Below are 509,335 nucleotides of genomic sequence, written 5' to 3'. Positions count from 1 at the left end.
TGGTAATCCCACTAGTCTGTTAGCAACTGAAAAAAGGAACTAGATTTTATACATCTTTATATTCAAAAAGGCAAGCATAGTATCTGACATATAATAGAAACTTATCAAATGTTCATTAAATGAATGAATAAACAACGAAAAAATAGATGCATATGATGGCATTTGGCAGAATGGCATTATTAAATCAAGTGTCACTATAACTCAGATTTCTTATTCCAGGATTAGAAATCAGGTTGTCCTTGGTCATACCTGCATCTGATCTCCAGGTGGCAGTATTTTCTCATATTAAATTGTTTGGAGACACCAGATTCCATTTACCTTTTGAGAAAAGAGAATATAAGTATAAAGATAAAAATTCAGTTCTGTAGCTCATTTCTGTAATTGTACATAACCAAATAAGAGATAACAATAATTACGTGAGATTATAGATTTTTCCCTCAATTTCAACGCAACCGAGAAGTACTGGTAGTTCTTGAATTTAACCAGTTTTCACAATCTTGAGATAAATACAAATTGGTGTACTATGTTTATAAAACACATATATTCTTTTGAAATATGAAAATCTCTGTGTGTGTGTGTGACAAAGAGTGAATGTGTGCACAATAGTATGTCTAGAAATAATTCATTTCTAGTGACCAGGTTAAATAGAGTGGCCAGTTAAATCTGAATTTCAGACAAACAAGGAATATTTTATTTATATAAGTATGTCCTGTGCAACATTGGGAACATACTTATACCAAAAAGTATTCCTTGTTTATCTCAAATTCAGATTTAACTAAGAGATCTGTATTTTTCTTTTCTAATTCTGGTAACCTTACCAACAAATATTTTGTTGTTGTTATTGATTCCAAAATAAACAAAATTTCAAGTTTGCAAGGCAAAATCGTGCTTCCTTATCTAGAGAGAGAAAAAGGAAGTAGCTGGTAGGGTCGGCTTCCTTGTAAGTCTAACTTTGTTGTTCTTTGTACTCTACCCATGCAGATGAGAGTCCCTCAGCTGAGTAACTTAACTTTAGCAAACTGAGCCCTCTAGAAAGTGCTGATGGTAAAGCCTAAAGTAGTTATTTTATATAAACATAGTGTTTTATAGCATTTTTGTGTCTGGTTGCAAAAGCCAAACCCTGTGAACATTTGAAGAGATTCCATAGCCCTTCACCTCTGATTTAGATTTTTTTGGGGCTACCTGATTTATAATAGCTATGACAAAAGAAATAGATCAATTGCTCATGAAATAAATTCTATTTTTAAAAAATAAGTAATTTTCTGGAAAATTAAATGAGGTATCATAGATTTGTATACATTTGTATGAATTTTTAAAATATAATGATTCTCTATCTTCCAGGTAAACTATGCTTCAGAAGTTCGTTTGTAAATAAATTTCTGAATTCAAAATAAGTTTTCCATAGAAACAATATCATAACTGCTTGTCACATCTCTCTGTTACCTAGTAAAAGTGTATACTTAATTGATTATGTGGCTGAAACACTGTATTTCCAGTTAAAAAATAGTTTTTCTAAAAAGTTATAATAGTATTTTAAAAAGTAAGGAGAAAAAAGTTTTTAAAATATTGAATATTCATGTTTGAAAAAATATCAGTAACCCTTGTTTATTTTGCTCTTGCCTGATAGCAGAAGCCACTCTAACTGCTTTATGTGAATTAACCCTTTTAATTCTTATAATAACCATAGGAGGTAAATTCCACTTTGATTCCCTTTTACAGATGAGGAAACTGAGGCAAAAGTTAAATAGCTGCCCAAAGTCACACAGCTACTGAGTGGTAGAACTGGGATTTTTTTTTTTTTTTTTTTTTTAGACAGAGTCTCACTCTCTTGCCTGGGCTAGAGTGCCATGGTGTCAGCCTAGCTCACAGCAACCTCAAACTCCTGGGCTCAAGCGATTCTCCTGCCTCAGCCTCCCGGGTAGCTGGGACTATAGGCACTCACCACCATGCCTAGCTAATTTTTCTTTCTATATATATTTTTAGCTGTCCGTATAATTTCTTTTCTATTTTTAGTAGAGACGGGGTCTCGCTCTTGCTCAGGCTGGTCTCGAACTCTTGAGCTCAAACAATCCGCCTGCCTCGGCCTCCCAGAGTGCTAGGATTATAGGTGTGAGCCACCGCACCCGGCCTAGAACTGGGATTTGAACCAGCCCACAGCTAGTTAACCACTGCACACCACAGCTTCATCAGCTTAGAATAAAGCAGTAAGTGAACCACTGAGAAGATTCTGAAGGGGACATCTGATCACCATCTAAGGTGGTACATGGTATTGTTCTCTGAGTCTAGAACAGTTCAAAGTGAATGGCTGGCTAGTCTTTTCTTCAATTTAGGTGTGTTATAAACACTACTTCTGTGCTTGTCAACCAAAATGGAGTTTACAAATGGAACAAAGCCTGTCAGAAAGAGGGAGAAAGATTTACCTGAAGTAACTGGATCATAGTTAATAAAAGGCGGAAGGGGATTAAAGAGTACACGTTTGTGCAGTGTGAGAAACTGATTTCTGAGGTGGAAATAACTGAGACCTGAAAAGAAAAATAAAAGAGAGAAAAATTTGACTTTGCACAATTATCCACATGAAAAGGAAAGGGGAAGTGGGGGAACATTACCCTGTGCTATTGTCAACTCTGACTAGCTTAGGTGTGTGATAACTTGAAGTGGTTCATGCACCAGTCATGCCAATAGTGGATTGCCTAGAGGCCCCTACTCAAGATGATAGTCTTATGTGCTAAAGGAAGAGTCATACTTTGACCCCAAATTAGTTGTCTTTGGACATTCTTTCCACCCTCTTTCCTCTCCCAGAGAGTTAGGTATGAGGGAGCAAGGGTGGAGAGGCCTGGGCTGACTATTAGAGGAACAGAGTTCTGAGCCTGCTACCTCATTAGCTTTCTGAACTTTGGTGAGTTAAAGTCTCTGAGCCACTTTTTTACTAAGCTCTGAGAATAGGGGTGACTGTACCCACTTCATGAGTTTGTTGTAAGGATTAGGTGGGTGCCATATGCGAGAGCGTTGAATGCAAAGCCTGACGGGGGAGGCAGAAGTGATCCATTCTGTGATCTGTAGTCATCTATGGCCATGATGGGGGCCTCTCTAACTCAACAGCAGTCATTGTTGACCAAGGGAAGGACTTATTGATATTTATTTGCTATCTACTTTGTATACGATAATATGTTAGTGTTAGCCGGGAGCTTGGGTTCAGAGATGGACTGTCTGGCTTCAAATCCTAGTTCTGGCTGTGTAATTTTGGGCAAAGAACTTGACCTCTCAGTGACTCATTTCTTTCCTGTGAAATAAGAATCATTGTAGTACCTTCCTCAAAGGCTTGCTGCGAGGTAGGAGACATAGTCTACAGGAGCTCAAAGGAGAGACAGGTGTGTAAACAAGTGATTATAATGCGCCACTTGATGAGTGTAGTATTAGAGAGATGAATAAAATACTTTGGTAGCACAGGGAAAAGATGGGAAAAGGGAGACTAACCTGGCAAAAAAGTTCAGTTAGAAACATAGAAGACACACACACACACACACACACACACACACACACGGCCAAGGCCAAACAAAACAGTTTTTGCAGTTTCTGTCCTTGGGCCTAAAGATAAAGTCCGAACTGGCTGATCAGGTCCTTTATGCCTAAGCTCTGTGACATCCACATCCCTTTTCTCTGCCCCTACTTACCATTCTCTGTCCTTGGAGGCACTTCCATGACTCTATACTTTTGCACATTCTGTTCCCCGACCTAGAATGCTCTTCCATATCTAAACATCTCTGAAGAGTTCAACAGTGATAATAATATTACTGTGAGAATAGCCAAATAAACAATACAAATAATTTAAGTAGCTTAAATGTAATAAATACCAGAAATTTACATGCAGAGTCTCATCTAAGCCTTTTAACAACCTTAGGGTCAAGTAGTATTTTTAACCCTTTTTTTTTTTAAGAGATGAGGTCTCACTCTTTTGCGCAGGCTGGATTGCAGTGGTGAAATCATAGCTTACTGCGGCCATGACCTCCTGAGCTCAAGCTATCCTCCTGGCTCAGCCTCCTGAATAGCTAGGACCACAGGCACATGCCACCGTGCCCAGCTAAATTTTAAAATTTTTTTTGTAAAGACAGGGTCTCACTATGTTGCTCAGGCTCATCTCCAAACTCCTGGGCTCAAGCAATCCTCTTACTTTGGCTTCCCAAAGCGCTGGAATTACAGGCATGAGCCACCACACCTGGCCTTTAACCCTATTTTTTAGTGAGTATATTGAGGGCAAAAGATACTAAATAGCCTTCCCAAATCACACACTGGTCAGTAGGACAGCTAGGATTTTACCTAGCTCTGGCCAATCCTGGAGCCTACCTCTTAAATTCTGTTGTCTCTCAAAAGGTACTCCTTAGTGATGTAATTCTACAATTTAAATATCTTAAACAAAATTTTGCTTCATATGTTCCTTACTAGTTTTATCTCCTCACTTATTATAATATCCATCATAATTCATTTTCATTTTTATTTTTTTAAGTTGTGAAAGTAATGTTTATTATAGAAAATTAGAAAATACAGATAATCAAGATAATAAGAATAAGGAAATTATTACCTATAATTCCACAATCTAGAGAGAAAAACAATATTAATCAATAGGGTACATCCTGTATGGTCTCATTTATATGACATTTGGAAAAGGCAACAACTATAGGGAAGGAAACAGTGGTTGCCCAGGGCTGGCCTACAAAAGGCTAATGGAAATGTTCTATATATATTGATTGTGGTGGTATTTAATAGTTACATGACTGTATATATTTTTGAAAATTAATAGAACTGCACACTAAAAATCAGCACATTTTACCATTTATAAATTACATCTCAGTCAACCTAACTGAAAAAAATTACCACCTTGCTGTATATCCTTCCACACTTTTTCCTATGAATATATTATAAATATATATCTTCTAAAAATACTTTATACTTTTTATTAAATGCAGTTTATTTTTAGAGCATTTCTAGATTTACAGAAAAATTACAAAGACAGTACAGTGTTCCTGTAGTCATCCCCCTACATTATTAACATCTTACAGTAGCACGATACATTTGTTACAATTAATGTGCCAATATTGAAACATTGTTAACTGAAGTCCATAGATTATTTTGATTTCTTAGTTTTTACCTACCATTCTTTTTCTGTTCCAGAATCCCATCCAGGATACCACATTATTTTTAGTTAGCATATCTCCTTAGACTCCTCTTGGTTGTGATAGTTTCTCAGACTTTCCTTGTTTTGATGACCTTGACAGCTTTGAGGTCAGGTATATTGTAGGATGCCCCACAATTGAAATTTGTCTGATGTTTTTCCCATGTTTAGGCTGAGGTTATAGATTTTGGGGAGAAAGACCACAGAGGTAAAGTACCATTTTCATCACATCTACGTTATGTTTTATAACCTACTTTTTCACTCAAAAATGTGTCAAAAGCATATTTTCTACTTGATAAATATATAAATTTATAGCCTTCTTAATGATGACAATAGTATTCTGATGTATGGTTATAGCAAAATTAGTTTAACCCATCACCTATTATTGGACACTTATGGATTCACTGTAGTGTTTTCATTATTGCAACAAATGCTACAATGTATATATTTGTGCAAACATCTTTGCAAATTTGTCTGATTATTTCATTAGAATATTGTGAGCTGTAGGGTGGCTAAAGCAAACTACATTCACTTTGTTTTAAGGGCTTTTGGTACATATTACCCTCCAGGAAAAATTGTTACCAATTTGAGCTTCTAACAATAGTGTTTCAGCACTATGTTTCCTCACATTCTAGCTAATACTGGATATTATTTTTCTTTTCAACCTTTGTCAATTGTAATAGAACAATGTATCTGTATCATGTTGCATTGTATTTAATTGTTTCCCTATTAGCTGCTTCTCCTAGACGGTGATATCCTAAAGGAAAAGATTATATCCTATTTATTTTTCGGTACTCAGAGTCTGTAAGTTGCTACCTGGAAAAAATAGACTCAGCAGAAAGGAGAGGGTGAGAGGAGGGCCTTGAATCCAAAAATGATTGTGTGATCTGACAGTATAGTCTATGCTAAGGAGAGGAAGGGTTTTCACCATCATTGGTTGCAATTGTAGAATCTGGGCCAAGGCCCCATATGTATTATGTAATCTGAAGGTGTGGCTCTACTCGTGTGAGCTTCAGACCAGGTAGGAGAGAAATCTACACTAGACTGAAAGAGGATAAACAGGATCTTACTATGTTCCTCAAATAACAAGAACAATGATAAGGATTTATTTTACCAACTCTGAAGGGGAGGATCACCTTATAGTTCCTTTAAGCTGAAATGCCATTCATATATTCCCATATCACAGCTTTTTGAAACAATTATGCGTATGTGTGATTTTTAGATCTTTTAGTCAATGCCATCTTATTTGTGACTTTGCTAATCATTAACCATAGCTGCCAAAAATTTTGTTGTTCTTTTTTCCTGTACACTTCCCCAATATTTTATTTATATCCTTTTTTATAAAAGCTTTGCTTTCTCCCATTCCCCATACTTTGCTCTTCCTAAATCTTGATATCACATAAATGCAATATACAATCATAATGATAAATGTTACTGTTTCAATTTATTACTCACTGGAAGAGGACAGTACAGAAGGAAAAGGAGTATGTGTTTTCATGTTACATTTTTTCATTTTATTTTCTAGTTTTGCAAGATTGACTCATTTAGCAAGATCTGAGAAAAGAAAAATGTTTTTGGAGGCCTGATGGTAATTCAGTAGACCTCTCAATTTGTTAATTGTTTTAGTTTTCAGTGGGATATTTTCTTAAGGTGATGCTATTTACAGTATACCTCATCTAAGAATTTCCACGTATGCCTCACAGAGATCCGCATCTCTGCCAGTTATCACTTAACCTTTCCCAAGAGTGTGGAGTGCCTTTCCAATATAGGCTGACAGATCAGGCCCCAAGTTGTGAGATAGAATTTGTCTCCTTCTAAGTAAAACAAGCTTCTGCAAGTTAGTAATATAAGAGGGGGAGAAAGAGAGAGAGATCATATCGTAATATATATTAGGGCACGATGAAGAGAAACTCAAAGAGCCAGATAGGTTTCTGGAGTAAGAAATTCTTCAATATTAAAATTAATTTTATAATTTGGATCTTTTTGTGGTCTATAATGAATCTCTTAATAGCTAAATCTATCAGCAGAGGGAAATAATTGATGTTATTTTATTACATGAAAAGAAACTTTACAGGGTAGTGATAAAATATTAAAACAAGCATTTTGTAGTTAAACCATTACTCCTGATTGTTCATCAGCTAATTTTTTTCATAAAATTATTTTTCTGTTACACACGTGGAGTCATAGACATTTAATTTGAATGCTTTAAAATTATGTCTTTAGTTTTTTTCTTATATTTTTAGTAATTTTTCCTATTGTCTTAAGTTGATTACTTAGAAATTATTCAGTAATTTCTTTTATTAAAGCGTTATCAACAATAATTGTCACTTGAAAAGGTAATACTCTCTCTTGAAGATAAATTATCTGATGTTCTCATAGCACACTTTCTGTTGCTTTGAACAAGTTATATTATTCAGCTAACTGCCTGGACAACCTTACTATTACTATACTTCAGTATAATCTGGGATGTGGAATTGTTTTGAGATGAATAGAGGTCAAAAGAAATAGGTGAGAATCAATGAGGAAATTAAACATCATTTAAATTACCAACATGTCCACCTGAGACTGTAATTGAGAAGGAAAAAAGAGGATCAGAATTGAGTTTCAAGAAGCAGCCTCTTACTTTTCCTATCTTTAAAGGATCAAATTTGATAAGGAATCTACAGTGTTTCCTTGACAATCAGAGGAAAGGAACTTAGGACTCAGCCTCCTCCGTCACACTAGAGCTTAGGCATTTCATAGTTAATTGATAATCCTCAGGCATTTAGGTAAACCAAAGTGAATATATCTGACTGCATCCCATTACTTCATTCCAGAATATTAAATATTTTAGAATAACCAGGATATTATCACATTAAATCTTTCATGTGTGAAGTTAGTCATACAGAGCTCCCAATAATGTATTTCAGAAAACAGGTTTCCCAGGCTCTTGGTGGAGTAGCATGCAGACTGATTTCAGCTTAGTCAAATGTTTTGATAAAACAAGACCTTCAAATGGAATAAGTTCAGTCATTATGTAAACCAGTCAAGATATTTTAACCAACTCTGTAAACTCAAGATGGCGGAGGCAAAATTCCTCACATAAAACAGTAAGAGAACAATAAGAATTATTCTCTGTTCTGTACTTTGTTTCTATCATGTCTCTAATTTGCTCAAAAACCTCCTGTCCTTCCGTATTTCTTAGAGAAGCATTTCCCCAAATCTGTACATGGAAGACTAGTACTCTGTAAGGTATTAATAGATCTTGCTGAAAAATAGATGCCTATGTAGTTTTTCCAAAATGTATTTTAAAATCTATATATGTAAGAAATTTGTAAACACCTTTAAGAAATAATTAACATGGAATAATTTGCCTTTAAGAAATGAAATGCCAACTTCTATGCATCAAAAATCACTTTTAAAAAGTTATAAGACAAGGCTGAGCACGGTGGCTCGCGCCTGTAAACCTAGCACTTTGGGAGGCCAAGGTGGGAGGAACACTTGAGCTCAGGTTTTGAGACCAGGCTGAGCAACATAGTGAGACCCCATATGTACAAAAAATAAAAAGATAGCCAAGTGTGGTGGCATGCAACTGTAGTACCAGCTACTCGGGAGTTGAGGCGGGAGGATTGCTTGGGCGCAAGAGTTGGAGGCTGCAGTGAGCTATGATCACGCCACTGCACTCCAGCCTGGGTGGCAGAGTGAGACCCTGTATCAAAAAAAAAAGTTAGAAGACAGTAGATACTGCAGAAGATACATGCTATACATGTAATTGAAAAAAGTTTGGTTTCTAGAATATATTAAAAATGTAGGCAGGCTGGGCGCGGTGGCTCACGCCTGTAATCCTAGCACTCTGGGAGGCCGAGGTGGGCAGATCCTTTGAGCTCAGGAGTTCGAGACCAGCTTGAGCAAGAGCGAGACCCCATCTCTACTAAAAATAGAAAGAAATTATATAGACAGCTAAAAATATATATAGAAAAAATTAGCCGGGCATGGTGGTGCATGCCTGTAGTCCCAGCTACTCGGGAAGCTGAGACAGGAGGATCCCTTGAGCTCAGGCGTTTGAGGTTGCTGTGAGCTAGGCTGACGCCACGGCACTCACTCTAGCCTGGGCAACAGAGTGAGACTCTGTCTCAAAAAAATAAATAAATAAAATAAATAAATAAATAAATAAAAATGTAGGCAAAAGATATAAAATATAATTCACACAGGAGAAAATAAAAACAATCAATAAACACATGAGAAGATATTCATATTCACTAGTAATTAGTTGAATGCAAATTAAATGAAATACCATGTTGACTCAGATTGGCAAAAATTTTGAAAAATCTCACAATATTAAGTACTGTCAAGGTGAAACAGGAGTTTCATACCTCGTAGGTGGGGATTCAAATACATACCACTTTGGAGAGTTGGTTGGTAATACCTAGTAAATTTAAAGATGTGCTTAACTCATAATACAGTAGTTCTACTTCTAGATAAATTCACATGTGCACAAGGAAATATATACAAAAATGTTCCAACATACATTTCTAAAAGTGCCTAAATAAGAGAATGGACATATGGTGAAATAGTTATTCGTGATTCAGTGAATATTTATTGAACACCTGTAGTATGCCAGCACTGTTCTCAGCATTGGAGATATATCAGCAAACACAACAAAAATATCTACCCCCACAGAGCTTATGTATTATTGGTGTGGGGGTGGGGAGTGAGGAGTGGACAGATTTTTTGGAATCAGAAAAACATGATGTATAAGAGACGGTGACATGTGATGTGGAGAAAAATCAACCCAGAAAAGGAGGAGAGGGAGTGGGAGTTGGTTCTTGGGTGGTAAAGGAAGATCCCACTGTGAAGGTGACATCTGAATAGGACCTGGAGTGGCAAGGGAGCCAGTCATACAGATATGACAAGAGCATTGGAGGCCCAGGAAGCTATATGTGCAAAGACCTTGAGGCAGGAGGATTCCTAGCATGGTTGAGAAAAAGCAAGGAGGCAGGTGCCTAGAGCCAGGTAGGCCTGAGCCCACTTTGAAGACCACTGCTCTAATACATGAGGCAAACTTTTACTGAGCACTCACAATATGCCAGGCACCATTCTAAGTTTTTTACACATATTTTGTCATTTAATGCTTACAGTGTTCTTAGGGAAGCACTAGTATTTAGCCTCATTTTGTAGATGAGGAAACTGAGTCACAGAGAAGGTAACTTATTCAAGATCAGTAAATTGTGTTGTGCTGATTCAAACCCAAGAAGACTGGTAAAGCAGACCCTCTGAGTCACTAGATGAGCTTCCTTTTGCATTTGTTCTCTCAGGAATGTTTCCCCTGCTGCCGTATGTCTTTCCCATCATCCCAGGCTGTACCTTGGGTCACTTACTGTCCTTTTTCATTGTTGTCACCTGGAATTTGGGTACCCTTCTGTCTTAGTCTTTTTCATGTTGCTATAACAAAATACCACAGACTGGGTAAATTATAATGGACAGAAGTTTATTTCATTTGTGGTTCTGGAGGCTGAGAAATCCAAGAGCATGACACCAGCGTCTGGTGAAGGCCTTTGTGCTGCCTCACCCCATGGTGGAAGGTAGAAGGTCAAGAGAGTGCAAGAGCAGAGGGGGCAAAACTGGCTTTTTATTAAGAACCCACTCCTGCAATAAGGTCATCAATCCATTCACCTATCACCTCTTAATGGTTCCACCTCTTAATATCGTCACAATGGCAAATAAATTTCAACATGAGTTCTGTAGGGGACATTCAGACCATAGCACCTTCTCTTCTGGAATCTGGGAAGACATGAGATGGGACAGTACCTCTTTTCCCTGGCCTCTTTTTCCTTTCCATCTCTCTGACACTAACACAGTAGGCTTGTTCAGGTCTGTGCAAATTTCCTTGGTGAAGAGTTGGGACAAATTCACAAGGGAATTTTACAAGTTAAACTTTCTCTTTTTTTTTTTTTTTTTTTTTTTGAGACAGAGTCTCACTTTGTTGCCAGGCTAGAGTGAGTGCCGTGGCATCAGCTCACAGCAACCTCAAACTCCTGAGCTCAAGGGATCCTCCTGTCTCAGCCTCCCGAGTAGTTGGGACTACAGGCATGCACCACCATGCCCGGCTAATTTTTTCTATATATATTTTTAGCTGTCCATATAATTTCTTTCTATTTTTAGTAGAGATGGGGTCTCACTCTTGCTCAGGCTGGTCTCGAACTCCTGAGCTCAAAGGATCCGCCCACCTCGGCCTCCCAGAGTGCTAGGATTACAGGCGTGAGCCACCGCGCCCGGCCTAAACTTTCTCTTGAGTGTCAAAAGAGAAGGCAAGTTAAGACTTAGGTCTTTACAAGAAGATATATCCCTCCCCCCCACCCCGAACACTTTCCTTATTCCGAATAAGAGAATATTAAGATGGCTCTTCTGTCCTCCTCCTTTTAAGTACCTTCTTCTATGGAATCTTTATTATCTGGGCATGAGATTCAAACTTTATTAAATTCTTTTAATTCACTAGTTTTTTTCTGATTTGGTGTTAGTGGTAATATTTTCCTCTTTTATCTACCACACATACTTATAGTGTTATTCCATTTCTATTATAAATTAAACTTTTCTAATCATACTCATTCCTCATGAATTTGTGGCTAAAAGAAGCCAGGTTTGCCTGGGCGTGGTGGCTCACACCTATAATCCTAGCACTCTGGAAGGCTAAGGCCAGAGGACCACTTGAGGTCAGGAGTTTGAGACCAGCCTGAGCAAAAGCAAGACCCTGCTCTACAAAAAAAAAAAAAAAAAAAAAAAAGCAAGTTTTAAAAGAAAATCCATCATAGATCTCTTACATTGTGTCTGAATCCACAAACAGAGCTCTGAATACTTCAAAGTGGAATTGAACACTGGCACCAGCAGTTACTAAAAAGCTAGGAGGTGAGTGACAAAAACAAGGAGTGGTGTTTATGGTGCATCCTACCACTTGGGTGTAAAGATCTCTGCCAGGACACCTGAAACACTGAGAGGAGTGAGTGTCTCTGGGGAGAAGAACCAGGGTATTATGGCTCAAGGGTAGGAGAAAGGGAAACTTCCTTTTCACTTTGTACAGTTAGACTTTTGTTTTTCTTTATCATGATACATAATACATTTTCAAAAATGTGATAAAAAACAAATTAACATTCTGGAGGTGAGCTATTGAAAATGTTGCAGTGATTTTTAGAAAAGCCTATTTCAATAATATCCTACTTGGATATTACAAAATATTCAATACTCCTTTTGCTGCAATGCACCTTGTGAAATGCAGTTTTTATTAACATATCATACATCAGTGAAAGCAAAATGAAGGAATAGAATTGATGCAATGTCTGATATGAGACCCTGACTCACAACACAATCTTAACGTCAAGTGACCACATTATGGGGAAAAGGATCCCCTTCTCACGTTACAATATTTTTGCATGTCATTTTGTATAATAAAAATATAAAATGGGAGATATGTAACATTATATGTAATTTTTTCTTGATAAAATAAATGTTTTGATTCTTCTGTGGGTAGGTGTGTGAAAAGGGGGGGAGATCAAATTTTGATCATTTATCTGAAGGTACATTTTTGGCTATTTACTTTAATCCGGGCAGGCACTATATCTACCCATCTTCTGGTGGTGTTTCAACAAGGTGTTATTATATTAAAAATTTTTAATTTGAATGGTTCTCCATCAATACATCATAATGTTAAAAAGTGCATTCTGGTCAATTAACTTTGGAAAAGGACAGAGATCAAAGTCCTCAGTCCTTCTCATTCTGGTTCCCATTCACACTTCTTCCGTGAAACTTTCCTTCCACCAAAATATTCTAACCTTTGTCCCCCCGTCCCACTTCATGCCTTACATTTTCCAGGCCTTGACCTTATACCTACTCTCAGCTGGACACCCACTCCCATATTTAACTTTTAAAACTGAATCTATGCTTTAAGGGCCAGAGTAAATCTACGTTTTCCTTTAGGCTTTCCGTGACCATCCCCAGCTACAGTGACATTAAACTCCACTGAACCCTCTTATACCATTTCTTTATCTGTCTTTATCATTTATTAGGTGCAGTATGCAGAGCAATGGCCACCATCATAGTTCATTTGGTCTGCTATACCAAAAATACCATCTACTGGGTGGCTTCTAAACAACAGAAATTTATTTCTCACAGTCCTAGAGGCTCGGAAGTCCAACATCAAGGTACTGGGAGATTCAGTGTGTGGTGAGGGCTCACTTCTGGTTTCATAGCCATCTTCTTGCTGTGTCCTCATATGGCAGGAGAAACGAGGGGCTCTCTGGCTCCTTTCTATAAAGGCACTAATCTTACTCATGAGGGCTTTGCCCTTATTACCTAATCACCTCCCAAAGGCCCCACTTCCAAATACCATCATATTGGGGTATCAACATATGAATTTTGGGGGACACAAACATTCATCTGTAGTAGCCCCTAAAGATGTCCACATCCTTTTCCTCAGTACCTGTGAATATGTTAGGTTACATAGTAAAGCGGATTTGAGGTTGTAGATCAAGTTGCATTGCTTATCAGCTGATCTTAAGGTAGGGAGATTCTCCTGCATCAGCCTGGTGGGCCTAATGTAATCACAAGCTTTCTTAAATGTGGAAGAGGAAAGGCAAAGAGAGAACTAGAAAGATGCAGCATGAGAAGGACTCTGCCCAACATTTCTGTCTTTGAAGGAGGCCACAAGCCAAGGGATGTGGGTGGCCTATAGAAGCTAGACAAGGCAAGGAAACCGTTACCTTCCTGAGCCTCCAGAGCATATGCAGCCCTGCTGACACCTTGATTTTAACCCAGTGAGTTTCATTTCAGACGGCTGACCTCTCAAACTGTAAGATAATAAATTTGTTGTGTTTAAGCCACTAAATTTGTGGTAATTTGTTACAGCCACAATAAAAAACTAATATACTAGGATTACTTATTTATCTTTTTAGGTATTTTGACATCATTCTATTAAGTGGTTGTAAATTCTGAGAAGATGGGTATCAAGCCTTACACATGTTTATAGCCAACTTCAGAATAGTGTATTGAGTGTAGAATATGTTACAATCTGATTCTAAGAATTCAGAAAGAAGGGGGGAGAATTAAGCCACTAAGGTGCTTTATACTGATTTTTAGATGTCATATCTGCACGCATATGCCTGCAGAGCAGTCATTCTTAGCTATCTACCCAGGAGGGAAGTCTTGCTTAGCTATAAGCATTCTGATAGTGGCCCTAAGTATTTATAATAGTATTAACTCTCCTGAGCTACACTTGAAAGAGAGGAATGAGACATGTATACAGCTTCATTGTAAGTCACTAATTCAATACATATTGATGTGAAACACTTCAGATTGCTTTTTATTTCTATTTCTTTGAGACAGAGTCTCGCTTTGTTGCCCAGGCTAGAGTGAGTGCTATGGCATCATCCTAGCTCACAGCAACCTCATACTCCTGGGCTCAAGCCATCCTCCCACCTCAGCCTCCTGAGCAGCTGGACTACAGGCCTTTGCCACCATGACGGCTAATTATTTTTTCTATTTTTAATTGCCCGGCTAATTTTTTCTATTTTTAGTAGAGATGGGGTCTCGCTCTTGCTCAGGCTTGTCTTGAACTCCTGACCTCAAGCGATCTTCCTGCCTTGGCCTCCCAGAGTACTAGGATTACAAGCGTGAGCTACCATGCCCTGCCCAGATTGCTTTTTTATAAATGTGATTCCATTGCTGCACTGCTGTATGCAAAACCAATAGTATGCAAAGCACACATCACAGTGTGCTTATTAAGAGCCACTGCAATCCAAAAGGTAGGGCCTCTTACCATCCCCATTCTGAGGAACCTGAGGGGCAGATTAAGTTGCTCAATGACATGGAGCTTGTAAGTAGTGGAGCAATGATTCAACCCTGTTTAGCCTGTTTCCAGAACCCCAGCTTTGAATTTTAACTTACGCTATCTTAGTAATTTATCATGAATTCTTTCATGTCTCAAGCCTGAGGTGTTTAGGCAAAAGGTCAACAATTGTTAAATATAGGTAGCTCTTGTTCCATTCTCCTAACTTTTTCCGATCACATTTGTTTCCTGATCAGAATATGGAAAATATACTCAACTTGAATCTCTATACTTTTCTGGGTAATTTGCACTTTGCAAAAATTTCCTCCTTCATGAACATTTGGATTAGAAATTAAATTTGACATTTGGGTTCCCAAAGAACATGTTCTTATTCTATTTGTTAACATTGGATTCTCATCTATAGAAAATAGTTTCAAGTATAAATAATAAATATATCCAGTTGGTGAAATTTTGTGCGACTTTTGTGTTCTTTGACCTTTATTTTCTAAATTCTTTTTTTTTGTTTTTTGAGAGAGACAGGTCTCTCTTGTACTCAGACTGGTCTCAAAGTCCTGAGCTCAAGTGATCCTTCCACCTTGGCCTCCCAGAGTACTAGGATTATAGGCATGAGCCACTGCACCCGGCCATTCTATTTTCTAAATTCTTTTAATGAATCCTATTCTACATGAATATATTAGAATTTATTTTGTCAATATCTAATCACCTTTTTTTTCACATTTCAGTTGTGAGAAGCAATGCCACAGTAAGCATCCTCATAACTAAATATCTGTGTACTTTCATTATTTTCGTAAGATACATTATCAATTTTTTTGTATTTTCCAATATCTTCCTCTAGTTCTGTTGTCCCCCAGGCCTGGGCTCCTGCTCTAAAACATTATGCCATTAATACATGTCTTTGAATGTGTGTATATTCTTTAAATATATATGTATAAATAATATAGACATAGTATTTTATGTGTGCAATTTTTAAATATTCATAAATTCCACTGTGCTGTAGATCTTGCTATCTTTTTTTTTCACTCAGTGCTATGACTTTAAGATGAATTCATGTTTAGTATTATATTATTCCATAATAGGGAATAAACTTGAGCATTCAGCTTATCTATTCTAATGATGAACACATAGTTTACCACCAACTCCCCTCTGCGATAGACAATGTTAGCACGAACATCCCTACGTATGCCTGTAGACATGTTTGTGTGGGTTTTTAGGGCCAGAGTTCTCAGCCATTTTTGTGCTATGACTCCTTTAGCATCTGCAAAAACTAGATGGATTATGTTGGTTAATGGTGATATATTGAACTTAACCAATTAGTGCACCCCCTTTATTGTTGAGTATTGAACATGTTTGTAAGATCAAGCACTATATACCATGTGCTAGAGCTTGTACTGATCTTTCTGTTAAGCTTAACCACTGAGTAAACTCCTAATCAAAGTAGTGTTCTTAAATGTATGAGATAAAGTACATAGAATTTACAAAAGAAATCACTTACATTAATATACAGTAAATGTGGGCTTCTTTATTAATGAATTAAATAAGATGTAATAACTATGACAATTTCAAAGTAGTAACAGCCATAAATAATGTAAAATGAAAATATTCATGATTTCTATTCATTATAATGTTAAAATATTGTCAATATTACTGTGATTTGTTATCTACCTACCTAAAGAAAATGCTAAATTTCATTAGCACATATAGCCCTGCCTCTGGAAGGATTTTCCTTTACTGCCATCTTTTTGTACCATTCCTGAGTAGAATTGTGTGTTTCAGCAGTTTATTTTTGGCTCACACCAACATACTGAGTGAACCCATCTGACAGCCAAGCCTGAGTCTCATCTTCCCCCATCAGCTGGTCAAAGGTGTGAAGTGAGGCATTCCTGCGATAGAAATAGGTGACATGGGAGCTTGGGCCACCTGCTTATGTAATTTATTTGTGCCCCGTTGGCATGCTGGACCTTATTCTATATGCAACACTTGCATTTAATGATGGATTGCTGCTATATTCATCTGGATTTATGGGTTAATGGCTCTTATAATCCCCCTGATAGGTAGCTCTGGTCACACAGTCACTTGATGTCCCATGTCAGAAGCTCAGTCTCTATTAGGGCCTAGTAGCACACCAGGAGCTTTCAAATGACAAGTAGTTATCTGCCACAGAAGTCATCACATTCTGCCAGAATCCTATGGTCTGGGTTGCAACTCTTCTATTAAGGTTTGCCAGCAATCTACAATATCCTTAAGTCCTTAGATAACAAAGATACCTCTAACACCATTGATTCATGGTTAGCATAAGACCTGAGTGGCCTAAAATTGCTGATGTGCCTTCTCTTCCACTGGGACCCACTCAAAGCTGGCAGCCCTCTGAATCTCTTAGTAAATGGCCTGGAGCAATATTCCCAAATTCAGTATATGCTGAAATCTAAACGGGCTCACCAAGTTCTGTGCCTCTTTCTTAGTGGTAAGGATGCAAGTTGCAATAAGTTGTCCTGTTCCTTAGGACTATCCATGACATCCCAGAATACTGGACCTCCAAAAGATTCACTGAAGCAGCAGGCCTTTGAATCTTTGTAATGTTCATCTCCCACACTCTGGTGTGCATGGGTCTTACTAGGGCATCCAGAGTACTTGTGACTTTATATTTACCAAGTCTACTTAGCATGATGTCATAATGGACCAGCTTGATTTTCTACAGAATATCAAAATAATTAAGACCTTTGTGGACTATATTGTGAATAAAGCAGAAAAGTTCATTAACCCTGGGTCAACACAGTAAAATGTACTGCTGACTTTCTCATGTGAAGGTAAAAATTTTTTTTTTTTTGAGACAGAGTCTCACTCTGTTGCCTGGGCTGGAGTGTCATGGCATCAGTCTAGCTCACAGCAATCTCAAACTCCTGGGCTTAAGCAATCCTTCTGCCTCAGCCTCCCAAGTAGCTGGGACTACAGGCATATGCCACCATGCCCGGATAATTTTTTTTCTATATATATTTTTAGCTGTCCAGATAATTTCTTTCTATTTTTTAGTAGAGACAGGGTCCCGCTCTTGCTCACGCTGGCCTCAAACTCCTGACCTCAAGCGATCCTCCCACCTCGGCCTCCCAGAATGCTAGGATTACAGGAGTGAGCCACCTCGCCCAGCCCAAAGGTAAAATTTTTTGATCTTCTTTATTGTTGGATATTGAAAAGAACATGTTTGTAAGATCAAGAGCTATATACCATGTGCCAAAGCTTGTGTCAATCTCTTCTATTAAAGGTACTATATTCAGCCCATCAGCGGCAGTTGGAGCTACCAACTGGTTAGGTTTAATATATCACCATTGACCATCATGACCCATCTAGTTTATGCAGGGATCATACAGGTAAATTAAGCAGGACTATGATGGAAACCAACACCTCTGCCTCCTTTAAATATTTGAGAGCTGTGTTTATTTCTAAAATTCCTCTTGGGATGTGTCTAACTTTCTATCTTGGCACTGTAGTGGCAAGAGGGCATTTTCAGGGACGTTTTCTTAGCTCTTCTTACAATAATAACTTTTACACAATAGGTCAGGGACTATGAAAGTTTTGCCAACTGTTAAGTATGTCTGTTCAAATTTCACATTTGAAAACTGGGGTAATAACCACAAAATAGGTTATTTCCTATTCTTCAGGATTCTATTCTGCAGAATTTTTGGACTCACAGTAACATGGACTGGGGCCAGAACCGCATATTATCACCTGGCCTCCGTAAGTCCTTATTCTACCCAGGGGTGTATGTTGGCATTTTGGGTTTTTTTTTTTTTTTTTTTTTTTCAGTGTCAGTTCAGCCCCTCTTATGTAAAAGTCCTCAAAAGGTCTGGGAAGACCCCTTACCCCAGGATACAGTTTCTCTAGAAAATGGCTGCAAGAGCTTTTGAAGAATAATGGGGGGAATATTTATCGTGCATACTTAAGGAAGTATTTTATGGTCCTTCCTCAAGGAGACCTATACTCCCATTTAATCATGGGCTCTGGGCTATGCACTGGCTTAAAACTGGATGAGAAACCACAATCTTTTTCCATTTTGCAGATGATGTCCATTGTCTCTGCAGTTTTGTGTTTTTGTTTCACAAGGTAAATAAGTAACACCCTGTTGGATATCTAACTTTCTTGCTTCTAGGAACATTGTAATCTATTACCCATCACCACAGATTTCTGTAGATCAAGACGCACTGATTGCCATTCCAGCCTTTCTGCCTATTGTGGTAGTTATGTCCATATTGCCTGTCAGTTAGGTGCCACTCCCTGGCTTCTGCCCTTCCAGAATCCTGTCACCTCCATTGATAACTAGAAGCCTAGTTTCAAGGCTGCATCTCTTCAACATACAGAGGAAATGTGTCATTGAGTTTCTCAAAGATCCCAATGCAAACTTCCTTGTTGCGTTACTCACTCCCTTAGTAAAGCAAATATCTTTTAGGGCTTCCTGGGAATTATAGTCAGATAGTGGGTTTTCTGATCAGATGTAATAGGTGTAATACATCTACTTTAACAGTTTCACTACCCTGAGCCTTATGACCCCTTCTTCAGTATTGTGTCAAATTAGTTCTGGCATCTCCACCTCATTTACAGTAGGACATCAACACAGCCAAGCTTCAGGAGCCAATGTCAGCAGGTTTCCTTCCCAGGAGGCTAAACCCGAAGTCATAGGAGAGTGCTCCAATGTCAACAAACTCTCCACTATGCAGATTTATATTCTATCCTTTCACCACTATCCTGGTTCCATACCCCTGAGATCCACTCTCACAGGTGTTCTTCCATTCTTGCCAGTACTTCTTATTCTGGTCCTGTAATTGTTTTGATTGTGTAAGAGAAGGGTTTTCCCACTAGACCCTTGTTATTCCTCAGACAATGAGGGGTGTGGTAGCAGATCTTGGAGAGAAAAAAAAGCATTGTCTTACAAGACACCTGACTCAGGTGAAGTTTTGCAAAGCTTCCAGGTATTGTGACATTTTCCTCTCTAGCAAGAGGAAGAGGACGACTTTTGGCAGAAAATTCAAGGGATCTGAGCGTTTAAGATATTTAGGTTTATGCACCCAAATATCACCCTCCCAACTGTCAGGATATCAGTTTTCCTATCAAGGTGTTGGCTTTGGCATAGAAGACTTTTTGAGGTTGTGCATTCAGTCTGTTTTGCAGTTAGCTTTGCCACTCTTACAATTAAATCCTGGGCCTGATTTTTCAGCATATGTTGCCCTTCAGCTACAGGTAATGAGGATCCTTTTATTTTCATTTTCTCTCTTTTCTCTATTTACTTTTGTTTTTCAAAATATAGCTTACATGCAGCAAAGTGCACACAGCTAAATGTAGAGCTAGACATATATTTATATGTGTATGCACCCTTATGATTTCTACTCTGTCTAGATACAGACCATTTCCAGTATTCCAGGGGCTTCTTCATGTTTTCCCTCATTGTTTCCCTCAATGTTTCCAAAGAGTCATTATTTGAACTTTTTCGCCATAAATTCATTTTCCCTATTCTTTAACTTCATATAAATGGATTCATGGTTTGTACTCTTTTGTTCATCATTAGGTCTGTAAGACACATTTATATTATGTGAAGCAGTAGTTCTTCTACATTGCTGTTTAGCATCACATAGCATATCACAATTCATTTAAACATTCTTCTATTGATGGACGTTTGGTTATTTCCAGTTTGTACTGTTACGATAAAACTGCTATGAACATTCTTACACAGGACTTTTGGTGGACATAAACACTCATTTCTTTTGAGAGTAAGATTTTCCAGGAGAATTTGCTTAGTCATTGGCTATACGTGCCTATAACTTTAAATAAAAACTGCCAAGCAGTTTTTTGAGGCGGTTATACTGAAACTCCCCTACCAGCAACATAAAAGGTTCCAGTCACTCCACATCTTCATCATGTACTTACTTCATGCTGGCGGTCCTTTCCATTTGTCACTCTTATGAGACTGTAATAGTATCAAATTGTAGTTTTAGTGTGCATTTCCTTGATGAATAATGATGTTAATTGCATTTCATATGCATTTTGCCATTTGTTTATCCTCTTCGTGAAAAGAGTTTGGGGACAGTTTTTATAAATTGGGCTTTATGGGTTTTTTTCCTTACTGATTTGTAGAAATCTTTTTGTATTTTGTATCTAAATACTTTGTTGAATTATGCTATGAGTATTTGGGTTGCTTTTTATTTTTTTATTTTATTTTTATTTTTATTTTTTTGAGACAGAGTCTCACTCTGTTGCCCGGGCTAGAGTGAGTGCTGTGGCATCAGCCTAGCTCACAGCAACCTCAAACTCCTGGGCTCAAGCGATCCTACTGCCTCAGCCTCCAGAGTAGCTGGGACTACAGGCATGTGCCACCATGCCCGGCTAATTTTTTTTTTATATATATATATATATTTTAGTTGGCCAGATAATTTCTTTCTATTTTTAGTAGAGACAGGGTCTTGCTTTTGCTCAGGCTGGTCTCGAACTCCTGACCTCGAGCTATCCACCAATGGAAAAGCTCAGAAACAGCACTACACACATACACTGCCATGTGCATGCATGCATGTGTCTATATAATAAATTGGTATATGAAAAATATTGGCACTTTAAACCAGTGGGAAGAGGATGGATTATTAAATAATCGGTGATTAGATACCGGACTAATCAGTTTTTAAAAAGTTAGGTCCTTATTGCATAATTTGTACCTAAAATAAATTCCAAGTGAATTAAATATTTGAATTCAAAAAAAAAAGAAATCATAAAAATGTTGGAAGAAAATATAAAATGAGTGTTTTATAATGATGGGGTAGACAATGGCTTTCTCAGCATTACACCAAAGATAGAGGTTTTGATAGATTTGATCAACGTGGATACCCCAAAAGGTAGTCTTCTCCAAAATGGAGTTAGCTCTGGAGCCAGACACCCAGCTCTCCACCCTATTCACAGAACTGGATTCTCAGCAACTGTGTTAGAATCAGGTGACCCTGCTCCACTGGCCCTCGATACCTGACCCAGCCTGAACCAATCAGGCTTCCTTTACAGGGAATTTGTATTTGGAACAAAGACCTTCTGGTTCACGCTCGTTGCTATATTCAATAGGAAACATGTAAACACAAAAGAGATGGGATGGTCATTTTCCACCCACCTGGTACTTGTAAAGCAAAGAAAGTTGTACTGCCAGGAGACGAAAACGAAGCAGATGCACAGAGAAAGGCAGATATGGAGACAGTGCCTAATGGAATTTCAAGTACTTGATTTCAGACGCTTTTTGACACCCGGCTGCATTGTTGTTCTTGGGTTCTGTGAGCTTCTTTTTTGCACATCTTATTGTGATACAAATGATTCCACACAGGCTTTGACTCTTTTTCTCTCTCAGTATCTGACCTCAAGAGTGGGCCACACACTCTTGCTTCCTGCCTAGGGCTTCTGTGGCGCTGTGGTGTAGGACAATGCAGGAGCCCACTGGGACTGACTCGGGCACCCCAAAGAGTACACCAGCAGTAGGGGAAATGCTTCGTATTTTGTCTCTTAGACAAAGGTCTGCAGAAGGTCTCAGCAAGGACATGTCCCAATCTTCTGTAGTGGGGCTACCCAATAATGCAGTCTAGCATTGCCTTTCTCTTCTTCCCTATTTCCCTTTCCTTGGTCCCTCACTCCTGCTCCCTAGAATCACATACCAAAGGAAGACCTGCATGCAACCCTAGCCCAGGCTCTGCTTTGGGGGAAATCCAGAATAAACAAGTTGATAGCAGAAGTGTCTACAGAAAGAAAACCCTCAGACAGATTCTAAATCTGGATCACCCACTGGTCAGGCAGCTAAAAGAACCCCATTGCTGGTAGTATGTGAGATGGTCATAATCTCTGGTAACTTCACAAAAGGGCTTCACAAATTGCAGTCGTTTATGTTAGGTTGGAATGTGGTGGCAGAAGAAGGTGAAGTATGGGTTACGTGGTATTTTGGCACTAGAAGAGGTGGTAATTATAAGAATTGTAAAAAAAAAAAAAAGGTTAATAGAATGGTTTGGCTTTTGTTAACTACTTTTAAAGTCTTGATAAAAGAAAACAACATACTCATGTCATCCAGCTATCAACTCAAGTCCCACTATAAAAACAATAAGTCCTCCACAGCAGTGTTTAGAGAGACTCCCAAATAAAAAAGATGGGTCTTTTCCATAATTGGCACTGGATATCCATATGGAAAAACAAATTTTTCCCTTTACTCCACACTATCGCCCCAAATTAATTCTAGATGGATCATAGACCTAAATGTAAATGGCAAAACAATAATGCTTCCAGGAGGCGGGGCGCGGTGGCTCACGCCTATAATCCTAGCACTCTGGGAGGCCGAGGCGGGAGGATCGCTTGAGGTCAGGAGTTCGAGACCAGCTTGAGCAAGAGCGAGACCCCATCTCTACTAAAAATAGAAAGAAATTATCTGACCAACTAAAAATATATGTAGAAAAAATTAGCCAGGCATGGTGGTGCATGCCTGTAGTCCCACTACTCGGGAGGCTGAGGCAGTAGGATCGCTTAAGCCCAGGAGTTTGAGGTTGCTGTGAGCTAGGCTGACGCCACAGCACTCACTCTAGCCCAGGCAACAGAGCGAGACTCTGTGTCAAAAAATAATAATAATAATAATGCTTCCAGGAGAAGACACAGAAGGATGTATTCATGACCTTGGGGTTAAACAGAGCATTAAGAACACTACCTATAAGAGAAGACTGATAAACCATACTTCATTAAAATTAAGAACTTCTGTTCATCAAAACACACTATTAAGAGAATTAAAAAGCAAGCCAGGCTGGGCGCAGTGGCTCACGCCTGTAATCCTAGCACTCTGGGAGGCCGAGGCGGGTGGATAGCTTGGCCTCCCAGAGTGCTAGGATTACAGGCGTGAGCCACCATGCCCAGCCCTGAATTTCATATAATTGTCCTGTGTCAGAAAATATTATTTTTTAACTTTTTTCTCCCTAACTATTTAAAAATGCAAAAACCAATCTTTGCTAGTGGGTTGTATGAAAACAGGCAGCAGGACAGGTTTGGGCCATGGGTCATAGTTTGCCAACCCCTGCTATAAAAGAGACTTGCTGTTCCTTTTTCACCCCAAATCACTCTTATTATGCTAATAGGGTGCTATTAGCATATAGGTGCTAATAAGGTTCCCTAATTTCGTTCTGGGAATATTTCCCTCACCCCCAGTTCTCATTGAAAACTGCCAGTCTGTACATTTCCAGTGATGCTACAGGGATATCGGGGTGAATATTGCAGTTGTGTGGGGTCTACTTTTTCTCTTTCCACAGGAACTTGTAGTGATTAGGAAGATATGGGCCTGGAATTGCCAGAAGCCACCACGTGAATCTTAAGAATGAAGCTGACACTGCAGAAGGCAGAGCCCAGAAACTAAGAGAAACCAATTTCAATTACATTTTTGGAGCTCCTGGGTCAAGCTGTTCATGACACTAAACAACCCTGAGGCTTTTCTACTATATGAATAATTTTTCTTTCCTGTCAAAGTGAGTTTGAGTTGGGTTCTCTGTCATGCACAACTAGATATTAACTGAGTCAAACCTCCTTATCTCTTACATTTATTATATCTATGAAACAAAAACAAAATTTAAAATGAGATTCTAACACAAAGACCAAACTGGAAGAGTTCAAATCAACATTTATGGATAATGTTTTACCGAAACTAAACTTCTTCTCCCACTATGAATATGGCGTTAGCGGATACTTTGTGGGTTGTTTTGAATTCTACATGCCTTTGTGTCCTACACATAGGGTGTGCACTATGTACATCATTTTTCTCAGTTTGAACCATTGCAACACCTTCATTCACAGAGCATACTATGAATGTTGATTCCACCTTCTCTTGCTACAAATGTGTAATTTATATAATATGTGACTCTGTACTTCCTTAGTAGCTAAAACAAAGAAAAACATCACTCACTGCCTTCCAAATTATATCGATATCAAAGTCTCATTTTATTAAATTACTTAAGCCAAAGTCTTTGATTTAGGAATGTATGTTTCAGTTTTAAATGGAAAAGAGAAGCTTTGTGTTGTTAACAGGAAAAGAATTAAAGTGTGATGATTGTGTTAGTTTGCCATTGGGACGTGCCAGCTCTCAGTAACTTAATAGACAAGGCTATGATGTACTAGACCTGCTTTGTTCATTTGTGGCTCTGTTTCTGCACTTTCTACTGATTCCCACCTGTGTCACATAATTTCCTACATTGATGTGATTTATCACTTCTATTAGAGATTTTAAACTAATTGTTTAAAATTAGTTTAACTTGTTAGAGTCTCTTTGTCTAAAATCCATAAAGTCCTCATACTATTAGCATTCTGTAATCTGGACCTGCCAATGTGAACAAATTTGTGCTGTTTATTTTAACCAGCAATGGTGTATTAGTCACCTGTTGATCCCTAAATCCTGCATACATATCCCCCAAACATTCAGTAGCTTACAACATGAAGTATTTGTTTCTTTGCTTACAGGTCTGTGGGTCGGCTAGGGTAGGTCTGCTTCAGGCTTCAGGTCATCTTGGCTTGGCAGATTTTAGGTCATGTGCATGTCTCACTGCCTGTGTGTCTCACTCTGGGCCCAGATTGAAGGGACAGCAGCTGGCTGATGCATGCTCTCTCTTCATGGCAATCACAGGGGTGCAAGAGTCTGAGCCAAAGGACACAAGCACATTTAAGTCCTTTGTGCGTGTCACGATCACTGACGTTCCATTGACCAGAGCAAGTTGTATGGGCACATCACCAACAGAGTGGGGGATACACCCACCCACTCTAGCGTGCTATGGGTTTACAAGGTGAGGGATGGGGGAAAGAGTTGTAGTTGATAATACCACCTAGTACATTCTGTGAACTCTCTGCTCCTCCAACTCTCTGATCTCAGTTGCTATTGCTAATATGACCTGTGGAGAGAAAACACTTCCTATAACTAGTCTGAATTTTAAAGGAAGAGAGTATCTTCCAAATAGCTTAATGGCCACCAGTCTAGAAGCTGCTATAGCTGAGTTTCCATTTTGCCTCAATCTTCTGGCTTCTTTGTTGATTAATTTTTCTGATAAAATGAATTTTTTTAAATATTAAGCTTTAATTTTGCATTTTAATGCAGCAAAACATAAAGCATACATGGTTCTATTATTTGATGTATAAATATACAATATAGCTAGTAAGGGATAAGGGGTCCCATTTGAAGCCAGATTTATAGGACCTAGCATGGTACTAGGCTTATAATAGATGCTCAAGAAATATTTGTTGATCCAAGTGTATTATTATTTACTAATGATTATTATTGATTAACAGATAGTAATTTGGGCCTGAATAGACATTTTATTCTTTAATATAATGATATATATATAATCAATATCCTTTGACTTTGTTAGTGTCTGTTAACTACATCAAAAGGTGTTTATAATGTCATGCAGAGAAAAATGATAAATTTGTGTTTGCTCTTTTTAAGACTAAGAAAAAATTATTGCTTGCCATTTTTCTCAGTTTGGGTTTTTTTTCAAATAAATTTTATTGTGTCCGCTGGGTGTGGTGGCTCATGCACTCTGGGAGGCTGAGGTGGGAGTATCACTTGAGGTCAGGAGTTTGAGACCAACCTGAGCAAGAGCAAGACCCCATCTCTACTAAAAATGGAAAAAATCAGCTGGGTGTGGTGGTGCACGCCTGTATCCCAGCTACTTGGGAGGCTGAGGCAGGGGGATTGCTTGAGCCCAGGAGTTTAAGGTTGCAGTGAGCTATGATCAAGCCACTCCACTCCAGCCAGGGGAGACAGAGAGAGACTCTGTCTCAAAGAAAAAAAAATTTTTTATTGTGTCTATTTGAGTTTTATAATATGATGTTATGGCATACATATAGATGGTAACATGGTTACTATATCCTCAGTTTTGTTTTAAAAATTATTTTTTTATATATCCTTTTGATGTGATAAGCGTCCTTAGGAGAATGTCTAAACAGATAGTTAGAAATATGTACCAATATAGGCAAAATCTACTAATTTTCAAGATGATAAATATCAGCCATTGAAAATGTCATTTAAAATTACTTTTAAATAGTATTTAAAATTAAAATTATGTGTAATATAGATACAAAAGGATCATAATGCATGAGAAAGGTAATGAAAAGAATAGGTGCTGCTTAAAGATTATTTCCTTCTTAAAAGGAAGTAAATTACAAGAGTTGATTTTATGAAAACTGAACCTATCATAAAACAAAAAGAACTTCATTTAAAGACAGTTTGCTTTGTATCATAGGTCATCTGTTTAGGGGAAGAACAATACTAAAGTAATTATATGCTTTCTTGGGCTTTCTCCAATGATTCTGAAGTTTCAGGCAATTTCCTTTGCTTTCTTATAGGAAACATTTATTACAGCTTAAATATGCACTAATGTCTCAAGTTATAATCATCTCGCCAGATATACATATGACATAAACAAAGGAAGGAAACTAATATTAATGAAGTGTCTACTGTATCTCTGGTAAAGTGCTAAGAGCAAAGCCTTGTTAAGATGAGAACTACCTACATTTCAGAAAAGAGGAAACTAGGCTTAGGAAGTTTAAGTGATGGGTGTTTTTTGACTCCAAAACCATGTTCTATGGCATGAGCCAAAACCTGAGAAAACTGTCCGTTGGAAAGCTGGTATGAACTCTACTTGCAAGTTCAATAATTGCAGTGTAGTAAAACCAAGTTTTATTTAGAGATAAACAAACAACAACTATGAACAATGTTTTGCAATAGACAAATCACAGTGGTCCAAAGTCCTACAGTGGGTATTCCCCAATGCCACATAAGAGACCCCGAAGAACATTCAAATGCAGATGTACCCACTAAATGCTCCCTAGGCTTGGGCTTGAGTTGACACGTTGGCCCCCTCCTGGCTGGAATTTCTCCTTGTGGTTATTCCTGCAGTGTCTGCAGCATTGACCTTACTCCTGGCCTCAAAATCCACTTCCTCTTCTAGTGGATGTCTTGTTTTTCTCATGCTTCTTGCTTGACCCACTTTCCTAGTCTGGTGACCCCTCCAGACATTATTCTTTGACATTTCTTAATTTATAAGAGGACTTCCAAATGCCTTCTAAACCAAGCAGGAGTTATCACTTTTATCAAATACTTTTCCCAAACAAGAGGATCTTCCTCTTGATTATCAATGACAAACATTAGCAGGTGCTTGTTATCTTCACAATCTGCTTCTAAACTGTCCACCCCGTCCTCAAAGAGTTTATCATCAATTTAAGGAGAAAAGCTATTCCCATAAAAATGAGAGCTGTAGATAAGAATAGGCAAGTGTTAGAAGACTTCATAGCAGGGAAGGATGAACTTGAACTGAGGCATTTAGAATAGAGCGAGCCTTGAAAGCACGTGTTGACCACAGGTCCTCCCCCATCCCCCAATCTAACCAACATCATGCTGTGGTCAGCATTAAAGGACACATCAAAGATGTGAGGAATGCAATGGGGCCAGCCTTCTGAAGGAACAAAGGCATCAACACTCTTTCTGCTGTGGTGAGTCATCTTCCCTCTCTTCTGCAGAACTTTAAGAGGGTTTGTTTCTCCTTTTAAAGGAGGGACTGTGACTTTACTCTCAGAGCCCTGAGTTTATAAGAAAAGATGTCCTGGCTTTGCTCTGGGCCTAAGAGAAAGACATACTTGTGGTTTCTACCTTGTCCAGTGCAGCTTACAGAGTAAGAAATGAATATCATGCAGAAACTCTGGTCATAGGAATAGCAAATGTGCGTTTCTCTAGAAAGGGCTCTGTATCATATCTAACTAGGGACCCTAATGCTGTGCTGAGGCAGGTTAGTGATGGTAAATGGCTAGGGGCTCAGGGTTTGGAGTAAACTGACCTGTTAAGTGTCCCTGAGAGGGTTGCTGTAATTGTAGCAGTGAGAGAGCATCAACAGAGCTAACGGTAGAATTTGGAAAAATATCGCATTGTTGTTCCATTGCCCTAGGATAAGTTGGCAGCACTCGTGCTCAAAATACCTGGGATCAGAGGCTTTCTATGCTTCTAGGTGCTTCACACGTTACTGTAAACAATTACCTGGTGTGGTAGTAGCTCCGTTTTTACAAATTAGGCAAGTTAACTTGCACACATTTATGAAACTATTAAGTGACTGATTGACTAAACACTTGGTGGAATGTGAATATAAGTTCAATATAAGTTGCACTAGTTTTTATTTAATGCAATTGAAGAATTAACAACCTGAAAGTCAAATGAAGAGTTCCAGACTGCTCCACCGCTCTAATTTACTAACTCAAGTAAATTTTAATGTGTATGGGATATTTCCCCTCCCAAGATATATATTTGCATTTGTAACTGGTGCTAGGATATATCTTAATCCGGTTATTGCTTTTTATTTTTTAAAGGCAGTGTAAACTTACTGCAAATGAAATCTTACTCCAAAGCCCCTTAAGTGTAACTGCACCCCAGCTCCCACTCAACTGTGGAGGTGGTGATGGTACAAGGTCTTTCCTTCCTCCATTTCTGTCTTTTTCCCTGAGGTTGCCCCTGAGTGACCCTGCCCTATGCCCTAAATTGTACACGTGATGCTCACCCACTAACTTAATCCCGGGGGATGAGAACTTTGATCTGGCAGGTCTACAGAGGCCTTAAACTGTACACCCCACAGATGGATGCTAAGCCCTTTCATGGCAGGTAAAACCCTGCTTGTAGCTCAAAAGTCTCTTTTTGAGGAAATTGACCTAATCAGGATAGTAGGAATTTTTTCTCCAGCTTAAGATCCAATTAAGTAATTTTGATTACAAAAATTAGAAATAACCAAGAGCTGTCTCCAAAATGTATATCATCTCAGGGGTAAAGGGGTAGAGCAGCGAGCGGTAAAGCTTGGAAAATTCCTGCATTTGGTTCTAAGAGATGCGTGTATTTACTTCATCTACCCCACCACACCCCAGAATAAAAAACATTATGCAGTTGTTACGCTGTGATATTTCAACTTAGTAGCGAAGAATGGTTTTAAGTTCTTAAGGAAAATGAACTGAAAAGACTAACTCCATTATATATCCATGTGTTATAGTTTCACTGAAGTCACTTGAAATTGTAATTGTTTACAGTTGGCCCTCCCTGGCCATGAGTCCTACGTCCATGGATTCAATCAACTACAGATCAAAAATATATTTTTTTAAATAGCGTCTATACTGAACATGTACAGACTTTTTTCTTGTCATTATTCCCTAAAAAATACAGTAGAACAACTATTTATGTAGCACTTGTATTAGGTATTATAAGTAATCTAGAGATGATTTAAAGTATATGGGAGAATGTGCATAGGTTTTAGACAAATACTGTACCATTTTATATCAGGAACTTGAATATCTGTGGATCTAGGTATCCTTGGGGGTCCTGAAACTAATCCCCCATGGATATTGACAGACAACTGTATTTATTCTCCATGAAAACGAAAAATTTTAAAATGTGAACTTTGTTTTTCATTAGAATTGGTTCTGGTAATAAGCATAGAATAGAAAAATTCAAATTATACATCATGTAAATCAAATTTCTTAGGCATTCCTAGTGCAATCTGACAAAAACATCTTTTCTTAGGTGCTTTATAGTTTTTGGAAAAATAAATTAGTATTGTCAGAGAGCAATTTATTTTCCTTGGTGTATTGCTTTTATCAGTTGTAAATGTTTTTGCCTGCAAGCAAATAAAGACTCAAGAAAGGGAGGCTTAAACAAGTATCGGGTTTATTTGCCTCAAGCAACAAGATATCTAGGGGCAAGTTTCCAGAGCTGAGATGGTGGCTCAACCAGGTACTCATGTGGCTCTCATTTCATGGTTGAAAGATAGTTTCACTCTAGGCATCATGTCCGTGTTCCAACTGGGAAGAAAGGGGAAGAAGGAAGCACAAAGTGTAATGGAAGTTGCCAACCCAGCCTTTAAAATAGCTTTTCTAGAAGCCTCAAGCAGAGATTTCTGTTTATATTTTATTGGCCAGAACTGGATCACATGGCTATTCTACTTCCATCCAACAGGGTCTAGGGAAGCAAGTGTCTCACTTTCCAACCTGCATGCTAGTGGAGGAGGCTGGTTAGGAAGGTGGTGAAGTGTGTGGGGAGGGAGGCAGCTTTTAATGTCTGCCACCACTGATGTGGGATTCTTCTCTTACTGATTCCTTGTCATGTGGATTACTTTAAACAAACAAAAAGTTTGCAGTTCAGAAGTTCTGGTTTAGGAATGCAATGTCCTTACCACTTATTTCCTCTTTAAATGATAGATTTGGGCTGTCTTGTCTCGAAATAGCTACTTATTGTAGCTTGTGTTTTGAGAGCAGCCTATCTAAGATCAAATGACAAAATGAAGGGAAACATCTTGTGACCTTTTGGTTTCAGTCATTTGGGATGTATTTTTTGCCAGGACAGACAGTTCAGTATTTTGAAATATTCTGATGTTTATTTGTTCAAAACCAAGACAGAACCATCATGAATAATGAATAGACAAAAAAAAAAAAAAAAAGAGCCAAGCAATGAAATATACATTTTTGAAACTCAGTTGGATCTCTTGAACTAAGACAGTTCCAATTAAAGAACTGTATTATCTTCTTCTTTGGAGGTGAAAATTTTATTAATTTACATGGGTAAAAGTTCACATTGTAGTTTCAAACTCTACTAAAGACATATGAACATTGTTGACTGATTATAAAAATATCTAATTTGAATACAAGATCATACTATAATTCTAGTCATCAGATTATTGCAACTCAGAGCTTTAAGAATATTTCCTTTTACAATTAGAATGCCATGCTTTCATTAGAGAAACTTTGTAAATAATGAGAGATCCTTTCATACATCCACTATTGTGAATACTTAACATTTTGATGTATTTTTGTTTATGAATGGAAAATAATCATAGTTAACATTAATTGAATACATACTCTATGCCAATAATTTGCCAGTGTATTATTAATGTATAACTTAATCCTCTCAAAAACTCTAGGAGCTGGGTACAGTTTTATCCACATATTCATATATGAATATTGTTATGGTTAAATAATTTGCTCAAAGTCACATGCTAAGTAGCACAGCTGGATGTGAACTCAGAAAATCATCAAAACTTCAACATTCTCAGGACCTGACCAGGCAGTGTCAGGAATGTAGGAGGCCAAAGCAAACAGACTCAAGGGCTTGCCAGTACTTTTCTGTCCTTATATCAATTGACTCAAGATTCTGACTTTCGGAAAAGCCTGTTGACCCAGCTGTCCATTAGTAGACTATATCTGAGAGCTACATTGGTTCTTGTTCTTCTTGAGGGCTGAAATGTCACGTCTCCTTAGGGTCTGTGAGCTTCTCCATAGCATTCGACAAATTTTTTGCCTTAATTTCCAGAGTGTTTCTGATGCATCCTATCAATGAACCCTGATACAACAGCTTTTGTGACTTGGAAATCTAAACATTGTTTTTGTGGGAAAATGTTTTTGTGGGTTTCCAACAGGGAACCTCATAGATGAGCTTCTTAAAACAACCCATTGGTTAGATATTCTATTCATAAATATAAAACATTCTATGTGCCTTATATCCTATCCTAATTGACCTTTTAAGAAAAGTCTCCAGGCTGGGTGTGGTGGCTCATGCCTGTAATCCTAGCACTCTGGGAGGCCCAGGCGGGAGGCTCACTTGAGGTCAGGAGTTCAAGACCATCCTGAGCAAGAGCAAGACCGCGTGTCTACCAAAAATGGAACAAATGAACTGGATATGGTGGTTTGTGCCTGTGGTCCCAGCTACTTGGGATGCTGAGGCAGAAGGATCGCTTGAGCCCAGGAGTTTGAGGTTGCAGTGAGCTATGATATGTCACTGCACTATACCCACAGCGACAGAGCAAGACCTTGTCTCAAAAAAAAAAAAACCAGTCTCTTTTTTAGTCCCATTTGGTCACTTTGTCATTAGAAGTTATATGCATAGGTTCCTAATATATTGACTCTAAAATTGTGTACATTTAGCCATTTCCATTAGGCAGGGACCTTGTCTTTTTTACATAGTAGCTAGTACACTGTTTATGCTCAGTAAAAAATTTTCATACTCTTTCATTTATTTCAGTTAAACAAGTTCTAGTGAGTTTGTTCATGTGTAAAAAATTCAAACAAAACAGATGAAGTGAAAGGCTCCTTTTAACTGCACCCAATCCTCAACCCCAGAGCTAAATTCAGTTATCAGTTGGAGGAGGAAACTTCCTGTTCTTTTCTATACACTTACCTACATGTGCATCTCCTCATATAGAAATATAGAGGGTTTTTTGATGTGTTTTATTTTAAAAAACTTAAATATGCTAATAAATGTGATTTGTTTGTTTTATGTAACAGTATGTCTTGGAGCTCTTTCTCTGTCAGTACAAAGAGATCCATCTTATTCTTTTGTACTGCTGCCAGGTATGAAATGATATGGATCTACAATGGCTTATATAACTAGTCTTCTTTTGATGGACAATTCAGTTGTTTGCAATTGTTTATTATTATATTACAATGAAGCTGTGGCAAATACCTTACCCATTTCTCTTTGTGCACTTGTTTCTCTAGGGTAGATATCTAGCAGTCCATTTCTTGAGTTGAAATGTATATGCTTTAAAAATTGTAATACTCAGTGAAAAATGAACTCACAGCCAGGTACATGATCAAGTTTGCCACCAGTTCCTTGTGATCACACTAAATCTTTTGTTTCTCAACAGTTACTCTTACAGAAAATCATTTTGACATTCTATCTCTTGGTTCTTCTCTCTCATGCTTCCATTCCCCTAAATGATTCATATTAAAGATGTATTAGGTTGGTGCAAAAGTAATTGCAGTTTCAGACCATGAATTTTAAAGCATTATAACTATGCATATGGTATTAACTCTATAATATATTGCTATAATACATTCAATTGTCATTTAGAGAGATTTAAATAAAGGGAGGAAAAAATCCTTATACTTTACCCATGTAGTTACTATTTCCAGTGTTCTTTATCCCTTTTTGTGATCCATATTTCTGTCTGATACCATTTTTCTTCTGTCTAAAGCACCTCCTCTAATATTTCTTAATGCATGGGTCTGCCTGGTAATGAGTTCTTTCAGTTTTTGAGTGTCTCAATAAAATATAAAGTTTGTGGTAAAAATGATTTAGTCTTTGTTCTCAGGATTACTTAATTTATTATATGTTTGAATATTTATTCATATGTTTATATTTTTATATGTTAGCATAATAATAATATCTCGTTTTTAATAGGATTTTTTGTTTGTTTCAGTGCCTACAATGGATCAGGCTCTGTTCTGCATGAAAGGGCATCCCAGACCACAGGGAAGACAGGCTCCCTGCCCTCATAGAGTTTATACTCCATCCATGGGATTTTATTTATTTTATTTTATTTTTTGTTTGTTTTTTTGTTTTGTTTTGTTTTGTTTTGAGACAGAGTCTCACTCTTTTGCCCAGGCTAGAGTGCCGTGGTGTCAGTCTAGCTCACAGCAACTCAAACTCTGGGCTCAAGCGATCCTCCTGCCTCAGCCTCCCGAGTAGCTGGGACTACAGGCATATGCCACCATGCCTGGCTAATTTTTTCTATATATATATTTTTAGCTGTCCAAATAATTTCTTTCTATTTTTAGTAGAGATGGGGTCTCACTCTTGTTCAGGCTGGTCTCAAATTCCTGAGCTCAAACAATCTGCCCACCTCGGCCTCCCAGAGTGCTAGGATTACAGGCGTGAGCCACCTCGCCCAGCCCATGGGATTTTATATTCAATACATTCAGCTCCAACTACATTTTATTATAATTGTGCCTAGAGTGTTGCAAGGTAATATTTTCCTTTTAAATCCTGGAAAGACCTCTATTTGTGAAATTATTTTAAACTTTTTTCTATTCCCTTCTTAAAATTGGAATTTTTGAATTGTTCTTTCAGTATTCATTTAAACTCCTTCAGAATTCCTGGGCTAAAAGTTCTCATGTAAAGAACATCAGGAAAACAAAGAATAATGTCTACTTTTCACAACTTTCTGATTCATTGTAGTGATTACATAATCCTGTTTATTCTCATCTGAGCCCTCAGCAGACAGCCTCTATTTCTCCATGGAACTCTGTTTAGCAGAGCAGCTGATGGTGTGTTAAATTGAATTTTGTGTCAGAAATTCAGTCTTAAGAGTTTATGTAGCTCACTTAGTGACAATGATTACTTTGCCAATTGAATTACCCAGTATTAATTTAGTAAGAGAAATTAATTTGAAAATATATACCAAGCAACACTCCTATCCAGGTTTTTCATGGTTCCTATCAGAGTGTGTGTGTGTGTGTGTGTGTACGTGTATCTAAAATATTTGTTTTATATTTGCTCAGCTAGCAAATACATTTCTTATAACATTTTTGTAAAAGTATGAACATATCAAAACTAAGCATATTATAAAACTCTTTAAAAATATTCCATAAAAAATGGAGATTTGATCTTAAAAGTCCATGTCATGGTTGGATTATGGGTGCCTATGGATCAGGGGACAGGGTGAGAGCCTTGACCTTAGGTATGGAGGCCAAGCTGGAAATGAAGGATGGGATAGAATTAGGCCTGCGCAAGGGAAAGGTGGGGTTAAAGGTATAGACCTTTGTAACACAACAGTTCAAAATAGAAAAACAAAATGGGCTTTTCTGTGAACCAGTAAGTTTCACAAGATGTGTTCAGCAGAGGCTAGGCAATCTGGAATGTCATAGGATATGCTGTATTAAGGAAACATGACTTCTAAGATTCCTCTCCATTTTAGGATTTTTTTTACTGTAGTGGTGCTATGTATTATAGCAAAAGGTTAGAAATAGCACAAATGGCTGGGCACGGTGGCTCACACCTGTAATCCCAGTATTTGGGGAGGCCAAGGTGGGAGGATTGCATGAGCCCAGGAGCCTGCGCAAAGTTGAGACATCTGATCTCTACAAAAAATTTAAAAATTAGCTGTGTGTGGTGGCACGCACCTGTAGTTCCAGCTACTCAGGAGGCTGAACCAGGAGGATTGCTTGAGCCCAGGAGTTGGAGATTGCTGTGAACTATGATCATGCCACCGCACTCCAGCCTGGGTGAAACAGTGAGATCCTGTCTCAAAAAAAAGAGAGAGAGGGAGAGGGAGAGAGAGAGAGAAAGAAGGAAGAAAGAGAGAGAAAGAGAAAGAGAGGGAGAGAAAGAGAGGAAGGAAGGAAGGAAGAGAGGGAGGGAGGGAGGGGAGGAAAGAGAAAAGAAAGGAAGAAAGAAAGAAGAAAAGGAAGGAAGGAAGAAAGTAAAAGAAAAGAAAGGAAGAAAGAGAGAAAGAAAGGAAGGAAGGGAGGAAAGGGAGGAAAGAGAAAAGGAAGGAAGGAAGGAAGGAAGGAGGAAGGGAAAGAAAGAAAAGAAAAGAAAAGAGAAGAGAAGAGAAAAGAAATACTTGGCCGGGTGAGGTGGCTCACGCCTGTAATCCTAGCACTCTGGGAGGCTGAGGCGGGAGGATCTTTTGAGGTCAGGAGTTTGATACCAGCCTCAGCAAGAGCAAGATCTCCCCCCCCCCCCGCCCCCATCTCTACTGAAAATAGAAAGAAATTAGCTGGGCAACTGAAAATATAAAAACAAAAAATTAGCTGGACATGGTGGCACATGCCTGTAGTCCCAGCTACTCGGGAGGCTAAGGCAGGAGGATCGCTTGAGCCCAGAAGTTTGAGGTTGCTGTGAGCTAAGCTGACACCATGGCACTCTAGGCTGGGCAACAGAGTGAGACTCTATCTCACAAAAAAAAAAAAAAAAGAACACAAATACTTAAAATCAGGGAAAAGATTGCACAAACTATGATTTATGTACATTTTAAACTCATATCGAGTTACAAGTTTATAGGCTGAGTCATCGATGACAAACTCTACATAAAATAATTCTTAAGCAACCAAACTTATAAATTTATATTGATTATAGGAGTATAAAGTAGTTTATTAAGTAATATTTGAAAAGAACATGGGATAATAAAAATTAATGACAGGGTGGGTTCTCTAATTTTAAATAACATCTTGTAGAGTCTTAGAAATTTCATTTTAAAAGGAAATCTATGTTTTTTATTTAACAAACCCTCATAGAGTACTCAGGGATGAACTAAAGATTAACTCATTTAACCCTCACAAAACCCTATGAAGTATTATTGTTATTGTGTGTTTTAAGTAAAAAAAAAAAAAGTGAGATGCAGAACAATGTACAGAGTGCTGCTACTGTTAAAGGACATAGATACAGATGTAGCCTTGTATGTGCAGAGAAAATTTCTGGAAGAATAATTCTCTCTCTCACACACACACACACCCCTCCTGCTGGAGAAAGGAACTATGGTTCAAGGTGAGTTCAATGTCTTTTGTCCTATGTAATGATTTTAAATTCACATATATTATTTTAAAATATAACACTATTTTAAAAATAAATAATCTATGGTTATAGACTACTTTAAAAAATAAAAAGTCTTTGGTTCTAAATTTAAAGCCTGGAAAAAGGGTGAAGTAGAGTGACTAGAAGTCACTACCTAAGATGAGTTAAGCTACTTCCTTAAGGAGTGCTGTAAGATTTAAATAAGGATTGAAGAATCAGACAAGAATAAAGCCAGCAACTAGACAATGAAATAGAGATTAGGACAAGCCAAGAAGTTTAGGTAAAGTGAGAAGTTATAAGTCAGAAGGGAGAACAATTTCTAGGAAAATGCTATACCAAGGAGTTACAGTTACTGATGATCAGACCTAAAGATGGTTAAGAAGTTCAGCCAACAAAAAGGGCAGAGCATCAAAAGGACTGGAAGCCGATATCTGCCAAGCCGTTCATTAAGAAGCAGCAAACGTTGAGTCCTAAAACTGATTCCTCATGGTGACCCAGGCTACCTTTCTACTTTTCCTATTGAGGCAGGTGACCGTCCTCACATGGCACACACAAGGCTCGTCCCAAAGCTTGTTCACAGGGAATCATTTCTTTCCCTCTCACTTGCCCACCCCTCATCATCCATCCACTCCCCAGATGTGTACTGAGCACCTGCTATGCACCAAATAACATTTTAACAGGGATCATCTAATACTTCGAACTTTAGCAGGGAAAGTGCTATTCTCTCTCAATTGTCTAATAAGCAGTTCTGAGTCTTAGATTTCTAGGCAGATATTGCAACTAGGTACCAACTGGCTTACTCTGTTATTTGTGGCTTGGCAAAAAATCATAGACTAATGTGTTAGTTTCCTATTGCTGCTGTAACAAATAACCACAAACTTAGTGGCTTAATACAAGGCAGATTTATTCTCCTTCACTTCTGGGGGTCAGAAAGCCAAAATAAGTTTCAGTGGTGTTAAAACAGAGATCATGAGACTGACAGAATAGACTCTTTATGGCAATAAGATACGAAATTACAAACAAGGCCTGAGGCCATGCCAGGCAAAGGTTAAATTGTGCACTCCTACATGTAAAGAATAAACTAACTGCCACAGGGTTTTTTCTTTTTTTCCAGCAGCTAAACATTGGCCTCAAGTTGAGCAATATTGAAACAATTTCAACTCACCAACCACCAGATACTGACTTACTGACCCCCAGCCCCATTCCGCAAGCCGTAACTACAGCTTTAATTGGACAAGAGACTGATTTCACTAACTTTCTCCGGTTAAGAGACCACTGACCATGAACTGGTTCTGGCTGGTTTACAGAGGCTATGCACTTAAGTGCCTTGATATCCTCAGCTTCACATTTTGACATATAGAGCCTAATTGTAATGTGTTTAAATGATAGATCTCCACCCCAAAGTGGACATGGGGACGTATGTAACATACATATTTGCTTACTATGCATGCACGCAGCCCCCCTTGGTGAATATTCATAGCTTCTCCTGTTAAATATGTACAAACCTGTTCAGCATAAATTCCTGTCTCACTTTTCCTCCTTCAAAGTACCTGTTTTCAGTTTCTGCTGGAAGCTATTCTTCCCAGCCTGTCAGGATGGTCAGCCTACAGGCTATAACTCTTTGTAAGAAACAAAGCTGTCTTCTCCAAATTTAAAGATCTCATGATTTTTAAGTTGACACTGGGCTAAAACCAAAGTGTCAACAGGGCAGCATTCCTTCAGCATGCTCTAGGGGAGAATGTATTTCCTTCATCCTTGCCCGGCTTCTAGCGGCTGCCACATTCCTTGGCTTCTGACTGCATCACTCTGAGCTCTGCTCGTCATCACATTTCCTTCTCTGACTCTCTTGCTTCCCTCTTTTCCCTTATAGACATCCTCATGATTACATTGGGCCCACCAGATAATCTAGGATAATTTCCTTTACTTATAGTCAAGAGATTAGGGACTTTAACCTCATCTATAAAATACTTTCAGAGCAATTCCTGGATTAGTGTTTGATTGGATGGATAACTAGGGACTATAGCCTACTCATAAAGCTGATCATATTTGTATACTCTTTTTCTTTAAATATGCTCTCTATTTAAATATATTTACTGAAAAAGAAAAATGTGTTTCACTGCGTAATGAAAAAACCCATGTTACTTCCTACAATTAAATAAATGAAAAGAAATATCATGAAAAAACTTGTTAAATTCTAGCTACATACCATTGCCTGCTGAAGGCTGAGCCCTGGCTTGGTGTCATCGTTTACAAAGGGAGATAAGCAAGGTTTAGAGACGTGTTGGTGAGTTAGCACCATACTGAGTCTTTCTCCTTGATAGGGAAAGAAAAATAGAAAGACCTTAATGACTTTCTCAATATTTAATGAAGCATCTGTGCACCAAATAAAATCCTGTCACAGATTGCCAGAGATTCTTTTTCAAACTTTGAGAACCATTGGCATAATGTTTCTAAGCTCTTGAGTCCAGGCTCTTGAGCCAGCAGGCTAAGTTTAAATCCCGTGTCCCTTCCTCACGTACTAGCTGTTCACTGTTACACCACCTCTCTGAATCTGTTTCTTACCTGGAAAATGGCAGCAATAAGAAAACCTTTTTCACAGGACTATTTGTAGATATAAAATGAGATAAGGCATGAACATCCCTTGGCATGAAGCCCAGTACTTGGTAGGTGCCTCAAAAATTTCAGTCATTTTTAAAGCAGGAAGTCATTGTCATAACTCAGACATCAGGACACTTTCTCATATTGTCAGCTTTCTACTCATCCTTCCTACCCTCGACTCTAATACACTTGACCTTGACCTAATCTCTTCACTCTCAAGGCACAAAAGCACTTCACTGAATCTTTTATTTCAACCATGGAATCAGGACCACGATTCAAGTATAACATAAGCGACTTTGTGGAAGGAACACGGAAATTGATCCAGGTGGGATTGTGGGCAAGGTCAGCTAGGGAATATGTGGTCAGCATTGGCCTGCCATAATCATCATGGTATCATTGCCAACAGATTTTTAGGGGTGAGCACCTCCTATGGGTAAAACTCCATGACAGCTTCTGGGAGTACTATGCTAGATGGTCATCATGAGCTTTGGGCTGGGTGTCTGCAACACACTCTAAGGGGCCAACTGGAAGCTGCAGATCATGCAAACTAAAGCCACTTTACAGTGGAGAGGCACAAACTACAAGGCAGGAAATTATAGCTTGCTCAGAAGTGTACTCTACATTTCCCTGTGGCTGCCTGTTTGTTTCTCAGTATAATTTGAGGTGTTGACGATGGACCGCAAAAATCTGGGTGGTTTTGGGTACCAGGCTGTCTTGTGAATTACCTTTCTCTCTTTCTAACTTCCTGGTTGCTAAGATTAGCAAGTGTGGTTGGGATTATAATTGTTGGATTTAAACTACAGAAAGAGTACTCTTTGATGAAAAATTCTCATATTTCATAAATGTTCTCATTTGATAAAACTTTAATCTCCTTGCCAACAGGTCATAATGGACAAGTAATTTTTTATTGTCTTAATATATTGATGGTTTTTTAAAATATACTTTGTTCTGAAAGCAGAGATGCTGGGGGTAATATATCAACTCTTTAGAGACATAATGTAGATATATTGTGCCTTTAAAAATATGGGCCATGTCTATGACCAGATTGATTGCATATTAAATTATTGCCAATTCTCCTAGTTTATTAGGTAATGTTAATTATGGCTAAATTATTAACAGAAGTTAAAAGCTAATTATTGAAATTATGGTGGAACTTATTTGAATATTTAAAAAGCCATTTTCCCAGATTATATTTTCTTTTCTTTTCTTTTTTTTTTTTTAAGAGATGGGGTTTCACTGCGTTACCCAGGCTGATCTTGAGCTCCTGGCCTCAAGCAACCCTCCCACTTTGGCCTCCCAAAGTGCTGGGATTACAGATACTGCACTTGGCCCCATATTACTTTATTTTTTAAATTATTTTTTATTGGTACATAATATTTTACATTTTTATGGGGTACAGGTGATATTTGGTTACACGCATAGAATGTGTAATGATCAAGTCAGGTTTCTGAGATATCCATCACTTTGAGTATTTACCATTTCTATATGTTGAGAACAATTTAAGTTCTCTCTTCTAGCTACTTTGAAATGTGAAATACATTGCTTTTAACTACAGTCACTCTACTCTGCTGTTAAATGATAGAACTTATCTAACTATATGTTTGTACCCATTAACCTAAATCTCTTCATTCCCCACTCCCAGCCACCCCTCTTTCCTGGCCTCTAGTGTCTATCATTCTACTCTCTACCTTTATGAGATCAACTTTTTTAGCTCCCACATGAGTGAGAACATGTGATATTTGTCTTTCTGTGCCTGCCTTATTTCACTTAATGACCTTGAGTTCAATCCGTGTGGTTGCAAATGACATGATTTCATTCTTATTTTTATGTTCAAATAGTATTCCACTATGTATGTATACCACAATTTCTTTATCCATTCATCTGTTGATGGGCACTTAGGTTGATTCCATATCTTCACTATTGTGAATAGTGCTGCAATAAACATGCGAATGTAGGTATCTCTCTGATATACTGATTTCTTTTCCCTTGGATAGATACCCAGTAGTGGGATTTCTGGATTGTATGGTAGTTCTACTTTCAGTTTTTTGAGGACCCTCCATACTGCTTTTCATATTTGTTGTACTAATTTACATTCCTACAAATAGTATGTAAGAGTCCCCTTTTCTCCACATCCTTGCCAGCATCTGTTATTTTTTTTCTTTTGGGTAAAAGCCATTCTAACTTGGGTAAGATGATATCTCATTGCGGTTTTGATTTGCATTTCCCTGATGATTACTGATGTTGAGGATTTTTTCATATACCTGTTGGCCATTTGTATGTCTTGTTTTGAGAATTGTTTATTCATGTCCTTTTGACTACTTTTTAATGGGATTATTTGTTTTTTTAATTGTTGAGTTCCTTGTATATTCTGAATATTAGTCCATTTTAAGACAGATATATAGTCTGCAAATATTTTCTCTTTCTTTCTGTAGGTTGTCTCTTCCCCGTGTTGATTGTTTTCTTTGCTGTGCAGAAGCTTTTCAGTTCAATATAGTCTCATTTGTCTATTTTTTGTTTTATAATAGTTTTCCATGCTTTTGAAGTCTTAGCCATAAAATTTTTGCCTAGAACAATGTCCTGAAGTGTTTTGTGTATGTTTTCTTTAGTAATGTTATAGTTTTGGGTCTTACATTTAAGTCTTTCATCCACCTTGAGTTGATTTTTGTATATGGTGAGAGATAGGAGTCCAGTTTAATTCCTATTCATATGGATATCCAATTTCTCCACCACCATTTATTAAAGAGGGTGTCCTTTCCCTGATGTATGTTCTTGGTGCCTTTGTCAAAAATCAGTTGGCTGTAAATATGTGGATTTATTTCTGGGTTCTCTCTTCTATTCCACTGGTCCTTGCATTTATTTTTATACTAATACCGTGCTGTTTTGGTTACTATAGCCTTGCAATGTATTTTGAAGTCAGGTAGTGTGATGCCTCCAGCATTATTCTTTTTGCTCAGAATTGCCTTCTTGATTTCTTTTTCAGCTATTTCATTACTGGTGTATAGAAACACGATAATTTTTGTATGTTGATTTTGTATCCTGCAACTTCACTGAATTTGTTTATCAGCTCTTAAGAGTTTTTTGGTAAAGTCTTTAGGTTTTACTCTGTACAAGATCATGTCATCTGCAACAAAGGACAATTTGACTTCTTTTCCAATTTGGATGCCTTTTATTTCTTTCTCTTGCCAGATTGCTCTGGCTAGGACTTCCAGTACTATGTTAAGTAAGAGTGGTGAAAGGGGACATCTTGTCTTCTTCTAGTTCTTAGAAGAAAAGCTTTCAACTTTCCCCCATTCAGTATGATGTTAGCTGTGGCTTTGTCATATATAGCCTTATTATTTTAAGGTATGTTCCTTTTATTCCTAGTTTGTTGAGAGTTGGTATCATGAAAGAATGTTGAGTTTTATCAAGTGCTTTTTCTGCATCTATTGAGAAGATTATGTTTTTTTCCACTTCATTTTGTTGATGTGATATATCATGATTATTGATTTGTATATGTGGAACCATCCTTCAATCCCTGGTATAAATCCCACTGATCACTGTATATTATCTTCTTAATGTTCTGTTGAATTTTGTTTGCTAGTATTTTATTGCATCTATGCTCATCAGGGATATTAGCCTGTAGTTTTCTTTTTTTGTCACATCTTTGTCTGGTTTTGGTATCAGGGTAATGCTGGCCCCGTGGAATGAGTTAGGGAGAATTCTCTTGTATTTATTTTTTAGTAATAGTTTGAGGAGGATTGGTATTAGTTTTTCTTTATAACTTTGGTAGAATTCAGCAGTGAATCCATTTGGTCTTGAGATTTTCTTCACTGGAAGACTTTTTATTACTGATTCAATCTTGCTACTCATTATTGGTCTGTTCAGGTTTTCTATTTCCTCCTGATTAAATCTTGATAGGTTGTAGGTATCCAGGAATTTATCCATTTCCTCTAAGTTTTCCAGTGTACTAGTGTATAGTTGTTCCTAATAGTCTCTGGTGATCTTTTGTATTTCTGTGCTATCAGCTGTAATGTCTCCTTTTTCATTTCTGATCTTGTTTATTTGGGTCTTCTTGCTCCTTTTCTTGGTTAGTCTAGCTAGTGGTTTATTAATTTTGTTTATCTTTTTGAAGAACCAACTTTTCATTTAATTGATTCTTTGGTTTTTTTTTAGTCTCTATTTCATTTAGTTATGCTATGATCTTCATTATGTCTTTCCTTCTGCTAATTTGGGGTTTGCTTTTCTAGTTTCTTGAGGGGCATTATTAGATTGGTTATTTAAAATCTTTCTCTTTTTTATGTAGGTGTTTATTACTATAAACTTCCCTCTTAGTACTGTTTTTTTCTGTATCCCACAGATTTGGTATGCTGTATTTCCATTTTCATTTGCTTCAAGAAAGTTTTTGATTTCTATCTTAATTTCTTCATTGACCCAATGGTTGTTCAGGAGCATATTGTTTAATTTGCATGTATTTGTATAGTTTCCAAAGTTCATCTTGGTATTGATTTCTAGTTTTATTCCATTGTGGTCTGAGAAGATACTTGATGTGATTTTGATTTTTCTAAATTTGTTGAGACTTCTTTTGTGGCCTAACATATGGTCTTTTCTGGACAATGTTCCATGAGCTGATCAGAAGAATGTGTATTCTGTACTTACTAGATATAATTTCTGTAAATGTCTGTTAGATCCATTTGATCTGAAGTCCTTTTAAATCCAATGTTTCTTTGATGATTTTCTATCTAGATGATCAGTTTAATGCTGAAAATGGGGTGTTAAAGTTTCCCACAGTTAGTATTTTGGAGTCTAATACTCTCCTTTGATCTAGTAATAATTGCTTTATGAACCTGGGTGTTTCGGTGTTGGGTGCATATATATTTAGAATTATTTCCTCTTTCTAGATTGTTCTCTTCATCATTATATAACAATCTCTTTGATTTTTCTTTCTTTTTTTTTTTCTTTTTTAGCTTAAAGTCTGTTTTATTTGATATAATTGTATAATAGCTACCCCTGCCTGCTTTTGGTTTCCAATTATGTGGAATATCTTTTTCCATCCCTTTACTTTCAGTCTACACATGTCTTTACAGGTAAAGTATGTTTCTTTTAGGCAGCATACTTGGATCACTTTTGAAATCTACTCAGCCAAAAAGATACGTATGTCTTTTAAATGGAGAATTTAATCCATTTATATTCAAGGTTAATATTGATATTGAGATTTTGTTCCTATCATATTAATGATTTTCTGGTTGTTTTATATATTCTTTCTTCCATTCTTTTCTCTTATTGTTTGTCATTGTGGTTTGGCAGTTATCTGTTGTGGTACCATTTGAATCCTTTCTCTTTCTCATTTATGTGTTTGCTTTGTGTGTTTTGCACCTTCATGTGTTTTCATAATGGTAAATGTCATCCTTTCATTTCTAGGTTTAGGACTCCCTTGAGCATTTCTTAGGGAACTGGTCTGGTGGTGATGAATTCCCTCAGCTTTTACTTGCCTGGGAAAGATCTTATTTCTCCTTCATTTATGAAAAATGATTTTGCTGAATATAGTATCTTTGGTTGGCAGTATTTTCTTTTGGCACTTTGAATGTATCATCCTGTTCTCTCTTGGCTTGTAAGGTTTCTGCTGAAAAATCCACTGTTATTCTGATGAAACTTCCTTTATAGGTGACTAGATGCTTTTCTTTTGCATCTAGTCTCTCTGTCAGTGACTTTCATTTTGACTATAATGTGCCATGGAGAAACCCTTTTTGAACTGTATCTGTCTAGGGATGCCTGGGCTTCCTGTATCTGGATGTCTAAATTGCTTGCTAGACTTAGAAATTTTTCATCTGTTATTTTGTTAAGTAGGTTTTCAAACCCTTTTGTTTTCTCTTCATCTTCTGCAATACTGATAATTCTGTATTTGGTTGCTTTAAGGGGTCTCATATATCATGAAGGTTTTTTTCATTCTTTTTTATTCTTTTTAAAAATTTTTATCTGATTGGGTTATTTCAAAAAACCTGTCTTCACGTTCTGAGATTTTTTCTTCTGCTTGATCTAGTTTATTTATGAAGCTTTCAAATATATTTCGTAGTTTATTCAATGACTTCGTCTATTCCAGAATTTTTGTTTGGTTCTTTTTTATGGTATCTATCTCTTTGGAAAATTTCTCATTCGTATCCTGAATTGTTTTTCTGATTTCTTTGTATTTTTTGGAATTCTCTTATATCTCACTGAGCTTCTTTAGAATCTATAATTTGAATTCTTTGTCTGGGATTTCATGAATTTATTTTTGATTGGGATTGGTTGCTGTGTAATTATTGTGTTCCTTTGGAGGTGTCATATTTCCTTGCTTTTTCATGCTTTCTGTGTCCTTACATTGATATGTACACATCTTGTGTAATAGTTGCTTCTTCCAGTTTTTTGAATTTGCTGTTTTAGAGGAGGACTTTTTCCTGAGGATGAATCTGTGGTGTTGGTTGGGTGGGGCACTTTGGCTTTGATTCTGGATCCATGCAATAGTGTATCTCTGTATGATTTCTTTGGCTGCAAACAGTGTCAGTGGTATCTGAGATTTCCTTGGTGGCTTAGGGTGTAGTTAATTAATGGAAGCCATGGTGCAGTTCTTCTGGGGAGACCAGTTCTTTGTATCCCAGTGGTGGTATCTGTGGTCTGATCATGTCTGTCTTTGGGCCCCAGGGTGGTGTACACTGGCACTGGTGTTAAAAGATACAAGTAGGGTGATTCTTGGGACCCTAGGTGGCTTACTCAGATGCTGGTAGTTGCAGCCATGAGCCAGACAGGTTGGAAGGTTCTTAGTCCCCTGGGTAGCTGGTGTGATCAGAGTGATAGCAGTCACAGTGGCAGGATAACCCTCTGAGTCCCAAGCAGTGTGTGCTGGCATTGCTGCTGGCTGCAATGGGCTGGGTAGATCAGTCTCCAGGCCTGCAGGTGATGTATGCAGGTAGGTGACAGTTGTGGTGGCAGCAGGTGAGTTGGTAGACCTGACTGCAGTCTCCTGGGAGGAGTGTTTATGTGCCAACAGTGGTGGACTGGGCGGGCAATCCCTGGCCTCCAGACTGTCTGTTCTAGCATGGGGAGAGGGATGAAGCCAGGTGCTAGCTATTGGTAGGCAGGAGCAGGGGCAGGGCAGTACCTAGACCACCAGCAGAATGCTCTGGTGGGAAGCAGCAGTGGCCACCCTGCTGCCCTGACACTAGGGGTGAGGGCACATTCAGTGATAGTAGCCCATGCTGGCAGGTGGGGGGCTGCAGCGCACATGCCACTTGGACCTCAGCCCCAGCAGTACTTGGACCTCAGTCCTAGATGTTTTACCCTGTGGTCACTTGTACCTAAGCTCTTGGGTCAGCAGCTAGTTCTTCCCTTGGGCCTCAATTCCAGCACTGCTGGGCTCCAGGATGGTGTACAGTCTGCTGGGGACAGGGCTCTAAAATGACACCCTCAGCTCATCTAAAACAACTGGATAAATAAATAAATAACACTCTCTGCCCTGGGTGTGATAGCCTGAAGTTGCTTATACCTAAACCTGGGGACAGCAGATGTTGCTTCTCTTGTGCCTCAGCCCCTGCGCCACTGGGCTTCCGGACGGTGTGCAGCCTGTTGGGGGCAGAGTTCTAAAATGGCACCTTGCTGTGGCTTCTAAGGTCTCCGGGAATGTGAGGGGCCCAGCACAAGCCTCCTCCCTGGGGCAGTGCCATCATACGGTCTCCCAGCAGCTCCTTATGTTAGTTCCAGGGCTCTTGAGGGTCGAGAGGCTCTCCTGTGGCTAGGATTGCAGGAGTCCATGGTGAGAAGGTGAGAATGTGGATCCCTGAGGTTCTGTCACTTAACCTTTTCGAATATTTGAGGGTCTCTCTCCGCCCCAGCCAATCCCAGCTGAGGAGGCCACCTCACTTCCTTTCCCTTCCTTGCTTTAGGTACCGCCTATCACTTTTCTGTTGAATTCCAGTGTTCTCTCTTGAATGATCTATTCAAAGTGTGATTATCTACTTGCTATTTTAGTTGTTCTTAGTGGAGGAAGTGAGCACAAAATGCCCCTGGTAAGCCATCTCAAGATGGCTCCCACATTCTTCTCTATCTTCCATATTACCTTAATAATAGCATTATATAAATGACACAAATAGACACATATTTTTTCTTCAGCTTATACAACTAAAACAGTATTTCATATAAGAGAGCTGCATGCTGTAGTTATAGTCTTACTTTGGAAAAAAATAAACTACCGAATTGCTTTTCATTGAGATGAGGCATACATCCAGGTTTCATTCAGCCTGAAGCTTATACAATTTTGGAGTCCCTCTTCAAGAAAAAAGAATACCCAAATAGTCAACTTTTCCAAATTTATAAAAATATGTGACCCTTACCCTAGTAAGACCTGCTTGCAGGGCCCAAGAAGAAGCAAGTTAGGGTTTCTGAGTCTTCGTCTATATCATCTTCACAGTAAATCTACCTCTGACTAAGGTATAGGATTGTGGAAATTTCTGAAAATGCTCCAGTGTCTCAAATTAATGAAAAATCCCTCTGGGTTTGATCCTTAGACATGGGCAATATTACAAATAATCAATTACCTGCACAAGATGATGAATTTTCTGTTACTGACAGTGTTCCCTTACTAAGTTTTATTTGCTAAAGTATGGTAATTTAAAATCTAGTATTTTGCATTTTTCAAAACAAATAGCCATAAGTACAATTACCTACTTTCATGAGATATGAGAAATGGAAGGAAAGGATTATACATATTGAAAGCATTTTTTCTCTCAGTACAGATTTTTCTTCTGGAGATTTAATGAATAAGAACATGGTATCTTGCTCGTATTTACATACTTTCTTAAGGAATGTTACATACAAATATTAGGTTTAACTGGTGGTTGAAAATGAAAATCAAGAGTAAAGCAAGGAAACCAAACTTAGAATAACTTCTCTATAACTGGGAAAAACAATTTTTTATGCCTTGTTAGGTCTTCATTGTCAATAAGAAAATTACTATGAGAAAATTTACTATAGGTAGGAAATATCTCTACAGATAATTCTAGAAGAAACTTTTTTTCCAGACTTTGCAAAATAAGAAAGGAATTTCCTTAATTTTGTATTTTGACTACAGGGCATTGGTCTTGAATTTTTTTCCTGTCTCAGGCACATAATTTTAGTAGCCTAATGTTTGGCAATGTTTTCCCCACTGCTGCTTTCTTATGATAAATAATGAAATAATTAAATGACCAAAAGAGGGAGGAAGGAGAGGTTCAGAATGAGGAGTCTGGAAATGAGGAATGAGGGAAATTGGAGAAGGAAGATAATAGGAGTTTGTGGAATAATAAATTTGGCCCACCTCATCATCCTCTCAAACTGTATTTGGAGCATTGACGCTGGGAGGGAGGGGCCTCTTGTTTGGATAAAATGATTTCTCATACCCAGATGGCGCAGGCAGGATTCAGGGACTTGCTTGGTCAGTCCAGTCTGGGCAATAGTGTGGTCACTGCCTCTGTCAGGTGGGCTTAACGGGTTCGCTGCCTCCCCTGGATATGCATAAACAATGTTTGCAACCTCAGAACATTAAAAACAATAACAGGGGGTGTAGAATGATGGCACCCTAGTAAATAATTAATTCAGCAAAAAATTAAATTTAATTCACACTTCACCTTTTTCACCAAGGATTTGAGGCAGTTCACCAGATACACATATAAAAAATATATACAAAATTTTTAAAGATCATGGCCATGGAAAATAGAATAGAAGGTTAGGGTCAGGCACTGTGGTTCACGCTTATAATCCTAGCACTCTGGGAGGCCAAGGCGGGAGGATCACTTGAGGTCAGGAGTTTGAGGTTGCTGTGAGCTAGGGTGACGCCACGGCACTCTAGCCCAGGTGACAGAGCAAGACTCTGTCTCAAATTAAAAAAAAAAAGAATAGAAGGTTAGTGGTCAAGGTGGCGGTGGTATTGAGTGCAAATATAACACATACATCCCATTGGAGGGCTGTCCAGACACTATAATATAATGAATTTGTCTCAGAAACCAAATTTGTTACAGAAACCAAAGTAAAAAGAAAACTATGGTTAGTTTTAAATTTTAATAACCATGAGAGAAAAAAGTACTTGTTTCTTCTGGGAAGCAATGCTGTTCCTACTGTCAGTTTCAAAAGGAATCTCTGAAGTGAATATTCACAACAAACAATATAATGAATTTATACGCTAGCTGTTTCTTATATCGTCAATTGACAAAGGCCAGCTGAATTTTCAAAAAGCTACTGAGACTCTGAAAACAGCTCTGCAGGGAGTAATCCATACTATGGAATGAACCACATACAGTATACTAAACAGTTAACCAAAACATAAATATGAAAACAGCAAACTAAAAAGAATATATACTATTAATACAATTCTGGCACTTCTAATTCCTTCTCAATATGGTGTTGGAGGCCGGGCGCGGTGGCTCACGCCTGTAATCCTAGCACTCTGGGAGGCCGAGGCGGGTGGATTGCTCAAGGTCAGGAGTTCGAGACCAGCCTGAGCGAGACCCCGTCTCTACTAAAAATAGAAAGACATTATATGGACACCTAAAAATCTATATAGAAAAAATTAGCCGGGCATAGTGGCGCATGCCTGTAGTCCCAGCTACTCGGGAGGCTGAGGCAGTAGGATCGCTTAAGCCCAGGAGTTTGAGGTTGCTGTGAGCTAAGCTGACGCCACGGCACTCACTCTAGCCTGGGCAACAAAGTGAGACTCTGTCTCAACAAAAAAAAAAAAAAAAAAAAAAAAAATATGGTGTTGGTAAAATTCACCAAGAAAAATGTTATTGCCCTCATTCTGAATCAGGTTTCCTTTTCTCTTTGTACTTGTTCTTTGTGAACATTATGTATTATAACTGTAGAGAATTTGTTTCTAACTGCTCTGGTGTAGATTTTAAAGTATATTTATTTGCTGGATTTCATTTTCTATAGCTATTTTCTGTCTTTGGATCAGAGATCCTTAGTTCCTTTTTGAGGTGGTTGCTTGCAGAACAGAAAAATGGCAACCTGATTTCAGTAAGGTTAATAGACTCCTGTGATACCTTAATAGACAAGACAGAGGAACACGATTTGGGTGGCTGATTTGTAGGCAAGAATTTAGGCCATCATTCTGGAGCAAAGACTCTGTGGTGTGCTTTGAGGATTAGTTCAGGTACGGGAAATGCAAAAGGGTGGGTAGAGTAGATGAAGTCAGTTTTGGACACGTATATGGGAATTTTGGATTGGAATGTCCTTTATCAGTTGAATATATTGAATTGGGACAGGGAGAGAAGGAGAGAGGATGGGGAAGGGGAAAGAAAGGGGGAGGGGAAGAGGGAGAGGCAGAAGGAGATACCTAGCTATAAACAAATATTAATTAAATACTAACCAACTACGTACCGTGTGATGTGTAAGTATTACCATCCTCCGAGTGGAGGTTCTTTCAGGTTCTTGTGGTCCTCGGGAAGAGAATTTCAGGACATACCACGTAAGCCAAAGCAAGCAGCTTTTTACTGATAGAAAGCAAGAATGCGCTCTCAAGAGAGAGAGCGGGCAAGCTCAAAAAGAGCAGCTGCACCAGGAGGATCTGCTCTTTGGTCTTTTGAAGTCTTAATAATTGATGGGAGGAATATTCAAGACTAAGGGGTTGGCTTTCACTAAGAATTTGGGTAGTAATTCCTAAAATTGGGTTCCCTCCCATTTTCATACTTTATATGTTTGTTTTGGAACTGTCATGGCAATTTAAAGGCTGGAGAAATTTTAAAACCACAATGCAAATGCTACAATATTTAGAAAAAGTTCATGTAAGATAGCAGAGATAGCTGACAAGCCCATTGAAGCCAGTTCTTGCCTGCAGTTATCAGCCCCTCTAGAAAGCTTCTACTTGAAGGTTGTTTACTTTAGCACCTGCACCCACTCTGCAAGGCCCTGCATTCAGTCTCAGCCCGGTCTCCTAATCTCCTACTGTAACATAAGCACTTTACATGTTGTAACTCATGTGAGGATTATCTCATTATGGTTTCCATTTTACAGATGAGGAACTGAGATATGAGTGGTGAACTTCTTTACCCAAGGCTACACAGCTGGTGAGTAAGAACTGAGTTCTGAACCCTGTTTGAAGATATAGATTTGGGCATTATCAGTAATTAAGCAATAGATAATGTCATAGGTATGGCTGAGTTGCTCAGGTTGCCTATAAGAACTGAGGGACATCAATTCCTAGAGGATCTATGTGTTGACTTTAGATGTCCAGGAAAATAAAAGCCACATTTCTGGTCTATGTGCATTTTCTGGAGACCATGTTTATAGCTTTGAGCTCCCAAAGTTCCGAAAGTATCACATAGAGCGACTAAATAAGAGGAGCATGGCAGAAGCCTGGGGAGGAAGTTTCATGAAAAGTGGGAGCAGTCAGTAATGTGGGCCGCAGCATACATCCAAGGGCCAAAGCAAGCAGGAAGGCCCTGGAGCATCAGCAGGAACATTGCAAAGGAAGGATGGGTGAGAAAGCAGAGTGTAGTGGATGGTTGTGGACCCAGAAACCTATAATGCAGTCTATTCTATTATAGAAGCTTGACCATGAAGGAAAGGAGGAAGAAAGGGTTGTGGCTAGTTAAATAGGGAACCAGGATGAAGAGAAGAATTTTAGTCTTTCAGTGAGAAAAACTTGAGTGTATTTTAAATGTTGAGTAGCAAATAGAGAAGGAGAAATTGAAGATACAAAAAAGGGGGTAATATTTGGTACAAGGTCTTGGAGGATGCAGGAACAGATGGACTCCTAAGCACAGGTGACCAGAACATCTTGAATAGAACTGGAGTTCTGCTTTTAGATGGAGGAGTGAAGTGATGATGAATGTACAAATACCTAAGTATGTAGAGGAGAAAACTCTAGCTTTCCATCATGAGAAAATAGAGGCCCAGATAAGCTAAGTGATTGGTGTAGGGTCTCCCAGCCAATTTGTAGCAGTTCTGGAACTAGAACCCACTGTGTTTTCCATGACATCATGTCCTCTCCCAGTGAAAAACTCTCTCTTTCCTTGTCATTTAAGACACTAGGCTATTTTGGATCTTCTCAGACTTCTTTGAGCAATCCTTTTCTGTTCCTTTTTCTGCATCTTCCCTCGTCCCCATTTAATTATATTCTGGGCCCCCCTATAGTGTGGTATAGTGGAACAGTTAAGGATCTTCAAACCCTGACTCTAATACTTCCTACCTTTGTGATCACGGGCAAGGTCCTTAACTTTACTGAGCCTCTCAGTTACGTAATCTATAAAGTGGGTACAGTAAAACTGAACTTCAATTACATGAGGATTAAGTGAGATAACATGCACAAAATGCCTAGCACAGTCCCCTAGCACATAAGAGATGCTCAGAAATACAACTTCCCATCTATTCTCTCTCTCTTGGTGATCCCTGGAGACTCAGCCTTCTTGCCAATGTGCAATTTTAAGAAAGTCAATCTTTCTATTTCCTTATCTCAAAAAGGGAGACAATCCTGCTTGCCACACAACATTGTCCTGAAAATGAAGACAATCGTATGGAAGTACCCAGAAGAGTGGTCAAGAAATCTTTGTTGAATCTAAGTCTCATCTACTTCCTGAGCTTCACTTATGACCTCCATGAATATGTCTCTCAAGCACATTCTCCATCCTGTTCCTCATACTTGAGTATGAGGCTCTTATTTCCAGTGGTCTGTTGGATATCTCTACCAGATCTTCTGCCAGGTGGTATAATTATTTTATCTCATTATATTCACAACTCATCTATGCTCTCTTCCACATCTTAGATAGTTAGCAAGCCCCTTCACCTGACTCCCACTTTCCCTAGAGGCAGCCACTTCTCTTTCTTCTCATTGTGCTGGTTGTTTTCTACATACTGTCTCTCCCCTATCCCCCCAATATTTCAAGCTTGAGAAGGCTGATTCATGCAGCATTCCTCAGTTTCCCTTGTCAGCTGGCTTTTGATTGAAAGTCCTTGTTAACAAAGAAGGAAAGCACCTTCTGCTAGAGAACAGAGTCATGGTTCCATTGGAAGCTAAGACTGCCCTCTTGGTTATTTGGGGCGCCTTTAGCCACTGTATGTATTGGCAGATTACTTAGGGGAAATTTTGTTGTTGTAGGTAGTAGAGGAAAGGAGTTGTGATTATTGGTTTTGGCCCCATGACTAATTATAAAGGTGGGTATAAACTTACACTAACTGATTTTTTTTAAATCTTTCCACTCTCCTGCTAGCCTATGTGAAGTACTGAAGGTAGTTAACATCACAATTTAGGTCCTGCTCAGAACATGACTGAACTGACATTGCCCTGTGGCTGATAGTAACTAAGTGTGTTTCCCAGATGTTGGCTAAGTTTCTTCTTCTGAGGGAAAAGAAAGAATAGATGCTAAGGGGCAAAATGTGTGGACTGTTCTGGTTAATTCCATTTTTGTCTCTGCCCTCCTCTCCCGACCACATCTATTCTCTGCTCCGGTCTACCCGAGGAGGCTGATCCCAGGGGATTACATCATCCAGCCACCAATGGAAGGGCCAGACAGGAGATAGAAAGGTGGGAGGGGAGAGGCTGTGATATTTCCTCCCCATTCCCTTCATGTTCAAAGTGCTCCTTTTCCTGGACTTGGGTGACACTTTCTTCTCCTGGGCCCTTTCTCCAGGCGAGGTTCTGTGGGGAGCAGACTCTGATACTGGGCCTGTGGGAGGTTTGCTGGGGAGTGTTCTTAGGATGACCACTGGGGTGAGGGAGTGTTCAGGGAACCAGGACTGGGCAGAGTGGGCTGGGATGGCTGTGCAATAAGTTGTTCCAACTTGAGGCAAATGAGCTGGACTCATTTTTTTTAGAGAAGGGAGTCTTGCTATGTTGCAAGTCTTGCTATGTTGGAGTATAATGGCTATTCACAGGTGGGATCATGGTGCACTACAGTCTCAAACTCCTGGACTCAATTGATCATTCTGCTTCAGCCTCCCAAGTAGCTGGAACTACAGGCTTGCACCACCACCTCCCATGAGTTGGACCTCTATATGTCTACATAGACCATTGCATGAGGCCAGCCCCTGGGGAAGGGGACATGCTTTTGGGTGAGGAAATTCTAGTCGAGAACACCCTTAAAGGATTTGGCTGAGACGTGTTGGCTTTAGCACTCCCGGCTGCTAGTGGATGAGTGTTCCAGCCTGGAGGGGAATCTAGGGGTGCACCCTTATACCCCATCAACTCAAGGGGTGGCAAAGGTGTCCTGATATTGCCAGTTCCTGGGTACCTCAGAATTTTTGTTTTTTGTGTCTTCAGTAAATTCTCTTAATTGAGTCATCTGAATTGGTTTGTTTCCTTTCAGGGCCCTGACTCATATAGATAATTAAAAAATCATATAAATATAGAAATACAAATTCTCATATGTTCAAGAAGAGGTTCAGTATTCTATAATACGAAGGCTTGATCTAGTGTGGGAAGTGAGGGCATGTTTTGTCAAGGAAGTGACATTTGAACCAAAATCTGAAAAGCCAACTTAACAAAGAAGAGAGGGAGGAGGGAGAATGAAGAAAACACTGAGTTGGTTTGGCCCCGGCGCCCCCCCCTTCCCGGCACCACACGGCGGGGGGCGGGGGCTGCAGTAGAGGAGGGGTGGAGGCAGGAAACTGGGCTTGTGGGCCTCATTAAGGATAATCCTAAAGGTAATGCAAAAGCTTTGCAGGTTTTTGAGCTGGGAGGGACACAGTCATACTGGCATTTTAAGATCTCTGTGGCTAATCAAAGACCATTGTTATTTTTAATTTGGTGGAAAATTACTACTTGTCTATTCGTGTCTATTAAAAGTAGAAAAGTCTCTTTTTGGTTTATTGGTCTCCAGGCTGGCTGGCCAGAGGTTTCTACCACTTGGCTAATTCTGCATATAAACTGCAGTATTGCATGGCCAGAAGAATGTTACATGCTACACCCTACAGGGCCTGTTGCATCTTTTTTACATCATGATAATTTGTTGCTTTTTCCCCTGTAGTGGGTAAGATAATACTAAAAAAAAGTATCAACCATTAGACTTTTAATACAGGAACAATTTGTACTATATATTAAAAAGCTGCAAATATATACTGTCTGTACTTTACTTTCCACTTGTTTTTGGAGTGTTTATACACACACACACACACACACACACTTCAAAATTTCTCTGTGTATATATGTGTGTGTGTGTATATGTATATAAACTTCTACAACTTTGGTTTTGGAATTGATTTAACAGGATTTCCCTTTATTCTCTCTTCAGGTGTTAATGGAAACTGGGGATGGGGAGTGCTGTCAGGCTCTTACACTCATATGTGGCTCAGGCCCTCAGAGCGCCTTTCTTCTCTCTCAGGTCTTGATGACTATTGAGCAGAGACGAACAGAGTCATGGGACAGAGTCCAACCACTGACCTCAGTAAGTGGCATTAAATTCTTCTTGGAATAAGTTGGTGTGATGTTTTTTTCTTTTCTATCTTACATGATGCAATAGTAAATGGGAAGTTGTGACTGACGCACCAAGACATGATAGATAACAGATGCCAAAATCAATTATGATGACTGTGATGTGGAAATTTCAAAGTAAATGATTAGTTGAGGACTGGTTAGATGCTCACTCACAGAGGGTACAAAAGAGTCAAGTCACTGATGATTGAGGAGGGCTTTTTTTGAAAAAAATGTTGTTTATTTCAATAGATTTAGGGAGTACAAGTGTTTTATCACATGAATGAGGAGGGCTCTTCAAGGAGGATTTGTTTGGACAGAGCTGCACTGAGTCCCACCCTCTCCCCGCAATGGGTGGGGACACTGGCAGCTGACCCCAAGCTGAGTGGAGGGCTTGGGGGATGCACCTGGCCAACAGCAGACAGATGTCCCACTCCCACCTGAGGAAGGCACAACGTCCTATGGCAGCAGAGGGGAGGGCTGTGGCCGGGAGGTCATTGTCCTGCCTCTCAGCCACGAGCTTTTTAAAGGCCGTGAGTCTCAGAGACCCTATGTGGAATCCACAGTAGGGTGGTTGGCCCGAGGACATTTTAAAAGTGATTCTTCCTAAAAGGTCTCACTGAAGGGTTGATAGGACCCCAGTGGTGAGAGTGTGTATGGAGAGGATGGAAGGAAAATGAAGGTTGGGGTAAATAAGCAGTCAGAGAAAATTCATTGCCTGTGTGTCAGGAAGTATGGCCCAACACTTCCAGTGAAGGAACACGAAAGTGTTCACGGAAGAGTCAGCTTCAAATGCCCACCAAGCCCAGAGGGTGTGAGGCCATTTCACCAGAGTGCGAGTCCAGGACACACTTCCCTGTCCCCCTCCACTTCCTCCCTTTACTGTGGCCAGAAAGCTGGCTGGGGGAGACGGGTGGGGTAGGAATGAAGCTCCCTGACCATACATCTGCCCACAAAAGGCTCCTGCTGGAGAAGGGGGCAGTACTTTAATTACTGAATTGAGAGCAGTATGATTTCTATTACTGGAGAGAAGAAAAAGTTTATGGGACTGCTTGAGTGTCATTCAGTGGAAGAGGAAGAACTATCCTCACTAAACAGATTTTTAAAGGGACAGCAGGAGACTGGAAATTAAGTTGCTTTTATGGATACACCCATGAATCCTGTTTATTCCATGTTCTGGTTATGTATAGAGTTTAAATTCCACTTCTAGAGCAGTGAAATAATTTTTATCACAAAATTCTATTTGTATTTCGCCAGGATCACAAATTTACAAAAATACCCTGGCTCTCCTTAGTTCATATGGTTAAACCATATTTCTTTTCAAGCCAAGAAGACAGTCTAAAGGATGAGAAGAATGAATAAAGAATAATGCAAAACCACAACAGTTGTTAAAGCAACTAGTAAGGAAATGTAATACACTAGGCAGACGAGATTGGACAAGGAAGAGGAGACCAGACCGAACAAGGAAGAGGAGACAAGCCTGGAGGAGGAATAGGAGAGGAGACCAGACGAGGAAGAGGAGACCAGAATGGAGGAGGAAGAGAACATTTGCTGTTAAAAGAATACCACAGTGAGGCATTTTATATTTTTGCCAATATATCTTAGGGTTAGATTCCTATAAATGAGATCAATGGGCTAATTCACTGTGTAATTTTGCTGATGTTGGACAACTTGCAAATAAACTTCCATACCTTTAATACTTTTTTTCAGACTTACCATAAATGTGTACCTACCCTGTTCTCCATAGCTTCATTAACAAAATACTTTGTCAGGCTTTTAGAATTTTGCCAATCTGATGAGATAAAAAATACTCATTTGTCTTTCTCTAATTATAAGTGAGGGTGAACAATTTTTTGTATGTTTAATGTTGTTTGTTTTTTCTGTGAATGCCTATATTATATTTGCCCATTATACTACAAGTTGTTGATTCTTTACTGCTTAATATTTAAGAACCCTTTGGAGATAAGAATTTCAACTCTTGGCTGGGCAAGGTGGCTTATGCCTGTAATCCTAGCTTTCTGGGAGGCCAAGGCAGGGGGATTGTTTGAGCTCAGGAGTTTGAGACCAGCCTGAGCAAGAGCGAGACCCTGTCTCTACTAAAATAATAGAAAGAAATTAGCTGGACAACTAAAAAAAAAAAAAAAAAAAAATATATATATATATATATATATATATATATGAAATTAATTAGCTGGGCATGGTGGCGCATGCCTGTAGTCCCAGCTACTCTGGAGGCTGAGGCAGAAGGATAACTTGAGCCCAGGAGTCTGAGGTTGCTGTGAGCTAGGCTGACGCCATGGCATTCTGTCTCAAAACAAAACAAAACAAAAAAGATAAAAAAAAAGAATTTCAACTCTTTATCATATAAACTGGAAACATTATTTCCCAGTATGTTGTTTGTTTTTGACTTAATTTATGGTATTTTCCCCTCAATATTCACTCATTAAAAACTTCACTGTAATTTTCTTCTAGGTAATGTATACTTCCATTTTTTTTTTTTACATTTATCCTGAAGTGAGAAGGAGGAAGTATGAAATTTATCTTTTATTAAATAGCCAATTGTCACAATACCATTTAAGGTCTTTTCTTTAAATAAATATCTAAAGTATGTAGTTCTTTTTAATTTTTGGAAAGTATGTTTTCCAATTCTGATGTCCTTAAGGGTGAGAACTAATACAGTAGAAAAATAATATTTTGCAAAATTCTTTGAGATATTAGGTTTTTGTTTTGAGATTTCATAGTCTTTCAAAAACCTAGAGAACAATTTTTAATGGCTTACTTTTATCACATCTTTATAATAAGTTAGTATATTCTCTTATGTTTTATAATTTTAAATAATTTCTGTTAAAATTTGTTAATATAAAAGCAGAATAGGGTATTTTGGAAATAAAAAAAGAAATGTAATACACTAGGGACTTGTATCTAGAATAAAGAACTATTACACCTAAATAATAAAAAGACAATAATCCAATTACAAATGGGCAAAGAATCGGAACAGACATTTCTCCAATGTTATCTTTTTCCAAAGAATATAGACAAGTGGCCAATAAGCACATGAAAAGATGCTCATTATCACTAACTATGAGGGAAATGCAAACCAAACCCACAATGAGACAACACACCCACTAGAATGGCTATAATAAAAAAGATAACAACAAATGGTGTTGAGGTTGTGGAGAAACTGGAACCTTCATGCATTGCTGATGGGAACATAAAATGGAGCTGAAAAAACAGTCTGGCAATTCCTCAGAAGGTTAAACAGAATTCCACTCCTAGGCATATACCCAAGAGAAATAAAAACATATGTCCACCCAAAAATTTGTACATTAATGCTTATAGCAGCATTACTCATAATAGCCAAAAAGTGGAAAACCAAATGTCTATCAACTGATGAGTGGATAAACAAAATGTGGCATATCCATACATGGGATATTATTCAGCCATAAAAAGGAATCAAAGTACTGTGGTCCACGCTACAGAAAACATTTCACCAAGTGAAAGAAGCCAGTCACAAAAGATCACATATTGTATGATTTCACTGATACAAAATGTCTAGAATGAGCAAATCTATAAAGACACAGGAGTGGTTGCAAATGGCTAGTAAAGAGTTAAAGCGAGGAGTGTAAGTACTAAAGAGAACTGGTTTTTTGGGGGGCGGGGCGGGGCAGTGATTAAAATGTCCTAAAATTGATTATGGTGATGTTTGGATGACACCGAATCTATTAAAAAGCACTGAAGTGTATATTTTAATTAGGCAAATTATATCGTATATAATTTTAAAACGTTAGGCATGGTCTACTGGACTGGGAGACTCACGATGGCAGGGATAGAACCAGCTTTGCACATTACCTTGTCTCTAGCCACTGCTTAACACACAGGCACTCAACGAAGATTTCTTGAGGAAGCAGCACACTCTTATACTGTTCCTGATGTTACACACTGCTTCGTAAATTTCAAAGCATTTTTTTCCGCTAGAGAGCAGCAGTTCCTCTGTGCCTCATAACAACTTGAGGGTGGTCAGAGTAGGTGATGAGAGATTGTCACTGGCCCATATTGTAAAAAATGAGCTTGTGTATATCAGGGGGGAAAAATCATTTTCTGTCTACTAAATTTTTTCTGGAGGTGCTCTCTCTCTCAGGCCAGTTTGTCTTGCTTTGCTCCTGTCCCCTAGAGACAGGGAACACACTTCTGAGTACAATCAGCATTGCTCCGGGAGACTGATTCCCAAACTGTCATGTAATAGTACAGCCATGAGGGTCAGTCAGGGAGCAGAAACCAAAGAACCGAGATTTCTTTTCTGAGCAAACATAGCGATGAGGCCAGTGGGACTTTAGCTTCGGGATATTGGACTCAGTCTTTCTCAAAGACTTCTAACCAGAAGGTTTGAGTTAGCGGGGTGTCCAAAGACCATGATCTCAATAGCAGTTATCTTAAACGTCTTCCAGGCCCCGAATTCAGGGTTCTAAGTTCTGGTGCCCTACCCCTCAACGCTCAGATTTGGGGTCAGAAACTAATTAGGCACATTGTAGCTTGGACCTTACTCCAGTTGGTGCAGGTTTTCTTGCTGAGAAAAACTCACTGCAAGCCCCCTGAAAAGAGGTCCTCAGAGGTTTTTCCAATTCGGATGCGGACTCCTAGTCGGCTACAGAACCCCTGGCCACTGGACGACTTAATGATGTCCTCTTTCTGGTCCACCAAAGCGGCCAGAAGTCTTGGCTGCCTTCCAGACGGAAAGTGGAGAGACCGGGGGGACCCAGGGAGCCCGGGGCGTTCCCAGTGGGGCGCACAGGCGCGCAGGTGAGCAGTGCAAGCGGGGCCCGCAGCGGCTGTCCCGGCGCCTCCGCCCCCGCGGCGCCCGCGCTGCGCTCCGCCCCGGCCCGGGGGGCGGGCGAGGGCTCTGCCCCACCGCTCGTGGGCTGCGGAGGAGAATGGGGCGGCGACGCGGGAGCCGCCGGACTGTGCGGCCGTGCCCGCCCCGGCAGGGTGCGCTGAGGCGCCGGGCCGCGATCGCCTGCGGGCGCTGGGCGCGGCAGCCGCGGGAGCCGCAGGTGGTTCCCCGGGCCGGCCCTTTTCTCCTCCCCCTTTCCTTTCTTTCGCCTCCCCTCCCTCTCGCCCGGTGTCGGCGGCACTTCCCCCGCTTCCTCCTCCCTCTCCAATCGGGAGGGAGGGAAGGAGCCGCCGGCTCTTTCCTGCCTGCCTGCAAACTTCAGCGGGACTCGCGGCTCCACTCGCCACCGCGGCCACCGCCGCCCTCCCGGGAGCTGCCCCTGGAACTTCCTCCGGCCCCGCCGCCCGGGATCCCCGGCGGGTGGAGGGACGCCACCGGGCGCCAGGCAGCCGGGCTCGGACCCCCGATTCCTTCCCGCGGTTCCCCGGGTGCCTGCCCGCCCGCGCGTCCGTCTGTCTGTCCTTCCTGCCTGCCTGGCCTCTCCCCCGCGGGCAGGAGCCGCCAGGCTTCCTCTCGGCGCCCCGCCGCTGCCCGGGACTTTTCTTTGTGTTGGATGCAGACTCGCGCCCCGCGCCGATCGGGGGCGGTCTAGGGGCTGCGCTCGCCCGGGCGGCTCCCAGCGCCGCCGGCCCGAGCCGCCCGTCCGCCCCCGCCATGCCCTTCCACGAGAGGACCGTGGAGCCCGCGCGGCTGCGCCGGCCCGAGGCGGCGGCCGGGGCAGCGGACGCGCCGCTCTTCCGCTCGCTGGAGCAGGTCAGCTCGCACGCCCTGGTCTGCCTGCTGGCGCAGCTCGCCGACCTGTCGCGCTGCGCCGGGGACATCTTCGGCGAGCTCGAGGGCCAGGCGGCCGCGCTGGGCCACCGCACCGCTGAGCTGCACCGCCGCCTCGACGCCCTGCACGCCGCCGCCGCGCGCCTCGACCACCGCCGAGTGAAAATCCGTGAGTGGCCGGCGGGTCGGGGGAGGGGAACGGGGGAGGCACCCGGCGAGCTGCTCCCTTCCGCCCCCTGGCGGCCCGGGGCCGGCTCGGGGGCCGCAGCGCAGAACCCCGGCGCCCAGCGAGTGTCGGGGTCCGGGGGACCGATGGGAGGGGACCGCCTGAGCACAGAGGGAGGCTGCGCAGGTGGCGGGCGCAGGTGGCGCTCTCCAGCTCTCAGATTCCGGGAGGTCGTTGGCGCCATGAGGGAGTGGGTGCGGAGTGTGGAAATTGGGCTGCCCGGTCCCACTGTCCGGTCCTCTGTGTGGGAGGCTGAGAGGACACCCAGGGGTCCTGAAGAGGAGGAGGCAGGGTCGTGGGAAAAGAGCCAGAGACAGGTAGTCTGTTCGGGAAGCCAGGGGAGAGTAAAGATTTGGATATATGGTGGTTACAGGTCTTGAGACTTCAGGAAAATCCGTTTGTAAAAATCTCTGGGCATTTCAGCGAGCGAAGGGTTGCTTGTCACCTTTCTTCCTGCCACATACCTGTGTTCTTACCTATAAACAAAAGTATGCAGACTTTTAGTTCAGGGTTTCCCCTTTTGGCGCTGAATTTTGTTTCTTCCCCCAGACTGATCCACCACCTCTTTGTGATTCAGAGGACCTTGACCTTGAGCTCTGACTCTGAATCCCATTCATCTTTGTCTGGCCTCCTCCAACCCTGAAAATCAAGTCTATGTCCTGACATAGTGATCCCTCTGAGCACCCATTTCATTTCAGCAGCTTAACTGGCTCTGGTGAATGAAGCAACTGGAATTTCCTGCTGGCCCAAAGCAGAGAGACTTTCAGTGTGATGTCTGTGTGGTTTCTCCCTTTTAAGTATGTAGACTTTGTCATAATCCTAAATGTAAAGAATAAATTGGAGATGGCTGATGGATTGCAGGGTGGGAGAGGAGATGTTTGTTGGTGTAACACACACCTAGATTTCAGCAACTCTTGATGAAATACTGGCTGTCTTAGAATCACTTCACGTGCAATCATGAATTGCTCGTTTTCCAGCTTGCTAGAAAAACTTAGCTATATTTTAACTACCTTCCAACCGAAGAGTTCAAATTTTCAATAATTTAATTCCAGGGAGATTGCTTGCTATAATACATCTTTCTCCAAGTTGTATAGTTTTCTCATGATGGTTTTACATTTTTACAGTTCATCTCTTTGATCGTGCTGTCAACACATCCTTATGAATTGTGGACAGTTCCCAACCTGGGAGAGTCTCCCGTTTCAAGAAAAAAAAAGTTGGGGGATGGGGAATGAAAGTGATCTCATAAAGTCTTTGGGACATAATCAGAATATATCTACTTAATGTGAATAATGACCTCATGCATAAGGACATACTGTCCTAGTAGAATGTCAGGGTCAAGATGGCGATCACTAGTTGGCTTCTATACCTTTTCTATGTAGGGTGTATGTGTGTGGGTGGACAAGAATTTCACCCTTGACAAACAATGTGATGAGGCAGATCTGACTGCTAGGTGAACTGATCTATTGTGGTAATTAAAAAACAAGAAAAACTCCCTGAAGGTCAAGAACTCCTTCTTTTGCTAGTTTGTTTTGCACTTAAATGTATCACTTTTCTCTCTTCTTTTCCTGCATATGCCCCAATAGGCTACTGTCTGTAGTCAGAAATCCCCCAAATTCTCTAAATTAACTAAAGTTATCCTAATTACAGTGACTGAAATAACTCTTTTTCAAAACTTTTCACAAGTTTGTTTGAATCTTAAATGGCTTTGGTTTTATATCAGAAATCTTGGCTCACCATTTTTTTTTTAATGATCTGGAAAGAAGGCTTTATTGAATTATAATTATGTCTGAGTATAAGTGCACATGTAGAAAAGAAAGCTATAGACATTAATTTTTGTGTTTTTTTCACCTTCACTCACTTAACTTTTTTATATGCTAAAAAGCAATGAAATGCCTGTGCATTCATTCTATTCACCATCTGTTAGGATTCTTTTAAAACAATGCCTCAAACCTTGTTCCTGTGTAAAAGCTACATTTCTAAGTCATTTTGGTGCCTTTAATGGACTTGATTCCTATGGGCGCCTGGACTTTGAGACTTGAAATTGACAATAAAGGCCATCAATTTCATGAACACGGGAGGAAATGGAGTCCAAGAGCATTGAAGTAAGTCACCCCAGGTTAGGCTGTGGTTAATGGCACATACGGGCTGGGGAGCCTGAACCTTCTGATTGGCCTGCAGTCCCACTGGGTTTGTCGCTTCCCTTTAGGGGTGCTTGGAAATGGGGAGCACAGTTTAGATACATTCCATAAACAGTCCTAAGGATAACCATGACCGTTAATCTTATCCTTCTTGTCAAATCAGCCTTTTAATGAGTCTTCCCAGGAGCAAGTAACAGAATCCAGTAGCTTACCAAAGCCTGGGGCAGTAGGAGACAGCATATTTCATTGGCTGTTGGGTTTCCACTGTAATAAAGGATGTGAGTGGAACAGTTTTTAAAACATATAGACTCTCTCTGCACTACAGAAACAACGTTTTCATCCTGCGGGTCGGTCCTGCTGGCTTTAGTGATTCTGAGAAATACTAATATTTCATCAAGTTTGCCATTCCTCACAATCTCATGGGTAGGAAGTCATCCAAAATAGTTTTTTGTCCTAAATTGGGGAGAACACACATTAGAATTCTCCTATTCACTGAAGACTCCCCTAATGCCTTTCCTGACACCCCTAGGTTGGGGGAATGTTCCTCCGGCATCCAACATGGTCATCGGTACGTACTGTCCGTCACCTCATTTACCAGGGGGACTGAAATTGTGTATCTGCTTCTGCCTCCCTCTGCCAGACCTCAGGCTCCTTGAGGTCCAGGATGGCCCTGGCTTTGTTTTTCTAGAGCTTAGAACAGTGCCTGGAATGTGATAGCTCAATAGATATTTGACCTGAACTAATATTTAGTTTCTTGGTCCTTATTGTCACTAGGAATAACTATAAAAACTTTAGGGAGGAAGTACTACACTGCTACAAATCTAAGCAAGCAAGACAATTACTTTAAAATCAAATGAAAATGTAAACTTTCTACCTTTTTTAAGTTTTGTGCTTAACTGCCAAGCTCTACTCTTTTCTGTAAAAGTCAAACTTCATCAATTGTGCTGACAAAGTAAGTTCTTATCAAAAATAGTGACAACAGCCAATGTGAATAGTTACATCTCTGCTCTGTAAACAATCAAAACAGACTTTGCTAAGCAGAAATCAATAGACATTCAACCTAATAGTCTTGTTTTATTTTTAAGCCCTGTGTGGTTTTTTTTTTTAAAAAAACTTTTATTGAGTAAAATTCATATACCATACATTTCACCCCCTTGAAGCATATAGTTCAATGGTTTTTAGTGTACTCAGAGAGTTGTGCAACCATCACCACAATTTTAGAACATTTTCATCACTCCAATAGAAACCCTATGCCCATTAGCAGTCACTTCCCATTTCCTCTCGACCCTCCCACCCCTATGCAACCACTAATCTCCTTTGTGCCTTCATAGATTTGACTGTTCTGGACATTCCATGCAAATGGAATCATATAATATGCGGTCTTTTGCGACTGGCTTTTTTCACTTAGCACAGTGTTTTCAAAGTTCATTATTGGTTTCTTCTTTTTTTTTGAGACAGAGTCTCACTGTTGCCCTGAGTCGAGTGCCCTGGCATCAGCCTAGCTCACAGCAACCTCAGACTTCTGGGCTCAAGCAACCTGCCTCAGCCTCCCAAGTAGCTGAGACTACAGGCGCGTGTCACAACGCCTGGCTAATTTTTCTATTTTCAGTAGAGACGGACTCTCGCTCTTGCTCAGGCTGGTTTTGAACTCCTGATCTCAAGTGATTCTCCTGCCTTGGCCTCCCAGAGTGCCAGGATTACAGGCATAAGCCACTGCACCCGGCCTGGTTTCTTTTTATAATTAACAACAGCTGTCTACTTATGATTGAAAAAGTATCATTCATATTTATTATTTGATTAAAAACCTTGTGAGAGAGGAAGGCCAGGTTGCATTATACCCATTTATTTACTTATTTTTAATTGATACATAAGTGTACGTATTTACAGTTGTACATTTGCAAATGCAGTCTTTGCATAAACAGATGTGAGACTTTGGCAGATGCCGTAGGTTCATACTTCTGAGTGGTATTCTAGGTGTTGAGATGCATTGTACTGCCTCACAACAGACCGCCCCCTGACCTAACCAGAAGGTTGGCTGATCCTGGTATCAGAATATCATTACTTCTTCCTCAGAATGCACAGTCCTTGTCAGAGTTCTAAAGACAGTGGCGACTTTACTGCAATTCTAACAACAGGTTGTGAGGCTGTTTTTGTGCCTGCCTGCTCATGAATGTCTGTCTGGTGAAATTGGCATAAGATTTACTTCCATTGACACATACCTCCACCCAGCTCTAATCCCAGGAGAGTCCCTGCATTTATTAACAGAAGCTGACAGTAGCTGTGGTCAGATTGCACCATCAGGTTAAGGAGGCCATGTGATTCTGATACTTGCCTGACCTTAAGAATTGCCTGGAACTTTTGTTAAAATTACAGATTCACAGACCCTTCCAGAGCCCTATCGAGCCAGAGTCTCCAGCGTGTTTGACAAATACCACAGCATTCTTTGGGCAGGCAAATTGAGAAGCACTGCAATAACCTTGAAAGCTCACTACATTGGGAATTGGGAATTTGGCTTCACCTCTGCCTTTTTTTTTTTTTTTTTGAAACAGGGTCTTGCTCTGCCACCCAGACTAGAGTGCAGTGGTATCATCATAGCTTACTGCAACCTCAAACTCCTGGGCTCAAGCCATCCTCCTGCCTCAGCCTCCCAGGTAGCTGGGACTATAGGCATGTGCCACCGCACCCGGCCTTATGCCATTTTATTAACACAGATTTTGAGCAATTTATTCAATACCTGGAGACCTTAGTTTCCTTATCTGTAAGTAGAGACTTTGATTAAAATAATCTCTATGGGCCTTCCCAATTTTAGCATTTTGTGATTCAACTGAGAGATTTAAAAAGTTTATTTATTTATTTTGGCAAAATGGCAAATAAAAATTGCATATATTTATGGTGTACAACCATGATTTTTTTTTTTTTTTTGAGACAGAGTCTCACTCTGTTGCCCGGGCTAGAGTGCCTTGGCGTCAGCCTAGCTCACAGCAACCTCAAACTCCTGGGCTCAAGCAATCCTCCTGCCTCAGCCTCCCGAGTAGCTGGGACTACAGGCATGCACCACCACCATGCCCAGCTAATTTTTTCTATTTTTAGTAGAGATGGGGTCTTGCTCTTGCTCAGGCTGGTCTTGAACTCCTGAGCTCAAGCAATCCTCCTGCCTCAGCCTCCCAAGTAGCTGGGACTTAGGCATGTGCCACCATGCCCGGCTAATTTTTTCTATATATATTATTAGTTGTCCATATAATTTCTTTCTATTTTTAGTAGAGACGGGGGTCTCGCTCTTGCTGAGGCTGGTCTCGAACCCCTAAGCTCAAATGATCCGCCCACCTCTGCCTCCCAGAGTGCTAGGATTACAGGCGTGAGCCACTGCACCTGGCCTAACCATGATGTTTTGATACATGGTTATACATTGTGGCATGGGTAAATCAAGCTAATAACCTACACATTATGTCACATACTTATTTTTTTTTTGTAGTGAGAATATTTAAATTCTACTCTCTAAGCAGCTTTCAAGTATACAATACATTGTTTTAACTATAGTCACCACATTGACTATAGATATATTGAACTTATTCCTCCTTTCTTACAGAAATTTTCTATCTTTTGACGAACATCTCCCCAATACTCTCCTCCTGCAGCCCCTAGTAACCACCACTCTAGTTTCTGCTTCTTTGAGTTCGACTTTTGCTATTTGATAATAGTGGCTCAGGTAAACATAAATACAACTTTGATCAATAATCTCTCTCTGCTTCTTATGATGAGAGATTTAAAAAAAATCTTTGTCTTTGAAATAAACCCTTCATGACTGTATTGACTCTTTTAACTAATATTTTACATACACAGAGACCGTGGAATTTCACGTGTTGAGGGATTAGTCATTTTCCAAACAGATCAGGCAGGTACTTGTTTCAAATTTGTGTATATTCTGCCCACGGCACATGCATAGCTCCTTCCCATCTTCAAAAAGTGCTAATGTCATTATGGAAAGAGAATTGTGTTTAAATGCATTTGCCAAATGTTTATATTTCTTTAAAAAATAGTTTTAGTTTTTGAATTGTGAGAGTGTATCCTTTAAATCAAAACATCTATCTACTCATTGACTCTTGGGTATTGGGAAAATAATAATCTGGTTTAAAAAGCTACCCACATGTAGGCTGAAATTATTTATCTAGCAATAATCTAGTTTTTACTGTATTGGATAAAACCCTAATATTAAAATTTCAGCTGTATGTATTATTTTAGGATTGGGACTGGCAAATGAAAAAATTTAAGTAACAAAAGAGAAATTTGAGTTTCTTAATATTTGGGGAAGAAAATTCAGAGACAGAAAAAAATAATGTAATGTTTGCCTCTGGGTGTCATTTTAATATTATATCTTGGCCGGGCGCGGTGGCTCACGCCTGTAATCCTAGCACTCTGGGAGGCCGAGGTGGGTGGATCGCTCAAGTTCAGGAGTTCGAGACCAGCCTGAGCAAGAGCGAGACCCTGTCTCTACTAAAAATAGAAAGAAATTATCTGGCCAACTAAAATATATATAGAAAAAAATTAGCCGGGCATGGTGGCGCATGCCTGTAGTCCCAGCTACTCGGGAGGCTGAGACACGGGATCGCTTGAGCTCAGGAGTTTGAGGTTGCTGTGAGCTAGGCTGACGCCATGGCACTCACTCTAGCCTGGGCAACAGAGTGAGACTCTGTCTCAAAAAAAAAAAAAAAAAAAATTATATCTTTAAAAAATCAAGTTTTAAGTATAAAATAAAATGGCTTGCACCTAACTAGGCCCCCAGTAACTTATTTAGTTATTTAAGTCTGTTTCTCCTCAACTGGTTTATATCCTGGAATGAATTAATTCTGCAGGAATTGAAGTTTAAAATCAACAGGATGGTGCTGATGGCCCTCTGGCTTTCACGTATTGGTGACATTTGTGGTGTGCACTTGTCACAATACGCACCTTAACAGTACTTTGGACAAACGTAGACGAGCTGGAGCATCTGTCTTTGAATGAAGAACTCTCTGAGGAAAGGGCCAGGAGGCCCCAGCCTTCAGTCCCTTTCCTTGTGTCTGTGAGCGCCTTTGGTGGCACCAAACAAAAAATGTCATTACTGGCATCAGTAGCTAGGGCAGCAGCGTTTGCCGTAGGCCAAACACTTTCATACGTACAAGAGCTCTATGAGGTGGATACTGTTATTATTTCCGCCCGACAGATGATAGATGTAAGGCACAAATAATTTGTTTGTCTGCATTCACAGCTAGTGAGCAATGGAGCTGGGATTTGAACCCAGACAGGGCTGTTTCCAGGGTTAGCCTGCCCAAACATTGCACGGGACTGCCTCTGCATTATCTGATCTAACTTCAGCTTATGACATTCCCACACTCAGATGAGGGGAAACGATGCCAAGAAGATATGGCGAAAGCCTGTCAAATATCTGAGAAAAAAACAAGAGGCTTTTGGGCTTTTCCCTTTTCTTTCTCTCTTTGTTTTGAAACCTCTCAAACTACTAGCAGATGGCCAAGAAATTTGAGACATACTTCTATAGTACTTACTTATAAGCACAGTGCCTGGCACATAGCTAACATTTATTTAACATTTGCTGCTGTTTTGGTGACATTGAAGGCTGAGTTAGCATCTGTGTGTACATGTATGTCCCTGTATCACCACAGATGGCCCAGTCCATGGGAGGTGGTGACATTTGAAGCCTGGGAGATGAAAGCTGACCAAATCCAGAGGAGAGCTGGTGTCAGAGATAAACACAAAACCGGAGATTTCTGCACAGGGATCTGGAAGTATGTTGTAGCTCCGGACAGGAATGTGTGAAGGGCTGTTTGGGGGAGCCAGCCCTTCCCCTGGGGCCTTTATATGGATGTCCTCTTTCTTTCTCAGAGCCCGTTTGCCTCCGTTTCTTCTTACTGTGGGAACTGGAGAGCCACTTAGCTCCCACTTAGCTTCCTATCTGTGGAAGAACTTTCCTTTTTGCCTCACTTGGCTGTGGGTAGCTCTCTGAGTCTCTACCAAACCCGATTTCATGTTCCCACTCAGAACTTGATGGGCTCAACCTGGACCTCAGCTTTCCTTGGGCGTCTTGGAACTCACAGCGACTGTTAGCACTATTTCATTCATGTCTGGGTTACCCACACTTTCTGAATCATAAGATTCACTGGGGGCTTGGTTCAAAACATTCCCAAACTCCGCCCCTGGAGATTCTGAATCAGCATGGCTGGGGTGAGGCTGGGAACATGCCTCCCTAACAGGTACCCCCAGGTGATTGCCTTTGTTGTGTGAGGAATCTTGTTCATTTAGGGTGGCAGGACATTCATCCATTTATGAAGTATATTTGGGGTTATTCTGCTAGTATTAAACTGTGAGGGTTACAGAGGGTCAAGGTACTTGACAGTTTCATGTGGATGATTAGATATATAATTAACTAATAAGGAATAGAATTATAACATTATTTCTAGAAGAAAATTTGTTCTGAATTCCAAATTGCCGACTTATTAAGAAATTGGATTTTTAAAAGATATCTAATGTATAAGACCTGCCTGTAAGTTTGTGGGACGGTGGTACTCCCACACATGTAAAATAATGATTTTAAATGTGCACAGCATATTTTTTCTAAAAATTCTAAAAAAAACAAATATAAATGCTCCTGTAATGAGTTTTTTTTTTTTCCCCCCTGTGGAATGGTGAAAATTTTCTTCTCTTAGTACTGCTTTATTCTCACTTACTTTTCTGATTTGTTTCACAAGAAATTTCCACCCCTGTAGAAAAGCAGTATTTGACTTTGGAAAGACAGACAACTGTTTCAGATTACTCCTGCAGGGAAGTCCTTTATTATACTTTCCTCTACTTTTTTTCTTCTTTGTGATTAAAAATTGATAAAAGCATTATCAGTAATATGCAGAGGGCTGTGTAGTAAGTAGCTGATTTAAATTGCAATAACACATGATAAAATATGAGGGCTTCCTATGTGACAGTATTAGACATCTGATAAAATGTTCTGAGGCCTCAAAGACCACAATGTTTAAAAACAAAGGAAATTGAATTAAGCAGGGCTATATTATGCATAATCAAAGTGTGCCTGACTATGTTGGCACCTGAGAACTACTGTTGAGGTGCACCGCCATTTCCCGGTTTCCCAGCTGATGGTCTGGCTGCTGGGATGACCATCGTGGCAAGGGCACTGGGCTACTTCTCAGGATTTTGCAATTCTGCTCATTAGCTGCCCAGGATACTCTAGCTCCAGGCAGCCTGACTCCGAAGCCTGTGTTCTTACCTGTACATTACATGAGGGCAAAGGTCAGTGGAAAAATCAGAATGCAGCCCAAATAATCTTGCCATAAGTTTTCATTTAATTTATTGAGTAGGCAATACATTTACATTGTTCCATATTTGTAAGTAAATATTTATATATATATATATATATATAAGGCCATGCAGAGAAAAGTCTCAGTGCTACTTCTGTTCCTCATCTGCCACCACGGCCCCCATAAACACATTTATTAGTTTCTTCGTATTATTCCAAGGTTCTTTTATGCAAACATAAAAATATTTGATTTCCCTGCATTTTCCATGTACATAATTTCTGGATTATCCTGTTATTCTTCTTCATTCGTGTATATATAATCCAAAGTATTATTTTCATTGTTTTTCTTTATGTCTTTTAGCTTGTTTCTTTTTCATTTGTGAAATCCCAGTTACATTTTGTTGTTAGAGAAAGCAGGTGATTTGGGAAGAACAGGATTATTTAGCATTGGAATAGATTGTTGAGCTCTTTCTTCTTTCTTCTTCTTCTTTTTTTTTTTATTGCTAATGCTTTGATTTTTAGGAATAGTTTAAATATGAGCTTCCCCAAGAGATGATTAAGTTTTTCCTATATTAAGAAAGGAAAAGGGAGGAGAGACTTCTGTTAAATGTCTGTAACAATACAGTAAACTGAATTTATTTAAAAGCAGGCATTTTCTGCCCTTTATCTGGATATCTGCATGCTGAATGTGAATTACTTCCTGACTTGGGAGGAGGATATTAGTATCTAGGACTGTGCTTGAATTTTAGTGTGGAATGTTTTACTCTGAGATGGTAACTTTGTTTGCTAAATAAATGCACTTAATCATGAGATCTGCTTAGTATATTTAATTTTGCTGGGTTGGTTACAACAACCTGACTGCCGTGTCCCAGGTGGTGCTGTACGGTGCAGAGTGATACTGACAGACGTTGGAATGAAGCAACTGTGGTCAGTGGAGTTGTTTCTCCCTAGTTGCTAACCTGCTTAAGACCACAGATTGGTGCTGAATTAGTACAGAAATGACTAATCAAAGCATTGTTCATGAGTGTAGACTCAGGAACATAATCATTGCATTACATAGCCCACCCACAAAAGTACATTGTACTTTTATGCAAATAAAAGTACACAAAAAAGTGTTCAGTCTTACAAAGGTTGCTATAAAATGTTTTGATTATAAAATTAATGTATATTCATCCTAAATTCCAAATCGGTAAAGTGTAGAAAATATAAAGAAGAAAAAAAATCCTAACCTAGAGAGTAGCACTCTTTTTCCTCTCTTTTTTGCTAATATAGCTATATATTTGGATCTTTCTATATTTAGGTATAGCAATCTATGGTATTTTAAACAGAACTAGGGGCATTATCCTCTGTATATAGTTTTGCGTCCCAGTTTTTTAAAACTTAGCTTGTATAGTGAGAATTTCCACCATGTCGTAATTATCCAGAGGCTGTGTTTCTATTTTTCAGAACTCAAAGATACAGTTGTGAAGAGGCCATTTTCAAGAGGAGAGGCATTGGGATGAATCTCTCTGACAGTCTCTTTATTTCGCTGTGGCTCCCAAGTGAAGCCCTTTTGATGTTCTCAGGGGCCTGTGTGTTCACACGAGAATTACCAAGTGGACAGAAGTTTGTTATTCTTCAGGATCGTCCTACAGTTTCTTCTCCATGGGTTTAGTTATTTGTGAACTGTGAACCTTTAAACTGCACTCATGATGTAGTGTCTAAAAGATGTGTTGGAGTCCTATCAGTTAGTACAGTATATTGCTAAGTCTTGGGCGTCATCACCATCTTCTAGAAAAGTTAACCATATTTTATGTCTAAGATCATTTACCCACAAAGACAGTTCTCTGTATCTTTATGGCTGACAGATCATTGAGTCAGAGGACTGCTGTCTCCTTATTTCCTTATTGGTTCTTTAGTTGAGCAGCATGCCTGTTGTACTAATAAAGTATTATGTTGCCTTTTTTCCTTTGAAGTTGTGTTTCTCTTTTCCCCTTAAAAAACAAAGTTTTCCCTTTCCCCTTCCCCAAAATGGCAATCAGACATCTGTCTCAACTTTTCTCACCTTGGTGAGTGCCTGCTTTTGGCAACATATGGGGTCTGTTTAGATTTAGCTCAACAGGATTTTAAAACAAAGGTCTTTCAGTTATCTCTTACTCCAACTTTGGTTCTTGTTTTGTGGAAGGACGTGGAATAAGCTTAGATCTGTTCCTTTTATTCTAAATATTGATGGCTTAATTGAAAAATATATAGGCTGTCGAAAAATTGGGGGTCTCTGGGCTAATTCACTTGTGATAGAGGTGACAGGGGATGAAGGTTGAAATGGGATGGGAAAAATGTCTGAGTGCCTGAAACTAGTACTTTTTTTTTTTTTTTTACATCATCTAAACATTGTTTGCAAATTGCAAGTTCTGATCAATACAAATATTAACAATAATTTATATTAACACTTATAATATTTACAGCTAACATTTATAAGATACTTACTTGTGTCCATTTCATTTAATCCTCATAAAAACTATATATTGCCAACCCTCTATTTTACTGATGATGAAACAGTGGCACAGAGAGGTAAAGTAATTTGCCCAAGGTCACACAGCTGGTGATAGAGACAAACTATGGTATAGGTGAGTTCTTACTACGTTTGTAATGTGTTTAAACATTTCATTTGAATAATTGTACGTTTTAAGTTTTGTAAACTTTTCATTTAATATTGAAAAATTTCTGAGTTTGGCTAGGGGTTAATAGGTATTTTCTATTTTGTTCTGTTTTTTTTAAATCACTGTACCACTAACCCAATGACATGATCCACGGAGGTGAATTAATGGCCCATGTGACAATGCTGTTATGAATCTGTAGAGAATTAGTGAAGTTTCTCTGGTTCTTTCAGCTGCACCGATGAAAGGTCGTCTAGTCTCTAAATACAAAGTCTTTTTGTTAGAGCTTCCCTTCCCTTCGTCCTGGCCTCTTTTCCTTTGCCCAGACATTCGTGATCAGTGTCAGAAGACAGATGATACAGGAACAAATTCAATTTCTGGCTGATTTTTATTTTGTGATATGTTAATGTGGAAAAAAATTCTCTTTTCCCTTCTCTCCACAAACTTGCTGTGTTTAAATACTAATGACACTGTAAAATGCTATCTTCAGCCTCTACTTCCAGGAAATTGCTTAGTTTTTTATTTGCTAATGAGTGGAGGGTGAGAAGCCCCAGGTTAGACTAGCTAGCGGATTGTCACTCAGCTCTCCAGTTCTCTGCTCTGTCTTTACTGATGGAAAATACCTTTAACTTTGTGGTGTTTTGTAGTGCTACCAGCCAAGAGAATTGTGACCCATAACCATTAACTTAAATCAGTGGTTCTCAAAGTGTGGCCCCAGGACCAGCATCTTCAACGTCTCCAGGGCCCCAGCCCTGACCTACTAAATGGGAATCTCTGGGTGGGCTCAGCAGGCTTTGTGAAGAGCCCTCCGGTGATTCCAACACACACTGGAGTTTGGGAACTGCTGTCTGCAGTATCCGCTGCTGGCCCTGGGCCGGAGGAGGGCATCTGCTGAGAGGCCCTAGTGCCTGTGCTGTGCTTGAGGCAGTGACTGGGGCTGCCAAAGCTAAATCCTGCGGGGGTTCTTTAGAAAGCTTCTGCCTCTGGTGGAGGGCAGTCTGGGGCTTATGAACTAAAGCTTCATTACCATACAACAATGAGCGGGTAGCTTTAGGAGCCGATGCGTGCTTCAGAGACACACTTGGTACAGGCCTTCGCTATTGGGAGATTAGTAACCCGGCCCCTGGCTTGTTCATCGGCCTGGGGGCTAAGGCGGGTCTCTCTGCTCTCTCTCCCTTTTCCCAGGAACTTTAAACAGCATCCAGAGAGCAGTGAGGTGACTCAACACAATCACAGGGTAGGGACATAGTTTCTGAACAAAATCTGAGGAGAGAGGACTATTCTATATAAATGCTGATTATAAAAACCTCCCTTTTTGATATTTTGGAGAGAGTGCCTCTTAAAATATGTAAGAGGCACTTACATAACTAGGGAAGCTTGAGGCAGGTATGGGAAATTTTACTTGTGGATGGGACATAAACATTTGAATAAACATGAGAAAAATTTATAAGCATGAACTTATTTGAGTAATGTGTGTTCTTTTTTTAATATATGAAGCAGGTAGTGAGGAGGGGGTTCAATTTCCTTGGTGGTTTTTTTTTTTTTTTTTTTTTTAGATAGAGTCTCACTCTGTTGCCCAGACTAGAGTGCCGTGGCATCAGCCTAGCTCACAGCAACCTCAAACTCCTGGGCTCAAGCGATCCTCCTGCCTCAGCCTCCTGAATAGCTGGGACTATAGGCATGCACCACCACCATGCCCAGCTAACTTTTTCTATTTTTAGTGGAGATGGGGTCTTGCTCTTGCTCAGGTTGGTCTTGAACTCTTGAGCTCAAGCAATCCTCCTGCCTCACAGTATAATCCACTGTAATTTGGAGAGGTCAAAGATAAACTTTGATAAAAGGCAGCAGAGCATAGTGGTTAACAGACAAGATTTACTAGTTGTGTGACCCTGAATAAATTACTTACCCTCTCTGTGCTTAAGTTTTCTCCTCTGTAAAGTGGGCATTGTACTGATATCTCAAATGGTTGTGCAGAGAAAGGAGATATAGAACAGTGCCTGGCCTATAACAAGTAATAAATATTAGCTGATCTTTTGGACCGGACCTTACTATTTTTTTAAATGATTTTTACTTTTTCTGAGTATATTTTAAAATCTAAGTGTAGATGAAGATAAGATGTTGGAATAAAGGATTGGACTTAATTATTTGATTGGACTTCAATAGTGTAAAGTTTCCTAAAGAGTGTGCTTGTGTTCTAGTTAATTGAGTTTTCCAGATAGCTGATCGTTAGGTTTGATAAATTGGGTTATTTTGCAGTTTTTGGATCATTGTTTTGGATATCGTGATAATTCAATTCTGAAGGTATAGAATATTCGATTAAAATTATTCAGCATGTCCTCTAAATAGGTGTTTTGATTTTGTCTCTAATATGAGTTTATTTTGATGTCATTTTTCTCTTTCCCAATTGAGATCAGATTAAGTTGGGGTTTTGGTTTGTTGGGTTCCAATGAGTTGGTTTTATTACATGCAGGTAATTAGAGAATTTAGAAACTTGTCAAGTTACAAAAGTTAATTTGTAAGTTAGTTTGAACTTGTAATATATTTCCTTTCGTAAACCATGTTTCCAAAGCATGACCAGGCACAGGGCAGCCCCAAGAGCCTGTTCATCCTGAAACACAGATCCTCAGACCGACAGTGCCATGGGGCGTAATCCTCCTGTAAGAATTTTATGAGAAAATGGATTATAAATGACAATCAAGATACCAAGGTGACCTTTTTCTATTCCTCCCACTTCCCTTAGCTGTGTGACTTCGGCCACATCTATAGCATGAATGATTTGGGTCAGGCCTTCAGGTGCCATTTTGGGGGGCAGGTTGCGGGGGAGCTCTATGATATGGTGGTGAGACGTGTGGGTAAGAAGCATTGGAGGCAGGGGGTAGGGTAATTTCCAGGGTACTTGGGTGTATGGGACTGAGAACTTTAGGCCCAATGCCCGGCGGAGCCTTGGCTGTGGGCATTCATTACAGGTGAGAGCTCCAGGCCAGTTGAGGGAAGGTGAGCCACCGGCAGCCTGCAGGTTCACTGTGAGGCAATTGGCAACTATATGCAGAACATTTATAATGGAGTGTTTGCAAGCAGGGGGCTGTTTGTAGTGCCTCTTTTATTTTTTTCCTATGGGACTTTAAATGGATAAGGACAGAATTTTTATCAGTTTTAAAAGCCCACTTAAAGTTTGTGTTTTTGTTTTTCTTAGCTCTGTGGCTGGAAATGATTATTTTCATATGTATATAGTTTTATCCTTACCTCACCATACCTCATAGTCTATAACTTAGTATCTATAATTATACCCTTTTACCTACTGATAAGATGCAAGAAAATATTCATTCAGTTTTATATTGGCATCCGTTCACATTTCATTTCTGTCCAGAGATTGTGGTGCCTGTATGTGTTTTAATAAACAATATGCAAAGCATTAAAGATCCTTTCCACTTCTGTGCATTCTTTGTAAAAGGATCTGGATTGTTTATAGAATCCTACAAGCTTTTGGTAAAGTATTTGTTTTTAAATCATGTTGAACGTGTAAGGAAAAGACAGACTTGGGCTTGTTAAAAATTATTCCTGTCAAGTGCCATGTAGCTTCACATGTCAAACATGACTTGAAAATGTTTTCCCCAAGTGGCCATGTCTTAACAATTTATGTTCCGGAGGGAGTTCCCTGGAAGGAATTAAATAATGGGAGGTCACATTTTTCTTTCAAGTTTGATTTCCAAAGTGAAAATGAACTTCTGTTTTTTAACTTAAACTTGAAAAAAATTCAATGAAGAGCTTTTAGAATTGTGCAAGGATTGTGTTATATGGAACTGGGCTTCCCCATCTCTGTAGCCAGAAATGAAACTTGACAGTTTTTTTTGTAGCTATAAAAATGAAGAGGTAAAAAATGCTGAGTCTGGGAAACTGTTCTAGTCACATAAATCTTAGCTGCATACATGCCTGTTATATTAATGGAGAAGGAGAAAATAAGAAGAGTCTTTTTTTTCTGGTTAAATATCTTCCTCCCACCCCCAGGATATCACTTTGCAAATTCCTCAGACTTTCTTATTGAAAACATATGAATAACTAAAAATTAATATTAAACGTAATTAGGAAATATCCTACAATTTTTACAGTGAAATTCCAATCAAGTTATTGGATTCTAAGTTACTGGAATTCTAATTGGTTATTCATTCTTTCTTGATATTTGAGCTGATGGAGAAGAGAGTTAATAGGAATAATCTAGACACGTTTTTACTATTGTAAGTCCTTGAAAAGGAATATATCTCATGTTTTGAGAGGTGTAATGTACTACTTTAAATTGAGCCCTCGTGAATATCTGTTTCAGAAAGAATTGGAAAGTGTTCTGAATTACCTGTTATGTCTCTTTTGCTCAGATATTTTTCTTGTACATTTCATGTTAGACCTAGACCGTATCCCTCTCAGATGGCTTTTCAGATCTAGACCAAGCTGAAGTATCCCTTTAATATGCCATGATTTTTTATTTTCTTGGATTATAGATAATAATTACATAATTCCATTTTTAAGTCTTACTGTTGAGTAGTGGGTGGTCAGAGGAGTAAATGTGGAGAAATAAGATCATAACGAGGAAGTAGTGATTTTTTTTTTTTTTGGCTAATAGTAGTTATTGCGGCACCTTGAAAGATAATGCTTTCTCCTTAGCATTCAAAGATATAACTGCTATGAGACTGTTAAACTGTCTTTTTGACTTTTCCCCTAATGGCTGTAGAGGATTTATGGTGAATAAATTTTCATTTCCTGCTGTATACACTTTGGATGAATGAGCTGACTTGATGGCCGTGAATATGGGCAGCAGAGATCGGCTCCTGTGACAAACCTGTGGTCATGGGTAGTCATTTCAAATTTTTAGCTGATTTTTAAGAAATTTACTTTCATATCACTAAACATCATGCTTGTTTTGCTATTCCCTGGTTTTTCAGTTTTAAGTATTATCTATTGGCTTTTCAAGATGAGGACTTAGCTCTTTTTCCTTCCCTCGATCTACCCGCACCCTATACCTCCCATCCCCACATCCTCCCTAGACACGTACATTGCTTTGCTTGGTTCAGCGTTCAGCGTGTACGGCATGTGACAGCGCACGCCATTCGGAGCAGAGCCATGTCGTCAAACATGATTACTTTTCCTTTATTGTACAACTTTTGTCTTCCCTGGCATTACCAATGGCTCTTTATGGGGTGTGTGCGTTTCTATGTGTTTGTTATTTATTTCAACTTCCAGCTCTATCCATATCTTCTTTTTACCTTAAGAATTCAATCAGTTTGATCTCTTTTGGAGATGTTATTCCCAGAGCTTTCAGATATGATCTAAACTAATCTAGATTGAATTTTTTTTTTTTTTTTTCCCTATGGCTGGTTCTGGCTGTCTCTGTGATCTCCTTCACTATCGTCCTAGAGATTTCCTCCCTCTTCTGATGCCTGTCTCCCTTAAGGCCTTCTTGGTCTCCTTTATTTTGGTGAGCCCTGCGTCTGGTGGCTTCCTAAGAAAGATTAGTAGAGGTATATTTTTTGTATGCCTACCCTCTCATTTGATTGATAGTTTTCCAGAGTAAGGTATTCTAGGTTAAAACATTTTATACTCTTTCGATTTTGAAGACATTGCTCTTTTAGTTTCCAGTGTCGGTGTTGGGAAGCTCAAGACATTCTGATGCCTGATCCTTTGTATATAACTTTCTTTTCCTTGATAAAAGCTTTTGAGATCAGCTCTTTAGTGCCAGTGTTTTGAAATTTCGCAACAGTATCTTTTGGGGGTGTGTGTGTTTTAATTAATATTTTTTGGTTACTTGATAACTTCTTTGAATCTAGAAACTTTTTCTTTAGTTCTGAAAAAAGTTTTTCATTTAATTTTTAATATCTTTTTAATTCTTTCTCTTCTTGTATTTTCAGATGTTAGATCTTCTGGACTGATCCTCAAACTTTCTTATCTTTTCTGTATGCATTTCCATCTCATTGTCTTTTTGTTTCACTTCTGGGCCATTTCTTATTCTTTCTCTTCCAGTTCTTCTGTGAGCTTTTCGTTTCTACTATCAGGTTTTTCATTTGCAGGAGCTCTTTTTCTTTGTTCTGTGTATTCTTTTATATCAGGGGTCCCCCACCAATGGTGAGTTATATGATTATTTCATTATATATTGCAATGTTATAATAGAAATAAAGTGCACAATAAATGTAATGTGCTTAAATCATCCCAACCCCCCCCCCACGCTGCCCACCGGGTCCGTTGAAAAATTGTCTTCCGTGAAATCAGTCCCTGGTGCCCAAAAGGTTGGGGACCACTGTTTTATATAACATCCTTTTTTTAGTTTATTGATGTACTATCTCTTCCTATATCTGAGAATAGTGAATTTTTAAAGTTTTCTTCACCTTCAATAATATTTCTTCCACATTGTTTTTTTCTGTTTGGGTCTCTGCTTTTTATTTGAGTGACTTCCCTGAGGTGTCTAGCAGTCTTTGGTTGTCTGCTCATTTGAGAGCAGGGGAACTATTAATAAAAGGCTCCTTGAAAGGTCTGAGCATTTGGACAGGGCTTGTGGACTGGGCAGATTTTGTGGGAAAGAGCGCCTGTCAGTAACTTTAGGTCCTTTTGGGCTGCTCAGATTTTCCAGAGAAGACCCTTCTGATCTCTTAGCTGGCGAGTAAGCCCTGGCTGTCAGCTTTCCAGGAACTGTGTGGAAAGGAGGCTGGGACCTCAGCATTCAGAATGCATCTATTCACTAATCCCTCTGCTTTTGGTAGGTTCTCAGCTGTGCCTTTAGTCTCAGGCCAGAAACCCTTTGTTTTAATCTCTTCTGAGAATTAACATCCAATCTTCTGCCAGGATGGGAGGGGTGGTCATTGACGGCCTGGCGTGGGGTCAGGGGATGTAGGGTTCAAATTGCTTAAGCAGTTTTCAACCAATCCTTATTTTAGTTGTTCCTACCTCCCCAAGAAAAGAAATTCACCTCTACATTCAGAAGTACTGGTTATGTCCACTCCCTGTGCTGTGCTCTGCTTTGCTTTGAGAAGTCTGCAGTATAAATCCCGTAGGTTCTTCACTTCCCCCCAGGCTGGTTTAGTATTGGCTTTATGAAGTCTCCGGTTGGTTACTGCTCAACTTTTTTCCTCCACTTTCCAGAAAATTTCTTGTCACCTCTTCTCCCATTCTCTCCATCTTTTTAAAAGAATCCCTTGGCTGCAGTTTTAGTAGAGCTTTGAGAGGGATCTAGATTTGATATTTGTGTTCAGTTCACCCTCTTCGCTACAACTCTGGGACATTTTTGATGTGTAGTTTTCCTGTCTTCTCAAACAGAGCACCACCGTTCTGCTAGTCATCAGAGCAGAACTGAAGGGCCAGCTTTGACTTTGACTTTTCCATTTCCCTGCTTCCCCCATTACATAGCCAACCAGTGAACAGTATCTTTCTCTTTTTTTTTAATTCTTTTTTTTAAATTTTCTTTTTCTCAGTTTTGTTTTATTTTTAATTGACAAATAATAATTGTGTATATTTATGGGGTACAATGGGATGTTTTGATATATGTATATATTGTGGAATGATCAAGTCAGGCTAATTAGCACAATTACTTTCTTAGCAAGGTCTCTCATTCTCTCTTACAAGTCACTCAGCCCCTGCGTTCTGGAGGGGCTGTCCACACTGGCTTCTCATGTGGCATGTATGTCCACTAAAATGAGTTCTTCCTGAGTGGTCCTCAGTTTACCACACAGTCTATAACAAAGATATTCGAACATCTTTTTTTCTGATTTCAAAGGAAAAGTTAAATATTAACTATAAAATTATAGAACTATGCACCATAAGTAATGAACTTTCTTCATAGTTCTAATCCTCAGATGCAATCACTATAAGCAGTTGGTATGTAACAGAAGCATTTGAAAATCAAGAGTGTATTCTAGTTTCAATACCTCATTTGATATTTCCCTTTCTAAATTAATGTTAGTGAGAATATGGAAAGGACGTGAAAGGAGACAAGATATGTACAAAATAAAGATACATTCCTTGAAGAGGCAATTAAAGAGTCTGGAATTCTTTTTGTTAGCTGTTCTGCGTTTTGACTTACTTGGAATTTGGTGAGTGAATGAAATTCTAGAAGTCAACTGAAAACATTGCGGTTGAACAAACATTGACATTTTATCCTCCTTGTCTTTCCCTTTCTTTAGAATAATGTGTCAAGTATATGCTTTTCCATTCTGTCTTGTCTAAGAGAAATTATGCTGTGCTGAGTGATGGTTGTTCTGTCTTCCTTAATTTTTTACATACAGCTGAACAGAAGTTTCACTGACACAATTTTTGCATTGTCTCAGATTATGGCATAACCTATGAAAATCCAAAGTAGACTAGAGGGCAATTTTTACTGTCAAAGTTTTCTGTTACATCAGGCTTTTTTTTTTTTTTTTTTGAGACATAGTCTCACTGTGTTGCCCAGGCTAGAGTGCTGTGGCGTCAGCCTAGCTCACAGCAACCTCAAACTCCTGGGCTCAAGCCATCCTCCTGCCTCAGCCTCCCGAGTAGCTGGGACTACAGGCATGCGCCACCATGCCCGGCTAATTTTTTCTATATATATTTTAGTTGTCCAGCTAATTTCTTTCTATTTTTTTTTTTTAGTAAAGACGAGGTCTCTCTCTTGCTCAGGCTGGTCTCAAACTCCTGAGCTCAAACGATCCACCCGCCTCGGCCTCCCAGAGTGCTAGGATTACAGGTAGGGGCCACTGTGCCCGGCCCAGGCTGTCTTTTAACAATGCCAAAAGTTGCTCCATTAAAAAAAAAAAAATTCTTTCCTTCCTTTTACTTCCTATTGATCAGTTAAAGAAAGAAATATTCTTTAATTTCACTAAGAAAGACATTATTGTATGGCAGATTATACCTTCTACTGTCCCAGAATAAACCTTTAACTAAAGAATTGATGTAAACTGCTGTTGGACTTTGAACTCTGAAACAGCCTAGGGACAGGCATTTTAAAATCCTACTTTGGGTTTTCTTGCTATGTCTGTGCTGTTAATGAAATTGAGGAATGGGACACTGCTTGCTGCCTGTTTCTGCATTTAGAGCTCTGGCTGGGGTTGCAGTTCTAGTTCTTTGCTTTTGCTCAGGAATTGCCTTGTTAGAAGGATACCAACAGCAGTGGTATTGAGGGTCCTAAATGGTCCCATGGAACACAGCTCTGGAACACTAATGACTGCAGATGGAAAGATGCAATTTGACATTAAAAAACTGACAAAATATTATTCCATACATTTTGGTGAAAGCATTCTTTTTATAGTAGTCACATTGAGAGAGTACGTGTTTAATCCAGTGTTGCTGGTGTTGCTAAAAACATTGTTGGATTAAAAAAATTGAATCTGGAATCTGTTAGTATGTTTATATTTTCGTTCTGTGCTCATTAGTTGTATGATTATATTCCCATTGAAAAGATTCCCATGTTACAGAGTTTCATTTCCCATAATCCCTATTTTGGTGTCTATCCTCCATTCTCTATTTCATCCCCTCTGTGTCAACACACAGATACACAACACACAGATACACATTTGTCTCTTAAAATAAATGATTGGGATCATATTATATATAAATTTTGACTTGAGTTTTTTTCCTTCTCCTAACAATATGTCTTGCAGTTTTTCATGTCTGTTCGTATACATTTACCATGTGTTCTTTCATGATTACCTAGTTTCCCATTGTGTGAATGTCACAGTTTGTTTAGTCATCCTCCTATTGATGGACATTTAGTTTGCTTTTCAATTTTGACCATTTCAAACCACTCTGCAGTGAACATCCTTTTGCCTACCTCATTGTGTAGCATAGTCTTTACAATATCTAGCATTATTATAAAGCTGTCCTTTGAGGAGTATGGATTTGATTATTGGGAACAGCCTTAAGTTATAGAGCAACAAATCTGATGGTCAAGCTCTTCAGAAATTCTAATTTTGAGAGTTTCCAGATTTGTTGCTGGAATAAGTGTCTCAAGATTATTAATTTAAAGGCTGGTACTTATCTGGATGTATCATTCCCTGGATGTGTGTGTGGGGGGTTTGAGTGTACATGCATGCATGTGTGTTTATCTCCTTATTTTATAATCAGACAACTATACTAGATGTGAGTTAGCAATTGTGTTTAGTTATAATAGGTTATTTTCTGAACCTCTAGTTAAATAAACATATTTTGATTCCTCATTGACTTCCCCCCCCCCACATTATAATCGCCGGTGTTTTTGACTGGATTGCCTATTCTCCAATTTGTCAGTCTGGCTAAATCTACTTACCCTTTCAAGGAAGTGGCATTTGAACTAAATTGTGAACTATCCTTTCTCCCTTCCCAGTGTTCTGTGTGTTCTCACGGATCTTGTACCTAACTGTCTTGTAGGTTGTGTTGTGGCTCTTTCTTTACGGGGCGTGTCCTTGCAGATTGAGTGCCTTCGGAGCTGGCATTGTCTCCTGGATCATTTCATTCTCAGACACAGTGTATGTTAAATACATGACTGCATCCAGTAGTGAGGCTAACTACACAGGGAGCCTGGGCCTTAAATTGGGAAGGAACTTGATCACTAGGAAGAAATCCTGTGCTTAATTCAATGGGGAAATAAAGGTTTTAGCTCCAATTAGGAAGACTAAATGTTAGTAACAGAAAACTGAGATCATTGAAAAATCAGAATACGGTGAAAGTGGTCTGGCTTATATCTGTGTGGTGATAATGGAAAAAGAAAGGAGGTAATATTTTGGAATAGAATTTACCGCGGTTGGCAACTGATAGGGTTCAGCATTCATTAATTCATTTATATCCATTCATTCTTCCAGCCAACTCACTGAGTGGCACTGTGAGCCTGGCATGGCGTAAGCTGCAAAGGACAAGCATGAACCAAAGGTGTTGAACAGGTTTGGAGAGTAGATGACCTCTAGAATGATGACAGCCACAGAAATTGTAAGGTCAGGAAAAAGCAACTGTTTTTCTTGGACAGTTTTTTTTTTTTTAGCTTTTAGACTTGTAGATGTTAGGCTGCCAGGGCTATGCAGCAGGATGTTGGCAGTATGCGTTTTTTTGAAATACATTTAGCATTGAATCTGTGTGGAGGGCATAGTTGAAGCCACAGAAGTGGAAAACGGCAAAGAATTAGATTCTGAGTCATTGGAAAGTGAAGTTGCTCTGTGTTAATGGCACGGCACAGAAGCTTCCAGTGCAGTACTGGAAGTCCACACAAGGACTGAGAAATAAACTGAATTTGAGTGAGGGAAAAGGGAAGATGGAAAATAGACGAAACAGATGAAGATGAAGGGCCACATAATGCCTAATTTTTTTCTCATTAATTTCTATTATCTCCTACCATCAAACCATCTAATTTTATTACATCTGCCTCTTATTCCCTTCCCTTCCCTTCCCTTCCCTTCCCTTCCCTTCCCTTCCCTTCCCTTCCCTTCCCCTTTCCCCTTTCCTTTCACCTTCCTCTCTCCTTCTTTCCTTCCCCCTCCCTCCTTTCCCTTTTCTTTCTTTCCTTTTTCATGTCTTGCTCTGTCACCCAGGCTGGAGTGCATTGACACAATCATAGCTCATTGCAGTGTTGAACTCCTGGGCTCAAGTGATTCTCCCACCTCAGCCTCCTGAGTAGCTAGGACTACAGGCATGTGCCACCATGCCCGGCTAATTTTTAATTTTTGTAGTGACAGGGTCTCGCTTTGTTGTTCAGGCTGATCTTGAACTCCTGGCTTCACACCATCCTCCTGCCTCTGCCTCTCAAAGTGCTGGGATTACAGATGTGAGCAGCTGCATCTGGCCTTACTTCATATTTCTGACTTGGCTTCTGTGATGGTTAATTTTTTGTGTCTGCTTACTAGGCTATGGGGCCCAGATGTTTAGTCAAACATCAGTTTAGATGTTACTGCGAAGGAAATTTGTTTCTTTTTCAGAGTGAAGCTGGGTGGGCCTCATTCAATCAGCTGAATGTCTTAAAATAAAAAAGACTAAGCTTCCCCCCTACACCACAACCCCAGCAAGAGGAAATTCTGCCTCCAGACTGTCTTCTGACTTGAGTTGCAACATCAGCTCTTCACTGGGTCTCCAGCCTGCTGGCCAGCCCCGCAGATTTTGGACTTGCCAGCTCCCACAACTGCATGAGCCAATTAAAACAAAAACCAAAAAGCCTCTCTATTTCTAGATAGATCTATTGATAGATCAATCAACAGATAAAGATGTAGATCTATCTATCTATATCTGTATGTATATATAGACAGATATATACATCCTATTGGTTCTGTTTCTCTGGAGGACCCTGGCTAATACAGATTTCCACATAACTAGAGTCAAAGTTGTGTTTTCTATTTAATGAGCTTGTTCTTTACCATTTGGCTCCATCCCTGATTGTCTGAGTCCTTTGACGGACAATTCTCCTTTTTCCAGGCAGTTATTCGATTCTACTCTTGCTCAGTAAGTACCTTGTGTGTACCTCTCTTGTGCCATTATAGTATTGTAGTTATTGGCATGTGTGCCTGTTTCCCTAAACTAATCTCTGAGCTTCCTGCAAACTAGCACCTGGTCCTACTAACTTGTGTAACCAGGGTACCTAGCCTAGTTGGCATGTAAGAATTTGTTGCTATGTGTCTATTGAGTAAAAGAGTTTAACTCTGACCTGACTCTTAAGTATGACACTAGGAAAGAAATAAAAAGGAGAAGCACTAAAATGGAAAGTAAGGATGACCAAAAAGCTCCAGGAGAGGTTGGCAAACACACTGTCAAACATCTTCTGGATCATAGCCTTGATGGCAGGGGTGAAATGTGTTGTGATGATTGGAAACACCACAGCGACAATTATCTAATCAGCATTTGTTTGTTTTTCAAATATATATTTCAAAATTCAAAAATATTATTAAATATTTTTTAGCTGTAACTTCACCCAGTGATGGCCAGATAAACTCAGATTTTAAAATATATCATAGAGACGTTTTCAAGAAAAGACAAAAGCATTACGAAGGAAAAATAAATGCTTATTATATCATTACTCATGGTTAACTATGAACATTTTTTGTGTATCTCTTCTTATAATTTTTAATATGCCCAAACATTTATAATGATAACATGTCTTAACATGTTTTGTTACTTGCTTTTTTCAAGTAAACGTCGTAACATCTTTTGCTGTTTTTAACTATACATTATTTATAATACCTGCATATAGGGGGATAAAATGTTATTTAACCAATCCACTACAGGGAAATACATATATTGTTTAACTAATCAACTTTTATTGGACATTTAATCTGTTTCTGTCTTTTTTTTTCCTATTGTAAACATGGGCCCAGTGAACATATTTGCACGTGTATCTTTGTGTACTTGGCTATTATTTTCTGAAAATGAATTGTTAAAAAAGTAGAATTTCTGGGTAATAGGTAACTAATTGTTTTTAAAGGAGGTTTTTGCTATATGTTACGTAAATGTCCCCTAGAAATGTTTTAGCAATATATGTTAACTCCAGCAATGTATGAGAATTGAAATGCATTCTTAAAATAGGTATAGGCGCATGACTGATTTGTTTTTTTCTTCTAAGACAGGTTGCTTTTCCTTAAATCTTGAGTATTTTGCATAAGATCTTGTTCAACCTGTTAAGCCTATTAGTGATTCTACCAGGATAAATTAATAGTCATCATATATCCATGCTTGTTTGAACAAAATACTCAAGCATCCAAAATATGAGTAGCCAGTCTTTCAGCATTCATGAATGACTCACTTGTTTGTTTCAAATGAGAAAACATGGGAGGAGGCAAGTCAAATGACTATGAATCTTCTTTAAAGAAGCCATTATATGGCATGTAAGACCAAAGGACTGGCCCCAATCCCAGCCTTTGAGGGATATAGTGTAGCACATTCAATCATGTTATATTTATTGCCATAAAGTTCCAAACTAGTAAGAAATGATACAACTATCGGTTAAAAATAATGGTTTCCCAAGAACCAGGATCATAACCTTTCCATTTGTACCTTAATGTGTCTTTGAGAAGAAATGTTTAAAGAATGATATTGTTACCTCAAATTTGAATTTTTCTCATGGATTACACTTAAACTGCATTTGTAATGTTATTTAATGATAATCCAGGAATGTTTTAGAATAGAAAGGCATCCCTGAAAGCTATGGTGTTTATTCTTGTTTTCTTTTTGTTGTTGTTTATAAAGATAAATTTGTTTAACATAAAAGACTATAATTTATTCTAAGATCTTTTTATTTTGAAAAACAGGCTTATTCTAGTAATAAATTTATTTCTAACTGAAATTATTCAAGACTCTTTTTCCTACTTAGATTTACTTCATTCTCCATTTAGCACCAGGCATTCTAGAAACTTTACCAGTCTAGCTAGAAAATGAAGACATGTTTTAACAGAATCAGTCCTGGTGTTTCTTATCTCTGTTTACAGCTGTTAACAAATGAAATAAAAGGTAAATTCATAATACGAGAAATGAAATTTAAATCTTCTCATGTTCAATAATTTTTATTTTGATTAAACATCATTAAGTAACTATTGGAATTTTGAAAATGTATGGATAATTTAAAGTAGTTCCTGTGGTACGTATAAATTAAGGGGGCATGGGAAATGGACTAAATCTTGCTATCTGTGTCTTTGGTCAGAGTTCTATATTATTTTTTTCCCCCTGATTTCAAGGGAGGAGTACTTTTATTATGAAAATGTTTCTGTATAATCAAGTCTGTGAGTTTGATTCCTTAAATAGTCAAGTGGAAGTACCGAGACACATGTTAACTGAAATTTTCTGTGCTCAGACTTACGTTTTAGATTACTGGCACCTTAGATGTTCCAGTACAACTTCATCAAGAGGTAGAACATCAAAAATGAATAAATGATTTAAAAACAGTACCAATACTAGGTGTGCTATTGCAGAAAACAAATTATATAGGTATGGTTCCTACTGCTAGTTGGAGTAAAACTACTAGATTAGAACCACTGGGGCTCCTGGGTCTTCAGTTATGCAGACTTTTTATAGAGATACAGTGTTTTGAATCAACCTAGGAGTAAGAGAAACATGAAGTGTTACGCAAAGAAAGGACACCATACAAGTGTTTTAGAAAGGATGTGGTGGGGAAAATAACTCTCCCTCTCTTAATTAACTCATTATGTTAGTTGCCTGACTTATATTATATTCAATTAATTTAATAAGTAAAAATATTGTGAGGTATTTTTACCACTGGGTATTTTTATAATTTTTGTGTTCTTTAGTCCCCAAAGAGTCAATCGTTAGGTGTTAGAGCATTATTCTCTTAACTGGAGATGCATAACTTGGCAGGAGATGTCCAGCATTAACCTGGCTTTTCTTTGGTTGTAAAGAAATATTAATTCTCCTTCACAGCTACATGTCTTAAATTTGCTTATACTTTCACTAGTAGCCAAGAGAAGTATGAAGGTGATTTTATAAAAGTTAAGAATTACAGTTAATACCTCAGGCATGTTATGCATAGCTGCTTCCTTCTTCTCTTGCCCCTTGCCAGTGTGTGTGAATGTTGAGTGGATGTTCCAGCCTTGTCTTGGTGTGAGTACAGGTCAGTTTACCAGGCTGCAGACATAATAGGTATGGGAAGACAAAGGTACAACTGTAAATTTAAAAGAAACAATACTTTTTCAAAGTCCTCCTCCTTCTTCCTAGCTCCAAAAAATTCCTTTTTTCATTATGGTGGATTGTGTTAAATTAATTTAAATTCTTTTAATCCCAATTTAAAACGAGAAGGATTTGGACTGTCTCATTTATGGACCCTGCAATCCCACTACTGGATCCATATCGAAAGGAAATAAAATCACTATCTTAAAGAGATATCTGCACACCCACGTTGGTTACATCATTATTCACAGTAGCTAAGATATGGAAACAACATAAGTGTCTGTCAGTGGATAAATGGATAAAGAAAAGATGGTGTAGATATGCAATGGAATATTACTGTGCCTTAAAAAAGGAAATTGTGCTGTTTGCAACAACATGGATGAACCTGGAGGACATTATGCAAAGTGAAATCAGCCAGACACAGAAAGACAAATACTGCAAGATACCACTTACATGTGGATTTTTAAAAAGTCAAAATTCTACAGAGAGTAGATGGTGGTTACAGGAGGGCTGGCAGGTGGGGGAATGAGGAGCTGTTGGTTGAAGGGTATCCAGTGGCAGCTATGCAGGATGAGTAAGTTCTGGGGATCTAACATACAGCGTGGTGTCTATAGATAATAATGCCGCATGAAATTTGCTCAGAGGGTAGATCTTAGGTGTTTTCACCACACACATATACAAAAACACAAAAAGGGTAACTATGTGAGGTGCTGGATATGTTAATTAGCTTGATTGTGGTAATCATTTCACAATGTATACGGATATCAAATCATCACATTGTATACCTTAAATATATACATTTTTGTTAGTTTTTCCTCAGCTGGAGGGAGAAGGACTCATACAATCCCATTTATGAATCATAATAGAACTCAGTGATAGCCAGAGGCTTCACTATTAGGAGATGGCAGAAGATTTTTGCCAAGATAGTTTTATGATTTTCTCGTTAGATATTCTCTCTTAAACTAGGAATATATATTTGGGAATTTTTTCTTTTAATACTTTCAAATATTATATCTTAAAACTCCTTTAGCAGTTGTTTTCTTATTGACATTCTTTGAACTTTTTTCCTCACCTATATTTAGTTGATTTTCCAGATAGTTCAGAAATATTCTAGAAGCACCCAACTTCTAGACAAAAATGGAAGACATGCTTTCATAGAGACAAGGTGGATTGTCCCTAGAGTTACTCCCCTCTCTCTACTGCTATTAACATGCATAATAAAAGGTAAAAGTGTAGTACGAGAAATGAAATTTAAATTTTCTCATATTTGTTCATTTTTATTGTTTAAAAAAAGCAGCATTGATTTTTGTGCTGATAGTCTGCCAGGAAGTGTGTATCTTCTGAATGCTTGAGCATTGGCTCTTGTTGGGTGGAATAATTTCTTCTGGTATCGTTACAAATTTTCTGGACCCTGAGTTTCTAATGTCATCCAAGGCCTCTGATAACTTGCTTATAAAACTTTTTTGAAAATTCATATGAGTTTCTTTAAAAAATTATGGAAAAGATGATTGAAATGTTAATAAAAAACCAGTAACTCCCATTCTATAAAATCTGGTTTTCCAACAAAATTTGTGTTGATTTTTCAGGTGCCTTGCAGTTCCAATTGTAGAAGAACACCACGTGTGTGTTGAAAATGTGTGTGTGTGTGTGTGTGTGTGTGTGTATTTTATGGGGTGGAGGACGGTGAAGACAGATTAAAGCAATAGTACGTCAGGTTTAAATCCTCTATAAATGAGAATTGATTATTGGAGCTGATAAATGTGGGAATGGGTAGTTTGAGCATAGTATGTAAGGAAACATGACTTTTCTTTGTGGTTGCCTCTTAGGGTAATTTGTGGTGTTGAGAACCTGCCTCAGGTTTACTAATGTTTTCCTAGCTGACTAATTAGGATGTGCTACTGATGTGATCCAAAAATCATTCAGCTCCAAAAGAAGTTGCCAGAAGAAGGGAAGACTGACTATATACAAGTCTGGAGATGGAATGCTCATGTTACTTTGGGGTGAATGGTAGATGCTGATCACCTTCGTGCCTGTGTCTGTCATCACATTAGCAACTTTTGTTTTTCCTTTCCCATTCATATATGAGTTTATTACCTAGATCAGATCTTCCATTTCCTCATATTATTCTAGATGCTCTTAGAATCTCAGCAACAGGATCAATGTTGAATGTGGTGCTGATTTTCCCCCCATAGATAATGTGTACCATTAGGAATGCTTTCAGCTGCAGCAGAAAACCCCTGCACTGGGGTACACAGACAGACATTTCTTTTTCTCATGTAACAGAAGGTCCAACAGGGAGTCAGTCATTCCATCTGGGGTTAGTGTAGCTGCTGAACAGTGTGATTAAGGACAAGCTCCTCCTATTATTTAGGAGGGGGAGGGGGAGTTGTCTTTGTCATGTGGGTTCCTCCTCAGTCACAAGTTGGCTGCTGCATCTCCAGGACTTAACTCAGGGCAGAAAGAAGAAGGAAGAGGAGAGGGCTTTCTCCTAATGAGATTTTTTGTTTGTTTTTTTGTTTTTAAGGGGAGGTGAGCTCTTTCTGGTGACTTCTGCATACATCACATTGGCTAGAACTGTGTCTGTCAACCACTAGCTTCAAGGAGGTTTTGTGTTTTTATCTGGGCACACAGCTGCCCTGGGAGGTAATTGATGTTTTATTAGTAAGAAAGAGAGGGAATGGGTTGGTTGGTGATGCAGTATGTGCCACAGAATGCTGTTATTCCGCAGATTTTATCTGGATATGATCCTTTTGAAATAATTGCTTACATAAAAGAGCAGTACTTCATGTGGCTTTGCTTAAATTTTTTTAGTTTCAAAGTTATTTAAAATAAGAAAACTTAATAGAAGGGCCAATTGTAATTTTGTTTTCAGCTATCGCTGTTGAATATGATCCATTTTTCTCTGACTCATCTCAATGTTATATATAAACTAGTTAAAAGTCGTGTTTGTTTCACAGATTTTTAAAAAAAAATCTTTATTCTTCATTGAGCAGCTGCCTTCCTAGGTAGACCAGAGAGTGATCAGTGGATAAAAATGATAAGGATTCTCTGACCTCACAGAGCTTCTAGTCTGCTCTCCAGGCAGAGAGAGCAGTTGGTAACCATAAGGAAAGGAAGCGTGAAGTACACACTAGATCCGGAGGTTAGAGGGAATATTTTTGCAAGCCTTATGGGAAGAGGGCGACAGTGGGGACATAAAACACAAGTAGTGTTATTGTTTTATTTCCACATTTTAAGTTGTATTTTTACAAAGTTTCATTAGTATGTTAAAGAAAGGTCTTATCAGTTTAATAAGGAAGGAAAAAGAACTTCAGGAGTCAAGGATGTCATTAGAAATAGGTTAATTCCCTTTCTCTTTCCCTCCTTGCTTTGTAGCCCTCACATAGGCTCTGCTAAATCCCAGTGCTCAAAATAGCCACTTAAGGTGTAGGAATATAGTATGGATTTTAGTTTCCCCAAATAAAATATTGCTAACCTAATAAAATTAAACTATTACTATGGAAAGAAATTCTTTAAAAAAAAAATCCAACAGTATTGGCACTCGCAGAGCAGGCATTATAAATCTCTCTTCACACTTCACCACTCCCTGCATTTATTCACACACACACCCACGGCAGGGTTGGTTTCTTTTCACGTAATTAGAATCACACTATATGTATTGTTCTGCAGCTGGCTTCCCCTTACCCTCAACATCTTTGTTTGATTCTTTTCTCCTCAGTACACATGGAATAGTGTTTTTTTTTTTTTCAATTAAGGATGGTACCACCCTCCTCCAGGGATTTTAGAAAAATTCGTGGGGGCATTTTATGAAGAAATGTCTTGCCCAGAATAACCAGTAATATCCCATTGAGAAACAATGGTAGGGAAATGCCTGGTCTTCTTCACATTTCTTTACAGAATTAAAAAAAAAAAGTGGTTGTACTATAACTGTTTTCTCACCGACGGTCAGTGTCTTTAAACATCTGTCTCTGTGCGTGTGCAAGAGCATAGCACAAACTACCAGAAATGCCTTGTCAAAGGGTAGGCACATTTAAAATTTAACGATGTTCCCAAATCACTCTCCAAAAAGGCTGTACAAAATTACAGTACTAATAACAGTGTATGCATTTTCCCACATCCTTTTCAACACTTGATATTATCAGTTAAAATTTTTTTTTTGCCAACATGATAAGAAAAATTAAAGTCTTGTTTAAGTTTCCATTTTCCTGTCCAAAAAAGCCTGTGACAGAGTATGTTCAATGAGGTGATAAATGATTAATTCACGCTCAATGAGATGATAAATGACTAATTTGCTCTTAGAGATAATGCAGTTGGTGCTTGTCTGCTTTGGCTACTCTGATGCCTGTTTCATTCATGTTTCCAAATCAGTCACCTCTTTGGACTGTCTTTTTAGTCCCATCCGCAGATCCGTCTACTGATCCTGATTGGCAGGAGTGAATTTTACGAAGAACTGTGAACTGGAATTTGTGTATGGGGAGCTGTGTTTTCCAAACTGTGGTTGCCACCTAAACCAGTGGGCTGGTGAAATTGAATTAGGGATCATGAGCAACATAAAAAAAAAGAAGTAGAATAGGATTTATTGGGGAGTGTCAGAGAGTAAGGGTAAGACATGTTTTGTGACACTTATTTCATATGTTTTTGTGTGTGTTTTGAATTTGTTTCTATGTATGCATATATACCTATGTAATATGTCCGAGTACTGCATTGTGATGTAAAAAATACACCTCTGTGAGTTGAGGCATGCTGGTATGGAGAATCTTAGCTTTAAAAATTTATTCAAAGCACAGTTTATTTCTGCCTTCATTGAGGCAGCAGTTTCATACTTGATTATGGCATTTAAGAAAATAGGTTACCAATAGTATCAATACTTTGCAAAAGGTTAAAGACTAAAGCTTTTTAGAAGATCTTAAATGCTTAAGAATAAATGTCGCCTAATTGGACCTGGAGATACACTAGGTATGGAAAGCCAAACTGGCTTGGGTGCAGAATGAAGAAACGGAGAGTTACACGCTGCTAAACTTAATTTCACAGAGCAATTTAATTCTTCCATGCTGCAATGCAGTTACTGCACTTGACTCTGTGGTAGCTGTGTGGCTGTGCAGGCAAGAGGATGAGAGGAAATACTTGAATTTCCACAGCTTCTCCCGTGAGTGGGAACAAGTGCAAGTGATCATCCAAGAGTAGTTGCTGAAACTAATTTAGAATATTTAGCTCACCTTGATTCCAGTGTTCATCTTGTGTTGCTTAGAAAATTACCTGTTGGTGATTATAGTAAATGGTGGTAATTAAAATTTAAGAAAGTGATGGCGCATTCTGCATGTGGGTGTATTTAATTATCTGGCAGGTGTTCATGTTTCTAGAGTATGAAACTTATGGGTAAACAATGGCCTTTCTGTTAGAAATTCTGGCCACACTTTTGTGTTTTTCCTCTTTTATGGATAGATGTTTTCAATCACTCAGTAACAGTGATGATCTAACTAATTTGTGTTATGTGTTTCCCAAGTGGTTATTTTTTTGTTTGTTTTACCTCAATTCTAACTTTCTTACTTGAATTATTTTTATTCAATAATTGCATCTTCCTAAACATGATATGAATGGAAACATAATCTTATTTTCTAGATTTATAAGTAATGATGTTAGAAAATTAGGCTTTTAAAGTTCTGTGATATAGCCATACATTAATTTCTTTTAAATTTTATAAGGTGGCTGGGTGTGGTGGCTCAGGCCTATAATCCCACACTTTGGGAGGCTGAGGTGGGAGGATTGCTTGAGGTCAGGAGTTCAAGACCAGCCTGAGCAAGAGTGAGACCTTGTCTCTACAAAAAAAACAGAAAAATTAACTGGGTGTGGTGGCGTGTACCTATAGTCCCAGCTACTTGGGAGGCTGAGGCAGGAGGATTGCTTGAGCCCAGTAGTAGCTACTTGGGAGGCTGAGGCAGGAGGATTGTTTGAGCCCAGGAGTTAGAGGTTGCAGTGAGCTATGATGATGCCACTGTACTCTAGCCTGGGTAACAGAGTGAGACTCTATCTCAAAAGAAAAAAATTTTTATAATGTATTACTGATAAATTTTGGCAAAGGTAAACACAAGATATAAATATTCCTTGACCAAAGAAGATGAAAGTAAAATTTCTTTAAAGGCTATTAACCACCACATAAAATTATTGAATACAAATGTTCTGATATAGTTCTAATGGTCTATATTGTTAATATGAAATAGAGAGAGGCAGTGTTAACATAGAGTATACTTATTATTACTTGAAATTTGGGTATAACCATTTAACACAAAAGAGTTTAAAATAATTTTATACATATTCACTCTAATCATATATGTGAGATGGCATCTTCTGTTCATCTCAGTGTTTGGTCAGTGGTACCAGGGTATCTGATATCTATTGTGGTTTCTGCTTAGAATCTCCTGTCAACAAAAGTTTGCTCATGCAAGAGCTTTGAGCTCCTAGCTGGTGGTGAATATGAGGACTGACATTACTGTCAAGTGGCTTCTGGAATTTCGTGAAACAGGAGATCCTTCAGATGAGTAAATAGATGGTATATATCCTCTGGATCCATGTTATTACTCTTTCTTCCTTTGTCTTGAAAAACATTCCTTTCTATTCACCTTTCGTCTAAAGAAGCTACTGCTGCATCTGGAAAGAGAACACAAGGTTAGGTTTAGGTGATTCCTCAGTGAGTGCTGAAGTTTCATTGTTTCTAGTTCAACTGTTCTATTTTGTTAACTTGTGTCATAACTTAAAATGATATAAATGCTAATTAAGCCAGCTGGCTTGATGACAGAGGCTTGCATATTGCAAAAAGAGTCCCATTAATAGTTGTTTAGAAATAAAAAGGAAAGCTGTCATAACGCAATTTATGAGTTTCTTTGAATAGAATTCTTTGAGTTCCTTAAACTTTTTCTAAGATTTGCCCTCCCCAAATTTAAATAAGAAATTAAAGGTAAAGGGATTTGTCAACATTAGACAACTAAAGAAATTCCAGTAAAAATTAGTTGTAACATATGAGTTTTTTCCTTTGAAAAATATTAGATAGTGCATTAAGTTGGTTGGCATGTGTAGCTGCTGAGGCTTAACAGATGAGTTTTGTGGCATTTATCAAAATATGAGGTAATTTAAAACAACTGTCACAAATAGATATAACTCGATCTAATTAAAGAAGACCCACATGCAGCCTTTCAGAAATAGAATTCTCTGTTTTTCCCCCCCAATGGTTTTATAGGAGGAAATAAAGATTTAAAAGACCTGTTATATATAGGTCCAATTTAAGGAAGAGCCATACATTATCAAATTTCAGAATGGCTTCTTTGACTTTTAGGAGTAAAACTGCTGAATATAAAGGGTGTATGGCAGGAGGGTGTCCCCTGCCTTTCCCAGTGAAAGACTGACTACAAGAGGCTTATTGTAGTAGAACCCACAGCCTCCCAGGCTAGTGGTCTACGAGAAGTTATAGCTGTCGGGTGGAGAACATGTGGCCTTCTGGATCCTTGAGTGCAGCCTTTTAACTGAATCCAAATTTTACAAATCCTTGGGGATTTGTTCTGTGAAGTTAGGATTCAGTCGTGAGGCCTGAAATTTGAAAAAAAAATTCTTTCCTCTTCCATGGTACTAACCCAAAGAAATACAGTGTAAGTTCTGAGGATGGAATGTGAAATTGTCCTTATGGTCTGTTACACTGGGGGCTCCAAGAAACTATTCCTCTCGGTATTTGTACCACTGTGCAGGCCCCTTTTTCTGAATGTGTGTTGAGTCTAAGACATTAACTGATAGAATCAGCAGACTTGATACTGTGCAAGTTCCAGGCCTAACCTTTCAGCAGTTACATTTAAGAAGTCCAGTTACCTTAATGGAGAGGTTAGATGGATGGAGGGAGGCCCCAGGACTACACAGGGGGAGAGGGACACCTGGCCATCCAAGTATCATAGCTGGTCCCTGTCAGCTGATTACTGCCTCATGTGATGGCTGGAGAGATGAGCAGAAGAACTTCCCAGCTGAGCCTAGACCAGATTGTAGAATCTTGAGCAAATCAAATAATTATTTTTAAGCCATTAAGTTTCAGGGTAGCTTGTTATGAGCAGTAGATAAATGAAAACCCCACTACATTGATGTTTATTAATAGACACATTTTAATAGCTATGTAACTGGCTCCATGAACGCCATGTTTTTTTTATAACCCTTTCCCTTAACTAGCTACTTGATCCTTTGAATTGTTTCCCAGAAATGATGGGCTTGAACTCCTAGCCTCCCAAAGTACTGGGATGGCCTGAGCCACCACAGCTGGCCTGAAATGATGGATTTTCTACAAAACAAAGGAGTTGAGATTCTGAAGGCCCCAGGGCAGACCTCACCATCATCCACAACCTGCCCCCAATGCACATAGCTCCTTGTGAGATACACTGTGACCTGCCCCAGGGCAAATGGCCCCTCCTTTTAAAGCCCATGATGTCACTTAGTTGGGGAGACAGATTTGGGGCAGCTTCTCCTGTTCTCCCAGCAAGACGTGTCATATTAAAATTTCCTTTCTTCCTTGGCAATCCTTGTTGTCTCAATAATTGGATTTTTGTGCGACAAGCAACTGGACCTAGATGGTAACCTCCTCTCAGCAGCCACTTAGCAATAATTTGTGTGTACATGCTAGAAAAATAAAATGTAAATTATTGCTAATCAGCTATAACATAGGTTTATCAATGTATTACGTGCTATTTACTAATATAGTTACATTAAGAGGGAAGGAAACAAATGCAATTGAAGAGATTTGAATGCCATTCAATGCTGTTAAAATTAAATACAGGCTTCCCCATCATAACTCTATAAAGTAGTGATGACTTTGAAAATTTTGGCAACAATTATGGCCAGGTGGGTGGCTCACTCCTGTGATCCTAATACTCTGGGAGGCCGAGGTGGAAGGATTGCTTGAGCTCAGGAGTTAGAGAGCAGCCTGAGCAAGAGTGAGGCCCTATCGCTACAAAAAATGGAAGAATTAGCCAGGCATGGTGGTGTGTGCCTGTAGTCCCAGCTACTCAGGAGGCTGAGGAAAGAGGATCACTTGAACCCAAGAGTTTGAAGTTGCAGTGAGCTACGATGACGCCACTATACTCTACCCAGGGTGACAGAGCAAAACTCTGTCTCAAAAAGAAAAAAAAAAAAAAAGAAAATTTTGGCAGCAATTTAAACCACAAAATTGGAAGAGAAATGTATGTAAGAAAATTAAAAATATTATTTTTTGATGGGATAAGTTCTTTTTCCTCACAAAATCATTTTCAATTGACGTTTTTTAAGCAAAATGCCTCTGTAGGTTGACTGATTACAAATGTTTTCCCTCAAGCACACCAGCTTCTAAATCTGTCCGTAAGCTGCTTTCTTAAAAAAGTGAATAAGCTTAGGAAATAATTATTCCTCAAAGTATACAAAACTCCCAAGCAAGCTTTTGTTCTGTAGACAGATCTGATTCATCAAGAAACATCAAGATAATTGTCACGATTTGAAATTTTAAAAGAAACCCAGGAGCCTTTGGCTTAAAGTGTAAAACTTTCTGTTGCTTTCTTGGCATGATGCCTTGAGTTGAATATTTTTTGTTGTATGTTGCTCCATTTTTTTGTTTTGGTTTGTATTTTTGCCCCTGGGACAGGAAACTACAGAACAAAATATATTCATTTCGAGAACCAATGCTGGTCCTTTGGTGACTCACTATTTTTGAGTGATGAGTACAGAAAGGAGAGGCTGACGCTTGGATGCTGCGCTCTAGTGGATGCTAATGATGAGCCGCGGTTTTATTCTTCCATCACAGATATTTGTAAAACCGGGAATCACTGTTTGGACACAAGAAGAACAACATTCACATTAGAGCACTCCCCCGTCTCGTAATTCATTTCTTTCAGGCAGTAGTATGCTCTCTTTTAATTAAAATTCTTAATGGGCTCAAACAGTTTGAATTTGAATACACCTTTCTCTTGGGATTAGACTGTGTGAGTGTGTAAAAGTAATTTTATAGGGAAACACTTTCTTACTAGGTTGTAAGCTCCAGGAGAGCCGAGTTATGTTATTACTTGAATGTAGGACAGATCCTGGCATTTGTTAAGTCCAAGGTCTAATATATATTGTTTGAATTAATGAATTTAACTTTTTTTTTTTTTTTAAGAAACGGAGTCTTGCTCTGTCACCCAGGCTAGTGTGCAGTGGTGCAATTATAGCTTATTGCGGCCTTGAATTGCTGGGCTCAAGCGATCCTCCCACCTCAGCCATCCTAGTAGGTAGGACTATAGGTATGAGCCACTATGCCTGGCTAATTTTTTTAAAAACCCTTTTTTTTGTAGGGATAGGGTCTTGCTATGTTGCCCAGGCTTGTCTTGAACTCCTGGCCTCGAGTGATCCTCCTGCCTCAGCCTCCCAAAGTGCTGGATTATAGCTGTGAGCCACTGTGCCTGGCCGAATTTAGCTTTTTAATCAGTGTTTTTTTGCTTCCCCAGGAGTTGCTGGTTTAGGTAGAACATCAACAATTCCAGATTGACAGATTATGTTTAAAGAGTTATATATTTGTTCTTCCTCAGTGGATAGTCACTGATTTATTCTACCCCAATTCCATGAAGTATCAATAAGAATTTTAATTCAAGTATTTATATATGCTGGATCTTTTCAATATATTATTTCAAATGCTTTAACAAATCCTTTGGAGTTAGGGGTTAAAAATATTGGTGTATTTCAATTTTCTCATAATTCCTTACTGAAAACCTATAACAAAGGATTTATGTGGTATGTCACAAGGGATTTATGTGGTATGTTAAGAATGTTAAGATGTTTCTGGAATTACTGAGTTGGAAGAATCTTGAGTCGGAGAGATGCACTGGAAGGGCTGTTGTATTCCTATAATTTTATGACAAGAGAAAGTTTTTAGGTTCTTATGAACTTATGCTAAGTTCTTGTGAGCTTATATTTAAGATTTTTCCCTACCTGAAGGAGTATGAGAAAATTTTGGTTCTAGGTTTATCTTTTTGCTAGATTATATCATACTCTCATTCATTAAACAAATTTAACAAATACATATTAAGTCCTAATTTTATACCAGCTATCTATCTTTTAAATTCTTTAGGTTCCTCAGGGAACAAAAAGATCAAAATTCTTGCTCTGGGGAAATTTGTGTTCTAGCAGTGGAGACAGACCAACAAAAACCACCACAACGAAAAGTGGATAGTATAGTAGGTTATAAGGTGGTAAATGCTATGGAACAAATCAAGTAGAATAATGGAAATCTAGGAGAGAGAGAGGGTTATAATTTTAAATAGGCCAGACTGGTTTCGTAATGGTGACTTTCAGCAAAGATGGGAGGAGCGGGAAGATGTGGGGCGGGACCCCCTCCTGGCCGAAGGAAGGGCGGGAGCGCTGAGCCAGTGCCCGGGGTCCAGCCTGCCTGCTGCACCTGACGGATGCTTTGACAGTTCAGCCTGGTCCACACTGCTACCAGATATGCTGGCACTTGTGGGCCTTATTGGAAATAATTATTGCCTATTACTCTATCATCCTATCATCAGATCATAAAATAACACCAAAAAGAGAAATTATTAGAATAGAGCCACATAATATGTGACCTTGAAACTTTCCTTTTGCCTTTTATGGTTTTGAGGGTTTACACAAATCATATAGTACCTCAGTGACGGATAACTGTTGTTTTAGAATTCCTGGTCAGGCCCCAGAGGCCTTTTAGATGTTTAGGTTTCAAAATTATTGACTTTGTATTCCAGGTTAGAGACCATATAAATCATCTATAAAGGAGTTGGAGGATGTAAAATTCCTTATATCTGTGCCTGTACATAGTAAGTACTCTACAAATATTAGTTGAATTTAGAACAAGATGCATTTTATTTTTTATATACCCACATAGAAAATACATGTCAATTTTTAAGTTTTCATTTAAAAATAATTTATCTTTGTCTCTTCTCTATTTTGCTTATTATCCTATTTCCTTATCTCATAGTTCCTGCTCCTTTTAAATCAAAACCATATTTTGGGATAATAACATTATTAATAACATAGCAATGCCTGTGTCTCTTTTTTGAAAAGATTGTTTTGTATGTAACATGTTTTTAAGCTTTCCAATACAGGTGAGTTTTTCAATTACTTGATACTTTGGAAGAAATTGCTTCCTATTGAATATTATAATTTGAAAATAAGAGTATTTAAGAAATTTTTCCAGTCTTGTTCTGTGATTTTCTTTTTTAAAGGACTGATAATATAAATTTGAGAAATAAGTTTTGTTTATATTATAGTAAAGAGATAGAATTCTTTAACAGCCAAGATACCTTTCTAAATCCCAAGACAGTCTGTTTTGAAAGCACTTGAGCTACTTAACTTTCACTGAAAGTGCAAATCCTCTGATTCTGTTAAAATATAATTGTACCTAATTATAGCATGATTTTGATGACTGAGATATATTTATTTAAGGCCTGCTGTGTGCCATAGGTTGTCTAGGTGCTAATGTAGGTGTATTTCCATCTTATGCAATACATACAGTCTTTGAACATCTATAAATGAGCATAAGTTTGAATTTTGGCTCTGTGAGTTTTAAAGATGTACCCTGATTCAGGTTAATGACTGAAAGGGTGTGAAGTCTGTACTCGGGCTGAGAAAGATTTCTCACACAATGATTAGGGTACACAGAAGTAAAAGTTTATTTATTTTTGAAAGAATAAAAAGGAAGGGAGGGAGGGAGGAAGGAAAGAAGAAAAGAAAGAGAGAAAGAAAGAAGAAAGGGAGGTTAAGGCCATGGCACACAGAGGAAGGAAGGAAGTGCAGGACGCTGAGGGAAAGCTGGAGTTTTAAAGGGTGAAAATGGCCTTCTCCCCCCTCTGCTTCAGCAGACTGATAACAAAAGCGCAGTGAAGCTGTTGTAGATGCTCTTTCCGGCTTATCTGTGTCCTTGGAATCTGGTTTTTGGCAGGAACTGGGGCAGAGAGTTGGAGTGGGAAGTTTGCAGCCCTACTGTCCGCTATGGGCTCTTCAAAGCTGAGAAAGGACGTCTTAGAGATAACAAGTTAGACCACAGGTGTTTTAATTAAACAAAACAAAGGGGGTAGTTTTGGTGTGAGTTTTTTCCTTACTTTCTGTTAGAGAGTTTATTTTCCTCTGTTAGATAGGTTGTTAGTAAGGCCACCTTTCAATTACTTAATTCTGTGAGGCTAAGTTTCCCCATTTTAAAAAATGGTGGATACATGTCGTTGTATATTTGTCCAAACCTATAAAATGCGCAACACCAAGAATGAACCCTAATGTAAACTATGGACTCTTGGTGATAATGATGTGTTACTGTAGGTTTATCAATTATAACAGATGCACCAGTCACCAGTCTGTGGGGAATGTTGATAACAGAGGAGGCTGTACCTGTGTGGGGGTAGGGGGCATATACAGAATCTCTGTACCTTCCTTTCAGTTTTGCTGTGAACCTAAAACTGCTCTAAAAAAATAAAGTCATAAAAATATAAATAAAAATGGAACCAATGATATTGTGAAGAATAAAGATGATGTTGGGAGAAGGCATAGGACAGTGCTTGACACATAGATCCTCAGTAAATGGTAGCTCCTGTTAATAAAAAACTCATCTCACTTATTAGCTATTATTTTGACTTGATTTGTTTTCATCTTTAAGCTGTCTTCCACCTGATATTTTAAGCTTGCTTACCTGTCCCTATTCTGTTCTTTAGCCTTTTGAAAATAGCCATTTAAGTATTTGATAAGTATGTTTATGAAGCAGGTCCAATGTTTGAAGGAATCTTAGAGTAAAATACTTTAGGAATGATTATCCTTTAATTATAGTGTCTTTCTTTGAACTTTCGAGTTTCCTTTTTATAATCTTTTCCCCTCAGCACCCACAGCCCTTATCTCCTTGTGTCTAGATTAACTGTCTTAACCTCCTATTGGATCTCCCACTAATTATTACCTCCCTCATCTGCTGTCCCTTCTTCCCTCCCCCAACTCTCTACATTGTTGCCAGGCACAATTTTCTAAAACACCACTGTACCCTTTTATTTTCTTAAAATTTACATTGGCTTTTTTTTTTTTTTCCAACCAAGTCTGAACTCTTTTGCCTAAACTTCATGATTCACTACAATCTGGAACTGTATTATTTCTTCATTGAGTTTGATTTTCCATGATTGCTAAACCATTTAGTGGAGACTGTGCATCAACACTGTACATTTGATGTGCATTCTTTAATTGAAGGTTTTTTTTTTTTAGACAGAGTCTTGCACTGTTGGCGGAGCTGGAGTGCAGTGGTGGGATCATAACTCACTACAACCTCAAACTCCTGGGCTCAACTGATCCTCCCGCCTCAGCCTCCCAAAGTGCTAGGATTATAGGCATGAGCCACCACACCCAGCCACTTGAAGCTTTTTTGCCTGTGCCAGTCTTTCCATTAAGGTTTTTCTTCCTCATTTTCCCTAGCTTAAGTCAAGCCTATTTTGTAAGGGTGTATTCAAGTTTATGTTCTCTTCAAAGTCTTTTTCTGACTCACTCAGATTTTATTGGTTTTTTTTTTTTTCTGTTTTCCATATATAAAATTGTAAATTAATTAGAGAATGTATTTATAAAGTACTAAGTGCTCATTTTAGTCTTATGTTTGAGGCAAAATTTAAATTCTTATAAAATTAGGTTTTCTATAAAAGAGTCTAGCCAAGTACCAACTACTCAAACATTTAAGTGGTTTGGTTCCCTAATCTCCTATGTCTTAAAATTGATTTTTATATGAATTTGGGAGCATAACATAATAAGGGAAAATTTGATGAGTTGTCAGCTGGACAGACTATTTAAAATAATTCAACTGTAATAAATGTAAATATGATAATACTTTAAATTTTTATTTCTTTTTCTAGTCCGAAATGGTATGTTAGAGAACATGAAATTTGTTACCACTTCAGATTTTTGCAGGGTAATAGGAGAAAAGGAAATATTTTTCAAATAATTTGCAAATATGTTAGATTTCTCTGATAGAAAGGACGAAATAGAAAAGGGCAACAGGACTCAGTGAATGTGATTTCCTTAGCTTCACATTCACGCCTGTTTTGAGTAGGGAACTGTCCAGCATCTGGTGCTTGGTTTTTGCTTAGTTGATTTTTTGTTGTTGTTTTTTGCTTTTAAAAATCACTTTTATTGAGGTATCATTTACAAACAGTGAAATGTGCAGATCATAATGTACAATGTAATGAGTCTTCAGAAATGTGCATTCACCAAACAACCAAAATCTAAATTAAGACACAGGATAAACATTATCTCAAAAACTTCCCAGAGTTCCCCGTGCACTACTTTCCGGAGAACAACACCCCTTCCATGTGAGAGGAGCTACCATTCTGATTTCTGTAGCTGCATCTTGATTTTGACCTTCATGTACATGGTATCACATTGGACATACTCTTTTTCTTTGGCTGGGGGGGGGGGTCTGTCACTTAATGTAATGTCTTTGAGATTCATCCCTGTTGCTTCATATATCCACAGTTCATTCCTTTCTGTTGCTGAATAGTATTTCATTAAGTATGTTCATTAGGAACATAGCTAAATTTGTTTATCCATTCTCCTGTTAATGGATATTTGGAGTATCCTCAGTTTGGGGTTATTATGAATAAAGTTGCTGTGAGCCATTGTGTATAAGTCTTTGGGTGAAGATACTGTTTTCATTTCTCATGAGTAAATACATAGGAGTGGGATTAGTAGGTCAAAGGGTCTGTATATATTTAACTTTATAGGAAACTACCAAACTTTTTTCAAGGTGTTTGGAATATGTGAGAATTCCAGTTGCTATGCATCTTTGCTAACACCAATACTGTCATTCTTTTTAATTTAGCCTTTCAATTATGAGTGAGGTTATATGTAATTGTGCTGTGAATTTTCACTTCCCTGAAGTTGAATACCTTTCCTCTGCTTATTAGTTATTTGTATAGCTCCCTTAGGAATAGGCAAATATTCAGCCTTCTGTCCATTTTTATTAATGAGTGGTAGGAGTTCTTTATATAATCTGCATATAAGTCCTTTGTCAGCTATATGATTTAGCGATATTAGCTTGTACTGGCTTTTTGTTCTTGGGAACTCAGGCAATAATTCTAGAGAGCTGCTGCTGTTTCAGACATTATGTCTTTATAGGACTGTGTAAAGACAGGAATTTGGGGGCTAAGGTGGGGAGAGTGGAGGCCAGGTAGCAAGTGAGAACTTCTATCATATGTTCTCTACTTCTATCTTCTGAGAAATATTTTTCTTTCCCAGAAGCCCTTTGCCCTTGTCCCCCCAGAAGACTTCTCTCTGTGTGTCTTGTTGACAAGAATGCGGTTACTTTGACTATCCCACCTACAAGGGAGGCTGGGAAAGTATCTTTTTAAAAATTTAGATAAAGTCTCTATAGTGGTACGTGGAGAACGAGAAGGGATTAAGAATGTTTGTAGCCTACCCATAGCCAGTCAAGGGCAAAGTGTCTCAGGAGAATAAATATACCAAGCTCTGAGAGGTGCAAGAGCATAGCCTGTTCAGGGGACTGCTGTCATTTGATTGATTGATTGATTGATTGAAATGGAGTCTCACTCTGTCACCCAAGCTGGAGTGCAGTGGTGCGATCATAGCTCACCACGGATCTCCTGGGCTTAAGTGATCCTCCTGCCTCAGTCACCTAGTAGCTAGGACTAAAAGTGTGTGCCACCATACCCAGCTAATTTTTTTATTTTTCTTTTTTGTAGAGACAGAGTCTCACTGTGTTGCCCAGGGTGGTCTTAAACTCCTGGGCTCAAGTGATCCTCACTTTCCCAAAGTGCTGGAATTACAGTTGTGAGCCACTATGCCTGGCCTTAGTGCCATTTTGAGAGAAAATGAATTTATTGCTTGAAGAACCTTTGTGTGTCTCTATCTGAATGTGTTGGTAGCCAATTGTCAGAACATCTGAGCTGGGGATTTGATTTGGAAGCACTCGGTGAGTACATGGGACTAGAAACTATGGTGATGCTGAGATTGCCCAATGAGAGCTCATGTGATATGAGGAAAAGGAAGAATTTGGGCCCTAGGGAAAACTTACTTTCAGTGACACGCAGAGGATATTGATTTCCAAAATAGAGAACTACCACTTCCATGAAGAACAACCACCAGCAAAGTAGAGATAGTGTTAAAATAGCTATGGGAGGAGTTTCAGGAAGGAGGGAATGGTCAGTGGAATGGTATGAGGAGCTGTTGCTAAGGTGTCAAGAGACATCTGTTTGGAGTGAAGGAAGTAGAAGCCAAACTGCAGTCATCTGAGGGGAAATGGGAGCTAAGAAGGTGGTGGCATTGAGTCAGAGTGCTTAATTAAGAAGTTTACCTGGGCCGGCCGCGGTGGCTCACACCTGTAATACTAGCACTCTGGGAGGCCGAGGTGGGTGGATCGTTTGAGCTCAGAAGTTGGAGACCAGCCTGAGCAAGAGCGAGACCCTGTCTCTACTAAAAACAGAAAGAAATTATATGGACAGCTAAAAAAAAATATATAGAAAAATTAGCCAGGCATGGTGGCGCATGCCTGTAGTCCCAGCTACTTGGGAGGCTGAGGCAGGAGGATTGCTTGAGCCCAGGAATTTGAGGTTACTGTGAGCTAGGCTGACGCCACGGCACTCTAGCCCGGGCAACAGAGTGAGACTCTGTCTCAAAAAAAAAAAAAAAAAAAGAAGTTTACCTGTTAACTCCATTAAAAAAAAACTTTTATGTAGAAGAACTATTGAAATATGTAAAGGAATTAAAGATACAGGAGAGGGGAGGAGGTGGGGGTAGAGAATTGGAGGGGTTTGTCTTTTTGGATAGGAGTAGGAAGGGGCTCCACACCTTCACAGGTCAGAGAAATTGAGCAAAGAATAAGGGACACTTTGTTCTTTTAAGGCTGGAGGAAAAGATGGGTGTGGTATTTGGGGGAAGGCAGTGATGGTGGGTAGGGCATGCTGGCAGCAGAGAGTTCTCCTGACGCCACTGTTTTCTTATTTCTACTAAGAGGGGCAAGAATGGCCGTCAGCTGAGATTGGCTTTGGGATGGGAGAACTGTTTTAAATTCTGCTTTTGACCAGGTCTACAATATTTTGGAAACATTATTTATCAGTTAGAAAAACATTACGTGTTTATATCAGCAAAGCTGGCAGTTCATGTATATTTATAGAATTCAGTCTGATAATGGATCAGCCCATGAACTAAATGGACTCAAGACTGAAGGTGGCTTTGGTTTTACCAACCAGTAGATACAGTTGACCCTTGAACAACAGGGGCATTAGAAGTGCTGTCCCCCGCACAGTCAAAAATCTGCATATAACTTTTGACTCCCCCAAAACTTAATTACTAATAGCCTTCTGTTGGCTGGAAGCCTTAACCAATATCATAAAAAGTCAAATGAACACCTATTTTGAATGTTATGTGTATTATATACTGTATTCTTACAATAAAGTAAGCTAGAGAAAAGAAAATGTTATTAAGAAAATCATAAGGAAAATATATTTACTATTCATTAAGTGGAAATTGTCTTCATCCTCGTCATCTTGATGTTGAATAGGCTGAGGAGAAGGAGGCAAAGGAGGGGTTGGTCTTGCTGTCTCAGGTGGAAGAAAATTCGCATGTAAGGGGACCCATGCAGTTCAAACCTGTGCTGTTCAACGGTCAGCAGTATTTTTTAAATGCCTGTTACATGCTAGGCATTTTGATAAGTGCTATGAGAATTCTAAGAAATTCTAAGGAATTACAGAATAAGTTTGGTTGCCCTAGCCTAGAAGTCAGAATACTAGGTTCCTTTTACTTTCTAGCTATGATGCTTTGTAATGTAAGGGAACTTTTGACTTCAAGATTTCCATAACTGTATAATGGAGGGTGCAGACTGGATGAGCACCAAGATGCCATAAGATAGAGAAAAACTATTCATTACTTGGTGTAGACAATAAGACCTGTAGATCATTCAGAAGGGGGAAGGGTTACAGAAATGCACAATGCTTCACCAATTTGCACAGTAGGTAACACAGAAGGTTCAAAGATGGGGTTGTTTGCAGTTCTCTGTAAAATTACAGTGTGTGCAATACAATGAGGAGATGTTTGAAATGCTGATAGAACTTTAATGGGTATTTATGATGAAATATATCATTCTGGACAAAAAGCTGAATTTCTTCAAAAAATAGCTAAATTCAAAAAATAGTTTGTATATAGGGATGAAAAACTTACATATATCCATGTTTTAATCAGTAAAAGTTGTTATGCAGGAAATATTAATTTTGTGGTGAATGTAATATACTTTATGCCAAATTCTCAAGTTTTTAGAAAATATGTTTTATCTGTAAGATATTTGCAGGGAATATCCATAATTGCTCCCCGGAGTAGGTAGAGAAAAGAAGTAATTTGACAGCATTTCCAGATGACCATTATAAAAATAATAAATTTCCTTCAAGTTCTTGATTCCTAATGCTATGAGTTTTGTTGTATTTCCAGACAAATAAAGTAATTCTAATGTAAGTATGAATCTGCTGTAACCCAGATTTAACTTTATTAAAACAGATGGTACAAAAAAGGAAGAAAAGTTTTTTACCATCCCCTGTGGGCAAAGCTCAAACTTATTTATCCTCATCCAAAGGCAGTTTCTCTCTGTTTTGGCCTGACTTCTGGGAGCCCAGAACTCTTAAAAGATGTTTTCTTGAAAATAGTGAGCCCTTTTCTTGTTTGTCCTAGTGTTCTTGGCTGAGTTTCCTATATTCCGGCTGTTTTTGCTCATTAATATGCAGCGTGATCCATAGTGGCTGAGAAGGCAGGGAAGGGTTGGAAGTTAGTGCCATGAAAGATCCTATGAGGGCCTTTCTGAGGAAAGATGCAAATGTGCCCAGGAATAGTATATCCAAGTTTCATTTTCTCAGGTCAGTTGAATAATTAAAGCTTTCAACTGATTTAAATAGAAAGTTTCTTCTTTCTTTTCCTTTTGATGTAGATTCAATTGGGACTTAACTTTTCTGCCTCCTTGACAGTAAGTATGCTTTTCTTGTTGAAAATAAAATGATTAATCAAGTTAAGCGTTGCACATTTCTCAGCTCAAGCATATTTATACAGATTGACAAATATTAAGTTGTGTTAAGAATTGCTGTCAGCAATGTGGCTGAAATGAAATTGATTGTAAAAATGGAGACTGCTAAAACTTCAGAATGAGTTGTTTCCTTTTTAGCATATTGAAAAAACACATTTAGATATTCATCCGAGGGTATAATTATTTCTTTCAAAGATGGCTTTGAAAAGAGTAATCAACATATGTAGTTTACAAGGCTTTACAGTGTAGAATCTTTTAATAGAAACTTTGGTTTGTTTATTTTGGGAGAAAGTGATTGTATATTACTGAAGAAAATCTGAAAAATACATAATGAAAGAGTGCGTTCATTATTTCTGCAGACTATGCTACTTTATGAAGCCTAGTTTTATAGAAATCAATTTCTACTTACTATGTGTTTGCTTATTAAGGTTTGAGGCTTTGTATATGGGTAGAAGGAAATCCAATTACCACAATCGCTTTTATAATAATTGCTACTGCCACTAAATCTGTGCATTAAAAACTTCTGGCAATTGCTTTTCTTTAATTTTAAGTAATATTGATGTAAAAATTATTGAGCAACAAATAAATTTGGTCCTTTCAAGTCATAATGGGATTTGACCTTCGTTGCCATAATTAGGGATGAAGATTCCTTACTATTTCATTTACAGTTTAGTTGTCTGACAGAGTGGTCGTTTCTGGGCGGAGCTGATGGGAGGGAAGTAAAGCCGTTGTCGCCCTCTCTGTGGCTAACTATGTTCAGTCACATGATAAAGAGAACATTCCTATGTATACGAGTTGCAGAGCTTCGTAGGATTATTTGAGTTTGAACACCTTTTTTGAAGCTGGGACCATGGAAGACAACCGTGCTTTATCTTTGGAATCCTACCTGTGCCTCTAAGAGGCTGACATGGAATGATTGAAGGGAGTTGATCTCCATAATGACGTCTAATGTTTTCTTCTCACTGCGGCCAGTGTTCTGATAAAAACATAGATTTTATTCAGCATTCATTCATTCATCTCATAAATAGGTACTAAGTGCCCAGTTATGTGCCAAGGACAAAATTTCCTTGGAGTTATTAAATTTCCATAGAAATAGTTTCTGCTAACAAGTGTGGCTTCAGGTGACTTCTAGTCTTGGTCATTGGATGCTGTGGAAAAAAAAATGGAGGAACACTTTTTAATTAAATAAATTCCAAATAAGTATTTATGTTACATAATTGAATAATTCTTGTTGGGGGTACTCAGGGTAAATTAAGATATTGAACTAGAATTTGCTTAACCAGGGTAGGACATAGTATTACAAAATGTGAAGATAAAGCTATAGTTATCAGCTCCATATAGTAACTCAAATTTGCCTTGCTGTTTGTAATGCCAAACATTAACATGCTTTCCAACATATACACTTTAAAGATGAATTATAGGAAATTAATAAATATTTATCATAAGTGATTTTATAGATGTATGTTTTATGTATTAATATTTGTGTGTGTATATATATATATATGAAAGCATAAAATAACTTTGAGCTATTGCAGATAAAATATGTTGACAAGAATATTTTAAATAAGCTGCAGAACTCACATCAATGAATTTCTCATGTCTAGTATACTGCTGTTATATTTGAATACTATGAAAATTCAGAATTTTTCTTCTCTGATGATTGAAGAACTCTTTTAGTGTATATACATGTGTATGTGTGTATATATTTTTATATATAGATAGTGTGTGTGAGAGAGAGAGACAGAGAATGTTTTGTCCTAATATAAAATCAACTGTATTAACAGTTAACCCACTAACATGTTAGTAGTTTAAAATGTTAATACAGTGGGCTGTGTTGGTATAACTTATAGTTATTATCAGTTTTTTTAATATCTCTTCTATACGAAATCCAGAGGAAGCAAATGAAGCTGGGGGTGGGGGATAGGGGGAGAGATTTGCTATTCTAGACCTTGTGTTTATTTACAAAGGAGAATAGATTCAGGTCCATTCTATTTAGTAATATTGCTGACACATATAAAAAAAATCTTTTTGTATATTAATTATCATTCTTAAAATATAGGCCAAAAGAGATAATTTTCTTGATTACAGTAATGGAAATTGACTAGCTGCATAGTTTGAGAACTGAATTTACTAGGTGTAGAATTTTAGTCCTATTTTTCTTGGGAACAGATTTGACTTTAGCTTGGTATTCTTGCAGAGAGCAATGTTGCATAGAGAAGACAATTTCTCATCAACATCTCATTAATCTTAACATTGTCCTTAGAGGAGAAAGAAATGGTTAAGTGTTTTGAATTTCTTTATGGGGAAAGTAGAAAGTAAACATCACATTGTCTTAGGTATTTTATATGAAGCAGAATTTTAGACTTTCAGTAAGAAGGTGTATATGATATACAATAATGTTTTTGTTTAGTCTTGATTGATTAACACTGATAGTCACAATTTTTAAAAAAATTCATTGATTATGTAAATAATATTTGCTAATGGTGAAAATTTGGAAAATACAGCAACTTACCACATGGAGTTAAGTTCTCAACCCCAAAGGGCTTAAAAAGGTGTTTTTAAATTTTTTTTTGTATTTTAATAGACACAAAAGTGTTTTTGACACAGAGAAAAGTCAGATGTGTCTGACAATTTAGCAAAATTTATCGACTACATAATAAACCCGTCTACCAGTGTCAACTGTGAGAAAATAACTGTGGCTCTTGTAAGATTTTGCCTTATGAGGGAAGAGATTCCTGCGCTAACATTCTACCTAAAAGAGTTTGGTTCCAAAAGTTGAGTGAGTTTTTAGAATTAAGTGGACTGATCAGGCAGGACTGGATGGTTGTTTCCAGATGTTTCTTTCCCAGATCAACATTGATTTGTTGTCTAAGAAGTCAAATGGAATAAGTCAGACACCTTAGTGCCAGGGATCATTTGATCAATTAAAACCAGACTGTCTGGAGACAGCCTTCTGCCTTTTCTTGATTCTAACAATGGACTGTTACCGCCACCAGTGCCTCAGTGCTGGGACAAGAAGTTGGACTGATGCTACAGGCAGAAGAAAAACACTCCTCAACAGTAATTTTCCACCAAGAAAAGCTAAGATAAGGAAACAACATTCACTCAACCAATACTTTTGAGCTTTTACTGTATTCATGGCACTGTCCTGTTCTCCAAGAATATATAGAGAGAGAGAGTAAGAAAAGAAATCCTACTCTCAGGGAGTTTACTGTCTAGAAAGGAGACAGAGTAGTTACATAGTAAGGGGTAGTGGTAAGTTCCAGATTAGAAATATGTCAAAGACCTGAACTCTGGAAAAGAAATGTCCCCAGCCATAATCAGGAAACATAAAAAATTAACAGTTCACTCTTTTGGATGTTTATTCCAAGCTTGCTTCGCAGAACATTAGGAAAACCTGTAATTCAAAGCAGTAGAGACAGGTAGAGCTATTTAGAAATGTGGTTCTGATGAAGAATCCTTCCAAGGACCCACCAAAATTTTTACAAACACCTTCTCTGCTGCCATTTAGCACCCTCAGAAATATGAAATTCATCACTTTACTTGCATGAGGAAGAAATGTTAGATAGGTTCGATTTTATTTAATTCAGGTGTGTGTGTAGGCGGCCATTTCTGAGCAGGGCAAAGCCCTAATCATCTAAGTATCACTCAGCACGGGGTTTCTGAGAGATTTTAATTATCCATTCAGGAAAAATGGAAAACTCATTGTTCTGCCTTAACATTACACGGTTTCCCCAGGTAATCTAATTTTATCCTTCCATTTTTTTTGTGCTGTGTCTACGTGAGTTACTCTCAACTCTAGCTCCAGGCAGAGCACCAGACTCATACTTCCAACTTTAGTGACCCAGAGCCATTTTGTGTCATACAATGGACTCTTATACTTGCCCTCCTTCTGTTTTCATTTCTCTGATTCCTGGTGTTTCGGATGCTTGCTTCTCAGAGTGTGGTCCATGGTAACATCAGTGTCATTTGTGCTTGTTAGCAGTGCAGAGGCTCAGCCACCAGCCCAGACCTACTGAATTAGAATCTGCATTTTAACAAGCTCTCCCGGGAATTCTGTGCACTGTCTTAACCTCCATCTCCCACCTCCTCACATCCAATCAATCAATAACGTCAAAAGATTGTGCCTCTTCGACAACCTTCGTATTCAGGGTAGTGGGTTTGGCTTGTAAGCTATTAAAAAATGGAGGGAAGGATTGGGGAAATGTTGGTCAAAGGACGCAAAATTTCAGTTAGAGAGGAGAAATAAGTTCAGGAAATCTATTGGACAACATGATGACTGTAGTTAATAACAATATTCTTGAAAATTGCTAAGAGAGATTTTTAAATGTTCTCACCACAAAAGATAAATATGTGAAATAATGGATATGTTAATTCATTTGATTTAGTCACCCCACGATGTGTATATATATCAAAACACCATGTTGTACACCATAATTATGTACAATTTTTATTTGTCAATTAAAATAAATGAATAAACAAAAAAACAGGCATTGTCTAATGGATTAGCTCTCTGTTGCACTCCAGGCCCCACCATTCCCTATTGTCCCTTCTGCCTGCCTGCCTTGAATTTCTAAGCAGTGTGCCCTGTGTTCAGGCCTTAATTTTTCCTGGTCTGAATGACCGCAAGAGCCTCTTAACTGGCCTTTGCCCACATTCTCATCTCATTGCTCTCAGATCCACCTGATTAATGGAATGAAGTTTTGTAAATCAAATCGCACACCAAGTCACGCACCTGCTGAATAGCCTTGGTTTACTTCTTATCACTCACTGCTTATTTTTTCTAAGTCGCTCTCTGAACACACCTGGCTGTCGCGGGTCCCCGTATTGTGCACGTACTCCCCATTGGCCTGATCTCTGCTTTTCTCCTTTCCTTCTCTTCCCTTGCACTGCATGGTAGTGTTGCCTGCGGGGTCTCCTCAAGACCACCTCCCTGTGCTGTACTCCACTACTTCTGCAGCACCCAGGGGGCGCTCACAGTGGGGCGGTGTCTCTCCTACACTAGAATGCAAATCCCTTGGGTGCGGGGACTGTAGGTTTTATTTATCTGTGATATCTGGTGTAATAAGCACAGCATCTGATAATTATAGTGAGTAATCAATAGCTGTTTGTCAACTTGAATTGGTTTCACTGACTAGGAAATTTCATTTGCTTTCTTGGAATTATTAAAAGATAGCTACTTTCTCCGCCACCCCCCTTCTAGAACTCAGGCACACATAATTAGATTAATCATAGTCCTTGGCCATGACACATTCTCATCATTGGTTCATACTTGCTCCCCTTTTGTTTTATTTGTTTACTAGTAAATTAATATACCCTTATAAACCTCCTCCCACATGAAAACCAATAAATAATTATTAATCTTTTACCTATGTACTCCTTCATGTCATTCCCTGCTTACCTTCTACCTTTCCCATCCTCAGTGACTTATTCTTGAATTTCCTTGTTTGCTTTATAACATTTTGAAGCTCTTTGAGTTCATAATAGCTAGTACTTTTGAACACCCAGTACACACTAGGGTAGTCACTTTTACATACTTCATCTCATTTAATCTTCTCAGGATTCCTGCAGGTTATTGTAGATGGCATTATTCTTATTTTGCAGAGGTAGAAGCTGAGGCACTCAGAGGCTGGGCACATTTCCCCAAGTCACATGTCTAGTAGGAGAAGGATCCAGACCTAGTGCTGGCTCCAAAGTGTGGCCTTGCTGTAACAGTGATATTGTTTGTTTACTCTGGATTTGCACAGACTGATTACATCTGGGCCAACCCCTAACTTTTAGTCTGCATGCATTTTTTTTTTTTTTTGGTAGGTAAAATTCAAAGATACTTTTTAAAAATAGGCATTAGGAAGTTCATTCTATTGATTTTTTTTTTTTTTTTGAAATATTTGAAAACATAAATTACCAGAGGTAATGGAAACATTTGTGTTATTCTCCACTATCCTTTCAGTTTTTGCATTTTTCTTGCTTTTGCTCTTCTGGGATAGACTTGAAGCTTTGATGTTTCCATGGAACTAAATTGGAAGATAATCATATGTGCTTATTATAGGCAGTCTTGCATTTTTATATATTTGACTTGCATACCATTTGTAGTATACTTAACCCTTCTCGATAATCTCTTTATTGAAGATTTCATCAGCTTCAAGTTTCTCAGCTGTGATGTCACTATCGCAGCAGTGACTCTGAGGAAACCTGGAAGGAGGGCAGGAGGCACTCACGGTGGTGCCACTGGGGCCTGATCTGTCCGCTTTCTCCTCCTCCTCCTCCCTGCTGCTCCCTTCTCCCTCACACTAGCACCATTGGGCGCCCCTCGCTCAGCCCACCTGTCCTCCCCAGCTGTGGCTTGTGTGCAGCTCCAGGTGCAAGTGCACCCTCCTCTCCTGCTTTAGGTTCCAGCACGTGGGATGGTGTTTGGAGACTGGAGACTGGCTCACAGGATGGGGGCAGCTGGGAGATCAACCTACTTCAGCCTCCGGCCTCTGGCTGTTTCCCAGCCTGAGACGCTCTAGTAAACATTGCCATGTGCTGTGGGGGCTGAAGGAAGCTATACTTGCTAGAATAATCAGGAATATTATTGTATGTTTTTAAAAAGAAATTCTAGAATTCTCTTCCCATAGAATTCAAAAATGTATTTATTTGTTCTAATGTTAGATGTTTGTTTTTCAACATGCTTGCAGAAATAGTGTTATATACATAAAAAGGAAATGCCTGCATTTCCATTTTTCCCATTAACATTTGTAGTAAAATTATTTAATTCTTCACATTTTATTTTAGCAACTACCATCTTGACCTCTTTTCTAGAAATGATACAGAGTTTAGCTTTTTGAATTGGTCATATTCTATCATTGTAATGGAATCCTTTGTGAAATTCTGTTGTTGCCTTTGCTCTTCTCAAAATAATGGACTAATGTTATAAATAGTTGCAACATTTTGCTAACATTAAATTCTTTTGGGGAAGGGCATGAGTCTGATTCATAAACTCTTTTTACTCTATTGCTTATGTTGTGACCACCTCAGATGTGGTCTTGTGGACAGATTGTTTCAGATCATTTCAGTCATGAAATATTTTTCTTCTATCTTCAAAAAACAGAGTTTTGCCTCAGTCCTGGGCCGGTGGTGATCATTTCCTTTGTGCAGATTTTCTTTCAAGCTCTTCTTTCTCTTCACCTAAATCTGAAGGATTCTTTTCTTTGCATCTGAAATGTTATCGCATCTTCTTTCTTGGCAAGTTGTAAGGAGTATCTTGGCTTTTGTTCCCCTCCCCTTCATACAGTTAAAAAACTGACCATTAGGTTATGGTGGCTTTGTTTTTGCTTTTGTTTGTTTGAGTGGTTTTAACTTGGAGATTGTCTCTTAATTATGTCTCTTAATTTGTGGAAATAAAAAAATTATTTCTGAGATTTTTGGTTCATATTTCAAATCTCCTTGAATCCCGTGTCTTCTATGATTCTGTCCCCTATTTTTAAAAACTCCATGGAGAACATACTAAATATATAGCACTCAAACTTGCCTTTTCACTTAAACTTATATTGCCGATGCCTTTAGCAGGTCCTTTAATTAGATGGGAATGGTAGGTATGAAAAGTAACAGTCAATCATTCTCTCCCATAACTGCTGGAGTTAATAGTTTCTGTCCTTATTTAACTAGCTTTTAATAGTCACATTAAGTATTGTGTGCTGCCTCTATAGGCGTTGATCTTGGGGAAATCTTGATGGATCAATTGGTACTTATGTATTTTTTTGTTTTAAGTAACTTGCGTCCTCCTCTTTCTTACTCTTATAGAAGAGGAAAATACAGAGGAAGTGGTAGGAACTCCTGTGGTAGGTAGAGTGACAACCAGCCCAGGGCCTCCGACAAATGACTAGGAAATGAGAGGGTCATGACGTGTAGACATTAGCTTCTTTGGCGATGATTAATGTGTATTTTTAATGCCCGGCATGACAGATTTAGCAAACAATTATTGCTCAATTCTGTGCCAAGTGTCAGACAGGCCTCCTGTGTCATCTGGGTGTGACTGAAGTGGTACCTCCTTACTGGCAGATCCCTCTGTGCTGGTCATTACTTCTTTTATACAAAAGTGTTTCAGAAGAGCAGAAAATTCTATGTAGGAAGAAGAAAGAGGAAGGAAAAATATTCTTCCCTACCATTATGGTGTTTCTTCATTCCTTCTCTACCTTCCTCTTCTAAATATTATATTATATATATTAGTTTTTAAAAATTGATTTCATATCGTGTTGCCAAAATATCCTATGCCTGTCTGTTCATATTATGCAGGTGAGTGGCTTTTCTGCAGTGTTTTAACAGCTTCTCAGAAGATGATATTTTCAATCAACCCTTTGCTTTCAGTTTGGTGTATTAATTATTTGAAAAGTGTTTCGTTTTTTCAGTTGGGTGGGACTTGGAACACAGCTACTCATGAGTATCCTACAGATTGGCCAAAGTGTTCTCAGTCATTTGAGGCACAGTCAGGACCAGTTGGAGGAGCTTCAAAATACACACATCTGAGCATCACTCTTGTCCTACTGAGTCTGAGTCCCCAGGAGTTGAGGCCTGGGCCTGTAGCTCTTAGCAAAATCTCCTTGGATGGCTGATCTGATCTACAACCTTGATAGGAAGCACTGGTCTAACAGATGTTCTTCCTCTAGTGTTACTAAGAATGTTTGCATAGCTTTTCCCTGCAGGAAGGTCTCCATTATAAATTTCTATAAATTAATACTTACTAAATAGTGGCATATAAAATCATACCCATATGCAAATATCAATGTGGTCCTAATTTACTAATGGGTGTTTTCTATTTTTGACACTTCTCCTTAGCTCTGCCTCTGTATCTCCACAATGCTTCGTGAGAGATGTTTGGTGGTCAGATCCAAAACTTGTACAGCTGTGACAGCTGCAGATATGAGACTGAAGCTGCCATCACCTTGCAGTTCACTATGCCCTGCTGGGCACAAGTCAGTTCCAACAGCAGTGGACTGTGTCATGTTGAGATCTGGTGGGAGCAGGGCACACATCTCCCTGGGTGACTCAGCCTGTCCTGCAGGAGCAATGGGAAGGTGGTACTTGCAGTTGTGTAGAATTCCTGACATCCTCAGAAGCTCTGTCAATCTAGTAGCTCATAGCTGTCCAGCATCTTAATTTTCTGCGTGTTGTTTTTCATTGTCTATTTGTTTCACAAGGATGGGTTCCTCTTCTCATTTGTCCTCGATGTGGAGGACTCGTGTAGTTCTAAAAAATGGGTTTCCTCTATAAACAATTACTAGAGGGATGTAGGGAGGAATAGATGAATAAGTGAATGAAAGGTGGACTTGATGCCTCTGAATAAGGAGGGGTGGCTGGGGTGGAAGTGGGGGCAGAGAGAGAGAGAGTGAGAGTGTGAGTGGGAGGTAATGTGGATTGCATTAGGGTGTGGGAGAATGCGGTTTATCTTGTTCCCTGTGAGGTTCCTCTCCTAGCAAACAAGAGCACTGACTTGACGTTGTGTACACGTTACCTGTGCCCTTTCCCACTGCCCGAAAGATCTCCTTTCCCTCTCTGATTAGCCAGCATTTTGCATGATATATAAGTCTCAGTCATCATTGCATAAAAGTCGAATCATATATAAATCTCACCATCACCATGGGGTCACCCATCCCACTATTCTCTTGTCTTCCTCCTCTCCCCTGTTACCATAGTACTTGAGTTGCCTTACCCACCTTTGTATTTAATTATAGTCACTCATGATTTGCTTATTGTTTTCTGTGAGCAAGGTCATTTATCTTTTTCAATAGTCAGTAACTGTTTAAAGAATAGCACTACATTTTAGGTTACTTTTGCACTCCCTGCTGTACCTGTGAGAGCTGTGCTGGGGCTCCCAGGTCCTGGGAGAGCTCACAGGAGCACTTCCTTTCAGCTGGTGGCTTGATGGATGATTGACAGATCAACCTCTGCCCCCTGACTGCTCAGCCCTAACAACGGTAAACTAAGTTCATTGTGATTCTTTGACCTGGTTCTAGTGGATTAGGCGCTTTTCCTAGAGAGTTTGCTAATAGCCTTGGTGGGAGGAGGGGGGAATATAGACTGGTTTCAAAAATTCCAAAGATCTAGCAAGACCTGTTCTGGCCTCTCCCCTCCAGTTCAGGTGTGGTCAGGTGGGCTGTATGATCTGGTTTATCCAGACTTGCAGGAGCTCCCCTACACTAGCTAAGTGCTGACCCAAATACTTGGCATGGGAAGGTCCACTGAAGGAACTTTCTCCCTTTCTCTCTCTCTCTCTCTTTCTCCCCCCATCTTCTCCCCACCACTCTCTCCTTACTCTCTCATCCTTTCTCACTAGGGAATTTGTAATATCACAAACTAGCCTGTGCTGACCTTATTGTAAATTTTGCTAGTGAGTGCTCTCCTTGAATTAACTGTTGTACATTGACTATTATCATGGTGTTCAAGAAATACAAAGTTATAGACTAAGTATCTGATATTTATGAAGTCCCACTTGCAATTTTTTAAACCTATGTGGCTGTACAGTAATAATTCAGCTGTGCAACAATGTATATAGTCTGTGTGTGGCCTCTTCAGCATTTGTTTCATGAACAACATTGATAAAAAATATAATTTGTGTGTGAATATTTTAATATTCATTTTAATATTCATGTTACATTCATGTTCAAATACATTTTAATATTCATGTTAATGATTTGCTCTGTTTCAAAAGAATAGCAAATCAGACTTTAGATTTATTATTACTGGTACTTTGGCAAATTTGATTAGAGCAGATATTTTGAAATAGAGTCCTAAATCTTCCAAGTTAGTAGAGCTGTACCCAGGAGTCCAAGTACCAACATAAACTTGGGCACTGTACCCCCCATCAGTTGGTATCAATTTGGATTTGCACAGTGCTCCTCTTACTTCTCCTCCTCTTATTCTTTTTATCCTTATTGTTTTAAGAACCTGACTTGTGTGCTTATTTGGTTTATTTCTGTATCTAAGAGTGGTTTCCTGAACTGGTATCTCCATTCATATAAGTTAAATGTCTTTTGTAGCCAAAGAAGACTGGGAGTGTGTTTATGAACAGAATCTTAATTTTGGCCAGCAACCTAGCTACATTGACAAGAAGGGGCTGGAAAGCAACATTTTGAGCATATGATAAGAGGCCTGGAACCATGCAACAAGGACACCATTTTGGTCACATTGCTGCGTGGAGGGTGTGAGCTGGAAGGCTCTCCTGGCTGGAGAGAAAGTGTGGGTGACAGCGCGGAGCTGGCTGTCACCCTGCAGCACCCACGGGGCCGAGGTTTCCCTAAGGTGCAGGCCGAGAGCTGGGAAGGGCTGAACTCTGGAGTTCGACTGTCTGAGCTCAAATCCCAGCTATGCCATTCGCTAGCTTTGTGATCTAGTGTATGCTATTTAAATATGCTGTGTCTCAGTTTCCTCAATTGAAAACGGGGAAATGAAGAGTAGCTACTTTGTACAGGAACTGAGAGTATTCAGTGGGTAACTCACTTAGAACTGAACCTGCTATGTAGTGAGCAGTTGTTTCCTTTAGTCACTATTCAGCTGCAAGTGACAGTTCCCCAACACAGGTGACGAACACATGTGGATGTTAACTTTTGTCATGTAATGAGAAGTTCAGAAGTAGAAAGCCCAGGGCTGCTATGGTGGTTTCATGAGGCCATTACCAGACTCCATTATTTCCACTCTGCTATCCTTAATGAGTGTGTCTTTGTCACCGCACAATCACAAGGTGGCTGACTTACCTCCAGCATCATTTTTAGGTTCTAGGCAGGAAAAAGAGGAAGGTCAGTGAGCAAAGGGTGAGCACCAGCTGAATTGCCTCTCCTTAGAAAGAGATTTCCTGGACGCCCCACCCTTCAATTTCCACTTATATCCTGTTGGCCAAAATTATATCATACGACCTTATCTATAAGGGAGGAAAGGAAATGTGGTTTTTAAATTGGGTATATTGTCATTCCCCAAAACATCAGGATTGTTGCTGGGAGTAAGGAAGAACTAGAAAAGGGATATTAGGTAGGCAAATCCACAGCATCTGCCACAGCACTCGACATTGTTACCATAGAAATTTGTCCTTGAATGTGGCTGTCTCTAGAGATAGGGACCTTGGAGGAAGAAGGCTTCAGGATCCTGATTAGGAATTGGGGAAATATGCAGAAACACAGCAGCATTCGTTCCAGGTCATCCCTGAGTAGGTGTGAGCCCACCACTGACCCTTCTACAACCTTTCTCCTGCTTTCTAAGCCTCCTCCCCCCCCCCCCGCCCCCCATTACTGCATAGGGACTTAAAGGTCCTTATCAGATGCTTTCCTGCCATTCTGTTGCCCACCAATTCCAGGGTGCTTTCAGGGAGTCCCTGGAGGCAGTGGCAGTCTGGTGGCCCTACCGGACAGGATGCAGGGCAGCCCAGGTAGCCACAACAGGTGGGGAGTGGACAGGTAGCATGCCTTTGGGTGCTGGGTGTCCAGCTCTGCACTTGCTGCACTTTTTCCCCCTCTGATCAAATTCTCAGGCCTTGGTACTTTCTCAGTTTCAATGGCATTCCGTTCCCATGCTGGGTGCGGATGAGATGGAAAAAGAGCCTTTGCCTGCATTTGTCAGCAGGGGAGAACTTGGCTCACACTCTTGGACCCAGGCATGGCGTTTCCCATCTGCAGTGGCCGTCACTGTCACCGGAGTGACGTGCTCACGGCACACATCCGTCAGTGGTTCTGAAGTTGGGGGAGGGCAGGAGGCCAGATGGCATCATCCAAAACTCCACCTCAATCAGAAACAATGAAAATAATGGGAGCAATTACTTAAAATCTAGGCTCAGGATTTGTTAGAGGCTGCTTCATTAATAGCCTGTCTCACGACCTGCGTTGAAAGGCGCAGTGCCTGCCGGCTTGGGAGCAGCTTCCCTGACTGTTTGCAGCCCCCGCACTTCCCCCCCAGGGTCAGCAAACTTTCCGTCCAGTGTGGCGTTTTCTCAGGATTTGCTTCAAATCTATTTCTAATTTCATTAGCTCTCAATACACAGCTAGCACAAGTTCAGTTAAGGCTCGTTCCTGAAGGCAGAAATGCTTTGTGGTCTGGTTATGACAAAATGGTACCTCCACGACCTCTCCTTTCAGAAAGAGATTCTTTCTCTCCATCAGGTGGCTTGTAAATGCAGTGAATCAGCAAAGGAAAGTTAATTTTTTTGAAAAATTATATTTAATTTATTTAGTGCTGTGTAAATGCCACAAACCAGCTCACTTAGTACAGAGAGGATAGAGTTCTAGAACTCGTAAGTAACAGGTTAATGCTGGCTGGGCGCGGTGGCTCACACCTGTAATCCTGACACTCTGGGAGGCCGAGGCGGGAGGATAGTTTGAGCTCAGGAGTTTGAGACGAGCCTGAGCAAGAGTGAGACCCTGTCTCTACTAAAAATAGAAAAATTAGCCAGGTGGGGTGGCGTGCTTATGGTCCCACCTACTCAGGAGGCTGAGGCAGGAGGATCGATTGAGCCCAGGAATTTGAGGTTGCAATGAGCTATGATGATACCACTGCACTCTACCCAGGGCAACAGAGCGAGACCCTGTCTCAAAAAAAGAAAAGGTACTGAGTTTGACAAGTTAAAAGGGAAGATGGTTGAAAGACCAGTGTGTGGTTAATTTAGTAATTGTTTTTTTATATGGACGCCTTCTCACAGTAAAATGTTGAAATATTACAATTCTCCTTGACCAGCCCTTCTTCAGAGGTAACCAGTATTTTCCTTCTGTCGTGTATCTTCCAGACGTTTTTCTATGCATTTATATTTGCCCATGGAAATTATCCTTAAAGCAGCATAGAGTATAATACTGTGTGTTATATAACTTTTGGCTTTTAACAGAACAATGTATCTTGAAGATAATTATATACCAGTACATTTATACTTACTCTTTTCCATTTCTGCACAGTAGGCTATATTATGGACAGACCATCGTTTCAGTCTTTCCCCTGTTGTTGCGGGCTTACATTGTTGCCAATGTTTTTGTTTTGGGCTTTGGTTTTGGGGTATTACAATGATGCTGTTCTTGTGTTTTTCTTTCTGTACATATGTGTGAGTGTTTCTTCAGGATAAATACTGAGAGGTTAAATATTTGAGGGGGAAGGCATATACATTTCAAATTTTAATAGATACTTTCAATTTGGCTTCTAAAGTGGCTGTACCAAAGTACCCTCCCATCGGCAGCATATGAGAGTTTCAACATACTTTTTTATATGGCATTTTTCATGCTTTAAGGCAGCCTTTAAGGTTTAGCTTTTGTATACATTTTTATTATGGATGTTCTGGGGCTACGTGTAGTACATATGTATTTAGTAATGCTTTTAATTTGAAATAGTGGTAAATATTAAATCACTGTTATACCACTGAAGCAATGGCAGTACACTGAGAAATTGTGTCACCCTTATTTCTCTCTCCTTTAGTGAGGTATACATGGATGAAAGTGCTGTTAAATGCTATGTGTTGATTGCTATTTATAGTTGATGTTGATAGTTTCCTACCAAGCATCCGTCCTCCCCATCCTTTTGTATTAGCAGAATCCCCCCCTCTTTTTTCCTGCGGAAAAGTAACCCCAATTCAGGGGTAAATCATTGGAATACCATTCTCCTTGCCCCTTGAGTTTAGGTGTAAGCATATGATGTAGTTCTAACCTATGAAATATGGCATGGCACCCACTGAAGGACTTCTGAGATTTCCCCTTATAAAAAGAAACACATAGGAAGAGAGTGCTCTGATGTTGCATGCATTATTTCTCACGGTGGCGCCTACAGCAGTGGCTGCTATCTTTTGATAAGAACAAGATGCTGAGGGTGGTAGAATGGGAAGATGAGAAGAAGCTGGTTAGGATTGCTCTCAGCTGCAAGAAAGAGAAATTTAACGGAAGTGGCTTAAATAGAGAGTTTTTTTCCCTCATTTATCTTGGCGCAGCAAGGCTCAGGTTATTCCACCCTCTACATGCTGATTTTCCCCCCTATGCTTTACCTCTTGGTCACAAGGGGGCTGTCCCAGGTCGAAGAGAGGGAGCTTCCATTTAGCAGAAAGCAAAGGCCTCTCAGTGGACTGGCTCTTATATTTCATTGCCAGTACCAGGTCACATGGCCATTGTTACCCCAAGGGTAGCTGAAAAGTCTGATATTAGGCACAGGGGAAGACAATCTTCATGATTTGCTTATTAGACCAATTAAGATTTACCTACAGGTATAATCTTACCCAGAATTTTGCAGTTATATAGTAAATTATCTTGCTGCTTGAGTCTTTTTGGGTTGGATTTTTTGCTACTTGTAGCCAAAACAATTCTAACATACAATTAAACAAATGGGAACATAAGACCAACAATTCCTGTGGTTCTTCCTTAAGGCATGGATCTACTTACATGTTCCTTTGATGGGCATGTGTTATTTGTGCCTTTCTTGTATACATTCCCTACATTTTCTGTTCATAACACCTTTATTTTTTGGAGTGAGACTGCCTGTCTCATTCTTGGTTCTGTAGCTTTTGGGGCAGCTGAGTCAGTGTGGGCACATGCCCCAGCCCTGGCCAGAGATGCCATCTTGGGTTCACTGAGACAGCCAGAGCCAGCTACGCGTCGTAGGCTGGAACTATCAAGATAGGGTGGAACTAACACAGAGGAAAACGGAGCTGAGAGAAAGAGCTTTGTGATCCTATCTTTCGAGCTATCTATCTCCGGACTCTTTACTTTTAGCTTATGTCTTTTGTGTTTCTAGTATTTGCTACTGAATACCTAACGTACAGCCTCCAGACCTAACTTTTCTTTCTCTCCTCAAGTCTCGGTTCAAAAATTTGTTTTGGGCCCTCTGGGAGGAGGCATTGGTGGGAAACAAACAGCTAACCTCTCTCACGTCCAAGTTGAAGCAGGTAGGGGTGATGTGGGGAAGAAAAGCTGAGAGTTTCCTGGTAAACCCTCAGGTCAGATCTAAGGGAGGAGTGTGGCAGGGGGGCCCGAGATGCATCGTGCAGCTGAGCACATCTCCCCCTTCAAATGGACACCGTGGGGGGCGGGGTGGTGGTGTTGATGGCGGTGGTGGTACAGCCACATTGCTGCGTGCCAGGTGCTGTGCTAAGCATTTTGCTTTCAGGATCTTGTTTAATCTTCATAGCAGCGGTCTGAGATAGGTGACATGGACGGCACCATGTTATAGAGGCAAATGAAGTTAAGATACTCGGTCCAGTTCACACGGCCAGTGGCAATAGCAGGGCTTGAGTAGTCTGATTCCTGGACTGTGTGTATCCCCGGGTGCTGGAGTATTTCCCGCCTGCCCGAGCAGTCTCTGCTGTGTCCCGTGTTGTTCCTGACGTCCATGCTCCTCTGCAGTTCTGGTCACAGCACCCCCCCACTGTCCCCAGCACCATTTCTATTAGTTTTGGCCTGTGCGCTCTGCCTACGCTTTGGGGCCTATAGAACACCCACTTGCTCGTCTGCTTTTCTTGGTCACTTTCTTTGGAAGTAACACATTCCTTGGGAACTCTCTAGCTGTCTGTATCAGCAGTTTTTAATCTTTTTGGAATTATGGACCCTTTGGATAAGCTTTATTTTTCTTACCAAAAAAATGTATACAGTGAATGCATGTAAACTTACCTACAGTTTCGTGGGCTCATAGATATTCTCACGTGCCTCACATCTTCTAGCGGCAGCTAACAGGGTGGGTGTGCAAGACAGTGGGTTGAACGAAATGTCCCTGTCCTGTAAATATGTTTCCTGTGTTTAAGGCTCCTCTTCAGTCCCCTCGAAGGGATGGGTAGTCTCAATCTTATACTGAATGTTTGTGTATTATGATGTAACTAGTATAGTTATTTGTTCTAGAAATTGTAGTTTTGTTTATAGCGGCAGTTGAAGGAGGCCTCTGTGCCTTGTGTTTTGCCAAATCATCCTTGTTCCAAGTAGTTACAACAGATTGTAGACCATAGTAATGGATCAGGAATTTTCTTTATGAGTTTGTTAACTGGACAAAGTAGAAATAAAATTTTCAGTATGGATAACAAGTTTAATCAAATTTAGTAGGCCCAAGAAATGATGCCGTGCTACAGACCTACCACGTTATAACGACGCCTATTTTATAGAGAAAGCAAGCACGCTTGGATTCACATTGCATTGAAACTAGTTTAAAATTTCCAACTCCACTTTTTACCCATTTCGGTTGACTTATACATATGGAACCTGAAAATGAGCTTTTTTTTTTTTTTTTAAAGGCCAACTGTTAAAATTCTGCTACATATATGATTTACTGCTTTTGTGTTTGGATTATTGGCGCTAAGACTTAAAATCTTGAGACTGTCTTGTTGAAAACTGACTTCCTTTATCTCAGAAATTACTCGATATGAGAAACATGTCATTCAAAGTAGTTTTCATGATCTTCTAACAGACAGACACGTTAGCGCCTTTCAAACAAACGACAGCCCCCATTTAACAAGATTTTGCATCTCATGAACTAAAATATGTCCTTTGATAAAGCAGTTTCTTGGTCTAGAATTCTTTTGTTGGGGCTCACTGCTGCGGAAGAGCGTTCCCTGCTGGGCTGTTCCGCTTGGTCCCGAGGCCAGACAGTGAGTGGGGCTGACAGGGTTGAAGGTCAGCATCGTGGGACCTGGGGGGGCTCAGCCCTTCTACTGGGGAGCTTGAGGAATGCCACAGTGTCTCCTGGCATTGTGTCACTTATTGTTGGAGCCAGATCGTGGGACTTTCGACTCTGTTTCATAGGAGGTATGAATTTAAAGACATTACAAAACATCCATTTGGTCTCCCAAATATATTCCCTTTGACTAGTTGTTCTTCTGAAACAGACCTCAGCATTTAACTTCCAAGCCACAGGGGATGGAGGGAGGGCGATAAGAAACTCCACTCTGTGGTTATGACAGCCCCCACATTTACGAGGCACTCACCACAGCATTTGTTCTTTCTTTTGTTCCACGAGACACAACTTGCTTTTCTAGAGTTCCCCAAGCTTTTGTACGCTGAAGAAAAAAAATCAGAGCTTTGGAATTTTAATCCTGATTATATCCATCTCACTTCCAACTCAGCTTCAGAAAAACACACACAATTTTAAGGTGTAGTGTGCTAAATTGAAAACCATATCACTATAAGATTATTTGTTTGCTTGATGGTATATTTAGAAACAGTGTTTAAAACAATGATGTCAGAAGCTTATAAGAGGGAGACTATGGCTGATTTCGTCTTTCTCTTCACGGTGTTGATACTGTAGCTTATAGTCAGTGAATGAATGAAATTTTTACTTGAGCACTTATGAGTGTCAGGCTTGGTGCTAATTTCTGGAGATAAAAAGTTGAATGAGATGGAAGAGAAAGATAAAGAAGAGGAAATAATTCCGCAACAGTGTGGAGTGTTATATGCAGATGCATAGGTTTTAGTGGGAGCACCTGGGGGCACCTACTCTTTGAGGATGTCCTATCTTAGCTGATTAAAAAGGTAGCATCAGTAAGCCAGATGAAGGTGGGGTGGGGACACTGCCAATCACAAAAAGCACAGGCAAAAAATGGCGTGCTGTGTGCCGGGAATACAGGCACTGGGGACACAGTGCTGGGTGGCCAGTGTCAGGAGCCCCATGAAGTGGGCAGGGCCCTTATCATGGAGCTGCTTGTGTAGCATACGAGGGAGATTTGGTCCCAGCTTAGAGAATTGACCAGGAATGACATGGGCAGGATACTGAAGAAGTTGATGATTTCATAGGCTTGCTAAATGAATAGACATTTAAAAAATCTATCATAATGGATGCCATGTGACTTAGTATCATTTTGTTGTTTTGAAATATGATGATGGTGGTTGATGAAATTAATTAATCATAGTCTGTAACAGATGGAAAGGAGACAATTCTAACAGTTCCCTCTCTGTAGGGAATGAAGTATTTTGGTTGCAAGAGGAGGAGGAAGGCGCAGTCTATTTCCTTTGCAGCCTCTTCAGGCCAGAGGAACATGTGAGTTGTGATTTGTGGGTGGCTTATTGTTCTGTGGGTGGCAGGCACAGCAGAGGGCTTTGAGAATGCAATAACACTTGTGTGCACAAAGCTCTTTGCTGTTTTATGAAGCCCCTTCATCTGTGTAATTAATTCTAAACTCACAGAATCCCTATTTAAGAAGAAAAGTAGGTCTCTCCAGTTATTGTTATAAAGTTCAGAAAAGTTAAGTGAGATGTTTAAGAATGTGCATTTAGGAATTGAAAGATATGACACAACCTCCACATTTGCGGTTCCAGAGCTCACATACTTTCCATATTACCACACTTCTGCCTTGCTTGATAGCAGTTCAAGAGACCAGACCCTTCTCCTCCCAGCATTGCAAGTAGCTTCCTTCAGCACAGAGACTGTTGCATAGACAGATTGTTCACATATAGAAACTTATCTTAATCAAGTGAATATAGTGTTGGGTCTGTTCTCTAGAAGCACAATTATTTGGTTATATGATGCCTCTCTTTGATAAATTTTTGCCTTTGTTTGTGCCTAATATCTTAGAAATACTCTTCAAATCCAATAATAAAGTCATGGGTGGGAGGCACAGTGTGAGCTGATCTGGAACAGTTGTAAGAGAACTAACACCTTTGTCTTTTTCTGTGCAGTAGTTATTGGCCACATGCTTAGAGCTAATGAAAATCAGTTCTATTTTTGACGGCTGCAGTATTTTAATTCTGGTAAACCCCCTTTTGTGAGGTGAGAATGTGAACATTTATATTTTTATTTGTTTACGTAAGAAGATAATAAGAGGAATACCTACAAAAAATGGTGAAAAGTAATTAGAAGGGATATGTCAGTAAAGTTAATATTAAGGAAATCAGTTACTTTCCTAAGATTTGAAACAATTTGTCATGACTGAATCATAGGGCAAATAATAGCATTATTTTAGTTGCAGAACAAAGGAGCTGTGCCTTTCTGCAAAGGGTTAACCAGAAAAAGCCTTCCTCCCTTTGCTTCTCAGCTGTCAGGCAGAAGTTCCTAACCCCAAGCTATGCATTGCAGGGGTAACATTTGTGTATATATGTGCTTTCTGCAGAAAACATACTTAGTGTTCCTCAGATTTTCAAAGTTTAAGGACTACTGCCTTGCATAATTACTTCTCTTGCATGGATTTTGAAAAGGAATTTCAGAATACAGGAAAGCCTCTGGCATCCTGAATGCATTAGCCTCCTGATTAATTGTCTTTGGGAAACCAACTATGCAAGGTTCCTGTCAAACTTCTTTATATTTCTCTTTAGTTGACCGATGGGAAAGGCATTGGATGCTTAGAAAAGGTTTGACTTTCTAAACAAAAATATTTAGTGCTGTTGGATTGATCAACATTGGCTGTGATTTTTGGGGTGGACAACTCATTTAGCAGAGCTTATGCTGATAAGATTCTAAAGTGTTTCTGAAGGAGCTTTTGTGTGAAATGTAATACTGAACACTATATTGGCACTGAACATATTTTTCTTGCCCCCTCCATTCCAAAGGGCCAATGTGCCTGACACATCTCTATTATTCAGAGTCTGTGTAGTCTTTTAAATGAGTTCCAGGTAAAGCTTAAAATTCATGATATATTTTGCATGTTCTCTCTTCTATATGTGGTTGGTACAGGTGTGTGATTTTTCACTTAAAGAAAAATTAAAGCCAATCTGGAACTTCTATCCCATTACATTGTCCTGCAACTGTAGATATGCTCCTTGGTAGTATTTAATGCGTTTGGCATGCTTCCATTTTAGAGGGGTGAGATACTCTTAAAATAAGAGATTTTAAAGTTAGAGAAGGGGATTTTGGACTAAAATCTGGCCATATCCATAATAACTTATAACGGTAACTTTCAAGTTTGTCTCTTGTCATTAGACAGTGGGCTCCACGGGAGCAGGCCTGAGCTCATTCATGTTTGTTCTTCAGCTCCCAGTGTGGGGTCTGGCAGCTTGCAGGTGTTAAGGAATTGTTAAGAGACCTTCTTATTTAAGCACTATTTTTACTGTACAGGTACCACTGAACCTTGTGGTGCTCACTCAGGAATGTCTGGGAAATCTTCACACTAATCAAAGAACCTTGGCAGCTAGAGCACTGAATCTTGTTTTGTTTTTAAAATATTCAGAATCCTCACTTGGTTTCCCCTAGATGTGCGTAAAATATTATTCCTCTCTCAGCACACTGTTTCATTTTAAAAGCTTGAAACTAATGGTTACATTTCGATCATTGCTTAACTAGTTAATTTGGGTAGTGGAATGCATCTTTCTTCTTTCCATAAAAGGAAACTAAAGTCAGAAAACAGTGTGAGCTGAATTAATTTTTGTTTATGTTGTAATTTCTCTTAGTTTGTTTGGAGGGCTTTCTCTGTAGGTGCTTCATAGGAACAACAATGATGTCCATTTTAGATTTATGAACTATCTGGGAAGAATTCTGTTTTAATTTCTCACAGTACAGCAGTCTTTTTATTTATTTATTTATTTATTTATTTATTAAAAAGTAGAGACGGTATCTCGCTCTTGCTTAGGCTGGTCTCAAACTCCTGAGCTCAAACGATCCACCAGCCTCGGCCTCCCAGAGTGCTAGGATTACAGGCATGAGCCACCGTGCCTGGCCTACAGCAGTCTTTTGAATGCAAATATTCTTAATGCATCTGATGATGATTCTAAACATTTAAGCATGCTTATGATGAGAAGAACAAAAGCCATGTCGTATTCAGTTCCAAGTAGATTTTCTTTGCTGCATTATCCATGGGAAATAACAAATGCCCAAAATTGTTGGAAAATATTTAAAATTACTTGGAACAAACATTTATAAAAATCTATCAACATTTGCATTTCTATGGAAACTGAAATTAAAAAATGCAATGCTGTTATTTGCTTCAAAGAAAATGAACTACTTAAGTATAAATCTAAGAAAACATGTACAGGATCTATATGCTGAAGATTATAATGTGCTTATGAAAGAAAGCAAATAAGACTTAAATACCTAGAGAGAGACATACCATGTTCATGGATTGGAAGGTTCACCATAACTTTAGTTCTCCTCCAAATTGTTCTGTAAATTTAATGCAACTTCTATCAAAATCTCAGTAATTTTTTTTTTGTGGAAATAGCAAGCTTATTCTAAAATTTATATGGAAAAGGAAAGGCCATAGAATAGGTGAAACAACTTGGAAAAAGAAAATAGGAGGAATTAGTCTTCCCCAGTGTTAAGGCCCACTAGATGGGTACAGTAATCATGACATTGTGATACTGGGGATGGATAGAAATAGATCAGTGGAACAGAATAGAGAATTCCAAAATAGATCTATCCAAATATGTTCAATTTTTGACAAAGGAGCAAAAGCAATTCAAGGAAGGAGGGATAGCCTTTTCAATCAATGATATTGGAGCAACTGAATATCCATAGGTAAAAAATGAGCTTTACCTTAAACTTTATACCTTATTCAAAAATCAACTCAAAATGGATCATGGATTGAAATGTAAGACATAAAATTACAGGAGAAAAACATAGGAGAAAATCTTCAGGACCTAGGACTAGGCAAAGAGTTCTTAGATTTGACATCAGAAGCACATTCTAATTAGAAAATGGGCAAACGATACATACAGACATTTCACTGAGGATACACAGATGGCAACTAAACATGTGAAGATGTTTAACATCATCAGCCATTAGAGAAATGCAAATTAAAGCCATAATGAGATACCACTGCATACTTCTCAGAATGGCTAAAATAAAAAAAAATAATAATAACACCAAATGCTGTTAAGGATATGGAGAAACTGGATTTTTCCTCCATGGTTTGTACAGCCACTCTAGAAAATAGTTTGGCATTTCCATTTAAAACTAAAAATGGACTTTCCATGTGACTCACCACTTGTACACTTAGATATATATCCTAGAGAGAGAAAAACTTTCACACAGTATACACAGCAGCATTATTTGTAATAATGAAAAATTGGAAAAGTGGCTAGGCAAGGTGGCTCATCCTGTAAACCTAGAACTTTGGGAATCTGAGGTAGGAGGATCATCTGAGGCCAGGAGTTTCAAACCAGCCTGTGCAACGTAAAGAGACCTCATCTTTACAAAAAATAGAAAAATTAGCCAGTTGTGGTGGCCCATGCCTGTAGTCCTAGCTACTCGGGAAGCTTAGGCAGGAGGATCACTTGAGCCCAGGAGTTTGAGGTTGCAGTGAGCTATGATATGCCACTGCACTCCAGTCCGGGCAACAGAGTGAGATCTTGTCTCCAAAACAACAACAACCCCACCAAAACTGGAAATTACACAAATGTTCTTCAATAGTTGAACAAACTGTGATATACCTGTATGATGGAATAATACTTAGTAATAAAAAGGAATGAACTATTAAAACAGCAACTCAAAGTATTGTAAGAAAGAACAAAAAATGTTTTAAAAAAGGAATGAACTACTGATACACAAAACAACTTGGATGAACCTTGGAAATTATGCTGAATGAAAAAACAAGTCAATCTCAAAAGGAAGCATACTGCATGAGTCCTTTTATATAACGTTCATGGAAATAACGTAATTATAGAGATGGAGAACAGATTAGTGGTTTTCAGGGTTTAGGGATGGTGTGGGTGTGGCTGCAAAGGGGTGGCATGAGAGTCCTGTGGTGAGGTTATATTGATTGTGGTAGTAGCTCTACAAAGCAACACAAGATGAAATTACAAAGAGCAACACACACAAGTTCATACATAATATAACTGGTGAAATCTGAACAAGATGTATGGATCGTGCCATTATCAGTTTCCTGGTTTTGATATTGTACTGTAGTTATATAAGATGTTAGCACTGGGAGAGGCTGAGTGAAGGGTGCATGGGACTTCCCTGTATATTTCTTTGTGCTTTTTTGTAAATTGATAGCAATTTCCAAATAATAAGTTTAAAAACATAAGCCTGATGCTTCATTTTCACATCTTAAAAATTCCAGCTTAATTCTTAATTATCATTTTTCTGCATGGTGCCCTCTCATTGTAGTCCTATGAAATAATGATACACTTAGGGGTTTGTAATCTGATAGATCTTTTCATGAAAAGGTTAAAGTATATACATTTCCTTCTTCTTTAACCTTAGTTTGTTGTTGTTGCTGTTGTTGTTAAAATAAGCGAATTCTTGAGTGGTAGTATTGTGGTAGTATTGCTTGACTGAAGAAAAACTCTTATGGTCAGTATTAGTGATCATTTTAGATTCACTTTAGAGCAGTTTTTTTTAAAAACAGCATTCCTCTCACATGAATTTTCTACATGGCATGTACCATTGAACAATAGCAACGCAAGTGTCCAGGGATGGAGCTGCATGTGTAACAAAAGGTTAAAGGGTTTTCTAACAGATTGCCAACAATGTTCTGCCTTTCCTGCATGATCTAGGTGTTGGTTTAGCTTGGGATTGCATGTACATAAAACTGTAGAACATAACTGAACAGATTTAAAAAATAACAATGGATATGGTTGTTATGTTAGAAGAGTTAAATAAAGTCAGGCCAAGGAGTGTAATGAAAAGATACTCAACAATCCTGGTGAGTTTTATGTTAGAAAAAAGTTTTAGGATAAGTGATTTAGATTTATAGTGAAACCAGATTTTGTATTCATTCCTCTCAAGTTAACCCAGACTCTATCTTGTACATTTAGTCCCCTAATAGGTAAATGAAGGCGCATAACATTAGAATAGAATCCTTTGTCTTCTATTGAATTTAATACTTTTGTAATCATTATGAGAAAATACTTTCAGATGATTTTACAAATATCTTAGAAATTGAGGCAGCCCTTTCCAAGTGGATATTGTATTCTGACACACAGTGATACATGTAGACATATCATGTTACAATGAAGTGGCCAGTTTTGTGGGATGAATTTTCTAAAGAGCATTTTGAAATATTGGAGGTTAGGGTTATTTTAAAACATACTTTTCTCCTCTCACAGATTAAAGTTTTTCATCCCTATAATTGCCAAACATATAAGTTCTAATAAGGATATTAAAATCTCAATGTCTGCATTCTCTGTTTCAAAAAACAAGTAAGGTAAGAAAATTTTAAGTAAAATTCTGATTTTTTTTTTTTTTTTTTTTTTTAAGAGACAGAGTCTTACTCTGTTGCCTAGGCTGGAGTACAGTGGTGCAATCATAGCTCACTATAACTGTGAATTCCCAGGCTCAGGCTCAGGTGATCTTTCTACCTCAGCCTCCTAAGCAGTTTGGACTACAGGTGTGCATCACCATGCCTGGCTAATTAAAAAACAATTTTTTCCTCCCCCCCCACCCCCCAGAGACGGGGTCTTGCTATTTTTTTAAAAAATTTTTTTCTGTTTTCCTTCCCACCCCCCCCCCCGAATACATTCTGCACAGAGGGGTCTTGCTATGTTGCCCAGGCTGGTCTCAAACTCCTGGCCTCAAGTGACCCTCCTGATCCACCTCCCAAAGCCCTGGGATTATAGGCATAGGCTATCACGCCCACTTCTGAACTTTTTAAAGTACCAAAAATTATTTTTTCCATTAAATTTATAGTAATTTAATAAAAGACAAATGGTTTAAGCCTAAAGAAGCAAGGATTGCAATTGATTTTGCTTAGCAATATTCACTTTTGATTAAAAAGTAAAAGGTAAAGTAAAAGTTTAAAAGTACTTGGAAAGAAAGTTCTTTGGTTTTTGTCACTTAGCAACTTACAGTCAAATGACCCTTTGCAGTGCTGATAAACACAGACATTTTTGCAGTAGGCATTGCTAACTTGGAGTGAAAGAAGGCAAGTAGTGAGTGAACCTCAAAATACCTCTGAATTGCTTCATTTTAAGTTTACTTCATTCTTCTGGGTATCCTGAATTCTCTCAGCACCAATGAATAGGAAAGACATGTAGGTGACATTGGAAAGTTACTTTCTTGTCTCTTCTACAGGTACTAACCTGACCCCACCTGAGACCTTACCTCGAGATCAGATTGGACCCAACTGAACATCTGTCATTTGATAATCTCACGGTATCTCAAGCACTCAATGAGAAACTGGAGGTTTCTTGGGTATCTAGGTTACACACTTGGTAGATAAGCCAATTCTAATTTTGTGAGCACCATTATTTCTGCATATGTTATATGAAAAAAAAAAAAAACGACTTTAAAGAGTTCTAAATCTTTTTTATATAGAACAGGTTACCCTAAAACACTGTGTTATGTAGAATTTGTTTTGAAAAAATAGGTAACAGAATTCAAAACAATTAGGTAGCTCAGAATGTTTTATTAGGTTATACTGTGTCCCTGTCTCTTAAGGTTACAGACAAATTGGATCTGAATTTTACAGCTAGATAAGCCTGGCCACACAGAGAGCAGGTGATTTGCTAATGATCAAACAGGGAATCTGATGGAAATCCAGGCCCTGACCTCTGGCCTTTGACTCTTGCACTTTTTGCAATCTAATGATTAAAAACACAGGGGTGACCTAAATTAAAAAGCAATGTGTAGAGGGCCGTTTACTGTAATTTCATCTTCACTACAGCACTTAGAGTGTGCGGATGCTGCTGTCTTGGAAGGAACGAAGGCAAGATTCATTCAGCATTGGTGGAATCATAGCTTCTCCCGCCCTACTAACAAGAGATGAGGAAAAGCTGCATGTCATTTTAGCCTAGTCAGCAAATCCAAATCTGTGAGCATTGTGGAGACAGGGTCAATGTTCAAGTATTTTTTTTAGTAGTACTTAGAAGAAAGGCAAATGCTGATTTTTAGGAAGGTGGCAGAGAATTTCACCTGTACCTGCTCTGGGAATGAATATCAAGGTTTGGAAGAGCTGGGGCAGACAGGCAGCGCTTGTCAATCATAGCAAATAATTTGTAATATCCTGTTTCTGTCCTGTAGCAAACCGTATTTACTAGAAGATGTAATGAAACCGTTTGATGCCTACGTGTACGTGGAGTTGCCACCATGAGAAAGCTAGGAACAGTCTGAGTGGGGGAATGGTCGGCAGTGTGATTTTCAGAAATGGTGAATAATTCTTGGTAAAATTCCAAACTAAGCAAATGAAAGTGATCTCTCTATTTCAGTGTCAGCTGTGTTCCTAGGGATTTTGATATGTTTTAAAGTCAAGCACAAGCATTGTATTTTTAGATAATATGAGAAAGGTTTTTAAACCAACATAAACATCTAGAACTTCCGAAATCAATCAGGATGTATTAATAGGACAGTATACTGTTGCACACATAGCAAGATGGCCAGTATCCCTGCTGCCTGCCCACCAAATCCCAGTGGCATTACCCAATTACAGTGACAACCCAGAATGCCCCACGTGTCCAAGATGCTGGCTAGGGAGAGGTTCTGCCCTATTGAGAGCTCCTATTCATTTCCTGCTGCCTTTGGAAGATTTGCTTGTTTTTCTGAAGTAGGCATTCTGTCGTACCTCCCAATTTCTCCTACTCTCATAGGGTGTAGTTGTTTGTAGGGTAAAGTGAAAGGAGGAGAGAAAAGATTATAGTTTATAGTGGTGGGGAAGAGTCTATGGAGAGTACTTTGAAGATGTTTTTGCATTAATTCATGTGGGAAGATGGAAACCTTAATAGTGCTTTGGCCCTTCAAATCACTCTTCAATGCAGAGCAAAATTTGCTTGCATTATTTCAAGCAAATGGAAAAAAGTTATTTGCTTGACCTCATTTGCTCCATAGCTAATCTGAAGATTATGTTAAATACTGTTATGAGAAGATTAATTGGAATTTTTCTTAGGAACACCTACCTATTTAATATTATTGAAGGTAAAATTTCAAAGTCTGGCACCCGCCTAGTTTTGGTTATCACAGCAAAATCAGTCATGACAGCTGGGTGTGACTCTGAGTGCTGCTGTGTTTGACTCGTGTGCACCAGCCGTCAAACTGGTGGAGTAGAAACAGTATTGGCTGTAACATACTGACAGTGACTTGCTACAATATTGTCCCCAAATCATCTCAGTTGTGTTGCATTTCAGATTTGCACCTCATGAGCATGCACTTCTCTGCGCACCTCATCCCTACCCCGATCCCCTGAGCCAGGTTTGCTCAGGGAGCCTGATCCCAGCTGCAGTGGACTGGAGGGGACTGAGCACTGGTCCCGAGCTGCCAGGGCCTCCTCCTAGGAGCTGGTATTGAAAGCGGGGAAGGAGAGAGAGAGAGAGAGAGGAGAATGAGAGGTTCTGTCCCTCTGGGTGGTAAATTTGGGTGCTAGGGCTGAAATCAAGGCGTTGGCCCAGTTGATTCCTTTTGAGGGCTGCGAGGGAAGGATGTGTTTCTGGGCTCTCTCCTTGGCTGGTACATGGTCATCTTCTCCCCATGTCTCTTCCCATTCTGTTCCTTCTCTGTGTCTGTCTGTGTGTCCAAATTTCCCCTTTTTATAAGGGTGCCACTCATACGGGATCAGAGTGACCACAGTGGACCAGAGTGACCTAGTGATCTTATTTTAACTTGATTAACTCTGTAAAGACCCTATCTCCAAGTAACGTTACATTTTGAGTACTGGGGTTTAGGACTTCAATGTATCTTTTTTTTTTTTTTTGCTGGGGGGGTGGTGGGTGCACATTGCAACCCATAAGAGGTACTCCAAGCCACAGTCCTACTATATGAACTGGAGAGTACAGGAAAGTGATTTGCAGAGAGAAAGAATAAGGCACAAACCAGGCATGGAGAGAAATGACAGCTCAGATTCTTGACTTGTCATTTCATTTCCAATTTTTCCTGAAACTCAGTTGTATTTCCAATCTTGAATTCTAGGAGCTGCCACTGTGGGCTTCCAATATGTTCCCCTTGCTTAAATGTGTTTAGGCTGGTTGCTGTTATTCTTAGCCACAGAATGCTAACTAACAAAGAACCAACTTGGGATAGGCATTGTAGTATGCAACTCTAAGGATCTGGGTATCACCTTCTAGGTTTTGTGAAGCCATCGCTGGTTAGATGGACTGGAAAAGAGAAGCAGGAAGCACCATTAGAAGCCCACCGTCATAGAGTCATGAGGTGATGGAGGGAAAGGAAGAACGGAGCCAAGAGATTTTGGTCCTTTTCAGGGTACCTGTTAGTAACAAGCCCTTTTGTTTAATTAGGGCCTGAATTAGGGACATGGATTAAAGAGATTCAAAGAAAGAGGGAGAGTGAGGAACCCATGTTGACCGTGAACTTTCTGTCTTAGCCAGTGGGGTTGATGGGTTTGGTGTTAACCAGACAGAGGACTGTCGTATTTGAGGGAAGACTGAGTCATTTGGAAGTGCTGAGTTGAGTTTCTCGAGGGTGGTGACAGCCGGGAAAGTTGGGCATGGTGACTGGGGTGCAGGTGGCGGAAGCATGTTTGGAGAGTCACTGTGACATGTGGTGGTGGTGGAAGCCGTGGTGACTGGAAGCTAGCAGCAGGGAGAAGACAGAATCCCGGAAAGGGCCGTTTATGAACATCACCTTGGGCGGGGCAGCCAGAAGAAAAAGGTCAGCAAGGAAGGTGAAGGCAGAGAAGCAGCCACCTGAGGGAGCAATGAGCTTTAAGCACACTCCACATCTGTCAGCACAGTGGGGAGGAACATGAAGTTGTGTTGCTGGGGGATGAGGCAAGAACCATGCATCGAAATAACTGAGGCAACAGCATAGATTGTTCCTTCAAGACTGTGAGAAAGGAAGAGAAAGACTGTTTGAGAGGAAGGAAGTCTGGAAGGAATATTCCCATAGGAAGGGGAAATCCACATTCCTCCAAAGATCTGCTACTTAAAATAGCCGTTATTCACTGAGGCATGCATAGTGTCTAGCACTGGCTAAATGCTCTAGATACATTATCTAATGCAGCGCTTCCTCAGACCTGTGAGACTTTAAAAAATGTTGGGCTACTTCCCATGTCTTTCTGTGGACCTCAGAGTCATACAACTTGTACAAGGTTCAACCGGTAAATAGGCCCAGGTCTGTCTAAATCCAAAGCCACCTCATTCCTCACATCCATTCTCCTGAAAAATCTCTTGTCTATCAAAATGAATTTAAAATATAAACTAAGTATAAGAAAATACAGGAATGGAACTCAGGCCATCTCCTGGAATTTTAAAAATGGAATTTGCCAGGTATTCTGCATTATTGAATTAAGCAAATGATAATAGGTAAAAGAATAAATTTGTAAATGTCAATAAGAGGCACTCAGGTCCTGTTTGGTTTGGAAAGAAATTGGTCTGGGCTTAGATGTGTAAATGAAATAGTAGGAATTGAAATTCATTCTCCGGGTGGCAATTAGGGGTAAAAAAATTGGGTAATAGAAAGGCAAGCTCTTTCAATTAAGGTCACCGGCACTTATTCAGCAGCAGAAGAACAATTAAGCAACCTAGATATGAGCATCAGGAAGCAAAAAAGGCATGAATTTAAAACTAGACTAAAAGATGAGAAAGAAATATTAATGCAGGAAAGTTAAATATAATACAAAGCATAGGGTAGGGGAGACCCTCCAACCCCCTAAAAATGATGAATGTCAATAGAAATGAAAGAATTCCCTTTATTCATTAATGAATTCCCTTAATTAGTTCTTCATTGAGTAATGTTAATGTATGTTACATCTTTTATTGTGTATATAAAAGGGTATGTGTAAAATAAACCCAGGCAGGTCACAGGTTGCAAAGTTGTGTACCATTTGTTGTAACAATGCCTGCCAGGTCACACTCCCCTGTCTTCCTGTTTCCCTGCCTGCTAACCCCACTAGATCAGACCATGTGTTATCTTACTTCATCCCTGGGTCCTTAGCAGTTCCCACTCTACCTGGGTTGGTAGTGGCCCTCTATCAGTACATGTTCTGTGTGTTTCTTCATTTCCATTTAATACAGGAAAATAAAGAGATTACAGTTTTCAATAGAGGATCTTAGGTACTTGAGCAATGATTCACCAGCTCAATAAAATATATACCATTTTGTTTTATCTGGAGGTGGAACTAAGACACAGGGAATCTTAAGTTTACATTAGGTTTTTACGTTATTAGAAATGTTATCTTGGCTTTTGATTACAAATCTACATTTCTCTTCAATGTTTGATTTTTATCCCAAGAGGACCTATTGGTAAACCTAGTAGATACTTTTATGTTAAAGTGTAACATTGTCAAGTTGATGCAAGGCTATATGTTACATAAAAGAATAATGTTTTTTTTTTTAATTTATTTTTTGGAACTTTTCATTGAAAGATAACATGCATACCAAGAGGTGCACAAACTTAGTTGCTTTTTACCTTGCAGATGCCTACTTTCACCGTACAGTTGATTGGTTTATCTTGCTTCCCACACATACTTTAACAGGCCATCATGTTCACTTCTGGGTCTCCCCAATTCGCCGCTGCTAAAGGAAATGACAAGGACAATGTCCACACTAAGATAACACAAACAAGGAATGCCATTTACGTAGGAGCTCTTTAAAAGTAAAGCATCTGATGATGTTTGTTCGATTTTTGGATTAAAGTTCTGTAACCATGAATAGCACAGACAACTGAATGAGAATTTGTCAAATCAATAGTTTATGTCGCTTTTACTATTGAAAGGAAATAACAGCATCTGAGTAGGAATGAAAATTTCAGGCTTCCTAAAATCATTTCCTGTCAATTCTTTGCTCTTTATGCTGCGTGATACCAGATAAAAAATTCAGAAACCAACCAGCCACTTTCACGCATTGATGCCTTGTATGCCAGCACTTCATTAGGCTTGTGTGTTCTACTCACTATTTGGAGGTCTTAGCTTTTTGATTGTGGGGTGGGAATCCTGAGCTCTTGAAACTTTCCTTGAGAGAGTGTTTCTGTGAGCTTAATTCGTGCGAGGTAGGAATAATTTGCTACCGCTGCTGCCTCTGGAGACTGTTTTAAAGGATTATCTCATTGAAGCTTTGAGAGCTTCCCCCTGCCCTCCTGAATGTGGGTGAGAAATGGATGCGAACTTAAAAACTTACAAAGCTTGGTTAACCTCTTAGGAACAGCTCTGCTAAATTAACCGCAGCGAGCTCCTTGAGATGGTCTTTTTGTGGTGCTCCTGACTCTTTCAGGAACCTTGGGTGTCTTGCCAAATGTACCGCCCCATCTTAAGCATTTTAGCAAGTGAAATACCGTTCAGTATCTTCACTTGGTTTTAAATATGTCATGATATTTTAGCCACCCACTTCATCCATCAAAATCACATTTTGACTTGTCCATATAATCCTTTTAGTCTATTTTTAGATGTATTAATCGCTTTGTGTGTAGTTGATGAAAAAGCTTTCATTTCAAAAAATTATTTCCACGTGACCCTGCAGGCCTCCCGTTGTAGTTTAACAATAGTTGACGTGTCGCATTGTTCATACAAAACTGCCAAGTGGAGTTAGCGCTGGTGGATCTGGGTCTGTAGCAGGGAACCTAGACGGAATACTGGGAGAGACTTAGGGCTGGTAACTTAATCTCTTCAACTGGACAGTCATGATGCCCAGAGATTTTCAGCAGTTTATCCCAAGTTACTCCCCTGTCAGGCAGTGCTGGGTCCTGCCTCCTAGGCCCTCTTCTTTTGCCTTCATTGGATTGACCCTTGAATACCGGAAGACATTCAGATCATTATGACAGAAATGTCTTTCTAGTTGGTTTGCATGAGAACTGTGAGGGAAATATACTTCTTGTCCTGGATATTTTTGGTTTTGGCTTCCAAAGAGAGCTTTATGACCTTTTTTTTTCTCCTTGGGGTTGGGAAGAAGGGCAGTGTTAAAGGGAAAGAGACCCGGAGACACCAGCATGCTATTAATAAGGAGGAGGAAGTCAGGCCATGTTGGAGCCACCTCTGCCTGGCGGCTGTACAAGCCCTGTGGCACACGCATGTGCGGACACAGTGTGGCAGCCGGCAGCCTCGGCAGCCTGTGGACCCTGACTTTCTACTTTCTCTCAACCTTTATCTCCATCAGAACTCATGGCTTTGTTGCTTAACAATCTCTCAACTTTTCCTTTATTCTGTGCTATTCTTATCTATTCAATGTGCATAAATATCTTTTCTGCTGATTAAAAACATTCAGAAAGGAAAGAGGGAGAGATTCTTTTTATATTAATAATCTATTCCAGGGTCTGTTACTATATCGAAGTTGGTTCTATTAAAAAGACTTAATATATCTTTAGTTTTAACTCTCCCTCCTTGTGCCTGTTCCTTTTTCTGACATACACTGCCTAGAGACTGTATGCCGAAAACAGTTCAGGTATTATTTAGAAAGGGTTTAGAACAGTTTTCAAACATCACTTTCTGTCTCCCATAGGTGACTGACTGACGACAAGACCCACAGAGGCTTACACCCTGTGCTGTATTTCATACAGCAAACTCGGCTTTGGCACAGTGAACATTCCCGGTTTTGACTTTCTGAGGCGACTTCCAAAGGTCCAAGACATGTAGTGAAATGTTGAGTCACAAATTAGGGTCGTGTGCTGGGTGGGGTTTGTGTTGGGGCTCAGGGACTTGGCTCACGTGTGAACCAGCAGCCCCCTAGCCTCAGCTGTCTGCACTTGAATGAGTTTTGCGGCGCACTCCTGGTTTTAAGCGCGGTGCTCCTTTTAAAGTCTTAATCATACATTTTTCTTTCTTTGTGAAAATGGCCTAGAAAAGAAAAAGCCCACTTGTGAGTGATATAGATTTGTCTGTAAACTTGGGGACTCATTGTAATCTTGCTATGTACCCCTTTCCGTGTTAGTGTCAATGTGCTCAATTTAAGGTAGGTGCGCTATCAACTATTTGTCTTACTGTCTTGATCTTCCTAGGAAGCAGAAGCGTGGTTTTCAGCTCTGGCTGTTGCTCACTGGGAATCATGTTGGAGTCTGTAGGTTTGGCAGTGGGCCCATACATCTGTAGAGTTAAAAGCTCCCTAGGTGATTCTGATGTACAGCCATGGTTAAAAAACACTGAAATAGACTAGCGCATGCAGATCAAAGAGTTCAGGGAAAATACACAATGACTCTACTTTATTCCCTAGGAACAAGTCTAGGGGCTGTTTTTGCTTAGAGCCAGGGAGCAGTTGCAGAAGCCCAGTGAAATTGGCAGTCCTGTTGGCAATGAGAAGTTAAGCTTTCAAGGATTTAGTTTTATTTGGGTTCATTGTGCCAATTGACTTAACAGAGACTCCCACCTTGTCTTGAAATAGTTGTGAATGGGAGTCTAACTATTTTCTGCTACTGAAGATCAAAAATACTGGTACTTTAAAAAAATCCTTTCTCCACTTTGTTGCTCAGAAGCTACTGAATAAGTGTAGTACATTTCTCCTATTTTATTTCCATCCACCCTTCTAGATAATTAATGCAATCAAATAAACCGGCCCCACCCCCATCCTTGGAAATTTACAGCAAAATTAGCATATCAAGGGCTGGGAAATCCTGTGCTTAACAAGACAAAAAGCCTTTCAAAAACTTTGTTTGCATTAAACAAACTTATTTCATCGGAGGAGACTTTTTAAGCTCCTATACCTACAAGTGAACGGTTTTTCCTTAACACCAGTTTGGGAAAAACTGCCCAAGTCACTTTTTGATTCAGTAATTTTCTTAGGGTTAATTTCTGACAGCTGAACTTCTCTATAAACTCCCCTTTGATGTTGGACTGAATTAACAAATGGAAGGCTTGGCAACAAAGTTTACTAATTCATAACTATATCCCTCTGCTTTCTTTGTGTTGCTAAGTACTATAATCTTTGACCTGAAAGGAAGAATACTGTTAACAAGTAAATATTTAAAAGGTCCCATGAAGTATAATGTGCATGAGTTTGTGCCTGGGGAGACCGTCTGCTGGATGAAAGAAATGACTCACTTTTCATCTCCTAATGAAAGTGAGGTGGTTGTTTTACAGTAGGTTGAAAGGAAGTATTTTAAGTGCTAAGGGTTAGGTTCCTTTTTCTTTTTAGATTGAGTTGGCCATTGGGCTTCACTGATTTGAGGGTTGCCTGGCAAGTCATGGTTCCTAAGTGTACTAGTACTCTGTGAGAGTGAATTAGCATTATTGTGAATGAATGAACTCTGTGCTACCAAAGGCTATTTGGAACAGGGAGAGGAAACGGAACCATGACTCACTGATGTACTTGGAGAGTTTCAAGGGGGAATCACTAATTTCAGAGCCAGACTTAAACAGAACCTGAACTGGGGTAAGGAGACGGGGATTCTAGTCCTGACAGTGCTACTGACCGCCTTGGTGACAGTGGTCTACCTTCTGTGCATAATAGGATGTGTGAATCATTTGTCACAAGTAGGGACCTTCCAGCTTCGAGATTCAATAAGTCTTTGAATTCTGCTGATTTTCTGGTTTGCACAGAAGTGGGTGTGTATGTTTTAATGGCCTTCACATGGGATTCATCAAGCCTCCATTAAATGAAACTTTATTTTTAAAATTTGAAGTGAACTTTGATCACAACATTTGGCTACAAAAGTCTGTAACAGAAAATGGGGAAGCATGTAAATTTTGATTTATAAGGCTGTGGGCAACTGATTTCCTGTGGCTGTGGCATTTGGCATATGAAGTGGTGCATATGTGATGCTTTTTGGAGAAAAGTTAGTTATTGTCTACAGGCAAAAGTTTTGCTTCATTAGCATTTCTTCTAAAAAGCTAAAATAGCTCCTAGTTGCCCTATTTGATATGCTTTAGAAAATATTTAGACTAACCTACTAGGATATATCCACAGACATTTTGCCTTAAGAGAATGCACACCAACCACCGTCCACTTTTGAGCTCTGGCTATATAGTTTTACAGAGTCACTATAGTATAAGAAGCATCTTGTGTTCTATTTTCATTCCGTTACATTCTTTCATGCAGGCTAAACTGACAGATACCTCGAAATGTCCTTTAAAAGTGATAATTTGGTTTGTTTAGTTTTATGTTTTGGGGAGTAGGTTTCTTGAGGGTGATGATTAAATTTGCTATAGTTTTATTACGGCTATGAGAATACATTGTCATAGAATAATTAAGAAAAAAAGGCCCCCAAAATATTTTAAAATGGTAACTTTCAAGTTACAGTATTCTCCCCTTATCTTCCGGGAATACATTCCAGGACCCCCAGAGGATGCTTGAAACCGCAGATAGTACCGAATTCTTCATACACTATGGTTTTCGGGTCTGATAACCGAGCAGGCTATTAGTAACCCGGGAGCGGGTAGTGCACACAGCGTGGATCCGCTCGCTGGACCCAGGGATGATCCACCTCCAGGGCAGGAGGGCTCCCAACGGCAGGGGGTTTCATCACCATACTCAGAACAGCGTGCAATTTAAGTCTTCCGGATTATTTCTGGAATTTTCCATTTAATATTTTCAGACTACAGTTGACCTTGAGTAATTGAAACTGTGGAAAGTGAAACCATGAATAAGGGTGGAGGGTCACTTTGAATAATACTTGAAAGTTTCTATAATTTTACCCCTTTTCTCTGCAGCGTAAGCCACAGTATAATATCTGCTGCCAATGTTTCCCCCCTTAAATAAGTGGTGTCGATAATCCCTTACCTATTCCTTTTGCTGATTATACCCTGCAGATTCTCAAGTTCAAAATGATATGCCTGACAATACAATGATGATTCTTTGTTCTAAGCGCCTTCTAAAGTGCTCCGTGCTTGACTCATAACCCCACTAGGTGGCGGTATTGCTGTTCTTTTCCTGCTGGGGAAGGTGCTTCAGAGAGGCTTACCCAAGATCCGATGTCAATAAGTAGAAGTGCTGAAGTCAAGATCAGAATATTCAGATATTTTTCTGATTCAGATATTTTTGCTTCTGCCTCTCTGTGTTGTTCTGTATGTTGCTGAAAGGGGAGAGGAATGTACTAAAGCCTTGCTTCTTATATTATCTATTCATTAATTTTTTTTTTAAATAGATAAGGTCTTATTCTTTTGCCCAGGCTGGAGTACCGTGGCATGATCATAGCTCACTGCCGCCTCAAACTCCTGGGCTCAAGTGATCCTCTTGCCTCGGCCTCCTGAGTAGCTGGGACTACAGGTGTGTGCCACCATGCCCAGCTAATTTTTAAATTTTTTGTGGAGATGAGGTCTTCCTCTGTTGCCCAGGCTGGTCTCAAACTCCTAGGCTACCATAGTCCTCCTGGACTGCTTACTCCGATGGACCGACCAAAGGCTGTGCGTGCTGAGCGGTGAGGGCTTAGTGAGTCCCTGCCAAGCCACTTTCTTACTACGTACTCTGAGCAAGTCTTGGATGCAGTTCCTCACCTGTGGGCAGGTTATTATAATGCAGAGCTTCCAACCACACATAGGGTGTGGAGGATGTGGGAGGACGTGCCCTCCAGGTAGCACACAAGCCAGCAGATCCCACACTTGTCTAATAAGCCCCCAGGGGATTCTCTGGCCCTTTCCCCAAAGATTCTGTGCATCTAGGGTGGGCCCAGTGGTCTGTACTTTAATAAGCACCCCAACCTAATTTTGGGATCAGGCCAATTTGGGAAACACTGATTAATATAAGCCCCTCGGATGCTGGAAAGCCTGGAACACACTGCCCTCTGTACTGTTTCTTCCTTTTCGCTCCTCACCCATGCTGTCCAGAGAAAGTACAAAAGACACTTCTGAATTTTAACCTCCAGGTTGATGGAGTGAATGGATATTTGACTGTTTTTATTTTATGAGCTACCCTCAGGTTTCATTGGATGCAGGATCCTTTGCTGGTTCCTAATCCAGATGTCAGCCGGTGTTAGAATACAAATACACCTTCCCTGTGAATCCACCCAATTCTCTTCTGTCGGAGGCTTTATTAAGGAGGGATTGTTCTACTCTGCCACCTGCTGGTCAACTGCAGGCAAACCATACTGTGTTTTGAGGATGGCTCCGTATGTGAGACCCGATTTCAAACATGATTTTCAATGGAGCGAGGAGGAGGTGAGCAGTCTTATTTCTAATAGAGCCATCTGCTCTAAGTTAAACTTTTTACACTTAATGTTGCAATCTGACAAAGTTAATTTCCTCTACTGGAGCTTTCTTCCAGCCCAGCTGTTAAAATTTAATAACAACATTTTAAGAAATCAGTTTGCTGTGTTAATCTCAGAAGGGATTTTTTTTTATATGCGACGTGTCTATTCCATGGATAGATGATCCTGGCGATTCAAGGCAGTGGGAAGCCAGAGGGAGTTGAAGCTCCGTACTGTTGGAGAGGTGCGATCTTGCAAAGTGGCTTTACTTCTCTTAGGCTCAATTTGGTTTCAATGTAGTTGCAGTGAGTAGTTATTATTATTATGATTTTAAACTGTGCCTGACTCTGGGTCCCAACTTTGCCAATAAGCTAGCCCTGACAATTAGTTTCTAAAAAGTTTGTGGAGCACCTGCTAGGTGCTGGGCCACACAGTGGTAAACTGCTTCGATGAAATCCCCGCTGCCGTGGAGCTGGCATCACAATGTCTGTTTCCTCGTCTGTATGGTGAAAGTGAATGACGGGATTATCTCAAAGATCTTTGGTCCCAAGCTTCTGTCGCTTAAATAAACAAATAGTATGAAGTGGATGACTTAGTTTTCCTGGTAACCGGGGAGGCAGCATGTTGTGTCTTTCCTGATGGTGCCGGGCGTTCAGACTCAGAGACCCATTGGCCCCTGCGTGCTGTGCAGGAAGCTTTTGAGGTTTTGCATTGGATGCACATTTGAACATTTTTAAGTATTAGAATTGGAAAAATGGCAGACTTCTTCTTTTTCTTTGTTTCTTAAATATTAACATCGGAAACACAGAACGGTTGCTTGGCAGGTCTATCTATAAACAAAATGTAAACTTTCTCAAAGATCAGTGGCTCTTAAATGAGGGGTAGGAGATGTAGCTTACATAGACCACGAGCTTTTTAAAACACAAGTGCCAAGCAAAACCCTCCCAAATCTGCCCTTGACCTTTTGAATAAGAATCTTTTACAAAAGATGGTTCTGATGTTCAGCCACAGTTGAGAATCAGAGCAATAATACAGTTTCAGTTGGGCCTGGCCCATCCTGTGTCTCTTGTCTTTGAGTGATGTGAGGCCATTAACATATGGGACTCAGTGTCCCGGGTGTTGTGCTTGGCTGTGGATCAGGGACACCCACAAATATTTACCGATCATCCCTCTGTTCACCACCCCCCCCTCCCCGCCCCTGCTGCCACCTTCATTAGGCTGATGGCAAAACATTTGATTAGACTATTGATTTTTTTAGTTATATTTTACTATGAGGCAATATCGTAGTTAAGTAAATTAGAATTTGATCTTTCTTCGGACTTCCCTGTAATCTCAGCTTGTAGAGGATGCCTCTTCTGAAGATGGCATATTATTACTTGTATGCTTATTAAGTGACTTAGTTAATTCTTAAGTGATGTCACTTTCTGTATCTCAAATACAGGCTATGCCCTGCCATAATTTCCTATATGCTGAGTAACTGGTGTTGGACTCTATTGTTGATGTCATTACCTTTTTCCCCTTCTTTTGAAATGTAACTTACTCTTAGCTAAGCATTTTCTTATCAACTAAAATGATAATGTATGTTTTATGGAACTGTATGGTGCCTGGTACTTTTCTTCTGTGTTCATTTTTTTTCCCCAGAAAAATTATCAGTAAAGCAAACTTCAGAAATGCCTGGAACATTTTGAGTGAGTGAGTGAATGTATGTATAATTTGGAGTTTTCTATTGTTTTAATTTTTCAGCTATTTTTAGTAACTGACATTCCTTATGAGGTAAGGTAGCTATACCTACACTATTTTTGTAGTAATTTTTTTTAACTTGTCAAGACTTCACACTTCTCTCTTTTTTTTCTTCACTGTTTTTTTTTTTATTTCATCTTATTGTTATGGGGGATACAGAATTGCAGGTTACATACGTTGCCCATGTACCGCCTTTCCCCCCAAGTCAGAGCTCCAGGCGTGTCCGTTCCCCAGGTAGTGCGCATTGCACCCATCAGGTAGGTATATGTCCCTCCCCCCCTTCCCGAGTCAGCACCTTCAAGTGTTACCATTCCCCAAACGGTGCGCATTGTGTAGGCATACCCCCATCCCCTCTCCCACCCCCCACCTCAGTCTGATATCCGTTTGGTGTCGTTCCTAGATGTGTATTTAGGTGATGTTAAGGGAAACCAATTTTCTGGTGAGTACATGAAGACTTCACACTTTTCTTTTTTTTTTTTTTTTTTTTTGTTGAGACAGAGTCTCACTTTGTTGCCCAGGCTAGAATGAGTGCCATGGCGTCAGCTTAGCTCACAGCAACCTCAGACTCCTTGGCTTAAGCGATCCTACTGTCTCAGCCTCCCAAGTAGCTGGGACTACAGGCATGCGCCACTATGCCCGGCTAATTTTTTTCTATATAGATTTTTAGTTGTCCATATAATGTCTTTCTATTTTTAGTAGAGATGGGGTCTCGCTCTTGCTCAGGCTGGTCTCGAACTCCTGACCTCGAGCTATCCACCCGCCTCGGCCTCCCAGAGTGCTAGGATTACAGGCGTGAGCCACCGCGCCCGGCCCACACTTTTCTTTGAACCATTCATTGCCTCACCTCATTTTGGGGAGAAAAATGTGTCCAACAGCTAGGCAAAATGACACAAGTGAGGTTATTTTTAAAATTGCGTTTTTATAGGTGAGACTCGGGTGCTCACTTCTTTCCCTCCCAGTTCTGGCAGGAGTGAAATATTTCCCTGAGGGAAAACGTTTTCCTGATGGGAATCTGACTCTCCGTCCTTCCCTGCACGTGACGGATGTCATTGTAATCACTGCTCCTGGCCTCAGCCGGTCACCTCTGCCTGTCCACCAGCCGCATCTCCATCAAGGACTCCTAGGTCACCTGCTACCTCTTTGCTGCTGCTGTTGCTGCTGCAAATAACCTGCTAATTATTGAGTGCTAATAATGTCAGTATTTTCTCATTTAGTTTTCGTGACAACTCTAAGAAATAAAGTCCTTGGTGTCTTAGGCATGCAGGGGTTTGAGCATAGCAATGAGAACCGAGGACCTGCGGTCCTTCCTCACGGAGCTACTTTTGAAGCAGCTCTGTCACAGTTCTCCTGTGTTTCCGGGAGATGGCGTTGTGCTGGCTGGGGAAGACGGCAGGTAGAAAGGACACTCTCTAGAACGAATGCTTCCTTTGTGCCGGCCGGTCTCCATCAGCCCACTCCAGCCTGCCATCGGTGGGAAGGGCCTGGTGTTTATTTTGCAGAAGCACTTCATCCTTCTTTGAAGTTCTTTTTGACGGCGTATCTTAGAGTAGCGTGTTATAATAACAGAAGTTCTCTTGATTTAACATATCCAGTTTTGACGCTGGGGAATAAGTGTTTCGACTCTAAATTTCTGAGTGTCTTAAGTGTTCCTTAGACCTTTTGTTTTCTAAGTTTCTCCTTATCCTTTAAGACTCTGACAAATGCGATTGCACAGGGACAACGGAAGTAGTCCTTATCAAATTGGATTCCCCTTCTCTAAATCGCCTTTTTACTTGGAGATTTTTGAGGGCTGTTGAGAGTGTTGGCAGTGCCTATGGCTGTAAAAATTGTTGGGAAAGAGAAAAACACATAAAGATAAAGCTGTCTTTATATTCGCTTGTATGTTTCCATGTGTCCCAGAAAGCTTAAATTTGTTAAGTGTTTAAAGAAAACATTCTTATACAATGAGTGAAATTTTGATAGATTTAAATTTAATAAATTTGTGGGAGAAACACAAAAGGCCACAGCCTTAAGCAGATTTGCATATCGCATATAGAAACTTAGAGATCAATTTTTAGATACATTCAGCTGTGAAGTGTTCCTTTAATTACTCAAATAGGAGTGTAGGAAAAGGACCAGCTGACTCGGTTTATGAGCAGTACCGAGTCCATGGTTCCCTTAGTGGCAGAGGGAGTGGAAAGTTTTAATATTATTTTATAAAAATAGCTTTTAAAATGATTTGGGCAGTTATAATATTATTTGTGAAGCTTAAACACAAAATACTGCTGTATCTTGTTGATGAACACATAGGTATATAGAAAAAGGGTGAGAAAACCTGTTTGGGAAAAATACCAAATTTAGAATAATGTTACCACTGGGAGATGGGGGAAGAGAGAGATGTTTGTTTATCTGTAATATTTTATTTTAAAGAAACTGAAGTCAATATGGCAAACCATTAATGATTAAATCAGTGCCAATTTCTCTCCTTTTCTCTAGTTTAAAAGAATTCTGACATAATGAGACCCCGTCTCTACAAAGAAATACAAAAATTAGCTGGGGGTGGTGGTGCGCACCTGTAGTCCCAGCTACTCAGGAGGCTGAAGGAGGAGGGTCACTTGCGCCCAGGATTTGGAGGCTGCAGTGAGCTATGATGACACCACTGCACTCCAGCCCAGCCAAAAGAGTGAGACCGTGTCTCAAAAACGAAATAATTCTAAATGAGAATTAGAAATTAGATGATTAAAAAGTTTACAGTGTATGTGTAGCATGCAATTGATGGAAAAATTAAAATAAAAAATAATTAAAACAACCCATTATGCTATGTCCTGCTTATAATATCCACTGGTAATATTTTCAGGATATCATCCTCATCTATCTCTTACTGATTTTGTACTATATGTATACTTATGGTATAATGTTTGTGCATTTTCGGTGAAATTATGAGTAGAAACTTCAACTCTGCATATTTACCTGTAATTGTCATGTAACAGTTTGAAATCCACGATTTTCCCAAACTTTATTAACGTGTATAAAAGATGCATGTTAGAGGCTTGTTTGAATGTAGATTCCTAGGTTTCTCCCCAGAGGCGTTTACTATATAGGACCCAACTCCCCCGCCACAATTCAAGGTGATTCTGGTGGAGGTGTCCTAAGGAACACATGTGGAGAAGTATTGGTTTGAAGTTTCCCTGCCTGTGCAGTCCACACAACTCTGAGTGCCATTGATACTTTTTCTAATCCAGAGTCTATAGTCTATAGATCAAATAAAGCCCACCACCTGTTTTTGTAAATAAAGTTTTATTGAAACCCAGCTCCCCTCCTTTGTTTACATATTGTCTGGCTGCTTTTTTGCTACAGTGACAGATTGAGTAGTTGCAACAGAAACTGTAGAGTTGGCAAAGCCTGAAAATATTTACTGTCTGGCTCTTGTATCTCCTCCAGCATTTTATGTGAGAGAATACCAAAGTCCAGTAAAAAAACTAGAGTACATTTGCCAGGAGAGAGTTGAGCATGATGGTAAAGAGCATATAATCGACCAGTTCTGTGTAACCAGCATTGATTTAGTGCTTGCTGTGTGCCAGGGACTGTGCACACAGTGACAAAAGCCTCCTTCTCCCTCTTGAGTGGCAACTGCATAATTGCAAATGTGATAGGTTAAGAGCAGCAACTCTCTGCGTGGGGTGTGATTGGGAACTCGTAGGAGGGACGCCTAACGTGATCTAATCCCTACAGTCAGGAATGGTTTTTTTGGCATCTTTAACCCTTGTAACTTGCCCAGCAGATGCTTGTGGTAGATGAGATTCAGAAATATGCACCCACCCTACCCCTCCACCCTCACTTGCTCGAGTGGAGCATATTTCCCTGCCCTGATGCTGCTGGGCTTGGGCAGGTGACCGGCTTTGGCCAGTGGGATGTCGGCAGTCCCCCTGCCGAAGAGGCTTGTGCAGCGCTTGTGCTCTCTGGTGCCCTGGGCATGGGAAAGATAAGCTAGGACCCGCCTGCTGGTCCTAGGAGGGGGAGGAGAGATACCTTCAGGTCACCACTAAGTGGACCAACCATCCTGGTGTACCTGTGACTGTTCCCCATTTTAAAACTGAAGTTCCATGTCCCAGGAAATTCCTCCGTCTTAGGCACACGGGGACAGCCACCTCGGAGCAGAGCCACCCTGACCTCCAGACCACGCACTGACTTGTGAGAAATCATAAATGATGATTGTTGTAAACAACTGAGTTTGGGGGGTAGTTTGTTATGAAGCCATGGGCAAGTGATATGGGGCCCAATAAACATTTGCTTATTTTAATCGAGGCAGATCTTGGCAGAAGTTTTGAAGGGTGAGTGAAAGTTAAGCAGGTGGAAAAGATGAGAAATGTTCCAGACGTGGAGGCAGAGAGCATGGTGTGACTGGCAGTGTGGAGGACAGAGTTTGGGGGGCAGAGCTGAAAGCGGGGTGGCCCTATTCCCGGGCATTGCAGCAGCCCAGGTGAGACATCTGCAGGCAGTGGCCCTCAGCACGGTGGAGGGAAGGCCGCTGACTGCGTGTTGGGCAGATTCTCAGCTCCACTACCTAGTTACTTGGGGACCATCGGCAAGTTACTTTATCACCCTTCTCCTCAGTGTCTCATCTATAAAATACGTCTGCACTTTTAAGATGGTAGCAGTGCTCTGTCTGGAACAGTGTGGCTGAAAGCAAGTGGGTCATTGTGACTATTTGCTCACTGGTTTCAGAATTTTTTTCACAGTTTTCTTTGTCCTGCCTTTTTAAAAAAATTTCTTAATCTCATTTATTTTTACCCAGTTATTCCGGGATAACTTGGGCTTGAGGAAATGGAATACTGTGAAGTAATTGAAGATTACTCATTATACTTCATCTACATATTTTCAGTAATTTAAAAATTGCTCTTCAAATTAAAGCCACTTTGGCTAAAAAAAGTCACACTTTTCATCACGTCATGACCTACCTCACACATGCAAAACCAACAATAGGTGTTCAAACAGCTACACAACCAACCACAGCAGGCATTATTGGCTTAAAATTGGATTTTTAAAAAATAGAACCTGAAAACTTCCAGTCTTTAAGTTTTTTTAATTTTCAAGGCACTCTGATATGACAGAGACCAAGATTCAGAAAGTAAGAGCCTAAGATCACACTGCAGATCCCCAACCCAGTGTCAGCTGCTCACAACCCTTGGTATAAATACTTCTGGACCTTTATTAGATTTTTTTTCCTGTCCAAAATTTCTATAAAGTATAAGATTTTGGCAATTTAGCTTGCTTCAACTAATCTCCTATTAGGCCAAGTTTTCCCAACTTTTGCTTTTATAAACAGCACAAAATAAATGGCTGAAAAGCAATTGAAAATTTTGAAAAGCGTAAGAGTACAAAAAAAAAATCTCAGAATTCTTACAAAATGAACAGAAATGGTTAAAGATACAACAGGTCAAAAAGTTGCCCTTGGGACCCCACTACATCAGTTTCTTATGGCTGCTGTAAAATAGCACCACAAACTTGGTGGCTGAAAACGATGACAGTTTATTCGCTCATAGTTCTGGAGGCCAGAAGTCTGGCGTCACACGGTTGCGGGACAGCTCGCCCTCCGGAGGTTCTAGGGGAGACCCTGTTCCTTGCTGCTTCCGCTCCAGTATCAGGCTCTGTGGCCTTTTCCTCCTCTGGCCGAAATCTCCTGCTTCTCTGCATTTAGGGCCCAGCCAGTTAATCCAGGGTCGTCTCCCCATCTCGAGACTCTCAACTGAATCACAACAACATACCTTTTCCCATATAAGGTAACATTTATAGTTTTTGCTCTCTCACCCTTCTAATGCTAAAAAATTAGTCGTTTGGGGGCTGTTCATTTTATGCCAAGTTGTTGATTTTATCGAATTATTATGTTTGCCAAATTCAGTAGTATACTGGAGCCACCAGATGTACTGGCTGTGAGAGGCAGTTCTTACATTTTCAAGATTTTAGCAAGCACGTTGTTAAATTGTTGGTACTTGAAAAATTGGCGATGGTGAGAGTCTTTATACTAGGGAGATTGGCAAATAGGCGCTACAAATCATGGTTTGCCACGTCCCCTGCCCTAACCCCGGAGCGTGGGTTTACTAAGATACTACTGGTTGGCCAAATCCCCTTGAATACTAGAAAACTCCACTCAGAGAGCATTTCTCATCCCAAAGAACCCACTCAGACCCTCAGAGACTAGACTCAGACCCCCTGCATGTTTCTTGTATTTCCTTTTTTGCATTATGTTGAAAGTAACTGTGCATATCTGTCTCCTACAATACCTTTTACACTCCTCTAGGGCAGGGCCCTATCTTTTGTGCTTTAGAACCAGCTTGGCTGGCTGATCTCCCAGCAAGAGATCAATCAATTTGTGAACTGATCCTTTTAACTGGGCTCTTGCCCATCTCTGGAGATGACCCATATACTGATGCCTGGGGCGTTGCAGTAATACTGAATATGTGTATTTGCATTTCCGTCTGTTTCCTTGTGTACTGAGTGCCACTGATTAAAGAATTTTAGGTACTTTGTACCCAATTCTGGTAACTTATATTGTTAGAAGTAAGATTTATCTGGTTCACTGGAAATCACTGCTAGTATCAGCAATATATAACATGCATTTAGCGTGTAGTAGTGGCATAATAAAAGTAGGCGGAATTGATAAAATGTCTTAAAAATCACGTATATTCAGGGTAGTACTAGAGACTCATAGTGAATATCATTTTAAATATAGAGTTAATTAGAATAAACTCTTTGGAAGGTCACTAAAGTTGACTGAAAAATTATCTTAAATATCTACCAGGAAAAGCTGATGTAAAAAAAATTTTCCACTGTCACAGGGCCATTAAATTCACTTGGTGGAACCCAGGAGGTCCCAGCCTGTCTGTGTGGATTATCGGGTAGAACGTGGCTGCTTTTTGAATCTTGGCTCACTGCTGATTGCACCGGGGGGTTCTGGGCAGGATGGTTGGAGTTTTGGGGGATGGAAGCATACAGATTAAGAAAAGCATACAGCCTCTCCGTTAGTAACCTTCTTTCTTCCCAGAGTGAAACAGTATAACTATATGAATAATGGAATTTTATTATTAACCCTTTAATTTGGATTATATACTTTTTGCCAGTTTATAAATTTTGCTTTTGCTTTTTGTGATTTAGTCATAAAGGAATGATCGCTGTAAAGGTCTAATTATCTTCTTACCTTGAAATATGTTAAGATCCAAAGAAAGAGGTAACATGGAAATGATGGATGGTTCCATCGCTCACCCTGTGACCACCATAGTTAAATGCTGGCTGTGTGTAAGGTGCTGTAAGGGACAGGAGGATGAAAGAGGAGCCCCCTGCCCTCTAGTGCTGTGCTAATTTAAAGGTGGTCCATGGACTGGCCTCATGGGGTGCTTGTAGGAGTTCAGAATTTCAGCCCCTTCCTTAGGCCTAAATCCTATTCCACATTTCAGTAAGATCTCCTGTGATTTATGTTCTTAAAAAGTTTGCAAAAACAAAAACAAAACCAGATTGACTAGGCAGAACAAATAACTATAGTGATCACTGGTGAGGCCACAGGAAAGGTATCAAGAACAAAGGAAGTCATGATTTAAAAAAATTTTTTTGGTTTGGAATTTTATTTCTATTTCAGAATAGATTTGCTCTTGGTCTTCTTATATCAGAAGAATTTCAAAGTTAATGCTAAGTTTTAGGGTTCCGCCCCATCTGAACACCTTGGATTGGGACATTTTCTGGGTTCAGGTTGATACAGATTTTGCATTATCGACTGCTCACCAAGCCTCTGACAGCCCACGTTCTCTGTCCGTGGCGGCTCCTGTACGAGGGACAATCTTTAGCTCTTTGCGGTGCGTTCCACCTCAGGGGATCGAGGGCCGTAATCTGCCATATTGCTCCTGTATCAAGTGATCCCATGGGGACAGTGTGGCTAAGGCTTAGGATGTCAGATCTGTCCTTTTCAGACACGAAGACATTGAAAAGTGGCAGTTGGGCTTGTGATGATTTGTATGCATAAATGTTTGCCATTTGAGGGCAGCAACACCATTAATTCCATTGAAAGGCATCTATGACTTTTAAACTAGGGTTTAATGAAAGGGTAGTGCTTTTCTTTCTCTTAAATGCTGGAGCAGTGGTAGGTGAGGCAACCTGAAAATAGCACCGGCTCTGAACAGGTAATAGCTGTGTTTTGTCTTCCATGACTTCTTCCTTGAGTCCAGTTGTTTAATGCCTTGGGGGGTGGGGGGTGGATAAGGGAGGGAGGATTTCGTGTACCATGGGGAGCTTGTTTGCTGTGGTGCTGGGAGTAATACGGTTTGGGGATTGTTTTGTTTTGTTTTGTTTTTTGGCTATAAATATCTGGCTCAAACTGTTTACTTTTGATGTCAAGATAAGCTTTCATTATTAGTGTGTACAAATTACCTCATAGAAAGATTTCCATTTAAATCTACTCTTAAATTATTCACAGGAGATGACAGTTGGAAAACCTACTGTGCCCTGTCCTAGAAGCTAAAGGTCCCTGTGGGTTGTCTGGGTGATTCATGTGGTAATCTGATGAGGGGCACACTTCACTGCTCCCTGCTTCAGAGCAGGACGCAGTGTAGAGCCGTTCTGCTCACCGCTGTGCGAGGTTTTTTCCACTGTCCCTGTCCGGACGCCTTCCGTGTGTGCCCCGCTCCCTGCCACACCTGCCAACCCCAGTGGGTCCAGCCAGCCGGCACTGTCTCATGGATTTCTAACTTCAAGGTCCTGCCTCTCTTGATCTCCCTTTTAGGTTGGACAGGGCAGACGAGCTACACACGGAAATTAGAAGTCGCAGTGCTCATTTGTGGCCTTTGAGGCCAAAAAGCTGATGGCACTTGAAATTAGTTCCTACTTTGGCTGGCATTTGCCACAGATGGCTAGTAGAACGATCTCAGGCCCGATCGGGTTCAGGGGTTTGTCTAATCCTATCTCCTGTCCTGTTTAATAATTTGTATTAAATCAAAAACTTTCATCAGAGCTAAGCTCCTTTTTAAGGATGCCGGTATATATTGAAACATGAAATACTGTGTCTTTTGTCAAGGACCTTCTAAACTTATTCAGTCTATCCCTTTGACTCTTGGTAGAAATATAAATAAATCTTTGCAAATTAATGGGTATTTGATTTAGGAATTCCCAAGGAAGAAGACTCTAGAACTTCCCCTAGTAATATGTTCTGGTGCTCCTAGTTTTTATAGTTAACTTTTCCTTAATGTATTACTTAAATCATTTCTGAGATAATATAATTTCTTGTCTTTTTGTCAGTAATGATGGGTTAGTGAGCCTCAAGTGCTGAGAAATTGATATAAAAGAGGCAATCAATCATAAACCTGGTATAGATCCACCCGAGGGTCATTATACAGGGGCTGCTCCTCCAGCCACTTCAACCCTTGGGCTTCCATCCCGGTGGTAAAGGACAAGGATGCTGGCCCAGGAGGCAGCTGCGACAAAGCCATTCTACGAAGGCTATGCATTTATTCTGCGAGCCCTCATTGACTCCCACTAAACATGTAATTTAAGCAATCTTGTTTATCTGATTCCCAATGCCTGAAGCTCAGCCATGGCAAAGTGGTAGGCAGGGAGCAGTTATTGGCACATGTGGTGACAGCAGGGGTTTCAGTTTGACAGCCTGACAGTGAGAGGGGCGTGGGGAAGCGCAGCACAGTGTGAGCGTGGATCAAATCTGTTCAGCATGTCTGTACGCAGGGTCTACAGAGAATGTGTTCCGTTGTAGATTTTCATGGGGGAAAAATGGTTAAATTAAGATGTTTTTATTACTTTGGAGATTATAGCTGAAGTTATTTGAAAGAAACAATTATACTCTAAAAGTAGAGATTTTCCATGGCAGGGTTATTATGAGGATTAGCAATAATATACATGCACCTCGTGGCACAAAGTAGCCATGGCCCTGCTGCTGGGAGGATTTGTATGGCTCTTGGGTTGACGGTCCTGGTAATTAAAATGTGTGCTTCATCGTAGTTGCTAAATAAATATGGTTTGAATATATGCAATAGCTTCATAAGAAGCTGATTTAAGACTTCCTAAGCTAATTGTAGTATATATCTAGCATGAATAGTTAAAATTTAAATATTTCCCCCAAAGCTGATTTAAACCATTACATTCTCTCTTGGCCAACAGGAACTCTGATCCACTTATAAAAGAAGTTAATTTATTTGACATTCTTTTACATAAATGAAGATTTAATAATCAAGGCCCAATATAACAGAAACATGGACTAGATAGTAGACAGAGAATCGGTTATAATGCAAGTGTATCCCTAGGTCTTGAGGTTTGTGGCAACACAGTTTCTGGAAATCCAGCGTAGGTGGACACATTCTGAGGGAGAGTCATGAATGTAGTCTGTGAGTGGACCACTTATCATTTTTGGTTGCTTGGCAGTAAGTATTCCTTTAGCCCCTTCCATTAGCTCTTTGCTGTGTGCAGGGATGGGGTACCAGAGGAAAGCTCACTGGTTACATCCATGCTCTTGTAATGTATGCACACTCTAAGGAGGGGGAGTTGAGAAAAAGCACTGAACAGCACTTCTGGTATATAAAGAACAGCATAAGGTTTATTACAGAGCTTAGATATTTCCAAATTAAAAATACAGCTGCAGCATGTAGACAACTAGGAGGAGAGAATTGCATTCATTGTTTGGACTCCATGGATCCTTTGAGTGTGCATAGATGTGTGTTGGGAGTCCTACAAATCTCTGAAATGGTAAATAGCATTTGTGGGGTATTTATGGATTTTCTGGTGAGGTATTCTTTTTTGTTTTTTTACGTTTCATTTTATATTTTGAGATCTTCAAAAAGTGTCTTTGATTCAGAAAGGATATACCAGAAGCTTGAACTTTGATGTTAGCCACTGGTGTTATGCATAATTATATTATTTTTGCACTTATAATAGTGGTCAAGGTAGAATTATCATTCCAATTAATAATTGAAACAGGCCCAGAGCAGTTGGCAGTGTAGCAAGCATCCCTGGTAAGTGTGAAGCTCTGGTCCCAGTGATGTCTGACACAGTCTGGTCCTGATTACTGACTGCTCTGTGTGACATTGGGTGTGACATACTTCCTCTAGGTCCAAGTTTCTCTAGCTGTAAATTGAAGGGTTTAAACTACACGATCTCTTAAGGGCCCATTTAGCTTTTAAACTGAGTCTATATCTGTGCCACCTGGGCTGTTTTGTAGCCTCACCCTTAGTAGTACCTGTCCTCTGTTGTCGTTTCCATGGTGTAGCATGAACTGCCCATCCTTGGAGCACTTCCAGATGTTCTGATTTTCTTCTACAAATGGTCTAGTCCCAGTAAGCTTGGAGAGCCTTTTTCTTTCTTTCTTTTTTTTTTTTTTTAAATCTCAGTGAATTGTAGTAGATGTATGGTGCAAATTCTACTTTTATAATTTTTAATAGGAGTTTATTTGTGATTGCAATTTGTTATTTTAATATTTTTGATCAATGCTGAGTAAAGCAAAGCATGATGGACCTAGTTCTCTAGTTACCTGCCTTATTCCACATAACACTTTGGGGAAGGGAATGTTGACTGAAGTCTACATAATGGAAAATTGTAGGGACTTTAAACATTCCTAGGGCCTTGGAATTACAGTATGTTGGCCTTGGGTGAAATGCTACACCCAAATGCATTGCAAGATGTGTCTCTAGATAGTTTGCAGCTGAGGCTTAGGGCAAGAGCCTGCAGCTAATTGCCACTATCATAGCTCTGAGATGATTCTCTGTGATAGGATGATCACTCAAGGCTGGAGAAGAATGACCCCCAGGAGCTGCCGGTGAGGGAGCAGAGGAGAGTCCTTAGCCCCACACTCTGGCTGCTGGTGACAGGCAGGAGAGGCGATTACAGGTGCATAATGGCTGCATTTCACCTTTGCTGAAAGCTGAGAGTGAAGTGATAGCTGGGTGGGTGTTATTCTCTTTGGAAGTATAGTTCCTCAGATGATGGCATTCCTACATCCAGTTGGAAATGCTGGATATGTATATAACTATATCCTGTATTAAAGCCCTTCTCAAAATCGCACTTGCAGAAGGATGGTCTGATAATTAATAAGCAAGTTCTTTCTTTTTACCCCCGGGAGTCTGTATTCCGCACAGACTTGCATATGCACAGCTTTGCAGGAGTTCGGAAGTTTGAACTGCCACTGAAGTATTGACTGTGGAGAGGCGGAGTCTTCTGTCTCCAATGAGGTGCCTTTGGTGTCGCGAAGGCCTATCCTCTTTCGCGGGAGTGCTCGCTCTGGGATCCAAGCACTAGCCACGCCGCCTGGTTTATTGTTTGCGGAGTCCTGCGGCTCCCGGCGAGCGGGCGAGCGCCGCGCAGACTGGAAGGCGGCGAGTGGGCGGTTTGTGATTTTGCGCTGTGCTGGGCAAGTGAGCCGCGCTCTGATTTCTGCCGAGCAACCTGTGCGGGTGAACTTTAGACTGGGTGCCGGGCTTCGCGATCAGTCCTTCTCTCCAGGGCGAGCACTTCCTTCCCTCTGCAACAGCCGGTTAGCGCTCTGCCCTTGCGGGGAAGGATGCCCGGGAGCGCAGTAGGACGTCAGTTTGGGATGCTGGGGACACACCAGAGAGTCGGAGTGCCTTGGCTCTGTTCTTCGCAAAGTCTTGACAAGTGCTCTTGAACACCCCGCTTCATTTTTGAGATTGTACTTTTATTTATTTTGATGTTGTGGCTGTGGATATCGCTGATCTAGAAACCGAGTGCCACAGTGTGCCTAGGGTAAAACATTGTTTTTTTCTTCTTTCTTAACCCCTTATTTTCCTTTTCGTTCTAACTGGGTGACACAGAAGCAATCTTTTTGCATGATGCTGTGCCTGACGCTCAGCGCTGTCTGAGTAAGTGGGAAGCGACAGGCCCCTGGGAAGGACCCGGCCCAATTTCAAACCCGGAGCTTTTTGTTTGTGGGGCCGTCCTTTGTCTCTAGGCGATTTTGATGTGAAAGAAGATGAAAAAGGAACGCTCCTCGGGTTCCTTCAGACTCAAGCCACATGCAGGCTCTCTCTCACGTGCTGTGAGTTGGATAAATTTCTCCTCCTTGTCCAGGCAGACAAAGAGGCTGTTTCGCAGCGATGGAGAGCTCTCCGTCTGTGGGCAGCAGGTGGAAGCCGACGATGAGAACTGGATATACAGAACCCAGCCCAGAAAAGGTGACTTGATTTTTTTTTTTTTAATTCAAACATTTTCAAAAGTTTGTTATGTAGAAGTCTTTGTTTCTATCACTGATTTCCCTTCGTGATTTTTGCCCCCATTAGGAGTTTCTTTTTTGTTTTTGCATTGGAGTTCAGCGCCATTCATTTGTTTACGTGTCTAAAATAAAAATGCTCTTCCAGCTAGACGCAGCTTGAGATCATATCCTTCTAAGAAGGATAAAATAGCTGTTATTTGTCCTCGAGCACAGTCGCTTCCTTCATCAGATCCACATGCTCATGTGACTTGTGAAAAGTTCAATGGTAACCCACCATCAGAGAGAGAATTTTCTGCTCTTGCAAGGATGGGGTTAGAACGTGAACACTGACTCTGAGAGCACTTTGGGAATCACGGATAATCTTCTTGCATCTTTCTTCTAAGAAGATTGATGAATTACACGAACACCTGAATTAAACAGGTGTTGGGCTGTGGCATTGGGGGAAACGAACACACCCAGGTGCTTACCCTTGATATCTCTGCCAGAAGGAGTTACTGGATTTCTGTCAAGTTTCTTTTCAGACCAGTGTTGGTCTCTGTTCTCAGGATTAGCATGTTTTGCCTCGCTCAAGGTGAAGAAAAATACCAGTCCTGCTGGGAGAGAGGGAAATGTTTCAATATTTCTTAACACACCCCTATTTTGTATTTAGAATTGCTGAGTTCTTCCTGTTAGAATGTGTAGAGACTGAATTGTTAAGCTTTAAAATGGTTTCTCCATTCGGTGCCGTGGCAAAGCCCAGTAGGGGAGCGCTATTTAAGTATTACAAAGGGACCTAGTCCAGACATTCCGCGTGATTGTGTTTTCCCTGTTTATCACATTCTTCCTTGTGCCAAGAGAAACCTCGCTGGACTCTTTCAGAGACCTGTTCTTCCCCCTCTTTGGGGAAGCAAAACTGCTGAAATGTGAGACAATCAACTAAGTTAAGTACGTGCTTATGAGTACAGTAATTATATCGCACAGTCTGAGAATTAAATGCAACCCTTCTTCAGGGATAACGTGTGTTAAACCATTTGTTCTTGTCTATTAAACTGTGGCACTAGAGGGACTAGTTAATACTTTTTGAAGATGTGAGTTGTTTATTATGTCATGAAGGTGGTCAACGGTGATCTACTCATTCCAAGCGGTAAAATGTGGGTTTTTAGTTCAGGTGCTGTATAATTGCCAGGCTTAGAAAAGGCATTTGTGCTTTCTTGGCTCCAGTTGTGTAGTTTAGTAAGTCTGTGAACTTTACTTTTCTAAATCAGGACTAAGCTGTGGTTTTGGGAAATGGTTGGGTTGTAATGTTTGAAGCAAAAATGTTTGAAGGGTGGATACAGTAGTACTGTGGTTGCTGGAGGGTGTAGTTTTGATTCCTTTGGTCTTTGTTGAAGGTTGCTTTTTAGGACTTGTTTTACTTTAAGTCAACTGCTGTCAAGTTTCTGTTAAAGACTGTGTACATGTGGGTGGCTTCAGGATTTCTATTGTAGATGCTTCATCTAAATTAACACTAAAAGAAAGTGACTGAATTTGCATGTGTTAGTTTTAGTTGGGAAATAAGGCAAATACTGTACACTTGACTTATGGAAGATAAAGAAGTCATTGTAAAGGACAGGGTGACTTGTGAAGTGAAGGAAGAACTTGCTAAGATAACAATACCAAATATTGTACCCTTTATCCCTTATTTTAATAGGGCATACAGTAGCCTCATGAAGATAAACAGGGGCATAATACAATGTGTAAGTTTCTATAGGTTTTAGAAATAATTGGGCATGAATAATATTATCATTCTTGACATATGGAGTTAGAATCCTTAAAAAGCTGCCTATAGGTAAAAAATTCAATGTTATGTTTTATGTTCACATTTGACTTACAAAAGAAAATTGGCTTCCAACTTAAACATATTGTCTCAGGGGCATGTTATAACAGTTGATCTTTATTCCATATAATTCTTTCCTTTGGAGAAATGCAGAAGTGACATTTGTTTACACTAGCAGATCAAAAGAGGAAAAGTCTGGAAGAAAAATTATACAGATTGAAGTTCTTTCTTAAGTGCATCAGATAAGCTGAAACCCTAGCAAAGATTGTATCAGTCAGTACTAAGAATGGCCACAGTAGGATTTGCTTGTGAATAAATATGCATTGGAAGACACATTGGTGTGGTGGGAATGTATGGCATCTTTTATATCTGTCTGCCCAGATCACCTTCCTTTCAGTTTACTCCACCTTCCTTTCAGTTTACTCCCCGACCCTCCTCCCTTACATTAACATTTTTTGATTTATACAGATTTCTAAAACCCTACTCTCCCTCGTCCCCTCCCTGCCCCCCACACTACCGTCAAGCGGTGATAGTCAGAGGTAGGGCAGTTTTAGCTTAAGAAGCCATCCTCACACCAACCGTCCCCCCATGGGATCTCTGGTTGGCGGGAGTCTGGTTCCGCAGCCTCCTGGCCTTCTCCCTCTCCAGCAGCTGCTGCAAGGCCACGTTGCTTGCCTGTTCCCTGCCCACTGTCTCCAGGTATCACTGCTTTGCACCATTAGCCCGCTGACTTCCCACTATCAGTGTGGATAGTATGTTGTAAAAGACACACATTCATTTTCTAAGACAGAAGGTCTTTTAACAGGGAACTTCTATGCTGGATTGCTTATCAGGAACATCAAAATAAAGTTTTAAAGTGATTACCCCTGTGGATTTCTATCAGTACAACAAGTCCATAGCTTTATGATTCAATGTTGTTCCTTAGAGTCAAGAAACTAAAAATAAAATTACAATGCTTGAGATTTCTTTGGAAGTATCTTTTTATAAGATTAGAAGCTACTAATATGTATCTTTCTACTTAGACTACTATTCTTGAGCTTAAAAAGCAATTAGAAGATACATATTGTGGCCGGGCGTAGTGGCTCATGACTGTAATCCCAGTGCTTTGGGAGGCTAAGATGGGAGGATTGCTTGAGGCCAGGAGTTAGAGACCAGCCTGGGCAATATAGCGAGAGACTCTATCTCTAAAAATAAAATCAAAAATTATCTGGGCGGGGTGATGCGTGTCTGTAGGCCTACCTACTCAAGAGGTTGAGGCTGGAGGATCAATTGAGTCCAGGAGTTTGAGGCTTCAGTAAGCTTTGATCGTGCCAGTGTACTCTAGCCTGGGTAACAGAGTAAGACCCTGTCTCAAAATATATATATAAAAAAAGAAGATACACATTCCTATGTAAGAAGCAATCACTCATAAGCACCTGTATGTTTTCTTTTGTTACACCACGTGACAAGTTTCAAAACTCTCTGTATTGACATTTGTACTCAGAGAGATAAGAACGAATTGGGTAACAGCAATTATTAGTTCTTATATTCCTAGTGTGATATGACCTACTACAATAGTAGATGATGCTTTGATTTAATTAGCCATAAAATCAAGGGTTTGAGTCAGTATCTTCTGCACAGTTAAAAAGTGGAATGCAGTTGTAGATGAGACAATAAGTAGCTTTCCATGTGGAGTTGTGAGAGCTTTTACTGGGAGAATTATTACCGAGTACTGTGTGCAGGATGCAAAGAAAGATAGCACACAGGCCCTGAAGTCAGGGAGTTCATACTTAAATGGAGAAGCAGATAAGAAGTCTAAAGGGGAATTAAAGAGAAAATGTAAGATAATTGTGAAGAAGTGTAACAGGAATGACCTGGATGAGAAGGTCCAGCTAAAGGTACTTTATTTGGAACATTTTCGTGTTTTGCATGGTTTTATGGCTGTTACCATTTAATTAAACACAATTTAACAAGTACCTGCTTCTTTTGCAGCGCTCACTGTGGAAGGTTCTCAAGGAAAACTAATGACTGGTAGTGTTTATTCTGTGCTTCCCTTTTTCTTCCTCACTCAAATCAAACCCAAGAGGTGGAATAACAATGGGGTGTCCTCTCACTGAGCGGAGCATGTTTTGTTGTGGTCTCAGCTCTCCATTTAACGGGACAGAGTCATGATTGATGATCCTGGTATTGGCTGATCGGCGGATAGAGAGGCTCATTGACATGCAAAGCCTTGTTTAAAACAATGTTTCGTCATTTCCTTCTGGACTTTATCATTATGGACTATAACATTACCCGATTTGAATCATTTGAATGTCAGGGCCCTTCCTTCCCAGCCACTACAAACATGGCCAGAGAATAGCCTTACTAGGTGTCAAGGGTAATGAATAATCCATACACTAGATAATCAATCTTGAGTGTGGGAGTTGGCTGTATGTAAAGTAATTTCATCCCAATTTCCCCCCTAATAAAATAGTTGCAGAGAATAGGATCCTTGTGTATAATTAGGTTAGCAGTATTTCAGATATTACAATGGAGAAAAGTGGTATGGAAATCTAAAAGCAGCAAGGTCAAGAGTCAAGATCCTGTTTCCATGTAAATAGCTATGATTTATTTTTGATAATAAAATCTTTAAAATTGTGGGACTTAAGGATCACTTCTTTATGGCATCAAGGCAGCCTAAAAATTATTGGCAAATATTGTCAAAGTGGCATCCCAAATTTATGAGTAAAACCAGATAAGTAAGTTTTCTTTATTCTGAGCGTTACTCCATACATCAGAAAAATGGCTAAGTGGTGTTTATCCTGTTGTCTTAACAAAGAGACCAGTGAATGTAATGTTTTCCCAATTACTTCCTACTGAAGTTGACATTCTGTGAAAGAGACAGACAGCGAGTGCCGCTTAATATTTTATTTGGTCCATTGAGACTGCCCTTTACTGACCTTCGATTACTTTTTTCTTCCGAACTTGGGAACCTTTATTATCTCACTGCCTTGTTTTATTGCAAAAATGTGTTTATTTGGTAATTGAATTGTTGACGTTCTATTGAAATGATTTTATCTAATATCCTTCTTTTATTACTTTAAAAAATTTGTGGGTTTGCTTTGAGATTTAGACACTTATTTAGATTACTAGTAATAGAGTGATAAAAGTAACTTATTGTCAGGGTTTGGGTTTGGAAGTGAGTAAACTGTATTCTTTTCCATTGAAATATAATTGCTGAGTTGCAGAAACTTTTTTTTTTTTTTTGAAATTGATCTTTACAAACCATTATTTTAAAAATAATTTTAAATGACCCTGCATATTAATTAGGGTTAATTTTTATAAGTCTCTTGCAATTGTTAAAGAATGTGTTTTATTTCCATGTAATTTCAGGGTTTTTTGGTTTAATTATAATATTTTCTATCAAATTAGAGTTTTTAAAAAGCTACAAAATACCCTATCAAATACTTTAGTTAATGCTATTCTCCATTCTGAATGGTCTTCTACCTCTCTTGCTGTCTCCAATCCCCTCCTCTGCCTGGTGACTTCCTACTTAACCTTAAGAAAACTCTGTGAAGGAGGCCAGGCGCGGTGGCTCACGCCTGTAATCCTAGCACTCTGGGAGGCCGAGGTGGGCGGATCGTTTGAGCTCAGGAGTTCGAGACCAGCCTGAGCAAGAGCGAGACCCCATCTCTACTAAAAATAGAAAGAAATTATATGGACAGCTAAAAATATATATAGAAAAAATTAGCCGGGCATGGTGGTGCATGCCTGTAGTCCCAGCTACTCAGGAGGCTGAGACAGGAGGATCGCTTGAGCTCAGGAGTTTGAGGTTGCGGTGAGCTAGGCTGATGCCACGGCACTCACTCTAGCCTGGGCAACAGAGTGAGACTCTGTCTCAAAAAAAAAGAAAACTCTGTGAAGTCTTCCCTGATCCCCTCAGGGCAGAACTAATTACTCCCTTCTCTGTTACTTCTCTACCTTCATCATCCCTGTGTAATTGCATTTATCATACACTGGATTATACTTATTTGTTTACTTGTCTGTGTCTTGAACTAGACTGTGAAGTCTCTTAGGATAGAGACTAGTCATATATCTTTTTTTATCCCCAAGGCTAAGTGCTCAGTATTGCTGAAAGGGTGAACACAACTTCTCTGGGACTCAGTTAAACAGTGCTATTTGCATAAGCTAATGTGCCAAACAAATGTTTTCTGAATTTGGCTTAAAGAATGATGGGTTCTAGGTAGCACTGCGTGCTTACTACCAGTGCTCCAAACTCTGAACTTTTTTGAGTGTAGCAAAAGAGAGGGTTCGGTTTATGGGAACCCTTTTGGTGGTTGCTATTTACAGCCTGCTATTTACTGTTGCGCCACTCAAGCTATGCACGTATCAAACATTTTGTAAAAACATTTGATCGTGACTGTTTTGGCCAAGTAGTAAAGTTGCCATTAGTGAACAGAGAGGAGGTATGGAATTGATGATGCCAGACCTGATGAGGAGAGGCTTCAGGGTGCTATTGCAGTCTTTTCTTAACTAGTTTCCCTGCTTCCACCTTTGTGTGCCCCCCACACCCCCCCATTCAGGCTCACTGTAACACAGCAGCCTTGATGACCCTTTTAAACACCAAACGTAAGTAATGCCATGTAACTTAGCTGCTTGAAATTCTTCCATGGCTTTCCTTCTCAGACAGCTTAATGACCAAGCCTTGACAGTGTTCCCTAAGGTCCTGTGTGGTCTGCCTCCCTCAGCCCATTGCCTCTCCACGCCTTCCTGTCACTCTCCTCTACAGCACACTGGGCTTCTTACACTTGACCTTCCCCTCTACCCAGAGCCCCAGCTGTGCGCCTGGTTCCTCCCTCACCTCTTGCAGGTCTTTGCTCACAAGTCATCTTAGTGACCATATCTAAAATGGTCACATCTATCCTCATCCTGATCTGCTATCTCACACCTCTATTTTTCTCCAAAGCACTTGCCACCATCTAATAAAATATGTACTCTATGTATTTATTTATGGCGTTATCTATCTCCTCCAACTAGAATTTAACCTCCAGGATGGGAGAGATTTTTGTCTGGCACATAATAGGTGATCAACAAATAGTAGTTGAAGGAATGAGTGAGTTGTGTGAAGAGCACTAGGTCAGGACATCTGAATGTTTTGCTCTGTCACTTGCTAATTGTATGACCTGGACTAAGTCACATGATCTCTTTATGCTCTAGTTTTCATTTCTGTAAAATGGGGTAATGCCTATTCATCATGCATATCAGTAGCAAGTACAGTTTCTTTGTCGAATAAATGAGTGCTTGTTTTATAGATACACTGTCAGCCTATAAATTGGATCTGGTTGTATTTAATGATATCGGCCATTGAGTTGGCAATCTCTTCACTATCTATAGTTATAATAATTGTTCAAAAAAGTCTTTATCTTAATATAGAATATACTAACTGGTATGTTGATTTTTAGTGTAGAAATAAATGTCTTTGGAGTACTTGTATAACCTAGGCAACTCCAATGGAAGCTGTCGCTTCTTTACATAATCCTTGGAGGAATTTGTACCTCAGTGTTTATGTCAAATCCTGAAATGATTAAAATACTAAGTTGAAAGTTATATCTGACTCAGTCAACCCACCCATAAGTATTAACAATAGCTAATATTTAGTGAGTGCTTACCATGGCTAGACACTATTATTAACACTTTATGTGAATTAATTCACCTAATAAATGTAGTCTGGCTATCATATGTGTCCAATAAAAATAATAGTTTGTTAGATAAGCAAAGAAGGATCAGATCATTGGAACTGAAAACTGGGCAGAGAAACTCAGATGTGGCGAGATAGGGAACCGAGTACAATTCTTCAGAAGGAGAAATGGCGTTGAAAATACCTAGGGTGTTTTGGAATCACAGACTTAATCACTTTGGTTTAAGGGCAAATACTCTGCTTTGAGAGAATTTGGGTATGTGCTCCATACCTCTCCTGGGTTTGAAGCTTTTTGAAGTTTATTTAGCCTGTGTCTTATCCAGTGCGTTGCACTTTGCAGATAGTAAGCAACTATCCGTTGCATGAATACACAGTCAAAGCAATGTTGAAGGAGAACTTCTCTGGTTATGGCGTGCAGAATGGATTGGAACATTAGGGATGAGAACCAGGTCATCTAGGAGCTGTAGGAGTTGAGAACAAAGTGCTGATTGAAGTGATTATACAGGCACACGAGGAAAAGCTGTTCTGAAACTACCGATTTTTATGTTAGGCCATCCTTATTAAGGAAGCCACAGGTTTTAAATACTTGTTCCTGTAGCAACAGCATCTGTGATTTTCAAAGGTATAGTTGCACTTTTTCTAGCTTTATGAAATATAGGCAGTCCTCACCTTATATTTCTAATCTTCCTAATTAAAGATGATGTTTATGATGACCACTGTCTTAATAAATGTGATTGGAAAACTTACGTATAATCAACGTACATGCTGTTCATCTACACAGTGTGCATGGTACAAAGCTGGGGGAGCTTGAAGCTGGTTGCAGTGATGCCTACGGCCCAGCCCTCTGCAGCCCGTACCACACCTCTCCTCTATACCATTAAATTTCAGCATCTCTGAGTGTTTGCTATCATTTCATGGCTGATGTTTGATAACTAACTAGTTGTCATAGCTATTAAACTAACGCTTAGTTCTTGCTAAAACCCATCATTGCACTGACTGCATCACACTTCAGATATTTAAACATATATGATAAATGGTGAGTGTTTGCCCAGCCAAGTGGTTGTCTGAGGCCATCCCCCCAGTAGGGGGTTTTGGGAGGAGGATTTGTTAGCAGGTTTCCCAGCTGGTGCTTCCTCTGCCAATACCACCCTTTGCTAAACTCAGTCCAAGTGTCCGGGTGCATGTTTGGGTGTGTGCGTCCTGTGGGTGGCACATCGTGGGTTCTCGTGTTTTGAGAGCTCCTATTGCCTCGTAGACTTGATATAAAGCAACTTTTTGAGAAAGCCACACTGAGGAGCTAGTCTCTCCTCCATTCAGTGTGAAAATGGCTTGAATTGTGAGGTTGTCTGGAGCGACCAGGCCTATGGGGCCTTTCCTAGAGCAGGCACTCATTAGGGTGGAATGAAGAGGGACTCTATCCTTCCATTTTCACGCCCTCTTGAATAGAGGATCATGGAAGAAGATGGCAATAGACTGGCAGGAGGAGGAGGGGATAAGCTATAAGGAAAGAGGAGATAGTGAGTGTCCATCCTTCTCTGTCCTGCTCGCCTTTGCTAAGAGCATTTTGATCTCATTCCTAAGTCAGTAAAATGATGGTCTGTGGACACTCAGTCAGGTTTCTGAATATGCTGCTAGCATGACTGACTGTGTGCTTGCAGTATTGTAGGTCTGTTTGTTTTTAAGACGTAGCTTAATACAGTTTCTGTACATCATTGGAAAAAGGTGTGGAACAAGGGGAAAGGCTAACCTATTCACTGGTTAAAATCATTTTAGTGGTACAAGTAAATTATTGTCAGGTTTAGGTTCAATATATGTTTACCTTCCTTGAAGGAAAACTCATTTGTAAGTAAAATCCACAAGCAGTTGAGACTTCAATAAACTGTATCACTTGCTTTTTGTTTTTTCTATAAACATGAAAAAAGAAAATGAAGATCAATTATATTTGGTCGTTGTACAGTTCCCTTGCCTGTAAGGTTCTCTTTCGCTCTGTAACTAGAAATGCCTCAGCTAAAGTAGAATCTGGTATCTGGTGTTTCTGGATTACATTTTGAGATAAACCAGAATTCTTACCTGAACACAGGTGTGTACTGCTTTAGTCTTGATTGGTCGGGGATTCTTTTACAAAGCATACAAAAGGCAGCTTGTGAATTTATCTTTGTGGGTGGTTGTGGCTGGTGCTTGGTTTGGTTGCTGTGATCATCTTGCCTGGCAGTTATTTATTTACATAATTTTTTTTTTCACCAACAGAAAGTACACAGAGTGCTTTGACTTCCTGGAAAAAGAACTTTGATTTTTACCTTAAAGCATTAACAGTTTTATTGCTGAGTTAATCAGCATACTCCATTCCTACTGTAAAAAGATGTTTTTAATAATTTTTTCCTCGCTAGCTTCCCAAGTCCAGTTGTTTGTCTTTAAGTATGCATGCCTGAATGTTGTTCTGTCCTAGGGATCTTAGTTCTGTTTCATTTATAAGCACATTTGAGCCACCTTGTCTCATTTGTGTGCTATTGATGCTTTGTGAGCTGAGGAGGTTGAATTTCTCTCCTTCCACATTCCTTGGGATCATCAGACTTTGGTTACCTCCCATACTCTGGCGTATGTGTTGGTTTATTCAGTTGATCTATGTTCTTATGTCACTGTAGCCAGGGAAAGGTTATACCACTGACTTGAAAAATCCTGAAGGTTTTGTTCCAAGTTCAGCTAATAAAGGTCTCAACAAAAATCCAATTAGTGTACTTTTCTCTAGTTTCTGAGGAAATGCAGCTAGTTTTCTCCACAATAAATGTTTGTTTCAAATGGGGAAAAGAATCTTCTACAAGGAACTATGGTGTGAATGTTTTAGGTTTTTCAGTGCTCACAACATTTAATTCCAGTTTGTTTTATAAGTCAGAGACTTAAAAGTTTTGCTTGTGTCCAGAGTAATAAATACACTTTGCTTTGGTTCTCAATCCATCCTTGGTGCGTACATACACACACACACACACACACACACACACGCACACACACTAGCTCTGTGAAATTACTTACCTTTGCTGCATGTCTACATGTGATACTCTATTTTCTCTTCTGTTTTATTTTATTCTATTAAGCAGAAAATGTCATTCCTCACTTACAAACCTGATTTTATGACTCTCCATTAGGTCACAGCCTTTAATTAGCAAGGTGGTGCTTTTAGTAGACTTCACTTCTTTCAGTCGGGTTTTATTATGCTTGTGTGCCAGATAGCTTTTCCCTAATATTTAGATATTACAAGCTATGATGGAGTCTCTGTGGATAGTCCACTGTTGCCTTGGTGGTGTAGAAAGGCCTGGCACACTGCAGGAGTGCCTTGAGTACCTTGAAATACACTGCAGATTAGTGGTGCATCTCAGAAAACCATTGGTCCAAAAACCGACTTATGACTCTGAGCACCTAAGCATTCCTCCACCATAGTAAGTCCTTTTGTGGGTGAATCTGTGAGCCCCTAGTCCGGGGCAGGCGGTGTGTAAGGGGCAATGCCTGAAAACTGGCAGCAGGACTGGGCGATTTCCAATGAGAGCCTGTTGCCTGCCGCGGCCCAGCGTGGGGGGCCTGCTGCTCACGCAGGCTGCCTCCTTGCACCTGCTGGCTGGCCCAGGGAAAGCTCGTGAACAGCAGCGTCTGACCAATGTCTGCCTGATTTCTCTAGGTTTGTCTGTCATTGTGCTTCCTGGCCCACTGTCCATTCCCCACAGGGGAAAATGAGTTGTGAAGTTTAGTCTGTTTAACATTACTTTTGGATTGTTGGACTCTAGCCTGTTTGTATCGGAGGTCCTATGTCTGAACTGGAAAAAAAAGCAGTGTTTTCCTTGAAACATAAAGTTATTGTTGTAAAAAACTAGTGATTGGTTAGAGATAATTTTCTTTTTTTTTTTTTTTTGAGACAGAGTCTCACTCTGTTGCCCGGGCTAGAGTGAGTGCCGTGGCTTCAGCCTAGCTCACAGCAACCTCAAACTCCTGGGCTTAAGCGATCCTACTGCCTCAGCCTCCCGAGTAGCTGGGACTACAGGCATGCGCCACCATGCCCGGCTAATTTTTTGTAGATATATATTTTAGTTGTCCATATAATTTCTTTCTATTTTTAGTAGAGACGGGGTCTCACTCTTGCTCAGGCTGGTCTCGAACTCCTGACCTCGAGCGATCCACCCGCCTCGGCCTCCCAGAGTGCTAGGATTACAGGCGTGAGCCACCGCGCCCTGCCTAGAGATAATTTTCTAAATTGCGATCACATAGACTAGATATTAGCTTGTATATAATGTTAGAGGAATATGCCTTTTACTTATTTGTATTTCCATGTAACAGAAGCTTGACTAATCATTCATCTTTCAAAATTCTAAAACAATTCAAAATATCTTTTATGAGTATTTTTCTAAAATATATCTATATTACAGAGCCTGTTTATAGGTCATGGTTTGCGCAGCACTCACATATAGTCTTATTTCACCATGATTACAGTCCTGTGAGGTGGGCAGGACAGGTGACATTGCCCCTTTTGGTGGTGAGAAAGCAGTGCTTGAAAGATTAAGTGACTTGCCTGAAGCCATATAGATAATTGGTATAGACTGGATTTGCATCCATTACTTGTGACTTAGTCCCACACTCTTTCCACGACACTGTGCAACAACTCTGCTCAATTGCAGAGTACAGTTTAATTTTATTTTGATGCCTTGGTGTCATTTAGAATAGTCACTGAACCTTGTGCTAATCTGGTGATGCCCTGGTGGCTGTTGAGGTTTGCAAGGATCTCTGCGATGGCACAAAGTGGGTCTCCACTACCGTGTCCTTTAACTTCTAGTGACTGTGTTGTATTCTACTTTTACTGTAAGGCTTTCTCTTCTCACTAGTGTTCTTGTGCCTGCTCCTGTCTTCCTCACCACTCTGTGGTTTGGTGTTCTAATTTGTGACCTTGTGCGGAGGGTCTGGGCCACCCCATTTACGGCATGAGTATCGACTGGAAGACGAAGGAGATCCTGAGCCGCAATCCTGTGAGTGATGCTGTCTGGTCAGAGGCCATTTTGACTAATGGCTTCTTTGCTGTGTTTTGAGTGGTTACGTTTGTCAGAAAAGGGATCTCTCGGTAAGTGGATGTTACTGTGATATGTAAATGTGCTTTTTCTTTTTTTTTTTTTTCATGCTTATCTTCGGTTGGCTTTTCTTTTTGGTACAGTTGAATCAAGTACATGTTTGTGTTCCTGTTACGGACTTGTGACTGTATTTGGGCATCCCAGTTCTTTTTGTAAACATTAAATTTTAAACACTCTGTAAAAATCACTCTGAGTTTTCAAATAGGATAACCATCTACTGCGTTATTTCACTTAGTAAGCAAGCATGGCTTAATTAAGCTTTGGTTTTACCATTAACCACTTTCTCTAATAACATGTTGATTCTCACTCCCTTTCTTCTCTCCCTCTGATATTTGTACACCAAATATATTTACTCATTTTTCATATAGTTGACATTGCCTCACCAGAATTTCTATTTTGTATCTTTTTTCACACTCTCCGCTTTTAAAAAGTCAAGAAGTGGTGAAGATAAGACATTTCTATCATTTGAAACCGATTCTACTCCACTAAACATTTTTGGCCAAATACTTTATTTTATTTTATTTTATTTATTTATTTATTTTGAGACAGAGTCTCACTCTGTTGCCTGGGCTAGAGTGAGTGCCGTGGCGTCAGCCTAGCTCACAGCAACCTCAAACTCCTGGGCTTAAGCGATCCTACTGCCTTAGCCTCCCGAGTAGCTGGGACTACAGGCGTGTGCCACCATGCCCGGCTAATTTTTTCTATATATATTTTTTTAGCTGTCCATATAATTTCTTTCTATTTTTAGTAGAGACGGGGGTCTCGCTCTTGCTCAGGCTGGTCTTGAACTCCTGAGCTCAAACAATCTGCCCGCCTCGGCCTCCCAGAGTGCTAGGATTACAGGCGTGAGCCACCGCACCCGACCCCAAATACTTCAAATGCCATTTGATTGTCATTAATACAAATGGAAATTATATACAATGATACTGAAAAAGCTGACCTGAGACTGTTTTTCTGTAAATTTCTTAATAAACCACTAATGTCCTAGTATGCAGACCTCACGTGGCCTTTTAGTAGTCTGTGTTGAAATGTTATAATCCCCCTTTGCATTCTAGGCCCACAGTGGTGCTCAATGATTTACACAGAGGAGGCACACAAAAATGTTTGAATGCAATTCAAATTAGTTGAAAATAGACATTAAAAAAAAAAATGTTTCTGTGATTCAAGAAATGAAGCTCAGAGAAAAGTGACTATTTTAAAAAGCGTTGTCCTTTCTCCTGTTCTCCAAACATTGAGCTATGGCAAAAGATGCTCACTCCTAATAAGAAAAGCTTTTGGTACCCAACATGGTACCATGGTGTTTTGGTTGTAAAAATCTCAGAGATAGTGACAATTTTAAAGATGTCTTTCTTTTCTGATGAAATGAAAATTCAAAGAATCCTGACTGTTTCGTGTTTACCTAATTGGAGAAACCAACTTTAATAATTATTTAGAGAGAGATCTTATTGGAGCATTGACCGCCTATTTTCCTGTCAGTGCCAATTGAGAGCGTTTTAGTAAATATTTATATATAGTTTCTAAATTGAAGGTATGAGGGGATCCAAGTAGAGTTACTTTAACAACAAGGCTAACGTGTTAGGGCTGGAAGGAACCTCAGAGATAACCCTGTCTGATCTGTTGTTTGACAAATAAAAAGGAAGGGTCCGAAGAGGTGAGTTAGCCTGCTCAGGACTGTATTACCCTCAGGCTTGCCCGGTGCGGCCACATCCTTACATTCCTTTCTCCCTCTTAAATGGTATTGAGCATGTGTTCCTTTCTATTAGTTTCTTTAATTTTGACATTCCTGACTGCCCTGTGAAGGTCAAGTGACAGATTCCTTTGCTGACCTTACAGAGCAGGTTTGGAAGCTTTTTATTCACTCTGTGTCATGCAGAAAGTTTTCTAAGCAGATGTGCAGAAGACAAGCAACTTACTAGCAATAGCAAAGGCAAAAGGGCAGGAATAGCCCTGAAGACAGGGTGTCTGGTACCACTTTTATTCCACTTGAGAACAAAATTCATTCAGTTTTCAAAGAATGAAAGAAGAAAACAAAAACAGAAACAAAAACATACCAACAACCCAAAGGGCCCCAGGCTTCCGCCCGTCTTTTGTGTGGACTGAAGTCCCTAGAGACAGGTGAATAACTTCATAGAGCTGTCAGAAGTGCACCTGCCTCAGAAGCAATAAATGCCTTTTAAAACTTAGTATTCCATTGTTGACATGTACCTTTTTTCCTCTTGAGTGACCATAGATTTATTATAGTTAATAGCTGAATTTACAGAGATGCATTAAATAAAAATGTAACACAAAGTAAAGCTTAGCTATTACAACAGAATTGTAAGTTACTTCTATTAGAACTTTATTGACATGAAGCGAGAGAGAGAGAGAGAGAGGAGAGAGAGAGAGAAAGAACAAAAATAGAAAAGGAAAGGAAAAGGCTCAGATTATGTTTGGCATGATCGTAGAGGAGGGTCAGAAGAGAGCTGTTTTTGTGGGATGCACTGTGCTCTGTGGATCTTGTAACTCTGTGATTTTCATGCACTGTGGCAAGACTCCACCCCTGAAATTGGTCTGCCAATTTGAAGAATCGTTTTCTTGCTTATTTTTAAACTCCTAAGGACAGGGAAAAAGACTGAAAGAGCCTAAATGCTGTGGTTTCCTCAAGCCATTATCTTTATAAATCCTATGGGTCCTGAAATAACTCACTATTTCTGAAGTTTCAAACTGCCTTACGACTCAGAAGACTTGGCAGTTGAAAAGGAAATGATTAGCTCCTTCCCTGAAGTGTTGTCACTGAGATTAAAGTGGGTCAAAAGTTGGCGAAGGTGGTGATTTTAAGCTACCTTTCTTGTAGAAATTCTGTAGTTCTTTACAGAGCTTTGAGGTTTATTCAAATAATCTATTTGGCTTCAAAACAAAGCCAACTAAATTTATGTGTCTTAAATAATATAAATATTAGAGTAATGTATTCAGTTATCTATGAGAAATCATCAGGAGGCTGGACATTAAACTTGGGATATCTTCCTTTTAATATCTTAGTATATCTAATGGGATTTTATCGTTTTGCTTGATGATTAAAAGCAATTATGGTCCAGTTACTCTCCCTGATTATGGGCTTATGTTTTATTAAGACATAAATTGTGGCAGAATTTGTGGTCCTTCTGGTTGGCAGGTACATGAACTTGAATAATTCTGATTTGTAGACTGTCTTCTCTTAAGAATGATTTAGGGCCGGGCGCGGTGGCTCACGCCTGTAATCCTAGCACTCCGAGAGGCTTAGGTGGTAGGATCACTTGAGCTCAGGAGTTAGAGACCAGCCTGAGCAAGAGCTAGAGCCCGTCTCTACTAAAAATAGGAAAAATTAGCTGGGTGTGGTGGTGTGCACCTGTAGTCCCAGCTACTCAGGAGGCTGAGGCAGGAGGATCACTTGAGCCCAGGAGTTTGAGGTTGCTGTGAGCTATGATGACATCATGGTACTCTAGCCTGGGCAACAGAGCAAGACTCAGTCTCAAAAAAAAAAAAAAAAAAAAAAAAGAATGATTTAGGGATGGTGATTTTGTGGGTAGAAGTGTTGTACCTGTTTCTATAGTTGAAGGTTGGTTATATTTTTTCACTTCCTCAGATTACTCAGATGCTTAAGAGAAAATGACAGAAATGGCTTCTTTATCATAGATTACTTTTTTGCGGGGGGTGGGGGGGGGAGGTTCCCTTTGGTCTGTGTGTTGTGGGAGTCTGTCTGTCCAGGAGCACACTGACGAAATATATAGCATGAAAGGACATGATACTGTATCTTTCCTGTGAGATTATTTTTATATACTTTAACCTTGACCCTCCAAAATATAATGTCCATATATTAGGCATAATGGCAATGACCGAGCTTTAAGTGAATGAAATTTACACTCTAGTGGTTTTGTTTTTCTCTCCTATAATACATTTCATTGTGAGTTCACTGATAAAGGGGATTTGGAGTCATTACTATGACATCTCTTGGTACCCTCCCTCCAGCTGGACATATTACGTCAATATTCTTGTAATAGATACTTCCAGAAAAATTCTCTCTCTTTTTTTTTTTTTTTTTTGTTTTCCACTTTCATCATCCTTCAAATATTTATTTCAGGCAGAATGAGAATAGGAAAAACTGCTTTCCGAGTTTGCTCTGGTAAACCTGCCTTGGGAGAGAATGGTATCTGTGTGTGGAAATCAGACTCTTTAGACTATTAACCTTTAAAGAAATGATGATTTATAAGTACCCCACCAGAAAGTTTAACTATTAATGATTAGACACTTTCATTTAATAATGAGCTTTAATACAGTTGTGTATAGGGAAAATAGTGTCCATTTATTTAATTTTAGGGAACATATTAGATATGTTATGACTTTTCATAGGAATCAGTATGTTGTTGATGTGTCTCCTCTAGGCTTTATATACTTTCCACTGACCATTTGCTTTTGGATGAAATGGCGAAGTAATAATAATTCTGGCTTTGTATGTTTATGGTACAAACATTGATTGCCTATCGTGTTTCATGTACCCTGCACAGCACTGGAAGTTAAGTGTAAATGAGCAAGTCCCTGCTTGAGGAAACTCTCATTTTAGGTGGGCAGAATTGTAACCCCATGACAGCTGCATGACTAAAAAGCCATGGTGACACTGTGCAAGGCTGAGATTGATTCTGCTGCGGGAAGGAGCTGGGTTAAAGGAGGCTTCAGAGAAGTGAAAAGCAGGATGTGGCGGTGCAAGACCCCAAGGAACTCGGCACAGAGCCACTTAAGGGGACATCTCTAGAATAGTTTGGAAAAAGAATTGAGTCCAAGTCCAGAAGGGCCTTTATTGCTAGATGGGGAGTTTGGCATTTGTCCTTCCTTATCTTGTGTGTTTTACGTAAGTGGAAACATGACTTTATTTTTCCTCCAAGGGAGAGAATGGAATAATTGGAGTTCTTTTGGAAAGATGTATGAAGGTGGATTTTAAGAGGTCAGATTTAGAAATAAAAAAACAATGGACTACAAAGGTACCAAGAGTGTTCTAGCTCACAGAAACAACTCAGCCATAGGCACTACTCTTTGAAGCCACATCAGGGCTGGGTTATGGTACAATGTTTCATAGTAAAGACTTTTCTGCTGCTCTTGCTTAATAGGTGTCACTGTGCTCCCAAGGAAACGGGTGGAGTTATAGACTAGAGTCCAGGGGACAGTACAGGGGCCCAGGCAGCTCTCCACATCTACGCGTAGTCAGGAGAGGCCGGAGGTTGGTTATCTAAGCTTAGAGCCCAGGTCAACTTAGAAACTCATTATTACCTTTCCTGGAAAGATGGAACCAGAAGAAGCCAAAAGTTCTGGTGTTTTTTTTTTTTTTTTTTATCAAGCCCTTTGGGTGTGAGGAGAGCTAGCTAGGGTGCCACGAGTAGGGGTAGATACAAATTCATGAGAAGAGCCAAATGCAGGCTAGTTTCTTGGTTGTGATGTCAAGAAGTCTAGACTTGGCTGTGCAGAAAAAATAAAAATTGAAATAACCCTAAGAATTGGCTCAGGAGAATATATTTTAAAATGGCCGATTAGAACAGAACTCCCGTGATTCAGGGAGGAAATATAGTGACGTAAATATAGCGTCTACTTGCAGCCAGACGCTTATTAGACTTGCCTGGTTGCCGTATAGTTCCACAGTTGGTTTGTGTCCGGCATGAAATAACCCAGGATTCAGATATTTCGTAAGAGAAAAGTGGCTGCAGAGAGGATGACGGTTGCCCTTGGGACCAAGCAGGTCAGGCCTTGTTCCAGGGTGCACAAAAATCAAACAGGATACAGGCTCAGATGGTGTTAGGAGGAGGAAGTGTGCAGAACAAAGCCCTGTGTTCCAGATTTCCCTGCCTGTAGAGGTGGCTGGACTGGGGCACAAGAATGGGGGAGTACTTTTAAACTAACCAGGAAAAAAGTGAGATTAGCCAATTTACAGTTATAATGCTATAATTTTTTCCTTCTTTCTATTGTGCCCGTGGTAGTAATAAATAGAAAAACCTAGATTGAATCTCTCTCTTGCTTGAGACATTCAGAATCCAGAAGTATTCCTGAATACTGGGAGCTGGGAATGACTAAAACTTGGGTAGGATGATGTCAGCGGTGAAGGTCACAGGTGCCACCAGAGTGGATTCTTCTCCAGGGAACTGCCTTACCCTGGTCATTCTCATCTTGAAACCATCAGAGGGTTTCAGCATCTTCGGTGCCTTGCGATGCAGGGGAAAATGGAAAGCACTAGTGATTGCAAGTATGTCTTCAGTCTCCTGACTTCAGAAGCTCCTCGTGCTTCAAAAGCACGTCTAGAGTTACAGGTAGGAAAACAGGTGTTGCCTGTGTGTATACAGTAGTTCCCCCTTACCCTCGGGGGATATGTTCTAAGACTCCCCAGTGGTTGCCTAAATCCACAATGGTAATGAACCTTGTATATACTATGCTTTTCCTCTACATACATACCTATGATAAAGATTAATTTATAAATTAGGCACAGTAATGGATTAACAATAACCAACAATAAAATGAAACAATTATAACAATATACTGTAATAAAACTTATGTGAATGTGGTGTCTCTCTCTCTCTCTCTCTCTCTGTGTGTCTTTTTTTTTTTTGAGACAGAGTCTCACTCTGTTGCCCGGGCTAGAGTGAGTGCCGTGGCGTCAGTCTAGCTCACAGCAACCTCAAACTTCTGGGCTTAAGCGATCCTACTGCCTCAGCCTCCCGAGTAGCTGGGACTACAGGCATGTGCCACCATGCCCGGCTAATTTTTTGTGTATATATATTTTAGTTGTCCATATAATTTCTTTCTATTTTTAGTAGAGACGGGGTCTCACTCTTGCTCAGGCTGGTCTTGAACTCCTGACCTCGAGCGATCCACCCGCCTCGGCCTCCCAGAGTGCTAGGATTACAGGCGTGAGCCACCGCGCCCGGCCTCTCTGTGTGTCTTAACATCATTCTCTATTTTGATATTTTTGGACTGGGCATAACAGACCATGGAAGGCGAAACCTCCAACAAGGAGGATCTACTGTACTTTCTAATAGACGAGAAACCCACCAGGAGTGAGTATGGAGAAAGGATTTTCCTTCTTTGTCTGGCTTTTTTGGTAAGATTAAGAGTCAGGATGCATAGGGAGAAGATATGGTTTGTCTATTTTTCGTGTATGCTTTTGTGTTGTGTTTTTCCAGGATGAAGTAGAATTTTGAGCTGCCCTAGGCTCACTAATTCTACATGTTCAGCAAATTAATTCCTAATGTATTCTCATCCCCACTATGTTATCGAAAGCAGAATAAAATTTTAGCACACAAGTGAAATCTCACTGGAGGGGTTTGGAAGACATAATTATCTGAAAATTTTTGGCTGTATGTGTGGCTACCACTCCCTCTTTTAGAGATGATAATGTTAAACTTTAACATGATGCTAGATGTTGTAATCCTACAAGGGAGAAAAGTGGTTGCCGCCCTGAGGTCATCCCTGGCAAAAGCAAGACCTTTGTCCTGTCCAGAGGGCTGTAAATGCTGTGAATGTACCTCATTCTGGGCCTACTCCCTTTCATCCAGGCTTCCTAGGCATTTATTTTTCAATCTCAGTAGCAACGATGAGGGGTAGCAGACAATAATTTTAATGGACAGTTCTTAGTTTTTCTCCTTGTTTGAGCAATATGCCTTTTCATGTTTTATTTCTCAAACATTCACAGTGGTTCTATGGTCAAAAACAAGGGATTTTTAAAAATGATAATCTTAATATTGGACATTAATAAAAGCCCATTCCATTTTCTTTTTTTTTTTTTTGAGACAGGGTCTTGTTCTGTTGCCGGGCTAGAGTGCAGTGGTGTCATCATAGCTCACTGCAACCTCAAACTCCTCGGCTCAAGTGATCATCCTGCCTCAGCCTCTGGAGTAGCTGACACTGTAGGTGTGTGCCACCATGCCTGGCAAATTTTTCTATTTTTCATAGTGACAGCTCTTGCTCAGGCTGGTCTCGATCTCCTGGTCTCAAGCAATCCTCCCGCCTCAGCCTCCCAAAGTGCTAGGATTATAGGCGTGAGCCACCACACCTGGCCCATTCCATTTTCATTGCTTGTGATTAATGCTGTGACGTTTTCAGGTGGCCATACCTGTAATTCCACTTATCTAATAGAAGATGGTATTTGTGCTGCTTGAGAGTGCTTTATTATAGGAAGATTTTTTTTTTTTCAAATGAAACTTAGTCACGGTAAGTACAGGAGTATGGAAAAAATTGATTTTAAGCTCCTGTAAACATAGATTGAAGGTTATTTAAAAAGAAAAAAAAAATCACGCTCCCCTTCACCCTAATACTTACCTTAAATGTGTTAATTAAGAAGGTCTATTGTAACAAATTACCACAAATGCCATACCTTAAAATAACAGACGTTTATTCTCTCACAGTCCAGGAGCCAGGATATGAAAGCAGGGTGTCGGCAGGGCCATGCTCTCCCCAGAGGCTCTAAGCAGAAATCTTTCCTTGCCTCTTGCAGCTTCAGCTGGCTCTGGGTGTTCCCTTCCTGTGGCAGCATCGCACCAGTCTGTGCCCCTTCTTTTTGTGACCTTTTCTGTGTCTCTGTCTCTTCTCTCTTATTGGGGCACTCCCACTGGATTTAGGGTCCACCCCAATGCACTGTCATCTCGTCTTTACCTTAGTTATTTATATCTGGAAAGACCTTATTTCCAAATAAGGTCTCATTCTGAGGGTAGACTTGAATTTTGGGTGAACACTATGCAGCCCAACACATTAAATTATAGATGTTTTAACCTGGTTTGTAAGGGTAGCTTAATTAGATGGTAATAGGCATGATACTGTGATTGCTCATTATTAATTTTGTGTATGTTTCTATCATATAACATCACGTTGAGTTAGTTATTCCACTCATCTCTTGCAGTAAAGCTCAAGAAGGCAAAGACTTTCTCTTTTCCTGAGACCTAATGCACCTAACAGTGTGTGTGTGTGTGTGTGTGTGTGTGTATATATGTATGTTCATACAAAATTAAGGGAACAGGATGGCATCTTAGAGTTAATTTAGTCCTCACATTCCATTCAGTCCCCACATTTACAGGTAATGAGTTGCCAGAGACCAGCTAGGTAGTGACATAGATGAGACTAGAATCAGGTCTCTTTACTTTCCAATCCAGTGTTCTTTCCAGCATACAAAGTTACCTCTATTAAAAAAGATTTAAACTGTGAGTATTCAGAGTGCTGTTAAATACACTAAACCACCCATAGCCTGTGTACTAGCCTATGTTCAAAAATCTTAACTCTCCAAGGTAGGAATTTCTTTCCGTGCAATTTGAAAAGTTGGATCTCACCCACAAAAATATTTTCAGGAATACCATTGCAATTCATAAATTATGTAGAAAGACCACTTAAAATAGGAGAGGACAGGGAATGACACTAACTAGCCATGGAGAGTGCTGCATGGTAATATGGAAAATGCTGAGTCAGCTGGTCTGATTGTGATCTTGATGTACTGCTAGTTAGGTGAGTGAGATGAGCTCATGGTTTACCAAATGAGATGAGCTATGAGGTTCCTTCCAGTGCAGTTCTAAGAGTTAATACCAATGTTTATCATTCCAAATGCAGGTTTTTTCCATCCTAACTAGCTTCTAGCCAGGGACCTCATCTTATATATCCTTGTACAATGCCGTCCTCATGGTAGACAACTAATTAACCAGGTGCTGTTGGCAATACAGGATGACAAGGAGCAGAAACCCAACTAGGATATGCTGAACCATGGATTGAAGGCCAGAAGAACATAGAACGTGCATACTGTGTAGCAGGGCTGCAGCGAGCACGCCAGGACACAGACGGATAGAGAGACTGGTTCTGTGAGTCAGTTTCCTGCATCCTGTGGAGTCAAAAGGAAGACCTGCAAACAGCCATGAGTGCTGTGAACAATGGCCACTTCCTGTGCCAGGAGACTGTCCAGCCTACGTGGGGAAGGACCACGGGGCCATTCGGGGTTCAGACGGCACTTCTCAAGCAGGGTGCTCCTGAGGCAGTATTTGTAGACTCTTTCTCTTCAGATCCATCACAAGATTCCTTCTTTCACTTTTAACCTGTGTTTAAGAGTTCACAGTCAAGTAGCCCTGAGCTTGCCAGAGTAAATTTAGCTTTCCAGAAGAGGGGAAGAAATTTAATTGAACTGATTATGGCTACAGTGGAGTTATTATGGAAATTTGCATACTCCAATGCTGGCTCTGTTTCCTCGTCTGAAAAAATGACAATGCTATAGGAGCATAACGTGCTTCACATCTGTATCCTAACACTTAAGTTTATTAATAGCAGTATATAGTAATAGCAATAATGATGGTCAACAACTAAGTGCTTACTGTTCGTCCGGCACTACTGTGAGCATTTCACATACATTCGCTCATTTATATAGACTTAGACAACTTTGTGCAGAGTTACATATCATAATGTCTAGCGTTAATTATGCTACGGATTGTTGCATATCACAATAAAAAAAGGAAGCGTGTGAACAGAAAAGGAGTAATGAAGTCAATGAATAATAAGTCGTCATTAATAGCGAACAGTTAAACTGAATCGAGTGATTTCTTTTTTGTGTTGTTTTGACTGCGTGAGGAGCCACATCTGCTGCGATGGAAAATGCTGAGAGATAAGCACAAACAAATGGGCTCGCCCTTGTGCTGCTCTGCACCGGACCGTGTGAACGGTGACCGCTAACCCCCCCGGCTCCCCTCCCCTCTCAGGATGATCCTGGGCTGATTCCATGGTGTGAAATAACCTAGAGAGATAGGGAGGTGTCCGCAGCGCAGCCCAGAAAGCTGGGGATTGGGCAGTGGCTTGCTGTAGTAACAGGCGCTGGCCGGCTGCCCCGCTCGCTGGCAGTGAACGCCGAGGAGGTGGGCTGGGAGACAGCTGTGCCTAGCACTGCAGCCTACAGCGGACTGCAGAGCTCGGCCCCTCCATGGAACTGCTGCAGAATGTTCTGCCTGAAAGGTGAGGGGGCTTCGGGCCCATTTGGGTGGAAAGTGATAGTTAGGGAAGGTTGTCATTTAGCATCAGAGTCCAAATCACAGGGTTGGTTCCAGTAAAATCAAAGTTTGAGGGGAGTTTTGTAAGTATGAAAGTGAAAAAGTCATTGTTCTTTTTTTGTTGCAAACAGGAAGAAAGACCTCCTGCTGGGGAGATGGAATTCTCTCTTAGAAAGGATATTTCTCCATTTGAATGTGTTTTGTATGTGTTTTGTCATAGACAAAAGTAGTTAAAAGTTTAGAATAAAAGAAGGTTTTTTTAATGAGCGCAGTAAATGTGGGAATCGTTTGCAGTTGTATGAGTCCTATTAGAGAAGTTTTCATATAATGTGTTGTGTAAAGGGTTAGAATAGGTAGAAAGGGGAAAGAGATTCCATTGCTTTAAGCTTTAATGTGTGAATTCAGGAATGAAATTAATTTTACTGTGGAACATACTTCTTGTTCTAGCTACATGTGGATTGTAGTTCTTCTAACTACTATAAGATGGTGAATATATGAATATATGTAGTGATTCCCTGATTAGTTGAAGAGTATTTTCTCTTTTTAGGCAATTATTTTTTCCTTCAACTCTATTTTTCTTTCAGCTCTTGTCATAATGTAATTAATTTAGGCATGTGAGAGTGTGTTTGTCTATGAGATTGTTGAAATGGGGGGGTGGTTTAAGATGAATTTCCTTGGAACTGAAGTAGACTATTTTGTTCATATCTTTCAGTGTATGTCATTCTGTTGATGGGAAATTCTTGACAACTTTTCAGTTTTTGGAAAGAAAGTGGTCTTGGCTGCTTGTTTTGCAGATTGCTCCTTTGTCCTCAAAGTCTGTTAATGAGGTATAGACATAGATTTTGTATTCTTAGCTTTTGCAGTTTTAACACTAATTTGACACCTTAAAACCCAGTCTTTACTATGAAACTTTGAGTCTGGGATATTTGTTTATGTAAAAGTTTCAAATTTAGGGGTAGGGACAAAAAGGAACATCACATTTTCTCTCCCTACGCACTCAATTAATTCCACTATCTAGTTGCAGTGGACTTCTAAGGAGGCATAGACTGAAATGAATTTGAATATTTCTGGAAAATAATTTCAGATCAAAGGAGTTTATGAGCTCTCATGAGACTGTTTCTTAAAAAGTATCCCCGCCCCGCCCCCCCCCGCAAAAAAAAAGTTGAGCTATGAAGAATGAACAGTATTACTGGATGAAGGTACATGCTAATCTAGTGTAATTTCCCCAGTGCAGCTGAAATCATTATGATCCAATGATAGTTTAAGGTTTAGGATTTTTAATTGAATGCAGGTGTGGAATTGTTACTGGGTATGACTTCTGCAGCTTCTACATATTTTTCTCCACCCATTCCCATAGCAGCCATTTCATTTTATTAGAGAATCTATCAATTTCATGGACTCTTAGTTTCTGTGGTAACTTAGGAAATTCTGAGAACTCAAGTGTGTGGCATGTGATGACAACAGAGTGCTTTTATGCTGAAGTGTGTGTTATAATCAGGGATCCACAATAGCACCCCTTAAAGCTTGCTTTCTGACCTCCCAGCAGCCAGGACAGGCAGTTGACATGTTGCTCTCTTCCTGTGGTTTATAGCCTCTTGACGTACAATAATGATTTTTAGGTTGTCCTTTGTGCTCCATGTTGAGGCAAAGCCATGATGAAATGATGGTGAGTGAGATTAAACACAATATTGCCTAAGAATGAAGTGAAATTTAAAAAGAAAAAAAAACACACAGAAATATTAAAAGCTATTTGCTGATGCTTTGTGTTTCACTTTGGAAAAAAGGCTTTCATTAATTGACGTGTTTCTATGGCTGGCTGGGGTCCTAGGGGCTATGGGATACGTGGTTGTGATGAGCATTGACTTTAAAGGAAACACAATTGCTCTTCTTTTGGTTTAAATCCCGTTCCTGTTCCTGTGTGTTTCTTGTAATTGCTGGAAGAGAACATTCGAATTAGATAGCCTCCCACATTGGTGCAAGGTTTCTTTTTCTCCATGTAGACTATTTTTTTCTGAAGTTAGGTGTACTTAGCTTTTTGTCAGTTTGGCCTTCCTGGAAGAAGGATGTCATCTTTGTCATTATTGTCACTATAGTAACTCATATAGTCACACTCACTCTTTGCTATTGCCATTGAATAATCTCAGATACAGCAGCCCCACCCAATTGTGATTTTTATGAGCAACACTTGAGTGCCCTGTCTCTGGGAAGATGTTCTCTAGAGTTCTGCCAAAGTCCCTGTGGTTAACAACGGCATGGTGTATTACTCCTTCACTATGTAATCAATGATCCATCATGATCTGGGAAGTGAGTTCCTGGCTCATGAAATAATGTGATTAACAGCAAGCAAACTACCATGTGTATGTAGTATACCATTCAGAGATTACTTTATTTAAAAAATTAGAATAAAATATTTTTACCACTAGAGCTACATGGAGCATAATTAAGTTTCTCTGAGATGTTTCAGAATGAGATTTCTTGATTATAGTATATCAGCTGCATCTTTATAAATATTAATTATCTTTGCAGAACTTCTCCAACTGTGGGGAAGCCTTTTTTTTTTTTAATTTCCAATCCATTATAGACTGCTATTTTGTAAAACATAAAATCCTGTGTTTGTGTGATATCACCACAATGTGAGACAGCTATAAAAGTCCTTAAATATTTAATCTCATTTCCTGTACTAAGCTTGTTGTGAACTGGTAACAAAGCATTGTCCTACTGGCATTGGTTAGTAGACAAATCTGTATTAGTTCCCTAGAGCTGCCATAACAAATTACCACTGAGTGAGTGGCTCACAGCAGAAATTGATTCTCTCACAGTTCTAGAGGCTAGACGTCTGAAATCAAGGGGCTGGCAGGGCCATGCTCCCTCTGAAGGTTCTAGGGAAGAATCTTTCCTTGCCTCCTCCAGTTTCTGGTGGCTACAGGTGTTCCTTGAGTTGTGGCAGCGACACTCCAATCTCTGCCTCTGTCTTCCCATGGCCGCCTTTCCAGTGTGCCTCTCTGTGTCTCTGTGTCTTCTGTTAGATGGCTTTCTTATAAGGACACCAGTCATTGGATTTAGGACCCACCCCAATTCAGTGTATAACCTCACCTTAACTACTTATGTCTGCAACTTCCAAATAAGGTCACATTCTGAGGTTGTGCGTGGGCATGGATTTTGAGGGGACACTATTTAACCCAGGCCAGTTGGCCATGCATAAAATCATATAGATTGAGGGCAGCTTAATAGGAAGTGTGTTTAATGGAAAGCTGTAAGAATTGCCAACATAGCTGTTTTAATGATGTGTCTGAAACTATGGCAATGCAATGTTTAAGACAAGTTTGTATGTCTAGGTAGAAGAGTTGAAAATGTAGGTACCCATTATGATTAGTCAGGCAAAAGAAAATGTTGCCTCTTTATTTCCTTGAAGCGATTCAGTTTCTTTCATGAACTCTTATCCTGCTGAGAAGGGGGAAAACAAAAAACAAAATTGAACTTAGTTCACTGCATTCAACTCAGTGTGAGCCAAAATTTTAAACGGTTGCATTAGATAGCACAGTCTGTTGGATGACTCAGTCTTTTAAAATTCTCCTGCTTATTCTCTTTCTCTCCAGAGTGGAGTCTGTTGCTAAGTCCCCCTTGTTAATATAACAGAAATGATGCATGCCAAATTATGTACTTCTGAAGTCATGTTAAGTAGTCTATCTCTGCTGTTGAGTAATAAAAATAAGGTGATATTTTTTAAAAACGATGTTGCTTTTAGTATGGACAGGATTAATATATATATCCTTTTATGTTCTAAGAATTTCAGTATGTTTTATGAACATCATGGACCTTAAGTTTCTGAATTTAATATTAGATTTTATCTTACTTGATTCTGTATTCTCTCTAGGGATTTTAAACTTGGGTTTGGTGTTGGACTAGGTTCCTTTCTCAGCTTCTGTGTGTCTTTCGAGATCTAGAAATCTAGTTTCATGGAGCAGAAAAACGGTGAATTCTGTGGAGTTGGGTGTCTCCCAGCTGCCTGCATGCTTCGCATGTAGGGTCTTGTCCGTACCCTTTTCTGCTCCACAAGTTACAGATTTAGGAAAGCCTTTAGGTTGTCTAATAATAGCAAAGAGTTATGTTGGAGATTACCGCCACGAACAATCCCAGGCATGTGCTTCTGCTCCCACAAGGGCAGTTCATGTTAGAAATTCAACTCTCTTCTTCCTCATCATGCACTCTGGGACAGATCACAGGCCTCTTTCCAGTTGTCTTGTGTATGTTGTGCATGTAAAAGAATTCCTTAGATTCTTTTCTTGGCAGCATTTTGGAAATGATGTCTGGAATCAGAAACAGATTTGTTATTTCTGTGCTGGAACAAGTGCATTTTTCAAGTGAGCTCTCGAGCAACCATTTGCTCTGGAAGGTCCCTCACCCCTTCTTAAATCCGGTAATAAGCTGTCAGATAATCAGTGAGCAAAGTTTATGCTATTTTTGCTATTTGGTTCTGCACATCATTTTGAAAGACTTTGAAAACTCGAAACACAAAGCGACCCTGGGAATGTTGCATCTGTACGACTCCAGACATTTTACTATCATACATCCAGATTTGGAGTTTTATATAAATTAGCAGTGGCTTCTAGAACCATCTTACAAGTCTTCCCAATTCTTCCCCTTCCTTTCATTTAAAAATTGCATGTAATTATTAGCCAATAATCTACAGCTAGCGAGAGGAATTCACATTTGCTCAATCTGCAATTTAAAGTAGCACTTTTAATAAACACACTGGTGATAACATGCATTTTTCAAACTGGTGGGGAAAACCCTTGAAATTTAATAAGCCAAACAAAGCTAGCCCTTTATTTCTTTTGTCTTTCTCTTGAAAACTTTATCATGCTTTTTAGTTCTCCTTTCATTTCACTAATAGTTAAAATCTTGGTATTTAAATATGTTGCAATAGAAGCCAGATCACCAAGCTGAATAGGCTGTGTAATATTATAAACTAGGAGATGATCCTTAAGGACTGAAAGAGCAGTTAACAAGAGTTTAGCTGCCTGAAGCAAGGTGAACTTGGTCTGCTTGTTTCTGGAGCATGCTCTGTACAAGGATAATGCTCTTAGTAATTTGGTGCAACTGCATCAAATGACTTGAATTACTGAAAGCACTGGCAAAGATTTCACTTCAATTCTCCCTTTCAATATCTCCTGCTCCATTTTTTACCTATTCTTGTTTCCTTTATTTGCTGCTTGTCACATCTCTGTCTTGTAGTTCCCCCCAGCCCCCAAGCTATCCTCTTCTGTGATTGCCCATTGGGGGAGCTGTATCATACCTAAGCCATATCGAACTCCCTCCAGTTACGAAGATGTCATCAGTAGTCTGCACACGCGTTAGTAAAGGTGATAGTTAACAGACGAAGGCAGATGGATCAGTGTGATAAAGGCAATTTACCACTCAGGACATCATGTCACCACCATTAGCCAGGCACAAAGGTATGCAGGGGTATGTATTTTTCTATTTTAAACATCAGGAGAAAATACTGCTGAAAACAACCTAAGGGTCTTTAAGCAATTAATGGCTTTTGCATGATTTAAGCAGCTTGGCAAGATGTGATCTTGGGGATGCAGGGTGGAAGATGGATATTCTTAAATTGAGAATGTAAATTATTTTTATAAAATAATACACAGCAATTGAATTTAAAATTAAGAGATCTTAATTTGATAGGCAATATAATGACAAACTATATGGTATAATGGCAGCAGCGTTTATCTTCCATCTGGTAATTATGTGACATTGACCAGTTTTTGTTAAATTAGGTTTAGAATTTGTTCTTGTTACTGTCAAAATGTGGTTAATCCTGAGAGCCACTGAAACAAAAGGCCATGCTGACCCCACCATGCGTTTAATTGAGGGAGAGGTGTATGATAAGAGAAATGTAAGCTCCCATCACCACTTTGTCTTTGGAATGTCTTCTTGTAACAAAAACATATAAATAGCATAAAGTGAGTTTTAGGAACCTCGAGTTGCAATATAATTTAAGTGAATTTATACTTACACGAGGAGTGGTTTTCAAAGGGTCAGATTATATGTCATACGTTTGTACTTGGAAAATTTGCCAGATAGCATTTGAAAACAAAAGAGAAAATCTCTGCTTTGATGACCACAGGGGCCACCTATGTTCTTCAGTGTTTTTGTTTCACTGAGTGAACTGTGCAAGCTTCATTGTTGCTGAAACTTTCAGAATAAAAGTTGGGAGAGATGCCTCTGCTGTCCCAACTGCTGTTGGGAGCAGGAGCCAGAGGAGGATGAACAGGGGTCTTGACAAGGGGTCTTTGTAGGAAAGGGAAGGCAGGTGGGGCCAGAGGGGCCTGGCTGCTGGGCCAGGCAGGTGCCCAGGAGAGTCCTGAATTGGTAGAAGATTGGGTTGCACCAGAAATTGAGAGTGGTGAATTTTTTGTTTTTAAACAGAAAAGGTTCCTGAGCAAATGAAAAAAGGGGCCTCAGGAGATGCTTGGGGTTGTTGGAAGCACCTAGCACTCCTTGGTACTGCACCCGTCCTCCTTATCATCTCCTACACATTTGCATTTTTCTCTTTGTTCACACCCTTTCCTAATTTTAAGGAGACAAAGGAAGCTCTAGTCCCTTTTGTTTTCCTGCAAAAGTATTGCTGTAACAGAATACCCAGTATTTTAAGCAACAAAGGCCAATATTATCCGAAGGTAACTAATTTACATATCTAAATTTATCCACCATTTGTTGATATTTTGAAATACCTCTGAAGTTCATCATATCTGACCAAAACGTTTCAATAGAATTGGGACCATAAGGGTCAATTCACTGCATAGTGACAGGCACTTACCGTGTGCCGGGCACCATCCCTACCCCTCCCATCTGTGATGCTTGGGACTTCTCTCCCAGGCCTGGGTCTCTGCAGCCCCCAAGACTTCTGGCTGCTTTCCTGTCTACTCTAAAGGAACAACTGCTTGGCCCACTTTTGGGGGTTCCTCTTTTCCCAAGATTGACTTTGGGAACAGAGCAAAGCCAGAGACTTTTTAAAGGGTTTCCTTGCTAATCATGATCCAAATAATAAAAATAATTAACATAGGTTAGCGGAAAAGAGTCAAGAAATCCCAGCTCTATGCATTAATTATATCAGCTTACCCCTTGAGTAAAGATCTCCTTAGCTCTGAGAATGGAATCTACCAAATAAAACATTGAGGATTAAATAATAACTTGCCTACGATGCTGGGCATTTTCTCACAAATATATAGTAATGTTATTTAAATTTGATCTCTGTAAGTGCTTACAAAAAGTTACTGATTAGACTTAACTTGGGCTTCTGAAAGTAAAGACTAATTTGTACCACAATTTGCAAACATGGTGTTACTATATAGTGAGAAAGGCAGATGTATTTCTCATTTTTCATCACAGCATATTTACGCCAACTTTTAAAAAGTCCCCTGGACTTACACAGTTGTTTAAATACATCCAGATGAATAAAAAGTATTACAAGTCACACGTACTGGCAAAGGAGCGTTGTAGCAACACAAATATTTTGAAAGCGCTGTGAGCCAGGGAGAGTATCCTGATACCGTTCTAACAGCTCCAGCGGAAGTGTTTGCTGCCACGACAGTTGAGACAAAACCTTTGCTTTTTGGAACTGTTTCCTGGCAGAACAAATACTTGAAGAAAAAAAAAAACTTAAAACAAGATTTGGACTGCTCAGAGGGTGGCTTTTATAAAATTGTTTTATTTTTACAAAAGCCCTCCACATCTAGATGAGAGAAATCTAAGATGGATAGTTTTTTTCCTTACATAGGTGGAAATGTCCTTATTTTAGTTGACTGCTGGGCTGAGGAATTGGTACTGAGCTCCTCTTAATCATTGGGTTACTTCTCTTCTCCCCGAATTTATTCTTCTGTCAGTAATTGGCAGCCTGGTTTTGACTTCAGCGAGAACAGAGTGTTAAGAGCTGTCCGACTGAATTGTCGGTAAATTACAATGGAAGTTTCAAAACAAGGACCATACTGGAAAGATGACAGTATATGTCCATCCCTCCAAAAACGCAGAGTTCATAAATGCTGAAAGGATTGAATACAGACGAGTAAATCTGTGACGCTCTTAGGCATGACTTAAATATAAAACATTATTAGTTTGATGTTTGCCATTGCTTTTAGGTTTGAGTTTCTAAGACTGTTCCTATAGAGACGGCTTCTTTTGAATCACCCAGTGAAAACATCTAATGCTGAACCTCCAGTGCCTTTTCTCCTTGCCACAGAAAGTTAGTGTTGGTTGGTATTATAAATCTTCATTTGTATGCTTTTTGATTCATGATAACTCATTTGGTTGAAAATGGATTTGTCTTAGTTGCTCTCAACCCTCACTCACCTTTGTGAAATCATAGACTGGATCCATTGTTAGCACGTTATCTGCAAAAGACAAAGTGTCTGTGAGCTGGGGGAAAACTGCAGCCCCTAAAATAGATGAGATTCCTTCGGCACATGACATACCACAGGGTTCTCCCAGACTGCTATTTTGGACTGTGTTTGACCAGATTTTCCTTTACTCTAATGTTCCCTTTCCCTCTTTACAACTTTGGAAAATGCACAGACGAGCTCTGTGCATTATTAGCTACCTTCCTTTGTCTCTTGCTTGCCATTGGCCTCCAGCAACTAACTCAGTGTGAGATTAGACTGTATGGGTGCCTTGGAGGGAAGTGAGAGCACAGGCTCTCTCTGCCAGAGTGGAGCTTTCCTCACTGTGCAATGAGAATTCTCATTTTAACACTAAGATAATTCTCTAGTCAATGTCAAGAGTCCTTTGCTGCTTTCCAGGAAAGCAATCTCATATTTGATATACGCTGCTAACTCCCACATTTCTATCTTTAGCCTAGACCTCTCCCCTAATCTTCAGATATGAACATCCAGCTGCCTACTCCACATTTCCACCTGGATGTCTAACTGGCTTTATGAACATAGCAGAACTCCTCCCCACCCCCATCCATTCCACCACAGACCTCCTCATTTCAGTGGCAAACTCATCCTTCCAGTTGCTTAGGCCAAAAACCTTGAAGTCATTTATGACTCCTTTTCCTCTCATACCCCACATTCAATTTGTCAGAAAATCTTATTGACTTTATTTCTAAAATGTGTTCCATAATCTGACTACCTCTCACCACCGACACTGCTACCTGCCTGGCATGAGTCTCACCTGGACTGTGATACTAGCTTCCCTTTACAGCCTATTTTCAACCCAGTAGCCAGAGTAAATCTTTAAAGACATAAGCACAATCATGCCATTCCTTTGCATAAAACCTCATTTCATTCAGAGTAAAAGCTTGTCTTGGCAATTTCTCTTTGAGAGTTTCAATCACAGGCCAAAACTAAACCATTGGAGGGGAAAGGTGGTTTTTTAAGCTACAGAACCTGCAGCTGCATCAAATCTTTCTTCTGGCAGAAAAGAAAAAGGTTTCCCTGCTGGAACTACAGTCTCAGGTGAGTCGTGTTCTTGTTTGATGCCGGGAGAAGGAATGGTCTTTAATAAGACTCCTTCATCTTTCCGTAATGCGAGTGAGGATCGTTCCACCCTGTCTCATTTTATCTTTAAAAGTAGCAGTCTGTGTACTCAATGCAGCTACAGAGATTTACCTTTGGGCTTTATTAAGTAAGTTTGATAGAGTTTCTGTTGGAATTTTGAAAATTGATTCCCATGGCTTTATTGATAGGGTTTAAGTTAGAACAGAACAGTAGGGAGGCTATCCAAATTAGAAAGCTAACTTAAATGTTTAAGCAGTTCAGGTTTTTTCTTATGCATATTATCTGTTGTGCTAAAGTTGGTGTGTAATAATGTATATCAGAAACTCCTCTGACAATAAGAACAGGATATTATACTCTTTCAAAGTATTCTTTTTCTTTCATACCATTTTAAAATGGAGGTTCCAACCCAACTCATTGAATGGGCTTTGCATGTTCTTGGGGACAAGAACCCCTTTCCATTGTGTGGCAGAGATGTGCTGAAGTGCTTTGGCTCCTTTACCAGATTGTAAGCTCCTTGAGGGTTTAGCCCATTAACTTGTTCAAGGATTCCAATAGATAATTGTTGACTAAAGGAATGAAATATGTAATCTAGTTCGTGTGAAAAGGACTTTAACCATCACTGTGAAATTAAATGGACTCTTTTGCAGATAGCGTAAAATATAAAAGATTTTACTGCTTTCAATAGAACTGCAAATACACAGGCAATAAGCAGCTCCAGAAAGATTTTTAATTCTGAGTTTTATTTTGGAGAAAAATCTAATGAAATGATTTCAATCATTAATGCCTTATAAGAGGGGTAAGCTGGTTGCAGAGGAGTAGAAAAGTTAATGTGTTTCTAGAAATTCAAACATTCAGAACAAATGAGTCTGGGCTCTGTGGTGACAGGGAGGGGGGAGGTATGTGTTCCTTTTCCCTTCTTGGTCTTAGAAGTGGCAGGTCACCCTCTGGGAAATGGCCGGTTCCCTGCTGGCTCCTCTCAAGCACCACTCTGAAGTGGTTACCCGTCTTTTGACTAAACGATTGAGGATTTACTCACCAAGGAGAAACATACCCTTAATCTAAACACTTGCCTCCCTCTTGGGTTTTCAGTTTTTTTTTTAAAGCACTCCAATGCATAGTCCCATGAATGGGCAATTGATCACAGACCAAAAAAAATTATTTTTAGAAATATGGGATTATTTTCTCTTAGCAAATCATCGCTTATGTGATTTTTTTCATATAATCTCTATTTTTAATATACACTGAAATTTTATTTCATTGAATCTTTCTACCCCTTATTCTAAATTTTTAGGTCCACTGGATTATTTTCTAGGGTTCCCCGGTGTGCATTTCATTCTATTGCCATTACAACATTTGTTTCTCATTTGTTGTCTCTAAATATGTTTGCAATCTGATTACTGTGTATTTCTGTCTGTATTAGGTACTATTTGAGCAAGCAGATTATTACTCTAGACCTTATGTCAGAGCGTAATCTAGAGGTGCTTTATTAGTGTCTCTTGAGTGATTGAATGCTTAGCTGCATTAGTAGGGACTTTATTCCCTCACTTTTATCTCCGTGAATTGTTACGGTTATTAAAACTTATGGGAACTTTGACTTCTGACAGATTATCTTTTCAGCTTCTGTCTTGTAAGTAGATCCATCATTTTAATGCCCAGTTAAGACCTTACTAGATCACACATTCATGATGAGCCTGAAATCTTCCATGATGCTATTAACCATGAGTAAAATTTCTGCGTGTGAAGCAAAAAGACCCTTTCCCTAGGAATTGGAGAGAGTTTCTGATCCTGGATCTAGCATTTATTGTCTCTGAGTAAGCCACTTAACTACTCTGAGCCATTTTCCCATCAAATAAATAGAAGTGATTGCCCTGCTTACTTGATGAGTGATTTTGGGGGAGGATGAAATGAGATAAAGTGCCAAGAATGAAGCCAGAAACTGGAAGTCCTCTTTGCTTCCTCCTCTCCCATTCTCTTATAGTTCTTGTCAATTCTGCCTCTTCAATATGTCCTGGAACCCATCTCTCCTCTCCATCCCCTGGATCACCACTGCCTTAGTGAGGTGACTATTAGCATCTCATGCCTTTGTTGTGTTACCAGGTTCCTAGCTCTTGGATGTTAGGCTAATTACCTAGCTCCCCTTCTCCAAACTCTATCCGGAATGGGAATAACAGACCACAACTATTTTCTTCTCTGCTTAAAAATGCTTCAAATCTTATCACCACCATCCGATTGCCTTCAGAATGAAGCGTAAATTCCTTACCGTGACATAGAGGAGCCCTTCATGAAAGGAAACCTCCCCATTTTCCTCCGCAGCCTCAATTCTCATTGGCCTTTTCCCCCACGCATGTGCCGCACTTCTGTTCACCTCTCTTCACAGGTGCCCCGACCCTCTACCTACGAGGAATATCTGTTTCTGCCCCATTGCTTGGGCCCGATGTATGGATTGGACTTACAGGACTCAGTTCAATTGTTAACTTCTCTTGGAAGCTCTCCGTAATAATCAAAGCCAGTTATTAACCGCCTCCCTGGTGCCGATCACATTGTTATACATCTGTCTGTTTTCTTGTGCTAGGCACTAAGAACCTAGAAGGCAGGGAATGTGTATTATTCATTATCCTTGATGCCAAGAATCACATGAATGTTGGCTGAATCAATTCATTAATAATTGAAAAGTTCTAAAAATACGAAGGACCATTCTGGTGTGTCATCTGGCTTAGTATTAGACAGCAATGCCTTGCCCCCTTTTGTGAAGTTATAAATTGTTCATATGTGGACTACCATGGCTTGCTCCAGCTATTCTGTCTAAATAATTTCTGTGGAATTGAAATGCACAAAGAATTTCAAGTAAGATTAGTTAGCTGAAAAGGAGAAGTAACTATGCCCAGAAATCCTCAAATTACTAGGATTTTACCTGGAAAATTGTGTTTGAGATACAATACCACAATATTCTATTAATATAAAAGTAAGCGAACTTAGGTGTTGTCAACCGAAGCCAGGTATTCAGAACTAGGGGTGGTAGTATTTATTCCTTGGGATGACAGTGAAAACTAACAATATGAACCTATTCAAGAAAAGTACAGATAAACAATGTAAAGATTGATTCATGTAGTTCAGGCTGCTATAATAAAGTATTGTAGACTGGGTGACTTGTAAACAATAGAATTTATTTCTCACAGTTCTGTAGGCTGGAAGTCTGAGATCAGGGTCCCAGCAGAGGCTCTGGTGAGGTTCCTCTTTCAGGTTACTGACTACCATCTTCTTACTATGTCTTCACATGGCAAAAGACAGTGAGAGAGCACTCTGGGCCTCTTTTATAAGGCACTAATTCCATTCATGAGGGCCCCACCCGAATGACCTAATCTCTTCCCAAAGGCCCTCCCTCCTAATCCCATCACATTGGGACTGAGGATTTCAACATAAGAATTTTGGGAGTGACACAAACATTCAGTCCATTGCAATCCATAATTGATTATAATATTAAGGTAAAGGGGTCTATTTGAGTCTCCTGGAATTGAGGAATCCGAATAATAGAAAACTCCTTCTCTTCTGTACTGACTGTGATAGGCAAAAATGTCATCCCTGTGACCTTTATCCCCTGATGTCATGCCTGTCAATAGGCTACACCACATGGCAATAGGGGCTTTGCAGATGCAATTAAGGTTACTAATTAGTGACCTTACCAAAGGGAGATTAGCCTGGATCATCCAAGTGGGCCTAGTGTAATCACAGGAGCATTTAGAAGCAGAGCTCTCTCCTGGCTGATGCAGGGAGGAAGTTGAGAGATTCTAAGTGTGAGAAGGAGTCCCTGCGCTGTTGCTGGCTTGAAGATGGAAGGGGCAGCAGGACACTATAAGGACCTGAATTCTGCCAACAGTGAGCTTGGAAGCAGATTCTTCTTCACACCCCAGGCCAGCTGACGCCTAGATTTTGGCCCCATGAGACCCTAAGCAAGGGTCCCAGCCAAGCCTGCTGGACTGCTAATCTACAGAACTGTGAGATAATAAATGGGTACTATTTTAAGGTGCTAAATTCATGGTAATTTGTTATAACAGCATGGAGCAGGGCTCTCATACAGGCAACATTCATTGAGAATGAGCGTTTTAGAAAGGCTATAGAAAACTACTACACCAACAAAACACAACAAAAATGGAGTGAAGGGACAATGTCTTGTCTGTTAGGAAGATTTGATTTCCAGTAGACCTTAATATTGAGTTGACTGTGTCTGACAGACACTAAAATCGAATGCCCTTTCTGACACCTGTAAGAGATCTTTGTTTCTGGCTGATGCAAGATCTTTCCCTGGCCTCGGGAACATCATAGTTGACTCAAGGCGTGCTCCTGAGTGTGTCTCAGACTTCTAAGGGCCTCAGTGGAAAAATCAACCAAGGGGATCTTACACTATTAAGAAGCTGACTTTGTACCGGAAAGGTTAATAATAATAAATCAAATGAATGCAGATTGTTTTTGGTAGTAGAATATCAAAGGCTCATTCTCAATTTTTCCAAGTGTTTTGTGAAAGGAGAACATTTGAGATGTTTACTTCTTCTCAGCACTGTTTTTCTAATGTTGCCTTTATGAGAGCCACGCTCTTTGGTAAAGGCCCCCTCAAATACTTGAAACATTCTCATCTTGCCCATCAAAAGAGAGGATTTGATTTTGACTTCATTTAAGAAATATTGTACTCTCTTATTGCAATTTTAAAAGCCACTCATTTTAGTTGTCGTGTACAGGACAAAGACTTAAGTCTGGTTTTTTTTTTTTCTTTTTTTTTTTTTTTTTTGCTAATGTGGTAAATTTGTCCATATTAAATATTAAATCAGTTGACTTGGTATCAAAATAGTGAATGATTATGTCTGCATAGTAAAATAGCAGAGCTAGGAATTAACAGAGTTGATGATCCTACTTCACCTTTGTGGAAATTAAGTGGCTACTGCCTGCATTTGTCTAGAGAACAAATCATGAATTATACATTTATTCCTCTCAAAACACCAAATAACAAGATTATAGATAACCCCTTGAACAACTAGTCAAAGAATGAACATGTAAAAAACAGGCTATGTCGGCAGGTAAATTGTCACTCTCCGTTTCCTTTCTTCCTTGACCCTGAGACTTGGCACAATTGTCAACCCAGATCTGCTTTGACTTTTCTTCTAAGGATGATCTCATCCCTTCCTTCTGAATGGAAACCTTTCGCTCTTTCTCTCTCTGTCTATTCTGCCACCCTCCTTTACTTCTCTATTACTCCAACTATTCTTTGAGTATTAGGAATATTTTTTTAAAAGTAATAATAATACAAGAAATAATGTCTTGGTATTTTAGGCTTATCATGTAATTGTCTGGAATTAACTTTACTTATATAGCCTCGTAATTATTATATGAACTAACTTGCTTTCTCGCCATAATCATCCCATCTGAGTCTTATATGTATCATTTACCAGTTTCCAGTGGATTACAAATATGAATTGGAACATGGCCCACCTCAGAGGAGAAACAAACAAGGAGCAAGATCTGGCATCCAGTTCTCAGGCTCTCGTTTGAGGCTTTCAAATCACTAATGACTTTGGCTCAGCCTGTGGAAGTATGTGGCAGTGGGGCAAGTCACTTAACTTCCCCGGGTCCCAGCTCTTTCTTGTCTAAAATACAGCTGGTAATTCCCTAGCTCATAAGAACTTCATGAACTTTAAATGGGGTAATGCATGCAAAGCTTGCCTGGAGCCTGGCTGGACCTAATAACTGTTAACTACTATTTTTCTTTCTGTCATACATGTGTGTTGAATGCTACATAGCGTCTGAAAATCTAACTGGTATTTGTCACGCTACAGTGTCAAAGAGGATCGTTTCACTCTGGGTTTTCAGCTTCCTAAGTGGATTGGTAAGGGGCATAGTATGTACCCACTTCTTTCCACTGTTCATATGTAAATGCTTCCAACAAATGCCTGGACACTGTAATCTGCTGCACTCTGACTTGCCATTTATCTTGGGCTATAAATTCAGCCGCTATTCATGGATGTAAATGAAGGGATTTGTTTTCATGGTGCCGCAAGCCTCATAAGCCTTATTACTCTTTTGTCACTTCAGATTAAAAAAAAAGAAATTTTTTTTTTTTTTTTTTTGCACTTGTGGCGTCCCTGTTTCAGATTCCCAGACTGCCATTTGTGAGCAAACTCCGAATGATTATCTAAATGTCTGCATGATTTGGGGGGGTTTCATAGTGTTTTTTTCCCTTCTGTATTTAATCTCAGTTTCCAAAATATGTAACTACGAAAGGAATCCTTGTCTGCACAAAGTCCAGTGCAGCCTCACAGCGCTGGTCTCGACCTCGTGTGTCGATAGGGTAAAGAGGAGGAGGTTGCAGAGTGATGGCTCGGATTTGTGTGCTGCTTATACAGCTGGCGCAATTTGCTTTCTCGTTTAAACACTGCAAAGCAAAGACAAAGACGCTAATGTCAGACACATGACAGGGTGGAGTACCTTTTTAAAACATATCTTTAAATATAAAGAAGCAGGCTTAGATGCTGGCGGAATTTCAAAAACAACGAAGAATGACAAACTTTTTGTTGATACTGTCAAGAAATAAAGTTTGTTCAACTTAAAGATCACGTGTCCGTTTATTTTAAAAGTCATTGTATAGCAGTTAAAAATACAAGGAAAAGAGGATATTTAAATATAAAAGCAGAGTCTTTAGAGAGTAATGATATAGAGAAAGTTAAATTTCAAAACTAATGGGATGTGGCCAAAATTCTTTGCAGAGGAAAATTAGTGAACTTAAATGTTTTTATTTTTAAACAGAAAAGAATGAATACAAATTAAGCTCTCAACTCAAGGAAAAGCATAAAGGAACATAGTTATGGAAAAAACTTAAAATGAAAATAGGAGAAACATGGCAAGCCCACTGGAATTTGTTTTGTATATTTACAGGTGTTCTGGGTAAAAGTAAAGAGGACATGGCATATATATATAAGAAGGAAGAAAAGTAGGGGTTGTGTATGGCAAAATAGGATGTTTTAGTATTATGACTTGGGAACTCAGGAGCACATTTAAAATTTTATTTTTATTCTCATGATCATTTTGGCCAAATATTTTCAAATTATTCTTTTTCCTAAAAGACTTCTGTATCAAGTCCCACAGTATTTCTCCAACACTTAGGTTGTCCTTTAAACTCTCCTATCCACAGTTAGCAGCCTAGCCAACCTTCATTTTTATTTTGTTTGTTTTTATTTGGCAACAAAGCAAATCCCTGATTTTTTAAATCCTAGTTTTGGTTGTGTTATTTATATAGTAAGCGTATCAGACTGAATCCTTGCTACTTATGACCAACCAGAAACATTCTCTCTTTTCTCTGTATCACACAATATTGTGCCCAAAATAGAACTTAGAGCTCAATTAGTGTGACCCTATCATTACAGAGGTGAAAAAAACCAAGGCCCAGAGACATCATGAAGGTTCCAGGTCTCACATAGCAAGGTGAGAACTAGAAATTTTGCTGCTTGGCCAAAGACTGCTCTTGTCTCCATTAGTCTGTGGCCAGCCCAGTCGCTACTTACACAAACCCTTTCAGGACTCTTTCATCCAAATTTGTCTTTAGCCTTTATAACATGAAGATTTTGTAAGCAGACCTTTCACCATTCAGATGATTTTGAAGTATTTTTTCATTAATATCTGATATTTAAGAATGGCCTTCTGATGATTTTTATGATATCCTTCAATGTTTTAAAATTTTACTTTTACTTGTGTGCCCATTTGCTATGGAAGAAAACCTTTAAATCACTCTACTAGTGTTTCCTCTTTGGAAAACTTTTTGGCAATATCTCCTAAAGCTCAGTATATGCACACCCTCTGACCCAGCAAATTCCCCTTCTAAGGGATATACCCACCCTAAAGGTGTATCTGTGTTCGCCAAATGATATGTATGAGAATGTTCATAGCGCACTATTTTTAAATGCCCCAACTGGAAAAAAAAACCAAATATCCATTAGTAATACAATGGCTAAATAATTCTCCTACCATACGACAAGAATCAACATACTGCTCTACATGCAAACGCATAGAGGAATCCCACAAACACAGAAGAGTGTGGTTCCAATCATATAAAGTTCAAAAACAGGTGACTGTCTCAGGGTAGTGGTTATGTTTGGGGATGGGACTAGTGACTGCCAGGGCATGAACAGGATGTTCTGGGAGCTGGTAATGAGCTGGGTGCTGGTTACACTGGTAGGTGTTCATCTTGTGGCAATTCACTGAGCAACATGCATAATTTGTGCACTTTTCTGTACCCAATAAAAAGTTTACTTAAAATCCAGGCTTAATTTTAGCTTTCAATGCTCCTGCTTTTTGTGAGCCTGTGTGCGGCTCTGCTCTGTTTGCTTAGGTAAGCACTCATTCCTGCCATAGGTATTCCCCAGACGTAAATAGTTGGCAGGGAAACCTCCAGGGTCCCAGACCTGGTTTGAATTCTTGCCCCACCACTTGGCAAGCTTAGGGCCTTTGAAAATTACTTAGCTTCTTTCTTAGTCTCTATTTCCTCAACTCCAAAAATGGGGACAGTAACAGCTCGCACATCTCAGGACTGTAATGTGAGTTCAGTGGGATAATGCACATAAAATGCTCAACTCGGAGTAAGCTGTTTAACTTTTAGCTATTATTTTTATTTTGTTTCCCTAAAGACTAGTCTGTGCTTTTAAAATACAAGTATTCTTGCCGTTTGGCCCCAGGCTAGACCTACAGGTTAGACCCGTGGCATAGGGTTTGGGCTTTCTCAGTCTTAAATCCTCAAAGGAGATTTCACATCTAAGTGACTCATCTGCCCAGCACTTCGCATTCCTGATGATTCCTGCCAGTAAAACCAATCAAGAATGCTCCTGTCCCAGTCCTTGTCTTCTGCTCCTGGAGCTTTCTGCTGCAGCTTTTTATCTTTAAAACTTCTCTTTAATTCACTACCCCTCCTCCCCCGCTTAATTTTTTCTTCATAAATACAGACAGTGCTGGGTGAGCTGCAAAAACGGTGTGGGCCTGACTTCCACTAATGGCCTTAATGGGTACCTTCTGCCCAAATGAGCGAATCTTCTCAGGAATGTTCTGGAACCTGCACCCAGCCAGTTACTTACTTGGTCAGAGACTGCAAATGATGTACAGAAAGATCACGAAAGGGTGGAGGTGGTGGGAGATGGAAACCTCCCCCTTTTTTTTTGGCAGGGGGGAAATTAATGAAACTCATTAATTCAGAAAATAACTCCCAGCCTTTCTTCCTGAAGATTATTATCATTCATTAACCCAGATTTTTGAATCTTGTTTTGTTATGTGAATCTAAAAAGGCTTTTCATTTTCAGTGCACCGTGGACTCAGAGACAAATTAAGAGAGCATGAAGGAAAACCAAACGTTTTTTGAACAAGGAAATTATAATGATGTATTTCAATTTTTGAAATCCCTCTTGACCTCACATATCCTTCAGTGCCCATCCGTTTTTCTGTTTATCTTCAGAGCAAAATTTAATAATAAAAAAGTAGCCCACACAGGGTCTCCCTGCTTTCCCGCATCCCTTCCCTGCTCAGGGCCTCTGACCCTGGATTTCTGGTTCTTCACAGCAGATTCTCCTCCAGGACACTCAGCTGGCCAGATGCAGTCAGTGCTCACTCTTCTGGCTTCGCCTTACTTTTCAGCATGATCTGGGGAGTTGACTTCTATGTTTGAAAGTTTCCTCTCTTGGATTTCCTGAAGTCGCTGGCCACACTTCCCCAGTGGCTCAGTCCTCTATTCTCTTCTCTTCCTGCCCTCTTCCCCTTGGTCTCTCTTGTAGTGGTTTTGAGTACCTTCTATATGCTAATTTCAAAGTTCTTTATCTCCTGCTCTGGCCTCTCTTATGACTCAGACACTTGTGCCCAAGTGAGAGTTTCACTGGCGTGTCTAAATGTACTGATTTCTTTCCCCTCCAGCCACTCTTTCTCAATAAATAGCACCACCAGCCTCCACCAGGCACCTTCAGCAAAAGACTCAACTCATCCTTGATTCCTCCCTTTCTTTCTGTCTCACATCTCATCCTTTCTGGTGCCACCCTAAAATGAGCGGCAGAGAAACCAACTCCCCAAAGCAAAGAGTTTGTTCAGGAATAGCCAGGGATGGCAGTCTGGAATACTCCTGCTATGGCAAACCAGAGGCATATCCCAGGGAGTTGGAGCAAGGAGAAGCTTTGAAAGACAAAAACGGAAAGTCCACGTAAGCTGTGTTGAAACAAAGACCATTGGTTACAGGGACGACTTGTCAGAGTTGGTGTTGGCTCGTTGGTGGAGACAGCTGTTTTTAGGCATGTCCTTGTACAAGGGGCTTATCTGGAAAATGGTGGTTTTGAGGAATTCCTTGCATCGTTCTTGTCATAGGCATATGTATGTGAGGGCCCCTCCTTCATGGCCTCCCAGCTCCATTTTGTTAGGGTTTGACATTAGTGATTTTGTTTTGATACTGATAATTTTCACACTAGTCTACCTCCAAAATATATCTTGAATCTACCCATTTGTCTCATTTTCAACAGTAGTTCAAGCCACCATCATTTCTTGTCTAGTTTGTGACAATAGCTTCCTACTTCTACGTGCCCATACACAATCTATTCTCCACACAGTGGCCAATGAGATCTGATTGAAGCCCATGTATTTGTTGCAAAAAGTAGAACTCAAGGTGGAAATGGCCAACTGTCCATTTAGGCTCTGTCATTGGCAGTATCTGTGGCAAAATATTTGGAAAAGATTTTTGAGAATTATCATCCCCATTTTTACTGGCACAGAGAGATTAAGTAACTTGGTCAAGGTTACCTCCAAGGGTAGAGCTAGAATTAAACCAGACAGCCTGGCCCAGCACACAGTGTTGGGCAAATTGTGCCTAATTTTGAGATTTTATTGGTTAGTTCTCAAGATTTATGTTTATTTATTTTGGTATGATTTTGTATGCCAATATTCTGTATGCTTATATTTTATTTTCTTCTTTTAAAACAAGCTAATTTTGCCCTATGTTATTATTGTCATTATTTGTTGTCACTAACCTTAAAGAGCATACAACATAATTGAATTTGGGACAATAATGAATTATATACTGAATGTCAAAGTTTATGGGGAAAAAATCCAACTTTGGGTATTCACCTTGTTCCAGAAAGGGTTTAAGGCAGCTGGAAAAATATGAAATGTAAAAAAAGTTAAGAGGGAGTAGGGAAATTTTTGATCAACTAGTCATCTTCTTTATCAACTTTTTAGAGGATGGTTCTGAAATATATATTTTTTAAAGATAGAGTATTTCAGCCATATAAAAGTGAGGCAAAGAGTTGCCGATCAACTCCGAGTACTAAAATGGAGGGAATAAGAAATACTGTCAATATAAGTGTTCTTGATCTCTCTCCTTGCTAGAAACTCCTAGCTGTGTGTGAATAAATGTCCTTTTTGAAGTACAAGAAAAAACTAGCACCAGACAACAATCTGCAGACACTGTGCTTCTTTGTAAAGATTGTTCACAGGGTTTGCCCTGTTCCTCTGCTGATCTTCTGACAGGGTATATATATCACAGACAATTGTAAAAACATCTTGTGCAAATGTCATGCTAGTCTGGCAAATTAAATTATTCATGTATTGTGATGGCAGTAAATTACTTTCTTCATCCAAGAAGATAATTTCTCTGGTTTTAAAAACTGGATAAGAATATTAATATTTGATGCTTTTATTATTGTAATATTTGGGTATTTATGAAGAAATAAATATTTTTGAGTTATGAGATACATAAACAAATCCATTGCTTTTTGATAAAACTTTTTTAAGGTCATCACTTTATCCAAAGGAAAATTAGGTGTCAGAGTAGAATTTTTTTTTTTTTTCAAGATTCACTTTCCTTTAAATTACGCTTTGAAAAAATGCTATTGAAGATGTTACTATAGACTTGGTAAAGCATTTTTTTCTGCCTCATTCATTTATGCAGTGATGCTCAGAAAAGTTCATTTATATTTTCTCACTAAATGCTTAACTATCAAGTGTTTTATTCTTCAGTAGCATTTTAGAATGTGAAAATATTGAAGTTACTATGTCATTACTTGGATTGTTTACTGTATTCACTGTGAGAAGATATTATGTAGTAAAGAATTAAGGCAAAGCATAAACTTTTCTAGTTTTGTTTTTATTTTTTTCCAACTTTAATTACATGGGATAACTGGAAGAATGAGTTTATTGAACTTGCTCTTATAATTTGTGAAGTGAGATTGCAAGAACCCATGAAATGCTCTGGTTTTTCTAAAAAATCATTCCTGCAAATTTTCTACCCTTCTATTATTTGTCTTATGTGAATTTGAGCATGTCTTTTTTAAAAAATCTGCTGTAGTATTTTCTTTTAAGGTCTCAAGAAAGAGGGTCCTTGGAAAGAAACAAATCCTGGGCTGTGTTGAGTTTATATACTTCGCAGGTGACACTGTTAAATACTACCAGGTGAATTCTTATGGGCTACTCCTGCAATTTGAGTAAAAGATTTTTCTAACTTTATGAGCTTCTGATTCAGAAAGTTCCGTTGTAAATAACCATATTTCTAGATTTGAATCAAAACTACAATGAGAGACTATAAATCCCAATTGATTTGGGAACATATTAGTAATTGTTCTTACTAAAGAACTTGGCCAGAAATCCTGCAGCAGGTTCTCACTCAACTCCTACCCCCGGCCCCCGTCTGAAAGTTAATGCTTTCACTACTCAGACTCCCTTGCAGCTAGGGTGCAGGTAACCTAGACTCTGCCAGCCTGACTCACTGATTGAATTTGGATGCCAAACTGAGAAATGTTAGGCAGTAGCTGAGTACTTTGTTTGGATCTACTGGCAACCCAGGCAGCACTGGCCTCTTGCTCTTCTGGGAGTGGCTTCAGTGGACACTTGGCATCCACACTTGTGCATGATTAGTGCTGACCAGTAGGTGGCAGCAGCAGCAGTGTTTCACTGTCATAGTACTGGCTGTGTGGCAGGTAAATTTACCCTCTGGCCCTCCCAGAGATTCTGAGAACTTCTTAATATCCCTTAATAAATAAATTTTGCTTAATATGACAGTAATTCTGTTGTTTGCCTCTAAGTGCTCTGGTATTCCTTCATATCTGCTTTAACATGGCACTGGCTGTCTTGTTTCAATTATGTGATGTTCTTTCCCTAAATGCTGATAGTGGTTAGATCTTCTTATGTGTTCGTTGGCAGAACTTATGCATATACATATGACTTTAGGGTCATATGTAACAGATTGGGGACAACTCAGCATTTTAAAAATGAATACAGAGAAAGTGTTTTATGTTATTCTTTTTCATTCATGGGCTTTGATCATAACTATACAGTTTCTGCACACCCCACTCTTTGAAAAAAATCAGTCTGACAAAGCAGGTAATAATCAGGAACTAAAATATTCCTCCCACATTTTCCAACAACGTGAAATCGAAAGAGAGACTGGTGAGTCCAGAGGTTAACCAGAGTCAGTAGGTGACAGCATCCTACTCCTAGCACTGTTGGTGTCCTATCTAGAATCGATAAAACATTTAAGAGTGGCAGAAAGTGTTATGATACAAAGATTAGCATGAAGGAAATCACCAATATGTGGAGGACAGACTGTTTAACTCCATTTCTGTTCTTTTCCCCCTCCAATTAATTAATTAATTAGAGATGGTGTTTTGCTATGTTGCATTTGCTAGTCTCAAACTCCTAGGCTTAAGTGATGCTCTTGCCTCAGCCTCCCATATAACTAGCCCTACACCTTGGATTTAAACAATTGGTCATTTTCTCAATTCAATTTTCCATGTTTCTAAAATTTTTTAAAAACACAGATCACTATCTTGCATGGAAACTTTGTTCAACCATTGCTAACTGAATGAAGAGTAACATTGTCAGCTTGACAGGAAAGATTCCTCACCACTCATCCTGCCTTAACTTTTCCAGCCATATCTCCCATAGCTGTCACCATGAACCCCAATTTGTCATCCCATCAGGCCAGCAGATTGGCTCAGGCAGGTTCAGTTGCAGACAGCAATGTAAGCAGAAGGGGATTTAAAATAGGGCATATACTGACACGATCACTGGAAAAGCCTGGGAAGCAGGCCCAAGCTGAACACCCAGGAGTGGCTGGTCAAGGGAGCTGTTCATTATCTCTGCTGCAATCAAAGCTGGCGTCCACTTTCTGAATCCCAGACCACACTGCCTCTACTGTGTATCTTTGTAGCAAAATGAGTGCCACATGCCCTGCCTTCCACCTCCACGAAAGTAGGGACTGGACACTGAGCTCGCAGTTACCTTAGCAGTCAAAGTTACCAACAGAAATAGCTGAAGCAGCTGGAGCATGGAAGTGAGGACTCACGTGGTCAGCTAAGTTCACCACATGCACCTGCTTTGCAAATGCTAGGCCAGCTGCTGAGGCCCAGGTATGAGAGTTTGGGAAATGTGGTCTCCAGCTTCTAGCCACTCACATGCAGTGTGCTCGACAAGATGGCTCAACTGGGAGCTATGAGAGGCACTACACACCATCGTTACACACATGACTTGGTATTCCGGTACACGGATCACACACTTTCTTCTTTGTGCCTTTGCTCTTTTGTCGATTTGGAATGTGTTTCATATCCTTCTCCTCTGAGCAGGCCTTTATTCACTCATCAGGGTCTAGCTCACATGTCACGTTCTATATCAAGTTTTCCTTGATATTATTTTCTTCTAGCCGTTAGAGGAAAGCACCCTCTAATTTAAAATGTGCCTTATTACCATTTTATTGTATCTCTCTTCTTCCATCCAATGGAATGCGTTATGGACAAGAAATAGACTGTTTATTCTTTCATTGTATCATTTGTTACATCTCCAAAGCCAGTAGGGCCCGGTTTCTGTTCTCCAGGAGTACAGGTCCTAGCAGGGGAGACAGATGAGACGATTAGAGATTGGATAAGCCACATAGAAGTGGACAGTCCACTCTTCTGGGGAGAGGGCATAAGAGATGCAAAGGTCAAGGATGTCTTTATAAGAGAAGATTGTTTTCATCCTGGTATCTCCAATGCCTGGAGTAGTGTTTGGTGTGTTGAGTCTTTAATGAATGAGGCAAGGCTGGAGATGAATGAAATGATTTCTTTGAAATATACTTTTGTCTCTAGTTAAAAGCTCTCTACCTGTCTGAGAAGCTGTGGATTCATGAACATTACAGTAATCTTGCCTTATCTGCAGTTTCGCTTCTCATGGTTTCAGTTACCCGCAGCCAACTGTGATCCAAAAATAATAAATGGAAAATTCCAGAAATAGACAATTCACAGGTTTTTGAATTGTGCACTGTTCTGAGTATTGTGAGGAAATCTCTTGCCCTCCTGCTCCATTCCACCTGGGACATGAATCATCCATTTGTCCAGAAGGTCCATGCTGTAGATGAGGCCCGTTGGTCAGTACCGGAGGAGCCCTCGCTGTGATTAGGTCGACTGTTGCAGTGTCTCATCACGTAGAAATTTTATCATCTCACATCACCACAAAAAGAAGGATGAATACAATACAATAAGATATTTAAAGAGAGAGAGAGAGAGAGAGGAAGAGAGCACACAGTCACATAACTTTTATTATAGTATTTGTTACAATTGTTCTGTTTTATTAATCTCTTACTGTGTCTAATTTATAAATTAAACTTTATCATTTTAATAAATGTATACATAAGAAGAAACAGAATATGTAGGGTTTGGTACTATCTGCGGTTTCAGGCATCCATTGAGGGTCTTGGAACATGTCCCACATGGATAAGGGGAGATGACTGTATTTTATTAATACCATAAGAATAAATTTTATGGAGTTGATTATTATCTTCTTTAAACTGTTTCTTTTCTTGCTGTAATTCATTCATTTAATAAAATAATATTAATCACATGTCTACAAACCTGGCATTGGGCCCCTCCATGGTGTGGATTCAGCTAGACATGGCCTCTGTGTTACGGTCCAGATCGAGTGCCTAGTGGGAGATGTAGTCAGTAAGTCACTACACAAATCAAGTAGTACCGTGAAAGAAAAGTACAGGTTTTAATGAGAGTGAACAATAGGAGGTCTAAACAGAATCAGAGGGTCAGGAGAGGTTTGCTCTCCTGAAGAAATGGCAGATTCATCTGAGACCCAAAGGATGATAGGAAGAGAGTAAGAGGCCAATCCACGGGTTTCTCTGTCTCCATCTTTACATAGCAGCCCAGAGAAGAGTTTTTTCTTCTCACTCTTACCTTCTCTCTTAGCCCACCAGCCCCTGTAATCATTTGATTGCCAGCATACCTGGTATTCAAGAAAATAAATCCAATTTCAACACACAGGGAAGCTTTTAAAGAAGTTACTTATATTCACAAATACACTTTTGGTGAAGATAGCCAATATCTGTGTGGACATTTTTGTTTAGTATTTGCAAGGCATTTCTTAAGGAAAAATGTTGTAGAAGTTAGAAAATTATGGCACTATAAGACAAATGCTTTTAAATTCTCCAGGCCCTCCCTTCCCCACCCATTTCTGTGAATGCTAGGTGTTGTGCCATGCCATCGATTTCCAGAGCACCTGATTTTGGGTGACACCAAGGTTGGCCTTGTGCAAAGTGAAGGGCATGGATTTGGCTCCAGTCCTCCAGGAGCTCACAGAAATATCCAAGGGGCGGAGTGTCTGCCATATATAGAATATACAGCACGTTAAATAAAATTTTTAAAAAGTGTTTTAATTTTGGACTGGATAAATGAGGCCAGCACATGAATAGATTGAGAGTAAGCACATTTTAAGAGGAAAGCAGAAGGAAAAACACATTTGTTGTAGAGAAGAGAGGCAACATTAGGGAAACCCCTGTGTAGACACAGGGCAGGCTGAGGGGAATTTGCTAGTCCTCCTTTGATCGCTGTGGGAATCTTCTGAAACCTTTCTCTCGCCATTTGCATAGACCTGAGAAGAATTTCCAGGCGACTGCTGAAAGCAGTCATCTGCCCCAAGACTTCTTAATGATCTCCTTTGCCACTGTGATGTTTTTAGGACATTCTACACATTTTGGTTCTCTCTGAATGAAGCATTCACGTTGCCATTCAACACGTCTAGTTTGGTGTGCATTCTAAGTCAAATGACACAAGAAGCTATTTGTGGCATTCAGCAGCTGCAGACAGAAGAGGCCGTTTTTTTTTTTTTTTGGGAGGGGGTGTTAAGCACAATTCAAGTGAAGCTAGAAAGTTTAGAATATAGAGGTATCCTGCTGATGAGCAGTTATCATTGCCCTGAGGAAGAGGAAAAGGGAGGTAACTGAACGCAGACGTGGATTTTATCCTATTTCAACATGGGACACCCTGCCGGACCAAGTTCTCCATAGATGCTCTGGGATTTATTTTGATAATGAATGTAATATATTGTCTGGAGTCTGCGGCTGATTCCTCTATCCCATGGGGTGCAGTTGGTGAGTATTTCTCTTCAGAAAGCAGTTGTAATAAGATAATTAAATTCCAGTCAGATTAAAAATGAATGTGTGTAAACATCAAGACAAGTATGGGAGAGTGCAGGCATTTTAAAACCGCCTCCAATAGCCTAAACGTATACTTAATTAAATATGGTTTGCTAATGAAAATTGATTGTGGCAGCTTCATTTAAACTTTTTTTTATCATGTAATGATTTATATGGATTGCAGCACACAAAGAGATGGGTATTTCAGATAAGTGATAAAAGTGGATCGATCCGAGTCTTCTGAGCGCTGCTATAGAGGTCCAGAAAAACTGTTTGGCATTGTAAAATCATATCTCTTTTACTTTCTCTCTAAATATCTTACTTTTTTTTTTTTTCTTATTCTGGTTCAGGAAGACATTGATTGCTTCCATCTTCATTGTCGGTCAAATTTCCTAGAGTGATTTTTACCTACCTCGCCTTTTTTCTTTAGTAAAAAACAAACAATGGACCGAATTATGAAAATCTCTACGCCTGTCTTTACAATTCCAAGTTTTGAAATTTTGGCTGCAGGTTAAAAATATTGTTAGGTACATGAGGAAGACTGTTGATCTTAATCCTCTTGATGTTATTTTATTTGCTGAGATGTGAAGAATTCTTCTGTTGTGTTTTCTCCTTCCTGTTTTGAGCCTCTGCCTTGCTGTTGGGGAAGCGTTAAGCTTGTCATTTTTACAAAGTCAGTGGCCATTATGCACTATTAGCATTATTGTTTTGATTACCATTTGATTTTTCTCAAATTCTATGTGGGTCTAATTATGTAGGCTCTGCAATCAACACGCCTCCCTTCCCCTCCAGCTGTGTCCTAATTGTATTGCCCTCTAGTAACAGGGAATGCCGGCGAGCCCGGAGGTGCTTCTGTGGTGTCAGTCCAGAAAGCTACACTGGGAAATCTTGGCTTTAGAAATATTAGGGTATTACTAGAATTTAGAGATACTGAACAATCTATCTTCATACAGTAATTGATGGTTTTTCTTCTTGTTGTTTGCTCTCATTTGTCTTTTATTAAAAATAGTCTTATCTTTCTGAATTGAAAAGAAAAATCAGTGAAGGAATATGAAAAATTGAGTTTAGAGGAAAGGTTTTATTTACATAAAAAGTCTTTGACTGACTGACTTTAATGAAAGTTCTGTACTTTCTAGATGAATTGCAGATAGCATTTTATGCCAAGCTTTCTTTGCTTTTATGCTTCTCCTCCAACCTAATTACAAAACCTTGGTAGCGTTCATGCTTGATAAGGAACTATGGTTTTGCTGTTTGAAGAATTCTGCTGCTGTGTATTCAGTAGTTAAGGACAATGTAAAAAATTTTTTTTTAAAAAAACCAACACGAATCAAATAAAATATTATACTCACCTAGACTAACCCTTTCCCATACTAGAAAACCAAATATGGTTGGAGACTTTGAACTATAGGTATTGCTGTCAGTTCATCAGCAAACCACAGTGGTCCATCTTAATTTGTCTCATTTTCATTTTGCCTGTGAACCAGCTGTCCTCCCCACAAAAGCAGTGGAGCGTACCAGCCTATTAACTGTAGCATTCATCCTAACCATATGTGAAACAACACAAGAAATCACAGGAAACAAGATGAGCCTAGTTGTCCTTTTTCTCTAAATATTTATACTTATTGATCATTAATTGGGAAGAAATTAGGCAAAGAATAGGCAAAGATAAACGTGATTTGCCTTTGGTCATGTTAAATTAATTATGTTTTGTGTTCTTGGATAGTGTGATTTCAGGGTCATCTTCTCTCCAAATGAAAACACTCTTTTTTGGATTCCTTTGTTGTAAAGTTTTACATTTTAGTTATAAATTGATGTGGATTTTCTCTTAGCCCCAGTTATTCAGTTTAATGTTGCTGCCCCATTATTGTTTCAGAAATGTAACTCTTTAATCTGAGCTTGGTTACAGATACTAGGTAGTTTATGAATATTCATAATCTTTCTGGAGGTATGATATCAACTTTGTCCAAAGTGAAGTTCAAAGGGGCACATAGGTTATAAAATATGGTCTTTCTAAGGTGGAAGAAAACAAGGATATTCTTTTGAGACGTGACCACAAATGAGAGCCTGCCAAACCAGAGGGCTTTCTTTCTCACGTCTTCTGAAAGTGACAGCCCGGAATCATTTTCACATACCAATATTTCATTGAGTGTCATGGTGTCTCCTGTAGGTGGCGACCTTCTACTTTGTTTTGTCAGTTTCCTCTGGTATTTATTAGAAAGTCTTCCTTTGCCCTCAATTTTTTTCTGAGTAGAAAATTCCTCTTAAGTATAGATTCCTTGTAGGTTTTATAACCATTAATCAAGCAGGTCCTTGATAATATCCAGTTTTAAAAATATAAGAGAGCTCAGAGTATAAAGCACTTTAGCTAATCACAAGAGTCTAGGATCATATTATACTTGGGCTTTTCATTCCAAAATGAGATTTTCTTTTTCTTCCCTGAAGATTTTAGAAGAAAGTTTGTGTCAAGTTTTTTTCTTTTCAAAGATTCATTTTCTTTTAGGTTATTTTTATTGGAAGAGTATATAATTATGTTAAATTTAAATAGCACAGAAAATATATTTTAATTTCCAAGTGATTTAAAATTATTCTCTTCTCTAAGATGTGCTAGACCCTTTATATTCATTCAGAAAATGTGTTTTGAATGACTGAATCGGGAAAGGTAAACTGAGTTAACTTTACGTTTGAGCCCATCAATATGTGGCTCTGCTCATGTGTATTTTTCTCTCCTGAAATGAGCCTTTATTTACCTAATATAGCCTTTGAGAATGAATTAGATGAATCAGTACTACTTGGGCAGATGGATTAGGGCTATACAACATGCCACCAAGAATAATTGGTTCAAGTATAAAAGGATACGGTTAATGAAATTATGCTCTTTCTGCAAGACAGACATAGTTCACTTTGGAGGAAGTTATCCTTGAAATAAAATGACATATTTTTGAAATATAGAGTTACTAAAGCCCTGTCAAAGAATGCTTCTTTATAAAGGTTAACGTTTGAATTATAACTTGAAACATGGATAGAGACATGTCGACTGGTTCAGTTTGGGACCAAACCTCCCTGGTGGATTAACAGTGTGTGCAGAGACACAGAGGCAGAAATGAGTTTTGGATGGTTGGATCCCCCGTCTCACGGGCCCGTGCCCAGTGAAGGCAGCAGGTAGCGTGGTGTGTTGAAAGCTGCACTGCAAGATGGAGAATTAGCTCAGATGCTGGGTAGCTCTGTGATCTACTGCAGGTCACTTACTTGTCAAATAAAGGGAGTGGATTCAATGTTCCTTATGACTTTCTTCAGCTCTAACTTTCTGGGGGCCTATGAAATCTCCCCTCTTTGACTTCCCCATATTATATCAGTACTCACCATTAATTCCAACTTCAGGCCCGATCCCCTTCATAAAGCTCTCCCCTGTCTGTCCCACCTCATTTCCGTCATCTCAGGACAGTCTCTGGACGATCCCAGCCCTGCGCTAGGGGGACTGTGTACCTTTCATCCCCGCAGGCATGGCTGCACCTCGAATGCTGTGTCAGCGGGACTCCCTTTGTGTTTTGTTTGGACTTTTGATTTGGGTTTCTTTTTTTCATAGCATGTTTTCTGTCTGCCTCGCCTTTCATTTGTTCAACATTTGTCACATGAATATCGTGGCTTGACTAAACTAGTCACAGTGATAGCAGACGTTTTGAAATTGACCGAGCAGATGGTAGCAATGGTAGTGGATTAAATTATTAACTAGGATCCACAGCAGAAGCCTTTAGCTTCAACACATGCAGAGTGAAGAGTGTTTCCTAGCATCAAAATGAACTGGCAAAGTGGATGCCAGATCAAGTTCCTTCTGAAGAATTGATACATTGTCATCTATTAAGGTTTCCCTTTGGGCACCCAACCATTCCTCCCACCCCATATTGATGGAGAGAGAGATTTCCATCTGTCTTTTTTCCAATATGTCATATGATTCATCATTAAAGATTAATTCAGAAGCAGAAGAAAGGAAAGATCATTGTACCAATGAAGTTCTAGAATATTGGTGATTTTTAATGTACTTCTGTAAAATAGCATGATTCATGGGACAGTTAAAGTAATTCTTCTTGAGTATCTGTTATCACATACATATTTTCATTCTGTGGACAGTATTTCCACAGCATTACCTTTTAAACATGTGTATGTTTACCTCATCATGCAACTGTAAAAATTGAACACATAAGCGTGAGATCATACCCATGTATATTCAGATTTTCCCACTTGTCTAAAAAAGGCTTTATTGCTGGGTTATCCAAAACTTGTATCCTATCCAGGATCGTGTATCTGGTTGTAATGTTCCTTAAATCTCTTCTAATCTGGCACATTCCCCTTATCATTATTATTACTAATTATTTAATCTTGACTTATTGGAGAGTCCAGAACAGCATCATGTCTCACTTTAAGTTAGACTGATTGCTTTCCATTTTTTTCCTAGCTCTTTTCTTTCCTGTAAACTGGAAAAGTTTAACTTGTCAAAAATGGTCAACTTAAATTTACCATAGGTGATGCTTATACTTGTTATTTCATCACATCGGTGAGCCCAGTTGCCCACCATTAGTGTCTGCTTGGTGAGGGCGATGCCAGGCTGGTCCTTCCACTGTGTGGTTGCTCTAATATTCCTCTTACATGCAGCTCTTCAGTAATGACTTAAACCTGGCAAGTAAATCAAAGAAAGGTAGAAGGTTTAAATACCTGAGATCTTAGAATACTAGGAGATGAATAGTAGTAATTTATAAGAAAAATGGCTGATGCAAAAATTAAGAGATTGGTTCTTAAGTCACAAGTGACCAATTCATCTTTTGGTTTGTTTCTAATCAACTAAATGCCAAACAGCAGGAACCTACAGTCCCTTTGGTTTGTCTTGAATAATATGGTTTTTTCATCTGTTGTGTCAAATTCTTAAAGTTATTTTTTTAATATCATAAATTACAATTGTATTAATAGATGATTTTACTGTAGATTTTTAAAAATTCCTTTAAGCATGTCAACTTTTTAAAAATCTTTATTTTGACCAATGATTTTTCTTCGAACTACTCCATTCAAACTCTTACAGTCCTATGACCTTAAATAAGTTTTAAAAATTGTACATAAAAATAGAGTTGCCAGATTCAGCAAATACAAGATGCCCAGTTAAATTTAAATGTCAGATAAACAATGAATTATAAGTGTATACCATTCAATATTTGGGATATTATCTATAAAAAATTATTTTTTGTCTTTCTGAAATTCAACTTTATATAGGCATCTTGTATTTTAGCTGCAGCCCTATTTTTAAAATTTACTCCTTTATTTACATATTTATTGATTGTATTAATTTGTCTGCCTGTGTTACTAATTTTTTTTGGAGCTTCAATAATTGTTATTTTGGGCCGGGCGCGATGGCTCGCGCCTGTAATCCTAGCACTCTGGGAGGCCGAGGCGGGTGGATCCTTTGAGCTCAGGAGTTCAAGACCAGCCTGAGCAAGAGCAAGACCCTGTCTCTACTAAAAATAGAAAGAAATTAGCTGGACAACTAAAAATATATATAGAAAAAATTAGCTTTGCATTGTGGTTCATGCCTGTAGTCTCAGCTACTCTGGAGCCTGAGGCAAGATTACTTGAGCCCAGGAGTTTGAGGTTGCTATGAGCTAGGCTGATGCCACGGCACTCTAGCCCGGGCAACAGAGTGAGACTCTGTCTTAAAAAAAAAAAAAAAAAATTGTTATTTTGATAGATAAGAACTATAGACTATACATAATTACTCTCGGTGTGAAAGTGTTCATAAAAACATGAAACGTGATTCTTAACTCCAAAAGTTAAAGTAATGGGAAGATTTTGTGCCTTGATAAACAGAATAGGACTAAGCTATCTCTAAGACATTTTTATGAATATTTATTAAGTAGATGATGTTAATTTTTAGAATTTCTAAAATCCCTTACTACTAAGGTGTCGTACGTTTTATTTTATTGGCCCAGAAGGCTCGTGTTGTACTCTCTGCGGTGATGTTTTTCAGTACTCCTATGAGTCTGAAAAGCATAAGAAGGAATGAGTGTCTCTGTGGATTTCAAAATGATATTTCAAGTATCTTAAACTTGTCTAAAGTTGAGTACATCTAAATTAACTTAGTCATGTATAGTCTTCCACTTTAGATGTTAAACTGTATTTTAGAAAATGACCTAGAACTAATTAACAAGCAGTAAAAGCACCATTTATAGATAAGTTTGGGCTGAGAAATTTTCTATTGGAAGAGCTAAAACTCCTTTGAGAAGTGTTTCTGGTGATCATTTAGTACATGGCCCTGACCAGAACTCTGTTCTGTTTGATTTTTCTTTCCCTTCCCTCCTCTTCAACTTGAAAGAACAGTGATCTTTATTGACTGTATGTTTCATTTTCAATTGCCCAAGGACTCAAATTTTGTGTAGCTCAAAATGGGCATATATATGATATAAACATGCCTTATTTCTGCATATAACTCCTGTGTACAACATTTGAAACTATTCTCTTTTAACTAATATTGCTCAACGATGTTTGTGAAAGTTTTTGGATTCAAAATCAAGACTTTTAGTGCCCTAACTGCATTTAGTGCCCCGAGGAGGGCCGTGGTTTCGTGTCAGTGGGGACTGGGGAGGGGGGAGGTTGTGAGAAGGGGGATGGGCTTGGCGAGATCCATGAATTCTAGAGCCTTACACAGCTCTGCTCCTAAGAAGCTTTTAGGTTTAAAGATATAATCTTTGTCCCTCATAAAAGTAGTGAGGGTGTATGTTAAGGTTGTACTAAAGATGAAAGCATGGGCGATAACAGAGTCATTTATTAAATGGCTAGGATTTAAATTTTTAAACTTTGTACCTCAGGTATATTGGGTTCCTGAAACGCACCACAGACTGCCACACATTGGCTAATAAAACCAAGGAGTTGTAGAAAGAGAAACCTAGCTGAGAATGAATTCTGACCTTACCAACTTTTATGTGGGTTGTGGCACTGTTTTCCCAACCTGTCCCTGCCTCCCTGCCCATTGGCTTTCCATTTAGCACTAGGGATCTATTAATATGGGACACTAGCCCTACGGCTTTCCTTTTTAAACCCCTGCAGGCATTCCCTTCCCCCCCACCTACAGCCCACCCCATGTGGCAGCAAGGCCCTGGGGTCTGCTCCACCTCTCTCTCTGCCTCTCCGCATGGCACTCTCCCCTTGACCTTCACCAGAGTGTTAGGAGACCTCCCTGCGCACTGTCCTGTGCTTTACCTAAGAGTCCTCTCTTCTGCTATGTCCTCTAATAGCTGGTCCTCTTCTAAATGAGGAAGGTGCACTGTATCATTTCCCTGGGAACTTCATGGTCATATCCCTCTCCCTAGACTTAGTCATTATGTTATTACTTTTATCTGTTTGGGTGTGTCTCCCTGCCCCCTCCCCCCCCCAATTTCCTAAGGTCAGCGAACAGCTGAGTTTGATTCACTTTTACCCTGGATGCCTAACACAAGGCAGCCAATAAATATTCCATATAAAATTGTTTAACAATCAAACATAAATGCATAGTTACGGTTAAAATTTTTACTTTGCATAACATTCCTCTATCTCTTTACTAGTGTGTTGTATACTTTTGTATACTTACTTCTCAGAAGTAATCAGATAACTATAGAAGTGATCAGATGGTGCCTCAAAAAATTTAAAGTGTTGATTAGAATTAAGATTTCATTTCAGTGAAAGATTAAGCAGAAGAGCTGAAACCTTATGAATAAGGATATAAATATTACGTAATAGTGGTAGTAATAGAATCCCAAAATCCTGGACCAGGATAAGCCACCAGGGTTATTCAAGTGATATTTGACAATATTGTTGGACAACAATGATTCACTCTTAAATATTTTTATTATTTATGTGTCTTAATAAGGATTCTTGTGTGAGCTATATTAACTTGAAATGTACCAACTAAAGAAGTCTTTTCAAAAGTTGTTAATGAGAGAGCAATCAGGAAACCTAGATTCTTGTTATAGGTCTCATTTGCATTAGCTTCTCAATCTCAGTTTTCTCATTTTTAACTGAGGATTAAATTTACCTGTCTGGTCCATTGAAAAACATAACTATAGTCATAACAGAAGTAAGAAAGTTCCTGAGAAGCAATTTGGGTGGGGGAGCAGATTGCCCTAAATTAGATATGTTGAACTTGAGATAATGTGAAATTTGAGTAGAGATTCACAAATGGAACTAAAGGACAGGTGAATGATAATAGAAATGAAGATTGAACAGGTTGTTTAAAGGCAGTAGCTTAAGCCATGAGCCAGCAGTCTTTTTCTCTAAAGGTCTAGATTGTAAACATTTTCAGCTTTGAGGGCCATATGGTCTTAGTTGTAGCTACTCAACTCTGCTGTTATAGCCCAAGAGCAGCCTTGGACAATATTTAAAGAGATGAGTGTGGTGGTGACCCATTACAACTTTATTATTGGACACTGAAATTTGAACTTTGTATAATTTTCACATGTTATGAAATACCCTTCTTCTTTTAATTTTTTTTCAGCCATTTAAAATGGGCTGGCTAGGTTTGGCCTAAGGGCCATAGTTTGCTGACTTCTGCTTTATGCCAACAAAATCATTCAAGTTTCGAGGGGGAATAAGTAAACAGCATAGGACAGAGGTTTAAGGACTAGATTTTTGAAACTTGTTTGGAGGTGTCAGAACCCAGAGGAGCAATCCAGGTGTACGAAAGGAACTAACATGCTATGGTGTCAATGAAGAAAAGTTCCAGGGGTGGGTGGTTAGCAGTATATGATTACAAAGATAATTAGAAAAATTAGGAGAAAGAAAAATACCATTGGTAACTAGTTAGAAGTCCACTGATGAGCACTGAGAATTTTTTTAAAAACTCTTAGAGATAGAATGTTAGGAGATAGAAAAGATAAAGCATATTAGGAGATAGAAAAGATAAATATGTGGATAAAAACTAGAAGCAGGGGGTTTAGAGCGGTCATTCAGAGGCTGGCAGATTAACTCTGAGACAAGAAGGAAGACAGCTATGAAGTCTGCATGGTTGATAACTTTTTAATTTTTATTTTTTTTTTTTATTTTTTTTTTTTTGAGACAGAGTCTCACTCTGTTGCCCAGGCTAGAGTGAGTGCCGTGGCGTCAGCCTAGCTCACAGCAACCTCAAACTCCTGAGCTCAAGCGATCCTCCTGTCTCAGCCTCCCGAGTAGCTGGGACTACAGGCATGCGCCACCATGCCCGGCTAATTTTTTTTTTCTATATATATTTTTAGCTGTCCATATGATTTCTTTCTATTTTTAGTAGAGATGGGGTCTCACTCTTGCTCAGGCTGGTTTTTTTTTTTTTAAAGATGGGTTCTCACTATGTTGCTCAGGCTGGTCTTGAACTTCTGGCCTCAGGTGATCATCCCACCTCAGCCTCCCAAAGTGCTGGGATTACAGGTGTAAGCCACTTTGCCCGGCCTAGATTGAACAGTTTTAAAATACTAGCCACTTCCATAAAGACATGGCTCTTCAAAAAAATCACGACATTAAGGCATGCAAATTATATGATGGAGACACTTCCCTGTTCTCGTGCTTATACGAAGGTTATAAAGAGATGACAGTGTTATTGGGGAAAACTTTATAATGAATAAGCTCTTATAAAATACAACTTAATATGTAACACAACAAATGTGATAATTTATTTTGGTTTATTACCTGAAGATCTGGATTTATGGAGTTATAAGTCAGCATGGAATAGTGCCCAGAGCATGAGGCGCCCTAGGAGGCTGGGACGGAAGCTGCTTCCTGCCCCTGGGTGTGCAGTCAGTACAGCCAGCCCTCTGTGTCCGAGGGTTCTGCATCCATAGATTCAACCAACCACAGATTGAAAATATTTGAAAAGAAACGAATAACCATACATCAATAAAAAATAAAACAAATTTTAAAACCAACACAACATAACATGACGTTTACATTGTATTAGGTATTAGAAGTACTCCAAAGATGACTTAAGGTATATGGGAGGATGTGGGTAGGTTATATGCAAATACTACACCATTTTATATTAGGGACTTGAGCTTCCATGGATTTTGGTATCCAAGGTGGGGGTCCTAGAATGGATTCCAAGGGCCGACTGTAGTGGCATTGTCTTTCCACAACTGTGACCACTTACTGTCAGACATAATATTGAGTGAGAAAGGAAATAACCCCACGTGTGACTCTTATTACAGTTCATTTTCTAAGAGGGGGAAGAGCACTTCTCTAGTCCTGGTGGGTTGGAAATGTGTCTCACAACCTGAAGAATACCTCTCCCGCTTTAAAACAAGAGATAGTAGGATTCATTGTGAGAGTTTTGTTTTCTTGCCATCACCTCCTTCAAGGTTTTACTCGAATCTCACCTTTTCAGTGAGGACCACCCTGACTCCTATAATGCTACAACATGGCCTCAACCCTCAACCCTCAAACCCTCTTTTATCTTGTTCGATTTTTTTCTTTTGTCTGTTGCACTTATCACTTTCTGATATACCGTGCAATTGTACTTATTGTCAAATAATGAGGGCTGGATCTCACCTGTTTTGTCCAATGGTGTATCCCACCTGAATGAAAGAATGGCACTTATTAATAGTATAGGTGCTCAATATTTATCTTTTAATGAATGAGTCTATGTTCAGATGCCATTGTTGAGTACATGAAAAGCTACATGCTGTGGAGGATTGAGTGTAGTTAGGGTTTGTTTCCTTGAAAGAACAGTTTCTATTTTCAACTGGAAGTGTTCATGGTGACACTTAACCTGAAACACTTGTGGATTATGAATAGGAGTGTTTCTGCCCAGAACTCCACCTGTCTCTGATGCAGTGAGCAGAGCGAGATTACTCTTGCAGATAAATTTGTTTTCCAAAGGGGAACTTTGTCCACCAATTAAAGGCAGTTCTAGAATCTGACAAACACTCTCAGTTGTTTCTCATTTGCCATCTGGCAAATTAATTGCTTTAAAGCTATACATAGGATGAAAGAAGACAAATTGGAAATCTGTGATAATATGCATGGTAATATGGTAATATTTCTATTTTCTTTATTTTTTGCTGTGCTTTTGTTGTTGTTCAAAAAATAACATTAAGGGGATAAAAAGCTTTGAGAAGGAATCATTCCAAAGCTTTCCCTAGAGAGAGCCCCTTATATAAATTTTATTCTTTGACTAAGAGCCTTTGTTACAAACTAAATGTTTTGAATTAGTGGATTATTACATTTTTCCATTCGGTTGTAAGTCTGGCCCAAAGCTATGAAATAAGAGGTTGTCTAAATCGTTTCAAAACTGTCTGGCCATGAAGTGGAACTGGGGTAAGATGTGAGAAGCATTTTTTCCTTTGTCCCTCTTCGTGGGATTTCCTGATCTGTGTTCTTCTTTTTGTTCCTATCCTTTTGCTACTGGAGTATATATCTCTAAAGCATGTTTATAACCCCTTTTCTGATTTCGCTGTCTCTGTCTGTGTTTTCCCAGTACTCTGTGATTAATTGCAAATGGTCAAAAGTACTAAAACTTGGTAACTCCACACAGTATATTCAAGTTAAAGAGTAACTCAAGTAATGTTTGTTTGAGACTACTACGAGGGGAGGATGATTGTGGAATTCTAAAAACTGGGCGCTAAGGTGAGAATTACATTTAAAATAAAGATTAAAATGAATAGGATACTTTATCTAATTTCTCATTTGGAATGGGGAGTTATATTTTTGGGTTTTTTTTTTTTTTTTTTTTTTTTTTTGAGAGTTGTGTCAGCTAGATGTAAATACGCTCACACTTTGGAACATGCAATGATGATTCTCAATCACGGACAATGAAGGGTGGGAAGGCAGGCATCCTAATTTGCACAAAAATGCAACCAAGTCATCATTTGCAGCTCCTGGGAGATTCTATTCTAAAGTTTTACTGCTTGTACATGTTCCTTTGGTACGGGAGGCAGAGCCTAGGGGCGTGGTTGGGAAACAATAGTTTTGCTTTTTCCCCCCCTAAATCAGTTCAAATCCCATGCACCCTGAATTAACTGGAATTGCTCTCAGGCTTGTCGGCTCTTATAAAAAGATCTGGAAGTTCATAGTGTCCTAGTGAAATAGGGAACACGTTTGTTTCATCTTGACTTCTGTCGAGGAAAATCTGCACTATTTTTGTAGACTCCAGAGAGGAGAAACTTCTGATCTTTTGGAGAGAAACCGAATGAATGGGCACCAAGGCACAAAGCCTGATGTGGCTGTCATGCAAATAAGAACCGTGATTGGCTTTCCCTTTCTTTCTGTGGCACGATGTCACTGGCTGCTCTCAGCCTTAAAGATTAGGTTTCAGTGGGAGTTTTTCAGGTTCAAGGACTGCTAATGGTTTGTAACTGCCTGACAATAAGCTCAACCTCAAAGTTACATCAGCCTGGGCAGATGTCTGAGGATATGAGACCTGGGGAAGAAAAGTTACAATCTGGACCAGAAGGACAGCAGCTTGCCACCTGCCTACTGGACTGAGCTTTTAATGTGATTTAAATTTCTAAGCCCTATTTAGGCGTCCTGGAAATGGTGGTCTTCATTAACACAAAGATTAAGTCTTTCATTAAACTTTTTAAGAAGAAAAGTAAGTAGCTCCTTTTCTCCACACTACCTGGTGTGTGTGTGTGTGTGTGTGTGTGTGTGTTTTACGTCCTACTTCATCCTTTTGTGTGTTGAAATTAGAGTGTGAAACAGCATAATTGTCAAGAGTTAAACTCCGTTCTATACCAGGCTGTTTAAATACCTCAGACTTCTGTAACTCTAGGACAGTATTATGTGATCTTAGTATGTCTGATTTATTTATGGTTGGGATTTTAAGTGAATTCACTTCTTTTGTGCTTCTCAAAAGAAGTCCTTTGAAGAAGGAGGAAAACTCTCATATTTAACTTATGTTTCCCTTGGTACACAGTGTGTGGTTTTTTGATTCTTTGGCCAAATGTGCAGCTGAGGCAAGGGAGCCTCTGTGTAATGCATCACATATTTTTGGTGGGGATAATCCCCTAAAACTCCCTGGCACTCTCTGTTATGCATTTAAGAGCTCGCGGACAAACTGTCTAGACTGATCAGTGATTGTTGTAAAGTACAAAGCTTTTGTGGTGTGGCTTCATTGTGTACTTAGTGTTGGTTTAAATTTCTTTAATGCAGGTGTTTCTTCATTCTCTGAAAATATAATTTTTGTAACTATATGGCTTTATTTTTACGTAGTTGGTGGTTTATTTTATTTTAGTTTAGTTTAATTTTTTGACCAATGACTTAAACTGGATACGTGTGCATTTTGAGTAGGGACATTGGTAAGAGAAGCTTTGGAGAAAGCAACAAAGAACAGCACTCTCGGCTCGTTTTCTGCAGCTCCCTTGCTTGAAGGCTGTTTTTGGACGGACAGATTAAAGTCTGCCCTGGCGACAGTGAGGGACACCACTGCTCTTTCACAGAAGCCAGTTGGTAGCTGTGCAATGGGGCTAATGGTGTGATTATTACACAGTCACGGATGCCATTACTTAGATTTGATTGTTAATTGGCAAATAGGAAAAATTTCAATTTTCAATATTTTTAAAGTGTGAAGTATGGTAACTCAATCTTTAAAATAAATGGACGCCAGCATAAAACACCGTAATGAACTCAGGATACATTTTAGGGGACATACCGCAAGTGTGGCCCCTGTGCTAGAGTCTCTGAAACACAAATGAGAGTTAAGTCAGGTCTTTGTGGATTTTATGTGTTAAGATTGATAGTTACATGTGCCATGCAAAGCATTTGTTCAACAAGAGATTGTGTGAAATGCTGAGTGCCTAATCTGCATGCTTCTTTTGTCAAACATCATGTGCAAAAAGCACACAGGACATTTATGGTTTTAACTTGATATCTAGTTCTCATGTTTATTTTCTTATTTAGCAATTTATGGAACAGGTGGGATCCTTTAAAAAATGAATTATTCTTTTCAGATTCATAGCATTATAAAATGTAGTAGCTGTAGAAAAGATGGTATGTGGCAGGGGACCCAACCTATGGTGAGTTGTATACTCATTTCATTATATATATTACAATGTAATAATAATAGAAATAAAGTGCACAATAAATCTAATGCACTTGAATCATCCTAAAACCATTCTCCCCTTCCCCGGTTCATGGAAAAATTGTCTTTCATGAAGATGGTCCCTGGTGCCAAAAAGGTTGGGACCACTTGTATGTGGTGTGAGAGCTAATCTGTGTCCCAGATTTACAGGGGCTGGAAAAGGCTCCTCCTCAGTGATGGTTCTGAAGTTTGGGCTCCTTTACAGTACTTTTCACTCTTCCTGCCACCACCATGCTTTCCATGAGTTATTTCTTGAGCTGAGAGCTTTATGCATGTTAGTTCATCTTCATAACAGCCCTAATAACTGTGCTGTGGGGTATGTTTAGTTAATTTAAAATATGTTCAAATAGATTCAATAGTTCCTGCACGCTTTTCCACTTTACTTTGAGAATCTGGTTTGTGTCCTAGTTTCCTGATACATGTTATGTTGTAGAAATGGGTATGCCCAGTGTGGACTCTATAGCATAGGTCAGAGTCAGGGCAGATTTGCCCCTTACAGTTCGAGTGTCTGCTGGTTTTACAGGAGTTAGACTTGTCCCTTGAAGTAAATGCCTCAGCACAGCGACTTTCTCCTATACTTCTCCAGTCTCTCCCATGCCTGGATTACATGTATGGCAAATATATAGAAAGTGTTAAAAAATTGTTTTGGTGTTGTTGGCTTCATTTTGGGCTCCACCGATGCCCCAACTTAGGTTGTGTGGTCAGGACAATGAAATAAAGTGGTCCAGACCCTAAGGGGATTAAAGGAAAATTATTATAGAGATTTATCTTAGTGTCAGGATTGCCTATCATTTTCTCCTCTAATGTTTTGGTATCTTTTGTGTTGGGAAAATTCAGTTGAATTGGATTGTGTTGGGAAAAGTCAATCACATTGTAATTTTTTTTAAAAAACATTTTAATATAAAAGTATTCCTTGAAAGCAAGAAATGCAGAGAAAATTTTATGGCTCAAATAGATCTCTGTATCTATTAGATATGCCATTTAAATGTATTCAATTGAATGTTTATACTTAATTTTTTAAAAAATGCAATTAATTGAGTGTATACCAGTGATGCTTTTTAAATAATACATTAGTGGGGAAAAATTTGGCATCAACCTCCTGGTAGGAAATTTGTTTCTGTGAGGACGATCTAACATTTACTGACGCAATGGCATTATTACATAACTGAATAACTGATATTTGCTGTGGTGGGATTCAGTAGGAATTGGACGTCTCTATCAATTTCGTCAGTCCTTTTCTGCCACTGGAGTAGAGGGAGGACCTAAAATTCTGGCAAGAAATTAACTGAGCAAATAATGCTATGAAAACATGGTATGGAAGATGGACAGTTTCAGCTTTTCCTTTACAGACTTTTAAAACACTGTGGGCAAAACCCCTGGAGTCTAAGATTAAATCTCTCTTTCTTTAAGGCAAGCATGAAAATGAGGTTTATTGAGGAGAAAAAGATAGGATTATAGGGCAAGAGTGAGATAGAGGTTTATAGGGCGAGACACATACGCCACAGATGACGGCAGGACCCAATGTCACAGCAAAGGGAGAGCAAAAAGGACTAAATCTCATGTAGAATTTGCTCCATTTTCCCCTGGCTGGCCCTTACCCATCGAAGTGTTGGGCACCAAAACGCCATCTTGATGTAAATATTTGGAGCCCCTGAAGCTTAATTTAACACTTGCGTTTATTCTTTCTTTCTCTAGCGGTTTCCAACCTCGATGAGGAGAGCCGCTGGACAGTCCACTACACTGCCCCATGGCACCAGCAAGAGAATGTCTTCCTTCCCACCACAAGACCCCCCTGCGTTGAGGACCTGCACCGCCAAGCCAAGCTCAACCTCAAATCAGTATTGAGGGGTAAGATAGCATCCTCTGTGAGCTTGTTTTCTGGGATTACTGACTGTTAGAATTGAAAGTATAAATCTGATCTCCATCTGTAAAAGATGTATTTATATTGAATGTATAGTATGCCATGCCTTTATAAGATATCATAAATACAACCTCATATATGCCTAAATGTTCTGGTCTCTGCAGAAACCTGCCTGTTTACAGATATGCAAATCTATTTTTAAAGAGTTCACTCCTGCTTAGAAACACTTTAGCATGTTTAAACCACCAGTACTAATTTGATCCAAATAAACCCCTGCTGACATATGGGATATTTTGCCACTGTCTTTTAAAAACCCTTGTAAATATTCAAAGCAAATTTGTTTTTCTGAACAAATTTGTTTGTTCTATTTAGTTCAAGCTGGGTGGAAGGAGGACTTATGTAGAGACCTTGAAGAATTGCTAAGTGGTTTGACTTGTGGGAACATGTGTGCTACCCACCTGGCCTCCTCTGAGCATAGGTTCTGTCTGCAGATGGGCAAGGTACCCTATGGTCGGTAGAAAATATAGAAAGAGTATATTCCTATGCCTAGTTTAAAATTCTCATTTTTACTTCAATTTATTGTGTGCCAAAAAGGACTTCCCAAAGGTGATAAGGGAGGGATTTCTTTTAAGAGCAAGGAATGACTTGTGAAATTCTGAGACTTTTTCTTAGAACGACAAAATAAAGTTCTTATTCTAACAGATGCCGCTCCTATCAGATTTCTCTAACCATGTAATATTTTGGACATAAGTATACAAAAGAAGTATTTGTTATTGATCTGAAATTTAATTTGACAAGGCATCCTATGTTTTATCTAATTGTGGAAGACTTAAATCTGGGAGAAATTCTGTCACTGACTCAAGGAAAACCTAGCATGAGGACACCTCTAGTTTTTATGGTAATTTTTACTTGTACATCAGTCATTTATTAAGTGATTGATTCTATAATGTACTACTACGATGATCTCTGTGATTACTAGCTAACATTTATTAAACACTTAATGTCAGGTACTGTTCTGAGCCCACTAAATGTATTACCTCACTTAATACAATAATCCTACTGCTTACTATTTCTATGTCCAGATGACAAAACAGAGGAACAAAGATTAGAAACTTGCCCAAGATCTCCACAGTAGTTAGCAATAGACCAAGATTTAAACTTGGACAATCTGAGGCTGTGGAGCTCATGTTCTTAACTGCTACACTTGACTGCCTTTAAGAACTATTTGTTGGAAATCTTTTATTCTGGCAGAAGTGCAGAGTACAAAGCAGGTCTTACCTCTCAAGGAATTTATACTTGTATCTAAAGTGCAAATCACAATATGAAAAATAGGAGATATGCTAAAAAATTGCTATATGGGAATTTAAAGGAACAGGCAATTTCTGTTTGGAGAGAAGGAATAGCTATCAATAGATTCACCATAGATTTGGTATTCTGAACAAAACTATACAAACATTTCAGATCATGGCCCTATTTTTCTTCCTTTAATCTTTTGTGGTCGTTATGGTTATGGTTATATTATTAAAATATCTCCTGTATCTTACATGATCTTCTTGTATCTTATAGTCTGAGCATTGGACTGTCCATAAATGAGAGCATTATTAGGTTCCCATTTTCAGTTAGCCTAGGTAACCTACATGCTTAGTGATTATTATCTTAAATGAGAAGAATGACATTAGTTGGGCTCATTTGTGTGGCCTTAGAGTTGTGCTTTGAGCTTTGTTGCCTTCATATGAGTCCCTCAATGTACCTAAACCCAACCAAAATATCTTCTAGATCCCTTTAGTTACTGGTGATTTATCTTTCATAAATTTCAACAAGGATCTTCTCTGTTCTCTACTTTTAGCTCACCTTCCTCCACCAAATAGTAAGAATGTTAAATGGCACTGTTCCCAGGACAAATCCCTGAGGCAGTGCCTTGGTAGCATTTCTCTGGCCAGCTCCTGAGCAACAGAGCACTGCATGGTCTGGCTTGTAGAAAATGCTTTTGTGAAGGTGTTTATGAGTTTGAATATTCAGGCTCAAGTGCTTTTTGATCACTCTCCAGGAAATTGTGCTTCACTACCTATTTCATGTATTTTCAGGTTACAAATCAGGACTTTTCTTCCCTTTAAAAATTGAACATATATAGAGAGACTTTTCTGCTTTTATTTTCTTTTTGACTACATAGTACGTCCCTGTGAAATATCATCCCCATTGGTTTTGCCCAAACTTGAATTTTATTTGGATAAGATAAATGCTTTCGTAATTGCTTTAATGCCCTAAGATGGTTCATCAAAGGGATTTATTATTAATAAAATTAATAACTTTGGAAAATTCTTGGAGCTCAACTTTTGAAGTCTGGATTTTCAAACTCCTTAGGAGATTTTTAGATAAGCAATGAATTTATGAACAGTGGTTGGGAAAGATGAAATGAGTAAAAGCATCTGAGTTCTTTTAATTACATGAACAGAACTTCACATACCACTTCCCCTGTATCATCTTAGCAACCTGAGTTAAACACACCATGACTACAGAGGATTTCTTGCCTCATTATCAGTGAAGATTTTTTTAAAAATCCAGTCCCTAACTATGTGGCACTATTAAGGTTTGATGTTATATAGCTTATCTAAGTTAATTAAATCCCAATATTCTCTACTTAGAAATATGAAAAGTAGCTAATTATTCACAGTAAGTAATCTATTTTGTACCTTCTTCTATTTGTACTATGACCTTGTCCATAATTGTAAGGAAGAAATGCCATTCTTTAATGTTAAGCATATTGTTCCTTTTTCATTGTCATTAAATGCTCATTGTGTGAATTATTTTGTCAGTTTTTATGGGGAGCTGGGCTCTACTCTTGAGAACCATAAAATGTGGAGGGAAATGATACAGTGAGTACTAATTAATAACTAAATGTTGTAAGTATATACTTTTTAAAGTAATGTGGAAATGCTTAGCAGTCAGCGGAGTGACTGAGGAAGGCATGGGTTTACTGGAAAATGTTTTATGGAAAAGCTAAGTTTGAGTTAGTAAAGAAAGGCATATAATAGACACAATTTAACCAGTATTTGAGCATCAATTCTGTACTCTGCAAGGAGTTTTAAAATGAATTGATAAAAGTTCATGGGTGCCGAACTTTAAAGAGCCAAGCTTGCTGTCCTGCGTCAAGACAGAAGTAAACAGGCAGTAGTGTATGGGAGATATGCATGACGTTCAGGGGACACACAGGGAGAGAGGCTTAGTCAGTGGGAAAGAAGATTATTGGGAGATGTGTGTGTCCCCCCCCTCCACTGTCCTGTTCACCCACCCCTACATGGGACAGGAGATGGTCTTGCAAGATGTGCAAAATGGCACATGGAGCAAGCTGTCTACCATGTGCAATTTGACTCTACTCTGGTCCAAACACAGTAGAAATCTTTTGTATTAATATTTATTGTTGTAGTCTCTAGAGAATTTGATAAAATTTGGTAGTCAGATGTCTTGGTTTTGTTAATTTGTTATGTAATATAACATTAACAGTAATGATTTACTGCTAATGAAGATACAAACATGTACAGGTTAAACAACCATAATCTGAGAACCCAAAATCCAAAATGCTCTATATAATGTGAAACTTTTTGAACACCAACATGACGCGCGAAGGAAATTTCAGATTTTTGGATTAAGGATGCTCAACCAGTAAGTATAATGTAAATATTCCAAAATCTGAAAAAATTGCAAACACTTCTGGTCCCAAGCATTTTGGATAAGAGATTCTCAACCTGTGCCTAGATTTAAAAATAGTCTTTTGGTATTTAGTTCAATAAAACATCTGAGTAGCAATGAATAGTGAATTGTTTAAGATGGATCTCACTATCTATGAAGAATTCACTCAGCTTGTTACTGAATTTGCAGGAGAATTTTATTCTTTTTATGTCCATAATTGTTTGAACCCTTCATGAACTTCATTGGAGATAACCGTGAGATAAGTAACTCATATCTAACTAAATTTTTATCTGCATAGTTTTTGGCTTCGCTGAAAGGGCCACAGTTAAGTGGAAGGGGGGAATCAGAGGGCAGGGTAGGTGCAATGAGAGGCTCAGGTTTTGTTTATAACCTGTAGACCCCATTTGACAATTATGAGCATGTTAAAGGCTGAAATAAAGATACATCATTTTTAAGACTTCATCTCCAAAAAGCCCAACTTGAGAGAGAGAACAACATAATTTCTCACAGTGTGTTTAACAGGCAGTTTAGTTACTGTCTCTGTGTACACTCCTGCATGAATTAGTTCACAGAGCATCTGTTGTTGGTATCAGAAATGTTCTCTAGTCACAGCTCTTTTTTCAAGAAATACATTTTAGCAGGTCAGCTTGCTCTGGGCTCTAGAATTAGGAGTTGGGTGCAGGGAGGAGTGCTGAATCTGGCCTGTGTTCGTTCCCAGCCAAAGGGTGGCATTTATTATATCTGGAAGGAGAGGAGTTGAGGATTTGCAGCGTGAAGAAATGACAGCGTTTACCAAGTGACTAAAAAGAATTGTGTGTGTGTGCACATACCAACCTGTTAGCATTAAAGGATGGTATAACTTTCCTAAAATTATGGACTAGGTTTCCAAGTAGTTTCAGCCAGGTTTCTCTGACAGTTCCTGACACCCAACTTTATATGAGGGTGACTCAAGTACCTTTCATTGTCATGAAGCTTCATGGTTCCCTTGTGGCCTAGACAAATAGATTTGTCTTAGGAGAGGTTGTGGGTTTCTCCCTGGACATGGTGAGGAACCTTGGTTGTCTTATCTGCCTGGGACACATGTGTCCCTAGGATATCACAGATGCCCTCTGTCTTTGGTTATAGATTATCCTGTTGGGGGTCCTGTGGCACTTTTCACAGGACTGTCTGGGAGATGACTTTATAGGCAGGGCCTTGTGGACATGGATTGAGAGCTCTCTTCCCTGAAATGATGCATTTGCCCACCTTGTGCTAACCACATTGAATTCTTCATCTTTTTTTCTTTTTCTGTCACTTAAAAAAAATGACATATAACACAAACAAGTACATAGGTAAAAAAATTGAACATGACCTAAACCCCAGAGGCTTCCTGAATCATGCTTTCAGGATGGAGACTAGACAATTTATGATGTCTGTGTTCCCATCTAAGCTCTAAAATTCTTATTGGCCTCTCAGTACTTAACTGTTTAGAGGGTGATATGTGTGAAATTTATTGACACAAGGATATAACTGACTGCTGAGCAATAAGTTCTAACAAGCAGGGTTGTGTAAAATCAAGTTTGTATTGACATAAAAATTTTCTAAGCGCATACCGCAAGTGAGGCGCTGGGCTGGATATTGCAGTCAAAGCTGATGACGTTGGTGTTTTCCTCGATGCTTAGAGCTAGCCGCAGAGATAAGGTGTATGTGTGACTAACTCATGTCCAAGGTTGATGGTGGTGGTATCGTGGAACCTCACCCTGCCCTGCCCCTGGGTGTTGTCTTTTAAACATAAACTTGTTTAACTCATGTTGTCCTGAAATCGTAATTCATTTTAATGTCGTGCCTCTCCCTGGTTAGAAATTCTTCACCAGCTCCCCATCACAGACAGGATGACACCTAAGTTCTTTAGTGTGCAAGAGCCTTCATGACCTGACCCGTTTTTCTCTTCTCATCTGCAAAATCACCCCTTCTCTCCAGGCATCCCTACCCTCCAGCCGCGTTCTCTGCCTTGTGCCTGCACATGGAAGGATAAAGTCCTTCAACTGGAATGCTAGCTTGCCTTGCCTTCTTTTCTCTCCACCGCATGTCCCAGGCCATACCTTTTCCCTTCTGAACCACCTCTCACACCTGGCTAGCTCCTATTTCTCCTTTGAGAGTCATTCTGTGGGGCCGGAGCCCCCACAAAGCTTTCCTAGCCTCCCCTGGGCAGCGCCAGGCTGCCCTTAACTTTTCCACACGTCCCCACGGAACCTAGCGCTCCTCCATTAAACTGCTTATGATACGCTGTGTAATTGTGTTTGCACATTTATGTCCCCTCCTGGCAGCAAGACCCTTAGGAGCAGGACCTTGTCTTTTCACTTGTGTGTCCCCAGCACACAGTCCAGTATGTGGTACCGTAAATTCTGTTGCATTTGTGGAGGTCCGTCCTAAAGGTCTAGAACTCAGGAGAGAGATCAGAATCAAAGCCAGGATTGGAGATAATGTGGGGGTGACGAGATTGGGGATGGAGAAAGCAAGGGGCAAGGAAGGCTTTATTTTAGGGGGCTGGGAAGCAGCAGTTGATAAAAGGTACCTGGGAAAGAAGAAAGTCAATCAGGATGAAGCAGTGGTCAGGGTGCTTGGGGACAGGAGCGAGTCATCAGAAGCAGGGGCCATTGAATTGGCCATTGGTGACCTTAGAGTAATTTCAAGGAAGCCTTTAAATTAAGAAGCCAGATTTCATGAGATAAGGGTTATTTTTATAAGCATAAAATCAATGAAAGTATTTTTTTGAGAAATAAAGATGAATAGGGAAAGCGTGGTGGCTCACTCCCGTAATCCTAACACTCTGGGAGGCCAAGGTGCGAGGATCACTTGAGGTCAGGAGTTCAAGATCATTCTGAGCAAAACTGAGACCCCGACTCTACAAAAAATAAAAAATACTAGCTGAGTGTGGTAGCTCACGCCTGTAGTCCCAGCTACTTGGAAGGCTGAGGCAGGAGGATGGCTTGAGCCCAGGAGTTTGAAGTTGCAGTGAACTATGATGATGCCACGGCACTCTAGCCCGGGCAACAGAGTGAGACTCTGTCTCAAAAAAAAAAAAAAATGGAAAGAAAAGAAATAAAGCTGAATGAAGAATGCCAACAAAAGCAGAGAGGGAAGAGACAGTATTTTGAGATGGTGGCTGGGTAGAGCTAATATTATTACTTGTTTTAAAAACTAGAGCCTACTAAAACATGGTTATAGACAAAAGGAACCAACTGGAGGAGAAAAGATTGCAGATAAGAAAAGAGAATGAGAGCATGTTCCCCGAGGAGGCAGGAGGCGGAGAACTCAGGCAAGGTGCAGGGCCGGAGGTTGCAGCTTCTGTCTCCCAGAGGGGGAAGGGGGAGAGCGAGTTTGAGACAGGCCGGAGAATGTTGAGGCTGTTCCTTTTAGGTGGTGTGGGAGCCCTGACAGAGACGTGGCCCCACCATGTTGTTAGTTCTTTGGCGAAAAAGATGATTTTAGTTGATGCTCTGTCACTCAGTTCTTGTGAATTTAAGTAAGTTGACTTTTCAAAGACACATAATTTTAAAAGTCTTTTTAAAGATATATTTTTGGTATTTCATTAGACGCTTGGAATTTTTGTCCTGGGGGAAAGTTGCCCAACCTGGTGAAACAGTGGATTAAATTCCCTACTGAGAAAAGAGAAGAGCAAAGAGCAAAAAATATGGGATTAACAGAATGGAAATTCTATACAAAAGGGGCTGTTTAATTTCTCATGCCAGACTTGATGGCTCACAAAATTTTCTATACTACTAGCTACTGCTCTGAGTATGCTAACCCTGAAAGAAGTGCTTTCCTCAGCATGGTTAACCTGGGAGAGGGAAATCAAATGCAAGAGCAAAGGAAAAATGAACAATCACTACTTTTTCAGATAGTTAAAGAGACAGGTTGCCCTTTTTTTAAAATGGTAAGCAGCACACAAAAGATAGAATGGCAAAGATAGTCATTTAAATGATCCAGGTCTTAACAAAGCACTATGGATTGTTTCAACAAAAGGCTTTTTGTTTTGTTTTTGTGTCCTGTAGCCAGTCTGCTGTTTCAGCAATTCTATTTTAACTCTTGATAAAGTAAGTAACTTGAGTGGCCTCTGTATTTCATTTAGTGCAGCATGAAAATGCTACATTGAAGGCACTGTGGAGAAGGTTTGTTATCTATTGTTGATGGTACAACTGAAGGCTCTGGTGTTGGCTTAGACTCTTTTTTTTTTTTTTTACGTTGGCTTAGAATCTTTGCAGGCGATTTGATATTGAGTAACCTTGGTGATGCTCCTTGCCTGCCAGAGATAGGGCTTTTTAATTCTAAAGTGAAATGAGATCACCTCCAATTTGGCTGCACGCTGGTGGTGCTCAGCTAGAACTTGCAGACTCTTAGCACACTTGCATTAATCATGGGTATCAGAAAGCTTTCACCTTAATTTAAATCAGATTTAGTTCTTCAAGGCTTCTTAAATTAATTTGGACATGTGAAGAGAAGAAATGTTAAAAGCTGGTTTTCTGCAATGGCAAATGCATTTTAATAGTAATTCTTGCCATGGTGTGTGGTGAAAAACAAGGCTAGCAGTTTTTCCAACGGCTTAAGTTTTAATATTTAATTCCTAAGTTTTGGGGAGAGGTTTTTGTTTCCCTCTGATAGAAATTAACCATAGAGGGAGAATATTAATCAAAATAGCCTTTTTTTTTTTTTAACCCTTCTATATAGAATGAGATTGCCTAGGGTGTTCAATGTCAATGAGATGTTGGTCTCCTCACTGACATTAAATGGGAAAGGGGGGGCCCTTTTTCCAGTATGTGTTAATACTAGTCAGCAAACTGATTTCTAGTTTGACTGTTGAGCTGATGACCACAATCAGTAGAGTATTCCCTCTGTGTTTCTCCATCTTCCCCATCCTGGTCCTTTTATTTTGCCAAGTACACTATGTAGATTGAAACGAGAAGTTACTTGGAATTGTGCTAAAATAATTTTTAGGCAGTCTGCCTGTCATTCATTTTTTTCTTCTCCCCCTGCTAAGAAATCCATCCATTCATTTCAAAGGTGGCATTCCATCACCATCTCTCTTCCCTCTTGCTCCTCCCCTAAGCTTGTCTGGGAGCTTTCTCTGAAAGTGCACCTTTCCGGTGGCGTCTGTTCTGCCTGGCCAGAAAGCTTCTGGTAGTTACTCATGAAGCAGTTAGTTTTTTAGTTCTGTATTTGGTCAGTTTCCCTGAAATTCTTCTAAGACTAACTTTCCTTGGGTAGGTAATAACCCCGATCAAGCACTGAACATCATCTTCCCTGTCTCATCCTGTCCCACCCAGTCTTCCCCCATCCTCTTATTTCTTAAATATATAAGTGTGGATGGGAGAAGGAGCCTATTTAATGGGAAAGCATTAAATTCTGTATTAATGCTGGTCCTAGCCCATGTCTCCCAAATCATGCTTAATAAACCCTGAAGACAGGGACTACCAGATAAATAGGCAAGACATATGGCTTGGGTTAATTAAGGAGGAAAGTGTGGCTAAGGATAAAATCCACCGGGGTGAGGGATGGGGCCAGCACCTCTATCGTATAATCACAGTACCCTTTCAAGTACACTGCTGCACAAATACAGATCATTCATTCATTTAATGAACTCACTGGGCACCTGCCAGCCACCCACACCAAGCCAGGTCACATAGGGCTTAGAAACATTAGGGAGACTTTGGCTTTCACTTTCAGGGGATGGGAAGTCATTGGAGAGATTTGAGCTAAGGAGTGACATAATCTGACCATTTTAAAGTCGATCAACCTGGATCCATGTTAAAAGTTCACAGTAAGAAGGACGGGGTGTGGGAGTAGGACACCAGGTGGAGGTCACCACGCTAAGCAGGTGACATGGTGGTGGCCTGATCAGGAAGCTTCCCCTGCAACTGGAGTTGAAGTGGGTTGTTAAAATAAGTGCAAGAACCCTCCAAGCATTTTAAAGAAATCTTGTCACATGTAAGGTGCTTCTACAGTAGCAAAATTAAAGCTTTTCCTGAAACAAAACAGTATTCTTTAAGGGCTAAAAGTAGATGCCGGATATAACATCTCCCCCAATCCCCAATTGGTCTGTACCTTATCACCTAAATTCTTCATCCTGGGTCTCCCGTTAGGTTATTCTCTTGGGAAGTATAGATCATTTGTAACAAAATGAAAGAAAGAAACCAACCCTCTTTCCTCTTTGGGCCTTTTGTCATTTCTCATGAGGAATAGATAGGAAGTCTCCAAATACCAAAATTCTATTGCCCTTTTCAGGAGCCCCTGCCCGCACCTCCTCTGAGCAGAGCAGACTTCTCTTCTGCCTTCACCTCCACCCAGATGGGTAGCATGTCGACCCCCTTGAATTTTGTTTCTGCCTCTCCCTGGGTATTTACCTTACTCTGATACAGTTGTCATAGTATGGCTTGAAGGCCAGCAGCATCATCATTGACTTAGGAACTTGTTAGAAATCCAAGTTCTTGGGCCCCGCCCCATGACCTAGTGACTCAGACATGGGCGTGTACCCGGCAAGGTTTTTAACAAGCCCTCCAAGGAATTCCCATTCACCTTGATTTGGAAAACCACCACTCTGTAAATTGGCATGTGAACGTGTTTAATCAGGCAGCTAAATTGTAAGCACTTTAAAGGTTGGAACTAACCCTTCAACCCCACCATTCATGACAAGCTAGGATTCCAACACACAACCACTCAGTTTCAGAGTTTGAGCTCTTAACTGCTGTCGCTCCTCTTCTCTGGTGGGTAGCAGCAGGTGACTCGAGGAACTCGGATTTGATGCCCCTGCCTATTCATTCTGTGTTGTCTCCAAGTTAGCACTATTTGAAGAGTATTCAGAGGTTTAGAAAGAAATGCTTGGCCAAAGCTCGTCAGGAGAATCATAGAACCTGTAGGTTGGAAAGAAAACAAAATTGTCACCAGTGTGACTTCCCTTTTTCCAACTTTCTGCCGGAATAAAAGTCTGGATAACTTTTTCCCCCTTCTTAAGGCAAGGTAAGACTCATTCCCTTCAGGACACTTCCCTTTTCCTTGACACCAGGATGACAGTCGGCATGTTTACTGACTGGCCCTCTTTTTCTTGAGTCACCTGCAGTTAAGCAAATTGTACTCTGGAACATTTCGTCTTTATATGTGCCATTAAGAAATATTTACTCTTAGAACCTTTAGAGTGGCTTGGGCTTAATCGTTAAAGCCATGTAATTTCTCTTTATCCATGTTTTATATTGTTTTGAATGCTACGTGTCATTGAAGTGATGATTGGTCAAGAGGTGATGCATTGATTAAGAGATAAATTTGAGTTTAATACTTGATATGTAATAGTATGCTTTTATGCCATTGTAAGTATTCTTGTGTAGCTATATAACTCTTACGAAAGGAGGGGAAGGGGGAAAAGGATGAAAAATTAGCCTAATAATAAACCAAAGGGCATAATTAAAAAAAATTTTTTTTTATTTCAGCGTATTATGAGGGTACAAATGTTTACGTTACGTATGTTGCCTTTGCCCCACCCGAGTCAGAGCTTCAAGCGTGTCCATCCCAAAGGGCATAATTTTTTGAAACCTATCATTTAAAATTGTTATCAAATTATCTAGGAAATTATCTAGGAAAAGATCTGTGCTAAATCCACAGTGTCTTTAAGATTTAACACAGCTTTTCAACTCCCTTGATATGCTACAAATAACTAAGTAACTTAAATGTTTGAACATGTATAGTCTCTTAATTATTAATAATGTTCTAGTTCGTTTATCTTGAAGACAATTTAAATAAATTGAAGTTCAACTGCTTTGAAGAATTTATGGAAAATCCAAATGTATTTTTGGAAAACGTATCGTACATGAGTGACAAGGCAGAATCTTAGCTACGGTGTCAGTATGATTTTGTTCTCTTTTCCAGTATTACCAAACTCAATAAATTAATGAAGTGGTAGTAAATTCCTTTTATTTTAAAATGCATTTTGGTTTGATTTTCATTAAGGAAATAAGTTCTCTAATGTTTACAAAGTGTAGTATTTAAGTGCAATCAGTTTTTTCCATATGCTTGCTTAAAAGCTCAAACTAGATTCTTTAGCTGTATGCTACCTGAGACAGCTTTGGACTGGAATTGATTTTCTTCTCAACGTAAATGTTTGAAGTCTTATGTATTCTCAGTCCTCCTGAACTGAGATGAAGATATATGATAGAACTGGTCTTTTACCCTGTTGTTAATGGATTATTAACCAGGATAGAAGTGTAGAAACCTGGACCTACCAGAAACTTGCCACGTGGGTTTCATAGTCCATAAGACAGATACCATATCTGCTTTCCTTCAATTCTATCAGAATTGTTTTAAACACAAATCAAATAATGATGGCGAAGGGCTTTCAGTTTAGGAAAGTGTCAGTAGTACTAGCTTTAAAAATCAGTGATCTGAAAAAAAGGACTTTTTAGGCTCTGGCTCATCATAGGACGTTCTCACTGAAGCAGCACGTCATGACCATTATTCTTATAATTAACTTTGGAACTGGAGTCCTCCCAGTGTTTAATGACCTTGAATTATAGGAAGAAGATTATAAAAGATTTAATACTGTTAAAAATAAACCACATTCATCTTTTAAAATATGGTATGTCTAGAATACTGTGCTGTTGTGAAATACCAAAATTGTGCTTTTAACTTGAATGTTTCAAAACTGTCCTAGGAGTTCATACTCATGCACACCAGCGCTGCCCATACAACCTGAAAAATGACAAACTAACCTACTGAACCGGTCCTACCGGCTTTTCATGCAGCAGTACTTGTTTCAAATACAGTTGACCCTTGAACAATGTGGGTTTGAACTTAACGGGCCCACTATACACGGATTTTTTCTCAATTAGTAGCCCTCTCTATCAGGGGTTCCGCATCCGGAACCAAATGCGGATGGAAAATACAGTATTGGTGGGATTCGGAACCTGAGTATATGGAAGGGCAGCGTTTCCTGTGCCCGGGTTCTGAGGGCTGACGGCCGGACTTGAATATGCTCAGATCTCAGTATACGAGGGGGTCCTAGAACCAATACCCCTCAAATACCAAAGAATGACTGTATTTTTTTCATCATTCCTTTCTCTTCTTTCTCACACAATCTAAAACATCAGCAAACTTCTCACTTTTTTTCTTTCAGCATCCACTCATCTTCCCATATCATTTCCTTGGGGAATGGAAAAGCAAATCTCATTTTATTCCCACTTTGCAGTCAATTTGTCTCTTCTCCTCTTTCTTCTCCCTCTCCCTCTCATTTAAGCAGGTCGTACTTAGTTCTTAACTTAAATAGATGGTTACTATTTCCCTTCAGAGTGTGTTTCAGAATCTGTATAATAAACTCAGGAAATTTCACTGCATAGTATGCTTTCTTTCACAGAATTATACATATGAACAAAATCAGTCATGACAAATTACACAAATCCATGGTAAAAATACCCATGTGCTTTTATTAGCATCACTAAGTGACTTACTTTTTCCTCATACAGATAACATGTATAAAGTAGTCTAAAGTAATCCCCCCCTTATCCTAGGTTTTACTTTCCACAGTTTCAGTTCCCGTGGTTAACTATGGTCCAAAAATATTTAATGGAAAATTCAAGAAATAAGCAATTTATATGTTTTATTTTTTTTTTTAGAGAGAGAGTCTTGCTGTGTCACCCAGGCTAGAGTGCAGTGACACAATCATAGATTATTGTAGCCTCAAACTCCTAGGCTCAAGTGATCCTCCTGCCTCAGCCTCACAAGTAGCTGGGACTGCAGGTGCATGCCACCACGCCTGGCTAATTTAAGAAAAATTTTTTTGTTTCGATGGGGTCTCACTGTGTTTCCCGCTGGTCTCAAACTCCTGGCTTCAATTGATCCTCCCTCCTCAGCCTCCCAAAGTGCTAGGAGTAAGGCATGAGCCACTATGCCCAGCCGCAATTCATAAGTTTTAAATTGTGTGCCATTCTCAGTCGTGTGATGAAATCTTGCATTGTCCTGGTCCGTCCTGCCTGGAATGTGAATCATCACTTTGTTCAGTGTGTTCATGGCCACCCACTAGTGAGTCTTCTCAGTGATCGGACAGTGACCAGATTGATGGTAACGGTATTGCAGTTCTTATGTTCAAGTCACCCTTAGTTTACTTAATAAGGGCCCCCAAAGACAAGAGCAGTGATGCTGGCCATTTGGATATGCCAAAGAGAAGTAGTCAAGTGCTTCTTTGAAGTGAAAAGGTGAAAGTTCTCGACTTAATATGGACAGAAAAAAAAACCAAAAAATATATGCTGAGGTTGCACATATCTATGGTAAGAATAAATCTATTGATGAAATGATGACAGAAAAAGAAACTCGTGCTAGTTTTGCTGTCTCACCTGAAACTTTATCATAGGTATGGATGTATAGGAAAAAACATAGTGTATATAGTGTTCAGTACGGTCTGTGGTTTCAGAGCAGCCACTCTGAGTCTTGGAATGTAGCCCCCAAGGATAAGGGGAAAGACTGTATTAAAAAATTGAACATCTGAAGAACAGCTTAATGCCTAAAGGTTTGGAGGCCAAAGCAGTACTAAATTCATGTGATGGTCAAATGACCATCTAGCTGTATGACATTATTTTTTTTTTCTTGTATGTTTAAAACTTTGATCTACCAAGAAATGTTTGCCCATTGTCCTTGTGCTAAAGAAAATGGTTTGACATGAAAGGAAGGAGGAGGAAATTTGTGATTGGGAAAGCAGAGGACGCCACGAACAGTAATACCTTTATCCAGGCAGTACCCTGAGAACAATAACACAGTTTTACTCTGAATTTCTTTGCAAAAAGAGTATGTGTTAAAGATAGCTCTTCTATTACATTTAGTATCTTGTTGCTAGCCTGTAGTTGCTGGCATAACCTGGCTTTAAATTATGCTCTGTCTTGTAGTTTCTCTCTGAGTTTAGTGTTTGAAAAGTCTTTGTTTATTCACGATGGCTCGCTCTTACTTAGGTCTCGCTCCGTAGACAATAAACTCGGTTTTTAATGAACAAAGCCCTGGTTCTAGAAACTGAGATCTGTTGCAACTTGACAAGAGGAAATTTTCCTAGATCTCCTTTAGAGTTGGAATAAGTGACAATGGAATTTGATAAGTCTACTAGATTTCAGAAATTTAATGAGTGAAAAAAAATTGGTCATCTACCATAGGTTTATACTGCCTGGTTTAATCGTAGACCCAGTATCATGTTTCATTTGCTATACTACTATTTGTTATATTACTGTTCAAACATTTCTGTGACATAAACTTCATGGTGGAAAAGAGGTGCATTGTCTTTTTAACTGGGCTCAAAGTTATTACTGAAAGTAATAACAATCGCCAGCCTTTCTTGCTTTTAACACATGGATACCGATTTTGTGATATTTGGTCTTTTAAAATTTCATAGATGTCAAGTCATGTTGGCTATTTTTAATATTATTGCCAAGAATATCAAACTAATAATCACCCTTAGAAACAATCTCACCTAGCAGACTTGTCTTATTTCCTAGGAGAAAAGATCTCTTTTCCAAATACAATCTTAAATGGTATCTAATACATAAAACGGATTTTTAAAAGTAATGTTCGAATAGTGTTGTTTTATAACTTAAACTTCTTATAGGGTTAATTAATGAAGCAAAAAAGACCATTTGAATAACAAAAGGATTTAGTTTGAAAGGGCCTTGGCCTCCACCTTATCTGTATTTTGTTTTATCTGTAAAGTATTTCAAAACCCTGAATTACATAGATAAGTAGCTGCAAGTGGTAACAGTTTATATCGGTATATTTTACAAGGTTCACCCTAAACCTTAGGAGACGTCAGTTCTACAGAGATAGCAAGAATAGCTTTACCATAGGAAAGTTAAATTTAGCTACACAAGTTAATGAATTAATTCCCTGCATTGTGTTAAAATCTGGTGTGCAAAACTATGGATCTTGAGCATTATTTTTTTATAATAGCTAGTTGTTCAAAGAAAATCAGATCTAATATTTACAGAATCCCAGAACTCTACAGAAAACACTGTTTAAAAACTGCTAATCATACTTTTTGTAACATTGTCTCTATAGCAGGAGAGTAGAGATTCTGAGCGTACTATTTGTTTATTTTAGAAAAATTGTCAAATGTTAGAGAAAATGTGAAAATATTTCACATTATAAAGGGTTAGATTAGTATGAGTAAATTCTCATTTTAAAATGTGTTATGTTCTGGAAGTTTCAGAAATTAAAAAAGAAAAAAAATCTGTTTTAATCAACATTACAAGTAGTTGCCAGCCCAGACCACAAGTTTTTTAACCTGTAAGTAACTGAAATGGTATCATTTAACTATTGTATGATTACCTATGCATTTTTTAGTTAGCTTGGCATTCTACTAGATCCTAATTTTTATCTGATTTACAGTTCTGAATTGGAAACTTTCTGTATCCACTCCCACTGTGAGGTAGCAAAGGAGAATGAGGATTTTTTATTCCCTGGTTTATTTAAAATTAGTCTAATATTTTTATCCCTCCACTGAAGTGAGCTGTCTCCTCTTTGAGGAAGAATCATAGATCCTAATGTTAGAAAGGAACTCTGAAGATGCCCTAGTTTAGTTCTGTGCCTGTAGGTGAATGGTTTTGTAAAGCTGTGCAAAGAGAAAAACTTTTCCAAAACCAAACACAAAAAGCTGGATATTTAAAGGAACTCTGTGGCAAATCCTTTGGCGAGGCAAATGCCCCTTTGTGTGTCTGGCTTTAAAAAGCCATTAGAACTTTTCTTAGAGCACTGTTTCTCCCTGATGAGGGTCCTCAGTGCTGTGGTCCCCCTTGAAGAGAATCCTAGTCTCCACACAGCCCGTGGCGCTGGTCCCCTGAGATCTAGGGTACCATGGCCCCTGGGTACCTTTCACTTGGTTGTGCCAGGCATTCTTCTGTGGACTGGCAGACATCTCGGGTTGGCACCTGGCTTCATATTAAATTCCACACAGCGTTTACAGGCTGTTTGGCATCAAAATTAAGTTGAGAACTAAAAATAAAATGAGAGCATTATAATCCATGGTCCCTTATGTCACCTCCAGCTGATGAGTCTAGGAAAAAAGCACGGCATGAAAATTGCTTGGGTCTCGCTCTGTTGCCCAGGCTAGAGTGCAGTGATGATACGATCATAGCTCAATGTAACCTCGAACTTCTGGGCTCAAGCAGTCCTCCTGCCTTGGCCTCCCAAAGCACTGATATTACAGCCATGAGCCACCATACCTGGCCTGTATTTATTTATTTTTTTTTAAGTATGGAATAACATAGTCAATTGTTTTGTGTCAAAAATTATAGTATAGTAATTAAGGCCCTGGGTTAATATTCTGAGCCCACTGCTTACTTGCGTAACATTATAGAACGAATACTATGTTTACTCTTAGCTTCAATTTCCTGTGAGTAAAGTGGAGTTAATGATGGTTATCTACCTCATTAGGTTGTTGTGAACGCTAAAGATAATCCATTAAAGTGTATTAAGGTATAAAGCAGGTGCTTTAATAATTCTTAGTTGTTTTTATCATCATTTTCATTATTAATATTATTTTTAATCCTATTATGTCTAGGAAAGTATTACTAAAAAAATTAAGTAAAGAAAAATAAAAATTCTGGTTTTTAATGCCCCTTCTCCCCTCCCCGCCTGTACCTCCGCAGAATGTGATAAGTTGCGGCGGGATGGCTACCGAAGTTCTCAGTACTATTCTCAGGGACCCACCTTTGCAGCCAACTCCAGCCCACTCTGCGATGATTATCAAGATGAGGATGAAGAAACAGATCAAAAGGTGAGGCTTCTAAGTTCAACATGGGGTCCTGGATAGATGCCAGAGTACAGAAAGGTCATACATGGAAAAACTGGTGAAATTAGAATAAAGTCTATATTTTAGATAATAGTATTGTCCCAAGTTAATTTCTTGGTTTTGGCAAATGTACCACGATTATATAAGATATTAACATAAAGAGGACCTGGGTAAAGGTCACACAAGGAACTCTCAATACTATCTTTGCAACTCTTCTGTAAATATAAAATTATTCTAATTGAAAGAAAGTAAGGTTCGAATCCAAGGAATTCATTAAAGAGACATAAAATCAGTATATTTGTCCATTTTGAATATTCTCTTTTGGTTAGAAAAAACAAAGATCTTATTTCTGTTGTTTTGTTTTTCATATGACCAAGAACGCAGTTATATCACAAGGAAGAACTCTTAGTAGCAAAAGCCACTGTTTCACAAGTGGTCAGTGTTTTTAATATAGATTGGATATGAGCAATTCTTTTGCTTAATATCATTGTACTGGCCAATTTGTTTAGCGATGCTATTTTACATTTGGGTTCCTTTTTCTCTACCATGCACAAACTACTTAAGAGAAGTGTATTTTCTCAGAACTAAATGCATATGAGAGACGAAAAATGTATGGAGATTTTGATTTATGTAGTTATATTTTCGTTTTATTAAGCAATGTGGACTGACACTGGAATTACTTAAACAAGATAAGATTTGATGAACAGCATTTGGTTTAGAAACCATTTTTAATTCATCTAAAAACTTTTAGTAGAATGAGGTCAGTACATAAATGACTTATTGAAAAACATTCAGAATTTATTATCCTTTTCATCAAATAGGTAACTTCAGAGAACAAAGTAAGATAATAATTGATCCAAAAATGGGAAATAATGACCTTAAAATTTTGATCTTCAAATGAATATTCACTTAAATTTTTTTATTCCTCTTTTTAATTAGTATTTTAATTGACTAATCATAATTATATACATTTATGGGATACAATGTGATGTTTTTGATATATGTATACAATGTAGAATAATTAAATCAAGCTAATTAACATATCTATCACTTCACTTACCTATTATTTTTTATGGCAAGACATTTGAAATTTACTCTTAGGGTGGTTTTTGGGTTTTTTTGGTTTTTTATTTATTTATTTATTTATATATTTTTTTTTGAGACAGAGTCTCACTCTGTTGCCCAGGTTAGAGTGCCATGGCGTCAGCCTAGCTCACAGCAACCTCAAACTCCTGGGCTCAAGTGATCCTCCTGCCTTAGCCTCCCAAGTAGCTGGGACTACAGGCATGCGCCACCATGCCCAACTAATTTTTTCTGTATATATTTCTAGTTGTCCATATAATTTCCTTCTATTTTTAGTAGAGACGGAGGTCTCACTCTTGCTCAGGCTGGTCTCGAACTCCTGAGCTCAAATGATCCACCCGCCTCAGCTTCCCAGAGTGCTAGGATTACAGGTGTGAGCCACCGCGCCCAGCTACTCTTAGTTATTTTGAAACATACGATACATTATTATTGACATAGTTATCCTGCTGTGTAGTCGATCTCAAAACTTATTCCTCCTGTCTATCTTAAACTTTGCACCCTTTGATCAACAACTCCACATTCCTTCCCTCTCCACCCACATTTTTATTACAGAATGTGTTTCTTATTTCTTTAAAGGTATTTTTACATATTAGATTTATCCTTTAGACTTGAAAATATACACAGACAATATCTTACTATAATGGGAAAAGCAGCTGTTTCAAAATTGGTCTGATCGTTAATTTTGAAAACTTTTATTTTTCTCTTGTTGGCATGGGTAAGGAAAATGAAAACCAGAAGGTGAATTGTACAGTGAGACTTTTGTTTATCCAGATAGACCTCAGCCTTACACTGATGCTCAAAGAAGGAAGAAAAGTTTATAGTCGGGCCCAGTAAGACAAAGATGATTTCTGTGTGCAGCATGATTGTACAAGTTGTGAGTATCCAAGAGTATAGAGTCCCTGGTAAATTGGCATTATCATGACGGCATCCTAAGATCTTCTGGAAGATGGAAAAACAGTTTCCAAATTCTCACATAACTCTTTACTTACCATGACATTGTACTCTGTGGGCTCATCCATTCAACAGTTTATTGAATAATTACTGCTAAGCAAATATTGGCCCTGAATCAGAGTCTTTATTAATGTTTGTGACCCTTACTGTCCTTCTCTAGATCACGGTGATGCACTGATGCACCCAAGCTGCACAGCCCCCAGTGGCTGTCGTTTGGGACCCAGAAACATCCCTTAACCCTCTTCAGTGTGTTACAAAAAAGAGCTCCTTTAAGCACAGAACTGTAATTCGTTTGTAAAATAAGTACTTATTGAGCACCTCCTGTGTGCCAGGGACTATTCTAGGAGTTAGAGATGTAACAATGACCCAAATAAAAGAAATCCCTGCCCTCAACGGAGCTTTGATTTCATGGGGAGGCACCAAAAACAAAGGCAGTCATGCACTGCTTAACGCCAGGGGTGCGCTCTGAGAAGTGCACCGTTAGGCGATTTCATCATTGTGCGAATATCATGGAGTGTGCTTGCACGGATCTAGATGGCGCAGCCTGCTCCATGCCTGGGCTAGGTGGTGCAGCCTAGTGCTCCTGGGCTACAAACCTCTGTCGTGCGTTACTGTACTGTCAGCAATTGAAACACAATGGTAAGTATTTGTGTATCTAAACATAGAAAAGGTATAGTAAAAATATGGTATAAAAGATAAAAAAAAAAATGGCACACCTGTATGGGGCACTTACCGTGAATGAAGCTTTCAGGGCTGGAAGTTGCTCTGAGCGAGTCAGCAAGTGAGTGGTGAGTGAATGTGAAGCCAGCAACGTTACCGAGTGCTACTGTAGACTTCATAAACACTGTACGCTTAGGGTGTGCTAAATTTAGGAATAGGTTTTCTTTCTTCATTAATGAATTAACCTTAGCTTACTGTAACTTTTTTCCTTTATAAACTTTTTAAATTGTTTAACTTTTTGACCCTTATGATAACAGTTTAAAAATACCCATTGTGGAGCTGTATAAAAACATGTGCTTTCTTTATATCCTTTTTCTATAAGCTCTTCCCTATTTTTCAAAATTAAATTTTTTTTTTACTTTTTAATCTTTTTTGTTTAAAAACTAAGACATTTTGGTTTTAGTTTTTAAACAAAAAAGATTAAAAAGTAAAAAAAAAAAAATTTTTTTTTTTATTTTAAAAAATAGAGAAGAGCTTATAGAAAAAGGGTATAAATAAGATGGGTCATAAATCCAGTGTTAAGTGTCCTTATAAGAGACACAGAGGAGAAGAAAAGACCAAGCTAGAGTCAGAGGTTGGAGTTAGGCAGCCACAAGCTAAGGAAAGCCTGGAACCTCCAGAAGCTGAAAGGGGCAAGGAAGAATTGCCCTTAGAGCATTCAAGCGGGAATACTGCTCTACAGGCACCTCAGTTTTGAACTCCCTGCCTCCAAAACCGTGAGAAAATAAAGTCTGCTGTTACAAGCTGCTCACTTAGTGGTAATTTATTATGGCAGCTCTAGGAAACTAATACAGTATTCAGCTGTATAAATTAAAGAGCATACACCCTTAGGTTGTAATTGTAGATTATTAGATAGGCACAGGTGGGAGCCTTACTTGTTTTGGTCACCACCAAGTGCAGAAAGCCAGCCACATAGTAGGTGCTTAATAAATGTGTTGCTAAATGTCAAAAAAAAAAAAACTAAGACACAAACGCACACATTAGCCTAAGCCTACAAAGGATCAGAACCACCACTATCACTGTCTTCCACCCCCACATCTTGTCCTACTGGAAAGTCTTCAGGGACAGTAACACACACGAAGTTGTCATCTCTTGTGAGAACAGTGCCTTTTTCTGGAATACCTCCTGAAGGGTATGCCTGAGGCTGTTTTACAAGTAGGAGGAATGAACTCTAAAATAATGATAAAGTATAGTATAATAAATACATAAACAGTACCATAATCATTTGTTATCTTTATCAAGTATTATATGCTATATGTAATTGTATGTGCTAGACTTTTATATGACTGGCAACAGTAGGTTTGTTTACATTAGCATCACCACAAACATGGGAGTAATGTGTTGTCCTATGGTGTTATGACAGCTACAACATCACTAGGCAATAGAAATTTTTCAGCTCCATTATAATCTTATGGGACCACCATTGTATTTGTGGTCTGTTGTTGACTGAAACATCATTATGCAGTGTGTGACTGCATAATCTTGCTATATTAGAAAGTGGCATGTGCTGTGAAGTAAAATAAATCAGAGGGAAGGGCAGTTGCAATTTTAAATTAAAAGGATAGGCTTTACTGAGCAAGGAGGTGAATGGAATTGAAAGAGTGAGCCATGCAAAAACGATGCATTTCTGGAAGAATATTCCAGAAGACAATGCAACCACTGCAATAAATGTTTTTAGGGATATATGTTATATACCAGATACTACAAAATGCAAGATTAATAAGATATCTATACTTGCCTTAAGGAATTTACAGCTCTCAGCGGTAGGGAGAACTAAGTAGAATAAAAAGTTTTATGTATGACCTGCTGCAGTAAGTGTTTAGTATATAGTAATATAGGAAAAAGAAACTCTTCTGACTTGGGCAGTCGGGAAATGGGGCAGGAGTTAGGAGAATGAAGTACGTAAGGAGACTCAGTATAGGACTTACAACAGGCAAAAGGTAACTAAGGACCTAGAGCAAAAGAGTAGCTGTGTGAATACTGAAGAAGGGGGCAGTTAAGGGGGTTGGCATCTAGGAGTTAGAGGACCTATTTCAAGCTTGTTGTGTTTCTTTGGATGTATCACAGGCCCTTCAGGGCATTAATTTCCTTATGTAGAAAGTGGGAGTGGAATAAAATTCCTGTCTGCCATCTTTTGCACAAGCCCTTCATTCATTCGTTTGCTCAGTAAATATTTATTCAGCACCTCCAATATGCCAAGCATTGTTCTAGGTCCTGAGAAGCTGTCGAGTGAACAAGACAAAGTCCCTGCCATCAAAGGGATGGTGAACAAACAAGCATAATATTACACCAGGTAGTGCTAAGTGTTATGAGGATGAATCAGACAACAGTGGGGAGAGTTCTAGAGTGACAGGAGTGCCATTTTAGATTGAGTGTCCAAGAAGGACTCTCTGAGGGTCACCATTAGAGCAGACTTCAAGGTGAAGTGTAAGAACGCCACATGTGCAAGGCCTGAAGACTGCAGTGTGGTTATCCTGTGCAAGGAATAGCCAGAAAGCAGAGCGGGTGGGCACCGAGCAGAGGGGAGAGAGGTAACACTGCCTTTGGGGGAGATAACCAAGGGCCAGGTCACAGAGGGCCTAATCAGCCATGGTAAGGATTTTGGATTTGTTGCTTCCTGGGTGGGATGGGGAGTTGCTGGAGGAGTAGAGCAGGGAAGTAACATGATCTGATTTACTATTTCATGTGATTGTCTGGCCATCGTATGAAGATTAGACCCCCAGAGTGGAAGATAGACAAGGAGAATAGGCTATGGCAGTCATCCAGGCAAGAGACAGGCCATGGTGACTGGACCAGGGTGGCAGTGGGAGATTGTAGATTTATTATGAAAGTGAGTCCTATGAAATTTGCTAAAATTATGTGACAAAGAAAAGAGTTGAGGATGACTCCATCTGCTATTTTCCCAGCATGGTCCCTCTAGCATCCCATTACAGAAATTATTTAACCCTACCCTCTTCCTGTCCATGCTCATCCTTCCCCAGCTGATATTCCACGGGCCACCATTGCATTCACTTCTTTGCACACACATTCAACTCTGCTAGCTCCACGCCTTCTGCCACTTTCCTGGCAAAGTCCCAACTCCAGTTTAATCCAGCTCTCCCCCTGCTTTGCGCTAAAGCCTGATTAGCTAAATGAGGCTAGAGAAAAACACCAGGTTATGTTTGCTAGTCTCGCTGTAAGCGTATGACCTCAAGTCTAATGTGCTGCCCAGGAATCCTGCTATATTAACTCATCATCAGTTCATTCTTTCCTCTCCTGAGTTATATTTCACGCCTTCTCCAATCTCCAAACGCAGTTTTCTCTGCTTTACTTATAGATCCTGTCTGCCATGGTTTGGATGTCGTTTGTTTGTCCCCATCCAAACTCATGCTGAAATTTGATCCCCAGTGTGGTGGTGTGGGGAGGTGGATCCCAGCGGGAGGTGTTTGCATTATGGGGACAGATCCCTCATGAATCACCTGGATGTGCCACAGGGAGTGAGTTCTCACTCTCCAGAGATGAGATTGGTTCTTGCAGGTATTAGTTCCTGTGATGAGAGTGAGCTGATAGAAAGCCAGAGCCCCTCAGATTTTCTTCTCTTTGCGTGTATCTGCTTCCCTTTTGATTTTTTCCCCTGCGTTGTGTCACGGCACGAAAGCCCTCACCAGAAACCGGGGCCATGCCCTTGAACTTCTCAGCCTGCAGAACTGTGAGCTAAATAAACCTCTTTTCTTTATAAATTACCCAGTCTCAGTTATTCCTTATAGCAACACAAAATGGACTCAGAGACACTATCCTTGACGTTTACTGTACTGGGAAAAAGAAAGCAATCAGAAGTCTTATTTTTTTAAACTGCTTTGTATTCTCACCCTTTCCTGCCATTGCAATGGGTGAACAGTCCTTTTCTGCTCTGTCACATCCCAGATCAGGGCCTGGCATGCAATAGGCACTCAGTATTTTTCAACTGGCATGAATAAGGCCAACCATTCAAGGGCTTCATACTCATAATTTATCCCTCTCTCTTTGGCCTAATCAATTCTCTCTCAATTGCATCACAACCCATCATTACACAAACATGCTGTGTTTTCTTGCATCTTGAGGAAAACCTCCTTTGACCTTTCTGGCCCTCCAATTTGTACCACATTTATCAGTTCCCCTTTATAATAAGACTTCTCCAAAGAACTGTCTAGACTTGCTGTCTCCATTGCCTTTCCTCACAATCTCTTTTGAAGCCCCTCCAAACTTTGATCCCCAGCGCACGACTGAAACTGTTCTTGTTAAGTCTACCAGTCACCTCCACGTCGCCAGATCTAATAGTTAATTCTCAGGCCTCATCTTATTCAACCTCTCAGCAGCATTTGACATTGTTTATGATTCTTTTCTTCTAAGAATACTTCCATTACTTGGCCTTCATGATACTCTACACTCCTGGTTTCCTCCTTCCCTCACTAGCCATTGCCTCTCAGTCATTTGTTGTATGCTCCTTTTCTTCCAAATATCTAAAAGTTGGTTCAACCCTGGGGCTCAACCTCTGCTCCTCTGTAACAGACTCACTCCTTGGGTGATTTCGTCTAGTCCCATGATTTTAAAACCCATGCACTGAAGTTTCCTGAATTTATCTCTCTAGTCCAGACTTATGCATTTATCTGGTTACTATCCATCTCCACTTAAATGTCTTACAGTTATCTCAAATGTGTCCACATCCAAATATGTGATTCTAACAGCCTCTTCCAAAAAATACCTGTTCCTTTGCAGTCCCCATAACTCCATTCTACCAGTTACTTACGTCAAAAACATTGGGCACATTCTTGTTTCTTTTCTTTTTCTCACACCTTCAGCAATTCCTGAAGGAGCACCAATTTGTGAACCACCCCCCAAACCTCAATTCAGCATCCTGCCATGGTTAGGTCAGGGTGTACGTCCATGAGGGTAGCTGGCCGAGGCAGGTTGGAAGGGAGGCTGGGAAGGAACCTGAGCAGGTGTTAGATGGACCAGCCCTGTGGATATTGAGTCCAGCAGGAGTGATGCCAGGAGCGGTGGTGAAGGGAGGCTGACATAGAATCACAGAGGGGTGATGCTAAGGAAGGAAGTTTGCTTTATTGCATAGCTAATAGGAAATCACTAATACATTTTTTAAGCAGAGCATTTTATGATTAGGAATGAAAATTGTATGCCATCATCCCTTGGTATCCATGGGAAATTGATTCTAGGACTCCTCACAGATACTAAAATCCATGGATGCTCAAGTCCCTGGTATAAAATGGTATATAGTATTTGTATATAATCTATGCACATCCTTTACTTTAAAATATACCCTTATACTTTGTTGCCTCTAGGTTACTTATAATACCTAATACAATGTAAATGCCATATCAATAGTTGTTATGCTGTATTGCTTAGGGAATAATGAGAAGAAAACAGTCTGCACTTGTTCAGTAACAGACACAACCATTCTTCTATTTTTTTTCAAATATTTTCAATCCACAGTTGGTTGAATCCGTGGATACGGAACCCATAGATACAGAGGGGCGATTCTGTATCATCTTTTGATAGATGGAAGATATATAAATAATTTTGAAACTGATTTTCTAATTTTCGTAGTGTATCAAACTTAACCCTATAAGAGAGGAAGTATTTTACCAGAGTAATTACCATGAAAAAAAGAAAATTTTATTAAAAATTCACACCAAATTGAAAAAAACACCAAGCCCAGATGGTTTCATGGTGGGGGGTGGGAGGGGGAGTTCCTACCGAAGATTTTAAAGGGTAGATAAATCCAGTGCTTGAAACTGTTCCAGAGTAAAGGGGTAAAAAGGAAAAGGTGCAATTCTTTTTAATGAATTAGCTTAACATTGATACCAAAACCTGACAAAGACTACACAAAGCAGAAAATTAACTGGACAGACTCACTCATGAATATTGGCATTAGAAATCAGAAATCATAAATAAAACATTAGGAAACATAATCTGCCAGCTCACTAAAAGACAAATACTCCAAAATCAACTGGAGTTTATTCCAACAGTAATGCAAGAATGTTCGATATTAGGTAATCTAATTATATATTGATCATATTTGATCTGGTGAGAAAAATCATATAGTCAAAACTATAGATATTGACAAGGTGTTTGGTATAATTTAAGAACCATTCTTGATAAAAAACACTCAATAATATCAGAACAGGTGGGTACTCCCATAACTTAACAAAGTTTATCTGCCTTGTTGCTAAATCCAACATAATTTTTAATGGGCTATTCTCACTAGAATGAGGTATACAACAGGGTCATTGACTATAATTATTACATTGATGGCGTTGTATGGGAAGAACAAGCCAGCACAATTAGAAAAGCTGTAGAATAAGAAATGCAAAAATGGGAAAGAGTGAGGTTATTTTATCACTGTACATAGTTTGTATACTTGGTAAATCCAAGAAAATGAAATTGTTACAAGTTCTGTAAATAATAGAGTTCAGTGATACAGTAAGATATAAAATTAATACATAGAAATCAGTAACTTATCAAAGTTACTACAAAGTCAAGTTAGAAGATAGAAAAAATCTATTTAAAATAGTTATAGCAGGCAAAGCAACAGGGATAAATTTAGTAAGAAAAGTACAAAATCCTTATAAAAAAACTTTAAGATAATGTAGAAGACAAGATTTAAATAAATAAAAAGACATAGGTTCTTAGATTAGAGGACTCAATATCAAAAAGCTATCAATTCTGCTTATGTTAATTTATTTAGCACAATATCAATAAAAAGGCAAGTATTATAGATCTGCTGTCTTTTGTCTTGGTTTCCAGTTACTTTAGGGGGTGAAGGGAAGAGGGAGCAGACTGGGGAATCTGAACCTAAAGTTCGTAGCGAGGAGGAAGGCTCTAAAACAGAAGAGCAATAAGGAAGAACTGCCTTTACCCGGTATGAAAATATAAGAGTCAGGAATTCCTCCAGTGTGGCACCTGAATGTACGGACCAGTAGAACAGAACATCAAAAAGAGAATATAAAGTCTCTTGACTTTATATGGACCTAAATCTTCATGAGATTTAGTATATCATGGAGTTGGCATTTGAAATCAGGTGGAAATCCCAGTGACTGTTAAATGGGGCTGCAAGCCAGCAGTTTGTGGTCCTCTGTGTTAAGACCAAGACCCCTAACTGCAATTCATGTTCTTAAAGTTACCATAACAGTTGGGATCATTTTAAATTTAGAGTATGTAGAAGTCAGTTTGGAGGGAAAATTCTCTTGGGAAAACTCTTTTCTTTTATATTTCCTAAGTAGATATTGAGCAGGAGGGGTGTAGATTGGAGAGCAGTGACTATGTAGAAGAGAGGACACATGAGTTAATAAATGCTTAGGCTACGAATGATCTGACATCAAAAGAAGTGTTTACAGTGAAAAGCATCTAATTTGCATTCAACAAATATTAAACATCCACTATGTGCTTAGGATAGAAACACTTTCCTAAAATGAGAATTGCTAATAAGGTAAAGGTTAAGGACACATAAATTAGAAAAGAGAACCTAGGGCACATCTATTCTCACTAATTGTTCTAGGATAATTATTCTAATTAATGCAGAACACTTACCAAGTAGGACTCTACAGTGTGTTTATGATATGAAGAAAGGTCTTTTGCTAATGATATCCACACGCATCTTTGATGTTCGAAGTGGTGATATAGTATAGCAAGAAAAAAATTGTTTAAAGTATTTCCGGTTGTATATATGTTGTATATAGCATCTAACTAGTAAACATGATACATGGAAAAATGCTGTTAGCCAAGGAATTTAGGAATTCTAGAAAATAACCTTTCTATTCAACTGTGACATCAAAGAGTAAGGTATTGCTTTTTGTTCTAGTCTTGACTTTTTTTTCCTTCAATTTTCAGTGTATACCAGACACTACCAAAGAGGTTCTTGCAGATGAAGGGAAGTCAGTTATAGGTGCCAAATACTTCCTGTGAGTTGACAGGGAATTTCTTTAACTGCCATCGTCGGGGGTCACATTTGATGGCATTGCTCACTGAGTCTGGGAGATGTTCACAGAGGCCCCATTGTCTTAGCAGAAAGGTTGTCAGTCATGAGTTATTCAATCTCTTGTATAAAATTCACCTCCGAAATTTTCCTTTCTATTTCCTGTTATTCTTTGAACTGGCACCTTGTGTTCTGTTTTAGGCCTTGTTGATAGGAAATATTTAAATTGAAGAAGGACTTTGAAGAAAAGAAAACGGCCATGGGCTTGCTCCGGTAACTGTAAACACAGGAGGCTTATTTAACATGACACTGGAGAGCGTGCAGGTTTGGGGCAGCTTTTCACCTGTCCGAAGCTGGGTGGCCTTGGCTAAGTTGCTTTCCTCAACTGTAAAGGGATATCAGCCACATGTCTGGTTTGCTCAGTTCAGCCCTGGTTGACAGCTGCTATTCTGTGTAATTATTAATCGCACCCCCATTCACTCCCAAGGGTGTCTGGTTTTGATAAATAAATTACCCAGTTATCCTACCTCCCTTGGAGAGTTGTTGTGAGGTTGAAGTAAATTAGTGTTTGTGAAACCCCTAGCACAGTGCTTGACACGTAGTATATGCTCAAATGATGACGATGAGTATTGTTAAACTGCCTTGGTTTTTTAAACCAGACTTCAAAGAAAATGACTCAATAGACAATGTCTGTTTTTATGAAAATTTGGCCACTCTCCCATTCATCCTGTCTTTTATTCCACCCACGTAGAATTTCCTGCCTAAAGCAATGAATTTGAGAGGTTTCAGCAGCTACTAAAAAATTCTGATCATCATGGCTTTACAGGTTATCTGTATGTCAAGCTACCAGTGGTCATGCTATTGCTAAAGTAATCATGGAATACTTTAGAACATAGAACTTTTTCACAAATTATGTTGTTTTCCACAAGAACCCCCATGAAATTGGTATTGTAATAGCTATTACTGTCATTTTAATCATCCAGAAACAGAGGCTCAGAAATAGGAAATTACTTTCTCAAGATCACATAGCTAGAAAGCATCAGGGAGGATACGAATGCAGGGCTTCTTGGAGTTCTTTTCTTTGTGCCATGTTGGTTAAATAAACAAAAGGGCAAGATTACTCAATGACCCAATTCCTTCTCGTTATGCCTCTTATGCCTCCTCCATCTTTGGTTTGTCTGACATTTATTCACTCATTTTAGTTTTCCAAAGAACATTTAAGTGCTGCTTGGTCTCAGTATATGGATACAGTCCCTGGCCTAAGGTAGCTTATAGTCTAGAAATGATGACTCTGCATGCATTCATATATCACTGGGTCTCTGTGTGTGAGTAATCTCAGGTCACAAAAGAAACACAAAGGAGCCAGTGCAGGCTCTGTGTGCTCACTGCTCTGCAGTTATGGCTCCATGTTACTCTGTTCCGTTGCAGGCAGGTTGAGAAAATCGGGGTCTGTCATTCCCGGGCCTTATGCATGCAAAGCAGTAGGGTGTGTCCGGTGATGTGTTCCAGTGTCTCTTGGTGTACACATCCCACTACACTATAATCAGGTTCTATTCATGTCTGCCTTCTCTTCTAGATTAGAAGACAGCATCACTATCTTATTGATCTCTGTGTTCCCAGCTTGGAGCCAAGCAACCTGGCACATGGAAAGGCTCAGGCGCCAGAGACTGTGTTCTGTGCTCTGTGTGAATATATTCAATATTCATTGCAACCATGCCAGGTAGCTTTGATGATACCCATATCATGGATGAAGAAACTGTATCTTGGAGAGATTAGATCACTTGCTTAAGATCACACAGCTTTTAAATACTGAAAAAGATATCTCTCTCTCTCTCTTAAAACAGCTTTATTAAGGTATAATTTACATAAAATAACCTATACATATTTAAAGTATGCAACTTAATAAGTTGTGACATATGTATACACATGAGATCACCACAATCAAGGTAGTGAATCTATCCATCACCCTCCAAAGCCCATGTTTTTCTTCCAGTAATAAGTATATGGGGAATAGAGCCTTTGCTACAGCCCTTTCCTCCTGATCACTCTCTTACGGGGAGTTTTGAATTGTTGAGATAATACAAAGAACATCTTTGACAACCTACTTGTCCATCAATAAAAGAATCGATAAATAAACGTGGTACTGGGGTGGAATGTATACCCCAGTAAAATGAATGAATTATAGGCTCTCACAACTATGTGGATGTGTCTTAGGAAGGTAATGGTAAGTCAAAAACACTACAAAGATAATGATACTATTTTTGTAAAAGTCAAAGCAAATCGAAACATATAATTTAGACATATTTGTATGTACACACATACACATAACAAGAAGTAAAGTGACGATGAACATTAACTTCAGGCTACTGGTTACCTGGAGGGAAGTGGGGAGATAGGATTGAGAGGGCATGGAAGTAGATGCAGCTTATTAGTAATATATGAGGTCATGGGGTGGGCAGTGAGTTCCTGAATATTCGTTATGTTATATATTTTGTATATATAATTAGTTATTCTAAAAAAGATTAAAAATAAGAAATTACTTCATCCGTTTAAATTTTTATGTTCTAATGAACTATTTTCATTAATTTGAGGAATCACTTAATATGGGATAGTTAAAATCTAAAATGTTTTAATTTTAATTCCATATGTGACAAAGTTTAGAGCTCTTTGTAAAGGGGCTAGGTTTGTTGTAGAGGGACTGAACAGGAAAGAATGAACAATTAAAGTTACTTAAAAATGTGGGTGAGGAAATCATCTCTTCACCAGCGCAGAGTTGCCGATGGGCCGTGAACTGTGCTTCTATATGGATTCATTTCCACTATCCACAATTTTCCTGTTGCCATTGGCTCCAGGGGGGTAAGAAAAAGGAACACACAGAGAACAGAAATAAGTCAGAATCTCTTGTGTCTAAGTATACTGAAGGCAGAGGAAGTGTATAGCCAAAAGAGACTGCAAAGCTTTGGCATCTTGTAAAACTATTAAAGATTTTTATTTTTTTTTACCTCTGGAATTCTAAAATCTTTCCTGAACTATTAAGGATCTTGAAATCCAAGAGTCAACACAAGGGAGATTTACTTAATTCTAGGAGGAAAAACGCCAAAGACTGGGTGTCCCCCCAAAAGGAGTGAAATGTATGTTGGTGTCTTCTTAAATAGTGCTCTATGTAGTTTTATCTGTTCCCCCTCTATTTTCTTGTAATAATTGCAAAATAAATGCTAAGTTTAGCTCTGGTTATAATTCAGTTTTCTATTTTTTTTCTTTTTTTAAGAAAAACAAAGCAAATTAAAACAAACGAGACTGGGCTGATGTGTTGTTTCGTAGTTCAGCCCACTTTCCTATCACTTGGCTGTTCTGAGAAAGAGACCATATTTCATATGAGCCCATATGAGAAAGAGATCACATTTCAAGCCCTATTGCCCATCTGGTGGGAGCTTGTCTATTTTCCAGGCAAGACCTAGTAGTCTCTAAAATGTACATCTGACAGCGTCCAAAAGCCACAAAGCAACTGCGGGTGTTGCAGGTGCTGTCCCTTTCTAAATGAAGCAATTTGACACAAGGAATTACGGTTTCCTATGTTTCATTTGTGTCTCTCCATCCCTTCCAGGACCAGGGTAATGCGATATTGATGAAGATTATTGACCAATGGACAGATCGAAACATTGCACTTAAATTCTGAAAGCAAGGCAATTTTAAACTCATATAAACTTTATATATATATATATATATATGTATCTATATATATAAAAGTAAGTCACTCTATAATGAGGGATTCCATTAACATGAAGCATTTCAGTGCTACATGGGTCATTCTTTTCTCTACACCGGGAGATCAAGTTGATCAAAATGTACAGCTAGTAAATGACAGGGCCAGGATGCCACTCTGCTTTTTCTCCATCTCTTATACCACACTGCTGGCTTTTGTAGATTTTTCAAAAGATGTTGTTCTTATTTATTAAAAGAGATGCTATTTTTAGAGCAGAGATTTTATTTTAGACTAATAATTTATCATAAATATCGCCAAGTTGTTATTCTACAGTTTCACACCAAAGACTTTGGGGGCAGATCTGGCTGCTAATCCCAGCTGTCCACTTGTGAACTTTCCAAAAGTAAAGTTACTTTACTCTCTGAGTCTCCATTTCCTTATTTATTTAACACGGCTAACACTGTGAAGATTAAATGAGATAACAATTGCCAGGGCAAGGCATATAGCAATCAGTTACTAAACAGTGACCCTCTTTAAGCTACAATTCTGAAATAGTTTTGCATGTGATTCTGATTTAAAGCCTCAAGGAACTTACATTCTTGTGGGAGAGACAAGCAAGATACATAAAAAATATATATGTACACTAGTTATGTGTACTAAAGAGGAAAAAGAAAGCAGGGAAGGGGGATATAAAATATTGGAGAGAAGCTAAAATTGAATAGTGCAAACAGGTAAGACCCAAACAAAAAGGGGACTCTTGAGTGAACACTTAAAGAAAAAGAAGGTGCTGCCTGTGTGGATGTCTAAAAGAAGAGCATTTCAGGTGGTGGGAATGGCAAGTGCAAAGGCCCTGAGGTAGGAGCATGCATGGAATGTACAAAGTACAACACGGAGCATGGTGTGGCTGGAGTAGAGTCAATGAGGGCTAGAATAGTAGGAATGCCATGAGACAACAGTGGGCCACTTGGTAGATCTTGTAGGTTCTTGTAGATCCTAGTGCAGACTTGGAAGGGTTTGAGCAGAGAAGCAACATGGTCTGACTTATATTTTAAAAGGATGTCTTTGACTGCTGTGTTGAGAATAGACTGTTAAAAGGGGAGTCAGGGAGTGTGGTCCGTAAGGCAGAAGCATGGAGATGGGTTCAGAGGCTAATGTAATAATGCAGAGTGTTACCATATCCATCCTGATGGAGTAATTATGATGTATTCTGCTATCAAGATGCAGGAGGTTTTCCCTGTGCTCCTGCTGTGTTTATAAACACTGGGGGGAACTGCAGTCATATCATTCTGAGAGTCCCTCCCGGTGTTTTATTTTTCTTTAGTATTAATAGATTGTGGTACTATAGAATGGTCCCATTTGCATACAACTTCATCGGTGCCCTGCTTGTCCGGGAAATTTTCTTGCAAGGGAAGGGAGCACTTTATGAAATGGACTCTCTGTCAGTTGTCATACTGGAGTGGTCCCTGGTGATCATCCTATGGCAACCCAGCCTCTAGGGAATGCTGTTTCATTGGGAGAGTGATCGATTCTGACACTGTCAGTCAACTAAAAGAGAAGTAGGTTATTGGGGCTGATGAGCACCATTGAGATGCTCACATGTGGTAGATCAGAACTGGACTTTGCTCCTTTGGCGGACGTCACATGGAAAGGGGAGCCCTTGCTACAGGAGGTAGACAGCTGTTCTCCATCAGCCTGAAAGCTTTACTTGCCTTTCTTTTAAACTTTTTTGGTTAGGATTTGTTTCTTATCGTCTTCAAAATTTATACTGTAATTCAAGGTTGCCTGAAAAGTTATATCTGTGTGTATACATCAGGAAATTGGAGTCATCTTCTAACTTACTAAATTGAGATTCAAGCCGGGTGTGGATCACACCTATAATCTCAGCACTTTGGGAGGCCAAGGTGAGAGGATTGCCTGAGGCCAGGAGTTTGAGACCAGCCTGGACAACATAGTGAGACCCTTTCTCTACAAAAAAATTTAAAAGTAAGAAATTAGCTGGATGCGGTGGCACATGCCTATAGTGCTAGCTACTCAGGAGGCTGAGGCTGAAAGATTGCTTGAGCCCAGGAGTTCGAGATTACAGTGAGCTATGATGGGGCCACTTCACTCTAGCCTGTGACCTCATTTCTAAAAAATAAAATAATAAAAATTTTAAAAATGTGTCAACATGCTAATTAAATTTTTTTTAAAAGATTTAAACTCAGCTATGTGAACTTTATACAAACTGCCATGAAATTCTTAAATAAAACTAATTTTAATTTATTTGTGTGTATGTGTAGGTGTACCTTAAGGGTAGAAAATATGTGTTATAAATCAAACTTAACAAGTGTGAACTGCAAAAAGGCTGGAAATAAATGATTTACATTAGTATGGCTTAGCTGCTGCTGTTGACTCAAAATTTTCTTTGACTGTCTTTCAAGGATCTGTGTGAGTTGTAACCATTTTAACCAGGATTAGATCAAATATGAATGGATATAGTACATTTAATATCATAAGATGTCATAACATATGCTCAGTTTATAAATGGATTATTTTGTAAATTTAATTACAAACATACTGATTTTGCTTAGGTGGAAAAGAAACCAAATGATCATTTTATATATCTTATGTATTAAGAACATAAAGTATGGGCCAGGTGCTGTGGCTCATGCCTGTAATCCTAGCACTCTGGGAGGCCGAGGTGGGAGGATTGCTTGAGCTCAGGAGCTCCAGACCAGCCTGAGCAAGAGTGAGAACCCATCTCTAAAAAAATAAATAAATAAACAAACAAATATATAAATAAAAATATTGAGATATCTAGTTATAATTTTATATTTTTATTTCTATAATGTCTCTATAATTGTTACTGTCCTTGCAATGGAAGAAAAAAGTGGGTACTTGTTAATTTATGATTTTTCTTTTTTAAAGTCATCTGAGTACCACCTTCATATCCATGATATTTAACAGTCATAGACACTTCCGTATTTAGCAGCTCATTAGGTCCTAAGAATAACTCTGTGGATGCAGAAGGTAGGCAATAAAGCCCCATGTTACAGCAAAGAAAACATCAAGGTTTAGAAACAAACTCAGGTTTGGATTCTTAGTCTAGGGCTCTATGCCCAACACCAAACTATTTTCGTTGGCTCTTATGTAATCTTTTTCAGATTCGGGGAGCTCTAGTAGTTGTAGAATAATTACAGATATTTTGCAGCAAGATGAATTCAGTGGCAATAAGCAATGGTGGCAGTGTTCTTGTGTTTGAGATTTCCAAACAGTGCATTTCTGTATATTTGTTACCTGTGTCCTCTTGGGAACTTGTATTAAATCTGGAAAGGCATCAAACCATGATTTGTAAAGATAGGTAAATCCTCACAGATGTAATGTTAAAGAAACACGTCACAAAAGAAAACATTGTAATTCCCTTTATATGAATAGAAAGTTCAAATACAGGTAAAACACAGCAGTGGTGTTGGAAGCCCAGATAGCAGTTACCCTGATTCGGGGTGTTTGGTGCAGGGGATGGGATGTTGTATTGATCTGGGTGCTAGTTGCACAGGTCTTCCTTTTGGGAAGATTCACTGACTTTTTATTCTTCAGTAAAATTCTTTCTAAAAGCCTTATTTTCATAAGTGGTAATTTAAAAGCTTTAGACTTGAAGAGCAGTTCTTATACCTTTATTGTATATTATAAACTACCATTTCCCCACAAAAGTCAATTATCCTTTTTTGTTGTTGCTCCCAAGCCCATTGCGTTTATTTTGAGTTCTTGGAGCTTCCTTGTCACAGAACCAACTGCCACGGAGCCGTGGTGAAGTCCATCATAAAATGCTTGCCAACACAACCTTCTTGCTTACACTTTTTTTAACACATTAACTGCCGTGTGGGTTGCATTTAACTCACACTAATTTTGAGCCTAGGGCCTCATGAAGCACATGTGACTCACACACCTTGGGAGCCTTGAGAACTGTTTTTCAAGTTGCATATAACTCACGCACAGAAAACAATAAAAAATAACAAATTTTTCATTAAATTAGAAAGGATCACTTTGTTTTCGAAGTTTTTATTCTATTTTCATAATAAAACATTGTGGCCCCAAGGGGAAAAAAATTTTTTTTCTAGTGTGGCAGTATGTTAAGGTGTTATGGGAAGAAAGATATTGAAGAAGAGCTCTTCCATCAGGATGTTAATCTGTATCGAAACAGACACTGGTAGAAATGTTTTCATGAAATTCTGCTAAGGCTGAAGAGCAGAGCTTTAGTCAGCTTCTTATAATTTAACAATTTCACACTGATTTTTTTCCCCATATAAATGGTTTCAGAAGAGCACAGATAGCTGAACAACAATAGCTCTATCATTTTTGAAATGTCCCTTGAATCAGATCCTAAAAGAAATATTAATGAGATTGAAGCTAGAAATTACTTTGAGCAGAACTAAGTTTTAATAAAAATGGAAACTGATAGCCACAGCCATGGTGTTTCTCTAGGCTTCTAATGTTAAACTAAATCCATAAGCTTTCTGACCACAGTACATAGAGAAAAACAGGAAGAACTTCAAAGATCTTGTGGGTCAGCAAAACCTTTAGCTGTCCTCACATTTTCAGACTCATGTCCTAGAGGAGGAGCAAACCATCGCTTCTCTTCCTAAATGACTCCAATTTTTTTTTCAGCTTCCATTAAATCAATCTAATATTTTTTAAATAAGAAATATTTATTTGAATGTTTCTGCCAGCTATTTGTATGTTGTGGCTGCTACCTCTTTTTTCTCTGCAGTGTTCTCTCTCCTCGTCAGAAGAAGAAAGATTTATTTCCATCAGGAGACCTAAAACACCGACCTCAAGTGACTTCTCTGACCTTAATACTCAGACGAACTGGACCAAGTCACTTCCATTGCCAACACCAGAAGAGAAGATGCGACAGCAGGCCCAGACAGTCCAGGCTGATGTGGTTCCTATTAACATAACCGGTACGCTCTGCTAGGCAGACAGGTTCAGCCCGTGCTTGGGAGAATGGCAAGCTTTTTGTTTGTTATATGTCCTTAGAATTTCATTTGTACATCAAAGGTGAATAGCTGAAGTCTGGCTTCCCACTCTTTGTTTAAGGAAGGGAATACTAGAACTACATATGTGTGTACATATAAAATATCTATTACTCATTAGATTAGAAGACTATGTCACCAAATGTTGGTGTCAAAGAACTCAATGGTCCAACTATTCATCTAAAGAGTGTTTTTTTAATTAAATTGCTGTTTAACAAGCTTTTGATTATATAGAAACATCTTCTAGATGTTGTTCTGGTTAAGAAAAAAATTATATATTTTCCTTCTAAAGGGTTACTTTAAGTAATATATATATATATATATATATAGAAATAAAATAATCATTTAGTGATATTTCTGAATGATAGATTTTCTTCTTATTTTCTGAAGTGGAAAAAGGGAAAAATTACCCCAAAAATGCCAAGTGAATTAATAATGACTAAAAATATTTTTTAGAAACTTAATAGGGTAATGAAATTATATTTTGATTTTCATAATTTGAATTCCATAATCTTCAAACAAAAATTCATTTCTTCTGAATATAACATGTTTAGAATATGTTATACTCTCTGGAATAGGGATATTAATTAACAAGGTGCGTAAAGCTCAAAGATAATCTTTCATGAAATTAGAAGAGCTGTTAAAAAGATATCAGAATTTTCCTGCTTTATCACCTCTGTAGCCCACGACAAACATGGGGAAGGTACGAAGTGCAAAAAGACAGGTTCAGAGTTAATAGCTTCAATCATTCGACTGTGTACTCAATGTAAAGAGATGACTAATAGTCATCACTGATAATCAGTCCATACAAAGCAGGGGCTATAGGGCCAGAACCTAAAAAAATCAGGTGACCAAAAAGGATGAGTTTTCATAAACAACTAGGATGAAAACCCACAGTATTCTTGCTGTGCTTCTGAGGCTACTGCTTTTTGCCACGGCATTGGTGAGTTTGTGAGGCGCTAATAACGTTTTGATAGTTACTGAAGATTTTTTTTTAAACCTTATAGGATGTTTAGAAATTACATTTAGCACTCATTTTGAATTCCATAGAAATTTAATAAGCAAGTACATGAATGATTTTTAATTCTGCATACATTTTTCCACATTTATTTTACTTGAACCTTAAAAGAATAGCAGAGCATTTTAATTCTTTTTTTATCCAAAAAATATTGTTGATCTTTCTGAACGTATTTCTTACTTACCTAGATCACATTTAAATTTTTTTTCAATTTGAAAAGATTAATGGAGTACAAATGTCTTTGTTACCTTGTATGAGGCTTAAATGGGGGCTTTTTGTGTGCCCATCCCCAAAATAGTGTTCATCATACCTGATAGGTAAAGTTTTTACTCCTTTATTACATTTTTTAAAGATTATTTTTAAAAGTAGCTATGTTTCAAGAAAAAGCGTGGTGTTTATTGCTTGATGTACATATTTTCTATGAGAAAATGAACTATTTGATTGATTAAATTCAGGAGAAATGTAATTACATTACATATGATTAAATGCCAATGAAATAATATTACAAGATAAGAAGATTGTGCTATGAAATATGATAATCCTTAATAGAATTAGGGTGAAATACTTATCTTGTTATTAGGAGATTTTAAAATACAGTCAGTAGAGTTTCAGGAATAAAGAATTATTTGCAATGAATTAAATTGTCACAACAGAAGACAGTGTCACATCTTTGAGCTTTAATTCTCTCCTGTTTGATGACTAAGTAGATAAGAATTAAATAGAGCTGAAAAGGCGGCCTTTAAAATGTCACACAAGAGAGGTGAATGTTAATAAAGAAAGAGCAATATGAGTTATGTCAAAATACAATTTACTTTTAATTGAGTGATTAACATTTTGTTGAAATCTCAAAATTAAATATACCTACTTACATATTTATTGATCCATTTGCTAGATCTGGGTGTTCATGTACACACATATATTTCTTAAATGATTAGTTTTTCTAATCTGGTATAAAGAAGCAATAAATTTAAAGTTTTCGCTTTTGGTGTTGAATTGACACAAGTTATACAGCTTCCTGCTCTGTGAATTATATATTTCTAAAGTCCTAGAAGATTTTTAAGATAAAAATGTATCTATCTTCCTGTAGGGAATTGTCATGTGCTCATTAATTAGGGTGAACATTGAACCTCTAGTTTGATTTTTTAGAAGGCTTAGCAGGAAAAAAAAAATGCTAACAAATATAATATTTCAAATCCGGAGTGCAGCCCACCAGGCATAGAAGTAGAACATTAGCACAGTGAAAATTGATTTAATCTCTTTAGTTATAATCCTGTGGGCTCTTGGCATGTTATAAGAGGTGAGGAGGAAAACAATGTTTAAGTTAAAATGTACATATAAGTGTATTCCATAATCTGCCATGTGGGATAACAGCTCTTCCACCTGGATGATAAATATAGTACATAAACAAACGATTTTTATAAACTGGCTTTACACTGATGTTTGAGTTACCTAAGTTTATTTCTAAATAATAACCAGGACTAATACCATTTTTTAATGAAAGGGAGGGATTAAAGTCAACAGATACTTAATTGAATCTTTGTGCCAGGCATTAGCTGAGTGCCATAGGGGAAGCTAAAGTACATGCTTCATAGTCCCTACCCTCAAAAAATGTATAATCCAGTAGAGGACACAGTCTTTTTAGGTCACAATGCAAGATGAAGAGTTTGGTGCCTTTAATATGGGGTATGACTTAGATGTTCATCCTCATCATATGCCTTGTTTCTTAATTTTCTTGGAGCTTGGGTGGTTTTATCTTTTGTTTTTGTCTAAGAAGTAAAACTGCAGAATAAATGTAACTTTCTATTAATGTTTTATCTATTCTTCTTCTTCTTTTTTTTTTTTTTTGAGACGGGGTCTTGCTATATTGTCCAGGCTGGTCTGGAACTCCTGGGCTCAAGCAATCCTATCACTTCAGCCTCCCAAGTAGCTGGGATTACAGGCACATGCTGTTTTTTCCATTAATGTCTTGCTACAAGGAAGTTTTTTTCCTCTACTGCAGGGAACCAGTGAACTACTGAAGTCATGACTTGCCCCTTACAAGCATTTATGCTGTTGCACATAGTGATCCATTTTTCACAGCAATGGTACCTTCTGATATTTCAGGGTCTTGTCTCAATCATTTCTATTTTTCCTCATTAGCAACAGAGTTGCAAGCATTTGTAATGTTTGCAAGCACTTATTTAAGTTGGTTTCTCAGTAGTTGAAATGTGTTTTGATCATTCACATTTTTGTCCTCTGTTTTGGTTAAAATTCACAATTTAGTATTATCAAAATAGAGGTTACATTGCCCACAACATACCCACTTTGAATCTGTGTCAATATTGCTAAAAAGAGTGAATGTTTTTATATTCTTCTTATGCATAAAATGATGGAAGTTTGTAATTTGTATGTGTATGTATTTTTAAAATCACTTTTTGAGGAGAATAACCATTCAAAAAGGTCAGTGCTGTAAAACTTTCTTTAATTAAACTGGCAAGTAATTTAAAGGAGACCCATCAATAACTGATACTGTTACACACTTTATTATTTTATCGTTTCTTATGGTATATTAATCACACAAGCTTACACTCTAGAAGGAAAACAAGTCCTGTGGATGTGGCATTCCAGGTTTGATTGCAACATCACCTGAAACGTCTGAATTAAGACCAACTTTAAAAAGTAATTACGAAACAGAGAGAAGCAGTTCAGCTTTAACAACAGCAGTGCTACTGGGTGTCATTGTGGCGAAAGTGCTTTATCATTATAAGGCGTTTCATTTTTCACTAGAGTTGTCAGACTCTTTGATTGAAGAAAAAGTTCTCCATTCAACTTGATTAAGTTACTTGTTTCATCACCCAAGACAAGACGTTATGTTTGTCTCTGGGGATGACCAGATAAATAAAATATATTCATTACCATCACCGCATACATGCTGATGTAGAGCGGTTTTGGTGACCAGAGGATATATAGGAAACACTTCCAAAATGCTCCATTTTTTAAATAACACAATCACTTTTCCAGTGCATTATTAACAAACTCGCATGTGCTGCTCCAGCTCATTTGACGATGAGAGCAAGGTGCTTGCTTTGGAAGGACACACGAATTGCAAAACAGCCTTATGATGATAATGTGCTTTTCTTCCTTTTTTGCCCTTCAGCATTCATCATCATATGACTAGCTAACATCATTATTAATCCCTTCTTATCATTTTACAACAAGCTTCTGGAAGAAAGTGCATGGTGTCAGCTTGCTTGAAAATAACATTGCTTCGCTTGTTCTACTACTCTGCATTAGGGGAGAATTTCGATCGCCAGGCCAGCCTTCGGCGGTCTCTAATTTACACAGACACTCTGGTAAGACGACCGAAGAAAGTCAAAAGGAGAAAGACTATTACAGGAGTCCCTGACAACATACAGAAGGAGCTAGGTATGGCTCAGCAGAACTGTGTTTTCTTGCCCCTGAGTGCTGCTCGGCGTTACTACGCTGACCTCATTTGTGATGCTTATACAATCGATACATTCTGATAGCCCTTGGTGCCCCAAAGGGCCAGATTCTTTCCCGAATGAGGCATTGGGTGCAAATCTTAACATCCCATGCAGACACGGTTTACTGGATTTGGGGGAGAAGGTACAGGGAGAAGAGCTTGTATGAAAACTAATTAACTAGGATGATAGAAATTGATTGTTACATCATCATCTCTATGTACCTTGAACATGGGTTATTTCTGCAATTAAATTTACTTTTCATTTAAATCTTAAGTTTTCGTGAAACTGAAAACTATTCTTGGACTTCAGATGATGAATATGGACTTCGCTGGTTATCCTGACAATACCGGTGGTGTTTTGTCATCAGAAACAGCAGTCTGGGATTATTAGTAAATGTCAATATGATAGAAAATAGTAATTTTTGTTGGATAATGCCTTCATTACTTTCAATGAAACAATTTCATAGCTTTTTTATTTAGTATTTTGAAGCTATGATAAAAGCAGGAAACACACAAGAACATTTTGGCTGATGGAAACGGTTGCTTAGTTCATTATTCATCTATCCACTTTGTTTCTGCTTATCTTGATATGTGTGGGGTAATCCTTTCATTTTCCTCTTTCTCTATTAATGTCCTCTCCCTGTTGTTTTATGGGAGCCCAGCATGAATGTCTGCAGAGCAGTGTAGCACACAGCTCCTGGGTCAGGAGTAGCACTGGTGCCAGGCTGCCTGGAGCTGCACCCTAACCCTGCCACTCACCCTGGGTGACCTTGGTTACTTCACCTCTCTGAGTCTACTTCCTCACTCAACAAATAGGTGTTGGTGATATTAATAGAACCTACTTCATAGGGTTGTTTGAGGACTAAATGAATTTATACATGTGAAGCACTTAGTACCTGGCAGTACTATAATTGTATTAATAATATTAATAGCTCCTGTGGTCATTATTATAGGGAACTTACTACCACCTATGTTGAAATTTGCGTCTTCCTCCTTGGCCATCCTATGGACTTATTTCCTAATAGTTACTTTCACCTGACATTTTTATTTAGTTTTATTTACTATCAAAGGTTATACTCTACAAACTCAGAGTCATTATTTCTGAAATTGCCCATTAGTCTTTTAGTAAAATGAATTTACCTTAGCAATAATAATATATCTGTTCCAGCACCTTGAGGTGATATTTCAGCTTCTGGCTGCTACAGACATTGTGCTTCTGTATTTTTTTCCCCAGCAGCCCTGCTTGAATGCCTTGTATTAGGGAAGGCAGACTCACTCTTATTTCCCTGGCATTTTCTCTTTTACTGCCGTCCAATCCTACAGTATATGTGCTCTGCCTTCTAGACTGTAGCGGCCATCGGAAAAGAGGAGCAGGGCTCTGCCTCTGCTCTGGGTAGCTCCAGTGACCCGGATGGCATGCAGGTGCTTGTCTTACTGAATAATGGAAGGGTTCATTAGAAGCAAAGGCAAGATTGCAACTGCCCCGTGGGATCTGCGAAGTCTGTCTGGTTCGTGGCCCACATACTGCTGCTTTTCGTGGGCCGGTTCTCCAGGTACTACCCAAGGCCTCCAGGCACCATCCCGCAACCTGCGCCTCACTGGCGCGTGGTGCTTTCTCCCTCTCTTGACTTGTCTGTGTCTTATTCTTTCAGACTCTTTCTTTTTAAATTCTTGAGGTGACAGCTAACTAATTTAAGAAATTATCTGTACTCACATGTTCTCTAGCTATTTCACGGGCTAATTTCCTAAAGCACTCCGGTAACATTTATACTCAGGTCTTTTTAGGAGACGTGCCACAAAGGAATGACTTTAAGGACAGGCAGTCAGGCCCCTTGTGAGATTAGAAAGTTGATGTCTTGAGGTAAGCTACGTTGTAAGTGGCTTCCCAACCAAAGTAGGATGACCTTGTGCAAAGAGCGTAAAGGTAGTTTGGCTCAGATAAAGATGCACATACACATAAATATTCAATATGAATTGTCTATATACATATGTAGTATGAAACCTAGAATGAGAAAGGTAAACATTTTTATCACCTTTATTACTGAAACAACCAGTAGGGAGCCAATAAGTCAGTTACTTCTTTGACCTTACTGGAATGATCTGGCCAGCGGGGTAAATCATATCTTCTGTAAATTTAGTATTTATAAAATCAGTGATTGAGTACATGGAACTACACGAATGCTGAAGGAAGGAAACTATCTTTCCCCACATCATCTGTGCTGTGGCTGTGGCCAGACGTGAGACTGTGTGACATTGCAGTCAGTGACATGACCCGGATCCCAGCTGGGGGTCAACTGAGACGACTATGTCTTAGAGCCAATTTAAACAAACAAACAAAAGATAATTAGATAAGGACTCCAGTTTTCTAGGTAGGCTAGTTGGAGGATTGGTGAATAAAATGAGGGGATAACATTTGAATACAGTTTTATTTAGCAGAAAAATTAGATCATATATTTATTTGCTCTGTCCTTTCAAGATTTTTGGTTGATCTTGCCTTTTCTCCCAATATTTTGCACTTATAAGGACTCTAGTTTGGAAGCCTTGTACTACCTAATTAATGATTATCAAAAATAGATACTTCTTATTTTCTTTAAAATTAGTTCTCCTCTAGATATAAAATATAAGGGGGAGTATGGCACAGTCAAACAAATTAGACAAAAAAGAAAATGATTATCTGAAGGAAAGGCATATACTAGGAAAGATGCACCCTCTCCACTAGAGATTGTCCTAGCTGCCAGGGGCTTTGGATTTTAAAAAAATCTAACCATAGAGAGATGCTTCCATGAATTAGAAAGTTATATTTAATTATATGCAGTTTTTACTTGAAAGTCTGTAAGTAGTGGACTCTTACTGTTGTATATAAATGTATGCCATATACTAGTATATTAACCCTGTAGATATATAACCCTTTAAAATCAAGGTATGATATTTACTGTTTACCTCCAAAGTATATCTGATGACTTATAATATGTTGTCTTCCATTTAAATGAATTAGACATTTCAGTTTTTTTCTTTAATCTTAAAACTACACAGAAACTTATCTGAACATCATGTTATAAAATTTCATCTTTCAGAAGCAGGTAGGATTATTTTATTGGCTTATAATTACATTTGACTGTTGAACTTATCCCCATGTAGATTCCCTAAGAAGAAAAACCTTCATTTAAAGGAATCCTTTTATAAGTAATTTTTGATAGTTTGTACTAGAAACATTACTGAAGACCTAACAAGACTTTTTAAAACTTCATGTACTAAACCTTAAATAAATTAACCTGTAGATTCTTATCCTTAATTATATTTACTTTTTAGAAATTGGAGATCTCTTATAGTATTATTAACAAGAAACAGACAAATTATACATAATTATTTCTTTAGATTATGTCTTTTTTTTTTTTTTTTTTTTTTTTTTTTTTGAGACAGTCTCACTCTGTTGCCCTGGCTAGAATGCCATGGTGTCAGCCTAGCTCACAGCAACCTCAAACTCCTGGGCTCAGGTGATCCTCCTGCCTCAGCCTCCCGAGTAGCTGGGACTACAGGCATGTGCCACCATGCCCGGCTAATGTTTTCTATATATATTTTTAGATGTCCATATAATTTATTTCTATTTTTAGTAGAGACGGGGTCTCGCTCTTGCTCAGGCTGGTCTCGAACTCCTGAGCTCAAACCATCCACCCACCTCGGCCTCCCAGAGTGCTAGGATTACAGGCATGAATTGCAGCAATTCAGTCACATCTGCCTCCACTTCTAATTCTAGTTCTCTTGCTCTTTGTACCACATCTGCAGTTTCTTCCTCCACTGAAGTCTTGAATTGCTCAAAGTCATCCATGAAGGTTGGAATCAACTTCTTCCAAACTCCTGTTAACGTTGATATTTTGACCTTCTCCCATGAATCACAAATGTTCTTAATGATGTCCAGAATGGTTAATCCTTTCCAGAAGGTTTTCAGTTTACTTTGCTCAGATTCATTGGAGGAACCACTATCTATGGCAGCTAAAGCCTTTCAAAATGTATTTCTTAAATCATAAGACTTGAAAATCAAAATTATTCCTTGATCCAAGGCTGCAGAATGGATGTCGTGTTAGCAGGCATGAAAACAACATTAATCTCTTTGTACATCTCCGTCAGACCTCTTGGGTGACAGAGCGCATTGTCAATGAAAGGAATCTTTTTTTCTGAGCAGTAAGTCTCAAGAGTGGGTTTAAGATATTCAGTACATCATGTTGTAAACATCTAGGCTTTGTTGTTCCCTTTATAGAGCACGGGCAGAGTAGAATTAGCATAATTCTTAAGAGCTCTAGGATTTTCAAAATAGTAAATGACTTCAACTTAAAGTCACTAGCTGCATTAGCCCCTAACAAAAGTGTCAGTCTGTCCTTTGAAGCTTTGAAGTATTGGCTTCTCCTCTCTAGCTATGAAAGTCCTAGATGCCATCTTCTTCTAATAGAAGGCTGTTTCATCTACACTGAAAAATCTGTTGTTCAGTGTAGCCACCTTCATCAATTATTGTAGCTAGATCTTCTTGATAACTTGCTGCTTCGCCTTGTACTTTTATGTTCTGAAGAAGGCTTCTTTCTTTAAACCTGATGAACCAACCTCTGTTAGCTTCCACCTTTCCTTCTGCTGCTTCCTCACCTCTCTCAGACTTGATAGAATTGAAGAGAGTTACAGCCTTGTTCTAGATTAGGCTTTAGGGAATGTGGCTGGTTATATCTTCTATCCAGATCACTACAACTTTCTCCATATCAGCAATAAGGCTGTTTGCTTTCTTATTATTCACATGTTCTCTAGTGTAGCACTTTTAATTTCCTTTAAGAACTTTTCCTTTGCATTCACAACTGGGCTAACTTTGGTGCAAGAAGCCTAGCTTTCAGCTGGCCTTGGCTTTTGACATGCCTTCTTCACTAAGCTTAATCATTTCTAGCTTTTGATTTAAAATGAGAGACATGTGACTCTCCCTTTAACTTGAACACTTAGAGGCCACTGTAAGGTTATTAACTGGCCTAATTTTATTGTTGTGTCTCAGGGAATAGGGAAGCTTGAGGAGAGGGAGATGGGGGAACAGCTGATAGGAGGAACAGTCATCCACACATTTATCCATTAAGTTTGCCGTCTTACGTGAATGTGGTTCGTGGCACACCAAAACAATTACAGTGGTAACCTCAAAGATCACTGGCCTGGCATGGTGGCTCACACCTGTAATCCTAGCACTCTGGGAGGCTGAGGCAGGAGGATTGCTTGAGCACAAGAGTGAGAACAGCCTGAGCAAGAGTGAGACCCCGTCTCTACAAAAAATAGAAAAGTTAGCCAGCCATGGTGGTATGTACCTGTCTTCCCAGCTCCTCGGGAGGCTGAGGCAGGAGGATTGCTTAAGCTCAGGAGTTTGAGGTTGCAGTGATCTGTGGTGATGCCACTGCACTCTAGCCAGAACAACAGAGCAAGACTCTGTCTCAATAAAAAAAGATCAGTGATCACAAATGACCATAACAGATAAAATGAAAAGTTTAAAATGTTGCACGAATTACTAAAATGTGACATAGAGACATGAAGTGAGCACACGCTATTGGAGAATTGGTGCCAATAGACTGTCCCACACAGAGTTGCCACAAACCACCAATTTGAAAAAAGAAAATTATCTGTGAAGTACAATAAAGTGAAGTGCAATAAAATGAGGTATGCCTACATAGCATTCATCTGTGTCCTATAATATTATGAAACTTTTTATACTGTGAAAATATTGGAAGGTCTGTTTTGGGAATAGAATTTTGATGGTCCTTGTGATAAATTATATATTAGTTTCTCATATATCTTTAAAGTCTTTAGGAAACATTGTTATTTTAATAAGAATGTTATACTCAGCTGTAGATGGTGAAGAATTGGCTACATTTCTATTTCAGAAGAGTAGAATGGTTTCACATTCAAAATCATTGCCCAAAAGTATCAGGATTTTGTTTATGACATTTAAAGATAGTTAAATATCTACCATTAACCCCATGCAAGAATTACTACAATTTTGAAAGTAAAAGATATTAAAACCCATTGTTGAATGGAATGAAGTAGTTTGAACGTTTGGAGTTAAACTCGTATAAACTGATACACCAATACAATTCAACCTCTCATCTTCTTAATTGCCAAATGGCAAAAACTTGCACCACTTGTTTTTCTTTCCTCAAGGTGGATTTTTCTTCTGTTTCTGCCCTTTTGCTTATTTCCCCTCTTTCTAAGAGACAGCCTCCTCTGTGTCTGTCTATCTGCGTTCAGTGAGTGCTTACTTGGCAGAGGATAAAGATGGGGAAATAGATCTCTTTGCTAAAGATACAAGTATAAAAACGTCTCTCCATCATCACAGTGAAGGAAAAGGCTTTCTGATGGGGAGCCCTCCTTGCAGGGTGACATCTCTGAGATTGAGACAAGTACATTGCTGCCATTTTAGTAATACTCTTTGCTATCCAGATGAGCAAAAGGCTTTGCATATCCAATCTGTGCGATGGTTAAGTTACGTGGGGGTGGAGGGAAGTCAGGAATCCCATCATACCAGTGTCACATCCAGGTGTTGGTGCTGGACTGGCATTGCTCAGCAAAGCCCAGCCTTCAGGTACTTTCAGGTCCTTGTTGGATGAAGACAACATAGCAAGAACTGTGGTTTTACTACTATTTTTAAAGCTTTGTGATTTTTTTTTTTTTTTCTTTTAAAGCTCCATCCTTTCGTGGGTAGGTTGAAATCTGTTTATCTACAAGTAAGGTTTTCCCTCATCCACTACCCTCTCTGCTCATCCTTGGGTTTCTTTCTTTAACATACTACTCTCTGTTTGGTTGTAAAGCTCCAACAAATGAATAACCCTAATTTGAGGAAATGTTAGCTGGATCAGTTCCTGCTGGTTTTCCCTCATCAGAGCACAACAGATTGCTGTTGAGTTTTGAATGTCACCAACAGACAGATGATAATGGCTTAAGATGGATAATGAAATGTTTGAAACGCAGATGGGCCTGCAAATCAATTTTCTTTTTCTTAGGATTTCCTTGTGACATAAAGAATTAATGTAATTAACACTGTTTTATACTAGTATCTCTCGTACATGGTCGCTCTGTGACCCTGTTGTTCAGTTACTACATTCATCTTTTGGAAAGATGCATCGTAGCCGGGTAGATGGTCTGTGCACTTACCTGGTAGAGGAAAGGCTACCTTGAAGATTTTACTGAAAGATGCTTATTGGAAAAGTAAATACTCCATAGAGCACTCAGCGGCCTTGATCTCTATGGGATTACCCGAGAATTCCATATGCAGCACTGAAGCTATAGGGGGATTTGAAGTACAAATTAAGAGAAGTACATGAAATTCATGATAAGGATTTTTATTTTAGAGCTATCAGTAACTATTTAAATGCACTTAGGTACCCATAGGAGAAAAGAAACTAAATCAAATAGAAAAGATTTCTTTTAAAAATCACAATAGTCAGGGGGGTGAGGGAACAAGTGATGAATTATGGATTTTTATTTGCAAGATAACAAGCCTCTTTCTGCTTTATCTGCAGCATCCGGCACTGGTCAAGATGATGGTGGTGGTCATTCCGTGTTCACCCCAGACCACTACTCTACACTAGGAAGGCTTGATAGCTATCGGTCTGCTGGGCAGCGCTCAGAAACCAGGGACTCCAGCTGTCAGACTGAGGACATGAAAATTGTGCCACCATCAATGAGAAGAATCAGGGCACAGAAGGGGCAAGGCATTGCTGCCCAAATGAGCCACTTCTCGGGCTCCTCTGGCAACATGTCCGTGCAGAGTGATTCTGCGGGTATCGTGTTCCCTTCTCGCCTCAACAGCGATGCTGGTTTCCATAGTCTGCCACGTTCTGGAGCGAGGGCGAACATTCAGTCCCTTGAGCCGAGGCTGGGTGCCCTGGGCCCTGCAGGAGACATGGATGGCAGTTTCCCCTACGAGGGGAGTAACCCACAAGCAGATGAACACTTAGGACATTTAGGAGGTGCCTCAAGGACTGGAACACTTTTGAGGCCCAAATCCCAGGAGCTGAGGCACTTTGAGAGTGAAAATGTAACGAGCCCAGCCTGTGTGGTTTCTCCTCATGCGACGTATTCCACCAGCATCATCCCGAATGCTACACTGTCTTCCTCTTCAGAGGTCATCGTTATTCACCCTGCTCAGAATTTAGGGCTGTTGGACAGTAAAATTACCAGCTCATCCTCCTACGCAAAGATAAAATCCAGAGACCACCTCATCCCCAGGCACACTGGGAAAGATGACCGTCAGCCTCCCGGCTGTTACTGGAATGAGGGTCACCCCGCCATTCTTTCTCAAGCCTTAGACACCCATTCCCCCAGTGCGACCACACTGTTGTCCCTGTGTGATTCTGCAGTCTGTCTAAATGCCCCAGCAAACAGGGAGAACGGGTCCCAAGCTGTGCCGTATCACTGTAGAAACAGCCTGCGCTTACCAGCCCACACACAGGATGTGGATGGCAAGAGCGAGTCTAGTTATTCAGGGGGCGGAGGGCAGGGCAGCTCGGAGCCCTGGGAATACCAAGCCTCAGGTAATGGGCGGGCGTCCCCACTGAAGCCACATGTGGCCACTCCTGGGTACTCCACTCCGGCGAGTAACATGAGCAGCTGCAGTTTGGACCAAACGTCCAACAGAGAGGATGCGGGGTCGCTGTATTCCGAGGACCACGATGGCTGCTGCACGTCCCTGCACACCGACTCTGGACGTGGATCTGGGAATCTGTGCAATAGCAGCGATGGCTTTGGGAACCCCAGGCACAGCGTGGTCAATGTGTTTAATGGAAGAGCTCAGAAAAACCAAGGGGACCGGTCAAATTGCCACGATAAATCCCTTTCGAGAAACATCTCTCTGAAGAAAGCAAAGAAGCCTCCCCTGCCACCCTCCCGGACAGACTCCCTCCGCAGGCTTCCCAAGAAGAGCGGCCAGTCTAACGGGCAGGTGCTCAACGAGAGCCTGATCGCCTCGCTCCAGCACTCGCTGCAGCTGAGCCTCCCGGGCAAGGGTGGCAGCTCGCCCTCCCAGAGCCCCTGCAGTGACCTGGAGGAGCCCTGGCTGCCCCGGTCGCGGAGCCAGAGCACGGTCAGCGCCGGCAGCAGCATGACCTCCGCCACCGCCCCCAACGTCTACTCCCTGTGCGGGGTCACGCCGTCGCAGAGCGACACCAGCAGCGTCAAGTCGGAGTACGCAGACCCGTGGGGCTACTACATCGACTACACGGGCCTGCAGGAAGACCCGGGCACCCCGGGAGCGGCGTGCTCGGCCAGCAGCGGGGCGCCCACTGGCAACGGGCCAGTCCGCCACGTCCAGGAAGGGCCCCGGGCCGCCTTGCCCCAAGTGCCCGGCGCTTCCGTCAAACCAAAGATCACGTCGCCGGAGAAGTCACACAGAGTCACTTCTCCATCCAGTGGGTATTCCAGCCAGTCGAATACACCCACAGCACTCACCCCCGTGCCTGTGTTTTTAAAATCAATGTCACCAGCAAATGGGAAGGGGAAGCCCAAGCCCAAGGTACCAGAAAGGAAGTCCTCTCTGATATCCTCAGTGTCCATTTCCTCATCGTCCACTTCTCTGTCCTCTAACACTTCGACGGAAGGAAGCGGCACTATGAAGAAGCTGGATGCAGCCTCGGCCTGTCCCCTGGGACACCCCCCTCCTCCGCCAGCTCCCTTCCTCCCGCCTCCCCCGCCTTTGGCTGACTGTCCCGAGGGCTCTGCGCTGCCTCCCTCTCCCGTGTTCCCCCCTCCGCCACCAGAAGCTCTCACTCCCTTCTGCTCCCCCCCTGACGGGTGCCTTCCTCCTGCCCCCACTTCACTGAGCCCCCCACTTCCAGATTCTTCTGCGCCCTTGCCATCACCTCCGCCTTTCCCACCCTCCTCGGAGCCCCCGCCTGCCCCGCCTCTCGACCCCAAATTCATGAGCGACCCCAGGCCTTCTCTCCCCAACTCCAGCCAGCCTGACTCCTCCCGGGAGGCCTTCAGGCCGCCTTCCGCCAAGGAGGAGAGCAGCAGACCCCCCATGCCCCTCATAACCACGGAGGCATTGCAGATGGTGCAGCTGAGGCCCGTGAGGAAGAACTCGGGCGCTGGGGCGGCACTGCCGTCTGAACCAACAGCTCAGGAAAAACGAACTCCAGTTGCTCCACAGTACCACTTAAAGCCATCTGCCTTCCTGAAATCCCGAAATAGCACACATGAAATGGAGAGTGAAAGCCAGCCTGTCTCCGTGACAAGCTCGCTCCTGACGCCTGCCAAGAGCTCGAGTCAGGGTGACCATGGCAGTGCAGCCGAGCACGGCGCCCAGCCGAACGCCGGCGAGGCAGAGGCTCGGCCCGGCCCCAGGACCGGCCTGCTCCCCGACTCTTCACCCAGCAGGAAGCCACCACCCCCTATTTCCAAGAAGCCCAAACTGTTCCTGGTGGTGCCGCCTCCACAGAGAGATTTTGCAGCGGAGCCCGCAGAGAACGTGAGCGAAGCCCTCCGAGCTGTGCCCAGCCCCACGAGGGGAGAGGAGGGCTCTGCACACAGCAAAGAGACGAGAGAGAGTTCTGCAGCCCGAGCTGGCTCTCATGCGACGCACCCCAGCAGCTTGGTTGTTGAGGGAGGAGCTGCAGGATCCGTGTCCCCCAGCAGAGTGGAAGCCAATGTCCTCATGGTACAGCCTGATACCTCGCTTGCCCCCCAGCAGGAAGAGCCAGCCGAGAACAGCGCGGATGGTGGGGGCGACGAGGAGAGCTGCCTGTCTGGACAGGACGGAGGGGGTGAGTCTGGCTTCTCTCTCCTGTGCCCTCTGACCATATGCAGCTGAGCCAAGTGGGGCTGTCCAGTGTTCCCATGTAGAACCCAGGTAGATCCGATTAGATTCACGTTAAGAGCAGCCTTGTGTGGGCTTCCTGTGCTACTGCACAGGGTAAGTTACCAACTTTGCATGTTATGAATTAAAAAAAAAAAAAAAATCTAGACCTAAAGGCATGGCAGAAAATAGGGGGATGGGGATGATCTGTGGCAGGCTGGGTGTTAAATAGCAGTGAGTAATCTCCCTCCTGAAGAGCTGCAAAGAAATGCTGTAACAAAACTGGAGAGAGATTCAGCGGGAGTTCTATACCTTAACAGAGAAGAGTGAGCTCTGGCTGTGGGGCTGGCGTCATTTCCCCCATCTTTGTAAACTATCAAACTACAGACCCCACCGCATCTCCCTGTGGTCCTCACATTGTCAGGAATGGCAGGGAAGCAGCGTGTTTGCAAGCTTGGCTGAGGACTGAAATTCTAGTCACTGTGCATCTTCTGTGCCTGCTGGCTTGCTTCTCTCTAGCCGGGGTGCCGCAGACCGACACGGCCGCGTCCTCCTCAGAGGCCTGTGACTTCCCCAGGGAAGACGGGAGTGATGAGGTGATGACCCCCAGTAGACCCAGGACCACAGAAGACCTTTTTGCAGCTATTCACAGGTATCCAAAACACCTTCCTCTTACTTTAATCTACTTTATAATTCCTTCTCTACAAATGGCTTCTCAATTTCTTTTTCTTTCTTAAGGGTTCTTCTGTCTCACAGTCATGACTCATTAACTTTATTGATTTTTTTTTAGTGGGTTTCTATAGTTTTATTTCCTCTGACTCCAATTTCTGTTTTACTTTGTCCCACTGATTTTTATGACACAAATGTGATGCCTAGGCGCTGCACTTGCTGGCAAGGAATACAATGTGTCAGTCGTAAGAGCATTAACAAGACTTGGGTTAAAGCAGTCGTGGTTCATTGCAGGCCGAGGAATGTTCTGTGGACTTAGGATGCACAGACTAGCTCTACAGGACTCCCTTCCTAAGGCTGTTTTAGTCTTTTTTTTTTTTCCCCCACAAAATCCAGGATTTTATAGTACAATTTCTTTGGCTGTTTAAATGTTTCTATAAAAGAGTACATCTTTCTTTTAAGCAGGAGCAAAAGGAATTAAATTTGCTTGTTACTGTATACCATTAGTGCCATCTACTGGCATGAGAAAAAGACTGCCCCCTTTAGCACTGACGGGTTTCTTTGATCTCATTAGAAATAAAAAGGTAGCTAATTATCCAATTATTTCTCAAAATAGGGAAATGAAAAATATACATCCTTTGAAAGCAACTTTAGTGGTATTTCTAGAAGTTTACACAGATGTTTCTGACTTTAACCGTACTGGATGCATAATAAGCACTCAATAAATATTTTCTGAATTAAATAAAACCATTTGGAATCTAACTGTCAGGAGATCCTTCCAAGACTCAAAGTATTTCATTTAATATGGAATGCATTGGGTTGCTAAATATACAGGCATATACATATTTATAATAGCAATCCTTAGAGATTTGTGTTGCCTGGTTGCTCTGTGTATTCCATACTTGGTTCCAATGAGAAAACCCAACTGTTGTGGGGCCAAATGACTGCGTCCCTTTCCTAAAAATATGCTAAAGGTCTACTCTATATTTTGTTTTGGCAGCCTTCTTAAGGCACTGAAAAGTTTGTGGTTTCTCCTACTGCAGATGTAGAAATTGGTCAGTTTGTATTATTCTGTGCATGCATGAGAGGAATAAGGCCAAGTAGGCCTCGGGAGTGGATTGCAAAGAGAAAGCGAGGACACATGCCAATTTCTGCTGTAGCGTTGAGAATATATTAGCAGACATAGTAAAGCTCCATCTAATGTCTGCGTTTTTTAAGGCTTTGTTTTTATATCCTTTAGCACTTAAGCTCATAATTTAAAGTAAAGAATATCTAAGTTGAAACACAGCTTTCAAATTTTATAATGCAAATTAATTCACTTCAGATTTAAAGCCAGATGGAAAATGTAGAACACCAGTTGAGGTGTGAAGTTTTTATATTTATTGAAGTAATTAGTTTTTAAGCCAGTATTAACTATTTAAGTACTTTTTATAGACATCTTCTTTAAAAATACATATATACATACATGTATATATGTATATGTATATATATGCAAAGAATTCATATGTTTAGATTTAGTTCTCATTTTAGGGGGCAGCTGCTCTTCAGAAACAACAATAAAATCCCATCTTCTTTCTTAATTCTAAACCTACAGTTAAAGGCCATTTAACTTTAACTTGATTAAAGTTTTAATCACGTTTAGTTGTGGCTTTTGTGGATCTCAGCACACCTCACTATTTAAAAACCAAACAAAAAATCACACCGCAAGCCAATACCTAAAAGAATGAGATGAGCAGAGCTGCTTTGGGAAGTGACCAGTATGAGGGGTGAGGCCGTGTGCTGTGTGTGGAAAGATATCCCATCAAGTTCTAATTGTCATACTAATAAGTTGTGTGACTTCACTCCTCAGTCCTCAGTTACTGTCTCTGAAACCCAAAGTGGTTGGACTAGACCATTTTCTAAAGTCTTTTCCAGCTGTACAATTTGGAGATGCTTTTATTCTGTGATTTCGTCAGTCGGTCATTACCTGTATTAGGGCACTGCTCTCATTGACCACCGAGCAGGACCATGGACCCAAAGTATCATAGGCCACATTCTGTAGTCCCAAAGGGACTGGTACCCCAGCAGCTCTGGCCACCCTTCAGACTTCTGTGTTGGGTCGTTACCACTTTCTGCCCTCTGCGTTGGTGGCTTGTTTTGGGCCAGAATCATGGAGATCACCCTGGGAGCACCAAGCCCAGGGCAGCCAACACAGACCCATCCTCCCCTCTGCCTCGCTGTCTGGGCTATGTAAAAACCAAAGCCTGCCCTGGTGGCAAGAAGGAAGAATTCTCTTCCCTATATCATATTCAGAGTTTTTTTAAGCACCTGCTATATGCCTGATACTTTATGGCTGTTACTACATTTATCTTTATTGACAAACTATGGCCTGTACACTGTTACCCTCCCTTTTCAGATAAGGATACACCATCAGAAATTTTAACTTGCACCAGGTGACACAACAAGGACACTCTAGCAGTGGGACGTATATAACCCCAGAGGTTCTTTAGCTCATTTAGTCTTCACATGCCTGTGAGGTGGGTATTATCACACCCCCATTTTATAAAAAGTGTGGAAACTGAGGTGCGGCATGAACGGGCAACTTGTCCCGGGCTACACAGCTAGAAGTGGGTAGCGCTTGGTTTCAGCTCTTCATCTGCACGTACAGATACCATACTCTCAACCTTTCCTTGCTGCATATTCTAGAATTATATAGCAGGAAAAGAGAGATACCCACATCTTTAATTCATTAACTGTGTCGAGCTTTCTTAAAGCAAGTCCCCCTGCGCTTAGCTGAGAGGCGCACACACACCGAGTTGTTGTCATGAAGAGGCTGGCAAGGGACCACTTGGCTCATCAGCTGTGCCATCTCCGTGTCACTAGCAGTAGAAAACACATTGAACAGTGATGTCCTTAGGGACTGAGGACAAGAAGTACCTGCAGGAAACATTTACTTCTCCTGATCGGCCTCTCCTCTTCCCCTCTCCACTCTCGTCCCTCATGTTTCTTGGTCAGCGCGAGGCTCTCTGAACTTGATCATGAAACGGATCCAGCAAGAATCTCTCTTTCACTCTTGTTTTCTGGAAAACTGAACTTCTAGAAGTTGGCATAGGGTCCTGTAAAAGCTGAGGAGGACTGGTTTTATGTCACACTCTAGAATGACTGAGAATATAAAGTTGTAGCGTTGTCTTGGGATCTGAGCTGGGGCATATCTTAGTATAGGGGATATTCTGGGCATTGCTTATCTATTAGGCCTATTCAAGGACTAGCAACCAAATACAAAAAGGAAGAGTAGAAAGAAGGATGGTCAGCAAGTGAAATTCACTCAGGATCGCCCATCTACGAGAGTTAAATGAAAACTAGCAATTATTTAAAACATTGGAAATGGTCCTATCTGAAGTAAGTTAATATGTTTAAGATTTGTTTCAAAATAATCCAGTGAGGGTGGATATAAAAGAAGAATGGCGTAGTTAATGATTATCCTTGATGAGTTATGGGTTCATGTGGTCAAAGAATGTACTGTCTTTTTAGCATGTGTGTTTTAAGTTTTCCATGGTTAAAATAAGTTTGTTGTTTTTTTTTTTTTACTTGTGCTTTTTATTGTATTGATCATAGAGAAAACACATGTAAAATAAGTCTTTTAAAGTAAATATTAAGTCAATGGTGACCTGAGGACGTGATAAGGGAAGCAGGATGGTTGTGGCCTACTGGGAATTAACCTTTATCTTAATGTTACTAAATCTCAGATCCAAAAGGAAAGTCCTCGGCCGTAAAGACTCAGATGATGATCACTCCCGAAACCATTCTCCCTCCCCGCCAGTGACACCCACCGGCGCTGCCCCGAGCCTGGCCTCGCCAAAGCAAGTGGGATCCATTCAGAGAAGTGTCCGAAAGAGCAGCACCAGCAGCGACAACTTCAAAGCTCTGCTGCTCAAAAAGGGGAGTCGTTCAGACACCAGCGCCCGCATGTCGGCGGCGGAGATGCTCAAGAACACAGACCCTCGATTCCAGAGATCGAGGTCGGAGCCTTCGCCGGACACCCCTGAGAGCCCGTCAAGCTGCTCCCCAAGCAAGAACAGAAGGGCCCAGGAAGAGTGGGCCAAGAACGAAGGGTTGATGCCTCGGAGTCTGTCCTTTTCCGGTCCCAGGTACGGCCGCAGTCGGACGCCGCCGTCTGCAGCCAGCAGCAGGTACAGCATGCGGAACCGGATCCAGAGCAGCCCCATGACGGTCATCTCGGAGGGCGAAGGGGAAGCCACGGAGCCTGGGGACGGCAGAGCGCGCGGGGCTCTGGGCGCTGCCAAGGGATGTTCCCTGGACGGACTGGCGGGGGATGAGATGGACGAGGGCAGTGCGTTCTGCACCGAGGAGCCTGCCGCCTCCCTGCGGCCACAGGCCCCTGGCCCCGCAGATGGGGCAGCCAGTGCAGAGGACAGGGATCCGTCAGCGCAGCGCGGAGGTTCTCCGGGGGAGGAGAGTTAGGGACAAGAACGCGACTCTCCCGGGTGATGGGGGAGAGATGAGCAATGAATGCATCGCTCTAGGAAGCCTGCTAGGTGCCCTTGCCTGGCTTGCCCGGGGATCCCACTCACCGTGTGTGCTGTGGCCCCAGCGTCGCCAGCCCTGCAGTGTGAGCGGAGGGTTATTTAGGACTCACTTGGCACTTGCCCTGTGGCTTAAAAGCAAGTAGAAGCTTAAACTTCTGAAAGTGCTTCCTGGGGAAGATTTTTTTTTTTTTTTTTTCCTAAATACTGGGGGTGTGTCAAGGGTGTATGGGGGTGTGTGTGCATTTTGAACACTTTTTATTTTTAAAAAATACGCACACACAAACAGTATGTACAGAAATAGGACAAAGCAAGCCAGAGTTAGGCTCGGTAGAGTAAGCTGGGAGTCTTCTGGACTAGGTGGTAACCGCTTTCAAAGCATTCTGTTTATGGAAACCTGTGAGTTCCATGAGAAGGGAGAAGACGTTGCTTCTACGAAAGAGGCGGTAGAATTGCTGGTTCTTAATGCACAGAACGCGTGGATGTATGCACATGTGTGCTGCGGGGTGAGGCTGTCCTGATGAGCGCAGAGAAGCGGGGAAAGGGCTAAGTGACTAACTGGTTCAGGTACTTTTTTTCTGGGGGAAATAGGCTTTGTTTCTTTTTTTGTAAACATGACAAACGTGAAAGTGGCAACGCTGTAACTTGGTGCCTGCTGCTGTGCAGCCGCATACACAACTTTTAGCCTGATTTTTAGAAGCGTGGGGAATTTTTAAATGCATTTCCTTCTCGAGTAGCAGCTGAGGCCTTTGAGAACTGAAGTGACCTGCGGACATAGAGACAGGGAGAAAGAGGAGACGGGGAGAGGGGTAGGTGATACACTGCTGGACTTGGTTTCCTGCCTAATAAATAAAACTATTTTGCAGAATTAAATTTGAAAACTTGCACTACCGAACTGTGGGTGGAGCTTTTCCTTTTACAACAGATTTTTTTAATCAGAGTTTAAACTTCCATTTGGCAATTTCCTATCACTTGAAATGTCAACATTTGCTAACTTTTGGATATCCTTTTGGTTACACCAAAGAAAAAGTTTCGGCTATTTTTCTTTCCTTGAACTGCCTGCAGTATCATGTCCTAATTTAGAAAGGTTTATCAAAATCTATTATATATATTATCTTACTTTGAAGAAAATGCCGAATAGCTCTTGTTAGTCAAATAAACTGATAAAAATTGGTAGGGCTTGGCTATTACCTGGCCCTGGGAAATGAGTTTTCAGATTAAAAAGGGGTTTTTTTTGCATCGATTGTTTTGTGCATTTTTAAATTTGTTTTTAAATAATTGAGTTGCTAATTACCTTCTAATCTTCTCCAATCAGAATTTCAAAACTTTTAGAAGCAGGAGAAAAGTATGTAAAGTCTTTATTTTAATGTAATATTCTTGTGACCCACACCCTCCCTCCTTTCCTCCCTCCTTCCCTCACTCCCTCCCAACTTCTGTGTGCTTTGGCTCCCTTATTTGTTAGTTAAATAAACCAGAGTCTTGTCTTCTTATTGGAAGGACCTAGGATGACAATGCTGAGATTCTTGGTTTAAATCCAGTGTAGTTACCAAATGGCCATTTTTTTCGGTATAAAAATATAATCTAACAGTTGGACTCCACAGGTCAAGTCATCATGAGGCTTATAAAATAAAACTTTAGGTACCTATTTTAGACATGTCTTTGAGGCAAAAACAAACCTAAAGAATGAAGACTCTTTACCTTCTCTGAAGAAAACAAAACACTTCTTTTCACATAACCGGAAATCAAGACCTGCATTTGGAGCGATTGTCTACTACATTGGCATAAGGATCGTTTCTTCTAAATTTTAGGAAAGTGGTGTTGGCTTTTGATTATGAAATCTCGTAGCTACCTAAAAAAAGATTAGAATGGACATGGCTATCAGAAGTCTTTAACTTAATATAAAAATCTTTTATTTGAAGGTAAGATAAGCAACATCAAAACTAATTATAAAACTATTTAAAAATTCCCATTCTTAAAGAAAAATATCTATTAGGTTTTAAATTTGCTTTGAATAAAACAATTTTAAAGTAAATATTTGAAACGTATTTCTTTTTGTTTGTACATGTGTTTTTTTGGCTAATGAGATAGGTCATCTTGTGCAGAATTGTTGAGTGCTTTGCTTGATGCTAACAGAACAACAGCAGTGAGACCAGAAGGTCCCTGTGGGAGGTGGGCACCCAACAGAGAGGAGAGAGAGAACATCACAGACACTGGTTGGTGCCATTTAAAAGGACCCATGGAAAAACAACTGCAAATAATGTCCTGTGGACTTTAGAATAAAATACAAATAATGTATTGACTGGCCATTCAGATGATGTGACGTGTGGAGAGATGTGAGGACTTTTGTCAGGCATGGATGACATACAGGGAGACAGGAAACTAGACTTTTCCCTGAAACATACTGCGTCTTCACCTTTGCTACTCGATTCCTCTGTGGGGCTCACTTCTGTTTGTGGGGCTCACTTCTGTTTGTGGGGCTCACTTCTGTTTGTGGGTTGTATCTTGTTCCAAAGCTCCATGAGGGTACACTTGATGGCTCTCCTTATACCCCAAGACTTTAAGTTGCAGATAATCATACAAGCCCCAGGACTAAATTATATCCACTTTATTTTTTCTAAGACTTGGGAGAGAAACAAGTGACTAGTTTGGCTGTCAGTTGGAAACAGCCTCAACTTTAGTCTGATTTCTGCCCTCCTACTATTTCTAAAGAATCTTGATTGAATTCTGCTGCTTCTTGTGTGAGGATGAGAGTATATTTATTTGGAGAATCACAATGACAAGTCAAGGCAAGGAGGCATTTCTGTGTCCCAATCTCTTCTCCACCTGCAGATGGCGCCCCCACTCTGTGGGCATCCTAGGAGGAGAGGACCGGGAACCACTGGATTGGCTTTCTTGGTTCTGCCTTAGTGTTTTCAGCCTCCACGTGAATAATTGTTTGTATAACTCAGATTGTATCATGAATGAGTATAATGGGATCATGTACTTTGGTGGCTATGAGGAGTCTGCTGGGGGGAGAGGAGGGTCTTTTGAGTAAAACATGGACCTGACTCTTAAGGTCCATTTTCCTTCATAAGCTACTTGGTGACTATCACAGTTTTTCTCAATGAGCTGCTTTACACTACCTTCCACAGGGGCCAGCTTTATTCACACAATAAGGGCTACAGCAGTCTGTAGTCATTGTTCAGCGATGGAAAAAAAAAAGTCCTTTAGTAAATACTTTCTGTGTATTTACTGGGTAAGGGTGAGGGGGTCCTATGACAAAAGAGTGTGGATGAGCTATCAGTGAAGGATTCAAACCTAGTGAAAGACACAATTATCCTGCAAAATGTATACCAACATCAGATTAGACCCAAAGGAAAAGCACTCTGGGCTCTGGCAAGCCCTGTTGGAACCTCACCCAGCATCTACTACCAAGGGGTGAAATTGTTCAGGCTGGCAACACAACCAGACAAAACACTGTACCCCTCAGCTTCCTTGTGGTTACCAGGGCCATGGACACAGTTTTGCCCAATGAGACATGGGCATAGTCTTGGAATTTCTGGGAAGCTTGCCATCCCCTCCTCTTGTGGCTTCCTTCCTCCTGTTTCTTCCTATGATGGGTGGGAGGCTGGAGGAGGAACAATAATCCCACAACCTATGAGGCACCAGTGAGGATGAAAGCCACGTGCCATGAGTGGCAGAGAAGAAAGGAGCTTGGTCCGTTGACAGCATCCAGAGTTACTGCACCAGCCATGAGCTGTCCACCACCAGACCCACTGGGTAAGTCATTTTTCACTTGCTTTGCAGTTAAGTGACATGTTCTTAGAGGAAGATGCCATTGCTTCTGAGTGGGTAGATGGGAGGGATTGGCTGTGGTGGACCTGAGCTAAGACGTTGTGGGTGAGGAGGATTTCACCCAGCAGGGACAGCTGGCAGAAGAAAGACATTCCAAATGGGGAGGGTAGCATGAGCAAAGATACAGGCAAGTGTTTAGAGGAAGCCATGTAGCTAAAATAGGAAGTCTAGAATAACACAGTGGGGCATGAGACAGGAAAGGTCATCTGGTGCAAGAATGTAGGGGGCCTGGGATGTCATCCCAAGGAATCTGGGTTTTGTTTCATGTGTGGGGAAACAATGAAGCTTTTTAAGAAGGGAAAGAATGTGATAGGGCTTGGTTCTTAGCCCTCTTCTCAAGCTATACTGTCCCTTGGTGAATTTATATTAATATAATCCCATAGTATTGGATAAATGAAATATTCTGGTAACTCCCAAATATCTCTTGTCTGGACTTCCTTCATGAATTCCTGATTAGTATACCAATTGCCTACTCAAAATCTGCACTTAAAGGTGTTTCAAACTTAATACAGTCATGCCTCTCTTAAAGATGTTCCTGAAAAATGCATCATTAGGTGATTTTGTCATTGTGTGCACACTACAGAGTGTACTTAGACCTACACGGTACAGCCTACTATACACCTAGACTAGCTGGTGTGGCCTATTGCTCCTAGGCTACAAAGCTGCACAGCATATTACTCTATTGAATATTTTAGACAATTGGAACACAATGGTAAGTATTTGTATATCTAAACATAGAAAAGGTACAGTGAAAATAAGGTGTTACAATGTTATGGAACCACTGTGGTATATGTGGTCTGTCACTGACTGGCAACATCATTGTGTAGCATGTGACTGTAGAGCCAAACCCTACTTTCTTGAAATCCCTTCCCTTATCACTTAGTGGCATTACCATTCACACAATGGCTCAGGCTCCAAACCTAGGGGCATCCTGTGGCCTCTTTCCTGTCCACCCCACATCTAAAACCATAAGCAAGTTAAATCAGCCATACTGCCAACCTGCATCACAAATCTAATCACTTCTCCCCAGTTCCACTGCTACCGCTCAGGTCCAAACCATCATCTCTTGACCAAACTATTGGGAAAGCCTCCCAGCTGGCCTCCCTGCCTTTACTATGCATCTTTGACCATTCTCAGCTCAGCACACAAAGTAATTCCTAGCACCCCCTGCTTGAAACCTCTCGAAGATTGCATGTTACAGTTACAATAGAATTCAAATTCCTTGCTGTGGCCTGCACCACCTTTGAGATCTAACGCTGTTTCCCTTACTCATGAAGATTTGGCCTCATTTGCCTTCTTTCTGTCCCTTGACAGAAGCCACTTCCTACCTTAGAGTCTTTATTTTAACTATTGAAAATAAAGTTCTTATATTCCTCTGCCAGTTTAGGTTTTTCAGGCAGTAGACACTGAGACAATTAATGGAGTGTGACACCACTAGGGGGAAAAGGGAAGAAGCAGGATTGGGCAGGGAGAGCATGAGACTGCCATCCCAGTGGGGATGTGGGGAAAAAGATCATCTTTGGAGGAGTCCTATGTTGGACTGAATGGCTAGGTCCCTGTACCACTGCCTTGCTTGGTCTCTAGCAACAGGCCACCCTGAGTAAAACATCCTCTTGATTTCCATAGTTTAGTTAAATCTTTGGCCACCAACCCCACCTGCCTTGAGAATAGTATGACCTCAGCTTGAAAGCCAAGGAGGACACTGGAGGATGTCAGCTGCCCCCGCTTCTCACAGCTGGTTGGCCAGTCTTTTCTTGTAGGGGGATCTAAGTGACACATCTCCATGCCTGCCCCAGTCCACCCCTTTCCCCAAGTAGATCCACCTCCCCATACACATGCAGAGAGCAGCTGCTCTGGGGCTCTGATGGACCTCTCTTCCTGGGGAGAAATTTTAAAAAACAGGAGTTTGGTGGGACCAATTATAGCACCTTCCTGCAATTGGTCCTGAGGCTACAATGGGTCCTCATCATTCCTCCCCCCATTTCAAATTCCCCTCACCCTCATCTGTCATCTCTGCTGGTCTTGGTGTCTTTCTTGATGATGTGAACCAAGCTCTCGTTCCTGTGGGTCCTGAGCTGGGAACCAAACCCTTCTCAGACCAGGGTTGCTACAGTTGTCCGTTCACAGTTCCCACTGGGCAAGGAGAACACAGGTGTCTCCAGGGGACCAGCTGAGTGCACATGCTTTCCTCCCTGTCCCCATCATCTAACAGCTGGCTTACTTCTTCTTGCAGTTCAGGGTCAATTACCCCTGACTACATGGCACTTCTTGCCTACTGCTCCCTGGACACAACGAGGCCAAAGTGCCCAGGTGGCAGCAGTAGACTGTAGTTCCATGGGACTCTTGTTATATTGCCCAGGGAGGTCATACACCCTTTGTGAACAAGGACTTCTGACCCTGTAGAACCAGAGTTGGAGGAATGGGAAGAACTAAGTACTTCAGTGGTTCATTGGGCGTGATGGTCAGTAGGATCATTCCTGCCAGATCACAATTCAAGCTACTAATCTTTTCATATCTGTCACTTCTGGGTCTACTTTTAATGATCTTTTATCCCTATGGACAATATTTTTGTTTCTCTGTGTTCCTAGTAATTTTTTACTAGAGGTTGGGAATTAGCATTATGTTGTTTGTTGATGGATTTTGTTGTATTCCTTTAAATAGTATTGGGTTTTATTATGGTGCACAGCCAAGTTTCTTGAAATTAATTTGATTTTTCCAAAGCTTGCTTTTTAAGCTTTGTTAGGGGAAGTCCAGAGAATGCTTTGGTCTATGGATACTTTAACCTCACTACTAAGGCAACACCCTTTTAAGGACTCTACCTGATGCCCCATGCATTATGAGTTATTTCTACTCTGGCCAGTGGAAACACAAACTTTTCCCAGCCCCATATGTGATCTGTAAATTATTTGTTCTACTATTTCCAGTTCTCATTTCTTGGCTAGAGTAGTTTCTTCTCACACCTTCACTAAACCAAGGACTCAAGGGGCCCACTGCAGATCTATGGAGCTCTTTGTGCTTTCCCCTCTCATTTACTCTGCCCAACAAATTCTATCCCCTTGGCCTCCTCTCCCCCTCTCATTTACTCTGCCCAACAAATTCTACCCCCTTGGCCTCCTGTAACACTGACCTCTGTCTCCTCAACTCAGCAAGACCACTGGTCTCTGGCTTCCTCCTCCCTGCTTTGCTGCCTGGAAACTGCCTCTAAGCCATTAGCTTGAACATTCATCGATTCACCTCATTTTTTCCCCCCTTCTCTCAGAGATCACAGTCCTATGCTATGAACTTTCATTATCTGAAGACCATTGTTTTATATATTTTGTTTGGGTTTTTAGTGGTTTAAGATGGAAAGATAAAATGATTCCTGTTTCACCATGATGGTCAGGAACAGAGGTTCACCTGAGGACCTTAACATTGTTAAAGGAAATACTGATTTAGATTTACTACCTGCTTGGGAAAGAGGGAGTTTCAAGGCTTACACTCTGGTCAAAGAACAAGTGTGGGGTTATTCTGCCTGCCAAGTATGTCGATCTCAATTATATATTCAGGGATGAGGCAAATAACCAACATTGGGTCTGCAGACCCAGGAGACCTACTCTAAGCCAAACTTTGATTAGAACATTTCTTTTCTAAACTCCGTATGCTCCCATTTTAATGGGGTAGGAGAAACTATATTGGGTATCAAATGTTAATTTGGGCCCTGATATATCCAGGTATTCCTCTTTCCCTAGTGTGAAGCCGCCTGCGTAAAGGCCATAGATTCCTTTGGAAAAAGGCTGGGGAATCATTACGGTGCACACTTGCAGGGACCTCTCCCCCAGGATCCAGTCACCTCTTCAGTTAATGAGCTTTGAGTCAGAAAACTGGCTCAGTCTAGAAACTGGTAAGGAAGCACGGGCTTCTTTTTATTGGCGTGCTCTCTCTCAGCCCCCTGGTCATCCATTTTTGCTCTCTTTGGTTATATATCAAGCATTACCCTTGCTGATCACCCATCTATTTTGTCCCCAGGGATGCCATGTTCTATCAACCATTTCCATGAGACTTTACAGGTCAGGGTCCCTTGGCTGTCATTTTTCGGTTAGTGGTTAATATGCTAACGATGGCATTCTGGCTTCTGTGGTTAGCACTGCCACCTGGGCTCTCTGAGGTCTCATCATCATCCACATTGCTCTCAGCAAGCCAAGTTCCATCACGGCCTTTCCTGCCAGCCCCAGACTGCCGAGGAGAGCCCCCACTGAGCTCCTTGGTGATCCCCTAGCCCCTCATCAGTGCAGCCCAAGGACCTCAGTGAATGATGGGTCCTCTGAGCCTTGCTGTGAAGCATAACCTCCCCCCCCCACCCCCATGGGCACTTTGCCTCATGTGTCCATTGCAGCACGCCCCCTTCCTTGAGCCTTTTCATTCCTTCCTCTGTCTCAGCAATTCAGGCATTTCAACATTCTGATCACTTTTTCTAGGTTTCTACCAGGCTGCCCTGGAGCAGTGACTTTGCACTATCTCTTGGCATTTTTCTCATGGTGTTAAATCCTGTATCCTGAGAAACACCCCCAAGTCAATAAACTCTCACTTATCTAGTTTTATGAATCTGGCACCTTTGACCAAGCACCCTCAGACTTGAGTCCCAAGAGTACTCTACTCCCCCGGCCCCTGCAGTACATGCTGGCGAGCTCATACAGTCCATTTCTTCCCTCCCTAGACCCAGCACAGCCCAACCGGATTATGTTGTGGCTGAACTCTGGTTATAGGCCTAGTAGTCAGGAGGAGGCGTGGGGACAGCTCCTGAGGGGCACCTGTTGCCATATGAGGGAAAGACCCTGACACTGCCTTTCCTTGTGTTAGGATGGAGAAAGAGAGGGAAGGTAATTCTAGCTCTTCAGGGGGAAGGGTGGGTCTCTTCTGCAGGCTCAAAATATTCAGAAAATCAAAATTGTTAGGAACATCCTCTAGATGTCTCCATCACATATTTTAGGTTCCCAGGATTGATTCCAACCTTGACACGACAGACCTGGCTTGGTTGAACGTTTGTGGGCGGTTAGCTACTTTTACCATCACATCCTGTGCTTGCCCTTCGGCTTTTTCTGCTTAGCTACTGCAGGGATGAGGACATGTTGGCAAGCCAGCCAAGTGACTCCAGCTCTCACGCTTAGTTTTAAATTGCTTATTAATTGACCTCAGCTTTTCATTATCCACCTGCAGGACATCAACCCAATTCAGCAATAACCACTCAAGTCCATTGTCCTCATATTTATTACCCACCCTTCCCCCATATTTTGAATGACTGAATGATCCGCCAGTCACTGCAGTCCCCTGCACCAGCATGCTGTTTCATCTCCAGTTTTAATAATCGCACAGCCTTCTTGTGCCGGGGGCTGGCTATCCAACAGGGATGGGGGCTTCAGAACCAGCCAGTGAGTGACTCAGTCTCAAATGCTGTCTTGCCATCTGTGTTCTTGGGCCACTGGTACCAATTGTGCCAGTCTGAGGCTGAGATAGAGTTAGGAGTGCAAAAGATGTGTGGTGAAATTACACTTCTGAAAGGAAAAGGGAAAAGCAGGGTTGAACAGAGGAGCTGTCAGATCTGATAAAATCTCTACCAGTCTACTAAGAAGCTCTGGAGCAAAGACTGTTTACTAGAGGTGTTCTGAGTTGAGCAGAAATGGCTGGGTCTTGTACTGCCTCCTTGCTCAGTCACTGGCTGGAAGTTGCCAGGAAAACTTGGCACCAGCTACCACTGCTTTGCTCCACCAAAGGCTAGGCTGCCCCGCCCCCGCCCCCGCCAATAGTGTGTCCCTATCTTGAATTCCGAAGTGCACTCTGGAGAAGGTAACAGCTGGAGACTGTTAGCTGACCGCACGCCTCACAGCTGGGCTGCTAGTACTTTCTTGAAGGTAAAGTTGCATGGCACACCTCCACGTGGTTGTCCGCCACAACCCCAAATCCCAGAACAGAAATGACCATTGGCCATTTGGCCGCAGTAATAAGTAAGTACCAGAAACAATGGATGACAAGTTCGCATGAGTAACCTCGCTTCTAACCCAGGCCTCTAAACCGTGCTAATCAGCAGCGGCCTCACTCTGGTAACCAAACCGCACCTCCACAACTAAAGGCTCAGCCAATCCCTAAATGCTTGTGAAAGTCTGTTAATCCTTGAACTCCACGCTTCCGAAAACCCCGTACAAGGTCAGCAGTTTTTAATCTGGAGAGACCGTGGTGCGCTATGAGCACAGCGCTCTCTTGCTCAGCAAGCAGCGTGTGCAGCTCTTTGCTCTGGGCACTGAATGCGGCCTTTTCCTCTGACGCTGTCACCACTGCCCACGATGCCCACAACCGCCACCCCTGCTTTCATCTGACAGGCTCCTTCTCATCAGTCAAGTCTCAACTGTCTCTTCCCCACCCCATGTGACGTCCACCACACCTGACAAACCACAGCCTACTCCAATGTCCCCTTTCAGTTCTTAACAGCACTTACCACAATTTCAAATAGCATTGAGGCTTGTCTGTCATGGTCACCTCTGTATTCTCAGCAGAAAGGTGGACTAAACAGAAGAGTAAGAGATGTCATTGGAGTTGGTGAACAGGACACCCCTGGTGAGGAGCTGGGACAGTGGTTTCGCTCACCTGCATTGCCCAGTCCCCAGCATAGCGCCTGGAACACAGTAGGGACTCTGTAATGACTTAAAGAATGAAGGAAAATAAATGACATTTCTGTGAAATGTTTACGGGACAAAGCAAGATTTTTGGAGAGATTCAACAATGACTAGAAAGGAATGCATTAAGTTTAAATGAATTATTTTCAGACTTTTTAAAAACATAATTTTATGAAAGATTGACCCATAAACACATGTGACAGCTCTGTGGGATGCACGGGGGGTGGGGGCTGCCCACCTTGACTCCCTGTCATGGTCCCTGAGATGCCTCCTCACGACCTAGGGCTCTGAGGAAGACTTTGGACAACTCTCCAGAGAAAATGGATAACCAAGGCAGAGGAGAGATGGGAATTAGCGTTCTGTAGTGGAGTCTGAGCCTGCTGGCGTGCGGAGAGGGAGAGAGCAAAGGCGGGGAGAGGAGCGAATTGGTGGAGCGACAACGAGACCAACAGCACGGGTGGAAGGTGGAGCCTTAACGAAGGGTCGAGACACTGCGTTCCTATAGATAAATGTTAAACATAAGGGACACTGCATAATCAGTGACAGCCACATAATTAGAATGATTCACTGCTGTGAGAAACACTTTCAGGACTGATCGATTTAGCGCTGAAAAATGTTTCAGTTATGATTTAAGGAAGAGGAAAACACGGGATACCCTCGACTCGAATGGTACAAAACCAATTTTTTTCTTGAATGTGTTTTAGACAACAGCTGAATCTTGGTCGTCAGAAATATACTTCTTTCACTTAAAATGGGATGTATTGCATTAGAGGTTCATGGTGCATGTAGGACTAGAGAGGAAATATCAGAAATAGACAGTGGAGGTCAGCGCGGTGGCCACGCATCAGTGGGAGGGCTGGAAGGGGCCCTCCAGACATCTATGGTAAATGTGCTATAAAAGAAATTCCATGTCTTTTTGGCAAGTGTTAAAAATGCAAGGGATCAATAAATTAAATAAGCAACTCAAGCAAATACCTTTGGAAAATAATTGCCTGGAATTTTAAAATTTATGTCCATAATGATTTCAAAACCCCAAATCTAGCCTGTTTTCTATCAAAATTATAGTCTCAAAGGTATCTCGGAAGTCACGATCATGCAGGAAGAACCCCACCATGCAGTGACGCCCACTGATGGAGCACCCGAGAGAGATGCACCCCTGAGAGCCACTGCCCGTGGGGCGTGGTGGTCAACAGCAGGGACCCTGGGGTCAGGCTGCCTGGGCTCGAATCAGCCTCGGTCCTCACAGTTCCATCTGGGGCATGTTACCTAACATCTCTGTGCCTCCATTTCCTCATCTGTAAAATGGAGGGTCGAGTGTGATAATTCAGGGGAAGCATTCAGAACAGTGCATCTAGAAGGCAGTCCATAAATGTTAGCCACGGACACTGTTAACTATAGGTATGCTGGTCTACTGTATCCAGGTTCCAGGTTGGGGAGGTTGATACTGAGAGAGATCATATAATGTCAGGGTTGGAGGGACCTCAGACATCCCCTGGCCCCATCCTCTCATTCATTGGATGCTCAAATCTCCTATATGAGTGATTGTCTCCTGATAAGTGAGTGGCTGGTCTCTAATTAAACAAGCGTGATGGGAACTAGAAGTCGTGCCACTCACAAGCAGCTGTAATTGTGAGAAGTTACTGAGCGCCAGGCTCCTGCTCCTAAAGCCATCAGCCTCCTGGAGCCGAGAGCAGAGCGGGCGCCCTTCCCGAAGGCTTCCAGGTGTCTGACTGTGACATTATCTTTTCCAGGACAAGCATTTTCCAACACAATTAAGCAAAGATTTCTAACCTCCTTGATTTTGCTGCAACCCACTCTTTCAATAATGCTTTGTTACCTGAAAGATCAAGGTTCGTTCACCTGGTGAGCAACAAACTCTCCAGGAGAATGTGGGTCTTGATCAGTAAGAGTTTTGCTACTTGCAGAAAGTAAGGAGAACACAGGGAGCATTCTCCAAAGCGGTGTCTCACTGAGGGGAAGTGGCTGGAGGTTTTATGGGGCAACAGAGAAAGAAAAAAGTGTGTCCTCACATGTAGGGGAGGGGTTCCATTTGTACAGGCGTGATGAGTCTGAGGTGCTAGCACACATGTCGCATGTCATGGTAATGAAGCCGTAGCTCCTCCCAGGGCGGAGACTTTAGCATGGTAATGAGGAAAGTTCACTTGAGTTCATCCATAAACTGCCAGGGTCTGGTAGGGGCTAGTTCAAGCCAGCTGGATTGCTCACAAACAAAAAAAGCTGTAAAATGGGCTGATTGTTCGAGTTGGTTGAAATCCTGTAGTCCCTGGAGACCCTTAATACTATATGAAATACTTTAAAAATTCAAGTGAATTTTAAAATTATATATTTGTGTACATTTCTTCCAAAAACATGCCTTTATTGAGCGTCAAATAGGATAGGGAGTCCCTAACTTCATAAGCTTATTATTCTCTGTCACAGGAAGTTAACCCACACTTCTGGGTGAGTTTCCTTGTGCAGTGGAGGCAGTGGGCAGATGGGGACGGAGGTTCAACAAGGAATGCAGCGTTGACAGCTACAAAAGACAATTTGATTTTTGTGTCCAACTGAATTTCACCTCTTCAGGCCTGACAGCCTGGTAGTTCCACACAAGATTAATCTGCAACATGTTTATTGGTAATATCTGGAAGACATAACATCCAACTGACACAAATCCAAGCAGAAAAAAGGCAACATGATTGTGATGCAGCAAAGAAAAAGGAAGTAAGTGACATTTCCCAGGATCCTCACAGAAATAGGTGACCAATTTGCATGTGTATAGACCGATTTGCATGTGTATGTCCCGTTTATCTGTGAATCTAGATAAAGTGTGAAGCATTAAAAAGGCACGTTGGAAATAAGCTCAATGCATAATGGTACTCTCAGGTAGAAGACACCAGACACACACTTATCGATAGTGCTGATGTCTACATTAAATAGAAGTTTTGCCCCTGGTGATGGAATTTTTTTTCATTTTCTCACTCATTCTCTTTGGAGGGTTCATTTTTCTGAATCAACCACACTTCATTATTTCTATTAAGCAATTTGAAAGGGCTGTTGTAGCCTGCTGTGTAGTAAACCTTTTCATCAAAAACTTTTCCGTCTTCCCTCAAGATGCTTGCTAAGGTCAGAAGTTGTTCTTGATTCTTTTGGGCACTAGAGAATCCATCGAAAGACCTACAAAGGAGACAGCAAATAATCGTGAATGATTTTAGTACCGATGCGAATGTGAGTCTGAAAAGAGAAGCAGGAGCTGCCACTGCGAGCGCTGGGTGAGGGGCAGCTTCAGAGCCACCCCCTCTGCCACCGCTGACCTGGCCACTCCCTCCCTTGGATTCCCGGCCTAAGTGTGACCGCAGGAGGCCCAGGAGGACATGTCCCCTCCTCCCATCTATTGACAGACAGAGTTGGAACCTACACAGTCTCATGCGCTCTAACCCTGTGCTTCTCAGACTTTAAAGTGCATACAAGTCACCAGCAGATCTTGTTAAAATGCAGACTCAGCACAACAGAGTGATTATAGTTAACAGTAAGTTATCCTTTAAAACAACCAAAAGAGTGGGATTAGAATGTTCCTAACACAAAGAAATGATAAAGGTTTGAGGTGATGGACACCCCAATTACCCTGATTTGATTATTACACATTGTATGCTTGTACCAAAACATTGCATGTACCTTATAAATATATACAACTATGTATCCATAACTAAAAACAAAAATTTTTTTTAAATGCAGATTCAGGAGTTCTGGGGAAGGCCCGAGAGTCTGCTTTCTAACAAGCTCCCAGACACATGCTGAAGCTGCTGGTCAGAGAACCACACTGAACCCCCAGCAGAACCCCCCTTCCAGACTCTGAATTTTCTCCCAAACATTGCTCCTTTCTTCCTCTCCTCAGGAAAAGAGTAGGCACTGGCTTCCAGATGAAAAGGATATAGTCTGACCTCTGTGAGTTTATAGTCTAATGGAACAGACTGACGTTTTGGCATGAGAACATGACGAAATCTGGGGTCAGGGGTGTCGTCTGAGTTCAGCCTGGAATGGAGGATGGTTTTGCTGAACAAAGAAAGGGGAGGGATAGAAAAGGAACAGAAGTCTAAAAATACAGAGTGTTTTCACAGTGAGGCATAAAATGAGGTCAGGGAGGTGAGGCAGGGCCAGAAGGAAGAAGCTGGTATAATATATTAGCCTAAGGCCTTTGGAGATTATTCTGAAGGATATTGAGCAGAAAAGTAACTTGATCGCATCTGGATAACATAGGCAGATAGATGGAAAATAGATTGACAAGGGGGAGCCCGTTAGGAGGCTGCTAGGGGGTGGGGAAGAAAAGGCAGTCAAAAGATGTAAACAAAATGTGGAGAAAGAATAAAAGTCTGAGTATAGATTTTAAAGTATATCAGAGAGTCCCCAGGAGGGCAAAATGAAAATATACTGAGATTAAATCATGACAGCACAGTGACCTAGCTGAGCTGCTGACATGCAAGCACAATGAATTTGAACTGGAAGGTTCAGAATAAGAGAAACACTGAAAGATAAAAATATTCCTAATATGCCTTCTTTGGTATAAGTCTTACTGTCAATGTGACAATGCAAAAAATCAACCCTACCATGCTTCAGATAAGATGTAAACTCTCAAGGGTACAAACCATGTCTGTTTTATTCAACAGTGTCTACTCAGCACCTAGAATCATTCTGGGCACACAGTTCCCTTTAAATCCTTAAGTGTGGGGATCTCTGCATGCACATGTATACGTAATGAAGCATTGAGGGTGAGTTGATACAACTCTTCTGTTCCATCATTTGAATCGTGTCCATTGAATATAAAATGCTGAACCATGTGTTAAGAAACATTTTGGCTCCTAAATTTATTATTTATTTCCTTAATGAAGAGCCAATAATGAGTATGGTTCTGTCCAAAGGGAATTTGTTTTCAGATCCCATTTTTGCCCTCAAATCAAATCTTGAACGCTCTAATTAAAAGTCACATCTTGTTCTCTGAATACACGTTGTTCTACAATGAACTATCCACTGCTTTATTCAGTGTGCAAACATATACCGTGCCGCCCACCCCCAAGCACCCGTCTCGCTAGAGGCTGGAATATATGGACACAGTAACATGCTGTTGTATTCTTGAGGCAGTTACAGTCTACAGGTAAATCACTATACCTTAGAAGAATAATCACAGAAGAAAGGGCACCAAGGACAGAGTAAGTGGCTGACTGGAGAAACTGAGGAAGGCACCATAGAAGAGGTGCCATTTGTCCTGTAGGATGAAAGTGGGCTCTTCAGGAAGAGAGCGCGAGCACTAGAGCTAGTAGTGTATGCTGTGCACGCTCTAAGTGTCTCATGTGAATTAACTCATTTGATCTTCATGGCAACCCTAAGCGATAGGTAAGCACTACGATTGCACGCATTTTACAGACAAGATTTTAGCAAGGAAAAGTGGAGTAACTTGCCTGAGCTCAAGGGTAAGGAGATGTGGAAGAACATGGCATGTTCCGTGAAGGGTGGGAAGGTCAGTGGAGCCCATGTCAGAGGAAAAGGAGCTACTGAGACAGGGTGGGGCCATGTCACAGGGGCACTGGGCACCCTGTGAACAGTCTGAGCTTCCCCCAGGAAGCAAGATGGAACTGACAGAGATTTTCAAATGGAGTAACAGTGTGGAAGAGGAGAGAGAAAGACTGGGGACAGTGAAAACTGTCTGCAGGCTACTGATGTGAAATCATAAAGAAAAAATTCAACGGAGATCAATACACATCCCTGTATCTACTGGGAGTGTCAGGCATGCAAAGATGACTTAGGTGTGGTCCTTCCAAGGTGGGGACCTGAGGAAGTAACAATGGTGATGGAGAACAAGGACCAGAACATGAATCATTCTGAGGTGAGTGGGCCGATCTGGGGACGAGCTGTCAGGGAAGGGTGTGGGTGATGACCACAAAGCTCCTTGCTGGGGAGACAGCCTGGCTGATGAGGCCCTTTACAGAGACAGGCATTGTACGATCAGAGGTTTGGGAACTGGGGAAGGCTCATTTTTAGAGCTGTTGAGTTTGGTTCCCCAATCCCCACTCCTAAATAGAGATGTCCAATGAGGGGGGAAAGCAGATCTGGAGATACTTCTAGACTTGAGGGTCATTAGACTCAGGAGTTGAAGCAATGTGGACGACCAGCCAGAGCAAGTCGGCTGTGACAGGAGAGTCAACAATAGGCATCAATGGTGATTCCTGGGCCAGGGCACCCAGGAGGAGCCCACGGAGATAAATAAATGACAAGAGAGTGACCTTCTGAAGCTAAAGGATGAACAAGTATTAAAGAAACAGACTGGTCAGAACAGAATGCTGCAGGGGTCACGTGGGAGAGGACTGCAGCCACGTGACAAATGCAAGGGCACGGCTGAGGATGGCAAGGGCAGTTCCAAGGAGACGGTGGAGTCGTACCAGATTGTGGCACTCTGAGGTAAAGGCCAGTCTGATGAATTCTCAGAGGGAAATGAGGAACATATTACTGGAAACTGGAGGAAAGGTGATTCTTGTCCTGACACGGCAAAGAACTCGGCTGAATTGTGTTCGTGTCCTAGTGTGGTGTGCACAGTAGAACTTGTGGGTGATGAAAAAGGATGTTTGGCTGAATGAATTTCTTGAATTTCTAAGCAAAGAGTTGAAAGTGTGGCTTGGCTTCTCTTGAATGCTTATAGTAAAATATTAGAAGAGAAAATTCAAAGATTAAATTTTTAAACAAAAGGGAAGAAGAATTTTAAAATTTGGAAAATTCTTAGCTTATCCAGATTGAAAGAAATGAGAAAGCTTGTTCGAGACAGAACAGGGGTGTGGCCAAGCAACCCTTTGATAAGGAGATTAGCATGGAACTGGCATCTAAACAGAAGCCAGGACCCATTCTCCAAGACAGTGCAAGAATGACTCCAAAGGCATTTCAGAGATTATGGGGCTGCCCCTCCCATCACAGGCCCCCGAGTGCCAGTTCCTAGCGGGGCAGAGGAATTTCAAAGGAAGGGTCTTGGGCACCTGTGGGGCCTTAAAGCTCACTGCCTCGCACTGCCTCCCAGCTCTGCACCCTGCGTGCCACTGCAGCACTCTTTGGCTACCCCATGTCCAGCTACATTAGACCAAGATGTGGCGTGGGCTGCAATGGCTACTCCTCTGGGGGGCACAGGCAGTAAACTTTGGCAGCATCCATGCAGCACTATCTCTGCCAGCTTGCAGAATACACAAGCCGTGGGGGCGTGGCTACCTCCACCTAGATTTTGAAGGATAGAGCTGCCCAGAGCCTTGGGTGTGTGACCCAGGCAAAGGGCCACAGCAAGGGCAGGGCCACTACATAGAGTCCCCAGTAAGGCAATGCCTACTGGAGTCTTAGAAGGGCACACCAGACTGGCAGGGCTACTGGTGTGTGATTCCAGCCTAGCAGAGCCACAGTGGGGGTGGGGCCACCCAAAGTCATGGGACAGGATCCAACCCCTGTCCAGCAAGACGGGACATCCACCCCCGTGGGCCTGGAGGGCAGAGCCCTGAGTCAAAGAAAATTAATCTTAAGTCTTAAGATTTGGGACTTATTTGGGACCTGTTGCCCATTTCTTTTTTCCTGTTTCTCCCTATTGGAATGGATGTCTACCCTGTGTCTGTCCCACCATTGCATTTTGGAAGCACACAATGTGTTTGATTTCACAGGTTCACAGGGGGAGGGAATTTGCCTCAAGATGAATTACACCTTGAGTCTCACCTAGATTTGATTTAGATGATCTTCAAATGAGACTTTGGACTTTAGAGATGATGCTGAAAGAGTTAAGAATTTGGGGGCTACTGAGATGGAATGAATGTATTTTGCATGTGAGAGGGACATGAATTTTGTGGGGCCAGGGGTGGAATGCTGTGCACTCAAATGTTTGTGAACCCCCACCCCCAAATTCATATGATGAAAACTTAATCACTAATATGATAGTATTAGGAGGTGGGGCCTTGGGAAGTGATTAGGTCATGAGAGTAGAGTCCTCATGAATGGGATTAGTGCCCTTATAGAAGGCCCCAGAGAGCTGCCTTGCCTCTTCCACCAGGTGAGGATGTAGTGGGAGGGTGCCATCTGTGAACCAGGAAGTGGGCCTCACCAGTCTGAAACTGCCAGCACCTTGAACTTGAACTTCCCTGCCTCCAGAACTGAGAAATTTCTGTTCTTTATAAGCTACCAAGTCTATGGTATTTTGTTATAGCTGCCTGAACAAACTAAAATAGGTATCATGTACTGTGTTTTAAGGTATTTTCATTCTGGTCTAATTAAATTACAGGTAAAGGTAGTCTTAAGGGGTTTTTTTTGGAGGGTGGGGGGAAATATAATTTGTATTTTACCTTACAGATGAAAGGTATGCAATAGAGTTCTCATTAAATGAATTGATTATATCTTCTGACAGACCTTAGTGACATAAAACTAAGCCAGTAGAAAAACACCACAAAATGTATTATACCTGATTTATGGAGGGTGAAAAGCCTGCTGAAATTGCATAGGAGCTAAACTGAGTGTACACAAGTAAAATCAGCAGTCAGCAGGGCTATAAATTATCTACCACTTACCGTACAAACACAGTCATTTCGGCTCTGTCTTCAATGAAGACATCTGACTCTGAAGGCCTGGGCGGATCAAATTGCTGCTCAGAGGGGATATACAGGGAAATGGTAATGGTAGACTCACTAAAAGGACCTGAACCGGGTTCCACATAGCTTGTCACTGGAGCTGTCATCTTTATTTTCATCTCTGTGCCATAAAAATGAAAGCAAATTTAGTGTATATATGACTGCGTTTAAAAATTCAACCTATTCCTTTTTGATCTGAGTCTCTAGATTTACTTTACACTATTGACATATACCTTTAATTTTCATCTAACAAAAACAAGGACAAAATTACTAATCATTCACTGCCCACATTAAACACCTTCTGTACTATCAATTGATTCTTTTGGTTCATAAATTGTACATTTTTAGAGACAGAAGGGGAAAGTACAGAGTACATGGTCCAGTCAATTCTTTTTTCTTTACAGCTCAGAAAATGAGGTCCCTGTAGGCTAAGAGACCTGCTAAAATATAAATAGTGGCAGAGCCAGAACCATAAGTTACTCGACTTGAGACCCCTAATCTTGGGACCTTCCTGCCTCCTGATGTCTCTGACCCTATCATCACTAAATTATCTTGAAGCCTTAGCCATAACTTATCCCCAGTTACCCCGAGCTCAGTTCATCCAGCAGAAACAGAGGGCACAGAGGTGGAGAAGTACTACCCCAGGGTGACCCTCCTCTAGCTGACACTAAGGGTCCTGAGGAGAGCCCTTGTCTGAAAAGTATTTGATGATCTGATTATTTTTCTATTATAAAGGATATTTCTTTAATAAGCTAGAACTCAGTAAGCCTGGAGATTCAATCACAATATAAGTATTCACAATGAAAGCTGCCTTTACCTTTCTCGTTTTTGCCTTGGATGTAGCTGTTCAGCTTTGTAAAGCCAGTCTGGATGGCTGAATCCCAGTCCATAGACTCAACGGAAGTGCTGACCCACTTGGCTGGTCCATAGTGTCGGATCTCGTAACTTCCGGGCTAAAAAGGAACAGAGAAAACTTCGAGAGGAAGCAACTCTAAGAGCGCAGGACGTGAGATCCAACAATACAGGTGCCTTGATCTCGGGTCTCCCTGGAGCCGGCCTATCTAGGGGCTGCTCCTCCCTGGGGTCTTTGGGATTAGGGACCACGGTGACTCTAGCCCCCCACAACTCGAGATTCAAGTCATGTTAAAAACAACCACCACCACCACCTATTTATTACACATCCTCAGCCCGGAGGGTCCTACTGCGGGTTCTGGGAGTTCCTTATCCGCCCCGCCCCCCAAGCCCCGACAAAGACAAGAAATCGAGGTGCGGCCCGCACTTGGGGGCAGGGCTAAACGACCACATTTGCCCAACTGTGCACGTTCGGGGATAGAGGCTGGGACCATTCTAAAAACTTTTTACTTTATGGGAACCTCCGATCTCACTCCAAATCAGCCCGAAGGCGGGCCGCGCCCCTGGCCTGCCGTGCCGATAGGGCCCCTCCGCGCCCTTGCTCGGCGCCTACCTGGGGACCCGCGTCCTCCGGGGCCTTCCAGCCCGGCGTCTCCACGGCCTGGGCCTCGGCCGTCCCTGGGTCTGGCTGGAGCACCTCGGCCATGGGCGGCGCCGACGCTCCGGGAGCCTGACCAGCTGTGCCGCGAACGGCCCGTACCTGGGGCCGCCGGGCCGGCGGAGGTCCCCGAGTCCCCGCCCCGCAGACGCGCGTCCCTCCTCCCCGCAGTGCGGGACACCAGAGCCCACTGGACACGCCTGGCTCTGGCCGCCAGGGGGCGCCGCGACCACGACAAGGCCCAGACCGGACCGCCCGCAGCTCGAGCCGGGCCCGCGTCCCCTGCCCGGTCCCCTCCGCAAGGGACAGGGAACCTAGCCTAGAGAGCAGACTGCAGCGCTCGCCTCCGCGGGCTTTCTTCGGGGGCCCCTGCGCCCCCGCCCTTGTTTTGAGGTGAACAGGCACACGGAGTGTGCACCGTGGGGAGCAGCCGGCTGGCGCGGTTTCTGTGCAACCGGTCCGGGCGCCTCTCCCGCGGCCCCGCCCGCGCTGGGAGCCGCGCCTGCCCACGCGGCGGCCCGGGCAGTGTCGCAGCGACCGCCCGCCCTCGGGGGCGGCTCCCGCCGCGCGCTCCGGGAGAGGCGGCAGGGCGCACCTGGCTCACCCCTGCGGGCCCAGCCGGGGCGAGCGGCCCTGCTCAACACCGAGCAGGTGGCCTGGGTCCCAGACAGCCTTCAGAGGGGCCTCAGAGAATCTTGAACTGTCCTGTCTTGACTTTTCCCCAAAATGACCCCAAACCCTGTGAGAGCCCCCTGCCCTAGCAGGATGACTGGGGGGCGGAGGGTAGGAAGTTTCCGAGGCCAGACCCTGGTAGTGCTTCTTAAAAATTGTAGTTAGATGTATTCTTTATTTTTTCCCAAGAGATTTCCACATACCATGCGATCGCCCATTTAAAGTGTACTATCCAATGGTTTTTCGTATATTTAAAGTTGATTTTAGACCATTTTCACTCCTCACCTTAAGGACACCCTGGCCTATACCCTTTAGCTACTGCTCCCCAATTTTCCACCCCCCCAGGCAGCTACTAATTTGCTCTCTGTCTCTATGGGTTTGCCTATTCTGGACAGTTCATAAAAATGGAATCATACATATAATATGTGATCTTTTGTGACTGGCTTCTTTCATTTAGTGCAATGTTTTCTAGGTTCATTCATGTGGTAGCATGTACTAGTACTTCATTCCTTTTTATCACTGAGAAATATCCCATTGTATGGGCCTGGTGCTTTTAAAGCAATTGGTGTCTTTTCTTTCCCTTTTCCCTGCCCTAATAACTATGCAGTGGCCTGAGGACACATGACACTTTCTAGTGGTTATATCACATCTATTATTATACAGAGCTAAGTGTGAATTTGTGAAGACTAAATAATGAATTTGACTTATTTTTTAAAATAGCCTGTTTATTTTAATTATGTAACAGATGTGATCCATTGCTTAGGTGACTTTGCAAAATTGAGAATATAACTTTATTGCAGGGTTTTTTTTTTTTTTAAAGGAAAAGGAAGTAATTTACATTGTTCCTTAAGAAATCTGTTCTTTTACTCTGCAGAGTATTGTTTACAGTTGTCAGTGCTTTTTCTGGGGGGAGCATTTTATTTGTAGAAAATCTGAAGCTCAATTTGGAGACATTCATTCTTTAGGGTTTGGAATATGCAATTACTGAAGATAACAGCAGGTCATTAGGCTGAATTATCTATATTTACAAGGTGGTAACTAGTCGTATATTAATAAAATAACAGAGGAAGGAAAGAAAAGGATATATTTTAAAATAATAGGATTTCAGTTAGAACAAGTTTAATAAAGTTTGAAAGGTTCAAGTTTTATAGCCATTATTTCAAAATAAGTTAGTTTTCTTATTGATTAATTATAGTAAATTTGTTCTTTTTACTAGCTCATATTTAATCAATGTTTATGTGACACTATGAAACAGATATTTTATTTAAGCTTTACAGCAAGTTTTGAGATAAGTCATATTTTCCACATTTAAAAATCAATGAAGCATCCTGGAGTGGTGGCTCACACCTGTAATCCTAGCACTCTGGGAGGCCAGGGCAGGAGGGTGGCTTGAGATCAAGAGTTCAAGACCAGCCTGAGCAAGAGACCCTGTGTCTACAAAAAAGTAAAAAAATTAGCCGGGTACAGTGCCTGTAGCCCCAGCTACTTGGGAGGCTGAGGCAGGAGGATCGCTTGAGCCCAGGAGTGTGAGGTTGCAGTGAGCTATGATGACGCCACTGCATTCTACCCTGGGTGACAGAGTGAGACTCTGTCTCAAAAAAAAAAAAAAAATTAAAAAATCAATGAAACTGGTAGAGGACGGGTTACCCAAATGTTACTTTTTTTTTTCTTTTGGACTTTCAAATAGTATTTATCTGCAATTAATTAATAAGCAATATTTTAGAAGCAAATATTTAGCATTGTGTTGGTCAGGAAAGACTAAGTTATGCTGTGGAAACAACCTCAGATAATACTGGCTGTAAGTTACAGATGGTTTCTTGCAAAGTGCTCACTGGGTCTGACTGTGGCCTCAGGACATGCCCTCTCTACAAGATGGTGCAGCGTGGCACCTTTATATCAACAGGTGCCTCCACAATCACCTCAGCACGAGAAGAAAGCATTCAGAGTCCCGCAGCAGTAATTTCAGCCAATTCTCCTTATTCATGGTAGTTACCTTTCTTAAAGTCACCACGATCACTGAATTAGCAAACACTGAACCACTGCTTCTGGGGGAAATACAGAATTGGTTCCTGTAAACTTCTGGTCACAGTATTTCACCTTGTTTTATGTGTGTTTCTGTATAAAGATTATCTTATTTAATATGTATTGTTGGTTCATTAACATTGAACTCATGACCAACAGCATTGTAACTCATGCCTAAATGAAGCTTGAGTAACACACATATCTCCTCCGTAAGGCACAGCACAGCCTTCTTGCACTTAGGAACACTAGACAGCACTTCACCCCTACACCTGGGAGCTATTTAATGGTAAGCAAAAAGCACAAAAATGTGAAAACATGACAGTAGACTGTGAAAAGAACATTGTTTACAGTGTGAGAACTAAAGAAGACAGAGTGTCACCTCAGCTGGGAATGGATGCACTGGGTAACTGTTCTGTGCGTGCACATGTCTGTGAGTGACCCGCAGTGCTGTGAGTATTGATTATGGGGTTACAAATATATTTTAGCATTAGGTGAATTTGCAAATACAGAATTTACAGAATTTGTGAATAAGAGGATCAATTGTAAATGTTCCCTGCAATAAGTTAAATAAGTTGCTTCCATCTACATTTCATTGAACCAAAGCATTTCACCCAGGCTTGATTAAAATCAAGGGTATGTGAAAGTGTAATCACTTTGTGTTCTCAAAAGAGAACTCAAAATATTTGAGAAAAGCGCTGTCTATAATACCGTTTAGTCACTCACTGATTGATTATTTATTCCATACTTGTGGCAGATTTTATTCCCCAAAGATGTTTGCAACATTATCTCCAACGTGCTGTTCTTATAACATGACTTTGACATAGCTCCCATTCAGAGACAGAGGTTTATGCTCCCTTTCCTTGAAACTCGGCAGATTTGTGACTACAATAGAAGTAATACTGTGTGACTTCCAAGGCCAGATCATTAAAGCCTTTCACCTAGTTTGGGACACTTGCTCTTAGAATCCAACAGCCATGATGAAGGGAAGCCCAAGCAGCTCCATGGAGAGCCATGAATAGGTTCCTGCCTGAGGTCCTGGCTGAAAGTTGGCATTAACCACTGCACATGTGAGTGAGAAAGTGTCCAGATGGTTCCAGCACCCTGCCATTGAGTCACCTCCAGACATTCTCGCTCCCAACCAAGGTCCCAATGGTCATGGAACAGACAGAAGCTTTCTCTGCAGTACCCACAGAAACTGTGAGAATAATAAAATAGTTATTTTTAAAGTGACACTAAATTTGGGGTGATTTGTTTTTCAGAAAGAATAACTTAAAGAGTATTTACTCTGTATAGTGCTGTAGTAGGTGTTGGTGCATTTTAGCAATGAACAGAATTTGGTCCTGGCCTTCACATGTCTTACTGTCACATCATCCTTTACTCCAGGGTCATTGTGGGTTGTGGGTTGTGCACTCACAACATAATTAACTGTGTGTTCTTTTTATAGTTACCACTGTCTCAAATGTGATAGCTATAACATAGGTAGCAACTTGGTATTCTAACAGGAAATGTACTCTTCTCTTTTGGCTGGCTTCTCCTTTAGTTTTGTTGAGAATTATATCACTCATCCATTATTTAGACACAAGGCAACCCATGAAGCCCCTTTTACACTGAGCACTTTGCTCAGTGCCTGATCCATAATTGCATGATAAATGTTGAATGAATGCCAGTCACAGAATTTATCAGACACATAGAAAGTGATTGAGTGTTTTTAGGAGCACCTGTGAACCACCTTTCTTATGCACCACAGAAAATGAAGAGACATTTGTTAAATTGTGGGGTGGAAGCTAAAAAAGCTAACGTCTAAAGCTGGAAATGCCTTTAAAAATTAAAACATCAAATTTTAACCAGACTGAGCCTTGATATAACTTGAGTCTGTAGTAGGTGTTTATGAAAAGAGAGAGGGATATCCACACTGATTTTAAAAGGTTCATCCTTTGAAGTAAAAGTAGATAACCAAATATATCACAACTAGATAGCTCACATTCTCAAAAGCACATAAAAGAAACTGTCCTTGATGCAGCTAAGATAAAATGTTTCTAATAGATCACTTGATTAAAGATTGTCTCCCCAAAACTTAGGGCAGTTAAGACATTCCCTTAAACTCTTACATATGGGGTTTTTACTATTGCATTAGAATTATTACGTTATTGATTAGGACAAATCAAGGAATTGGACTTGACATCCTAATGACTTTTAGAACAGGGATGTTACAGTGGTTCAATGTCCCACGTTCCAGAAGAGGAGCTTCTTTGCCCTCATCTTGAACAGACCTGGAACCAGTCAATTCTCAGCCTGTTTGTTAAGTCCTGCGTTACGGTCTCTCAGTTAGTTCTACACCTGAGTTTGTGTCTGCATGTACAGAGTCAGATCCAGCCATGGGAGAGGTAAGTGGCAGATTAAAAATTGACTCCAAGTTGGAGAAAAGGTTTAGCAGTAAAGCTTGGGACATCTCATCTTCTAGATCAGTGCCTCTCAAGCTATCTGCGATGAAAGATCCTTTATTTATTTTTAAAATTTCCAGTTCATCATAAATCAATATACGATTCTACTGCACAAGACTATATGCAGCTCCTGCTACAGGCTACTTAACCCAGAAGGTCTACGTAATTTAATTGCTTTATGCCAGTAGCAGAGAGAAGAGTTGACTGATCGCATGCATGGATTTGGTAAAAATGTTAAGTTGCTGTCAATGTCTCTACACACTTACTCTCAATTTCTCTAATTATCTTATCTTAGACTGGTAACAAATAGTTCATGAACCAGCACCAGTTCATGGACCATGCTTTGAAGAGCATTGAGTTAGATGGCTGTCCCAGTCTCCTGTTTAGCTGGAACCTGATTTTGGCTCTCTAACCATTCTGCCTTGCAGTACCTCTGGGGTTGCCTCTCTGGACACTCGGCTTGTATTTACACTTAAGGAAGATTATTTACATATTAACATGAATTATATGTTTGTATTCTATCCTCTTCAATTTCTATTGCTATAAATTCATATTTAAATACATTATATACAATTTTATTTTAGTTTGGTTTTATTATTTATTTAATGTTTAGGCATATGGGGCTTTTGCCCCAGGTTCATGTTTGTAATGTGTTTATGTTGCTTTCACAGCTAGAATTCCCTAAGTTTGGACATTCACTTGAAGCATTAGGATAATCAAAGCAAGGCCTCTGTCTGTGGCCAGTACAAGACTCATTCCACTTGTGAGAGTGTAAATGGTGGGATATTTTTCATTCCGTTGGACTGGAATTGGGCATCGGTTTCTGGACTGCCGTGATTTCGGTCTTGCCATAGTCTCAGATTTCACAGCCTGTGCCCTTCAATGTGGGCAGCCACTCCTCTGCCAGCTCAGAAGGCACCTCCTTCTTGGCTTAAACCCACGTTTAAGAATCTGGGTTTTTGTCAGAACTCTGCTGCTTTCTGGTGGTGTGATTCAGTCTCACTGAACCTGTTTCATTTGTACAAATGGATGGTATTCATTCCATATGATTTTGAGGATTTCAAGAGGTAATGCCCAGTTATCTCTTAGCCCAAAACTTTGTATGTTGTGTCCTGATAAAGGGTAGTTATTAGTATGGTCTTTTGTGAATAAAAACTCTGAGCCATTTCCTTAAGAACTGAAATCTGTTTGTTGAACTTGCTTGGTCCTCTGCCCCTTGGACACCAATGTACACTCTACATATAAAGAAAACTTATCGAGATCACTTGGTAACTTATTGTTATGATGACATTAACAAAATGGGAGGAAGGAAGGGAGTGAAAGTGTGGCCAGAACCATTGAACATGTGTAGGGGAGGAGGGAAATTAATTCCTATTTCCTCTGAAAAAATTCTGATTTCTCTTGTTTCCTTTCCTGAAGTTTGCTTGCACTGAATTGGAATAGCCTCCTTCCCAGAGCTACAATATGACTGTCGTGGGCCCAAGGCACTCATGCTAAAATTATAAAATATACTAATTATATTTTATGACGGTATTGATTCAAAGATGAATATAATCTTTAAATCCAAAAGTTTATTTTTTTTCTTTTGATTTTAAGAGAAATTAAAACATCTTCATGGACCCCCTAAAAATAATGTGAGCTTTGAGGATGGTGCCCAGTCCCACCACAAGCAATGTAGATGTTTTAGCTTCCTTATGCGAGAGTGATAACATGTGGTGCATTATATGGGATGATAAATGCAGACAAGAGCTAATACTTACTGTGGCCTTAGGGCAGACGTATGTTTTAACACTGGATTGTCCCAACAACCCTCTGAGGCAGATCCTATTAATGTGATAAAGGAATAAATAAATAATGAAGATTCAATGCTTGAAATCAGAATACTTAATTTTTCCTTACCTTGTTCAGAATCCAGTAGAAGAAGAATGCTAATATTGGGCCTTTAAAACATCCAACTATGTGCATTGTTTGAAAACATTGAGGAATTAGAGGACAAGAGGATATATTTTACCTGTATTGCAGAGTCCTGCCCAACAGGAAGAACACTGTGGGGCTCAAGAATTTTTGATGCTTATGATGCCTGATTCCCATATTGGAGGAGTGAAAAATAAATACTGTATGTGATTATCTAGAAGTAATTTGAGAAGAAATTCAGCTCTTGATACACACTTAATATTAAAAGATATACTTAATATTTTTTAAAAACAATCTCTGTGTGTATGTGTATATGGTAAATGTATACTGTGTGTGTATATATATATATAAAATGAATAATTACTTCTTGCTATAACAATGTTTAGAAAATAATTTCTTCTTACATAACCTATTCTTTTCTTTTCCTTTTCTAAAAAAAGACTTCATTTTTTAGAGCTGTTTTAGGTTCACAGCAAAATTGAGTGGAAGTACAGAGAATTTCTGTATACCACCTGCCCCCACAGGTGTACAACCTCCCCAACCATCAGCATCTCGAACCAGAATGGTCCATCTGTTACAATCAATGAACCTACATCAACACGTCATTATCACCCAAAGTCCGTAGTTTACATTAGGGTTCACTCTTGGCTTTGCCCAAACTATGAGTTTTGACAAGTGTATAATGACATGTACCCACCGTTAAAGTATCATGTGGAGTAGCTTCACTGCCCTAAACGTCCTCTGTTCTCTGCTTGTTCATCCCTCCCTCTTCCCAGCCCCTGGCAACTGCTGATCTTTTTATTGTCTCCATACATTTGCCTTTTCTAGAATGTCATATAGTTGGAATCATACAGTGTGTAGCCTTTTAACGTTGCTTGTTTTGCTTAGTACTTACTATGCTTTTATGGTGCCTCCATATCGTTTCATGGCTTGATAGCCCATTTGTGTTTGGTGCTCAGTAATATTCCATTGTCTGAATGTAGCACAGTTTATCCATTTACCTACTGAAGGACATCTTAGTTGCTTCCACATTGTGACAATTATAAATAAAGCTGCTATAAATATGTGTGTGTAGGTTTTTGTGTGGAACAAGTTTTTCAGTTATTTGGGCAAATACCAAGGAGTGCGATTGCTGGATTGAATGTTGAGTTTAGTAAGAAACTGCCAAACTGTCTTCCAAAATGGCTGTACCATTTTGTATTTCTTTTTTTTTTTTTTTTTTTGAGACAGAGTCTCACTCTGTTGCCCAGGCTAGAGTGAGTGCCGTGGCGTCAGCCTAGCTCACAGCAACCTCAAACTCCTGAGCTCAAGCGATCCTCCTGTCTCGGCCTCCCGAGTAGCTGGGACTACAGGCATGTGCCACCATGCCCGGCTAATTTTTTCTATATATATTTTTAGCTGTCCATATAATTTCTTTCTATTTTTAGTAGAGGTGGGGTCTTGCTCTTGCTCAGGCTGGTCTCGAACTCCTGAGCTCAAACGATCCACCCACCTCGGCCTCCCAGAGTGCTAGGATTACAGGCGTGAGCCACCGCGCCCGGCCCACCATTTTGTATTTCTATTAGCAATGAATGAAAGTTCCTGTTGCTGCACATCCTCAAGGCATTTTGTGTTCTGTTTTGGATTTTTGACATTCTAATAGGTGTGTAGTGATATCTCATTGTTGTTTCATAAGCATTTTCCTCATCACATGCGATTTGGAGCATCTGTTCATATTTGCCGTCTGTATATCTTCTTCAATAAGGTATCTATCTGTTCAGGTCTTTTGTGCATTTTTAAATTGGGTTGTTTTCTTACTGTAGAGTTTTAGGAATTTTTTAAAAATTTGAATAACAGTCCTTTATCAGATATGCCATTTGCAAATGTTTCCTTTTAGTCTGTGGCTTGTCTTTTTATTCTCTTGACAGTGTCTTTCTCAGAGCAGAAGTTTTTGATTTTAATAAAGTATAACTTGTCAATTGTTCCTTTTGTAGATTGTGTTTTTTGTGTTTTATCTAAAAAAGCATTGCTACAGCCAAGGTCATCTAGATTTTCTCCAAGAAGTTTCATAATTTTGCATTTTCCATTTATGTCTGTGATCCACTTTGAGTTAATTTTTTGTGAAGGGTGTAAAGTTGACTATATTTGTGTGGGTCCATTACTGGACAAGTTCTTTTCTTTTCTTTCTTTTCTTTTTTTTTTTTTTTGAGACAGAGTCTCACTTTCTTGCCCAGGCTAGAGTGAGTGCCGTGGCGTCAGCCTAGCTCACAGCAACCTCAAACTCCTGGCCTCAAGGGATCCTCCTGTCTCAGCCTCCCCAGTAGTTGGGACTACAGGCATGCACCACCATGCCCAGCTAATTTTTTTCTATATATATTTTTAGCTGTCCATATAATTTCTTTCTATTTTTAGTAGAGATGGGGTCTCGCTCTTGCTCAGGCTGGTCTCGAACTCCCGAGCTCAAACGATTCGCCCACCTCGGCCTCCCAGAGTGCTAGGATTACAGGCATGAGCCACCTCGCCCGGCCTCTTTTCTGTTCCATTGATATATTTATTAATTTGCCAGTCCACACTGTTGTGATTAATGTAGCTCTACAGTAAATCTTGAAAGTGGGTAATGTCAGTCCTCTTTGTTCTTTTCCATTAATATTGTGTTTTCCATTTTGTGTCTTTTGCCTTTTTTTTTTCTTTTGAGACCAGGTCTTGCTCTGTCTCCTGGGCTAGAGTGCAGTGGCATCATCATAGCTCACTGAAACCTCAATCTCCTGGGCTCAAGTGATCCTCCTGCCTCAGCTTCCTGAGTAGCTGGGACTACAGGTGTGCACCATCACACCTGTCTGATTTTTCTATTTTTTGTAGAGACAGAATCTCATTCTTGCTCAGGCTGGTTTTAAAGTCCTGGCCTCAAGCAACCCTCCCGCCTTGGCCTCCCAAAGTGCTAGGATTACAGGTGTGAGCAACCGTGCCGGGCCTCTTTTGCCTTTCCATATAAATTTTAGAATCAGTTTGTTGATATCCACAAATTAACTTACTTTGAGTTGGGGTGGGATTGTGTTGCATCTATACATCAGGTTGAGAAGAAGTGACATCTAGACAATATTGAGCTTTCTTGTTCATGAACCTGGATTATCTCTCTGTTTATTTAGAGCTCCTTTGATTTCTTTTATAAGAGTTATGTAGTTTCCCTCATATAGATCTTGTACATACCTAAGTGTTTCATTTTTCAGCATCCTAATATAAATGTTATTGTGTTTTAATTTCAAATTCCACTTGTTCATTGACAGTTTAGAGAAAACCAATTGACTTTTGTATATTAACCTTATACTCTGGAAACTTTCCTTGTCAATTCTTTCAAATTATCTATATAAATAATCACATCATCTATGAATAAAGACAGTTTTTTCTCCTTTCCAATCTGTATACCTTTTATTAGCTTTTCTTGTCTTACTGAATTATCGAGGACTTCCATTTTGATGTTGAAAGGACTGCTGAGAAGGGACATCCTTGCTTTGTTCTGTGACTTAGAAGGAAAGCTTCTTGTTTCTCACCATTAAGTATAATGTTAGTTGTAGGTTTTCTGTGGATGTTCATTTTCAAGTTGAGGAACTTCCCCTCTATTCCTAGTCTACTAAAAGTTTTTTTTTTATCATGAATGGGTGTGGGATTTTATTAAATACTTTTTTTGAATCTATTGATATGATCATATGATTTTTTTCTTTATCCCATTGATGTGATGGATTATATTAATTGATTTTTTAATATTGAACCAGTTTTGTATACCTGGGATAAATCACAGCTGGTCATGGTGTATAGTATATAATTCTTTTTTTTTTTTACATTGTTGGATTTAATTTGCTAATATTTTGTTGAGGATTTTGCATCTATGTCCATGAGAGATATTGATCTGTAGCTTTCTTTTCTTATAATGCCTTTGTCTGCTTTGGGTGTCAGGGTAACGCTGGCCTCATAGAATGAGTTAGGAAGTATTCTCTCTATCTTCTGGAAGCAATTGTAGAAAATTGATATCATTTCTTTCTTAAATGTTTGGTAGAATCCACTAGTGAACCCCTGTGGGCCTGATGCTTTCTATTTTAGAAGGTTATATTTCTCATCTGTTCTTGTATGTTGTCTACTTTTTCCATTAGAGCCCTTAGCGTATTAATCATAGTTGTGTTATATCTCAGTCTGATAATTTCAACATCCTTGCCATATCTGAGTCTGGTTCTGCTGCATGTGCTTTCTCTTCAAACTGTGCTTTTTGCCACTTAGCATGCGTTGTAATTTTTTGTTGAAAGGTGGACGTGATATACTAGGTACCAGGAACCCTGGTAATCAGTAATATGGTGGTAAGGTGTGGTGGGAGGGTGTGTTCTATAGGCCTATGATTGGGTCTCAGTCTTTTAAGGAGCCCGTGCTCCTGGGCTGTGAACTGCACAAGTGCTTCTCGGTATTTCCCCTCCCCTTTAGGTGGGGCAGGATGGCTAGAGGGGCTGGAGTGGAGTATTTTCTTTCTCCCCGAGGAAGAACAGAGAGGGATTGTCTTCATCTGTTTTCCATTGCTTATAATGGTATACCTGAAACTGGGTAATTTATAAAGAACAAAATTTATTTCTTACAGTTCTGGAGGCTGGGAAGTCCAAGGTCGAGAAACCACGTCTGGAGAGGGCCTTCTTGCTGGTGGGCACTCTCTGCAGAGTTTGGAGGCAGCACAGAACATCACGTGGCAAGGGGGCTAAGCATGCTAGCTTAGTCTCTCTCTTCCTTTCCTTATAAAGCTGCCAGTTCCACTTCCATGATAACTCATTCATCCATTTGTCTATGAATGATTAGTCTAGTCATGATGGCAGAGCCCTCATGACCCAGTCACCTCCTAAATGCCCCATCTCTCAATATTGCCAACTTGGGGATTACATGTCAACATGAGGTTTGGTGGAGACAAATATTCAAACCATAGCAGGGCTGAAGTTGGGTTTACACCTTCCCCAGGTGAGTCAGATTCTGCTAAAACCTCAGCAGGTTAGGCTCTGGTAAAATGGTTTCTCCTGAGCGCGGGCCTCGTTAAGAGGAATAGCAGGCTCTAGTGTATTTCAAAGTGGTTATTCCCTCTGCCTCTGCTGGAAGCACGGGGGAGGGGGGGGAGGGGGGGGTTCCTCGTATTGTTCCGTGAGAGAACCTGGTAGGGCGCCTGGAGGTAAAACTCACAAAAGTGTGCCTCCCCCCCCCATGAATGGTCCCTCCCAGGAGTTTTTTTAAACTCTCCGAGCTGTCCACAACCAGCTTCCAGCAATTCTTCAATTACAGTTCAGGTTTTCCTGCCCCAGCACTGGCTCCTGGAGGTTTCTGCTCAGGTAAGTTGTGATTTTTCTGTGTCTACCTGTCTGTCTCTCCAACTTTGGAGCCAGTGATTTGTCCTGTGACCTTAGTTCTCTATTGGGTCTAGGAGGATTTGTTGATGTTTTGCAGTTTGTTCAGCTTTTTATGATTGTTTGAACGGTTTCCAAGTTCCTTACAAGTCAGAGCAGAAAGCAGGCTTTATTTCTTCTTTTATAAAATGATGGCTTAAACATATTTTGTGGTCCAATGTAGAATTGAGTGAAATTCACTGATTCTGTTACATGCCCTCCTATTCTTAATCTTTTTTGGCTAGAATTGTTTCTTCTCAAAGTATTTCTTAGTTGTTAACAATTTAATTCTTCTATTTGTGGATTTTCTTCAACTCCACTTTTTCTTGGAGTGCTAACAACCTGACTGCCCGTGCTTGACAGTTGTGTCAACATTTAAACAAGGGTGTACTGTTTACACTGTTCCTGATGTTCTGCCTGCAAATCCTGCTTTGCGAATTGCATTGGCTGCAGCTACACGTTAGGCTGATGGCCTCAGGAAACAGCTTACAGAGAATGTTGGGTTGTAAGTGAAGGGCTCACGCTGTATTTACAGATCTAGTTTTCTCCGAACCTGTCGGCCTACATCTGTCCACTTTGAAGCTTACCTGTATTTTGTGGCCCACTCACATTACCTAGAGTAATGGCTTTCAACCTTGGCTTCGTGTTAGGATCACTGGTTCTATTTAATTGGTCTGGGTGGTCCTGGTATTAGTATTTCTAAAAGTTCCCCAAGTGATTCTACTATGTGATCAGGTACAGCAAGGGCCAGCAAACTTTTTCTGTGAAGGACCACACAGCAAATGTTTTAGGCTTTGAAGGTCATCTAGTCCCAACTCTAACCTTGTAGCACAAAAGTAGCTATAGGCAAGTGGGCATGGCTGTGTTATAAGAAAACCTATTTCAAGACACTGAAATTTGAATTTTTGTAATTTTCATGTGTCATGAAATATTATTCTTTAATATTTTTCAGCTGTTTAAAAGTGTGAAAACCATTCTTGTAAGACATACAAAAACAGTTTGCAAGTGGGATTTGGTCTTTGGGTTATAATTTGGCAACCCCTGGTTTATAGTTTATCTGTGTCACAGCTTCAGTTTGGTTCCATAAAATAAAATGTTTCTTTCCTAGATCACTGATGACATTTTAAATGAGTCCTAGCATTGGTTACTTATTTTAAACAAGTCTTAAAATATGGCATTTTAAAATACGGCAATGCCTTTTCTTAGTAGCCTTAGAAATTATAGCAGTTGGGATGCTTTTGTCTACAAGTAGCAAGCCTGGTTTAAATGGCTTTAAAACAGTAGGAAAGGTATTCTGTCATTAAAATATAGGCAGTTTCAGGGTTAATTCAGCTGTGATACAGTGTCATCAACCCAGGTGATTTCTGTTTTCCTACTCTATTTTTTAATTTTTTCCTTTTAAAAGAATTTATTAACTTGATTAATTACAGTCCCTTAAATATTTATGGGGATACAAATGTTTAGGTTACATATATTGCCTTTGCCCCACCTGAGTCAGAGCTTCAAGCGTGTCCATCCCCCAGACAGTGTGCACTGCACCAATTAGGTGTGAATATACCCATCCCCTCCTCCCTCCTCCCACCTGCCTGGCATGTGATGAATATTATTACTATATGTCCATTTAAGTGTTGATCAGTTAATACCAATTTATGGTGAACACATATGGTGCTTGTTTTTCCATTCTTGTGATACTTCATTTAGTAGAATGGGCTCCAGCTCTATCCAGGATGATGAAAGAGGTTCTAGATCACTATTGTTTTTTGTGGCTGAGTAGAACTCCATGGTATATGTATATACCACATTTTATTAATCCACTCATGTATTGATGGGCACTTGAGTTGTTTCCACATCTTTGCAATTGTGAATTGTGCTGCTACAAACATTCTAGTGCAGACGCCTTTTTTATAGAATGTTTTTTGTTCCTTTGAGTAGATGCCCAGTAATAGGCCTAATCTAGTATTCTCATTTCCAGTCATGATTGCTGTCTTGCCTCATGGTTGCAAGATGGCTGTGGCAGCCCCACGTATCACATGCAGACACGTAACATCCAGCAAAGAGGCCAGTATTTCCTTCATGTTTTGATTTTTAATAGTGAGGCAAACTTTTCTAGAGTAAGCCCTTCCTCCTTATAGATCTCCCCTTAGGTCCCAAAGACCAAATAAGTCCCTGGTGAAGACTTTTTTAAGACTTCCATAATTGTCACGATGTACCCCCTAGGTTTTGGAAGGCCCCAGCCTGCCTTAAGCAGGTGGTTTTAGGATCCCAGAACCAAATCAGGGTTCTGTTAGCAAGCAAGGAAGAAGAAGGAATGGCAGTTGGGAAAGAATTAATAGTATCACACAGAACTAAATTCTTGAGATTAAAAAAATTTGAAGAAAGCTGTGCTTGGGTTTCTCATTTCTATTTATTTCCCTTTGCAGGGGTCCCCAACCTATGGTAAGCTGTGTAATTATTTCATTATGTATTACAGTGTAATAATAATAAAAATAAAGTGTGCAATAAATGTAATGCACTTGAATCATTCTGACACTATCCCCCCATCAGCCCCCTCCAATCCACGGAAAAATTGTCTTCCATGAAAAGAGTCCCTGGTGCCATAAAGGTTGGGGACCGCTGCCTTAAAGAACATTAGAGAATTGGTCAGTACAATTTCCCTAAAAGTAATCTTATTGATTTTCACTTAAGTAGGCTATATTTTGCTTTAGTCCTCATAGACACAACTATTATTTCTATCACGTTATATTTAAAAAGAAAGGTATCCTATTTTTGCCTACTTTGTTGTTTTAAACCTCACCACATTGTATATCTAGCATAAAAATATTCATACCAAAATGATTTTTTAAAAGCCACCGGCTTGTGTTTATTTTGATCTATCACATATTGTCTACTTTTGCATTTTGTATTGTGAGGATGATAAAAATTGTTTTCAGAAGAATTATAGCATCAAATAAGAGTTTGAGAGCTATGCAAGACATGCCACACCCTGACCTCCCCTCCCTGCCACCCCCATGGGTGTTTTGATATACCTCCTAAGTGGTAAAACCCACCTCTGTCTCCCCATTTGAAAACCACTGAGGGAGATTTGTATCAATTCCTAACCCTACTGTGCTCAACCTGCTGAGCCCACATCGAGCATGGGCGGAAATTCCATCTTTGCAATTTCTTGCAAGAGCATCCGGCACAGTGGAAGGTGCTTCTGCCCAGGACAGAGAGGCCAGGCGCTGGTCCCAGCTCTGCCTTTTACAAACTAGGTGACATTGGACAAGTCACTTACCCCTTCTGAGTTCTAGTTTTGATGCTATAAAGCAAGAATTTGAGGTATGTGGTTTATAAGGTCCCTGTTGGAGCTAATCTGTGTCTCTTTACCGTATGGTCCAAAATTTTGACTTTCTTTGTCCAGTGTTAAACTGATTTGTATTCTGTCACTGCTGCTTGGTGAAGGTACTTCAGTCATGGTGCTATAGCATTGCATAGTCGTGCTCTATAATGAGATGACAGACAGTGACACATGCTAAGATAATGTGTTCTAGTGGCACTCTCACTTCTGCCACAGCACTGTAAGACGACCCCGGATGGTCTAGGGTGAGATATTCCCACATGACTAAACCAAATCCCTCCCCCATTCCAGAAAGCAAAGCAGAAGACAAGCAAGGGTGACACTACAAAAGAGTTAACTTTGGGAAGCTTTATTATCATTATTTTTAACTGAAATGTTTGCAAATGTCTGTACATTTTAATATTAAGTTTCATTGTTAATATTTTACCATTACTTACAACCATCGTCCCCTGCAGCTCTAGAGATGTCTTTTACATCCCTCTAAAACTGTGCATTTTGAAGCATTCACACAGAAAGGGAACAAAACATGAGATCCTAAAAACCTGGTATAGGAAGAAAATTTTTATTTGGTTGCAAAAGCAGTTTCCTTTGGCCGGTCCAGCATTTTTCTATTTTCTTGTTCATCAGAGCCAGTTCCTATGCTCACTAGTAATTCAAAACTTTTTTTTTTTTTTCCTCACCTCATGTAGAACATTCCTATTTTCTCAGGGGGATTATACATTTTAGGAGAGCCCAGTCATCTTTAGGAGAACGTGGGGAGCTTTTCCCTAAGGAAGCTGAAAACAGGTTCACTGGATTGGCATGTGTTAAGGTTTTCCTCCAGCCTGAGGTGTCCCGTCGCCAGGGGCCTTCTCCCCCTTCTCCTGGGGGCTCCTTAAAAAGGCCTCCAAGCGCATTTATGTTTGCTCATTTGGTCCAGGTGAGGCCCCCTCATTGTGAAGGACTGTATCCAGGGCCTCTTCCCCTACAGGGTTCCTGGTGGCCTCCTCATAGGAGGGCGGTAAGCACCCAGAGAGGGGCGGCAGGGGGGAGTAGGGGACGTCCTGCTCGCTGCCCCAGGGGAAGCTGGGCAGGAAGTCAGTCACCTCCCCTGCGGGCGGGCGCTCCGGGAGGTCCACGCTGAAAACCTGGTCCTGGGGCCGCGGGGACTTGCAGCGGCGGTACAAGAACAGCAGCAGAAAGGCCAGGAAGAGCAGGAGGGTGGCTGGAAGGAGCGTGCACAGGAAGGGCTCCACGTCCTCGCGGGAGGAACTTAGCCTCTGGGTGCCCTGGAGTTGGGGAACGACACTGAGTCAGGACAGGGGGAGAGGCCTCTGCATTTCCAAGGCATCTGCTATTCGTCTCACCCTTGTTGCTCACTCTCAAAATCTCTACCATCATTCACATATGCCAAGGAGCTCGAGCCTACGCGAAATGTTAACTCGTGATAAAGTGCGATTCAGAATGTCAAAAAAGTACACATTGCTGATATCCTAAAAAATTTCCACACAAGTAAAAATAATAGAATAAATTTTAATTGGTAGGTCCACCATTCATTCTTTGAATGGAAACTTTATGTACTTTATTTTATTTAGAATGAGACCGATTGTGATTTCTTGCCACAAAAAGATCATAGGGGATTTAGGTTCTTTAATTCTGGAACAAAATCTCACATGATGTGTTCATATCACATATAAATAATATTTGAAATCTGATTTGATAGCTAGTGCTTATGATGGATGAGATTTTTTAATTCTTCAAATGCGTTTTTGTAATATTTGTAGAAGAAATGTGGACATTTTTGAACTCTTTAAAGAAAAAGAATTACAGATACATTCTTGGGCAACCTAAAAGGTATTGATTTTGTAACATTAGCTCACATAAATAAATGATGGTTCCTGATGGTGTAAATAACATTATGGGCATGAAATGATGCTTCCACAGCAAAGTGGGAAAGCAATGTTAAGAAAATAAATACTGTTCCTGATTGCATAGACTCTGTTTTTAATAAAGCTGCTAAGAAATAAGGAAGTATTACAAAGTTTCTCTGTTTTATAAAGCATACAGTAACTAGTATAAATGCTAGTATCCACTGCTAGAGAGGACAAGAAAACATTTTGGAATTGTGTTTAAAATAAGCAAACAAAATATTAAGTTCTTCACTTATTTAAAAGAAAACCTAATAATTAAACTATGACAGCTGGAGTTCTCTCCTTGATTTTGGTGGAAAGGACAAATGTTTTACTGGTCATGACTTCATAAGAGAATGGCTTATCTAGAGTTGTTTGTGTAATTGTTTTTTTTTTTATTATTATTATTCCTTAAAGACTTTACAACTATGTGTGTTGTTTTGACTCAGAATTAGATGGTGTATTTAATATTTATACTGCCGGATATTTTGTCCTTGGTAAGATATGAGTTAAGTTATATTAGCTTAAAGGGTATGAAGTAAAGGTTTTCTTGAGAAGCAGAGCATAGTGTTTGGGAGTTGACAGCTTTGGCTGTGTATTCTAGTACAACCTTCTGATACCTGTGTGACCATGGGCCATTCACTTGCCTTCTCTGGGCTTGGTTTTTCTCCTCTTTGAAATGGAAAGAATAACATCTGTTATTGAGGGTTAGCATGAGAATTAAATGAATTAATATGTGTAAAGCACTTGGTGAATAGTAGATATTTATAATCTCAGGGACTCAAATTTATTAAACATAAAATACTAAAGATAATTACAATAGAAGAAATCTGGAAAATTATTGATAAGGCTAGAAAATACAGTGAACATAAAATATGGCATTACTAAATTTATATTTTAATATATTTTTCAGAAATTTTTAGCAATATTCATGTTTTATGTATGTAATTGTGAAGTTATGCTACTAAACTATGGATTCCTTCTGTTTGCTCACAGATAACCTACTTTCATATCAGAATTCTTAACTTAAAGTCTGTTGTGACATTATAAGGACTTTGATTACAAAACCTATAAGAATAGTTGTACCCCTAAATTTGCTACAGTTATTAAGAAATCAAGTTATAAAAAATTAACTATAATTTGTTTTCTCCCTCTAAATGAATCATAAAAATGTTAAAGATATTATCTCTTGCAGTACTTCAACCCCAATAAATATGGACCACTTTTTTATAACCTATGTTTTCTTCATTCTCTGTCAATAATACCGATAATAGTTTCTGATGAGTTGTGGTCATCAAATTTTAAATTGTCTTATATCCTGTAAGTTCAATATGCATGGAATATAAAGATATTTAATATTCCATTTAAAAGGTTTTATGTAATAGATCCTATTGTTTATACTTATGCTACTTAAGATATTATCAATTTTAATTATAAACATTTGGGAAAGGAAAAATACCATAGTCCCTGCTATGATCAGTACTTCCACTGGTTGATTTAAATTTGTCCACATACCAAGACTTTTATCTAACACAGCAGTCCAGGACAATTTCTTGAGATAACTTTTCCAGTTAAGAGGTGCACAGACCTATAAGACAAATTCAATATGGTATCCTTAAATTTGCTTATTATTCATGGTAGATTGGTTAAAATTGTTGAATTCTTTTTTAATGCAGAAAGGATATCTTTTTTAGTCAAATATTCTAATTTATTCACTAGCCTCAAAGTTGTTTCTTAACTTTGAATATTTTTCTGCTGTGTTTATTGACTCAAGGGCTTTGTTGTTCAGGGAATATTTTAAATAAATGTCCAGTTAAAGGTATAACTGCTGAAGGATATATCAATATCAATCTCTACATATCATTTTTTTTTTCTGTAGTTTTGGACAACTATATGCCACAGTCTCACCCATTGATTTCTGGAAAACAATAGGTTGATTTCCCTCTTTCTTGTGTAGTCAATGGTGTCACTCATTGCTCCTCTGATTATAAAATTCTGTTTTTAGGTTTCTGCAAATATTTTTCCTTAATGCTGCCTCGGATTGAGACTCCTTTGGTGATTTTCCAGACAAAGCAAAGCAGGTGCCGCATTTCTTAGAGAGAGACAAACCCTCTTTAACCCCCTGTTGTCCCTCCTGAAGCAAGATGCTTGGTTCCTGCTAACTCTTAGAAACAGTGGTCATTACATAGTCGAGAACCAAAGGGAGTCTCTTATTTTTGCATATTTGGCCATTGCCTAGTGAGCAAAGAACAGAGCCATAACACCAAGGCATACAGATTTGTTGACTCCTAGCTTCAGGTGCTCTTCCATATATTTGACATATCCAAGTGTTCTTAGGATATGTTTGTGCCAAGATTTACTTGAATGTATCATTATCAAAAAGAAAAGAAAAATACAACTTTCAAGTTATTACCTTTAGCCCATGCCATCAGTGAATTCATATTTTTGTCATACCTATAAGGCAAAATGTTGCCACTAAGTTTTAAGATCCTAAAATCTTAGGCATTGTTGGTTTCAAAACCGACAAAGAGAAGGCTTAAGTCATAGGTACAGACCTGCAGCTGGGTCTCCAAGAGAGGCAGGCTGGGTTCGCTTGTTAACCACTCGTGTGTCCCCCTGCCAGCATGGCCAAACTTCCTCCAGCTGCTGCCCAGCAGTCCCCGCATGCTTTCGTCCAGCTGAGGCCACGGCCACCCTTCCACTTTGCTGTCCAGATCCCAACAATGCTGCTTGCTTTTGGCCTGGATCCAGTTTGGATGTGCTTGGCCGATGGCTATTGGTAAACTCGTCTTCTGATTAGTGGCAACAGAGAAAAGAAGCCAAGCAGAGAGAGACCTCTCAGGACTGACTTTATTAGATTCAGTGCCTCTGCATTTGTTTTCGTGGACTTTGTCACTATAAGGGTTGGCATCAGATATCAGCCATGGAGGAGATTTCTGATGGGGAGTTTTCTGCATTTGTCCTGTTACCATGCAAAGAATGGTCTCGGCGAATAAAGAGCTGTTTATATTCAGGATGTAAATAAGACCCTCTCCCTTCCCTTACCATACCCGTCTCCAGAGACATCTCTGATCAAGAAAAACTACCCAAGCTGAATTCCCTTTAATTATTTCTGGATTCTGTGGTACAGACAGAAGAGGCATTTGGTAGAGAAGCAAGGACTCATTATTAATATTTTACTGAATTATTTAGAAGAAAGATGCCTGATGACAAAATTGTACAGAGGCCAGACACACAATAGCTTAGATTGTTTGGATGAAATGTTTGCTGATTTCAATTTTTTTAAAAATTCAAATTACCAGTACCTAAATAATCTTCCTTCTGATTATCTTGTGAACTTTATAAAATTATTGATCAAGCTTAAAATAAGAAGATTTCAGTTTGAACGTTTGCTGAGTTGACTTTGGGATGCTTGGGCCTATATATTTATTATTTAACATTTAAGACATGGTGGTTGAATTCTCTTTCTTTTAGTGGAGTAAACTTCAGCTTTGAAGATTTACTCAAAATGTTAGAACTTAATGTTGCAACTACCCACATCTTTTCGCATCATTTCTGTCCAAGTGATTGTCATGATGTTGAAATAATATTTCTTAACTGGGATACTTTTTTTTTCCCCTTGGTTAGTATTCTTGAATACTGGCCCATGGTGGTCTATGGGTAGGTTTCAAAGGATGGTAGACTCTCTGAACTTTGTAGACACGTGCAATTTTCTTGGGAGTATCCATAGTTTTCATTACCTTTTTAAAGACAGCCATCCTCACCAATAGAATTTGGTACTTTGTCAAATTTCTTATTTGTGGTAAAAGTTTTCATTAAGTGTTCCAATACCTCAATCAGTATTTTAGTTAGGAATTCCTTTTTCATTTCATCGTTTTATTTCTTGTTGTGGAGTAAGCTGCTTTTGTGTTTTCAGTTAAAATGTTGCTTTGTTCCATTGATGTGTTTCTATTTTAAGTGTTAGGGTATGAAGTCCATAGGCAGGTAAGAAAGAATTCTCAGACAGTGTTTAGGATAGAAAGAAGCACCAAGTTTATTTACTCTTTCTCCGAAGAGAAAGAGGGCCCAGCACCAAGAAATAAAGAGCCGTCTCTCCTTGAAGAGGTGGGGGAAGCTTGCATCTCAGCTGTCTGCCCAGCAACCCTTCAAGGCTGGTTAAACAAACTCAGAAAAAACGTTTTGTCTATAAATAGTGACTCTAAAATGACAGTGGATAAGATTGTTTACCTTTTCTTCTCTCCCCCCTCTCCTGAAGACTCCTTTCCCTTGTGAGATGTATAATGACCAGTTCTGGCAAACGTTAATGAGAATTTATTCTTTTTCCTTTGTTAGCTCAGCTCCTTTTAATTACTAGGTAAACATCTCTGTAGGAGGGAGATTCATGCTACTAACCTCAGAGACAGGGTCATGCTACTCTAAGTGCCTGCCAGTTAGAAATTTATTTTTCCTTGTGAGCCCATTAGTAAGACTGTTCTTTCATTAAGTAAATCCTGTATCCCCCGCCCTGACACATCAGAAATACCTGGTGACCGGTACGCTATTCTGTTTCTTGCATGTCAGTGACTTGGCCAGTACTATGGCCTCAACGTAGGCCATCCTTCTCCACTGTATCTAACTCATTTAAATACTGTACCTTCAATTCTTGAGAAGCAAATTGGAAATATGAATTAAAAGCATTAAATATGCATCTGTAACATTGACCTTCTTCTAGTAGTGAATAAATCAGACAAAAATTCCTGCTTTTACGGATACATTTTTGGGGTCCCATGAGAAACAAACAATTACACAAAATATATATCAGAAGGTGGTAAATGCTATGGAGAAAAAGCAGAGAAGGGACAGAGTAAACACTGAAGGAAGGGGGCACTTTAAGGGGGAAGTCAAATAAGACCTCATGGGGAATCCTGTTTGACTGGTATCTGAGCAAAAACTGGGAGGTGGCAAGGGAGTGAGCCATGAAGATAGCAAATGGAAGAGCATTACAGGGAACAGCCAGTGCAAAGGCCCTGAGGCAGACACATGCCCTGGTAACTTCAACCAATGGCTGGTAGGTCTGGGTGGCTGGAGCAGTGAGTTAGGGGAAAGGTAGAGGTTAAAGTCAGAGGGGATATGTGGGGGTTGGCAGTATAGCATAGAGTTCAGGATTTATATAGCATTGTAAGAGTTTTGGCTTTTACTGTAAGTGAAATGGGGGGAGCATACAGAGTGTTTAGCAGAGGAGCGACAAGATCCGACTTCGATTTTAAAAGGATTACTTGGGCCTCTGTGTTGTACATCGATATAGGATTAAGGGCAAAGGCAGGGAGACTAGTTAGGGGCTCTTTTAATAATTCAGAGGAGAAATACTGGATTGGAGTAGTAGCAGTGGAAGTGGTAAGAAATTAGATTCTAAATATATTTTAGGGGTGGGGCAACAACATTTCTTGAGGAACTGAAGGTGGTATAAGATAAAGAAAGATCTAGAGGGATTCTAAGGCTGTAGGCTTGAGTAACTGAAGGACGGTTGTTGTCATTTATAGAGCGTGGAAAGACTGTGGGTGGGGTGGAGTGGGGTTTTGTTTTTTAAAGCAGAAGGATCAGGAGTTGAGTTCTGGACATGGTAAATTTCTAGCATGTATGAGTTTGGATGTCTTGAGTTTTGAGGGGAGGACTAGCCTAGAGGTACTAGTTGTAATCATTGCTGAAGAGGTGGTATTTAAAGCTAAGACTTAATGAGATCACCAAGGGAATGAGGGTCTATTGGATGAGGAGAAAAAATAAGTGGCCAGGGAGGTAGAAGGGAAACCAAGAGTGTGTGGTGTCCTGGAATCCAAGTGAAGAAAATGTTCCTGGAAGAAGGGAATGATCATGTGTCTCAAAAGTTGCTGTATGATCAAGTAGTATGATGAAGGAGATTTAATGCTGGATTTAACAAAATGTGTGGAGGAGGGAGTGGGAGGGATGATCATTGGTTATTTGGACAAGACCAGTTTAGATGTAGTGGTTGGGGAAAAGCCTGATTGAGATGGTTTTAAAAGAGAAAGGAAAAAGAATTGGAGATAGTGAATATAAACAACTCTTGAGTTTCTCTGCTTAAAAGGGAGCTGAGAAATGGTACAATAGCTGGACAGGGAAGTAGAGTCAAGAGGGTTGTCAGAACAAGTTAATGGATTATAGAGAAAAGAGAACATAAATAACCTTGATGTCAGCCCTCAGCAATTCCACTTTGAGGAATTCCCCCTCAAGAAATAATCTGATGTCAAATAATCTGCTAAGTACTCAAAGACATATTAATATATTGTTTGAGAGGCATTTTAACACATCTTAAATGTCCATAATAACAAACAACTGGAAATAAAGTTCATAAAATGATAGTTGGTTAATAAATTAAGATATAAACAGATATTGTCACCTGAAAATAAATACCAAAAGATGTAAACATGTTCACAACATATTATAAGGAACTTGTTAGAAAACTGCATGTCTATTATAAAGTTGCATGTCTCTCCATATAGAAAGAAAGTCTGTGTTAACAATGCTATGTTTTCTAATTTCTGAGATTATGGGTTGTTTTTCATGGAATTATGTTCTTAGTTTTGCTGATCTATATTTTGTAACTTTTCTATGAATATGTTTTATGTAAACAAGACATGTATTATATAATCAAGACATAAAAGTTCCAAGATTGGCCCATCCTTGAAAGTCTACATAAAAGCCACCCTGTGGTAATATTCTGTAATTTCCTGCCCTCCACCCCAATTAGAATGAATCACTATTTCCTCTGAATTCCCACAGCATGTTGGTTGATCCCATATTGTAGCACTTACTTGAGTCAGCATTGTATTATTAAAAAATAAATCAGGGGATTGTTAGTTAACTTACAAAAGTACTCACTGTGGAGTTGAATGAAATAATGATCTCTGCTGTGACTTATAGCTTATTAAGGTCTGCTTAGCCTATAGAGCATTATCCTGGATTTTCTGTAACTACTTACAGAAATTCCATCATATTTCAACTCTAAAATCTGTGTGGATTTTAATGATCAAAGTCTGTTTTTTTAGATATATATAGTATATGTTCATTGTTTTATTTATTTTCACACTAAGAGGCAAAACACTTATTTCTGTGAGCTTTTTAATCAATCTCACATTGTCCTGTTTGGGACTTTTATGACTTTATATTAATCATACAAACACTGCTAACAATTAATCCAAAATCAGATTGGCTATCTCTAAAATTTCTCTAGGTATTTCAGAATTGAGAATAGAATAATATTTATATTTTCTACTTAGTTCTTTTCCTTCTCTCTTTTTTGAAAATCAGTTGAGGTCTTTTTTTTTTTTTTTTTTTGAGACAGAGTCTCGCTCAGTTGCCATGTTGTCAGCCTAGCTCACAGCAACCTCAAACTCCTGGGCTCAAGCAATCCTCCTGCCTCAGCCTCCCGAGTAGCTGGGACTACAGACGCAGGCCACCACGCCTGGCTGATTTTTCTATTTTTAGTAGAGATGAGGGTCTTGCTCTTGCTCATGCTGGTCTCGAACTGCTGAGTTCAAGTGTTCCTCCCACCTCAGGCTCCCAGAGTGCTAGGATTACAGGCGTGAGCCACCACGCCAGGCCAGTTGACGTCTTTATCCATTCGGTTGCTCTGGTTTTGTTTTTGGTTTTGTTTTCTTAATTCCCTTGAACTCAACACAGTTGACTTGCTATTTTCAAGAGCTACCAAGACTTCCGTGTTTTCTAGTTTTATTGGTTGTGGCTTAGTTGTACATAGGGAAGTTTGTTGTTGTGTTACACATTTCATTTTCTGGGCTAATAATGGAGAAAAAGTCCCAGAAATCTAATGGTCAGAGAAGATTCAAGTAAATTAGATCACTATAAAAAGATAGCTTTTATTTCCCACTATATTCAATTTTTAAACTAGTAAATATGTTTCAATTTTAGCAAACTGGTCAGTACATGGTCTCAAGATGCTGTTACGAGAATTAAATAAGATTAGGACAACAGAAAAACTAATCAGTAGACTACAAGTAGCACTGTGACTAATCACCCTGCCTTAATCAGACTTCCATGGAGACGCAGGGGTTCATCTGAGGGTCACAAATCTGGTCTTTGTTTTTGTTAAACTTTGTCCCTGATAATCGGGAAGGAAAGAGACAGTTTGAATAAATCCACTACCAATATGGACCCCAGAGTGATTTTTTTAAACCAACCAAGAATGATGGCTTTAATAAAAAAAAAAAAAAGGAAAACTTTTGATATGAAGTGTACTTTGAAAAATATAAGCATTTAAGGAATTGGAGGTTTGAACAGAAAATTAAAAAAAAATTGTGTTGGAATAATTAAGCTAAAATACAAGGCAGAGATCTTCTTTGTTCAGTCTGATGAATTTTGATAGTTTCAGTCACACTTTTAATCACCACCTAAAACAAGATGTAAAATATTTGTATGGCCTTGGAACCTTCCCTCAACCTTATCTGCATCATTTCACCTTCTCCCTCTTGGTTAACTATTCTCTGATTTCTGCCTACAATGGAGGAAGCTTTTTAAGATCTCAATTCTTTGGAAAAATCAGGGAGCTGGATATGAAATTTATAAGCAAATGGTATTCTCTGGTAATGAACTAGGGCATTTTCAAATACTTGGCCTTTAGTTTCCCCTATCTAGAATTAAGGAAAATATAGGTATATATAAAATATAATAATGATCACAAATTTTGGAAGATAAAATAATATTCCTGAATTTAAAAAATAGACATTTATATGAAAAATCCCCATGTAATTTGTCTAGCACATTGACTGCCAGACTAGAAAAAATTTTTTTCCATGGGGCCACAGTGTTTTATTATGAAAATAGAATAAAAACTTCAAAGACAAAATGATCCTTTCTAATTTAATGAAAAATTTATGATTTGTTTTCTGTGCATGAGTTATATGCAACTTGAAAAATAGTTGTCTCCCAAGGTGAAGAGATGTGTGAGTTACATATGCTTTACGAGGCCCCAGGCTCAAAACTAGCATGAGTTAAATACAACTCTCATGGAAGTTAATGTGTTAAAAATTAATAGACTATTTTTAAAAACAGTTTTAGGTTTATAGAAAAAAATGACTGAAAAGTGCAGTGTTCCCATATACCACTCCCCCCATTGCCCTATTTTTAATATCTCGTATGAGTGTGGTATGTTTGTTACAACTGATGAGCCAATATTGATAAATTATTTTTAACTGAAGTTCATAGTTTACATTAGAGCTCATTCTTTGTGTTGTATTTTCTATGAGTTTTGACAAATGTGTAATGACATGTATCGTACAGAATAATGGTTTCACTGCCCTAAAAATCCTCTAGGGATTATTTGCATTCAGTACTACCCCCGTTCACCCCTCTTCTCCCCAACCCCTGGCAACCACTGATCTTTGTCCTGGCTCCGTAGTTTTGCCTTTTCCAGAATGTCATATAGTTGGAATCATAGAGTATGCAGCATTTTCAGATTAGTTTCTTTTACTTAGCAGGAGTAAATTCATATTCTTTCCTAATATGAATATTTAGGGCTATAAATACTCTTCACATATTGTGTTAGCCGCATTTAAAGTTCCTCTGTGTCTTTATGTGATTTGATAGCTCATTTCAGTTCTTTTTTTTTTTAAGTCCACAAATAAGGCAGTTTTTGTTCAGATAATTCTTATTTAGATTTACCCATATATTTACCAATTTCTTGGCTTTCTGTTCTGCGTTTATCTCGGACTTTCCTTCCTTCCATTCATGAAGGAATAAAGTCTCTCTTTGAAAAAAATTACAATACTTTTATTTCACCCTCATTGTTGAAAGCTAGCTTTTCTGAGTAAACATTTCCAGCATGACAGATATTTTTTATCAGCATTTTGAAGATATTATATTGCTGTCTTCAGCTATTTTTGAGAAAAACTATAATTGCTATATCCTTGTAATTGGTCTCTCTCTTCTGTCTGGCTGCCTTTAAAGAGCTTCTTTGTTTTTGATCTTTAACATGACTATGAAATTAAAGGTGAAGATTTATTTTATTTAAATCTGCTTGTTATAAGTTGTGTTTCATACATCTATGTGATGGTTAATTTTATGTTTTAACTTGACTAGGCCATGGGGTGCCCAGATATTTGGTTAAACATCATCTTGGGGTGTGTCTGTGAGAGTGTTTCTGGGTGAGATTAGCCTGAGTAAAACAGATTTCTCTCACCAATTCAGGTGGGCATCATCCAATCTGTTGAGGGCCTGAATGGAACAAAAAAAGCAGAGGAATGGAGAATTCACTCTCTCTGTCTACTTGAGCTGGGATATTGGTCCCCTGCCCTCAGACTGGGACTTACACCAATGGTTCTTTTGGTTCTTGGGTTTTCAGACTCAGATTGGAACTATACCATTGGCTCTCCTGGGTCTCTGCCTTGCAGGTGGCAAATTGTGGGACTTCTCAGCTTCCATAATTATGAGAGAGATTGCCTTATATAATAATAAATCATTATCTCTACATATCTATGTCTGTATCTATGTGTTCTGTCTGTTTCTCCGGAGAACTCTGTCACATTGTCTTTCATCAGCTTTTGGAAAATTTGGAATTACCATCCTATGAAATACTGCCATTCTTTCATTCCCTTTATTTTGAATTTGTTATTAAATATATTTTAGACCTTCTCATTCTGTCCTCCATGTCTCTTAATTCCTCTTTCCATGTTTCATCTCTTTGACTCTGCTGCATTGTGCATTTACTGACTCATTAGTAATTCTCCCCTCTACTGAGCCTAATCAGCTGTAAAGCACATCTATCCCTGAGTTTAAGAATGATCTAGACTTTTTCCCCCACAAATTAGTCATTTTTATGGTATTTTATTCCTAGAACCTTTAATTTGTTTGGATTCTATTATTCATTAAATATTTCATATAGTTTCATTTTTATTCTTTGTCTGACAATTTAAATATCTGAGTCCTTTAAAGTCAAAGTCTGTTTATTTTTGTTTAATCTCTCTCTCAAAACAGTGAGAATAGCTTTTCCCCCTGTGTGTTGGGTAACTTTTTAAACTGAAATTTCATGTATTTTGAATCTGATCTATAAGAATCTAGAGAGACTAAATTGAAGATTCTTCCTCTAGGGATGATTTGCATTCAGTACTATTGGAGCAACCAACAACCTGGGATCATGTTAGCCACACTTGAAAATTCAGGATTAAAAGTGGGAGTTGCAGATTTAGCTTGTCCATCTTGTCAGAAGCCTCAAGCTCAGCCTTCCAATTCCATGGTGAAGAGGCAACTCTACCTTGCTGCTCTCTGCTTTGGTTTCAGGTTTGCCTCACTCTGCCTGGAGACAGTAGCCCTACCTTCTAGTTTGCTCCATAAATCATCACAAATGTCATTGTTATATATTGAGGATCTAGCAGAGTTCTAATAGAAGGGCCATTCAAAGTTTATAGTCCACCATGTTGCCACATGATTAATATTCTACACACAGTATCTTTCTAGTTTACTATATTGAATATTTTAACTTCAGATTTACTCACTTAGCATAGATAACATACAGCTGAAAATATTAGTGTTTATCTAGGTTATGGTTTCTCCAAAGGTGTCCCACCTGTTGTTAGTGCTTCATATTTCAATAAACATAAGAGGAGGACAAAAGTTAAGTGTTCAAATAACTATGGGAAATCCCAGGTCATGGCTAGAAATTTTTCTTCATGAGAGGACTCATCAGATTCTCAAGTACAGAAGATCCCTGACCTATGATGGTTTGACTTATGATTTTTTGACTTTAGAATTGTGTGAAAGTGATACACATATTATGATATGCAATGATTTATTCACTAAATTATATGAGATATTCAACACTTTATTGTAAATAGGCTTTCTGTTAGATGATTTTGCCCAACTGTAGGCTAATGTAAGTGTTCAGAGTATGTGTAAGGTAGGCTAGGCTAAGCTAATGTGACCCATACAGAGAGAGGAGCATCTATCTGTATCCTGTTGTGCATTGCTATTGCTATATTATAGAACATTTCTTCATCTTATTTTACCATGGAGTGCTTTTTTTTGAGGAATAATTCTCAGATCTATTTTTTCAGTGACTATTTCCTTGAGCAATAATGTTTTAGTCCAATCCCTTTGTTTTATAGGGAGAAAACTGAAGCTATGTGACTGATCCAATGTTTCATAATGAGTCGGTGTTATAGCCAGAGCAAAATCATTTACCTCATAACCCCAGTGTACTTTCTAGCACTGGAACATCCATTTCTTTCCCCATAAAAATGATGTGTCCCACCGTGAGACATGTTTTTAACAACTGACTATCTTGAGGCAGATTTATAGATTTTTATTAAAGTAAAATCTTCAGTTGGGGATAGTGAAATTGATATTATCAAGAATAAAAAGTACAGGTATTGTTCTTGGTTAGAGGTACAGTATATACTGTATAGTTTCCTAGTAGTTAGGTGAGGTGATTTAGAAATACATTTGTGTACTCTAGGGTATTGCTGTTGAAATACAGAGGGGCAAGGCCAATTTATCCAGATGAAAGCCTTTGAATTGAAATGTGTATTATTTAACAGTTCTATTCTTTGACATACAATCAGGATACTGGTGATTTAATTTGGGGGCATTGGATTTAAAATGCCAACTTTAATCTGCACTCCCATTGTAAGCGTCACTCCCTAAAAAGTAGTATTTATAACTCAAAACTTTGCTTATTTTATATTTCAATTTCTTGCCTTTGTATCTTTTGATTATTCTTTCCACATATTTTAAAGTCTCCTGCTGGTAGTTTTCCCTGCAAATAGATATTTGTCATTGCTGTAATGTCATGAACTATCAGTATTAAATTCAAATTTGAACACTTTTCATCCCTCACTCACTGAATGATAGAACGCTGGAGTGTGGAGGATTCTTAGATTGTGGAGGGTAAGTTTAGGGCCTCAAATTCTAAATTAGCTACCAAGCAAGTTGTACAAAGCCTCTACTACAAGGCAATATGTTTATGTCATTCATTAAGCAAACATTTTTATTGGGTCTCTGTTAAGTTCTAGGCATTATGATATGCACATATAAAACAGTCTCTGACCAAAGAAGTCTGTAATCATGTGGAGGAGGGATAAGTAAATCAACATGGAGAAGTCAACGTGTAACATTTGGGCAGTTGTGTGCTCAAAGAGCCACTGGAACCCTAAAGAGTCCTCACTTTTGTCAATGTTCCTTATCTCTTCTCATCCACCATGGTGGAAGCTGTGCTGGGGAAGAGCTGTCCTTTTTGTCCAAAGCAAGTTGTGCTCACCAAGGTCCCCCTCCAACCTATGACCCAACACTTCCTTTTGTGATCCTGTTCCCTTTTTCCAACATCCCCTGCCACAGCCCCACTCACCCCAAGGTCCCCACCCTGGCCCCTTCTCAAACACCATAGGATGCTACATCCAAACAGCCCCCATCCCTAGGGGATGGTAGCCTCTTTCTTTCGAATCATTTCCCCTCAGTCCATAAGCTTTAGGTTATCTCCCACCTTGAAATAAACAAAGCAGGAACTTTAACCCTTTCCCTTGACCCTCATCCTTCTGTGCTTTGCTTTGTTTCATCATCCTTGTCTTCCCTTCTCCCAATTGCTTGTCTCTCCACAGCCCTCAACCTTGACCTGAAATTGGTCTGATGAAAGTCATCAAGACCTTCAAATTGACTGTGGACTATTTTCAGTCCTCATTTTATTGTTGCTCCTGCAGCACTGATCCCTGCTGATAGCTCTCTTCTAGAAGTGCTCACATACCTGACTTTGGAAACACCCTGACTCTGTTCTCCTCCAGTCTAATTGGTATTTCTTTCTCAGTTTCCTCTGAGAGCAACTCTTCCGTAGACTTCTGTTTTTGCCCAATTGATTGGACTCCAAGGTAAACTCTCTCCAAAAACTCAATTTTAAATATAAAGATCTAAATAGGTTAAATGGAAAAGAATGAAAAAAGTATACCATGTAATTATTAATATTAACCAAATGACTAATATCATTAATATTAGTATCAGACAAATTGATATCAGCACAAGAAATATTAGCAAAGATTTAAAAAGACATTTCATAATATTAAAGGGTTCAATTTGTTAAGATGATGTAATAGTCCTAAATAGGTATATACATAATAACAGAGCCTCAATGTATGAAGCAGAAATGGAAGAAACTAAAAGAAGAAGTAAACTAACTCAAAATTATAGTTGGAAATTGTAAGATTCTCTCCTAGGATAATTGGCCTAGTTAATATTTATAGAACACTCCATCCAACAACAGAATATGCATTCTTTCCAGGTGTACATGGAAAATTCAATAAGGCAGATCATATTACGGGGCATAAAAAGGCTTAATAAATTAAAAAGGTTTGAAATCATGTTCTCTGGAATTTTTTTTTTAATTTTAGCTCATTATGGGGGTACAAAAGTTCAGGTTATATGTATTGCCCATGCTCCCCCCATCCCCCCGAGTCTGAGCTTCAAGCGTGTCCATTCCCTAGACAGTGCACATCGCAATCATCATGTAGGTGTGCACCCATCCCCTTCCCCCACCCCCATCCCCCCCAGTCAGAACTTCGAGCATGTCCATTCCTCAGGCAGTGCGCGTTCTCTGGAATTTAAATGGGAAATAAACAGAAATATATCTGGAAAATATCCACATATTTGGAAAACATTTCAGTAGCAAAAAGATTAAAGAAGAAATCACAGGAAAAATTAAAAAATATTTTGACCTGAGTGCCGCCTTAAGAAATTTGAGAAAAAGAGAATTAAGCACAAAGTAAGCAGTGTGAAAGAAATAATATAGTAGCAGAAATCAAAGTCATAAAATATGGACAAAAAATAGAAGAAAACAATGAAATTCAAATTATTTGGAAAGAATTAGTACAATTAATTCAACTAGACTGATCAAGAAGCAAAGAGGGCCGGGCGCGGTGGCTCACGCCTGTAATCCTAGCACTCTGGGAGGCCGAGGTGGGCGGATCGTTTGAGCTCAGGAGTTCGAGACCAGCCTGAGCAAGAGCGAGACCCCATCTCTACTAAAAATAGAAAGAAATTGTACGGACAGCTAAGAATATATATAGAAAAAATTAGCCGGGCATGGTGGTGCATGCCTGTAGTCCCAGCTACTTGGGAGGCTGAGACAGGAGGATCGCTTGAGCTCAGGAGTTTGAGGTTGCTGTGAGCTAGGCTGACGCCACGGCACTCACTCTAGCCTGGGCAACAGAGTGAGACTCTGTCTCAAAAAAAAAAAAAAAAAAGAAGCAAAGAGAAGGCAAAAATTGCCAACTTCAGAAATAACAGAGCATTACTACAGATATTTAAAGACTAATAGGAGATATCATGGATAACTTTAGGCTAATAAGTTTGACAACTTAAATGAAATAGATAAATAACCACCAAAGCTTAGTCAAGAAGAAATAGATATACAATATAACCCAGCAATTCTATTCCTGGTATGCAAAAGTAATGAAAATGTGTACAAACATTATATAAGCATTCATAATAAATATGAATATGGATTTTTAAAGTTTTGAAGTTGGAAAATTGCAGTTTTGGGGTTTGTAAGTGGTTTCTGCTTTTTAGGATAGTGTCTCCCTTGGTGCTAAAAGATTCATTCTGGTGAAAGTTCCAAACTGCAGGAATTAACCCAAGTGCAGAAATTTCAGACTGGAGATGTGTTCAATTTAGTAAAAATTTGATAATTGATGGCAATGTAGTTTGTCCCTTTAGAGTTCAAGATATTTTCTACATACAATAAATTTAAGTTCCTTATGCCTTTTGTGACTGGGGGCCCATATCTGAGCATAGACATGGGCATTTGTCCAAGCAGTTATTTTCAGGTGGGAAGAATGGTGAACAATGTCAGTCAGTGTGACTTATAATGAACCACAACCTTGGAGGAATGTTTTCTGGATTCTTGTCATTGTCTTGGACTTGGCCATGAGGATTAGTCCACAACCTAGTCACTGTTCACCTGGGACATAAAGTGGGATAAACATGAAGGGTGAGAATGATGATTACAACCTGGAGACTGAAGTGGAACAAAGGTTTCAAAGGAGAGGGTTGATAAAGAAAGAGTCAGAGCAATGTTCTGGAAACATGGTGGGAGCCTGGAGACTCCCTGTACTTCTTCTGGCCTGACTCCCAGAAAGTTTTAAGGAACGTGGGATCATCGAGGAAAAACTGGTTTTCAAGGTGAGGGAGTGGGGGGAGCTGTCTAAAACAAAATTGCCAAGGAAGAGACATTTGTAGGTAATAGAGCAGTTACAGATCACCTCCACAACTGAATCAAAACAATATAAGTACAGTTCTAGAGGATAACTCAAGGCCCTTTTATTAGATTTTGGATCTAAGCATAAAGTAGACTATTTAATAACAAACTTTAGTTTGCTGCTATTCTGAAAAGTATTTAGTGCTTGCTTCAGCAGCACATATACTAAAAAATTGAAAAGTATTTATACCATCTAGTGCCATTATGAGAATTAAATATTTGATCAATATTCCTACTGAATTTTACCTATTCCTGATTAACATAAATTTAAAAAATTTAAAAATAGATTCATTTAATATTTGGGTACAGTTTTTTAAATAAGCTTTTTAAAGGTTATTAAGGTTATTTCGTTCTGATGGGTTTCTAAACAGGTCCATGGGCCAGTAGTCAAAGGGTACAGGCTCTAGAGCCAGATTGTTTGGTTTGAATCCTACTTCTATTTAAACATGAATGACTTTGGGTGAATTAGGGGATTTCTTTAAACCCAAGGTTTTCCCACCGTAAAATAGGGATAATGCCTAGCTCAGAACTGTTCTGAGGATTATATAAAATAATTCATGTAAAATGCTTTGTAGTTAGTAAGTACTCGATGTTAGCTACTGTGATGATAGGAAGTGCTATGGTATGTCTGTTATTAAAGGAAAATTGGCACACTTAACTGAAAGTTAACTCTGAGAACTCTTGAGTCACAATCTTCTTCTTAGACAAGGATGTATTCTGAAGAGAGACTGGCAACCCCGTAATGTTTTCCTCTCCCTGTGGGTGCTGAGGGACCCATGTGGGATTGAGGGACACCTGCTTCAGACTCTCTGGCTTAAGCCACCGATTTTTGCCACGCTACAATATCTGGCTAGTTTGGACCTGAAATCCTGGGTATTTGGAATGGCCCTTGGATTGTTCAAAGTGTCTGTAGGTACATATATGCTGGTTATATCACAGAGTTAGCTAAATCACATGTTTCTTGAGGGAATATTTTAATTACATGTGATTTACAAATTACTTACCAAAAGGCTTTAAGGTTGTTCATAAATAAAAACAATACAAAACTAATAACCATATAGGTGCTACCAGAGAATTAGGATGAAACAATTTTTTCAACATATTTGGAAAAGTTGAATTTTGATTCGGACCTGTGCTTGAATTCTGACTGTTCTCTAGCTGGGCAGCCTTAGGAAAGTTATGTCAGCATACTATCCTTGCATGGGATAAAATGAATTGAAGCCACATCTCGAATTGGCAGGAGTAATCGTGAGTACGGTGAAATGCGGTGACTAGCACGGTGCCTGTGTCTTACTTTCCCCTTGCTCCTAAACACTCTACTTGAGACTGAATTTAGCTCTGAGTTTCCTGGTAGCTAAAGCAAAATACAAAAACAAACAGGTACCTCCCCTTTTAAAAAGTCAATATCTATTACAAGATCAAATGAATGTCATCAAAGGCCTTGGCTTTGAATTCTTGTAAAATCGGGCTCACACTTCCTTATATGAGAAAACAGGCCGGGCGCGGTGGCTCACGCCTGTAATCCTAGCACTCTGGGAGGCCGAGGCGGGTGGATCGCTCGAGGTCAGGAGTTCGAGACCAGCCTGAGCAAGAGTGAGACCCCGTCTCTACTAAAAATAGAAAGAAATCATATGGACAACTAAAAAATATATATACACAAAAAATTAGCCGGGCATGGTGGTGCATGCCTGTAGTCCCAGCTACTCGGGAGGCTGAGGCAGTAGGATCGCTTAAGCCCAGGAGTTTGAGGTTGCTGTGAGCTAGACTGACGCCACGGCACTCACTCTAGCCCGGGCAACAGAGTGAGACTCTGTCTCAAAAAAAAAAAAAAAAAAAAAAAGAAAACAAATGAGTAATGTAATCGGTGCCTATTGTTAATATAGACTTACAGAAGACAAATTTGGTGATTTCTTATATTGACTCTCTTTAAAAGCTGAGGCATAACATTAAATTGTAATTTAGTGAAGGCATTTCTAAAGGAAGCTGAGATAATTTGGTCTGAATACGTTGTTCCTCAACAGCATAATTTAATGCAGGGATAAAATTAGAAATTCTAAAAATTGTGAATATTTAAAATGACCTTTAAGTTTGTCTTTTGGCAAATGCTAAATTGTCAGGTTGAATACAGTCGTCCATTGAATTGTGTGCTGCTTATTCTTATAGCAGATGGATTTATTTTTTGTTTCCTGTGGTTATGAGACCAGACTCGGTCTCTCATTGTGGGGACTAGTATAAACACAATTGTTTTGCGAGTACTGATTTTTAAAAAGGTTTGATTTTAAGTTTGTGGGTGATTTTCAGCTGATTGAGGTTGGAGATAGTGCACTAGGCAAGACTTCAGCCAGGCTGTTAATTTCATTTAAATTTTTACCTTAAGGTGCCATGTCACAGTAGAACGTACATGGCTTTGTAGTCAGGCTGAACTGGGTTCAAATTCTGACTTGGCCAATTTTTAGCTATGGAGCCTTCAGCAAGTTATTTCTCTGTTCACTTCTCTGAGGACTTCCTTTCTCTATCTGTAAAATGTGGTCCGGAAAAGTTACCTTGCAAACTGTTGGTGAGAATGAAAGGACATATTTTAAATAAATTGACTTCTCTGAGTAATAAGTTGTAGGTCCTGCCGACATCACTGTGGTTTGTTGTCTACATTCAAAATGGAAGAACATTTTAACTTTCAGTTAGAAGTAAGTGAAAATAGGGCTTTATTTTTTTTCTCTTCATTGTTCATGGGCCCCTTACTTCTTTGTGAACCCCGTGTTACAAACTTCTGTCCTAAAGCGAAGCTACCTGGGGAATAGAATTCTTGGACAATTTCTACTTCTGCATTTTGAAGCCTTGTCAAAATGCAGATTCCTGAGCCCTGCACCATACTAACTGGATCGGAATTTCTGGGGCAAGACCTAGACATCAGGAAGTTCAACATTCAACAATTGTTAATTCTTAGGGACATTAGAATTTGAGACTGTCTAGGATGGTCGAGCTGGTTCAGGTGCCTAAGTGAGCTTGGTGGTCGGGGCGGGGGGCCGGGTTGTGGTAAGCAGAGGGGAGGGATAGTTTTGATAGGGGTTGAGTCACTCAATAAACTGGTTACGTGTTCCTTAGGAAGATTATAGAGAGAAGCGATTTGAATCTCTAAGGCCGAATTTGGCTGTATTCCCATGGAGTGGGAGGTGTCTTTTGCCGATTACCTAGACATGAAGTAGGACTGCTGTAGTCTAGGCAGAAATGGACATGGGGTGTCCAGGGTCACCCAGAAGCAACCAGCATGGAGGCTGTGGAATTGGGTAGGGGGACACATTTGGTTTATCTGCCCCACATGGAGTCCCTGCCCTGTGGGTGGAACCAAATTCTACTGTCAAAATGGCTCACACTTTTGAGGGGAGAGCATTTGGGGTCTCAATGGGAGATGACCTGATGAGGCAGCCTCATTCCCAAAGAGGGCAGACAGCTTTCTGAGGCCGAGGGCTGCTGACATTGGACTTAAGAGGTCTTGTTAATTGCCAACTCTGTTCATGCTTCCTTGGAAATAACTTTGCATTTGTAAGAACAGCTGTTTTTTTGTTTATTTTTTGTCATTCCAATTGCCTTGCAAAACCAGACATAAGGATTTATAGTGATTTTTAGATTATGCACTACAAAAGCAGGTAAAAATCTCAGCCCCCTACTTCATGTCTCAATTTTTAATTGTCTTTTTCTCTAACTCAACTAAAAAGTATTCCAAGCCTCTATTTGGCTAGAATGGCACAAACTTAATATATATGTGAAGGGCTTAGGGTTTTAAAATATAAGAGTTGGAGAAAGTCCAGGCAGCTCTTGGCATTCAGCCACACCATCTCCCTCCCCTGGGATAATGACCTCCTGAGCCAACTATTGAATTTATTTGAATAGAGAGAAAGGAATGGGGTGGGGAATATTGGGAGATGAAAAAACATAGATTAATATCTGAAATATACTTTTCAGCCAAATATATTTTTAATGCTTTGGAGGAAAAATTTGTATTGAAGAAAGGGAGCCTGGTAGCATCCATCTACAATCTTTGGATCAGGGATCTCGTCCTTCCAGTCCATACCTGTGATCATTCCTGAATTTTGGCCAGTCCACCATTTTATGAAAGATACAATCCAAATTGTTCTGATAATTACTGAATGCTGTGCATCCTTTCCAGAGCAGCCTTTGAAACAACTCTATGATTAGGTTAACTTATTTCCAGTTGACTCCTAGGGGGGAGTGAGAGCAGGTACAGAGACAATGTCCAGGTGTGCTCACCTGAGTGCACGGGATGGGAGGGCTATTGCCCGTAGCCAAGCAGAGCAGGGGGCTACGAGGGACACCTGGTGAGGACAAGAAGTTATTTTTATCCCCATGCCAGGCCATGCTCCAATCCTCGAAGGTTTAAAGGCCTTTTTCCCCATAGGAATAAGAGCTAGTTAAATTAAATCTACCAATTTAATAACCTGTTTTTAACCTACTTTATCTGTATTGATATATGACTGCCTGTGTCTTTAGTCAGCTGTGCTTAGAACAAACATCAACTATGCCTAGTTCATTTCCCAAGAAGCCCATTTCTAAATGGTTTTGATCTGAGAGGTCTATAATAATATATATTTCTTACACTTGAAAAAAAATATATTCTAGACTTTCAGTGAATATTATTTTTATAACCCATCGTTATATTAGAAAAAAAGCCAGCAAGAATTTACTGACTCGATGCCTATCACAGGAGATTAAAATGAACCGTGGAATATTGAACATTTAACTATAATATAGCCAACAATATCTTTCCTTTTTAATTGGTAAGTTAGCTTCAGGACTTATTTTTTCAAAGTGATACATGGTCATACATGGAACTTTCTGCATCACAACATTCCACATCCAATTCATTTTCTTGTGTTTCTAATTCATTCTCTGCCAGAGAAACCACTAGAGAATGTTGGTTTACTGCCTTACATTCTTTGTACTGGTTACAACAATAGCGCGATACAGCTTCCCTATTGCCGATACATCTGGGGCAAGGAAACCATCTCAAATGGAATTGAGATTCCAGTATTGCTCTGCTCTAAGCTGTTGTGCGTCTGATCCCTCATGTTCAAATAGAACCTAGCACTGTCTTTTTTAAAGAAATGATTTAGAATCTGCTTATAAACTTCTTTGGGATTTAACTAGGACTTTATGATCTCTGAGTTTGAATGAGATCATTAAATTGGATGGTTTGTTTCTCTGACAACAAAACATTTGGTGCAACCAGTTTAAGTTAGCAGGGCAGGCTCAGGGCACTAATGTCTTGATGTTGTAACTAGGAATCTATAAATAAACATAAACAAGGAGAAGATAGAAAACATGCTTAAAGTGCTCTTTCAAAGGCTTGAGATAATAGGAATGTTGGTCAATATGTGAAGACCACAATATTGCATTATGCTTTAATTCTGTTTTCACTTGCTTACTGAACCTACCTTTAAGCTGGATAGAAAAGTGAATTTTCTAATGAGTGATATGAAATATACATCAAAGCAATATACCGGTTTTGATCATAAACCAAGTAGTTGAAGTATATCAAGTCTCTGTTTTAAAAAAGTATGTATAGATTTATATACATAGTATATTCACTGCTGGATATTAATAATTGAAGAATTGGCCATAGACTTATAATTTAAAACTATTTGATTAATGAGATGTGCTCTTGAGCTGCTAGCCTCCTCATATTAGATTGGTTTAAAACACCCGTTTTCTATGTTGGGGTATGTTTATGGATATGAATGGCAAAAATGTGTACATATTAGATCTCAAGTATAAATCAACTTACAAAACAGTGGGGCTACTTATGAAAAAGTTATTCTCCTGCACATAGCACTTAGTGTGTGTTTGCAAAGCACCACAAGGTTGAGCTTTCGTATTATTTTAAAACAACTCTTTGAGGTAAGAATAGATTTTCATTTTACAAAGCAGGACACTTGAGCTCCGAGTAGTCACATGTCCAGGTTTCCCACTCCCAAAAAGGGACAAAGTGTGGGATGTGAACTCTGCTTTTCTGCCTGTGGCCCAAGGCCTTCTCCACTTGGCCACAGGTATCTCCGTCCATGAACACAATTGGTCCCTTATGTTTGTGACATCCTTATGCAAAGTATATTAATGTCTATTTTAGTTTTATTTCAACCTTATGATGGAAGTGATTGAGTCTTGGTGGTATAACTGTGAGATTATCAGAGTGTTTGTGTGAAAGAATGATAGAATCATGACTTCAGGTCACATGTGAAGATTTCATTTCTATAGCAATTTGTATGTCTTTTATCCATCTATTGTCCAAACAGCAATTTTCCGTGATTGGCTTGATGATTCATTCCTAGGTTTATGCTATTGTAGACTTGTGAAACAGCTAATCTGTTTTAAAAATTTGTTTTCTTTTTTTAAAAAGTTTTTTTGTTTTTAATTGACAATAATTGTACATATTTATGAAGTACGATGTGATGTTTTGATACTGGTACACTTAAAACTGCAATCTAATAAGACCATGAAGTTAAAGGTGGCTGTACTTCTCTTGCCAATATTACCTTTTAATAATTATGTTCTTATTAATTGAGGGATTTAGTTATCCAAGAACAAAAGATAGTACTCCAATTTTTTAAATGAATGTCAATATCTACTGATAATATAAATTTGGTATCCATTCTTATGAAGAAAAAAAATCAAAACAGTATTATAGAATAAGCCCTCATTTTTTAAAGCAAAAAAGGGAAACAATGGTGTATATATTTCTGTAAATTTGTTTTTTTAGGCATATACCAAATTGTCAGTGGCTGTCTCCACGTTACAGGATTGAAAAGGGCCTTAGAGTTCTGAAATGCCATCGAAAGGAACCTGGTTCTTTTGGCAGAATTCTCCAAGCACAAGCTATTTACATAAATTATTTTGACACATTTATTCAGTAAATAAAATTGTCCCACATACCAGATTTTTAATGCATTTGAATCTTTATTCTACAACACAAGCAACATAAATACAATATCTTTTAAAATATTTTCTCTTTAGAATTTTCATTTTCACCTCAGATAAAATGTACACAAAATACTTGCAAGCTTGCTTACAGAGACCTGTTAAACAATGAACAGACATTGTATCAAAGCAAACAGTTATACAAATAGGAGGGTGCTTTTCTGTTTGTCTTTTTAAGTACATGTGACCAAACTAAGTAAATAAGAAGGCAAAACAAAAATTGTACTTCCTTGACAAGGCCTTTGGAGTAAACGTAAAGCTTCAAGGCTCCTGGTAAATGGGTTGCAAGGATGGATCTTGTATTTTATAGGTAAAATAGTAAACTAACTTAAATCAGTATGGCTATACCAAGCGTAGTTTATTTATCATTTTTAGTGAAAATAAGTTGATTCTTTGGCATAATACAAGAAAGGATAAAAGGACCCAGACCACCCATGGGCTTTATCTAGGGTGGGAGATGGTCGTAGGGGGGACTGTTTATAATGTAATTTATTTAAGATTATTCTTAGAAATGCAGGAAAAGTATATTGAATAATAGTGCTTTGGCATGATTAGGGCAATAAACATCTTAGTCTTAGCTCTCCCCCACCCCCAACACAAACCAAGAAACAAAAATAACCTTTCCCTCTAGGCACCTGCTCTTGCCCCATCATGCTGCACCTGGATATTCTACCACATGGTTTCAACCCAAGTGAAACCAACAATATCAAAAGCATCCATCTTTGCCCAGTTCTGCCTACTGAGCGGGAAACCAATTTTTATTATAGAGACGCTCTCCCAAAAAGACCCAGATGAAAGACCCGCAGGGGAACTTGCACATGATCACGAGGTAGCCATGGACAATCACTGGTGGCTCACAGTGTCAGGGCTGGAGCGCCCCCTCACTTTAAAAGGAAACATAGTATTTTACATGTTATTTCAAAAAATTGGCTTTCAGATTCTCCCCTTCCCCTTTTTGGTACCAGTTGGTGAAACAATGTGAAAATAAATTATTCCTAAAGATTGATATTTTAAATTTAATTTTAAAATCAGTTATTAAAAGAACTAAATGCACACATAATTTTCAAAAAATGATTATGGGACACAAAGGTGAACTAAAAAACTCCTCAATTATTTCCATCCACTGAGGCAAGAACTTGAATCCTTGGTACCATTAACATTTTGATATTCTTTCTGATCTTAACTAATTCCAGTATTAAATAAACATAATTATTACCTTTGATTCATACAATAGACTACATTAATTTAAATGATGTCAGGGTGTTTAATAGGCAGAAATCTTTAGACAAACTTTATTGAATCCATAAGAATTATTTATAATTAATATAGTTTATAAATGGGTTATGATTTTAGGTACCTAATTTTTTTCCCCTCTTCAATAATTCCCTGTATGGTCCTTATTTTTTTTAATGGAAAAAGAATTTCCAAAGCTAATTAGTTGAATAAAGATTTAAGAGATAAACTAAGGCCCCCTCTATATTTGAGTTAACATGATTTTTCTGTATTTCCAAAGCACATTAATTCAGTTTTATATTTTCCCCATCATTTAGAAGATGACATAATGAATATGGTTTCCATCGTGCAGATATGTGTACAAACACAACATATTTACTGAAAAAACAGGCATACTTACTGCTCAAAAGGGATTTGGTTCATTTTGCAATTTTCCATCAAGCCATTTGGTAGACTCTTTACAGATATATACAAAATTAAAATATTAATTTACACCAGACAGTTAAGTGAAAGATGTAGGTACAGCAAGTAGTGTCGTATCATCTTGAAGTGCCAATATTGTGGCGTCCAATGAGAGATGTAAAGTAACTGACAAGTGAGCAACTACTCAAAAATTACTGTACGCCAGGAGCCAAGGTTGTAATGGAACTAACATGGAAACACTGCATTAAAACTACATGGACTGTAGAAATTTAGATCTACATACTTAAACTTAAAATCACCTTCAGTACAAGTCAAAGAGGGTCAACATGATACAAATGACCATCCATAGAATCAATGTTTCTAAATACAAAAACAAGAAGCTTAGACTTATCTCACTGTTCCATAGAACTTATACATTCATTGTCTTCTAGTTTGTAAAAACCAATTGTTGGTATAATAAAACTGGAAACTGGGAAGAGTGAGTAGGAATGCTGTTGAGAATCCAACCCTAAGTTGTCTGCCCAGGGGTAAATTCAGTTTTTCTCTAGTGCTTGATAAGTCAGGCTGATCTTTAAGGTAGCAGTTAGAAATTTTTCCAAGGCAGTTATTCTCAAAGTATGGTGCCCAGAATGGCAGCATTGGCCTCACCTGGGATCTTGTTAGAAATGCACATTTCTAGATCTACTGAATTAGAAACTCTAGGCATGAGCCCAGAAACCTGTGTTTTCACAAGCCCTCCTAGTGATTCTCATGTGCGCTGAAGTTTGAGAACCACTGTTCTAAAGACAAAAGCTACTAGACAACCACTGGTTAAACCTTCAGGATAGGAACCAATAGTACAGTTGTTAATGTTGGTTGAAAAGGATGGGATGGTCACAACTGTATGGATTCAACAGCAGTTGAGTGCAGTTTTGTCACTAAGATAGTCAGCCAGTCTCTTCTCCCTGGAACCCCTTTGCATTATTGCACAAAGATATAGGGAAAGAGTTTGATATGGAGCCAGTGGTATGGTAGTGGTTTTCTTAAATTATTAATAGTAATTGGTGCCACCATTTATAAGGAAATCCATCTCGGGGTATGGTTTATTTTTTTTTTATCTGTCTTCCCTGAAGGTAGTAATTGTGTTTTGGAAATATAAATGGAGTTCTGTTAAGAAATTTTAAATTATTTGTTACTTCTACATCAGACACAAACACTATAATACAGCCAGAAGAAGGGTATCTCCCAAACAAACAAACAAACAAACAAAGGTATGTTTTCTAGATTGCTCCATTAGTGAGGAAAACACTCGTTTTTTGGGACGAGGCATAGTTATAAATCAAATTCTTGACCAATTTTATAAATCTTTCCCAGTAACAAGCTCATATTTCCAACAGAAAGTGCTCTTTTACTTTTCTAAGGCCACACTAATTCTCAATGGGATCCACCTAAATGGTACCCAAGCATATATAAGTTTTGTCATCAGCTTACTGTGGGACTCTGGATTTTCCTTCTGCTTGTTTCCTTGTCTGGAAAACAAGTAGAAATATTTAGGTGTCATGGCACATGGTTATCATGGACATTGACCTGATGCCCCCAGCACCTGACTCTTTAAACAATCTTATCCAACCAGTTGCTTCCTCTTCAGTGAATGTACATTCTGAAAAAATGGTTATCATTTATTCTGCATATTCCTAAACTTTGATGATGACTTACAAATTTAGTACCATGTATTTCCCAGAGAAGCAAGTAAAGAGGCACCGTTGGCTACAGGGCACTTTATTCTCAGCTAATTACACAGTATTTGAAAAAGGTTTACAAATCATGCATGCCATTCCAGACGCAGACTGCCATGTTCCTCTGCATTCACAGCTGGCCATGAACAGTAGTATTCCATCATTTCCACCTAACTTGGTGAGTTTGCTAAAGGAACACTGAAAGTTTAGATTTTGGTTTCCTTTATTTTCAGACACTCAATGTTACATATGATCTTTCTATGTATAAACGCTATTTTTAAAAAAATTTTTAAACCTTATTTTCAAAAACTTCCATAACATCCCAGACAGATCTGGGATATTAACCAAATAGTCTCACTTTAATTGCCTAATTCCTTGAAACTGTCTCTCTCATACTAGAGTGCTCACTCCATGCACTGAGAGAGCATAGTATTGGGGAGAGAGAGTACGGCCTTTGAATTCAGGAGTGCTTCTTTTGCAACCAACTTTGCCTTTTACTTGTTATCTTGGGCAAGTTTCTTAACCTCTCTGGGAATGTTCTCATCTGAGAAAATGAGGAACATACTATCTGTCTCACAAGGTTATTGTGAGAAGGAAGTATGATAATCTAGGTAAAGGTCTGCATTCACAGCGACGTTCACCACCCCTCTTCCCTGCTGTTTGTAAATGTTTGCTGTTGTAATCAGTACTAAACAAAGGTCTTCATTCTGTTGAGTTTGATGGACTGACACAAATGGATTTCTCTTTCTGAGAAGGAAAACTTTCCTGTGTCAGCAATATTGTGAAGTATTTGGCAAGGATATCTATTATACAACTAACTGCATTACCTTCTTATAGTTAAGGCATTTGACTCTCTCAGCTGATTCTATGTAAGCCTTCTTAAAAAAAGAAGAACAAAAAGCCTCGTGATCACTGTAACAAGAAGTTTCCATTTCAAGGTACTTTTAAATTATATTAACATTTTTGTCATGTTTGATTTAAAATATTTTAATCTGAGCTGCTATGTGTGTTAGCATCTGCCTGGGTCCTTATTGGTCAGTCATTGCACAGCCTCCAAATAGTAAAGGTCTTCTGGTTTTAGGTCTATGGTGAAGGCTGAAAAATACTCACAAGAGGAGAGAGATATATAATAAAACGGTGTAAAGAGGCAGTCTTAAACATCTTTAAAAGCAGATCAGGAGGTGCAAGAGCTAGGCAAGATCCTATGAACAATGCACTAGCCTTCCAGCCTCAAAACCTATGTCCTCCTCAATGGCAGAGAGAACTCTGGCAAAGAGTGCATGCACTTGGCTGGGTTGTTCGATTAGGAGTTCCCTTACACCTGGAGTTTTCCAGAAGCTTGTTTCTTGAGGCATGCTTTACCAAAATATAAGAAGAAAAAAATCTCAACTTTAGTGTAATACACTTTTGGCAGTAAATACAGGCAACTAAAAGCAATGTGTAAAACTTGTTCTGCTTAGCTTAAATACATGCTAATAACTGCTCTTAACTTCAAAAGGCTGCCTTGCCCTTGGGTCTTACTGTTGCCACGATAGGGACTGTGAGTAGAAAAACACCTGACGTTTTCAGAGACTGAGGGAGAGTAAAGAAAGAGAGGGAGGCAAGAAACCAGGAACAGTGAGAGAGACTAGTCTGGGAAGGGGCCACTAACCCCCACAGTGTCCCTAATCACCTCTCTTCTTCTCCACACTGGAAAGAGTCAACCGAAGTCCTGCTCTTTAGAGACGACTTTGCATCAGGCAATATCCTTTTTGGAAACTGCAAATACCTCTGGGAAATACTGATGTGACTTAGCTACTTTTCTAGTTGAAATCTGACGTGGCTGTGGAAGCCAGGTAACCCCAGAGCAGAGTGTGTTAGAAACAGACGTGGGCGTAAAAGCGACATGGGCCTCGGACTAGGTTACAGAGGAGAGGATGGCAAGGTACCGAAAACCTCTTCCAAGATTGTAGGTAAAGAGCTGTGTACATTTTCTCATCCTTTTATTCTCGGGACCCATAATCAGGCTAGTACTAGAACAGGGTTTGGACACAGTATGGGATAAGCTTAATTTCATAAACCAACCTTGGACCCCATAATAAACAATCTGTGGGAAAATGTATTCTGATTTCTAAACAATTAACTAACATAATTCTGGGATGTGACATTCATAAATTGAGACAGCTTCCTTTGAATTTTTATACTTTATGGAAAGTTGCTATGTATACATACTCTAATTTTATACAAAGGCTTTTTCCCCCAGTAAATTACGGAGTACTCACAGGCTCACAAAGGAGAACTGAGCCTCAGATACGCTATAAAAAGAAACAAATAAAATAACCATGGTGTACTGCTTTTGTTGGAAAAAAGTTATCTATCTGACTTTTGATTCCATTTACAAAGCATAAAAATTCAGAAGTATAGAACAGAGCTCATTGCTATCTCAACAATTCATTGCCTGTTAAGATCAAATAGTTGATGATCTGTGTCTAAACTTGAATTATTGTGTAGTGAGTAAAAACTGAAGGAAAGAGAATGTTTTGTAAAACTGGAAAAATATCTTCCAGATTCTGTTGTGATCTCTAGATGACACACTGATGGACAGGGTCTTTTAGATCACCTAAGAAGTCAGAGAACACTGCCTTCCCCTTAAGCTTGTAGACAGACTGCTCCATGTTTCTCAAGGAGGGCAAAGTGTACAATTACCACCACTATTCAATGCCTTTTAAATCCTTACTTCAATACTGTACAATTGATGTTGTATTTTTAAAGGATGTATTCAATTATGAATACATTTTTAAGGACTGGGAAATTATATGCCTTAGCAACTAACTCTACTCTCTCTCTATATAAGTGGGCTTGAGTGAGGAGTTTCAATTATTATTGTAATATAAGAAATATAAAAATATTGTAAGTAATAACATAAAGCTTTCAAATTCATTTTCTAGTAATACTTAGGAAAAGAAATATACACTTAAAATATTGGTCTGATTAGAAAGACTTCAAACATAGGGTAAACTTACTTGTTAGGAGAAATATTTTAAGTAGAAAAAATTAATTTTCTGACTTTAGTGTCCACTTCTTTTATTTTTTGAGACTAGTATGTGAATAACTGACATATGACTGCTCTATCATAGTTTAAGATTTAAAATGATTTCATCATCATCCCTCCCTACCCCACACTCCTTGCTCCCTTCCCTGAGAAGTCTGCTCTCTGGACGCACAGAGGACTCTAAGATCCTTTCCTCCAAGGGTGTTGATATAAAATGAGTTGCATTTTAATGATTTGTTTTCTTAAAAACCAAATGTTGTACCTTATGTTCAGATAGTTGTGGGGCATAGAAATGTCTGTGCAACAAAGGATTAAGGCACCATTTTTTCTTTCCTTTCCTTGTCTGCCTTGGGGGCAGAAGCCAAGAACAACAGGAAGGCCAGAGTAGCCTGTCAGTCTTCAGCATATGTATCAGCTACTATTATGGCACTCTGTGTCAAAGGCTGCCAAGCCACAGACTTAACACCCTGGTCGGAAAGAATTTTCTTCCTTCAGAAATGGGGAAATAAAGGCACAATAGTACCTTACATGGGGAAGTTGGTAAATACCTGAAAATCTTAACAATTTAGGAATAATTTTGCAATGTTCTGGATTATTTTATAACAGAAGTCATTTCTTTCTTGATTATGACACCCAAGAATGTTTAGTGTTGTTTTTTTTCCTAGCCAAACCCATAATCATAATATAAATCTTTCTCCAGTTAATAATATCTAGTACTAGATGTCTGAGTGTTTACATATCAGCTTGACTTACCAGCAGATATTGCCTTAGGAATTGCATTTATTTGTAAAATGATGGATCAAATGGATCAATGTAGTGTTTTCAAAGGGGTGGTCCTTGAAAATGACCCATTTTGGGACAATGCTGTAAGCAAAAGCACTAGGAAATAAACTTCAAGATTTGGGGAGGTATCAAGGAATGTAGACTTTTCTGTAATGTGCAAAATCAAATTATCATTTGTGTCATTAAGATACAACATTAGTACCCAGAATGGCCCCAATGCTGATTATTTAGGGAATGGCTAGAAAGGCTTTTTGACTTTAGGAAACGTTGTTCTCTGAGACTCTAGTTTAAGTGGGGCTGGTGGTGGGGAAAATGCTGTCGGCTGGATTGGCAGGCCAACTCTAACCCTCGCTAACGTGTTTTCTTAGGCGTGGAATATGAGTTAGCTACACGATGATGTCATAGACGCGGCCCACTCTGCCGAGCCACTCTCTCACAGCCTGGCGAACTCTGATGTCCGTCACATGACAGGTCAGCTGGCTGATGCATGGGAACACTGCTGGCTGGAGGGCAGTGAAGGTCTGGTCTGGAAGGATCTGAATCTGATTGAGCACTGTTAGCACCATGTTGGTCCACGCCTAAGACAAAGGATTTAAGAGTTTCAGTGGCTTTCCCCCATAGTTTCATTTGAACACTTGAGTGTGGCCCTCCCAATCTGTAAATGAAGAAGTTAGTTTTCACTAATTTAATGTGCCTATAATAAGCTGTAGTGTTAACGTCACATATATAAGGGTGGGCAGAGACTCATATCACATTAGAGATGCCTTATTTTCAGCTGTCACAAACTACAAGAATCTTACATATTACTTAGATTTTAAAAAAAACCTCTCTTGCCTTCTCATAATGAGATTTCCATAGGCCATATGATACTTTTAATCAGCAGCCTTTATAATGCCCAGATAACTTGGACTAGGTCTGCCTTAATTTAGGATAACTTTTAAAATGATAAGCAAATCCCCAAGACATGAAAAGGCAATTAAGATATGATTTGCCAAGAAGGTTGTCTGTTAAAGAATAACCATACATCTCAGTGTGACTAGTCTAGTCTAAGGTGATTTTTGCAGATTCTGAATTTTAATTCTGTATTCAATATACTTCAGAAGAAAATAAGGCATCTTGCAAGATTCATGGTAATTCCAAAGTTATGTTCATTCTAAGAATACATGCCTGTGACAGGAATGTACAATTTAAGATAAACATTCAGATTATTTTTAAATGGCCTCTCTCTATATCCCTATTTTTCTCCTCCCTCTCCTCAAACTGGCCAAAACAGTACCAGCACTGTTTTCTTCTCAAACTTGGATATACCATAGACTTACAAATAATAAACATGTGAAGGAACAGACGTACTCAAAGCCCCTTGAAAAATGAGAATTTTTATGTGCTCAGGATGGGTTAGAAAAACTTGAGATGAAAAAAATTCATTGGCATAACCCCACTAATATTCACTTTGCCTTTTTCCTTTACGTAAAGCCTTCATAACTACAGAATTTTTTCAGGGCCATTTTTCAATGGCAAACTAGGTCCAGGCCGGGCGCGGTGGCTCACGCCTGTAATCCTAGCACTCTGGGAGGCCGAGGTGGGCGGATCGTTTGAGCTCAGGAGTTCGAGACCAGCCTGAGCAAGAGCGAGACCCCATCTCTACTAAAAATAGAAAGAAATTATATAGACAGCTAAATATATATAGAAAAAACTAGCCGGGCATGGTGGCGCATGCCTGTAGTCCCAGCTACTCGGGAGGCTGAGGCAGGAGGATTGCTTGAGCCCAGGAGTTTGAGGTTGCTGTGAGCTAGGCTGATGCCACGGCACTCACGCTAGCCTGGGCAACAGAGTGAGACTCTGTCTCAAAAAAAAAAAAAAAACAAAAAAAAACCAAAAAAACTAGGTCCATACATCTTATAAGCTTTAGCTCCACCTTATTTACACAGGTGGGTTCCTAATATATGTCCCAATGGAGAAAAACAGTTACTGAAATTAATCTGACAGTCAAATTTCAGTTTCACACTGGTCTACTGATAGACTGATCATACATCTTAGGCTCAGGCAGCCCTCTGACTCGGGAGGTAAACGGGGTCCGCATCCCTTGCTGGTTCCATCGCATCTTAGGCCATGTATGTGAGCTCTGCCCGGGGACACCTCATTAGGAATGCCAGCCTCCCTGGGCCCCCTCTGGCCAGGGGGTACCTACCTGGATCTGTGCTTCCGCATCCCTCACTGAGACACTCAGGGAGCTCCCGGTGGAGCCCGAGCGGGGCCTCTTGTCCTGTCGCAGCAGCTCGGGGCCCGCGCTGAAGGAATGTCGCATCTGTCCTTGGTCCACCAAGTGCTGTGGACGCTGAAGCAGCGGGGAGTCCTGGCCTCGGGGGCCCAGCGGCTCCCCCTTCTTTTCCACTTTGACATCTTTGGGGAACGTGGGCAGGTTGTGCTGCTGTTTCCTCTTTTTGTATTCAGTCATCAGCTTGGAGATGGTCTTGTCGGCCGCCATGGTGTAGATTTTGTTCCCCGCGTTCTCCCACCACTCCTTCTTGCGGCTGGGATCCTTCTTCTCCACTCTGGGGCTGGGCGGCAGCAGCAGCGTGTCCCCGCCGCCCGCCCGCAGGGGGTCGCCCGTGTGCTCGCGGGGCTGACTTCGGTCGTCCTCGGAAGGCGTGTCCTTCCCGGAGAAGCCGCCCGTGGACGGGGTGGATGACTCGGACTGGAAGGAGGGCAGGATGAAGAACGGGTCGCTCCTGAAGACCGGCGGCTCCTCCAGGCAGTTCTCCAGGTCCAGGTGCATCTGGATGTAGTTGTTGCACAGCTCCATGCACAGCTTGTGCAGCCTCTTCACCAGCCACACCCAGTCCGCGTTGCTCACGGGCTGGACGCTCAGGGAGGGCATCCGCGCCCGCCACTGCCGCTTCTCCTTGCCCCTCGGGGGGCTGACCTGGGCGGTCTCCTCAAAAATGTCTTCGTCTTCTGACGAGCACTGCTGCGAAGAATCCGTGCTCCTCTCGTCGTCCTCAAAAAGGACCTTCTTCACCTGCTCGGCAGTGATGGTTTCTTGGTTGGTGAGAACCGCACACACCAGCGCGTGGAAGTAAATGTTGAAACTCATCGCAGACTGGCGGTAGAGGTTGGCGGCGCCCCCGATGCCGGACACTTTCTTCAGCAGGCACTTCAGCCCCGGGCTGGTGTCGAACTCTCTGGCCGTCCTGTAGGAGTCCAGCAGCAGGTCGAATATGACCGCCAAGTTCTGCATGGATATGTAGCGGAGGAAGCCGGCCAGCTTGGCCTCCGGCGCCTGGGGCGTCTTCTCCTCTCCCGGAGAGGGGCCTTTGACAAACTCCTCCAACAAGATATCGTACAAGTTCTGGAGTAACACTTGATGGGACAGCAGGCTCACCACGATTTCCCTGAAAGAGACGCTTCAAATGAAAAGCAAGGGGTTGAGTAATGGTCTTCTGTCTTGTTATCAGTTATTTCAAGGCAATGCAGACATTAACCATTTCAGAATATGAAATTACAAACTAAACTTACTCACATGTCTTCCTTAAAAAAGAGCAAACTTTTGGGGGCAGTATGGGGTAACCATTTTAATCATAGCTAGTGGATGGGGGAATCTGGGCAAGTGTGGAAAAGATACATCGCAGCTGAAGGGGAGTGGGAGGGTCTCTTTTTCCTTGGGGGTGTTGAGTATGTTGTGCACTGTGACACATCACGTGAGGTCAGGTGATGTCCTCTTGCAGCATCATATCAGTGCTCAAAATGTTGCAAATGTTGGAGCATTTTGAATTTCAAATTTTTGGAGTGGAATTTTGCTCAACCTGTCCTACATTTACCAAACATTTTAATTCGCCAATGTGGTTTTGGGTTTATGGTTTAATTTTCTTTTCATTGGTCTTAGAATTTTGTAAAAATAGCTTATGCCATTATATTGCCAACTAATTTCCCAAACTGGGTAATTATAAAATTATGACAACTCTTATTCACAGTATTGATTTCAAAGGTACAACTATTATGTTAGTTTCTGCTTTATTATCATACTGTGACCTTGAATTTAAAAATTATTTTTGTAAGTTAGCAGGAAAAGTACTTTTTTAACTAGCAGAAACTAATAAAAATCATACAAAAATCTAAATGCTGACTTTACCCTTTGGTAGTTGTCACTGAGGTAAAACACATTCCTCTCAAGGAAGATGAAATGAGTAAGAAAGGACTGTCATTCAAAAACAGTAATTTTTTAAATAAATCACGTTAACTTTTTTGTGGTAAAATATACATAACATAAAGTTACTATTTTAACCATTTTCATGTGTACAATTCAGTGGTATTAAGTATATTTACAACCTTGTGTAATGAGTACCACCACTATTTCTAGAACTTTTCCATCATTCCTAACAGAATCTCTGTACCCACTAAACAATAACTTTCCATCCCTCTTCTCTCAGCTCCTACTTAAGTAACTTTTGATAAGTGACTGAAATTATTAGGAAACCTGAATATGAATTCTTCTGAAGAAGCGTCTCCTGTCCACACTATAGGACCCTAACTAAGAAGGGAAAGCCTTCACTGATCATACGAGTCTCTCCTCATGACGCCATAACATTCTCAAGGGAGGGGGCAGTATCTTATCTTCCTGTCCCCAGTAACTGGGAAAATTTCTGGTGACAGCAGCACTCGGTAAGTCTCCGAAACAAACCAAATAACAAAAGCCCTGTGTAGGGGCTGCTCAACAGACCACTGCCTGGAGGAACAGCTCTCCTTACAAATGGCCCTGACACTTCAAGGTCACTCCCCTAGGATCCAGACCCTGGAAGCACAACCAGAGGGATAAGGTGAATCAGCCTTCTGCAGATGTAAAAACCCTTGGCCCACAGGGATATTTTCTGTTACTTCCCTGAGAAACAGAAAGCCATTTTCTAGCAAACACCTAAAAAGAGGGCCAGCGCAAAGCCACCTTTGGATTGTGGGATATCTATCAACCAAGACCATCTTTTTGATGCTTTATGATATAAAATTGCTAACTATGCATGTATAAAAGCACAGTACATATCCTTTACTTTAGGTTTGAGCTAAATGATGCAGCAAGATGGAAACAGGGAAGGGGAAATTTTCAGAAAGATATAGAAACAGTAAATAACTTTATAGATATGTAATTCTTAATCTTCTATGCTGACAGACAAGAAAGATCTCAAACAAAGTCAACAAATAACTTTCCAATTCATTGGTACCCAAGTGTTTCCACCTTTTTCTCAGCACACTTTTAAGAAGGGGACTGCAATCTTCCTGAGTTTGAAAGCCAGCCTCCAGATTGGATAATTGAGAGTTAATTGCATAATAAGCATTGACTTAAAACATGCTAATGTATCAGAGATAAACAGATTCATAGTTTAAAATACAGCTTAAAGCTGTAATTAAGATGATGTGGATTGTGTAAAGCTTGGGGCTATGAATGTTAAAGCTATTAAAACCAACCAACCAACCCAGATTTCTCTTTATTTCAATGCTCTGATCTGTTTTAGTTTAGGTCTTTTTTTCCATGGTGATTTTAACATGGACCTTTAAGGATGCACCTGATCAGTATATAACAAACTTTCCTTACGTTTGTTAAGGATCTTCCACTGTATCCCATGCTAAGTTGAGAGTTGCCTCTGCTAACTTAAAGAATGTTAGGGAATGTCTTTTGGCTCAGTGTCTTTTGGCTAAAAAATTTAATATGCCTTTCCTATTATACTTAACTATAGTGAATAATTGCCTAGTAAAAGTGCTAAGTAAATTTTATGAGCCATGTTGATATATTTTTAAATCTTAACTTTTTAAACCAATAACATAAGAACATTAGGTTATTCTATCATTCCTATGTTCTATTGTAATTTGAATTCAGCCTATTATTATTCCTTTTTCCCTACCTTTACTTCAAAAATGCTCCAGTAAGAAGAATTTGCTGAATGGGATCCAGAAATATAAAAAAAGGAAAAGAGGTAGGAAAAGAAATGAAATTCTGAAGTAGGTCAATATTTAAAGATGTGAAAGGATTGCACAATCTTTGGCACATAAAAGACTAACACTTAAAACTAGTGACTGGCAGTTGAGGGAGGCAGGGGCTAGAACTGGGGAGGATACAGTTACATGGGACATTGGGAAAGTTCTATTTCTGAAGTTGGGTAGTAAGTTCATAATTATTTTAGTTTTTATTCATGATTTATAACTTTTGAACATTCCATATGCTCTTTTGTATGTACCAACACTTGAGTAAAAAAAATTATTACCTAGGAATTTCAGCCACATGGTTGTATTAATCAAATTGCTATGCTAACCAGCTAACTTTTGGACAAATCTCTCAGAGCTCATAAAATGATACCAATTGTCTTAAATTGGATTGCTATAATAAAATACCATGGAATGGGTGGCTTTTAAATGATAGAAAATGATTTCCCACAGCTATGGAGGCTGGAAGGCTGAGGTCAGGGTGTCATGCCAGCATGGTCCTGTCCTGGTGAGGGCGCTCTTCCCCATGGCAGACCACTATATTTTCATTGTATCCTCACATGGCAGAAAGAGGGCTGTCTCACACCTCTTGTTTCAAGGGCACTAATCCCATATGAGGGTTCGACCCTCATGACCAAATTTCCTCCCAAGGTCCCATCTCCTAATACCATCACATTGGGGGTGAGGATTAAAACATACATACGATGTTGACATATGGACAAACATTCAGTCCATTGCACCAACTTGCTGCCTAAAATGGAAATGGGAAAGGGCAGAGGCCTGACATTCAGGAGACCCAGTTCTGATTCGGGCTCTCCCACTTTACAGTTGTGTGTCCTTGACTAAGTGACCCAGCCTCTCTAAATGTGTTGTCATGGGTAAAATGGGCGTGGAAACATCTGCCCTCTGGTCTTCACCTACAGTGAGTGCTCAAATGCTTATCATCGTTACCATTAATGTGTCAGAAGTTTAAAAATGCAAATGTCAGTCATGCCTTCATCGTCAACTCTAGGAACAATATTTTTTTCTGCAGGATGATAGCATTTAAAAGGGCAAGTTTCTTGTGGCAGAGCACAGATCTTTTTGTCTCCTGACAACCATGTTATTCCTGGAGAAGTTTATGTATTTCTCACAGAAACAATCTGAACCATGCCTCAAGTTACAATAAAAAAAAAAAAAGGTTTATAATATGTATGATGTTATGGGCTGGGTGTATCCCTTATAAACTCATATATTGAAATCCTAAGTACTAGGGTACCTTAGAATGTGACTGTATTTTGGAGAAAGAGTTGTTACAGAGATAATTAAGTCAAAATGAGATCATTAAGGTGGGTCCTAATCCAATATGACCAGTGTCTTTATAAGAAGAGGAAATTTGGACACAGACACGTACAGAAGACCACCATGTGAAGACACAGGAAGAAGACAGCCAACTACATGCTAAGGTGAGAGACCTCAGAAGAAACCCTGCCAACACCTCGATCTCTTACTTCTATTTTTTCCTCTCCCTCATGCGCTTGATCTCTGACTTCTAGACTCCAGAATTGTGAGAAGTTAAATTTCTGTTGTTTAAGTTACCCAGTCTGTGGTACTTTGTCATGGCAGCCCAAGCAAACTGATACATATGAAATGTGGAAATTTGGTTAAAAGGCTAACAGTTTTTATGAAAACTTTTTCCAAATGACTCCACATGTTTTCAGTATTCTTGGCCAAAGTTTGGATTATAATGAGCAAGAGCTGGGAATAAGTGAACTTTCTTACTTTTAAGCACCCTACGTGTTGAAACTTAGGTGCTCACCTTTTCTTGGTGTGTCCGTTGGGTTTCTCATCAGGAGGCAGCTCAATAATGAGCTGACAGGACTGAGCGTGATCGAAGTTGTTTGGAGTCTTTGGGGAGCACTGGGTGTCCAACATAAACACCTGCACGGGGACACAAAGGCACACTTCAGAACCTCACCCTCCTCGACTGGCTCCACCAGGGATTAGCTGGATGGTCTTGGGCAAATTGTCTATTCTGTCTACTCATTTCCTAAGCTATAAAATAAGGCTGAGAATGGTTTCCTACCTGGTGTGTTTATTGAGAGAATTAAGTGAGTTGATTTATATGTATTACACAGGCAAAGCATTAGAACAGAAGAGTAAATACTCAATGAATGTGAGCTGCTGACACTAATAACACTACTAGTTCTACCATTTGACAATTCATTACACTTCAAATAGAAAGCACTGACATTTAATATTAATTAAGAGTAAATAAAGAAGGGCTATGTTTGTAAAAGGTCATCTCTGATTTTGAGTCTGCTTGGTATCCTATTATATCCAACACAGGAATAAGGAATTAATTAGGACTTCTGTCAGGACTACTGATGTGCCCACGTGACTCTACTGGGCAATGGCAGACGTGACTAAGAAAACAGTGAGCGCTTACTGGATCTCTGATCCTAATGATTTCACTTCACACAACGTGAAATACCTTCACTACTTTACTTTGGAAAGATTAGAATAATTTTAAAGAAACCTTTTCTTTCCAAATCTTATAAGAATTATGAGATTGAATGTGGGTTTTTCTCAAGAGTGAATATGGGAGAAAGGTTTTGGACTGAGAAAGACAGAAATATTAAGACGCTAAGATTCACTGAACATTTCTCGCTGTTCTTCTCCATTAACGATCTATTTCAGAAGAGGAATCCATTGACATTTTCACTTTCTCACTGTATGGTTGGATATGGTTGAAAAGACTACTGTATGCACATGTAAAAAGTCTTTATCTAGCTGGGTGTAACAGCTTCTTATTTGGAGAAGCTATTCCTTTGGAGGGCCACCCTTTTGGTTTCTCTGCAGCAGTCCCAACTGCCATGCTGTTGGCAGTGGCTCTTTATGGCAGCCTCACAGCTGTTCTTCTCTCCTGACTTCTGCAGACTGGCCATGGAGGCTTCTATGGGATGTGCCTTCCTCCCTTCAGAAGCAGCAGAATCACCAGGTCCTGGATGTTATGAATATGCTCAGCAGATGATGTGAGCAACTGGAGGTAAAAAGTTCTTGACCTACTACTACCTGAGAAAGACCTCCAGATGCCAGACCTGCCCAGGAAACTTCTCAACTGATAGAGTTGAGGCAACTACTGATAGTAGTTGAGGCAAGGTATGGATAAAGTACAGTGGCCAGGCTGCAGAAGGCCCTGGAAGATGCAACAAGCAAGAGAAGGTAGAGAAGAGATGACACTGTGATCAGGTCCAAGTCATTGCTGGTAAAGAATGGCAAACGAATGATTCCCAAAGGGCATATGTCCCTAAAGGAATGAAAGCCAGTTTGGTGATGCAAGACCTTCAGGAAGGACTGCCAACATGTATTTCAAGTTTCTAGAATCACTGAGATCAAAAGCCCCAGCCCTTACCTGCTGGGCCATAGCTCGGATGCGCCAGTACTCGGCCTCGGCGCTGGGGGAGGAGGACGGAGCTGCCACCCGCACCTGGCAGCCTTCCCCGCTGAAGCTTTCGGTGCCGCTGTGGAAGCAGCCCAGCAGGTCCTAGGGAGAAACAGCAGATGCTCACTGGGTGCATCCTGGTTCACAGTGCTAGGCATAGTCTTGGATCTGACATCGTCACTGTGCCTGGGACAAAAGTACTGACCCCACAACTTCTTTCTCACCCTCTGCTCTGAGGAGGCAGGCAGAACCCAGGTGCCCAGCTTGGTAAGGCATCAGGGAGCTAAGGAAGGTTCGAACCGCTCCGGCTCTCTCCTCCCAGCCATTTACCTTCACTGGCTTGAGTGTGGCGGAGAACGCGTCCTGCAGGGCGCAGCAGGCAAGCCTCCACATTTCTTCTGTGAACACGGGGCCCGCTGTCACCAGGACGTACCTGCCCAAGAAACAAGGAAAGAGGTCTGGAATCCAGACACTTTGTTGCCACAAAATTTAGGCCTTTGTGGACTCAGGTTTATTCTGTAGTTTCCCTGCAACTCTTCCTGTCTCTTATCACTCTTGCCTTCCACCCATCTGATATTCCATTGTCAACATGCTACTTTCTAAACCATTTGACTAAAAAATATCAATGGATTCCCACTATAAATAAGCCACTGATCAGACATGTATGTAAGACTGTATGTATTCTGTACTGACGATTCCATTCTAGCTGCATTTTCCACCACTCCTCTACAAATAATAAACTAAATCAAACCCTTTTGTTGTCACTTAAAATAATTATTTCCATGCATTTGTTCATTTTGTTCTCCTACTTGGAAAGTCCCCACCTATCAAGTGCCCACCGTAGAGGATGTGACCAAGTGTCACTGCTATGATGAAGCCCTTGTTGGCAGCTTCCTGTCCTTTCATGGCATTTACCACTTAACTCCTCACTATTACCATTTTTCACGTGACCCTTTCTCTGTTACATCATTTTAAATAGGCTCTAAGCTCCTTGAGGGTAGGAACTTTATAAAGTTTATATATATCACTTTCTCTGAACCAGAGTACTCTGTATCATGCCTTACACAATAAATATTTGCTGCCTGAACATGGGAATAGTCAGCACATAGTCATCTTTAATTACAAAAAGCAATCCAAAAAGTAGATTGCTACTACAAAGATAATTTAACTTCCTTGGATTGTGTAATGAAAATTCAACTTTGTAGAGATTCAGGAAACTTTTTTCTCACCTAATACAGGAGCATCCCACTCTGGAGATGGTTTCCGTGGGCTTGGCCACACACGCTACCAGTAGCTCAAAGAGGTCCCTCAGCATGGCGTTGATCATGCTCTCATACCTGATGTCTACAGGAGAAGGAAAGGGTCAAGGTATCACTCAGCTCTAGTGTAAAGGGACAGACTGAAATGGCCATCTACAGCAAAACAGGGAAGTCTGAGTCATAAAAAGATACATAATTATCTGAGAAAGAAAAACAGAACAACGAGAAAAATGGCCATACCAAAACAAAATCCAGTGAAACTTTTAAAAATTTTTATCCAATTTTAGCTTGTTTCATTCACTTGTAGATAAACAAGATGAAATATATGGTTCACTTTTATGTGTTGATAAACATGTTTCAAAATCAAATGTATAATTCATCTACTCAAACAGAATAGATAGAACATATAATTAATATAGCCTAAATATTATGCTGGCTGTTAAAACTTTAAAATTTTTTTTAAAAAAGGATAAAGTAAAACACATTTTCCTTACTGCTGATACCAAACTAAAATGAATTAAATGTTCTTGAAAAACAAAAAAAATCTCTAGTCCTACCACTTGTTGAACCTTGTCAGTCTGGCTTCAGTCTGCACACTAGCTCCAGACTAAAGAAAATAACACTTTTAAAAATCACATTTTATTTGCCCAATTCAAGGAATACATCTGCATTTTTTTCTGCAAGGTCCTCGTAATCACACAGAACCAATTTTCACAGAAGAATCCTCCAGGGTCCCACACTGTGCAAAGCAATGCCCTGGTCGAGAACACGGACCCCTAGGAATAGGGTCTCTGGTTACCACCTACATGTGGAAAAAACCACTTGTTTTCTTTCTCAATTAGTGTTCCTTTTGGCAGGGCAAATTGTCCTTGCTAAACTTAGTAGAGACGCAGTTTCTTATCTCTGCTTTGTGACTCTCCCTTGGGGGTCCACATTCTCCTTAGTTTCTCTACCCTCTCCAGCAAAGACAGCTCTCCTCTTTTGCTTCCACACCCTTTTGCCTTCTGTTTATAGGCTCTGTGGCTAGCAGTGATGTTTCTTCTGCTCCCAAACTTCCAGATCTTCACACATGTGGCTCCACTGGTATCACAGCTGACACATTCCCCCTGCCTCTAGGTCCCTTACCATCTGCTGACTTCAACATACAGTCCACTCTACACTTTCACATCTTTTTTTTAAAGTGCCACAGATATTTAGTAACTTCTCTTCATCTTGAGTCCGTTAAGCTACTTTTTGCCCATAATTGGATCAAAATCCCACCTCTTCCCTTTAGGCTCCTGAGCTGAAGCAGGACAGCAATCTATATCCCCTTTCCACCCCCAGGTATACCCCCTCTCCACCCCTAGGTTACAGTGATAGTTTTTTTTTTTTTTTTGCTTATTATATACTCAAATTTATTTTCCCTCTCCTAATGCACAGATATCCTAGACCTCTTATTAGGTATTTTATTTTCAACCATGCATGTATTTTGAGTATTCTGTTTGATAATTTTGTAGAGGATACATGGGTACCAGTTTTCTCTTTGATAATCTATTAGAAGGCTGGCACTGACCATTTATTTCTGTTTTAATAATTTCCAGGACAAAAATCATGTTACTGGTATTTGCACAGATATTTACTAAGCCCTTTTAGGCAATGATGCTGCCTACTAAAGAAACAGTCCAAATGAACTGCTCTGGCACTGTGGATACCTGAGTGTAGAAAGCTCTGAATGTGCTCTACCACCAGCTCGCAGGACAGACCGATGGCATGCTTAAAATTAGCAGAAGCCACGTCCCAGTAGGAATGGTCTTTATGGCTACGACGGAGCCAAAGGGACATCACAGGAAGGAGAAGGTGAACGACTGCATAGATACCGAACCCTGGTCCTGAAAAAGAAAACAGTCAGAGTCAAAATTGTGATACGAGCAACAGCCTGTCATTAGAGGGAAGTGCCCTGCCATGGCTTGGCATTGCTGATCTTTCTCCCCATTCTCTGAGAAAGTACAAGGAAAAAGAATTTACCAGTGATTGGGGAATATAGGATCTTCAGTAGCATTTTTAATAATTAATCATGTCATTAAATATTATTCACAAATATTAATTTTAATGCCTGCAAAATATGTAAATGCTTTTACCATGATTTACTTAACTGCTTTCCATTTAGTGTGCTCATAATTTTTTTATATTCAAGATGTTTCAGCAAATATATATACATTTTTGTCTTTATTACAGTTAATTTCCTTAGATGATAGACTCCTAGGAGTAGAAATATCGGGTTAAGTGCGTCTCACACACATTTAGTGACAATGTGAAAGCAGAAAATTGTGCTGACCAGTACAACAGATTTAGTGGCATAAAATTAATTCTATAAAATACTTGCTTATTATTTGATGGAAGGCTTTTAGCTTTTTAACATGTGGGAGTAGCTAAGGTATTTTGTTTTTAAAAAATTCCAATACAAACTTTGGCATAGATTTTGAAAACGTATCAATTATCAAATCTTTATTATAATGAATACAGACCTCCTCTTCTTACTGTGGAATTAATTAGTGGTTTCATTTAGCATACTGATTCTGTTAGTAAAAAACTTAAATTTCTATAAAAAGCTTCTTTGATGTTGGGAAAATTGGGATGAATGAATGTGTATACTAAACTTGATCAACTCAGAATAAGAAAATTCCTAAGGGTCATTCTTTTCTTATACCGTCAGGGGCCACACTAGGTGAGCACTAAATATCTTTTTCCAAACTAATCACCTATGGCCTTTACACAAACAAGGTGTTGCTGTCTTGATACTGTATATACTTACGAGCAGTCTGTTTATGTCCGGGGTAGATCAGGTGAGCCCAACCCACAGCCCTGGGGCCAAGAGAGTGTGACTGTGAGATCCTGCCACAAAGGAAGGCTGTGCTCATGGAACATGACACAGCTAACTGGCTTCTGGAGACACCAATACCACAGCTGTGGCGCAGTTAACGTGGGGCTCCCGCACACCCAACTAACTGGCCACGATATTTGTAAATGGACTTCTGGGAAGAAATGCAAACACCACGTGGGATGTATCTTAAACATCACTTTATCATAACCATTCAACAAATAATTATTCAGCATCTTCTTTGTGTGAAGCTTTGTGCTAAGTCTAGGAAACAATGAAAACAGGTAGACACCTGCACAAATACCTTCCTGAAAAAAGTTGTTTGTATAACAACTCCCCCCTAAAACAGATATAGAATATTTACCAGGTGTTTTGGTAACATCTCTCAACAGCTCAAAGAGTAAATCCAAGGTCGGTGGCTGGTGCTGCCGGGGACAATTGGACACAGCTGCTGTTAGCTGCTCCAGCAGGATGATCCAGACTTCTATCAGACCTGCAAACCACAAAGCAGACTTCTATGAATCCATTTAGATATAATGTAGAATCGTCACACATTGCATGGAAACTGTCAAGTGCTATAGAGAGGTGAGACATCATCCAGTGTGTTAGCCTTCAGTGCCCATAAACATGAACAAATTATGATTGACAGGTTCTGACAAAGTCAAGGGAAAAGAAATTGCTCACATTTCTTCTCCTCTTTTAATAAAAAGGTGATATGGCATGTAAATTCTACTGCATTGAAAAGATTCTCCAATTTCTTGGGAGCTGATGGTAGCAAAAAATAAAATATCCTATTTCCATTGCCTTGGTCTATCTTCTTTTTTTTTTTTTTTTTTACAAAATAACTTTAAACACATATAAAAATAACCATTTTAACATGTGTAATTCAGTAGTGTTAATTACATGCACCATGTTGTGCAACTATCACTATTACCAAAACTTTTTCATCATCTGAAACAGAAACTCTCTAACCATTAAGCAGTCATTCTCCCTCACTCTAGCCCCTGTAACTTCTAACCTATATAATATGGTTAATTTTCAGGTGTGATAATGGTATTGTGGTTACATTTGTTATCTTTAAAGAACACATACTGAAACATTTACAGATGAAATGCTATAATGTTTGGGATTTGCCTTAAAATACTATGGAGGGAGAGGGGGAGGAAAGAAGAGAGAGAAAAGATATACATGATCTCAGACTGGCCATAAATTGATAACAGTTGAAGCAGATGATGGATATATTATACTATTCTGTCTAGTTTTATATATTCTATATATGTATATATTTTGGATATGATATCCAGTTTTATATATACTGGCAATTTCTGCAGGGGGAAAAAGTAATTATTTGCCTTTAGAAACCAGAGGAATAATATCTGAGAATATGTTAATGCTGAGAATTGTTTAATTTTTCATACTAACTTAAAGGTATTACTTTTGTTCTTTTATCTACTATGTTTTGACACATAATTGTAACTTTAAAGTCCCGAGTGAATTGATTATAAGTGGGAAATTCAAATAGCTGCTTGACTGAACTTTATCCATTAGAAGATGGGCTTCCTAGAAAATTTTTTCTACAGATGGGAAGAGGAATGCTCACTGTTACACACCTGTTTAGAACTGTTTTAAAGAATGTATTATAGACAAACAACATTAGCTCCTGCTTATAATTATCTGGGTTCGAGGTTTAAAATGCTAATTTTTTTTCAGGTAATTTAATCATTAAACTGAAACTTCTATTAGGCAACATCTAGCCAATTTTCAATACTTCAATTGTTTTCTATGTTAGATATTTATTCTTTCCTATAGTTCTTCCTCACAACTAATCTGAACTCATGAAGTTTTATTGTTAATAATCTCCATTGAAAACTGTATATTTTCCAGCCACTCCATAAATGAATTTATAACACCAAAATAAAAAAAACAAGAACAAGAACAACAACAAAAAAAAACCTCCCCTAAAAAATTCTTTTTTTGCAAGAGTTTGAAAAAAAAAAACCTATGTCCAGAAACTAGACCTATATAAGGGTATGATTTCCATTTGTAGAAGCAGAACAGGACAGAGTCTTCTGAGACAGAAAACAGCAGGCATGAGCATGAGTTAATCCATCTGAAAATTATTCAGTTACTAGACTGAACTCTGATTCACAGGAGATCACATGGGACCTAATTTGAAAAAAATTCGTTAAAATTATTGTTTCCATGAGCCTTCAGCTTTACCAGTCACAAACAGATTCTTTCTTTAGTAATGGCTTAATTTCCCCAGTTTCTAACCAAATAGTCCTGCAGGAAGTAACTGTGTAATGATTGTGTTTCCTAAAATATATTAAAGACAATTACCAGCCAATTTAAGTGCCAAGGCATCAATGCAACTTCATTCCAATTTGCTAAAGTCAAGAGAATTCATAGTTAGAAACTACATTTAGTGGAATCTGCAAATCTGTATCCATCTAACAAGGATGGGTCTGGAGGCATCTATAGTAAAGTGATGCATTTTAGAAAGTCCATGGAAACTTTAAATAGACTTGCTCTGATAAAATTATTAAAAAAAAGACAAAATCAGATGACCATTCTTATGATATATACTATGGTTTGAATGCATCTCCCTAAGTTCATGTGTTAGAAACAATCCCCAGTGAAACAGTGTTGAGAACTGGGACCTTTAAGAGGTGATCAGGTTTTAAGGGCTCTGCCCTCATGAATGGATTAATATCATTATCTTGAGAGTGGGTTCCTGATTATCAAAGGAGTCCAGCTCCTTCCCCCCCTCCCTCTAATGCTCTCTTCCCCTTCTGCCATGAGATGATGCAGCAAGGAGGCCCTCACTAGATGCAGACCCCTCAACCTTGGACTTCCTAGCCTCCAGAACTGTAAGAAATAAATCTCTGTTCTTTATAAAGTACCTAATCTCAGATATTCTGTTCCGGCAGCACCAAAAGGACTAAGAAAATCCATAAGCTACTTAATTTATGGCTTAAGCTTCTGGGCATATGAACACAGAGAATAACACAGTTTAGTCCAATCAATTCACTTACCAGTGTCGTCATCAAAATCAGACAGAATGGATTCAATTCCGTCCTCACTGCTGGCTGACTGCTCCTGAAGTCTTCGAGGCAAGCTAGCAAGCCGCCCACTAAGGAATATTGGCTTCAAGGGCATTTTGTAGATTTTGGCCAATAACTAAATTAAAAAAATGCAATTATATATTGGAAAAAGCTGTACTCTGGGTGTTAAAGAACAATGAAATTATACACCGGTACTAAAGGGAGACAGGAAACTAGAGAAGCCACCAATGTATAAAAATTTCAAAGTTGGTTGTGATTTGGATTTACAAAGGTAGCTTACAGGAAGCATTCATCCCATGAAGCAGATGAAACAGAACTTAATGGCAACAAAAAAGTGAGAAAAAGGACCCTGTGGATAATTTTTCAGTGTTTTAATCACATATGAGTTTTATAGACTTTTAGAAACCTACCAAGGGAACTATGGAATATGGCAAGAATTTCTGCCTATGGGAAAAAATGTTCTATGGGGATCACTGAGAAGAGTCTGCAGGCGAATGGGGTACCAGATTGATTTCCCCTCCCCAACTCAACCTCTAAAGAAAGACAGGGGCAAGAATGACTGAGGAAAGGGAGGACTTTGGGGCCAGGTGGGAGAGATGAAGGTCTCAGAGCTGACAGAGTGGCCTGGGCTCTTTATTCCCCTCTCACTACAAGGGCCTGGGGCCCCCAGGGATCCCTGTTGCTGGGACAAATTCCCAAGGATCCTTCTGTCTTCATGAATTGGAATTGTGTCTGCCATGCCCACACTGTTCTAGAAACCAGGGAAATGGCTGTGAGCAAGATAGACAAAATTCCTGTTCTCGTGGGTCTTACAGACTAGAATTCTTTCACAAATAATAAATAAAATCTGACATAAATGCTATAGGAAAAACTGAACAGGTGGTACTATAAAGAGTGATGGGGTGTGAGGGGAACATTGGCAGGAGCTGGCAGATCTTTTAGCCCTGGTCTCTCTGAGGAGTTGATGTTTCAGATACAGAGTGTCACCCAGAATCTGGGGAGAGGGTGTCCAGGCAGAAGCAGCAGCAATGGCCCTGGTCAGGAATGAGCTGGTGTATTTGGGGGGCAGAAAATCAGTGAGTTGGAAGGAAGGATCTGAGGGTGGAAGGGGAGGCAGCTGGAGGGAGAAGTCAGGGCTGCATGTGTTCCTGAGGCCATGGCTTAACGCCACCACTGAGGGAAAAGGTAAAAACAAAGCCCAGAAGAGACCTGGGACACAACTTGGGAAGACAGCAGAGAAACTATTAATTGAGACTGTCACTGAAGCCTAGAGGAGAAAGGGCTTCAGCAGGTAGCATCTCGCTTGTTGGCCACTGAAGCAGAAAAGGCAAGGTGCGTGAAGGTCCCTGCTCCCTTTGATAAGACAACAAAGTGGCTCTCTTTACTGGGTCTTGATTGAACATGTCCCTCTTTCTTTTTTAAATGCCCCTTTTCACTGTTTGCACCCCCGCCCTCTACTTTTTGGGACTGTGAGGAAGATTTCCCATGACCTCTTCCCCTACAGCCGGATGCAAATATAGAGATTTTGCAAATATAGAGATTATAGAGCCTGAAGGAGAAGTTTCAAGGATCTCAGGACCCAACTGTGTGTTCTAGCATGTTTTCATTATTTTCTTTCCTTTGTGGAAAGGGTAGGTACAAAAATTTATACTCCAAATCTGAGCCCTAATCTCCTCAGAGACAGCAGAAAGCATTTCTACTGCACTTCAGCGATGACATCCACATGTATCTGGCCGACATCTTCCGAGGCAGTTTCTTTTTTTTTGAGACAGAATCTTGCTCTGTTACCCGGGCTAGAGTGCCATGGCATCAGCCTAGCTCACAGCAACCTCAAACTCCTGGGCTCTAGCAATCCTTCTGCTTCAGCCTCCTGAGTAGCTGGGACTACAGGCATGCGCTACCATGCCTGGCTAATTTTTTTATATATATATATATTTTTAGCTGTCCAGATCCTTTCTTTCTATTTTTAGTAGAGACGGGGTCTCGCTCTTGCTCAGGCTGGTCTCAAACTCCTGACCTCGAGCAATCCTCCTGCCTTGGCCTCCTAGAGTGCTAGGATTACAGGCGTGAGCCACCACGCTCGGGCTTCAGACACAGTTTCTGCCTGGGAGCTCGGCGCGGACACCTCCGCGTAATCTGCACGTACCTGAGAACAGCGCCTGAGGTAATCCAGGGCCGGCAGGCACAGGTCTGTGGACGCGGCTCCTGGTCCTGGGACACAGTCTCCAATCTCTTTGCAGTCCACCTCCCCTGGGGCAGCGCGGGGGACAGAGACCAACAAAGAGACTCACTTGCCTCCTTATAACGGGAGACCTATTTATTCACATTGCATTAATTCACCAAATATTTACTAAAATAGAAAAGAAAAATTACCCTCAATAGCACAACCCTGGGGAAAAATCCTGAGAAATATCCTTGCAGGCATTTTTTCCCCACTGCATGTGTCTATGTTAGATACAGCTCGGATCATACCGTACATGTTATTTGGTTGGAATTATATTGTTTTGCAACTCCCCCTTTCAGCAAACAACGAACATTTCTTCATGTTCTTTCACGGTACTTTCAGTGGCTGGATGGTGTTCTTTTGTACATGGGCACACTGGAATAGACATCTCCAGGCCCTGCTGTTGGACTTCTGAAGCTTTGATGACAAGGGACAGTCCCAGAGACAAGCCCTGGATTGGGCTGGAATGAAGCACTCCCTCTCTCTCTTTGGAAAAGGACCTCGATCGATACCAGTACACAGCACTAAATGGTGATGATAAATGAGGACTCTGGGAAGAGTCTAAACATCTGGGACTTGGGGACAGAGACTACTTAATTGAATTTAAATGATTTCTATTTTTTGTACACATCCAGAGATTTAACACATCTGTAGAGGGGCATCTAGATTTTCTATAGGAATAGTAACAAGAATTATTATTTTTCTTTTCATAATGAATCTCTCTCTATACTTTTAATAAAATCATTTCACAGCACTATAATTGTTTCTAATTATCTATAATTGTAGCAACTAGCACCACCCCTTATGGGTAAACAGACATAATTACTAGGCATTAGTTAAAATTCAGAAGCAAAGAGACATGTTTCTCCTTTAAAAAAAAAGAAAGATAAACATATCTTATGTTTTAGATCAGGGGTTGGCAAACTTTTACTGCAAAAATCCAGATAGTAAATGCTTTAGGCTTTGTAGGTCATACTGTCTTTATTGCAACTTCTCAGCTCTGTTATAGCATGAAGGCAGCCATTGACAAACGAGCATGGCTGTGTTCCAATAAAACTTTATGCATAAAAACGGTCAGTGGGTCAGATTTAGCATGTGGGCCACAGTGTGCCAACTCCTGGTTTAGATCAATATGCCTTATAATATGAACACAGACGAGGTCAAATTTATGTTGAAATAAACAGGTGGGAATAAAAAATAAATTCATTTCCTGCCCATGATTATAGCAGGTATTCCCAAGTTTTTACTTTGCTGCTGTGTTACACATCCCAGTCTATGCAGACGGCACTCCCTGGAGCCAGGCAGTACACAGGTACTATGGCCATACTGGGGGGGTCTGCCTTTTCCACTGACCCCCAAACCCCATACACATACCTCCACCTTCTGATTCACAGATGAAAAATAGAACCTGTTTTAAACATCTTCTATGTGATAATTAATTTTAGGTGTCAATTTGGATTAAGGGATACCCAGATGGCCGGTAACGTATTATTTCTGGGTATGTCTGTGAGGTTGTTTTGGAAGAGATTGGCATTTGAATCAGTGGACTGACTAGGAAGATCCATCCTAACCCTATCACCCAAGGTGACAGGCCACCATGCAATCAGCTGAGGCCCGGATAGAACAAAAGGCAGAGGAAAGGCAAATTCTCTTTCTCCAAAGCCGGGACACACTTCTTCTCCTGTCCTAGGCATCAGAACTTGAGGTTCTTCAGCCTTTGGCCTCAGAATGAGAGTTATATCATCAGCTTCCTTTTCTGAGGCCTTCAAACTTGGACTGAGTCTTGCTACCAGCTTCTCTGGTTTTCTGGCTTAAGATAGCCCTATCATGGGACTTCTTAGCCTCCATAATCACATGACTATTTTAAGAATTAAAATTTAAAAATTAGAATAAAATTAGAATTTTGTATCTCAGAATATTCAATATTATATTCAATAATTGTCCTTATGCAGACAACTAGTCTCCTCAATGTCACATGATTTGTAGCCTGCGTTAATTTCCCAGCTTCTTAGCAAAAGTTAAGAATGCCTCCTGCCCTAGGTTTTATTAATTGTAAATATAATTTGGAAGTGCAGAAAGCCCCCTCCACATTGAGGCCTCATGTTTCAAGAACTACCTAGCTAATTTTGTACTTAATTTAGGAACACTTTAATACAATAGATTCTTGCTATACAACATGAACTGCTATAGCAGATTTTTATATAGCACAGGTTTATCTGTGGTGAAATGAATGGGAAGGGTAGTTAGTTAAACCACAAGTTTAGAAGAAACTCAAAAGTTTTGAGAGTTTCACTATGGAGAGCTCTTAGACCAGGAGCCTGAGAACCTTTTTAAATAGGGCAATTATGAGGTTGATGTTATTCTTTGAAAATGAAGTTGTTATAAAATACAGATTGAAAATATGCTACAAGATATTCCATGACCACAATAAAAGGTATCAACCTTGGGCAAGATCCAATCTACCTTCACAGTAAGCTTTCTACTTCTGGGTACACGGCACCCCACCATCTGCTTACACCCCAGGAGGCCTGCCTGTTCCAGGCTGTCTGTGCCCTGTCTCCAGCCGCACAAAACCACCCTGGAAAGGTCTTCAGCCATGGAGGACTCCACTTACCCAGTCCTTTGACAAACTTCATAAGGCACATGATGTAACTAGTGGCTGCGTTAGCAAAGACCTGGATGTTGTCGGTATTGAGAAAAGCTTCAAATACATCAAACACTGGAGCTTGGCCTTTTCCTGAGGGAGGGAGATCGTAGAATTTTAAGAAAGTAAGTTTCTACCCTTCAGGTTTCCCATACTCCCAGCACCTTCCACAGAGCCCTGGGAAAGATCTACTGGAGAAAGGCCCGGGCTCTTTGGGCCACTAGGTTGGCTCTGACCCTGTCCTTTTCAGCTCTGCCTGTAGGAAGCCACAGGAAGGCTAGGAAGAGAGAGCTCGGGAGCGAAACGAGGGCAAAGCTCGCTGAATTCAGGGCTGAACCAATGTGTTGGTCTATAGGGCAGTGAACTATGTGGCCACTGTAATACTCCTGCACAGACAATTGTAGAATATCTACAGGAGGGGCAGGCCAGGTTTACATAAACCTCTGATGGCATATACAAATTCATTCATACCTGTGCAGAAAAGAGTTAACATAGGAGGCCTGAGACCACTATCCTTTTAGAAAGGCTTGCTTGGTTGACCTTTCGCTGGCATCCAGGAACTTGGCTCTCAGAACACTCCCAGGCCACAGTTAACTGATATGGGTAGCTTAGTGTGCCAAGACTGTGCAAACAATATGGTTTATGCTGAACACCTGCTTCCCTTTGGGGAGTCTGGAATTTTAGTATGTGCAAGATAGAGGGTGTCTACATGATCAGCCCACGGTTAGGTCTCTAATGGGCTTCCTTGGGCAGAAACATCACAAACATGTTGCCCTGTTTTCACTGCTGGGGAAGAGCGTGTTCTGTGTGATCCCTCATGGGAGGGCAAGACGATATGGAAGCCAGTGCCTAGATTTCTCCAGATTCTGTGTCTTTTTCCCTTATAATCTGTGTCTTTACTACATTAACAAAATAAATATTAGACTTGAGCTGTGTAATAAATTTTAGCATAAGTATATGCGAGGTTCCATGAGTCCTTCCAGTGGATTTCTGAATATAGGGGTGGTCTTGGGGACCTCCGAGACAACATCCCTGAGCCCTGGCATGCTTCATGGTGTCCACCCATTCCCAGCCAGACCTAATCTCTCTAATTCTGATTCCTCTGTGTTATGATACTTTTCAGCTTCTTACAAGCAAGTGGATAACATTTTTCTTTTTGGCTTAGGGAACGAACTCAACATAGCAACATGTAAGTGAAACAACAGGAGCTTCTCTGCCTTTTGTCCACTTGTCAGTGAGAGCAGGGCCTGACAATGCTCAGAGCTCTCGGCCTGCTGGCAGAACGCAGAACTTGTGTTCCTGCTGTGTCACATGACTTCTGGCTGATAAAACATGGCTGAATGTCTGTTTTCCCTGCTGTTCTATTTTTTTTTTTTTTTTGATAGCATGAAACTTGGCACAGAGAACTAATGCTCCATGGCAAGTCTAATCCAAACATTCTTACCCATGGAGTAGTCACCAACCAGGTACTCCTTCACCTCAGACTTGTTCCCGCTGTGCACTGTTTCCAGGGCACTGAACAAGGGCCTCCACCCGGACTGGATCTGCGTGGAACACACTTCCACCAGCTCGCCGATGGATGTCACAACCTGGCAGAGGCAAAGGAGGTAGCATTTGGAATCCTCTCCTTACAAGGGCAGAATTTCTGGGAAGGGTGATATATTTCTCTGCCCCTCTATTTGGGGGTTAATTTTAGCGAAAAAGAAAAACCAGAACCCGGACAAACTCAACAATCTTCTAAATAATCAGCCATATTGTACTAATTTGCATTTCACTAATGACTAATGTTGCTGAGCAACTTTTCACATGATTAGCCATCTGTAAATATTGTGCTGTTTTTGTAAATTGGGTTCGTGTTTTCTCATTGTTGTCTTTTTGTTACTGTTTTTAGAATTCCTTATGTATTCCTGAGATACGATTTGCAAATATTTTTTCACAGCCTTAGGTTTATCTTTTTATTTTTATTTAATGGTGTCTTTTCAAGAGCAAAAGTCTTTAATTTTGATGAAGTACAATTCATCAATTTTTCTTTTAATGGATATTATTTTTGGTGTCAATTCTAAGAAATCTTTGCTTAATCCAAGGTCTCAAAGATTGTCTTCTACACTTTCTTCTAAAAACATTTACTGTTTTCACTCTCACCTTTTAGTCATGACCCATTTTGAGTTATTTTTTGTATATGGTAAGAGGTAAGGGCATAAGTTAATTTTTATCACATATATTCGAGCACCATTTGCTGAAAATACAATCCTCTCCCACCGTTGAACTGTAAATGGCATCTTCATCTAAAGTTGATTGACGATCATAAACATGAGAATTTATTTCTGCACTCTTCAGTTCCATTGATCTATGGGTCTGTCCTTATACCAACACTACACTGTGTTGATTAATGAAGACTTGAAGTCGGATAGTGTAAATTCTCCAAATTTATTCTTTTTCAAATTTGTTTTCTCTATTCCAGATGCTTTGCACATTCATATAAATTTGAGAATCACCTTGACAATGTCTTCAAAAAAGTCTGCTGGGACAGGAATTGCACTGAATCTGTACATCAATTTAGGGAAATTTGCTGTTTTTAAAATATTGAGTCTTTAAATCCATGAATGTGGCATAGCTCACATTTATTTGAATCTTTGCTTTCCCTCAACGATGTTTTGTAGTTTTCACGTACAGGTCTTGAACTTCTTTTGCTAAATTTATTCCTAAACGTTTTATTATTTTTAATGCTCTTGTGAATGGAATTGTTCCAATTTTATTTCTGGATAATTTATCATTTATAGGAAGTCAATTGATTTTAGTATGTAGAGCTTGTATTCAGTGACCTTGCTAACTATTAATTTTAGAAATTTTTGGTAAATCCCATAGAATTTTCTATACTCGACCCCACGTTGTCTGTGAACTAAAACAGTTTTACTTTCTTTTCAACTCTGGATGCCTTTAATTTCTTTAGACAATGAATAAAAGTTAATGTTGAATAGAAATGGTGAAGGTGGAAATCCTGGCCTTATTCCTGATGACAGGGGAAAAGCATTCAGTCTTTCATCATTAAGTGTGATGTTAGGTATATTGTCAAAAATGGATGATAGATAGTTTTCAAATGTTTTTTCTATATCTATTAAGATGATCATGTGGTTTTAATTCTTTCTTCTACTAATATGATATATTACATTAATTGATTTTGAGCTGTTAAACCAACCTTATTATCCTGGGATAAATTCCATACGTCACAGTCTTTTATCTTCTTTGTATGTTGTGAATTTAGTTTGCTAATAATCTTTAAAGGAATTTTTTGTCTAATTTCATGAAGAATATTAGTCTGTAGTTTTCTTTCTTGTGGCTTTGGCATCAGAGTAATACAGGCCTCATAAAATGAAGTTTAGCAGTGTTTCTTCTTCCTTTATTATCTGATAGAGTTTTTGTAAGGTTGCTATTATTTCATCCTTAGTTTATAGATTCACCAGTGAAACCAACAGGGCTTGGGTTTTTGTGGGAAGATTTTTTAAAATTTATGGACCTTTGGTTTATTCAATTTCTTAAACAAGAGCTGATGAAATTATTGCCTCCAAAATAATAGTCATGGTTGAGAGTTTGGGGGCGCTTACACATGGTGACAGGAGAGCAACCGAATCCAGAGATCTGAGCAGATTCAACTTTGACAATAAGTATGGAAGAAATGCTTTAGAAATTGTCATGAAATCCATTGTAAACTTGGATTCTCCTATGGTATCACCACCTCCAGACTATCCTGGAGAATTCTTTAAAGATGTTCGACAAGGACTGATAGGAGTTGGCCTGATAAATGTAGAAGATCGCTCAGGAATTCTTACTCTTGATAAAGATTATAACAACATAGGCAAATTCTTAAATAGAATTTTAGGCATGGAGGTACATCAACAGAATGCATTATTTCAGTATTTTGCGGACACACTTACTGCAGTTGTTCAAAATGCAAAAAAAAATGGAAGATATGATATGGGAATCTTAGATCTTGGTTCTGGAGATGAAAAGGTGAGGAAAAGTGATGTTAAGAAGTTTCTGACTCCAGGGTATTCAACCTCTGGCCACGTAGAATTGTACACGATTAGTGTAGAGAGGGGAATGTCATGGGAGGAAGCTACCAAGATTTGGGCTGAGCTGACAGGACCAGACGATGGCTTTTACTTGTCATTGCAAATAAGGAACAACAAGAAAACTGCCATCTTAGTTAAAGAAGTGAACCCTAAAAAGAAACTCTTTCTAGTTTATCGACCAAATACTGGGAAACAGCTCAAATTAGAGATTTACGCTGATCTAAAAAAGAAATACAAGAAGGTTGTCTCAGATGATGCCTTGGTGCACTGGTTAGATCAGTATAATTCATCTGCAGATACTTGTACTCATGCTTATTGGCGTGGCAATTGCAAAAAAGCAAGCTTGGGATTAGTTTGTGAAATTGGTCTTCGGTGCCGCACATATTATGTATTGTGTGGTTCATTTCTGAGTGTCTGGACAAAAGTTGAGGGTGTTCTAGCATCTGTCAGTGACACAAATGTGAAAATGCAGATAGTTCGGCTAAGAACAGAAGATGGACAACGGATTGTAGGTTTGATCATTCCGGCAAATTGTGTGTCTCCTCTTGTAAATCTCCTTTCAACTTCAGACCAGTCTCAACAGCTTGCGGTCCAGCAGAAACAGCTATGGCAACAGCATCATCCACAGAGCATCACCAACTTGAGCAATGCATAAAGAACAGACAGGTTTTCAACATGGATGTATCTGAAATGCTGTTGAAGCATATCATTTGCATAAAAATCAGGGACAGTTTCCAAAGAATTATATATTTTTTTCAGTTGTGCTCTCTCTAGTTAATTTTTTTGGGAGTAAGGACAAACCTGGAATAGATAGCAAAACTGAAAATCAGCAGTGCCGACGGTGGTGCATATGTCTTTCCTTTTGCTTTTCCCTTGGTACTTCCCATGTGCTTTTACTTTGGGCGAGCAGAGGGGGATGTGTGTGTGCGTGTGTCTGTCTGTCTGTGAGTTTGTTAAAGGCTACAAACCACAGTTGGTTTAAAATGCTTGGAACTTCCCAAACTGGCTTTACTTTTATGTTATACAGTGCTCAGGGTTAACACAGTACATCCATGTCATTGCTGTGGGAGTTCTCCCTGGATGCATGTGTTTTGAGTCTATAAATATAGAAAATATATATTGGTTTCTTTTTCCAACTTAAACAATAGGTTTATTGAAGCATGAAATGAAAGGTTGCATATCATGCCTTCAGGTTCTTTTCTAGCTTTTGTTCTGACAGTGCATGTCTTTGAAAGCATGCGTAAACAGATTAACACAGAAGTCAAGTCATGGAGGGAAACGTTTGTAGATGTACAGCATTGATTATTGCATTTTTATAGTGTTTATACCTGGGTATTGCTTCCAGCCCTGTGAACCCCTCCCCGATTCTCCTCCCTGCCCCAGGTTTCTCATCAAGGTAATGAGTACATACATTTTTTGTGATTAAAATATCTTAAAAGTTAATTTTAATGTATTAATAATATTCCTAATGTGTGCTGCAAAAATGGCTATAAGCCTCTTAAAGTTACATTTTCACCTTAAAGATAGTTTTAGAAAGAAATACAAATTGGCTTTTGTCTCGCAAACAATCTTTTTTTACTTCATTTTCTTAATTTGCTTTGTCATTCATAAAAAGGAAACCGTACTTGAGTTGTAAACTAGACAATGAGGAAACACTTGAGGCTTCTGCTGTATGTTTTTTGTTAATGTTATTGTTGTTACCTAGTAACTTGAATATTGTTTAATGTGTTGTAAGACATTGTAGAGTTTATCTCAAGCTGTTTAAAATGGTAATGTACAAATGTGAATAGACACTTATCTATACTATGGGTAAGTTTTGTTTCGCCTATAATAGATGTTTATAAAAACAAGTGAGGGGATAGTTGGTCTTTTTGTTTCTTTTTTTCTTTTCTTTTTTTGCTTGCACAGGTTGCACTATTGAAAAATTGAGATTGTATAAACCTGGTCAAAAGCTGCAAGATACCAGCATCTTGTAGATGTCAAATAAAAAGTTACTATACTAACAAAAAAAAAAAAAAAAAAAAAAAAAAAAACAAAATAATAGTCATGGAAACATGTTACCTATCTTAAAGAATAATATCATTAGTTAGTTACAAAATTTAACTGTGAGGATCTTGGTCAAATCAATCCACATTGACAGCTTTGAAGTGTTCAGATGCTAGTTTTTAAATAAAGGTGACAAATACCATTCAGATTCTCATCATTGTTTCCCATAACTGTTCAGGATCTACCTAAACTTGATTCTGGAAACAGTTTAATGCACAAGGGTAAGAGAATGACAGTGTAGTCACCAAAAATTAAACCAAAGGTGTAATTTTCCAAATCACTAGTAAGACATTTAAAAAGTCTATAGCTACATAAAACTCAAAACAATCTAACTGTTTTTCTACCTGAGATCAAAGTAAGTTTCCTTTTTCCTACCTAAATATAATTCTTGGCATTAAGGTAAATCTGAATTCATGTGATATACTTTTTCAAACTTTTCCAAAAAGTTTTAAGCTCTACTTTAGAAAGTCTTATGTTACATGCATGTTTACGTATTTTTCTTCAAAGACTAATGATAAATTTATGAGAGTGATAGGCCTGTAACATGCAACCATCACTACAATCTAATTTTAAAACATTTTCATTAATCCTCTCAAAACACTCAGTACCCATCAGTAGTCATTCCCTACTCCACCACCCCACCCTCAGCCCTAGGTAACCAATAATGTACTTTTTGTCTCTATAGGTATGCTTATTCTGGACATTTCATATAAATGCAATTATATAACTTATGGTCTTTTGTGATTGGCTTTTTTCACTTACTGTAATGTTTTCAAGGTTCATCCATGTTGTAGCCCATATCAGTACTTCATTTGTTTGTTGCTGAATAATATTTCACTGTGTGGCGATAACACACTTAATATATCTATCCATTTATTGGTTATTAGAATTTGGGTTGTTTCAACTTTTTGGATGTTATGGATAATGTGACTATGAACATCTGTCTATAAGATTTGTATGGCTTTGTTTTCATTTCTTTTGGGTATATACCTTTTGAGGAACTGCCAGACTGTTCTGCAAAGCAACTACACATTTTACCTTTCCACCAGCAGTGCTTGAGAGTTTTGATTTCTTCATATCCTTACCAAACTTGCTATTTTCTCTTTTTTATTTAGTTATCCTAGTAGGTGTGAAGTGGCATCTCATGTGGTTTTGATTTGCATTTCCCTAAAGACTAATGATGCTGAATATTTTTTCATCCGTGCATATTTAATACTATTATTGACATGGTTCTATTTACATCTGTCATTGGATGGATGGATCTCTCTGCATCTGGCATGGATGCAGAGAGAAAGGAATGCTCATACACTATAGGTGGGGCTGCAAATTAGTACAATCCCTATGGAAAATAGCATGAAGATTTCTCAAAGAACTAAAAGTAGACCTACTATTTGATCCAGCAATCCCACTACTGGGATTCTACTCAAAGGAAAAGAAGTCATTTTATCAAAAAGACACCTGAACTTGAATGTTTATTACAGCATGATTCACAACAGCAAAGATGTGGAATCAACCCAAGTACCCATCAATTCATGAATGGATTAACAAAATGTGGTATACATATACCATAGAGTAGTATCAGCCATAAAAAGGATGAATTAATGCCTTTTGCAACAATTTGGAAGGAACTGGAGACCATTATCCTAAGCAAAGTATCTCAAGAATAGAAAAACAAACACCATATGTAGTCACTAATAAATCAGAACTAATCAATGGGGACACAAGTACACAGACGAAAGTAAAAATCATTGGAAATCAAGCAAGGGGTGGGGGGAGGAGGGAAGGGCAAAACCCCACCTAATGGGTACAGTGAACACTATTCAAGTAATGGATACACTTATAGCCCTGACTCAAGTCATGTATCAAAAAACATCTGTACCCCCTTAATATTTTGAAATTAAAAAAATAAAAGAATTAGGAGAAAAGAGAGGGAAATCTCCAGTAAGAGCCAATGTTAGAAACAGGCTGATAGCATGCTCAGAGGTGTGGTACTTGGGTTCATTTCTATTTCAACCTTGGCCTGAGTGCACACTAGCTTTACAAGGTTTGCATTGAGATCTGTCTTCTGTTCCTGTGCCCTTAAGAATGTGATAACCTGATCTTCTGCTTCACCTGATGACAAATTCCTTCACGGTAAAACCAACTGAAGGGCTCTGTTTACCTCTCTGGCTTCCCATTGTCACTTAGTTTTGGGTGTCTTAATATTCCTTACAATCTTGCCAGTATGTCAATGGATTTAAAAGGAATTTTTAAACTTTTATTCAACCTTGTTAGTGAATTTCAGAGAGAGAGAGAGAGCGAGCGTGCCTGTGTTCCCAGCCCACCAATGTTAGGTATGAAGTCTCCAGTGAGTTTCTTTACTGTGTGCCTCTCAGAAGAGAGTAGGACAGGGGTTAGGAATGTAGGCTGGGGATAAGAAGATAGACTGGTATAGCCAGATTGCCTAGGTTCAAATCCCAGTTCCACCAACCACTAAATATGTATTCTTAGAGAAACTATTTAACTTCTCTTTGTCACAGATTCCACATAGGATTATTGGAAAGAGGAAGGATGCAGAACTCATAGAACAGTGCCTGCCATGGTGGCGATGACGCTGATTACCATGTCACACTGACCTGGTCTTGGACGTCCTCATCACACAATTCCAGCTGCATGATACGCTCAAAAGGCCGGAAGAGCGCTTCATTAAAGTGGAAGTGAGGCGGCTCGTTCCAGTCCGTGAGAACCTCTGTCAGTATGTCATGGATGAAGGAAACAGCCTTCTGAGACACATGTCTTTCCTTATGGCAGGCAGCCTGCAAAATGCATGAGAGAGTGGAACACCGTCAGGACATCCGGCAAGTGAGAACATGGCTTCTAAAGGCTTTCCTCACCCACCTCATTACACAGAGGTGGAAGCGGCAACTCTGTTAAAGTCAAAAATTCTGAAGGATACGTGTAGATGAAGTGTGCACTAAATTGCACTTTAAAAAATTTAGCCAGCTTATCAGATACAACTCTAATTTCACTTTAATGTTTCTGGGAAAAATAAAAGTTTCTAGTAATTTCTTTCTTTTTCTGTAACATGACAGTTTTCTTGAATGGTTCAGAACATGCTCAATGTAAAGATACCAGAACTCCTCATGGTTTCATCCTTAGCCTGGCCTCAAACATCTGAAGGTCGCATGAGTCATCTGTCCCTCAGGGAGGTGGGTCAATTGTCGTAATAGCTCTAATTGGTTCTCACCTCCTGGTACCCATGCCCTTCTGTGGTTTCCTCCACACTGACCCTGGGCTTGGACGTGTGACTTGCTTTGGCCAGTGGAACAAAAGCAAACACTGTGTAAGTAGAGAATTAAAAAGTGGTTATGATTTGGGGTTTTCCCTCTGGCTGTTCTCTGGAATCCTAAGAATGCCATGTGAACAAGCTGGGCTGGTCTGCTGAAGGCTAGTCTACTTGCAAGACCATGCAGAGGAGAGCCCCATTTGTCTAGCCTTCCCACTTAAGGCCATCAGGAGCCAGCTGCCCATCACCAGCTGACCAGAAATATACAATTAAGGCCAGCTGAGATCAGCCAAGCCTGCCCCAGACCAGAAGAACTTACCCAGATGCGCCTACTTCAAATTTCTGATCCACGGAATCAGGAGCTAACAAATAGTTGTTGTTTTAAGCCACCAGGTTTGGGGTGGTTTATTATAGTGTTATATTCTTTCCCCATGACTAAGTTGCTATTTGCTACCTCCTTTCTTACCAGAATGTTCTCAGGTTAGTAATTTAAGTTCCAAGAAATATTTTATGACAAATCTCTACAGAAAAGTGCTAAAGGACTACTAAGAATAGTCATCACTACAAAACAGGGCAACAGTTTTCCCTGTACACTTAGAAGTAGATGCTTAGATGTAGAATTGTCATAAAATCGATCACATGAACTGCTTGCCTTTGGAGAATGAAAGGATCTTAGTATTAATTTTGTTGAGAAAACCAGGACATGTTGTTCCCCTGCAGAAAGGATGCCATCCTGAATATATTTAGCTATAAGAAAAGTGGGACTGGCCAGAAGCAAAGATGTTGTTACATTTCTGTATAAAAAATGAAGATAATAAGAACCATCTACTGTCTTTCAGCTCCAGACTACTCAGGTTGACACCAAATCACAAAGAAGGAAACATTGGCTGTGCAAGGCTCCTAGCTGAGTTATATAACTGTAAAGAAAGAGGGTTATAGTGAGACCAGGCAAGAACTGCCTTTCAGGGTGACTCTTAGATGTCATGAGGTATAATCACGAAACAGTGATGTTTGTGGCCTGATGATGGGCAAGTTCTCATTGCTCTATGCACACGGTGCTTTTTGTCCACACACTGACTGGAAACCCCTGTGCCAGCTCTGCTGTTCGCCGGGTTGTTGGTTCCAGCCACACCCACCTCCCGGGGGCTCACCTCCACCAGGTGCGGGGCCACCAGGCTCCAGCAGCGCATCACGTGGAGCAGGGGCCGCGCTTTGCTGCGCACGATCCTCAGCATGGCATCGCCCAGGCGGAACAGGTGGAGAGCGCTTTTCCGGTCTTGGGTGGATTTAACTTCTCCTGCAGGAAGGTAAGACCGTAAAAGCCAGAAAGCCCAAACTCAAACAGTCTGAAGCAGAGGTTGAAAATCTAGGCACTGTGCTCAGACTAGTGGGATTATTCGGTGTGGGCTAATGGAGGGGAGACAGAGCCTCGGATTTGAGAAGGACTAGGTGGTTCACTCAGCAAGGCCAGCGCCTCTCTCTCATTCACCACTGTTCCCCGGTACCTGGGACCTGAAGTGTGAGCAATTCGTGCTGCTAAGAGGGGACGGAGTAATGGTTAAGTGGGAGGGCTGGGAAGTCCAACTGCTTGGGCTCAAGTCCTGGCTCCACCATTTGGTAGCTGAGTTATGCTGAGCCAAAGAGTTTCCTCTCTAATTATCTCATCTGCAAAACTGGGAAAACCACCTATTTTTTCAAGTTGCTTTATGACTAAATGTGATAATACACATAAAGTGCTCAGCATCAGGCCTGGCACATGCTAACTGACCAACATTTTTAGCTGTTATTATTATTACTGTCATTGTCACCCTTCACAGTCAGCATCTGCTTTGCCAATCCTTAATGGCACCTCTGAAGCCACTGCCAAGCAGGCCAGGCCCCTCTGCTACTCAATAAGGTGTTGTTTGACCTCCTGTCTTGCCACAGTATGCTCCTTGCCTACCCTGATGTCAGGCCACCTCTGTGCCACTGTCACTGTTGTCTTCCCACTACCTTCTCACTTGCGTCCTATTGCTTCCCCTATGCTTCCTATGGAACACTGATCTTTACCTGACTCTTCCAACCACAACCCTCCTTTCTAATTAGTCTTGCTATATCAAGCTTCAAAATAAAAGTACAGGTTAAGTATCCCTTATCTGAAATGCTTCAGACCAAAAGGGTTTCATATTTCAAATTTTTTGAAATTTTGGAATATTTGCATATATATATATATATATATATATAGTGAGCTATCTTGGGAATGGGATCAAGGTCTCAACCCAAAATTCATTTATGTTTCCTATATACCTTTGCATGTGATTTTATTTTTCCCTTGAGGACCGTGAGTAAACCGTGTGTTGTGCGCCTGCATTTTGACTGTGACCAGTCAGGTGTGAAATTTTCCACTTGTGACGGCACGTCAGTGCTCAAAAAGTTTTGGATTTTTTAGTGTTTCAGATTTTCAGATTAGGAACGCTCAACCTGCAATAATAATCATGGACATTTACTCTGCATCAGACATTGTGTTGGTTCTTTACACCTTTAATCACTTAAGTTTCTAAAGCAACCTTAAGAAGTAAATACAATTATTGCCATTTCACACAGTAGAAAATCGAGCGTCTGAAAGGCGAAAAGACTTGCCTCAGACATTGCAGCTGGTAAGTGGTGAAGGCTGCGTTTTGACTCATAGCTGACCGAGTCCAAAGCCAGGCTCCCTCGTCCCACGTTTGATGCCTCTTCCCTACCCTGCTCTTTGTTTTTTGCAAGCTCAGAGTCTACACAAAAGACTCTGAAAGTTACCCCTGGGTTCAGAGATGCTCTGGAAGTCTGATGCATCTGGGATGTTGGCTTTACATAGATAAGCTTTTAAAGTCTACTAAAAACTAGAGGGGAAAGAATTGTGGTTCTCAAATCTGAATCTGCAAGAAGAATGAAAAGGCCGAATATATTGCACTTAGAACTTTGCATTCCTAAGGATAGAAGGGACCCCAGAGGTTGTGCATTCCAACCTGCCACCAAGGTGTGTCCCCAGCACACGGCTCCATGTCTCTGCCAGAACTCGTCCAAGACAAGGTGCTCGTTGTTTCAGCACAACCACCTGTGCTGCTGATGAACAGTTCCATTCGTGAGCAACCTGCCACTCATCTGGGACCCTTGGGCATCTCAGTACAACTCTACTCTCTCTTGTGCAAGGTTGGCCTTTAAGGGGGCCTTATCTCCACCTGGCCTCCTCAGTGAAAGCAGTGATACTGGCCCACCATGGATAGGATATGCCACTGAGATTAGTTTTTTAAGAGTGGTCTGAGGTTTCTGTTAAGCCTTCCATTTTTCTTTTTCACTGTTCCTTTTGAAATCAGTGGTTGCTTCTACAAGTTGGCTGGACAGAGGGGAGTGGTGTGGTTTGTGATATGGAGAAAGGGTGCCACCCTCATCTGCACTCTAAGAAGTAGCCACACAACTTGTACATCACAAGCACAAAACTTAGCAGAACAACCTAGCCCAGCTCCAGCAGTGGTACCCGCAGATGTGGCAGCAGCAACATTTCCCTTCACAAAGAGTTATACCGCCCCTCACACACCGTGCCTCAAGACTCGGAGACCAATCTACACTTCAGCTTAGCTCATGAGAGTATGTGCAAAGGGAATATGGACTCAAACCTTCAGGCACACTGCCGGTGTTAGAGACCTGGGCTTTCTCCTGCTGACTTCCCGGCACGGTTTCTTCAGGGAAAGAATTACCTGGCATGGCCAGAGAGTAATCGACTGTATCCGTAACAGAATGGAAAAGCTGGGACTGTGAAGCTTTCTTCAGCTGGTAAAGGAAACCTCCCAAAGCCATGAGGTTCAACTTATCTGTAGCATCTTCAAAGAGCCTGGATGCAAACAGAAAGAGATCGGTTATTTGCAAACATTTCAGCAAGGTCTTTATGGCAGAATGATTATGGTAATATTGTTGATGTGATTAATGGAAATGCTGTGTAAACACTGTAGACAAATGTGTGGTATTCTTGTATCTATTATTACTGTATACAGGTCTGCTCTAACCATGAGATTTTAATCCAAAGGGCACAAAGCATATTTTTAAAATATAATATCTTTGTATCCTTGTGGTCTGGCTCAGCCATAGTGGGCACCCCCACTATGATGGTTGGCAAGAAGCTGAAAGAAAGCAAAGCCTTGCTCCCAGAAACTGAGTAACTGGGAACAGAATCCTAAGAATTAGCTTCAATTTCACAAACTATGTTAAAAAAACAAGACCTAGTAGATTAATCAAGAGGTTTTTGTTTGCCTATAATTTATGAGAATAACGCTGGGCTTGACACTGGGGAAGATACAAAAGCAGTTAATACTGGATCTCGTAAGCCCCCCAAGGTTGGGGACTGGCCTTATACACCCAGAGCCCTGGATGTTATGTGAGCTGAGGTATCTACTGGAGGAAAGAATGTTCCCTAATATGATGGACCTTGCAGGTTATTTTCACTCATCTGGGCACAAACGATTCCAGCAGAAAAATTTAGGAAGGAGAAGGGAGCACCACAGCAGGACTTAGAAGAGAATCCGAGGGTCACTGGAATAAGGAATGCAAAGATCAAACATCAGTTCCATGTGACCACACTGGGAATGTACCAGGCCAGCCTTCTATTGCTCTGGCGTCATCCTGCTGCCTGTCCTCCAAGCCTGGGGCGACAGCAGAGGGCAAGCAATAGAGATCTGTGGGGAGCCACGTGCTGCTCCAGGGAGAGGGTCTCCAATAGCAATGGAATCATGAGTCCTTTTTGAAGGAGCAAAATGAGGCACACAAGTTTTAATATGGGAATCGGTGTATCGAACATTCACAAATTATAGAAACAAAGACACTTTTCTTGCTATTTTGTAATCCCAATTTTGGTACCATTTGGCTTCTGGGTCTCATTAACCATTGTTTCTCCCTCTTTCCCAGTAAGAAAATAGTGGTGAATGTTCCACCCTACCTGACACCTGTATATCACTTTCCAGATTCGCAAACGCTTTCCCAGCCAGCCTGTTGCATAAGCAGGAATACTGGGTACACGTGCATCCTGCACTGAGTTCGTAGATGGAGAGAGCGAGTCTCAGCGCAGCATGTGCACAGACATGACCACGCAGCGGGGACGTGTCAGAGCCGGGACAAGAGCCCAGGTCTGTCTGAGCCCAGTCCCATAGGTGGCCTTCCCCTTCCCCGGCTCCTCCCTGTCTGTCCTCCTTGGACAAACTTCACGGTGCCTGTGCCGGGGAGTCTGGGGCAGCATGGCCAGGTGCAGAAGAGGTGACTGAGGTGGTGGGATGTGTTGTCTGGTGACCAAAGGTACTTTCAATATCAAGAAATGTCACCAAACAGTGGAGGCAATTGTTACTTTTCCCTCTTGAGCGTCAAAGGGTTGCTGGGTGTCAATAAATTCCATATCACACTACTGGGTGTGGGATTTTGTAAACAGTCATAATCTTAAAAATAGCATATTGTTACCACTTTCCAAGCTCTGCTCTAGGTGCCTCAAGTGCTCTAAATGATGTAACCTCACAGCCACCCTGTGAGAGAATTACTTTTAAAAACCACCCTGTTTTACCACTGGAGAAACCAGGGCGTGGGGCGGTGCAGAGCTTTAGCCCCAGGGGCCTGCCCCAGACCCCAGTGTTTGGCCACAGGAACGTTTCATTCTAAGTGTGGGGCCTGCTCATAGAGAACTAGGTTTGAAGATGATCAAAGAGATCTGAGTGACCAGCTAACGAATCAAGCTGTCCCTGGAGTGACTCTGCGAGCAGACAGATAGATGTGGGTGTCGCCGACACAAGGACACGTGGGACAGCGCACCTGTCGGCCTGGGTGGACAGGGTGAGCACAGCCGCCGCCGCGCTGCTCCCGCTCACGAGGCCGCCGCCGCGGAAGTCGGAGGCCCGGCCCCGGCTGCCTTCCCGGACCAGGTCTTGGATGGACGGCGGCTGCACGACAGGGGCCGCGCTCAGGGGCCGCCCCTGCTCCGGGCTCTGCTCCCGGGGCTCGCACTCCGGGTCCCCAAGGAGGCCGGCACCCCCGGACGCCTTCCGGGGCTGGCTGAACGACAGAGGCGGCTGCGCGGCGCCGTCGCTGAAGTGGGTGTGCTCCAGCGTGCCCACGTACTCGCACACCCTGGGGACAGGCAGGACAAGAGCATCAGGACCGCAGCTCCCAACTCCGCAGCTCTGCAATCTTCCCCCACTTTCCTCCTTTCCTCTTACCCCAGCCAGCCCCTCCCTCCTGTTTTCTCACTACACTTAATGTTGTTATTACTTTGGGTGGGACCAGACAGCCTGAAAATGGGTAAAGGGTTCCTCAGGATCTCTCACCCCAGGACAGGAGAAAGACGGGCAATGACCCGTCCACCCGCTTCCGTCCTGTCCAGCTTACTGGCTCATCTGGAGTCTGAGCAAGTTCTCCCAAGGGAACTTCCTCCCCTCTATACGGTGCTCTGATTAAAAGCTGGGAAGCTTTTCCTGACGATGGGGTCCCAGAATGACCATGCATATGACGGACAGGCCCTCTGGCCACCATGGTGTCCTGCCCGGCCTTGTCCCACCTGGTCCTGACAGCTCCATAGAACTCATGTAACTCATGTCAGGGTGGGGCGCGAGGGGTAGGGGGTGACACCTAATCAGGGGAAACACAGAGAAGAGTCACAACATGTGGTACAACTGCCAACTTCTAAGTTGTTTGTTACCAACAGAACCTGGGACTAAGATGGTTCCTAAGAGGTCCCTCATCCCAGAGTAAGTCCAGTTAGTGGTAAAGAACTCCTAGATAATCCACTCGGATGTTCTATAATTGGGGAATTTTTCGATCCCATACATGTTGGTTGGGTACCATTTGAGCCTTTTTCTCTTTTCCTTTTTCTTGTTAGAGCAATGAAGAGTAGCAGGTGACCAGCCTCCATATTACATCCATCTTGCTCCTGGCTGATTCCTCCTGGGCCTTTCACATGTTCCTCTCAAGCTCAGTTTTTCAACCCTTGAATAATCTGCATGCTTCTCTCTTTGAAACTCGACAAACACTCATGGCTATATACTCACTTGGAAGATGTCAAATGGAGCCCAGACCTGGCCAGTGCTCCGGGACCTCATCCCGGCTCCTGCCCCTTGGCTGCTTGGCCTGACCTGGGCCTGGCCTGAGTGAGGCCTCGGGCCTGTGCTGCAGAGAAGGAACAGCCAGCCAGCTGCCCGGCCACGCCTGCTCCGTGAGCAGTGCTCCTTCCACTGTACTGGGTCTGCCCTGATGCAACGTCTGGGGAGACATGCTGTTTGCCTTAGTCATAGGAAGACTTGGACTCTGTAGCCACCACTTTGTTTTCACCTTACAGACACCGAGAACTATTAATACATAACTGATTGAGAGTTTCTTTTCACTTTGATGCTACGATGCTTAGAGCCAAATTTTTGGTCTGTCTTTGGCACAGATGAACTATTCTGTTTTTTTCCTTTGTCTAGTTAAATTATAATAAAAGTAGGCATCTTATACTTCATGTATCCATGGCCATCCAAAATCCTTCCTTGAATAAAGAAAACATTGATAAACATACAGCAATGTTATAGTGCTGACATGTGACCAGTTTTTAGATTTGTACGGTATTCACCCAACTTACATGGTCTTCTATCATTCACTATTTAAGAAATTGGTTTTGCTTCTTTGGTACAACATATCTGTCTCTCATAGAAAATGTCACTAGGTAAGTCACAATTCCCTAAATTCAGTTCTCTCACCTGTTCTTCAAAACATATATTCAGTTGGATTCTAATTCCCTTTTCCCTTTTTATCTCTTATTTGGAGTTTATTCAAATTCTATGAAACATCATAACCTATTTAAATCTATTGAGCCTGCCCCCCACCCCCAGGCTTCCCAAGGCAGGGTGGGTGCCACCGGGTGCGGGGTCCCGTCATGCACCTGAACACGTGTGGCCAGCAGTCCGGGTTGTGGCTCCCCATCTCCAGGCCTACGCTGAGGATGGCCTCCATGCACAAGATGTGGGCTGTGTGCAGCCACACCCCCTGCACCTTCCCAATCTGCTCCAGTTTCTGCTCCACTTTTAGTTTCACTGTGCCAGAAAGACATTTATTAAAATAACAGTCTGAGCAAGGGAGACAGAAAGGGAGAGAGAAAGAATGAAAATGAAAGAATGTGTTGTCATGCAAGGGCAAAGGGAAACGACAGACTTCACTGGCAGCAAGCTCCTCTGTGGCAGGTCCCCACGGTTCATCATGCAAACTATCCAGCCGGCACACGTTGGTGACCCCCAGTTCTGCAGCTCCAGAAGTTGAGTGCATCCTGAGCTGGTAGGTGCAATTCCTTGCAGCTAGGAACTACAACCATCTGTGCCTAGACCCTTCACTTTCCCCTCAAATTGGTAACATGGAGGACTTCTTTGAGATTGGATTAATGTGATGCTTTCATTATGATGATCATCTCTAAGACAACTTATGTATGTACACTCTGAGCACCAGGATGACTGCTTTATAACTGAAAATTACCATATCATTTGACTCCCTGAGTTTTTATTTATATTTGTGAGCTCCAAATAATACTTTTAAAAATTATAGACGACTAATGAGAAAGGACACAGAAGGTGACTTAAGATGTCAATAATGCAAAATGCCAAGGCAAGGCCAAAGGACACTGCGTTCTCCTTGAATAAAGGTTTCGAGTCATTGTATCTGATAGGATGACTAAGTGATGGTCCAGAAGCACAAAATACAGCAAGCTAACTGCTAAGGAATCTGAACCACATTCCTGTTGTAAAGAGCAAGGTGATTTTTAGCAAAACATCATTTGGCTCATGAATGTGATACTAATTTCATTTTTTTATTTGTATGTAATTTGAATATTTTGGTTTTGTGTGTGTGTGTGTTTTTTTTTTAAGAACTCTAAATGTAAGGATTTTTATGTGGCTCACGGTTGTACAATACTTAAGTAAAATTGTGAAACCCTTTTTTCAGTAAACACCAGGGAGCTGTGAGAACTGCTTTGCTTTCAAATGGGTCTCTAAATATTATTCAAGATTGAGAAACACTGACCTAAATGGTTTTTCTCAGCTAAAAATGTCCAACTATCTCTGTGACTGGCTGTCTTACACATTGGATAGACAGTGTTAGCACCATTTGGAGCAACCTTGCATTTCTCCTTTTGTTTGCTGCTGCCTTCTAGCTTCCATTGCTATTAGGAAGGTCATTCTCTTCTATCTAGATAATCATCAGCTTCACTGAAGCACTGATTTTAACAAGTTAAAAACCAGCCCTTCCCCGAGTTCACAAAGCTTGGATTTTTCTTTGACAAGAGCAAAGTGGGCCTCCTCTCCTGAATTTCCTCCATTTGTTTGAGTTGCCCCTTCAGAACACTGGCCAATCTGCCTTCCCCCACTATCACCTGCGGGGTCTGCAAGTGTACACTCCATGGAGCAGCGGCCCATGGGACTCCTGTTAGCAGTCAACTGCACTTTCCCTGTCGCAAGGGGCCAGTATGTCTCTCATCTCCAGAGGGGGCTAGAGTAAGCACTCTGTAAAACACATAAAACAGACCCACGCCTGTTGCCCAGTGGAGTCCTCTGATCAGTGGTGTACATTGCTATATACCATACACAGAATGGGGACGAGCGTCAGCTTGATGCAGGTATGTGCCCACCACATCCAAAGCACCAGGTGTTGGCCGTCAGCTATTACCTTGTGCTATGGCATCACTGGGTTCTTGTGCCTCCCTTTCTTCTTTTTCTTCCTGGACACAGGAGGCAGCTGCCATCTGGGCAAGGGCCGAGGCACAGTTAGCAGCAACCCCTTGAGAAGAGACAAACAGTTACCCCTTGACTGAGTGGATTCTCTAACCATTCACCTAGCAGAACCCCTTCTAAAGAACTCCTTTCCCACCACAGTCATTCCCAGTGAGTTCTGTAGGAACCACGCGCCAGGGAGCACCACTCCTGCCGGTACCTAGAGCGCAACTCAGCCGCGCGGCTTTCCGCAGCCCGTCGAGGCTCATGCAGATGGCATCCCGTTCCTTCTGGTTCTGCTCTTTGATGCCCTCGGCTCCCAGAATGAAGGCGAGACCTTTGGAGCTCCCTGCCATTCTGCCCGTCAGGGGGGTTGATAAGGTATCGATCAAGTTCTTCCAGCAGCCAACCAGAATGTAGCGAGCAAATGCCACGCCTGGAACATGAAGGGGCTGGGTCACTTTCCAGAGACAACAACAACCTGGCAATGAATAAAATGGGGCTCTCTGGCCGTCAAAATTAGCAATACTGAGTTGCATGCAATTCTATAACAGGAAAAATAATTTAATGGACTATACAGGATTATGTCTCATTTTGTGCTTGTAAATAGTGAATGTTGCATCATTAGGTGGATGACGTGACATAACTTCATAAATGACTTTTCCTACCAAGACAAAAATTTTGATTCATTTATGTCACCACATAATAATGTAATTGCTGGTAACGTATGCAATGGATGTATATTCATAAATTCAAGACCCAAGTCACTACCTGCCACTGTGGAGTCATCGATTCTCCTGCTCTGGGTGAAGGGGGACTCCGTAGCCGCTGAAGCCATCAGCTGGCCACCGATGGCAGTGCTTTCCAAGCCGTCGATATCTGCCAAGGAAAAAGGGTGAGGTTCCCCCTAAGTAACACACTCCAGTCAAAAACAGATGACTACCATAGTATTCACTGTTAACAAATACCCATTGTATCTACTGTATATGAAGTATGTAGCAACTTTTTATCAGAATATTATAAATTTTGTTTTATTCACTTGGTCCAATTTTCTTTCATTGTCAGAGTATTCTTCTGTTCTATTACTGTTTATTTTTAATTTGAAAAACAAAGATAAATGATTATTTCTCTGTTAGAAACTCCATTGATTTAGAATATCTCGATCTTTGAATATTCTTTTTATTCAAAACCATGGCATTCTTCTCAAATTTTATGTTACTCTAACGTGGATTTTTCTTTCAGAGCTTCCTCATATGAATTAAGATGAGGGTAAGCCTCTTTGGTCAGATAATAATATGCTCTGATTGCAAAGTACAACAATAATAACGTACAATTCTCAAAGTGTTTTCACATAACACTTTTCATTAATCTCCCAAACAACTCAACGTAGGTAGGCAGGATTGGTATTATTTTTCCTATTTCACAGTGGAGGAAACAAATATAGTCATGTGCCACAAAATGATGTTTTGGTCAATGATGGATGGCATTTAAGACAGTGGTCCCATAAAATTATGATACAGTATTTTTCCTGTATCTTTTCTATATTTAGATACACAGATACTTACCATTGTGTTACAATTGCCTACAGTATTCAGTACGGTAACTTGCTGCACAGGTTTGTAGCCTGGGAGCAACAGGCCATGCCATATAGCCTAGGTGTGTGTACATACACTCTGTGATGGTCACACAATGACAGAATCGCCTAACAACACATTTCTCAGAACGTGTCCCCATCCTCACTAAAGTGATGCAAGAGTGTACTTAAAACAGGTAAATCGCTCAAGGCCATGAGGCTGGTAAGAGAAGGAATAAGACTTAATATTCATGTCTTCTGACTCCCAGCCAGGCCTCTCTGCAGGAGACCATATTCCAGCTCAGTATGGGATCCTAAATTACCTTAAGTTTTTGTTAAACTCTCATCTACAGACTTAGCTCAACAAATCCCTCATCAGTTCATATCATGTTGATAATCAGATTGCTGCTATTGTTTCTCCCTGCACATAATGAAAGGATCAAGTTTCCAAACTCTAGGTTAACTTCTGCTGAAATCCACCTATCACTCAACACCTGGAGTTTGGCACAAAGAATCATAGAACATAGAATATATTGTCAAATTTTTATGCCTATGGATTTTTTAAAAATCATTAATCTAAAATTAAATAACTTTCTTATGGACATAGCGATTGAGCTTACTGTTCCATTATAAAAGAGATGGCTGATTAACAGTGATGACTGATGAATACAGCAACTGTGAATAGTCTGTTAGTCTGTTATTTGTTCCTTTTAAATCTACTGAATGACTCCTTTTATTAAGATCTAGGTTAGAAATTCATAGATTACTTTTAGCAGAAACTACGGTATTTGCAAATTAAAGCTGGAATGTTTAGGATCCTCATCCAAATTCCAAGGCACTTATTAGCTCTGGGCAGTACCTTCCAGCCCTACTGAAAGAAGTTTGTGAAAACAGATGGAAACCAAGCATTGCTCAAAGGTAAACTAAATAAATAGCTCACACATATTTGAATAACTATTTTTCAAATGGATGTAAATGCTATCATGATTAACAAAATACAAATTGGTCACCTGTCCAGTGATCACAATCCCCAAGGCTTTGGACACAGCCTTGCTTCCCTCAACAATTCCATCCTAATTCTGGAAGCAAGACTCCAAATGCCAGACAATGACTAGGACTCTGCCCTCCATGCACAGACCTCACTGTATGTCTCGGCTCCCTGCAAGATTCCCAAGTAGTGTCTCACTCCAGATTCCTCACTGTTGGGTTCCACCTCCCAGTAGTCCACTCTGCCACCTTTGGAAGAGCCTCCATAACCAACCACAGGCAACATAACATATCTATTAGCCAACAGATTCTACCTCCCAGCTGGACTGCCCTGCCCAGACCAGTCCTGCTCCTGTCTGGCATGGAGCCACGCAGAGCTGTGTGAGGATGTGGGATGCTATGGGGGTGGGGTGTGTCTGGTACAGGGCCACATTCTGCATCCCCTGTCAGCTGGCGCCAGGAGAGGATAACTGAGATCAGAAAGCAGTCTGGGAGCTCAGAGCAAATCCAGGAGAAGCCTGGAGATCTAACTTACTAAGGCTACTGATGAGCAAACTAAACTTCTGAGCACTTCCTCAACTTTGACATCATGGCTGAGCCATGGGAATCCATAAAATGTTGCTTTTGCCAAAAAAAAAAAAAAATTGATTCTCAACAATACTACATATTGCTCTCTATGCTGTCATGTGAAATTTCTAAAAGTTAAATAGGATTTTAAAAATTCTCTGGACACTGAAGATAAAGATGCCAGGCAGGCAAGTATCTGGCATCATGTTTAGTTCTGGCATAGCTAGGAAGGTGAGGGAGGACCTCCCAAAAGGACAGGAAATGGGAATGAAGCCAAGCTTAAAAACCAGTCACTTTACATTACTGGTAACATCCCAGGAGCACTGAGTGATAGGCGCATCTATTAGCATGTGAGAACTTCTAGGAATATTTCCAGGCTTTGTCCCCAGAAAGTACTGCTTATCCACAGAAGAGGCCTATAGTTTTACACCAACAAAGGTGCTAAATTAGTCTGTATCTAATGGACCACAGTGAATCCTACAGACTCTCACATGGAGAAAGGACAGAAAACTCCTATGAAGTGAATTCATGATACTTTCCTGGAACTGTCACCACCTGCCAGGGAAGCTCTGGGGATGCTGTTTCAAAGTCTGCTTGAAACACCATCGTTTCTCTAAAAGAGGCTTTGAAGCGTGAGCCATCCCACCCTGCCAGGTGCCCGGACCCCGTGAGGAACCACTGACCAGTGAGCATGGTGATGAGGGGAAGGCTGTTATCTTCAGGGCTGCCCCAGTAGCCAGCCTCTCCGAGCATGTTCCTGTCCAGCACCTGATGGTACAGTTCCTCAATCCAGGCCTGGGAAAAGACCATCAGCACCCCGCTGGTCTGCACCTGCTTCATGAACTCTTTCTGCAGAGACAGAGCACATGTGAAGGTGACCAAACACCAAATCCCCTGCAAACAAACAGGCTCCCAAGCCCTCTGCCACCTCTTCATGTCATACAGCCCTGAAGCGAGTCAAGACTTGTTTACTGGGGGAGGGGGTGGCAAGCGAGGAGAAGCTGAGACGGAGAGGTCCCTAACGTCCTCAAGTTCCTTTCACTTATGACACCTTGACAGATACCCTGTAGAAGAAGGAGAGAGGCTGCATTTTGTATTTTTACTCTCTGATGTGTGGGAGAGCTAGCAACTGCACAGATATCTGTAACACAGCTGCTCTTCTCACTGGCCCAACAGCACAGAGATGGAACGTGCTCCCTTAAGGAACAGGTGCACTTCAAGAGACACCTCACTTATATAACTTCTATATACACTTACCCTTGCGAATTTACAACTTACTAAGCAAACAATTATTCCCTTCATGCAGAGCCATGGATTTCAGCTCAGGAACTGACAATAGGTACATGACAGAGTGGCTTATTCAGTCAAGGGAGCCAACTGCAGGACAATCAACGTTATTTTCATTGCACACCTCATGGGAGGAATTTACTATCAACCCTCAGTAAGCTTGGTTCTGGGTCATCAGTAGGTCTGAGAATATTTTTGAATACAATGAAGAGTTTTTGTAACAGGAAGCTTTCTTTTTCAGCAAATTCCCTGCACATATTCTGATCTCACTTAACACGTTGATGATATGTTTCTGAACATGTTTTATGCACATGTATGTTTAATAATGTCACCAGATGAAACCACTGCCATCCACAGGCAGCCTTTCCTGGGCCTCGTGTCCACACGCTCCTCACTGTCTGGAGCGCGGGGGCAGCTCTGCAGCTCACAGTGCCGTGCAACAGCACATCTGTGCCCTCACATTGTCGTCTCCGTCCACCCTCCAAAGCCCCACAGACATCACCAGTCCAGAGCAGTGTGGGACAGAACGCACCTCACCATACCACCCAGGGCACCAATGCTCGGACGTACACCCAGGAGGCCACAGCCTGCCCTTGGGACGTCTCAGTCAGACCACACACTCACCATCAAGCTTGGGGACAGGGTTGGCCGCTTCCTGTAGTAGTCGCCGTGGGAGAGCTTCAGGTTGAGGAGCAGGGCACAGTGTGCGGCCGTGTACAGGCTGTCCGCGTTCATCAGCATCTGGAAGCTGAGGCTGTTGTTCCCATCAAAGCCAGGAGAGTGCATCATGCCTATGGGAGAGAGCAAGAGACCTTCAGGGCTACAAACACTGCGCTTGGCAAGACTGGCTTCTGGAGAGCCATGAGCCAATCAATCCCAGTGATAGAAACTGCATCTTGCAAGACATTTCTGTAGGGCAACGACAGCCAGCCAGGAATATGGCTGGGGCCAGATACACACCCTAGCGCAGTGGTATAGTGCACGCACTCTGGAGTGGACCTGCCTGGGCCTGAAGCTTCATCTCTTAGCAGCTATGACTTTGATAAAATCATTTAAACACTCACTTTCTTTCCCTACAGATAGGGAGAATCACTGGCCACATTCTATCCCTCGCTCGAACCTTCCAGTGGCTTTTCATTGCAGTGTGATAACACCCATCCTCTCTCCTCACACCCACGGCCACCTTGTCCTGCCTGCTGTGCCTTGACCACACCAAGCCTACACCTGCCTCAGGGTCTTTACATTTGTTTTTGCCACTCCCTGGAATGGTCCCCCCAAGATCTCTGAAAGACTTGCTGCCTCCTTCTTCCAGGTCTCTGCTCAAGCGTCAGACACACTTTCCCTTTCTAGTCCATCTAAATAGCATTCACCCCTTCACACTCCAATACTCTCTTTTCTTACCCTGCTGTTTCGGAATTGCCTCATGGCATTTATTCTACTCAGCATCATATTAATATATATTTATTTATTGTCTGATATGACTACCATAGGTCAATGAGAAGGTGGTATTTTGTTAGTTTTGTTCACTACAGAATCCCCAGTGCCTAGAACTGTGCCTGGTACATAGTAGACCCTTGAAAAATATTTGCTGAATGAGTAAGAATGAATGAACAAGCTTGCTGTGAGAACTAGGATGCAATAACGTATGTAAGATGCTTAGGACAGTTACTCATAAATACGAACTTTTCAAAAAGTAGTAATGTTCCTCCAAAAGCTTAATATAGAATTACCATAGGATCCAACAATTCTACTCCAAGTTATGTAACCCAAAGAATTGAAAGCACAGATTTGAACAGATGCTTATAAATCAACATTCAATACAGCATTACTCATAATATCCACAAAGTGGAAACAACTTAAGTGTTCATCAACAGATGAATGGATAAACAAAATGTGGTATACACGTAAAACAGAGTATGATTTAGCCATAAAAAGGAATGGAGTTCAGATACATGTGCCAACATAGATGTACCTTAAAAACATTATGCTAAGTAAAATAAGCCAGGCACAAAATGACAGATATGTATGATCCATTTATATGACAGAAAGTAGACTGGAGGTTACCAGGGATGGGAGGGAGGGTAGTTTCTATTTGGGATGATAAAGTTCTGGAAATAGTGGTGATGGTTGCCCAATATTGTGATTAAAACACATAATAATGCAATATATCAAAACCCATCAAATTGTGTACTTTAGGGTAAACTGTGTGGTATATGAATTATCTTTCAGCAAAACTGTTAAAAAATAAATGAGGAAATAACAAGATTCAAAAACCATAAATAATAGCTATTGATTTTCTCCCCACTATTTTTTCTAAAGAAATTATATGAAAGCTTTATGCTTAATAGGGTTTTCATTTTGAAAGGCCCTTTGAGCTTTATACCAATTAACTAAAAAAACAAATCAACAACTATACCTCATACTCCAAAAATGGGGTCATTCAGCCAGAGAGTTCGTGCCTTGTTCAAACTTTCACAGAGAGTTTCGGGGTGATGAAAATTACCCAAGTCAGCTTCTCTGCATCTGGTACTATGCTAGTAGTCCCGGGGCCACCTGCAGGCAGCCACTTCCAGGCCTTCTGCAGCTCACAGGGCTGTGTGACGGCACATCTTCGCCCTCACGCTGCCGTCTCCTTCCACCCTCTGAAGCCCCACAGGCACTGGCAGTCCCGAGCAGTGTGGAACAGAACTGCTCCTGCCAGAGCACGTTAAGAGATTTTAAATTGATGCTCCATTTGTTCCCGTAAACTCTCTGAGGCTGGATTTAGGGATGTGGGGGAAATAGTCCCTCCCTACACATGTACGTGCAAATTACACATGTCCATACACTCTTCAGACCATGTCTAAAATTATCCTTTAATCAAAAATATGCCCCTTAGATGAAATGTACAAGTTTTCCAGAATTAACAGTCAAATAAGCAAGAAATACAAATTTATAACTGGCATATTTATCCAGCGACGTTATCCATCTGCATTTCAATGAATACACAAGTCAGGATATGGACCAGTAAAAGCTTTCAAAGTTGAAAAAAATTCAAGACCTTTGAGAACAGTATAAACATTTTTGGTAGAAGTATATGTATTCTTTCAATAAGACAGCCTCCAACAATCAAAGGTCCAGCATTACCTCTGCTTTGCTGTAGAGAGTTCTGTAAGAACTTTGTGGCTGACTTAAGAGACTTTTTACTGAGAGAATTTTGTAAACACCAGCTAAGGTACATTTTAAAAGGAAGATCAGGTTGAGAGTGAGATTTGAAAATCACATCCTTGGTTAGGACATGAGCAATATATCTCAGCCCTAATGGTCCCTGGGAACTCCTAACACTCTTAAGGTGCTGGTGGCATTGCTTCCAGTTGTCTGGAGGGGACATAGGGTATAAGATCAGTCTCCTTCCACAGTAAAACAGAAAGCAGCATTCAAGGTTGGGTATTTAAACTATCCTGGATCACAGATAAAAGGTACATTTGAGTATATGAACAAGGCAAGACAAAGAATTTGAGAATCTGCAAGTGGCTTTGATATTAGACATTAGTAATAATTTCTTTAAAAATTTTGAAACCAACAAATACTTACCTTAGAATATTTTGGAAAACTGAGTACTTGCTCAGATGCTGAAAGTGAAAAAGGCGGCTAATGTGACTGCTGACATGGAGGCTGAAATCATCAACAGAGAGGTGACAAAGCCCCGCAGGCACTGGTGGCAGAGACACTGAATTCTGAAATAATTTGTTGGACTTTTTGGGGCAATCTGTTGGTACTGGCCTATATTGCACACAGATTAATTTCTTAAATTACAAAGAGCTGGAAAATTTGAGAATAAAACAAAATGAGGTCTATTCTAACAACTTAAGGAAAATAACCATTTTCTTGCTATGTCAAATATAGTTCACTGGTTATATTAATAATAATGAAAATAACATAATATTAATAACTATAATTTAATGAATGCTTTCTATTGCCCAAGACTAATCTCTTCTTATACATTATTTCATTTGATCTTGTCCCAATTTTATTTATCAGTAAGGAAAGTGCCTAAGAGATGTTATATAATTTGTCCAAAGTTATACAGGTAGAAATTGGCAAAGGTTTTTTGGGCCCAAACTCCAGGGTTTTTGCATGATGCCATGCTGTACTTGGTTCTAATGCTGTGAAAAGATTCCACTGCATCATGCTCCTCTCTGATAGATACTCTGTTTTCCATACATCCTTCTGCTCAGTCTCCTTGATGTATTATCCAATTTGGAGTGACAAACTGCAGGAACTATGACCTTTAACATATTCTGGCAATTTGCATTTCCCTGTTTGCAGTAACTAAAGTTCATTCTCTCCTCTATAATTAAGATGAGCTTTACTGTCAGAACAGGAGCACAGACATCACCTGCTTGACTGGTTACCAGTGAAACATTAAATACAAGATTAGCACAAATGACGTCTACAAGTCTCTCCCATGATATTTCCTTTTTTGATAAACATGAACTACTTAAAACATTTAACAGTACCGAAGAGTATAAAAAATAAGAACAATAGTCCATATTTCTCCTAAGTCCCAATGATACCCCACCCCCCATCAGCAAAACTCACTTCCTTATGTGTATGGAGATACAATCACAAATTGAGATCACACTACCTACATTTGGGAATGTACCTTGGTGTTTTCTAACAATATATGTTAGCCATCTCTTGATCCTGGCACTTACACATCTGCCACATTCCTTTCCAATGACTGTGCATATATAACACTGTGTGGTTACATTGTGATTTATTTAATTAATGCTCTATTAGGTGGACATTTATTTTGTTTCAATTATAAAAAAAGCTGAAATGATGAAATAAATGTTAGCACTTCTGCAAGTGTATTTGTGGGGTAAATTCCCTAAAAGCAGAATAAATACATATTTTAAGTGTGATAGGTACGGCCAAAATATTTTCCAGGTAGTTTTGTACCAAATTTTCCTTCTACTAGCTGTGCATAAGAATGCTCTTACACCTACTCTCAGCAACAGTGGGCATTAGTAACTTTCCAAACCTTCTTAATAAGATTATATAACTTTGCTTAGTAACAGATCTTTTAAAATTAGACCTATGATTCTAATTTTTACATAACATCACTGCTTTATTTTCTAATAGATGTTATAAGAAATTGTTTTTAGAGATTTGAAAAAGGTATAAAGAAAATAAAAATCTATAATAACATTATTATAAGTAGTATTAATATTTTGATGTGAATTTTGAATCCTTTTAAAAATTAATTATGACCATTTTTCGTATCATTAAATATTTGAAAACATCATTTTAAATGGCTACATGTCATAAATGTATGCACCATAACTCACTTAACCTTTCCTTTATTTTGAGGCAGTTATGTTAGTTCTAATATTTTTGCTGTTAAATAATGCTACTGTGTACATTTCTACACATAAATCTCTGCCCGAGTTTCTGTTCCCTTTAGTGCAGCCTCCCAGGAGCCAATGAGATGCTGAGTATCCACTGCTGTCTGTCAGGACTTGAAAAACCGTCACATAGTTGCTGGGTCACAGTTTTACAGCCACTGTGGCTGCTTTTATATCAGAGCAAATCAACTCCAGAGGTTTTTGTGTTCTTAAACAGCATCTCCTAAATAATTAAAAATCCTTCAAAAGGTGCATGTAGACTTAAGGATCCACCAAAAGGAGAAATTAAGTACATTGTGCTAAGTTAACAGGAATGGATATAAGGTATCATAAATCATATTTTCAAAGAATAAAGACACAAAGAACATGCTAACAAAATATTAAATAGAAAGTTACAAAATTACACATATAACATATTCATTCCCTGCCCCTATCCTAGTACAGTGTAATGTAATGACTCAGAGCATGTTCTCTGGAACCAGACTGCTTAGGTTCACCTCCTGGTATCACCTCTACCTACCTGTGTACCTTGGGTGACTTACTACTTAACCTCCCTCTGTCTCAGTTTTCTCATCTGTAAAATGAAAATAATACTACCTACCTTATGGAGTTGTTATGAGTAATTAAATCAATTAATATATGTAAAACCCTTAAACAATGCAGGGTACACAGGAAATGCTAATTAGTGTTAGCTGTTATTATTATTGCAGATACATGTAAATGCTGAAAAATGACCACGAGAAAAGATGCCAAGATATTTCCGAGACAACTTCTAGGTGGTGCGATTATTGTTCACTTTTATTTTTCTCTATACTATTATAGCCTCCAAATTTTATATTCCAAAAATGCCAGGGTGTTGGAGGAGGATTTTGGTAGACTATTTATTCTCCAACTCTGCTTTTAGAATATTTCTCTTCCTCCTTTTAGTAAAGCAAGCAAACAAATGAACCCTCGTTCTCTGAGGCTCCCGTCACCTGGCCACATCGTCCACCTGTCCTTGAAACTCTCCCCTGTGATATGCGAGGCACATCCACATTCACAGATGACTCTGGCACTGAGTCTGCAGCCTCCTCTTCACCCTGACGCCTCCTGCACCTCCTGCCACCATCCTGCATGACTTCAGCCTCTAGAAGGCCAACTCATCCAATGCCAGGTCCTCTTAGATCCTCAACAACCATGTCATCCATCATTCCCTCTATCCTGTCTCCCCCACCCACTGACTCCTACAGTGACACTCTGAATCAAGTCACCCCACTCTGATGTTCTACCTGATGTCATCAGTTCAGACAGCCCACTCTCTGACCCGAGTCTTCCTGTTGGCTTGCCCAGCCACTTCCGCTACACCAGATTTTGAATGAATCCTCACCTTTCCCCCACTGTACTACTGTGTTTAATCTTCAGGATAAATTATTTAAGTATTACCATCATCCTTACATTACAGGTAGGGAAATGACATAGAGAGAGGGCAAGTTACTTGCCTATGGTCACAGATCTCTTATGTGGTAGAGCTGGGATCTGAAGTTAGATCCCAGATATATATATGTCTATGTAAACTTTCTGAAAACTAGCTTTAATTCTATCTCTTTCTGTCTGAGACAACATTTGAGAATGGAAGTGACTAAGGACACTATAAGGACAAGTCTGAATCCACAATCAGTTTTTAAAACAAAATATGGTGCTAGTATTAGACAACTACTGATTGCTTCATAAAACCATTCTCTTTTTTCTTAGCAACAGAATCATAATTTTACTGGAGGTTGCAATGTGCCCTGTCTCTTGGGAGGGGCCAATGAAGTCAAAATAAATATAGTCAAAGCTCTGTTTTATAAATTCAGGGAGTTTCTTTCTCTTCTCCTGTTTTTACTTCCATAACTTTCTCTTGAGAGAACAAAGGAAATCTGCCATCGCCCTGTCTCTGTAGAGCACGAATGTTTCCCTTTTGTTAATTTCCAATCATGGATGTAGCACTTGAAAGGGGAGCAAGAACATGTGCCTTAGTCCAGAGGGGGACACAGGCCAGTGTCCAGTGGCTTTGAAGTACGGTCAGTGGCATCGGTTACCCCACAGCAGTCATGGAAGACAGCTTCTTAGCAACAGGACCAGTGGGTCTGTAATTTGGAAATAAAGTCCAAATCTCAAATGGCAAAAGCATTGTGATGTCACTAGAATTAAAAAGACAAACTAACTTAATTATAGTTGTAAATTATAATTTATAAAAATTATGTTTGGAAACAACCAAGAATGTATAAAGTTTCTTTTCAATGTATTGATTTCTACATCTAAAAGATAATTTCACACAATATATTGGGTCCACTGGGACACTTTATAGACCTCTAAAATTTGGGCAGCATGCAACATTCCTGGGACCATATTCTTGCCACATATAAAATTCACACAAGCCCTGTTTTACATGTATTATAAATATTGATTCAAAAGGTACAAAAACACAAACTTGAAGATTTGCTTTTGCCTCAAATTTTATGAGACCTTGCCAAGATTATATTTCTTAATTCCTCCTAAGAAGTGAGGGAGGGCCTTGGAAGTCTGTCTTTACCACTGTGACAACTCATTTATATAATTAGTGGGGGATGGTGTTTATAAATATGAAGTTATCTGAAAGCTAAATGTTATCTGTTAAATGCTAAAACTTCTGCAGTGGAGTTATTTTGTATGGATAATTTTAAATTTTAAACAGATGACCCTAACTATAATTTTACCATTTCTTGATGACTCAAGGCTGTCATTACTACCCCTAGTGGCAGTGCTACACTCTCACACACAATTATTTTGGGGACCACCACCGTTTGCTGGGCTCTCTGCCTTGGCACAAGGGACACCAAGCTGGCCAAAGCAGCTAAGGCTGCTGGGCGCCTCTCGTCGTAAATGTCTCCAGCTGGGAAGAGGCGGAGAACCAGAGGATTCACCAGCCTCTTCGGGAGAGCAGGCTGCCTTCCTCACCACTCAGAGGACTGACCTGTGACTCCTTCAGCCATACAAACTATTTTGCATCTTAAGAGACCAAGCAACTTCATTAATCTATAATCGATAAATATTTACCTAGAATAAGCCATACATATCTCAGGACCTTAGCATATAGCATAATGCAGCTTCTTTCTATATGTTGGTTGAAGAAGGATTGTGTGTGTCCAACAGCAAGAGAGAGCGAAAGACAGACAGGCGTAAACATACACAAAACATATCCCCCTGGAATGTTCAATAAGAGAATGTCAAACTTAAGGATGGTGGTATAAAAGATATTAGGGAAAAATACAATTTTTAAAGAAGGGTATACATTTTCCCAGTCTTACAGTGAAACATAGGAATTTTGTGTATGTGTGTGTGCTCCTTCCCACAAATAAAAAATCCAAAGTTTATGTCTAATTCCAAAAGGAAAAATATTAAGGAAAAAATTATGTTGGGTAGTCTTAAAAATTGGTATTTGCATATCTTAAAAAGAACTGGGAAATTAGAAATTAGGGAATCAGAATTAGGAAAGTTGAGAAATTACGTTTCTTTCCATCCTTTTGACAGGTCAGAGAGTTATTTGAAAAGTCCAGGATTAGAAGTTTGGTGTCTCCTCTGGTGTTTGCTACAACTTTGGATCATTCTCATATTTAAGAATATTCCTCCTTATATATATTTAGATCTTTTTCTTGTCCTCCTGACAAAGGATAAGTTGGTCAGCTTCTTAAAGATACTTAGAAAGCAACCTCTTAACAACACGTCAGTCAGCTTCTACCACGTTCCAGTAACCGGGCTAGACTTTTTCCATGTATGTGTGTGATGTTTTCTTTGTTGGAAAATAAGAAGTAACAAAGTCTCAGCCTTCACAGAGCTGAGAGAATAGGGAGGCAAGGTGGAGGCATTAACAAGTAACTACAATAAATGTAGTAACCATGACAAACACATGTTCAACATTCAGGGATAGAAGAACAAGTGTTGATCCTGGCTTTTACCAGTTCTCTGTCAGTCCTTGGGGTCAGCCCTTTATATCTGAGCACGAGCCTAGGGAGATCCATTCACCTCAGTGTTCTGTGGTCAAGAGACCTTTGTATTTGAGGGAAAGGCATAGTTGACCTGCCTGGTACCAGGCAATCATTTATTCCTGCCATGAACTTTATGGAACCATTAATTGCTTTTGTTCTGTATTATCTTTCAAGAAAATTACCTTCAAATAAATTATTTACTACATGCAACGCTACTTCCCTGTATTATCTTCTCCTTCCACTGAAACTGTAGGTGATGGTCTTTTGCCCTTTAATAACAGTAGCATAACTCTCTGATGTGCTTTGGCCAATATTCCCCCCAGCACCCCTGTTTAAATATGGTCTGGGTCACAATGCTGATGTTCGACAGACAGGAAGGGTCTGAGATTGAAGAACAGGATGTTATCGTCTACATGGGAATGTCATACATTGTCTGGATATTTGGTGAATTTAGACTATATTGGGAGGACTTCACCTGCATCTGATTCAAGACCTCATTCAAAACAGTTTAATGTACTAAAAGTGAATTGCTCTATGACTTTTAGACACCAAGATATAGAAGCACATTGAGAATTCAGGGTTTTAAGAACTGTAGATTGTCATTTTGTTTCAATCAGTAGCAGCTTCTAAAATGCAGTTATGAAACTATCTACATTAAAGTAATGTAAGACCATAAGGCAAGAACCATGGTAAAAGTCTGATTTCTACAGAAGTACAGACATAGCTAAAACTTGACCAGCCATTGTTTCCTAACTTGTCTATTGCTGTAACTACTTCCTGAAGAAGTGTCATGTTCTCTCTCTCAGGGGCAAGATTTTTGACTTCTTCATTCGCTTCTATAGATAACATCATTATTGTAAAACCTAAGACTGATCTCTGAGATACCTTCCAGACTCTGCATTCGGGAGGGACCAACTGATGTCAACCTGGCCAGTGGTCATGCGTGCCAGCTGATCCGATACGAGGAACTGTCTCAGCCAACAAGACAATTTCTGCTTCCCAGCCCTAAGAGTTCATCCCCAGCCCATCACCAGACCCAATTCCCTAGCCCTTTGTTCATCAAACCACCTTTAAAAATCTTAGCCCCACAATTCTCAAGGAGATGGATTTGAGAAGTTTCTCCCATCTCCTCGCCTGGCACTTTGCAATACTAAACTCTTTCTCTGCTGCAACTCTTGCTGTCTCAGTATATCGGCCTTTATCTGGGCAGTGGGCAATGGGCCGTTTGGGCGGTAACAGTTACTTCTCATTCTTTACGTTGCAGCCTATACATTCATCAACTTCATAGTCTATTCTAGCCATTGCCTGACGTAGAATTCAAATAAACCACCACCAATAAGGTCTTAGATTTCTTTGCTCTCTTTAAATGGGGGAAATGCAAAGATTCATTAATATGCTCTGAGCACTTCAAACTACAAGCATGATGGTAATTGCCTATTAAGGCAAAATGCTCTGAATATTCTTGTTGCCTATACAGCAAAAAACTGTTTACAAACCTGAGCAGAAAGTAGAGGCAAAGTTCTGGAGGGCAGAGTCTACCTCTTCCACGCTGGAGAGAGCCAGGAGCCGAGGAATGAGGCCTTCCAGGGACTGCACGAACAGCCGGGCGCTGTGCTGATCCGCCTCCTGGTTCTTCAGCAGTTTTAGAGACAGGGCAGCAGTTCGCAGGGACCGGTGGCCCAGGCAGTCCCGAGGGGTCTGTTCTTCGTCAGCCAGGGAACAGTTGTCCGACCCAATGTCTGACACGTCAGACCTTCCCGAGTCCTTTTCTGCTGCCATCGAGTACTGATCACAGGAATCAAATTCCGTCCTAGAAAGATCTTGGTCGTCTACGCTGAAGTTGCTCTCACTATACCTAGATCCATAGGACTTCGTCCTGCAGTCCACGGACAGGAAGTTGGTTATGTCAGGGTAGGCGACCGTGTGGCTTCTCTGCACAACATCTGGCTGGTCCACTGCTTCCGTTTCCAACACTTTGCTCAGCATCTCCTTGCCCTCCTGGACGGCTGGCGACTTGAGGCTGTTCTTGTGATGATCCGAGTGGTCCTCGGGGGTAGTCTGGCCCAACTCTCCCTCCAAAGTGGTCTGGCCCGTGTCTGTGGTGACACTAATGCTGATGTCGGGGCTCCTCTCGTTCCCTGTCTCCCACGGGGTGTGTTCCGAGGACAGTACTCGCCGCTGCCAGCGGAAGTCGGCCTCGTTGATCTCCATGGAGTCTCGGCTCCACTCCGCCCCATCCTTCAGCTCCTCCAGGCGCAGAAGCAGCAGCTGCACCTGCCCGTCGCTCAGGCCTTTGCCCTGGCTGAGCTCGTCTAGGGCACCAAGCAGGGTGCAGACACAGGACACGGCCGCATAGCAAGCTTCGATGCCACCCTTGATGCATGCTTCGGTCATGCCGTCCATGATGCTAAGCAGCGTTCAAAAGAGAAAACCGCACCAATGCATAAAACACAGAAAAATGCTCTGAAATGAACAAGAACTGTTAGCCTAGCAAACAATTTGGTATTCAAAACAGATAGCCTGATTTGCATAAAATTAAATGGTCTAGGCAATAAATAAAACAAACACGCTCAAGCCAGCAGAGGAAAACGTCCAGGTAAAGTGCTCCACCTTGAGTCACATCCACTCTTGGACAGCTGCTTTATCTGGGGACAACCAAAAACTCCCTATGGGAATTTATAATCTTTCCAAGGACAGGCACTGAACAATCTCATCTTTGTAATATGCTCGGTTTTTCAAATAGAAAATAGTTATAATGGCTACACAATAACGTGGACCTTCCTCTGTCAAATAAACACATTCCTAAACAGATACATGTGAATACAATTATTAGAAATCACACAATGTTCAGTTTTCTAGGGGTACTACATGTGAAGGACTCCTATAGCAACAATGTTGCAAACCAAAAAGTTATTCTCTAAAATAATCCCAATAAATAATTTTTGTACATTTCACTTTATATATGGAAAATTATATGACTGTAATAAATTGAGATAGGTCTTCTCACATGGTTTGTGGATAAATTATTAGTTACATTTCATAACATGTAGATTTATAAAAATTTCAGGGATTTACAAGCAAAGTTGAAAATATTCAGAGAAACATCTTCACCAAGCAATAAAGACCTAAAAGGGCAATATATCTTACAGTTTAAGAAGATCCAGATGAGATTTTCTTTTTGAAATTGATCTTTTTCTGGACTCTGGTTCGGTGGAGCTGGGTCCTGCCAAGTCGCAGAGACGCTGTGGGCTCCCGAGGATCTTTAAGAAAAAAGGGGAAAAAAATAACAGAAAAGTGAGTATCACAAAAAAGGACAAGTCTTAAATTGTGAGATCAAATAAACATGTACTTTCTCTACTGAATGACTATATAAGGTGAAACACAACCATTTGGAACTTCAAATCTTAATAAAACTGATTTAGTTATTCTTCTTAACATTATAGTGCACATTGGGCTCCCAGCTCCCCAGCTCAGGGCTGGCTTGGACAAAGAAAATTCTCTGAGGGATTGTTGCAAAATATTTTATGGTACAGAACTAGAAACATCTGGATCTCCGTTCTTCAGTGAGATTGGCCTATAATGTAACTTTCCTAACTCTGTTTTATTTGCTAGCAAGTTGGCTAGCTTCATCAACTGGGTAGAGAAATATTCCCTCTCTCTGAAAAAGTTCACGGAAGGTTGGAATTATCTGTTCCTTGAAAGCTTGGTATAAGTTGTTTCTAAAGCCATCTGGGGCTGCTATGGGAAGACTTTACTACAGATTCAACTTCTTTAAAGATTATAGAACTACTCAGGTCCTCAATTTTTTCTTGAGCCAATTTTTTAAAAGTTATATTATTTCTTAAGCACTTACCCATTTTACCTAAGTTTCCAAAGTTACTGGCCTATAGTTGCCTTAATATCCTCTTTTATTTCTTTAATGTTTGTAATATCTATAGTTGGGTACATTTTTTCTTTTTTTCTTTTTTTTTTTTTTTTTTTTTGAGACAGAGTCTCTTTCTGTTGCCCAGACTAGAGTGCAGTGGTGTCAGCCTAGCTCACAGCAACCTCAAACTCCTGGGCTCAAGCGATCCTCCTGCCTCAGCCTCCCAATTAGCTGGGACTACAGGCATGTACCACCACGCCTGGCTAACTTTTTCTATTTTTAGTAGAGACAGGGTCTCACTCTTGCTCAGGCTGGTCTCAAACTCATGACCTCAAAGGATCCTCCCACCTTAGCCTCCCAGAGTGCTAGGATTACAGGTGTGAGCCACCGCACCTGGCCCATTTTTTTCATTCTTAATTCTGTTTCCTTGAACCTGTTCTGCAATTTTTAAAATTGCTCTTGAGAGAAGTTTTTCAATTTTCTTAGTCTTTTCAAAGTCCTAACATTTTCTGCTTTTTGATCCTTTACAGTATATTTGCTTTTTATCACATTACTTTCTGCTTTTATCCTTATTTTTCCTCCTTTCTACTTTCTTTGAATTTATTCTGCTCTTTTTTTCCTAACTACTGAAGTTGGACAATTTTGTCATTAATTTTAGGTTTTTTCAACTTTTTAATATAAAGAGTTAAAGTTATAAATATTCTCCTGTACACGGCTTTAGCTACCTGCTCACAAGTTTTCATGTACAGAATTTTTATAATTATTCAGTTCTAACCAGTGTTTATTTCTATATGGTAGAGGAATTTGTAGAAAATTTCAATTCAAGGCTGAATTAATTCAAGGAAAGAATGATTAATGAAGTGTATGCAGAGCAGACATCCCGTCATTATATCATTCATTTTCAAAGTGATCTGTACTCTAAGCAAAGCAGGAAAAGGTATATTACATGGAAAAAGTTATATTTTCAGCAACTCTTCTCTTTCCCTCTTTTTATATTTCTTTCTTACTGCAGAAAGTGGAAACTTCTGCTGTCTTGGAGGAACAGAACTGAAGCTTCCACTTTTCTCTCCACATTTTATTTCTTTGGCATCAAAAGGGGACACTGGTGATGCCGGGGCCAAGTCAGGTGCTCTCTTCTCTCCCCCTGCCCCTCACCGCAGGCCTGCGGTCAAGTCCTACCCCCTCTAGCTGCTCCGTCTCTCGCCAGAAGGGTAAAGCGCAGTTCCCCAGGATGGAGCGGGAAACCTCACTCTCTCCTGGGATCCCACCACATCCTCTAATCCAACTTCACCAGTAATAGATTAGATAATATATTTTAATTTCCACATTAATCTTGTGTTTATTTCTCCACCGCTTCAGAATCTGGCTTCTGATTAGGCTTCTGAAGAACCCTGAACGAGCACTAAAAGAAAGGCAAGACACTTTCGATCTCAGCTTCTTCAGGTGGGAACGAGGGATGTGGGGTCAGCGGTTGGGGTGTCACAGATCTGATAAAGACGAGGAGACTCCCTCTAAAGATGAGCCACAGGAGAGAGAAACGGAAGCAAGGCGTACTTTGCATTACTGTTCATTTTGGGGGAAAGTGGAAACAGAAAAGAGCATGTTCTTTGAAAAACAAAGTGTCCTGTATGTTGATTAATAGGCACATGGTACATATGGCAGAGTGACAAACTGAAATGAGAACAGGGAAATTACACACCAGGCATTTAAGCTCTAAAAGGCTAAGCAAACATCCTGTGTACCCAGTAGTTTTCTTTGTGTGCACAGCCCTGTACATTTTGGTATCTAGGTTACCAACGTTTCCAAATTATTGGTTTTGTCATGTAACGTGGAGACACTGCTTTTCAGAGCACCCTGGCCCAAATTAGTCTGCTGGGCTCCATGGGACAGCACTGCCTGGACATATTACTCAGGTGCTAGCGTCCAGCTCTAGCCTCGCCTCTGTAAACTGACCTTGGGAAGCTAGAAAATCTATGAAAAAGGGGAAAACATAACTAATTTTCTTTGTAGTAAAGACATTATTTAAAATATATTTAAACACCTACACATCCCATAAGCAAAGTATTTACTTAGCATTCAGGATCAAGCGGGTCAACAGTGGGCAGCTCCAATGCCTGCCAATTCTGGGGGGAAAAGAATGTTTTCTGGGGCTTACAAAATAGCCTCTTGGCACACATTTTATCTCCAGGTCCACCTGTCATCCAGTCAAAACTTTGTATTAAACACTTATTCTTCTTCTAGCACTGTAGTGTTAAATGCCAGGGGAAATATACAAAAGCAGTATATACAAAAATATATTTGAGAAGAAGCTTATTCCACCTTACATTGTGAAACTATCAGCATGATGGGACATGTAATCAATTGCTAAATGGTGGGATGGAATTTTAAAAAGAGCAAGGTGAGTGGTCTGAGGAAGCAGAACCATGAAGGAAGCGGATCTTGATAGCAAAGAGGCAGCTGTACTTCAAACACCTGAGTTCATGTCCTACCCCTACTCCTCACAAGGTGAGGGCTTTGGGCAAGTGACTTCTCTCCCCAGAGCCTCAGCTTCCCTGTCTGGAAAATGGGCATATGATCTTCTCGAGGGAGTTTGTGAATAAACTAATGTGAAGTGTTAAAGTATTAATACCTAGCCTAGGCTGTAATCAACCATTCAACCCTGCTAAGGGGAAGTGGCCCACAGGAATAGGGGCGGGGGACCCAGAATGAGGCAGGAAGGTAGGAATTGAACAAAGCGGGCCGGATGGAGTGAAGGTGCACCCTGGGAAATGATGGGAAATTGGAATGATGGAAGACGGCTCTGGAAACTGGGCAGAGTCATTCAGACTTGACGGGAGAGGCAATAACACGCCATTGGAGAGCCCTGGGCAATGGCAAAACTGTGAACAGTGGAGATTTATGAACACAGGTCCAGTAAGACAAAAGGAATTTAACAGACAGGCAGAAGCAGGATTGGACCAGTTATCTTCAGCCTCCCTAGGTTTTGTTTTTCTCTTGTTTAGGGTAGCAGTAAGTGCACCAAATATTTAGCACTTTATACTTACAAAGTATTTATGCAAACTTTATTACACTTTGAACTTGTAAACTTTGGAATACTATAATGATGTACAGATGAGAAAACAGTTAAGTTCAGAGTTAAATGATTTACCTACCATCACCTAGCTGGTTAGGAGCAGAGAGAGGATTTGAACCCTGACTCTTAAACTCAGGCTTGTGAAATGGGTAGCACCAGGAAAGGGGCTTCTGGAATCGTCTGTATTGCAGCGTGAGGGTCTAGTCATGAATGTGGTATAGGAAAAGACCATGGGCTTAGGGTCACGGGCACCAGGGTTCGCATATTTTCTCTCTCTTTGGGACTTTGGACAAATCATTTGGCCTCTTAGTTTCATCATGGGAGGGAAATTCCTTTTCCCTGGCATTGCATTTCTATGAAGATTATCAAGAGCAGTCACATTCTGGGCCACTTTTCTCCCCTCCTCTCATTTCTTCCAAGTGCAGGGGGAGCCCTGGTCTGACTGGTGAATGTAGGATAAGGAGCTGAGCATGTGTGGCCAGACGCTTCCTCTCCCCTCTTCCTGGGGATCTGCCTGTCAGGGGAAGCCCACTCCTGCCCCTGCAGGCTGTAAGTTTAACAGGGGTGGGGACAGGGCTCTACATGAGATGCTGCTATACAGAGTAGTCTAGTCTCACCGGCCTCCAAAGCTGTGCTGCATTCACCAACCAACGGGAGATCAGTTCTCAAAGTGGCCTTTTGATCTCCGTTGCCTGAACACTCTGGTGGGGAAAAGTAGTAATATTCCTCACCAGTAAAAATAAAGTTGATGTACAACTTCACAAAGTTGTTATGAATATTAGAGATAGTATATGCGAAATGCCTGGCATACAGTAGGCAACAAAAAGCATGGCAATTATTATTGTATGCGCATAGATTTTCTTAAAAAGCCATTAAATTTGGTTCATTCCTTCATTTCTAGAAATGTTGCGTCAGAACCTTCTATTATTCATTACAATCAAATCTTATTAAAACAATACTAAGAAGCAATTCAAATTTAACTTTGCAGAAAATGGTTGTTGTCAAATATTACTTGAAGTCAATAAATCATCAATAAGGGAATTTTGTTACTCTGGTTTTGGGGGGATTAGGTACCAAAAGGAAATGTAATTTGACCTTTATGAACAAGTTCACCCATACAAAAATGCTGATAACTTTTCTTTTTTGGTTCTTGGAAAGAAAGCAGAAGAATCTTTAAAGCACCTTCAAAATAACCCTAATTCCTCCTCGAACCCATAAGGTAGCACACTGGGATGGCTATTACAAGCTGCACAACCTTTATGTTCTCCTTGGGATCATAACATCTGGGAGAAATGAGGCAAAAGAAGGAATGGGGCTAAGGGATTCCTTTTAGCAATCAGACACTGGTAAAGCTCTGTCTTGGCCGATGTGCGAACTGAGTACAAAATCATTTTGAAAGCCAGTTTTGGTAAAGGTGAATAAACATATATATCTGCACAAACAGCACCTAAGATAGCAGAATGACATCTCAGCCTGGGGCCCGTCGGGTGCACAGCTAATGGAGTTTTAACAAGCACATGGCTCCATTATCAAACAGTTTTGCATCGGTGAGCATTATTAACCCTTCCTTAACCCAGCTCCCAGTGCACATATATACACTGACTCCAGAGATACCACCTGTTACTGGAGACCACATGGTAGCAAGGAAGTTCCAGTGAGTGATCAGCCAGCATTTTCTGAGAGCTTCCTGTGTGCAGGGCACTGTGTCCAGACCCCCCTGGGCAAGCCCGGTGGCCATCAGTGCCCTCCTCACCTCTTTCATTATTTTGATGGCTTCTACCCGGTGCTGGGGCGGTGGGTAAAGCAGCACTCGGTGGTAGAGGGACTGGAGCACGGGCTTCATGGAGTCCACCGACCCCACCAGCCGGACCAGCTCAGCTGCGATGTAGTAGATGGTCCGGGCCACGGGCCCGCTCAGGGCTGGCGCCGTGCAGGAGCAGCCCGATCCCCGGCCGTGGTCGGAGACTCCGGGGGATGCAGAGTCCGACTCCGTGCTCGTGCTGGGACTGCTGCTGTGAGCAGACGTGATGGTTTTGTCATGAATCGGGTTCCCCAGGATCACGATGAGAGCAGGGCAGAGGTTTTTCCTGGGAAGAGACAGAGGGAAGAATAAATTTCACCACAAGACAAACATGAACATTACTGTGTGGGTAAACAGCAGATGCCACATAAAGGACTAGTAAGAATGGGACTGCTCCTTCTTTTGGCTACGTTCTGCCTGGTGTTCCAAGTCTCTCCATCACTTCTGGGTATATCAACAGAATCCTTTTGCTCATCAATAGAGCCAGGATGAACTAAACCAAATAGCAAGAAGCATTAAGAAATCACCTTATGCGAAGAGAGACTCAACATGCTATGTGCTTAGTTATCAAGCTTCACCTTACTATAAATAACAAAATTATTTCTCATTTGAGAAGTTAATTTCAAATTCCATTCTGACACCTGTCATTCAACTTCCTCCCTGTTGATGAGTCCAGGGACCCACAGCAACTAGTTGGCTGCCTGCGGGTCCTGTCACTTCTGGGAATCTCTGACTGTGAAAAGTGACAAGTATTCAGGTTGAGGAGGAGAATGTACCAGGGTAGGGCTAAGAGTAAAGTTCACTATCTCTTGCCCCCTGCATAAGGCTCTGGTGCCTGTGGATACTTTCTGAACAAACTGAGAATGCAGAAACTCTGGTTCTTGTCTTTCATGATTCTGTGATGTAAACAAAATGAAAGAGGGCCTTGGAAGCATATTCTGTCCTAACAATCACCAGTTTTTCTCTGGATTTTGGTCTGATGCATGTGAACAAAGCAATTCCTCTGCCTTCCCTCTAAAGCATTTATGCACAAATGAAACTACTGGTGAGTCACGGATACTGAGGAAAGGAACCCAGAGACACGGCCAGCAGGGTCCTCGGGCTGGCGTGGGGGTGCCAGGAGGGGTGCTCACCAGATCAGGTCTGTGAATCCCCTGTGCAGGTACATGCAGGAGGAGGAGCTGCTGAGCACGGACAGGATGCACTCCAGGTACAGAAGCTGCAGCTGCTGGCTGTCACTGAGGAACAGTGGAACCCACATACGAATACAGACAAGATACAGGGTAAAATTAAAGAGGTGATGCGGAAAAACACTTGGAAAAATGTTAGGCATTAATGAAGCACTCATTTTTACAAAGGGTGGTTAGTGTCATGGGTTGAACTGTGTCCCCTCCCCTCCTGACCCCCAAAATTCATAAGTTGAAATCCTAACCCCCAGCACCTCCGAATGTGACCTGATTTGGAGACTGGTCTTTAGAGAGATAATCAAGTTAAAGTGAGTTCACTAGGGTGGACACTAATCCAACAGGCCTGGTGTCCTTAAAAATATGGAAATTTGGAGACAGAGACACACAGAGAGGGAAGACGGTGTCAAGAGACACAGGGAGGAGACGGCCATCTAGAATCCAAGGAAAGAGGCCTGGAACAGATCTTTCCCTCACAGCTCTCAGAAGGAACCAACCCCCCAACACTTTGATCTTGGACTCGCAGCCTCCAGAACCGTAATACAATTAATTTCAGTCGTTTAAGCCGAAAGAGTTTAAGTTGTTAAACTTTAGGGCACCCAGTTTATAGTACTTTGCTACAGCAGTCTTAGCAAGCTAACACAGTTGGGGTGTTTTTAATTTTATCAATAAACTTTACTTTTTAGGGCAGTTGTAGATTTACAGAAATCGGAGCATGAAACAGAGAGTGACCATACTTTACCGCTCACACATGGTTTATCTTATTTATTCACTCAGTCACCCGGGCTGGAGTGCAGTGCCCGGATCACTGTTCACTGTAAACTTGAATTCTGGGGCTCAAGCAATCCACTTGCTTTGGCCTCCCAAGTAGTTGGGACTACAGGCGTGCACCACCATGCCATGCTAATTGGAGTTTTTGGGTTTTTTTTCCTTTATAGAGATGAGATCTCTTTCTATGTTGCTCAGGTTGGTCTTGAACTCCTAGCCTCAAGAGATCGTCCCACTTTGGCCTCCCAAAGTGCTGGGATTACAGGTGTGAGCCACCATGCCCAACCCATTTATCCTAGTATTAACATCTCACATTAGTATAGTACATTTGCTATAATTAATGAATAAATATTATTAATTAAAGTCCATAGTTCATTCCAGAAATGTTAATTTTTAATGCGTTTAATTATCTAAACTTTTCAAAAGACCATTTACCACATTATCTTTTAATTGGTGAACACTTTACTAACTTGCATTTAACTTTTCTTCTTTGTTTGAGGGAACGTGGTTTTTCAATGGACATATTATTTTTCCCCAAATTATTATTACAGGGTTCCTCAATAGAGCCAGATAAGAAAACAGACAACTCTGTGGGAAGCACATTCTCATATCCAGATTAAGTTTTCTGCCCAGCCCACCACAAAGAATTAAAATCCAGGTAGCTGACAAGAGTGACAGGGCTGAAGAAGAATTTAATTTTCAAGGATACATTTACTACAAATATATAATAAATCCTTTTGAGAGAATGCACTCAGGAATTCAGAAGAAGGAGAAACTTGCTTATAAAAATGATTTTTGGTTGTGTCTCTTTTCTCCTAATTTAAAATAAATAAATGCCCAAAGGAAGCCTAGTGTCATTAACAGTTCAAAGCACTCCAGGAGAAGGGAGTGGAAGGAAAAAGCCAACTAGAAACTTAAGGAAATAAGAAGGAAGCAAAGAAGTTAACACCAGGTTATCCCAAAGGCCAGAGGTTACATCCGTACAACGGCCAAGCTGAGAAAGCTGTGCAATCTTAAGACAGAGGACAGTAAGATGGGGGGAGGGAGTCCCTCATTTAAGTGCTACGTTAAACGCCCTGATGTTGATATTAGGCTCTAAAACCCATTGTCGAGCTACAGCTCAAGGGGAAAGGCCTGCCCATGGCCTGTGAACTAACAAATGTTTTTATGTTTTTAAAAGGTTCTAAAACGAAACAAAAACAAAGACGAATGGGAGACAGATGGTATGTGGCCCTTGACAGAAAAAGGATGCTGACCTATATTCCAAGAGTTCCCTTGTCCAAAAAGAACTGTATGATGATTAAAATAATGTTATTTTGCAAAGGGAACGCCGCTTATATTTGGATATACTCCAACACTCCCTCTGAGGGCCGGGAAGAGATGGGTAAAGGCTGAATCTCCACAAAAATTGTAACTATTTGCCAAGAGGAAGGTGAAGGTTGGAGGAAGAGTAAGAAAGGCAAAAATATCATTAGCCATTCTTGGGCCAGGGGAGGAATTTACATTTCTAGGCTCCTACTCCTATAAGCTCCGCTACACTTTTGAACAAGACAGTTCCTGCCCAGAAACAGCACGTTCTTCATGCTTATGGGACCAGGGAGGCAGCCGAGCGAGTGGATGAAGCCCTGGTGGGTGGTGCTGTACGTGAATGATTTAATACAAGGTTCTAGGAGACCACAGCGGAGGGGCATCTCCCTAGAAAGATCCAGAAAGAATGTCCACAGGAAATGGTATCTCAGTGGAGACCTAAATTTGAAATAAGAGTCTGTCTCGTGGTGAAGTTAAGGGAAAGGTGTGTACAAAGCGTGAGCGCAGAGGGGGAGATGCTTGGGCCAAGAGTTTGTGGCTGAAACACAGAGCGTGAGGATGGCTTTGGCAGGCAGGGGCTGGAGAGGAGGGCAGAGGCCAGTCAGGAAAGTCTTGCAGGCCGTGCTAAGATGTCTGGACTTTATTCTGCAAGTAGAAGCCTGACATGACCAGAGCTGTGTTTTAGAACACCCATCCTGGATGCTTTAGAATGAACAGATTAGCGAGGGCAAAACAAGGGGCCACAATATCAAACATAAGCTGTATTTAAAGAATCCGTTCTGGAAGTATTGCTTTCACTGCAGTCTCAGGTTAATCTTTCTGACCAATCACTTGACTCATTATTAAGAATAATAATTACTATAATAAATGCCCCAATTCAAAATTTTTCTTTCTCTCTCAAACTGTCCGTCTAGCATCACAAAACTAAAATAACTATAGTCAATAAAGAGTCTCAATTTCTGATATAATATGGAAGTAAGTCCATAGAAAAACTACTGGCATTCAAGGTTCCCATCAGTATCTGCAAAGTGTGCCTCGGCAGACACCGCAACCCCAAGGCATCAGACTGGCTGAAAGGGAACGCATTGCCAAGGTAACTGGCCGAGAGTCTCCGTGGAGACTGAGTACGGCAGCTTTTCTGTGGGCTGAAGGAGCCTGGCAAACAAGTGCTCGTGGCTTTGCATGAGTCATGCCACCAAAGGAGCTGTTTGAAACGTAAGGACCTTCCGCCCACACCCTTCACTAGATACACACATGCATATGTAGTTTGTGTGTCTTTAATATTTGTCTGACTGTATAGACAAATAAGTGAAATGCACAGGGAAGAAAGTAGCCTAGAAACCAGACAGCTCTTTCAAAACACACGAGGGAAAAAATCTATCTACTTAGGAGGGGTATAAATCACTTTTCCTGGTCTTTCGTTTGAGCATTTCACGGTTGGCAGGTTGAGTGTCTGCTGGTCTCATGCTCTGCTCATCGCTGCACTTCCTCCCAGGCGCACGCTCCGTGGAGAACACTCCTGGGCGTGGACGCGTGGACCAGTGGGCCGTGAAGGCGAAGCAGCCACCCGTCCCAGCGAGGGTACCGTGAGAGTGACCTGGCAGCACATTTCAGACCTCTGGAGTTCTCAGAGTTTTATTTTGAACCATTTTGAATTGCCTCCCTTAGAAACAGATGTGAATTTATTTAGAAAAAGGAGACAGGAAATTAAGTAACTGGGTAAGGAGTAGAATGGAATTAGAACAAGTGCTAGGAACACTTAGGCAGGCCTCATCGATTCCAAGCCCGCTTTGGTATAGATTCCGCTCTGACATTCTGTACTAGGAGGAGAGGGATGCAGGGAGAGGGTGATGGGAGACAGGCGGAGAATAAATGAATATCATTTTAAATCCAATTATCCTTCCAAAAATTCTTGGATTTAAACAGCATCATGTATCTCAACTTACCTAATATAGCACTCTATTAATACCACATCTCCAAGGCACACGAGGGAGTTGTTCGCGTACCTGAATACATTTTCTGAACCTCCTGGGAGACTGAACATACCATGAGTATACACTCCTTCGGAGCTAAAGCTCTGTGAGGTATTTGGGCACTGATTTTGGAAATGGTTGTTTAGGGGAAGTACTGACCATGATGAGGTTTTAAAGGAAAAACCTGTTTAAAAGGTAGAAGAGGCATCAAGTTTGGCTAATAGAAATAAAGGAATTAGGTAGTAAAGTTATAAGAAATGGTAAAGATGTGAAAACTTAACAAGGAGAGTGATCAGAATCACCAGACCAAGAGCAGCCAAGGGTACAGTCTTATCTGACCAGGTGGTTGTAAATGTCTCCCATTGCAGCTGCACTAAGCATACAGCACCCCCAGAAGGCCCCACCCCATCTTAGGGTAGTAGAATCACAAAAGGAAAGACCAAACTCAAACAAAGTAAACAATCTCTAGAGGCAGAATTACAACCAGGGGGATTGCTTGGAGAACTAAGCAAGACTATGAGAATCCTATAAAAATCATTAAGCTCTGTAATAATATGCCTAAGGCCATCTCTGATCCAACATACAATGAGGAATCCTAGAAAAACATGTACGTATCATGAATTATTTTCCCCATTTAAAGCATATTCTCAAGTCATATGGTTAAGAAATGTTTTCTTTTTCAGTGACTGCTTGAAATCTATGACATTTAGTTTCTAGTGCATGTGTGTGCACACATTTGCAATGTATGTTTGTGCGTTGCATTTTTCTAACAATCTACAGTCAAATTTCTGACATAAGAAGCTCTGTGTTCCTAACTGCGTAGTAAACTAGAATTAGCGGCAACAATTCTGCAAGCAAACAAACCAGTTTAGAGCTAATATATATCAAAAATTTACTACATGCTGGGCAACATATAGTTAAACATAACTTCACTAACAGCAGTACTTCCTAGAAGGTGACAAAACTGAATGCTTATAAAATTATAAAGCAAGCACAACCTTGGACTGTCCCAGATAAACCAGGTCATAAGGTTGCCCTACAGATGAGGTGTTCCTGGAGCCGATGTTGGAACCACCCAGGTTTTAAAGAACCATGAACTTGAATCCCAGAATGCCAGGCATTTGTTGGACCTAGTCGAAGACTCTTTTCTGATTAATGAACAACGGTATGTTTTAAACCCATCATTTATGGACCTATAGACCCGTTCTGACTTATCCTGCTTGCAAGGTTTTAATTATTAATTGGTATAATTACCATGAGCCTTCTCCCACCTTTTTAGTACTTAAAAACATCAGGTTTTTCCCTTAGAAAACTATTCAGAAGAAATATTTAGCTAATTTATTTTCCCTCACCTGTGAAGTAATGAACATAGTCTTTATATATTTCAAAGTTCTAGTAGTTTTCATTTTATTCCTGACAATGCTAAGACCTGGGGGTGGGGTGGAGGGTGGAGAACGAGCATCCTTGACCACTGGCAACTACCGAGCTGCTGCCAGGTGGGCGGTGGTGTTCCCTGGTGAACACAAACAAGTTCACAGATGTTAACAGTAGACAAGGACTCGCCATGATTACGATGGATCAAGATGAAAGCCAAACAACAACCGTGCCTGAACAGAGACTTTTCTTTTTTAAATAAGGGTTCCCTACAACCACACAAATGACCAAATGTCCCCCTCCCCTGCAAGTGAGTCCTACTTCCTCTTGAATGACGACTCTAGCTCCCATCTGTTCATCCTGTCTGCTAGATAAAAATTAAAATGCCCAACGCTAGAATTGTCCCTACTTTCTGACAATGCCCAATGCTTGAACAGAACCCTCAGTTCTGCTAACCTACTCCAAAATCACCTATCTCAAGCTCAAATACCATAACAATCCCTTCTAACACCCTTTAACTGGATGCCCCGTGGTTCCCCACAGTGGACCAGCTCCCTCATATGACAAGATAATAAACCTACTCTGTTAACCTCAGGTGCTCTGGGTGATGCTTGGCTGATGAGCCTGGGAACTCTTTTAAGTGAATTTTCTTATTCAATCTTATAAAAATCCTAAAATATTTTATATTACTGACATTATATTCTATATAATATTATGATAATTATCAAATAAATAGCATATTAATTATTTTATACGATACACAAGCTTAGGGGGTGTTCAGATCTTTCTCCAAAGTGCTAGTAAGGGCAGAGCAGGGGTTTTAACCCAGGTAATCCAGCAAAGGATGCAGTTGAGCCAGTAGTGACCAAACGTCACTCTTGATTGGGTCTTAGGAGAAAATATGCCACTCAAAACATATCCCAGTTCGGATGTGACAGCTGCCTTCATTATGATGGAAAGGAACAGGGCAGGGCTGGGGAGGAATAAGCACTAGAAGAAATCAAAACCCTGGTCATGATGAGTAGAGTGAAGACGTAACCTACGGAACACCTTTGAGAGTGAAGGAGGGTGATTATAATTATTACACAACAGGCAGAACCTGGGACTGTCCCAAGCAAGCCATGTGGCACAGGGGCCCTACAGATGGGCTCACTGTAGTTGGTGCTATAGCCCTCAGGTTAGGACAGTGATCTGAGTGCCAGCTCTACTGTTCCAACACTCCACGGTCAGGAAAGGTGGGGACTGGGCAGGGTACAGCAGGAACTGTTTACATCTCGTCTGCTGTTAGACTCATCCTTCCTGAGGGGGGAAAAAATCCCAGACCTGCTGCCTGCCTCGGGTCCAGGATGGGAGAAACTTGAGTTTGGGGGCAGGGGAAAAGTTAAGTGCTATTTCTTTTTGGTTTATTCTACCCATGTATTAAATAGATGGGTAGAATAATTCATTTTATTTTTGTAAAATAAATTTTACTGTGCATATTGAGGGTATACAACATGATGGTATAAGATACATACTTTGTGTGTATAGCAAAATGGTTATGATAGTGAAACAAATTAATATGTCCATCATCTCACATAGTTACCATTCCCCTCCCCCTAGCCCCATGGCAAGAACAGCTGTAATGTACTCATTTAGCCATAATCCTGAATATAATACTCTGTAACTAACTATAGACCTCATGTTGTACATTAGCTCTTTCTACTTGTTCATCCTACACATTTGCTATTTTGTATCCTTTGACCTACATCTCCCCATTTCCTTCCCCCCGGACGCTAGTAACCACTGTTTTATTCCGTTTGACCTTTAAGTGCCTGATATAAAGCTAGTTTAATTTGGTCAAAATATGAAGGTGACCTAGAGGTCCAAGGGGATAAATCAATGTAGAAACTATTTGGCAACAACTTTTAAGAGTAATCCTAAACTTAGCTTAAAAACAATCCTGAGTTTCTGAAAAAACAAAAATGAAAGAATCAACAACAAAACCAAGTTTCTTCAATGTTTCCAGCAAAGCGAGAGACCTCAGTCATGTCTGCAAATAAACTATTTCTCCTAACTCATTCCTGTATTTAAAATCCTACCAAGTATGTTTTCTGCATTATCAAATGTTCTAGTTACCAACAAGTGATGGTTTAATGTGTCTTTCATAATTCGAAGGGCACTTCAGGTTCTTACTGTGTTGTAGAATTTTGCAACTCACTACATATGGAGCCAGTAGAGACATTTCATCCCACCTTGAAAGTCTGTTTTTTGTTTTTGTTTTTTATTTTAATGATCTGGCTTTATTGCAGATATATAAATTGTCTTATTAACTGACTACATGGAGAGTTGGGGCAGCAGACATCACCTAAATGAACTCATATCATTGATAAAGCTGACATGCAAAAATGGAAAACCATGTAAAAGGCAGAACAATAAGCTTTTTCAAAAGATATGTGTGTGAGCTCATAGGCTCAGGGAACACTGAAAGAAATAGAGAAAGATCACACAGTCCAACCTTGTCTTTGACAGAAGAAGAAAATGCAGCACAGTTGGAGAAGAGTCATTCGCAGGCATGCAGCTGGGATCTGCCCGAGTTAGGAACCAGCCCTCACACCAACGAGCTCTTGGCCCAGCGTTCTCCCCACCCAGCTCCATGTTCAAGGGATTAACTCTTCTTTGCAAGGTATTGTTTTCCCATTTTCACATCTGAAAATCATATACTTTAGTAATAGTATTTGATAATTTGAGATTGCCCAAAATTTCAGAATATGTTCCTCAGGAATGACAGGTGAATACCAGTGGAGGGAAACTATTGTCTCTATAATCTTCCATTTTAAGGGATGCTGTAGACAAAAGTTACTTCAGAAATAGACCTTTGGCAAATAAGGGCAGTAACGGTTAAGGCACTTACTTTATGGCGACTTGTAGCTTCTCACACAGGACAGTGAGCACAGAGACAACATCATCACAGAGGGACTCTACTGTGCGTCCTTCAAAACAGAGGTGACAGGCATTAGACATCAGCAGGGGGCACCACAAGCTCCCTGAACAGTCCTTCCCAGCCTCCACTTTAGATGTCTTTTAGGACTGAAAAGATGATTGATTTTCCGATGTGGAGAAGCCCTTAGGCCACCAAAATGATCACAGAAAAGATAAGAATCGAGTATAATTATTCCTTTCTAAAGTAAAACACTCCAAAGATAGTAAAAAAAATAGATTGTTTCTTATAAATAAAATTCACTCACACTTAACAAAAGGAGATCTAGCTAATTAAAAAAAAAAAAACCACAATGGACAACAATTTTCTCAATATTTAGGCCAGTAGGCTACATATGTGTCTCTTATTCTGACCTCTTGAATTTCTGGGTCTTCTGAGCTGATTAAAGTTGTATTCCAGAGGATAAAATAAGGAAGCATGGAAAAAGATGGGCTTCGGAACTAAGAAACCAGAGGAAAAAAAGGGCAAAGTAATTTAGCCACTGTCTTTACCTACTTTCACTATTTGTTCAGTGTCCACAGGACATATGGTCTTTGTTGATTATGGAGTGACAGCCAATGTCAGAAAAATAATTTTTCCCTCCAAAGGTGTTCTAGTTTCCAGAAACTAGAACCAAAACTCACTCCCACAGAAGCACTGCAAGGGGGAAAAGGCTACAATTTGGAACCTGTTCAACTACAAGTCCACAACTTGCTGATTGTGTGAGCTTGGGTAAGTTTCAGTTTTGACAAAATGGGATGAGTAATACCAAATTCACAGAATTGTCAGGCCAAGTTAAATAACAAATAGCATTTGTTTTCTAAAATAAAACTCTGTAAAAACGTATACAAATGTGGCTAAGAATCTGATGATGTATAAATGTATAATGACTGGGAAGACAAGGAAGATGGAGAAAAAATGGCAAGAGTGTAAGAAAGAAAATAAAAGTTAGAGGAAGACAGGATAAAGGGAAGTAAATGGCTGACTCTTAGAATTTAAAGTCTTAAATGCAGGGAAAAATTGAGAAATGATAAGTTACAATGACAAAATATAATATGAAATAAATAAGACTCACAAGTAGTCCTTAAGCTCAATTTTTAGACAAACTTTAAATGAGTCCCTCCATCAATTTTTTCCTAATTTTTAGAGATGCATCCTTGACCAAGAGGACTTTGGTCTCCTTTTTAGTTTATAAAATCATTCTGCATTAAAGTAAAGCTTTTGTGAGAACACAATAGCCAAAAAGAGAGGAAAAGACAGTTGGAAAATCTTGGAGCACATCATTGAGAGCTTCCAAAGCTGAAAAGGAGACCCTCGGCCCACCGCCAAGAACACAGCAGGAGGGAACTAAAACAATACACTCCAAATGCTTTAGAAAATATGACTTAAAGCATTTCTCTCATTTACTCTTTATATCCTAATTGTGTTTAGCTGTTTCTCTCTATTTCATTCCCTCCCCTTTTCATCTTCTCCTCACCCTCAACCTCTTTCCCCTGTCATTAACTGGTAAAAATATAAAAGCAAAGCAGATTTTTCCAATATTTAAAAAATTACTGAATAAATTCTGAAATAAAATCCATATTTCAATTTTTTAATCAGATGATTTGAATTTTTCATATCTCTTTCAGGGGATAATACTACCAAACCTGTTTTTAAAAATTAAATTGCTTGTCAATTATGCATAGACTTCTATAGTTTTTCTTTTCTTGCAGGTCAGAATGAAAGTTCCTTAACTTGATTTTATCTGCTACCTAAACTATGCTGTCTGTAAGATTCCCTGTGAGATTACTCAATTTTCATGTCAAAAAATTAGTATTTGACAAACGTAATTCCGGTGCAATAGCACTGTATTATGCCAGTCAGGTTTCTGCAACCCTCTATCCTACCCAATTATTCTCGCTTTAGCAATTAAATCTGACTTTGTGGGAAATGAAGTAACTAACAAAAGCAGCCTCCAAATGAGAGGTATGTGAAGAGTTAATTTCCCTCACACAGTTGGATCAGGAATAGGTGTGGCTGGCATAAGTGAGTGTAGGAACAGAAGGAAGACAACAGCTGATTAAATAATACCATGTGAGGCAAAGCTAAGCACAACCTCCAAGAGAATGGCAAACTAACCCAAGAGCTCCCCATCATCTTTACACCCCGACGCCAAGTGCATAGTAGGCATTCTCATGCCTGCTTTTCAAACTGAACTAGTAAAAATCAAATCCAATACCTTGATTCCCGAATTCCTGTGGGACATCCGGGTTTTCAATTATCTAGTAAGGGAGACATACACAGACAATTAGGAAATTCAGGCAAGAAAAATCCACTTAGACAATGGCAAATTCTAAGAAACGACACGGCATCCCGAGTGCTCTGGGCTCAGCTTCCTTGCCTGAGCACACCCTCCAGCTCTTGAGAGCATTTCAGTATTCATGGTGTTCACGAGAAAGACTATGATGTCTGGAACTGAGCTTATCAGTTCCAAAAACAATTCATTCGGGAGTCCACAAAATTCCGGACAGTTTAAGCCCTATGGTGTACTTTATGATTCCTGGGTGCTGGGCGGTGACTTGGGGCAATCCCTGCCTAAAGAGGTGAGTTAATTTCGCACAGAGAACAATTTATCACAGGGCCACAGTCTGTGCTGTGCCAGGCGACTAATAAATACAGACTCTCGGCCATGAGAAGGATTAGCCTTCTGGACTTCAACATACAGGTCCAAAGCTGACCCCTGGCTAGAAGCATTGTCTTCCTATTTGGTGGGGGAGCAGATTAACTTCCGACTATTTGACCAGACCAGCTACTCTTGGCTACTGCTGGGGAGATCCAGAAATATCAGGACGGAGACAGAACCTTGAGGGAAGGGAAGGATGTTTACAACTATCAAGACTTATTTCCCATTGCAGGGGTAACTCAGCAACTGCTGAGCCGAGACGAGGAAGGAAGCATTTATTTTTCCTACCTCCTTACACTGAGATAATAAGGCATTTTCATGCCAATTAACTACTAGACCTGTGAATCATCCCATGGTGCCGATTTTTTTTAAGCTTGTTATAAGCCCATATTTCTACTATTTTCTGTTCATTAATTTGCAAGCTCAGCTGCTTCCACAACAATTTCTATGAAATGTTATATCAGTGTCTACCACTCAGCACATGGCCAAACACAAGTTTAGAACAGTATTTTATAGAGTAAACATATCTGAATCATTTTAAGGGTAGGAGAATCCCTGCCCCGCCCCCTCCCCACCCGCCCCACCCCCCCAGCCCCAAACATTTGTATGGGGCAATTTTGCTTTTTGAAGTTAGTAACTTACAATTTAACAATGGCTTTGGTCACCTGAAATAATTCAATAATAAAGCTGGATAATATGTAGGGTTTCTAAGGCTATAAAGTCAAAATTGTAATCTGTCCTGTGGGTGGGGGTGGGATGGGGAAAGATGTTAGGTTGAAGATATATTTCATGCTTATGTTTTTGGCATTCTACATTATTTATTTTCCTTCTGCTATATTTGAACCTTCATAATTCTGAGGTGGCCCATGATGTCTTTCCAGTGATGGGTCATGCTAGAAAATACACACATCTTCCCCGGGTAATGCTCAGTGTCCCCCAGAGGAAGACACAGCCTCCTTAGGGCAAACCTTATCATTCCTATGGACCCCTCCCTTCAATAGCTTTTTTAAAAATACCTAATTCACTAGACATCACAAATGCTGCAAATATTAGTGTCCTAAGAATTGTGTTTTTCTGGGACATGGAATCACATCCAGGGGCTGTATGAGTAATAGAAAGGAAATAACAGGAAACTCTAATTTTCCACCTAATTTGGGATCTTGCCTCCGGTTGGGGTGAATCCAGATGGTCAGTGGTGAGCAGGACCAGAAGGCTGGTAAGCCACCAGACACCCAGGACAGAGGCAGACTGCCCTGCAGTATCATCCAGAACTCTACAACTACCCATTACCACTCTCACAGAAGAGCAATGTGAGCTGGAAGGTTGAGGCATTTGACTTCAAACCTAAAACTTTCCCCACTTAAAATTTTAAAGATTAAATGAACTAATATAATTGGAAGCATTTTGAAACTACAAGTTTCATTTAAATGTCTCATTTTTTTAAGACATTAAGATGTTAATATTATAGCATTTGATCATGTTGCCATTTAGTAAGGATGGACTATGACTGTATATTAATATAAGAATTCTCAGCCAGGCAAGGTGGCTCATGCCTGTAATCCTAGCGCTCTGGGAGGCCGAGGTGGGGGGAATTGCTCAAGGTCAGGAGTTCAAGACTAACCTTGAGCAAGAGTGAGACCCTGTCTCTACTAAAAATAGAAAGAAATTATATAGACAGCTAAAAAAAATATAGATATAAAATTAGCCAGGCATTGTGGCACATGCCTATAGTCCCAGCTACTCAGGAGGGTGAGGCAAGAGGATCACCTGAGCCCAGGAGTCTAAGGTTGCTGTGAGCTAGGCTGACACCACGGCACTCTAGCCCGGGCAACACAGCCAGACTCTGTCTCAAAAAAAACAAAACAAAACAAAAAAAAACCTCAACATCTTAGATTTCCATTAAAAACACTTTTTTCTCTTAATATGTTTTCTACTTATAGATTTTAATTTCTTTCAAACTAATATCCTATACCACCATATTCAAAATCCTTATATAAATGAAATTGTTTTTAATAAGGGTTAAGCTAAAGTAATAAAAATATCTCAAGTTAAAATAATTTTTAATAGAAACTTGGGCCTTGGATATAGCAAACAGAAAAGAAAAAAAAGTCAACATTTATTTTTCAGATTAGTGCTGTTTTTCAACACCGGCTGCCAGAACACACATTAACTGAAACTTGGACTGGGAATAGTTAGACCAGTGAGGGGTTTAGTTCTGGCTCTTTCACTGAGAAGAGCTCATTAATTTTAGATTTCAATTTCATCCCTCTGGGCTTCATCTTCTCATCTGTAAAATGAGGAATAAAAGAATTTGACTAGATAATCTCTAAGGCTCCCCTCAATTTCACAATTTTCTAAAAATGATAAAAATAATTGAAATTAAAAATTACAAATAATTGAAGTAAAAATGAAATCTTAATTTCTGGAAAATTAATTTCTGAGCTATTTCAGACTGCGACTGAGATTTCCTATTTTAAAAAATAACTAATGCCATTTCAGAGCACTCCTTACAGATTTTAAAAAGACTTTAATCTGACTTATTACAGAGGCAGATTTAAAAATACAAAACACCAAGTTTGAAGAGGAATCATCTTCTCATTAACATTCCCAGAAGATAATATATATGTAAGCAGCCAATTACATTTACATTTTTCCCTGAAATGCTCATTTTAGACAGTCTGTTCAAGTTTAGAGCAAAAAGCTCCAGTGGGCTTTGGTGACAAAACAGACAAGTTCAGCTTTACCCTGAAGGCCCGGCAGGTGGGGGTGACCTCCTGCCACAATCTTTTAGGTGACACGGAAACGTATCAAGTCTCAAAGCATATGATGAGTTCTATTTATTTTTCTTAATTTCAAATTTACTTGCAGTATTTGTTAATATATCACATTTTAAATGAAATTTTCAATAGAAGAAGTTTTAAAAAGAAAAGTAAATTTGAAAACGATGACTAAAAAATTAGGGAAACCATAAGGAAAAACTCTCAAAGGTTTTGGGGTGAAACAGGCAAAAATCTAAAGAGCTTCATTTACGCCAATAAATGTTCTAAAACAAGCAAGCCCTTCCTACTGTTTCGGGTAGGAAGCAGCCCCGGCAGGAGGGGCACCAGGGCATGGGACACGTGGACACCTCCAATAATGGGGTGAGGGTGCCGAGGACTCACCGTATTCTCTTGCCTTTGCCGTAACTGTAAAGTCAAGTCACTCAGCATTTGGCTGAGAGTCGCCCGGACAGCAGTGTTTATACTACGCTGGTGACAGCTGCATATGTAGGTCTCAATGCACACCTGGTAAAGAAATAAGACAGCAACACAAATGCTCTGTAGGTATCCGTTTATTACCAACATTCTTTGGAATTAACCAGAGGGGATATCAAATCCCTCTTAAACAGAAAGTCAGCCCGATTTAGGACTGGATAGTAATGAAAATAACTGAACATACTTAAACTCCCTGGAAATTTGTTTTTAAGCATATCAGAAAAATACCACTTTTACAACCTGTTTTTCTGAGCGTCACAGGAGAATGCAAATTTGTGATTTTCAGATGCCAAATAATTCTATCTAGAACAAACTCAGGTGGCTGGATATTAATCAGGAAAAGCTCCCTTCGCAGCAAAATAGAAATTATTAACTCCTGGGTTATGAAGTATGGGTAAAGGGTTAATAAAACCCTTTCTCCTGCTCTATGATTGAGTTTGACCTTAGGTTAACTCTTTAGCTGTGTTGTTCTGGACATTTGATAAGGGTAGAACATCAGCTGTGTTGCTAGGTAGCATGGCTATGGTAACAATGTTTCCTGATTACTAAACTGCATCTGAATTTGGATAACTGTGAATTAATTCTAAATACCTGGTGGGCAGCCACAGGTTTGGGCTTCTCTGGGTGCAGTGATTCTTGCAATTGAGCATGTGCTCTGAAGGAACTCTGCAAGCTCCGCTCATAAAATTCAGAAATATTGGTTTATTTGGGACATGGGGCTCCTAGGCCGAAGGGGACTCTGCATTCACCGAGGTGGCTCTCATCTTGCACCTACACTGTCCTTTGAGAGCCAGAGATTATTCTCTGGACAGTTACAAAGACCCCTATGAAAGATAAATGCCTAACATTTTCCTGCTTCTGTTTCCTGTCCTGTGTCCTGCTAAGTGAATATAACGCCAACTGTGGCCTCTTTGATTCTTGTGAGTCTGAATGTCTAGTTAAGCCTAAAAAGACTCCCTGGTGGCTATTGCTTGGAAAAATCCCAATTTTAAAAAATCCCTCATTTGATAATGATGATGCTAAAAATCATGACTTTTCAGATTTTAGTGTCTCTAATTCTTCTGGAAGCTACAGGGATGGGCAAGACAGTACATGCTTTAAGTTTGCCACTTTTTTTTCTTTTGGTAAGGCATTCCATTTTACAAAGCATATTTAGACACACAAAAACAAAAAGAAGCATTTAATGTACCCAAGTTATTTTTCTAGGAATAGATCCAAGATTATCTAAAATGAAAATACAGTCTTCTCACCTAAATGGCAAATTTAATTTGATGACTGATGAACAAGACATGTGAGAGACTAATAAATGTGAATCTTTGTATATGTTCCTGCCTAAGCTAGGGAGTTTTCTGCATGCCTCGCATTACGTTTTAGTAAAATTAACTAGGTAAAATTAAACATTTTTAAAAGTTTAATCTATCTCCTTTTGAATGCTTAATATTTTAAAGGAGCATGTGAAACTTAAACTGTACTGGTAAAAAAAAAAATAAACAAAGACAATCTTCTCAATCTAGGAAAAAACCCCTAAGCCTGTATGTGAAAGTTGGCCTCGATTAATTCATTTCATAGTTTCAAAATAAAAGCAAGTTACAAAATATTTATTTTTCATAAAATTATTTAGGGCATGTGAATTTTAAATTCATTTGCTCAAGTGATCATGGATTATAATGGATTTGAAGATAAAATAATTTATGCATACTTAGAAAAAAGTTGTTTTAATCCTGAAAGGCTTCTACTTTTGCATATGATAAAATAGTTTAAAAACCTTCAAAATACATCTAAATGAGTACAGTGTTTCACTTCGATGAAACCAAATTCTGCATCATGTAGACACACTAGTACCACTTGTACCTTTTAATTTCACAGTTTTCTTTAAATCTTACATTTTCCCAAGAAACCATTATAATTGCTGATCTCTAAGCACTGACATTATAAATATAAGGGGGAATTTTAAGTCTTAAAAGCATTAATGATGAAAGAGTAGCTATTTTGAGAACTGAACTACACACTTAATATAAACTCTCTTGAATACCGAGAGCCATCACTATGCAACCTTCCTTAAAAATTACATCAGTCACTTTAGACTCATGAAAGAAAGCATACAAGGAGTTGGATTTTACATAACACAGTGCTGTAAACAGACAACTATACCTTTTTGAGTTTTAACATTTAATTGTTAGTACAGATATATAACATTGAATGCAATATTGCAAGAGGCATTTTATTAAGGGAAAAGGTGAGGATGTTTACTCAGGAAAAAAAAAAATATCAATCTAAGAAGCCCATTCTGTTCAAGTTGGGAGTATAAATACTGAGTATGACAAAAGGATATCCGGTTAAATATGACATTGCCATGCATTTGATAATATCGCTACCTTTAGGTACTCAGAAAGAAATGCTTTATCAGCTCTCCTGACGTCTTCTAGAAAAAGTTTCTTAAACCTGTTGTAATAATAACAATAAATTGGTAGCCTAGTAAGAGTCACAGAACCAGAATTTCCATTTTAAACCTGACTACTGTATTCAAGACCAATGACTTTTCACTACGTGAATGTTTTTCTTCTTCTACCTGGACCTTGGGGCAGTACTAAAATGAACACATTGAATCAGAGAAGCCAAGAGAATGCCAAGCCCAAAGGCAGGCTGAGTTTCTGGGAAAGGGCTCATCAGTTTCTTCTTTTAGTCTCCCCAATATTTGTTCTACCTCCTCATGCCCTTTGCTTTCATAATGCAGAACTGACACCTGGAAAGCCTAGTCCCGCACGTCTGCCAGACACTTGAAGGGCCAAGTCAAGCACCTTGTGACAAGCCGCAGGGCTCTGATCACAGGGAACATACAAAGACCCAGGGCAGTGAGGAGACTTAGAATGGACATTTTGATCATTTCATGCATTTGTGGACAACCAGCTTTACAACATGCTAAATACAACTGAGAGCAAAAACACAAATGGTTAAAGAAGCAAAATAAATCCCAAAAGTAGAAGGAAAAACAACAAGAAAACGCAAGTCTGCAGGCCATACACAGGCAATAAAAGTTTCACATCATTGAGGAAGTAGGCTGATAAATAACAGTACTAGGTTAAACCCAAGATAGAATCACCAAATTACTAAATATGAAGCAGCACAGTAGAACATAGCAGATATTCAATATATATTGGCCAAAGGGATCACAAATTTTAAAGAAGATGCCAGCACAGAAATTTGCTTAGCTTTATAAAATACTTATGACCTTCACTTTGTTAAAACTGTGCATTTCACTTTTTCTTTACAGTCTGAATGGGGTTATTGGCACAGCTTTGTTAAAATACTGTGTAATACTGAGTAATAAGTTCTATAAAGAGAAGAGCTAGTATATTTATAATTGGAAAAATTTTATGGAGATGCAAAATAATGTATGGTGATAAAAATAGAAAGAAGCAGAGATTAAGCTACAAAAAAGCAGGAAAAAATGCCTTCTGTACAGAGAAGGCTATAAATGCTTATTGATCACATTAGAACCAGAGAAAATTTTGGTTATCACCGTGACTCTAAAACTCTATGATGAATCACGGTAACAAATGAGTTACCAGGGCTGTTTCCTAGTCTTTCCTTCCTAAGACAGGTGAACAGCTGTAACAGGTGGGTATGTGACAGAACACACCTCATGATATGGGTCCTGCTGATGCAAACACACACACACACAGAGTGAACTGAAGTTTTATTATTCCTGGTAAATATGTGTATAAGTTAGTTTGATCACCTTCTCGGATAGTGAAGTTTGCTGCTTTTCCTTTTGGGTCTCACCTCAAAAGGAAATTTTATAAGGTGCCAGGCACACATGGGAAACTCTGACTGTGACCTTCCTCTTCCTCCTCCATGTTCTGCTTGGCCCAAGCTGGCAGATTAAAATGGCTTAAGACACCTTAACCCATCAATTCCTTCGGCTTGGTCTACAGAAGATCTACTGAGACCCAGCCTCTGCCCTGTGAACCTGTTTAAAATGAGGTAGAGAGATCTCACATTGCTGTGTGTCTTTTAACATGAAGTAAGTTCTTCAAGAGACATGCAAGAGAGAGGTTTAAGGAAGAAGTGGAAATTTCTTGCGAAAGCAGCACTAGCTTGCTCAGCCCATCCACCAGTAAGCAGTTAAAGAACAGACACCTCAGAGGAGTCAAACCAGAACCAATAAAGAGACTGGCACGTGGAGAAGAAAAGAAAGGGTTTCAGGAAGGAAAAGAGAAGCTCCTTAGAATGGGATTTCCTTACTCTAATGGTATCAACTAGTTTGAGGTAGTGGTCCTGCTCCCTTGGCTAGTTTTCTTGCCAGGAGGTGGGGCAACTCCTCCCAGTCTTACAGAGAACAAAACATAGTAAGGTGCTTCCAAAAATAAGTAGATCAGGGAATCTGTGTACTTTTCTTCTGGATTATGGCTGGAGACTACCTGCTTGTTAACATGCTGAGGTTTGTCTCAGAAATAATGCTATCACATCAGAGTCAAAAAACTATCACTGAACATTTTAAGAGTTATAAATCAGCCCAATTGAAAAAATATTTTAGTGACAACTAGAACTATTAAATCATAATCATTGGTGGCAGGTCTTAAAGCTTCCATGTTTTTTTTTAAGCTCCACTGGGTAACGAGCAGAACTATTACTAAGCTCCAGATCCTCTGATGGTAATATAAAGCTCAGAAAAGATAAACAATTAATCTGTAAAGATATCAATGAAAGTGGCATATACCTAATGGCCACTTGACTCTAGGGTCACAAAAAACGTGAAATGCATCAATACTTCAGCTTCATATGTAAAAACACCACATAGCAATTATCTAACTAAATGCTTCAGCGAGGGTCCAAGGGAGTAAGACTCCTAAGAATTTCAGTTTGGTGCCAATATTATTTATGACAAGAGTCTACAAACATTTTCTAAGACTGAGTCAAGAAGCAATATAACAGAGTGGTTAACAGCACATGTTTGAAATATAAAAAGTCTGGATTTGAATATGGAGCTGTAGAAACTTAGGCAAGCAAATTAACCTTTGCTTGGGGTTCTCTATGGAGCTGTGATAGAGAAAATACACACACATATATATATGTATATATATAGGGACTCAATGAATTGTGGCTATTATTATTACATTAACCAGTGTTTTAGAATGGAGGGATGGATGGGTGGAAGGAGTGAAAAAAAGAGGTCTCTGAAAGTATGAATCTTAGAGAAAAAAAAAATACCAGTGGTCTCTGAGACAGATTTTGCTTGAACCTGATAGCATGCTACAGGATTGAAGAATGGAAGTTTCCATGAATCAGTAAGATCAAACCAGTAAATACGCATTTATAAACTAGGCTTTCTGCCTTTGAGAAATCCCATAGAGGAGCCTTCAGCAAGCAATAAAATATGTCCTAAATCTTTCCAATGAAATGACATCATTAACCACCTTCAAATTGGCTTCAGAGAGCTTCTGGCTATAGCTGCACCTTTTCCTTTACCCTAGACCTTGGCAGTATCTACTCCTGCAGCTTTTTCCTACGTTAAGGTTACTTTCTTCAGAAAACTCAATGTATCTGCTAATCTGGGCATAATATTAAGGGAAATCTTGGGCTCAGCTTTCAATCAGTGAAGAGGATTATGTATCCATATGGAGTTCTGGCAATGACTGACCATGAAATTGTACAGAAAACACTTGTTGGATATTTGATAACAGTCCATTTTTAAATCAGGTAATATTTCTTATTCTTCTCCTATCACAGAGGATGCTGTTCTAAAAAGACTTTCATTATTGTAGTTTAATTAAGCAAGTTAAAGTTAGACACACAAACGAAGGCTGCCTTCTTATTTGCATTTTGCGAGCTTAATGATCCTTTTATAGTTTCTGCAGTACCATGGGGAAATAGCCTCATTTTTCATACTTAAGTACACATCCCATTTCCTGATCAACAGGTTTCAGGGTAAACATTATTCTTGAGTAGTAAGTCAATGTATATAAGAGTAAGAAACAACAACTAGATTCTTTCCTAACATTTCCACAGGAGTTTTAAATGGTTTCTTTTAAGGTGCTTTTATAAGTTTTTGTAATGATTTCAGAAATGGCAATGGCAAACATTTAACATTTACTACATAGCTGAATGTGCACTAAAAGCTTTTTACATGAATTGTATTTTTCTTGTCTAACTGGCACAACCACCCTATGAGACAGGAACTACTTATCATTTCTTTCAGAGAGCAAACATGAGGCGCAGAGAGGTATCCAAGGCAACACCACTGGGAGGTGGTAGAGCCAGGATTTTCTCCAGTGTGACTTCAGAGCCCATTCTTTGCACCACCAAGCTCAAATGCCTTTATCTTTATATCGTTCTTTGGCTAAGATTTTTTTCTTTCTTGTGTTTTTCCTTTTCTGGTTTCGGAAGAGGCCACCATCTTTTGATATTGCATCCTATCTGGACAGGGCTGCTGAGTCTCTATTCTGGCTTCCAGATACTCTCAGTGAACACCATTCACTTGTGCCGACCTTGGCGGTGTGTGCCTGCTGATCAGGAATTACATCTTGAATCATTCTGACTCTCATTTGATAACTGGCTCCTGTGAGGATGATACTGGCAACCTACCCCTCCTCTCCAGGGGTAGCGTGGCGCCCCCTGGCAGGCCTCCCCTCCTGAGGGCCCTGGGACTCTCTGTCCCCCTGCCCCGGCTCCATCAGCAGGGGCAGCGGCTTAGCAGTAACCCTCTGCACTTCCCCTCTCTTCCTCAGATGGGCTACCTGGTCTCTTCTAAGCCATTCCTGATTCATGCTATTTTCAGAAACTACACTGTCCTTTGAAAAGTGAACTTGCAAAAAATAAGGGCACTCACAGATATTTCTTAAAATTTGATTAAAAACAAATACTGATAACTATTCTATTACTTGTATAGGGTACAACACATAAATGAGTTAAACAAAAGTGTTCTTTATATCAATACCTATGTAAAAAGTAATTTACATTGTAGTGAGAGGTCAGCTGATCAGCTGCTTGTTTTTCTTTTGATAGACACATACATTTTCTACATGCTCAAAAATAATTTTCTCTTAATTTTCACTCTTTAATACCACACAATTCCATTAAAGGCACATGTATCTGCTAATATACATACTACCCATGAGTGCTGATAATTAGACCCTTTCTCCATAATTTCAAAATTCAGAAAATCATTGCCTCTTTGTGGTCTGAATGTATACTCTTATCAGAATATACAAGTCCTGAAGATATTTTTTTCAAGAAATGGAAGGAAAATTATTCTAAGCATATTAAAGTTCAGCTTTGAAATGATGATGTTTCTAAAAGCCAAAGGCATATGCCAGACATTCAGAAGCCAAGTTTTCTGTTGGCCATATTCTCGGGAGTGCTGGAAGGCATGTGTTACTCTAGGCCGCAATACGATTGACAAGAGAAGGCTTTTCAATGATGCTACAAAATGTATTCGTCAGGGTTTAGGAGATGGGGATGGGATTGAATCAATAAACATCTCCCTAAATCTCATCCACGGTCTCTTAAAAACTATTTTTTAAAATCAAATGCTTTTCAGTTAATCTTAGGAAAAAGAGACTGAAAACACAATATGCCTGGTTAGAGCAGAGTAGGAGAACTGGTGCAGTTATTTCTACGGTTAAGGACTTGAGTTCAGCAAACACAAGCATGCAGGGCCCTACGACAGACGGCATCATATTAATAACTAAGGGCGGTGGGCCACATAGCATGCTTCCCACGGATCAATTCCTTAGTGGAAATTCCCCACGGTCGTAATCAGGGAAGGGCTCACCCCACTTCTGGGGCTCAGGTCCACCCCGATATGTACCCAGTTAGAGGTAAGGCAGCTGTGAGCAGGAAACACAAACACAGGCAGCACTCACCTCCGCGATTTTCAGCACAGCGCTCCCATTCAGGTCAAATGTCGGGGTGTAGGTGACACACAGTAAAACCTTCAACAAATCGGAGGTGAGAGATGAAGGAAGAGATACAGGGTTAAAAACTGAGATATAAAATTTTGTTTTACATGCCATTTGTGTAGCCCTGTTTTTACGATTCCTTTGCTGTTTGCTTTATCTCATGTTTCTTTCTGTCCCACCACTGCTCCCTAATTTGTGGCCAAACCCTAATAAAATAGAGAATATACTTTAAAAAGCAAAGGCTGCTAACCTCTCCCCATGGAAAGGACCACTGGAGGACTGGCCAGAAACAGCATTCCTCAACAACTCCAGGAAATCTGTCCAAGAATAAGAAAAACCTAAAAATCATTTCTTGCTAGTACTAATTCAAAAAATGGCCAGGCTCAATGCCTTCACATGAATTATCTATGTTGATATTTTACATAAGTATTGTTATTATTGTCCCTGTTTTAGTGATAAGAAAATGAAAATTTGGAATGATTAAGTATGTTGCCTAAGGTCACACAGCTTTAGCTGTGGAGCTGAGATGTGAACTCAGGTAATCTGCTCAATCACCAGGCAAAACTGTGTCCACCTCTTCCTAGACTCAAATGTCACCGTAACTTTCTGTTCCTAACCCCTTCCCAAATCCGCATGGGATCAGACATTCTTTTATGGCATTTTCCCCTTCCATCTCGCAATTTTCCCCAGAATGCTACACAGGGTTTACTGATTCCCCAAGACATACAGATAATGGGCCAGTGACATTTGCAACATCTTTAAGAACCATTAAAAATTTCATTTTCAACTTGTAGAGCCATTAGGGAACAGATCAATAAAAGCCCATGACATTTTAAGAATTGCTTCTAATTTTGTAGATAAGAGGCCAGACTTTCCCCCCTCTTCACTTGGCTTCTGACTTTTCTTGCTGCAGAAAACAGACACAAAAGTGCTGGCGTTCGCTCCTTGATCTCAAACCCAGCGGCATGCCCTGCCTGCAGCATGGCCTGCCAGTGGCACCCTTCTGAGGACTTTTCTCATCTGTCTAATTCGTGAGAGAGCAGTGAAGCGTGGCAATTTACCTAATACAGGATAGACACCTAATCAGCACGCCAAAGAGTACAACTGTCTGATGCGACAAGAAATCTCTCCCCAGTCTCTTAGTGAGCTGGGCCAGCCCTAGGAACAGTTGCTCCTTTGGAGAAAGCAAACATCTGTGTAATTTAAGGGGGATAAAAAGATATCTTTGCCAGTTTTAGTCTCAAGGCTAGATATTAATTGTGGGTATGCTCCTCAGCCTCTTCATTCACAAGGAGACTTACATTCAAGAGTCAACTCCAGTGCTGTGGTGGGAAAGGGATTGCGGAATCAACTGTCTGCCCTCTGACCTCATAAGAAATGGCCTGCTTTTGGTTTCACGACAGTCTTTGGGAGTTGGGATTAGGCAGGCAGGGAGGGATGAAAGCTGAGGACAGCAGGTTCCCAGGACCCAGTGTGGGCTTGGAGGGAGGCTGCATCTTCTCTGCTTCTGTAAGTACATGGTGGTGGCCCCTTTGCCTGCAACCCCCATCCCTGGCTTCCCCTATGTGTGTTCCTCTTGTGGCTTATTTGATTGGCTTCTTTCAGGCCTCATCTTTCAGGACTCAACTCAAATGTCACCCCCTCAGAGAGCCCTTCCCTGACTGCCCTCTCTCAAATGGTCTCTATCACATCTCCCTGTTGCACCGACTTCAGAGCACGCAGCCGTCTCATGAACTACTTGTTTATGTACTTATTTGTAATCTTCCCATTAGACTATCCCATCCACTGTGCCTCTGAAAGACCCCCAGGGGCATTCTCATATGATGCTTTCTTTAATTTTTTGCTACATCGCACGGCTTCCCTTTCTTGAGTGTTTTTTTCCCCCATCATGTTTCATGGCAGGGGGAATGGCTGGTGGAGGTGGTGGTGGTGGTCAGTGGAGGCCACTTGGTCCATTTGGGCTTTTGATTTTTTAAGTATTGACAGTAAAGACTAGCAACTGGTAACACTTTGCAATATGAAAATAATGATGGCAAATATTTGTCTCCGCTGGTTAATTATTGATATTACTTATAGGGCTGACGATGCACTTTCTGCCTTCCATCACTCTATGCACTCACACAAGGTGCACAAGGGTAGGTCTAGAAAGAACTGCTCAGAAACCCGAACCAGTTGTTTGTAACAAGAGCTGCTTTTCGGCTGCAGAGACTGGAGGCAGGAGGAAGTGTCTATGTGACGGCTTTGTGAGGGCACTGGGTTGGCAGTATTTATTTGGTACTTGAGATTCTCAGGGGAACACAGGAAGCCTGGCTCCCTGTGTCACAGGGAAGCCCAGTATATGCAGAGGCAGAGGGAGGCTTCCCCACAACAGCCCACAGGAAGCTGAGGACCCCTGCACCCAGGCCCCCAGCCAATGCTGAGCGTGTTCAAAAAATGTTTGTAGAGAGGCTTTCCACACCTAATGTCTGGCCACCAATATTCAAAGACTCACTGAGCTATAAAAAAAAAACCCTAAAAACAACAGGAAATAATGAAAGGAAAGTGAAGCACATTACTGAAGCCAGCTCCTTAAGCTCATGCTGTTTGCTGTACAGAAAGAACAACAAATTTTCATTCCAGGGCTGATGGGGGGCTGATGTGCTGCCTGGGACTCACAAGATATATGATGGGCATAGCGTCTAGCCAGGATGACACAGCAGATACAAATGACTTATCACAAATGATAATTGGAGAAGCTGTTAATGTTCCCAATGCCTAGCATGCATTAATTCACTGGATTAAAACACAGACTGGGTGTAGGAAACTTAGGGCAACAGCAAATTAATTTAAGGCATCTGACTTCCATTGCATAACAGGAGGGCAAAAAGTCTAGATTATATATTCTGAGCACATGGGCCCCAAGGAAAACAGGGGCACCTAAATATTGAGGGCAATTTTATTAAAAATGTTTTTACAGGGTCATTAAAGCACTTTGACCAAATCACCACTGAGCAGCAAAAGCTTGAGTGACAGGCCGCATCTTGCAATCAAGCTTGCTGGCGCTGCCTCCCCGAAAGAGCTCAGAGGGAATAGGGAGCACAGGGGCAAGCCTGCCACGGAAAGGGAAAATTCATTACAGTGCCTAACAAAAGTCCCAAATCATTTTTTGAAAAACCCAATAATTGAATAGCCATTATATGCAAGAAGTAAGCCCTCAATTTAATATACGTAGAGAAACCCTGGGTTAAAAAAATATTAGAATTAGACTGGAAAGGAGAAAGTGAAGCTGACTTTTTGCAAGAATTGAGCACAAGTGATGAGAATCTAGAAAACGTGGTCACGTGAGGCACAGCGAAGGACAGAGGTGGACGAATAAAGAACGATGAGGCACACGAGATCACAGGTGTGCTCTTCTGACCGGGAACATCCTGGATTACTCCTCTCCCAAAGGCATGTCGTGGTCACGATCGGCGTTTCCCCATTAAACACACCCTGCCCTGCGACCCTGCTTAGGGCAGAGCAGGGGCTGTGACATCAGGGCCACAAGTGTGACTGTGGCTTGTGATTCAGTGTTTAACTGCGGTGTGACTTTGTCTATGTCCTCTAGCCCCTTATCTTTAAAATTCCCATCCCACCTGACAAGGATATTTAGAGGAACAAATAAATTAATGTTTTTACAAATAGTGCACATGGTGCGTATCTCTAGGTTGTCTTCTCACAGAGTTTAAACGAGTCTCATTTGATGTAGCTCATGGTAGCTCTTCCGACATAAATGATTAGGCTCATTCTAAGTAAAACGTAAATTAGAAAAATCAGACGGGCCGGGCGCGGTGGCTCACGCCTGTAATCCTAGCACTCTGGGAGGCCGAGGTGGGCGGATCGTTTGAGCTCAGGAGTTCGAGACCAGCCTGAGCAAGAGTGAGACCCCACCTCTACTAAAAATACAAAGAAATTATATGGACAGCTAAAAATATATATAGAAAAAATTAGCCGGGCATGGTGGCGCATGCCTGTAGTCCCAGCTACTCGGGAGGCTGAGACAGGAGGATCGCTTGAGCTCAGGAGTTTGAGGTTGCTGTGAGCTAGGCTGACGCCACGGCACTCACTCTAGCCTGGGCAACAGAGTGAGACTCTGTCTCAAAAAAAAAAAAAAGAAAAAAAAGAAAAATCAGACGATCTACACTGACAAGTACAAATCTTTTGGAGTTTGCACTTCCGTATTTATCTCTGCCCAAGTGCTCATCTTCCTGACCCAGCCCCACTTTCTTCCTTGTGTTCTCCTTTGAGGTCCTCATTCACTTCAAGTCATTGTTCACTAAGGTTCTAATTGCTGTGGGATCACAAATATAAAGACAGCACAATCTTTGCCATCAAAAGAGACCTCACCATCTATGGGAGGAACGGATGCCTGCACAACCACACTTCAGGGCGACTGTGACAAGCACTGCTGCAATTGCGAGGTATACAGTCATTTTGAAGCCTGGACGACAGAAGAACTTTGGAGAAGACAGACTTTGCAGAGGAGAGGACACGTGAACAAAGCACTGACACTGGAGAGAAAAGGGAGGAAAAGATGTACCAAGCAAGGGAAATGTCACGAGCAAAGCCATGGGAGTGTGAAAGTAAAGAGGCCAAAGACGATGCTAGAAAAGGTTGGCTGGAACCTTACTGCCCGTCAATTTAAGTGCCCTGTGTTAAGTGTTTTGCACATAGTATCTTAGGGTTGCTCGGGCCAATAAATCATGACCAAAACTAGATATGCTAGGGCAAATCGGAAGTCAGAGAGATAAAGCAGATACTTAATGAGATGTAGATAAAGTTAGAGACAGATCTGAGTCGTTCCAGTGGCAACAAATTGGCTGGGGTGCATTTGGGGAAAGGACGCAGGGAATTCCCAAAGTAGAAGGCAACAGTCACCCACATTTGAAACCTGGGTGTCATCCTACCACTGCTCCTCCCACCAACCCCTACTGTTCTAGTCAACCTGGCTGAAATCTCTCATGTCCCACCATTCCTATACATTTTACAAAGCTTTATATTAGATATTAATAAAGTAACAGGCTTTGGAGAACAAAGATATAACTTGTTCAAATGCTAAAGAATGGGCAGAAAAGTCAAAAGGCTTATTCCTATAGCATTTATTAGGAGCAGTTTTGATGTACTACTTACATCTGTGGCCCCCTCCATACACACACACCCCCACTAGATGTATAAGCTTCTTAGCACTAGGTCAGCCTTTTTTGATGCCCACCATGTGTATAGCACCTTGCTGGATCCTGGGAGCTGTGGGGAGTGCTGGCCCATGTTCATTCCCTCCTATGAACTGTCCCCATGAATGATCAGCCTCACAGTTTCAGTGGGACTGTGCATCTGTGTGCGTAGCCATTACTGCAAAATGTGTAGACAGTGTGGTAAAATGGCCCTGGTGCTACAGAAGAAAACTGTTCCAGGAATCTGAATGTTGGATCCAGGTAGAGTGATTGGTGAAAGGCAGTTTTTGCAACCATATAATGCAATACTGGAGTTTGAGGTGATCTGGTTAGGGCAGTTATAATTTGGTATTCAGGATGTCTAGCAATCTGACAGTACCTTACTCTGGACAGGGGAAAAACTGTCTTTACTAACCAGAGAGTATATCCCAAAAGACTCATGGAATGTTCCCCCACCTGAAATTTCCTGTTACGCTCTGCTGAGAACCTATTTTTTTTTACTCACCATCATAAATAGTAACTTGTATAGGATTTATGAGTGGAAGAGCTCATTTCTATCAAAGTTCCAACAGAGTCCTCGGCAGGCCCATTTCCAGGGGAGTCAGGAGTGAAGAAATGATTCCCAAATTAGATTGCAACTACCTATCTACTTTACTTCTACCTGTGTGCTGCATTATTCAGGTCCCTATTCATTCATTCAACAAATATTTATTCAGGAGTTACTAGGGGTCAGATCCAGTGCTAGGTGTTGGGCATGCAGTAGTGAACAAATAGACAATCCCTGATCTTGCAGAAGTAACATCTGGTATGAAGATAGTCACAAAATAAGGAATTGCAATAAGTGGCGATGAACATTCCGACTGGGAAACTGTACTGCACTCTGGGAGGCCTGTCAGGGTCTAACACACAATACACAAGTTGTAATGCTGTATTCATCCTTTCATGGAACTCTAAATTCAACATGTTGTGACACATATAATTAATAAGTTAAACCCAGGGAAGAAGACAAAGGTATCACTGAAAAGTGAGCTGATTTGGAGGAGTCAACCGACTCCTAAGGCACATGGAAGACATGAGGGCATATTGAATGAACAAAGAATATTTTTTTCCTCTTTCTTAAACTAATCTTAATTAACACACAAGTACTTCTTGGGGTGACTGTGGTTTCATTTTTCAAAATACCAGATGTTATTTATAAATCACACCAAACAAAATAAACTACTAGAGGTGAAGAAAGCACAGCCCACAGGAGGCCTTGCATTCGTCTCTCCCGGTGCGTGGAAGAAATCCTTAACGCCAGGCACATTTCAAACCCCAGCTCTGGCTCTGGCTGAGAATTTAGCTTTGTTACTTTACACACATCTCCTTCTGGCCTCTCATGTATATTGGCTTGAAACTTCATAAAATTAAAAGTCGTTGCATAATTCCTTCTCTTTAGAAACATTCCAGTTCTTTTTTTAGTCTGTCGAATTCAGTAACAAGGAGAACAAAAATTCAGCGACACACACGGAAACACTGAGATACCAAACGCCCCTCTATGGGGTGCAGGGCATGCTGGACTTCTACACGCGTAGCCTTACGGAGTGTGGATTGCTGAGGTGTACCTAGACCATGAAATAGAAGCAGAAGTTCTTTCCCTCGTGGTCCAGGGACAAACACAACACAGGCTCAGTCTTCTGAAGTTAGAAAAACGGCAGAATGTGTATCTTTAGAGTGAAGGAGGGGAGGGGTAACAGAGGGAACATACAGAATTTCAGAGGATATTTCCTCATTTAAATTTAAAATGTCAATGCCAAAATTAAGAATTTTTTTTCTTATTTTGATCAAGGTTCTCAATCTCTGCACTATTGACATTATGGACCAAATAATTCTCTTTGTGGGGGGTTTGTCCTGGGCATTATAGGATATTTAGCAGCATCCTTGGCTTCTACCCAATAGATGGTAGTGCTAACTCTCCCATTCCTGCTCCCCCAACACAAACACACCAGTTGTGACAACCAAAAGTGTTTCTAGACATTGACAAATGTCCCCTGGGAACAATATTGCCCCTGGTTGAGAACCACTGTTTCAGATCATTTATGCCCCACAAGCCTTGTGGATATAGCTGAGAACCTCTACAATACTACCCTGCTCCCAAAAGGGTCAGAGCTAGAATACAGGACTTCCAGAGAGGATATGGGTAAGTCACTGGTCCTTCACTTTGCTTCAGAGATCTTGGACTGCAGATAGTTGAGCTACAACCCCAATTTTTTTTTTTTGATCCTAAGAAAATGCATCAAGTTATTTCATCTCATAAAATACCTACCACTAATGGCAGGTAATTAGACAAATCACTTTCTGGCTCCACTTGCCCAAATTATGAGAGAATTTTTAGTCAACACAAGATTTTGCTAGAGCTCCTGAGTACCCAGTTTGGAAAACCTTTCAAATTACTCATTGGTTTGTGGTCCTGTCTCAGGTTCTTTTCTGGCCTTCATTTATTGCCGGTAGTAATAAGTTACCGATATTCATTGGCTATGCCCTTGGCACCTAATTCTAGGAAATACTGTACCAACGATATTCATAGGAAAAATATATAAATATTTATAAGGAACTTAGCTAATTCACTTGAACAAATAAACAAACCGTTTGTATTTCTATTTTCTTCTCCCTTCTAAACTTACTCCGTTGGCAAACTCTTGTAACTGTCACCGCTAACTAGAGGCCTCACAAATCTATTTCTACAGACAACATTTTCTCAGGTTGCAATCCCTAATTTCATTTTCTAAACATCACAAATAATATACGCAATTTCACAAAAATCACATCAACCTCACTAAGTCTCTACTATGGTAAGCTGCTAAACACTTCTTGCTCCAAAATTCTTAGTTACCCCTGCAGATATCCCCATTGAAAAATAGAATCTATTTCTGCATAGATACCCCCTAAATATGGGGTATGGAGTGACCATTAGCCTGCATTGACCAATGGGACATCACAAAAACAAACAGAAACAAAACCACAAACCACTTGGGATCTGAGTTTCCTAATTCTCCCTGCCACTGCCATCCCACATATAACCTGGTCTGCTAGAAAATAAGAGACCCTGTAGAGAGAGAGGCGCCAGTCTTCTCAGGTGGACCTGAAGAAGCTATCTTAACACATTGACAGCCACACTAGAAAAAAAACTTTTCCTTGTGTCACAGTGTTTTGTTATGAAAACAGAACAAAAACTTTGAAAACAAAACAATCCTTTCTAATTTAATGAAAAATTTGTTATTTTTTAATGTTTTCTGTGCGTGAGTTACATGCAATTTGAAAAATAGTTCTCGCAACTCCCAAGGGAAAGAGACATGTGAGTTACATATGCTTCACAAGGTCCCGGGCTCAAAACTAGGGTGAGTTAAATACAATTCACATTGCAGTTAATGTGTTAAGTCAGCCGTCCCAGCCCACCCACCAACTGACCAAAGACATAGTACAGTCCAGCTGAGACCAGCAAAAGAATAGCACAGCTGAGCCCAGCCCAAACTACCTATCACATTTTGGAGTGATTTTAGGTACATGAAGCACTATCCCAACTATATTTTGTTTTTAAATATGAGCTTGCTTTATTATTTCGAGTGAATTCTAGGAGATTCAGCTGCGTTTATATGGCAATGCAATTTAGTTGTCGAGATGAGATCTAGTCATTCCAGTCGTTATGAAGAACAAACTGGATTGGTCAGTTATGTTTTGATTATTGCTTGATGACAACACATCAAGATTAAGATGAGAAAAAGAAAAGGAACTACTGTGGGAAGGCAGAGTCAATACTATAAACATGAAGCTTCAGTATGAAGACCGGCAGGTGTACGAGGACCTACACCCAAAAGCTGAGTGGAAGAGATTTATTTTTTTGGTCTGTTATATAAGTAGTTCATGTTTTAGAAATAGACTCTCAAAATTTCAATAGAATACAAGATATATGTTCTCATAGAAACAAAGATATGAGTTATGGTGCTCAGGGCAGCCTACAGATGGCTGTTTAATTCAGACATAGTGAAATGTTCTGTATTTGAATGAATAAAATGGAAAATAATAGAAAAAATAAAATTCTTAATTATGCTACCATTAAAATTGTATTAAATACTTAAAGGGATATGTATTGTCATGTGGAAAATGTTTATGATTTAAAATTAAGTGAAAAGCAAGAAATAAAATCCAATGTACACAACAAATATAAGCATATAAATAGGATTAGAAATGAATATACAAAAATCAGTCACCATGATGGGATTTACAATTAACTTTTTCTCTTTTGAAATGCCTGTAACATTAAACTACTGGTATTTCTTTAGTCTTTTAAAATATTAACATTCTTTGAGATCTGACAATATGAACTCAGTATCTCTCTCCGAAGTTAGGCACTTAAGATCCATCATTCAACCAGCAACTCTGGGTGCGGGCCCTGCAGTCAGCTTGGATTTTCCCTCTCCCACCTACTCACCGCCTGCCCACTACCAGTCACCAGCTGCTCCCGATTCTCTCTGCGAGTCAGCTCAGTGCACTCAGCCGCTTTGCTGCGTTCAGCCACGGTGGCCCTTCCTACTGCCACCAGCCTAGATTAAGTCCTGGGACCTCCTGCCATTCCACAGTGCCACTGCCTTGGCTCTGCTGATTCCCAGATTATCCTGCAAAGCCCTCCTCCCTCCCCCAACCTTCAATGTCTAACATCCAGCTCTGGATATATCACTTTCCTGCTTACCTTGACCAGGTCTTCTAGAATCTTCTTCAACCTCCCCTCCAGGCTCATGGTCCGCTATCCTTTACTAATCCCAGTTCATATCCCGTGCTTTTCCATCTGCAAGACTTTTCTTCTTTAGCAAGAATGACCTCTCTCCCGCAATAATTATCTGAATCCCACTCACTTTCCAAAGTCCAACTCAGATGGTATCCCCTTCTTGAACTGGTGCTCTGCCCTGCTGAACGTAGTTTCTCCTTCTGAATGTTCCCATCGAACTATTCTTCTGCTACAACATACACAGCTGCCTTGAATTGTGGTCACTGTGGACCTCTTTATCTCTTTCCTAGTAGATTATAAACCCTTGTCTCTGAATGCTTTGATTTTAATCCTACAGTTTTATACACTGTTGGTAACAAAAATAGATTAACTGAATAAAACAACAAAAATAAAGTCTAAAAAACAAACTTAAAGGTTCAATGAGTTATTTTTTCTAGTTTAACCTGTAAAAGCTCATTTTGACTTAATCTCACAGTTTGAGTTTTAAGAAGTCAAATTTCAGTGATATGCTCCAGCTAGTACCCTCACTCCTTTCCTTTTCTCTTTCCCTGCCAGACTCTCCCCAGAGTGGGAGCCTCATCTTTGCACAGCCTCTGCCCACATGTTTAATGGGGCTTTTCATAATTTTATAGTTGATACTTACAGAACTGACCAATCAAGCCCCTCAAGACAGTTTTTAAAGGGCTAGAGCCAACTTCTGTATATGTGATTCTGTATATGTGAAACATTTAATAATTATAAAGCTCTTCTAGAATACCCAAATCGTATGAACTCCACCTAGTAGAATGGAACAGAAACTTACAGGCTCAGCTAAATAGTGGGTGTTTTCCCTAGTCTGTGGAATCATAGCTAATGGTTAAGACCCTGAATATATCTAGGTGGCTAACTGATAGATAATATTTTATAAAATTCTGCTTTTAAGCTATTAATAGATATCTGTAATTGAACAGTAGCAAATATGAGGTCCTTCTCTAGGAATCAGAAATATATGTGAGAACATATACTCTTCTCTTCCATTACTATAGAAGAAAATTACCTGCTTTAGGCTTTGTGGGGAGGGGGTTATAGATTAAAAAGAGATTAGAAGAAGAAACTCATAAAGTGATAGTATTCCTAATGTTTTGGTTCACAATTTGAGTGAGTTTTGAGGTGTTCATCTTATTATGCTACACATATTCTTTTCTAACAACAAAAATGGAAGCTAACACTGGCCCCTACGATGCATGGTTCTAAGCATTTCTTTTATTTTTTACTCATTTAAGACTTACCGCCACCCTAGGAGGTCTATATCAATATTGTTCACACATTTTACATATCATTAAGCTGAAGCACAGATAAATAAAGTAACTTCCCAAGGTCATCAGGCCTTCTAGTTCTAGAAGCTGTGCTCTTACCATTCTGCTACCAAATATTTTGAAAAAAAGAAAAAGTAATGAGATGACGACAGAGGCCATTGATTATTTCACAGGACAGTCATACCATGCCATTCTCCCACTCTTGCAGACACAACTGGCTGTTAAAGGTTCCTCAACGAATACCCATCTATTGTTAAGAGATTTCCATTTTCTCATTGTTTCATTATCTTCCAGAAGCCGTATTACTCACACTGACCTTGCAATTAACTCAACTCCCTAGGTCTGGAAAGTTGTCTTCTCCGCCTACCCCAAACCACACATCCAAAGACCATATTGACTCTTAGCCCTGCTCCAAAGCCTTTCCAGAAAAATACAAATGGTTGAAAAAGCAATCCTGCTACCAAAGACTGCTTACACCCGGCCAAGTAACCAAACCACTCCTACTTCAATTTACTTATGAAAAGGATATAATGATGTAGGAAGTTACTTCAATTTTAAAATACAAATCCATGTTATCTTTCTCATTTTTGAACTCACACAGATTATTATCTATAATCTCAATTTAGTTTCTTTTGTTTGTTGCTTATCCTAGTGGACTACTGAAAAATACTACATCTTTCCTTCTCCTCTCCATTAGCCAATAACTAAATTAACAGGCAATTAGCATGTGCCAGATGCTCTACTAGGCACCAAAGGGATAAAAACAATACTTACAGTGTATCATTAGTTTTCACTTACTAACTAGTGCAATTTTCCAGTCATGCCTGAGTCAAAAGTTGAGGAATAACTAGCTGGAGGGAAGACAGTGTGCATTTTCCCCAAACAGGCCATTGCAGGGAATCCTTTGGGCCTCAGCTAACCTCACACACCTCTGCATGCGCTGTCATCCCTTCCCTCTGAGAAAAGTGCAGCAAGAAAAGAGCAGGAGGTGGCAGAGGGGATGATGCATCAGATGCCCTGGCTGGGGGAAAGCAAGCCAGACTATGATTCTCACGTGGTAAGTGATCTGACTGCCTGCCACTTATCACTCAGCACTATGCCCTGCTTTTTCAAGAACACTCCTAGCTTTGCCCCTCATTAGCTTGTAACTTAACTTTTCAATTTGATCATCTATGTAACAGGACAGTAATGACTACCACCTATCTTTCAGGATGGGCTCAGAAGGGCAGCTAACCACTGTTTAAGAGCACAGGTGTGGCCTCAGGCTGAATTGTGCTTCAAATATTGGCCCGATCATTTCACTAGCTGTGTGGTCTTAGTATAAATGTACTTACCAGAATGTCTGATGCATAATAAATGTTAAATGACCAGTCCCTGTCATTTCTCCTTTGAAAATTATAAAGCACTGCACCAATATTCACTTCTTTTATCTAAAGATCCACATAAAATGAGACATCCAATAATAGAGTCCTCATCAAATGCTTTCTTGGTGTCCAGTATCATAACCTTCCTTATTGCCAAAGCCAGCCTGCCCTCCCCAGAGAGGATGCTCACCTCTCCCACGTGCTTGCAGAGGCAGCCAGCCAGCCATAATCCCCTTCAGTCTTTGAAGACTCAGCCAGCTGCAGCTGTTAATAACCTCACTACAGGTTATCCATCAGAAAGAAGGGGAAAAAGTCCTAATTACTCTAGTCAGAGATGTCATTAGTTATGTACATGGCTCCTATAAAGTCTGCCTGGCATTTATGCAAATGGCACACACCACGGGAAAATGTTACCAAGGCAGACAAGTATTTAACCTAAATATTCAATAGCTCCCTACCACCTACTAATCCATTTCAAAGCTAATCTATCTTCAGGGAAACCTTTCTGATTCTCTACAGTTCTGACAGTTTATTTGCTCAAGCTATAAAATTTTTATTTGGATTCCATAGTCATTTCAATAAATCAAAGTTGCCTTTTCTCCCCCTCCTGTTAAATAGTAAAACCAGGTAGAACAGCTCCTGGGCTAAGCGATTCCACCTGATTCCTATTTAATTTGTCAGACGCAAGCATCATTGATTTTTTTTTTTTTTTTTTAACCCTATGACTGAAAAGTCTAGGGCCTTCCTTCTAAATGGGAACGACACCACTGGAATATTGGCTTTCATTATTAGCTAGTTTCTATTTAATCTCAGGGAAATCTCTAAAAGAGAAATCACATTATTTTCTCTCCGGGAATTTAATACAACTGCTACATTCTCTTAAGAGTGTGATATGGTTCAATTTCTCGTGTTTATAAGCACTAACAGATACCAATTTGCAAGTAAAATGCAGATATAACTTTAAAAAATAACACCTAGGATCTGTTATAAAAAATGTTCTATGCTGTGGTTAGACAGACATAAATAAAAACTGCATGGTGTAGCTTTATTATCACTCCTGAATAGTATATACCCAGACCAACATTTGAAAATGTCTACCATATCTCCTTATAAAAGACTTTCTGTGCCTACAAAATATTTATATAAAATGACTGGAAGACTTTTACAGGAAATATCTAGTTTAAATAATTTATCATCAGAATGAGTCATGTAGAAGCACCAAGACTAAATTAACACACCCTTCATGTGTAATGGAAATCCAATCTTTTCCCTGAGGACTCATCCAATTCTCTTTTTTTAAAGGTAATTTTTGGGAGAATATGGTAAAAGCATTTTAATATAGTAATGATATTAGCAAAACAAGGACTTATTTAAGTGGTTTTACTTTGGTCATTACAAGTATTACAGGATTACAAGATAAAGGAGTGTGAGCTTCTGGAGATTACTAAGAAGTTGGTATAGAAATTCCTCATGCATAGAGAAAGGAGATAAAACTTATTATGCTAAGTCAGAAATTCTGTAACTTGAATCAATCTCCATAGTCAAACAAGTATTTTAAATCTCAGAAATAGGAAACAATCAGGGAGCCCTCACCTGTGATCCACCAAAATCAGATAACTGTCTTCAAAAGTTTTATTGAATGTTAATAATAACATCACCTGAAGTACGGTTATCGCGTTAATTTTCTAGCAGCTTGACTAAAAATGTTTGTCCAAGATCAAAATATACTACAGGCAATTACCCTAAGGTTAGGTTTGTTGTGAATTGAAATATTTTTCCCACTTCCAATATTTAAGTAGTTAAAAATAATAACATGTATCCCTTGACCAATATCTCTCGAACCCCCCTCCTCTCTAGCCACCCCAGCTTCTGGTAACCACCATTCCACTTCCTTTTTCTATGAGATCAACTTTTGTAGACTCCACTTAGCAGTGAAACCATGTGGCATTTGTCTTTCTGTGCCTAGCTTATTTCATTTAACATAATGTCTTTCATGATCATCCATAGTTACAGCTAGACAAGAGGAATAAATTTCAGGAGATCTATTGTATAGCAAGGTGACTATAGCTAGTGATGATATAGTATATTCTTGAAAAATATAAAAACAGTGGATGTTATATGCTCTCACCATAAAAATAACTAAGTGAGATAATGCATTTGTTAATTAGCTAGATTTAAGTATTCCACAATTCGGATATATACCATGTTGTACATGATAAATGCACACTGTTATCTGTCAATTAAAAAAAATAGCACATAGCAAAGGCCCTTATCTTTGCAAGCATTTTGAAAATCTCGTTGTAAAGAACAGCAGCCAAGATTGTTTTTCTTTTTCCTGATAACATCCGATTTTCCTCCCAGACATTAACTAAAAGTACGAAGGTCTATGATGGTATCCTTTGAAAGTCCATTAAGATAGGCTTTCATGATTTCCAGTAGAGTTAACATGTGTCAACTCCTGTCCTGAGCAAGGCTAGCAGAAAGCCCTGCTGGGCTGGAATTAGAAAGCAAGTACAAGTTTTCAAAACAGGTGTTACTATTGACATAAGCATTAAACATTCTGCTTGTGCAAAGCTCCTAAAAGAACAGGTATGTTCTCTTTGTAATTTTTAAGACAAATTTCTGTATTTCACAAAAACCTATTCCTCAGAGAATTTCCAGAATAATGCATAATCTGTGAGGTATGTCTCCTAGTATGACACCAAAGCTCACCCTCCAGTGTTTGGAGACCTAATGGCAGAAGAAAGACTCACAGGCTAGACATGGAAGTCACAAATGCAATTCGCCTGGGAGCTGGCCTTGCCTCTCTTTCAAGAGTGGCACAGAGGTAGTGGAGAAGTAAAACAAATCTAGAGGAAGTTACTCTGCGGTTCCCACAAATGCACAGCTGTCAAACTTACATCAAAGGATAAGGCAAAACTGTACATACCAGAATCAAAAAAGAGAGTTGAAGATGAATGAGATCTTAAAGATTGGCCAGCTTGGGCGCTCTCAATGTTTACTGTGTCTAAGAATCACTTGAAACACTACACTGCACATTCCTAGACCCAAACACTGAGCTTCTGATTCAGCAACAGCAGGCAATAATGGCATCACCAGTAATATGTCACACTTCTAAAGCACTTGCTTTGTGCCAGACACTGTGCTACGTTCTTGACAAATGTCACCTTACTTAAGCCTCAAAACAATCCTATGGGGTATTATTCTATTTTCCCTTGAGGAAATCAAGGCACAGAGTGGTTAAGGCATCTGTGCAAGTACATCCTGCTAGGAAGCGGAGGGGGTAGGATTCAAACCCAGGCAGGGCAGCTTCAGAGTCTGAGCTCTTAATCACGACCCTGCACTACCCACTGTCAGGGTCAGCGTAAGGCCTTGGGCATCAGGAAAATATCATGAGTGAGTGGAGAAATTGACAGTCAGAGAAGTGAAGTCTCTTATCCAACACAAAAATCACATGGCGCATTTCCAGGGAGAAATCAGCCATTATATGACACCAACTATTCTTTTTTTTTTTTTTTTTTTCAACTATTCTTGAATATTCCGCTACACATAATCTCCTAGGGAGGAACTGGACAGATTACATTATTAAAAGCTGTCTTGTTGGTTCCTACTATGTTACTTTGACATAGGTGCTATTCTGGGGCAGAGATTTCCATCCTTTTCTGCCCAGTTCACTGCTCACTCACAGAATATGATGCTCTCCAATCAGCACAAGGGACTCCCAGTCATGATTCTCAAGGGAACCAAAGGGGAAAGGGGACAGAGAAATGCCACCCCTAAAAGGGAGGTAGTAACTGGAATGAGGGACATAAGGTTCACATAATTTGAGGGAGAAAAAAATGTGATTCTCATATGCCTCCCAAGTATAATCTTTCTCCCCCTAAACTGGCCATTCTAATATTTCTTTACATAGCAAAATATTATTCGGTCTTTGCTTTGCTTTAACATATACAAGTTGGCAAAATACGCACAATGATCAGACCTAGTCCAAGCTAGAGCTACTCACATATATTCTCTTAAAAGGTGATAAATTTACGTCCTGACAACATTTGATACACAAGACGGTTCCAAAAGCTCATTGGTTTATAAAAATTGTCCCTTTTTGCTGTTAAATCAAGGCGATTTGGGGAGGGGGGACCAAAAGCAAGGATGATAATCATCTGTTCCAAATGAAAGATGAGCCAGCATGACCACAATGCGGAGGCATTTTCAAGATAACAACAAGTACTGGGGGTCAGAATGTGTTCCTGTCCCAGTGACGCACGCTGGTGGCCACGTCAAACCAACCTTCATCACTTCCACCTGCAGGTCTTCGTTGAGCGAAGGCGTCACTTTCACGGCATTCAGGATCTGATTGAGCAGCTGCTTCTCATCAGAGTCCGTTTCCATGGATACAAACCTCTCTTCCGACAGAAGCTTCTGTGAAGAGGCACAAGGCAGTGATCACAGATAGGCTCTCCCCTGCCGCCTTATTCTGTTCTATCTTATTACGTATTGATGATCATTTTTCTCACTGAGAGGCACATTAGCTGGAGGCCATTAGGAAAGAATTCATGCTCTGTGCCATTAAAAAGAAAAATGCATCCAACCTTGGGTAAACTGTTCTTGGCAAAGACCTTTTCCTGATATTAGATAATTCATTCTAAATTTCACGAAGTGAAATTCTGATGTGCTGGCCGTATAGATTATTTAGGTGGCGGGGATGGGGAATTAACGTGCCAAGAGGAACCCAGCCCTGCACAATAGTCACACACACATGTACCCTTTCTGAATGTAGCTTTGTCACAGGAAACAAGAAGGTCTTGTCGACAAGTTCATTTTTCCAGGTGTTTCTTTTTACTTCCTAATGTGAGCTGCCATTTATCTGGGAATTATTCATGAACCCAGAAATCTTAATGTATTTCCCCATCAGAAAACGAATGTCACAAAAATGTAAACAAGAAGACATTCACTTTAATGAGGACTCCCAGGAATCCACGTCACAGGACAACCGTTTTCTATTTCTTATCTTTCATAAAATTCTTCCTCCTACTGCACCCAAGCCCACCTGCCTACAACTTCTACTCCTTCATCTTTCCCCAGAGCCACATGGAATAAGCTTCTAAAATGTCTGAAGTCGGCTATCAAAGCCACCCAAGTCTTTTCTGCTCCATACTAAACCTCCTCAGACTTCTTCAAATGCTATCTGACAAGATTTCACTTGTGCTCTCTTGCTTACAGCGTGAACTCCAGAGTGAACACAATACCTCAAGGGTGGTCAGATATTAAAGAGGGATGCGTCACGTGACTCACATTCTCAGGTTCAATGAGCTTAGCTGGTAGTCACAGCACATTCTATGCTGCCTCACCCTGCAACCCCTAATTCCCATTCACAAGGGCTGCAATTAAGCTGTTCTCCCTTTCTGCCCTGGTGCAATTGATTTTTGAGACCCCACCATAGAACTTTGTATTTATCCCTGTTTAATGTGTTATTTTCCAGTGTGGCTTAGAGCTGCAGCCTGTGAAGAACGTTTGGAACTCTGATTCACCCAACATAACGACTCCCTCTTTCACCATGCCATTGCAGATCGGGAAAACAAGTACTTCAAACCTGCATCCTTAAGACTCCCTAGTATTTTACCATTATTCTTTCAAAAGGAATTATTTTTAGAAGCACATAGTACACCCAGGACAGCCCAGAGTTAAAGGTTATATACAAAGCTATTTTTACTTAAAATGATAAAGACTAGGAAGCCCTAAAAATGTGCTTACAGTTAACAGGAGGCAGCCAGGGATGGTAAAAGGAAGACTCACAGCCTACCAAGTCATTGAAGTTAACCCAATTTGGTAGCCCTTAAAAACATGGTACTGCAACTGAGATTGTTCCAGGGTTAAAAACAAGAGAAGCTGTATGGAAAATCTATATAATACTATCAACAGGAAAAAAGGAACAAAAGTGGAAGGTCGAAACAAATTCTCACTCATTTTTATGGTTGGCCCAGTTACCTTGGAGAAAAGCAAAAGGTTTTTAACATGATTGACAGTGTTTAAAAATGTCAAATGCTGCTGCATGTTGAAATATACATTATCTAATTCTAATCCACTGGTGGAAAAAAGAACAGTTTTCTCACTCCTTCTATGTATTAACTCTTAAAAGGAATTAGGGACCTCTCTGAACTTAAAAAGCTAACTATGAAATAATCCATACTGATGTGAAAAGACATGTGACAAATGCCACCAATCCATGGCCATGCTGAACAAACCCCTACAGCCTTCACCTTCACAGTGCTTGTCTCTTAGAAACAAAACCACTCTAAAAAGTTGCTGTGTTTATATAGCCATCACCTTTTCACTGTGGAATTAGGCCCATTACATTTGGTGTAAAACAAAACAAATGCTCAGAGAAAGAAATGTGTTCAAGCATATCTGACTTTGCTTATTAAACTAAATTTCTTTTTCTTCCCAATTTTGCCCTGGAAACAAAATAGATTAATCCAACCCAACTGTAGAATAAAAAAAAAAAAAAAAAAAAAAAAAACCTTTCCAGTTTAGCAACAATTCTTATTACATGGAACTACAAATGGTGAAAGTATATAAAATTTGAATTTGTGTGAACTTAGGGTCTCTTTCTTGGGATCCTTTATTCTCCTGAAAACTGGATGTCATGAAAAATATTTCATATCTGTGTGGGCTTAGCTAGGTGTCCATGAATAAGTGTCTGATTACAAAGGCTCAACAAAATAACGCTATACACAAAGAAATTCTGGGTGAATGTAAGAAAATTCTGTTATCCTTTATGGTTATTTCTTAGTTCAATCAAATTTCTGTCTGGATCTTTAAACAGCCAGTGTTTAAAATGTTAACTATTTGCTCTTTCAATGCCAAATGGCCTGTCAATTTCTGTCACCCCACTGCATTCAGTCAAAGCCATACCTGCATCCCTGCCAAAGCATGTTGGGCCAGCTTCACATTCTTGGATTCCAGAGCCAATTGGAGAGGCAGCAGGCATTTCTCCCTGGCAAACACATAAATAAGGACCACATGTGAGCTCAGCAAAGCTGGCAGTCAAGCGATATAAGCCTTATGTACACCCACCCTCAAACACCACCACACACATACACAAAAATAATACCCCAAAATGAAAATACATGTGGGCTTGAGGAAAGCACAGCAAAAAAGTTGTGCAGAAATGACAGCACATCAGCAGCTCACCTACTGCATATGGCTACAGGAGGAGCAAACACAAGGATGTTCGTTAATTAGTACTTGGTACACTAATGAGCAGACATTGGGACTATCACCAGTCCGTGAACATGCTTTGCTCTTTCCCAAATTAATGGCATTGCTCACATCCAGCACACATGGGGTGAACAACACTAGGAAACACCATTTATGAAGATTTCTATGCTTTGCTTATACCTCTTCCTTACCTAGGAGGTAACTACATCACCACTGGCACTCTGCCGTATCAATATAAACTGAAATTCTATTAATTTGTCAATTCTTCCCCAACTCAAAGTATTCAACAGTCATTTATACCACTAAAATTTTCTCTACAGTCTCCATGAAGAGCTAGATCTAAATTTTGTGACAGGTTCTTAATAAATATGTTTCCAAGATGGAAATACAAAGGAACCATCAATAGCATTGGCCAATGAGAGGTACCTGGATGCAACATTTCCTAGTGTCATGGGTGAGACTAAAAAAACAATGTGGAAAGCTACTTGGATATTTTAAAGTTTAAAGAAAAACAGGGAAGTAAAATGTGCTAGGAATAAACCAAAAGAGTTACAAAGACAAAAATATCTTTCTGTTAGAAGCATCTATTCTAAATAATTAAACAATAGACCAAGAATTTTAATCAACTCCATTATTTCCCTATGGAGTTATACTGACACAGAAGTAAAATGTTGCTTCATTTTGCCAGGTTCCTCCACCCACACTTGAAACAGAGCAGCCCCATTTTTATCTGTTTTATATTTTCAGAATAAACTGAAAGATTCATTGATTTTAGAGAGTGTGAAAGCCACAGGGTTGGACTATGGGATTTCATCTTTGGAGAAATAAGGGTCACTGTTGTAGAACACAATAAAACAGGAAGTTAATTATAGCTCTTTTCTTTTCTTATTTATAAATTTAATCCTCCTTGTCCACCCAGCTTTCCCAGGGAACCTCCGTCAGCAGGTCCACCACAGATGAGACGAGAGTCACAGACACTCCCCAATGCTGGCCACAAGGACTGAATGAAAACAGACTCTGTCAGGAAGAAATCTGTCTGCCCCATCCTTCTCATCTCTGCCCTCAACAATCCAATGTTACAACAGCCATTCTTATATGACAATTGATTAATACCACAGCCATTTTCATTAAGTATATCCTTCGACAGATGGATATATCCAACTGTGTTACATCCAGTTGGGTAGCTATAACTTTGTCACTGTTATCTTATTGTCAGCTTGTCACAGTTACAACACAAACACTGCTGTGCAGTTAATTTGAGCAGGAATAGCTGATTTTTCCAATTTTGTTTCTTTTGTTCGATCATAACCAGTTTATAAGCTTGGAAAAATTAATCGAAAGGGTAAAAGTAGAGTGAGAAGTAGGAATCATATGCAGATGGAGAATTAGCAGAAGCAGAACAGAACTTCATATATAAATCCTTGAAACAAATTTCCATCAGGATTAATTCATTGTGAAAGAACTTAAGTCTTGAATTTGAAGTCAAATCTGACGATGAGGGCACAGCACCAGGGACCAAGCTTGGAGGTCCAAAATTCTCACAGCCTATTAGCCCAGAGAAAGGTAAATATATTCAGTAGCTATGGTCAAAAATGTGTTAAGTATTTACACATTACTCACCAAGGGCATCCAACAAGAGTGGATGCCATGTTCAACAGCAATAAAACCCCTTTTGGAAATGCTCAACCTGTTGATCCTTGGGAAGCAGCATTATGTTTGCACATAAACTGCATGTCCATATTACTCTGCCATCTTCAGTATTAGTCTTCAAAATCCTTATTCCACTCTCTCACCTGCTTCTGCATTCACACAATTGATATTGCTGACTTGAGCCAGGTTACTGACAAATGCCAGGACCACCAGGTTGCACCATGACTTTAGGAGACATCACTGAACTGCTCCCCTTGTAAGTCCTGGTCACCAGGCAGGATTGGTGGATGGAGTTGGTCCAACTTGGCTTTGGCTGAGTTGAACGGTGTCAGTATTTAGTGGAAAGAACATGGGCTGTGGAATCACATGGACTTGGATTCAAACCCTAATCATTTGTAAGTTGTATAATCTCAGTCAAGATACTGAACTGTTGGGTCTTAGCTCCCTTAAGACCAATCCTGCAGGTTATAGCAAAGAGTACATATAATATATATAAGGGGTTGTCAAACTTTTTCTGTAAAGAGCCAAATAATAAAGATTTTACGGTGTGTAGTCCATATAGTCTCTGTCCTAACTACTTAACTCTGCTGAAGCACAAAAGCAGTCACAGATAATAAGTAAATCAATCAGCATGGCTACATTCCAATAAAACCTTATTTACAAAAATAGGCAAATGGCCAGACTTAGCCTACAGGCTATAGTTTGCCCAGCCTTGATATAGATGAAGTGCCCAACACAGATCATGATTTTTAGCATAAGATAAGCAGATCTAACCTTTCATGTATCCAGAAAGATTCTGTACAGGACAGGGGCTAACTGTCCTGCGAGGGTCTTAGCAAAAGCAATTATAAGTCTAAGATCTCACTCAGAAAATACATGCTTTGAGGAAATATCACTATAGACAGAGATTTTATCCAGGCAGCTAAACCAAGACACTCCATCCAACCATCCACTCAACCAATATCTATGTTCCAGGCACCAAGTTGGGTGTTAGGGAAGATCTAACAAAGAACATAACAGAACAGGTACTTGCTGTCATTTGAATTCATGGGATGAGAGAGAGAAAAAAGAAAATTGACACTTGTTATTTCTCTAGTCTTACCTATCACTATAACCTTAAAAGAGGCATTGTTACCTTTGTTTTACACTTGAAAAAATAAGGTTCAGAGAGGTTTTGTAGCCTGCCCAAGGCCACACAGCTAAAACGTGTTGGAGACAACTCAAATCCAAATCCATCTGACTCTCGAGACCAAGTTCCTTGCAACCTCCTTTAGTCTCAAAAGATCAGAGCAAAGCTAGAATAGATGTGCTTCTTAACCTTTTTTGGTTCACAAACACAAAATAATCTGTCACAAGACTCTCTTCTTAGAGGAGGGCGCATATCATTTTAGGGGATTCATGGGTCCCCAAGCCCCAATTTCACACGGATCCCAAGGTAAGAGCCCCTGCCCTTAGGGTAAAAGGCTGTGCCCAGCATTCAAGGTATGCATCAGAGAAGAGGGTCATATTCCCTGGCTGGGCTTAGGGTCCTGTTAGGATGGCCTTTGTATTGCCACACTGAGCCCTGGGCAGAGAGGTAGCTCCCTGTGTGTCTGTCTATCTGTCCGTCTGTCTAGGAGGCAAGGAGAACTACCAACTCTCCTTAGTATCCAAGGCCTGTCATCCCCTAAGACCTAACAGCACCCCCAGAGTATTGTCACAAGCCTCCGAACCTGACTTCAACTGGAAAGGAACACATGTGGAAATGAAGGAAACACGTGGGGCATAACTAATTTTGTTGCTTGCTCTGTGATATCACAAAAACCCTCCTGCCTTCATTTTTTTAAAAAGTGATTTTAATGAAAGAGAATAACAGGCCTGTTAATTGGGTCTCAGGATAAAATTTATAATGAAGATGCAACGTGGCACACACTCAATCCTCCCTGCACCTCCTGTATTAGAATAAATCATCTTTTGATCTTTCTGGATGCTGCCTCATCGGGAAAAGGGCATACCAAACACCAACTTTCAATTAAATTAAGCGAATATATGTTATGCACAGGCACATGCAAATTTATTTTTGCCTAATTAAATAAAGGCAGTGGCCCCAGGTTTCATGTCCCGACATGCCATTATTTCTTTAAGAAGAGTAATTATGTCTCGTATGCATGAGGAAGACATCATCTGCGCTGTGGCACTGCGTCTGGTCATGTCGAGGAGATTGAACCTATTTCCTTAACTGCATCGTCACGGTTCACAGACCAGCTTTGTTAGGCTGGAAGATAACAATGGACAAAGAGAAATTAAAATAGGTGAATAGGGGAAGAGTTTGGATTTAATAATTGCCTTTCAACACAAGCACAAATACAAACTTCAAGTGAAACCAAATATATTCCTGAATGTTAGGCTGATTCCTCTTTAATGCCCTGGGTGGGAAGGAACACGAAAATGCTTACATTGCTAAAGTCTGCTTACATGTTACAACCCTAGGATTCTATGATCTAAGCCATTTATTAAATAACTACATTTCTTCACATAATAACCATGGCTCTGGTTAAAATGGCTTGTATGTGACGTAATATGTTCAAAGTACCATGGTACATGTGTTCATATTTACTATTTTATTTAATTACAACTTTTGAAGGTAGAGATTTAATTGTCAACAAAACTAAAAATAAGAGAGATTAGGTTATTTTCCAAGGTCACATGTTTGTAAATGTCTGTTTTTAAAACCCATGTCCTCAAGCCTACACCATAACGCCTACGGGGGTAGACAGGTCCCCATCAACTATGCATATGACACACTGCTTTAAAATGGCAATTCAAATATCCACCAGGTTAAGAGTAGAAATGGACCTCAGACAAGTAATGTAAGTTATCTTGAGTGATAATTCCTGAAGCAGTGTGTTATATTTGACAGTTCGTGTGCAGTTACGAGAAGGTGTAGGCAGTTTGGATATGTGGAAGAAATTTGGCTTTGGAACCGGCTGCTGGGATCAAGTCACAGCCATACCCTTCCTAACTTGAGTACAGAAACTTTTTCACCTCCCATGTTGTGACACTTGGGATGTTATTATTCGTGTTTATGAATATGGATCCTTTAAACAGTTCACACCAACATTGGCGAATTTTCATCGATTAAGCTTTTGCCAGAGCCAATTCCATTGAGCCAACTGGAACTACATTGGTTCCCTAACTGACTTTCTCCACAGTGTGGTTAAAATGTTTCCATTTTATTTCCATTTTAATGAAATTATTTTTTTTATCAGTATCTATCCTTTTCTATTTCAAAACAAAGACTAGACTCACCCTTCAGGAACTGTTTTAAGCTCTAGGGATACAGCTGTGAACAACATAAAATTCCTTTTCTCCTGCAGACTTTCAAGATTTCTTAGCAAGTCTATTGTAATTATTAAGTTGAGCATATGAACTTGCCATTTTTGCAGATCAGAACAGGTTGAGTATTGGCAATTTTATATGATTCAATCTAGTAAAAAGAATTCTAAATAATACAATATGGCTATGCCATATTTTACCTCAAGATACAAACTTTTATTATTTATCATTTTCTTATAAAAGGTATGGCTGTATATAAAAAATTCAAACAGTACAAAAGGATACATAGCAATAGAAATCAATTAGGGCACTGTTGAGAGTGTAGCTGAATGTTGACAATGAGTATTTCAAGATAGTAGCATGGGGTATCTTTTTTTTTTTATACTTTCTATTTGTACCAATTTTTATATAACTCTAGAGTATACTTGCATAATCTAAAGAAGATATTTTTTGAAAGCCACAAAGCCATTGGCTCCTCACCATAACATTCCCTTTCCCTGCTCAGTTCAAAAAGGTGAGTAAATTTGCCTTTATAGAGATAAAATATTACATATAGAACTCATTTTTCTTCTGTTTCTTTATGGTATTGACATCAATAGTCCAAATATTCTTCATAGCAATTAAACGTGTTGTTCTTGTCCATAAAGAAAACCTCCGTTTACATTATTAGCCTCACTATGCTAAGTTTATCAATCCTCTGAAAATTTATAAATACTGGATTGTATCTTTGCTATTTGATACGTCTAATTTTAAACATAAGTTGCAAAAGAATAGAAAGCAACATAAATACAAAAACATTTGTTACATTATCAATGGGCTTATGTTTTTCAAAGTTTTCATTTACTATTCTTACAATATTCAAAAAATACAGAACACTATAGGTTGAGAAGACAATTACATAAGGAAGAGTAAATTTTTATTCATTTTGGAAAAAATTAAAGATGGATAATAACTTGGTATTTTCATCTGCAGGTCTGGGACTACCAATATTAATACTCCTGCCATAGGATATAAATTCTATATAATCCATGGAAAAAATACTAAAGTTTTTTAATCCTAAAGAAGGTTGTTCTAAGCAAGCAGCCTTCTGGCTCTACTGCATGCAGACTTTGCGGTGAACACACATATTGGTCTTTTTCTTTGGGTCAAGTGTTCTGTCACTTTCATCCAAAGGATTCCTGACTGATGCTGGGGAGAATGGCAGCTGAAGTCACAGAAGTGCCATTTATTAAAATCTTCAGTGTGTCAGCCCCTGTGCTAAGGGCTCAGGCACATTATCCCACTAAACTCTCACAACAACTCAATGAGGAGGGAGAAATACAGTCATGCTCAGCATAACGATGTTTCCATCAATGACAGACCACGGTGGTCCAGAAGTTTATCAGGGAGCTGAAAAATTCCTGTTGTCTAGTGAAGTCACAGTCATCTGTAGCACAACACATTACTCACATGTTTGTGGGGATGCTGGTGTAAACAAATCCACTATGCTGCCAGTCGTATAAAAGTACAGCACATACAATTATGTATAGAACATTAGACTTGATAATGATAATAAATGACCATGTTAATGATTTATGTGTTTACTATATTTTTTTATCATTACCTTACAGTGTACTCCTTCTACTTATTTAAAAAAAAAAAAAAGTTAACTGTAAAACAGCCTCTGGCAGGTCCTTCAGGAGGTATTCCTTCTAGAAGAAGGCATTGTTACCACAGGAGATGACAGCTTCAATACGTGTTACTGCCCCTGAAGACCTTCCAGTAGGACAAGATGTGGAAGACAGTGATATTGATGATCCTGACCCTGGGTAGGCCTAGGCTAATGTGTTTGTTTGTGTCTTAGTTTTTAACAAAATTTGAAAAAGTAAAAAAAAAAAAAAAAAAAAAATTAAAACTAGAGAAAAGTTTATAGAATAAGGATATAAAGAAAGTAAATATGTGTTTGTGTTTTAAGCTAAATGTTATTACAAAAAATCAAAAAGTTTTAAAAAATTAAAGTTTATGAAGCATAACAGTTACAATAAGCTGAGGTTAATTTATTATTGAAGAAAGAAAAATTTTTAAATACAATCAGTGTAGCCTAAGTGTACAGTGTTTATACAGGTTACAGTAGTGTACAGAAATGTCCTAGGCGTTCACATTCACTCACCCATCACTGACTTCACTCAGAGCAACTTCCAGTCTTGCAAGCCCCATTCATGGTAGGTGCCCTCTACAGGTGTACTATTTTTTATCTTCATACCGTAGTTTTACTGTACCTTTTCTATGTTTAATTATGTTTATATACACAAATACTTACCATTTTGTTGCAATTACCTGCAGTATTCAGCACAGTAAGCTGCTGTACAGATTTGTAGCCTAGGAGAGATGGGCTAAACATATAGCCTAGGTGTGTCATAGGTAGGCTGTACCATCTAGTTTGATGTAAATACACTCTATGATGTTAACACAATGACAAAATCGCCTAAGGAGGCATTTCTCAGAACGCATGGCATTATTAAGCTGTTCGTGACTGTGTTATGGGCATTTACTGATGAAGGGCTCAAGGGAAAGAGAAGAAAATTCACCCTTGGACAAGAGGTGGGGCAGGCATGACCTGTGAGCTCCTGCTCTAGGCAGTATGTGACCTTAACGGTTACCATTTGTCAGTCTCAAACTGTACTCCAAGGACTGGGTTAAGCATTTACGCCCAGCAAGACTGTGAAGAATCTCCTGTTTTTCTGTCCATTGTCAATCCATCTTCACATTCCCTCACGTTATCTCCCATGCCATCACGTACAGGCTGATTGTTACAACTTCCTACTGTGAAATATTGGACACTTCACAGTTCCTCACAGAGCCACTTCCTCTGGCACCATGGAAAGTTTCTGCTCTTTATAATTTTCATAAAAACAATTTGTCAGTATATATCAGGAGCTTGAAAATATTATTATCCTTTGATCCAGGATCTCCTCTTCTAGGAACCTTTTCTAAGGGAATAATCATAGATGTAGCTAAATTTTAGATGTAAAAAATTTAACAGTTTTATTTATAATATAAATAAGGTTAAATATGGTATATCTATAGATTAGAATACTAACTAAAAGTATTCTGAAGTTTTCATTTACACAGGAAAATGCACTGAAAATGTTACATAAAAAATGAGAATACAATGCAATATATAGAAGGCATGTTCCTATACTTTTGAATAAAAAATTACATACACATACAGAGTCGGTGGAGGAGGGAGCAAGAGAGACTGGAAGGAAATTTCCCCAAACACCTCCGGAATGTGTCTCTGCCTTTAAATGTGTAATTTAAAATCAGTATACTTAATTTAATCTTGCTTCTTTCTATGACATGTTTTCCTACAATCAAGCTTTCAGGCTCAGAGTGTGAATATACTTACAGCATGAAACATGCCTATGGAAATTGTTCTGCCCTGCCGTGGATCATGAGACCACATGCATTTTTGTTACTTAATGATTTTTTCACGATGAAAATGCTCCAACTGGCAATCTGGATTTAGCTCTCTGCCCAGAATCTCCAGCAGGAGAGCAGTGGAGCTGTGGAGTAGCAAGGAGAAGCAACAGCTACGGATTCCTTATTCAAACCCTCAAATCTTAGAGAAAAAGAGAAAAGTAGCTGGACAATACCATAATAGTCTTTTTTATATGCTGATAACCTTATGCAAATATGTAGCTACCTTTTGAAAAGTGGCAACTCTATGGCATAAATATGTTTCAGAAAAGTCTATATAACCAAAGACAGGTAACTTAAAAACAAAACTAATCACTTTGAGAAAAAAAACCTGACTTCATGTTCTGTTTGGGACTTGCTAGCCTATTAAATTCACAAGTAATATATGTATGTATTTATTATAATTTCTTTTTTTTTTTTTTTTTTTTGAGACAGAGTCTCACTTTGTTGCCCAGGCTAGAGTGAGTGCCGTGGCGTCAGCTTAGCTCACAGCAACCTCAGACTCCTCGGCTTAAGCGATCCTACTGCCTCAGCCTCCCGAGTAGCTGGGACTACAGGCATGCGCCACTATGCCCGGCTAATTTTTTCTATATAGATTTTTAGTTGTCCATATAATGTCTTTCTATTTTTAGTAGAGACGGGGTCTCGCTCAGGCTGGTCTCGAACTCCTGACCTTGAGCAATCCACCCGCCTCGGCCTCCCAGAGTGCTAGGATTACAGGCGTGAGCCACCGCGCCCGGCCTATTATAATTTCTTATGCATTAAATGTCATGACAGTAAAGTGGTAGACTAAATGTAAAGTAATACTTTTCTATGAAATGGCAATTTCCAGTTACGATGTCAAAGTGCCTTATAAAACCAGCCCATTACTAGATCAATCCAACAGTCAGAACTAAGATTGGCATTTCAAAATGACTAATAATCCATTTGTGAGAACTATATAAGATCTTTAGTAATAAATAGATCATTTCTTTAATAAATATTTATTTAGCCAACTATATGTCCAGGCACTATATGAAATGTCAGGTATACGACCATCAATGAGACACAGGGTTCCTGTCCTGGTGGAACTCACAGGCTAGGAGAAGGAACAGTCAAGTGGCACTATGCACACACAAGTACAAGGTAATAAATACCCGTAGTAAGGTACACAAAACCAACCATAAAAGTATAATGGGAGTGGAGGAGATCTTGTCTAAAAAAATACAAGTGTCTTCATAGACAAGGTGATATTTATTTAGCCTAGAGGGGACAGAATGGGACTTGGTCAGCCAAGTGAGGAAGAGGAAAAGGACATTTCCAGCTGAGGTGGTAAGTGCAAAGCACAGAGTGGGTTCATGGAACTGCCCGAGTCTCCCTGTGACTGGATGGGGAAGTCCTGGTGGGAAGACCGGTGAGAAATGACTTTCACAAGGTAGAGTCGAGCCAGGTTTTGAAGAGTCTTCAATGCCATGCCAGAGAGACTGGCCTTTCGCCAGTTAAAAATGAGGAGCTAATGACAGATTTCTAATCAAGGGAATAATGTAACCTCAGACATTTTGTACAAAATGGAACTCTGGCTATAACGGACAAAATGGAAAGTATAATATCATAGAAAAAAATTTTGGAGTCAAACTGATTTGGGTCAAATTCAGTCTCTGCCAATTACAACCTATGTACTCAGTTTTAGCCTCTTCAATCCTCACTTTTTTCACCTAAAATATGGAACTAATATTACCTACTTCAAGAATTGTTATAATGATTAGATAAGAAGCTATATTGGTCAAATTCCCAATTGATTGGACTGGTCCATCCTAACATTTACAGCACTCATGAAGGCCCCAGGCCCAACCCCCTTCTCTATCTACCCCAGGCTCTGCCCTGTCCCGTGATGTCTCATAGGCACAGATATGGACATCTCAGCCTGCAGGCCAAGCTAAGCCCACAATCCCTGCAAACAGCTGCTTCGTGGACAGCCCTTGGGCCTAGGGATGTACACAGCTGTGGCACCATCTGCCTTCTGAAAGACAGAGCCAGGGAAGCGGCCCCCACAAGTGGTTTCTGGAAGGAGGCTCAACAGACTGAGCAGGGAATTCTGAGGTCTCAAGTACCCAGGGCATAACCTGAGAAAGCAGGGTGGGCTTTGGGTGGGAACATTCCCTTGCCCCCGAGGAGAGGGAGAATAAAGCCTCTACAACATGGGTCTACGGCAGGGTCCCACCTCACCTAGGACTTAGGGTAGCAATGATGATGCCTCACACATTGTACATACTCAAAAAATGATCATGATTATGGTGGTTTTTTTCATTGTCACAGTTGTCCTGTCATTACAGTTTTGTTGTTGTCATCATTATTAACAAGAGGCACGAAAACTTGGTGGAAGGACTCCACTCTACCATAAAGGCCCAGTCCTGAAATTGCATTTAGGAGCCTGAATTTAGGAATGGAAACAGGAAAAACCATCTAGAGAACACAGAATTGAAGTAGAGAAGAATGCCTGGAATAACACTTTTGAGAAAGCAAATGGGTAAGATAATAACTATATGCTTGTATATTTTGAGTCCCAGGCTCCTTTGGGCACCCAAGTGCCAATGTGCAAACAATTGGATGTACTGGAGCTAAGAAAAAATTTAGAAGTTATCGATATAAAAATGGTAGCTGAAGCCTTGAAGTGGATGAAACTTCCAAGGAAAAGTACAAGATGCAGAACAGAAGGACAGAGCTCTGAGAAATCCCTCCACCCAGCAAGTGGAAGGAATAAAGGCTGCCAGCAAAGAAGAAGTCAGAGGCGGCTGTGATGCTCAGGAAGCGGCCAGAAGGAGGGCTGTCCTTCCAAGATATGTCATTTGTGCTAATACCCACCAGTCACTGGGTGCCCACTCTCTTCCAGGTACTCTGACTTGGCATGCATTATCTAATTTAATTTAGTAGTCAAAACACTGTGTGTTATGTAATGATTTCCATGTTATCACTGAGCTGACAGGTGCAGAGACAGTAAGTAACTTGCCCAATGTCACCTAACTGCTATAAATCATGAGGTCTTGTTAGAAGCTGAGCGCTCCTGTTAAAAGTTAGGAAAAACTAGGCACACTTTAGTCAGTGCTCAAGAGGAAGAGGCAGTGAGGAAAGAGAAGTGATGTCCCCATCCATTGGGAGTGGCTGTGAGCTAGGAGCTTTCTCATCATGTTATCTCATTTAATCCTCACAGACACTGGGGCAGTGGGAATTATCACATCCATTTTACAGCTCAAGACATGAAGCTCCCAGAGCCATGTGCACCCATGGACAGAACAGTAAAATGGGTGAGTCCAGACTCAAGAGTAAAGGCCATACAACCCATAAGCCTACACCCTTTCCATAGCGACACATTCTTTCTCCACCACGAGAGAATGAAGGCTAAACAGGAAAGGCAAAGGCCCCCACAACATGGAAACAAGCACAGGCATCCCTGGAAATTAACCAAAGTAACGAAAAATTTTAATCTTCCAGTTTTTCTATGTTCTCTCCCCAAACAACCCAGCACACAACAGCTATTCCGTAATAATCTCCCCTTCTCCAAGGGCAAGTAGCACTGAGAACTCTTTCTGTCTGAACAGCACACTCAGATGTAAAATGGGCAGGCCCACAGGCTCCAGAAAATAGAAAAACCTGTATCCTTCACTCTTTCACTGACTTTTTATCTACAGCAATAAAACTTTCAGCATTAAATCCTTAAATTTAGCCTCAGATGTAGTAAAAGCTAAGCATCAGGCTAGTTTGAATATATGGAAAGGCCAAGGACAGCACCTCAAAGCTTCATCCCTGGTGCTGAGATTGACTGTGGCACTCAAGGCCAACAATCGTTCATCAAACACACACTCAGCGCTTTTAGTCCTCATGTCCATTTTACACATCCCTCCATCTTTACGAATGCCACCCTCCTTTCACGCTTCTGCTTGGCCCTTCTAGCATTCCCAGAGCCCCTCCTGGCAGAGTTAGTGACTCCCCTGCCTCCATGATACAGGCTATCGTGGCTGGTTACATACAGGTGGCTTTATAAATATCATGAAATAACTCTGGTGGTGGGTTGGGGGGAACATATTAATCCTGCTTGGTTTACAATCCACTAGCAATGAACATCCTTGTGCACATCTCCCCTAAGCAAGTGAACTGCCTCCTAGTATTGCAATGGCGTAACACACTTAAAATACTGAGACCATATCTTCAAAGAGGAGGAGATCTCTAGTTTTTTATGTCAACTTTTGACCAATTGTTAAAATCATTACCATTATGTGACTTTTCCCCCCTATGGACATCAGTTTGATGGAATTTTAATGGCCCTTAAAATGTTTTTAAAGAACCCTTAATGACATTGGAAAAATGTTTTCATTATAATGCTAAGTGGAAAGCTATAAAACATTACACACCACGTGCCCCAATTTTCATTACATACTCACAGAGGAAAATAAGTCAAGTATTAAGATTCATTATTTCTAGGTGATGTGGCTTTTGCACCCACCCTATAGTCAAGGGTTAGAGTTTAGATTTTACCAATTATTACTGGGCAGGTAACCTTAAGCAAGATATCCTCGCAAAGCTTCAATCTTCTCATCTATAATACAGGGGTGTAATGAAACCTACCTCATAGTTCAGGTGCTATGACAGTGTGTGTCAATAATGTTTCAAGGCTTTTGAATTTTCTATAGTGAGAACATGCTCAGTTCATACCCTGACAACATTCCCTTTTCACAAGTGTAGCATTTGTGTGTTTATTCTCTAATTTTCTAAATAATTTAAAATAGGTGTGTTTCCATAGGTCAAACTGAAACCTTTTTACATTTTGAAGTTACATCCTCTGCCCTTCGTTAAAAGCTCTGCAATTCGTTCTCCATAGGCATTGGAAATCACTTTCATCCATCCGTGTATAGAGATAACTCCCCTTAAGGAATTCATTTTGACAATAAGCATCAGGCAGAGAACAATGATGTAAAATTTTATTTTCCCATAAACAGCAACTTCTCCCAGCAGTAACATGTTTGTGGTGTTTCAACTACTGAACATCCCGATAGATTCTGCACTGCAGGCACTTTTTAAAAATAGGCCTTGGGTGGGAGCCAAAAAGATTGGTTTGGTTCCTTCCTGCTTTAAACATATCACAGACTCTAGACTTCTCTCTGCCAGCCCATAGGGTCAGCTGAATAAGATCTACATTAACCTGCCAAACAAGTAGCCTCAGGTCTGGCTCCATATGATGTGAAGACAAGACTGTTTCTCAGGATAAATTTCCTGCTAAAGGTTGGGTTTGTGTTTGAGCACTACAGTTACAGCCTTCAGCCTGTTTTAAATGGCCATATAACCCAATTACCCCGATAGCAGTTGGATTTATAGCAATACATAAGCAACGGGCTGCCATATTCCACTCAGGGTGATATCAAATCTGTTATATAACTGCAGGACCTTTCTAAATCAGACAGGTGCTGGAACAAAAACAAATATGCCCAGTATTTTTTTTTAACATTCTGAAGAGAAAAAAACAGTAGCAGACTGTTCTTTTAGTGAAATGATTAAAGACCAAAGACAGTAAAACTAAGACGGTAAAAGCTTCCTGATGACGATCTCAGTCCAGAGGATGGAGGGCTCTCCAGAGCCTCATTATAGCGGGGGCGGGGGAATGACATAAGCCTGCCTGACACTGTTACTCTCACCATACACACCCATCGATAGAGACCACAGAGAGCGAATGCAACACAGTCATTTGCAGCAAGCTTGGCTATAAATGCTCTACATCCGAATAGAGACTTAGTGAATTTGCAGAAATACACATATGCATACCCACAAAATCAGTGAAGACAAGATAAGATCCTGAAGACTAATAGAAATGTTCACAAGGAGGTAAGAGGAATTTGTCAATAAATTTATCAAATAGTCAAGTTTTTAAACACTATAATTATTCTGCTGTAATTATTATTTTATCACCAAAATCCTAATATAGTCACTTCGAGCTAAGAAAAGATGTTTCTTCTTCTCCAAGGTAAAAAAAAAAAAAAAAAAAAAAAAAAAGGACTCCCACTGATTTCCCATCCTAATATTGTTGGGCAAAAGTCCCTAAACTGAGAAAAATAGAGTAATTGACTCCACCATCTAAACACACTGCTGGCTGCACCGATGCCTTGTTGCCAGGTGACTTAACACGTGATTCACATCAGATGGATGCTGAGCTGGACGATGGTATTTTTCTCAATTTGTCAGAAAGCACCAAGGCACTCTCTATTCTAGCCTGGGAACATGCTGAACAGGATCAAAATTACCAAGAATCCCACTGAAAGCTATGGTCAAACTAACCTGGGAGATAAACATTCATACTCAAGTTTATGGGGCATTCACTCATCACCACACTTCATGGCCACGCTGGGTGGTGTTCCTCCCTCCCAGGGGACACATGGGAGCCAATATTCTTACGTAGAGCCTTCCCTGCTGGGGTGCCAAGGCAGCTGGGCCTACCCCAGAAAGCCCAGGGTGTCTGAGAAGGGAGTCTCCTGATCTGGCCTAAACAGAAAGACTACAAGACCACAGCATCGTAAAGAGCAAGGCGGTCTGTTAAAAGAATCTGGCCCAACTCTGGGAGATCCATAGTAGTTCTGAACAAACGCAGGGTATAATCCTGGGCATGTTACTTAGCTCTTTCTGGATCTTAGTTTCTATCCACGAGACACTAGGAAAGTTCTGACCTGCCCAGCCTCCTTTAAAAAGAATGAGAGGAATAAATCGAGTAGGAGATATGAAAGAGCTTTGAAAGCAAACACTTTATAGAAACATGAGGGATGGCACAGCGAGAAGAGCCGCAGAGTCTAAGGAAACAAGCCCTCCTCTTTTGTCCTGGCTCAGACACTTGTGTCCCCTACAAGTCTCTGCCGTCCTATTTGCAGGGTGGGAAGATCTCCACCACCTCTCCAAATTCTGGCAGCCTCTACTTTCAAATGTATGGCTGCCAATGTGAGCAGCCTTCTTTCTCCTTGATGACGAGATTCCAACTTCCTTTTGCCTGAATGATGTGGTCAGCCCCAAGTGGTAGGTCAGGATTGATCCAAGCCTTTCCCGACAATCTTATTGACTTTTCCAAATTTCCTTGCAGCTCTGGAAAGACTTTTGCTTTACTGATAAAAAGGATCAGACCTGTTTGGTTGGCACTGCCCTTCTGACTTTTGTCTTTCGTATTTGAACCCCTGTCTATCATATATTAGCTGTGCGACTTCAAGCAAGTCACTTTATCACTCAAGCCTAAGTGTTCTTATCATTAGAATACAGATTATATTAGTACCTATGCCATTTACTGTAAAACTTAATGCGACAACGCAGGTAAAGCCATTAGTATAATTCCTGGCATAAAGCAATGTTCTGTAATTGGTAGCCTAGCCCTCTATAATGGGGGTCAGGCACTTTGTGCCAGGGGCCACTGAGTGTAAGGCTGATGGCATTTAGAGTGTAGCTGGGAGAGCACACAAGCCAATAAGTTATTCAGGAAGGTGGGCAAGGCTATGACACACACCTGCATCCTCAGGGTGGGGGAGAGAATACCAAGGCCCCACCTCTGAGACCCCACACCTTGTAAATGCCACAAATGTTTCAGATCTCCTCCCTAATTTAAAGTTACCAAACATTTAATTTATAACTTCAATTCCTTATCCCACAGAAGAAATAGAAAGACAATACAATAGCCAAAGGCAGCCAAACAAAAGGAAAAGGATCCGGACCGACAGACCTTCAGAGTGGTTACCGCTGCTACATCCACCTGGACTAGATTCCCTTCTACAGGTCCCTGAGGGTCACATGAATTCCTTTAGGGAGGCTGCATCAGTTAGGGTGCTTTCAGCTGCACATCCAACAGGAAATCCAACTCCTTAAGTGGCTTACAAGCAGGCAGCCTGGCTCCAGGTTTGGGTAATTCGGTGCTCCTGTGACACAGATGAGAACCCAGGCTCTTTCCATCTTCCTGCAGATCCACCCTCTGTGCGTCAGCTTTATCCCCTGGTCGGCTCCCCTCACAGCTACAAACAGCTGTAGCCACTCCAAGCATCACTTGAATAGGATAAGTTTCAGAGGAAGAAGGAGCTTCACTTTTATAAGACTGAGCTAGCATTTCTCTCATATTGTGATGCAGGGCAAGCCCACGGCCAGCCTCCTTGGGAGCACAGGGCTGATGATAAAGGCAGTTGCCATGTCCAGTCAGGTTCTGTTGGGGTAGGGAGTGGGTGAATATTGGGTAGGCAGGCAGTGGTTTCTCCACTGGAAAATTATGGAAGGTGCAGAGAATTGACAAATGCCAATAATGATCCCCCTAAACTAAGAAAACCCCTGCACATCTTCTGGTTAAAAACTAACCCATTATCTTTAGGTAGATCCGTGCTGCAGTACCACTCACTGGAAATGTGTTCTCCTCCCCGCCCATGACGATAACCCCATCAGCAGCCATCCTCGTAGCGCACTGCCATGAGACAGGCCAGCTCCAAGAAATTTCTTGAGTTTGTAAATAAAAATGGAAGAGGAACATGCTGATAGAGCAGCATTAGATTCCAGTTCTCTTGTTTCAGACACAAGAATTTATTTTAAAGAACGTTTAAGACTGCCACAATCAAGTTTTCCAGATCTTGTCTGCTCAGGCCGATTTGTTTATAATTCCCAAGGACCAATTAGGCCACTTCATATTCTTAGCAATAGGAAATAACACTATTTAGATCTAGATTCTTATCTGCCCTTTTGTTCCCAGTACTCTTGTTTTCCTATCTAAAATCACACTTTGAAATTCAGCACTGAAAGGGAAAAAAAAGCCTTAATCATGCTACAAAACTGCCAAAACACTGCAAGCCTATTTACTAGAGTGATAGTTCACTAACAACTTGTACATTCTGCAAAGTACGTCTTACTTGTTATCTTATGTAATCTTCATAAGTACCCAGCAAGGAGTACACTGTTTGCAGGGATATTCTATGGCAATAATATCCTACAGCTATGGGGATGGTAGAAGTATAATAAAAGTAGTTATTTTCCATTTTTAAAAAGAGTCATTTATATTAACATGAAATGTAATGGGTTTGCTATTGTTATTTTTAATGAATTAATTTTTTAAAATTTCTGTTTTAATTTCCAATATGGTAAACAGACACAATCTAAATTTTAAATAAAAGCTCTTTGGGGTCCTCACTAATTTTTAAAAGTGTACAAGGTCTTGGGACCAAAAAGTTTGAGAAGTGCTGCCTTAGTCCATGCCAGTAACAGGGAAGGCCTGAGAGTGAGCCCTGTGGGGTGGCAGCTGCTCTCCTGTCCCCGTGCAGAGGAGATGCGGAGGAGGAAGGTCAAACGGGGGGTGGGGGGGCTCCTGCAGGACAGACTCAGCAGGGATGCGTGCCGAGCCCTTGCAGGAGAGGCCGGGGCCACCTCTGTGGCCTGCAATGGGATCTCCCCAGACATGTCACACTGGGGAAACAGAGGAACCTCACCACATTTCAGGTTCCGTCTCCATGTATAGAAGCCAACAGGTAAAATGACTAGCTTAAGGTCCCAATGGTCCTATGTGGGAGAACGAGGACTCGCACCCAGGACTTACTGTATCAAGATGACCTCTTTACTTTTCCCTCGCTCGGCAAGTGGCTGGCTTGGAGGGGAGAGAGTTTGCGTCCTGTTCCTCGTTGCATTTCCGGCATGCAGAATGTTGCTAGTTTGGCTCTGACTCTAAACCCAGGCCCCCTATCCCCACTAGCCAACCGCCTCCTTCCACCAGAGCCCAGACCCCCACCCTGTCTTTCCACTCCCGATCACACTCCCTACACTCCTCCCATAGAGGTGTCAACATTCAAAACTGAAAGCTGCCAGGCAATCCTCTTGAACAAACATTTATAAAGACATCCTCTATAGTGGAGGCTTTGGCATGCACGCCTTAAACCAACAATTGTTTTCTTTCTTAATCAAATATCCTGTTGACTTTAAATTACATCTCTATTTCTACTGTCTCTGAAGCACATAAATGCTTCCCTCTCCGTTGTCAGCAAAGGTCATGGTGCTGGCCTTGTCTCCATGCCCAGCGTTATTTCAGAGTTGAAGGTAAAATCCTGCAGGGTGAATCTAGCAACCCTCCCTGCTGCTCAATCTTGGGGGGTCTTTCTGTGTTCAGCCCCTCCCTCTGTCCTTTCCTGGTCATGGGATCCTCTCCCCCCACGGCCCATGCACAGCTGGACACAGTGTCCTGGCTTCTGCCCTACCAACAGCTTCTGAAATCAGCAAACAAAACCCCTTTTGTTTTTGAAGGATTTTCTCCCAGCTGATAAATACAGAAAATGAAAATAAGGTTTACAGAATAAAGCACACCACAGGGAAGTTACAGTTTCAGGGAAAAAATTCATTTAAACACAACAGCTCTCTCTGGACTTCTTAAACTGAAACTTAGCATAGGTCCACTCCCACTCGAAATATGATCTATTCTAGATGTATTCCTTCAGCTTAGGCCTAAAAATGAGCCCTACCCTAAATCTTCTCTCAATAACTCTGCAAGTTTGCTCACCTTACCCCTCCTTAAGAAACTATATTAATTGCCAACTAGCCTCTTCCCTCGGTCAAATCAGCAGAAGGTAGAGGGGTGAGGGTTAGTTGTTTAATTACATATTATTCAGGCTTCCCCAGTGGGTATTCACAACAATGCCAGACTAGAGACTCCTTTATCTGAAAGTTTCCTTCTTCCTTTAACAGAGGAAAAGTCAACTTAGGTCATTTCCTGGCAAAACCATGTTCGTACACTAATTTCATTAGCTCTACTAATTCATTACTCTCTCCTAAGTCTGAAGGTAGGACATCCCCTCTTTTAAAAGCTCCAGCTCCTCAGAAATTGCATTTAAAGTTGTTTCAATACAAGGTGCTCTAATACTACAGTCCCCAATCCCCTTCCCATGGCCTGTTAGGGACAGGGCCACAGAGCTCCGCTACCACCCCCCGCCCACCCACCGTCGAAAAATTGTTTTCCGTGAAACTTAGGAACCCAGGGGCCACACAGCAGGAGGTGAGTGGCGAGCCAGCGAAGCTTCATCTGTATTTACAGCTGCTCCACTCCCCATCGCTGGCATCACCACCTGAGTTCTGCACCCCCAACCCCCATGGTGGAAAAATTGTCTTCCATGAAACCAGTTCCTGGTGCCAAAAAGGTTGGGGACTGCTCCTCTAATACACATTCTTACATCGGTAAGTTGCACTTGTGAGTGAGCAGTAGAGAAATACAGCAGATTTTCCAAGAGTTTTCTTCAATAACAGTGCTTCATCAAATAATTCACTGCATGCCATCTAATTGTATATATCTCATCTCTTCCCATAAATTGCAAATAAAAAAAAAAACTTCTATGTTAACTCGAATATCCCATAATGGGTTAATAAGGTAATCTCTGGAGTCCAGCAGCCCTGGCTTTACCTTGGCCAGCTCAGCTGTGCCTCTCCAAGCCTCAGGGTGCCACCTGCCTCCCAGGAGTGCTGTCAGGATTAAGTGAGACCAGCATATATAGCACCTAGCAGAGTCCCTGCCTGGCACAGAGTAAAGGTTTGAAAAATGCTAACTTGCGTTATGTGCCCCAAATTTATATGGGAAAATGTGAATCATAAGGCCGTTAAGCATATTAAGAAGCATCTTTTTAACAGAGTAACAGACTGTAAAATAAGTAAAAGAAAAAAAACCTCCTATATGGAATTTATTGGCCTTGAAAGAGATACATCAGGGCATTATATAATGGCATAATCCTACTGATGTATATATAGTGCAACTATAGATTACCTTATTAACCCACATAAATGCACAGTAAAATAAGAATACTATAAAACATCTAATAAACAAAGGTTTCCAAGGAAATGAAATGTGATTCTAGATTCCATACCAGACCTTCCCCAGAAGAAAAGTCCTAGAGGGTGAAAAAGAGAGATGCGAATACACCCACCGAGCCACTGACATCCCTGAATTTATGAGCTTCTCTACCCATCTCTGGGAATCCACTTTTATAACCCATCAATATAAACAATTTCTCAGAGGCATGCTTTAAAATTAAAGCAGGAAATGTATGCTTTAATTGCCTCTAAGACACAGTTTAATTATGAAAACCACACATAACAATAACCCGCACAGCAAAAATCCTACCTTCATTCTATTCAAAAAGAATGAAGAAGCCTAAGAAACAAAATTCATGATTGGGTTGCTACACTTCTCAAAATGGAGTTGTTTCCTTCTAATGCTTCCCTTTAACCAAGTGCTATAAAATAGACATCAACTATTTGTGACAAAGGAAGAATGAGTGGCCATGGCTAGTTTCTGAACATTAATATCTTGGTCACATCCTAAAATATCACTCAAGCCAATACCCACTAGATTCTAGCTTGTGTGGCTTATGCACTCTTTAAGTGGTGACTTCAGTGATGGCTCCATCACTTAAAAAGTGCTTGTAGGTGGAGGTCATTAACAAGGAGAAGCTTTATAATGGAGAGCTAATTGTAGGTCTTCCTTATCAACAGGAATAGAACACAAAAACCATTAGGAAAGGCTTACAGGCTGGCAGATAGCACACAGAAGCAGCTGTTTGTAAGTCAGGAAATAGTATAGTATTATCACTTATACTATATTAAAAGGTGACAGGAATATTCTTTGCCTTCCATAGCAGCAGGGAAAGGAAAAAGAAACTAGATCTTTATGGCACCTCGATCTCTAACACAGATTTCAGCATCCCCACTAGTAAAGGCTACTCCACATGCCACTTTCTCCTTGCAGACGGGTTTTGTGGCCAACACTGAAATGCCACTCTGCTCACCTGTTTAGGGCACGCCTGATCTCAGGAATTGGAAGTGGTTCAGGTCTAGCTATTCCAGAACAAGCCCTTGCTTACTTAAACAGTCCCCACCGAGCCCCAGCAAGGCTGACAATGTCTACCCCACATTACCTTTCATGGATCACTGAGACACGGAATTCTCTAAAACTAAAAATGAGCCAGGATTAGACTAACCGAAGTGTCATAAAGCTCCTATTCTTTTTTTTTTTTCTTTTTTCTGGTGCAGAACCAGCAAAACTCAACAGAGTTTGCCACAAGAGAGCCAAAACTCACCTCTATTTACGTGACTCTGCAAAGAGAAGTCAGCTGTAGTACGAAGGGAAGGAAGAAGGCAGTAAGAGATGAGACCTCAAGATGAGTTTATACCCAGGAGAAGCACAGATGTTCGCAATCCACCTGGAATAATGCGGAAGCTTCATTAGGAGCACCTGTCCTGCACGTTTGCTAATATCCTCCATTCATTAGCACAAGCTGGAAACATGGGCTGGGAATTCTATACAGGCATCCTTTGCTTCCTCCTCTTGATGGTGGAAGGTAGCAAGGAGAGCCCAAGACTTCTCCATGACATAAGAAAGGCAAAAACAACACTGATGAGACTGAAACTGCCTGCCAAAAACAGCTACTGAGGTATTTGCTGTGCATATCATTTTAAATGACACAAACTCCTTTCTAGTTGATGTAAGTATGTTTCTTTCTTCAATCAAAACCAAAAAACTCACATATCCTGCAGAAGTTACTACAGGGTGCAGGGTTCAAAGCATAGAACTAAAGCACTAAAATAGATCAATGAAGTATAAAAGCAATTAAAATAAACCATATGAAGAATGGGAAGCTATTATAGATGGTTCTCTCCAAACATAAATGCTGATGAATGTGCTCCCACCCTGCTGTAGCGTGCAAGATCAACGAGGTCCCCAAGTCAAGACAAGGAGGAATGTGTCATCATCTGGGATGAATGAAGTGTCTGGACCAGGCAGGCAAAATGAAGTAGAGACCTGGGCAGTGGCTCAGCCAGGCAGGAAACAGAAGCAGATGGGAACCCAGACAAGGACAAGTGGGAGAAAGGGCTATTAGTGTCTTTCTGGAAAGTACATCTGGCAAGAGACAGCAATTACACTGAGGTTGGCTCTGAAGAATCACAGAGCAGGTAAGCAAAATGGCAGCTGGGCTATGGCCGGAGTAATCACTGGGATTATTCCCAAAGGAGCACTGAGTCATGCCAGCAGAGGTTCGCTGCCAATGGCTGCCTTTTAACAAGATGGCTCGAGGATTCCCTTGACAGTTTTATCTGATTGGAACTGTCCTGTTACAAGTCACAGGGCTAGAAGGAAGGGATAACCATAGAATGGGGTAGGATGGGAATGGAGACTCTTCAGTTCTTTAAAACAGAAACATTCCAAGTCAAATTCATGGTGGAGATGGAGGTAGGACAGGCAGCATGCCTCTTCCAGGGAGGCCAAGGACTTTGCATGGGGACGTGATGAGAGCTGAAACCTTGGTATATTCCATGTCCTTTGGTGTGGAATATTGGTTAGGGTCCCCATAACTACCACCCTTACCCCCACCCCTGATCTAATACACATTAGGCTGGTCAGGGCTTTGGTTGAGTAGAGGGTGGAGGATTTAAGTCTACACTAGCTGAGGTCAATGGATTTGGCATTGGGCTTCTGCATCTACTCTTTGGAACCTATCCTCTCAGTCAGTGAGACATTAGTTCGGTTGCCTATGCTGAGTAAGATTCTGTTCTGGCACAGGTTCTCCCAAATATAGTGACCCTTGGTATACATGGGGGATTGTTCCAAGAAACCCACATATACCAAAATCCGAGTACACTCAAGTCCTTCAGTCAGCCCTGCCAAACCTATAGATATAAAAAGTCTGCCTTCCATATGTGTGGTTTCCAATCCTGTGAATACTATATTTTCAATCCCCCTTTGGTTGAAACAAATCAGCATACAAGTGCACCCACGTAGTTCAAACTTCTGTTGTTCAAGGGTCAACTGCACTGTACTTTCCAAGAATCTAGCACAGGCTCCCTGGGACATGCAGTGCATGTTTAGAGATGCAGTTTCATTCCATAAACATTTCTAGGGCACTGAGCCAGGGGATACAATGATGAATAATTTATATAGATGGGCTCCTTGAGAATAGGGTCAGAGAACAGAACCTTTTTTTTTTTTTTTTTTTTTTTTTTTTTTTTTGTTGAGACAGAGTCTCACTTTGTTGCCCAGGCTAGAGTTAGTGCCGTGGCGTCAGCTTAGCTCACAGCAACCTCAAACTCCTGGGCTTAAGCGATCCTACTGCCTCAGCCTCCCGAGTAGCTGGGACTACAGGCATGCGCCACTATGCCCGGCTAATTTTTTCTATATAGATTTTTAGTTGTCCATATAATGTCTTTCTATTTTTAGTAGAGACGGGGTCTCGCTCAGGCTGGTCTCGAACTCCTGACCTTGAGCAATCCACCCGCCTCGGCCTCCCAGAGTGCTAGGATTACAGGCGTGAGCCACCGCGCCCGGCCGAGAACAGAACCTTTAAACAACTCCCAGTGTGGTTGATGGTAAACTGCATGACAGAATTATATATGGCATACAGAGATGGCACAGAAAAGAGAAAGATCACCTGGGAGAGTGAGGAGGGACCTCAGGACATCTCGGCAGAGTCCTCAAGGATAAGCAGGATGAGGAATGTGAAAGGCAGCCTGTTACAAGGCATACCGTGGGCCATCTTGATGAAGAGAGCAGCTCAGAATATGCCCCCTAATATCTGGGTGCCAAATATAAAGAAGCAGCATTGGGTTATTAATCAAACACCTCTAGACCTGTTGCTTCGGTCTCAGATTTGGCATGTGGAAGGATGAGGACCCGTGACAAGATGCTGTATTTCAACTTTTGAGATGGCACCAGGACCAGGATGTAAGAGTGGGGGGACTGGGCAGTGCCTACAGTAAAGCCTCTGCATGCAGGAGAAAGTACCCTGGAAGCGGACACTTCCTAAACATGGCCCTGGATGTGGAAAAGAGCTTATTTCCTTGATGGCATATGTTTCACTCAGGGCAGGACAGAAACCAAGGTCTTTAGTGGAAAATAGTCTGTAGAACTCTGGGGAGGCAGAACAAAGCTTGACTTGGAATGTGGGAGGCCTTGGCGGCTGTGAGACATTCCCGACAGGATGGGAGTGCAGGATGGGACCTAGGATGAGGTGCACCTCTCCTCATTGGCCTTAGGCACAAAATTTAAGGGAGCACTAAAAAACTCAGTAATTAAGATAAATAATATTTTAATGCCATTTAAAAAAATCAAAATTATTAAAACAAAAAATCTATGATGAACAAAATATGAAATATTTCAATAAAGCAAGACCCAGCCCTGTACTTGCACAACTCATCCTCACTTGCCTTACCCTGGTCCCAGCCCTGGGGGAGTGAACCTGGTTTGGAAACCTGACAGGGAAGATGGATTTGTATATCAGAGAGCCAGCCAGCTCAGCCATGACATCCAGTGGCAGAGGTCTAAGGTCTCTGGGCCTTGGCATGGGGTAAAAAGCCCCCTCCTTGCGGATTTATATAGAGCTATGTTAGCGCATCCAGACCCACAGCTACCAGAATTTGGAGTTTTGAATGCACTGGAGAGGGCAGAGAGCTGGGCATTCTAGCCCATACGCTGGCAGAGAGACTGAGCACTCCCAGCCCAGGTTCGGAGGAGAAGAGCATTGCACGTATCCATCGCACAGGGAAGAGTGTTCCCTAGGAATGGGCCAGCAGGGCAAGAGTGATCTGGAGGAAGTAGTGACTACAAACAGCAATGGTACTGAAAGGTTCACAGTAGAGGCATAAGCCCTTTTGCTTTTAATAAACAGGGTTGGAAAAAGTATAAGCTCTTCACATTTTCATAGAAAAAAAAGATCAGGCAGATCAAGGTACAAGTATAACCAAGCCATCACAGGACTGTGGGACGTGCAGGAGGATGGGAGATGCAATGGCTTGCAAGAAGCTAAACATTATAGAAGTTGTGGCACTTCAAGGCAGACTTAAGCCAGGTGCTGCCTGCCAGATAAGGCTGGCAATAGCCTCATAAAACACAGCCATCAGCCCTAGAAATTCAAAACAAAAACCACAACACCTTAAAATTCCATAAAATGACCAGGTTATTTTGGTTCTATCATTTGATTTCCAAAGCCACAGAGGAAAAGCAGGCAGGTATGGGGGTGAGAAGGGAAAGTACACAGAGGGCTGTTGGAGAAAGAAAGCAGTGAATGTTATTAGCTTCTGCTACAGTCTGAAGGCTTGTGTCCCATATGCTGAAATCCTAACCCCCAAGGTGATGGTACTAGAAGGTAAGGCCTTTGGGAAGGTGATTAGGTCAAGAGGGTGGAGCCTTTATGAATGGGATTAGTGCCTTCATAAAGACGCCTGGTGGAGCTTGTTTGCCTCTTCTATCATGTGAGGATGCAGGGAGAAGTCTGTGACTCAGAAAAAGGCCCTCACCAGAACCTGACCATGCTGGCACCCTGATGTTGGACTTCCCAGCCTTTAGAACTCTAAGATATAAATTTCTGTTGATTAAAAGCTACTTAGTCTATGGTATTTTGTTGTAGCAGCCTGACCACACTAAGACAGCTCCTAATGGTTCTTGATCAGTAGCTTCCAAGTCTTATTTATCACTTGGTTGAAAAACCAGTGGCTAACCATGATGGAGTGAGTCCAGGACTATGAGAGGCAATTTGATTTGGTCAGAGGTATTTCACCAAGTCTGTCACTGTTAGGGAACATCCTGAGTTGACAAGGACATGCGGATGGTAACCCTAATCTAAGGAATAGCCTGAGCTACTGATGCTCTCTTGAGTGTAGGGATACCGCAATAGCACACTAATTCATAGGTTTATTCAACCCTCCAAAGACACATTTAAGAAGAGACCTTGAAGTTTAAGAAGAGGAAGAAGAGCAGCACAGACCACAAGGGTGCAGGCTCCTCGTGTGGGAAGATAGGGACCCTTAGATCTCACCCCAGAAACCAACAGCAGGGCAGGAAAGGCAGGAAGGTGGAAAGATTTTCACATGACTGTCGACTAACAAATTGAGAAAATATTCCATAGGACTGATTCCCTGGGCCTTCCCCCATCCCTGACATTGAATCCTAATGGGCACTCTGCATGAATTCCTATTCCTGTTGCTCACCCCAGCAAGGAGAGTGAAGATTTTGCTCAGGGAAAGAGCCTTGGGCACAAATAAGCAATGTCTCCTACCACGCCTTAATTCCATCTGAAATATTTTATCATGAGTAGCTCTTAGAATGCCCTATGCATACCTGTATCCAGTCACCAATCACGTAATCATTCGTATGACATTTGGATTTAGTTTTATATAAGAAGTCCTTAGAGCAATCAATGACAAAAGGAAAAAAGGAAAGATAATACAACATAGATTTCTTAAGGGTTCAATTTCAACATGTCTTTCAAGGGCTCTTCTGATTTGAGCTACCATTACTAATGTACACAATTGATCAAAACAATAGCGTTAATTATTTACCAGAATGGTAATATATTTAACATGAAAGAAACAAATGGAAAAATAGGAAAAACAGCACAGCAAAAGTGTTCCAGATTTTGAATGATCCCCATACTCCTTTCCAAAACAGATAATAATAATAAAAAAATCTACAAATAATCACTTCCAGGTGTTGTGTAACAGAAATAAAAACTAAATCTGAATATAAAATCAGGAGAATGTAAGAGAGAATTTATAAACTTGGTTTCTTTCCCATATATTAAATATAAGAATGGAAGAAAAAATAATTAACATATCCGAATTCTCTCTCATGAGCAGACAAATATTTACAGTGCCTAGAGTTTTTTGAGCAGATACTCAGATAGAAGGATGCCATGTTAAACATAAGAACTGCACAGAGTAAGTGTTCTCTGGGTTTCGAGTGCCTGGAAGATCAATCGAAGGATTAAAGGAGGACTGGTTTACGACACAGGGGGAAGAGCCCATTACTGCACATCTCCTCATTGTCTCACTTCCCTGTTAGTGACATGAAACAGTAAATCAGACTGTTATTGATTCAATAGCTCCTTTTTGCTCTAATTATGGCTTCTTCCTATATCTTTGAAGAGGATTTGAGAGGCTCCCCACTAATGTGAATCAGACAAACTGAAACCCCCTTCCTTATATGTATAAAAGTCTACAATAAATTTACATTTGCTACCACATAACAGTGTTTTCCCATTTTGTATATCTTCATTCTCCTTCAGAAGAAAAAAACTTTTGAGTGCAAGGCTCACATCTGCTATGTCTCGTTTATGTGGTTCAGTTCCCTGTACGAGAATGCTTGATAGATCTCATTGTGCACCTGAAATACAATAATGCCCATTCTTTTGAATACAAGCATGATGTCACCAGCTGTTTATCATTAGGATAAACACTCGGAATTGTGTTCCTACTAATGGTGAAGATATGTAAAGACACACGCATATATATTCATCCACAGTCTTGAATCCAGCACCCCTCCCAAAAATTTTGTAAATACCTCCCATGGATGCACAAGACAGTTAGCTGGCTCTGAGGGAAAGCTAAAGATCACTGAATAAAGTAAAGCCAAATGGCTAAAAAGAGGAAAAAACGCATGTCCTCAGCCATATGTTACAACCATATTCTTTCCAGCTCATCTGGCCACACCCATAAACACACACACCCCGAGAGTTGGAAAATACCAGCTGCCTTTTGATGACTATTCCCAACCAGTGGACCAGGAACTTCTTCCAGGATCATTACTACCTAGTTGCCCCTCACATTCAAGGTGGACCTTTTATCACAAACCCACAACAACAGAAAGCCTCGTGTTAGGTTAAAGAACAATTTGGAGTGGGAAACAACCTTTAGAGCAGAGCTGATCACACTTTTTTGCTTGTCTAGTCACTAAGAAAATTTTAAAATTCTGTTTTTCACATATTGTAAGTTAGCATTTAAATTTTTCATCATAATTTTAATTAATTGCAAAGGCTGTAATTCTAGCATATTGGAATTACTAAAATTTTTAATTAAAACATATCACTCTTTAAATATATCTCATGAATACCACAGCAATTTGAAAATCACCTTCTTCCATCAAAAATACATAAACTCTTCTTTAACAGGAAAAATGCTGCATTATTCTCTTTTCTCCTTGAATTCATATTTCCAATCCCACTTTCCCCAAAGAATTTTCTCTCAATATAATATGCTTTAATGCTTGAAAGGCTTTTATTAATCTCCCTATTATACTTCTCTATAACAAAGTACGTATAATTTTTTAAAATTTCCTTTTAAAAAGGCCATAAGGCTTAAAAGTGTTTAATTTTCTTAAAGCTTAAACTGTCATTATGAATGCACACAACTGATCCAATGAACATTAATATTTATCAGAATGTTAAAATGGTTAACATGGAAAATACAATTTTACTAAAAATACAATTTTAAAGAAATGGATGGGGCTTATTTTTTCCCCAATTAGTTCATATACCTATGGATGAGTATTACTTATTGCTATAATAAGGCAGGGTCTAGTATCAATTCCGTACCTTTTTTACTTTTATAGATTTAAGCAGTAAGAAATCTTGTTTACATAAATAATAAGGGAATGAAGGAGACTTATCATCAAAAAACTTTTTGTCCGCCATCTTATAACTAGATTAGGTCCTTCTTCAATTTTGCTGAAAGCCAAGAAGTCAGAACTGCCTAACTTGCAAAAAGATGTGCTTCCTGATCCTTAGAATCACTCCCCTTACCAACAGGTACACTAATATTTTCATAGTGCTTTGTAGGTGAGAAAAGAGTTTTGCAGCCCAGGACAACACATCACAGTAAGATGCAGGATGGGTCACAGCTGTGGTTTTCAGGTGTCAAACGGGAGCAGAATGACAGTAAAAGGTGAGATGGAAAAGGAGATGTGGCAAAGTCAGTCTTGAAGCAAATCAGTTTTTAAAAGGGGGACTTAAAGAAGTTGGGGACTGGAAATTAACTCCCTTAAATTATCCATGCCTTCATAGCTCTTAGAAAGTCTTCACATTGGCCTGGCGAGGTGGCTCACGCCTATAATCCTAGCACTCTGGGAGGCCGAGGCGGGAGGACTGCTTGAGATCAGGAGTTTGAGACCAGCCTGAGCAAGAACGAGACCGCCGTCTCTAAAAAAAATGGAAAAATTGGCCAGGCGTGGTGGCATGCACCTATCGTCCCAGCTGCTTGGGAGCCTGAGGGAGGAGGATCACTTGAGCCCAAAAGTTTGAGGTTGTAGTGAGCTATGATGATGCCACTGCACTCTAGCCCAGGTGACAGAGTGAGATTCTGTCTCAAAAAAAAAAAAAAAAGAAAGAAAAGAAAAGAAAAGAAAGTCTTTACATCCTCCCATGCGCTGGATACCCCAACTAGAACACCTCTCCACTAGACAAATACGTTGTTGTCAGACATTCTGTCCATGTATAAACTTTATATACACAAAAGTGCACTCAGTTTAATTAACACATGAATTTCCTTATAACACATAAGCCTGGTAGCAACTACTATAGGAGAAGTAATGGATTTTTTTAAAAAGATAGAAACATAATTCTTGTTCAATCTACTGGAAAACAGAAAAAATACCTAATATATCATAGTGTCCCAACAATGTAGAAACCATACTCAACAAGGGCCTGTAAGGTCAATATTTTTTATAATTTCAAGGAAGAGAACCTAGGAACAGTCCAAATGTTAGGAAAACCACTAAGTAAAATAAGCTACAGGCATATAATGGAAGCATATGCAATATTTTAATTTGAAAAACATATAATGGCACTAAAAAATATTCATATGGTATTGGGAAAAAAAAAGCAAGCAGGGAACAAAGTTGTAAATAAATTTCATATCAACTTATAAAAATATATGTATGTGGAAAAAAGACTGTTAAGAGAATCTATTAAACTGTTTTCAGTGGTTATCCCTAGGTGGTGTAATTATGGACAACTTTTTTTGTTCTTTCCAAATGTTCCACAAAGGGCATGTATTTCTCTCCCAGTGAAGGGAGAAAAAGGTGTAGGGGGAGGTGAAGAAGGTGGGGAAATTGGTTCACTGTCTCAGGGCTGCTGCATGTGGCTGCAGAGTTTGCACCCAGCCAGGGTCCCCAGTGAGAGCTTAAATCCACCCCACTTGGTGTAGGGCTGCATCTCCCCCGCCCCGAAGGGGGCACCATTTTCTAATTCACAGTGGAAGATACTGTCCACTACCTACTTGTTCAACTCTCTCCTTGTCCAATCTGAACCTTTTTCCCACTGACTTCGATGGCTGGTTCCTTTGGATCACTGACTTCACTCACACCACAGAGGTGGAGCTAACGCAATCAGGTTCCCATCATGCTAACCTCAAGAAATATCCCAGCTCATGGATACAAAAAAAGGCATCAGTCAGCGAGTAAAATGCTGTGGTTTGAAGATGTCCCCCAAAAGCATGTGTTGGAAACTTCATCCCCAATGCAACAATGTTGGGAAGTGGTGCTTTGGTGATTTGGGCTCTGCCCTCATAAATGGATTGATGCTGTTATCGTGGGAGTAGGTTTGTTAGAAAAATGCAAGTTTGGTCCCCTTCTCTTCTCTCTGTCTTGCCCTCTTGTTGCCCTTCGCCATGGGATGACAGGGCAAGAAGTCCCTTGCTAGATGTAGCCCCTCGATCTTAGATTTTCCAGTTTCTAGAATCAGGAGCCAATAAATTTCTGTTCATTATAAATTGCCCAATCTGTGGTATTCTATTATAGCAACACAAACGGACTCAGACATGCTATAAACCAATGAGGTTATCTGGGCCTTCGAGAAAACAGCGGGTAACTTTGACTTCGGCTATGTTACATAAGTTCCATCTCTTACCTCAGCAAATGTGGTGGGATCTTGACAATAGTATCCAGACCACCCAGGGTTTCTGCAAACAGAAAATTACAAAGTTAAAAATAAGTATTTAAACACCAAGAATAGGCCGGGCGCGGTGGCTCACGCCTGTAATCCTAACACTCTGGGAGGCCAAGGCAGGAGGATCACTTGAGGTCAGGAGTTTGAGACCAGCCTGAGCAAGAGCAAGACCCTGTCTCTACTAAAAATAGAAAGAAATTATATGGACAGCTAAATATATACATATATATGTCTATATATAGAAAAATTAGCCAGACATGGTGGCGCATGCCTGTAGTCCCAGCTACTCGGGTGGCTGAGGCAGGAGAATCGCTTAAGCCCAGGAGTTTGAGGTTGCTGTGAGCTAGGCTGATGCCACGGCACTCTAGCCCAGGCAACAGAGCGAGACTCTATCTCAAAAAAAGTAAAAAATAAAAAAATAAAGACCAAGAATATACATTGTACATGAATTTTACTGTTAGTTTCTTCTTTCCCTGGGAATTTCTCTAATTATAAATTAGTCAATTCTCAATTATCTGCAAGTAAGTCCCTGCAAGTAAATCCTTTTCCCTCAAAATCCCCGGAGACTTCCCTGGACCTTGCCTCACTATCACAGATGGGAGAGTTAAAAATTGGGACACATTTCCCTGTAGAGACAAAGAACAAATAGTTAAATTCCTATCCTGAAACAGAATGCCAAATTCTTCTAGTTACAACTGGCAAGATAACTATATTCTTGCAATAAAAATAGAGAAAGAAAAGCTATTTCTTTGAAAATATCCTTAAACAATAACTCATACTTGTGAAAGACTTTCAAGTTCACAAAACACATATGGTATTCTCACACAGATGTATGACATGGTAGATTAAATTTTTTTTAAAAAATCACACTATAGTCAGGGATACTGATTGGGAATCCCATTCGCAAATCTCATTCAACCTGGATGTTCAATACTTTCCCACTGTTTGTTGATTATTCACACCACTGCTGCCTCCAATTGTAGAGATAATGAAAAGCTCATTAGTCTCTTCCTCAAACACTTTTATTTCAATCTTTCCAACTTGCATCCAGTTTTTCAGCTCAAATTGTATGGACTCCTCTTTTAGAGTCAACAAGCCCTGTCAATTTGAATTATTTTCACTGGGGAAGGAGAAATATCTCTTTGAACCTTGCTCAGAGATCAGAGGAAATAAGACACCAAATGCATCCCTGAGACTCAGGGCCAAGATCAGGCCAAAGTGGGCTAGGATCTGGGCCCATTGTGGCCAATGGGACAAAACAGTGGATTTAAGAAAGACAATTAATCAGCAAAACAAAAAGATGAGCTCAGCAGGGCCCATGGTGACAACGCCAAGGGAGGAGCTTGAAGGACTGAGGTCAGTGCTTAAGATGAGAGAGGATGACAAGAAAAGGAAGCCCTGAGATGCAGGCGCAGGGAACAGCTCACTGGCCACACAGGCCAGCACGGCCCGGCAGTTGTCATGGCAGGGGCCGGCGCCCAGGACGAGCTGATGCTGCTCCCCAAATCAGTGTAGTGTTCCTCACCACACAGAGGGTTAGAGCCAATTTAGGATGTGTAACAGTGCCGAGCTCTACAAATGCTACAGACAGGGTAGAAAGAAAGAGCAGTTATAAAGCATCCATGAAGAACTCATGCCTCTGTGAGTGGCAGTGAGACTGGCCAGCAGGGGAGGGGACAAGAGTGGAACCCAAGGCATAGAGTAGGGGCAAGGAGAGCAAGGCTGCAGCTTTGCTGTAATTGCCCACAACAGAATGGTAACTGGGGGGAGAACCAGGCTCTGTTCCCAGCTCCACACCAGCTTGTGACACTGCGGGATGCGAGCAAGTCACTTACCCTCTGAGTTTCAGTTGGGTCCCTCATCTTTAAAAACAGGACAATGACACCTGCCTCGTGGGATTCCTGTGAGGAGCTGGTGCAATAATGATCATAAAGACCCTGACACAGTCCTTAGAGTCTCCCTTCCTTGACTTGCTGACTACACATTAGGCCAGGTACTGGGCTAGGGACCCAATCGTGAGGACAGACATGGTCTGAGAATTCGTGGAGTGTTCTCATCTCAAACTGTGACAAATGTCATGAAGGTAAAAACAGGGAATTAGGCAGAGGTGGAACAGGAGACCCTACTGCAGACAGTCGGGGGGTGGGGACTTCCTGCAGGGTGTCACGAGACTGAAATTGACTATGCAAATTAGGGAAGGAGGGGGCATTCCAAGTATAACAGAAGGAATAAGAAGTTTGAAATGCATGGAAAATCCCAACCACCTTCACCTGTTCCATGCTGCCACTGGCTCCAGCCTCCTTGCTCTTTCCAGACGTCATCAGACATTTTCCCACCTAGGAGCCGTCCTTTTGGTAAAGCTTTCCCTGAACACCCCATTGAAATTACCACCCCCCTTTCCCTCCAGGCACCTCCTGTTTCCCTACACTGTTTTCTGTTTTCCCTTACCTCTTAACACTACCTGGGTTGTCATGTATGTTTTATTTATTTCCTTGATCACTGGCTGTCATCCCTCCCTGATTCTGTAAACTCCATGAATGCAGGACAGGATCTCTTTACCTGTTTTGCTCACTGTGGCATCCCCAACATCAGGAACGGTACCTGGCTTGTAAGAGGTGCTCACTGAATATTTGCTGAATTAATGAAGTAAGAGGGAGCACAGTGTATTTGGGTTACTGGAAGTAGGTCAGTATGGCTGAAACTCAAAGAGCAAGAGGTCAGGGGCTCAGGCCCAGGCTGCGAGGCAGGCAGGAGCCAGGCCAGGCAGGGATTGACAGAACCCATTAGTGACTTTGGGTTTCATCCTAATGGGATGTCATTCAGGGTCTTAACATGGCACGTCCTGATAAGATTCGGGTTTCCAAGGTAACACTGCTTAGAAATAGTTTAAGAAGGACCAGAGTAGGCAAGGAAGGAGCTGTCAGGAGGGAGCTGCAGCAGTCCTGGTGAAACGGGAAGACGGTTTAGACTGGAGAGCTGGCCACAGAGGCAGAGAGTGGACAGGCTTGAGATGCACCCAGGAGATAAAAATGAGCAGAACTTGGGTGACGGAACAGGTATGATGGCAAATTAAGAAATGTGCCAAGGATGACTCTAGCTTTCAGGTTTATGCAACAGGACAGGCGCTGGTATCAACTGATCATTTATTAAATAGAAACACCGGAGGTGACTGAGGTCTGGGGATAAGCTGGGAGTGGGGAAGAGCACACGGTCACTTTGGGCCTTGTAAGTGGGGTGCCCTGGAGCCATTCAAGCAGAGATGTTGAGTAGGTGGCTACACTTGGAATTTGGGTGTCAGAGCACAGGTGTGGGTTTGTGACATAGCTGTGGGTATCACACTCTCAGAAACTGAGCTGAAGCTGTGGGTGTGTGTGTTCAACTCTAGAAGGCATGGGAGTGAGAGATAGCGCTCAGGGCTAATCTTTGAGGAACTCAAACATGTAAGGCTGGGAGAGGAGCTGCAGCTGTTAAAGTAAACAGGATGAAATCGGTAGGATGCAGTCATGGAGAGCAAGGTAAGGCAGGCACACGTGCTCTCAGCTTCCCCACCTGTGGATGGGAGAGAGAACAGCCCACTAGCTGGATGGCTGTGCACCTTATTATCCTTCACTGCAAGTTGGTGGGATGATGGGGGTGAAAGGCAGATAGGAGTGCAAAGAAGAGTTAGCAGAAAGTGAGGACAGGGATGCAATCCCTATGGACACTTTTTAAGATGTCTGGCTGTGAAGGCAACAGAACCTGTAGCTGGAAGGAGAAGCAGGCAGGTGGATAGAGAGAAGAGTGCTGGCTGGATGGGCGATCCTTCTTCCTCTGCTTGGCATTCCTGCCTCTAGTTTTCTCTCTCCTCTCCTCCTTTTTCCATACCCATTCCACATAGTCCCCTGATGTATGTAAAATACTAAAAGTTCCAGTTCTCCTGTTCTGCCACTGTATTTCATCCTCCACATCCCAGCTCACAAGCCTCCAGCACTGCCAGTTCCTGAGGATAACACCATTATTTTGGGCTCTCCCCAAGCTGTCCCTTCAACCTACTCATTCTTTTCTACACCTCAGTGAGACCATTCCTCACCAGCAAAAAATGTCCAGACAGCACCAAATAAAGGGAAGATAAATACATATATGCCTTGCTAGTTACTCTGCAGTCATTAAGAAACTGATTGTCAGAGAAGAGTTATGACAAGGCAGACCAAGAAGAAAATGCTAAAGTTAAAAATGCTTTAAAGAAAAAAATATGACAAAGTATAAGAAAATGCTAAAGTTAAAAAACAAGTGACAATATGCCACATGTGGTATGACCCTTTGCAAAAAAAAGACCCCCAAAATGTCAACAGTATTATCTCTGAGTGGGGAGATTACAGGTAATTTGTATTTTTTCTTTATAACTGTTCTATTATTTTTCAATATTCTAAAATGAACATATATAATGCTTATAAGTAGAAAAATGAGTATTATTTAAATCCCAAACAAGTCATTAAAGTATTGATTTATTTATTGAACATCTGCCTCAAGCCATAGGTGAAGAAGCCACTGAAGAAGTATAATGCACAGTGCCTGTGCTCAAGGAGCTCACTACACTGTTGCCATGCGTTGTTCCAATGGACCAGCACCTGCTCCCCTGCCTTCTGATGCAGCACCCTAGTTCTGCTTTGAGGAAACTATCTTTCCCTGACTCCAGATTTGCATGGTACTTGTAGCGTAGGCCCAAGCCAGTTAGCCCATTCTCTGGCTGGAGGTCTGGTTCTGGGATATTCACATGACACATCAGGACAAAGAGAGAACAAGTGAAACCAGGGATCAGGCAGGAGTGGCTGGAAAAGCTCCACTCTCTTGAGATGGTCTAAATGTGAAGATGAACCCTCTCACCTGTGATGGTTTAAGTGGGAGATGACCCCCTTTTCTTGAAATGGACTTAGTGTGGAGACAATCCCTCTGTCCTGGGATGGTCTAAGTGCACTGTTGCCCCTTTCTCGTGAGATGGTCTAAGTGTAGTAATTCATGAGCCCAAAACTGTGGAGACCCGTGCAAAGCATGGCAGTCAAACCACAAAGAGCGGGACAAGATCCTTGAAACAGTATAAAATTTCCGAATCAAACTGACCCCACAGCTATTCTTCTATGGGATATTTTAGCTAATGGTGTAAATAAATCTGTTTTATATAAGTCAGCCTGAACTCGTTTTTTTGAGCTCTTGCACCCAAAATATTTATCAATTAATCCTGCATCTAAGAGACTAGGTATGCACACAATCAACTATAATCCAAAGTAGTAGGTGCTCTAAGAGAGTCATGAGGCACCCAGAACTCTGCACCCAGAGGAGCAACTGATTTACTGCAATGCTCAGGGAATGGTTCCTATGTAAGCTAGGCCGTGGGGAGTGTGGAAAGGAAACTCCTGGCAGAAGGATGAGCACGAGCAAAGGCAGAGGGGGAAGTGTGCTGGGCATACCATTTGCAAGAAAGTGCTTGAGCTGACTGCCACTAGATCACTGAGCTCTTGGTAGGAGAGTGACAAGAACAGAGGCTGGGGCTAGATTCTGAAGAACAGTCTAAGAAATTTACACTTTAATCTATAAAGAAATTATGAGGGTTGAGGAGTGACAAGTGTTTTATAATCTAAACATAGATGGGCAATGGAAAACGGACCAGAGAGGGAAGGACAAGAGGAAACGGTATCTCCATGCCTTTGTTCATGCTGCCTTCTGCCTCCAGGGTGCCCTTCTAACAAACTCCTTATACGGAGCATTTTATTCATCTTTATATCTCACTGCTCAGTACAGGGAGGTCTTAATAAATATTTGCTAAATAAATACGTGAAGGAAAGCAAGAACCCACAGCTTCTCCATTCTTCAAGTGAATACTTCAGAAGCCCCACCAGCTCACACCAATTCCCCCCACCCCAAACACACACACAAACCTGACCCCAAATTCATTCCTTCTTCTTTGACCTGTATTCCTGGTTTGCTCATTCCAATCTACATAATGAATGGCATGCACTACTATTTAACTATTTCATGTACTTATGTCTCCTCTTGCTAATTACAGAACAATCACTGGGAAAGAAACCACATCTACTCTTAAAGTCAGGCTGGACTCCAGGCTTCACTTGAATAAATAATCTACCTTACTTAGCTCTCAGCTTCCCTGGTGGTTTTAAGGACCGAAACTCAGTAAGGTTGTACTTTAACTTAACAAGATGTTGTATATCAAAATTCAAGCTTATTAAAAATACTAGGTTACTTTCCTCCTCTCTGTTTATCTAAATCTGCTTAATTTACAGCCAAATAATAATGAATACTAGGAATGGCATGTTTAGAGCACAGTCGAGCCTTGCTTTATCATGTTACCCAGCCATCTGTGACCCTTCATTAGAGGCATTTGGGAATCTTGCTCTGATTCACTCTGCTGAATGACAATGGGGTAATGCAAAAATAGTACTGTGGCTTTAAGAGCCTTGCTGCTCTCTAAGATATCTGGTCCATTTTTCTATAACAATGAACTAAAATGGTCAAGTGCTGGTTCTATCTACAAGACAAACTTCCTAGACAATATTCTAGACACTTTTGTGATGATATGCACAGGTAAAAACAATGATGCTGCTATAATTGTCTGCACACACCCCCAAACATATGTGAATTCAGAGCTTCTAAATATTAACACAGTCACCTGAAAACACTCTCAGAATTCTACATTTAGTTGAAAGCCTGCTAACGGCACGTCTCTATCTCAGGCTGCATCACAGCACAGTGTCGAGACAAACACTTATTGTCTTTGGTTGCAAGGGAAAGAGATTCAATTTTATTTTTCAGCTGAGTGGTGGCTGAGGAATCACATCAGGCTCCGGCGAGGCAAGGGGCCCATAGAGCTGTTCTGGTTTCTTCTCGGCCTTTCCTTTTCTGAAAGCATCACTATCACCCAAAGTATGCTTCTGATCTCTTTTGCGCTCCTATCCTGACTGTTTTGATTGCCCAAATTCTTGCCTAATTGAAACGTCTTTCTGCTTTTTTCCTCTGTTGAGTTCTGCAACCTGAGTCTGATGGGAAACACAAATTTGCTACCTGGAACTTATTCAGTGCTAGCACAGGTCACAAATCTAAAATCCCACCTGTGTGAGGGGCAGACCACAACAGAATTGCATTGGTAACACAATCCCGCCTGTATGTTATTTTTCATGTACAATCATCATGAAAGCTAATACTTGGCAGGCTGGCCTCTATCAGGAAAATCAAATTAAACAAGCCATTCCTTCCTGGTTCCACTCGCCAATGATTCGATATCGGGGCTGTTGGTTTAACTTCGCTCTTCCCCACAGGCTCTTCGGAATCAGGCCCCTGGGTTCGCACGGCTCCGGGTCCTGTCTAACTCGGCGATGGGTGACCATCGTCCACGGCGCTGGGGACCGGGAGGAGGGGACCGCCGGCGGGGGGACAGTGGCTCCCCGGTGAGGTTTGGGAGAAGATAAAGAGAGACCAGAGGGGAAGCGGCTGGATGTCCACGCCCGAGCCAAGATTCTTATCTCCCACGTCAATTTCCTGGGGCAACTCTCGCAGTTGCGCGCATTGCACCCGCAACCCGCGCCCGGCGAAAGCCCCCCGCTCGCACGGGGGCCGTGTCTGCCCCGGCCGCGCGGCCCTCCCGCCGCCGCCAGCAGGTGCCCGGCGCCCGCTCCCGCGCCCCGCTCGGCGCTTACCCAGGGCCCAGGTGCAGCTCTCCTTGATGGCTTTGTACTTGCTCCCTGACGCTTCCTTCTGCAGCTTCCTCAGAATCTCTTCCATCTTGACCTCCCAGGCCCCGGGCCGCCGACAGGGAGAGGAGCGCGCGCGAGCCGGGCCGGGGACGCCGCCGCCGCCGCCGCCGCTGCCTGGCCCTGGGCGCCTAGGCGGCCACTGCGCTCGCCCCCATGCCGCCCCGGCGCGGCTGCTGATGAATCACGCCCGCTCCATGCCGCGGCCACGTCAGTCCCGCCGCCCCGCCCCGGCGCCCCGCCCGCGCGCCCGCCGGGGTCAGGTGCGCTCCGCGCGTTGGCGGCGGCAGCGGTGTGGGTAGCGGCGGGCTGGGGCCGGAGGCTGGAGGCCGCGGCGCTGACCCGGCCGCCGAGGTAGGCCCGGGGCACCGAGGCTTCACGGAAAGGCGGGGCGGATGTCCGCAGCTGGCTCGCCGGCCGGGCGGGGGTCAGCCGGCGGGATGGGGCCTCGTCGCTGTCCCCCAGCCCCTGGGCCGACGATCGCCGCGGGAGGAGTCGGGGCGACCCAGCCCGGACCACGGAACCCCCGGGCGGTGCCGGCTCCTCTCCCGCTGCATCCTGTCGTCCGCCTGCGAACCAGAAAATTCGCGCATTCACCAGTGAACAGCTCTTTGGGCCACTCCCTGTGCCAGGCTCCAGCGATACAGCATTGAATATACTGTGACCCTGCCTGCAGGGAGCTTACACTCAAGCACTCAGCAGGCGTGTGTGTGTGTGTGTGTGTGTGTGTGTGTGTGGTGGTGGTGGTAGGACTTAATATCCCCACTATACGAACAAGCAAACCAGGCCCAGAGAGGCTGTCATTTCCCAAGCCCACAAACACGTCCTGAATCCAAAGCCCTTTAATAAAACATCTCTCTCCCCTTCCTTTCTTTGCGCTGAATCGTTTTCGTCTGAAAAAATGGGGTCTCACAGGGGCCAATGCAGCAGAAGGCTCCTAACTGGGGGGGACAGCAAAGCTCCCCCGACCTTGGCTCGGCTCCTGGGCTGAACCTGGGAGGCCGATGCAGGTGGCTGGTGGGGAAGGCAGTGTCAGTCAGAGCCTCAAATCTTGAAAGAGCACCCTGTGTTTCGTCCCCTGATGGAGGCCCTGGAGTGGCTGTTGAAGGAAAGGAGAGGAAAGCAGTGGCCTTGTCGTGAAAGCTGTGACTGGGAGACCAGAAAAGCCGGTGCGCTCGTCTTTAAAATGTAACTGTAGAGCAGTGAGGTCCGGTTGGTCTGCAGAGGGGCAGACTGGCAGCTGGGAGAACAAGGTTCTGCTGGAGTCTACCAATAAATTAGGGCAGTGGTGGGCGGGAAGGGCATAGACGAAAATGTATCAAGAGATATTTAAGGAGCTGAAGCAATAGGATTTAATGACTGAAAGGGGAGGGGTGGTAGTATATGGGATGGCTTCCAGGTTTCTTGCTGAGGAAATTGGGAGGATGGTGGCCCCATTCTTTAAGTTAAAGAAGGGGAGAAGAGAAGGGTCTAGAATACAGGGAATGTATGAGTTCAATTTTGAACATGTTCAGGTTGCAATAACAATGAGATACCTGTAGGGTGTTTTATTTACTGGCACAAACTCAGGATAGATCTTTCAAATGAGGATTTGAAAGCCATTAAGTACAGAGAATTGTTGCTGCTTAGGGTTTGGCACAGGTTGCTGCAAGATGCCAGAGCGGGAGTCGAGGGATCCCTGACCCTCAAAGAATGGGTGAAGGAGCAAGTGCCCAGGGAGGAGGCTGAGGAAGAGCTGTCAGAAATCCGGTGTGGGAGGACAGCCAGCAAAGAGAGTGCCTTTGGAGGATGTCCAACAGACGGGGGATGTTAGACTGCTGCTGCTGCTTAAGACTTCTTGGTATTCAGGAAGCAAAACTTGCAAAGTCCCAGCCCCCAAGACCCTTTCTACCACTATCCACACACCCAATGAGGCAAGCCATTATTTAAAGAAAGGTTTGCAGTGCTAACAACAAAAAAAGTCAAAACAGTGCAACAGGTAGTGTAACTTACATTAAAAAACATTGTTAATTATCTGGAAATATATATAGATCACAACTTTATATCATGTAGCAAAATAAATTACAAATGTATTAGTTAAATTTGAGAATTAAACCATAAAAGGTTTAGAAAGAAATGTAAGTGCATATACTTATCTTAATGCATTCACATTATTTCTAACAAACCAGCTAAGGCAGAAACTGGAAAAAAAAAAAAGAAAGGTCAATAGATTTGACTAGTTGAATATTTAGAACCTTCAAGTCAAAAGTTCCATACAAAATTAAAAAGCAGATGACACTCTGAGGGGTAGATTGAAGGAAGAAAGAGGGTAACTCTAAGTTTTAATTTTATGCGGGTTTATATATTTTAGTCTATTTTAAAGCATTTATTATTTTTGTAATTAAAAACAATTTCACTTTAGCTTCAAAGTAGGAAAATGTTTATAATAATGTCAAAGATATAGTTTGAATAGCTTTGTAAATAAACTTTTACAAAGTACTAAAAAACAGATGCACAGTCTAATTTAAAGAATGGGCAATGAATATGAAGTGGGTTCACAGAGGAAGAAATACAAATGACCCCTAAAGTTATGAAAAATGTTCAAGCACCTACTAATCAAAAGAGCTCAGACTTAAATTAGATACTATTTTTTAACTAATCAAATTGGCTAAGAGATGTTTAACTCCAGTGTCTAGTGTTAGTAAGGAGCTGAGCAACAAGGTCCTCCCATGTCAGGGGTGCTGATGAGAGTGTCACTTGGTACTGCATTCCTGGAGGAGTCTGGATGCGTATACAGCATAGATATGGCTCTGACCCAACAACTCCACTCAAGGAATTCATCCCAACGAAGTGATGATGGAAATGGAAAAAGATTTTTCTACATGGATTTCAATGTGTCTTTCAATTATAAAAAATTGAAAACTAAATGTCCAACAACAGGGAGATGCATAGATAACTCATAATGTATTCATAAAGCAGCATTATATATATCACCTTTAAGAATAATGCAGGAGGCCGGGCGTGGTGGCTCACACCTATAATACTAGCACTCTGGGAGGCTGAGGTAGGAGGATCACTTGAGGTCAGGAGTTCAAGACCAGCCTGAGCAAGAGCAAGACCCCGTTGCTACCAAATATAGAAAAATTATCTGGGCATCGTGGTGCACACCTGTAGTCCCAAAAACTTAGGAGGCTGAGTCAGGAGGATTGGTTGAGCTCAAGAGTTTGAAGTTGCAGTGAGCTACAATGATGCCACAGCACTCCACCCAGGGTGACAGAGTAAGACTGTCTCAAAAAAAAGAGAGAAAAGAATAGAGGAATAGAGGATTATTGAATAATACAAAAAGTGGTTTATACTATATATATACATATACATACATATATATCTGGAAAATACACAGAAAATATTAGTGATTATGGAGTTATAGGTGAGCTTATTTTTAATTAAACATTTTTACATTTATAATTGCAAAAAGTGGTTTTTTTAAAGGTGGTACAAAAATGGAATAAAAGTAGTATTTGGGCAGCAAGGTCAAAAGCCAGAGAAAGGACAAAGATAAACATAGAAAAGGATATAATGGGTGTGAGAGACTACTTAGGATCCCGGGGAAGCCTGCCCTGGGGGAATGATGATGGCAGAGCCTGGCTGCAGTGGATTAAGAGCAGGTAGAATCACAAATATAAACAACCCAGTCAAGATGTTGGCTATGAAGGAAAGTAAACACCTTTTTACTTTTTCCTCGTAACTCAAAGTAAAAAATACGCTTTGCATTACCATTCAGTGTACATATACACAGATGTATAGATAGGTTTAAAAACTGAAAAAAAAAGTTTTCTTTATAAAACAATACTTACTGTTAACTATAATAGTTACTGTTAAATAGGAATGTATTCATTGCAGCAGGCACACTTGCCTGTTTCTTTCATTCCAGGCTGGGGGCATGAGGACATCACTATATGTACAACCACAGTGGTTTTTGCTTTGATGCCTATTTCTTCCCATTGTTAGTTTTACTGGCTAAAAATTCTGGTTCACACAAATAAGTTGCTGTGGATGCTATTAATAACAACCATATATTCTGCTTAGTAGGATAAATTCTTTTTAATCTTAATCTAAAATGGTGATACATTTATAATCATTCTTCAAGGTATTCAAATAAAACACTAGTAATTAGCTTTCTTCTTTGGACATCAACTTTAATATGAATTCAGAGTTTTGGAAAACAAATAGATGTTTTATCAAAAATTTTTCCTTAGTATTTCAAATTTCTCATTTGGGAAATGACTAAAGTTTGAAATAGAGACTTGTAATAAAATTAATATCTTTGATTTTATTCCAATCAAAATATTTTAAGTAGTATTTTCTCTTCATGTATTATAAAATGCGTGGACACTTAGTAACCATAGTGATTATTTATAACTGTTGGACATATCCAAATCTTGAAATAATACTGTAATCCAAATTCAGTTAGTTAAAAATGTCAAAAAGAGATCTATATGCCAATTCTTTTGCTGAAATATCATGTTCAAAATGTTAGCCAAATGAGATTGCTTTTCAAACAGAAAAATGTAAAACCCATTCCTGAGTTCATATAACTTAATTAGTACTTTCCTCATAACAATAAATAACTTCAGTATTATACGATGTGGACATGTTAGTTAATAGAAAGGCTGAGCTGTTTTAACAAAGACCTAACAATACAGTGGTTTATAGAACACAGACATTTATTTCTCCCTTAAATTGAACTCTGAGTCTGTGGTCTAGGTTGGTGCAGTAGGTCCCAGGACCAGCTTTACATGTTATTGTTCTACCATCCCACAGGAGGTTGTTCTCATCTGTGTGACCCAAAGATGGGTCCTATGCACATTGGGTTCTAGCTCATAGGAAAAGGAAAAGAGTAGAGGAGGCCAGGCCTCAAAGGTACAAGTCACACAAATCCCTTCTCCTATATTCCAGTGGTGAAGACAGGAGTTGCAGAGACGTACTTGAGTAACCGTAGCTCTGTTCCGGTGGCAGAGGGAGGGGGATTTGGTGAGTGACCGCTAGTCTCAGCCACAGACCCTATTTCAGAACAATATATATCAAAAAGTAAAAGTTCCCTTAATGAAATTAAATAACAATCACTATTTTTGTTTTCAAGTTCAAGAGATTCAGTAGAATTCTTAGGATACCAAATCTTTGTGTGAAACACAGATTTTAAATAGTACTGTAGCCGTAGTTTCTAACAATATTTTAAGTTATTCGACTATGTTTCCTGGTCGTTTTTACTTCTGAACCATTCACAATCTTATTACAATTTTCCAGTTGTATTTATTTTTTTCAGATAGTGTTTTGTGTTAGGTTAAGTTGGAACATCACAATAAATCCTTTACAAAAATCATATTTTCTTATATATATTTGGCATAAACTGGAAGTATTAGTAACCTCAAATATTAGTGTTCTCATTAAGTGGAATCACACAATCTGTGTCTGCACATATCTGCTAAATAAGTATTAATTTTATTCTGTATGTTCTTTAGAACTGTAATATTACTTAGAAGTATAGTTTGAAATTTCTCAGCTGATTTATCAAGGAGCATATTCACTATATCCATGTATGCTGAGAATACTTTTTTTAGCAACTGTTTGAGTAATTTTCTGTTTTGCCACACATGTGCTACTATGATAGTAATGCTTTTCCATTAATTGACATGAAATAATGTTGACAAATTTATGTCTTTTTTTTTTCTCTCTTTGAAAATATTTGAATGCCTTGTAGTAACAAGTTTGGCTTGTTGTATTTCCAAGGCTTTTTCTTTTCTTTTTTTGGTGGCTCTTAAACTTTTATTTGCAAGATATCATTACAAATAATACATCTTCAGTGGGTTTCAGCATTGGACAAACTATACTTAATCTTTATTAAAATGGCTTGTACTTTTTTGGATTATATTAAATAGTTCAAATAAAATAATTTATTGATTAGAAGAAACAATTTTCCTAATGTTGTCACTATATACATGTCCAGATCTGACAGTTAAACCAGAACAAACCTCTGTGTTTTTCACATGATCATTCTTCTTTCTTCTAATAATAAATTAAACTGTTTTAAGGATAATTTGTACAAATTTGATCAAAATGTACAATTACCACAAAGTCACAAATGCCTAACAATTATGCCTAATTTAAAACAACACATGGAATGTTGTTAACTCATAGCCAAACCTTGGTGAAGATTCTTGCTGCCTTTATCATCAGTAGATAAGTTCTTGCAGACTTCTTCATTATTAGCAGTAAATTACATTGACATAAAATTAAACTGTAAGACTTGAACTCTCCTTATACAATTATGATCAAATCCAGAAAAACAAATGATACTCCAGGAAGCAGAAGAGTGTTTGGCTGACAATTTCCAGCAAATGCATATATTTATTATACCCCATTCCCCAGCTGTCACTCAACTCAGTTGTCTGCAAGATTTGCTACAACGTGGACAGCTTTTGCTTGGAATACATGTGTTGCATTCTGATATTGTAGGTTCCATAAGACTTCATTTCTAAAAAGAATATATTTTCATACTCATTAATTTCATAACCCACTAATAGGTAGAGGCCTGGAGTTTGAACACCAAACCAGAGGGAGAGTTGAGATTAAAGAGCCTATTGCTAGGGAGTATGTTTATACAGTGAAGGGAAAGAGACATAAAAGCAGAGGTTGAAGAGGCATGAGGAAGCCAGATTAAAGGGTGAAACAAGTATCCTAAGGAAATGAGACATTTGGTACCTAGAGTACAGACACAGTCATTGCCCATTTAGGGGATGAAGGCCAACTTACAGATTTGGAGGGGAGATAGAAGGCTGATTTTTTAATACTATTTAACTTATCGATGTGGGGAAAGGAATTTGTAAGAGCTATTCCTGATGACTTCTGTTTATCTCATGACACAAGAAGACATTTGTTGAATATAAGAGAAGAAATGAATAGAGGACCCAAAGTTTGGAAGTGGGAAATGAGGTTTCTCTGAAGTGTTGAGGACCCTAGTAGTTCCCTGTTGATGGACACTTAAGACATAATCCCAATCCAGTAAAATTTTCAAATCTAGTAATAACTAGTGAATTTGCTATTGCTTCAGAGGCTGACCACCTAGGTGCATGATGTTAAATCTATACTTACAGCTGAAATTTCTCTTTTATGCTTGTTTTACCTCATATTCAAACCATTGATCTTTTCATTTACTCTGATGCCTAATTCACAGAATACTGTGCTAAAGAAAGTTGTTTGCAATGTAAAGTTAGAACCAAATGTGCACCAGTATAATCTGAAAGTAAAATAAGCATATTTTTGGATTAAATTCCATTTTGAATTAAATTCAGACTAGGAAAAAAGTAATTTGAAGATGGTTTATAACATCATTTATGACCTTGAGCATTTAAAAAAGGAAATATTACATTAAATACATGTTAAGTAACTTGTATAAAATATAGTGTATTCTTCTTTAAGGAAAAAATTTAAATACCCACAAAACATATCATATTTAGAATTATTCACATTGAAAAATTATTCCTTTATTTGCAAACCAGTTTTCTGTTTTAGTGATGGTTAATATGCACTTTATGTGTTACAATTGGACTTTTGCTTCTGGCTATGATACAGCAGTTTGTATCAGAACAACCTTACTGTTGAAACCAGTTATAAAATTGGATTTAAAAATTAAATTTAAATAAAATTAAATAAAAAATAAATTTAAAAATTAAATTATTAGAGACCACATGAGCAACTATATGCCAATAAAACCCAGAAGAAATGGATAAATTCCTAGACACATAGACTGAACCAAGAAGAAATCCAAAACCTGAATAAACCAATAACAAGTAATGAGATAGAAGCAGCAATAAAAAGTATTCCATCAAAGAAAAGCCCAGGACTTAATGGCTTTACTGCTGAATTCTACCAAGAATTCAAAGAAGAATACTAATTCTATTGAAACTATTCCAGAAAATTGAGGAGGAAATACTCTCAAACTCATTCTACAAGGCCTGTATCACCCTGATACCCAAAGCAGAAAAAGACACAGCAAAAAAAGAAAACTATAGGCCAATATCTCTGATGAACATACATGCAAAAATCTTCAACAAAATGCTAGCAAACTGAATTCAACAACACATTGAAAAGATTATTCATCACGATCAAGTGGATTCATCCCAGGGATGCAAAGATGGTTCAGTGTACTCAAATCAATCAATGTGATACATCATATCAACAGAACAAATGACAAAAACCACATGATCATTTCAACTGATGCTGAAAAAGCATTTGATGAAATTCAACATTACTTCATGATGAAAACTCTCAAAAAACTGGATGTAGAAGGAACATACCTTAACTCATGAAGAGCCGTATATGACAGACCCACAACGAGTATCATCATACTGAATGGAGAAAAACTGAAAGCTTTTCCTCTAAGATCTAGAACAAGACAAAGATGCCCACTTTCACCACTGTTATTTGACAAAATACTAGAAGTTCTAGTTAGAGCAATCAGAGAAGAGAAAGAAATAAAGGGTATCCAAATTGGAAAGGAAGAAGTCGAATTACCCTTGTTTGCAGACACTATGATATTATACCTAGAAAAACTAAAGACTCCACCAAAAAATGATTAGAACTGATAAATAAATTCAGTAAAGTTGTAGGATACAAAATCAACATACAAAAATCAGTAGCATTTCCATATGCCAACAGCAAACAATCTGAAAAAGAGACCAAGAAGGTAATCTCATTTGCAGTAGCTACAAATAAAATAAAATACCTAGGAATAAACTTAACCAAAGAAGTGAAAGATCTCTACAATGAAAACTATAAAACATTCATGAAAGAAATGGAAGAGAACACAAAAAAATGGAAAGATATTCCCTGCTCATGGGTTGGAAGAATCAATATTGTTAAAATGTCCATACTACCCAAAGCAATCTACAGATTGAATACAATCCTCATCAAAATACCAATGACATTATTCACAGAAGTAGAAAACATAATCCTAAAATTTATATGGAATCACAAAAAAAAAAAAAAACCAGAATAGCCAAAGCCATCATAAGCAAAAAGAACAAAACTGGAAGAATCATGTTACCTGACTTCAAATTATATTAATACTACAGAGCTGTAGTAACCAAAACAGCATGATACTA

General features: G+C 40.2%; 6 protein-coding genes across 13 annotated transcripts; 3 read left to right on the top strand and 3 right to left on the bottom strand.

The window, feature by feature from the left end:
- Nucleotides 1-61,422: 61,422 nt before the first annotated feature.
- On the top strand, nucleotides 61,423-305,160 carry NHSL1 (NHS like 1). Of its 7 annotated transcripts, XR_011235560.1 has the most exons (9): nucleotides 61,423-62,181; nucleotides 228,843-228,995; nucleotides 246,333-246,460; nucleotides 265,628-265,820; nucleotides 270,184-270,315; nucleotides 277,903-281,142; nucleotides 281,694-281,826; nucleotides 285,569-287,593; nucleotides 305,149-305,160. XR_011235560.1 is itself a non-coding variant. In XM_069488916.1 (8 exons), exons 1-8 carry the CDS (start codon nucleotides 61,896-61,898, stop codon nucleotides 286,302-286,304), a joined length of 5,001 nt encoding a protein of 1,666 aa, XP_069345017.1. In that variant the 5' UTR covers nucleotides 61,423-61,895; the 3' UTR covers nucleotides 286,305-288,306. The 7 variants fall into 7 exon arrangements, 6 of the variants coding, with proteins under 6 accessions (XP_069345017.1, XP_069345019.1, XP_069345018.1 ...); XM_069488916.1 differs by lacking the exon at nucleotides 305,149-305,160 and having other exon boundaries at nucleotides 285,569-288,306; XM_069488917.1 differs by lacking the exons at nucleotides 61,423-62,181; nucleotides 305,149-305,160 and adding an exon at nucleotides 161,712-162,557 and having other exon boundaries at nucleotides 285,569-288,306.
- On the bottom strand, nucleotides 299,214-307,133 carry HEBP2 (heme binding protein 2). 2 transcript variants are annotated; one of them, XM_069488923.1, is made up of 4 exons: nucleotides 306,940-307,133; nucleotides 306,292-306,427; nucleotides 305,415-305,595; nucleotides 299,214-300,018 (listed from the first exon to the last, which is right to left on the bottom strand). In XM_069488923.1, exons 1-4 carry the CDS (start codon nucleotides 307,030-307,032, stop codon nucleotides 299,820-299,822), a joined length of 609 nt encoding a protein of 202 aa, XP_069345024.1. In that variant the 5' UTR covers nucleotides 307,033-307,133; the 3' UTR covers nucleotides 299,214-299,819. The 2 variants fall into 2 exon arrangements, with proteins under 2 accessions (XP_069345024.1, XP_069345025.1); XM_069488924.1 differs by having other exon boundaries at nucleotides 299,904-300,018; nucleotides 305,533-305,595.
- Nucleotides 307,134-323,487: 16,354 nt separating this feature from the next.
- SMIM28 (small integral membrane protein 28) lies at nucleotides 323,488-327,463 on the bottom strand. The gene is made up of 2 exons (XM_069488678.1): nucleotides 327,196-327,463; nucleotides 323,488-324,019 (listed from the first exon to the last, which is right to left on the bottom strand). Exons 1-2 carry the CDS (start codon nucleotides 327,304-327,306, stop codon nucleotides 323,648-323,650), a joined length of 483 nt encoding a protein of 160 aa, XP_069344779.1. The 5' UTR covers nucleotides 327,307-327,463; the 3' UTR covers nucleotides 323,488-323,647.
- A 27,967-nt stretch (nucleotides 327,464-355,430) lies between these two features.
- On the bottom strand, nucleotides 355,431-500,226 carry ARFGEF3 (ARFGEF family member 3). The gene is made up of 34 exons (XM_069488380.1): nucleotides 500,142-500,226; nucleotides 492,418-492,469; nucleotides 461,024-461,105; nucleotides 458,399-458,530; nucleotides 441,466-441,534; nucleotides 433,508-433,630; nucleotides 429,903-429,945; nucleotides 427,619-427,697; nucleotides 419,255-419,359; nucleotides 418,074-418,407; nucleotides 412,530-412,642; nucleotides 410,879-411,789; nucleotides 400,631-400,797; nucleotides 399,403-399,568; nucleotides 396,364-396,471; nucleotides 395,813-396,028; nucleotides 395,549-395,659; nucleotides 393,780-393,930; nucleotides 391,679-391,993; nucleotides 389,590-389,723; nucleotides 387,025-387,170; nucleotides 385,224-385,403; nucleotides 377,937-378,081; nucleotides 376,463-376,585; nucleotides 373,771-373,874; nucleotides 371,595-371,739; nucleotides 368,924-369,052; nucleotides 367,394-367,570; nucleotides 365,673-365,787; nucleotides 364,774-364,876; nucleotides 364,414-364,545; nucleotides 362,818-362,939; nucleotides 357,241-358,456; nucleotides 355,431-355,630 (listed from the first exon to the last, which is right to left on the bottom strand). The coding sequence occupies exons 1-34, from the start codon at nucleotides 500,224-500,226 to the stop codon at nucleotides 355,439-355,441; spliced, it is 6,525 nt and encodes a 2,174-aa protein (XP_069344481.1). The 3' UTR covers nucleotides 355,431-355,438.
- Nucleotides 380,120-382,281, top strand: LOC138395406 (protein strawberry notch homolog 1-like). The gene has a single exon (XM_069488207.1). The coding sequence runs from the start codon at nucleotides 380,183-380,185 to the stop codon at nucleotides 381,215-381,217; it is 1,035 nt and encodes a 344-aa protein (XP_069344308.1). The 5' UTR covers nucleotides 380,120-380,182; the 3' UTR covers nucleotides 381,218-382,281.
- Nucleotides 450,493-453,191, top strand: PBOV1 (prostate and breast cancer overexpressed 1). The gene is given in 6 exon segments (XM_069488446.1): nucleotides 450,493-450,548; nucleotides 452,715-452,790; nucleotides 452,792-452,888; nucleotides 452,891-453,004; nucleotides 453,039-453,079; nucleotides 453,081-453,191. Coding segments are annotated over 6 exon segments (495 nt in total).
- Nucleotides 500,227-509,335: the final 9,109 nt, after the last annotated feature.

Source organism: Eulemur rufifrons, chromosome 15 (assembly GCF_041146395.1).
Source record: "Eulemur rufifrons isolate Redbay chromosome 15, OSU_ERuf_1, whole genome shotgun sequence".
Classification (NCBI taxonomy): Eukaryota; Metazoa; Chordata; class Mammalia; order Primates; family Lemuridae; genus Eulemur; species Eulemur rufifrons.
Note: the sequence above shows the minus strand (reverse complement) of the source record. Positions and strands in the feature narration are given on the sequence as shown.

Bases quoted from the DNA above. Each gene is read 5' to 3' on its own strand.
- NHSL1 (XM_069488916.1), top strand. From the start codon at position 61,896: ATGCCCTTCCACGAGAGGACCGTGGAGCCCGCGCGGCTGCGCCGGCCC. The intron at 246,461-265,627 runs GTGAGGCTTCTA...TTTTCTCTGCAG, and splicing joins ATGAAGAAACAGATCAAAAG to TGTTCTCTCTCCTCGTCAGA. The intron at 270,316-277,902 runs GTATGGCTCAGC...CTTTATCTGCAG, and splicing joins CAACATACAGAAGGAGCTAG to CATCCGGCACTGGTCAAGAT.
- HEBP2 (XM_069488923.1), bottom strand. From the start codon at position 307,032: ATGGCCGAGGTGCTCCAGCCAGACCCAGGGACGGCCGAGGCCCAGGCC. The intron at 306,428-306,939 runs GTAGGCGCCGAG...GTTCCTTTTTAG, and splicing joins CGGAGGACGCGGGTCCCCAG to CCCGGAAGTTACGAGATCCG. The intron at 305,596-306,291 runs GTAAAGGCAGCT...TTTATGGCACAG, and splicing joins CCAAGGCAAAAACGAGAAAG to AGATGAAAATAAAGATGACA.
- SMIM28 (XM_069488678.1), bottom strand. From the start codon at position 327,306: ATGCGGGGACTGCTGGGCAGCAGCTGGAGGAAGTTTGGCCATGCTGGC. The intron at 324,020-327,195 runs GTCTGTACCTAT...CCCCAACTCCAG, and splicing joins TCTTGGAGACCCAGCTGCAG to GGCACCCAGAGGCTAAGTTC.
- LOC138395406 (XM_069488207.1), top strand. From the start codon at position 380,183: ATGAAATCCATTGTAAACTTGGATTCTCCTATGGTATCACCACCTCCA.
- ARFGEF3 (XM_069488380.1), bottom strand. From the start codon at position 500,226: ATGGAAGAGATTCTGAGGAAGCTGCAGAAGGAAGCGTCAGGGAGCAAG. The intron at 373,875-376,462 runs GTAAGTGGAGTC...GCGCTGCCCCAG, and splicing joins GAAGTTTGTCAAAGGACTGG to GGGAGGTGGACTGCAAAGAG. The intron at 364,877-365,672 runs GTGAGAAAAAAG...TTTCTTGGGCAG, and splicing joins GTGGGATGCTCCTGTATTAG to GTACGTCCTGGTGACAGCGG.